Source organism: Melospiza georgiana, chromosome 8 (assembly GCF_028018845.1).
Source record: "Melospiza georgiana isolate bMelGeo1 chromosome 8, bMelGeo1.pri, whole genome shotgun sequence".
NCBI classification, from domain to species: Eukaryota; Metazoa; Chordata; class Aves; order Passeriformes; family Passerellidae; genus Melospiza; species Melospiza georgiana.
In genome coordinates, this window is record NC_080437.1 from 23,813,247 (window position 1) to 24,379,987 (window position 566,741).

Consider the following 566,741-nt stretch of genomic DNA (forward strand, 5'->3'; position numbering starts at 1 on the left):
CCACCTCCTCATCCAAGGAACCCATAGCACTTCTCACCAACACTTGTATCTGGCAAAATGCTGTCTGAGCAGCAGGCAGGTGGCTGTGTCCTTCTTCAGGGCTATGGATCCATGTCTGAGAGCTGCAGAGCACACCTGTTGCAATGGGTGAATGTGAGCACACTGCTGGGGTGTGGGGGATTTTGCTGGATGTAACTGGCTCCTCAGGCCAGCACCTGCTTCTGGCACTGCAGAGGAGGCTGGGCAAGTGTTCCAGGTTCTCTGCAGCCCAGATGTGGTTAAGGAACAAGTCACTTTTCAAATGTCAACATTTCTGTCCACTGGCCTGAGGAGAAGCTGTCTATAACCTGGCACCCAGAGAGCTGCTGACAGGGATGTGGAGCAACGTTCCCCTTGGAGCCCTGCAGCTTTCCTTATCCTGGGCCACACCCTCCTTTGCTGTCATGTCCTCTCCCCTGGGCACATCCAGGGCATACACTGACCTGCCTAATCCCTCTGTCCCTGTGTGTGGCAGGACCCTGCGGCACAACAAGGCTGATCTCTGACAGAGCAAGCCTGGCCTGGTGTGCATCCTGTAAAGTGGAACCATATTCCTTGCACATAGGGTCCCTGGAGTGTCACCACAGGGAGTCCCACCTGCAGTTATCTCCCTCCCCCAGTACAATCCCCAGCAGGGATGCACTCCTGGCACAGGGCAACACCAGGCATTCCTGCCGGTTTACAAGAAAAACAAACAACAAGCCAGAAAGGAATATGCGCATTCTACATCCCTGGCTCCCCTCCCTTCCTTCTCTGTGTTGTGACCACTCCCTGGCCAGGCACAGCCAGATGCTGCTCAGGGCCATCCAGTTTCAGCCTGTGCAGCACCCAGGGTGGGCAGTTTGCTCAGGGCTAATAGGCACAGCGTGAAAAGGAGAGTCTCAAAACCATGTAATGCTTAAAGGACACTCCGCTCAGTAAAGAGGAATGTGTGTCCCAACCAGGCAGGAGCAGATGGCTGAAGTTGGCCCTTCAGAGAGAAGAGAAGACTTTGGCTCCCTGGGGCAGTTTGCTCAGCCCAGGGTGCCACTCCCATCGTGGGGCTGGGGCTGCATCTTGGCAGGGCAGTAGAGGGACTGCTTGCCTCTGCAGACTGGGCTCTGTCCCTACAGCTGGTGTGCAGGAGCAGAGCTGCGTGGGGCTGGGCCAGGATCCCTGGTGAGGTCCTCTTGGTGGGTGTCCCCCTGAGACCCTGTCCGTATGGCACTCTGCTCCTTCTGCCCTGGCATCTCTCTGGTCCCCAGCCTCACCCGGGATGCTGTCACATCTCTCCAACATAGGGTGCAGCACTGACCAGAGCAGCTCCCAGCCTCCTGTCCAGCAGCCTCTGCCATCCCCTGCTGCACAAGGCACAGCAATCGCAGCTCACGCTCTGACTGTGCAAAGCGCTGCTGCGAACCCCCTTCTTTCCTGCCCTCCGGCCCTCTCTGCCCCCTTCCTTCCCACCCACAACCTCCACAGCGCCGTATCTTTCCCGTGCCCCGGGGCGGGGGACTGGCAAGGTCCCAAAAAGCACAAGCCTTCAGCAGGCTCCTCCATGCGGAACAGCCGCGGCGTCCTCTACTCGTCCCCACGGCCTCCCAGGTGGAAACCCCAACAAGCTGCCCTGAGACACCCGGGGCGCTCATCGGCCACCCCGGGCGTGGGTCCCTGAGCACTCGTCCCTCCGCTTGAGTCCCCCTCAGGCCCTGGGAAGAGCAGCCCCGGCCGGGGGGGACGGAAGCCTCAGCCCTGCGCTGCCCCCGGGAGCCCCGCAGCCCTGAGAACCCTCACCCACACACGGGGCTCTGGGGAGAGCGCTACCCCCGCTCCGACGGCCGCAAACCCCAGGGGGCAGCGCCGAGAGCCTCCTCAGAGCGGAGGGGGGAGCCTTCGTCCTTCCCTTCGTGTCCTCCCTCACGGACCCCCCGGTCACACACCGGGATCCCCCCGCCCCTCACAGCGAGGGGGGAATGGAGGGGGGGGCGCGTGCGTGCGAGCGGGGCAGCGGCGGCAGCGACGAGCCGGGGGGTGCGCGCACGCACGCAACACGCACGCGCTCGCGGCGGGGGGGAAACGGGACGCCCCGCGCACGCGCAGAGGCGCCCCCACCCGCCCGCCGCCGGCGCAGCCGCCCCCGCCCCCGCTCCCGCTCCACCGCCGCGGCCCCCGCCCCGACCGCCCCCGCCGCCGCTGCTCCTGCTGCCGCTGCCGCCGCTGCTCCGCCGATTCGCGGCGCGCCCGCCCGCCAGCCTCTGGCCGCGGCGCTACCCGCCGCCCGCCGCGCCGGAGCCCGCGGCGCGCCGCCCATGCGAGACCCCCGCGGCCCGGGCAGCGCGCAGCGACCCCCGGCCGGGCCAGGCATGTGAAGATGTCAGTGGGCTGTGCATGCCCTGGTGAGTGCGCGGCGGCGGGGCGGGGGCTGCCCCTCGGGCTGGGTCCCCGCGGCATCGGGCTGGGTGGGGAGCTGGGGGCCACCTACGGGGTGGGCGCCCCAGTGGTGTCGGGGTCTGGCTGTGGGGCTGGGGTCCCCTAAGAATGGGCGCTGGTGTCCGGCTGTGGGGCTGGGGTCCCCACTGCATTGATGTTGCTGTCCTGCTTTGGGGCTGAGATCTCCAGCTACGGGACTGGGGTCTCTATGGCGTTGGTGTTGTGGTCTCCGTGGCATTGGTGTTGGGGTCTCCGTGGCATTAATGCTGGGATCTCTGAAGGCATTGGTGGTGGAGTCCAGCTATGGGGATGGTCTCTATGGTATTGGTCCCTGGTACTGCATGGCATTAGTGCTGGGATCTTGCTGTGGGGCTGAGGTCTTCACAGTGTTGGTGCTGGGTCTCCATGGCATTGGTGCTGGCATCTGCCGCTGGTGCTGGGGTCTCTGTGGCCTTGGTGCTGGGGTTTGGTTATGGGGCTGGGTTCCTGGGGCATGGCTGCTGGGAGCTGACTACAACACAGGGGGCTTTTCAGTGTAGATGCTGAGGTTTGGTCATAGTGCTGGTGCTGGGGATAAGCTATGGGTGTCAGCAAGGTGTGGACACTGGAGTCCTAGTCACTATGGTGTGGCTATTGGGTCCAGCCATGGGGGTGAGGTCCCCATGGTACGGGCTGTTGGAATCCAGCTGAAGGTCTGGAGTCCCTAGAGCGTGGACACTTGGGTCTGACTGTGGGATTGGAGCCCCATGGTTATGGGTGCTACGATGTGGTTGTGAGGCTAGGACTCTATGGCATAGGTGCTGGGGTTCCTATGGCATGGATCCTGAGATCTGTTGGACTAAGAGATCTGGGACCCAAGAGCACATGGGTGCTGGTACCAGCCTGGAAATGGGACCCCACTGGCAGAGTGCTGCAGGGGCATTGGGCAGGCATGCAGGTGGCACTGTGAAGAGTGACCCCAAAGTACCCCTGTGGCCAGAGCAATAGGTCTGTGGGGTGCCACAGCTCCCCGTGTAGGTGTGAGGCATGGTGTCCCTGCAGAGGCTTGCCAGTGCTGCGGGTGGACGTGGATGCTGTACGGCCCCCCACCATGGCCATTGTGGGGTGTCTGCTGGAGAGCTTGTTCCTAATTCTGGAGCCTGCGGGCTGGCAAGGCTGCCGGACTACATAGGAGGTGTGATGAGTTGGTGAGGTCTCAGCACCTGGGAGGGTGCTGCCGCAGGGATACTCATCTGCACGCCTGGGCTTGGGGGCAGGTTTGGGGCAGCTGGCCTGGCTGCATCGCCTGCTGCTGCGTGCCGAACGTTGCTGTGTCAGGAACAAGGCAAGGCAGGGGTCCCGGAGGGCTGCTGGAACCTTGTCCAGCACCAGGTCCCTGTAGCGCTGGCCAGCCAGACAGGGAGCCAAGTTTGGGGGGCCCTGGGGAGAAGGTTCTGCCATTTCCCTGGGCATCTGGCACATGGGTTCCCTGTGAGGGAACAGCGGGGATGGTCCTGAGTTCCCGTGGCAGCATCCCTGTGGTCCCGAGAGAGCCTCCTGCTAGGCCAGGAGCCCATGCTGGGGGGCTGCTGGAGGCAGTGGGGCGCTGTGACAGCACACGGTCCCCGTGCCTCCCCCGGCGCCGCCTCTGCCCAGGGGTCTGCAGCTGGATGAGCGGGGTGGGGAAGGGGTGCCCCTGCGCGGCGGCCCCCCGCCCCTGCGCTGCCTGCGCCTCGCCGCCGTGTTTCTATGAAGCCAGGCGGCCCCTTCCCCCATCCTCCTCCTCCTCCTCCATCTCCCACTGGAAGCTGCCAGAGCGCTGCTTCCTCAAGCAGAAAGTCACGTGAACCTCCCTGCGAGCCAGGCCGAGCAGCCACAGCACCCGCCCCGCAGGCACCCCGCACCGGGGCACGGCACCCTCCGACACCCGCAGCCTTGGCGGGGCTCCCGCCGCGGCGGGGCAAAGGCCGTGCGACGGCCAACGGGGGGCCCTTCGTATTCCCCGGGAGCTGGCCCCACGCCACTGGGAATGTCATCGGCATGTTCGTGGATGCAAAGAGGGGGGTCCTCCCTCGGTGCGGTGATAGGGAGCCGTGGGGTCAGCCCTCACCTGGGAGTATCCCTGTGAATGGCTTCATGTGTTGTGTCCCCCCCGTGCCGCCCCTGCCCGCTGCCCCAGGGCAGGGAGGACACGAGGCTGCTGTGCGGTGTTGCCGTGCAATGTCCATGTGCCCCCCGCGTCTTCCCCCGCTGGGGCTGGGTGGCACGCCGAGAGCCTGCGCCCCCCTCCCCCTTCCCCTCCCCGGACTGTTTATCGGAATATAGAAAAAACAAGCTCTGCCGCTGGCCTCCCGCCAGCCAGAAACATTTAATGAGCCGCTCTGCCCAGGCTGCTCTTCAGGGCTGCATTAACTTGGAGGAGTTTCCTGCTTGGGAGCTGCTGCCGGGGGGGGGGGTTTGGCTGCCCCCCTTCCAAGTTGTGCCCTCCCAGAGGGATAATGTACTCCTTGCTATCCCTGGGGGTGCCTCCTGCCCCACTGCAGCTCCTCTTGCACCCCTCCGGAGATGTTTCCCTGCTCCTTTCTTCCCCTCTGCAAGAGCTTTGGAGCAGGGAGTCTGCTCAGCTGGGAGGCTGGTGCACTCTTGTCCCCGAGGATAGCGGGGAGCTGCTGGGGCAAGTGGAGGCCTGAGGGGGGCTTTGCCCCCCACCTCACATATGGAGAGGTGAGCAGCAAGAGCGTAATGGGCTCAGAGAGGAGGTGGCAGCGGCTGGGGCAGCAGCTGGCTGGTGCTGGTGCCGGTGGTGCTGTGCCCAGGGCTGCTTGGAGCAGGGCCGGCAGACAGGTCTTGGCATCCAGACCCCAGCGGGGCCCTGACCCCTGGGGCCACCTCTCACTCTCCCAGCATGCTCTGCACTTTACTCCTTAATTATTTTTATTATTATCATTGTTTTTCCCCCTGTAGTGATGGTGTCAGTGCAGGGGGGGAGGAGGGAAGCAAAGCAGAGTAGAGCTGTTCTCCCTCCCTGCGGGGCTGGCTCCAGCTTCATGGCAGGGATGGCAACTTTCCCAAGGTCAGCACCTTCCCTGGGACACCTTGCAGAGAACTAGCCTGTGCACGCCTATGGCTGGAGGGAGAGCTTTCCAGGGCACATGCTTTGGGTCCCGGCATGGACACGTCCAGCCAGGGCCACGGCCCGTTGCCGTATCCCTCCCTTCTGCCGAGCTGGCGCCGTGCATCCCCCACTGTCACGAGGCCGAGCTGTGCCACATGCCTTCTGCGACAGATGCGCTGGGAAAGGGATGGCAGCGAGCGGGCTGAGTGCCGCGGCGGGGGGGCAGGCAGCCCTGACCTCTGTGCGCTCTGGCTCCCAAACAGCCCCGGGGTGCCTGGCACCTTGGGGTGCCCCGGGCCTGCTGGGGAGGAGGGGAGCAGTAGGGGTTCCGAGGCCTCGTTGTGCATATTGGTGCGCTCTAATCCAGGCTTTCTTCACGTTACCAGTGATGTTTGGATGAAACGTGTTACTTGCCCTGTCCCCCTCAGCAACACAGTGCCTGGCACTGATACCGTGTGTGCTGCATTGCCTGCACACTTCTGGCATGCTGTAGCAAAGTTGTGATGGGTTTGTGGCTGTCTGGTGCTCAGTGAGGGGATTCCTCAGGGGTCCTGTTGTTGGTGTGAGGCACCATCACAGCACTCCTTGGGGCCATTGTGAGCTCACCCGGGATTTGCCTGGAGAATCCTGCATGGGTTAGTGCCACACCAATGCCAGCCGGTTCTGCACCGTGTGTTTGCACTGGGCCTCAGGTTTATTCCAGGAATGTTATTACCTGCTCGGCACAAACTGCTGTGAAAGCTGCTCCCCTGGGAGTGAGGGGATGCCCCTGGGGGATGGGGCCTCCAGGGCAGGGAGGTACCTTGTGGCCCGGAATGCACTGGCCAGGTGGCTGTGTGCCCCCGGCAGGGCAGGAGCCGAAGCAGCTCAAGTGTCCCCTGCCCATCCCTTTTGGGTCAGATCACTGGATTTCATGCCACCCTCTCCTCCCCTAATCTGCTCTGAGATTCTCCCGCCATATCCATGTTGCTAGAACACGTGAGGCATGAGTCTGCTCTGCATGGTGTTCCAGAAGCATGCTGGGACACTTGGGAGCATGGTGCCCATGCACAACAACTGTTGGTGTGTCCTGGTGCCCCAGCTGCACTATCAGCGAGAGCTCCCAGCTCTGTGCAGGGTGACACTGGGCCCTGGGGCTGCTGTTGTGCACAGTGTGGGTGCACCCCTGGGCCTGGGAGCAGTGGGTGTGGGGACAGCTCCCCGGCTGGTGGGTGCAGGCAGGATGGGGCTGGGTGACCGTTATCAGCTGCCCGCAGGCTGCGGCTGCGGTTTCCTGCCGGTGCCGGGGGGAGGGTGCTGGGGAGCAGGCAGGGCTGCCAGGGGGCTCCTGTGCCCCACCTGGAGCGGGGATACTGGCAGTAGTCTGCCCTTCTCGCAGGATCTCTGCTGGGCACGGTTGGGGTGGCTGCAGCAGGGGTGATGCTTTGCAGGTTTTTGGGAGGTTCACTGCTGCGTGCTCATGGGAGTGTGGGAAAGTGGGCTGTGCACCATTGTTGGATGTCTCTTTTGAGCAGGAGTGCTGGTGGAGCTCAGGAGTCTCTAAAGCTGTCAGACCAGCCTCCCAGTGCAGCCCACCCCCTTCTCTCCTGGGCAGGTCATGGATGGGGATGAACGTTAAACCCGAGGTGTAATCTCCGTTGTGGCAGGCGCTGGCCCCTGTCCAGCCCTGACCCGCCCTGCCCGCAGGGCGACTGATAACACCCTGCCCACACCCCTCTGCTGCCACTTCCTTTGGGGGGCCCTGTGGCATGTAGCTTCAGCCCCGCTTTTGCAGGGTGTCTCTCTGCCCCGGCTTTGTAGAACCCACAGTCAGGTAGCAGAGCTTACCCTGCACCAAGGTGACGGTGCCTGTGCCCCAGGATGGACCTGTGGCTGAGAGGGTGGCACGCAGGGGGTGGGAGGGCCCCTGCTTTCTGCAGGAGCAGCAGCCTCAGGCCCTCTACTACACACCAAGGGACAGGTGTTGTGTATGCAGCCAGGTTTCTGCAGTACAGCTCAGGTGGCTGTACATAGTGATTGCAGCTCAAGCCAAGCTGGGACATTGGTGGTGTTGGCTGGACCATTCTACACCAGCCAGTTGTACCAAACTCTGCTCTGCTATGTGCATTCTCCTCCAACCGAGGTCTTGTGCAGCCTGGGGGTCTGCCCTCCAGGGCAGAGGTTGCCCCTGCATGCTCTGAATAGCTGCAGGGTGGTGGGTGCCAGCTTGTGCCTACACCAGCTCTTGCCTCTCTACTAGGAGCCCATGGCAGCTCATGGCGTTGCAGGCATGCAACTCTGCTGGGCATGGGGCAGGTCCAGGCACCCCGACCTGCCTGCTTCGACTGGCCCAGGGCGGGCCCGGGGTGAGCCCGGGGCAGCTGCGGGCAGGGGCAGGCCAGAGCACGGCAGTGGGAGCTCTCTCCCTGCTGGGGATGGCAACACAGAGCTGCCGGAGGAGCTGATGTGGTGCGGCATTGCGTGGAGCTGGGAATGGGGGTGCTGCATGGGTACGGGGAGTGCCAGGCTGCCAGAAGTCCTTGCAGAGGGGCATTTCCCTGCTGAGGCTGGGGAGATGTCCTTATGCTCCTCCCAGCTTGGTGCCCCTGCCAAATCCTTTGGGCAGCCACGGCATGCCGTCGTCGCTGCCAGCGCGTGCGCAGCAGGAGGCTTGGACGGTGGCAGGGTTCCCCCCAGAACCCCAGGCTGCCCCCGGGTGGCATAGATGGGGCTCTATGTCAATCCCTACAGAAACTGGACCTGGAGCTGTGGGAGCTGCCATCACCATCCCACCGTGGCTGTGTCCCTGCTTGGCCTAGCTGGTGGGGAGGAGGCAGCTGCTAACAGGAAGGACACGCATGTTAGCAACAAAAACACGGCAGTGAGAGGAAGCAGAAGCAATGCATTATTGATGGAGCTATTTGATGCTGCTATATTCGGAGAGCTGCTCCGGAGTGTTCAGCAGCACCGTGTAGGGGGGTGGCAGGGGGTGGGCTTAGCTGCTGGAGTTACCTGCTTCGAGTCAACCATGTACAGCCGTGGCCCTGTAAGATGTCCCTTACCTTCTCCCAGGGGAGCTTCTACTGTGGGAGGGCACAGTGACATGTGTGTACCAGGAGGGATGGCAGCCTTAGTTGGGGGGGTTTGGTGGGTGGCAGCTCCTAGCTGTGTAAATCTCTTATGGATGCCAAGGGTCCTCTGTGGCTTGGGAGACAAGAGTGGAGGAAATGCAGGGGGAACAGTGGGACAGAGACCAGGATGCTCTCTGACCAGAGCTGAGTTCCTGTAGTTGCAGGGCTGGGTGTTGAGGATTCTGCTTTGGTTGTCTTTGAAGCAGCAGTGCCTGTCCCTTGTTGGTCTTCTTGAGGGACAGAGGGCAGGCACAGGATTCTGAAGCTGTGCAGCCATGCTGCAAGTCACCCCCTCCCTGCTGTGGGTTCCCAGGCCAGGAAAGGGGCTGTAAAACGAGCCATTCTTGTAACATGAGAGAATCCACCTGGAGGCTCTGGAGGAGCCTTAAAACCCTGCAGCTCTGGCAGGCTGGCCCCGGGCTTCTGCAGAGGAACTGGGGCTCACTGCTGTGGGTGGCTATGCTGGGGCTGAGCTCTTGCAGGACGTGCATTGCAATGTCTCAGGGACGGTGCAGGAACACTGTGGGGCATTTCTCTGTGCTGGTGCCATGGGGAAACCCCATTCTAGCAGGATGTGCCAAAGCTTGCTTGTGGACTGCACCTTCCCCTTGGAGCCTTTGGGCAGCCCAGTGGTGCTGAGGGTGACCCATGACACCAGAACCAGGTGTGATGTGAGGGTGGACACCCCATGTGAACCTCATGCACTCTGGGGTTCTGCACCCCTCTGTAACCTTTCTCCACATCCTCTTGTTTTGGAGAGGATAGTGCATGCACTCGGTTGCTGCTTGTCCACTGCTCCCATATTCAGATTGATTTCTCTTTCCCATGCAGGATGCTCAAGATGTGGCCCTGTAACTTCTCATCCTGCTCTGGCAGCTTTTTCCCAGCCCCTTGGCTTTATTTCTGTCTCTGGGTGTCTGGAAGTGGTTCTGGCTTCGAAGGGTTAATCCCAGGAGCCCCCAGGATCTGCTGCCTGCCTGGCATGACTCACCATGTAGTTTCCAGCCTCCCCCAAACCTCCTCTGGAGAGATGGATCTGTGGCTTCTCCAGCCAAAAACAGGGGCCCCTCCTGCTCCAGAACTCCCTTTTTATCTGGTCATGCATAGCTTTAGGGAGGAAAGAAGCCCCTCCTTGAGAAACAGGGAAACAAAGCATATTTCTGTTTGAAGGATGGTAGGATTTGCAGGGTTGGCTCCTGTGTTCTGGAAAGGGGGGGCTCCAGGATGCATGCTGTGCTGCAGGCTGCATCTGCATGTGTGCAATGGTGCCCAGGTCTGGCTGCTCTTTGGACAAGTCTGTGAGGTTTGGAAGTGCCTGGCCAGTCCATCTCCCGGTACAGGCTGTGCTGTTTGCAGAGCTAGCAGATTTTTATTATTATTTTTTATGTAAGCGCGTGCCCACATCCCTGCTCTAGGCCTGCTCTTGCCAGGGCCTCGGCCGGGAGTCGGTGTGAGCATGCCCTGCCTCCTGCCCTGCTCGCCTGGGATCCCTCAGGCACACTGCAGGCACACTGAGCCATGGCCACAGGGATCAGAGACACCTGGGCATCCCCTGGCTACCCCGGTCCCCACCAGGCTCTTCCCATCCGTTTCCCTGTGCTCACTCCTGCTCTCGCGCTGCTGCCAGCTCCCTGGGCTGAGACCTGTACCAGGTGTTGGGTCAGGGCTGCACTTTGCGGAGACCAGGCAGGCATGGGGCCCTTGCTAGGGGGAGAGTGGAGGCTGTGATCTGGGGGATGTAGTGCCCTAGCACAAAAACTGGGTAGCCCTGTGCTCCGCTCACATGAGTGCTTGGTGAGGAGGGGGCTCCCCCACACCGTTGCTGCCACACACGCTTCCCAGCTGCATCCCAGCCCTTCTGCTCTCCATCCAGCATCTATTTAATTATTAACTCGGCTATAACCATAAACAGCTGGGGCTGCTGCAGCCACGTGGACCAGTCCAGCGCTGTCGTCAGAGCTGAGCAGGGACACGTGAGCAGTCCCGGAGGGCTGCTGAGCCCCGGGATAAATTGCTCCAGGCATGTTTGCTGTGGATGCACGGGGCCTGGGGATGAATGGGGGCTGCTCTCTGATCCCCTGGCCACGGCACTGGTGCCAGGAGTCTCTAATATGGGGACAAAATGACCCTTTTTTCACTGTTTTGCAGTATTTTGCAGTAGCAGCATGGTGTTCAGTGCTGGTGGGTGGTTGTGCCTTGTGTGTCTTTGTGCCTGGAGTGGGAATGGGGTGCGGGTGGACTGCGTTTAATGGCAGTCTTGGCCAGGAGAGCTGTGCCATCCCGTAGCTGTCACCAGCATTACAGCCAGAACTTTTTTTGGCCTAATGATGGTGGGGGTCAGCATGCTGCAGCCCCATCTCACCCAGTGCCACAAGATTTGGGCTGGCAGGAAGACACGGCAGTGAAGGGCTGGCATGCTGGGGCACTCACAGCATCCCTGTGTCCAGTTATCAAGGCACTGAGAGCATGGGTACCTCCAGCTGCATGTGCCTTTCACAGAGTAGGGTGTCACAGAGGTTTTAGGTTTACAGTGAATTGTTTTCTCTGTAAATCTGGGGTTTACAAAGAGTTTTAGTCTATTTAGCCATGTGGCTGTGGAAAATGATGCTTCCAGGGTAGCCTGCAAGAGGAAGGGGAAATCATGGTGGTGCAATGTGGAGCAGGACAGGGTTGGAGCCTACTCAGCCGATGAGTGTGGGGGACAGGAGTGAGGGATGCTGCCTGTCCCTCTGCAGTGCTGGTCCCAGACAGCCACATCCTTGGGGAGCAGGGAGCTGCCCCCACTCTTCAGGTGCAAGGCTTTGGGTGTGCACAAGCACGGAGGGGAGGAAGCCCCCAAAACCTCATGGATGAGGATTTGCACCAGCCCTTTCTGCTCTGTTCGGTGGAGGGGGGAAGCGAGTGTGCTTGGCAGGATCCAACTGGTTGTACCTGCATTACCCCAGGGCTCGGGGAGGGGATGAGGAGCGGGCCCGGCCCTGCAAGCAGGGGGATGTGGGAGGGTGTGCATGCCCCAGGCACGGGTGCACACCCAGCCGGGCTGTGCCGGGAGGCCTTTGGGAAGGCATGCGAGTGCATGCCAGCCCATCGGCCTGAACAGCAGCGCAAGTGTGCAGGGTGAGCTGTACCAGCACACACACGTGTGTGTCTGTGTGTGTGTGCGTGCACTGAGATCCTGGGCTTGCCGGCTGGCAGCAGAGGTCTGTGCCAGTCTGACTTGCCAGGGCAGGAGAAGCTGCAAAGGGCAGATGTGGGGCAGAAGGGGAATGGGAAAAATGGATATTTTTTTTATAACGGAAATTTTCATAATGGATTTTTTTCTAAAATCTTCTAACTGGAAGAGGTTGCAGTTTTATCAAGGAAGGGAGACCCTGGGGGTATGATGGCAATTGCAAACTGGAGCATTTTATTTTTCATTCCCCCTCCCAAACAAACCGGTTGTATTTTTCTTTTCTCGTCTGAAACTGAGAGAAAGGGAAACAAGTTTCAAAAAGAAAAAAAATCCTGAAAAAACTTCAGACACCCCGAAACCAAGCTAGGGAGAAGGTCTATTTTTATTCAAACTTTCGCAGTAGGGAAAGAATCCCTGCCCCGGCTGGTGCCGGGCTCCTCAGCGGGACGCGGCTCCCTGATCCCCATCCCGGGGAGTGCCTGTACCGGCACCGGGCCGGGGGGGGACAGCTCTCCGGGGACCCCCTTTCGGGCGTCACCGCTGGCCCGTGGGCCCCCGGGCGGCGCGGGGCGGGGGAGCCGGTGCGGGGGGAGCGGGCCCCGCTGCCGCCGCCGCCGCAGCCATTGTGGTCCCGGCCGCGGCGCAGACAAAGGAAGCGCCCCCGCCCCGCCCCGCGCCCCGCCCGCCCCGCCCCGCGGCGGCCCCGCGCCGCCCGCCCGCCGCCGCCGCGCCGCCGCCGGACCCCCGCCCGCCGCCGCGCCGTGAGTCACCCCGCCCCCCCGCGCCCCCCTGCCCCCCCGCGGAAGTTTCCCGGTCCCCCCCACCCCGGTGGCGGCCCCGCTCGGGCGGCGGAGGTGAGGGCCGGGGTCCCGCCTGCGCCGCCCCCGCGTCTGCGAAGTTGTGCGCGGCCGCACCGCGCCGCCGCTCCCCACCGGGGCCCCGTACGGCCCGGGGTCCCCGCGGCAGCCCCCTGCCCGCTCTCTGTTCCCCCTGTTCCTCGGCTCTCCCTGTCCTCAGCTCCTCTCTCCTTCCTCGGTTTCCCTCTCCATCCTTACCCAGTTCTCCCGTTCCTCATCCCTCCCCAGCTGCTCAGTGCATCCTTGGCCCCTCAGCTCGTTCCCTCCCCTCTAGCTCCCATGTGTGGCCTCCCCTTCGCTGCCTGTGGTGTTCCTCCCCTCCCCTGGCTCCCCTTTCTTTCCACCACGTATTGGCTTTTGGAGCGGCACCCCCAGCCTGGTGGGGTGCTGCCAGCGGCCCCCATGCCCTGCCGTGCCCTGCTCCATCCCAGCCCGCATCTCCCTTTGTTCTTCTCCGGGTTCCTTCCCCTTCCGAAGCCCCTTGACAGCTGCCCCACGCCCTCCTGCTCCCCCTGCCTTTGCTGTCACGGGGTTCACGGGGCCAGTGCCCGGCTCTTGGGGCTGCTCGCCTGCCGCACCTCACTGCTTGCTGTAACTTCATCCTGGCTCGCAGCTCACAGGGTCCCGCCAGCCTCCCACGGGTGCAAGGGGAATAAAAGGTCCAAGAGGTGCAAACACATGAGGGCCACACATTTTTCAGAAGCTGCCTTGCTGGGGGTCCAGGCTCAGGGGGCCGTGGGCATAGGGGGCTCATTCTCCCTGGCAGACAAAGCACTGGCTTTACCTGGGCCAGCCAGAAGTGGGGACCAAGCTGAGGGTGAGCACAGCATCCTCGGGAGTGGGGAAGCCTCATCAACTCCAGGAGTCAGCATGCATGCCAGAGCTGTGGAGGGGTGTCTTAGCTTGGCGGGTGTTTTCCTCGAGCCCCTTTGGTAGAGCCTGCTGTGGTAGGCTGCCCTCATCTCGGGTGTCTGGCCTGGTAGTCCCTGCCAGCCCGCCCGCTAGGGATGGGTGATAAGCACTCCTGGGGCTCCCTTGGCTTGGGCAGCCCCAATCCCATCCCTGCAGCCTTAGCTGGCAGGCACCAAGGCAGGAACCTGCTGAGCAACTCCTGTCCCTAGCCAAAGCCAGTGCCGCAGCAGGAGCCAAAACCAGAGGTGTCACCTGCTCTCAGGGTGAGGTGTGAGTAAAGGGGTGCAAGGCTGTGGGGTCTGACAGGGAGTCACCTTCTGGGGGCACACAGTGTGCGCTTAGCCCACACTGCAAACTGTCACCTGCTTTCTTCTCACCAGGAGAAGGAAGTGAGCCTGCTCGAGGCTGGGCCGGGCAGTTGTGAGAGCAAACACCCCTTCCCAGGGGCTTCCCAGTTGTTCTCCACGTGCTTTCAGTAGCACCTTGTCTGACAGTTTTGCAGCGACTCCTCCAGTGCTGGTCAGGTATCAACTCTTACTGCTTCTGTTGCAAGTATGAGTAAATATCAGTGTCCTTGTTCCTTTAGGTATTGGAGTGTTCTCATTGTGGGGGAAGTTAAGGTTTGAACTGAATATGGTCTTTCCACTCCCTGTAGAAATCCCAGGTTTGTGATCTCAGAACCCCTTAAAGAGTGAGTACTGCTGAGCAGAATGACATAAAGTTGTGTTGCCTCAAAGTGGAAAACTTGTGATCCAAGTGGGACAGGCTGGTGCTGGAAGGTTTAGTGGCACAAAGGTTTTGCTGCCTTTTGGTGACTTTTCTCCTCACCGGGAGCAGGTCACAATCCATGTAAGATAGGAAAAGGGCAGTGAAAAGCCACAGAAGTTCAGTTGAGGCAAAGGTCCCCCAGTCTGGGGACCTGGAACCTCTTTCAGCTTCTTTTCAGAGAGCAGCGATAGCTGCAGGCCCTGAGCTTGCCCAGCTCCTCAGGATGCAGGAGCAGAGGATGATATGGACCAGTCCAGCCCCAGGACTCCATTCCTGTTCCATGGCTGGTAGGGTGGCAGCAGTGCTTGGCCCAGAGTGGTCTCTATCAGTGTGCCCTCTTTCATGTGCTTGCAGCTCTGCACTGGTGTGAGCTTGACATGTCCATTAACAAGACAAACTTGAAGTGCTCTGTGGTGGCAGAGCAAGACAGCGCTTCTCGTGGTCCTCTCCCTTGGAAAAACTCCCATCCTCTGGGTGATCTGGGGACTGAGTGCTGCTGCTGTTGTTTGCTCTGTGTGTGTGTTTGTGGGTTGTCACGCTTGCCGCAGTGAGGTTTTGCTGCCCCGTGGGTTGCTGTTGTGTTGGGTGGAGTTGTAACCAGGGATGCTGGGGTAAGAGGGTTTCCCTGGGGCTGGGTTCCTCGTGCCTTCAGGACCACTGGGCAGGTGTGCTTGACCCTACCCTTTTGTTTCCTGGGGTTTTGGCCCCGTCCTGCTGGTTGTCCAAAGGCCTGACACCAGTGGCAACACTTGCGGCCTGTTCAGAGGTGGGAGTCCTGCAACCACTGCATTTGCCCTGTCCCCAGTGCTACCGGCAGCCTGCCTGTCCCTTGTTCAGCAACTCCCATGTTGCCTTTGAACCAAGCACTGAGAGGAGAGAAGTTCTGCCTGAGCAGGAGGGCAGAGACTTGCCCTGGCAGCTCGAAGAAGCAATGGAGGTGCTTTGTGAGCTGCACTAAGAAGGTTCCTGCCATGCTCGCACTGTCCCCTCCTCTCCATGGGCATCTGTGAGCGCTCCAGACCTTGTGGCAGGCACTGCACACCAGCGCCATGGTTTGCCCCTGGGCGCACGCTGCCCCAGCGAGGCCAGCTGGATCCTCGCCGCGGGAGTTATCCAGCTTTTTTCCCCCCTCCGGAGCGGGCGTCTGGCCGGCTGCCAGGGCTGCGGGGCTCCACCTAGGAGGCAACATGGAGCAAGGCGGCCGGCGGCGGCAGGGCCGCGTCTCCGGAGACTACGCGTCCCAGCGTGCAGCTCTCGGCGCCTGGCAGCGCGGGGAGCGAGGGGAGCGGTGCATCCCGGGATCGCGGGTCTCCATGCGCCACGTGGGGCTGGCAGCCTCCTGCGCTCCGAGGCGGCGGCGCCGGGGGTCCTGCCGGCCGGGGCATCGCTGCGCGTCCCCCGCTCTCAGTGTACGCACAGACCTCGGCCTCTTGCTGTCCCTTCCCTGCAGCGTGGCTCTCGGCTCCAGCTCGCCTGGGCAAATCTTGTCTCTGTGGAGGGCTGCCCTGAGCAGCAAGCTCACAATACCATGCAGAGCTGTGTAGTTTTGCTCCACCGTGTGCGTGGCAGGCAGCTGTGAGCGGGGATGTTGGCTTCATGTTCTTTCATGTTCTGCAGGGCCATCGGCATGGTTAGCTATAACTGAATTATTCTGTGTTGCCACAGAGCCTGGAAAATCTTTGATGATGAAAATCCTTGTTTGTCGGGAGGCTTTTATTCTAGGTATGCTGACAGGGGTTTTTTTCCAGCCCCATGGTTCCCACACGACATTGTTTGCCAGTGCTGCACCGATGCGTGCTGTAGGTGGGATGTGAGAGTGGCAGGGCCCCTGGGTGAAGGGGTCTGGGAGACAGGGAAAGTGTCTGAAAATTTGAAAGGTGCATTTCTGAGGCTGAAACCGACAGTGTTTGATTATGGATCATCTTTGAGACAGTGAACTGAAAGGAGTAATTAGGGACAGTGGGATATTTCCCTGAGAGTTGCAGGAAATGACTGCCTCGTGGTAAGTTGATAGTAGTGGAGCTGAAACTGGGTTATCTGTGGGATTGCATCTGGGGCTTGCAGCCGTGAACGTGATTCAATTTTCTGGCTGTTTTGCAATTGGCAGGGTGTGCTTTTCTCCCTTTTTCCCTCCTGGAGAATTCCCTGTCTATGTGTCTGAATCATCTGAGGAAGAAAATTGGAAAGGGGAGACTCCTCCTGTCCCTAGACACTGCAGGAGACCCTGAACCCTGGCAGAGCTGGGGCTGTGGGACTGCGCTGAGCCCTGACCTGTAAATCCACATCCCGGACAGGTTCTCCTCACCTGATGCTTTCAGATAACACTGCTTTGCTGCCTACATCAGGATTGTCACTTTGTAATAGTTAGCTGCAGGTAATTGTCCCTTCTCTGTCTGTCCCCCTAAATTTGTGACCCTTTGTGCAGAGAAGAGCACCCTTGGGTTCAGATGCTTTGTGTGCTGCTGTGGGGGATTTTTGCACTAATATTGCAGGATTTGACCTGGGGCTGGAACACCATGCACGTGGTGTGGTGTGCGCAGGGAGGCAGCTTGTGGTCCAGATAAGCTCTGTGGATGGCTCAGATGTGCAGCATGGGAAAAGAGAGAGAGCAATCCCTGCATGCAGGTGGCGATGCAGGTTTTGCCTTGGGACAGGTCAGGGCTAGGCAATGTCCTGGCTGGGGTCAGCCTCTGGATGCCACTGAGTCTGTGGCACATGGTCTCCTCCAAAAGTGGTATCTCCTCTTCCCTGGAAAGCCCAGCCTCGTGGGAGCTTCAGCTTCACCGGTTGTGCATTTTTAAAGCAAATGGGGTTTCTGCAAATTGATATTGTCACTGATAATGTCTCAGGCCATGTCTTGGTGGGTTCCACCTGGGCTTCTGTGGGCTTAACAACAGCGTTGGAGTTTGCAACTGGCCTCTCCCAGTCCCCTCTATTCCAAAGAAAAGGAGAAAGAAGAGTGAAGGCAAGCTTGTGGGGGCAGACCATGGTCTGCTCCATGTGCCTCTGCCTGTCTCAGTCACTCTGAATACTTCGTGTTTGCCTCCCAGCCCTGCCAACTTCCCGGACAGCAGGCACTGTCACTGGGCAAAACCACGTGAATTCTTTGAGATGCTGCCCTGCACCCAGTCCCAGATACCACCCTCATGCCAGCGGTACTGGCCTGGGAAGATGTATTCCTTCCCCTATCAGGGCGCCCACACCCCATCGAGGCAGCCGTGCGAAACAATGCCGCTATTTACACTTTAAAGCCTCGTTAGGCAGCACGGAAGCAGGCACAGAGCATTCCGGGAAGCACCAGCCCGGCTGGCCTCTTCTTCCCGGGCTGCTGGGAGGAGCAGGACACTCCCCGGCTGAGCTGTAACCCTGCAGCCCCTTTCAAGCCCCACTTTTTCATTTTTTTCATCATTTATGTTTTTAGCCTCTGCCTTCTTGGTGAGCTTTGCTGCTTACACAGAGAGCACACTGGCTGCCCAGATAGAGGTGGCTCCTGTCTGGTGGGGGGCACTGATTCCTGCCAGCAGTCACAGGTATAGGAGGAGCAAGATGATGCTGCTTTGCCTTTGTCCTCAGCAGTTCTTTGCTCTTTGATGGTGAACTGCAGTTATGGGAGTTCAGGCAGGGCTTTTCTCCCTGCTTTCCATGTCCCCTGCCCAGGCAGGTAGCTCCAAGGTGCTGGTCTTGGCTCGCAGTACCCTGCTGTCTCCTGGCTGTGTTGGCTCTGTGAGGTGTCCACTGTGCTTTTGGTGCCTTGGGAAATCTGATGTTCCCCAGCTCTGTGAGCTTGGCTAGGATGTGAATCATTCCTGCTCCAGCAAACCCACCGGACAGTGCACCAGAAGGGCTGCTAGTTCTCAGGTAGGAGCAGCAGAGGAGAAGGCATGTGGAGGGTTGGGCAGTGCTGGGCTGTACGTGAGTCACGGGCAGAGCACCTGCCTTCTGTTCCCTGGGCGGGTGCCCACCTGGAGCTGTTGACTTGCCCACGCTTTTGTGGCAGGTCTGTGGACCTGGACTCGGCCAAGGATGCTGAGCTGTGAGATCCCTTCCCGGGGCTCCCTTCTGCACCTCCACGCTGAGAAGGAGCCATGGAGCCTCCCTCCCACCTGGCCACGAGCACTGTGCTGTTTGCCCAGACCTGCCTGGGCCGGTAGCTCACCAGCTGCAGCGTCAGCCTGATTTTTTCCCTTGCTGACTGTTTTTGTGTCGCTGGGCCAGCACCTGTGAGCAGCCGCAGGAAGCATCTCCTGTTGCCTCATGTTCCACATGGGCATTGCGTGCTCAGCCACCAGGCAGCATCCCTGTTTGCACCAAGCCTGCCTGCATCACCAGGCCTGCCCAGGTCCTGTGCTCAGAGCAGGAGGCAGAGCAGGGGCAGGCAGAAACAGCAGCTTGGACCAGGTGCTTGGGACAGGCCACATCTGTGTTTCTGTGTCACTGCACCTGGCTGGACAGGGCTTGCAGGCAGCTGGGGCAGTGTGAACAAAATAGGTGGTGATGGAAGGATGTCCTGGACCAGGCAGCATGGCCTATGTGTGGGTAAAAGTTGGTGTTCCTGCTGCTGTAAAGTAATTGTGTTACTTCATGTAATGTGTGTAGTGTGTCTAATAGTGAATGTAGAATTTGGAAAGCTTGTATCAAATCCTAAGGCTGTTAGTGTTATTTCAAACCACTGAATCCAGTGACATATTTTACGCTGCAGTAAAAATAATACTTAGTCAGGATGCCAGTCTTGCTGAGATCACATAACAGGCTTCTCTCTGCTCCTGTAGATCTGGCACAGGTCACTCAGAGCTCCAAAAGCAGGGTGTCTCCATATTAACCTACTGGGAAAGGCCCAGGATGGAAATGGAGGCTTGGGTAGAAGTGATGGCTTGGCTTGTCTTCTGTCCCGTCTCCAGCAGCAGGGAGCTAGGGAAGAGCGTGAGAAGCACAATGGATGGAGAGTGATGAGTCTCCCTGGTCTCACCACCCCAGGAGACCTTCCTGCACCCTGAAAAACAAGATAGGGACTGAGGATAGCAAAAAGCCTTGGGAATTTAGTTTTCCCATGTCTCATCAGTGAATAAAAACAAAGACTTGAAGGATGAGACCTGCTGGGTCTGATTTTTTTCTGCCCCTCAGGACATGATGACCAGAAACAAGCAGTGCATCAGCCGCTGCTGTCTCTGCCTAATAAATTGGTTTGTTTTCAACAGAAGTTTGGGAATTTTGGGAAGTTTCCTATGTGCTGAACATGCTTCAGCATCATGTTGTATAACAACAGAATGGAGGAAATAGAAAAGCTGTGTTTCTAGTACAGTTTGGGGTGAATTATTGTCTGTTATGCACAAATTGCTGTAGATAAAGCAGAAAGCAAAAATTCCTCTGCAGCAGCAACTGACTAGCCCTGAACTCGCTATTAAAAATTGTTTTATCTATGAAAACATTCAGTAAGAGCAAGGGGCCGACATTGTTAGCAGCCATATGAGAAATTGTGCCATGTCCCACTTATCCTCACTGCAGGCGGGCAGGAGTGGGAACAGTGAGCCACGGCTGAGTGGCTGGGCTGGCTCCAGCCCCACAGCACTGGTAGATCCTGGTGAGTGCTGGAGAGAGGCTGGCTTCAGCTGCTGTGGGAAACGTGGTGAAAAGGCCCCAAGAAAATCAAGAAGTAAAACACCTATTTCCCGCATTGCAAGTTGGATTTAATGCTCGGGAGGGTGACCCCTTCCATTTTTGACCAGCCCTTGCTAGCAGTGTGTGCAATCCCTGTGACTGCTGACTTGGGGTCCCAGACGGCTGGGCAGGGGCGAAGGTGATGCCTTGGTTATTCACCTCTGTTGGCTAATGAGCTCTTTGTTGCAACAAGCTGGACATCTTGAGTCCTTGTGCTGGTGGCACTGCTTTCCTTGACTCTGGTGCTCTTTACTCCCCTGCCGTATCCATCACAGTCGAGCTGCTGCTCCGATGCTGTCCCAGCACCCTTCTGCACAGCGTGGCCGTGGAGCCCGGGGGGCAGTGGTGTCTGGCACCTCTGGGACGCCGGGTTGGCTTTCTGCAGTACCGGGTGGCAGTCCTGGCGGCTGGTGGGCGTTGGGAAGTGCCTGTCGGAGGGCTGTGTGCGGGCGGGAACCGATGGGGATCCCGCCTTGGCCCCGGCCGCCGCAGTAGCCCGGCACGGCACGGCACGGCCGGCTCCGGGGCCGCGCCTGCGGCGGGACGGGGCAGACGTGTCTGTGCTCGGCAGGGCCGGCTGAGCCGGTGGAGCCGGAGCTGCCTGGCAGCTCGCCCACTGCTGCGCCCATCCAGGTCAGCCCGTCTGCCCGCCTGCCTGCCGGCAGGGAGGGAGCCGCGTGCCTCAGCAGCGTCCTGGCGCGGCGTGCCGGGTCCTGCCGGCCCCGCGGGGCTCGGGAGCGCTGCTGGCAGCCGCTGCTGCCGGGAACTGCCCTTGTGTGCCAGTGGGCTGGGGAGTGTGGGAGCCCCTGACTGCCCCTAAGGAGCCTGGATGGGGCTGGCTCTGCCCACCATACCTGGTGTCTCCTATTGGCAGGTCTGGGCGCCCCCAGGTTGCTTTCAGGATGTGTGCTGGTTTCACACATCGTGTGCTCTGTTGCAGACCCCATCACACCCCATGCCCCTCTCTGGGCTCTTTGTCCTTTGCCCTGGTGGGCAGTGAGGCTTTGGGGTGGTTTGATCGCAGCTGGGGGCTGGCGTATGGGATCTGTCTGTCCGCCTGGATCCGGGTGGCCACTGGCCTGCCTGAGCGGCAGATGGTGGCTGCCTGGGGACCCGCCATCCATCCCTCTGGGCAATTATTCACCCGTCACCATGACGATAGAAAGGTCAGCGGAAAGATCCTGTGTGATTCCCGGGTGGGTCGGTCAGTGGGATTAGGAGCAGTGTGGGAGGGAGGGCTGTGGCCCAGCCCCTCTTCAGGCTCACCAGCTGGAGTGTCCCCCTCGGGCACATCCCCAGAGCCCAGCCAGCTGAGAACTGACAAACTTTGGGTACTGGTGAGAAACCCTTGGGATGTGGTTGGGCCCCTCTGGCTGCTGATCCTGAGAGCTCAGCCTTGACCCTGTAAGTTCCATCCTGCACAGGGGAGGCCTGGAGCTGTGTGTGGGATGAAGGGAGTAGGCTGACATCTGGGGGGAAGCAGAGGAGGGATGGGGCTGTGCTGATGGAGTGCATCCTTCTGCCTCCTCCTCCTCCTCCTCGCAGCAGCAGTGTGTCTCTCCTCGCAGGGTGCCCCGACTGACTCAGGTCCCCTCTCTCTCTCTCCAGGCTGTTCCTCTAAGTCATTCAAGCTGTACTCGCCAAAGGAGCCCCCGAACGGCAACGCCTTCCCCCCCTTCCACCCAGGCACCATGCTGGATCGAGATGTGGGGTGAGCTGGGGCCCAGGGAGGGGTCTGCAACATTGAGGACACTGCAGTTTGCACCCCAGGGTCTGTCTCTGTGTTGTGCTTCCCAGCAGCAGACAGAGACTGCAGTGCATGGGGTTCAGTTAGCACAAGAGCAGAGGGAATTGGAGCAGGCACAGGTGTTAGTGGTTGAGAATGAGTGCTATTTGGAATGAAGGAAGCTTCCAGGTCTTGAGCTCTGTCAGGCCAAGCCCATTGCCTGATCAAGCCCCTGGAGTGACAGGGAGCCCTCCCAGCTCCTGCCAAAACAGCCCCTTCTTCAATGTCTGTCCTGCCTGGCACTAGTCAATACTGCAGAGGAGCTGGGTATGTCCCCAAGGAGCAGTTGGCTAGGTCTCAGGGGTGGAGGAGCCAATGCTGTGGGATCAGAGCCCAGTTTTGGGCTACAGCTCGCCCCATGGGGCTATCAAATATTGGCAGCCAGAGTACAGTCTGCACTGTGGGGAGTCACTCAGCTCCAGTGAGTCTGACTGCCTGCTGTAGCCAGGGAATGAGCAGGGAGATCCCTGCTAGCACTGACATGCCTGCATCTCTTTCCACTGCTAGACCTACTCCTATGTACCCACCAACGTACCTGGAGCCTGGAATCGGGTAAGCATGGGGGGCTGGTGTGGACCCTGCCTGGGGGGAGCTCATACCTGTGGTGGGGGTGCCTCAGCATGGCCAGCATGCTGTCTGGCTGGGGCTTTTGGGAGGATTGCTCAGACTCTGCCAGCCCTGGAGGGGCTCTGTGTGTTCCCCCTGTGGGCCCAGGGCCCCTCCACAGCCTGTGGCTGCCTTCCCCTCTGATGGCTTGCTGTGCTCTCTGGGCAGGAGGCACACGCCGTACGGGAACCAGACCGACTACAGGATATTTGAGCTCAACAAGCGGCTGCAGAACTGGACAGAGGTAGGCAGCTGGGAGGGTGAGGGTTGGCCAGGGCAGTATTTCAGTAGTGGGGACCCCCACCACCTTCTCCCACATGTGGCCATGGGACAGGGCTTGTCACCCCCGTCTCCAAGCACTCAGCTTGGTGCACAGTCTTCCCTGGGTTGAGCACATGGCTGCTGTGCCAGGCAGCCAGTGTCTGTCTGTCTTTCTCTCCTCCCTATAACTTAGCATCTCTCTGCTATCCCCAGGAATGTGACAATCTGTGGTGGGATGCCTTTACCACAGAGTTCTTTGAGGATGACGCCATGTTAACAATCACTTTCTGCTTGGAGGATGGACCAAAGAGATACAGTGAGTACCAGCTTGAGCCCTCCTTCCTAGGGGCATTGCCCTTCAGCAGGAGACAGTGTGTGCTATGGGGGATGTGGGTAGCATGTCAGAGCTTAGCTATTTCCAGCCAGAAGGTATGGGGGGACCCTCTTCATGTACATTCCTTACTGACCTTATTTTCCTCTTTCTCCTGCTGCAGCGATTGGCCGGACTCTGATTCCCCGTTACTTCCGCAGCATCTTTGAAGGGGGAGCCACAGAGCTGTACTACGTGCTCAAGCACCCCAAGGAATCCTTCCACAACAATTTTGTCTCGCTGGACTGTGACCAGTGCACCATGGTCACCCAGCACGGCAAGCCCATGTTCACCCAGGTACTGCCAGCACCCGCAGCTTCTGCTGCCCTCCTGCCTTGGTTTTTTGTGCCCTCTTGGTGGCTGCAGTCCCACGGGGCTGTGCATTTTGGGCTCATGGGAATGGATTCTGCGAGAGGCAGAGGCGAGCCACTGTGAGTGTGCTCCAGTGTGCAGCAGGGGGTTCCCAGGGGCTCTGGGCTGGGGGAAGCTGGGGCAGCCTGTGCCTGACCCTGTGCCCTGCCTGCCCAGGTGTGTGTGGAGGGGCGGCTCTACCTGGAGTTCATGTTTGATGACATGATGAGGATAAAGACGTGGCATTTCAGCATCCGCCAGCATCGAGAACTTATTCCCCGCAGCATCCTTGCCATGCATGTGAGTACAGCTCCAGGAGCTCCCCTGGGCATGGGCAACACTGGGCTGTGAGCTCCTCAGGCTGCCCTGCAGGTGGGGGACCTCAACTCAGTCCTGCATCACGGGCCAGGGCACGGGAGGGCTGTTCCCAGCCTGGAGGCAGCTGAGCCTTCTGTCCCTCTCATTCCTAGGCACAGGATCCCCAGATGCTGGACCAGTTATCCAAGAACATCACACGCTGTGGGCTCTCAAACTCCACACTCAACTACCTCCGAGTAAGTGTGCGAGAAGAGGGGGATTGCAGCTCTGCCACATCTTGTGCTCTCAGCTGCCTGATGCCTTGCTGCCCTGGGGCGTGTGGGTAGGCTGCAAGGCTGGCTTTGCAAAAGGGATCTTGCAGAGGCGCTGTAGAGAGCTATGGGGCAGTGGGTCTGCCAAATCCCAAAAACCCACGGCGTGACTTGGGTGATTGCAGCACAGACGTCTGCCTGTAGAGGTGTAGGGTTAGGGTTATGGGGTCTCCATTTGGCTGAGGCTCAGAGCACTGCAGTCTAACCCAGAGTCTCTCTGCTCTCTGCAGCTCTGTGTAATCCTAGAACCAATGCAGGAGCTCATGTCACGGCACAAGACCTACAGCCTCAGTCCCCGGGACTGCCTCAAGACTTGCCTCTTCCAGAAGTGGCAGCGGATGGTCGCTCCTCCCGGTGAGTCTCACACTGTCTGCTGGGACTGCCTGTCAGTGCAGGCTTCTCCCAGCCCCAGAGCTGTTCTTGACTTTGTTTCATAAGGCTGGGGGTGGTGAACCAGGCATTTGGCTTCTTTCTATGCTGGTCTGCCTTCCCAGTGGGGCAGAGCAGGGCTGCAGGCAGCCAGTGCTCCCTGCCTTGAGGCTGCCAGCTGCTTGTGGAAAGCAAAGCAGGGGTGGAAATGTTCCTGCCCCCTCACCTGTCCTCTGGTCTAGGAGGACAGCAGAGCTGTGGAGGTGAGGAGGGTGGTGATATTCCCTGGAGGGGGAATGTGTTCCTTGAAGAGGTAGGGTTTGCATAAAAGGGCCTGGGGGGCACCAGCTTCCTCTTGCTGGCACTGACCATGTATGTCTCCATCCTTCACCAGCCGAGCCAGCACGGCAGCAGCCCAGCAAGCGCCGGAAAAGGAAGATGTCAGGGGGCAGCACCATGAGCTCTGGTGGGGGAAACACCAACAACAGCAACAGCAAGAAGAAGAGCCCAGCCAGCACCTTTGCCCTGTCCAGTCAGGTACCTGTAAGCATCCCGTTTCCATTCTCTCTTCCTGCTCTGGGATGGAGGGGAGGGTTCCCTGCCCCTGCCCCTGGGAGCTGCTAGGGGGAGGCCCCCAGGGACTGCGTATCTGAGCCACCCCAGTTCTTCCCATGTGGTGGGGAAAAGAAGGAGGGGGTGTCCCAGCTGCCTTCCCCGAGTCCCTTTGCTCTCCTGCAAGGGAGTGAGGATGTGTTTGCCCCACTCAGTGCCCAAGCTCAGGTTCTGCAGTGGAGATGAGGAAGTGGCACTACAGCTGGGGAGAGGGGGCTGCGCTGATGAGAGGGGGGTCTAGCGGCCCAGGCTCCCCCCACCTCGATTATGTTTCGGGACCGTCTCCCCTTTCAGGATGTGATGGTGGTAGGCGAGCCCACGCTGATGGGGGGGGAGTTTGGGGACGAGGACGAGCGCCTCATCACCCGGCTGGAGAACACGCAGTTTGACGCCGCCAACGGCATCGATGACGAGGACAGCTTCAACAACTCGCCGGCGCTGGGGGCCAACAGCCCCTGGAACAGCAAACCGCCCTCCAGCCAGGAGAGCAAGTCAGAGAACCCCACGTCACAGGCGTCGCAGTAACGGCCCCCCCGCCGCCCCGTGGACTCAGTCCCAACCAATCTACCTGTACATTTGCAACGGAGAGTGACTGGGAAGCGGCGAGGTACCGGGGGCGGATCAGTGCCGCGTGAACGATGGGGCGCACACCGGGCAGGCAGCCCCCAGCGTCACCCCCGCCGCCTCCCCGCACCCCACGCCCGCCTCCCCGACGGACCCCAGGGCAGGGTGGGTTTCCGGGGCCGTAGCTTCATTACTCCCCCTCCGCTCTTCTTTTCTGCTTCTTGCCCAGAGAGCTTCTCATCCCTGTCCCAACATGCCCAACCCCTCCCTGCCGAGCGAGGGGGAATTAGTGGGGAGGTGTTGGCAGCAGCTGGCGTTACCGGATGCCATGTGTTGGGGTCTGGCACAGCGCAGAGACCCTCCTCCTCCCTGGGCCCTGTGGTTGGTGTTTGCTGAGCAGCCACTTGCAGTGGGGTTGCACATCCCCTGTCCAAGGTGGGGCTGGTTGGGAGGGGCAGCGATGGAAAGCCTTCCCTGTGCCTCGGGCTCTGCCACGGAGCTTCCTTGTGCCAGGGTCAGATCCTGCAGTGCTGGGATGGTGTTGAGGATAGGGCCCTGTCGCATTTTCCCACTCTCCTGCACCTTCCCCTTCCCCTCGCTCCCCAGAGCGAGGGCGCAGCACAGCCATGGGGGGACTCTTGTATATAGGAAGTGCGTGGTGGGGGGCTGGAGGGCACGGAGGACCCGCGGCTCTGCTGGAGCAGCCGGTGCCCTTGTTCCCTGCCTGCAGCCCCTGTGTTCCCCTCCACCCTGCGTGAGTCTGCCTGGGGCCTCTTTGCAACCCCTGGCTCCTGGTACCTCCTACTTTTGTCTTTTTTTAAGAAAACAAAAATAATATTATTAAATTGTAAGTTTAAAAAAGAGAAAGAAAAAAAAAATGGAAAAATACCCCCTCAGCCCCCTTGCCCATTCCCCCCTCCTGTCCTGAACCCTTTTACCCTGTCCTGACTTTTGTACAGGCTTCTTCTCTTGGAAGTCTCATTTTATATCCAGTTCGGAGAGCTTCAAACCAAGGAGAGACTTTGCAGACTTCCTTTCTAATCCCTCCAGAGGCCCGGGGGGGCAGCCCCCCCACCTCTCTTCTCAATGTAAATCTTGTGTGCTGTTGTCCCTGCTCCCCCCTCGGGTTCGTGTACCTCGTGCTTGTACATTTCCGCGCTGTAGACAGTGTGTACGATACTGTTCTTTCAATGTGTTATCACTAGAGCAGGTGCCTCCATTGATGTTAGGGGAAACGATGAGAAAAATAATAATTTTTGGGGTTTTTTTTTTGGTTTAAAAAAAAAAAAAGAGAAAAAAAATAATCCCTTCCAAGGCTTTTTCCAAGGAGAAGATGGGAGGTGCCGGGGGAGGGTGTTTGTGCTAACTAACCAGTTCACCCCAGCAGCCTTGGAGTGGGGTTTTGGGGGAAGGTGGGAGTCTGGGCTGCCTGTGGGAACACCCTGGCATGCCCCATGGTGGGGTTGCAGCAAGTGCTGCTGTGGGAGGGGACTGCCCTAGTGGGGGTATAAGTGTGTGTGAGAGTGTGTGTGCGAGAGGTCTGTGTGTCTGTCTGCGTGCGTAAGGGAGCCTGGGGCAGGCAGAGCAGCCCTGAAGCTTGGGGGAGTGAGGGGTGCACTCCATTCTCTCTGTCAGACACCCCCAGTTCCCTGCTGGGGATCCCACAGTCTGTGTCCCACTGCTCCATGGGGCTTGGGGCTGGCAGGTGTCACTGAGGGCCTGCCTGTGCCAGGGCTCTGGCTGCTGCAGGGGTGCTACTAGCACTCACTCCATGCTTTGCCCACTCCTGGGTGAGACTGCAGGAGGTTGCTGAGGTGGGGTGGGGGTCACCCTGTGTGTCCTCTCCTTCTGCTGTCCATGTGGTTGGGCAGGGAGACAGAGCCTTGAGTCAGCCCTGCCGTGATCTCAAGCTGAAGATCCCTGGAGAGATGCCTGTGTTGGCTCCTGGGCCCCTCCATGGGCAGGCTGGAGCTGGAGGGTTCAGCCCCGCAGACCCCCAGGCACAGGGGTCCCCACAGCCCCTTTACAGGCAGGAGTGGGAGCCCAGTGTGGCAGGGAGGGGGGCTCTGCATCACAGTTAAGGTACGATTCTCCATGCCATGCTGCACGGCTGCTGTGGAAGGTGCAGAGCCCTCACTGCCATGGGCACGCTGTAATGCCTTTTTGTTTCCTTTTTTTTTTTTTTTTTTTTTTTCCCTTCCTCCCCTCCATAGTTTGTGCCATTTATGAGTCATGTATGGTACCAATAAAATGACTTTTCGGTTTGAAGCTGTCCTGATCACTTACATCTGAGCATGGGAGCAGGCTGACGTGGGCAAGGCAGAGGGGAGTTGTCCCCTCATGTCCCTGGTACCCTGGCAGGGAGTGTGGGCACAGGGCTCACTGCGTTCCCTGGATGATGCTGGCCTGCCTCTGCCTGCTGGTTCCCAGGCACGCCACAGTCATGGCTGGCTCCCTGCCATGCCATGGAGAGCAGAAATCCCAGCAAGGGTAAGGTGCTGGGTTGCTGGGAAATGGCCCCAATCCCCCAGGCAGAGCAAACAAGCAGCTCGAGGCCTGCCAGGACACCAAGGTGATGGGCACGTTCCCTGGGGAGCAGTGGGGGCCCTGTAATCCTGCCTGGGAGCAGGGCAGGAGCAGCTCAGCAGCATGGAGGTGTCCTGGGGGGAGCAAAGGAGGGACAGGGGGCTATAACAACCTCCTTACAGAAGCTGGGGTGCCCTGTGCCAGTTTTATTATGAATAGGGGGGAAACCATGTTTGTAGAACAGGGCTGATGCAGCAGAGGGTGAGAGCAGGAAGGGCCTCTATCTTCAAAGCAGGAGCAGGGGTTGGGTTGACATCTGCAGTGAGGGATGTCACCAGGCTGTGACAGGGCTGAGGCTGGGCTGCTGCAGGACACAGGGGCTGTGGTAGGAGCTCATGGCTGGGCAGGGGAGGGCAGGGTGGCCCCGGTGAGCCCATGGTGTGGCACCCAGAGCTGAGGCATCAATAAATACCCTCGTTTCTGACATGCCCAAGCTCTGGCAGGCCTCAGTGGGATGCCCTGGATGGGAAGGGAGTGATGCCCTGCAGGATCAGATCCTGCCATCTGTGATGGATCCTCCGTATGCCTGGCTGGATCCTGCACATGCCCCCAAGAGCTGCTGGAGGGCCCCAAGGCAACACTTGGGGCCTGAGGTCGTGGCTAGAAAGCCCAAGGGTACCTGTGAAGCTCCCAAACCTCCTTCCCCCACATCAGCTCCAGTGCTGCGGGAAACTCACTAGCTGTTGGGGTGTTTTTTCCCCTTTTTTGTTGGGATATATCTGTGCCCTCTGCTGCTCTGCCCAGTGCCAGTGCTGTGCCAGAGGGTCTCACATGACACTGGCACCCAGCATGGGCCAGCCCAGGAAGAAAACCTGAAGCAGGGCTGCCCTCCTCCCTGGGCCACCTTCACCTAAGGTCACGGAGTGCAGTGGTGCCTGCTTGTGCCAAGGAAAGTTAAGCAGTAACTGGAGGTGGCCATGAGCAAGCCGTGGGTGCTGGAGAGGCAGGGAGCCCCCCAATGCAAAGGTCATGCAGGTACAGCTCACTCAGAGTCCCTGCTGGTCCTGTCCAAAAGCCCGGGGACACATGCAGGGGCACATGGCAGGGGCCAAGCACCGTGCTGGGGGCTCCACTACTTTGGGGCAGGAGGTGGGAGGTACAGGGCACAGCAGAGGGCTGCCATAGGGGCAAGGTGGGCAGCGGGGCGGGCTCTCGGCCAGGCTGCTATGGCAGAGGGCGCTGCCGGAGGGGCCAGCAGTGGCTCTGGCAGTGTGGGGTGAGTGCTGCTTCTCTTGGACAAGGAGAGAGCATCCCCAGGTAGAGGGCGGCCGGCTCTCTCATGCGGGACAGGGCAGGGGCCGGGGTCTCTGGGGGAGATGCAGGATGCCAGGATGGGCTGGGACAGGAGCAGGGCTGCCCCTCGGGTGAAGGAGGGCTGCCAGGGTGCAGCGGGGCAGGGGTGGGCAGAGGGCTTCCCCTCGGCAGAAGCGGGGGCCGGCGGGGCCGGACAGACCCCGGCGGGCCGGGGCGGAAGGGGCGGCTCTGTCCGGCCCTCCCGCACCTCCCGGAGCCACCCGCGCCGCGGGCTCGGTGCGGAGCCGTGCCCAGCTGGGGAGCTCCGCCTGCCGGGACGGGACCCCCGGGCCACCGGGATCCGCCGGGTGCGTCCGCGGCACAACCGGGAGCGACCTCCGGCCCCTCCCGCCCCTGCCTCCGGCTGCGGTTCCCGGAGCTCCGGGCGGGGCGGGAACGGAGCCGCGCGGCGTGGGAAAGCTCCGCGGGGAGCGGGGATGGAGCCCAGCGGGGGCCCAGCCTTTGGGAAAAATCCTGTCTGGGGACTCCTGGGGCTGTTCCCCGCTTGGAGGGACCGGGACGTGAGTGAAAAATGCCGGATTTGCCGCAGTGCCCCATTTCGGAAGGTTTTTAGATGCAAAACCCGCTTCTGTGGCTACAGCTTGTTTGTGTTGAAACTCTGAACGGCTCCACGCACCCCATCCCGAAAGGATGCAGATGGTGTGGGGCGGAGCGGGCGGGACGGCTGCCCTCGGGATCACCCCGGGCCACCCAGCTCCTGGGCTGGGGCAGGAGGAAACCAGCACGGGCAGGGGAGCTTAGCGGAGAGGGAGGAGAGGGACATGCCTGCGTCGGGACAGGTCGGTGGTGACCCTGACCCCGGTACAGGGAGGCGGCCGGGTGCCAAGAGCCGTAAGGGGCAGGGTGGGGCGATCCCGGTATCGCCGCCTGCCCCTGCAAACAGCTTGTCAGCAATCACCGCTGAAACTTAAATAAACCGCAGACCTGGGCGCTGGCACACTGCGGCCGGACCCTGCCGCAGCGGTGGGTGCAGAGAGGTGTCAGAGGACTGGGTGAGTGCTCTGGATCCGCTTCGCCCCCCACAGCCCCCGGTCCCTCGTGGGTACCTCCTGCCTGGCTTCCCACCCCGCTGCTGACAGGCGTGGGGATGGGTGCACCCATCCTTCCTCGGTGCTCTCCCGCAGCTCGGTCCTTCCGGGCAGGAGCGGGCAGGTGCCTGATATTTTTTCTGTCTGCATTTCCTGGTCGGAGGCAGGAGGCAGGGCAGGCTGGGTGGTCCCGAGCCCCGACGACACCGACAGCTCCTCTCGGTGCCCGGGTGTCCACAGGAGCTGCTGCGATGGAGCTGGGGGATGTCTGGAAGCCCACGTACGGCCCTGGCCCCGAGGCGCCGGGGAGCAGCACGCCGGGGCTGGTGGCGATGGCGCACGGCTTCCTGCGGCTGGTGCAGCCCAACGCCCTGCCCACAGGTGGGTGCTGGCAGAGGGGGCTGGTGCGGCTGGGGTCATCGGGAATGGGATCCAAGGATTGCCAGCCGTGTCCTGCTCATGCCCCATAACAACTGTGGGGCTATGTTAGCTGGGCCCCGGGACACGTGTTAGAGGTAGTGCCACCTTGCAGAGTCCTGCCCCATCCTCCCTCCAGGTATCTTAATCCTAAGCCCCCAAAAATGTGCAGAGCAAACCCCACTCTGCCTGCAGGCTCTTTGCCTGTCTTGCAGCCCTCTGTGTTTGCTGGCCACCAAAAGCAGTGGGTCCTGGTGTCAGCATGCTCTCCCTGTGCACTGCCCTGCCTGCCAGCACTTGCCCTTGCTCCTGTCGCTGTCACAGCTCTGTCCCGAAGCAGCTGCAGGTTTGCACAGGTGATACCTGGATCCTGCAGCTGCTCCATATTCATGGGGCAAGTGCTGCCCACCTGGAGGGAAATGCCACTCTGGGTACTGCCATTGTGTGTCCTCCTTCCCTGGCTTCAACCCCTGCTCACCATCAACATGCTGGAAAAGGTGTGGCTGGCAGCACAGGACCTGTGTCACATAGACACCAGGGTACAATCAATGTCCCCAGGTGCCATCAAGGCTTGTAATGAGGGCATGTGGCACAGGCAGGGAGAGCCCTGGGAATGAAAGAGGCAGCGTGGCAGTGGGCCTTTGCCCCAGTACTCAGTTCTGACCGGCAGTGCCCTTGGACTTCTCTGCAGGAGGGCAGCCCCAGGGCAGTGTCCCTTATGCCCACAGTGGTGAGGAACTCCCTTGTTCTGTGAACCCCTGAGAGCCTGGGAGCTGGCAGCACTTTTCCTAGGTGCAAAAATGCTGCATGATGTGATGGCTGGGGAGGGCAGCTGCAAGGGAGAAAAATGCCATACTCAGACCTGGTCTGAGCTGCAGGTGATGCCTTGGGCTGGGAGGGGTGAGCAGGGTCTGGGACCCTCTTGGACAGCTCCACAGGGCCCAGCACCTGCTCACAGCCCTCTATGCTTCTTGTCTCCCAGAGCTGATTAATTTTGAGCAGTCCCAGAGTGGGTTCAGCCGAGATGACATCAATGAGGTGAGCAGGCAGCTGGGGCGGGGAGCTGGCAGCCCCAGAGCACCGTGGACTGGGGGATACTGGTGGGTGCTGCTCTGAGACTGAGCCCTGGTTGCCAAGCAGCAGCAAGGGGACATGTTCTGCTCCCTGGGGGACCCATTTTGTCTGTTTGGGCCTGGACAGGGTGCGCAGAGCTGAGGGACCAATGTTACGCTGCTTCTCATTCTTCCTATCCCAGCTGCTGCTCTATGAACTGGGTTTCCTGGTCTGCGCGGCCATTGGAATCCTCCTCATCATCCTGGTGCCGCTGGTGGGATTCTGCTTCTGCTGCTGCCGCTGCTGCGGGCACTGCGGGGGCCGCATGTACCAGAAGCAGCGCCGGCGGATGCGCTGCCGGCGCCGGGCGCTCTGGGCCTCCGTGCTGCTGCTCTCCGCCTTGCTCCTGTGAGTGCGCGGCCCGGGAGGCTCCGGATGGAGCCCAGGGTGGCTGGAAATGCCGGCGCTCGGCGGCCGTGCCAGGAAGCTGCCATTGTTCACGAGTAGATCGCGGCACGGCGGGACAAAGGGGAGGAAGCGGCGGCGGTGGGGGGCTGGCCCCGGGGGGCTGCGGACTGCAGACCGCGCAGCCCTTTCCCCGCAGCTTCCCCACGGCTGCCGGGCTCTGCCCTGCCCCAGTTCCCTGCGTCCCTCCTCTCTGGTCCCTCGGGGCAGGGCACGGGCTGGGGTGCACTGGGAGCAGGAGTCACTGGTGTGCTCCAGACCTTGCAGGCTGGAGTCTGTGTGGGTGGATTTGGAGGGTGCTGGGGGGAGCGTTGGGACTGACCTTGCCCCCCTTGCCTTGTAGGGCTGGTGGTGTCTGTGCCCTCATCAGCAACAGCCGCTTCTCCCAGGCTGTGAAGAGCACCTTCCCCAATGTGAACAACACTCTGGACAACGTCCACACCTACCTGGCCTCCATCCCCCAGGCACGCACGGGCCCCCTGCCATGGCTTGGGGGCAAGGGGCCAGGCGGGAGGAGCAGCCCAAATAGCCCCGGGGGAAGGGCAGCAGAGGGGCTGGCAGCAGAGAAAGCTCCTCACCCTCACTGACACCACATCTCTGTCCCTGCAGCAAGTTGATTTTGTCATCGACAAGAGCGATGTCCCACTGAGCTATGCCAACCGCAGCCTGCAGGGTGAGGGTGTGCGACGGGAGGGGCTGGAGCATCGCCAGGGCCCTGTGGGAGCTGCCCCAGGGCTGGGGGTTCCTGGGCAGTGGGAGTGTTGTGTGGGTTTACCTTTCTGCCCTGTGGGTGGTTGCTGACCCTGCAGGCCACTGGGCTTGTTCTTATGGGGATGTCTAAAGGATCTGGGTCTGCAGGCTCTTCCAAGCTCCAGCTCTGCTCCAGTTTCTGCTTTTCCCTATTCAGGCTCCTCTCTGGGAAGGGTGATGTGGGTGGTGGGAGACTGGGGATATTCCCATTGCCCCCCACCTGGGGGGTGGGTGAGGGAGGAGTGCTGGTGGTGTCAGTGTTTTCACCAGCTCTCCTGCAAGCCCCAGGACCTTGCAGGGAACCTGTTATTGACACCACCTCTCCCATCTCTGCAGACATTGGGCCCAAACTGGGCAGCACAATCACCTCCCGCATCAGGAACATCACGGATGGGGCTCTGGGATCTCTCCAGAGCCTCTTGCAAGGTACTGGCCCTATCCCTGGGAGACTGGCAAGGGACTCAGGGGGATCAAGAGAGGGGTGGGTGCATTTTTGGGTAAGAATCCCATGGAGGTGGATCCCTTTGGCCTCCCAACCACACCCTGGGGCAAGTGCCATGACTTTGGGGGTGCCCCTATGTTGCCTTTTTTCATGGGTTCCCAAGGTTCAGCTGGATGAGAAGGAGTCCCTGCCACAGTGACAGGATGTGAGCTCCCTGCTCTCTCCCCAGGGATGGAGACACTGAATGACACCTTTGCCAAGATTGCCATCCGCCGCTCAGACCTCGAGGAGCTGCAGAGCAGCTACAGCCAGGGGCTGGTCAGCCTGAGGGACAGGCTCAATGGCACCCTGCAGAAATGCGGCCTCCCCTGCCGCCAAGTGTCCCTGGAGGGGCTCGCCTTCAGTGCCAACTTCAGCACGGTGAGGAGGGCAGGGGGTGGGTGAGGGGCCCCCTGCCCCAGCCCCTACAGCTCCCTCACCCCAGGCTCTTCCCCACAGATCCCAGGTGTGGAGCAGCAGCTGCAGGCACTGCGTGAGGTCTCTGAGTCAAACATAAAGTCTGATTTAGAGGAGGTAAGGGGTGTCTCCTTCACCCAGGCACAAAGGTGCTCCTGCAGCTGCTGAGGCTGTGCTGACAAGCTGTGGGTGGGGAAGAGCTCTGTCAGGAGTTCAGTGTGTCACACGGAGGGAAGGGCTGGCCAGAGGTCTGCTCGCTGTCCCAGCCATCCCTGCACACTGATAGGGTGGACTGGGTGCTGTGGGGAGGCTGGCTGTTGTGTGTTACTAGGATCTGGGTTCAAGGGGATGTGCTGCTCAGCCCTGGATTGCAGGCAGGGATGTGAGTTTCATGCTGTGCTTCCCTGGATGCAGGTTAACACAACGCTGGGCATGACCCCTGACAAGGTGCAAGAGCAGTCCCAAGAGGTGGTGGCAAGTAAGCAGGGCTTTGTGTGCTGACTTCTCCCTCTTCTAGGATTCCCTCCTCTCTTCTCAAGCCATTCTTTCCTGGAGGCCTTCCCTGCAGCCCTGGCTGTCCCCAGGTCCATCATGCCAATGTCATCCTTGGCCATGACTGCCCCTTTCCTATCCTTTCTGAATCCCCTCTGCCCTGCAGGACCTGGGCAGCAGCTCAGAATGTCAGCGTGTCCCCATTCCTTGCAGAGAGCCAGGAGCAGCTGCTCCTCATCAGGCAGGAGATCAGGAACTTGCAGGAAAGGTTGCCACTCCTGGATGTGGAGCAGAAAGTTGGGGCCTTTGTGAACAATGCCACATCCATGCTGGAGAAGTACAGGGAGCCGATCGTGGCCTGGGATGGGCTCAGGTGGGAGAGGGGCTGGACCCCATTGTCTGGGGGGTTTTAGGGCTCCTGCTTCTCCCATTGCTGGAGGTGGGGCTTTGCTGGGTGGTGGGGTTGTGGGTGCAGGGTACTCAGAGCTGTGCCTTGCAGACACATGCCCCTTCCCTGCTGTGCTGTCTGGGACCTTTTTCCTCCCCATGAAGGCAGCCGGTGGGCTGCAGGGTGCTGCTGAGGGTCCCAGGTTCTGCTGCCTGACTCCCGCCCTTTGTCTTGCCCCAGGTTGATCCTGTGTGCCCTCCTGTGCTGCACGGTGCTGCTGGTGGTCCTCTGCAACGTTTTTGGGCTGCTGCTGGGGCCCCTGGGGCTGAAGGAAGGCGTGCTGCCCACACAGCGCAGCAGCCTCTCCAATGCTGGCGGGAACTTCTTCATGGCGTGAGGCTCAGCTGGCTGCCAAGGCCACATGTGGGAGCGGTGGGATGGGTGGGCAGGGCTGCCCTGGGAACACTCAAGTTCCTAAATCATCATTTTGCTGCGGTTTAATGGCTGTCCCATGGTGACTCCCCGTGCAGGTGGTAAATTGAGGGTCAATCATGGTGCTGGTGAGAGGCGTTTGAGGGGAGCCCGTTTGGCCCATGATGGCAGCAAGGCCTGGCAGTGTGAGCGTGGGCCCTGCAGCTCTGCGGGGCAGTGCCAGCTTCCAGAGCTGTGGGGAGCTATTGTGGAGTCCAAGCTCCAGGGCAGAGCCTGGTTGTGCTCTGGGGTCTAAAGGCAGAACAGAGACAAGCTTGTGGGAAGGGTGGTGTTCCCACAACTGTGGGGGTGAGGGATGTGCAGCCCCTGGGCTCCGCGAGCTGGGGCAATGTCAGCATCAGTGCTGGGCTGCTGGCGGTGACGGCATTTCTGTCCCGGCAGAGGGGTTGGCTTCAGTTTCATCTTCTACTGGCTGCTCATGCTGCTGGTGATGATCACCTTCGTGCTGGGGGGGAACATTTACATGCTCCTCTGTGAGTCCTGGCACAACCAGCAGCTCTTCCAGGTAAGCTTGCTGTGGGGAAACTGCCTGGAGATACTGCTTCCTAATGAGGGCTGCTGGTGGGGCAGAGGCAGCACTAGCCATTTGAGATGCTCTTCCAAGGTGTCCTGTCCTGCACTATGTCTAGTTTCTCCATCTCTTTCCTTGCTCTTAGCTCCTGGACACCCCTGGCAAGATCCCTAACTTCAATCTCTCAGAGCTGCTGGGCCTGAAGGGTGACACAACAAACTTCTCAGAGATATACAGGTGGGTCCCAGCCCTGACACTGTGTCCTTGGTGGGGTAGAGCTGCTCAATGCCCTCAGATAATCTCCAGGAGCAGGGCAGCTTGCCCTGCCTTCCCAGGCTGTGGGTAGGCACGGATCACAGGGAAGGAGCAAGGTGCAGCCTACCTGCACAGGTGAGGACATGCTCCTGGGAGAAGGTGGCCTCACCTGCCCTGTTCTAAACCCCATGGCCCATCCTGCAGGCAGTGCCAGCACGACGCTTCCCTGTGGCAAACTCTGCACTTGGACCAGAGCGTGTCCCTGGACGAGCTCCTGAATATCAGCCAGGTGAGCATGGGGTGCCGGGGTCTTGAGGGCACACTACTCACACTCACACTCTTGCACACTATTCACACTCACTCACACTCTTGCACACTCACACTCTTGCACGCTACTCACACTCACACTCTTGCACACTACCCACACTATTCACACTCTTGCACACTACTCACACTCACTCACACTCTTGCCCACTGCTCACACCACTCACACACACTCTTGCACACCACTCACACTCACTGACACTCTTGCACACTACTCACACTGCTCACACTCACACTCTTGCACAAGGGCTGAGGGGACAGTGAGGGGCCAGCACATGTCCCATCATGGCCCCCTTTGCTCTGGCAGTACGCAGGAAACATCTCCGCAGCTTTTGAGAAGATGGACATCACCCTAAGCCCCATCTCCCTGCTCAACCAGAGCCAGAAGGACCTGCTGCTGAGGGCCAGTCAGGCTGCACAGCCTCCCAACTTCACCCTCACCCTGGAGCAGGTGTGCTGGGTGTAGCCTGGTCTTGGGATCGGGGTGGGGGGATTGGATGTGGGTTGAGGAGCTTCTATTGCACTCTCCTTTTTGCTGCTGGGAGAGTCCTCTGCCATCTGTGCACCCTGTTAGGGTAACAAGGCACATCCTCTGCCTAGAGGGCCCTGGCTCCACTCTGTCCCACAAAGAAGGGGTTTAGCTCCCCTTGTGAACCTCATTTCTCATTCTCATGGCTCTGTCTCTGCCTTTTCCAGCTGGATCAGAATATGACCCAAAGAAGCCTCCTGGATCTGGCTGCAGAGTTGGAGCAGCTGGCAGAAAACATGGTGAGAGACCATGAGACCCTGGGGCCATAGCCAGCCTGTCCCCAAAGCCACTGGTTACTGGGCTCCTCTGTGCCTGCCTGGGTGTTGAGGGGAGGCCCAGAGCTGGGCACTGCTGACTGCAGCACTTCCAGGGCACAGACGTGAAGAAGGACCTGGAAGATAATGCTCGTGAACTGAGAGATCTGGAAAAGGAGATGCAGGGGAACTTCTCTGGGCCACTGGTGAGCGACGCTGGGGCATGTCCTGGGGATGCTGGGCTGGGCTTCCCTAGAGCTCAGAGCCTGCTGGCAGGGTCTGGGGCTGCACCTCTGATCCCCCTTCTCTGTCCCCAGCAAAGTCTGAAGGAGAACATCCACTCAGTGCAGAGTGGGGCTGCCCAGCTGGAGGTAAGCTGCACAAGGGGAGTGCATGCCAGCCCTGGGCACCCTGCAAAGCACCCTCGAGGTCCTGCAGTGGAGGTGGTGGGGCTGACCTGCAGTCTGGGGGCTGCGGTGGCACTCTTCATGTGCTGCAGGGGCTGTTCATGGGGGCCATGAAGGTGGAGGGAGGCCATGGACCCTGGCAGGCACAGGCTCCCTCCACCTGAGGTACCTGGCACTACCAATGTGTACCTGGCACTAGCAGTGTGTCACTGCTGGGAGCACCACAGCTCTGAGAGGCTCTGCCCCAGGGAGTGCTGCTTGCAGGGCTGGTGAAGGGCAGAGACCCCTCTTAGATCACAGTGCTGAGAGCACCTTTCACTCAGGGACAGACAACAGCTGCACTGGACAAAGCCAACAAAACCCAGGAGTTCCTGGATAGGGAGATGCCAAACATCTCATCAAACATCATCAAGAACGTGAGCTTGCCTTGCCCTGCTGTCAGGTCACACCAGACCCCCTCACCAAGGCCTCCCTCTATACAGGGAAGCCAAACCTTGTCTGGCTGCTCATCCTGCCTTCCCTGAATGTCTCCTCTGGGTGCCCCCTTCCCTCATGGCATCCCAGGGTGGGGTGAAGCATTCAGCCCTGTTGCTGCTGGGCTGAGGTGGTCTGAGAGCCCCCCGATCCTGACATGGAGGGGGCTGGTGGTGCAACATCTCCACTCTGTGCTTGCCCCTCCAGGAGACATTGGCCTTCCTGGAGCAGCTGTTGGATTTCTTTGAGACCTACATTTCATGGGCCAAGAGCAGGGTAAGCTGAGCCTTCCTCAGTGAAGTGGAGAGAAAGGGAGAATGAGCTGCAAGGCTTGGTGGATGCTGACATAAGCTGTCCCCACCATGTCCCCAGGTGACAAAAGATGTGGCACGTTGCAAGCCCATAGCTCAGTCCTTGGATGATGTGGAGGTCATTGGCTGTGACTATATCATGGACTCTGTGGTGAGTGGGGCAGCGCTGTGTAGAGTGACACACACCTGCGGGGTGGCACTGAGGTCCTCTTGTCCTCCTCATGCACAGGATAAGGGATGCAGGGAAGGATCAGGGATGCACAGGAAGCAGTGCTCAGCTCCTGCCCAGCAAAGTGCTGTGGCTAAGAGGAAGGGCCAGGCTCTGAGAAGGAGTGGGTGGTCATTGGGGAGAACTGGGAGCAGAAGAGAAGCTCCCAGTCACTCTCTGGACCTCATGGCTCTTCCTGCACCCTCTGCAGAATGCCTTCTGGTTCAGCCTGGGCTGGTGCACCTTGTTCCTGCTGCCCAGCATCGTCCTGTCTGTCAGACTTGCCAAGTTTTACCGCCGCATGGATACTGCTGATGTGTACAGGTGAGGAGCAGCCCCGCCCCTGGGCCCACACTGGGTCTGGGGTCCCCCTGCCACCTGCTCCTTCATGTCCTGTGGTAGCCTGTGGGGCTCATGCTAAAGCAATGTGGGCTGGGGAGAACCTGAGAGGTGACTTGGGGCCCTCAGCTTCTGAGGATGGGCATGTTCTGGAGCTTTTCTCTGCCTGCTCTGAACCTCCTGGTAGGGAGGGCAGACTAAGGTGCATTCCCTTTGGAGGAAGGAGCCTGGCAGGGCTGCAGCCACAGCCTGGCTCAAGTCCACCACCTGACTCACTGTGTTTTGCACCATTTTTGTGCTGGAGCTCTGGCATGGGAGCCCAGGGATGCTGTGCAGAATGCAGTGTGCTGTGTGGTTGGTGGCATTGCCACGAGGGTGCAGTGCTTGCTCACATGCCTGTGGCCACCAGTGTCCTGGGGCTGTCCCCCAGCCCTCTGGGACACTCTGCCTGGCAGCTCCACCACCAGCACAGGCACTGACCCCTGGGGATAGTGAGCAGTTTGTAGCTGGATTTCTGACTCCTGAGGGCTACATCGTGGCCCTGTGGTGCAGCTGCTGTGCTGGGGGTTCCCCAGCTCCTGCCACCCCTCTGAGCTGGCTGGAGACACGGGCTCAGCTGCCCAGGAACCTCAGGGAGCTCAAGCTGAGGCACAGGGAGCTGGTGCTGCTGAGCGTGGGGCCCTGCTCTGCCTGCCTGGGGAAGGGGCACTGATGATCTGGGGGCCTGTAAGAGCCACTGCTCTCTGATCAGATCAGACAGCCAGGATGGAGGGGACCACAACACCCTGAAGCTCATTTGCTCTCCTTTTGTCACCCATGGGAGACCATGTCCTACCATGAGCTGTTGTCCTGTCCCACAAGGCATCTTCTGGCCCCACTAACACTGTCTCCTCTTTTTTCTCCCCTCTAGGAATGAAGACTTTGAGATGTAAGCTACTTACAGGTCCCTTTGTGGGGTGGGGAGCAGCCCCTGTAGGTACAGGGGGGTCAGGGGACAGAGGGAGGGGTGGGGACCAAGGAGTGTGCTGGTACCAGGGGATGGCTGTGAAGGTGGGACTTGTGTAGTGCATGCAATTGTGGTGTCCCCTATCATCTTCCCACACTCCCAAGACTGGAGGTGCTGCTGGTCCCACTCTCCCAAGCTGGTGGGTTTGGGAAAGGTGTCTCCATACCCTATTTCCTGTGGGGCTAGGTGATAGGAGTGGGATGATATTTGACCATCCCAGTGCATCCTGAGCTGTCCCTTACCCCCCTCTGTGGCTGACATATGTGACCTTGGTTTTGCAGGCCACCAACATTCAACTCCTACAAAATCCCCAGGCCTTCCACAAGGCATTAGCTCCCATCACCCACAGATGGAGGAAATGGACAGACCCTCCACTTGAAAAATGTGATTATTTATTTTTGCAGGGAACCTGCCTCTTTCCAGGGCTGTAATTTTTGGTGTCAAATAATAAATGGTGTGTTTGTGTGCACTGTGGGATGTGACTGTGCTCCTCAGGTCTAGCAGTGATGGAAGTAAGCAGGGCTAGGGGCTGGAAGGTTCCCCACAGGCTGAGGCTGTGCCTGGGACCACAGGGCTCTTTCTGGTGTTCCCAAGTGTGCTCTGCCCACATCCAGCCTATGGGTTGATACAGGATCACTGCTCAGGGTCACCAAGACTGGGTGATGTCCCCTCACTGGGCAGCCCTTTGCACCTCTGACTGGGTGAGTGCCACGTCCCTCCCTGGGATAAGGCGCACAAAGAGCCTCCTGTCTATGAAGTGCCACCCCAAGCTGACCCCAGCACTTAAACCCTTCCCTCTGGCAACCCTAGCATGTATCATGTGTGGATTTCCAGTGAGTTTACGGGGTGCTTGCAGCCTACACCTCCTTCTCTCTGCAAGATATGGTGCCATGGGTACTTTCTGTGCTCACCCCTGCACACACTGTGCTCTGCAGACCAAGGGTGACTTGGTCTGGAGCTTTGGGCTGAGTTCAGATATTGCTTTGTGCTGCTCCTTGGTGAAAGTGCAGGGTCCATCCCGAAAGCTGTGTCAGGCACAGGGGATATACGTGAGCAGCTTGACTCATTTCCTTTGTGGCAAAGTCCAAGTTTCTCTGGAGCAGAGTGAGGGCCAGGCCAGCTCTCCCTCCACTAGGTGAATCTCTTACTGCTTTTTCCACTTGCCTTCAGATCCAACTGCTAGTTTTTCCTTCGGCCTTTATCTGAGGCTGCACCAGCCTTACCTCCTGCTGTCTCCCCCCAGCAGAATCTGACTGCAGAGAGAGCCCTGGGCTTGCCTGTAAGTCAGCTCAATCTGTCCTTCAGGTTGCTTTGGCCCCTGCTTCCCCCAAGGATGCTCATGCTTCCTGGTTCTTGGTGTGAGCTATCCAGCAACCCCTTGGGAAGCACTCAGCTCAGTTTTCTGCCCTGGACCCTCAGCCTCCAGAATTCTATTTCTGTTTGTCTGGGGCCCATACATGGAGGCTTCTGCCCCCAGGCCCCAGGCTGTCCCTACTGTGTCATGCTCCCACTTCCTCTTCCCTTGCTGTGCCTCGGGGATGCTGTGTCTCACACAGCACTGCTGCTGGCTTTGTGGGCATTGCTTCTTCCCTGCTCTGTTTTCTGCAGAGCCAGTGCTGGAAGGCAGGGAGCTTCAGCCTCATTCACTGTGTCACTGTGGCTACCTGCACCCAAACCCAGCCCTGGCAATGAAGATATCCCCCCAAATGACTGCACAGCCTTTGCTAAGGTGTGGGGCTTGCTCTCAGCAGCTCCCCATTCAGTGCAGCTCCAGGGCAGTGTTCCAATCTCTGGAGCCATGGCTTTAAGAGGTGCTGGGTTCCATCCATCATCCTCCTCCCAAACAGCCCTGGGAGGGGGCTGAGACCAGAGTCAGGCAAGGCCACCAGCTGCCTGGAGAGGAGGCAAGGACAGCTCATTACAGAATGCCCACAGTGGATGCCACCAGCTCTCCTTTCAGGCCCCACTCCCTCCGCTCACGTGTGGCAGCTGCCAGAGTGAGAGGGAAACTCACAGTGCCCCATGGCCACAGCACAAGGACCCCCCAAGGAAGGTCTCATCAATAACCAGCCAGTCTCTAGGGAACCACTGCAGCAGTTTCTCTTCCTCTTTGCCAGGCCTTTTTCCACCACGGGGACTTTCCACAGCCAAGCCTTTCTCTGGGGGAGACCCTGCCACATCTTTACAGTGGTTTCACAAACAATAATCTCTCCAACGGCAGCTCTGACACTGCAGGATTTTGCTGGGCCAGCCAGGTGCTCTCTGTTGCTAGTTTTCCTAAAAAATAGAGAATTTGCAGCGCTTGAGAAAAAAATCCTCCCTTCCTCAACTCTGTTGGGCCCAGCCACAGCTGTGCATGGCCTGATGGCCCTTCCCTGTGGCACAGAGCTGCAGCCTGCCTGTGCAGACTCTGTCTCCGTGGCTTCACAGTGGTGAGCAGCTGAGTACCACAGGTGGAATGAGCTGTCTGGGCAAGCTGTCTGAGCCCAGCTCTACCAGTTGTGAGCCACGCTGGGCAGCACCAGGGAGATGAGCCTGGCCACTTTTCACCAGAGGCAAAACAAGACTGCCCTCCTCCTGAGGGTGTGTACCCTCATAACATCCACCACCACCTCAGCAGTGCTTTAGGAACCTTTATTTTTAAAAGGAGTCTGTCTTCCACGCTTAAGACCACTCTCAAGAGGATTAATGCAGGTGAATCTCCCGCAGCCCAACAAGGCACCAGACAGCTCCTTTACATCAGAGCCCAGAATGCAGGGGCAAAGCCACAGTGAGGGTCTCCCTCTGGGTGGAGGGGACCAGGCACCTGAGAGAGGCTGGAACCTGGATCTTCCTGCACAAACTGCTCTCAAGTTACATCGATTTTGCAAACAGAGGCACAATATGAGCCAGACAACCCTGACAAAGCCCCTTTGTATGCAAAGGGCAAAGGTAGAGGAGATGGGAACAGAGGGCTCGGGTGTCCTGCAGCATAATCTAAGCTTCCACAAAGGAAAGGGGAAGGCAGGGCCAGCCCCAAGCTCTCATAGCCTGCTGCAAGCTTCTCAGCTCAGCAGAGAGTTTGGGTACTGTCTGGGACAGAGAGATAAGGGAATTAGGCTGCTCTTTTCAGCTAAGTAGCTGCAATCAGTCACAGCTACAGGACTGATCCCAGAGGAGCTGTGGCCAGACAATGTGTGGAGTGCTGCAACTGCCAGTGTGTGTGCTGGGATCCCCAGTGCCATGGAGCTGTGCCACGCTGGCCTTTAGCATCTGACTGAGCCCAAAGCAGCAGCACTCAGTGACCCAGCTGCAGGAAACATGCCCTGTTTCTCACAGGCAGAGCTTGGAGGTACCACCCAGTTCACTGAGGGGTTCAATGCGGGGGAAAGACTGTGTACTGCCTACCACTCCACCACCAGTACCAGAGCATCAGGAAAGTAGAAGTGGAGCTAGAAAGGAGCCAAACAAACTGAAAACAAAGTGCTTTGGGCAGGGAGCAGTTCTGTAGTTTTGTAGTGCAGCCAGCGTTTTCATCTGCAAATGCACGTGGCATTTGCTCCTCCACTGGCACACACACAATTGCACTTGCTAGGAATAACCAGAAAGCCTGCCCTGCCTCAGAGATCCCCCAACCTCAGCCCCCAACAGGCTCTTCGAGATGCTGCAGGGATGCTTCAGAAAGGAGCAGGCTTCTGTACTGCCAACACAGGTAGGATTTCCCTTCCTTGTGCACCCAGGGCTTGGGATGACATTGTCCTTCCCCCCTTCACACACTGTCATCCTGTAGCAGTGCTGAGGGCGAGGAAGTCCTTGCCATAGATGGCTGAGGAACATCATCAGCCGCTGCTTTTGAGGGGATTTTGTGCTCTCGGGGTGGGGTGGGAGGGGGGAAGGTGCTGCTCTGCAGGGCATCAGAGTACATCTCGTCCTGGACACTGGGACGCTGCACAACCCTTTGCAGCAGTGGCTTAAGCAAGCCCACAGTCAGCTGGTTCCCCTCGCTGGAGAAGGGCACTGGCTCCTCCTGGGAATGAGGGAGGTGCTGCAGGACCGTGGTGAGGATGTCTGAGGCGGTGAGCTCAGCAGGGCACAGCGGCCACAGCCTGTCCAGGTAAGGGTCCAGCTCCCGGTGCTGGGCAAACTCAGCCAGCAGTGTGATGAATATCTCCTTGTTGAGCAAGGGGCTGAGTTTGGAGAACTTCTCTGCCACCTCCACCACCCGCTGCCACCGCTTCAGATGGATGAGAAGGTGCAGAGCTTGCAGCACAGCCTTAGGCCTCTTGCTGCAGAGCAGCAGTTCCAGCTCCATCTCCTCATCTGCCTCGCCGTGTTTGTTCTTTCGGGCCAGCACTCCCAGTGCTCTCTTGTACAGTGGCACCCGGCCCTCTGGGCCCTCCTTGCTGCCGTATGACCAAGAGCTGCTAACGTACTGCTGGGTCAGCTCCACAAAGCTGGGCAGCCACTTGGGTTTGAACCTCAGGAAGGAGGCACAAATGAGCTCAAAGAGCGGGACCATCCCATTCTGACCCACCTCCTCCAGCTGCGGCTGACACAGGACCTTCTTCCATACCTCTGGGGTGGCCCTGGCTACCAAGAGGCCATCTCCATTCTGCTGCAGCTGCAAGCAGCTCCTTGTGGCCTTCCAGGCAGCCTTGGGGAAGGAGGCAAAGACAGAGTTCAGATAGGCCAAGTTGTCTTTGTCCATGTCAGACTGCAGAATGCGGCTGACCTCCTGCTCCACTAGCTCCTTGCAGTAGCGTTCCACCTCACTCTCTGGGGCGCACACCACACAAGTCTTGAGGAGCTCCAGGCTCATGTAGCTCTGCAGCTCCAGGCTCACTGTGCTCAACAGCTTGGCGTAAGAGTCTTGTAGGCTTCGGGCTGGCTTCTGCTTCTGGTGGAGGCTGTGCTGCAGGATGGCAGCAAGGACTACAGGAGCCTGGAACGTACCACCCTTCTTCAACTTCTCCACCGTCAGCTTGGAGCTGCTGAGGCTCCTCCTCTGATAGTATCTGCAGGCCTCCTCAAACACCATCTCCACCAGGCATGGCTCAGGCCTGCTGTTGTCCTCAGGTTTGGAAAAGCTAAAGCTGTAGATGCCACTCTGACTGAGGAACTGGATACTATCCTCCTCTCCCCGGCACTCCAGGAAATGCACCTCTTTCATGCTCAGGACTTCCTTTTCTACAAGCCTTCCACTGTTCTGGTCGACAAGGTACAGTACTCCAGCCAGCACACAGGCCAGGATGCTGCCAAAAGTCTTCAGCTGGACAGGACTCCCGTGGGCCAGGGGGCTGCCCTCCAGGTCAAAGATATGCCTCTGTGTCCCATCTGGCTCCACGACACTCACAGAACCCTTTGTGCTCACCAGCAGCAGACCCCCACTGTTGGACACAGTGGAGGTGTGAATGTCCAGAGGCGCAAAACCTGAGAGAAGGCCCACAGAACCCAGCAGGAGCTTCTTGAAGTCTGACTCGCTGCTGGAGCGCAGCACCTTGCTGTGGATGAAGCCTGCAGAGGGGGCTGTGATGGTGAACTCTGCTTTCTCTGGATGCCAGATGAGGAGGAATTTGGAAGTGGTGGCGAGGCCGGCAGCAGCAGGCACTAGGAACACATGCTGGGGAGAGGCCAGGACCTGGTACTCGGGGCTGTTGTGTAGGACTATCCTCGCAGTGCCCAGCCGCACGCCCTGCTCCCCCAGCTCCAGAGCACGGGCACAGACACAGAACCTGAAGGCACACTTGCTCACGTCCGAGTGAGTGCCCAGCGGCGGCCTCTCCTCACACCACACCAGGCTGGCTCCCTGGCTGCACACGGACACCACTCGTGCCCGGGCGCCCTGGCACAGCTCCAGCGTCTGCAGCAGCTGCCAGCCCACGGCCACCACGAAGTGCCACACCTCGGTCCGGCCGTGTTCCCACACCACGGCCAACACCCACGAGTCCGGTACCACAGGGCTCTGCAGGAAGAGCAGTCCCACAGGGGCTGATTGGGGCGGCTGCCAGCTCCTCTCCAGGTCGGCTCCAGCGATGCTGTGGCGCTGGAAGGCCACCACCCGCGGCAGGGCGGGCGGCCGGCTCTTCTGCAGGAGCAGGACATGCTGCCCGTCGGGGCTGGACTGGACGTGGCTGGGCTTTTCTCCGCGGCACAGCAACTCCCGCAGCCAGTGGCCTCGGCTGAAGTCACTCAAGTCGGAGACCTGCCGCAGCTTCATCCTGTCAGCGACAGCGTGCAACAGGGCGAGCTGGGGCACGGAGCCACAGCCAGCACTCAGCCCCTCCCGGCGCCCCGCCACACCCTGCTCCCGGCACCCGGCTCCCTCGGCTCTCTAGGAGGCCCCCACGGGCACCTTCCCCCGCGGTGAGCCGGTTCCGCGGCAGCGACTCCCAGAGACCGGCCGCGCCCGGAGCTCGCCGCACACCCAGCGCCGCCCGGGAGAACTCCGGGCTGCCCCGGGCACACGCCAGGTCCGCCTCCCGCCGGGACCCACCTGCCGCGGCGGCGACTGACGGCCGGGCCCGGACCGGGCCAGCGGCAGCTCCGCTCAGCGCTGCGCAGTCACGGGGCCGCGGGTTTCCGGGCGGAGCCGCTCCGCGCCGCCGCGGGCCGGCCCGCTCCTACTTCCGCCGCCGGTGCGGAGCGGGCTGCGGGGCCGCGTCCCGAGGGCGACCCGCGGGTCCCCGCAGACGGCGGGGCCATTTCTTACCGGCGTGCGTGTGTACGTGCGTGTGTCGGTGCCCGCGGGGCGAGCCGAGCTCCGGCCGGCCCGGGGAGGAGCCTCCCCGCCCGCCCCGCCTGCGGGAGCCGCGGCCGCGCGGGGAACCGGCGGGCGCACGCGCGGCGCCTGCGCGGTGTGCGGGGAGCGGCTGCCCGCAGGTGAGTGCGGGAGCGGCGGGGGGGACGCGGGACCCCGCCCGCGGGGCCGGGCGCCGCCCGCTGCCCCTCCGGCACCGGGGGCTCCGCCGCGCCGGGGGCTCCGCGGGGCGGGTGCGCTCCCCGCCGCGAGGGGCCTCGCCGGGTACCGGCACTCCGTTCCAGGGCCGCTCGCTGCCCACCCCGGTTAGCTGCGGGAGCGCCCGCACGCAGCCCGTGCAGCGGGAGGCGCTTCTCATGGCCCGCCGGTAACGGCGCGGTGCCCCGGTGCGTGCCCGGGTGCCGCCCCGAGGAGGCCTCGGGGCCTGCCGCAGCCCAGCCCTTCGGTGCTCGTGGGCCGCACCGACCCCGGCTGCCTGCCGGTGCTTGGGGCTCGAGATAACTCCTGGGGAAAGAACGAGCGCTCGCTGATCATTCCAGTTGTGTGGTTTACCTCGCCCTTCTCCCAACACTTGTGCGGGCAAAGCAAAGGGAACAGCAGCAGGGGCAAAGCAGTGGGAGCTTGCTGCAGGAGCAAGCTGCAGCCTCGGTCAAACCCTGTTGCGTATGTCACTGTAGCAAAGTTTGTTCATCAGCGGAGACTGTAACCCGAATGTACGGTGAGAGCCAGTTAGGGGGAGCGGGTGGGTGGAATATGCAAAGCAACGAGATAATTTGAGTCACTGCCGTACGTGGTGGCTGCAGTTCACCAGCTGTTTGAGCTCTAGTAGGAAATGTGACAAAAATGTACAAGAGGAATTTCAAGGGGAGGAAAGGACAACAGTTTGGCTTTCCAGTGATAATAGGTTGATCCACAGTGTCATTTATAGCACTTTGGCTCTGTGCAAAGAGATACTGTGGGCAGGGTACATACAGTGTAAAAAAGTTAAACAGTTATTGGCTAGCATGCACAAAAGGAACAGTGAGGCTTTAATGGGCTGCTGGGCTAAGCATTCATCTGCTCCCTCCCCCAGCTAACACACCAGGCAGCCATGGAGACATCCCTTAGGAGGGGAAGGGTCAGCCTCTGCTGCTCAGAGTTGTTGAGTTGCTATATTCTGGCTCCCTATTTTTTTTTTTTTTTGAACTTACACCTTTTCATGTTTGCATTTTAACTCCTGAGTACTTGTGCTGCTGATGGTCTGTATCTCAAAAATGCTGCCCACTCTGCAACTCCACTTTTCTTATCTTGGCATGACTTTACTATGCAGCTTCTTAGAACATAGCAGCTACCTCAGAAGTCAGAGCCGAGGTCATGCAGCTGCACTGTGTTCAGCATGGGCCTTGGATCCACACCACCAGCTGAAGCCATGGGAAAAGGGCAGGGGAAGGTTACAGGGAGAGTGTTTTTCTTCAGAAGGAAGGCACTTGAAAAAGTCTGCAGGTGACATGAGCTTTTAGGTGGGAGTGTAAAGGCAGTGCAGAATATTTCATGATAAACTATGTGGGATGGAATCTAAAGGGCTTGAAAAGTGAAAACCCAAAGTAATTTTCTGACCTGAGAGAGCTGGTCATGGTAGCCAGGAATACAGAGAAAAAGTGTGGTGAAATGAAAAAAATTACCTTGTATGAAAATGGTGTGAACAGATGCTGGTGGAAACATGCAATGCTTGTCTGAATGGACTTGACAGGAGAAAGCATAGCTAATTGGTAGTGTGAAGTTGATGGATTGGGTGTTATTTTAACTGGACATATAGAAATTAATGCAGTTATGCATGAAGTGTTAAAATTGTAGCTCAAATGTTACTCTTTTATGTCATTGCTAAAGCAGGTGCAATGGGAGAGGTAGCATGTGGCTGTATTCGCATTAGGAAGGTAATTTTCTAATTTTTTGAGAGGTAAAAAATAGGTCATAAATAGTAAAACTAGATTGTACTATGTAGAAGCACATACACTGCTCTGAGTGGGATGGAAGGAATTTCTAGTAAAATATGTATATATACACACTGTGGCTGTGCTGGGGGTTGTTGCTTTGTACTGCAGAAAAAATAGGATCTCTATGGGTTTTTTTGTCATCAGCATGCCTTCAGAATATGTTTCTCATTGTGTACTGCCTGAAGGCACCTGGAAATTCTGCAGCATGGCTCCAAAGCTGGTATGCTGTGTTACTGCTTCCCTTGTTGGTGGGTTGAGCACCTTACAGTTATAGAGGAAAGCACAGTTTGAGCAGTTTTTATTCCAGTGGCCAATATACAAATGAAGTTGTAAATAATGGATGGAATATAAAAGCAGTGTGGATGTACTTGCACAATCTGTAACTGCCAATGCAAGAGTTTGTGGGGAATAAGCTGCACAAAGGCTGATGGCAGAAATTTGGCCATGATGGTTTCTAAAGCTTTGAAAAAAGCTCTATGTGTTCTTGCTCTGTTTGTTTTCAATAGTGGGCTGCTGATGGGTGGTCCTGGGGGTTTTAACAGAGGAGCTGGAAGTGGGTCCATGCACTCCCTGTGCCTTGAGATTCATAAATTCTTGTGCTGGGTGCAGGTTGTCTGTTGTTTCCAGCGATGGGTGGGCTCTGGGACCTGTGTTGTAACTGCCTGTTGTTCAGGTCCAGTATTCACTCTGCACATTCATCACATGGATGAAGTGCAAGTTTTTCCTGGTACTTCACTGAGGTATGAGTGCTTGGCTTGTAGCACATTGCTTTAGAAGCTGTGAGTTAACTTTTAGACAGGGGTTTTTCCCCACCTCTTGCATGATGGAGGCAGTTTTTGAACAACTTTCCTTTAATTCTGAGTGATGTACCTGCAGAGCACCTTGAAAGCAAAGCACGATCACACTGAGTCCCAGGTGCATACACTCAGGGAGGGAGGAGGCAATTACTGCCTTTGAAAAGTTTGAACAGGTGAGTCCAATCTCAGTAGCTCTGGCAAGTCAAGGGACCTTGGATTCTAGAAGCAGAAGTATCTAAGTTCTTATTCAGAGTCCTTATGAAATTGATTGAGGTTCAGTGCTTTGACATTAACAAACTAATCACTTCATTTGCACAGCCTTTTCCAGGTAGTGAATAAATGGTTTGCCAAGTAAGTCTTATGTGAAAATACAATGTTGCATCATCTGTAATTCTTTTTGTCTAGCCAAGAAGTGTTGCAGTATATTTTATAAGGGGTCCACACTGGAAAAAATACACTTACTCATGTTTGGTTGTATGTGGGGGTTGTGTATGTGCATTTATAATCTTGGAAACTTTCAGGTTTGTTAGCCAAAGCAATTGAATGCAAAGTGCTGTGCTTGATGGGCTGCATGCAAGATTACACAAGTTACAAGTTTTGGATCCTGATGTCATTATGGTGTAGATGTGCATTCGTGTTATTCTCTTGACAGTATTTTTGCTGTTAAAAGGCAGTCTATGGAATACTAATAAGTCTGTGCAGGAGCTGAGTGACAATGTGAAGCATAGTGCAGCAGTTCTCAGTGTGCACAAGTCTGAGTAAATCTCAGACTCAAAATACCAGGTTCATTTTCCCTGTGGCTACTCTAACAAAAAGCTAACAGAGCTGTGTTCATTGGAATGTCATATGTTTGGTTGGAATCTCTGTTACGAGTTTTGGAGTGAAACAGAAAGGAGGTGCATGGTTGGATGTGCTCATCTCTTCCTGACTGGATCAGCTGATCCTGGGGTTGATGAGAGATAAAGCAAGAGTCTGCCTGAACTTGTGTCTTTTATCTTGCTGCCTTTGAGCTGCCAAGACTCATGCTCTATCAAGTTTTCTTTTAGTTCCAGATGAAGCATCTTGGATTTTCTGCTGCACAGCAAAGTGTTTGTTTTTCTAAAAATCCCCATGCGTGTGCTTGTCGTGGCCCTGAGGGGCAGTTCTCCTGTGCAGTCACTGAATACAGCAGGATTCACTTAGCAGCATGTGTTAATGGGAATGACCTATTGACAGAATAAATTATCCATTTGAACGTAAAATGTGGAAAATGCACTGATGTCTTTTAAATGTGGTGTTTAAAGGAAAATTGTTAATTATCATCAGTGTTGTTGTTTTCATAAGCTGTCAAGGCATCACGATAATTTGACACCTCTGCAACTTATTTATAAATGTTTTGTGCATTTAACTGTTGTTTTCTGCAGCTGAGTAGAAGGTCTCCATTAGCAAGATGCAGTTTTCTGTTTGTCTTTATGACATCTAGAAAATGTAATTGCATAAAGTGAAAAGAAAAAAACCATTTATATGACCTGATCAGCATAGGTCACGAAACAAACACGGCCTAATAAAGCGTTGGCATGAGAGGCATGGTTTATGTTTCTCTCCTTGCTCCTCCATATGCTCATTTGTAGAATAGCAAATTATAAACAAGAACATTATTTAATCCTAGCCTCTAGCAGTTGTCTTTGTATGTGCTCTGTGCAGCTTTGATTGAGAGAATGTGAATCCTAAGACCCATTTTGACAGAGACTAGAATTTTCACATGATCATGTGATCCTTCTGGTGCTCACCCCTTGTATCTTGATGTATTTCAATTTTTCTGTCTTTCTGGAAATGTAGGAGAAGGGTTAAAATACAGCTCTGAAATCCAGGGACTAAGCAGAGCTTATTGATCCCCTCCCATTCACATACACATTTGATGTGAGAACGCTGACCCAGAAGCACTGAGAGTTAGTTTATTAGTTTTGACATTGGGATTCGTTAGCTCTAATTCAATTAGAAGCACACTGATGGATGTGTTTGTGTGCTGGGGCTGGCAGCTGTTTTAGGTTCAGAAACTTACAGTTCTAGTAGGAAAATTGTTTTGTGCAATCTTATCCAAGATTTGTATTCCTAGGCTAAAAGTGACATCGCTCTTGATTTGGTTTTTAATAGATTTCTCAGTGTTTCCAGTTATGCTTCTAATTAGAATAATGTCTTATTTCCCTCGACAGTTTAAAAATAATGCAAAGTCTTTAAAAGAGAAGCTATCAAGATGATTGAATAATGTTTTATTTTTTAATTGTTAGTTGGAAACCTTCTTCTATCTTAGTTTGATACATAGACCTACTAGGCTATGGGAATAATTTTGGTTTTTACAGAAGGTTATGGTGTAATTGTTGCTAAGCTTTCTTCTGTCAGGGTGTCTTAGCGCGCTTTCCATTCTCACCCCAGCCCATAACCAGCCAGCTGGTTCCCTTTCCAGTGGGAAGACAACACCTCTCTCCTTATGTAAATGTTAGCTTTTCAGGTGTGAGATCTGCTGCTCTCTGTCCTTTCCCATCCCGGCAAAGCTCCTTCCCTTTGCACCTGGGGCAGGGTCTTTTGCAGCAGAATTCTTTTTCCAGGCCTGAGAATGTTTTTCTGCCCCTTAGAACCAAGATTTGTGGCTAAAGGGATGGATGTTTGAATAACTGTGTCTGGAAGCCTGAGAGTCCTAGTTGAGAACAGAGTTGTAAGTCAGCTAAAAATTGTCTGCAGTGGAAAGAATGTAAGGGAGAAATGGAACTGGTATTCAGTAGTTGGTAGAACTTGGTCTTTGAGGGAAAGACAGATCTAATCCTGTGGCAGGGGGTTCAGGCAGTCTGGGATTGAGGCTACATCCAAAGCTGCCTCCACAGCTGCCAGCTCAGAGAGCTCTGGGGCCCTGACTGGAGCAGTGAACTTACCTCTGTCCATGGCTCATCATGGCTGAGTGCAACTACCACAGGAGCCTGCCCCTGCTTTCCTGGAGCATGACTTCAGTCAAGCCTCTGTGTGTGGGATGCTGTTGCCATGTGTGTAATTACCTTGGAGGTATGGGAGAAAGTCTGGGAGCTCAGGGGCATGAGGAGGGATGGCATTCTCTTTCTGCTGAGTACTTGTGACATGCTGCAGTGATGGAGGAGGTTAGAACAGTGCTAAAGCTGTGATGCTTGCCAGGAAAATCTGTGACTGCAGATAAATGTGTATTTGCAAGGTCAGAGTAGTGCTGCGCTGGGTAGCATCACACATGAGGTTGAGAATATGTGGCAAGTTGTGTGTTCTGACTCAGCCCCTCGAGTGGGTTGTCTCTCACAGAAGGCTCAGGACCACATTACTTTGTGTAATGGCTTATTCTGTAATAAGGATACTCCTTTTTTTTTAATAGTATAATCAGTAAGACACCAATTAATGATAGTAAAACTTTGTGGTTTTAGAAAAACTTTTGCTGTCAAATGGATAATTAAATTAATTTAGTTTAAAAAAATCCCTGTAAAGCTTGTCCTCTGTCTTGCATCTCCTGAACCCGGGATGCTTTTGGGGTTGGGCTTCCTGTCTGGCTTAATTTGCAGAGCAGCTGGCCCAGATAAGGATGCTAAAGGTGCAGAGGGAGACTTTCCTTGTGTTGGATGCCACTTCAGAGTACAAAAAGCAGAATTTGAAGTGCTTTGTAGGCAGCAAATTAATCAGAAAAGAGGAGACTTTCAAATAGTTTCAGGAGCTTCATGTCACCAGATGCTTTTGAGGCTTGACCAGCATGAAAAAAGACTGGGTACCTATTTGTTATCAAGTATCACAATTCCTCCAGTGAGATTAAAAAATACATACTTTTCTAAATGTAAACTGCATTGGTCTGGATAATGAATCAGTTTCTAATAGAGAAGAATTAAAATTTATCCATAAGGAGCTTATTCTGATTCTGCCTGTGTGTGGACTTCTGCATATCTTTGAAATGGGATGTAGAGCTAGATGGGTCCTTTGATCTGATTTCTTATCTGGAATAGTTATAAATGCTCCTACTTAGAGCTTGTGAGAGACTGTTAGTATTTCAGTGCAGTGAAAAAAAATCTTTGATGGTTGAGGCAGGCCAGATATGCCTTGAAGAAAAGTTCAAGTTTTCTGAGCTTTTTTGTCTGTTCTTCCCTTCAGGGTATACAGCATGGCCCAAACAGAGAAGAAAGGTGGGCTGCTCCGGAAATCTTCAGCCTCCAAGAAGCCTTTGAAAGAGAAAGTGGTGTTGATGTATGATGAAATTTTCACGGTAAGCAGCTGAGCATCTCTTTTTTCTAAAGGGTTGTGTTACATTTTCTTGGTTTAGTTTGTCCTGAGGGTTTTTTTCCAGTGGATTTCTTTCCTTAAGGTAAGGCCTGCACAGTGTAGGCACATGCTACAGGCTCTCCTGCTGTCATGCAGAACTCTGTATTCTGCTCTCTTCCAAAATGTCTCTGTGTCCTGTTGCCTACCAGAACCTACCATCTATGGGAAGTCATGGCTTTCCCAGCATTTTTCAAATAACAATTCAGAAAATAATCAGAGGCATCTCAATTGAGAGCTGCTTCTCTTGGTCCTTCTTTTTTTCTGGGAATCTCTGTAACCAGAATTCTGCACTTTGAGACCTCTTGGTCATCTGGCAGATGATGCTGACTCTGACCTACCTATGATAAAGACTTTAAGTTCTGCCTGAATGATTTCTTTGCCCTCATGCTTGTTCCTTTTCCTTACAGACAGAGGACCCCAGTAAATGCAACCCTAGGTTTTGGGAGGAGCTATTTCTCATGAAGGTAACAGACCATGAACATCCTGTTGCTGTTCTGCCTACAAAGTGGCAGTCAGTCAGTGCAAGGACTTCTGTTTCTAAGGTGTTGGTGATGGTATAATGTGCCTGAACTGCTTCTTAACCTGACAGGTCAACCTGGAGTATCTAGAAGGCAAGCTGGAGGCTCTGGATGGGGAAGAATTAATGAAGATAAAAGACAACATCAACTGCTTGTTTCAGCACTGCATCCAGGCCCTGGGTGAGGAGCACCCAATCAGAGTGGTGAATGCATTACAGGTACCACGCTGGGGGACAGGGAGTGCTGTCTTTCTACTTCAGATGCTGGTATCAAACACCTTGTGCTTGTTTCTTGTTACTGGGAAGTGATGTCTACAGGGCAGCTGTTACTTGTTGTCTGTGGAGGTTCCAAACGTTCCTAGTCTCTGTTCTTGGCACAGCAATAGATGGTTTCAGAATTCATGAGGATCTGGTGATGGAGGATGAAGTGGATGGCAGTGAAGAATCAAAGGAGCTTGTTCACATTGCAGGCTGTTGGTTTGGGGTCTCAAAAGTACTTAGGCTCTGTAGTTGTGTTTTACTTTCACCTCTTCTCCCTTATTTCAGCTGCCTTTTCAATTTCCATTTGGGTCAAAAAAGAAATAAAGCTCTGGAGAAGTTAGTGTGAAATTTACGCAGGAAATTGCCTCAGCTGGACACTTCCTAATTGGAAGCTGTGAAGAATTATCACTCAGAACTCATAGCCATTTTTGTGCAGGTTGTTCCTTACCAAAGCTCTGCTGCTCCATATCTTGTGTGGGAGACTCCCCTCCTCAGTTTTGATATTTCATGTTAATAGTTCACAAGCTGATTCTCACAGTTTGGTGAATATATTTGTTTTAGGAGTATGCAGAATGCATTTCAGTTTTAGGAGTGCAGGATAGGAAATTCAGGTCTGAAGAAGTCATCTGTAGGAGACTTTGGACCAGCAGTGATCTGGGAAAAAATGGTTTAAAACAGAATATTACATCTCTGTACAATCTTGCATTGTTTTATTGTTATTTTTAGAATTAGTTTGAAAAGGTGCTACTAAAATAACAGTTATAGCTACATAGACAGCTTAGACCAACCCCAAATTCTTAAACTTATGTCCATACTCTTGGAAGAATGTAGGGCAGGTCACAAGAATCCTGCTGTGTGCATGTAAATAGGAACCAGGTAACACATCCTGAGCTCAAACTGGGAGAGTGTTCCCTTAACCAGACTATGTTAATGTGGAAAGTGATCCTAAAGCCAAAACTTACTTAAGCAATCCTTTTTTTTGAGAATCAGCATGGTGACCAAAGGTTTGTTTAGCCCAGTATCTGTTTCTGACAGTAACCAAGAAAAGAATGTCTACCTTACCTTTTTGCTTTTGCGTGGTTCTAGAGGTCTGCTAATTCCATCAGGTCTGTTTTGTCTCCAGCTTTACATGTGAAACTAATTACCTCTCACTGGTGAACTTAAGCTGGAATCTAAAACTGCAGTGGTTGTATTCCTGATCATTCCCCTCTTCATGGGCCTGAGATGTGCCTGATGACAAAAGTCACCCCAGACATCTTTGTCTCTTCGGACAAATGAGTAATTTGCTGCCTATAAATTTTCCAGAGAGTCTGCTGATGGTGTGCTGATACCTGTGTAGCTTCAAGAACTTGGAATGAAGCAGTAATTAAGCTGCCTAATAGACTTGGAACCTTTTTTTTTTTGTGGGAGGATTGGTTCCTCTTGTTGACAAAGACACAGTTTATTGGTCCAACTTGGTATAGCAATGTGGTAACCAAACAGAAATTTGTGCTCAAACAAAAAAAATACGGACAAATCTATTATTCTCCAATTTTTACAAATTTTCAGCATCCAAGATATGTTTTTAGAAATGCCAGAGCTGGAGGAGAGGTCAGACAAAATGTATGGCCCCCAGGCTGGTGGTATTAATTTCAGTATCTGCCAGTGCTAGGAGGGGATCATGCAGTGGGTTTTGCTGTTGAGTTGGAGGTGTTGCCTTACATCTCACCTTCTGTTTTTTCCCTTTGCAGACTTTGTGTGCATTGATCCGGGGTGTCCATCAGAAGAACAAATCCACTTCTGGGTTTGACATCATCAACATGCTTGTGGGTTTTGACAAGGCAGAGCTGTGTATGAAGGTGAGGCCCTGGCAGTGCAGAGAAGCAGTTTGCACAGCAGCTGTGTTGTTGCAAGGGCAGTGAGTGTACATGGGTGTGTCTACCAGGCAGCAGCTTTTGGGGGAAATACTTGAGCCACTTACTAAAAATAGCTGAATCTGTCAGTAGCACAGACATTTGGGGTCCCTGGGTTGGTTAGTAATGTAACAAAGCATGTTCTTTTTCTTTAGTTCCACACTGTGTAGTTGCTGTTAAAGCCAGGAAAGGCTGTCACAGGTTATTGAGCCTAATATTGAACCTCACATCTTTTTCTTTATCTGAGAGTCATACCCTCTGTTCTCACACTCCATCAGCACATGTACTGTTTTAAACCTACTTGATGCTCTTCACTGTAAAGATGTTGAGTTTAGGAAATGACAAAGTAACCAGTGATAAAGCTGAATTCTTGTTGTATCTTTCATCTCTCTACAAGAGTAGCAATTTTTCTTCTCTATACAAACTGTAGTATATTTGGGGAAAACATTAAGTAGTAGTTTGCCTATCAGATTTTTAATCATAACTTATGTATGTATTGTGAATTGGAGCTGTGCTGCTGCATCTGGAGAAAACTCATGGAAAAGGATAATGATGTTCTACCAGTAGTCATTAAGTTGTAGTTAACACAAATAGTGTTGAGAAGCAATAGTATGAATATGGCCTGGGTAGTAGTAGTAATGGCTCAGTTATTGATTCTGGAATAACATGGCTTTATATTGGTGCTCTGCTGCTTGAATCTTGCAGAAGGTTTTATATAAAAAAACATTTCAAATAATTTAAAATACCACTTTTAAATTATGTGACTGTTGTTCTTTAGAATCTGATGGAGAGCTTGGACTCCCTCCTCTGTGCAGAAGGTTCTGAAAGCCTCAAAAGCTTGTGTCTGAAGCTACTTCTCTGCTTGGTGACAGTAAGTAATTAACAGCTGTATAATAACTTAAGGGCTTATATGGGCCACATCTGAGGGATGGAGCTGTTTCAAAACTTGAGCAGAATGCTGCAGTGTGAAGCTTAAGAAGGAGAAAGAAATGGTGAATGAGAGCCAGTGTCAGTCCAGAATGTGCATGATGGCTCCAACCATGATGCCAGTGCAGACTAGCAGACACTTTTCATCCTGTTAGATAGGTGCCAGCTAGGGCTAAAAGGGAGAGGCAGGAGGAAGTATCAGTTGGATTCACAGGTGTGGGTTTTTTAAAGGAAAAAATACTTAAGAAGTTTCAGATGAATGGAAAGGAAGGGAGAAGTGTTGAGGTAAGACAGAAGGTGTGGAAAACCAGAGTGGTGAGGATGTGAAGAATGAGGACGTTGTAATAAATTGCCACTCATCAGCTTTTGGAGATGGTCAGCTGCGAACTATTTTGACTGTGATAAGAGATAAGTGAGAGTGGTGGAGCTCTTCATTGCCCTCTTCATGATGGGAAGCTTCTCAGTGCAGCATACGTGCCCTGTTTTTCATTCTCTGCCTCCTGTGTGGAGCCTGCAGCAGCTGATGGCTGTTGTCATTCATGCAGCTGTGTAAAATACCGACGTGTGGAGGAGTGGGGGAGCTCTTAGTCCGTGGGTGGTGCTTCTTGGCAGAGAGAGGGCTGGCAGGCAGGACAGATTTCTTCTACTTCATGTCTAGCTCTATTGCTAGTCACACCTTGACTTGCTAAGTGTGAGATTCTGGATAAATGTGTCCATCTGGAAGCAGAACTCTCCGATTCCCAATGTGTGCCAGAGGCAGCTGCAGCATTGGTGGAAGTTGTGGATGAGCTTTTAAAACTTGTGTTTGTACTCAGGTGACAGATAACATTAGCCAGAACACCATCCTGGAATATGTGATGATTAACAGCATATTTGAAGCCATTTTACAGGTAAGGGTTCTTCCTTCTACTGTGGAGGCTCTTCCATAGTGAGAACTTTCAGTAATGTGTTTGCCTTTCAGCATTTTCAGTGCAATGTAGTTCACTGGTAGTGTTGCTGCATCCATTCATAGCTCAGTCATACATATATTTTGTAATGTTCTCTCTCCTTTACTCTAGTCTGCTGTTTTTAGTCACTACTGACTATTTAAAGTATTTTCACTTGAGACATTTCTGCACAGTTAAATTCTGAACAGATTTCTGGGCTAACTTCACACAGAATTTCTTTACTGGAGAAACTGTTTTTCAAAAGGTAGTGTGGATATATTTTTTTCTGCTCTTGGATAAATTATACTTTTTGCAGTGGAACTGAGCCTTGGAGAAACGCAGAACACTTTCACAGTTTATGATGAGATACTATACAATGCTGTTGTGAAATATATGTGCTGTTTATGCCCTGAAAGCCTGTGTGCATCCTGTCTGTGATAAATGAGCTTCTCTGTGTGCAGAACTTCCTTGAGGCACTGACACTCCCTTCACCCAAATATCTTCTTTCAGATAGGACATAATTTGCTCTTGCACATACATTTCATGGCTGTGCTCTGAGTCACTTCAAGCTTCCTGCAGGAGGCCTGACAGAACAGTGTGGTTGTTTGTTCCAGATCCTGTCCAGCCCTCTCAGTCGCAGGGAGCATGGGTATGATGCTGTTGTCCTTCTGGCCTTGCTGGTCAACTACAGAAAGTATGAGGTAGGTGTAGAAAAACCCTTCTCTCTGCTTTATTGATTTAGAGTGGCCTCTGGATTATGAAGGCAGCACACAGTGCAGTTTTTAGCAGAGCACACTGTAGCATCAGGGCATCAGAGTGGAGCAGGAGAAGCTTTGCAAGGCAGCCCTGTTGTGTCCCTGTGTCTGTCTCTGATGTATATGTACAATCAAATGTGTGTGATACTCCTACAGCTCCTCTGTGCCAGCATGAAAGAAACTACCTAGGGAATTTGCATTTCCTTTGTGGAAATATTCTGAGAAAGGTCCTTTTGGAAGAGTTGCTGTTGTGCCAAACCACACGTCTGCCTCTGTGTGTGTGTGGTTATACATAATCTCCAAAGTAAAATGAGCTGTCAGTCATCCTGGGCTTCAGACTGAATTTGTGATTCAGGACCTGACTAGCTGACTGAAAGAGCACAGATCCCCAGAAGAGATGGTGAAGCTGTGACCAAAGAATGAACTGAAGCATCACAGGTAGCAGTTCCAAGAGAAGTCTCTCTCTCTCTCTCTTTGATGGATTCCTCTTTGAGGAACTTTATTCATCATGCTTTTTATGTTTATGGTATATTCCCATTTTTTTCCTGTTATTCATCAGCTTGAAAAAAAACATTTCAGATGTCAGAACAACACCTAATGTTGGCTTTTCTTTGTATGAGGCATGATGCTTTAATGATTGGGGTTTTTTTTTCTTCATAAATAGGAATATCTTAATATGCTTCATTAGGCAGCAGATAGGAAAGTTCTGGAATAACTTGCCCTTCAACAGAATTACTAGGAGGGAGCAGGCTTCAAAACCTACCTGGTTTTATAATAGATCTTGTTCTGAATTATGAATAGACCTAGAGAATATGCAAGGACAGGAACTACACTTGGTGTCAAAGTAATGCCTGTCAGTTTCTCATTCCTGTCAATGATGTCAGAATCATGAATTGCAGATTCTCTTCAGCATTCTGTGCTGTGGTAGCATGGAACAGGAGCATGGAGCCTGATTTCAGTATATGGCTATGAGGGAAAACTGTTGGGAATTATCTGTAAGTGAGATTACTTATGAGGGTGGACTGGGAAGACCAGAGGTCTCATTGCAGCATTCAGACAAATGCTGGGGAGCTGTGCAGTGCCATCCCTGAGGCAGGGATCCCTGGGACTGCAGTTGGTGTCCTTAGTCAGGTAGAGTGCTGTGAGTGCAGGAGGCTTGCCCTTGGCTTCTGGGGAGTATTGAGCTGGGGTCAAGTGCTTTGGAGCACACTCTGAGACATCTTGGAAATGGGCACTCTGAAGGAAGTTGTGCTGATGTTTGAAAAGTGCAATCCATACAATCCAGCTGAAGCAGATGTGTAGCAAGGGGAACTTCAGCTCAAGCAGCTCCTCTGGCGAGGCTGAAAGTGACTCCCAGAAGGGTTTTATGTGACAGCTGCCCAGCACTGCCCTTGGTAGCAGTGCTACAGGCCAAGCCTCCAGTAATGCAGCCATCATCTTTGTCCTTGAGTAGCTGCTTTCATTTGCTGTTCTTTGGCCCTTAGGGTCAGTATGGTGGTTGTCAGTCAATTGTAGCACACCTTCATGCCTCGGGTGCTTAGGAGTTCTCTTTTGAGTTAACTGTGGTGCAGCTAAGAGGTTCTCTTTTGGTCTGAACTCCATTGGTTAAGTTGTGTTTCCAGTTGTTTAGGAAAATCTAATAAGGCTCAAAATTCATCAGCTGATTATGATTTTGTGTCTGTTTTTAGCATAAATATCAGTGTGTTTTGCATTTGGGTGTTCTTTTCCATTTTGGCGATGTGAATTTTGTAAACTCTGAAATTCCTTGGAGAGTTTCTCTCCATGTTGTCATTATCCATGTTGATGAGATCTTGGCTTGCTTATTGACTTATGTTCTAGGGATTTACATCTCTTTACTTGGGACCTTCAAAGGGATACCCTTGATTGAAATCCCAATAGTTTTCAGAAGTTGTTCCAACTATATAATTACCCAAGCCATCATCTATATTTTCTTTTTTTTTAATACTAGTCCTGATTTCAGAGAAAATACTTTTGCATTGATATTGTGAGAAGGAAAATGCTGTGAGAAAAAAAAAATTATTTGATGACTTTCCCAGTGTTTTAAGGGATGGCTGATAGGATAGCAAGTTAAAACATAAAATCAAGTAGTGACTTTTGAATACATATTCATTGATAGCATCTAGGCAGAAGTTTGTTTGCATCATGTTCAATCTGCTAGAATTGCATTGTAGCTTTTGTTAGAGCTGAAAGAAAATAGTTAAAATGTGGGGTTTTCCCTTTGTGTGCTTGTCTGGCAGCATATAGTGTATCCAGCAACTCTTCATGTCCAGTTTTGTGCACTTGCCTCTCCTTGGTATAGACAGCTACAGATGCTGAAAGACACAGCTTTGGAGAATCAGAAAGTTCATGTGTTTTTCCTTTTTTTTTTCCCCCAAAGACCTTGCATAACTCAAATGATTTTTTTTAAAAAAATTTCTTTAACAAAAAAGTAATTATTCAAGCTCCAATTCCCTGCAAAATGACCTGCCTGCAGATGAGACTTTTCTTTTGTGTCTTGATTCAAAATCAACTTTTTTTAGTTTTACACTGACATACAAAACCCATGAAAAATGTGCATTGCTAATCTGAAATGCTTCCCAAATTATTAGCATTTGCCTTTATAGTTGAAACCTGTGTTTTTTCTTCAGCTAAATTCAAGGCATTTATATTCTCTAGAGACTTCCAGCTCCTTGGGGTTGCAAACCAAGTGTTGCTCTCTAACCCAGCAGCAGATGAGTCCAGAATGTTGTCCTGCCCTCCTGGGTGCTCTTTAAGCAATCTTTGCAGGGTGCTGCAGAGGGGAGACAGCAGAGCACTACTGCTGCATCCAGCCTCACTGCCTGTTCCTGCTGCAAAACTGTGTGTGTGTCACAGATAACAGGCTTGCAGGATGGCTGCTCCACTTTCCAGACTGACAGAGGAGCTGGTGCAGGGACAGAAACTCCCTTCTCTTCTCAATAAAATCAGGAGACTGCCTGGCTGAGCCAATAAGGGGAACATGTCCCTGGCCTAGTGGTCTTAGCATGTGCTGTGACTCTGCTTATTTATGTGTATTCTGTTTTATGGGACAGGACATAGATTCTGCCCAGGTGGTTGTGTAAACTTGGAAACATAATAGTGTTTTTTTTTCCCTGAAAGCTGAACTTAAAACCATTTTTCTTTCTTTTTTGCCCCACCTTGCACAGTCAGTTAATCCCTACATTGTGAAGCTGTCCATTGTGGATGATGAGGCCACACTCAATGTGAGTACTTGGCTTGATTCCTCTGTGCTGCTGCAGATGTTCTTTCACATGAGGTGTAGGGTAATGGATGCCAGCATGGTGTATGGTAAAAATCAGGTCTCAGAACAGTGCTGCTCTAAGGAGCAGCAGTGCAGTGGGTGTTCAGCTCTGTGCTCTTGCAATAGGTTAGGCAGCTCATGATTTGGACAGTTTGATCACCAGTTACATGGTGATTAAAAAACAGATAGCAAGGAACATGCTAAAGTTGATCTATTATGCATTCATGAACTATCTGTGCACTGTTTGCTGTCATGTGCCAAAGAGGCACAGGATGATTTATGCCAAAGGGAATCTCATTTCTGGTGCTGTGTCACTTGATTTTATCATTCCACAAGTAATTTCTTGTAAATCCGTGGAAGCTTGTAACTGAGTCAAGAGTCCTGCAGTATATTTTGGGTTGCAGCTACAGTCTGAGTTTTATATCCAGGCCTGGATTAAAATTGACAGCAGACTGAGTTATGTGAGTTCTGGACTTGGAAGCTGCTCTTTAGGCAGCAGTAGAAAGCAAGCTCCATGCTAAATAAAGGGTGAGAACTGTTAGTAGTTCTGTAATAGTGGAGGCTGTTTGCAAGAAGTCAAAGGTTATTCATGTCTATGACTCTTTGTTTTGAATTTTTGGATGTCCTTCCTCTGATACCAACTTCTTTCTAAATTTCTTGATGCTTTACTGAGACTTCTTGAGTGAGAGCTCTGTCTGGATGTCCAAGAAGAAGAGATGCTTTCTTATAACTTAGTAATTAGTAAATAACTTTCAATTTGGTTGTCTGGATTTTTGTGTTATAATGTTGTTGTATCATAGCACATCTTAATAGTTCAAACAGGTTCAAGGGAAATTCTGAATAGCATGCTAGATTATCTTGGGGAGGGCAGCATTGCAATGTATGTTCGGTGTGTGATTTTCTCCCTTGAGATTTTAATGTGTAGTTTTTTCTAAATGCTTTTTTTCAGGGAATGGGACTTGTAATTGCCCAGGCTTTATCGGAATATAACAGGTAAAACCAAATTATGTCTTGTTTTTCAATGCATGATAGTTACTGTACATTTTCACAAACTTTATTTTCTTTTTGTCTTAAAGCACTTGTTTATCATCTGACAGCCTTGATGCACCTGGAGAGGCAGGGAATAATCTTATTTTTTGAATTTGCTTTTGCTTCAGTTGATGCAGTCATTGCAATTCTCAGTGCATCTGTACCAGCTGGGCTGATGTGCTTCAGGAGAGATCTTGCTGTAGGGGAAGATATCCATTGTCTGTTTTTACTGTCATAGGTTTTACCTCTGTATGAACTTTGTGTAAAATCTTAATCACAAGTGAAAAGATAATAATGTGCTGACAGCTTCTCTGATGAAAAATTGATTTAGCCAAAAAACTATCTTTAACAAACAAACAAATGTATCCAGGGCTGTTCACATGCCAGATCAGAGATGATTAGGAGATGTAAAGTCTTCCAAATGATGGAAAGCAGTAATTCCTGCTGAAGAAAAGAGCTAGAAAGTCAGCAGAAAGGGTAGCATATTCTTAGCCTCTACTTCATAAGTAGCAGCATAAAACAAGCTGTTCTAAGAGGAAAGTGCTTTAGAAAAATTTGGAAACTTACAGCAATTTCATCTAGGAAACTCAAGAATTTTTTTGTGCAGTAGGATTCTCAAAATATCCAGAAAAATGTTTTAATTCCTTTGAAAGCCTGCTGTGATAGTTATGCAGCTGACTTGCAAAATCAGCAAATCATGTAGATGTATTTAACAGAGTAAATGATTACAGTAAAGCAGAAAAAAACTTCACCCACCCAATTTCCTTCATTCTGACAAAAATTGTCTCAGATCATGGCCTGTTTTGCTTAGTTCGTTCCTTCCCCTTTTCCCAGGAATTTAGGGTTGGTTTCTTGGCATGTTACATGTGTGTGATCAGATTCCTGTGTGACAGACAAAATAAATGGCTGTGTGAGCTTTGCTAGTCCCTTTGAGTGCCAGATGAAGCAGTGTAGTGTAAATCTGAGGTACCCAACCTGTTTGTTGACTTCACTTGCTCTAGTTCCAGCCTCTTCTCTTGCTCCAGGAAAATGGGATCAGGCCATGAACCATAAAGGTCCAAGTGGTTTCTGCTGGTCATTTCTGCACTCAGTAGGGTGACCAACTCTGACTTTTTCTGCAGTGGATGAAGTGAAACTGTTCTGTGGTTACTGACCCTGTGTGCCCGTGTGGCTTATTACTGTTTGTCCAGTGCAGGACAAAATTTCTGAAGTCACTTGATCCCTTTCCTTCAGAGTTAGCCCAAACTGCTTGTGTCCTCTGTAACAGCACAAGCATTGTTCAAGTTTCACATCTTTCAGCAGCCTCACTTCAACTCTACACAATTTACAAATATTTTAATACCCTTTGTCTCTTATTTAGTGAGTTCTTGAAAAAGGCTGTTGAATGTTGAACTTTCCTTCATCCTGTATTCTTGTCCAACAGGACTAATACATAGAGATTTAGGGGGAGTAGCCCTGGTTCCATTTCTAACCCTGAAATGTCATCCTTATTCCTTTTTGTTCAGGCAATACAAAGATAAAGAAGAGGAGCATCAGACTGGTTTCTTCTCAGCCCTAACTAACATGGTAAGCAAGGAAACAATGTTTTTCGATTCTTACAAAGGTGCATTCATGCAAATTCAGCAGGAGAGTGTTTCTAAAAAGTTTGAGTTTGGAATGTGAGTTATGGAGATAGAGATGGATTGAACAAATCAAAACTAAATACAACTGAAGTGGTTGTATTCTGAGGAATGTGTTGTTTGGCTGGGAAAGCTCTTTCAAAGGACTCTCTGATCTCTACTCTTGTGTTGATGGCTGAAATTTCTTTTCTTACATCTTTTTCACTCTAGGTGACTTTATTTTAAAAATCACCTTATTTTAAACTTTAAATAATTTTTTAACGTCCTAATCCTTTTAAACAGCTGTGCATTTTTAAAAACTACTTGTTACTCTGGTGATGTGGCCTAAAACATAGTGGCACATAGTCTGGAATGTCACTTGTCTTTGAGGTTCTGTTTCTTTACTGTTTTGTTTTCAAGCATGGATGCACTTTAGCCATGGAGTAGAGCTTGGGTTCTGCAGTGGGCACTGACTGCATTTTTGAAGAAGTACCCTTCAAAAGAGTTGTGAATTTCTTCCTTGTAAAGAGTATCCACTGTTCCTCTTGTCCAGTTTAACTTTGCTTTAGTCAGAGATTTCATAGTACTGTGAGATTTAACTGACAGAAAAATTTCCTGTAGGTGAGGGTAGTTCAGTGTAGACAGCTTTTTGTCAGGAGTGACTTGGGTAAAACTGCATCCACCCTGGGGCAAGCAGGGAGGAAATAATCTCTGTTGTCCACTTAAAAACGGCAAACTAATCCAGGCTGGGATTCAAGATCCAGTCTTATTTTTTTTGTCCTTTTTGTGATTCGACAGTTGAGGCATTAGTCAGTAACAGTACAGCAAAATAAAATGTATTTTCATCCACGTGTTGTCTGTTGTTGTCTAATAGCTTTCCCAAATTCCTTCTGTGCAATGCTCTCTCTTTCCATAGGTGGGCAGCATGTTCATAGCAGATGCTGATGAGAAGATCTCTGTCCAGTAAGTGCACAGATGTTATTTTATTTACACAGTGGAGTGGTTGCTGCTATCTGTCCTCTCATGGAGCTATTTAATGTCACAAAGCAAACTAGAGGAGCAGGTTCTCCTGTCACTAAAATGGTACCACACCCTGCAAACTGTGGATTTGCCCTTCTGTGAGAAGGGTACAGCAGGAGACATGGCTGAATTGCTTGTAATGAAGTCTGTTAAAAAAACTCCATTGGTTTTTATGAGGTATTTATGACATGTAATAGGTGTCTTAGAGGTGGCACATGAGAAACAAAAGTTTGTGCATTCTGGCCCTCGCCAAAGTTTTCTAAATTAAGGGGGCAAGTAATAAATATGAGGGATTTTAATGTCTTTAGAACCCTATGCTCTTAAAGGAGAGGACTTCAAATGGAAAACACTGAGCAACTAGGGACATCTTCAGTGGGAAGGCAACAAAGATTGTAGTTGTGCTCTAAAAATAGCTACTTTTATGGGTTGCTACTACTAGTACTATTATTAGTGCTACTAATAATTGGAAGAACAACTGGACTGTAGAGACAGAGTTTTCCATACTTGAAAAAAAATTCTTGTTTTTTCAGATAGGCCATGCTTCTAAAAAACTTGGCTCCTGGTATTCTGATCACTAACTGTGTCTTTGTCTGCATCCTTCCCACAGAACAAATGAAGCAATCCTTCTGGCCCTCTATGAAGCTGTTCACTTAAACAGGAATTTCATCACAGTTCTGGCACAAGTGAGTTTCAGTAGAATGTCTCCCCATTTCTTTGTAGTGAATGTCTTTGAAATCAGAGAGCCAGAAATGGAATTGGTGAAAAGAGTTTGTTTTGTTTTTTTTTTTTCCCCCTTATATACTTGTCATAGGATCAGCATGAAAGAGCAGAAGCAGGCCAGGACCAGGGGAAGAATTTTTATTATATACTTTCTGCCTTGACAGTAAATGAGTAGTGTTTCGAGGTCACAGTTCATGTTGAAATGATTAATTTTTGCCACTAAATGGGAAGGGCTGCATGGAGTGCCTTCTGTGCCCTATTGATAGTCCACTTATTGGGAGGAAGGAGTGAGCAAAGCAGTTGCTGTAACTCTCAGAGCAAATCACAGTTTTGTTAAATTAGGGTTGAGAGAAGGAGGCTGATTCAGCTCCCAGATTGGATGGATTGTCCTGTATGTGTGTGCATGGACTGTGTGTTGTTGTCTGTTTGGGTGTTCTTCACTTAGGGACCAATTGACATGTGACAGTTGTTGTTTCAAATACTCTTTTGTGTTCAGACTTCCTTGAAGAGCCCAGCCCCTTTGGCATGGGAACCAGTTGTTGGAGCATAGCATTTGTCCTTGGGCTATTTATGGTGAAGAAGCAGCCTTCTGAGAGGCTGCTCTGATCACAAGTCTCTGGATGCTTTTCTAACTGTGAGAGGTTGGAGAGGTGGTTGCTGCTGGGAGGCAGATAATGAGCCTGTCTGATGCAGTGATTGTGCTGAAAGGGTAGCCTGATGGACCTTCAGGTTCAGGCTTTTAATTTTAGTTTGTAGGTACTGCTTGTAATATGGGAGAAGAACATCAACAAAGCAGTGAACACCTTTCCCCAGTTTGCTCAGGTCCTCAGAGCGCAGCCATAGATCTCAGGCTCGACACTTGGCATGATAGAGGAGACATCTGGGGACTCCTGACAGTAGTGGTGATGGAAGAGGGCTGATAAGCAGATCTACAGCCTCTGAAGAAACCTTCTGTTTCATGGGTGGTTAATTTGCTGAAGTTCCCTGGTTGTCTTTTCCCAGGTTATTCATTCCTGCCACTTCTCAGAGATTTCTGCTCTTTCAGTTCTGTGTAATACCAACTCAGGCCTTTCTGTGGGCAAGATACTCCTGAGGGAAGAGAGGCATTTGGCAGGAAAAGAGCAGAGCAGAAAAAGATCAGCTAATGATCAGCTCTTAAAAGTAAAAGGATAGACTAGTTACTTGTGAAAGAAGTGGAAGCAGCCACTGATCAGTGGGTTGAATTGGAGAACTGATACTCTTGGGTGGATTGTCTGTAATTCTTCATTTAAGAGAGGGCAAGGTAGGTCATGTCACGTTGATAAAAAACTCATAAAAGCTGATGAATGCTCTTTCCTAAGCTGGTGTCCACTGCTTGGGGCTGCACGAATGGCTTCCTGCTGCTGTGTGGCACATGGGAAGAGCAGGCATTCAGTTGTGTGGGTATCTGGAGCGTTGAGTGTGTGCTCACCAGCTGTGGGTGCTTGGGTTTGCTGCTGGGTGGCACTCTTGTCTCTCAACTGCCAGTCATTGTTCTGGAGAAAGAAGGTAAGCCCCTAAAACCTGTCTGAGGAAATCTGGCTTATGTAAGACTTTCAGTGAAAAAATATATTTTAAGTGTAAGTTGGTAGCTGTAGGGATGTAAATTATTTTTGAGTTCTAGTATGTGTGCTTCCCATAAAATATATGCATTTAAAGTTGCTCATAAAATGAGATATTCAAAGGCAGTGTGGAGGATATCCACTTGTGAAAAATCCTATGGAACTAACTAACATAAAATCAACAGTTCTGTATCTTCCTTTTATTTTGAAATTGTGATGATATATTAAGGCAGATGATACATTTATGTAAAACTTGCCCTATGAAATGGACACTTTGCTTGGCAGCCAGGCTCAAAAATAGCATGGCAGATTGCCTGCACTCCCACCAGTGTGGATGGGTCCGGAAGCCTGCAAAGAGTGGAGTCAAAGCAGTAATTAGGCAGGCAACTATTAGCAAAGATGAAATGGGGAGAGGGACTGGCTGATGGAAGCTGAGAGGATCAATAATGATAGTATTATTTATGTTATGCACTGTTTTCCTGCAGGGCTTTACAGTGAGACAGGAAAGTAATAAATTGCTATTATCTTTGAATATGAACAGGTGGAGGGCAGGAACAAGGAGAATTTGCTCTTAGAAATAGAAGTAAAAGGATCGTGGGGGAAGACTTCAAATGCACATCCTTGGGTTGTTTTAGGGAGAATTAGAAGCTATTAACATTGTAGGCTTTTGCAAATCTTCTCCCATTCTACATTAGGGAAGGGGATTTTTTTCTGTCTGCTGGGGAGAGCCACCACTTTCTGATGTTCCGTTTTTGATGTATTTTTGTGTTTTGTGGAGTAGAGAAATTGATGTACAGTTTAATTGTTAGACAGCCAAGGTCAGGAACCATGGCCTGGCTCCTTGGAGAAGAGGTTGAAGTTTCTTGAGACTTCTTCAGTCATATCTATTGTGCAAGAGCATGGAACAGTACAAGTAGTGATCTGTGTTTCTAGTGCCTGGGGAAGCAGTTGACCTGTGCATTTGTGTTTTCTCTTAGAGCCATCCTGAAATGGGCCTGATGACATCACCAACGAGCCCAGTTCCAACCACACCTGTCACTCCACTTGGAACCACCCCACCTTCTTCAGATGGTAAAAATGCAATGGTATCCTGAGGAAAAAGAATTTAAAACTGTTAAATAACTAGCAAACTATTTTCTGGAGACTGCAGCTAATGAGGTCTGTCTGGAGCAGATGTAACTTGGTGGTCTTTTCCTGGAGTAATATGCCTTGCTAAAAATGAGCAAGATTCTTTGACTCAAATTTATTTTTATTTTGCCTTGTGTATTGCTCAATGCAATTATGCTGATATTCCTTCTGAAAATAGTACTGCCCCAATATTTGCATGAAAGTATACCCAGCCCATTAGTTATTCTGTGTAGGCTTTTACTTATGAATATTTCTAGTGTCAGGTCCTTTGCCTGGGATTATTTCTCATTGGAACAGATTTACAGAGAATTGCTGTGGATTCCTGCTTGTCGTTAATGCACTTGTCCTCAGCTTTGAATTAATTGGGATTTGAATTCAGTCTGGGTGTGGAAGTATTCCTCCCTCTTATTGCCTTTTCTTTGATAGGCTTTGTAAAGAACTGCTTAACCTGAGATCTCTCTTCTAAATGAGATGTTATGTGTCCACATAAATATGCTTTGAAATCATCTAAAATAAACCCCTTTCATTTTAGGGTATGGATAGATATAGCCTAGTTGAAGAGAAGAAATGAAATGGCTGTTTTCATGTACTTTAATGGCATCTGAGCTGAAGAGAGTTTAATGAAGGAACAGAGTCAATTTGAGTAGAGCACAGTTTGGAAATATTTCTGGGGAAAAGCAGCCTGGGTTACTCAGTTATATCAGCTATTCAGGTCATTTGATACCCTAGTTAAGGATGATCCTCCTCATGGATGAATTCTGTCTGGTTGCCATGGATAACAAAAGCTTCAGATAAAGAGTCCCCTATGTCTCTGTGTGCATATAACACAAAATGTGGAGGGATGGGCATTTTGTGGGCTTCTGTTCAACGTGTTCATTGCAAATGTATCCACCCCCACACCATATTACACAACTGACAGAATTTGTGCTTACCTACATCTACAGATTGCTTGCACTTTTTTTTCTTTATTTTTTCATTTACCACAAGACAAAACAAAACCTCCATCCTGCTTTCAGCAAGGCAGTGATCTTGAGAAGTTTGAGGCTTCTTGTGGCTTGTGTGGTTATTAAATTTAAGAAAAGGATCTGATCTTTATGTGCAGCAATTGCATTGGGAAAGTTGCTTTATTTTTATCTGCTGTCACCTTGTTGATCCCTACAATGTGGGGTTTTTTTTTGTGTGGCCCTTGGCTTGGTTTAGTTTGGTGGTGCTTGAGTACTGCTGTTTTAAAGAGATGTCAGAATTTTCCTCATTTACTAAGGTCTTGCAACTCAGCTGTAAAATTTGCCTATGGCTGCCAGTTAACAAGAGGCTTTTTGGCTTTGGAATGATAAGATTGCTTTCTCTTTACTGCATGAAAATAATGTGTAGTTGAACTGTTTACAAGTTACATTGACATGTAGAAATCCATCTATCAATTTCAGGTGCTTTTCTTTGTCTGGGATAAAAAAAGGGTTCATATTTTAGTTTGATATTTCTCTGGCTGTTAACCTATAGTGTAAATTAAGACCTTGTAAAGTATCAAAATGTGTGTTAAAAAGGTCTGTACCATGAACCAGGATAAGCAGAGATGTGTTCTTCAGAGTGATTTCTTCCTTTTTTTTTTTTTTTGAAAAATGAGGCTTTTGCTAGAAACTGTTTATCCATAATATGTAAATCAAGTGTGCCTGTCACCATAGTTATCTAAATGTCAGTTTGCTTACTGTTGTTAAATATTCATTCACTACGTTCATTGTAACAGCTCAAGAAGGATCCACTGGGGATATAAATACATTTTTCAGACTTTTCGCTAAATCTTTGAGCTATTCATAATATTGGGAGTGAGAAAGCTTCCAGACTCATTGCACAGACTTTGCCAACAGACATGGCACATTAGTAATGTGTCAGGAACCCCAGGTCTTCAAGACTGAATGGACTAAACTAAACAGTTCATGCCTGGGAATGTGCAACCTTTATAACCTAAAAGTGCCATTATGATTTTTTTATGTGATTCAAACAGTGAAGTTACACTGATCTATTTGGTCTCATGTTTCCAAGGGCTACAGTTTGGTATTGAAGGTGATTGTGTAATCCTGAGTTCCATGAGAACCTCTGCTGTACTCTGGGCTTCTCACTGCACAGTTTAAAGAATCCTGCATTTTACTCTTGGCTTGTCTCCTTCATCCTTCTGTGCCTGCCCTTGCCCCAGCTGAAGCCTTACTTGCCTCATTACAGGGTTATGAGATACAAGCCTTGAGTTCTGAAAGGTGTTTTATATTAAAGCAGACTTTTCTCTGAACCAAAATACAGCTGTATACAGGATGAAATTCCCCTCAGAGCCCCCAACCTAGTCATCCAACAATCAGATTCCTCACTTCTTACAAGGTCCAATCTCATGATAAATACCTTTTTCTTTCCTAAAAGATGAGAAAAGCCTTGGGCATTCCTGAGGATGAGCAGAAAAGAGATGATATAATACTTAAGATGTGTATACTGGTGGTCTGTAAATCTGTTTCCAGTGCAAAGGGTGTCTTGTCTTAGGCTGCTTTTATAGCATGAGGAGAGAGAGTCTTTGGTCAATCATAATTCAAGCCATCTATGACCTCCTGAATGTGAGAACCTGTGGGTTTCACCCTCTAGGCAGCCAGAACAGTCATGTTATTGTCATGTCAGGACAGTTGCATAGGGCTGGAAAAGGTGTCCTTAACTCTTGAGCCCAGTGCCCTTTGCTTGCAGGCATATCAGCATACAATCCCTTGAATTTATCAAGCTCTGACTGAATCTGTTCAATTTGTTTCCCAATAATTTCTGTTGGGGGGAGTTTTGGCATCTTGTTCCTTGGTTAGAAATATTCAACTTTGCAACCTGGATTTCTTGTCAATTCCTATCCATTTGTCATGGTGTTAAGCCTCCCCTGAAACAAAGGTTGCTCTTCTTCATGTGTTGGTTTACTCACCTGTGTGTTTTGCTCACAAGAAAGGTAATCTCTCCTTCTGGCCAACATACCAGCCTGTCTTTAAACTTGTTCAGGTTTAAGTTTATCCTCTTTGAACACAGCTTGTGCATAGTTATGCACAGTGGTTGAGACAAGGCCTCACCAGAACCTTGTGCAGGGCACTACAGTGTTTGTGTCTCTGTTGGAAGTGCATTTCTGGATATATGTTGTAGAACTGCACTCCTCAGCCCTTCATGTTGGTAGCTTGTCACCTTGTGATCTGATCATGGTATTTGGTTTGCAGCTGATGAGCTCTCAGCTTGCCATGGAAATAAATCCCCAAATTCCTGACCCTATGGCTTGCATTGTTTAATTTCATCTTGTGTTTATTATCTGTTCTTGTTTTTATCCCATTCTTTGTGTGCAGTCTGATACTCCTCTGTGTTTACACATCCCAACTTTCTGCCATTAGCAGGTTCATTATCAAGCAATTATATCCAGGTTTGTTTCTTATGTCCAGGTCACACAGAAAAACAAAGAATTATTCTCTAAACTGATGTCTACAGAATTCAAGCAGTAATTTTTTCTCAGACCAGTAATTTCTCCAATTGTATCTTGTTTGCCAGATCTTTGATATGAAATAGAAATGTAATTTAATTTAAATTTCTTTATGGGTTCCCACCTATTTCCTTCACTTTTAATTTTTTTATACAAAGCTGTATTAAGTACTCTACTGAAATGTTCCTAAGCTAGCTCCATCACCTTGAGGATTTTTTTGTCTGAGCTACTTTATCTTAAATGGCATCAGACTTATCTGGCAGGATCTGCAGGTAAATGCATGATGCATGTTTCCCACTGATCTTTCTCCTCCCTTTCAATATTTCTTGTAAAGCTTTCCAAATGGAAAGGCAGAGAATGGCCCTTTAGGACAGCTCAGGCTCAGTCATCAGTAAAAATGTGGCTCAGTCACATGGTAGAGGCTTGACAGCTCATAAACTCAGTGCTTCAGATGGGGAATGGGGGAATGAGTGGGGAGGCACATTGTGCAATTAGCTGAGGAGATGAAATAGCTTCTTGCAAAGTCTAAGGCTGATGATGTCCACAGTCAGGGTGTCAAAAGTACAGCTGGTATGCTAGAGAAATGCCAGTGAACTGCTGAGGGTATGGAAGGTACAGTTCTGCTTCCTGCTGGGTTGGGATGTACCTAGCACAAGCTGTGACTGCTTTTGCTTCTTGGTTTTCATAGATCTTCTGTTTCTGCCTTCCTTTTCTATCTCTTTGGTACTGTAATAATTGTTACATTATGTCTTGCGTATTGCTTCTGCAAGAGAAACTTGTTGAGAGGGAAGAATGGAATTGACACAGACCTTTTGGAACTAGCATTTCAAAATTGCTGAAACAGGGAAGGGCCTTTCCTGGGCATGTCTTTTTACAAAATGAGAATTGTGTGACTGTTATCTGTGTTGCTTGTAAGAATTAATTGGATATCAGTGTAAATATCCCAATTTCCCCAGGCTGGGGATGTTGATGAGTGCTACAACCGTGGGCTCATCTCCCTGGGAGGAGGAGCAGGGGCAGGATAGGGAAGGATATCACTTTGCAGGGTACCACAGTCTGTGCTTAGAGCAGGAGAAATGTTCTCTGAGGGAGGGTACCAGTCTTCATAACAAAATCTTTCCTGGGTGGTCAGGGAGGAGGAGGAGGTCAGGTGGCCCTGCAGGTAGGCTGAACCTACCCCAGACCTGTGAGTCCGTGTCTTAGTTCTCTGTATAGTTATTTCTTGTTTTTGTATAGGATAAATGTGTCTTATCTGCTTTGTTCCAGTTATAAGCTCTGCAGAGCTGCCTTTGGATGCTGATGTGCAAACGAGCAACCTGCTGATAACCTTCTTGAAGTACAGCTCAATTGTGATGCAGGACACAAAAGGTAAGAGAAGTCTGTGCATGCAGCCAACAGTGCTTCTGAAGTCAGGAGGGCACGAGAACATGCCTAGTGACTCCAGAAATGGAAGGGGAGTCTCTTTATAAAAAAATTGACGATTTTACCTTTTGAAAAAAATTAAGTGATTTCTTATTGTGAGATAAGACTTATGAAAGTAGGAGAGATGTCAGGTATGGAAAGAATGTAATAATAAAAGATAATACCTAATAACCAAGCCTGTCTATGTGCCAAAGGTGTGAGTATATCTGATTCACAACTATCTGTCAGAGAGGGCAAGTCTGACACCAGAGCTGTATTTTTAAGAACACTTAGAAACTGACACAGAGGGCAAAGCTCAGCATTAGAAGGAAATACTTCCTTTGTCCTTTGGTTAAACAAGTAGCTCTGTTATTATAAATAGGGCAGCAGCAACTTAGACTGCGATGGCAGTAATTTGCTTGAGAAAGTATCTGTGTTGTGCTTTTTGTTTCTCCTGTAGTTCTGTGGGGGTTAATTTCAGCTTGCTGGAGCTGAAGAATTGCTTAATCTCCTGCTCAGGGTACCCAAGGGTGCTGTTTTGCCCAGTGGTTATAAGGGCAGGACCACAGTGTGAACATAACAAGTGATCTTTGCACCATATTTCAGGCTGTTACTGACATTTGCTGTTAAGTTAGATATAACAATAGAAATATGAAGATATCTGCAGAGCTATGATACATCAATTACTGAGTTTCATGAATGCATAGCATTGAGTAAGAGAGCAGGCAGTTTCCTTTTATCTACTAGCTTCCAGTGAAGTTGTATTTCACTGTCTGGCACTTGTTCAGTAAGCAAGCTAGGTGAAGAAAAAGTAATAATTGAAATTAGGAGCAAAAGGAACTTCATGCACCCCTATCTGGTTATGGCTGGGATAGAGTTAATTTTCTTCTTAGTGTCTGGTACAGTGCTGTGGTTTTGGATTCAGGATGAGAATGATATTGATAGCACACTGATACTTTGGCTCTGGCAAAGTAGTACTAACCCTATGTCAAGGACTTTTCAGTGCTCTGTCAGTGGGGAGGTGCACAAAAAGCAGGGAGGGAGCAGGGCCAGAGTAGGTGACCTGAACTGGCCAGAGGGATATTCCACACCACAGAATGTCATGCCCAGTATATAAACTGCAGGAGTTACCCAGAAAGAGATGATTGTTGTTTGGGGATGGGCAATGAGCAATTTTATAATCAACTGTATTGTGCAGCACTTGTTTCTCTTTGGTTCTGTTACCCTCTCTCACTCTGCTGATGATTATTATGATTATCACGATTATGATGATGAGGTTTCAGTTATTAAATTGTTCTTATCTCAACCCACATGATTTACTTTTTATTTCCAATCCTTCTCCCCACTGTGGGGAGAGGAGAAGCATTGTGAGTGATTGAGCAGCTGCCTGGTACTTAGTTGCTGTCTGGGGTTAAACCATAACTCCTTGGAACCCAGGCAGAATCAGGTTTACCTGTATCTTTTCTCAGAGGTTTTGCTGACAGGTTGGGTGAAGATACTGTGATAATGGAGCACCACTTTCAGCCTATCCATTCCAGTGTTTAACTGTCCTTGCTGTGAGAAAGCCTTGTGTGCTTCCTAAATTCTTTGCTGTGATTTAAATTAATTACTAGTTTTCTTCTCCAAGATAGATATGGAGAATGGATTATTTCTTTTTTCTATGTGTCATCCCTTACGTATTTGAAGTCTGCTTTCATGTTTCCCCTTGCTTTTGTCTTTTGAACTAAACCACATCAGTCTTGGCTCAGTCATTTTAATAGATTACACACGTGAGAAGGACTTAGCAGCTCTCTAATTTGCTCATTCTCATTTGCTTTTCTCAGGTCTGTCTTGCTGATCCAAGACTCTGATGGAAGAATTTTATATTTTTCAATTTAACTTCTGCCCTTATTAGTCACTGTAATATGGAAAGTCTGTACAGGGCCTTGGAAGCTGCTACACAGGATTAGTTTCAGATAGAATAAAATCTGATAGAAGGGATTCCTTACTAAACAAGCCAGTGAGAGATGAGTTTATTGTATTATGAGACAGGAGTTGATGTTTCTTTCTTTACTTTGGTTCTAGCTTGTATAAGGTCTGAAATTTGTGTAGCTGATAGACCTCCTTCCCACCACAGTAATTCATGGCAGTGAACTCCACTGATTGATCATTTAAAAAGTGTGCCTTCCAAACCAATACTTATTAATTCTAGTGGGTATGTTCCTGTCCTTCTATTTTGATTATAGATGCAGCACTGCCTTATTTTTTTTCTTGTATAAGATCAAGCAAGGAGCAGACTGCCCAGGGAAGTACTCAAGTCACAATCCCTGAAGGTATTTAAAAGACATGTGGATGTGGCACTTAGGGACATGGTTTACTGGGAGATTGGCAGTGCTGGATTAAAGATGGGGCTCCATGATCTTAAAGGTCTGTTCTAACCTAAATGATTCTGGGCTTCTATGTGACACCAGTGTAGCAAGAAGAATGAATAATTCTCATTTGCTCCTTGTGTCTTGAGACAGGTGGGAACACTTACAGGGGAAACTGGTTTCTTTCACATCCAGGACTAGACAGTTGTTTTGGTCCTATCCCAGAGAGCATAATTTAATAGATTGTGTTTGCTAGAGCCTTCTCTTGTTATCCTCCCTTGTGTCAGTCAGAGGCAGCTGCCTTGGGAGAAACAAAACCTCTGTGTCCTTTTCTCCCATCTGCAAAACAGGTTTTGTGCTGCTATGCCTCCCTGTAGAAAGTGGTTTGCTTTGTTGCTTTAATGAAGGGTTCTGTGAAAGTGTGAAGTGTGTGCAAGTAACTGCTTGCATAGCTGCCCCACAGCTCCTGAAAATGGTCTGATGTTCACAATACACTGGCAGAGGGCAGAGTCCATGGTGTGGAACAGGAGCCTTTACAGCATCATCCCCAGAGAGAGAAGTGGTAGCAGCACCTACAGAAATATACAGGGAGGCCTTACAATATAAAAATAACAAGACTCCTGTGTATCAGTTTTATTCTAGGTCATTTCTCCTTCTTGCTGAAGTACAAAACTTCACACTTAAACATTTTAGTTGAGGTAAGGAGATGGGAGAGGCGTTTAACTCTTCCATTCCAAAATTCCTCTTCATCTTAGTGCTGCAAGATGAAATCAGCACACTTCAGGGCACATCTTGTTAGTAAATATCTGTCCCTGAGCAGCATAGAAAAGAAAACAAAACAGGTGTCAAACTAGACAGAGCAGCTAGCTAAGCCCATTCTATCTGTTTTTATAATTACCAGATACACACCAGCTAGCAAAGTGTTTGTTAAAGTCAACTGCAAAGAAGGAATTTGGCTGATGCTGTCTTCTGCTTTATATGAAAGTGTTTGACTGTTTCAGATATCCCTCTCCTTCGAGTTTGACTCTAAGGCAGAAGTCTGGGATGGCATGTTTGTACTCCTGTGCTTTAGAGCAGCTTTTGGAAATCTTGGGAATGTACAATGTGAAGCCTTCTCAGAATTTAGTTATGAGTGTGTTGTTTATGGTTGGTTTATTTTTGTGGGTTTTGGGGGGTGTGTGGTCCAAGCACATTATTTTTTAGAATGAAGATTTTTAAATGTGCTTGATTGGACAGTACCTTCTACAACATGATCTTACCTGACCCTGCTTTGAGCAAGGATTGAACCAGAGATTTCTTCTATCCCGTGTTACTCCATTACTATATGTATCTTGGGGTTTTCTTATATTCAGGGTTAAAGTTGAGAGGGGTTTTAGATAATCCAAATAAAAATGTCATTCTTCTGCCTTAGTCCCTCTGTTTTGCTCCAGCTGTCATTCAAGGCAAAAGCTGTTTGAAGTTGTGAGATGAATAAGAAGTTGTGGAACATGATCAGGGTGAAACTCTTGGCTTAAAATGCTAAGTCTTTGTAGAGTCCCTTCTTTCATGGTTTTGCAAAGAGCAAAGTAGGTCGTGTCTCGCAATGTTGGGGTTAAAGCTTGGAACTTAGAGCATAATGTCAGCAGTTGTTTTGCTACACAGTGGCTCTGTGCAAGCTTTGCTGCTTGTTTCATAACCTACAGCAAAGGTGATGTTCTGCTTTCCACCTTGTCTAAGAGAGGGAACAGTGTGTCTCTGCTGTGACAGGAGGACAGTATTTAGAATATCTGTGGAAGTAAAACTGAATGTGACAGAATTGTGGACTGTTGCAATGCTGTTGGAAGTTCAAATCTGAATCTTTGCTGTTGGTGCTGGCTAGTGACAAGTGGGTGGGATTTAGTGGCCAGGCTGGAGGGTGAGTACTATCAGCTGTTATGGAGGAAGTAGGACTATGAAGAATCTCCAAGCTGGGCTTTTATTTTGCTGCAACAGCTGTCTTGCTCTTCAGCCTTGCTAGGCTTGTGTGGGTCATGGAGGATTTGTTTTCTCTCCTTTGCAGATGAGCACCGGCTGCACAGTGGCAAGCTGTGCCTCATCATCCTGACGTGCATAGCAGAGGTAGGTTGCTGCTGTGAAGCTGCTCAGCTGATGGTGTGTTACAGGGCTCTATGCCCCTGCCTCCTGTGGGGCAGGAGCTGAGTGGTGAGGTCCTCAGACACTTACTTGATGCAGGACTGTTAAAGTTGACTTGAAACTTGAAAATGGGATTATCTTATTGGAGTTGACCAAATTCTGGGGATGAGTAGAGAAAAGAGTAAACCCAAAGCCTTTTCTCTCTTAGCTTTTGAGTGACCCTGTGGTGTGGCTTTTAGATGAGTAATGTGCTAATGGCTTTCAGCTCTGAGCTGTTCATGGTAACCATAGGCTGTGCCATATCCCTTCTGCCAAAGACGGATACAAGCTGAAAGTAAGTCACGTGTTTTGTAGGTCCCTACAAGCAAGACAAGTAGCAAATGTGGTAGTAGGGTGAGAAAGCAGCATCACAGAGTTCTGTCAGCAGTCCTGGCTGAATGTGGCCCTGTCTTACGGGGACCATGTTCTAATGGCTGACTGATGTCCTGAATGGTGGTTGTGTTTGTGTGGCATTTACATTTTGCTTGCTTGCAAGTAAAGACCTTTCATCCTTAAAGAATAAAAAGCAGTGAGGTTGATAGCCCTTGTAAGGATTCTGTAATAATGTTTCTTCAGGGTGCAGCCTGAAAACAAATCATCTACATTTAAAATTTTTCTAATTAAATGGTTTTGGCACTTGTTCTTCAGGTGGCTGCATAGATAATGTAAGATAAGAAATTCTGTTCCTGCATAACAAGGGCATTCTTTGGTTCTGATATTAAAGAGAGGGTATATTTATTAGCTATTCTGGCTGTGCATTATCTGGAGAAGTCTCTTTAATTTGTCAGTGGTCTTGGAATGAGATTTGCTTGAAGGATGGACCAGCTCATAAACCTACCTGCTAGTGCTGTAGTAGCTTCTGGAATCAAAATGCCAGAAGAAACCTTTATCCACACAGTCACAGAACTGGTGCTGGAGACCCACCTCTTATATTATATACCTGGAGCACTTGTTAAACTTGTCACACCATGGTGTGTACAGTCCAGAGTTTAAATGAGCAAAGGGGGAGAAAGTTAGACTGAACTACTGCTTGTTTTTTAGCAATTTATTTTTCTAATGTGGAATTGGGATCAGGAGGGGTTTACTTTTGTGTGACTGGAAACATGGGTTGGACAAGAAGAAATGGACAGATAGCTTTATAGCTTGGTGGTTGGTTGTATCTTGGGAGTTTGACACTGAAACACATGTGATTTGAAAGCCAGCTGTAGGGGGTTGGGCTTTTCATATCTCCTCCCTATTTTTGCCCTTTTCAATAGGATCAATATGCTAATGCTTTTCTTCATGATGACAACATGAATTTTCGTGTAAACCTACACAGAATGGTGAGTCTCTTTCTCCAGATTGTTTTCTCTTTAGAATGCAAACACAGAGGATTTGAGTATGTATGAAAAGTGTACGTTGAGAATTGTGTCACAGTCATCTAACCTACATTGCTAAGGCATGTGGAAATACTGTCAGAAATGCAGTAGCTGCAGAATGATTTGGAAGTTGCTCTCAGAATGTCTCCATTCTTCAAAGAACAAAGAGCTCTTTGCCCTGTCAGTGAATTCAGAGGCCTGTCTAGCTGGCGAGGAGCTTTGTATTATGAGGTCTCTGAGGAAATCAGTGCTAGAGAGAACGTTCTGCCTTAATCTCCAGCAAGCATTAGCCCTCATGTGAGACATAATAGCCAGCTGGAGTTACACTGAGTGCTCTTATTTGGCTTATTCTGGGTGGAGTAATTCACCTTCAGGGAGGAAAGTGTTTTTTCCAGAGTTTTTTCCTGTGATGGAAGTGTCCTTACCTGACTCATGAAGCTCTGCACTTACAAGTAACTTGAATAGTTATCCTAACTTGATCCATTCTGTCTTTGTGGTACTGGCACAAAGTTCCACCTCATCTGACAGTGAAGCAGCAATTGGAAGTCACTCACTGTTCAAGAAAGAAACAAACATTCTAGTTTATGGAGACCATACTGCAAGAATTGCTACTCATTAGCCCTTAACAACAGATTTGCTATCCAGTTTGCCTTTCTGGTCTGTTTCAATGAACGCCAAAGCCATTGACTACTGTACACACTGTTAAGAATGCCAGTCAGACTTCTGGGTCAGAAACAAATCAGTATGTTAACCAAGAGGGAGGAATTTCTGTGTGATTTGTTTTTGTATTGGGGTCCCTCTCCTCAGTAGAACAGTTGCCTCCCAGATACACAGCTAGAGAAAGAAATCCCCAGTATCAGCATGCTGGAAAGCAGACACAATTTTGTTCCAGCCATGGTCTTCAGGATTAGTATGTATAAGATGACAGTTGGATATAAAAACAAAAGGAAGCCTGTGCTGATTGTACTATTTGCTTGAAAAAGACAGTAATACCCAGACTGTCACTTGAGGCTTGTGCTGACTTCTTTTCACCTTGGTGTGTTTGCAGCCGATGAGGCACAGGAAGAAAGCAGCAGACAAGAACCTGCCCTGCCGCCCGCTGGTGTGTGCAGTGCTCGGTGAGTGTTGGCAGAGCTCCTGGATGCTCGTGGCTCCTGAAGCATCTCTTGTTGGGCAACAGAAACATGAGATTTGAGGATTAAATGGAGCAGTGGATGGACTTAAAAGAAGGACAGTTACATACTAAAGATGTTTTCAGCAATCCATGCCCATGTTTGTACATGGCTACCTTGCAGACTAATCCAAGATTGCAGCTCTGTAGCAATAAATCCTACCATACATTTACAGAAAATTTTACAGATGCTGCTTGGTCCATTTGAGCTGAGTTTTTAGTAAGAGGGAGGGCAGTTGATTAATAAGTTCAGTGTTTAGGTGAGTGTGGTAGCAACGACAAGTACTTTATAGATGATATGGTGATGGCAGACCTATGGTTCACAAAAACATATTTGTGAACGTGTTTGCTGGGCATTGAGCCTTTTCTGAGCCAAAAAACAACAGGAATGTTAGTAGCTAGGATTGGTTTTGCCTGTGGATATGGAGGCGTAGTTGAAAGCTTTTCATGCAGCACATGATTAAGTTGTGACTCTCGTTACTGTGGAGGGCAAAAGCACGTGTGAGTTCAGAAATGGATGGAGCCTGCATCCCTGAATGGCTGTTCAGCCTCATGGTACAGGAGCAGTCTTAATCTTCAGCATTTTGAAACATAATTGTTGAAGCCAAGACACAACAGCTGAATGAAGAATCTTTCCAGAGCTCTCAGATCCCACAGACTCCTCACCTGCACTGTTCCTAGTCACTTTTGAGTCACACTGCTGGGCTCTTACTGCCCTAGGAGGTTACAGCTCACGATTGTGGCTTGGTATGAATATTTTGTGCTGAAGTTGGGTTGAACACACCCCCATACATATTCAGTTGTCATTGATTAGCTTCTCTCAATTGTATTTCTATACTCTTTGCCTCTTATATTCATACTGGAGGCCCTTAAATGTTAGACACATTCTACTTTTTTCTTTTTTCCCTGAATTAGTCTTAAGCACAAGCTTAGCCTGTGTTGAGGTCAAACTAGCTTTACTTGCTTCAGAATTTATTTTAGGAAAAATAGATGTTATTTACAATGTCTCTTTAAGTAGCATCTAGGTTGTGCATTGTTTCTGAATAAATTTCTAAAATGTGCTTCTTAATGGAATTTTCCATTAGTGACAGGGCTTGAAATATGAGAGCAATTCTAAACATCAGAAGTCATGGTGTAGTCTTTATTTGACTAATAATGGGGGAAACCATATGGGGAAGCAGTGCCTCAAAGCAAATTACAGTATGTACCCTCAGTTTCCAGTAGGTTCTTTTCTAGTTCTAGCAAATGTCTACTGTTCTTTAGAACAAACAAACAAAAAAGTGAAATCCCTTTCATCTAAGAAGGACTATTGTCTGGTAGAGATAGGTAGGTGGGGCAGTTTGACTTCCTTGTAGTCTACTAAAAGCTAGCAGTAGCCAGCTCAATACTTACTTTATCATTTTTTTTTCTGTCAGATTTGATGGTGGAATTCATTGTAACACACATGATGAAAGAATTTCCTATGGATCTCTATGTGTAAGTGTCTGTGGGGTAACTCACCGTGATTTCATTTGAAGTTTGAATTTAGGTAAAATCCTGCCCATAGAGCAATCTTCTGGCTGAAATAACACTTTGTGGCTGGTGGGGAGTGGGATGGCTTTTCATGAACTCTTCTAGTAACTTTTTCTACTTCAAAAATCCTCTGTGCCAGAAAATTGAAAGCAATTCAATTTCAGACTGTTTCCCTAATCTACTTGATCTAACACAAAGAGCTTTTCAGTCTAAAAGAAGTTTCGTAACACAGAGTCATTGCAGCAATCCCCACTTCCCAGAAGATGAATCTTGGTCTAGAAACAGAAAAGACAGTTTTGAAAAAGCAAGGATGACTGGCACGAGGCCTGGAAGGCAGTGTGGGGAGGGAGGGAGGGAGGTTTAAGGCTGAGATGGCCTGCTAGGCAGCAAGGGGTAAAACTCAGCAATGGACAAAAGGAGACCAGAGGACAGAGCTGCTCCTGAGCACTCCCTGTGTCCCACAGGGGCCTCTCCAGTGCTTTGTACTGCTTTAGCCTGGAGGGCAGAAGTAGGATTTAGACAGTTTGTTGGCTTTGCTCTGACTGTTTGTACAGTGCTGAATTTCCCCAAGATGTGAACTATATTCTGGAGCAAAGATAAAGATAGGATGTTTTCCCTTAAGGTAACTTTTCAGCATATTCTGTTTTTGCCCAAATAACCTTGCAATTACAGTGCCTTTTCAAGGGTTGTGCAGTTCAACTGAGTTTGTGAGAATTTCTTTTTTTTTAATGACAATTGCAGAACTAATTATAGATGGATGTAATCCTCTGAAGTTTCATAAGAAAGGTGTGAAATGCTTGGACTCAAAAGTAGCATCACATCTAGAAACCCCATAACATTAGAAATAATGAGCAGTAGCAACCATCAGTGGACATTTGTATCCATTTGTTTTGGCATGTTTGTGCAGTCCTTTCACTCTGCTCCTGTCTGAAACCATCCCATAGTAGACACAGTTATTGCAGACAAAGCAGGTGTTCTGAATGCACAAGTAGTGTCATTTCTCTGCAGTGCATTTAAGAGGTGACGATATGAAACTGCACAAGGCTGGGCATATTAATACTTAAAAGAGAAATCCAGGTTCCTTAGACTAAGAGTACTTTTTGTCCATTATTTGTATTATGAATCCTCAGCACGAAACTTTTAAAAACCAGAGACACCCCACCAGGACAGATAACTTCATAACTTGACTTACAGCCAAGCAGATACAGAGGTGAAAAGGTGCTGGGCATTGTCCAGTACCAGTTACATCAGAAACAGGAGATTTCTCCCATAGGGGTTGCTGTTCCTGATCTGAAGACAGCTGTCTATCCTAGCTGGTTTGCTTTCTTTTCTTGGTTGAATTCATGAGAATCCAATTTGAAATGCAGCACTTAATGTCATGCTCAGTGATTATAAATAGTTTTACCTTTATTCAAAGTTAGTTTCAGTTCTTGCCTTATTGTATTTTTGGGATTATCTATGGGTCTGAAAAGAATGATGCATACCTTCTGCATCATATTTTTTTTTGCTACAACCTTGTTTTAAAGCCTTGTCTTGAACTTTTCACCTCATTTTGAATAAATTCCATGCAAATTTTTAGAATTTAATTTCTCCATGTTTATCTGATGTGCAGTGTCTTTCATCAGTGTCTTTTCAGGAAGATGTGGGTTTTAATGAGATAATGTGTTTTTGAGAAATAGGGATTTGGGGGGAAAGAGATGTTTCTGTTTTGTAGTCTTCCTTCTATTTTTTCTCCATGTCAATAGCTAAAAATAGCTTGGCCTGACCAATTCAAATATGTATATATTTTTGTCTTGTCCATAATGATAGTGTTGGAGAATTTACTCACTGTACTGTATTTTTAGTTTGGATGTTATTTGTGAAGAATGTTTGTGCACTTAGTAGTCTGTATGAACATTAGATGCTATAGAGACCTACAGGATTTGGAGACTTGACAAGTGCACTTCTTGTATGTTGGGGGATTCATGTGAGCTTGCATGTGTGTTGCATGAACATTCCAAAGCTCATACTTAAATTAAGGAGACTGGAAAATTTGATAGAAATATATTTCTTTTATTTTTTAATGTAATTAAACCATACACCTCAGTCAAACTAAAAATTCTGTAGTTTTTCTGACACCCTAATTTCCTTTAGCCTCATCACTGGGGCCAGAGAAACACAGAAGCTTCATTGTGTCCAAATTTTACAGCAGCTTGCAGTATCTCACTGCAAGTTAAGTATCTCATTCTGTAGAGTTTATCAGGCCCCTAGGTTAGGGTAGCAAAAGGTGAAAAGTATTTATTGAACAGCAAACATGCATTTGTGGTCAGTTCTATCCTGTTGAGTGTAAACTGGCATACAGGCCCCTTTTTTCATTTGGTCAGATTCTTTCTTTTGTGAGTGTTGATTCCCCTTAGGAGGCAAAAGTCACAGCTCCCATCCTCCTCTGGTAGTCTTTGAATTTGTCTATTTCCCTGCTGCTGATTTCAGTGGTATTTCCAGGCTTGCTGTAGAATTGTGGGGAGATACAATGTCATTAATCCTTTGCCCTCTCTTTTCCAGACGGTGCATTCAGATTGTGCACAAGCTGCTGTGCTACCAGAAGAAATGCAGAGTGAGGCTTCATTACACTTGGAGGGAGCTCTGGTCAGGTACTTGGCCTCTGCAGAGACAGTCAAATAGGAAAAACCCACAGTGATGGTTGTTCTGTGGCCATGACTGCTTGTTCCCTTGCTGCTGGTTTGAAAAGCAAGCAGCAGTTCTGTTAAAGCATCTTTATGTTGCTTCTTAGTTGCTGCATGCAAATTGCCTCCTTTGGAAAGCCAGTTCATTATCATAATGGTAGCTAATTTACTTCCTTGTCTTCCATGCTCACTACGGTATCCAAATGTCTTTGTTTTTCTGTTCCATTACCTGGGTCTCTCTTTACCTGATTGGAGAAAATGGAGTAATGTTTTATGGAGTAGTATTTCTCTCTCAGATATTTGTGGGTAGAAAGGAGGTAGGCTCTTGGGTAAAGGGAGGTGGACCTTGCTTTTCCTTTTACTGCAAGAGATGCTCGCGCATAGAATAGTTATGCAGCTCCTAAAGAGAACAGCCTTGAAATGTCAATGTGAGGGAAGAGAGGCTTTTAACTCTGACCTTTGAGTTGATGGTAGATAGTCTGGTTCATGCCACTTGCATCCCAAGATGGATAAATAAGTATTGCGGAGTCTGACATAATCTAGTCGACAGCTTTGTAGGACTCTTATGTGAGGCAGTCATTGTGTGGGAGGTCTGGGGAGGGGAGCAGCAGAATGGATGATGAGACCTAACAGGCATCTTTGGTGGATATGGTTTGTGCTTCAGTTCTTATGTAGCCAGTGAAGTAGCTCAGCCAGGAAAGTACAGTTAATCCCCTTGCTGTTGTGGCTTAAACAAGAGCTTTATGAAAATTCAAGGGAACATGGCCCTAATTGTGTATTCCTGGAGCTGTGCTTGGATCTAGGATCAGCGACTTGCCTGGTGTAATGCAACTCTCATCAGAAATTTGAGAGGATGGCTTTTGAAAGAGGCAGTGATCAGTGGTTTGTGAGGCTCTTCTCAATTGACACTACTTCCCTTCTGTAGCTTTGCCCAGCTGAGATGTAGGTACTGAGAAATGAACCAACAACCTGAGTCATTTTCAGTTACTGAATTTTCACCTTATGTGACATGTGGCCCATTCAGACTTTCTAAATTATTCCTGCAGAAGGTGAAGTGGGTGCCACTAATTAAGGGATTAGCAGTTCCTTTTCAGTTGTTTTCCTCAGAACAGAGCCCCTAGAGGCATGGCTGTAGTGTAGTGCCAGTTCAGGAGATGAGTGTGTAGAATGTGGATGTCTGTTGTGAATGGAAATTGCATCTGGCAATGTGTGTGATATCTTCTCAGCAGTTGCAGTGAACCAGAGCCATTTCCATTTGGCCAGGATGGAATTTTCTGCTTTTCTACATACTGGCAGAGTGGAAGTTTGAAATTTAGCACCTTTTGCTTGAAAGTATTGTTCCACAGTTCAGGGAGCACTCGTTGGCATCTTTAAATCCTTAACTTTCCCTATTTTAGGGAAGGAGAAAAAATTAACATACTCACTACACATTGAGATTCAGCATCTTGGGATATTCTTGTTAGCTGTCTCTAATTAGCTGGTGTTTATATAGACCTTTGGAAACATAAAGTGCCTCAGAAGTATTAAGTACTGCACATGCTTTGAAAGCAAAGCAGTAATCTAAAAACACTTGGGGTGGTCAGGTTTCTGTGAAGGAGCTGAAACATTGACACAGCCGATGTAGCTGAAGAGCTCCATGCTTATGATAGATTTTTGTGTATTTTAGGTGATCCTCTTCTGAGAGTAAACTACTGTAGAATGTTTCAAAATTATTATTTTTTTAATAGGATGTTGAGGTGAACAGAGAGAGATTCTTCTGTAGCTGCATAAGTGGTTTATACAGGCTGGAAGACCCTGGGTGAAATGGTGCATACACCTGTAAAAGGGCAGGGCTGCTCCAGGTGTGCTTCTAGAATGCTACATAAGTTGCAGAATAAATGCTAATTGCCAGCCCGGTCTTGAGATCTGTTTCATACTTAACTCTGACCCTGTCAAAGTTGCTCTTTGATTACCCAGAATGCTGCTGCCTTTGATGTGAAAGAATGCCTCTTTCTGTGGTCTTGAATCTATGTGACAGACAATTCCAAACCAGAGCACAAGACTTCTGAAATAATTTCTGTCCTTCATATGACCATCAGGCTTTTGTTTTGGATCAAAGAGTTGGTTATCACTGCTGGATGAACAGCCAAAAGGGAGCAGCTATTCACTGTAAGGTCTGAGATACCTGGTTGCCCCATCAGGTGTGCTTCACAGAAGGTCTTCAAGCCCACACTTGTCTTCTGGAATGACAAAGTCTGTGATGCCTTTAGCAATGCCCCTGTGGTGTAGTGTGGATAATAGCAGTCGAGGCCCCCCAGCAGAGCTGAGTGGAACAAAGAAGCTGGAGGGAATTTGTGTAAGGAAGTATTGAAAGAAAGGGAGAGAGTTATACCTGGCACATAAAAGGAGGAGAGTTTTTTCAGGCAGAAAATTGAGTGGGAGAAGAAGACAAAGAGAATACTGGGGGCAGGGAGTCGGTATCGGGTGCGGAGGAACTGAGATAAAGGCTGGAGGTGGAAGCAGTAGCAGTGTATGGAGCCTTCTGTTCACTTGCCAAATCTAATGTTAGCTAATCTCTAATTAAGGAAAGCCACTTGGGTGTCATCTGATGGATTGATGCTCTTCCTTTGTGGATGCTTTGTCTTCAGTATGGAAGGCCAGCAGCACTTGGAGAGTTGCTACATTTAGTGTTTGATTTTAATTTGCAGTGATGGCAGGGAAAAGCAGTGGAGCCAGGTGCTTTGGCATCTCTCAGGACACGTATCATGCTGTTTATGCAGTCTGTAATACTTTATGCTTTTTTGGATATGCCATTGTTTGGCACATTGTTTCCATATGATCTTATTTCTGTTGAACTTTCTTCTGCAACATCTGAGCTTAAAGAAGAACAATATTGTTACAGTGTTTGGATGTGATCCAGCCTGAGCTTCTCTATTAGAATAATTTTTTCACATTAAGGGACCAGAGGAATGGTACTCAAAGCAGTATAAATCTCTGGCTGTGCCCACCAGATGACCAAGAATGTTTAGGTGACAGAGAAAGATGCAGGGATTTGAGAGCTGGAAACAGGATTGACAGAAAGAAAAATCTGTGGGTGGCAAGAGTAGTGTGTAGAAGCTTGTTCTAGCTAAAAGCAGTGTGAAAATAAATATCAGATCACTAGTGGAGCTAAATTCTGGAACATCTTAAAAAGAGGGCTGGAGAGTGAGATCTGATTAACCTACGAATGATTGGCAAAGGCAGTTACTAGGTACACCAGACATTCAGATCGAGAAATGTCTCTTGGTCTTGGTTCTTTTTTAGTAGCCCTTTTCAGCAGTCTGTTCATTTCTGTTCCACCACTGATTAGTGTGAAGCTCTTCCCTTTGAGTGCTAAAGCAAATCTTCAGGTTTTTCACCACTGACCACGTACCATTGCTCGTACTAGCCTGGAAATTTGGCCAAGGTCAGAAGCTCTAAGTGGATATGACTCTGTTGACCTGTTTGCTTGCAGACATTTTGGCCAACTGGAAATCTCCTGGACTGTTATGCCAGGTACCTTATTCTTTTTAAACACTGATTAATTGAATGTCAAGTGTAAGGTACTTCCTAGAGCCAATTAGGAAACTTGGGAACAGCCAGTTCACTGGTCTCAGAAACAGCCTGTTATGCCCAATGTTCTTGGGCTGGTTTGTGCAGCACTTGAGTGATGGACCGTGCTATATGTGTTGTTGTTGTTGTCAGCATGTATGAGCTATGCCAGAAGAGTTTTCATGAGTCATTTAAGCTTTTTATATAAAAAGAACTCATTTCTTCAACTCCTCCCACTTCAAAATTAGCAATGCTTGAGCAATTCATGCTGAGCTTAGGGGGTGCAGGTAACTTCTTTGCAGTTGCTATGGTTTGCTTTAAGCAAAAGCTATGTTTAAAGAAACAGAAAAGCAGTACTAATAAAGACTTCTAATAGCAAGAGTAGAGCCTAAAAAATCTGAATTATAATAATGATGAAATAGCTATTTATTGGGGTAGTTGAATGCAAAGTAGGATTAACAGTGGGTATTACCATTAGTAAGATCAGTTGAAGATCAGTTTTCAAATTGTTTTAACATAAGGCTGTAGTTCCTTATCTTGTAGCTTAGTTAATTTGGTAGATGCAGAATGCACTGTTAAAATAAGAATACTTCAAATATGTAGCACCATTAAGAAGTTAATTTTTCTCCTTTTCATTTTAGGGTTATCAAAGCAGACTTCTACAATGCTGCTAGACAAAATGCACTTTTTTTTTTCTTTTTGTACACTCTTCAGATCTTTTTGTCAGGTTCTGTATTTATAACAAGAATAGTACTGCATTCAAAAATTCTTGCGTGTATAATAAAAACATGAAAGGTTCCTGTGTGGAAGATTTTAAAGAAACAATTTTTTGTGGAGGAGAATGTTCCCCCCCGCCCCCGAATTTCAGTGTGTATAATACTGCCCTTATGCAGTGCATATTTAAGATGGTATTGTGTAATCACTTTGTTTTAATATTTTTGTGACTGAAATGTTGATTACTGAGAGTGTGTTAGCTATGTAATTTCTGGTTCTACAACTGTGGATCAGGTCTGCTTCAACCCTCTGATTTATGTTGCTGAACAGACTGGAAGTCAGGTGATGTTGTGTCTTCCCTTCATCTCTAATCCAGCTGTCACTGTCACTTTCTGCAGCAGCTATCTGGCAAGGGAAGCTTATCATCTTGCAGCTCTTGTGGAGGCAGGATTCACACACTGGTGTACCACACAGTCGAGTTCACTGGCGAAGTTCCTGGTCACTGGATGCCATGAGAGTTTGGAAGAACATAGAGCTGCTTGGCCAGTTAGCAAATGGCTCAGTTTCTCTCACAAACTAAAAGCTGTAACTTTGTGTGCCATGGAATACATTCTGGGAGTTTGCAGCCCTTAGGGGGTTCTATTTGCTTTATTATAGGAGTGTTGGTGTTTGTGATATGTGGTACTGTGTTGGCCCAAGCTGGGTTCAGGAATGCAATTGTTAATCCTGTTATCTATTTCATAGTATGATATATATATTATACTGAAGGAATTCAGGAAAGGATTGAAATTGAAAGATGGTTTTATAAAATAATTTTTGTTTGTAGTTGTGGCGAGTTGTGGGTTGGTAGTTATTGATTTAATTTGTACTCGTGGCAGAACTCCACGTTACCCCAAAGAAAACCCCAGTCCCATCTTACACAGCTCACTTACAGGCAGCAAGATGGGAAGGTCAGAAGGAGGACTGCAAATGTCTGCTTGTAGTATTCTGCTGTCTTTCTCAGCTGGTGGGACAATGTCCTGCTCACCTTTCCACATTACCTCCTCAACCAAAGCTAGAATATTTTCATGGGAACACTCCAGCCTTTTGTGAAATGCCCTGGTGTTAAACTCTTAAAGAAGATAGTGTAAGAAATGCAGAAACTCAATGGCTTCTTGTAAAGGAGGATGTTCTAAATTCCCTGCATGGGTCATTTTAAGGAAGCATCTGCTTTTACTTAATTCTAGTTTACTTTTACTTTCCGTTAACTTATTTTAATATTGATGGTAAAGGGCTTGACCCTGATAGCTAGTGAACAGAAAAAGTAGAATATCAGACTTGGGGCTGTTACTGATCACCTGGTGAGATGAGGGTGGGAATTTCTCAACATAGCCTTGCTCAGATAAGCACAAATGGAATTTAGTCATTTGCATGGGTAAAAGTCTGGCAACGTTTTGGTCATCCTGCCTCAGCTTGGCAGATCTCATCCAGATATGTTGCTCTGTTGTGTTTTTAATAAAGCTAGCAAATGCTGGAGAACTTGATTGTGCATCATTAACAGTTTGCAGATCATAGTGACCTAGTGGAGATAGTGTGATAATTTCTCCTGGGAAATGGTCCCGTTGATGATAGAAGTGTTACAGTCACCTGGTCAAAGCTGTTTCTTTAACTGCAAGGAGGGATTGCAGCACTCAGAATGCAGCACTCAGAATTTATCCCATGCCCCTTTTTGTGTTCGAGCAGCATCACTCCTGGCTTCCTTACCTTGCAGTCTTTCCATGTTCTCACACAATATTTCTTCTCTTTCTCCAGATTCTCCACCTTTTCTGTTTCAAAACCTGAGGCAAAAATGTGCAATGTTAACTCCCAAGACTACTGTTTAACAGTGTGAACCTACACTGTCAGACAAAACAGAACTGAGCTCAATACTACCCTTTCTTCTAAAGAGGGATGAAGCTTATGGGTGTGTGTGTTTTTTTTTTTTTTTTTAACAAATTAATTATTTATTTGTAAGAAAAAAGCATATTGTTCATCTGAGCTTTAGCTGAAGTTGGAAAATTTGTGTTATTTCTTATTGCTTGCTGGATTACCATCTAGCAGCGTTGCTCTGGCATCAGCAATCAGCATTTCCATTAAGCTTGCAATTTCACACTGTTGGCTCCATTTAGGTGGGAACAGTGAGTACCAGGGATGGGGGCTATATAAAGAGAGTAAAGGCTTGGAAGTGAAGGAGCCTGCTCAACTAATCCTGGGAGCGATGGCTCGTGCCAGCGTGTGCTCCAGCCCTCTGGCAAGCTGTTGGTTCTCATTAAGGAAACAGCCTGCTTTCATGGATGGGCCCTTGAGAGCCAGTCATGGGGAAAAGAGAGGGCAGCTGTAGAGTGCTGGTGATGGGGAGCCTGCCAGTTGCCAGCTGCTTTTTGCCTTTTGTAGCTGTGGTGGCTGAGGAGCAACTCGGCAGTGCCTGTGGCAGCAAGAGGGAGGGTAGAGGAGTGCCCAGGCAGGTGATGGCTGCAGTAGCTGGATGCTCCCTCCTGATCAGAGCACAGGGAAGGAGCTGGAGCATGTTGACTCATGATGTTGACAGAGCTTTTAGTGCTTCCCCTGGTCCCGAGAGGGGACTGCAGTGTTGGTGCAAGAGTCTTGTGTTCTAATGCTGTGGGTGATTGACAGGAAGCTGCAAGTGCTGTCCCTGAGTAATTGCTTCACTTGTCCAAGGGTGCTGGGGTAGTTTGTGCCTCAGGGAGTTCTGGTGTGTTAGTTTGTAATAGCAATGTAACTATTTCTCTGACAGGATTCCTATTCCTACAACTCTATCTGGAAAATACCTGTGTAGGTTCTTTCCTGTCAAACCCAATCTGTAGATTCTCATCTCCTGCTGAGTTTGTTTTGATCACTGTTCTTCTGAGTGCCTGCCAAAGCTGAATGTGGCCAGATCTGCACCCTCTTAAGGGTCATCTCAGAATGTCATATTTGAGCCTTTTGCTTCCCTAAATCCGAATTGCATTTCAGGTATAGCATTTTCTAGAAGTGATTACTCTGTTCTGGGGTCTCTTCTCATAGCTGCACAGTGGGCTGTATGGTTATCCTAGCTTAGCCCTTGTGACTTCTAGTCTGTAACAAGAGAGTGGACTGGTCTGTGGTTATGGTGTTGGCATGTTGTGAGAATCTGCTTTTTTCACATTCTGTGCTGTAATTTCCTTTGTGTAAGGGAATCATGCTGAATTTTGGAATCTGAAAGAACGTATTAGAAAGCATTGTTTGGCCTATTGTTTTTCAACAAGTGTTTGATGTTGACCATGTAGAGACAGCACACTAAGCTTAGGTGGAGCTTTGACCTGGCCAGGTACAGCCAGGGCTCGTGGTGTTGCTGTTTATACTTCCAGTGCTGTTGCAGGCAGAATGCTCCTGTTTTCTCTTGTATGCTGGAAGAACTGAAGCACAGAAAGACCAGTGCTGCTTCATGGAGAATCTAATCCACTCTGTTCTTAGTTGCACTTGGCCTTAACCGGATCTGGCTACAGTGAGTAGTGTGGACCTTGCCTTGCCAGTATCTGCATATGAGCAGGGTGGCTGTAGGAGGTGCAGGGTGGTTACTGTGCTCCTGAAGCACTTGTGGGCAGATGACTTCTCTGCAGCATGCAAGTGTTGTCTGGATGTCACGATCAGCTGACATCCAGTGGTAGATGGGTGGGGATCCTTCTAAGGGGATTGTGATCCTTCTAAGGGGGTTCTGGTTTGAGACACTGGAAGGAGGACACTGAATACACTGTTGGTTCAATGGTAACTTCTAGAGGGAATGGGAAAGTCACTGTTCTTCCCCGTGTGCCCTGAAAGTTGCAGGGTAGAAAATTGGAGAATTTTAGTAGAGCACTGGATCTTTTTAATGGATGTTATACTGCAGCTGAGGAGCCCTCACATCTCTTTCTGCCTTGCTCCTTTCTTGAGGGCCATTATATGCACCATTAGAAGATCCTTGACCTGTAAGTGCAGCAGATGCAGTGACAGGGGCCTCTGTACTGTGCTCAACCCATCCAACCTCTCATTGATGAGTGTTTCAGGGCTTTTCTCTTCTGCTCCATTGTGCAATAACACATCACAGCCTTCTGATGCTCCTGGCAGAGTCTGTGCTACATTCTGACTTGCCCAGGGGATAATACTACTCTTTTTCCCCCCTTTTCTCTTGGCCTACCTCCACGGTCCCATTGCATTACACATGATCCACACAGAGAACACTGAGACAGTAAATAAAAAAAACCCCAACTTTGTGTGAATCCAAATTCACCTGGGGCTGAATATACTTCTGTTTGAAACAAGGCTTACAGGGAGAGAAGGTAAGTCTGCTGTGTGAATAGGAATAGGGGAAGGAGGGAGTGAAGGGCAACTGTAACAGGAATTACCTCCTTCCTGGTAGAAGAAAATGAGAGATGGTGGCTGCCCACAGTCTTCTCACAGAGGACTGGCGTGAGGGAGGGCAGCAAATAACTGAGCAGGCGTGTACTGCTGCTCTTTAGCAGAGTGGCTACAGAAGCTGATAAGGGAAACTGTCTTTAAAAGCAGCTGTGCAGCAAAAGAGCTAGGAGGTTCTTTCACTTAAATGCAGTCATTTCAATTTAAAAAGTAGGGAGAATATCTATGATGTCACTTTTCATCCTTTGGCTATAATTATGCTTTGGAGAGAAAATTGTTCAAGAGTCAACGTGCTATATACCAGTTTTCACATGCAGCCTGTCACATGGCTCTGTGTCCACTCAGCATGCTTGTCCACTTGGGTTTGAGGCTCTAAACACAGGTGTCCGAAGCTGTGTTCTCTTCTTGTTAAGAAGCATAGCCAGTGTACTCAGCTCAGGTCACTTACAGGAACATACTGGTGGCTGCTTTTTTAGTTACAGTCTTCCCCCTTTATTGCTAAAGAAATCTTAATGGCACTGTTGTATTGTGAAATTATGGATGTTCCAAGACTCACCACAGTGGGTGTTTTAGGTCCTGCTAATAAATACCAAGAACAGATATCTTTAGGGAGGAAAAAAGGTCTCTAGAGGGTACTGCAAAAATTGTTTTCCAGTTAATGCTGAAATAGATCTCATATCCAAGCCATCCATTGCTGTTAAACCCTGCAGCATAATTTGGGATAAGGTGGCTGAGCCCAAGCAAGGAACACATTTGCGTCTGCCTGTGCAGCTGGGAGACTGAATTGCTCCTCTGCTGGGAAAAAAAAAGAAAGATAATTTCCTGGCTAGAAAGGGCAGTCTGCAGGTGGGGTGTGAGAGGCGAGCAGTTGATTGCAGCAGGGAAAATGTGACACATCTGGTTTGGCTTCAGATTGTTTAGGAATAGTAGCATCAGTGCTCTGTTGGAGCTCAAGGGCAGAGGGGTGTTCAGTCAGTTGGACTTTCCTCTAAAGGTTTATTTTGTGTGTGTAATTGTTGCTGAAGGGCACTAGGCATGTGAAGCCAGATCTAAAAGTTGCTAGCTCTGAAAACTTCAGGGCATAGCTGTCCTAATTTTCAGCACAGGGTCTGCCTTTACAAACAAAATACAGAGACATGGCAAAGGGATTTAAAGGTTCCACAGTGTTTGTGGTCCTTAGAGACACTTGAGTAGAGGCTGCTGCAGAATGTGCTGGTGTGGAAAAAGACTGGCTGCTCTTTTAGTGTTGATGTAGTGTATATCCCAGTTAGGAACACTGCAACTTTTTTAGGAATGTGTGGTTTCCTAGCAGTTGATTAAATTTTTCAGTGCAGGGCACACAGTGGCCGTAAACCTCTGATAGGGTAGTTCTTGTGACTGGGCTCTGAGCCCACACTCAGTTTCTTCTTCATGTGAAGCATGTCCCTCTCCTTCCTAGTTCTTAGGGAAGGAACAGCACAGAAAGTTTTGAGTGGGCTATGATTCAGTGCAATTCAGGTATAAATACTGATTTCAAGCAGAGCTAATCTCTTGTCTTCTTTGTAACTGCAACAGGAAAATTAAACATAGATTCATCACAATGGCTGAAACAAATGTAGAGCTAGAACAGAGAAAGTTCTCCTTCAAGTGTTGTCAACAATATAGAGCAGTACAAGTGCTTCAGGGTGGTTTATGAGAAGTACTGCAGTGGGCAGTTGTAGGGTGCTTGTCCTTGTCGTTTGGTGGGTGCTTGTGCTCTGGACAAATACACTTGTTCTTTTAAAAATACTTTCTCCTCATCATGGGCAGCTTTCATGTTCACTGATTTTGGATGGTTGGTGGTGGCTTCTTGTCACACTATGCCATGACCTGCTGACAAAGGCCATTCAGCAGGGCTCTTGTGGGAGAGTAAGAGGCAAAGAAATGAACATGGGGCTTCTCACAACTTGTCATAGGAAATCCAGAGCTCTGCTACTTTGCTTCCACAAAGCCAAGCTGCTGGTAATTGAACAGCAGCACCTGGTCACGGGCTGTGGCCCTGTGGACTTTGTGGGTGGGAAGGAGGTAAAACCAAGCTTGTAACCATGAGATGGAGAAATGGCCAGTGAGCTGCTGTGACAGAGATGCAGGGCAGCTGTCTGCAGTCCAAGGCACTGACTGACTGCAGGAGACTTTTTTTGCCGTGGAGTTTTGGTTACCTTGGCAACCTGTTTTTAGCTGGATCTTTGCTCCGGTGGAGAGCCCATCTGTACCTGCTACTTTGTTTTGAAACGTTTGTTTTGCAGGAAAAGAACTGACAGGAGTATTTTCAGAGCTGTGTTACTGTGGCATCCAGGCTCTGCTTTTGGTCCCAGGAGTTTGTGTGATGATGGGGTGATGATGGTACAGAGAGTTATGTGGCTGGATTGAAAAGGTGTTAATGTATTTGCTTCATGAGGTGAGCTGCTGACATAGAAGGGAGAAATGCTATTGCTGATGGTTAATCCTGGAATAGCTCTGAAAGATGCATCACTTGCATGTCTGGAGTTTGCAGAGAATTTTGTTCATTCCTGGTTTTCAGTTCAGCATCAGGCACCTGCTGGAAGATTATATGGAAGTAGCTTCTGCCTGTGATGAGTAAATACCCACCTTGGGCTGCAGACTTCCCTTTGGGTGTGCATGTATAAACTTGTGGTACTCATGGTGAACTTGTAGTACTGTAAAGTAGAGCTTGCAGGACTGCATTTGGAATCTGACAGTTTTGTTTAATTCAAGATCAGACTGGTGTGCTTGCTTGGTTTTGCTGTAGGTTTTTTGATTTTACCTTTTGTGAATACTTTGCAATCTTGAAGGGGATGAGTATGGAAATTCTGCCCATACCTCATTCCTGTTCCCTGTGCTCTCTCTCTTCCTCTTTCATAGCCTGTACCTTGGGCTGAATGGTCTTTTCTGCATTCACTGTGGAGTTCCCCCAAACCACAGTTTATTTTCTCACCAGTTACTGGATGGTGTGTGACACCTGTGTAATGGTGGAGAAAAATGGATGAACGGGTTCTACTTGTGCCTGTAAGAAATAGGAGTAATGCCTGGTATTGTTCTGTTGGATGAAGTTACTAATTAGTAGATAATTAGGAACCTTTTAAAAAAGATGTGTACAGTGTTCCAGCATTGACTTTTCAGGACATCTTAATTCAGATGTTTTAAGTCTTGAAATGTGTTGACTTCAGAGAAGAGAGTACATTAAGAACCTCTTCTAGTCAGGCATCAGCTTTCACTCCTGAACAGCTATAATGCAGAAGAAACTAGTTTTCTGAAAATTTCAACAACTAGGAAAAAAAATAGATAAGAAACTTTACATTTTATTCAAGTGCATGGAATGCAGTTGTTTATTGTAAAGTCTGTTTGATTAAAGCATTTTTAGCCAACCTTTTTGTTAATTGCCACTGTTACTAACTGATACTGGGTGGTTACAGCAGGAGCTTTTGTTGTTTTATTATTTAAGACAAGTGTGAACCAGATCTGTAATCTTTACGGCACAGCCCCAGATAACTGACACAATAAAGTACTACATCCTCCTTTTTGCCAGTACAGCAGCATTGACACAGAGCTACAGAAAAGCTGTGCTGTGGGGGTTTTCTTACCTTTTTTATTTTTTATAACTGCGGGTATCAACAAGAGTGACAGTTTGGGGCTGCCTGTGCATACGTCATGTTGGTGATATGTGAAGCAGAAGTGAGACGGTTGGGTTTTCCAACCCCAAAGCTCGCTCCAGGATGTAGCTGATAGAAAAATCTTGAACTGAGTTAGCAAGGGATGTACCTTGAGCCTGAGTAGATTTGATTGGTAAGTCAGTGAAGGTGAATAAATGTGGGAAGGTAAAATAACTGTCACCTACCTGTTTGGCAGGGTATTTTAGCAAAAAAAAGCACCGCCAAATCCTGCATATAAATTGATACATTTCTGAGGTGAATAGTTTAATTCACACTAGATAATGTAAATGCATCTGTATATAAGTTGTTGAGAATGGTTTTGCTTTTAATAGTATTTTAAAAATACTTATTATTTTCTCCTAGCTTTGATCAACTTATTGAAGTTCCTCATGTCTAATGAGACTGTGTTGCTGGCCAAGCACAACATCTTCACCCTTGCTCTTATGGTAAGCATCTTCACCCTTGCACAAATCCTCTTAATTTTAACAACTTAATTGTGAACTAATATTAGGAAGGAATTGTAATGCTGAAATGATTCCAGAAAGGATTTCTGGCCTGTTAAGGAATTATGAGAATAAGGCCATGAAGCAGAGGAATATTGTGGTTGGTTTCACTAGGTGTTTGGAAAGGGCACTTCTTGGACTCACTATAGGGTGAAATAAAGAAGTCTGTGTGAGGAAAGGCCTAGTTTAATTTTCCACACATTTGTTAATTTTTTTTTTTTTTGTTCTGTGGTCTTTTGTATTCAAAATAGAAACATGCCTTTCTGGCCCTAGATAAAACAGTATTTAAGCTTCTTGTCTGTCTCTTTGGTACTGTAAAGAAAATCTGCTGCTACTGCAAGCTATTCCTTTGAAAGTTTTGACATAATGTGTATTGCTTCTGTTGCAGAATAGATTTGGGGTAAGTGTTCCTCTTGCAACTTCTTTTCACTTGTATAGGTTGTGAACCTGTTCAACATGTTCATCACTTATGGAGACACATTTCTGCCCACTCCCAGCAGCTATGATGAGCTCTATTATGAAATCATTCGCATGCACCAGAATTTTGACAACCTTTATTCTATGGGTGAGTACCTCCTGACTCGTCAGGGCTGCTGCTGCCTGGAAGTGAGGGTGGTGGAAGAGGGATGTTTGTATCAAGTGTTTGCTGTCTACCTGCTACCGATGTCTTCTGTGCTGAGTGAACATCTTTTGTGCACTAGGGCGTGTTAGTAAATTAAGAATTGAAGGATAAGCTTATTAAAAGGATAAGGTTTTTTTAATGTCACAAAAAATACGAACAGGCTCCTTGCCCCTACCTCTGTCACCTAATTTGGAAATATAAATTTATTGTCACAATGGAGTATGTGGTATTTCATGCATTTTGTGTAGTTTTCTTCTGTTACATTTGACAATTTCAAGTCAAAAAGCAGGTACATGCTGCAGAACTACCCAGCATAGAGAAACACTGAATGCAAGTAAGAATTTGGAAAAGAATTTGAGAAACTTACAGCAGGAGGCTTGCTGTGCTAGACAAATCACATCCACTTCACTCATTGCCAAAGCAACCAAGAAAACAGCCCTCACAAACCTGCTTGCAGTGACAAGTGAATTGCTGGACTGAAGAATGTGCCCCCTGGCAAAACAGGGAGAAGCTGCCAACCTTCAAGAGAGAGGGAAGGGAGCCAAGTGTCACCCAGCAGGGAAGAGGAACAAAGAAAAGCAAGGAATGCATGGAGGCATAATCAGTCAGTGTTAGACACTGGCACCTGCAGCCCAGGGTAGCTGCAGCAGCACTGGTGTGCTGCATACTTGAAGCTGTGAAAAAAGAATATAGCTGTGTTCTTTGTTTGCTTCATTCCAAAAGGACCTTTCATTCCTTCACCCTCGGCTCCCTTCTCAGCCTGATCACCCAAGGAACAACAGGAATTTGTATAAATGTTTAAGGAGAGCTAAAGGGCAGACAGTTGGGCCACAGCCCTCTTCTGACATGGGGGAGAGACATCCTCACCTAAATGAAAGTAGCTGAGTACACCCTGTAACTGCAAGCAGAAACAAACTGCCCTTTTGTATAAATTTCCCACAGTTTTCAACTGTTACATAAGGGATTGCTTGGCCATTTTTGTACCTTCTGAGTGCATAAGATTTTTTGCTTACCCATTTTCCACTCCCTGAGTAGAGTTGCAGCTAGTGAGGTGCGGTGCTCTTACTAGGTTATATTTTTTTCAAACCCATCCCCTGTAGAAGCAGAAGGTAAGTGGAATAGAAGAATAAAGCACTCAAATACTTCCTCAGTTGGGTTGCAAAAGGCACAACTGAGCTGTTGAAACAATTTATCACATGAATGTTTGCCATCCTCCTATGTAGAGTAAACCCTGTTGAATTACTCTTGCAGGCGCCTGAATTGAATATATTGCTTCAGATATTCTAGCACAGTACCTACTGTGGGACAAAACAATGTTACTCAGAAATGACAGCTTTTTTCTGCAGATGGCATGTAATGGTAGAATAGAAGGTGAGAAGGTAGCACTGTCTCAAGCTAATGAAAGCTACCAGGTGTCCTGATAAGCTTCCCTTTGCTTGTCAGCCCATCTCTGAGACTACAGTGACCCTTCTGTCCCCTAGCCCTGGGGTATTAGCAGAGATGAGAAAGCAACTCAATCCTTTAGTTCTTCTGTTAATGTGGTTGAAACTTTCCATGTTGGGAGTGGAGGTGGAATCTAATTGATTTGGTTTTTTTCTTTTGTTCTGAAACTGAACTTTATCCAGATCTGCAGGACTGAAAGGTTCTGCCCTTCAATTATAAGCATAAGTATGCAACCATTGTGTTTAACCATTCACTTGTAGAATCCATGCTTCTGGATGATCCTAAATTTGGGTGGTGAGCTGTTCCTTCACTTCTAAATTGAGGGTGAACAATTCTTGTGGAGTCTAACCTCCAGAAAACCCTGTATCTACAAATTCATAGAAAATTCCCTTTGTTCAGTCAAGATGGAAATTAATCAAAACATCTGCTACAGGATCTGTTATTGTTTTGATGCTTACCAAGAGTTGTGCAAGTAACTGCCACCATAAAAACACTACATATTTTGACCTAAATAAGTATTTTTGGTACTCTGGCAGAAAAGAATTGGATTCCCTAGAAGTTCTTCCTGTTGCAGAATGTTTTCAGATCTGCTCTTAAGTCTGTCAGAGACCATCTGTGCAGGAGAACACCACCCTTCTTCCTACAGGCAGTGCTTTTTCTTTACCCTGGTGTGTAATTTCTCTCTGCAGCTCTAGATAAATGGGCATGTGAAGAATTCTTCATTGCTGGAGAGGGTTTTAAATGCACTATGTAGTCCAGTTCAGATGGAACCTTGCATTAGCAGGAGCTGAAGGAGAACAGCTGTGTGTGGAATAAGAGCTATTCTAGGTTTGGGATGCTGCTCTGATTCTGGAGAAAATAAACTCTGTGTGTGACAGTGAAAGCAGTTTGGAGCACCCAGGTTCTCCCATCCCCTGTGGCTTAAGTCATTATTCTGTTCTGCTCACCCCTCCCATGTTCCTTATGTTTCTTAGATGGGCTTTGAAGGGAATTTCTACCCTGGATCACAGATTCTCAAAGATAACCTTTGTTTTGATGTGGTTCCTGGACTGCCATCTTGCCAAAGCAGATTTTTTTTTTCCTGTTTTGAATTATGAAATTGCCAGTTCTGTGCCAGCACTGTTAACTGTCTTCTCCTTTCAGTTCTAAGGCTGTCTACCAATGCTGGTCAATGGAAAGAGCCTGCAAGCAAGGTGACCCATGCATTAGTCAATATTAGGTAAGGAGTAGAAGTTAATTACTCTTTTAAAGTTTCTCATTTCCTGTGTGTGACTACATTTTTATCGTGACAGTTACACATTTGTTTTAATGAATGTTGCTTTGAATCTGTTCTACTTGTTGGGCTAAGTTGTTGCTCAGACAGGGCTCGCAGGCATAAAGGAATGATCACCAGGGTTTGATTGTCCCCTAATAATTCTCTCAGCTCTTCTGTAGACTGAGTGCTTTCAAAGCATAGCACAAACTGTAATGAATTAATCCTCATATCATTCTTGGGAGAAGTTATACAGTAGAGAATAATGCTGTGGTGGCAGAGCAGTTGTGAACCTAATGGATTTCTGTTGAGTGATTCCATAGCAATTCCACAAAGCTATAAAGGGGACTGTAAGCCTGCTGTAATAAGCAGATTTGAGGCCTCTTAACATTGCAAGATTTTTGTGTGTTTAAAACTGATTATTTAAGGATGTTTCAATGTTCTCTTAAACCTCCACTTCCTGTTCAAGGGCAGAAGGGGAGAAATTATGCTTTACTTGTAAGGCTAAGGTGTGTAAATCTAGGTATGTATTCTTTCATAATGGCAATAATTTATTTTTATGGCAGCTACTAGTGACCAAGCTGGGTACTGGGCAAGAAGATCATGGATATGATTGATTGGAAAATGGAGGAATGTTGAGAGGGAAAATTTACTTCTTAGCTCTGGCTTATAAAGAAACCATGTAAGATAAAAGTACTTCTACTGAAAAAAAATCTCTATATCACTTCCCTAGTCACTCCAGACACTTGGTGTCTGTGCAACACCAAGTAGCTCAGTAATCTTGCATTGCTAGTACTCATTGTTTTCCTCATTACAAAAGACATGGTGTAGGACAAACTCCCTGAGGGCATTTTTCAAGTCAATATACATCTACATGTCTGTTAACCACCTTAAAGGTTCCCTCAAAAAGTCTGTAAGCATCATATATGATTCTAGACTTATTTTGCTGCTATCCTTATTTTTGTGGTTTTTTAAACAGATGTAAGTGAACATGTGTGGGTAGATAGTGCACTTGGAGTGAAGCAGCAGAACAGGTGGCTGTTGACTAATGTCACTAAATGTGACAAAAGTGCCTGCTCTGGGAATGCTGAGTATAACCAGCGAGAGAAGTCTACGCTTGGAAGGGAGAAAAACCAAGTGATCACAGAGAGTTTGTGCTCACCTCTGGTTTGTGGAACCAAGGCTTTGCATGGGCTTATTTCCTGTTGGCTTTGCAACTGCTTTTGTGAAGATGAGCATGCAGTTGAGAAAAGATGCAACCAAAAAACCAGCAAAACCCTCACTTTGTGTGTCCTATTATGGTATGAACATGATACACCTTCAAGGATAACCGGTATCAGATGTGTTCATGTCTGCACTCACTGGAGCCTCTTTATCTTCTGGACTTAGGGTAGCTTTCCTCTGCTCCTCCCAACTGCTCGTCTATGTTGAAATTTCATGAATGACTGCTTTTCATTCAGTGAAATCAGTAAAGGTCTACATTACAGATGATTCAAGGCCTTGACAGGGATTAGAATTCTGAGAAGTTAGTCTGATTTATCCCATTTCCTCACTCTCAAAAAAGAGAAGGAGGAGAGTTTTGTCTTCTGTTTTGTCTTCTTCTGGTGGTAAAAATACTGCATCTGAAGGGTTCTTTAGCTGAATAGATTTCAGAGCAGCCAGAGAAGTCCAAAGGTAGTGTGCTTTTGTGAAGGTGTTTGACAGTGTGATGTGACAGGGACTAGAACCTGGCTTAGCTCCCCATTATCTGGGTTTCCTCTTTGTTTCTGCCCCTTTGGTTTTCCCTTAGAGTGGTCTTAGTGTGCTGTCTTATTTGGATGCTTTTGCCATGAAGGAAATGAATTTAGAGAAATCCACACTGGATTTTTTTCTCCCCTTGCTTCATCATTCTGTAAAGTTTTTATGAGCAGTGATTACCTGCTTTTTGCTGTAACTCTGAAGTGCAAAGTCATGCTTTGGTTTATATCTTGGTCTCATTACACAAGCTATTTAAAAATAAATAAACATTGCAATTTCCTTATCCTAGGGCTTTTAGTGGGTTTTAGAAATATAAAAGCATCTGCCTGTGCATGCATACAGTGGGCTTTAACAAGTGTCTTAAATCCTAGTGTACAATTTTATGTGCATTTCTGCTGGGAGAGGAGTGGTGAGTTATTTACAGTGTTTCAAGGCTGCAATGCATTTGTGTTACAGGAGTAACTATTGAGGAGGCACTGAAACAGTCCTGCTTGTACCCCACAGTGCTGGACTGATGAGCTCTGCTGATTAATTGCTTAAATAGACAGGATGAGTAATGCCTAGAGAATCTTAGACACGTTCTTCTTTAAACTCAGCCGCAGAGAGATCCCGCTTTGTGTGTCCTATTATGGTATGAACAGCACCTTTTAGTTGGACTAAAAGTTTTCCAGTAGGGTCTGAGTTTTGTTGTTGCTGATTATTTGAATTTTGTTGTCCTTACTCCAGTCAAAAAAGCAGTCATGAATATTCTTTTTGAGTGTTAAGAGATAGGGAGACTATTTCTGCCTTCTTTCCTTTCTACAGATAATTCATAATTTCTGTCCAACCCAAAGAAAATGAAAAATTGAAGAAGAAAGAATAATAATGTCCTTATCTGTCTGAAAATCTTACATACCAAACTGGAATGAGTGATTCTGATTGCCGTCCTATCTCATAATAGTCATTATAATTTCTGTCTGTGGATTTGTCTCTGTGGTTTTCATAAATAATTGAGATATGATAGACTGCAAGATATAGCTGCAGCACTGATGAGGTTGAAATAGGAAGGTGCAGCAGTTGATGGTTTAAAATCTCACCTTCTCACCTATGAGGAAATAAACACATTTTGAGACAAGTTTTTTTTTTTAAACTAATGAGCCTCTTCAAGATAACATTGTGCAGATTTGCATTTAATGAGAATTTTATTAATGTGGGGTTCAAAGGGGCATTTTCTGATTGACTATTCAGTGAGCAAGGTGGCAGCTGAATCCCTGTATTCTTTTAATAGACTTTCTCCTGATCAGGATTTTTCCAAGGTGAATAAATAGATTAACTCAATGATTAATAGGCTGAATTTCTCCCTTGTCTGAAATTCAGCCCTGTCGTAATTTTATTTTTCTCACTGAACCACTTTTAATAAGCAGAGAGTAAGTTTGTAGCATGGAACTGGGTGATAGGAAATTTTTTTTTTTAGGTGTTTTCTGTGCTGTTGTAGCATAGGCTGCAATCCTCGCTTGGCTGCTCTCATTCACTCTTCCATCTTGCAGCTACTTTTGTTCCACTTGAGCCACCCTGTGTGATGCTTTTTCCTTGAACGGAAGGTGCTGCTTCTCCCAGGGCTCCTTTGGGGTTGTAAAGAAGAGACTGGGGATTTGGGAGGAGCACTCAGAGCGTTGCATGGATGTGTATAAAATGATTATGCTTGCTGCCAGTCTACGTAGGAGCACTCTGAAGGAACATTGGCAATTTTAGCTAGGCCAAATTGGACTGTGCTTGTTTGTTGTAGGACACTTGTCATCCTGGCCCTGAAGCTATAGCTCTTGATAAATTACCAGCACTCACAGAACTGCATTTATTGAAAACCTTGACAGAGGAGAAGGCTCCATTCAGATATTTGTTAGAAAGTGGGCCACTGCAAGCAGTCCAGCTAGTACCTGCAGGATTGTTCCACCAGACTGCAAGGAATTTAGTGTTTGTTTAAGGAGAGAGAAGGCCAAAATGCTGCTGACCTAGTCAGGTTGCAATGGCTTTTATGCAGGATATGTGAAAGTGGACCTGCTGATAGAGAAATGCATCTGTATTCGTGGTGTAGGTGGTGACCTACAGATTACAGTCAGCTGAGACTGTGTGCAAAATATGTTTATATCTGTACACACACACTTTCTTCCTTGCCTGTCTGTACAGACTAATAGACATACAAACACATTTCTTGCCCATATGAATCAGAGTGAAAATGGGAGAACAAGCTTAAAGCCTGTTCATGAAAAGAAATGGTGAAGAAAATCTATGTGCATGTATGCTGAAATACAGATATCTGTATGAACATTGCAGGTATATGCACCTATATAAATGTGAATATCCGTATATAGATGTCTGTGTATATATAAATGCATATATAATACTTATACAGACATATACACATATATACACTTAAATTATATATATTTATTTACATATAGAACGTACACACAGACACGTTTCCTTTGGCAATGGGCTTATTGAAGCCATAATCTCTGAGTTGAAAATACCAGGGTTCTACCAAGCTAGAACCTTTTTTCTGGCCTCTCTCAGATGAACCACAAGGGTTGGCTATAGATGCTCAGGTGTTGTTTCTTCCAGCAGTGTGGTTGCACTGGATGTATCCCCTGGGACTGTGGGACCATGTGGAGCTGCTCAGAGCAGCAGAGGTTGCTCAGGCATGCAGGTTACAGCCCACAGTGATCTGGAGTTCATTCCCTGCAATTCTTAAAACCACCTGTGAGGACTACACTGATGGAATAACAACTCCATTGAATTGTTCACTGAGGTGTGTTTAATGGTAATGACCTCTGACATGCTGTCACTGCTAATCAGCCTGACTGAGCTCAGATCACAGGATGGTACAAGGCAGTCAACAATTATTTTTTTAATAAGAAAAAAGCAACAAGGCCTAAAGAGAAACTCAGCAATGTATTTCCTCAGTACTTTTAAATTGTAACACAAGCTTGACAAGATTATGGATCAAATTCTTACTAAAATGATATAAGAAAACTTCTGAAGTGTGTGTATCCAAGCTATTTGAAGAATTAGTTCATTGCAGTTTTCAGGTGGTAGTGTGGTAGCTGGGAAAAATTCTGATCTGAAAATCTGAAAGCAGATTTTAGATGAGGATTCTGGCTTTGTTCTGGTTCTTTTTTAGTGATCTGTGGTCACTCCTAACAGAAGTAGCAGTCCCTTCTTGTCATTTCATGTGTTTCTTGTTGCTTGCTTTTCTGGCTGCAGAGGGGCTTTGGCACAGCAAAACAATTCCTGAAATGCCACAGTAGTTATAACAGAGTTATAGTGGTTACTCAGAATTCACCTGCTACCACTGCTTGTTTTTCACTCCACCTTGCAGTATTGTGGTAGGGAAAGTTCCTTTGCTAGGAGCAGCAGATCTTGGTGTGAACAGGTTCTGGCACCTGAGCAGAGGAAGCAGGCAGATTGAAAGGGAAAGACCTTATGACTAACAACATAATAGCAGAAGAATCAAAAAAGAAGGAAATTCCTATCTTGGGTTGCCATGTTGCATCTTTTCACAGCAGTCTAACACATGTTTCAGTTATTTTTGTAAGTATTTAAGTAAGTATTACACAACTTTCATCTAGTTGTGTAACTTCAGTGCTTCGTTTCTTGTACATGATCCGATTTCTTCTCAAGACAGGAGTGTTAGTAGTTTTCAGTTGTTGCTCTTTATTTACTAAATGATTCATCTTGGTGTGTTTCTTTTATAGAGCCATAGCCAATTTCATTCTGCTGTAATTTTCTTTCATTCTTTCTCATTAAGCAGTGGCTTAATTAAATGTTGTCTCTGCCACTGGCCCAAATCCAGAGAGCAAATCTGTTGAGTGGTGTTGTATGTGCCATTTCCACAGACACAGCAGCATGGTACATCCCAGCTCACCTTCCTGCTTTCTGCCAGTTACTTCCATTTCAGTCATGAAGGGACTCTGACAATGTCCAGCCTGTTTTCTCTTTAATGAACTTCTTTTTTTCAGTAGGTTTTCAAAAGCATTGATTTCTTTGTTGTTTGCTTCTTTCTGTGGTGACTTTCTTTCTGGAGCTGATGCTGATTTTAAGCAAAGATGTTTGTGTGGCAAAGAATGCCTCTGTCTGAGATACTATAGCCATGGCTTGCTTTTTCAGTGCATTTGGATGCCATTCTGCAGAGATCACTAAAATTTCATCCTCAAAGTAAACAAGGCTCTTTGGATTGGAGTGGTTGGAATCTTGAAGTGATTTATTTCTAGGACAGTAGCCTTGCTTAAGTGGCTTTTGTAGCTTTTCCCCAAGGTCTGCAATTGTATCAGCAGCTCTCATCTCCTTTCCTCGTGTCTCAAAGGTGACAGGCTGGCCTTCAGGAGGGGCCTGGGAGCAGGACCCACTTCTGTACTTCAGCAGCTCTGTAGGGTTTGCTGGGGAGGTGAGCCCTGTGTACAAGGAGGATTGTTTGCTGGGTGGAGAGGAAACTGCTCTGCAGAGCAAGCACTGCTTGGCAGCCTCTTCTGAATTTCAGCTGGTCTCCTAGTTCATGTGGTCCTTGTAAGATGAACATCTCAATGCAGTTTGCCCACTTGTGAACTTTTGTCCTCCTGGACATTTTATTGGAAACATTTCTTCCTTGAAATGTGAAAGATTTGCAAAGTTAGGCAGGATCTGTAGGCTACTTAGCAGTTTGGTGAGAAGTGTTGCCTCCATTGCAAATGTATTAGGACCCAGATTTCATTTGTTCTGTGTCAAATGCAACTGCTGTGAATAGGGAATTGCTGTCTGCAGATCTCTGCTGGACTCATGGGTGCAGATTGTAGGCTTACAAGGTGGAGTTAGTTAAGCTGCTAGCAATTTTTTTTTGTTTTTTTAAAGCTGCGTATGCAGCCTTGGAAGTGTGATGTTGGCACATCATTTCAGTTGTTGTGCTGATGAATTTGGGGTGTGAAGCTTTGGGAAGACAGTAGAGAAGTCAGAGGCTTCTCACTGCAATTGAGGATTGAGGTCTCTTGTTTGATTTATGGGAGTGACTGTGCACAGCCTGGTCTGAAGAAGTGGGGCACCAGGCAAGAAATTGTTTTTTGTTTTGCTTGCCAAATACTTTTCTCTGTAGAAACATCAAAGTAGTGGAGAGCATATGTCAGTATGGGGAGTACTTCCAGTTTATTTCAGAAGTGGATATGGTATTTATTGGTCAGAAGGTTTTTTTCTATGCCGTTTGCAGATCTTTTGGTCGTGAATCCCTGTGCTGGACTACAGGCAAATTATGTCTCAGCTCAGTAATGCATTTAAGCAGGTGCTGCAAATCTAGGATGCAGACTTGTAAACATCTTGTGTTTTTTGTTGAAGCTCAAAATCCTGAGAGCTCTGCTGTTTCTCTCTCTGAATTGTTGTATTGTTTCCTCCTGCTTATGAGAACAATCTTCATTACTTCTCTGGTACTGTGGCTGGCATGAGTTCAGTTCCTAATTGATAGAATTCAACCTTACAGTCGATGTCTTTGTTGGTTGCTCTGTTGCAGCCAGGAAGCAACCAGATTCTTTTGGCCCCAAGAACTGGCTCTACTGGAACATGATTGAAGCACAGTTTGAAACAGCTGTTTATAGCTTGTCGAAACTTCATCCATGCTGGTTTTATTCTTTGAGTAAATATAAGGGACTCTGATCTCTGCTGGTCTCAAATCTGGCTTTCAAGATTTGCTTCAGTGGAGAAGGAACATTAAGCAACTTTCTTCATAACCCAAACAATGTAAAAATCATTGTGAGCTTAAATAACACCTTTTTCCCTTGAAAAGTGATGTAGTATAATGCTGTTTTGCTCTTTCTGTTTAAAAGAAATCTGTTGCTCACAGTAGCAGCCAGAATTATTATTCCCTCTGAAAGTCTGGGCTGTGGGATGTGTACTTAAAGAAAAGCTTTTCAAAAGCCAGTAACATGTATTTCTTATTATCTTATACTAGTGGGGGGCCTAAAATTTGGATTTGCTCTAGGAATGTAAATGCCCTGTTCTCCTAATCTTCCTTTAGTACTAAACTGACAAAGTACCCACTCATTAAGTACATCTGCTCATTAAGATAATGAAGTACCTACCTTATCTTGAACTGATACCCAGGATAATACATTGTTAGCATGACTGCAGAACTGCAGTCTGTGCTTTTTGTTGGGTTTTTTTTCCTGGTGCACTCCAGATTGCACTAGAATCTGGAGCTCAGTTCCCAGGGGACTGTGAGAGGAAGACATCTTGTTTCTAAGACTTTGTTCTTTTAAATAAATACTCGTTCCAGCTTCAGAGTGTTGGGTTTTTTTTAGGAGCTCCAGCCATGAAGGTAGAAAAGGTTGTCTTACCCTAGCAATAGGTTGTCTTACCCTGTTTGTCAAGCAAAACAAAAACCATTTTCTTGCCTGGTGCCACACTTCTTCAGATGAGGCAGAGTGCAATCACTCACATAAATCAAGGCTGCAGAGGGGCTGACTTTGCAACTCCCAGGAAAGTAAGATGCTGCTTGGAGGGGAGGGGAAAAATAAAACTTGAGTGAGTGTGATTTCCACACACCACCCTCTACCTTCCAAAATGTGAAGTCTATGTGCTCTGATACCTCTGAGTACACATAGAAACTAAGATACATCAGAGTTTCTGGTGGCCCGAATGACATTGACTGCTTGGGAATCCTAGAATGCAACCTTTTATTCCCACCCTATGTAGTCTTTAATTTTTTTTTCTAACCCTTGCAGCTATAAGAAAATTCTGGCTGCAAGGAAATGGTGCCATAATGCTCAAGCAGTAGCAGTTTCTCTCTTAGCCCTGAGGTCAAACTTCTATTGCCTGTTTCAAGGGATGCTGACTGAAGGTTCAGCAGTCAGAAATGCCCGTGTGCTTGGCTGCTTCTCAGCAATCAAAGCCAACCAGTTTAAGGTAACAGTGATCTCATGAAGAATTCATCTCTGTTGGGTACCTGATTCTGATATCTCATCCTGTTAAGGGTTTAGTTCAAGGATGTTCCACTGGCAAAAGTGCCCCAAGTGTGCTTCCTCAGCCTGTGCTCTGCTCACTTGGAGAAGGTAAAAACTGACAGAGTTCCTGCCTTCTCTTCTGTAGGAGCAGCCTGTATCATTCAGCTGCATGTAGAGGAGGAGACCGGAGAGCTGACTCAGGATAAGACTCTGGAGGCAGGACAAAAAAGGACAAATCAATGTATTTTAATATGGCTCTGCTCTCAAGCCTTCATTGGATACACACATGTGACTGGTTGTGTCAGCCTGCAGAGGGTGGAGGCACAAAATGCTCAGTGTTACGGACAACAGGACAGTCCCTCTAGGCAGCATTGACCTGCTAAACTAGTTTTAAGCTGAAATGTTATCAAGTGTTCTTTATGGTTATGTCCAGAGTCATCAGTGGTCACAGATGTGATGCTTTGCAGGGTCTAAACTTACATGTTCTCTTGCTTGTGCTGGTGTAGTGCAGGGTGGCTTTTGCAAACTGTTCTTGCTGTTAAAATCAACATAATCATTGCCTCAAGCTTTGCCTTAAGCACTGGGCTTGAAACAATAGTACCGTGAGCCCAAAAAGTGGGAACTTGGGTGTTACTGGGTCCAGAGTGTGAAGTAGGAGATCACTGACTCATTGGAGGCATCTCACTGCAATGAAGTCCTGTTTGATAGGATATGAAAGCATGGTCTCAAAAGCATCTTAGTTTCAGGGTGACCAGAAGTGGAATGACCTTAAAAGCTCCCTGGCAATCCTTTTGCCTGACTTTGCTAGAAAACTTTGACAGCCTAAAGCTTTTTCATGTTGCTGCTTTAGCGATTAATTAGGTCATCACTTTGTGTGTTAATTACAGTGGCATTTTTCTTCTCATTAGTTGGATTATGGAAAGTTTTTGAGTCTGTGTGGGATGGGAAGTAATGCAACCTTTGTGGCCAAGGGAAGGATAATTTCAAACTTTAGAACATTGAATTTCAGTGATGGCTTTGGGTACTGTAAAAAAATGCTGCAATCTGTTATACAAAATGTGGCTGGTAAGTGCTTTGAGGGCAGGATAAATGCCTTTTCTTCTAAACAAACGTGATGTTGCACACACTTTGCCTGAGGAATTTTAAACTGGATCCTTCTTCTGGAAGATTGTGTAGTTGTGTATTGTGTTAATTAATGTAAAGCTCTTGCTGCTGGCAGAGAAGTGTGAATATGATATACTTCCTATAATGTCCTTCATGGTCTGTCTGAAAAGACTTTACAGAGAGGTCATTAAACAAAGCAGTGTACATGAACGAAGGCCAATTGTTTTTATTTACCATTTTTTCTAATTATTTATTGTCCTCCTTGTAATTTTGCAACACTGTTTGCTTTGAAGTCTGGGCTTTACATTAATTTTTTATGATGTTTGAGATGAGCTTGTCTGGGGCAGACATTTCCTTGTAAACTTAGAAAGCAATAGATCTGCCACACATTGTTCTTGATTTCTTGGTTTGAAAGCTGTGGTTGCTTTGAGGTTAAGCCCACGTGTGATCTATGGAGCCTTGCTGAGGGAGCAGACTGTGCAATTCTTGCTGGGTAGCACCTATTTTTCTTCCTTGTTTGGTGACTTTTACTCTTAGCATGATCTAGTGTCAGAAATGAAGAGTCCCAAAACAAGATTGTCCAGGATCTGAGGTTTACTTGGGGAATAAAGTCAGATTGCAATAAAGGAGGCTCTTCTCAGAATGAGTGATCCCATACTGGACCAGATGGTTCAGTGCAACCTCCATCCTTGGGACTTGTTTGCACCTTGCCTGAACATAGCTGTGAGTGAACTGGCCCAGTGCTGGCTACAAAGCTGGGCCATGGAACCTGCCTTTTTAAAGGTCATTTTTAACCTAACCTATTTGATTTTAGAGAGCAGTCTCTTCACTGCATGGTCAAATGGTAAAAGCAGCAAGAAAGCTTGTTTTCATGGACTGTCTTGTGCTGCGTGTTAACTCTGGACCTGTCTGCTAGATGTGCAGAGAGGGCACTTACTTACATCAGTAGATGCTTGGCATCTGTTTTCTTTCCCTGAAAGGTCTTTAAAGAGTAAAAACTAGAGAACTTGCAGTATGTGTTGTTGCAGATGCCCAGTGTTGCCTGCTGTCTGTGATCTTACCATTAAATTGGATGCTGCCAATGAGATCCAACTACACAACTCAGTCATTTGTGAGGAGAAACTGTTCTGTGTGATTAATGCTGTGCTTGATGACAGGCATGGAAAGCAGAGCTTTGACTAATGCCCATAATGGCTCATCCCCTGTGTGTGTGCCTTTAAAGGAAGAGGCTGTGCTTATATGGGATTGAGGGCATTTAAGAGGCAGCTAATGACAAGTGAAAATGATAGCTAGGGTGGATTAATTGTTAAATGAATTGTGCCTACTCTTGCTGTCATTTAATGTGGTGTTGGTCTAAGGATGATGTTATATAGCAGGAAGGCATCTGGGAGCAATTCCATGCACTTGGGTTCAGGTCAGAGGAGTTTAAAGGCTTAGCCATCAGGAGTTTTTCCTCTACTTTTTACATCTTTTTGCAGTGTGGAGTTCTCTTCTTCCCCTCTGGGAGTACAAAAATCTTTGTTTTGATTAATTTTGGTTTAATAAGTTTTTTCCCTGTGCTTTTTTTGACAGTGGAGTAAAGCAGTGTTTTCTCATGATCAGTTGAATAAAAGCTTTGCATTAACTGTTTCTAGAATGAGGTGATACTAACTAAAGGGATTAGGGATTTTTTTCTTATTTTTTTAAATTGTACTCTATATCCAGGACTACATATTTAACTTTGATTTGTCATGGGGCTGCTTTATATTCATGCCTTCAGTCTGAGTGGAGCATAAGGGAAATTAAGCTGGAAGAGAACTGAAAGCAGCCAGCCACAGGTCTCATCCTGTCATTACTGTGAAGAAATTTGTCCTTTGAATTGATTTGGAATGACAGTAGGGCAGGAAGGCATTGGCAGAAGTTGTATGTCTCTTGCAAGCTTTTGTTCACACATGGCCAGTAGCCTCATTTGAGTGAAATTTTTTTGTGTGTTTTCTAGATGAAATGTTATCACATATGTTTCAGTAAAGTTTAGTGGTCCCTGAGAAGACTTAACTGTACTGAGGGGTTCTTAGGGCCCTTTTCCCTCCTAATACTTTATTTTTAAAGTATTTGCTGTGTTTGGAGATGAATCAGTTTGGGCCAAGGGCACTTAGAGGATGTGAGCTTTGATTGCTTTCGGCCTGCTAATCTTCATGATCACTCAGGCAGAAGAAAAATAATGCCATCTACACAGGAAGACAGACTTTCTGTTAAGTATTTTCCTTTCCTAGGAAGAGAGGAGGCCTTCAAATTAATCTTATATAAAGATAAACTTGTATGGGGACAGGAATCATGATTTCTTTCTGAAGAACTCTTGGCTCATGCTTTGCCCAATCCAGCAAAGAGAAAACTAGTGGATACTGCTAATGTAGTGGAAAACAGAAGTGATGTAGAACAGCTTCTGAAGCTGAAGGGTTGTTTGTAATGGGAACAAATGGATGGGGGGGAGTATCATGAATAAATAAAAGTTGGAAATGAAAGATTTTCTAAAATTAAAAGCACTGAAAGGCTGGGGCACTCCTGTAATCAGTTAGAATGATGCAATCTAAACAAGGAAGGATTATTTTGAAGCTGAGAATACGAGAGACTGGAGAGAGCCAGAGCCCTATATTTGCGCCAGGAGTAACCCAGGTGAAAGATGTCTGCAGAGGTTCTCAGTGGGCAAGAGAGGTGGGGGTTTTTTGTGGGTTTGACTTTTTTTAGTTCCCCCTCTCCCATCACTAATGTTACCAGCTCCAGGGCATTGGAGATGGATCAGATCATGTTGGTCCATGGCTTAAGATGTGATTCGCAGAGTGTGATAGGTACCATTGCAGGGTTTTCTACAGTATAAGCCTCTAAAAGCTCTTACCTGCTCTTACACTGTCTGTAGGTTACTTGCTTCCTGCATCAGTGATTGAGAACCTGTTACTGTTGACCGGGGAGCCCCTTCCAAAAGTCTGGTGCCACTCCCTCCTGTCAGTCAGGGATCACTTTCCCTCTGAAGGAAGACAGTAAATGTCTTCAGTAAAATTCAGGGGCTGGCTAACAAACTGCAGTTTAGAATACATTACAGATGATGAATGTGATCTCCTTAAAGGGAAATCTGTTCATTTGACTTAGTGCTCTTACGATTAATTGCTTGCCAGATTAAATTGCTCCATAAAATGCTTGCTACTTTATTCCATCTCTTCACGATGAGATTAGCTGGGCTATGCTGGTTCTTTGTATGTTAATTACAGTGGTATTTTCTTCTTCAATTTAATTATTAAATTGTTTAGCACAGCATGCTTTCTCCTCGCCTCAGGAAAGTTGTCTGTATTTTTCTTTTGACCACCATTCTGTAATCACACCGCCCTCTTTCCTGAAATATTCTGGGTTCCTTTACAGAAGTATCACTCTCTGTAGAGCATACATCCTGAGATTTTTCTGTTTTCTTTGGTGTTCTGCTGAAACCCAGAAATGGTTCCAATCTTGCACAGGTTCATTATGTGACAGTCCAGGACAAAGAAAGAGGAAAGTCTGAACTGAAGCCGTGGAGACAAATTTCCAGGGTTGCTACACAAACAGGAATTTTGTGCTTTCTGCTTTCGTTGAGAAGTGTAAAGCTCACTGAGTGGCTGGGATGTTTGCTTTTTGTCTCAGCTGGAAAATCAATAAGTTCAGTATTCTGTGCTGTTGATGTTTCAGAGCAGATTTGGAGGGAAGAACCATATGTGCTTTCCTTGTTCTTCGAGGACTTCTCTGTACTCAGTGACCATAACCAAGACACGTTTTTTCCTGAAAACCTGGAAAGTGGAAGTTGAACAGCGCTAGAATTGTGGTGACAGCCTACAGTTACTGAAGGAGACCAGCAGTAAAAAATTTAAGGAAAATTTAAGAAAAAATGAATTTAAGTTTTCATTACCAGACTTGTCCCAGCCTTTAGGATATTAGTTCATTAGCTTAGGATATTAGTTCCTTCCTCAGTCAGGGACCTGACTGCATGTGCAGCTATCCCCCACATGCAAACACAAAATAACCCCCTATTCTTTTGCAGTGCCAAGACTGGGATTTGCACATAACTGAATGTTCCCACAGTAGCATTACAGAAGCTCTGTTGGAAAATTATTGGTTTTATTTATTTTTAATTTTTTAATGTTTATTTTACTATGTCACTCCAGATAAAATATGTAAAATGCATCAATTATACTGTTGTGGTGTTTAAAATCATTCAGATCTCTTGGTCTATAATGGGGCTTCTCTCTTACCCAGCTGTAAAAACTTTTTAAAAAAAATTTCTTCTCAGTTTAACCCCTCTCCCTCAGAAAATAGTGTGTTATGTTCTATTAGAATTTATTCCCAAAGGCAAGGCCATTTTTTGTATTTATTAGCCTAGCCTTTCATTTCCCATCTATACAGAGCTTAGAAAATTCAAAAGGGTATAGGAGGACTAGGAAAGTTTCAGAAAGGGGCATCAAGAATGACTGAAGGCATGGAACCAGATGTGTTATGAAGAACATTTATATACCTGACAAGTCTTCAGACTGGAAGAGATGGCAGAGAATATTATACAAGAGTTAGTAAAAATTACCAAATGTCAGAGAGAAGGTGAAGGGGAGTTGTAAGAAGAGAGTGTATCAGAAGATCAGATAAGCTTGAACCAAACATATACTGTTTCATGCTATGCTTAGTTAAGCTGTGAAATGTCTAAAAAATTATATGAATTTAAAGCAATGATTATACAAATTAATGGAACAGAATTTAATCATGGGTTGCTGGATCATACAGATGTCACCTCTGCTTCACATATTATCTTGAAGTGTATTTGGCTGGAAGTAAGGGTTCTTTCTGGGGCAGTATCATTTTGGTTTTGTCTGCTTTTATACTGTTATCTGAGCTCCAAATTGTAGACAGTTTTGAAGTAGGGACACAGAGGTCTTTGCTACCTCAGTATGGCAATTTTAAATGTTTACATAAATTTTATCTGTCAGCATTTTCTCAGGAATAAGTTGCTCCAGAGTCTTTAGCCAAGGGTAAATCCACATGTCAGCATCTCCCTTCCACTGCTCTCAGGACAGAGGCATTGCAGTTTATTTTCAGTCACACATGGGGTTATGTGCATGGTGTGTTCAGTCTGTCTCTGATTGCGGGTTGAGCAGGCTGAACTCCCATGTTAGGGGTCTGTAAGGGTTCATTGTTAGGTGAAGGAGTCTCCTACCTGCACTTTGACCCACACTCTCGTTGTGTGTAGAAGAGGAGACTTCCAAGCCTCTGTGGTTTGTTGCTCTTTCTTGTGTGTGCACAGGAAGTTCTGTGGTAATTTAAAATGGGGATGTCTAAGGAAGAACATGAGCTGATCTCCTGTTTGGCAGCCTTTTGGTCTTTTGTGGGAGTGGCAGACAAGGGAATGATTTTCTGTAGCACTGATGAAGACAAGAGTAGAATGAATAACCATGGAAGATTTTTCTTCCCTCATGATTTTACTTCAGGATTTCAGTCATCCTCACTGTTCCTTTTTTCTCCAGAAAGAGCTCATGGAGAGCTGTAAGGATCATGTACTTAGAAACCTCATGAAAGTAAAACCCGTGCCAGCCGAGCAAGACATGATTTTAATTAAGACTAACAGGATTTTTTGTCTTTTTTTCTTCCTTGCTAGCCCCAACCCAAATATAAAAGTCTTTTAATTTCAGTGGCCTCTTGTTTGTCAGCTAAAAAAAACTGAGTTGATGGAGCCTTTTGAGACTTTTTTGATTTAAAAAATTAAAAGTTAAAGGCCCTGTGTTTCTTTAATTTGCTTAAGGGGACAGATCCTTTTACTGCATCTGTAGAGCAAGGAATTGAGCAGGAATATAATCAGGTTTTTTCTGTTGCAGGTTACTGTTCTAAAGGAAGTTTGTGTTGGATAATTTATCATTCATTCCTTTTTCCTTCTGGCTACTGTAGATCTCAATGCACTGCTCTATAAATAGATGTATAAAAGGTTCTTTTGCTGACATCTCTGAAGACAACTTTCGATTTCACTTAATCCAAAGGAAAAAAAAACCAAAAAACTAGAGTGAATTCTCAGTGCACGCGTTAGAGGAGTTAGGAAAAAAAGGGATCAGGATAATCTGATCTCTGCTCCAAGTGCCTCAAATAATGATGTGTTCTTTGTGATGAGCGTTTATCTGTGAAAACCAGCCAAGGTGAATTAAAGGAGCATTACCTGAAAGCAGGTGTAGCCACATATCCTCATGTTGTCCCCAGACTGGCTGTGTATGGAGCTGGGGAGGATTTTTCCCTTGCTGAGGAGCTGAGACCTTGTGGCTCCAGCTGGTTCTCCTGCCCAGAGCTGGTCTCACAGGCCAGTTCTCCAGCCCTGCCTGTGCTCCCTACAACCAGAGCAACAGTGGAGGCTGAGAAGGGTCTCCTTTGGAGCACAGTGCTGACCTGACTGAGTGCCAGGCTGAATTTGCTTCCCATCCATTTCTCCCCAGTCCATGGTACCTCTTACAGGCAAAGCCATCTGTGTTACAGCGTTTTTATCTCTGCTTGGGGAAGGAAATGAAACAGAGCTATTTTGATGCTTGTGGACTGATGTTGTGCAGCAGTTCAAGTTGCCTACTGCAGGCAAACCTAGTCCTTCTGTTTAGGCTATAAATGATGCAGGTACAGTTCTCCTGGAAAGGCTGCGTTCTGAGGGTGTCTCTAATTCCTGCCTTTCTAAACAAACCTTTCCTTCTGTGTTACCAGTTATTCAGTTGAAAGAGTTTGCTTGATGTGGAACATTGCTGCTGTGGAACCCTACTAAGGCCCCATCTGCTAAGAGCTTGTATTGATTTGTGTCTTAGTTTATAAAAGCCTTCAATTCACCTTGTGTAAATGCCATAAATAATGCAGATGTACTAGATGAAATGTGCTGTGGGAACATCCCAGAAATCATTTTGGTCTGGGTTGAATAGAGCTAATCTAATCATGGTTAGGAGTTTCTCAATAGCTGTGAAGCAAGAAGTGTATTGTCTTATTCTAGCTTAATGTATTAGTCAATACACAGGGGCAGGAATATAGGTATTTGAAAGTGGTAATCAACTTTAATGAAAACAAGAGTTTTTAATGTTAAAATATTACAAAACTTCAGCTGAAACTATTTGTAGATTATATATGTACACACACAGTGGGAGTATAGTCAAGTCCAGTCCTGTGCCTGTGATTTATTTGCATAATCCTAACATTTGTATGCCTCTTTGTCACCAGGACTGCAGTGCTTCAGAGGCTATATGTATATATACTAAATAAATCATTTTGCCCACTCATAGCAAGCAGCCACTTTGTGCCAGCAACATTGCCGAATGCATTTTAGTACATAGGGGACATTGATGAATATTTTGTCCTTCTGAAATTCCATGGGCTTTAGGGCACCAAAATATATTTCAGGTTGGACTAGGTCCAGATGTGTATGAGAACTCCTTGGCAGTCTTGTAGAAAGCATATGGGAGTTTTAAAGGTGACCTCTTTTTAGAAATTTAATTGGATTTTTCTTCTATTCAATTGTGTAAAGAAAGCAAAAAGGTAAAGGGATGTGATATTTCTTAGATTGTTCAGTTAGGAATATCCATCATATCAAGGCTGATTTTTCTTCAGAGTCATCTGTTGGCATGGCCTCTTGAGTTCTCTGCCTTGGAGAGATCAGCTGATGTGCAGTGCTTCCTGTAGAGGAAAGAGAATGTGTGCTCATAAATTGCTTCTAATAAAGGTTTTCCTGGCATTTACTACAATTGCAAGATGAAGAATGTGTCTAGGTGCTATTAGCATTGTTAATTGAGAGGAAACATGGGTGCATCCCATTGTCAGAGCTGAGACTTTTCTTCCTGTCACTTTTCTGCACTTGATGGCCCCACAACTGCTGATGTGATCAAATAGGACATTGCAGACTACAGTGATGGGACAAGTCCAGAACTCACTAATTCTGCCTCAGATTGTTTATCAGTAAGCACTTGGTCTTGGCTAAAGCAGACACACCACAGAAACAATTGTCCATTGGCAAAGAATTTTTAGGAATTTGGAGTCATGTCAGCATTCATTGCTGAAGGAGCTCCAGGTGCATAGAGGGACTTGGAGAGCTGTTGAATGTCAGTGCAGGACAAGACTAAAAAACTCCTTGAGATTGTTGCTGGTGCGACTTGGCTTGATGTTGGTGCCCCAGGTATTTATTTGCTGACAATTGTAGCTCATCTGGTCAATTGGAAAGCTCATGACAGCAGAGAGAGGTAGTATTTAAGAGCCTTTGTGTGTCAGTTTTATAGCAGGGATTCCTGAGGTTCTAGGGACATGTGGAACTCCTAGTATTTCTTTTGGAGCTGGGCATTGGTGACGATGCTGGAGATGCCAGGAGTGAATGATGTGACAAAGCACTTGTGGAGCATCCCTAGAAGACAAGGAGGGTGCCTTTCTTAGGTGATAAGCATGAAAAGACCGCTACATAAATTTTTCAGTGATCATAAGGGACATAAGAATTTCTTATGAATGTTGCAAGTTACTGGAAAACTGACAGAAAGTTAAATCATGAAGTAGATGAAGCGTGTGATCTGAATTCTTTTTAAACTATCAGGCAGTTCTTGAAATGCAGTTCTTGAAAAAATAAGTGCCAGCTTGCAAAAAGGGACTGTATGTTGAAAAAGTGTTTCAAGAAGCATTGACTGACAGCTTTACTGTAGGTCTTTTATGAAACATTCAGATAAAGAGGTTTATTTGACCCTAGAAATATTAACAGGAGACAGAAAGTGATTTTGTGATTGTACATATTTTGCAGTTTTTTCTGGTGTCTGTTTCAAAAAAGGATATTGAGTAATTGGTGAAAGGACAGAGAAGCCCCAGTTATGAGAAACTAGTGAAAATGCTTTCAAGATTTCAGTATCATAATCTCTTTAAAGCAAAACCTGTGGTATGCTCTTTAAAGTGTCCAAGCGTCTTTGACGAGATAAAATACCAAAGCAGAAAAGGAATGTAAGGCTAGACACTGAAACCAAATTGCAGCTGCAGGTTACATAACCATTTCTTAATAGGTAATTAATCACTGCAGTAAATGACTGAAAGGTTTTCTCCTCCTGTTCCTGTCTGAATGGAATACCTTGGTGAAAGGTGCTCTAGCTAGCTTCTGACATGAGAGTAATGCTGTAACGGTAATGTTGAAAAATGTGGTGTACAGAAGTTCAGATAAACGGATCTACTGACTTGTAGTGTCATGAATCAGGTAGATTGGATCAAAGGTGTCATTTTGCATTTAAAACTTAACAAATTCACTCTGGATTCTTGTGCTTTTGGCTTTTATCTTTGCAATGAGAGATTTCTCCTCCAGTACATCGGTCATAGACATACTGAAATTTATCCATGGAGCAATTAAACAGAAGGGCAACCCTGAGAATTATTTTGAGGCATTTTTTCTCTTGAGACCACAAGACAGAGGTAAGATTCAAGGAGATGTCAGTAGGCCACAAGCTTTTAATTTTTCTGCAGTTTGCAGTCACCATGATGGCTGTTCTGAGAGAGTAGAGCCCAGGATAAAGTACTTGTGCTGCAAGGGAGTCTGGAGAAATTGTTCACTAGCTTAACCTCCAAGTGAAATTATTATATCTGTAATTTGAATTTTCAGAAGTACATGTTTCAGTTTTTTTAGGGGAAAAGAGATTTTTCCCATTGTGTTTCAGAATGGAAAGAGCTATGTACTCAGTTGTAATAGCAAAAGAAGGCTAGAGTGCTTCAGAGAGGCCTTAAAAAATAAGGTTTTACTGGATGAATTTTGCTCAGTTTTCCAAGTTAAGTCTTGGAATAATGGACAGGAGCAGTAAATCATGCTCTGAATTGTCCTCAAACCCAAGGAAGGGTTAAATATGCTGATTATTTCAGCAAAGTCTCTCTTTTTTTTAAAGTGCATACATCTAGTGTAGGCTTAAGTGTTGGTGTTGTTGAGCACTGTGATCTTGAGGATGCCAAGACCGCTTTTGGCACAAGAGGACCTTGTTTATCAGCTTCAGGGTCTGAAAACTGGCACCTAGAAGAGGCCCCCTGTATCCATGTATCCAGGTACTCTGCAATTACAACACGGCTGGCAGTCCCATAGCATCTCTTTGTGTGTAAAAGTAGGGTGGAAACTGAATGTTAATGATGCCCACCACCAGGAGAAAGGAAACTGCTGAGCTGGCCACAGTGAATTGTGACTGGAAGAGAGCTCGACCTTCAGCAGCTGTCTGACTGCAGTTTTCCTGGAATGGTTAAAAATACTTAAAAGTGATGGTGTGATTGATGATATGTTAAAAACCATTAAAGGAAGCAGGAAAAGCAGTCAATACTTGGTGCAGATCTATTGCTGGGTCACCAAGAGCTGCTCTGAGGGAGGGTGTAAAAAAGCCCAGGACAATCTGTTTTGGAGTTTTTTGTAGCTGCCCCAGCATGTAACTGCAGATAATCTGCAAAAGCTGCAAGTCTGTCTTCACTCTTTTCGTGCCACCCCCTAATTCTGTCTGCTGTATAATGGCAGAGGTGTTTTGGGGCACCAAATCAAGCTCTCAGGTTTGCCATTGCTATTCAAAAGGTTAAGCACTCCGTTTACTCCTGCTCTCCTGTGCCACTGGCATTGAGGCAAGAGGTTCTTTGTTTCTCTGCTGGCACTCCCTGTTCATCACTATGCAGAATTAAACTTAGAAGTTGCCTGAATATTAATTTTTCAGGCTTTCTGAGAACTGTGGAAAGTAAAGGTCGGGGGAAAATATATTGGCTTCTATTAAGGCAGAGTGATGAACACACTGAGCAGGGAACAGTCATGCCAGCCTGTAATACACCCCAAACTTGGGCCTGCTACCAGCACCTCTGTCGTGCTGCCAGGAGCCTGGCAGCAGCTTGTACAGAGCAGTTGCACATCTCCTCTGAGTGCAGGGATGTTGTGTCTGAAAGCTTAGAGATCCACAGAGTCCTGCTCTTTGGCAAGAGGAGTCCTGCTAGAAAGGGAGGCAAAACATTAGTCCTTGGTAGTTCTGTTTTGTGTCTGTGTGCAGTGTGCAAGGAAATACTCTGTGCTGGAGCCAGGGGGTTTATTTTAGAGATTGCTTGGAAAGAACTTGGATGTAACCATTTTTTGGTGTACAGCTGAAATAAAAACACTTTTCAATATTTGCCAATTCTTATTTTGTAATATCACCTCACTTTTTTGCATAGCTGGATGCTTTCAACATGCAGGTTTGTCATTTTTATCCCAAACCTTATGTTTCAAAATTGAACTGAAATCTTGAATTTTGTCCAAAGTTTTGAATCATCTCAATTTATGGACAAATATGGAAGGAAAAGAAAAAACCTTTTAAATTTTGTTCACCTTTCTTATTTAGTTATTGTGCAGCTTATCTGAATCCAAATACAGTTTTGCCCTTTAGATAGCATTCGTGGTTTTATTTGTTTGGGTTTATATCTTTTTTTGCTTTCCATATCTATTTTTTTTTTCCAGGAAGAGGTTTATACAGTTTTAGCTTTCTGGAATAATGAGCATGCTGCCAAGCCTTGGCTCTTGCAAACTGCTAAGTGCTGTGGCTCATTAGCATCAGATGCCACAGCCCATCTCACTTTGCTCCATTGCTCAGTGAGTGCATGCTGGCTGTTGTATTGGGTTTGTGGCAAGGGTTTGGTGGTGGGGCTGCAGTGGCTGCCAGCTCCAGGGTGGATCCACTCCTGGCCAAGGCTGAGCCCATCAGTGGTGGTGGTGGTGCTTCTGAGATAATTTAATTATGAAGGCCAAAAGTGACCCTATGGGAAGCCCTCTCTGGAGCAGACTGAGGAATGACCTGTGGTGCCATGGAGAGAGGAGCCCACACTGGAGCAGGCTTGTCCCTGCAGAAGGGGCCCATGCTGGAGCTGCCTGTTCCTGAAGGATTGCACTCTGTGAGGGGACCCACATGGGTGCAGTTTGTGAAGAACTGCAGCCCATGGGAAGGACTCACATTGCAGAAGTTCCTGGAGAACTGTCTCCCATTGGATGGACAGACCCACACTGGAGCAGGGGAAGCGTGTGAGGAGTCTCATTACCCATCTCTGATTTCATTGGCAATGAATTAAACTAACTTCCCCAAACTGAGTCTGTTTTGCCAGTTGGTAACTGGTGAGTAATCTCTCCCTGTCCTTATATCAATCCATAACCTTGTCATTATATATTCTCTCACCTTTCAGCTGAGAAGGGAAAAGACAGTGTCTTTGGTGGGCATCTGACATCTAGCCAGGGCTAACCCACCTTGGCTGTTAAAGCAGCAATTAATTGCTTTGATACTGAATGGGTTCTGTAATAATCTGATCTGTTATTTAAAAGAATAATCAAAGTTCTCTAATGACTCTCGTGATTTAATTCCTTCAGGAGTCTTGCAACAGATGAGAAAATTTTGCCAGGCAAGCTAACTTAGAGTAGCTGGAGAGCTGCTGGCAAAGAATGCTTTTTAAATCCAGTCAGGAAAAAGATGTCTTAAGCAAGAGCAGTGTGGGTGAAGGGAAAACAGGGTTTGGTAGGTGAACAGTGAGCAAGTCTGATTGCTTTCTGTTGCTCTAACACATTTTTTGCTGCAAATTGGACTAGAGTTTTTGGAGCAAGATTTTTACAGGATTTTACCTGGCAGTAAATGCTGTATCAGTCAGGCTAGAGCAGTGCTGGATCTGGGTTAAGTTGTCAGAAATTTCTAAGTGTGTGCCTATCAATAGTAAGTAGTTATGCATATGCTCAGAAGGAATGCTAGCCAAGGGAAAGAAGGCGTGCAAAATTTTTTTTCTCTCTAAATGTGGTGGAATCTGCAGTGTCACAAAAGCATGCAGTAATCATTGACAGTTTAAAACTTCGTAATAGTGACCTGTATATGTGCTGAATGCCTTTTTTTAAAGATATGCCTGTTCCTCCATGTTTTCTAAAATCCTTAAATTGGGCAGCTTTTCCTTCATGGCATATGCCAGCACTCCTATCCCCAGTGTTTCTAGTGCTGGGCTGATTTTGCTAATGGTGGTTCACAAGCAACACCAGGGAAAAGATTCTGGCCCCTGGCCTGCAGACAGAAGAGTGGTTAGGTGGGACAGGAGTAGGAATCAGCCTGCTGCAGTGGTTGGACCACCAGAGAAGTGCTGCCTTCAGTCTTGGAATGGAAGAGCTAAAAGGAACCGAGGAAAATCAAATAGCTGACAAGTAGTTAACACTGCGTTTTTGACAATGTGAAATGACAGGTCAAGATTTCAACAGCCTTTTAATGCTTAGATTTAGTTGTTCACTAGAGCAATTCTGAATCAAATAGAGCCCAGAAAAATTAATACAACCAAGTGGGGTGACTTCCTTTTTGGTATTAATTATTTTTCAAAAAACTGTAACACATGTTGCTTTTTTCATTAAGTTTGGTGGGTTTTTTTTTTCTTGCATTTTCACTTGATTATGGATAACATTTATTTGTGTGGTTGCTGAATTGGGAAGTTGTGTGGTCTTCTCCAAATGCTGAGTGTCTACAAACCTTTTCAGCACCAACTGAATACACGGATGCTTTGTGTTTCAAATATAAAAAAGAAAGGGGGTAAAACACAGACTGTGTTGCACAACTCAGAGGTTGACTCAAAGCCTGGAATATTGCATTAGAAATGTTGGTATAAGAATTGTGCAGCTTAAGCTTCAAAAAGAAACTGGCTTGAGCTATGCAAAGTTACTGCCCTGGTTACAATTAATATTCCTCCCTCGTGTGTAGTTGTGTATTAGCAATTATAAGGAAAAGGCAGAGGCAAGCCTTTAGCTCTCCTTTCGTAGGGAAAAGTCCCGGGCTCCTTCCTTAGATCTTTCAGATCCTCGGCCACCTGTATTATGTCACATGTAACTGGTTAAAAACCATGTGGCCTTTTTTTGCATTATGTTTTTGAAAGAGCCTTGAAAAACACTTAAATTCTAAAGCAGGAAAGATATATCAGTAGCAGAACACTGTAGGAGTTGGGCTTTTTGTTTGATGTGATGGATGGGAAAACATCAGCAGTTAACTTGGAAATGTTTGGTGTGCTGCTGTTTCTAAGACTGGAGTACCATACTTCACTTTTGAAATAGAAAATGCACTTCACTGGCCTTGCTTTTGCTAACAACCGTACAAAGAACAGAGCAGAAAAAAAGCTTATGTCTAAATTACAAACCCAAAGTTTTGAGAGAGAGGTGAGCATGTATAGACATGTCAGGGATGATAGTGGGTGGTTTGAAAAGAAACTGAATTTCTCTACTTCTGTGACATGGGAAAATGTTCCCAAAGATTTGGACTTCAACAGCCAATTCAGCTGAACGGGTTTTGTCAACATCTGCCTGAAATCCACTGCAGGATAGGGAAGTAAAAGCAAAACCCAGAAAACCCCAGCTCTGTTGAAGTGATTCTGGAAGCCCTTGGTGAGGCAGATTAATAAAAAAAAGTTGCCCCTTGTCCTCTGGGCTGTGATGAGTTGATCCCAGTCTTCCTGTGGTCCAGAACTGGGAGTGTGTGGGCACTGGCGAGTTTATCTGTGGCATTTTGCTCTGCAGGAACAGTGGATTTACAACATGCTTGTTGCCAGTAACTCAGTTGGTAACTTGATCAATGTCAGTAAATCACTTGCTTCTGATCATCAGCTGTTAGTGAGAGTAGAGATCTCAGTAGTGTAGATACTTGTGAGATGTGTGGATATTGGGATGGAGGGGGCTCGGCTTTCAGGGAGATGGATCAGGTTAAGGCAGTTAAATGGGGAAGAAGATGGGTATACATGAAATACAACAAAGGAGATAAGATGGACTCTCCACTGGTCCATAAACCAGGTAGCCTGTCTCAGGAAAACAGAATCTTAATCAACTACAGGTCCTCCAGTCCTTCAGACAATAAATAAATATCCTGAAAAGAATACCATTCATTCAGCTGTAATGCTGTTGGACTCTAGCTTTCCTTGCCATTGAAAACCAACTTCTCCTTGTCCCAGGTGATGTGTGGTGACATCTTTGTTGAGGATGTGGTATTCACTTGGGGTGTGTCTGGGAGTGTCAACAGAATCCATGCTTCAGTCTTGGTCCTGGATTTTGGAAGCATCTGAATTCCACTAGACATTTTTCAACAAATGTGATTCTCATTTGCACCTGTCTGACAAGAAAAACATTGAGAGGTTTACAACATCTTGTATTTTCAGAGGATTGGACTGTAAATAATGGGTTTTGCTTGGCATGGCAGTTGGTGGTGTCTCAGAGGCTGATATTGTGAACCCTGATTTACGTGGCTGTGCAGGTACAGCCATAGCTGACACTTGGTGTAATTAAGTTAATTAAATACCATTGTGGGACTCATTTTAATTTCCTTTGCAAAGTAGGTTTGACTGTAGCTGATTCTTGCTTAGACAGTGTTCCTTCCCTTCATCTCTCTGTAATTTAATATCCAGCTACTTCACGACTCAATTGCATTGTTCTAACCCTTCACTCACTCAATACAGACAAATGCTGATCCTTCAGGCCCTTCCTTTCCCTCTGGGACTTGTGTTGCAGGCACAGGTTTTACTCTGAGTCAGTAAAATAAGGTTGTGCTCCATGACCTACAGAGAGAGAGGTTTGTCTTGCTGCCACAGCCTGCAAACAGGGTGTTCAGGACCTCAGGCAATACCTGCTGGCTCACACCTAACAAAATGAGGTAATAAGAGTCGTTTCCAGTGTGCTCTAGATAATGCAGGGTTGATGGCAAGTTTTCACTAAGTTAATTAAACTAGCAGCCTACTCAGAGCCTTTCTCAGAGAGCTTTAAAAGGTCCCAGTGGGATGACTTATAAACTTTCTAAATCTCACTCTTAGCTTGATATGTTTGGAAGCTGGTGTGTGCATCTGTACAGTATTTTGTGCTAGATGCAGTATCCAATAATCCAGGCTTTCCTCAAAGTTAAAAATCCTGTGATTAAATACTGAGGAAGATACTAAACGTAATTAAAAAACTTCAGGTTAAGATTCTGTTTGAGGTTTTGCCATGTGTCTTGTGTCTCAGGAGGCTTGGATGGCATCCTGTAACCTGAATTATGAAGCAATGGGTAGATGCTGACCCACTTATAGCACTTGCAGAGAATACATATTTGCCATAATGCTTTACTTCAGGTCCTAACCAGAGAAAGTGGCCATGCAAACATGTATGGTGAACTACTGTCAAATGTGCTTTTTACCCACTTTTTTTTCTTTGTTTAGTTTTTATTTTTCCCTTGCCTTCTGGATGAATTATTTCTTCTTACTTTGCTGTTTGTTTTAGAGAGCAGGTTGCCTTGTACGTGGGAATTAAAAGGTAGTTTTTAAAAGCATATATTAAGGAAGTTTCAAAGAAGGACTTCTCATTTTCAAAGTCGTCTGAATCTTCAAAATTGGTAACACAGATGTGGAAGAAGCACAGATATTGTGCCTAAAATCCAGTATGCTGACATAAATCATGGCTGGCTCTCACACTGGGACATGCTAGAGTGAGCTGCAGGTTTTAGTGCTGGTGGCCTGAACACAGAGTTCCTCTATTCCATCACACAGCTCCAGCTCTGTTTGTAGTCAGAGGTGAGCAGCTATAGTTACCTGCTGCTCTCTGGAATTGAGGTGTAGTGAAGGGTTGGCTTTTTAATGTCTTTACTTTGGTACATGTAAACTCTTGCCACACTCTCACCACTACTAGCCAGCTGTTTTGTAGCAGTGTAATGTGCCATAAAATATGTCATTTGATCTCTCATAAATTACATGTTTGAGATGAGAAATGTATTTGTTATCAAGTGATAGCTTTGTTGTAGAACAGTCAATTACAGATTGGGAGATGAGCAGGAACACAGCTCAGTCTGGTGCCCTGTTCTTCAATAGATATTTTCACTCTCTGTGCCTAGGTAATATTTTTATTTTGTCATTCATACCACTTAAACTATCAGTGTCACTGGTTACATATACCTAAGAATTCTGATGCTTACTTATTGAGAAAAGGGAACAGAAATTATTCTTAGATTAGTTTCCAGTGATGCACTGGCTGCGTGAAAATAGGTGAGTGGATAAATTCCCTAAATTGTAGTCTCAAGTGAGGTTGTGCAGCTGTTCCAAAAGATGAGTTAACTGTTCACCCATGAGGATCTCCTTAGTTAAGGAGACACATAGAAGTTAAGTGAGGTATTTGATTTGCTTGACTTAAATTTATAGCCATGAACTGTAAAAAGAGAAAATCAGCATATCCTGCAGCTGTGGTGATAGAGGGTTAGTATCCAGCAAACACTGAAGTGCCAAGATGCACTGTGTAGCTGCCTGGTGGTTCAGAAAGCACAACTTCTGCTTCTGCCCCTGCAGAAGGGAGCTTGGTGAAACCATGCTGAGAAATGGAGAAGCTCAGTTGCTGTGTGTGCACTCTTTTGTCCCCTCCTTATTACATAAATAGAGCATGTATCTCCCTCTGCCATGGAAGCTGTCACTGGGATCAATAGTTTTCAGGATGGCAGAATTGAACAGGTGTAGCAGTTGCTTCTCCTCTGAAATGCTGCAGTGCTGACTCGGATATTTTCAGTGTGCTCTAAAGCAAATGCTTTTGACTAAAATATCCTTTTGTCTTGGATTCTTCCCTGCAGTTTATTATTGTGTCTGGAAGGTGCCTCCCACTGTGAGTTGTGGACTTTCAGCTTAATGTCAGTACTCATTAAATTGTAGGAGCAAAAGAAATTTAACAGACTGGAGTTAAACCAGTAGAAGGAAGAATTTGGTGCACAGTCCCAGGGAGTTTGCTTGCTTTTAATTGCTGCAGACAGCTTAGGTATGGTAGGTATGTGTACTTCACAGCAATGCTTCATGGATGTGTGTTGAAATAATCTAAACCCTCTCACCTCCTGCCAGGTGGGGTTGTACATATGGAGCAACTCAATCTAATTGTTGCAGGCATGGAACAGATGGGGTTTTATTGTCTGGAGTTCTGGGAGTGCCTATGAGGGCAATGTCAGCAAGATCCTTGCCCCAAACAGCACTTGCTGCAGGAAGAAGACACAGCTTGCTGCAGCAAAATTGGCTTGGAAGCTTTGCATAAATCTCCAGCAGCCATGGTTTTGATGGCATGTATGGGAGAAAAGGAGACAGGGTTTGTGTTCATTTTGGTCTCTGTGTTGTGTGTAGTTTACTTGCTGCCTTGTGCTTGAGCAGTTTCCAACATACCACATAGTAGAACACTGAGTCTTACCACCTTGGGTAAAACACTTTGTGGAAGTGATTGCTCTTATTTCCATTTCATAAAGGAGAAACTAAGATGTATGAGAGGGAGAGGGAACTGCTGTGGCAAATCACAGAGAAACTGTTTACTTACTGATTCCTGTTCCTGAACAACAACTACTTCATCTCAGGCCTCCTTTTTAAAGTAAAGCAGCTTTGTGGAGTATGATGACAGACAACTATGCCCTTTCCTGCTTGCCTATTCCTAGCCTTCATAATGCATGTGGCTTAGTGTGTGCTGGAGTATTTGTCCATCTCAGATCGTGCCAGTTCTCATTGCAGAGGGCGAGTGAACTGGCTGCCTTTGCCGTGCATTCAGTTTTACTCAGTGAGGACTGAGATGCATTCCCTGCTGCCCAGTGTGCTGTGCTGGCATGAGCAGATGAGAAGATGAATGTCTGCAGTGAGTATAAGGTCACCCTTGATTTCCTGGGAAGGGGTAAATACCAGCCAAGAGCTGCTGCTTTTCTGTTCCACTCTAGCACAATGTAGGAAGAAGTGAACTTGTGGTGTTGCTTTTATTGTGCAAGAAATGTTTGGGAATCCATAAGGATACTTTGTCAGGCACTGCATGCTGGACCTGTGAGGTCGGTGCAAAGGCCAGGTTCATGCAGCAAATGATGGCTCAGCATTCCCATCTCTATAATAAGCTTTGCAGCCTTTCTGTTCTTCCCTTAGCCTACTTTCAGCACCTCCACAGTGCTTTACTTTGTTGCTCAGGATAAGAGGACAGTGTTGTCTTATGGGACACTGGCAATGTAGCTGCTGTCAGGCAAGAGTGGGTATTAGACAGCTCATCTGCAATAACTTGATGGGGAGAGTCTGGAGGTCAGAGAAAACGTGCTGAAGAAATGCTGCCTGCCTGAGCAAAGTGATTTTGCTTTCCCTGCACATTGGACCCAGCCCAGCTCATTGGGAGGTTAAGGAGGGTGAGGTGCCTTCCTTACTATGGAGGATCACCTGGGCTGGAGGATCCTGTTAATTGTGGGCCCAGTGCCTTCGTGTTGCTGGTGTGTTTCACTTCTCACACCTGATGTTACAACTAGTGGTGAATTAAACTCAGGAATTAATTAAACCTTTTCTTTCCATGCATGCCATATTACTTTTCATAGGAGCCCTTTTCAGTCAGCGGAATTTGTGTCTTCAGAAGTTCTTTTACTCTGGGCCTCTCTGCAGGGCAGCACTGGTTGTTTCTCTATATCAAGGAGTAACTCTAGGCAGTTTTTAAAGACTATAAACATAAGTTTATAAATGTTATTGTCTGTGTAGCTACTGCAGCCACTGCAGAAGCAAGTCCTGTTGCAGTGAACACAGTGAGGGTGGGGGAATGCAGCTTACCTGGGGGATTCCTTCTCTCACTATAGCTCTAGGTGAGAGCCACAGTGTCATGTCCCTATTTGGGGAACAAAAAATCAGTAGGGCCCACATGGAAATTCTTCTGCTTCTCAGTTTCCTGCATATGTGGTTTTGAGGGAGAAAGGGCAAATAACAGTCACTTCAGGACTGGCCAATTTCTGCAGCCTCAAGAATAGCCGAAGTAGAAACTTTCCAGCAGTTGGAGCTTTCCAGTTTGCAGAGGACAGACTGCCCTGGGATTAGATGCTGTTTCTCTGATCCTCCCTGTTCTGCAGTTTTTCACCTCTGTGTATCTTGATCCTATCTGCCCTTCTATCTCCTTTTTCCTATCTCTCTATAATTCCCTCAGTATTCTTTCTCTGTTTTTTCTGTCCATGGTTTATCTCAAACTGAATTGTTTTGTGATGCTCAGTCAGGAGCAGCACTGTTACATATTCTGTTGCCAATGAGCTTTTCTGTGTTTTCCCTGTTCTCTTGCATTTGAGACCCTTGGCCCCTGGGACAGAGGCTTTCCATCACTCTGGATTGGTACAATACCTGTTACAGTGGGACCTGCTTTTACTGTCTAATAACATGATTAATACAGCTAGTACAAATAAATTATTCATCTGCACTTTGAGTCTTCTAAATCAGAGTGATTTTTCCTGCAATCATTCTCTTCCTCATGAACAATTAAATGAATGCAGTAAATATGCAATAAATGCAAAAACACATAAATTCAAGTGTCCTAGGTTGTCTATCCTGAGAAATATGCAGGTTCATTCAATATGTCTCTACATGTTTCTGGCATCATGGTGTGTAGATAGCTTGAAGAGCTGCATGAAGAAGTGATGTGAGATGTCTGTTTTTTGGAGACCACTGGTATGCCTTGTGTATTTACTGGGAGATAACATCTCTCCCCAGGAGATTGAGGAATATAGAATGTGGAGATGGCTTGTGATCTGCCTTAGAGCACTAAGCATTAATCTCAAGACAAGACACTGAGAGTCGTTTTTTTAATTCCTGAGCCTTCTGCTTGTTCAGCATCTTTCCTTTGCCCAGTGACAGTCTCCTCTTGTCAGTTCACTGCTGAACTGTGGATCTGTCAGAGGAGGCAGTGTGGCTGAAGTGACATCTCTCAGTCCCTGGAGAATTGTGTCCCACAGGTGCTGTGAAATTTGTGTGACACATGGCAGCCAGCCCCACTGAGGGACTTGGCAGTGTGCAAACATTTGAGTGCCCATCCCGTGGAAGGCTGTGTGGGAACTGCAGCATTTCAGCATTTTGTCTTTCAGTTGACACTTCACCATTTCCTTGCTTTACAAATGTGTTGAAGATTTTCACGTTTCATGAATACCAAACACAAGGGTTTTCTTTTTTTGCCTCCCATGATCAATATGAAGATCTCAGTGGAACACATAATCACAAATCTTTTCTAAGTGCTTTAACCGCTCCCTTCCCCCTCCTCAAAGCTGCTGGCTGGTGTGGCAGTAATTGAGGCAATCACAGTGTAAAAATAAATCATTGCCAAGGACCAGCTGTTATGTGCTGGTGTGGGAACTAATGGTGGCAGAACCACTGGTTCTTTTGTCAATAACACTGTGTTTCAAAGTTCTGGTCTTCCATTTTCTCCAGGATCAAATTGAAGAGGCATCTCTGCAAAGTGAATTCCAGCTGTTAATCAGTGAAGATCCCAGGAGGCCAGTTGCCAAAAGCATGCCGCAGGGACAAGATGTATTTTGAGAGGTGGAAGAATAGCAGAGGTGTATGACAATAGCTGATGCAGAAAGGTGTTTTTTGGCCTGGATAGCAATGGTATTTCTCATAGCAGATGAGAAGGAGCTGCACCATGTGCAAAGCCTGGCCTTGGTGGGTGTGTTGGGCAGTAAGAACCTGGCTACACAGAGTCAGGATTGAATCCAAGCTCTTCATGCTTCTCTGCCCCAGGCTGCCTGTGGATTCAGGAAGGTAGCTCTGCAGATGGTCAGACTGGGGAGGAATTCTGCGTAATTAAAACAAATTAAATAGTTGAACTTCATCTAATCACTGAGGAGTTGCCCATTCACCTTTTGGGAAATGAGGAAGGAGACTCAGATTCTTTTCCTTCCTTGATGTCTGTTGATTCTCCCTGCAGTGGCAGCTGGTTGCTGGTTTTGCTTTCACTGGTTTGAATCCCAGCTGTGATTGCAGGTGCTGCTCCACTAGCTCAGATCCAAGGGGAGACTTGTGAGCAGGCAGCCCATGCTGAAGTGCTTCACAGCAGTGGGTACAAATGAATGCTAAATCTGTTCCCTGGTAAATGTTGGAACCATGTGAGTGCACTGAACCCCTCTGAGCTGCCAAACCTTCTGTCAAGCCAGAAGTTAAGTTGTTGTAAGTCTGTGTTCCATTTTCTTTCAATAACTTGCAATGTGTCCTGTAGGGGTATAAATATGACTCCAGCCAGGCATGAAGCTGGCAGTTGAAAGCCAGAGTGCTGGAGAGGCTGGGTAATGGACAGTGTGATTGTGACTCTGGTCACAATGAAATGGGAAGAGTGGCCATGTCTCCACCTGGGTGTTTGTCCTTCTCCAGAGGGAAGGGGGTTGCAGAAAGCCTGGTAGAGGCACTGCTGAATTTGTTTTCTGGATGTGTCAGGGGTGGTGAGAAGGCAGAAGTCCCCCTGTGGCAGGTGTGTATGGATGCTGTAGGAGCAGCTGCACAGGTGACAGGCCTTGTGTGCTGGCTGGCACCTGGTGTGTGATGGAGTGTGGCTGGGAGTGTGGCAGTGAGGGTATCACAGCCAGGAGGGTGAGTGAGATCATTCTGTCCTGCTGCTCTGAGACCCCACCTGGGTGCAGTGTCCAGCTCTAGTGTCCTCAGCACGGGGAGGACATGGGCACTGGATGGAGCCATGAGAGTGTTCAGAGGGATGAACCCTTCCATGACGACTTGCTGAGAGGACTGGAGAAGAGAAGGCTGTGGGTAGACTATTGCAGCCTTTCAGTACTTAAAGGGGACTTACAAGAGAGCTAATGAAAAACTTTTTAGCAGAGGGATGCAACAGGATGAGGGATAATGGCTTTATCTAGGAGAGTTGATACAGATTATATATGAGAAATAAGTTTTAAACAATGAGAGTGGTGAGGCATTGGAACTGGGTGGATGACCCATCCCTGGAGACATTCAGGGTCAGGTTGGATGGAGCTCTGAGCAACCTGATCTTGTTGAAGATACCTCTGCTCATTTCAGGGAAGTTGTGCTAGATGAGCTTTACAGGTCCCCCTGAAACTGAAACAATTCTTTGAGTCTATGAATTGCAGATTCTGTTTGGGTTGGAGGTTTTTTTGGGGTTGTGGTTCTCCCTACTTCCTCTCTCCACACCTTCCACACTCTTTAACTGTGTATTTAAAGTAAGGATGCTTCTAGGTAGGTTTTTATCCACCTGTTCTGACTGGCACCATTGAATATCAAGTATTCCTAGACTGGGGCACAAGCTCTTAAGCTGTGATGAGGTCTGGAGAAAGCAGCTGAAAGTCCTTCTGCAGGTGGAGGAATGGGGAGGAGGGTACCCATGAGAGTACAACAGGGAGGACTGGAGTGAATTTCCATGCTGATGAAGATGGGAGTGGAAGCCCTGACTCTGCTGCAGTGTAATCTGGCTGAGCAAGTGTTCTCCAGGCATGGTCAGAACTCATCTGTGCTGAGCACTGACATGGCCTATTCCCATGGTGCATGTTTACCTCAGCAGTGGGGCTCAGGAGTAATATCCCAACTGGAGCAGTTGCAAACTCTGTTCCAGGGAGTCTTTTCTGTCCTGCCATTTATCTTTGCAGCAGCACCTGACAAGCAGAAGGAAGGCCAAGGAAATGCTCCAGCTACAGTTCGGTGGGGTTTTTTTCCCCCCAGTTGTTATTTTACTTTCAATTTCAGATTTCTCACATCTGCTTCTAGATCCACCTAGAAGGTAAAGGGAGTGGTGCAGATTTGTGCAGCTAGTGAGAGAAATGAGGCAGAAGAACAGGAGTTATGAGTATTTGCTGCTGTGTTTGGGACAGTGACATAAGTTCTCTCTAATGATCTAAACTGGGGTGAGGACTGAAGTCATTATGGTAAGAATTCAAAATGTAGTGGTTGTAGTGATGGATGACTGCAAGTCAGCCAGCTATAACGTTTTAAATGGAGTGAAAATCCAAAGCAATAAACTATCAGCTTCATCATATCAGGCAACAAAGTTTCACAAAATGCCAGGCCATGCTGAGGGGCTGCAGTTCCCTGAGCAGGATGGGGCAGTGATGGCCGGGTTTGCTGTGGCTCTGCTGGAACACAGAGCAGTTTGCAGCCTGTTCCCAGCAATTCCCCCTGCCAGTGCAGCAAGCTCAGGCCAGTATCTGCTGGGACAAAGGCACCCATGTGTGGGACAGTGCCTGTGCTTGCACCTTCCAGTGAGCTTTTGTCAGGATCCGCATTGCCATCAGCACAGCAAACACTGCCTTGTGGTGAGGGAAGAATTTCATGCAGGACTGGCTCCATGTGCACCTATTCTGGCACGGAATTTCTGGTGCATCTCTAAGCTGTTCCTGAGACCTCTGAAAATTTCCCTCCTTTGTTTCAGAGCCATCATCAATCACTTCAACCCGAAGATAGAGTCTTATGCTGCAGTGAATCACATATCACAGCTCTCCGAGGACCAGGTAAGCCAGGCATGCCATGGCCTTTTCTCTTGTTGACCTCTGGAATGTGGGTGTTCAGGAATACCTTGTGCTCCCTGGGACTGGTGATGTGGCAGCAGTAGGAGGTGCAAGTTCCTTTCCTCGTTCAGATGAGGGTGAGAGAAAGAAAAGCAAGAATTGCTTTGGCCAATTTTACCACCACATAGAGAGATTTTGGTCCTGCAGATGTAGAAGGATGGGTAGAAACAAGCAAAATATTCACCATTGTCAGCAAGTGTATTTGGACACTGTGAGGATGCTGGCATTTAGAATGGGACAGGAAGTTTTTGGCAGCAAACCTGGTTATCAGAGAACTGTTGAACGTAGTTTGATGGTTTTCTTTTGGTGGTATTGGGGACCTAGAGCTATGACAGCAACTGGTAAACATTTTCTAGGGTAATTGAATTCAGGTGGGTTAGATTTTAAAAAGCAGAGGTTTTTAATAAAGAGAGTGATTGTGTTAGGTTTCCCTTCCTTAATTTGCCCTGGTTTGCTATCTTCGTGTTCTGCTTGTATTGCATAAATTTGTAAACGTGGCTTTTTGAAAATAGGCTACTGTGAGTGGTCTCAGGAATGGAAGAGATGGCCTATTTCCCAAAATAAAATATCAGAATTATACATTAATCACTCTTAGAGAGATAAATGACTCTGCAGAAGCATGTGGTGGACAAAATGCAGAGCTGCCAATGAGAGCTTGGGGAATCATCCCAGATACAGCTACATCAACAACTCTGGACCTTCTGGGGAAGAAATTGTTTATGCAGTCCAGGACAGACTTCATTTAAGTCACATTGGGTTGCCCCTTCCATTGGATGGGATCCCATCCTTGTGTGTGCTAGAAGGTCCTGGCTGTATCCTGCTCTGCAATCATTTCTCTTTCTGTCCATGATATTTTTACTATTTCTTTATTATACCTTTCCATGTTTCCCACCAACCTTTTCATTTAGTAACCTACTTGATCTGTAATATGTAACACCCCAGAGTTAGGATGAATGCTGTACTGATGCAGTGGGGGGGGTGGGGGAAGGTGGCCCCTACTGGTTTCTGTTCTCTTCTTGGTATAGTTGGATAGAAGGACATTGGTTTTAATTCACTCAGTTTTCCTTACTGTTCTGCCTTTGAGAGTCACTGTATCCATAGCTATGCTTTGTGGTGGTTTATGTTATCAATCCTCATTCATTGATGATACACTGATTACATCAACCCAGGCCTCTAAAAAAGAAAAGCCTTTGATAGCCCGATTTAAAACTGGAGGCTTGGATAGAGGGGAATTTTGCATAGTCTTTGAGTTAGTCTGAGAAAGGAAATGAGCTTTTCACTGTCAGCTCTGTGTAGTATTCATCCCCCAGCAGTTCAGGGAGGTCAGGTTAAATCCTTTCTTCCTTGTGTGTTATTCTTTAAATAAAATCCCTAGCAGCAGGCAGATAATGAAATCAGTGCTGATGCATGAAGCATTTTGAGGAAGATGATTAGGAAGTTGAAAGGCAGACAGATTTCTCTTTTTTCTCCCTTCATGCTTTCTCTCAACATAGGGAGAATATAAAACAAAATAAAGCAGTAATAGCCCCAGATGAACTGCAGAGAAATAAGGGAGATGTCACTGTGATGAGGGAGTGTGTGGTCCCTAGGTGTTTATTCACCTGCAATTTACTGCACCAGGAGGAGAGGGATGGAGACTTCTTGCCTCCACTTGCAGCTGTGCCAGTGAGCTCAGGTCTGTGTGTCTGGACTGTGGTCTCCCCTCTGTCAGTGGCTGTAAGTGCATGAGCCATACTGGTAGTTGGCCCAGATCAAGCCCAGGCTCTGGCTTGTGTGGGCTAACAGAATTTGCTGTTTTCATTGTGCGAGCTGTTCAGCATGTGTGTGGGAAGGGGAGGGATCAAGCTTGCCTTCTGGCTGCTGCAGTCTCTTTCCTTTTTTGTTTTTCCTTCCAGCTGTACCTTTGTTTTAAATTGTGTGTTCACTTAATTACCCATTTCTCTGTTCTCCTTTAAATATTTTCTACACAGAATCCACCATCCTTTATAGCCCTGTCTTTTGAAGTGTACCACATTGAAATATTTAATGCTGACATTTAGATTGTGTGTCCACACACAGATAGTACATTTGAGACTGGTCATTTTCTCCTTTGAGTTATTCCGGTAGTTCCAGAAGACTTATATTTCTTTAGTGGAAACGTTTGTTTTTAGAATTTTAAGGGTAAAACTTTCCTTTTAATTAAGATTTCCTTCTCAGACACCAGTCTTTCTCTGCATTCTTGTATGGCTGCTTACACTCCTCTGTGGTAATCTCTGCTGATCAGGCAGGTATGTCTGACACAGCTTTGTCTGAAGGGGGATTTCCAGCTGCTCTACTTTGTTTCAAATTCACCTGAAGCTAAGTTCTGACACCATGTTCATGTGTTAGATAATTTATTTATTTATTTTTATGTTTTAATGTCCTTAAATGTAGCTAAGTAATCAGCTGAAAGAGATTTTGCTCTTTTTCTTTTCCTAATCCTATTGAAGCCTTTATTACCTTGTTAATTACCAATGTCCATTTTATTACTATTCTAAGTCTGTCATTTCAGGGCTTTCTTTTTTTTTATTTACAAGCATTAATTTTGACAATATTACATGCTGGGAGGATTTGTAGGCCCTTGAAAATGATGGATGTGGAATTGTTTTAAGGGTAGGCTGTTAATGCCACTGTAAGTTCTCAGCCCTAGAGATTTCCAGGAACCATAGTCTGAATATGCAGGTTTCTGGTCTAGGCAGGTATATTTGTAAAACTTCATGGAACTGCTTTGCTGACTGTTGTGGGGTTTATCCAATGTTCTTATCAGAAATAGTGGGAAAAGACCTTTTCTATCCCATATTCTCCAGCAACGAGTGGGAGATTCCCAGGGGCAAGCAAACAATGATCCACTTCAGCCTATAAACACAATGGGATCCTTAGTGCCCTCTGCAAAGCATTTCCTTGCCAAGGCAAACTCAGAATCCTTCCCAGTCATTAGCTGGTTTGACCTTGCTGTAGTTCCTCACCATGAAGCAGGGAATGTCTTAGCTAGTTATTGGCATCTTTCCTCACTTGCTAATTTGTTAAACCTGACTACAGTGTTAATTTGTTGTTTTGTGGTGTTCTCTCTCTCAACACATTTGGTTCCTCCCTGCACATCCTTTAGGGGACTGAAATATGCTGCACAGTCAAAAGATGGGGTTGGCCATTAACTGCCAATGTAATTTTAGCTCTCCCATGCAAGTGATTATTCCCATGTCTTCAAAGAGGTTTTGGTACATTCTTGAGTCAAAGGGCAAAATAGCCTTTTATGAAATGAATTCATAGGCTTATCTGTACTTTCCAGATGATTGGGCTGCCTTGTACTTAATATGTTGGAGGCAGTAGAATTTCTCAGTGCCATATCTGATCTGAGAAGCTCCCAAAATATTTTCTGGCATAAGCAGTTGTAGAAAACAGGGTCAAGGCAGTGAGGAAACAGCAACACAAGAGTTTCTCTGGAAGAGCAGACAAACAGAAAGGATGAACACACAGCATGAATGGTCTAGGTGGGGTCTCACATCAGCACTTTTCTGGATATGAAAGAGCAGCTGTTTGTAAGAAGGCAGCTCTGCCTGATAGCAGTGTAGCAGAGCTTTGAAGAAAGGCTAAAGTGAGAGGAACCCATTAGTTTGGGTTGAATCTTCTCTGAGTAGGAATGTGTTGTGGTGCCTTGCATGCCAATCAAGTCTTGTGCCAGTTAGAAAACTGCTCACTGAGGTCTTGTTTTCTCTTTGGCATTTTTTCTCTCCATGATTTCCTCTTTAAGGGTCTTAAAATTGAGATGTCAGACACACAGGACTGATAATTGTTAGTCAGGAACATTTCTGTGGGGTTTTTTTTTAGGAGGAGCCCCTCTTTTTTCCCAGCCACAGTGGGGATGTTATGTCATCTCAAAAATGGAAGTAAAGTTCAGTGTGAGAGACTGCTGTGAACACCTGTTTTATGTCTGGTAATTGCAGATGGAAAATGCTGGGAGCCAGCAAAGATTGTGATGGGAAAACAGGACAACTCTATCACTTTTGAAATTGTGACAAATGATGTAACACTTGGCTTGTTTCACACTGTAGTACCTTTGTAACTCAGGCAGAATCTTAGAATTGTTTCAGGTTGGAAAAGACCTTTACAATCATGTAGTCCAAGCACTAACCCAGCACTTCCAGTAGCTGCAATCCAGTTTGGTCAGGCCACTGAGGTCATACCTCAATTGCTGAATGCTCCTCCTTGCCATCCAGATGGCCTCTGTTACCTGGTGAGGCTCTGAGGGACTAACCTGCAGTGCTGCTCGAGGAGGTTCCACAAGGGGCTTGTGAAAACAGAAGGACACAAAAGGGTGTAGTTGGTTTTAGGTGCCCTAAAGTGTTTTAATTCTGAGCCATCGATGTCAGGGTTTATTCAAGTTGTTCTGGTTTCCATAACTAGTAGCAAAACCACTGGCAGACACCAAATGCTTTGTCTTTTTTTAGCAGTGCTGGCAGTGGTGTTAAAAGCCTCTTGTCAATGTCTGCGTTTGATATTTTTGAAATGCAGAGTACTGTCAGTGCTAGGTGCTACCACAGTAAATCCCCCTAATCTCTTACATTAATATAAAGTGTTGTGAGGGCTTGAGAAATACTTTATAATGGTGTTGGCATAATGGTGCTTCACTTCTGGAATGCACTGAGCTTTGGGGCAGAAGGTCTCAAGCCTGCTGGGGGTGTGTTGCACACAGTAATGGGAACGTGAAACTCCAGCTGAGGAGGGATCACCAAGGCAAGACCTTAATTTAAAGTCATCATGTCTTTGCAAATGAGGCAGGGATGTTGGCTTTCATGGTCTCATTACAGACACCTACTCATGACTAATGGCTTGAAAAAGATTTTATCGTTTAAATAGAAAGATCAGAGCTGCACCGGGTGAAATTGGAAAGAATCTATATAAAAAGTCTTTTGGAATTGGCAAATTGCTGGTTTGCTTAGCTGATGGGAGTTTTCTCTGGTTTAGCTATTGTCCTCTTTTTTGTTGTTGCTGCTTTTGTTGGTTTTTGTTTTATCAGAGAAATGTCCCTACTATTTACTAACACCTCAGACTGCTTTATGCAGTGTGCCAGACTGAATGGGTCTGAACAGGCTCCAAGGTCTGATCAGCTTTGCAGCAAGGAGATTTGGAGCTGGAGGTGAGCTTTGGAGCAGTGACTTTGTGCTGTGTAGTGCCTTTTATTAACATGCAGAATGCAGTAAACTGTGCGTCACTGGAGGAGGGGGACAAGTGTGCTAGGCCATTAGAGAGACAAAAGAAGGACTTGGATTTTTAAAAACAGCTGTTACTGGAGAGATGCAGCCCTGTTCCAGTAAGAAATGTGAGACACCCTTCCATTCCCTTCCTTCAGGCTCACCACAAAGCTGCCCCAGCATCCTGCCTCTTTCTGTTGGTGGGACTTTAGCTGCTCTGGCCTCAGAGGCAGTGTGACCCCAAAAAACCTGGGCTGCTCCTGGAGCAGAGGAATCTTTCCACCCGTTGTGCACTGCAGATGCTGAGGCATGTCTTGCTTCCACCACTTCTGTGAGCTGCCCTCTTGGGCAGATAAGGGACTGCCTTGAGGTACAAACTAGTAACAAAATAAATCCATTAAACTTCAAAGCAAGGCTTGCCTTCAATTCTTAGGGCTGTTTTCACATCCTGGCCTGGCTTTGCCACTACAGAAGGGACTGATAAGGGCCCCAAGACTGCAGTGGTGCAGGTGACCACTGAGTGCTGGGGACGTGGCTTGCAAGATCTGCCTTGGGGAGGTGCTACTCTCTGCTGGCTGCCACTGAATGCAGCTTATCTTGGTGGAGCTGGATAGGTTTCTGTGCTGGGGCTACAGAAGCTGCACTCAGTGCTGTGAGTTCTGAGCCCAGCCTGATTCACAGCTGGGACTGTGCTGAGCATGATCCATAGGTTCAGCTTTGTAATGATCTCCCAGTCTGCATTGTGGAGACAGGCTGATGTTGCTCTAGTCCCAGTGCTTGTCCTCTTTACCAGTGAGTTTGTTTCACATAACACTTCTCAGATTTGCTTATATGTGCTTCTTTTGCACATACTTGCTTTTTATTGCTTCTAAACCTAGAAAAGGGGCTGTGGGTTGCTAGTGGAAAGGGCTGCAGGGTGGGGTCTGAGCTTTGTGCTGCTTTGAGCAAACCTTGAGCCCTGTGTCCTCCTGAGTGAGGGCAGCCAGGCAGCATTTGAAGTGCTGTGGGATCTGCCAGGGAAGGCTGCTGAGGAAGTGCAGAGCAGTGTTAGCGATTCCTGTCACTGTTAAGTGCCTGTATAGGGCAGGGAAAGCTCCACAGAGGATTGCAACAGAATGATCAAAACAGTCTGCATTTATAAAGATTAAATTACAACTCTGCACATCTGTGATTAAAGCAGAAGCTGTCAACGTCTGGCTTGTGTGAATGCACAATTCAATTTGCATTTTGTAAAACTTCAGATTGAGAAGGTTCTTTAATCCCTTGTGAAACAGGAACAATAGATGTTGGCTTTTGCCAGAATACCTATAGATACCATGCAAACTTCTTTGGCTGTCCTCTGTAAAGCTGGATTTATAGCACTGTGATTTGTTACTCTAGTCCTGAGCTCCACCTTAAGCTTCCTTACACTCAGTGTCCCTGTATTTGGGAGTCCTGAAAGCAGACAGAGCACAGCCTGCTGTGCCAGCTACAGACAGCAGTGTGGCTGTCATCAGCCACTCCTGGAGTCACATTTTCCTCTCACAGATGGGGACTGACTGCAGTGACTGCCAGCCCTGCTCGTTCTGGAGCTTCTTTAGGGTAAAACTCCTGCCTTTAGACACTGCTGCTCTTCCTTCTCTCTGGTAGGATCCTGCTGTTACAGATGATGTTTTTTCTGCTTTCCTTTTCTGGATCCTAGCTAGAGCTGCAGCTGTTTCCCAAAAGTGACAAATTGGGTCATGGCTGTGATTTCAGAGTGGGAAACAAATGGAGCTTTGTGGTCTCCACCCCTCCCAGAGCAGGAGAGTAAATGCTGCTGAGCCAAAAGGTGCCACATCTGAACAGAGCTCCACTCAGCTGTAAGATTGGTTTTTTTGGCTCTCTGACACTTGACATTTGGATGTTAAGACAGTACATAGAAATTTATTGTCCCCAGTAGGGTCTTCGAAGACAAACCTTTTAGGAGTGGAGAGGATGGCACCCCTGATGTGTGTCACTCTTCCTGTCTTCATGGGAGATCTGGGACAGGCACTGGGATTGCTCAGGGAACCAAGATGTGCCACTCAAAAGGCAGCAAGCTGGGAGAATGAATGTCTGGAGAGATGGGAGCTGGGGAAGGTGGTTCATGAGCCAAGTGCCAGGGGCTATAAATCAATTCCACTGCCTTAGTCAGAGGCCCCAGGATTCCCCCGTGGCTCAGTTAAGGCACAGAGAAGCTCCTGGGGAGCTGAGCAATGCTGGCAGCACATGCTGTTTGAGCAGCAGCATCTGCCTCGTAGCTGGCAGGGGTGTAGGCCTGCAGGAGGATTAATTCATAGCCCTGTGTTTGCTTTCACCTGAGCACCCGTTTGGAGGAGTTCCTCTTTCACATTTTCCGATCTGTAGATTTATGTTCTCCACCAAATAATGCTTCACAGCAAGAATTTTGAAGAGGAGAAATGTATTCTGGTCTCCCAGACAAGAAACTGGTAAATTGTTGTGGAGCATTGTCTGACAGTACATACTGTTTTAGAATAAGCTGATGTGACCCAGCAAGCATCGCTGGTATCAGTGTTAACTGGTGTGTCACAGTTGTATCAATGTTAGTTTAAACTAGCAAGCTTTCCTCTTCCATGAAAACAGGTCTTAGTTGGGATGACCTCTGGCAGTAAGATGGATCAGTATGGAAAATCTCCTGTTACAATCTCAACAATTGGAGAAGGCAGTAATGTGCAGACTGTCACCTAATAACATTGTTTCCAGTGACTCCTGCCATATGCCTTAGTCCAAAGCTGGAAACTTTGCCACTAAGTGTCACTGTGTGCAGAATCCCACTAATGAACTGTCCTGCTGAAGGCTTATTTGTGCACAAACCCTATCGATGTTTCCCAAGTGTATTTTCCTCAGCAGCTGTAATTTGGCAGACTGCATTTGTTTTTGAGTTGGATATAAAAACACACAGAGAATGCTGTTGAAATCATACTCTGTGGCTTCCTGACTCCACTGAAAATGCTGGGTTTGAGTCCTATGTGAAAACTGTAGAAGTTCTTATGAGTGCTTCTGCTATTTGTGATGGCATGAACAAGCTTCTGTCTCTGAGACAGTGGCAGCTGCTTGCACGGACAGACAAGGCATCATTATAGGAATGAGATTGTGTCAGGGAGATGACATGAGGTGGCTAGCTAACTCTTCTTGGGGTGCTTTGGCTTTAGGAAGGTCTGCAATACCTTTGTTCAGAGCAAACTGATCTGCACTGGCGCCCCATGAGCATGTTTAAAACAATGGAAAGCTGGAAGTAACAGTATTGTGGGAATACTGTGGGAATCTGGGCACTGCTCTCAACTCCCCTCTGGTTATATTTCTTCAGCTTATTGTAAACCAAATTACTGCTCTTCCTGCAAGTAAGGCACCGCTCTTTTCGCTTTGGTGGTGCATTGTGCTTTGCAGCCTTCTCCTGGTTCAGTGGCAAATAATGCTCCAAACCCAGGATGAATCAATCCATATGTGAATCTGAAAGTCCCACAGAACCCTGAGATATCTCTCATTCTGCCAGCAGTTCTCTTTCCAAGTGTTTAAAGGGAGAGTGTGCTTAGCTGACTGATTAATGACTGAGTCTCCTTTTCCAGTTCTCTTCTGCACTAGAAACAGATATACCCCTCCCCAAGCCTAGGTACCAGCCTCTGCTCAGCTCTGTTTTGGTGGTGGTTTGCTGGAGTCAGGCATCTGTCCAGCTTACAGGAAACATTGGCTATCTCTGTCACCACCAAGTTTATCTGTCATTTTATAAACAGCTTACAGCACAGAACGTGGTTCTAGATGGAGCTTTATGTGACTGTATCTGCAGGTGGTTTTGTCCCTTTCATTTCTTAAGAAAGGTAGCTGTGAACTGCAGTGTAGAGTTCTTAGAGCTGTTTTGTTTGCTATTTTTGTTGAACGTTTTGAAACACTAGAACAAGAACAATCTTTCCACTGATGAAAACAGAAATGTGGATTTGTGAGGGAGCTGAGGTAGGCATGCTGGAACTCAGACTTTGATTGTCTGCTTATATATTTTGCATCCAGGCTGCTTTGCTGGGAATTTTCTACCCTGTCATTTATGCTCCTGAAAACTAGTGACTAGTGACTTGATGGAAGTATCTCACTACAGAGCATTAGTTCTCACCTCAGCTGTAAAATGTGCTTTTCTATTTTAAGGGATGGACCTATTTAATTACAGTACCACCTACAAGTCACTTTATAAGCATAGAAAGAAAACTTAGGTCTGTTGCTGGGCTAAACTCCCCTTCTCAGAAGAATAAAAAGAAATCTGCTGTAATACTTCATCTCAGCCTCTTTGCAGATACCTGAGCGTGACACACTTTTTGCAGGGCAGAATATTAACATGATCTAAACCTTAATTTATCTGGTTGGTGACAGATTTCCACATCATGCAGATTTTGCTGAGCTTTCCACCCTCAGTAGTGCCCAGAGGGATAATATTCCTGGACTGCTTGAGTCCTAAAGTGCTTCTGTTGCTATTTAGTGTGTTGATGCATCAGAACTAGGAGTAAGTGGTACTGGGGCTGGGCAGTTAATGTCATACCAAATGTTTTAGCATACAGAAATTGGTCACTGACCACTCCTGTCCTAATTGCTCAGGAAGTTAGTTGTTAACATGTGATCTTGTTAGCTTTAGGCATAGCCTGGTCCCTCATTGCCACCCAGAAACCCTTCAGCTGAGTGAGGTATGATTTGAAGATGCAGGTAACTGTTCTGTTGTGAGATGAGGATTGAAGCTGCCATGTTTTTCATACATGAGATCATAACTCAGCATGACTTCAGCTTAGGTATGTCATGGAGACCTTTTTCTGTGACGAGTTTGAAAAGGTCAGGTTAAGATGCTTGAAGAAAAATGACCAGTTGGCTTGACCCTGATCTTTATTTTAGGAAAGAATGATGCAAAAATCTGTGAAGTTAAATCTGGGGAATAAGTGGTTTTTATTTTTATGGAATAATCTGTAGAAACCTGGGGAATGGAGGGTGAAAATCTCTGCCTACGCTCTCCGAGCCCCTTACTTTCCAGTTCTTAACAGTGTTGTTATTGAAAAGGTTAATCCAGACTCTGGGCTGTCAACCCTCTGCAGTCACCTCACACAGCTGTACCTGGGTGTTTACAGACTGCTGCACATTCTTCTGCCCTGCCACTTGTGACTGAGTCAGGAACAGATGCTGGAGAAATAGAAATGTTTAAGAGAGCTGTCCTGTGTCCCTTTCTCTTGGAAAAGGTGATGGGATTGTTCTGACGCTCGGAGTCCCTCCCTGGCAGAGGCTCTGATGAGCCTGCTGGGATAAGGGCAAGTGGCATTTCAGGCTTCTTATGTTCTCTGTAGCTCCTACTGTATGTTCTCTTCTCTGTGGGTACTGTTGTTCTGGCACAGTATTTGAGTGGAGTTTTTTCCCTGCCCTTGTTTTTTCTGTGGGAGGCTGAGTGCTGTCACACTGCTGACAGTGCAGGCAATTTGAGGATTCCTTTGCATGTGCCTTTCTGGCATTTTATGATTCGGTCTCTTTCAACATGTGATAACAGAATATAAAGTAGGTCACTTTATTTCTTTTTTGCTTTTCTCGGTTCTGCAGTTCTTGTGATGTTGGAATTCTTTCTGGTATCAGTTTTGGAGACTTGTGACTGGGAGAGTTCAGTTGGTTCCTAAAGCCTTGGTAGTCATCTTAGGATTGGGCCTTAACAGGACACTAGGGATTTTTTTTTTTTTGTGGCTTTTATGCGCCTTGGGTACTTGGGTAGCTTGTTAATTAGTGCCTTTCACATATTTTAGAGAGTTGAGAAGGAAAATGATGGGACCTTTCCTAATGCACAGCCATCACTTGCTGCTGTGCTGCATCTGGTGGCTGCTGCCAGCCCTGCCCTGCTGTCCTCTCTGAGTTGATTGTAGATGGCAGTTGTTGTCTAGAAGCAGTAAACAAAGTGAACAGCTCTACTTATTGCAGTTTGTGAAAATACACCAAATAAAAGCTTTAGGCACAGTTGCAAGCTGGGCCTTAAAAAGGCATATGGAATAAATTCAGTCTTTGCTGAGTCAGGCCAATTCAGGTTCCAAGAAACCCCAGACCTTTAAAGTACCTGAATTTTTCAACCTGTAGACTTGCTTCTGTGTTTTATTTATAGAGTCTAAGATGTAGAAGTGTTAGGGTTAAATTATAGCACTATTTCACTGAAGCTCCCTTTAGCAAATGATACTTAGAACTGTAAGATCAGAGTCTCTACAGGGTAATTAAAAATGTGACCCCCTTTAGCTTCTGCCACTGGCTTTCTTAGCAAGATAAGTGTGGTACCAATTTATTCTGTGTTAGCTGAGGGTGTGAGGGTGAGAATGGATCCCTCTGCTTTATCCTTAAAGGTGTGTTACTATGTGATCAAATGCAGGCAAACATTTTGTAGATCTTCTTTGAAATGTGAGACTGAGTTGAAGACATAGAGAGACCTGGTCCAAAGCTTTCACCCAGCCCTTCTAGTGGTGTTGAATTCCAGAGGGGACTGCTCAGCTGTTGTGTCTGGTTATTCAGGAAAAGCCAAGTAGAACTTGAACTTGTGTATTAGTATAAGGTGCAGTTTCTTAAGAAGTTTCCTAAGCGAGCATGAAATCCTCTTTACATATAGTCAAAAATTTGGATGTGAGAATAATATCAAGAGGGCAATGCAGCAGCATTTTGGGAAGAGCAGGGTTTGATTCCCATTTAAACAAAAATAGTTTTGCAGATAAAACTACCAGCTGATGCAATATAAGTTAAAGGTTTTAAAATCTGGAGAAAAAGCTGCTGAGTTATTAATCCCTGAACTGAAGCCCTCAAGTCCTTTTAGTGAGTGACTTCAGCTTGTCATCTAATCCCTTTGACTCATAGAAAACAGACCCAGAGTTGTTCTCTGTGGTGTAGGAAGAGGAAATTAAACCAGTGAACTAAATAAATAAATTGATTAATTGGCAACAATAAGGAGTTGTGTATGCACTGTATCTAATTGCTTTCTTTATATTGTCTTCTTCAAACTTCTGGGAAGACATGGGTTTATGGGTTTCTTATGCAAAAATATGCTAAAAAGCCCCACCTCACCAAGGCTTTGAACCTTCAGCTTCAAAGATCATTTGTGGGTAATTTTAGGTTGTTTTGGACAGTCTCTAATGGGGACATTGCTCAGCCAAGTTGAATTTATGCAGTGGAAATTCAGGCTTAAATTGAATACACCTCAGGATCACAGAGTGAATCAAATCTCATTTCCTTGCTTACAGGTGATGTGGGCTGTGTGGACTTTGTTTCTCCTTCTCTTCTTCCTTCTCAGTAATTTTTATTCTACCAGATCAGAGCTACCTTTTCCTCATAAGAAATATTGAGGAAGTGGCTTCCCTGGGCCTTATTCAAAAACCCATCAGAGCTAATAGTTTTCAAAATGTTTGATGTCCAAGAGGCACTTGGGAACATTAAATCCTCACACAGGGATTTTTAGGCTGTAGAACAGTGGTGTCCTCCAAGCACTGCAGAAATTGCAGTGGAGATGATATTTCCATCACAGATCCTGCAGGTACTGATCCATGGAATATGGCAAAAGAGAAATATATAGAGAAAGCAGAAGCATTGGTGGTCAGCTTTATATCCCCAGGACAGTGGTATTGTCTTTACCTAAGTCTTCAGCATATCCCACCTCTGTAGCCAGCAGGTTCTGTGTAGAGCTGTGACAGCAAAGGGTGCATGCTCTTGATTCAGAGGGCAGACATTGTGGATACGTGGTTCTCCAGCTTGCTGCTCAACTTGCTGATCAGCTCAATTTGAGGAGTCAACAGCTAAAGGTGCTTTGGAAAGGAAGCATAGATTGTATTCTTTTGTTCTCCTCATCCTTTGGAGAGAGCAGGTGCCAGCACAAGTCACCTTTTCCTTGATTGTCAGTGGTGGGTCTACAGCCAACACTGTCATCTTATCTGGCCTGTCAGCAATAAACCTCACCTTTGTGTCATGTCCTTCCTGCCCATCCAGCATCTGAATGTCTGTGCAGATAAAAGCTCACTGTCATAGAGGTAAGATGCCTCTTTTCAGTCTTTCTCAGCTCCACATTCTGAAGAGATTTGTCTCCTACAGTGTTGGGGCTTGTTGCTGGGAGCATGTGAATGGTGAGAGTGCTGGTGCTGAAGGGGTGGTGAGTCTGATATTTTAAGGACATAAGTGGAAGAAATGTTTATGGGATAAACACTATGTTCCAAGGCATACAAGGCTTTTTTGTTCTCCAAGTATGTTTTGATTGCAAGATGCCATTTAACCATGCCAGGACTCACTCCTTCCTCAGAGGCATAGCTATTATCTTAGGCTCTGGTAATATGAGGATGAAGGACTAGAAACAAATTAGTGTCAGCAACCTTTGGTGCCTCTGTGTTTATTCCAGAGATTGCACATGGATGTCTTTCTCTGAGAAGGACAGCAATAAGCAACAGACTGATTTCTCAGAAACATCTGAGCTGTTTTCTGTGTGTGGTCCATGCCCAAGGCTCTGCTCCCACTCAGCTTCACCTTGCTGGCTGTCTGCTGGCCAGCTTTCCAGCACATCCATTTCAGTCAAAAAGTGTCTCAGCCTACAGCGTTCATCATCTCATCAGGCCTGCCCTTGCTAGTGATTATCTTGGATTGTAGCCCCTGCATTTCCATTTGTCCCAATAGCTGTTTAAATGTTCCTTTTAAATTAACTTAGCAGTCAAGTTGAAGCAGTTCTGGTTTTGCAGGCAGAAAACGTTTTCTGTGTTGGCTGTGGATGCTTCCAAGCATTAAGGGTCTCATTCTGTTTCAGTTCTGGTCATTGCCCAGATGGAGTTTCAGAAGAATGACACATTCCAACAGCACAAAAGGGAATAATTCAACAAATTAAAATGTTAACAAGCTTCACTCCTTCAGCATGTCAGAAATTATTTGATTTCCTAATTTTTGCCCTCACCACAGACTTTGTCCACTCCTTTTCCTCTGCTGTGCAATGCAGATTAGTCTGAGATCCCAAAATGTGACTGGTGGTTGTGAGGAGTCACTTAGTTGGGATAGATTTGAATTGATCCCCTTGTCTTAGTAGGAATTCCATAACTGCTGTAATTCTTATAAACCTGACTTGCATAGCTGCATGCTCTATATTTTAATAATTTCTACTCCTTCTTTACCGTCTCAGTCCCTCCTGATGTCAGTCCTGCCTGGTCCCCAGCATCCTTGCTACTTGTGTTTAGAACAGAGAGAGTTCTGACTTGCACAGTAGAATGTCTTATTTCTGCAGTGAACGCCCTTGAAGGAAGAACTCCAGACTCTGGACTGCAGGCTAGGTGAGCTGCACTTAGATTGGCTTAAACCCCTTTTGGGACTGCTGCCTTCGAGCAGACATTTTGCAACTGAAGGTTTCTTTTCACTACAGGATTTTCTGTAGGATAAGGATCATCCAGCAGCTTATAGCTGTCTGTTCCAACTCCAGATTTGTAAAAGCCTTAAGAGCTAGAACTTTTATGTGGGTTGAGTCACACAAATTTCCAAGCACTGCCCACCTTTCCTTATTAGCTTGCTACCTTACATACTGCTACTACAGTCTTTCTAGCTATTTGTAGCTAACTGGTTGAGTACAGATCTTCTATTTCTTTTGGGCTCTATCTTTAGAAGGCATTTTTGCAGACTGAATTTGTAAGTCTCTCAGAATCATTAAACTGTAGTTTTAAGTCTTTTAGGTATTGTTATGCAGGAAAGGACTCCTGGAGTCATTGTGATAGGCCTGGGAATGTTGGCTCAAGACTCAACAGTAGTCATAAAGACAAATAGAGAATTAGAAATTATTAGAGAGAGCACAAAAATAGAGGAGAAAAGCTGTTGTTTTCACTGTGTAAGTCTTTGAAAACCCATGTTTTAAATCTTGTGTATTGATTCCAATGCCCTTAGTTCATCCAACATACCAAAGAACTGCAAAATAGTGCAAATAATCAAACAGCTGTTTGCTCAATGGGTTTCTTAACTATCCAGAGTTCTTGCTTGTATTCAAAAATTTGTATTTTGCCTGAGAACAGACTTCAGTTCATTTTCCACAGGTAGTCAGTTAGGCAGGTGAGCTTAGTGTTTCTTCTTTCTTGGCTTCACTGCATCTCCTCAGGCCACTGAATGACTGCTTTTTATCACTTCCACTAATTGCTGAAATGTAAGTAGGAACTAGGGAACTGATCTTCCTAATGTCTGCCCCTGCAAATGTGCACCTTCCTTTTCCAGTCCTAGCTGGTTTTCTCTAGCATGTCCTATATTGATTTGACTTACTTTAAATACAAGCATCCACTTGGTTTGTGGCCAGTTTTTTGGCATGTCGGTATTTAGTTTTGCTGCTTCCTTTAATTAAATTTATTCATGCTGTGCAAACCAAGTTTAAAAAGATTTCTGATCATTAAAAAAAAGAAAAAAACCTAATCTAGCATCCACTTTTTCTCAGCAAGCATCAGACCTAGGACTGTACATTCATAAAGGCCATTGGCTTGCTAGTTGCTGTAAAAGATCAAAAAGAAAATCAAAATGCATGCCAAGCTCCCTAGCTTTTTGGAGTGTCTGTGTTCTCCTTTCACTTGTCTTGATCTTCAAGTCAATGTCTTGGTGAGTTTTGATTTGGTTTTATCTCTATGTTAGTCTGCAATCATTATATCCCAAAGAAGTCCATGGTGGCTGTGTGAGGGGCACAAGCTCTCTTGGATCCTCTGCTGATTTCTGTGAACCTGACCAGGTGTCGTTGTTCCAGAAGCCTCATGTGACTGCAGGTGTTTGATTAGACCGTACCCAGCACAAGGCTCCCCATTGTTTTTTCCTTGGGCACAATTAGGTTTTGGTTTCTTTGAGCTGGAGCAGTGCACTTACTTCTGTCTGGGTTTGATTGAACAGAAAGGGCTTTGTTGCATATCCTGCCTTAATCTATTCTCTAGACAGCCTTATTCCTGAGCTAGCTGTCGTCTGGGCAAATTTGAATTTCTTTGCTGGAAATGAGTCTCCTCTGGTGTACATCAGGTATCCTGTTGTCATTTCACTAAGGCAATCTCAGCTGAGAGCTGTGTATTTGAGTTTGAGCATTTGCCAGGATGCTTTCTGGCTACTGGTCCTGCAAGGATTTTATTTCAAACTTTTTCTTAAAATCTTCAGCTACCATTTTTAAGGTTCTTCTATCTGTCTTTGATTTCTGTAATATCTTTTTACGTCTTGGCTTCTCAGTTCAGCTGGAGCAGCAGTTCCCAACTTAAAACTCTTTTGTCTTGTTTTGGGCACCAAGGTTACTGGTCTTGCTTTGGTCAGTTAAATGTGCTGAAGAGCTGCTGCTGACTGTTTTTTTCCTCGGTGTTCAGGAGGACAAGGTCTTCTGTAAATAGAGAATTGCACCAAAGGTTGCACACAAATCACAGCGTTCATTTGCTGAATGCTGGTTAGCCACTTAGGCTGAACGGGTAACATGAATGATAACAGTGAGCATAAGGATGCTCTTGTCCTCTAGTGTGATGGTTTGGTGACAGCAGTTGATTTACTGCTCTGTGAGAATGCAGCTGGTAGATAAAAAGCTTCTCTTGGAATAGCCCATCACTTTTCAGCACTTAAGTTAATTGTAAGCACAAAGGGGAAATAAAAAAATTAACGGTCCAGTCCATTGCTATCTGCAGTGCATTTCGAGCCTTGGCAGAATTGCAAGTGCTCTTACGTACCTAGCAGTGAGAAATGTTTTCATAAATGCCACCAGCTGGAGATAAGGGTTCACAACTCCAAAATGGGCTGTAACTCCAAAATAGCAAATCTATCTATCTCAGGTTTTTATGCTCCTGCCATCATCCTGGCCTTTCTTAACGCTGCCTGCCTTTCTCAACAAAATTTCTAAAAACAGGCAAGCTTAGTGGGCCTCATTCGGTTTCCGGTGTATCTCCCCTTCCAGATCTAAATGTCTGCTCTGGAGACTGCTTATTTTATTAACTGATAATTTTAAAGATAATTTGTTTCAGGATCTTTGACTTCTTTTTCTCTGCCTGGGTTTTGAAAGTGCCAGCATTACTCAGTATATGGAGGTTTGTTCCCTTGGCAGAAGCCCACTGAACCTGTTTTCCTTCCTTGAATAGCACAGAGTTGCCTCCTTTTTTTCCCTGGAGAGCCTGCCCCTACAGTCTGGGAAAGAGCACCCAGTGTCCCACAAAGAATACCAGGTTCTTTGTGCCAAGTGGGATATGCAGATTAGTATAAACCCACTGACCATCTTTGAAACTGGAAAAGGTGGACTGGATTTGAGAAAAGGCAGTGTGATGCTTTTTCACATGCAATTTTGCTCCATGTGCTCCAAACATGAATGGGTTGAGCAAGGTGCATTTGACATGTATAGACATGACTTCTTGAAATTACTCTGCAGCAGAAGCATTCCTGGCATGGGTTTTCTGGTAAGGTGGGCATGCTTTCAGCTACCTGGCAGCTGGAGCTCAGAAGGTGTTTATTGTAGCACAGCACTGCCTAGTCCTGGTGATGGCTGCAGGAATGTCCAGGGCTATCACCACATCAGTCTGTTCTGCTTGTCTATACCTCTTACAAATGAAGCCAGCTGTGCACATAGAGACCATGTGTGTGTATCTCCTTGTTCCTTGCCTTTGTCCTTGGCTGCAGCCTTTCTGCTTCTTAAAGTACCTGTTGGGTGTTGGGAATGCCTGTCCTGTGGGAGCTTGGAATGGGCACTGTTTTATTTACAGTTGCTTCTTGGTGGAGCTGGGTAACAGTTTTGGCTTTGAGACGTTTCTGAAAGCCGAGTGATTTCCAGATTGGTTGGATCAGTGTGTTTTTTTTACCACCATTAAATAAAGTTGAACACCTAAGGCTTCTAATGGATTGTGGGTTTAAAACGTTTCTGAAGCAGATAACTCTTGTCCTAAAATAGGATGCCATTTCTGCTAGCAGAGTTCAGAGAACAACAGTAATTTTCTGAGTGAGCTTATAAATTATTTATCTTTAGAAGAGGCACCTGTGGGCAGAAGAAAAAGACTGTAACCAAACCCTCACGCTCCATGGATAGAAAGTGTTGCCTTTGTAGGCTTGTTCCTTTAAAGATCACAGATCCCTGTGAGATCATTGAACAAACATCTGAGCTACTATATATCATCTGAGCCTGACAGACTGGCTCTATGCTGAGGTGAGAAAAAGGGGTGTGAAATGTCCCTCCTTGATGTGCTAACTAAAATAATAATAATGATAATCTTTTAAGTACCATCAAAACCTTTTCCTTGTGTAGGGAAGTGATGAGGCCTGGATTTTGATACCACTCAAGTGCAGATGTATAAAAGCAGCCTCAGGAAGGATTTGGAACACAGCAAGTTAGACTGTGTTTGGCTGAGCACAGAGCAGTTCACTGCAAACAGCAGGACTGTGAGAAGTGACTGGCAGAGACAGTTCACTTCCAAACTCCAGGAAGCAATGTCCTGGCTAATGCTCAGTCAGCTGAACAGAGGGAGACTGACACTTGTTAGTCTGTGCTTGCCAGAGTAAACCTGGTGGGAGCTGTGTGCAGGGGTCTCTGCACCAACCCAGCAGTGGAGAGCAGGGTGAGGCTCCTCCTCTCCCTATTTCCACTCATCTTTGCTGTGTGCTGCTCTACTTTGTCCATGTGTCCAGCTCCAGACACTGAACAAGACAACCACGAGTTCCATCAGCTTTGGGCTCTCCACAGCAGGGCTGGAGCATGTCCTCATGTCTCTTTGTTACCCTGGAGCTCATGGGGAGCTGCCCCCACCTCTGCAGGCTGTGCTTCTCCCCAGTGACCTCTTACAGTTATTGCCCTGCAATGTTAATGCATTCCTTCTCAGTGGCATCCTGTTTCATACCTCAGAGGAGAAGTTTGCCCTTTTTTGCTTCCACTTAATCTTTTGGTCTGGCTGAACTTTTTACTATTGGAAAAATATCCTTCTTCCAGTAAATTTTCCTGTACTCAGGGCAGAAAAGATGATGCCTTCTACTCTGGGAATGAATGACAGATGTGTGAGCTGGTGGGGGCTGACTTGCAGGCTCATGCTCTCAGCCCACAGCATGAGAGGGCCATGGCTCCTTCACTGCATGTAGTACAAGCTGCAGCTGCTGGATGCAGATCTGGGACACCAGAGCTGGACTGGCAGTGTGCTGTGAGTCTTACACATAAGTGGCATGGTTACCCTTGAATCTGCAGCCCCCATCTTTGCCTTTCCCATCTGACCCACTCCACATCCTCTGGATCCACAGATGTGTGCTGTACATGCAGCATGTCCTGGGAATCTGAGTTGTGAAACTATCATAGCACCATCCTCCTCCTCCTCTTCCTCTTAGCATTCATGAACATGGAAATAACAGTCATGGCTTGATCAGTGTGGGGGTGAGGAGTGGTGCTAGAGCATCAGCGCTGCATTTAGCTCCAGGAGAGCTGCAAAGGTAGGGCAGTGTTGGGTCAGACAAGAGCTCTGAGCTGCTGCTAGTCCTGGATGGATGCTTTTCTGGAAGCCAGTGGCAGTGGCAGTGGCAGCTGCTTCCATCATGTGCCTGTAGCATTGCCAGCCTTAGTGGAGCCTCTCTCTGAAATTGGCTCCTGCAGACAGAGAAAGAGGAAAGGGAGAAGGAGATGAGTGCAGCTGGGGTTTGGGCAGAGTCTGTTGGGAAATGTGGCAGCTGTGTGTGTGTTTTTATTTAACTTCTAATTATTTAGTTATGTTCTTTCTCTGTGGTGCTTCTGGGGATTAATTTCAACAAAGACTTCAGCCTGCATCAGCAACTTTAAAGTTGTTCTGTGAGAAGTGTGATAGCACTTGGAAAAAAATTGTTTTCTCTATTAATTAGAAGTTACTACTGTAAAATTGATGTCAATTATCCAGCACTTTATTATGGAGAGGCAATAGCCTCTTTGTAGTCCAGGTGTCAGCAGCCTTTTCATTACAATGAGAAATGTTGCAATTCAGTTGAATTCATGAAGAGAAACACTCAGGGACTTTAACTTGTTGTAGAGATTAAGGAGGGAGAAAAAGGGGAAGATTTGTACTAAACCTGGAATAAACAAGCCCATTTGATGACTGCAATGTAAAATGCACATTTCTACTGGAATAGGAAAACCCTAGAGTCTCTTCCTACAGCCTCCACCCTCTGAGCTGAGGGGACAGACTGCTGAGTTTGCTTGTGGTGCTTTGTGCTTTGACTGGGTTTGAGGGGCAGGACTGCCTGAATTCCCTCTGGATGAGGTACACAGGCAGTGCCTCCACACCTCTGCAGGGTGCACAGAAGGCAGGTTTGGCTGCCCTCAGTCCTGCCCTGTTGTGCAGCAGTGCTGATGAGAGGCTGGCATTACATGCCCCACAGGCTGGCTGCTCCATCCTCTGGCATGGAACAGATGGGACAGAGCCTCTGGCTTTTCTGTCCTGTGGGGCCTTGCTAGTCTGACCTGAGACACTCCCCCATCCATCCCCGAGCAGCTGGGACTTGGTAAAGGGACAAGTGCATTTTAACCTGGGCATTGTTGGGGCTGTTTTACCTTTTGCTTGGTGTGAGATCATTCAATCTGTGTCATGGTTGTTAATAACTGTCTTATGGGCATGGAGAGGTTTTAGTGAGGTACTGGTGATGCTGACTGATTGCATTCTTGTGCTTTCCTGTGCTAATTAAAAAGACAATGTAGAGACCTTGGTTTGTTCTTGTTTCTGTTTTTCCTTTTATTTTTGTCATTGCCTGTGCATGCTCCCTGGAACCTACCCACCACCAGGTCCTTTGCTGGGTGCTGTGAATTGCTGGTGCTCTCTGATTTTATGTTCCAGTAAGGCAGAGACTGCAGATGCAGATGATGAAGGATTCTGCAGGTTAAAAAGTTACTAAGCAATGAAGCAAATTATGTCTGCTAGATAGATGGGCCCTAGAGCTGCATGTTGCCCATTAGGTTTTACTGCTGGTGCAGCTCCCTCTGTGGCAATGCTGCCAACAGCCAACACTGTGCTCTCCTGGGCACAGTGGGGGTAGGAGAGTGCTGTAATCCCTGTGTTTCTCCAGGACAGGATCTTCCAGGAGGACTGGTCTCTCCTGGGGGAGTGCAGTGTGTTGGTTCTTGCTGAGGATCAGTCAGAGGGAGCAGCTCTGGTGCAGTAAGGAAAAAGTCAGTGGTAGTGACTAGTACAGCAAAATGATGCTGTGTTTTGAATGCTGAAAATTTCAGGGCAGAGGCAACTGCTTCTGGGGGAAATGGTTTCAGAGCTTGTGTGAGAGGAAGCCACTGACCCAACTGACCAAGATTGTCCATCCAGTTTGCAAGGCAGTGGTAGAAGGAGCTGGTGGATGGAGCAAAGTAAGGAGCCACAAGCTGGGAAATTATCTTGTTCCTCTGGGTGCAGTGACCTGGCATGGCATGGGTGGGATGCTGCACAGAGCTGAGCCCCACATCAGTCCCTCGTTGGAAGCCAGCCCTCCTGCCATGTTCATGAGGGGTTGCCTCTACTCACAAGCTGTGGGTGTGACTGGGGGAGGAGAGTTTTATGGGGCATGGGCAGTTGTGGCTGCAGGAGGAAGCTGAAATCTGAATGCCAGAGAAAGCACTTGCTGTTCAGAGCAGCTCCTGAAAAATTGGTTTGGGGACACACATGCAGGGACCTGAATCTCCAGCATTTCCCTGGAACTTCTGGAAAGCAGTCAGAGAGTGAGTGGTGATAGGGGGTTAATTTGATGGCAAATTATCTTTAAATTACAGCGGTACAGCTCCATTGAGTTCTGGTTTGTTGCAGTGGAAAAAATGAGCAAATATAGCCTCTGGGGCTGATACAGGTAACTGCAGGAAGGGAATTCAGCAGCCTTCCCTCCTCTTGTATTGACCCTGTCTGAGTTGCTTGCTTCCATCATACTGCTTTTTAAAGACTCTGATCCCCCTAAGGTAACCTACAAAAAGACTTTTAGATTGTAACTCCATTAGGGTTTGTTTGTTGGTGTTTTTGGTTTTTTTTTTTTTCCACTGTAAAGATCCAGTAAACTATTTTTAAAAAAAGAAAAGCTTCCCCTGCATGTTTATCCTTGCAGTCTTAGGGGTGTCACATCAAACTCCTTGAAGATCATCTACAGTCCAATTTCATCTGTCCTTGCCTGACACTGAAACTGGTATTTTTCCAGCTTCTCATGAGATGATAAAAATCTGAATGAGTATTTAAAATCTCTTTGGAGGAACAGCTAAAAAGCCTTTCCCTTCTCATACTTGACCATCTTGGAATTCATGTTTTCTAGACATGAGACTTCCAAGAAGAATGGGTTGAACAAGACTTTGAAGGAGAAATGCTTTAATCTCAAAATTAAATTGCTCTAGTTCCTTTGGATCTGACAGAAAGTGCAGATAAAGATCTTGTGTGTTTAAGGAAAAAGGCTGTTCTTCCTGCAGTAGTTTTCCTGAGCAAAAGTCAAAGCAATGTGTAAGAAGGGAAAAGATGCTAACATACAGTCTTCTATTACACCAAGGATGTGAGGCTTTTTGTCATCTGTGTAGGAAGTTGATGACTTTTAAACCTTCCTGTTAGGTATTCTTAATACCTTCTGCTGCTCTTTGACCTGTCCTCTGTCTAGCAGCTGCATCTTAAAGAGCAGATGAAGTCATCTCAAGGATGGCAGGTCCTAATCTCAGTAATAGCTTCTATCCATTACAAGGTATGAGGTTGAAATGATCTGTGAGTGGGTTTATCTCAGATCCCACGTAGCATTTTTTTCTCAGTAGCAGCAAGAAAGGGAAATTATCACACAGTGGGGAGAAGCTGTTTATTTTTAACTCACCCTTTCTTTTTAAGTTCTATTTCATAATTAAAGGAGATAAGGAGTGGAAGCCAATGAAATACATAGTGAAGGGATAAGCTGATCTCAAGCTCACTGCAGAGATTACAATAAGTAACAGAGTAGAGACTTTGGGGGCCTCTTTTCTTCCCTGTCCTCATCCTGAAGTATCAAACTGAGTTCTTAGCTTAGTTCCATGCCTTTCAAAGGTGATGCAAGCAGACAGATTTAAAGGATTCTGGTTACAGAGCTCACTACTGCTCTCAGAGTTTACTTCTCTTCATCATGGTTTGAGGATGCCTCTCTTGACTATCTGAAGAGATCTCTACTCAGAGCTAGCAAGGAGGAATTCTGATTATTCCTAAAGAAACATGTGCATCCATTGAGCAATCACAACTGTGTGGCACAGGGCACACCTGTGTGTATGGGAATACAGGGAGACTGAAGGGAAGGTTCCTGGGGAGTCAGGTAACCCTGAATGAAATGCCTTTGCTCTTGAATTACTGCTGGAGAATCCTGTTCAACTCCTCACCTTTCAAACCAGGCTTTTTCTCTGCAGCTTATTAATCTTGATCAATTTGGCTTCCTCTGATTGACAGGAGCAAGCTGCCAGATCCTTTATTGCTCAGAAGAAGGTGCATTATGCTATTACACCATGTCCCTAGTGGATAGTTATTCCTGTGCCCAGGTGGCTTTCTTTCATCATTGCTCGTGGCTCTGCAATACTTCTTGTAGCTTCTGCACACAGGAGCAAGAAGGGCAGGCTGAATTTGGAGATGGATGTCATTGCAGGGAGTTCTTTCTGCCAGTGGAGCTGACAAACAAAACAGCATTAGGAAATGAGTGCTGGAGAGGAGGCTGTGAGCCTTTGCAACACTGGCAAGCTGTTCTTAAATAACATTGCAGAATCAGAGTCAATGCAGTTGGAAAAGGGCTCTGAGACCTTCATCCAGATCCTTATTCCTCTCCCTAGCTTGTGTCTGCAATGCTGCAGGACAGCTGAGCTGCAGAGACTGCTGTGTGACCATCTCACCTGGGAACCACTTCCGGAGCCCCCCGTTTTGCCCCCAGTCCTCATTTGGATGATTCCCTGTAGCTTCTGCCATCTCAGGCCCTAGCATGAGTATCTCTGTGCACCACTGCCACGTGCAGAGTTTGGGAGAAGCAAGCTTTTGAATGAACCCTAAGCAACTTTAGATTTCTTAGAATAAAAAATGTAAGGACAAGATATCTGTAAAGGGCAGGAGCTGCCAGCTGCCTAAAGGAGCAGTTGACAGTAGTGCTTACACTGTTGGGAGTACAAGAGGAGAAGTCCAAGGGCTCCTTGTTGTTCTGGTCACTGCTGTCTTCAATCCTCTGCAGTGCTCTTCTTAGGATCTGTTCTGAGTTGTGATGCCTTGGAGCAGGGTCCTCTTCTTTTGCACCTTTTACCACCTGTCTTCCTGGCTGAAGCTTGTCATGAGCTGGGATTACTGCAGTGCAAACCTCAGATGTTCATATTCTGTTTAGCTCTCAGAGCAAATGGCAACAGCCTAAGAGTGAAGTTCCTGTGTTTAGGAGAATCATTTCAGGCATATGATTGCCCAGGAGTGTTAACCTCTATGGTTCCTTGTAGGAAGATTGTTGTCACCAACCATCTCCTAAGTGCTTTGAGGAATATGTTAGTCCATGCAATGCTTGAAAGCTAAACATCATTGTGGGAGTCCCTCTTGGTGTTCCCTAGTTAGGAAAATGGATGGTTCAATAGAACAGAGATGTGTAACTGTGAGTTTGCAAGTATAGCCCAATGCTGGGAGCAGAGTAAGGCAGTAATAAAAGCTGGAACTGCTTTGATTGTAAAAACTGAAGAGAGTAAAGTATCTCCTGGGCAGGAAGACCTGGATTCATGTCTTTGTAAAAGCAGGGTCCATACCAAGGCTGGTCTTCTCTTAGTGCTGCTTGTCAGAAGCTTGTTCCTATCAGGAGGGACATGCAGTGCTCTGTATGAAGCTGACCTGAGCAGCTCTAGAAGCTGGTGGTTTAGCAGGCTGTGAGTGATGATTCATGAGCCAGGAGGGAAGCGTGGTGACAAAACTAACCTTGAGACTGTGGGACTGGGCAAATCTGTGTTTGTTTTGTGCTTCTGTGTTGCATCTGGGTGTACATGTGGTAATTAGCTGGTTGGTTTATTAATATGTCTAATTCTGATGACAGAAAGCTGCTGCTCTCATGGATATAGGTTTTATCTATCATTCTCATGAATGGAGAAATTCTGTAAATTTCAGGACTGTTCCTTGGCATTAGGAAGCCTTTAGTGCCCAGCTCCATGTTGTTAATCATGAGCCAAATACTGGCCGTTTAAAGCCATCTCTGTTGTGAAAACAAGTGCCAGAGCTGTGATCTATCTCAGCCCTGCTCCTCCTGTGCTGAGGAGTGTGTGGATGCTGATTCCTGTGCTGTGTCTGGCTGTTGCTGGCAGGTTTTGGAGGTGGTGAGGTCCAACTACGACACGCTGACGCTGAAGCTGCAGGACGGGCTGGACCAGTACGAGCGCTACTCGGAGCAGCATAAGGAGGCTGCCTTCTTCAAAGAGCTGGTAAGCTGCCCTGCCTCTGAGCAATCAACAGCCCCCTTCAGAACCTTTGGGGGTTTGGGGTGTAGCTGAGCAGTCCTGTTACTCCATTGGACTGCCCCCAAAGACAGGGCATAAATTTGTATGGGGAGAAGCTGACTGAGCTGGCTGCTCCCACTTGGCGTTAATCATGCAGAGCAACTTGGCTTTTTTGCTGTTGTTAAGGGGACCATGAAGTTTGGGACTAGTAAAACACCTTCCTGCTCATTGCCTTCCTCCTTCACTCACAAAAAAAGGGTTTCCAAGCATAGAAAGTGAAGGCATTCCCTAGAAATGTCTCCATCTACAAGAGGAGAAGACTGATGGTAGGAAGATGCACAAAAGTTACAGAACAAAGACAAAAATGAGTCTAAATAATTCAGGTTGGTAGTTATAACTCTTCAGCAAGCCAGCTTGCTTACCTTTCTCCAGAGAGCACTGATGGAACTTTTCTTGTCCGCATGAGCAATTTTCATGTCCACTGCCACATGAGCATGGAGGCAGTGTTTTTGTAGTGACTGGTGTGTGAGGAAAGCCTCACTCTTGAATCATTACAGCTTCACCAAAAGGGAGGGATCTCTAACTTTGGCAGCCTTCTCCACCAGTCTGAGAATTGATTCTTTCTCCCAGCTCTGTCCCTGCTGATTGATGAGTAATTGATGCCTGCCTACTCTATCACGAGTCTCCATGAGTTGGGGCATGTTGTTGGGCATCCTTCTGTCAGCTCTGCTCCAGAACAGGCACCTGAAATGGTTTTGTTTCCTTTTACAGCATGCTTTTAACTTTCTTGGGGTCATTCCAGCCCTGACATTAGGTAGTATATGGGCAAAAGCATTTGCAATTGCTTCCATGCTATTTTTCTGAGTTCTTTTGTGCCTGTTTTTGTCTCTCTGGCCTGCTGTTTGACACAGCTTTCCTGGAATACAGCAAAGAAATTTGGCCATAGCCTTCCTGTGACACAGGCTTTTTCTATTACTGAACTCTAGAAATAAGACACATTCCTGTTTCTGTTGTCATCTCTTCTGTCCCAAGGGCTCCCACCCTCAGCCAGCATCTCCTTCCCTTTGGCCACATGACTGCCCTGCTTCCTGCATGTCCCACTTTCCACTTGGCCTGGCAGAAGCTCAGGCCAATCATGCCAATTGATTAAAATTACATTCTCAGTCCTATGATCATCACAGCCACGAAACATTTCAGCTAAAATTATTTTCTTCCTAGACCAATTTCCTATTTTTTTCAAAATCCCAATTTTGTATCATTTAAGAATCTGTTTATCATAACCAGCCCGTCAACTCCCAGGTGAAAATTGCCCATCCAGGTACCCCTGGGACCCTCTACTCAAGAGCATCTAAAAGCCTGAATAATTACTGTATAAATGTGCTGATTTGACCCAGTTGTGAATCAGTTTAATCCACATCTCTAGATGCCCTGAGAATTGGGACCCTATTAAATGTTCTTTACTCACAGCTACAGAAAATCCCCTGCATTCCATTAAGCCGTTGCCTCGGCGCAGCGGGGAATGAACCTGATACGTTGTGATTTGTCTCCAGCAAATCCACTTGGCCTCCCGGCCTCCTCGCTCTGCTTTTCTCTAGGTGCACTGTAACTGATGACTCTATTAATTGTTCAAACAACTCATCAAAAAGGGCCTAATCTGCCCTGTCCTTCCCATAGTCCCTTCAAACCAGGTACTTGCTTTCTTTTTGTGAAGCTTTTGAGTCTTTACTTCAGTTTCTGTTGCTGGTCTGATGCTGGATAATACCCCCCTACCCAGTGCTTTGGGTTTAACCTCGGAGGTTTGCAGGATTTCATGGAGGGGGCAGAGGGAAGTTGCTGCAAATCTCTTTGTGAGCTGTACCAAAAGTTCAGGGCTGGTGGTGAACTACAAGTTTCTGAACTCACATTGTTCCCATCAGGTCTTCCTGGACAGGATCTGTTTGCAAGTAATTCTTTCCAGATTCTGCCAGGTTTTCTTATCACTGTCTGCAAATGTTTGCATCAAAGCAAACCCTTCTTGGGTGGGGAATGACACAGAGGAGACATTTTCCTTTTCAGCTGCCTTTTTATCTCTCTTTGCTCCCATTAAGTAGGTGAGCAGAAGCTTCCCCAAGCCATTCTGGGGGCTCCTTTATGCTTAGAAATCTTGTTCTCACTCCTTTGACCTGCTTTGCTAATTCACTGCTTCACTTCTCCTGCTTTGCCTCAGTGCTGCTCTTTCCTGCTAATCCCAAAGAAGAATCTGCTTTCTTCTCCCATTCCCTTTACAAAGAGGTTTTCAAAGGCTGCGATACTGCGGCCACATTGTGGTGGAAGGTGATGTGCAGATTGTTTTATCAGCTGGGTTTTTCAGCATGTTGTGCTGCCTTTGAGGGGCTGAAGGAATGAAGTTAAGAAGTTTTCTTACACTTTTTATTTCTTTTCCTTTGAAGCCTCAGGGATGTCATTTGAGGTCTGTGCTGCTTTGATAGAAAGAATGGTTTGGATGTGAGCTTTTGGACCCTCACATTGCAGCTGGAGGAATGTGTGGAAAGAGATTTCAGCATCTTTCCAAAGCATTCACTGTCTCTGCAGTTAGATAGGTTTCATCAGTCTCAACATAGTCTGATTAAGGATTGATTTCGACTGGGGAAATTATCTTAATTTGACTTTTAATTAAGTGTAGTAGTCAGTGTAAATGTTCTTCCCATTGTACAAATAATTTAAGGACTGCTTGTTGATTAGGAATAGGTTTAGTTGATGAGACTTGCTGTGAAATAGGAGTGTCGGTACAACCTTGCACACTTCCAGCTCTGATGACACAAAACTAAAATTTAATCATGTTTCCCCCCCATGGTTAATGCCCTTGTTTCATCCACTCTTTCATTTACTCATTCTTCCACAGATGATGTCAGTATTTTGTGCATTTTCCATTTTTTCAACATTTGTGGACTGATAGTAAGAAAACAATTTTAGAGTTCTTCTGTCCCTAATTCTCCAGGATGCTCCATACAGAAGCAAGAGAGGACATGTGCTCTGCTTGTACTTCCTAGCAGAATTAATGTTAAAGCTCTGACCTTAATTTCTGGAGTTCTGGGGCCTTTGTGTAAGTCTGGAGGGATCTGGTAAATTCCAGGCTTGGGCTGCCCACTGCACCGAGAGGTAGGAGGAGTCCTGGGGTGTATCCTTATGGAGCAGCTTAGGTACACTATAGGAACCTTCTGAAATGCATCCTTGTTACAGACTGACACCTCCTTGTGTAACTGTCTGGTCTTCCAACTCCAAAGGGGAGATGAGCTCTGGCTCCCTGTGCTGAGCCCTGGTGCTGGAGATAACTTGATTTAACTTTAATTTGAGCTATTCTTACCTTTTAAGTGGGTTGGCTCAGGCTGCCTGATGCCTCACAGCAGAAGAAATGCTGGGCAGAGATTTGTGTAAACGTCACTCCTGTGTGTTACCATGCCCACTCTTCTCCCCAGTTTGTGTTAAGGGAGATCTACGTTCACCTAGACTGCTCTTGACCAAAGTTTGTGTCTAAAGCTTCTCTTGTAACCTGAAGCTGTCTTTAAATGAAACTGGCTCCACAGTAGCTTCAGGTGAGCTCCTCCACTGCTTCACAACCCATAGGTTTTAAAAGTATTTCCTCTTTTCCTGTGTAAATCTTCTTTGTCTAAATTAGGCTGTGTATTTCTTGCCCCATCCCTGGGGAGCCAGATAAATATTACTCACTGTTCTCTTTCTGACCTCATTTTACATAATGGAGTGTGTTTGCTCTATTCCTCCTTCTCTTTGCAAACTAATCAGGCTAATTAATTTCTTGTGCTCTACCCCATAGCTGCAATTTATGCTAAGCCCTGTGTTCTCATTGTGCCACTCCAGCCTCACTTTCTGGGCTTACAGAGACTCCTTCTTGGAGACCTTGATGTGTATACAAGCTAGGAATCTTCTGCTGCTGGTGCCTGAGTCCTGGCAGCAGCTCCTGAGGCCAGGAGCTCATTACTGCTTGTACTTTGTCTTGCTGGGACCCACAGAAATGCTTTTAGTCAGAATAAGGATACTGCTTATAGCATCTGCCCCTTTTCTTCAGGCACTGATATTCCCCAGAGCAGAGAACTCCCCACAGCTCATTGTTGTGTTCTTTCCTTCTTGTAAGAACTGACTGGATCATTGGAGCACTTGGCAGGACTGGGACCAAATCCTGTTAGTGGGACTCCTGTCTCCTGGCAGCAGGACAGACCTGTGCCAGCCAGTGCTCTGGAGATCCCTTGCAGTGGTGTTTAACACAGGGTACAACCGTGCTTATCTTGCAAGACGTGGTCCCAAACTATTTGAGGATGGAGTAAGTCAAAAAACACCTAAAGTAGAGAGTTGAAGGGGTGCTCCAAGGGAACAAAGATGCTTGGGGTCTCTGCCAAGCATCCTGATGAAGGAGAGTTTGTAGTTTCTGCAGATAACATAAAACTCAAGTACTTTGTTTCTTAGGGTAGACATCTTTGCTGGCGTGCTCGGGTTGTTAGGGTTTATGCAATGGGGCTCACTGGGGTTCATTTCACAGCTTTCCCTGTTAACCTTCCCAGTTTTGCTTTCCTTCCCTTTCTTACACATTCTGCCTTTTGGGTAGCTTTCTGCCCTTTCAGTGTGTTTTTCTCACTGGGTAGCAAGTGGGACCCTCAGCAGTGTGTATATATATGTGCTCTTCCAGCCCCTGGTATTGGATTCCTCATTATGCATCTATAGAATTCTTCCTCCAGTGCTTTTAGAAAGTACAAAACACTAACCAGGTCAGCAACAACCTTATTATCACAGGCTCGGAGTCTCTGGGAACTGTAATCCTGTTGTTTGGATGAGCTTGTGTCAGTTTTGCTTTCTGTCACTGCTGCACAGTCGCTGACACAGATGATGTTTGACTTTGTTTTCTCGTTGCCAAGTGCAGCTGAGACTGAGCCCAGTCTGGGGCCTGCGTATTTGGCCAAGGAGTCTGCTGGCACGAGGGGGGAAGGGAAGCTGCTGTCAACAGGGCTGCCCAGCTCTTCTTTGTGCTCTGTGGGTGACCAGAAGTCTGGGTGTCATTGAGGGATAAAGGTGTCTCTTCTTCAGAGACAGCCAGTGAGCCAGCTGCATGTGTACAGCACTCAGAATACACACAGCTGGCTCTGAACCCAGGGGTTTTTGCCAGTCTGGGTGATAATTTGTGTTTACAGCACAGTGGCATGGCCTCTGTCCTCGCCTTCAGTCTGTATCTTTGGCTCTGGGGTTCTGGAGCAGGACAGAGGCCATGGCACTGCATTGATCTGGGAAATGCTCACTGGCACTCTGGTGGGCATTGATAAAATATGATCTTTAAGCTGCAGCCTGGGAATGCTCACTTCCTCCATCTCTTTGCCCCAGAACAGGAACCACATCATAGCTCATGCATCCACACAGAGCATCTTCTCCCATCCCTGTCTCATTGGGAGTTTACTCTCCTTGCTGGGATGTCACTATAGACATTCCTGCTTTTCCAAGAAACAGCTGAACCTCAGCATTTCCTTGCTAGGCTGGAGTCTCAGTGAGAGCTTGCTGCAGCAATTGCTGTGCAGCTGGAAGTGCAAAACAGCTTCATGCTGGGCATTGGAGGTCAGCAGTGTCAAAACCGCTGGGCTCATGAGGAGCCAGGACGAGTCCCGTGGCTAAAACATCTCGTTTTGTTTCTGTCAGGTTCGCTCCATCAGCATCAACGTGAGGAAGAACCTTGCTTTCAACACGCTGAGCCAGGAGCTGCTGCTGAAGGAATTCTCGACGATCTCGTGAGGCGGGGACGCTGCGGCAGCGCGGGCGGAGCCGGGCTGGGACTGTCCCCGGTGGGCAGGGACACTCCGCTCTGCGGCCGGTCCCCTGTGCCTGCGGAAGGGACCGAGTTTCTTTTAGGGGAACGCCTTGCTGCTGTGTCTGATCCCAAAGGAATGTGTTTAAACAGAACTTGGGCTGAGGAGAGCTGATTGGCATGTTGAGGAGGAAGCAACTTTTTATGGTGCCACGGGAGTGGGCAGCCATTCCTGTGACATAGCAATGGGAGATTCCCTCCACAGCCTCAGGGAAAACGCACTGGAAACCTTTGTAGCAGAGCTGGGGAGAGCTCACAACTGAAATAATAAAACCAGCCCAGCTGTGTGAAACTGTTCTGGGTAGAGATTGCTCACCTGCTCGATGGGGAAAGCTCTTTGGTCCCAGGTGAGGGCTGTTCTTGTCCATCAGCCTGGGTCAACGTGTCCTCCTGTCATGTAAGTCAAATCCATTGCCATCCCATTGGGAATGGCTTTGGATTATAAAACAGTTTCCCCAAGGAGCAGGCCTTGCTCAATGCTGTCTCCTGATGTCAAAAGGTGTCACTTCAACCAAGCCATTGGAAAAGGGGAAACTTTGCTTCCAAGGCTGTTGGCTTGCAGGGTCCATTGTGAGCCAGGATCCAAGAATATGGGTCATCAAACAGAGCACTTTGCTACTGGAGACCAGCTCTGCTTGGGGTCACTGTTGCTTCCGGTAGCTCCAGCTCATCTGCTGTTTCTAAGGTAGAGGGACATTTTTAGACATTTGGTTTTCATGGGGCAGAGGCTGACTCCTTCTCCCCACTCACCTTGTTGCCCATCAGAGACCGCTTTGTGACAATCCTCCTCTTCCTCACGGGAACATCTGCCTTGCACATGTTTGCAGGTGCCTGGTGACCTTCATAAATGAAGAAGTCTCCAGTTTTTCCTTTGTGTGTAGCACACAGTTAAAATGCATCTGGAGAAGTAGTGACTTCACTTTCCTGCCCTCCTGTCTTTACCAAGTGACGTTCATCCGTGTCTGCTGAGGGCTTCCCAAGGAGCAGCTCTGGGATGATGCTCTGGGGCACAGGCACCTCTCTGCTCCCAGAGCCAGTGCTGCAGAGGTGCCCACATCTGGCAGAGCCTGTTTAGAGTGCTGTGTCAGGCTCCCAGCTCAGGAATACACAACATGAACACCTGTTCCACACCTGTTCCCTGCTCATGCATTTTCAGCTCCCAGCACTGATGTTATGATATTAGGATCTGGCCTGACGTGGTGGACTGAAGTAGAGAAGTTATTTACATTCCAGATCCACAGTTTTTTTTCCTCCCCCTAGAAAACAGATGTTTTTTTTAAAAAGTGCCTAGTCCTGCTCTTAGCCTTGTAGGTTAGTGTGAGTAATGTGGATGTCATGCTCATTTACTACCATTTTTAGGCAAGGCTTTTTTCATGCTATTGTGCGTTAATTGTGTTAATGTTTCATCTTACCTGCTATGAGCATGGGAAACTGAGAGCTGTGTCCTTGGCCACCCACTGGGCACAACACTGATGACATCCCTATGTTTTCCTTGGGAGCACTGGCTTCTCTCAGCAGATGATACTATTCCTCAGCGGGGAATTGTCTGGCTTTTAACAGCTAAGCCAGACGTTTATTTGCTCTCTGCCATGCAAGTGCATGGGAATGTGTATGTGTCAGAGGGACAGTGCTTAGGGGAAAGCAAGCAGGCTCCATAAAATTACTGCTTGAGAACAGGCCAGGGCATGTAGAGGAGGCAGCTTCTCCAGTGGAAAATGAGGAGCAGTTGTTTGCAGTACGTGGTGCTTGTCTGGGGGGATAGAGGGCGATCTCGCCCTCTGAGGGGTGGGATCTCACCTTCTCAAGGGGACTTGAGGTGCAGCCCCAGCATTGTGACTGGTGGAGCATTGAGTCATCCAGCTGTCCTCATGCCTCCTGTTCTCTGAGCCCATTTAGGCTGAGCCTAGACACATACATGAGAGAGTTTGGGATGAGTCTGCTTCTGACTTGGCAGCCTCTGGACTTTTCAGCTTCTCGCTCTGGGCTCAGCTGTCCTGTCTCCCTGAGGGTGCTCCCTTGCTGGGGTGATCATAGAAGCCCAGGCATGTGTAGGATCAGTTCCTGAGCCCAGCCCTCACTCAAGTCTGAGCTGGGGAAGACTGTGATACATGTCCTCTTGTCACACTGTCACTGAACCAAGCACTGTAAATGGATGTACATACAAACCTAGAGCTCAATAAATAGCAGAGCCCCGTCTGTCCAGAGTGTGCAGTGTTTGTCCTTCACTGGAGGGAGGGTGGGGTGGCTGGGGAGTGGCCCTGTCACCATTTGGTGGCACACTGGCTGCAGCAGGGCTATCACTGCCCTTGGGCTCTTCCAGCCTGAGCAGAGGGAGGCTGTGGTGCTGCACAGTGATGCTCTGTCCTTGGTTCAGTGTGCAGGTACCACCCAGGACTCAGCATCCCTGTTCCTCCTGCGTGTCCCTGGGCTGGCACTAAGGAAACCATGAGCAAGGCTGAGCCCGTGAGTGAGGGATGCAGGGACCTGCCTGTGTGTGATGCTCTCTGTTGCTGGTGTCAGCAAACTCCTGCTCACAGATTCTGCTGCACATTTGTCTGCTTTGTTAAACACCCTACTACAATTTGTGTTTTGAGGCCAGCTTGAACTGAGCAGAAAGTCATTTAAATCTTAATGTTCAGCTTCAAGATGTGTGTGACAGCCTCCAACTTCCCTGTATCTGATCTGAGCAGGTGAGTGTATTTTGTTATATCTAATTCATAACTCTGTCTGTTATTGGAAGAGCTGTTTCTGAGGCTTGGGGAGTGTGGGGAGAAGTCAGATTGCTACCTTTAAATTATGCAGCAGCTGCAGAGAGACAAATACTTTACAAAATAATGACCTGGAAGAGAGTTGAATTTGAGCTAAACTTTGGAGGGAGTTACTAAGAGTTGTTTTGTAAGTGCCACTGATTTTTGATCTCTTTTTCCTGAGCTCTTACAGGTCCCACTTTTCATGCAGACTTGAGAGAGAGGCAGCTCCTCAGGAGCTGAGTCTTCCCTGCATGGGCCAGCAGCTCCAAATGGTGTTTGTGTGTTCTTTGGAGCTGCCAGGAGCAGGTAGTAGCAAACCCCTGGTCCTTTGCTGGTCAGAGCCCTGGTTCTCCCATGTACAGCACAGTGTGGTTGTGCCCAGGGGGACACTGATTAAACAGAGGGCTGATCCCAAATGTGGCAGCACCCTCAAGGGAGCATTGCTGGATGCTGTTGTCTTTCTAAAGCTTCTTTGGGCCACCCTGGCAGGTGCTCGGGGCTGCAGACCTCAGCTCTGACCCAGTGTGGCTGTCAGCCCTCAGGGCTGGGACTGGCTGCAAAGAGAGATGTTCAGGATGGGGCCTCCCCAGCTGTGCCCTCCAGCTGCCCACACATCACCCAGGACCAGCAGCTTGTGCCCAGAGGAGCTCCTGCTCCCTGGGGCAGAATGGGGCTCCCCTGGAGCCCCTGACATCTCAGCCCATCCCAGAGGGCCAGAACAAGCACAGGGTCCAGTGCTGCCCTCTCCCAGCTTGGCAGCTGCCAGAGCACAGGCTGGACCATGCTCTGAAGCTTCTGCTCTCTGTGCTGTCCCTCCAGGGCTAATTGAATCATGTGGCTGGAAATTGAATCCAATTGAATAGATTAAATGAGCCGGGCTTGCCTCTCACTGCAGCAAGCTCAGAGCCTTGCCAAGCTGCTGCCAGAGGCTGGGAGCTCCCAGGAGTCCCATGGGGGCAGGAAGGGGCTGGGGAGGCTGCTGGGATGGGCACCCACTGTGCTGAGCTGCTTGTCCAGCTCTGCTGTGACAGATGGACCCTCGGCCACTGCTCAGTGATGTGCAGTTGGCTGTGTCCCAGGGCCCACAGGTCACTCTGCTACAGGCACACAGAGGTTGGCTTGGCTCCTTTCCCTTCTGAAGCAATTAATGACTAATTAGCTGGAGCTCCCCTGCTCCAGGGTTAAACCAGGGCCCTCCCAACAGTGTGCAGGGGCTGGGATGCTCTGATGACCTGTGGCTGCTCAGGAGTTCCGATCCTGTTGTTCTCCCAGCCTACAAGGGAGGCTCCAGCAGCATTCCAGCCCCATGCTCTGCTTTCAGCCCCTTGCTGCAGCCATTGGCAGGCCAGTGGGATGGGATAGGATGGATTGGGATGGGCAGCTGAGAGCAGAGTGCTGAGACCCAGGTCAAAGTGGAGATATCCTTTCCCTGCCCTGGCAGTGCAGGAGGACACGTGTCCGCAGTGGGGACTCGCTCGTGACAGAGATACACATCTGTTCTCCTAGCAGACCTGAGCTGCTCAAAGAGTCCCTGGTGTGGCATCCAGCATGGCATAAATGAAGGTTGGAAATAGTATCTAGTTCCTCTTTAATTAAAACCTGAGCCCACAGGCACTGAGCACACAAACACGAGACGCTTTGTAATGCTGGGAGGGCTTTTGGGACGCAGGGTATGTCCTGAGCCCAGGAATGCTCCAGTCTCCACTTCCCAGACTAAGCCTTTTCTTCACACAGATTTTGTATCTGTTGTGCAGAAGTGGCAAAGAGACATTCTGGGGGGACACAGAGCCCCCCTGCAGCCCACCCAGCAGTGAGGCCGTGCTGGGGAATCCCTCCTGGCTGAGGGATAAGCAGAGGCAGGTGCCTGGCTTTCGAGGATACAGAGTGTGATGCAAAGTCCTTTCTCCCTCCTGCACACCCAGATTTCTCACACCTGCTAGTTTGCATTTGACAGAGGAATTTCCCTTCCTCCTGCAGCATTCCTGCTTGCAAGGCTCTCCCAGCAGCTTGCAGCATCATCTGTTCCTCCTCCAGCTTTGCAAGATTTTTCAGCAGCTGAAATTCCCCCCAGGTCTGAATCTCACCGTGGATCCCACCTGCCCATGTGTCCCTGCAGGATGGGTTAGTGGAGATGGGAGCAGCCCTCCCCTGTGTGTGTCCTGGCTGGTGTCCTTTTGGGGCATCACCTCCCAGCGACCTGCTGGTCTGCTGTAGCTGTTCCAAGATTCCCATCTCTCTTCAGAGACCGAGGGGCCCATCCTGGTCTTGTGTCACCCAGATCCATTTCCTCTGCAGATGTAGTAAATGTTGTGGTTTATTCCTGAGTGGGGCCATTTGCCCTGCCTGGAGCCCTCCCCAGACCCCTGCATGGCCATGAACATCCATCCCTGTGCCAGCCCCTGGTGCAGAGCTGCTCATCTCCATCTGCTGGCACGTTTGCAAGGGGTGAAGCTGGTTTAAGGAGCTCCTCTTGCTTGCCCTCTGCCTCTGGAGGCTGCCCTGGGGGCTCCCTGGGAGCCCTCTCTGCTGGGGAAGCAGAGCTGTCCCTTGTCACCAAGTGTAAATCTGAGCCCAGAGACACCAGGTGACCACAGCCAAAATAGGATTAATGGCATCTGCTGGGAGTTCATCCCGAGGACTGCTATTGATGATCATGGCTTTAAAATACTGTTAACAGTGGGTAAAGCACTGTGATTTTGAGCACTCCACAATTACATCTCTGTTTGAAATTTCCTAAAGATAGGATCAGACTCCTGAGTGCTGCTCTCTGCTTTTTCGATAGAACTAATAAGAATGGAGATTTGCAATTAGAGAGCGTGCAGGATGGTAGGGCAGATCAATGCCTTGTAGTTACCTAATGAAATGTTAAATTATCTCTCCCTCTCCCTGTCCCCTAATCACAGCCACCCCAGGCTGCTTGCAGAGAGCAGAGGGCCTGGGGGAGATCTCCCTGCATTCCTCCACCCCTGAGGTGCAGACCCAAGCACTCCTGGCTCCTTTCTAGCGTTGTCTTCTGTGGTTTGGGACTGTCTGGGTTCTGTGTGAAGCCCAGGGTTTTCAGCAGGGGAGTATAGGGACTTGTGGCCCCAGAGCTGGGGTGTCCCAGCAGGGAGCAGGAGGCAAAGATGAGCCAAAGGGATCAGTCCAGTATTGCAGGGTAAGTATCTTGGAGGAGGAGCAGGGATGGTTGTGAGTGGGCTCAGCTCGGTCCAGCCTGGGTGTGGATGAGGCTGCTGGCAGCCTAGCTCAGTTCTGTCTCCAGCCAGACTCTTAATCTGGTGAATTTCCAAACTTGTTCTCTTCCCCAGTTATGACAAGGCTGCAGTGGCCCCATGATGAGCTGGGGACGAACAAGGCTCCTGGACAGCGTGACCCTGCTCATCTGTCCAGCCCTTCTCACCCTTGGAGTCATTCCTGGCTGCAGCTTCACTGCCTGGGGGGCAGCAGGAATCCTTTGCAGATGTCCCTTATCAAAGCTCTGCTGTCTGACAGGGTGGCAGAGAGGCCACTCAGGGACCATGCCTGGGTGATTTCCATCATGAGGAGGGTGTCTGAGTGGTGCCAGGGACACCCTGCCTCACACAGCCTGGGGACACCTCATGGGGCAGCACCATTGGACCCCCAGCCTGTCTCCCTCCGTCTCCTACTCATCCCACCCCTCTGCTGGCTGTGCCAAGCCCTGGGGCTGGTTTACATGGCCCTGTTTTCCTCATGGCTCTCTGCTGCTGTTGCAGAAGTGAGTTTGGGGACCTGAGTGCATCCACCAGACCCCTGCCCGCCCCAGCAGGCTCAGTCCATCTCCTTGCTGCCTGCCCTCCACACTTCCCTGGCCCTGGGCTTTGGAGCATGGGTTTTGTGGTTAGCTGTGCCTGTGGAGCCTGTGCCATGTGCTGGCCATCTAGAGCATGGCCCTTCCTCCCAGTTACCCTGTGTGACTGGGGTCTGGGCTCCCTGGAGCTGACAGAGCTCTTTCTCTCCTCTGGAAATAGTTAATCCAGTGACACCTCCGCAGTGCAGACCACCAGCCCTGCCTGCAGCTGGCTCCTGCCCATCCTGAGCCTGCTGATTGCTTTTGTGGTGGATGTGGCCAGCAGCAGCCAGGCTGCACAAGGGACACTTTGATTAAAGCCTCAGACACTGCTCAGGTGATTTTCCTCAGCCTGGCCCGCTGTTTTTGCATCTGCAGCACGTCCCGGTGAGATTGGGACGTGTTGCAAGGGACGCTCAGCATTCTGGGGTGACTTTGCTGCTGTTTGTGTCCCTGTCCAGACACACTCACTGAGGCATCTCAGCAGCCATGCACCCACAGCAGGGCACCTGTCTGGGTGTGGGCAGGAGGGCAGGGACCGGAGCCATTCCTGCTGCTCCTCCCTGGCAGCCTGCAGACCCCCAGTGCCCAGAGGAACATTTAGGGGAGGATGTTGTATTTTTCCCAAGCAGAGAAAGGCTCAGAGGCTGTGAATCCTGGCAGAATGCCCAGCCCTCATGTCTGCTAGGGAAAGGAGCTGTAACCAGCAATCAAGTGAGTTGTGTCCCCCTTTTTCTACACTGTGGGGGGTGGGATATGTTAGCCTGGGCCTGGGTCTGCCCCATCCTCCCCTGTGGTACCCACCAAGCTGCCCAGCTTCCCCCCTCTGCCCAGCCTGGCAAAGCATCTCCTGCTTGCCTGCTAGAACAGGAGCACTTAGCTAGGATAAAAATAGCCATGTTTGCCTCCCAGTGGACCAGGGATGGCAGAAGGTGAAAACTTCTCTGTGCAGCTCTGCTGGGCTTGCCACATGCATGGCAGGATGGACCCCAAGGAAGGTGCAGTTGGTGGGTGAGGCTGGGCATGGATCACACAGAGCTCCCAACACAGTTCCCTGGGACACTGCTGGTCCCCAAGGCAGCCAAGGAAATGTGGGCACGCACGTGGTGGAGAGGCTGGAGGGGGGAGGCTGAGGAGGCCAGGGAGCAGCAGGACGGACAAGCCAGGAGTGCAGGGGCTCTGTGGGCTGGCCAGCTCCAGCTCTGCTTGTCAGGCTGAGCAGAGGGGGCACTGCCGGAGCTGTCCCGGGAGTTTCCCTCCGGGCAGTCAGTGCAGGCAGGCTCCGTGCATTGGCCGGGCCACAGGGAGGGCTGGGGGAATGTGTTTAGTTCTCTGAGCATTTCTCCACTGCGTTTTCCTTGCTAAATGGCTCTTATTTTTAGATCCAGGCAGTTGCTAAGCATCACTGCCTCGCTAAGGCGGCTTCTTTCATGGCTTGACACCAAAGCACGCTGACAACATGCTGCCTCGTGAGCACGGCCCTCCCTCCTCTGCTCTGGATTCCCTCCTGCCCTGCGGCTCCCGTGTGCCGGGCTGGCATCAGGCGGAATGCTTTGCCTCCTCCCGCAGCCCCTGCTCTCCTCTGCCTCTCTGCATGGGTGAGACAATGAAGGGAGGAGCGCTGGGAAGCGCTGGGAGCTGGACGGGCCCTGAGATGTGCCCGGGACCCCTGTCAGTACAAAGCCAGGGGCTTAGTCCATGGACGGGACTCTCCAGCACAGTCGGCATCCCCCGGGGATGGCTGCGTGCACAGATGGCAACAAATAACCAGGGGCAGCGGCGGGACATCGAGTTCCCAGTGCCAGATGTACCGGTGGGCTGTGAGCTCCTCTCTTGGCAGCACCGTGCCTGTGGAGGCCTCCCCGAGTGTGCAGCTGCTTCACCCTTTCCTTGGGGCTGCAGGAGATGGGGTAAAATCCTGCTAAAGACTCCAGCCCTGCATGGAAAGCCATGCTCGGGATGGGGACGGCAGTGGGATCCACTTCTGTGCTTGGCTGCAGGCAGAGGGACCTGGCCGCCCTCCCTACCCCTGTCCTGCATCTCCTGACCCTGCCCATCCCCTCATCCAGCCTCTCCCCCCGGGCGGAGGTGCAGCAGCCCCGCGGGACCGGCCAGGGCCGGGGTTTCCCTTCCTGGGGCTCGCACGGCGCAGCCCGGGATGGGCACTCAGGGCTCGGGGCACCATCGCCCGCCCGCAGGGGGCTGGGGGGGTCTGCGCCCCTCCTGCCCCGCGCCTTCTCCATCTCTGTCCCCTTCTCCGTCCCTGCGCGGTGCCTGATGCCCGAGCTCTCCCGAGCCGCCGGACACAGCACCTCGGCGCGGTGCGGACCAGCTCCCTCTCTGCCTGCCTCTTCCCGGGAGCGCCCCCGCTCTCCGCCCCCCGCCCGTGCCTCAGTTTCCCCGCGGCGTCGGGGCCGGGCTGGCGGTTCCCGGGAAGAGGCGGGGAAGGACGAGAGGGAGGGGACGGCGGTGCCCAGCCCCGGCGGCGGCGGCGGCGGCGGCGGGGACCGGGGCGGCTGCGCGCTCCTGCTGCCGAGCCGTGCCGTGCCGAGCCGAGGCGAGCTCCCGGCACCGCCGGCCCCTTGGCGCTGCCGCGCTGAGCGGCGCTGAGCGGCGGGGCGGGGGGAGGCGGCGGCCGCGGGCAGCCCCTGCCCGCCGGCGCAGCCCGTGCGCCCCGTCGCCGTTCCCCCCGCCGCTCGGCGGGGCGGGAAGATGCGGAGCAAGGGCAGGAAGGAGAGCCTGTCCGACTCCCGCGACCTGGACGGCTCCTACGACCAGCTGACGGGTGAGTGCCGCCGCCGGGGAAGGTGCAGCAGCCACTCGGACACGGCGCGGGGCGGTCCCGGGCAGCCGCTTCCAGCCCCGCTCCCAGCCCCGCTTCCAGCCCCGCTCCCTGCCACGCTTCCAGCCCCGCTCCCTGCCCGCTCCCTGCCCCGCTTCCAGCCCCGCTCCCTGCCCCGCTTCCAGCCCCGCTCCCTGCCCCGCTCCCTGCCCCGCTTCCAGCCCCGCTCTCTGCCCGCTCCCTGCCCCGCTTCCAGCCCCGCTCCCTGCCCCGCTCCCTGCCCCGCTCCCTGCCCGCTCCGCTTCACCGCACGCCTTGCTCGGGAGAGGAGGAACGGCCGCGACCCCGGCACTGGAGCAGGGGATCAGTCCCGACCCTCGGGGGAGGGTGCTCCAGGGCGATAGGGCTGGTCCCAGCCTGCAGGGGCTGTCCCGAGGCAAGGAAAAGGCCCCGGGCGGGAGGTGGAATGCTTGGACCGCTTTTGGCCGCCCCCAGGTTCACACTCCCGCACTGTTACGCCCAAGCCCATCGGGACGCCAGGGTCTGGCGCTGGGCTCTCTCTGCGCCCTCTGCGCCCTGGGGTGGCACAGCAGCATCCCGGCAGCAGGTTCCCCAGGGAGGACAGGCTCACTTCACTCAGAAAACCCCAGCAGCACCACGGTGCCTTCACCATCACCCGGTGTCCCCTGGAGCACCCCTTGAGATGTCCTGCCCCTGGATGGGATAGCTGTGGGACTGAGAGGATTAAGACAACCCATTTGTAACCCTATTGTATTCCCCTTCACCCGCTGCCCGGTGAGGGAATTGCCGAGCATCCCACATCCCGCAGCATCTGTCTGTCCGTCACACCTCATCTTCCACTGTCCGATAGGGAAGCAGCTGGGCTGGAGCTCACAACACCACTCCTTCCCCACGTGCTCTCCGCAGATCAGGCCAAGTCCTGTCCTCTTTCAGGGCCTCTGTTGCAGCTGTGAAATGGGGCAGCAGTTCCCTGCTGCCTCCTGGGACCCCAATGGAGCTGAACCTTTCCTTGGCCAGTGGGATTCGGTGTCCTTGTGCCGCAGGGAGTGTTGTGTGGGCACGGGCAGCTTCCCCGAGTCCTGGTGATGCTTTTCCTGCCAAAGTCTGGAAGGGGTGGATTTCAGGATTTGCTCTAGGATTTCAAATAGGTGGTGGTAGCAGAGTAGGACCTCTGCTCTGCTTTCCTGAACAGCCCCACACATGGGAAACGCTGCTTACTGTCTGCCCAAACGTGCTGCAGGGAAGATATTTTTGAGCTGTGTAGGAACTTGGAACCCACACACAACTTTTGGTTTCTCTGGTAACTTTAAAATGTCCATATGGATTTAAATCAAATCAAACTTAAAAATAAATTCCAGTCTCTCCAAGACTGAGACCTTTTATGCTGGGGCTTTCCTCTGAGCCAGCTGTGCAGCAAACATGGATGGAGAGGAGCTGTACCACCAGGCAAGTCCCTGCCCACAGGGATGGGGCTTTGGAAAGGGTGGAAATATCTGCCCCATTTCCCAGAGTGGGAAACAGGCCCTGTAGGGCATGTCACTCATGTCCCATCTCTGTCAAGCCAGGGCAGAGCCTGCAGTAGCACTGTGGAGGAGAGGGAGCTAGTCCCAGATTTCCCCTGAGTTGGCTGAATGCACTGAAGCTGACCTCCCCTATGCAGGGAAGGCTGTCTTTCTCCCAGAAAGTGTGGAAGTGATGCAGGCAGGAAGGGGATGCAACCTTCACTCTAGGAAGGGTTTACTAGCTTGACGCTGTGCCTTCTAACCTGGTCTTGGCTCTCCTGATATCCTGGAGATGTGGTGAGGAGCTGGCACCTCCCCAGGGCTGTAGCAACGCCCTGGGGTGAGGCTGGCAGTGCCTGTGTGGGCTCTGTCTGCTGAGACAGGAGGGTTGCTGCTGGCACCTGCTGTTTGGCAGCTCAGCTCTGCTTGGGGTCAAGCATGAGCAGTTTGGGGTGTTCCTGCAGCTTTGGAGATCCCCATCCACCAGGATGTGTCAGAGTTTAGAGGAATCTGCCATGCAAGAGCTGTTAACCAAGAGAGGATTTGGTGTCAGGCGAGGCGGCAGCCCCACAGCAGCTCCAGTGTGTTCAGGGAGAGCCCCACAGCAGCTCCAGAGTGTACAGGGACAGCCCCACAGCAGCTCCAGAGTGTACAGGGACAGCCCCACAGCAGCTCCAGTGTGTTCAGGGAGAGCAGTCAGTCTTGCTGCCTCCCATCACTGCCCAAAATCACGGGTGAGAGCAATGTGATTCCCACCTGTGCATGCCCACAGAAGGGTTAGCACACCCACTTCCAGAAGGAGAGGGGCTGAGCAGGAAGCAGGACCCCCATCCGTGTCCCCATTGTGGACACACTCCATGATGTCCACTCATTTTTAAATTTAAAAAGCTGTTGAGAATGAGGGTGCAGTGACAGTCCCCACCCCCTGCAGCATCTCCAGAGATGCCCAGCTGCCCTGGCTGTGTGGGCACGTGGATGTGTGTGTGAGAGGCCCGAGTGAGTGAGGACTGCCTGTGTGTGAGCAGTGGGGAGAGCAGCAGTGTGTTTCCTTGTGCAGGGGAACACAGGGGGGCTGCGCTGGGTGAGCCAGGATGGACCCTGCCTGTGCTGACCCTGTGTGGGGCAGGAAGTAGCCATGCCTGCCTGGCTGCTGAGCCTGAGGCTGGGCACCCACCTGGTGCTGAGGAGGGAAATGTTTAGGTTACACACCAGGAAATTAAACTGGTCCATTTCTGGATATTTAGATGACGCTAGCGAGAAATAAAAGCCATCCATAAATTACATTATTCCTCCTGCCTCTAATGGCATGAGCAATTAGAGTGCAAGCAGTGCCCAGAGCCAGTGTCTCAGGACTGCTGTGGCCATGGCTCTCCATGCCGGAGAAATGGGAATCCAGAGCCACTTTGTCCCAAGAAATCCAGGTGCCACATCCCTGACCCTGAATGCCGGCAGTGTGAGAGGTGAGTGAGCTTGGAGAAGGGTTTCTCTCCCGCCTGGTGCTCCACAGGGATGTGTGGGTGTCACAGCTGCCCCAGCTCCAAATCTGGAACAAGGGTGGGTGGCCTGGAACTTGTCTTACCCCATGGGACAAACCCCTCCCAGCCATGCTGTGTCCCATGAGTGGGACAGCATGTGTGCCAGCACAGGGTCCATATCCAGGCTGCCTGGGGTGAGGCTTTGCCTTTTGGAAAAATGAGGGATTTATCTCCAGGGCTGTTGGGTCCCCGAAAAAGGGTTAGGAGGCTCACTTTTCACCCTTGCTTTTTCACCCCTGCTTTTTTCCTCCAATTGTCATGATCTGGGGACTCGAGCAGCCGCTTTCCTCCACCCCAAAGGCAGCCGCAGCGTTTGCAGAGTTGTGCAATTGCTGTAGAGATCATCTGCAGAGCTTTGGGATGCTCCTGTCTCCAGAGGCACAGCTGATGGATGGGGACTCCCCAACTCCTAGCACTTCTAGCAGCCCACCCCGTGAGATGGAAGCCTTAGGCAGCAGCGTAGCAGCAGCACAGCATCTGCCTGAGCTCTCCTCCCCACCTCGAGGGAGGGTGTTTCAGAGGTATTTCTCCTCATGGCAGTAAGAAAGGAGAGGTGGGGCCAAGCTGTCCCCCACAGACGCATCAGAGGGAGAACAGGCCGCCACATTGGTGGGAGGACAATGGGAGCAGGGTTCCAGTCCCTGCCATGGGATAAAGCTGAGGAGCTGTGTCCTGGCAGTGCTGCAGGAGGGCCCCAGGTGATGGGCAGAGCCAGGGCTGTGCCCGGGGCTTGTTCTGCTGCTGGCAAACCCAGCAGCTCATCGTGTCTGCTCACAGCCCCTGATCAGCCAGCTGGGGGAACATGTCCACCAGCTTGCCATGGCGTAGGACTTCATCTGCATGGGGCATAATTTATTTCCCAGAGTGTGGAGGAGGTGTCAGTGGTAGCCTGTCCCAAATAATAGTGTGTGTAGGGGGAAGCACTGGGATCTGCAGCTGGAAGATAGAGTGACAGGATCATTGGGTGGTAGGCAGGGGCTGGCCAGGAGCTCAGCTGCAAATGTGCATGGCAGGTTGTGTGCTGTGCCTGTGTGCTGGATGGATCCCAAGGAGGGGGACAGGGGTGGAAACTGTGCCCAAAACCAGCTCACCCACGTCCAGAATAAAGGCCCTTCTCTTGCGCAGTTGCTTTCTTGAGAACAGCCCTGCACAGCTCTGTCCTCATGGGTCTGGCAGGGCCAGCTACCTGCATCCCTCTGGTCACTGTCAAGCATGGGTTGTCCCCTCCTTCTAACAGCAGCCCTCAGGAGGGGTGACTGCCACCAGTGTCCTTCCCCTGGGTGTCTGACCCATGGGAACTGTGTTGCCCATCCACCTGCTCCCCTGCTAACCTGCCTCCCCTCCTGCTGCTGCCCCATGCAAGCTCCTCTGCTTGCCACTCCTGCTCCTGCAGCCTGGCAGTGAGGCTGGGCTGGAAGCCACACTGACCCTCAGGTCCCCGAGCTCCCAAGAGGTTCTCTGTCAGGGTGGGGTGCTATAGGGCAGGGTCTCCCCTCGTGTGCCAGGTTAGGGGCTCCCGTGGGTCATCTGAGCGCCTGCCCTCGGTGGCTGCTGCACCTTCCCGGGGCGATGGGACTGCTGCCTGACTCTGCCTCATCTCCGTCTGCTGTCTCCCTCCTTCTGGCACCCGTACCCTCTTCCTCTTCCCTCTTTGCTGTCCTGGCTTGTCTGCAGCCCTCTGATGCTGCTGACTTCTCTCTCATGGGGTGTTGTGGCATTGCTGAGATCCTGAGGGTCCCTGATGGAAGGGGTGCTGCTCCCAGCCACACACAGGGCAAGGAGCATGTGAGTGATGCTGCTGGGTGCCCCTGCTCACGGGCAAGGTGGATTTCGCAGGTGGAAGGGCTGGAGCTGAGGTTTTGGCAGCCGCTGCTGCATCCCTGCAAGCAAAGGCAGGTTGGAGTCCATGGGGAATTGGTGGCACAGGATTAATTGACAGGAGGTTGCTGGATTTGGTTGGGCTGGTTAAACAGCTGATTTCTACAGATGCTGATGCATAATTCATGGATTGTTGCAACTTTGGCCAAGGGATACAGCTCCTGCTGCACAGGGCTGGCCATGCACAGCCTCTTTCACCAGGTCTGTGTCTGGGCAGAGAGTTTTTCCTCACCGTTGGCCATGTCACAACTGGAAAATGTCTCAACTTGGTGGTGCTGTTCTCATACTGTGTGTTGTGCTGGAACCAGTTGCCCTCAGAGCTTTGGGAGCCAGTACACGAGGAGGTTTGGTCCCTGGAGCAGACTCTGGTTTCTCCCAGCTGTTCTGGGTTCCTATGTCCCAGCTGGACCTGAGCTTCCTGCATTAACAGCCCGGACGTCAGTGGGTCATCCCAGCCCTGAAGGACAGGAGAGACCCCATTCATGGAGCTGCCTCTGCCTCACTCCTCATTAGGGATGTTTTCATTAGGGGAAGTGGTTTGGTTTTGTTTAAGCCAAATTGCTGTGCTTGGGAGATGATAAATCCATCTGCTGCAAATCGCTCTCCTGCCGCCAGATCCCAGCCCTGCTCTCTAATCACGCCGCAGATAAATGAGCCCTCAGTGAAACCAATCTCATGTCGTGCCTCGCCGGGGGGCTGAGCTGGGTGGTCTGATGCCATGGTGAGGGCTCTGCCTTGAGCTGGGGAATCACAGCCCTTCACTAACACTGCAGAACGCTGAGGGTGGTTATTGCTGAGCAAGCGAGCTGCTGGGGTTGTTGCGAGCGGCTTCTGTGGGAGCAAAGGGGCAGAGGACCCCTTTCCGTGGGGCAGGGTCTGTGGATGGGTGCAGGGGTCGTGTTCAGCCCACTGTCCATGCCAGAGTGCTCTGCTGGCAGCTGGGGCTGGGTGCAGACCATGCCATGGGGGTGAGTGGCAGCATATGGAGGATGAGTGCTCCCAGCGATATTCCCCTTGAGGGCTTGGCAAATGTTCTGTGGCAGCCGGGCTCTGCTGGGCGGGAGGCTCTTACTGGGGTCCTCCTGTCCCCGAGCTGCTGTTGCTCTGGCTGCTTCAGGCTTTTAAGTTAACTTGTCTTCCTCTTCAAATGCAAAGGGGTGGCGCAGCCCCTGGGGAGCAGTGAGAGTAATTAGCTTGTTTGGAGACGGAGCCCTGCAGGAGGGAGCTGGGGCAGGATGCTGCTGCCTTCAACAGGAGTTGGCAGAGATGGGGATGTGGAGGGCTGCCGCCTTCACTGCCTCTGAACCTGGGCTGCCTTGAATGTTTCCCCTGTGGTCCAGACAGGGCTTGTCACCTATGGACCCAGCTGGGCAGGGAAGGCACTCGCTGCCATTGATGTGCACTTCTGTGTCTGTGCCTTGTGTGCCTCTCCAGCCCCTAAGGCTCAGCTCCATCAGGTTCCAGATTACTCCAGCCCCATTTTGGCAGGAAGCACTCTGCTTTTGAACCTGTTGGGTTGGAGATCCCTTCTGTTTAGGGAGCTGGCACATCTCCCAACCCCAGGTTGGTGTTGTCATTGATGCTGTGGACTCTGGGCAAGAAGGTCAATGTCCCATCCCTGCTGCTCCTGCTCGCTCCACCTGGGGACATGGGGGGCCTTGAGAGGTCTGCAGGACATGCAAGCAGGAGCCCCACTCTGAGCATGTGTGATCACCCAATTCCTGCTCCAGCTTCATGCACAGTGAGTGTTTTAGGGGTTGTGCCCTGTGCCAGCGGGGGCACTGCACACCCTGCCTGCAGGCAAACCTGCTCTGCTTAGAGAGCCCTGGGCTGGACCTGGAACGGGCAGATGGCTTTGTCCTGATGGGAGGGAGGTGTGGGGTCTGGCTGCTCACAGAGTCTGTCAGGGACCATGCTGCAGCAGCAGCAGTGCCTGTAGGAAGGCAGGGAACAGCCCCAGGGGCTGGCAGTGGAGATGGACAGCTTCACCTGTGGTCCCTCTCTAGGAAGCAGGTCAGGGACAATGATGCAGTGACTAACTCAGAGGTGGGGTGGTGGCACAAATCTGCTGCCTTAGCTCTGCCCTGCTGAGAGCTGGATGGATTGGACACCCTGGTCTGTCCTGTTGTCCCCATGAGATACATGCCATGGCTGTGACAGTCCTGCTGGGAAGGGGCTCTACAGTCTGAAGCAGAGGCAGGCTCCTTGGCAAGATGCTACCATGAGAGACTGGCATGGCCTGTCACTGAGCCTGTGGGGCAGAAAGTGGGACCCTGCTCCTGGCTTCAGGAGGCACTGACCCCAGCAGCAGAGCAGAGATGCACCAAATCCCTTACCTGTCCCCTTCCTGTTACCAACCACGCGACTGGACACCAAAAAGTGCTTTTTAGGGATGGAGTATCATTGGTGATGGTCTGGCCAGGATGAGAGTCATGGGGAAGAGGGGTTTCCTTCACCCACATGGGGAAGCTGTAGCCCTGGGGGATGCAGAGAGGTACCAGAAAACTCTCACACCCATCAGGAGCCTGGTCAGGAGCCAGGGAAGAGCCATCTGTGGGCTTTCACCAGTTCCTGCAGCCCATGCAGTGGTGGGGTGGGATGGGAACCGGCCTGCTCGCTAACGAGATTAGACAGGCGAGCCATTGCTCTGGCCTTTGGTTAATCGCTTCTTCCGAGATTGAATTTTTTAAAATTGCATTGCTTACAGAAAGCCCCTGAATGGGTTTAAAGGCAATAATCCACCCAGCCCTCTGTCCCTGCAGGGCCCCCCTGGAGCTGCTGGGCAGTGGGTTGTTGGAGTCCCCGGTGTGTCTCCACAGGTCTCTGGTGTCCCCAGGAGGTGGCTGGCAGCACTGGCCCTTGACAGCTTCTGATTTATTCCAGGAGGGAATATGCATTAATTTTTAATGGTGTGATTTATTGAAGTCTCCAGAGGTGAGGGAGAAGGGACTGGGTCAGATGCCAGGCTCTGTACTGCAGCCCATGTGGCAGGTCCCTTTGCCTCCACCTCCTGCTGCCTCAAGGGCCATCTGCCCATCCTGCTAGACTCCTGGGGGCATGCTGGATTGGGCTGGCTCAGTGATGTGATACAGCACCCCCAGCCCTGGTTGCACTTGGTTGAGGTCTTGTCTGACCCTGGAGCAGGGAGGGATGCTGCTGGTGCCAGGTTCTGGGGTCGCAGCACAGGTGGAAAAGGGGTGTGAGAAAAGGGGCTTGGGCAGCACAGTAACAGATGTTACAATATGCTGTGGTTATGACTGATCCCAGCATCTCTTGGAGGCATCTCAGCCCTCTCCTGAGCAGTGGGATCTGCCCCTAAGTGCCTCTTTCTTTCCCCTTCACTCTGCTTCTAGCAGTTGATCTTCTGAGCCCATCCCCAGCCCTCTGCTGATCATGCTGACCCAAACAAATTTCCCCTGAGCCCGCCCTCCCTGTTTGCTTCCCCTCCATCGTGCAAAGTGAGTCACTCCCGGCACCAGGAATCATTCATGTCATTTCCCCCTTTGCCGCAAAGTCATTAATGCGAGTGGAATAATTTGTTGCATAACGGAGAGGATCAGCGGGAGCGCTGCTGTGGCAAGGAGCTCCTGGCCTTGGCCACCCCTGCCCTGGGAGAGGGCAGCTCCATGGGAGGGATCCTGCTGCTCCCACAGCTGCACCAGGCTGGCAGCAGTGGGGTCGCATCCCTGAGGCACTTTTCCAAAAGCCATCGAGTCTTGCCTGGATCCCAGCCAGGGGGATGGACCTGTTTGTCACGGCCTTGGTGTCTGCTCAGCCTCACACAGATCCTCTGAAAGGGACGTGTTCCAGCTCCCCCACAGTGGCACAGGCAAGAAGTGTCCCCTGCATTGCTCAGGGTGTGTATTGTGGCACTCTTGGTTCTGGCCACATCCCTGCCTGCTACCCACTGCAGCTCCTCTGAGCTCCCCACACTGTGGGTGTCACAAGTGCTTCCCACAGCATCCAAATCTCTCCTGACTTCTTGCTCCAGACCTGGGACCCCCAAGTGTCCCAGCAAGGGTGCAGGCAGCTCTGAAACTGCTCCCAGTGAGTTTCCAGCTGGCTGTTTTTGGTGTAAACCCAAGCACAGCTGGCAGACCTTGCAGCCTCCCAGGCAGAGGGCTGCCCAGAGGAGACTCTTGGCACCCACCAGCCAAGGGTGTGGGGGCTGAGAGCCTGTGCTCGAGGGATGCTCGCTGGGATTGTGGTAGATCTGGTGTTCCCCCTGCATACTGAGAGGGAGAAGAGAAGGAACAGTGCTTTAGGTGATAAGAGGCATTGTAGAGACTGCTCCTCCTCCCCAGGGTTAATTTCCTTCTATCCCACGCTTGGCCAGGCATTAATTTAAGGATGCTGTGATGGGAGAGGGAGAGCATAAGAGGATTGGGCTGAGGGCAGGAGGATTTAACAAAGGAAAGGGATGTGGCTGGGGCTGGGGGCTGCACAGGCTCTGATGGGGCAGGATGGGCAGGGAATGCTGTGCTCTCCTCAGGACTGGGATGGGCAGGGAATGCTGTGCACTCCTTAGGACTGAGCCACCCTGATGTGTCCCAGCTGCCACTGTGATGGCACCCATGGTACCCTCCAACAGGGAACATGGAATGAAGCTTTTCCCCTCCTCAAGGAGAGCTGCTGGTGGCTGGGGAGGGACAGGGCTGTGAGCTGCTTGTGTGCACTGTGGCCGTGCCTCCTGTTCCACCGTCTGTGCTTTGTGTGAGACACCAGGCAAGGTTCAATCCCCAGCCTGGAGTGACCCAGCAGGAGAGCATCGTGCCTGGATGGGGGGACTGGGGGTCAGGAGCAGGCAGAGCCCCTTTGGGTGCTTTATCTTAGTGCCCTTGGCTCAGCTGGGCAGCCAGCCCCACAGTGCAGGGGCTGCCCTGAAGCAGAAAGGGGAAGAAGGAGATGGTGTTTAATATTTCCAAGTTACTCACTGAAAACCTGCTGTTCCTTGGGACTGGTCATCCCCCAGCATCCCCCAGGAAGGGCTGGGATCAGGGTCATCCCACTGCAGAGTAAGCTGGAGAGAGAGGCTCTTTTGGGACCACATCCATGGAGGCAAAGGAGCCTTTTCTCCTCCTCCATCCCTCACAGACTCCAGAGTCCCACCTCTGCCCCAGACCACAGTGCCAGCACAGGGATGTGGGTCCCAAGGGATTGTGGTGTCCTCCCAGCCCCACACCATCCTGTGCCTCCCTCAGCACTGTTTGTTTCCTCAGCCTGCCCTGCTGTAATTGCAACCTGCTGTCACTCTCTGGGTAATACAACTTCTCTTTTATCATTGCTTAATTAAATACTGGGGAAGTGAGGGGCTGGTGACCCCTTGTTTGCTGGGATGAACAGCCCAGTGGCACTGAGGAGGCCTCCTGGGGCTGGCAGAGGAGCTGGGTGGGGATGGCTGTGCCCTGGCTTGGGCAACAGAGCTGAACATGGGGTACCTGCATGCCCTTGGGAGGGATGAGGTGCTGGCTTTGTTGTTCATGGCACAGGATCTCTGGCACAGATGTTTCCAGGCCAGCCCTGAGGAAGTGCCCTGGGTGTGACCACTGACACCTGTCTGTAATTCTCCCCTCAGTTTGGAGCCTTGCCCATTACCAGGCTGGGAAGAGTGTGTGGTCAGGTGCCTGCTGCCAGGCCAGCCACCTCTGCCTGCAATGAGCTGGTGCTAATGAGGGTCCCTGGCAGCTGCTGCCAGGTCAGTGGTCTCTGGCAGAGGATCTGCCAGGCTATCCCCATGAGAGCAGACACATGGGCCCTGCTCAGCAGAGCATCCTCGGTTGTGCTGTTGTTCCTCAGTGCAGACGTGGCTCCCTCTGCTCAGTCTCCATCCCTTCCTCATCCCTGAGCTCTCTGCCTTTGCACCTTCCCCTGAGGCTGGTCCCAGTTTGGGCACTGTCACTGGTGCACCTCCAGGTACTGCCCCTGTGTCTTTCTGCTCTGGGTGCTCCTTTCTCCCCATCACAGCCACCCCACAAGCAGTTGCAGCAGTGGAGATGGGTCTGTTATCACATCCTCAGGAGCAGGATGTGGCCCTGTTTAAAACCACATGGGCTGGGTTGGTAGGAGTATTCCCCTGGGCACTGCTCATGCTGCTGTGATGGATCAGGGGGCAGATGTACACCATGTCTGACTGGGAAATGCCCCCACTTGAACAGCCCTGGCTCTTGGGCTCCTGGCTGGGAAACCATCAGTCTGGAGCTGGAGCAGGTTTAGGGGCACTCCTGGTCTTTGTGGCAGGATGTTGTGGGGAGCTGCGTTCCGTGCTGATGTAGGGGTTGTGTGCAGATGTGGAAGCGTGGGATGACCTGCAGGCTCAGGGTAGCTCTCCTCCTGGTGTGCTGCCCATGCTCACAGCCTGTCCCCCTGCCTGCCCGGGATTTGCAGCTCCAGGCTCGATGTGCTCAGATCAAAGCCCGGGGCCATCTCTCATCTTGGCTTACCCGGTCCCGCCTGCCCCAGCCCGGAGTTCCTGCGGGGGAGGTTTGGAGGTAATCCCTGCAGACTGGCTAATTACAGAGAACCTCTCACTTCCTGGGAACCACGGCAAATTGTCCCTCGAGCCCTGGCAGCAATGGTACAAATCTTCCACTAATTAGACTTGAAAGTCCTCCCGTGAGCTCAGACACAGGATGGATATTTGATTATTAACATATTTATTTCTGAATCTCTCAGCAGGTCTTGCACTGGAAGCTTGTACTCCCCCTCCATAATTGCCAGGCACATTTATTCCTATCAAGAGTGCCTGGGGGCTCCAGGGAGGGGGTGCTGCTCAGGTCTGTGTGCTCATTTTTGGGATTGTCTCATTAAGGTGTGTAGAAGAAAAGCTGCTGATGCTGAGAAGGTCTTAGGCAGGAGCAAGGCCCCCAGGCTCTGCCCCATGCCTCCCAGGTGGGATGCTCCTGACCCTCCTGCCCAGCTGGGAACCCAGGGATATCTTCACATGTGCTCCCAAGCACAGTGGGCAGGCAGAGGAGGGATGAGGATGGCCCAGTGGTGCAGAGTTGGTGCTGGGCATCACAGCCCAACACAGAGCTGTGGCCATGGCACCTCCAGGGAGAGCATCCCTCCCTCCAGTGGAGGCAGATAAGCTGCAATGGAAACACTATCTCTGAAACAACTGAAAATAGCTTTCCTGTCCCCAAAATGTCAGTTTAAAAAGGCAGTATTTGCCCCCCCCCGGGTTGGCAGTCACCTGAGCGGGTGCCCTGGAGATGGTGAGTGGGCAGCCCTGCTGCCCCGTGGGGGCAGACAGCAGCAGGGTGGAAGGCTGAGCCATCCCTCAGGGTGCAGGTGGGGAGAGGGTCAGTGCTGGCATGGGGGGCCATTAGCCCAGCCATGGGGATGTGCTGTGCCTTGGCTTGGGCTGCAGAAGGGCACAGGTGGGCTGTTGGAAGGGCAGCACTGACCTCGTGTGTCTGCCCTGCCCTGAGCCCCCCAGATCCACCCAGCCACCTCTCCAGGGGCCTCAGGGCAGTGCTGGGGTGTTGTTGGCATGGAGACTCCATGGGCTTGGTGAGGAACCCTGGGTCAGGACCTCAGCCCCATCTCCACACCACTTTGCCCTCCCACCCTGCCTCGTTGCTGTGTCTCCCTGAGCCGAGGGCACGCTCCTCTTTACAGCTCTGCAGTTTTTAATAGCAGCAAACACTCCCGGTGCCTTCAAGCCACGTCCATTCTGGGGGAGATTCCTGCCATGTGAAGCATCTTTCCCCTCGGGGCGCCTTATCTCCCCGTCCCAGCTGTGCAGGCTGCGTGTGCGGAGCCCCTGGCTGAGCGGTGGCGCTAACAGCCCGTGTCACTCAGTGTGACAGCGCCCGCCTGGCTGGCACAGGGGGTCCCGCTCCCGGCCCAAGGCAGCCTGAGCTGCCTGAGCACGTGGGAGCCGAGGTCGTGTCCCAGCCCGTTCCCACTGTGCTTCCTCCTGTCACCCTGCCGAGACAGATCTGTCGGTGGCCGAGAGAGCGCTGATTGCGAGGAAATGAGCCGGGTGCCACCTCCAGTTTGCTGGAGCCCAACCTCTGTGTGATTGCACAGAGCTCATTAATCTGCCACCATCACTGTGGCTTGGTGTGGGGCGGTGAGGGTGGCAAGGCTGCAGAGATGCTGAGGACCATGTCCTCTCTGGAGCAGGCTTGGGAGCAGGGCTGGCATCACCTCTGACCAGGATGAGATTTTTCTCAGCTTCTCAATTCAGGAGACCCTGGTGATGATTGGAATGGCTGCTGGAAAGGGACTGGAGCTAGAAATCCCTGCTGATTTTCATGGGGTGCCATGGGCATGGAGCAAGGTGGGCATCTGAGGGGCAAAGAGATGCTGCTTTGGGATAAGGAGGTGCTGTGTCTGTGCTGTGCCCCACTGTGAGCTGTGCACCCCTGTACAGCAAAGTGCACACTTGTGAGGGCCACGCTCTTTGGAGCCCCTGGGTGCTGTGCTGCCTCACTGCCTGATACACCCTGGGTGCCCCCAACACTGCTGTGCTTTTCAGACACAAAAAGCTCTGAGATGCCCCCCGATGGTCCAGGCGGGTTATGGTTCCACTTGCTCACAGCTGCTGTCTCGATGTGTCAGCCCTATAACCAGGGCTGGGTTCAGCTCCTGGCTCTGCTCCCTTCCCTGTGCTTCTGTTTCCCTGCAGCTCTGGTGCAGTTCTCTGCCCTGCTGTTGCAGGACATGGAGATGCTCGGGGTGCACCCCAGGAGCCGGGCCGGGGTTGATGGAGCCGTTCCCCCTCCTGTTCATGGGGTCAATGAATTATTCATTCCCTGGCAGGCGGGGCGTGTCTGTGGCCGCCTGTGTGATGCCAAGGGGGCCGACATGCCGCCGAGCACAGAGAGCTTTTCTGTGTAAATACCTAAAATATTTAGCAGAACTGATGAAAAAAGATTCGGCTTGGCAGCATTCAGTGTCTCAGTGTAATCTGGATGTCTGAAGGCCACCACGAGGGTTCTTCGGCTGATGGACATGCCAGGGTGGACCCTGTGGGGCTCTGACTTTCATCTTGGTCTGACGCACACCACCCAAGTTGGTGGTGGAGTTTGTGTCTGTTTGTCTGTCCAGCCACCCATCCGTTGGGTCTTTCATTTTGTCTCTGCCATCAGAGAGGGGGGTGCCCCATCCCTTCCCTGCATTGCAGGGATGCTTTGGCGTGTGCCATCCCTAGCTGGTGCCACAGAGCCAGGCTGCTGCCCCTCACCTGCTGCCAGGTGGGCGCTGCAGGGCCAGGAACCAGCCCGGCACAGCGCTGGGCTGGGCTCCTTCCCTGGCAGCCAGATCACGTCACATGCATTTTTTAGCAAGATCCACCAGCTGAGAACGAGCTGAGCTGTCACTGCACGTTTATGATCAAAGCCAGACGTGCCCTGGCAGCCAGGGGAGAGTGGCCCTGCGTGCCATTCCTCTCTGTCACAGTTTACTGGGCACAGCAGGTTGGGGATCCAGCCGTGTCACAGGTTGCAGGTATGTGCCAGGATGGCCAGTGCCCTCCTGCCTGCTGAGGTTCAATGACTCCTGACCCGAACAGCCAAGGGTGGGTGCAGTTATGGTGCAGAGCTATTGATGGAGTTATGCTTCATGCACAGTCCTACATCCCAAAAATTGCACCTTCTGCTGGCAGTCAGAATGAGGTGGGTTTGCTGGCAGCAAAGATTGGGGTACAAAAGGGTTTGTGCTTGTCTTGGGATGTGTTTTAGGCCAGGTTTACAAGTGAGCAAGCAGATGTAAGGGGTGCAGGGAGCTGTGGCCAGCTCTGGATGGAAAAGCACCTGGAGCCAGCTGGCTGTGACAATGTGGGGCTGCCCTGCGATGAAGCCTGGGCTGCTGGCAGCTTTTCCTTGGCCTTTGCAAGCTCGTCCTTTCATGGATGCTCTCAGAGCCTTGGCACGGTAGGAGCTGAGTGCTGGCCCAGGATCTGTGCATCCCAGGGCCAAGCTGCGTGGCCAAAGGCAGGAGGGGCTCACGGTCAGAGCACGCAGCTCCTCCCAGGCCGTGTGCCCTGCTCCGAGCCTTCCTCCGCCTCCTCGCTGCATCTGCTGCTGCCCCCCGGCCGCCCCGGTGCTGCGGTGGGTGCCTGCGGTGTGCCCCTGCAGCACGGCTGTGTTGTGTGTTTCCCTCTGCAAGCGCAGCAGAGCCCTCGGGCTGCGCTTCGCTGTGACAGCACATCCCATGTCAGACCTGCTGCAAATCCTGACTGCTAATAGCTATGCAAATTACCTCATTAGCTGCTTTATTTATTTTCTCTGGCATCACGTTTTCAGCACTTCCCCCAGGCCTGGAGGCTGCGGTTTCCCCGGGCTGGGAGGAGGCAGGAGCAGAGCAGCAGCACGCAGGGCTGGCTGGGCCGAGCCTTCCTCTGCTGGTGGCAGCGGTGCTGGGATCCCACCGAGCCACCCACCCCGAGGTGGTGTATCTGGAACAGAAACTCGTGGCTCCTGAAGTGATCCCTGCTGATGGGATGCCCACCTCCTTCTCCCTCATCGTGTCCTGGCTCTGGGGTGAGTCCTGCTGAGCTCTCCCTCCAGCCAGGACCTGCTCTGCCCCTGGCAAGCAACTGTGGGTCTGGCATGGCTAGGATGTGTATGCCCTCCATCCGAAAAAAAAAAAAGCGAGTTTGAATTATTTAGAGAGAGAACAGAGCATTTGCTTAGCTGCTCTGGACCTCAGTGGTGGGCTGAGGCTTGGCACAGGGTCGCAGGATGTCCTGCATCCTTCCAACTCTGATTATCCTTCCTTGGTAATGGAAATTTTCCTCCTTCCCGCCCCGATTGCCCTTCCTCATTACTGGAAATGTGCCTCCCATCCTGACAGCCCTTCCTCGCTGAGAGAAATGTTGGCATCTGCTTTCTGCCAGCCACAGGATGACTCCAGAGAGCTCACAGATGCCCTGGCCAAGTTGGCCCTGGGCTGGGGCCCTTCTCTGCTGTTGTCCCTGAGGGCTGTAGCCCAAGTTGAAATACTTTGAAGCCCAGGCACCATCCAGGGCTGGCACAGGCACAGACAGTCTCTGACCACCAGCCCAGCATGGTGCCCCTTGGTGGTGTGCCTGTCACATCCCTGTGACATGCTGGATGGTCGGCACATCCCTACCCATGCTGAGTGTGCCTGCAAGCTCTGCTCTTTCCTGGCTGCATTTTCTAAGGGTGTTTATGTGCCCACGACATCCATTACAGTGAATCAGGCTTTGCATGGACACCAGGGGACCCACATACCGTTGTGATGACTGGTATAAAGACCTTGATTCAGCCACTCCATGGGCTTGTCAGTGCCATGCTGAGCTGCCTGCGAGCATTATGTCTTCTCCCCCATCCCCTTCTGTTTATCTTTTATTTCCTCCCTTCTCTTGGCGGCTGTGCTAATGAATATTTCATGGCCGGGAACCAGCGTGAATTCCCCCGGCAGCTCCCTGCGCTCCCTCGCCAGGTACAGCCCGGGAGTCGGTGGCTGAGGAAGGATGGATCTGCCAGGAAGCATCTCGGCAGGAGAGGGCCCGGCTAGGGAAGGAAGCGGTGGCTCTGGCGCGGGCAGATGTGCCGTGTCCCCCTCCTCGGCGGTGTTGTCATTGTCCCTTCAGCCTCCGAGGGACTGCCAGGGGACCGCGGTGGCCGCACGTCCGTGGTGGCCGCATGGCCTTTACGGTTCCCGTGCGTCCTCTCACACGCGTGCAGGGCCACGCTCCGACACAACAACACGTGTCCTCTGCTGTCCCCCGTGTGCCATCGGCTGCCACCGCCGTCTGAGCGAGCCGTGTCCCCGGCTCACCTCCCGCCGCTCCGCTGCGCTGTGCCGGGGCTCCTCTCAGCGTCGGGCGGCGGCACCGCGGCCACACGGAGCGAGGGACGGGGAGCGAGGGGCACGGAGCGAGGGGCAGGGAGCGAGGGGCACTGAGTGTGGGACAGGGAGCGAGGGGCAGGGAGCGAGGGGCAGGGAGTGTGGGGCAGGGAGTGTGGGACAGGGAGCGAGGGGCAGGGAGCGAGGGGCAGGGAGCGAGGGGCACTGAGTGTGGGACAGGGAGCGAGGGGCACGGAGCGAGGGGCACTGAGTGTGGGACAGGGACCGTGGGCAGTCCGTGTCCCCAGCCATGACAGGGAGTGTCTCATGGCCTGTGCTGCCCGTCCCGGCTCCTGTGCTTCCAAGCCGGGGTGTCCCAGCACAGCCAGCAGGCCGCCATGGGACTGGGGCAGGGAAGTGCGGGACTGTTGTTCTTCAATGTCTCTGAATTTGCCCTTTATCCCCTAAGCCAGGCTGGCCCCGGTGCAGGCTCGGCATTAGGAGGTGCGGGCAGTGTCTCTCTTTGCCAGGGTCGAAGCACATGGCGGGACCACGTGCAGGAGCTGGAGGCAGAGCCCGGAGCCACAGCCTTCCTCCTTCCCATCGCTGCAGCTCCAGCAGCGGTGTGTCCCCTCTGGGGGCCCAGCAGATGCTCTGGGGACACAGGCTGACTCTAAGTACCTTTTTGGGAGATAATTTGCTTTGCCCACAGTGAGGCACTGTGGGGAATGGAGCTCACCTGGGGCTGCAGCTTGGGCAGGGCGGGGCAACCACTGCCCTTCTTAATCAGGGACCAGGTCTGAGAGAACCACAGGCTGGGCTGTGGGGCAGGAGGCTGGCAGGATGCACCCTGCAGTGCACCCGTGGGTGGATGTGACCCAGGTGGGGTCTTTAGCAGGAAAAGTTGTGTAAGGGTGCGCTCAATAGCCCTGACTTCTGGCTTACTTTTGATTTGTGCTGAATTCCTACTCAGCTTTCCAGGGAGGAACAGGATCAGTGACCAGGGTGGCCAACATCTGCTGATCTGGAAGGGACTGGAGGTCCCCTGTCCTGCATGACCATCACGGCCAGGGGGAACAGGGTTAGGGTTAGGACTTGAATGTCTCACCCACCCGGGACAAACTGGGATGGAGTAACTTTCCCTGGCAGATGGGAACTGGCTGTCACGGAGCTGGATGGTGGGGCTTGGGATGGATCTGCAAACTTTGTGTGCTGCCACGTACTGTGGGCTCTGGCACCCTCCTGTGGCTGTTGTGTCGCCTGTCCTGTGTCCCGCGGGCCTTTGGGATGCTGCAGCTGCCCTGGTCTGGTGTTTGTGCTGGCTGGTCCCCGTAGCACTGGGGACACCGTGCCTTTACAGGATCTGGCCTTGTATCACACAGCTCATGGGACCTGATCACTGCAAGAAACTGTCCCAATGTGTTTGTGTTGTGGGGCTGAGCCAGGAGCAGAGCTCCTGGGTACTGTAGACATGGATGAATTTCCTAAACCCCACACCTGTTCCTGGAAGGTGTCAGGAGTGGGTTGGGCACTGCTGGCTCCCCAATCTCTAACTTTCAGCTGGGGGCAAGAGGTTCACAGGGACAGATTCAGTCAAGGTGTTGTTGCACTCACAGATTGTCTCTGTGTGCTGAGCTGCCCAATCTGCCTCAGCTGGCCTGGGCTGGCCCCTTCCTCTTGTGAGGTTGGTGTCCCTAGCAGCCCTTCCCTGGCCTGGGGCTTTGTGGGTGTATTATTAAAGGGTTGCATGTCCCTGCTGTGCTGTGTGTTCTGCCTTGTTTAGGATCTCTCCAAACCTGGCTCAGCTGTGCAGTGGCCAGTGCAGCATCCCCTGCTGCAGGTCCCCTCCCCTGGGACACTGTCATGCTGTGGTGTGGGGACATTGCTGGCCCCTTTGGCAGGGCCACAGCCTGTGTAAGAGAGGGAGGCCGACAGAGGGGGCTTGGTTTGGAGGGGATGGCCATTCTTTTGGGGAGCAGGAGGTGAGGCTCCCCTTTGCCAACCCCAGTACAGGGTTGGTGGGAAGTGGTGGTGCTCTTTCCCCTTCCCTCTGGACTCCTTCTTGAGGTATTGGTGGGGACTGGACAGTCTGGCTGTTCCTGGCTGTATCATGGCTCCACCCTCTTTTCCATCCCTGAGGGAACAGAAGCTGTAATTTCCATCAGGTCCCTTTTTGTTCACTTCCTTCCCTATTAATAAGAGATGAAATTTATGAGATTATAGAGTCTGGGTGGATTCAGAACTGATAGAATCCTGCTGCTGTGGGGTGTGAATGCACTGTAGAGATGGAATACAGCTGGGAAAATGGTCTAGGGGAAGGGATGTTGTCTTGAGGCTGCACAGACCATCTCAGGCTGGCTCTGGGAGCAGGGAAATCCCACTGCCACCACACTCCAGTCTGTCTGCTGGCTCTGACGTACTGTGCAAATCAGCAACTTGCTGCCAGCTGAGCTTTGGAGTGAGCAGCTTGTAGCCCGGGTGGTCTCAGAGTCTGACTCCTCTTCCTCCTACCCTTGCATCCATCCTTGTCTCCTCCCCTGTGTGGAGCCAGCAGGAGTGGATGCTTGGAGATGCAGGACTGCCGGACACTTGCAGTGATGAAGGACGGATGCCCAGGGATGCAGGATGCTCACAACACTTGATTGTGGGAGTGGGTGGCTCCTGCTCGAGGATGCAGGATGCTCTCGGTGCTGGCTTCCCTCCGGAAGGAGCATCCTCGCCTGCTCTTGGAGAGGCGGCCCTGGGATGCAGCGGTGCCTCATTGGTCAGCGGGACCTGTGGAGTCTGCGGGTTGCCATACCAACCTGCCTCTGGTTCCCGGCCAGCCGGGGCGTGAAGTGCCGGGTCGAGCCGGTGCCAAGGGGCGGATCGGGAGCCGGGGGCAACCCGAGGCTCTGCCGGCCGGGGACGCGTCCATCGGCCTCTGCCGGAGGGCTGGCTGGCACCGCCGGGCTCCCCGGCTGCCCGCATCGCCCCGACGCTGCTCCCGCCGCTCTCCGCAACTTTGCGGCCGAAGGGAGGGCACGGCCCGGGGGGCGAACCGGGACATCCCGCTCCCTCTCGGCGGCCGGTTTCGTGAGCTGCAGCCCCGGGAGGGGCCCCGCCGCCCAGCTCCGTGTCCCGCTGCCCGCCCGCACCGGAGCATCCCCGCGCAAAAGTTGCCGCTGCCCTCCCGCCGCCGGGAGCGGGGCCGGCGGTGCCGCGCTGCCGCTGCCCGCCCCGCAGCGACGCCGATGCCCGCAGGCTCGCTCCGGGCACAGCGGCTCGGGGCTGCCCCGGGCATCGCCCGCTGCTCGCAGGAGCCGGGGGCTGCCTGGCGGCCGGGAGCGGGTGCGGCTGGGTCCCTCCCCGGCGCTGGGAGCTGGAGCCATGAGCCACTGCCAGCAGCGCTGCAAGAGGCAGCTGGGCCGGGTGATCCGCTTCTTCTACCAGTTTGTCACCGGCACTCTCTCCCAAGGTAGGTACCGTCCTGGGGGACACGGGGTCTGTTCTGTGGCTGGGGATGTCTGTCTGGTGAGCTCTGTGGGGTTATTGGGGAAGGGAGAAATGCTGCTTAGAAATGCTGGTGGAGGGGTTGCACTGAGCTCCGTGTGGAGCAAGGCTGAAGATGGCTCCAGGAGGCAACAAAAGCCCCTGAAGGCCCCTTGTGGACCTGGTGTGAGGGGGATGTTTTATTTGGGGAGGGGACTGATGCAAAGTGGAGCATGAAAGAACTGCTGTACAAATAAATTGCAGCTAGTCTGGTGGTTCCTGACATGTCAAGGAATCTGACTCCTCTGGCGCTGGAGCCATGCCCTCCATCTAGCTGGACAAAATGGGTGTGCCCCACGAGCCAGGGCAGGGACACACCCTGGTGCCTGCATCTGCTGGTGCTTTTGTCCTGGGATGTTTGGTCCTGGGGACAGAGCTGTGTGCTCCTGGTTTGATGTCACTGCCATGGCAGGACCCTCACCCCTGTGCCAGCCCCTGCATTGCCCAGAACCTCATCCTCTGGGTGTGAACCCAGCACCACCTCCTAAACCCAGTGAGCATATCCTGGGGAGGTCATCATGGGCCTGTGTGTGCTGGGAATCTGGGTGCCCTATTCCCACCTTGTCCCTGTGCAGGGACAAAGGTGCCATCCCCATGGCCTTACCCTGCTGAGGACCGCTGGGCTGCCCACCTAGAACCCAGCAGTGCTGGGGAGGGATGCACCATACCGTGAGGGCAGGGAAAGCCTTGTTAGGCCAGCGTGGCAGCGTCGCGCCTCAGGGCAGGGCTGGGACTGGCACTGCTCCTGCCAGGACTCAGCCTGCCTGGAAAACCCCTCCCAGGTTTTGTCCCCTCCTTGCCTGGGGAAGGCCCTGGGTCTCCACAGCCTGTGCCCGTCCTTGGGGCCAGAGGAATGCAGGAATAGCGTGGAGCCCTTGGCACAGCCCAGGAGGATGGGATGTGGGAGCAATATTTGACCTGTGAGCTGTGCCCAGCTGGCATGCTGCCTTCCTGCCCACAGGGACCCAAGCCCTGGGATGGAGGCTCCTGGTCAAAGCGGGGCACAGTCCCCAGGCCCAGCAGCATGCCAGGCTCTGGAGGCTGGGTGTGCCACACGCAGTGCCAGCTCCATTGGGCACCAGCCAGCTTGCCTGGAGTGGAGGGGCAGAGGATGAGTCAGCTGAGTGCAGCCCAGGGCATGAGGAGCAGAGCTGCAGGTGATGGAGCAAGGAGGGAATGGGACCTTGGGATGCTCCCAAACCCCATCACCTGCAAGGATATCCTGCAGGTCCTTCTCCCTGGGCTTTACAGCTGGGTGCTGTGGCATTGGGACTGTAGCAAATGTCCCCTGGGACTGGGTTTCTGGAATGACCATGTGTGGTGCTGAGCAGGACCAGGGGGCTCTCCCTACAGCCCTGCTGGGTGTGCATGGGATTGGAATGGGCACAGAGGGCATGGCTAGCTGTGGGGCACCCTGACTACCCTCACTGTCTTCTTGGTGTCCTCCCAAGAACTGAGACAAGCCAAAGAGGGGTGAAACCCAAAGCTGGGCAGCTCTGAGTTGGGTGTGGGATGTGGGGCTTGTACAGCCTTCTCCCCTCTGCAGCTCCCCTCCTCCTCAGCTGCTGCTCTGATCCTGGGGTCACCAAGATGCTGACCCCTCTCTGGCTGTTATCCTACCACCTTTTGGGGGGCAGTGAGCCCCTGTCCTTCCTGCAGAGGTGAAGGGGGTCTCCTGGAGCTCACTGCAGAAGGCACTGGGTGCTTGACCAGGTGGGCCTGGGGCAGGGGGCCCCTGGCTGGGTGCCATGGGGAGCTGGCCAAGGACAGGTTGCCAGAGAGGGCAAAGAGAAATGACTCAATCAATTAACCAGATTAAAACTGTGACTTCACCTCCCAAAAATAGCGTTTCACCAATATTTTAATGTGCTTATTAATAATCTGCTCGCGCTCTGATTAGCAGCAAGGTAATAAGGGATCAGCTTTAACCTAAATTTAACTCTCCCTAATGGATGATGGCCCCGAGAACCAAAAAAAAAAGGAGAAATTCCTATCCATCAGGCTGGCCCCCCAGCAGGTCAGGAGCACCTGAGACCTGGGCAGCAGCTGCCCAGCTGTGCCCAGGGACCATCACCTCACTGTGACCCAGCAGGTCCTGTGGCACATTTTGGGGAAGCAGTGTCCTGACACCCGTCTGCACTGAGTGAAGAACACTTCAGGGGCAGCCACAGGGGTGGCTCTCAAGGAGGGCAGATCCTGGCCACAGTCAAGGTGCATGGTCCCCTCCTGAAGAGACAGATCCCTTGACAGATCCCTTGGTGATTGCCCTGCTCTGTCCCCATCTGCTCCATCCCGCAGTGGGGGACAGTTCCCCAGCTGCTGGTAGTGCTGGGAGGATGGCGACAGGGACCAGCCACCTGATGGCTCTGGGTGTGACTGTGACATGGAGCTGCTTTTTGGGCAAGAACCCCCACTGCAGGGGTTATTTATACACCACCCAGCAGGTGGCTGGCAGGGTGTTTAAATTTAGCAGTGTGGCAGGGCTGTGCTGCAGCAGGGCTGGCTGGGTGGGGGACACTTTGTGGCCGTCAGTGTCACAGCCCAGAGTGGGACAGGCAGCACGGGCTCAGTGCCAGCCTGGCCTGCCTGGTCCTGGGGCCGTGTTACAGGGCCTGCTGCTCTCCCCAGTGCTGAGCCATGGGCATGTGCCAGGGCCACTTTGCCATCCTGTCCTGTGTCACCCGTGGATCCCCAGAGCTGTTGATCTCGGGGGAGAGAGGAGAGAGGGAGGAAAGGATCTGCATGCTTGGATTCTGCTCCCTGAAAGGGGCACAGCTGGGGCAGTGCTGTACTCCTCACACAGTGGGCTGGCCACAACCCCTGCCTGTGGGTACAGGGTAGGGATGGGACATCTCATATGCAGAGAGAGTTTGGGATGGAACACTTGGGTCTGGTGTCTTCCTCACCTGTATGTCCATGGGACAGCAGGTGGGGCCAAGTGCTGTGCAGGGGCAGAAGTGTCTCAGGCACAGGTGCAGTTAATCCAGTTTGGTTTGGGATCTGTGAGTGAGTGTGCCCAAACCCACAGTGGCACTAAATGCACCTGGCATCACGGCGCAGGAACCAGGCTGGTTGTATCTGACTCCAGGCTGAGAGAAACAGATGCTGATTGCAGGCATCTCTGGGGAGTTGCTGTTGTGGGACACAGGGAACAGGATCCAGAGAGCCAGATCTGGGAGCCAGACCCAGCTCTCCAGGACGGCAGAACTGCAGAGACACCTTCCTTCAAGTCCTCGTGTCTGGAGCAAGGACAGACACAGGCATCAGCAGAGATCCTGGCAGCATCTTTCCCTAGGGAGCCCCTTTTCCAGGACTCCCAGCTTCACCTGTGGTGTGGCAGCAAGGAGCTGAGCCCTGAGGATCCCAAGATCATCAGGGAAAGAGCAGCCCTTGGGCTGTGGTGATGCCTTGCTGGCCCCATGGCACCGAGACACAGCCACATGTGTAACGAGCCCCGTCTGTTCTCTGCCCCCTGCCTCCTTCTCCTGGCTGATGGTGCCACTCTCCCCCCGGGCCAGGAGGGTTATTTTTAACTGTTTGCCATGTGCTGTCTGAGCACAATTAAGGTAATTGGTTTGGGAGCCTGGCTCTCACACAACGCTCCCAATTACCTGCCTGCCTGCCTGCCCGTGCGGCCCCCCGCCTCCCTGCCCGCGGTGGCCGCTCCTCTGGCGGGGGACAGGGCTGCCCCAGATAGCACAGCGGGGCACGGGGCATGGAGCCATGGAGAGGACATCCCTGCACAACGATAGCCTGCTCTATGCCTCCCTGATTGCCATCCTCCTCCTCATCTCCTATTGGTTCACCACCCGCTGCTTCAAAATCATCAGTGGCATCGAAGGTACGGGGCTGGGGACGTGGGGGGACAGGGTGGCCTGGCCTGGCCACTCGCAAGCCAAGCAGTGAGGTGGGCCAGATGCTTGGTGTGGGAGAGGAGCACTGGGGACTCCCTCTCTGCCTCTCTGGGAGAGCTCCATCTCCTCAGTGACTTCATTAGTTCCTCCTGGCCGTGGTCCTGCTCCGCTGTGTGAGAGCAGCCGGTGGCAGCCTGGGGCTGAGCTGTGGCTCAGCACTGCTCCGGGTCCACCGTGCTGCTGGTGTTGGGTGCTGCTGCCCCTCGCTGTGGGATGGGGATGCAGATGGACTCTCTGGAGCCTCCCACTCTTGTAGGGTGCCCAGAGCTCATGCTCGGGCCTCAATCTGTGTTTTGGGGCTCTGGGTCCCTTTGGGTGTGACCCACATCTTTGGTGCTCATCTGGTGTGTTGGGGAGCTCTGGGATGTGGCAGGGGTCCCACTTTCCCCAATGAAGGGTCTCTCCAAGCCCCATTGCAGTGGGATGTGAGTGCCAGGGGTTTGCAGGGTGAGACCCCAAGGCAAGGAGCAGGGCAGGAGGGGTGAAACTGGCCTCACGTGTCTGAGGATGTGCGGAGCCTCTCCTGCCCGGGGTGTGCATTGCTCCATCCATCTGTGAGCCCTCTCTGCACAGCTCAGCCAGAGCCTTGGGGCACTTCCCACACCATGGCCAAATGCTGACTGGCTGCAGGGGCAGGGAGCACCCCTGGGAGTGATGCCCCTCAGTGGGACGGGGGGCAAAGCCCTGCCCCACACTTCTGGTGGGGTACACATGCTCTTGAGCATCCCTTGCATGCAGCTGTGGGTCTGGCTCCAGTGGTGACCTCCCACATGTGGTCCCAGGTGTCTCCTCCATCCTGGGGGCAGCTCCAGGTGGAGTAACATCCCTGGGGACCTTGATGAGGTGAAGGGACGGTCCTTGGTCTCATCTAGCCCATCTGGAGCTGCCCTTGGTTGAAAGGAATAAACTCTGGGCAAGAAACCCTGGGAAGTCTGGGGGTGCTGGGAGCTGGGCACAGTGTGTGGCACTGGGTGCCTGTGCTGGTCCTGGTGGGATTCTGTGTCATGCTGGCAGCAAACAGTGGAGTGTTTTTTTAATGGCTCCAGCACAGAAATGTGTAATCCTGACAGGGCAGGCAGTGGGAGAATTATCACTGCTCTGCTGAGGAGGATGGCTGCCGCGGGGGAGGCACAAAGGCAGGTGGAGAAGCTGTCACTTGGTGACTGACCTGCCACTGCTTCAGCCCCAGCATTCCATGGTGCTGCCAGAGGCATGAGGGGCCGATGACAGTCCATTCACATGGGTTCAGCAGGTTCCCTTTGCAGAGAAACTGCCCTAAACCCTCTGGAAGGCTGGAAGGGCTCCTCTCCCTCTACATCTGGCTAAAACTAGATTGCAAAAATAGACTCATGGCTTGCAGGACAGGCATCGGTGCTGGAAGCAGCTGGAGGCTGGAGGAGAGGATGGGCTGTAACTGGGGCTCAGCAGGAAAAGTGGCTTTAAAAACACAGTTGGCATCAGTGAGAAACTTCCTGCAGGTGTGCAACAGGTCTGTGCCCCCCCCAGCTCTGAGGGATTGACTGGAGGGCAAAACTGGGAAGCAGACACATGAAGTCCAGGTTCAGTGCCTGGAAACTCAGCTCTTTCCAAGAAAAGGAAATGTGAGGTCTGAAAACTTCCAGCCTGGGGAATGTTTCCCCAGGGAAGGCTTTCAGCTCTTTCCCCAAGACGCCTCTGATGCATCTCTGGCATCTTCTGCTGGTGTTAGAGCAGCCTTGGGAGCGTGCCCCAGGTGGGCAGGCGATGCCAAGCCCTGTGGCATGGAGCCATGAGATAGCCAGGCTGTGCTGTGACCTGGACTGAGACACCAGCCCTCCCCATCCCCTGCCAGGGGCAAATCTTCAGCCTCCTGGGCTGGGGATGGGGGTTCCTGGGAGACTGGGGTGAGGCAGCCGTGCTGGGAGCTCTTGCCGGGGGTCTGCTCCATGTGGCAACCCCACCTGTGGCAGCTGGCCTTGCTCCTGGGGTGAGCTGGGACGCTGCAATGGCATGGGGGCAGCCCTGGTCCCTGCTTACCACACCAGTGCTGGAGTTAGGGCTGGTCTTGCATCATGGGCCATATGGGAATTGTCTGCCTGGAGATGGGCAGTGCTGGTGGCATCCCTGGGGGAAGTGATGGGGAAGACCCCAAGGGGTGCTGGGCCCTGGTGATAGGCAGTGACCACAGGTACCTGGACCCCAGAGATCCCTGTGTTTGTGATCAAACAGCCAGGCAGGGACTGGAATGCTGCTAGAAAAGAGCTACATTTAGCCCCGTTGGCTGTGTGTGGATGTGTGCTCGAGGCACAGTTGCACAGGTTCACCCTCTGTTTCCAGCTTGTCTGTGACCTTGGCTGGGTCCCTAGCCCCTGCTTCTCCTCCTCTCCTGCTGTTGCTGCACCATTTGGGGTCTGGCAGTGTCTTAGGACTCCTGCATCTGCTCCCAGCCTGTTCTCCCTGATCTGCTCCCCATCTTCCCTTGGTGTTCCCAGCAAAACAGGTGGACCCATCTGCCTGCTCAGCAATGGGGCAGATGGAATTGTTGCCCCAGACACTTTCCAGGAGGGAGATGTTGCGGTGTTTAGCCAAGCTGGTCCCCGTGGGGCAGCCACATGTCTGGGGCACAGAGGACAAACCTGAGTCATCCCCATCCTGGATGTTTTGCCAGTGCCCAGCGTCCTGCCCCTCCCCGTGTCCCCCCCTGGGAACTGAGTGCCTTTTAATATCTGTGGCCCGTTTCCTTAGCAACTGCATTAAGCAAATCGATGGAGGTGGTGTCATTGGAATGGGAGGGCATGCCTTCTTTCCCCCTCTGACCCCCCCATCCCCCCCACCCCCCACGCCTCCCTCCCCCTGGCCTCTCTCCACTCTCACTCACAGGCACGGCCCTGCTCTGCCTGGCTCTCCCTGAGCCTCCTGCCTAGCCCTGTGCTGAGCCCTCGCTCGCCCGTGGCTGATGGCAGCTGTCCCTGAGTAGGGGGTGACAGCCGAACCCCGCCAGGGACACAGGCCCTGGTCCCTGGGGATGCGAGGTGCTGGGGTGAGGGGGCTCCAGGACTGTGGTAGGGAGGGGTGAGGGGCCATGAGACACCCCCACCATGAACCTGGAAGGCCTTGAGATGATTGCAGTGCTGGTGGTCTTGGTCCTCTTCGTCAAGGTGCTGGAGCAATTTGGCCTCTTCGAGCCTGTGTCCTTGGAAGGTAACGGGTGTGGGCGGTGCTGTCACCTCCGGGGACACAAGGGGCAGGTGCTGGGTGTCCAGAGCTGTCCCCAAGGATGCTCCAAGGCTGCTGCATCCATCAGAGAGTCCTGGTGTCCGCTGGCTGCTTGTAGGGGCGTAGGATGCAAGGAGCAGAGTATCCTGCCTGTCCCAGTGGCTGGGGATGCAGGGAGGGGACCGGGCTGGCGAGGTGTCTGCGCTATGGTGGTGACTTTGATGTGTGCTGGGATGCCGGGGCTGGGACTGTGTGTGACCGTGTGTGTGGGCACCAGGGTGTTTTCCAGCACCTCCACAGGAGCAAGGTGTGACCAGAGTCCACGGTCACCTCACCCTGCACGTGAGGTGTTGTGCTCAGCACCAGTCTGCACAGCAGCCAGGCTCGGGCAGGATGGGTGCATGCTGGGCCCCTGCTCCTGGCTCTCCCCAAGGCTCCCTGTGGCCCTTGGGCAGGGTGGGGGACACAGAGGGAACTGTCCAGCTGTGGATGGGCTGAGTGCTGTGCACGGGACGCACTTGGCAGAGTCTGGATCCACCCAGGGGATTTTGCTTTGTTCATGGTGGGAGCGAGGTCAAGGCTTGCTTCGCTGGGTGCTCCCTGCACTCCCGGGGTGATGGTTGTATGAGGAGTCCCCCCCAGCCCTGCCAGCCCCTGCCCATGCCCACACACACCTCTCTGAAGGATGCTGCAGCCTGCCTGGCCCCTGGCATTGGGGCATGCACAGGGTGAGGAGGAGACAGAGTTTTCCCGGTCCAGTGGTGCCCTGAGATATCTGCTGTGCTTCTCCAGCACTGGGTGCTACACGAGCTGGGTGTAGTGATGATGCTCCCCTCCACAAGCAGTGAAGCAGGCAGCACACAAGGCTGCACCTACAGGATGGCTGTGTCTGGGGATAGGGAGGGAGGGGACAGATGGGGGGATCTCTCCCTCTGATCCTGTGAAGCTGATTGCAGGACAGGAAAGGTGGGTGGAAGTTTTCATTGCTATTTAACTGCTTGCTAAGTCCCTGTGTTCCAGCAGCAGCACTCCTAGGTGGATCATACCAGGAGGGAAACTGAGGCAGGAGCTGACCTGTGAGACACCTTGCCTTGTGAGTGCCAGGGGAGGGCATGCTGTCTGTGCCCAGGGTGGATTCCCCCTCCTCCTCCTGGTGATTTGGGGGTGCCTCCCTCAGACCCTGCTTTCCCCTTCCCAGTGCTTTTGCTTCCCCGTGTAGCTGCTGGAAGCTTTGGCCCAAAATCGGTGGCACTGATTGCAGCTGTTCTGCAGCTCCCAGGTGTGGTGGAAAGAGTGGAGAGAGAGCCCCCAGCCCCGGCAGCAACCCTGCAGTGGGGCTCTGCAGAAGGCAGGGACCGCTCCTTGCCTTGTGTGGCTCCTCTGTTTCCTGGGGCACGCTCCTTGTCCATCTGCAAGTGACTTTTCCCTAGCATGGGCCAGAGCAGGATGCTGGAAATGCGGTGTCCTGTGTCCAGCCTTGTCCCAGTCACCTGTCACCCCTCCAGAAGGAACAGGGCCATGCCTGTCCCACTCCACCCACATTCCTGTGCTGAGGAGCTGCAGTTCCCTCTGGTTTGGCTGGAGATGTGCCCCAGCTGTGAGGGTGGGAATGGGATCCAGGTGCCCTGGATTGCCAGCAATTGCTCTCATTGCCTGAAGGTGCCCAGAGGAGAGGGAAATGTTGCTTAAGGGGTAGAGGTTGGCAGAGGTTGAGCTGAGCCCTGGGCACTGTACAAGGAGTCCTGCGTGTGAGCGGCAGTGGTTTGGGATGGAGGTGAGATGCTCTCGCATTGGTTGCTGCCCCTTCTGACTTGAGAGGCAGCAGGTATGATTTTGCTCTCCAGGGAAGGTCCCAGGCAGTGTCTGGGGCTGGTGAATACTGTGTCCCCTCCAGCGGTTGTTTACAAGCCATGGCTGGGTCAACAGTGACAGCCCAGAGTCTGCAAAGAGCCTGAAACCAAACACTAATGGCTTGGGTCTGCTAATGGACACGGGGCTCTGCCCCTGCTCCGAGCCATCGATGCTGCAGGCAGTGCTTCCCTGCTCCAGCTGCTGGCCCAGGCCCTCCCTGCTGCTCCCCTTCCTGCTGCTCTTTCTCTGCCCAGGTTGTGCTGTGCCACCGCAGTGATGGCTGGGGATGGAGCAGCTCCAGAGGGGACCAAGCCAACTTCTCTGAGTCGGGGGGAAGGGTTCAGTGGGAGCATCTTCAATGACATCCTGGGGGAATTCCAGGCTTGCTGGGTTCCCAAACTCAGCTGGATGAGGCCCCCAAGGACCCCATCCTTCATTTGGAGCTGGACTTCCCTGGGAAAGGGCTTGGACAGAAGTGCTGACTGTCTGCAACCCCTTGTCCTGTGTGCTTGGCACTGTACCCCGGGACCTTGCCACAGCCTTGGTGGCACGGGCACAGCCACTGTCTGGCAGCAGCAGTGGAGCATCCTCGTGATTGCACTGTGCTCCAGGATCTTCAAGGTGATCAATGCTGGAACTGATGTTGTTTACAGCTGGCTAATCAATGATGGACTGTGTCATCCCACCTCTGCCCAGTGCCATCATGGCTGTCCCCAGCCCCGAAGATCTCCTGGCAGACCCAGGCAGGAGGCTCTCAGACCTCTGCTGAGATCTCGCTTTGGCCGAGCGCTGAGGATGGGGCAGGTGGAGAGAAACACTATCAATTTTGCCTCTTGAAGTGCAGCATCAATAATTCAGCTCAGAGCAATCGGTCCCGGCTGGGAGGAGGGGTGGCGGGAGGGAGGAGGCGGGAGCGCCACCCGCGTAGCCCAGCCACAGATTAATATTGAATGAAGCGGCAGATTGCTGTCGGCAGGATAATTGGTGCCCGCCCAGGGCTGTTCCTGCCTTGGCTGTTCAGGGTACGTGCTGGGGGGACAGGCAGGACTGGGGGTGTCTTGGAGAGCCCCCAGCATGGGGTGTGCTGGCCTCTGCCTTCCCTGGGGTCTGCTGCTGCTGTCCAGCTCAGGACAGGGAGAGAGAAGCAGGGCTGGGAGGGTGCCAAACCCTTCCCGAATGTGGGAGAAATAGGAGGGAGCAGCAGCATGCCTGGATGCCAGCACCACTCTGAAAGGAGCCAGGCAGAGGGTGGTGGCAGTGAGCAGAATGGACCCCTCCTCATGCCTGCCTCAGGATGAGGGAGAAAGGAAGCGTCCCCAAGGTGCTGGAGAGAGCAAAGTCCTGTGCCAAGCCCTGGTTCCTCCTGCTTTCCAGGAACCTCTTTGGCAGGAGTGCTGTGTCGTGGCTGCAGGAGGGAGTGGCCCTTTGGGGTGTGATGCTTTGGTCCCTGGGCTTAGCGTGTCATCCAGCCTGGTGGGTCTGACAGACCCAGAGGTCAGGGTGAGCTTGATGCAGGGCAGTAGATCTTGGAGCATTGAAATCCAGCCTAGGATAGCTGGATGCAGCTCCAGATGCAAGTTTGGGGTTCCCTGGGCTGGGCTGCAACAGACATTCCCCCATCTGCCCTGGATTTAACCCTTGCCTTTCCCTAGGCTAGCAGGTTTGTCACTGGCTCTAGGGCTGGGCAGTGTTGGCTCTCCCAGCAGCCCTGAGCTCCCCAAGGTCCACAGTACCTGTAGTGCACCCTGTGCCTCTGCTGCTGCATGGTGACATGTCCTGCTCAGCCCAGCCAGACCTAATTAGCTTGTTGAATCTCTTCCCCCTCCGGCCTTGTGTTAATCACTTTTCACATTGCTTCCTTCCCAATTCCCTCTGGCCTGATTTGCTCTTACTGTTGCTGATGTGCCTGGAGAGGGGAGCAAGGAGATCCAGCTGGACATGGGAAAGGGCCCCCACTCCATCCTGGGATGGGCTCTGAGCCAACAGACAGAGGGGCCAGAGATCACTTGGCCACAGGGAGGTGAGAAAAATCAAGAAATGTAGAGAGCAAAGGAGCCTAGAATAGACTGCCCTTCTTTATAGTCCTGCTCTGTTGGTGGAGGGTGAAACCTTCATGTCCAGTGGGAGAGGCTGTGACTCTCTAGCACAAGGTTGTGTTGGGCTGCAGGGTGCTGTGGGAACTCATTGGGATGTCCTTCACCTCTCCCCTGTGAGGGGCAGGATTAGACCCCAGGACTGGGCACAGGTGGGAAGAGAAGTGGCCTGGACTGGGCTCTAGGGAGTGTGGAGTCCATGGTCCCTGGAGTGCTGATATCATGATGTCAGATGTGCCATCCATGCTTGGCTACAGCATCCCCTGCCAGGGATACAGGAGAATGTCTCATTCCCCCATGGGTGCCTGCCCTGGGGCAGGAGGTGGCCACATCAGAAGCAGCTGTTAGGTGAGGGATGCACAGACAGCTGAAAGCCACTTTCTGATAACCCCTGCTGCCAGGCTGGAGTCTCTCCTGCTGCCCTCCAAGCAGGACGCTGGGTGGGCTGTGGGGAACACCCACCCTGGCTGTCCCTGACGTGCTGCCCTCCCTCCAGGCAGCACCCTGTGGGGCACATTTACACCCTTTGGGGCACATTTTCACCCTGTGGAGTACATTTCTCTCCAGCAGCAAGCGACCTACCCCTACCCCGGGCTGGCAGCCCCAGCTGTGGCTGTGACTGACTTGCTGGTGCAGAGATGCAGAAGAAGAGGGAGGAGATGAGGGTTGCAGATGTCTGTGGAGGTGATCAGTGGACAAGGCTGAGCTCCAAGGCAGGGAACTTGTGCCATGCAAGGTGGGGGGGAAGGTTTGGTGGTTGTGATGGGGCAGAGGGGATTTCCTAGGCGGAGCTGCTCCCTGGGCTGGTGACAGCAGTATCCCAGTAGTGTGTGATGAACTCGAGGGTCCCTGCAGGCTGCTCAGCTCCAGTGCCACCACAAGCTGCTGTTGGGGTGGAAGTCAGTGTGGCTGAGCCTCCTCCACCTCCATGCACCCACTGGTGCCCATTGTGCACCCCTTTGCAGGTTCCTGTGCCAGGCTGTGTAGTGCAGGGGTGCCCTGCAGGAGAGCTGACCCCTAAGTCCCTTGGGCTCAGCTTCTCTGCAGCCTGAGTGCCCCGGGGGACCCCAGAGGGTGCCAGGGCAGGAAGAGGGAGGGCCAAGACAGGTCTCTCCTCCCCTGCCCTCCCCTCTGCTGCGTTGCTGGGTCTGTTGCTGCCAGAGCAGCTGCCGGCTGGGGCTGTGTGTCTGGGGATGGCGCTTGCTGAGGCACCCTGGGACCTGCAGGGGCTGCAAACCGTGGGCATCATCCTGCTGCTCTGCTCCAGCCTCAAGATACTCCATGCTCTGGGCATCATCGACCTGACCAGGGGAGGTGGGATGAGGACAGGGATGGGGATGGGGTTGCAAGGAGATGGGGATGTGGTGGTGGAGGTGCTCCTCCTATTCCAAGGACTGCAGGGTGCTTAGGGGAGTTTCTGAAGGCTTAGTGTGGTTTACTTTTTTTTTTTTTTGGTGGGGGGAGCATTGGGGTTTCTGGCAGCACTCCAGCAAAGGGTGTTGGGAACTGGGGAAGTGAGGGTGTCTGGGGGTGTTTCAGAGTGTTAGGATATTGGGTGGGAATATTTGTGTACATTGGAATGTGTGGTGTTGGGTGCAGGATGCTAGAAATTTAAGATGTCTGGGAGCTTCAGGGTGGGGGATATCTGTGTCTTGAGGCACTGGGGTGCAGCGACATGTGGGGTGCTGGGGGATGGAGACTGTCTGGGCTATTGGAGTCTCAGGACAATAGGATGCAGAGGGCTGGGCTTTGTCAGATGATGGGGGAAAACACTGCAGGTAGCTGGGGCTGAAGACATAATTGTGAACTGGGAGAAAAGAGCCATGAATGTGAGGTGCAGCACCATGCAGGGCAAAGCTTTCTCACTGCTGCAGGAATTGGTGGCTATGGGGAAAACATGGGAAAAGATCTGAGAGCCCCTTTGGAGCTGTGCCAGGGTTGGAGAAGGAAGAGGATGCTTTGGGTGTTGGCTTCCTGGATTGGCAAGTGGGTACTGAGGACAGGGCTGGATGTGTCCAAAGAAGAGGACCCAAAATATGTCAGAGCAATGGATACATCACCTGTTGGTTGTGCCTGGAGAGGGTGGGAGTGCAGGGAGCTGCATGGTGCTGATGCCTTGTTTCCTCTGGCTCGACGGTGCCACAGACAGTCCCAGCTCAGACAAGGGCAGCCAATAGACTTTGCATGAATGTGGTTTTTTGCCTCCACCCCCTTTTCATCCTTGCTGGCACTGGGGATGCTGTGAAATGAAAGGACTGCAAATCACATCCCCTTGGGTAGCCAGATTTCAGAATGGGAGATGTGTGGCCAAGAGTGATCAGAGGAGCAACTAATAGTAGAGCAGAGAGAGGGGAGAAGAGGAGGGCGCTGTGCTCAGGAGGTGCTTTCAACCTCCTTCTGATGGAGGATGTCCCTGAGCTGCCTGGGGTGTGGCTGAAGCACATCCCCTTTTTGTCCCTGTGCCTACTGTGGAGGGTATGGATGGCATGTGGATGATGGAAATGCAGAACCCCAGCTCTCTTGTGGAACACATTGCTTGCAGCCAAGAGGAGCTGCTGCTCCACGGGGGCATTTTTTGGGTAGCTCCTCTGGCAGTTTGGATGTGCTGGTTCCTGCTGCCAGAGGAGGTGCTGGTGGGGGCAGGATGTGTCCCTGTGTGTGGGTTTGCAGCAGGGTGATGCATATGGCTGTCCCAGTCCTGCAGCTTTGTCTGCTCCATTTGGGGAGCCCCTGAGCTCCACTGTCTCTTGGGATGTGTATCCTGTCCCATTCCCTGCTCACAACATTTTGTGCATGGTGTGGTCTGAAGAAATTATTATTCTGCAGCATCCCCTTTGGGCACAGCCAGCCTCTCTGGGAGCACTGCCACAGGCTGGGGATGGCAGTGGGGACAGCAGTGCTGCCAGCCCCACTTGACTCTGTGGCCCGTTGTGGCTCATGGCCAGCACTGCCCTGGGGACTGCTCAGCACAAGGGTTGTGCAGCTGTGTTTCTCCCTCTGGCACCAGAAAATATCCTGGTCCTGAGCCTTTGCTGTCCCACAGACTGCAGCTTGCTTGGCAGCTTTGCTGCTCCCAGCTCTGTCCCACCCCCAGGACAGGGACTCTTTGGCCCTGGGAGATGCCAGCTGTGATTTCATTCCTCTGATGGATGACTGTCTGGCACCTTTGCTACACTTGGCTCTGCATTGCTGACTGATGAGGGTCATTTGCAGAGCTGCTGTTGGTGGGACACATCCTGACCTCTCCAGGGGAGACTCACTCTTCCTCGGGCTGAGCTCATTGCAGCCCCCAGAGAGCTGTGGCCGATGGCACTGCCCGAGGCTGTGGCTGAGCCCTGCACGGGGGGGATTGTCAGCCACAGGTTTTATAGGGGCAGCTGGGTTCAGATCAGCCTGGGGTAGCAGCTCCTCCTGCCTTGCCAGCTGCCCCAGTGTTGCCCGCGGGGCCAAGCAGGAGCTGTGATGCTGCATGACTGGTGGGCTGCTGGTGCTCTGCTCCCCTCCTGGAACGGTGCTGGGGCTGGGGACACTGGGGAGGTCTTGTTGTGGGATGCACATTTTCCACCCATTATGATCATGCATTTATTGACAGGTTACCGAGAATGATGGGGAAGTTTTGGCACTGCCTGTTGGTTTGTTATTTAGGGTGTGTTCTAGCAGGAGGGTGCTATGGGAGGGGTGGGTTGGTCTCTCCACCCAGCTCTCGCTGGAAGGGCACTGTGGCTGTGCTCTCTGGGAAGGCAGGGACATTGTTATGCACCTGACTGACTCTGTCTCCTGCTTGTCCTCTTGGGTCCTCCATGGGAAGGGAGCATCGGCCCAGCACTGGGTAACCCTCAGCATGGTGGCACTGGCTGGATCCAGCCTCCAAGGACACATCAGCTGCTGGTGGCTTGATACAAAGTGGTCTGTGGCCATCCTGATGGCAATCATTGCTGGGGGCAGGAGTCTACCCACTGTAGAGCCAGGCTTTGGGATTCATTTCAACAGCGTATGGAGGTGGGGTTGGGAAATCCCTTCCCCTTCTGGTGCTACTCAAGGATGGAGTGTCGGCTTGTGTGTGTGTTTTGAAGCCGCCGAGCTGCAGAGCGATGCCTGGGAAGCGACAAGCCACTTAACGCGGCAGCCGCCCCGCCGCAGACAAAGCACTGCCAGCCCCTCCTGCTCTGTGCCGGCCGCGGGATGGCCCTTGCAGGAGGGTGGAGAAGGAGCTGTCGCTGGCAGGGACAGGGCTTCGTGCTGCAGCGTCCCTTGTGTCCAGAGTGGCAGCACATGGCTGCGCTCTGCTCCTCATCTTTGGGCAGAGCTGTTTCCCAGCAAGGAGCAGCTCCCAGACTTGCTTGTGGTTTGGATGCTGGGGACAGAGAGAGGGTGGTGTGTCCTACTCAGCAGAGCCCTTGTGTTCACTAAAGCCAGGACAGCAAAACCCCAGTCCTGGTCACCCCTCTCCTGTTGTTAAGCTGCATGTGCTGAATGTGCTCCCCCCCTGCCCTGGGGACCCTGGAATTGGGCCCCCTTTGGTTTCCTCCTTGAGAAAACGCCCATGTTCTTTATTTTTTTCTTTTTCCTTCTTTATAACAAACTAAAGTGTAACTTGCACCCGACCTGACCTACTGCACGTGCCTATACCTGCTGCCCCTGTGAGTCCAACCACAGTTTACTCTCTGTTGCATCTCTCTCGCTGTGTGGTTTCCCTCCTGCCCTGCTCCCTCCTGGGTGCCTCACCCTGGCATTGGGTGTTGCTCTGCCCACCCTGTCCCTTCCCTCTCAGCAAAGGGGATACTTCTGCCTGTCAGGTCTGTCCCACAGCTCAGCTCTGCTGGAGGGACCTGGCCCCAGAGCATCCTTGGAAGGCTGAAAGGTGCAATTTCCCTTTCCCTCTGCAAATTAAGGCCCTGGAAGGGTAGCTGGGACAAAATCATGGTTTATGTACAACTGGTGCCCACTTCTAGGAAAGAAAAGTCCTCTTTCCTCATCTGCCTGCAAACCCTGGAGCAGACAGGAGCCAGGTTGTGCTGTTCTATCAGTGCCAAGATCCTGGTCCTCACCCTTGCCCCTGTCACCCCCTGACAAATGCCAGGGGATGTGTTGGTTCATCCCTATAGGTTTGCAGCTCACTGTCACCCTGGTGGGGATGACACATCCCTGGGGAGAATTTGCCCTCTTTGAGTGGCTTTTTGTGATGTCCTGCTGGATCCATGACCTCCTGGAGCTATTCTCCATCCCGTAGAAAGATGGAGCTGCCTTGGTGTGAGCTCAGAGGGTGCCAGGTTCTGCTTGTGGGCACTTTGGGGCCAGCCTGCCTAGAAGTGGCTGCTGGATGCAGACCCATGTCTCTGTCTTGGAGCTGGCTACCATGCAACACCATTTTCCTGGCATCTGGGGCTCAGCTTAGTCCCACAAGGCTGAGAAGGGGCTTCTCTGACAGCATTTCCTAGACCCCTAGAGAAACAGCCCCAAAACCAGAGGTCAGGATGTGTAGGTGTTGTGATCTGCTGCTTGCAGATGTACAGGATGCTTGGAGCAGTGACAAACCAGAGCCCGAAAGGGACTTTGCACCTTTTGTCCCATTTGTCCCCATGAGGGTATCTGCCTCCCCTCAGAGGCAGGACTCCAGCATGACCTTCATCCCCTCCTCCTCCTTTCCCCACCTGCAGCATTAGTCCTGCGCTGAGTTTGCTGGCTTGAGGCACTGTGGGAAGGGAGGGAAGGGGGTCTGCAGCCATGGGGCAACACCAGCTGGGAGAGATGGGGCTGGGTGAACCCACTGGGGTCCAAATGGGGGAGCAGGGGGTGGCAGTGGGGTCAGTACAGTGAGGGGACCTGCTGTTAATGCAGGGTGACTTGGATGCAGTGGCCGTGGGCCAGGCTGGCGTGGGGAGTCCCTCAGCCAGCCCTGTAGCCTGGCCAAGGCAAAGCCCTGTTCCCCTTCTGGCTGTCTCAAAGCAGCTCCCTGGGCTCAGATCCCAGTGTTGCACCGGGGTGGGGGTGCATTCTGCAGTCTGGGCTGCATGGGGGGTCTGGTGCATGCTTTGCCTTCAGCCCTTGGGTGCCAGCAGGATCAAACCCAGCCCGAGCTCAGCGAGGATGCAATGCCCTTGTCTGCCACAGGCTGCTTCTTGGGCTTAATTCTACCTTGCCTCCCTGCAGAGCCTCTCGAGAGGGTCCCCAGGGTGCAGGTAATTGTCCCCAAGGCTAAAGGACAGAGTCTGGCCCTGCCATTTCCTGACTCTCTGGGCTCCTGGAAGTCTCCAGGGCACCCTGATTTGATGGGGGTGTACAAAAGCGCTGGGTGTGGGTAGCCTAGCAGGGTTGTCCTCATCCTTCTGCAGGATGGATACTCCAGTGCTGGGTTTGTCCTGGGATTGAGCAGGAAGGTCGAGCAGAGCCTGGGCTGGGTTTTGCCTTCCTGCTCCTCCAGCCTCACGCTGCATGTGCTGCCTTTGCTCAGATCACCCCGCGCCGGGTGCCCAACCCTGCTGCCCGTCGGGACCGGGGGCTGATGCTGTGTTAATTCTTCTGCTTGGTGACTCCTTCTTTCTTCCAGGCAACCCGCCAGTCCAAACTAAAAAAGCGCTGAAGCAGCGATTCCTCAAACTGCTGCCGTGCTGCCGGCCCAAATCCATCCCCTCGCTCAGTGAAAGCAAGTGCTTCTTCTTGCCTTTTTGTGTGTGTGTCCCCGGCGGTGCTGCTGCCTGCTCTCCGCCCTGGCCCTGCCTGCGGGAAGGGGACGCCTCCACCTCTCCCCTGCCCTGGCTGTCAGGATCAGCCCTGCCCCGGAGGGGTCCGATCCCATGGGCTCTGCACCCACCTCTGTCGTTACCTGCTCACCGGCTGGTTTTCTCCCTGCTCGTCTCCCTGGAGCAGCTCCCACGGGATGCACAGCGGCAAGGACCGCTTGGGAGCTGGCTCAGGGAGCAGGGCCCTCCCGGCACTGGTCTGAGGGGTGGGGAGCTGTTTCTCTAAGCTGAGGGTTTGTCTGGAGATGGAGGTGTGATGGGGTGATGAGAGAGGCTGGGCAGGGAGTGAGTGCAGAGTCCCTTAACCCCCTATACTGGAGTATACTTGGACTCCTAGGAGAGTCCAAGCCCCCGGTCAGGATCTCTCCCACCTCCACGGTGCAAGCCAACCCCCCCGGGAGAAGGTGAGTATGGAGGGGCAGGGTCTGAGCCGTCCCAAGAAGAGGGAGTACCTGCTGTGTGCCCCCCTTGGCTGAGTGGGGTCTCGGGGTGCTGGTGCTGCAGGCAGGGGTTGTGCAGCTTGGCAGGTGATGGTGAGAAGCCGCCAAGGAAGGTGGGAGCACAGTGGGTAGAAAAGAATCTGGAAAGGCTGGGGCGGGGGTGGCATTTGGGGCTGGGGGTTCTGAGGGGCAACTCTCCAGCTGGATGTGAGCCCTGGTGCTGCAGGACATCAAGGGTCTGAACTCCACTGGGCAGATGCCTGTGCTGGTGGGAGGAGAAGGGCAGGCAGGGAGGGTTTCAGCACTGGGGCGTTTTCACACCTCTTTTGTGCCCAAGCTGGGCTGTACTGGAGGGGGGTTGTTGCCAATGTCAGTCCCTGGTCTGAACCCAGGGTGTCTCTGAGTGTCCTCTTCTGGCATAGACCCAGCTCTGGCTGAGCAGAGCACCCCAAAGATGTGTCAACCTGGGCAGGTGTGAGAGGACAGTGTGTGCTGTGCAAGGTGTCTCTCTGCCCCCTGGCATGACAAGATAGGGCAGGACAGTGCTGGCCTCAGCCACCCTCTCTTCCCCTGGGTTCCTTGCAGACAGTGTTGAGGATGAGTTTGAGCTCTCCACCGTCTGCCACCGCCCCGAGGGGCTGGAGCAGCTCCAGGAGCAGACCAAGTTCACCCGCAAAGAGCTGCAGGTCCTGTACCGAGGCTTCAAGAATGTGAGTACTCCTTGACCAGCTTTGATAGCCCCCCCCCTGCTGCCATGTCCACCTCGGGGTAGTGCTTTGTGTGTGAAAGTTTTTGGGGTTGTGAAAGTTTTTGGGGTTAAAGTATACATAAGGCTACAGCCTGATCTTACCTGATCCTGTGCTGTTTCCTTGGGTGCACAGAGCCCCTTCCTGGGTGCCTGGGGATCAGAGCCCCTCTAGCAAGGGGTGCAGCCCAAAAAATCAGGGAGATGCTCTAAGCAGCTTTTCTAGCCACCTCACCAGGTGCATAGGGCTGGAGGGCAAGGCAAGGCAGACACAGGTTTTTAGGGGGTGCTCAGCCCTTTTTGCAATGTGGAAGTGACACTGTGACCTTGCCCTGGCAGGAGTGCCCAAGTGGCATTGTCAATGAAGAAAACTTCAAGCAGATCTATTCACAGTTCTTCCCTCAAGGAGGTGAGTGCCCGTCCCTGTCCCCATACACATGGGTGCCTCTGCAGGGCAGAGGGTCACCCAGCACCCCCTTATGCTGTCTGCCTCCCTGCAGACTCCAGCACCTACGCCACCTTCCTCTTCAACGCCTTTGACACCGACCACGACGGCTCCGTCAGCTTTGAGGTGAGCTGTGGCCAGGGAGGGGGCGATGGGGTGCAGCAGGGCAAGGAGAGCACAGCCTTCCAGGGACCATAGACTGGGGTCAGCAGTGTTATTGCAGATGGATGAAGAGTTGGCAGGCCTAGTGGAGTTTATTAAATTCCCAGAGGCAACAGAAACTAATGCAAAGCAAAAAAAAGGGGCTTTCTGTATTTTCTGGGTAAGGTTGTGTAGGGATCCAGACTGGCAGACACAGCCATGGCTGGGTCTTGTTCACACAAGACTGAACACATTGTCCTCTTGGTTGCTGTGACCCAAGGGAGTAGTGTGGGAAATGTACAGTGTTAAGCAATTTTTTCTCCCCCAACTCTTTTTGATACCCAACATTTTGCCTTGTCAGCCCAGCCCCAGGGCATATCAGCTTTGGGGCTGAGTTCCTCTCTGCAGGAGAATCGAGCAGGGCTGTATCCTGTGTCTCTGAGCCCCTTTGTGGCTCTAACTCCCATTTGCCTGCCTTGTCCATCCTTGCAGGACTTTGTGTCTGGGCTGTCCACCATCCTGCGGGGCACCATTGATGATCGCCTGAACTGGGCCTTCAACCTCTATGACCTGAACAAAGATGGCTGCATCACCAAAGAGGTGGGATGGGGGTCCAGACTGGTCCCTGGGGCCAGTGCAAGTCTGCACCTAGCAGGGACAGCATTGGTGTGACTCTGGGATGGAGGTGGATGAGTGGTGTGCAGCTTTGGGGCTCTGTCACACATACACGTGCACACATGGCCCCACACTGTGCACAGAGCCAGCAGAAACACATCTGAGCACCCCACAGGTCCTTCAGGAGCATCAAGAAAAAGGTGTGGGTTGGGGACCAGGTGGAGGCAGAGCCCTGTGTTGACACTGCAACCCTACTCCCCTTCCTATCAGGAAATGCTGGACATCATGAAGTCCATCTACGACATGATGGGCAAATACACCTACCCGGCCATGAGGGAGGAAGCACCCCGGGAGCACGTGGAGAACTTCTTCCAGGTGAGCTGGGTACATCCTCAGGAAGCAGGAGCACTGGGGAAGCAGAGCTCCAGCACAGAGCTGCAGTGGGTGCAGTAGAAAACACCCCACTCTGGGGAGGAAGCAGGGTCTGCTGGTCCTGTTGGTGCTTGAGCATGCCTGGGGCCAGGGGTGCACTGTGTCCAGCCCCTGTGGGACCTGGGCAGGGGGTACCAGGTTCTCCCTAGGGCTGGGGCTGTCCCTGCTATGCTCCCTGTGCTGTGCTTGTCTGCAGAAAATGGACCGGAATAAGGATGGCGTGGTGACAATCGAGGAGTTCCTGGAGTCCTGCCAGAAGGTAAAGTCACCAGCAACTCTTCTCTGAGCTAGGCCACCTCCCTCTTCCTTGGGGACCTTTGTCCCTCCTGCTTCCTTCCTGCAGAGAGGGAGTGAAGCCAGGGCTCCCAGGGGCAGGGCTGGAGCTCTCCTTTGGGAACTGTACCCATGCCAGTATCCTTGTACAGATGAGGAGAGCCATGGATGCCAGTAGGGCTCTGTAATCCCTGGGGCTCTTGTCCCATGTGCCAGAGCTGCCATGAGGGTAAAGCCGGGTTTGTGGGAGCTGCCCAGATTGCTGTTCTGTGCCCAACTTGCCTGCTTCCCACCTGCTCCCGACAGGATGAGAACATCATGCGATCCATGCAGCTCTTCGACAGTGTGATTTAGCTCCCTGCCTGGACCTGCCTCCAGATGAGCTCTCCTGACACTGGAGAGTCAGGAGTCACTGGGCCCAGAACCTTCTTCTCTCTCTTGACTTTTCCTTTGAGACTCCCCTGCTCCGGCTGCACAGACACCTCCATGGAAAGGGGCCTTCCTTCCCTGGGATGCAGTCGGTACAGAGATCTTCCCTTTCCCCTGGCCCAGCTCTGCTTTCCTCGGGGAATCCCAAGCAGGTGCTCCCAGATGTTGGAGCATGGGCATGGCTGGCACAGGATGAGAATTTCACCTGGATGGACCTCCCTGCACCCAATCCCGGTGGAAAAGATGCATCCTTAGGCTGCAGTAGAGGTTTTCCCCGTGCACACCACCCTGTGCAGCCACACCTCGCCTACCCTGATCCTCCCCAGCCCCAGGAGCCCCCAGTCCCAGCTCCAGCCCAAATCCTCCAGCAATGCTGTCTAGAAACCAATAAAGTCTTGCAGTGGGCACAGCCAGTGCCTCGGCTTCCTCCCCTGCCCTGGCTGTGCCCTGCTGTGGGAAGATGTCTGGTGTGTCCACTGTGAGCCACTGGGCACTGTCCCTGTCCTGGGCCAATGGGTGGGCAGAGGGGCCGTGCCTGGAGAAGGCAGCCACACCAGCCCTGGGGGGGTCATTGCTGTGTGAGCCATGGGGAGCATCCCCTGATCCCAGGGATCCTGGTTAGAATACGAGGCTCTTCCTGACAGGGGCAGAGTAGAGGCTAAAGGGACTCCGAGTGACTTGTGGCACTTGTCCCCCCAGGATGGACGATGCAGGGCTGGGAGAGCTGCATCCTCAGCCTCTGTCCCTCAGGTTTGGGGTGCTGGCACATGGGGATCCCAGGGATCCACTTTGAGGCTCCAGTGGAGAGACACCCTTTCCAACCCTTCCTGAGGATGTGACAGCCAGGGTACAGGGACGTGTGGAAGAGCGAGATGGGCTGGTGTCTGGTGGCCATTCTGGCCCCATAGGGCTCACAGCCTGGCATCACTTGCTGCTGACCTTGCCCTGCTCCTGTGCCCTGGCCCATCCCAGCCCACCTGCTGCCCTGGGAATGGGGGAATGGGGGAATGAGCAATGAGGCAGAGGGGTGTCCCCACAGGATAGCCCTGTGCTGGTGACATGGCTGAGCTGGCAGCTCCTGGAGGAGAAAGTCGAGGCTGGGGTTAGACAGGAGTCACTGCCATGCTGCTGGCAGGCTGGAGGGTCACCTTGGGGCAGGGGACTTTTCTCCTTTTTCCAGCATGGCCGTGTGAGAGCCTGCCTGGGGACCTTGGGGATGGGGACCTTGGGTGTTTTTGTCACCACCAGTTCCTTGCAGATGGGTGTGTGCAGACAGGCCTGTCCTGGCCACGTACCACTCCAAGTCATAGCTGGGAGAGTGATGCCCATGGGCTAATGATCCCATGCCAACTCCAGAAGCCCCTCACGGGCACTGGGAATGTACCCAGACCTGGCAGCCCCGACTGTGGCTCCACTCTCTGTATCCTTGGCCAGGGGTGGTTTGGGCTGGCCTGAGCTGCGCTGTCTGGGATCAGCACCCACGCTGGGCCAGACCCAAGCTGAGGCCCTGGGCTTGGAGACATTAGAATTTAACCACTGGGGCTCTGAGCCAAAGCTATGGGGCTGCATCCCAGGGGGACCATCCCTGTCCCAGCCCTTGCAGATATCACATTTTTTTAGGCTCGTTTGACACGTTATTTATCTTGCAGACATGATGTGTTTTTTAGGTTCATTCAACACACTGTTCATCTCACAGACCTGTTCCCAGGTTTGCTGTGGGGCTGAGCTCCCACTTGCCTTCTCCTAAGGGTGGGAGGGCCTTACCCCTCCTCCTCTTGGCCCTGTTCTCCCTCCTCCCAGCTCTCTGGGGTACCCATTGTTCGCTGCCATGTGGAGCACCTGCCGCCTCCCCCCTCACGCTGTAGGTCGCATGGTGTGACCCCCTGCCCCGGGGCATGGTGACCCACAACCTGCTTGGCATCTCCAGTCTGTATATTTTGTATTATAACAATTATATGAGTTAAAAAAAAAAAAAACAACAAACAAACAAAAGAAAAACCAACAAAAAACCAATAAAATCTAACCACAATCGCTATGCACACTACTGTTCTGTCTTTGCATCTGTCAGCTGCCTGGGATGGGAGGGCAGGAAAAATGAGGGGTCTCTGCAGAGGGCTGGTGTCTTTTTTGGGGTGCTGTGCATGGGTGCTCTGGGAGGTTGCATGGGGGACAGGGTGCACACTGAGCTTAGCCATGCTGTCGGTGGTGCTGTAAATACAGATTTTTCTCTTGCTCAGAGGCTGGAGGTGTTAAGGCTAAAAAGGTCTTGCATCAAGTGTGTCACATTTCAGCAGCCAGGCTGCCAGGTGTGCTTTCAGCTTGCCACAGATGCTGCTGGGTGAACCCAAGCCTGGGACCAGGTGGCTCTTGTTAGGATGTGGCATTTAAGGCTGAGCTAACAGGAACGTGGTTTCCTGCCACCTTGAGGAGGTAGGTATGGATTGGGAAGAGGTTTTCTTATGGCAATTACTGGCTGTTGGAAAATCCACCATTGAAAACTGGGAAAAATTAAGTAAATAGTCATGTAAGTAAAAAAGCAGCAGGACAAGAGAGCAGTGGACCTGATGTGGGACAGCACAATGGTCCAGCATTCTACAGACTGTGGTCCTGGAACTGAAAGCTCAATGCAAAGAGCTGCCTGGAGACCAAACAGAGCCTTAAAAGGATGGGCTCTGGCTGTGGGGGGAATTGCCATTGTGGGAGTGGGTAAGCAGCAAGTCTGATCTTTCCAAAGCCTCTGACTCTCCAGGGACCCTTTTGGGCTGCTGGCCATTACCCAGGGCTGTGTATGGCAGTATGAATGGGCCTGAGCACGTTTTCCCCTCTAACCCACTTTCCCCAGTATATCCTATCCCCTGAGCTCTGCTCTGCTGGTTGCTATTTCGGGCAATGACATCCAAGGGCTTGATGTGCCCTCTTGTGGCACAGGGATGCTGTGAGCCACTGATGGGAGCCCTTGGGTCCTTGTCCCCAGGGGGAAAGGCAGGAAAGAGGCTGAGGTGATATCGGGAAAAACAGCGCTGTGGGGCTCAGCCTTCGACTGCTGCCGCAGCCTTTTCACACCAAGTGGGAAAAGATTTGTCCAGGGAGTGTAGCTTTTGAAATGGGGGTGGGAGAGCTGGGAGTCAAAAATAATCTGTTTAGCTCTCCCCAAAAGGGGCCCTCAGGAAGGGCCGGGGGGCAGGGAGGCCTGGATCCTTTAGGTGTGCCTTCAGCTTGCCATGAGAAGCTGCCGTGTGAGCCAGGGCCTGGATAACCTTTGTTAGTAAGAGGTGGCATTTAAGGGTGGACAGCCAAATCATTTGGTTTATGATGAGAACAGAGAGAAAAGTTGATGGATCCTTGGAAAAGGGCAAGTTTTCCCCAGCTTTCAGAGGAAAAGCTACCAGTAGCTATGTGGTAAAACAGCTGAGCAACTGGATGAGGCAGCTGATGCAGCCTGGGGCAGTGATTCACTCCAGCACCCTGAACACTGCCTAGAAACACAAGCATTTTGTAAAAGGATGAGATTGCAACACTAGAACTATTACTGTAGGCTTATTTTGCCATGATCAGAGATATGAGCACCCTTTCACGGTCTTTTGTGACCCTGTGGTCACCACCAAGCTCTGGAGGTGTGTGAAAGCCCTGTGTGTTCTCCACCCTGATTCTGTGCATTTCTCCTCTCTAACCCCTCTGTAAAGTCTGCTCGTGTGTCAATACAATTTAGCTGGTTGCTATTTAGGGCATCTGTACAATTTCTATTTTTGCTCCTTGAAAGCTTTGGCCCGCTGATGGTGGTAACTAGAGATGCCCCTTGGCCAAGGCTCATTGCCGGTGCCGGAAACGGAGCCGCCTTCGGTTTCTGTCATGCCCGAGTGCTGTCAGTGGGAATGAGCGGAAACGCGGCTGAAACGTGAGGTGTCTGCCCTGATGTCTGCAGGCCTTCTCCAGCCCTTCCTCGCCAGCTGGGGTTTGCGGCAGCTCTTTATTAACTTGTTCTTTGCCGGCTGGCACCTGCTGCAGCCTCCTCAGTGCTGGGAAGGCCGACAGGATCGCTTTGCCGGAATTTCCCCACAGTACAAGAGAGGCCACCTCAGCCCTCGGGTGCTCCCCTGCGGCTGCAGCAGGAGAGACGCTGTGTGACCCCAGAGCCCTCCTGTGATCTACTGATACCGTCCCACCTTCAGCACTCCCGTGGCCTCTTCCAGGCACGGACACACCTCCAGGGGTGCCATCGCCCGTGCCGTGCCGTGCCGTGCCGTGAGAGTCGCAGCCATCCCCCCTCAGCCGCTCGCTGTCCCTGGCGGGCCCTACTGCGCTTGCGCGGCAGCGCGAGAAGTAGGGCACGTCTCACGGGAGCCCGCGCACTCTCCGCTCCCGCGCAGGCGCACTCCCGCCGGGGCGCTGCGCCGCGAGGCGCAGGCGCAGAGCGGAGGTAAACACTTCCCTCCCCAGCCTCCTTGCCCCCTCCGCGCCGCTTCCCTACACAAACCCCAGTGCGCATGCGTGCTATCCCACTGCCGCTTCCCCCTCGGTCCCTGCGGCCCCTCGCGCGTGCGCCGTAGGCGCGCGCTGCCACCCCGCGCAAGCGCCCTGAGGCGGCCGCGGCCTCGCCCCTCCCGCTGCCGGCCCCGCCGAGCACGCGCAGTGCGCGCCCTCCCGCGCCCCGCGCCTGCGCAGACCGCGCGCGCCGCCCGCCCGCCTCATTCCCTGAGGAGCCTCCCGCGCCCCAGCCCGTTGTTCCCGCTCCACCGACGCCGTCCCGACCGCCCGCGTCCCTCGCTCCCTTCCCGCCGAGGCACACGCTTCCCCTGCCCCCGCGGCGGTCCCGCGGAGCGGGGCGGCTGCGGGCGGAGCGGCGCGGACCGGTTGGGGCCGGTTCCCCGCGCAGGCGCAGCGCCCCGTAAACAGGAAGCGGCGGCGGCGGCCCCGGAGCGGCGGAGACAAAGGGGCCGCGGAGCGGGGACGGCAGGGACCCGGCTCGGCTCGGCCCGGCCCAGCGAGCCGCGGCGCTGGCGGCGGGCGGCAGGATGGTGCAGAAGGAGGGGCAGGCGGCGCTGGAGGAGCCCCAAGGCAGTCCCAACCCGGCCGGGGTGCCCGGTGCCCCCTTAGAACCGCCGGGCGCCGCGGCAGGGCCGGTCCCGGGGGGCGAGGAGACCGACACCGAGACGGAGACCGCGCTGGGCTCCCGCCGCTTCCTCTGCGGAGTCGTCGAAGGTGAGAGCTTTCAGAGAGGGTCTCCCCTGGGAGACAGGGCGTACGGGGGGGGTCGGTATCCGCGGGAGACGGGGGGTGGGCCGGCCCCAGCTGGCTTCGCTTTGCCGTCTCCTCCCCCGCCCGGAGGAGCCCGCTCGGCGGGGAGGCGGCGTGCGGCTCTTGGCCGGGACTCCGCCAGGGTGGGGAGGAGCCGCGGCTCCCGGGCGGGGCTTCTGCCCCCGGGGCTGGTGGCGGAGCGGGGAGCGCCCTTTGATGGCAGCTGTGCGGCGGGGCGGGGGCAGGCCCGGCACCCATGGTTCCTCCCGGAGGCTGAGGCCGTGCTGCGCCTCGCTTGCTCGTACGTGTCCAAAGGGGGAAGTGCGAGAGCAGAGCTACCGCGCGATTATCTCAGCTGTGCGTGCTCTTCCTGCGCTCCAGAGGCTCACGTTCAGTCCTGAGTAGGAAATAGGTGATTTCGTGGACTTTTGCTCAGTAACTGATATTAAATGCACCTTGTTCTCTGACATATTTTATAGTATCATTTTAGTTGTAGAATAATCCTCTGTCTTGTAGCATAGTTGCACCATTAAAATGTTTAAATTATTCTTGAACTGCAGAATAAAGGGACTTTTTGTAGTTCTCAGTAATGCATTTCTGACAGGTCAGTTAAGGTAGGTGGTTGAAAGTCAGCAGGAAAAATGGTTTATTCCCAGCATAACGGTTGGTTTTAAATTGTTTATTTCCTGTACCAATAATGATTTTCCAATAGGAAAACAAAATTATTAGCAGATGGAATGGAGAAATGAACAGGCAGTTAATCAAAGTCAGTATCTGCACTGCTTTGCAGACTGTTTTCTGTTTGTATCTTTTTAAAAAATCGTTCAGGTTCTGTAAATATGACCATGAGAGGTGAATTGGTAGTGCGTGAATACGATCAGTGTGGAGAAAAATGCCCTTCTTTTGCTAATGGACTTCATTCTGTGAAGGTAGATACCTAATGAAGGGCTTGGGAGACACATAACAGTGAGGAAAAACACAGATTGTAGCAACATGTTTTCTCATGTTCCTGCTGATACACCTGGAACGTCTCTTGTTCATCCAGGTTTCTGTTGGAACCACTGAGAATACCATAATAAATTTTCTTGTCATGTTAGTTACATCGTTGGTTGCCTCAGCATATATTTTGTTGCAGGTGTTCCTGAGTGTACTGTGCACAAAACAAAGCAAGAAAATGGCCTCTGCCTGAAGAAGGTGTCAAACACTGGTTAGGAGTTGCCAGTCTGACAATAACATGTGTATGGGAGAAAAGGAATAGGGGAGTGTTGAGAAAAAAGGCAAACAAAAATCCACCACCAACAGAAAAACTTGTGGTGAAGGAGGTAAATGGTAGTGAGTGAAAACATTTGTCTCATTAGTGACTCAAGGGCATTATAGAGTTAAGAGAAAAACAGGAATTAACTTCAGAAGTGTAGATAAATACTTAAATATAAAGTAGTGGTTAACACAGACTGTGGTGTGGTGAGGTTAGAGTGCTGAGATGGAGAGTTTGGATCTTGGTAGAGATGGCAGAGGGCAATTGGCCAAACACTGGATGTGCACTCTAAGAGTGTGAAGAGTGTGTACCACTTCCCAAATTCACTGTTTTGCACAGCAATAAGGTCTAAGAGATTGCTGAATGCAAAGCTTTGGTGCACTGCCTCTAGGATGTCCTGACTTTTAGTGATGGAGAGCGTGGTAATGGGATGAGGTATTTTGGCTTAATCTCTTGACTTTGTATTAACCTGACACACAGTCCTGAGGGAGTAATACAAAACTAGGTCGATTTTTTTAGTTAGAGAGAAAGATCCAAGAATTGTACTTGGCTGGTGACAGTAGTAACCTAAGAAATGTGACAGATGGAGAAATATTGCTGCAGATTAGCCAGTTCTGTTCAGCCTTATTTAATTAGTTTTTGATAACTGATTTTCTTTTTTTTTTTTTCTTTAATAGTAGGCTGTGCTCTGCTTTAGGCTTGTAGGTCTGAAACAGTAGTATTACAAATAAAGCAAAAGTGTCATGAAGTTATGAGGCATAGGGGAAATTCTTTAGGTTTCACAGGCTTTCACTTCTTTTGTGAGTTCCTGAGTTTCCTCAGCGCAGCATCAGTCAGAGTTTGGAAACTATAGTGAAAATAAGAAATTCCTTCTGGGTGAGGTAAACTGGGAGGTTTTCAGGCCTCCCAGCTCTCTGTTGTTGTTCCCTATTGCACTGGGCAGTTGTGAGGAGGAGTAGCTGCTCAGTTTTGCCACGTTGTGGTGCCAGGCAGTTTGAGCTCACTCTTAGAATAATTCTTAAACTTGAGCCTCTTGTTTTAAGCTACATAAAAGAGCATTGTACACTTAGCATGTAACTGAAATATATAGAAAATGTCTTCAGTTGTACCAGTTTGGAGTTTTTGAAGGTAGAATGGTGATTGTGTCCTCAATAAGAGTGAATATTTACAGATTTACGAGGGTGAATAGCTTTGGAAATGAAGATACAGTTTACCTTTTGAGCTGGTGTAGTATGGGGACGTGTGAGCTTTGTGTGTTAGTAGTGTCGTTCATCACTGAGTGGCTGTGCTCTTTGAAAGGAAGAGCTTATTAAATTTCATGTTATTTTAGTCTCTGGTCTTTGCAGGGGCTGCCAGCTGAAGCTTTGTTTTGAAGTGCCCACTTGTGGTTGAACTGTTTGCACATAGGTCTAAGTGAGTTGACTTGACTATGAGGGCTTTGAGAAACAAGTATTGTTTCTAGAATGGAAAGATTAGATTTAAAGCCAGAAGCAGTTGCAATATCCATGGAATTGTATGACTTTCAATACACTCTACAATCACTTGGGTAGATGCTTTTATATATGATTATTCACAGACATAGTATTAGCTTGTAAAATGTGGAAATGATAAAGTAGAATATCACTTTGCAACTTAATTTTGACAAAGATCCTATTAAACAGAAAAGAAATAAAATCCTAAGCATTTTGTTGACTCACTTGCACATTTTTTTTAATTACACATCAACTTCTGCAATATGTGTTTATGTATTCTGCTTATATTAATCCTAGTCTGTACCACCAGTTAAGCATTTTTGAGCTGGTAAATATTTTCAAGTGTTTTCAGTGTTCACCTTAAAGTTAAATCTATTTTGTAGGTGTTTGGTGTGGTAGTTTAATTAGGTTATAACTGTTCAATCTGCTGCTGTAAAAATGCTGACTTGACTTGTCAAGGGCATATGCTCAGGAGCACAGTTTGCATTCTGAAAATTAATTGGTTCAGTGGCCAAAATTATAAGACCTTAGATCATAAGAGATAAAACAAGTTATAATTGCATTTAAAATTTAGATCACTTTAGGTTATAACACTTTCCTCATGCTAACTATTTTTCTTTCCCTTTCTGCTTTGGGAAGCTTTTTGACAAATGTAGCAAAAGAGGAAAAAAATGGTGAGTTGTAATACAAAGTTTCATGAAGCAGGCATAATCTAACTGGATAATTCTAATCTTGTTGCCCATAGGATTTTATGGAAGACCTTGGGTGATGGAGCAGAGGAAAGAACTTTTTAGAAGGCAAGTCATGTTTCCTCTTACTGCAGCACATTCCATCGGAATGTAATCATAAACTTCCACTTAAGTCTGGAAAGAATTGTTCTAACCTAGAGCAACTTGCTGCCTAATATCTGTATTCTTGGGATTTGTATTCACCTTTTTATCTTGCATATACCAAATTTGTCCAATATAATTTGTGCTTAAAGTTATTGTGACTTAATAAAATAACACAATGTTCAGTGAAGAAATAAAAAAAGCAGTTTGAGTAAAAGAATAACATGAAGTAAAATACAGAATTCCTGAATTTGTAGGCTATGGGAAGGCTTTTTTCCTGTGTTTTTAGGCTTCAGAAGTGGGGACTGAATACCTACCTGTATGCTCCAAAGGATGACTACAAGCACAGGATGTTTTGGCGAGAAATGTACTCTGTGGAGGAAGCAGGTAATTGCCTTTATTTCTCCTCTGTGCTTTCTAGAAGCAGATTTTTGAATGAATTGGTTATTGCTATGTATACTTGTGTGTGTTTAATCACAGTAGCCATTCCCAAAGGTGACTGAAAGCCTCTTTTTAACACCCTGCAGGTGTGTTTATGGGAGCTTTGGAACAAGCATGGATTTACTTCTTTTAGCTATAACTGCAGATGATTTCTGAAACTGGTTTTAAGGCTTTATCTTACAGGATTTATTTTTTGTCACAGGAAAGGTTGCTTAGACTTATTCCTCTGGCTCTTGAATGTCTTTTGAACATTTTTTGTAGTAGAAATTATTTGCTTTAGGAAAGGAAAAAAAGATTGATGAGCAAACAGCATGTCCTTTTATGTGATTCATTAAGTCCTTGTCTCTATGAAAAGAGTATCTGTTAGAAAAACAGCTCTTGACCAATTAGTCAGAACATAAAAGATCTGTTCATGCTAGTGTGAGTTGTTTTACCCACCTATGTCATTTATGGGATTTATGATGTTTTATTAGACTGAAGGGATTATAGTTTTCCTTGGGTGAGGGGAAAAATTAGACTCTCTTGAAATTAAATAATTCTTCTTGGATGCCTTATTGGATCAATGCAGAAAAATACAGGATACTGCAAGGTAATATCTAATAACAGCAGAGATTGTTGAATATGCTAAAAATATTTATTCATTCTATTCATATTATGAAAAACATTTATTCATTCTATGAAAGCTTCAATTGCAAGTTTGTTTCTTAAAGAAACTACTTCTGCACACGAAGTAGTAACATGGTGACACTACACCCCACTTTTTCATGTGCCCAAGCTTCAGTCATATGAGTGGTGTGTGAACCTCTGTCACATGGAGTGATATTACTGCAATAAATTGTTAGTATGTGTGGGAAACGTGAGTAATAATTCTGGAACTGTTGATGTATGTACTGTGGAAACAGACTATAGCCATATTTGTCTCCCAGCATTGAGATAAAGAAAACTTTTAAAATATTTATAAAAATTTTATCATGGAAAATGAGAATACAAGGACAGTTGTTGTATTCCTTTTGGCATAATTGCTGAAAAATCTTCCAAATAATTTGGTGTTCTTTGCTATGTTAGTTTCAAGAAATTCCAGCAATTCTTTTTTCTAATTATGATTGAAGAGGTATCTGCACTTTATAAAACACTTTAGATTATGCCTGAGAAATTTTTTTCATTGAGTCCTTCTGAAATATTTTAATTTGATTTCCAGAGCAGCTAATGACTCTAATATCAGCTGCACGAGAACATGAAATAGAATTCATCTATGCAATCTCACCTGGACTTGACATCACTTTCTCCAATCCTAAAGAGGTGTCCACATTGAAGCGTAAGCTGGACCAGGTAAGGATGACACAAGCTTAGCACACTTCCAGTGCTGCTTCATTTGGAAGCTCCAGTTCCTTGCTCACTCTTGCAGCTTTTCACCAGCTCCATGAACCTTTTCAGCACTGGTGTTAGTTTGGGTGTCTCTGAATGATTCCAGTGGATGTGTTCAAGTTGCATTGCAAAAATAGCCAGTGCTAACTTTGATTTTTAAAGAAGTTCTCCTGTTGTATTGGATGCTGACGGCTATTTTTGTCTTCAGAGTATTTCGGAATCTTGAAGCCAAGATGCATTGCTAAAGGAAGAACTCTAGCCCACAGTAAATGCCTTTGCAGACCTGACATGCACATCTTCTTTGTTCTCCTGACTCCTCTCCTTTGTCCAAGAGCTGTTACAGAATTAGCTTTTTTCCCAGCTGTCCATCCTGTGAGATCAGCTTTGGGTGGTTAAAACTGGAACAGATTGCATGTCTTTAAAGATCTAATCTTTGAGAGCAGCAGAGCTATGGGTCAGAGGCAGGCATTCATTGTGAATAGAGCTATATCCCTGTTCCTGTAGCTGTCTCTAAGGTTAGATCTAAAAGTCCTACTGTTTGATTAAAAGAAACAATAATAATTTAACAAATTAAACATTTTACTCTTGTCTCTTGTATTAGGTTTCTCAGTTTGGCTGCAGGTCTTTTGCACTGCTGTTTGATGATATTGATCACAACATGTGCGCAGCAGACAAAGAAGTTTTCAGTTCTTTTGCTCATGCTCAAGTCTCAATCACAAATGAGATATATCAATATCTAGGAGAACCAGACACATTCCTTTTCTGTCCTACAGGTAAAACAAGCAGAATATTTTCATTGAGCCTTAAAGGAGGGGGACTGTTACCTTACTGTTTGAAAACCTGGTTTAACATTTAATAACTGCCTTAAAGAGTATTTTGGGGTTGATTGAAGAAATTGATTTACAAAGAAAAGTTTGATTATTCAGATGTATGCAAAGATTTTTCCAAATTTATAAATCTCTGAAAGGTTCAATGCCAAGCAAATAAGCAGCTTGATAGAACAGTTCAGGAAGTTTGAACTGAGAATTAGGCTAATGGAAAATTTATTTTTTCCTAACTTGAACTGAAATCTTTGCTTCTTGAATTAGCAGGTTGTTAGTTTCTAAGATTTTTTAAAGTAGAGGTAGTCTGTGCTTATGGCTGTCACTGGTTCCTATTTTTAATAAGATTGCTCACTTCACTAGTCACCGAGTTGCTTTTTTTATCAAAAATTATTTTTAGTTTATCCTCTTACACTGTGGTTCTGTTGCAGACCTTAACTTTAGAGACATATGTTCCAGTGTGACAGTTTTTAGATATTTGCACTTGGTAATGAGTGTTGGGGTTTTCTCATTCTCTTGGATACTATCTGCTGTAACAGGCCTTGTACTTAAGGACTTGATTAATTTTTTCCTAGTTTTGACATTTGAGCAATTTAAAATAATTCACTACCATTTGTTTCTGATATTTATGCAGAATATCATTCATAATGTCCTTTTTATTTATACTTTAGACTTTTGAGCCTTACTGGAATAATTTTATATATGTTTTTCATTTCCAAGGGTTGTATTCTCTCAATGTGTTTGTGGGACAATTGGGTATGTTGTCACACATGTGCATCCTTCTAATGACAGTGACATTCTCTTTTCCTGTGCAGAGTACTGTGGAACTTTCTGTTACCCAAATGTTGCCCAGTCTCCGTATTTACGGACTGTAGGAGAAAAACTGCTCCCTGGAATTGAAGTGTTATGGACAGGTAAAGATCGATAGCTTATTTCTTTTATTTTGCTGGTGTTAAGTATTTTCTCATAAGTATTTTGTAAAATAAACTGTCCAGCTACTTGGGGGTTGAATCTTGGAGTATATGCAAAGCCCTCTGACCATCCTCTTTCCTGCTTAGGTCCGAAAGTTGTATCCAAAGACATTCCTGTAGAATCCATTGAAGAAGTTTCTAAGATCATCAGGAGAGCCCCAGTTATCTGGGATAACATTCATGCTAATGATTATGATCAGAAGAGGCTTTTTCTTGGGCCTTACAAGGGTCGGTCAACTGAGCTCATCCCTCGACTCAAGGGTGTTCTGACCAATCCAAACTGTGAATTTGAAGCCAATTATGTTGCCATTCACACGCTTGCAACCTGGTACAAGTCTAACATGAATGGAGTGAGAAAAGATGTGGTGATGAGTAAGTATGTGTAACTGTTTGCTGGATCTGTGCTTAACCATATAAATCATACCAATTCTCTGTGGTTTTAATGATTTTCTCTCTTCCTCACCAACTTTTTCTTCTTATGATCACCTACCCTTTTCTCTTCCATGAATAAATGGCAGTTGCCTGAAAGATAATGATCTTGCTTTACTGACTTCCTGGGGCACATCTGTAGCACATGGTATCAAAGAATTTCTTCGTCTGGAGAGGTTATGTAATTAATGCTCTTGGAAAGCAAGTTTAATGCCCAAGTTTGAAATGTGTCCATGGATATGATTTCATTGGAATAGAAGCAGTTCACATCAGAAGATACCCTGAATGTCAGTGTCTGGTTTCTGTGTTGACATTGGTGGTGACCATAATTTTAATTTTTTTTCTAATTAGAATCTAGTAACTTGTCCTTTTTGTCAAGTGAGCCCTTGAGTTACTGAATGCCTTATTATTTTAAATTAAACTAACATGATAACTTTTAAAATTTGTCTCTGTAGCTGATACTGAAGACAGCACGGTTTCAATCCAGATTAAATTGGAAAATGAGGGGAGTGATGAAGATATTGAAACAGATGTTCTCTACAGCCCACAAATGGCCCTGAAGTTGGCCTTAACAGAATGGTTACAGGAGTTTGGAGTACCTCAGCAATACAGCAGTGAGTATGATTTGGTATCATTTTGAGGCTGGTAGAAAAATGGTGTTAGATGTTCAGTATTTGTGTTTAGATTAAAGATATTTTACAGATCCTGGCAATTCATACACTTCTGCTGGAAATATTTTCTGCCTTAGTAACTGGGGAATCTTAATTAAAAAGTAAGAATGCTTGATGTTCTGCAGTGTGCTTGTAATGCTCTGCCTGATCAACAGAAGCAATCTTGATATATCATCTTTTGGCATTTCTGATAGAAGGCTGGAAAGGGTCCAGATCTTGCTAGTCCCAGTTCTTACTAGGCTTCAGTGGAACCTGAGAGAATAGGAAGTACAGTTGGGATTTTTTTATTTTTTTTTTTAGTTGAGGTTGGATTGTTGTAAAAACTAGTCCTGGTCTTGAAGATTCCCTGTTCTTCCAGTTGTTTTAAGATAGTTTTACTTTCCTAAGTTTGTCTGCATAAATCAGCTGAGTTCCTTCTGGCACCGTATGCCTTTTTTTTGTACAGCGGGAGCTTGGGATATATCTTGAGTCTAATGACCTTGGTCAGGGAGGGTGAGTTAGAGCATGTTATCCAAGATTGTATCTGGTAAGGTTTTGAATGTCTCAATTTTTCCCCAGGTTAAAGACAGTTTTGAATTTGAAATATTTAAACATCAGCTTATCATATTAAGCTTTTATTATGAGCTGTCCTTTATATTCAAATACAACTTTACCAAGTCATTTGATGCGGAGGCAAAAATAGTTACTTGGAGAGCTTTTTATTCTGATGGCATAGTTAAAAATAAATGTTAAATAATTTTCCTAACTTTTTCTTCATCCTATCTTTGCTTACCAGTTATGTGAAAAGGAAACTTGCAAAGCTCGAAGTCAATAGTTAGAGTTACATTGACAGAAGTGAACAGGCAAAGTACCAAAAGGAAGCTGTGCTGATGGGATGCTGTGGTAACAAAATCATCCATCACTTGCAGGAGTTGCTGATTTGAATGTTAGTTGGCAGGTACTGAAAACTAAACTTGTTTCTTTTTATTCTCAGGTAGGCAAGTGGCCCACAGTGGTGCTAAAACCTCTGTAGGGGATGTAGGGCCACTGGTGGCACCATCCTCTTTAAATGCAGCAACAGTGGTTACCACGGTGTACCAGGAGCCCATCATGAGCCAGGGTGCAGCGCTGAGCAGTGACTCACCAGCCTTGGCCAAGGAGGAGGAGAAGAAGCAATCTGATGAGGAACCAATGGACATGGTGGTGGAAAAACAAGATGATGCAGACAAGAATGCAAACCAGATACTGACAGATATTGCTGAAGCCAAGATGGCAGAGGAGCTGAAGCCAATGGATACAGATAAGGAGAGTATAGTTGAGTCAAAGTCTCCAGAGATGTCTATGCAGGAGGACTCTGGTAGTGACATTGCACCTATGCAGACTGATGAGCAAATTAACAAAGAACATTTTGTGCCTGGGCCGAATGAAAAGCCTCTTTACGCAGTAGAACCAGTGACTTTAGAGGACTTACAGCTTCTTGCTGACTTGTTTTACCTTCCTTATGAACATGGACCCAAAGGTGCACAGATGCTGAGGGAATTCCAGTGGCTTAGAGCAAACAGCAGTGTTGTCAGTGTAAATTGCAAAGGAAAGGATGCTGAAAAAGTGAGTGCAAATCTTGTTTCTCTCCTTTTATGTCAAAATTCCAAGCAATTTTATCTAGTGTTTTGTTTGTTTCCAAGCAATTTTATTTAGTGTTCTACTTAGTAAGACCTGAAGGGTAGTGTATAATGAAGTACAGGTCACAGTAATTTTCACTCCTCCAGTGGAATCTACCGTTTTAAGCCCTGTAGTGCCAAGCAGCTGTGAAGGCAGCCTAGTATTGCATTTGACCAGTGTTCTCAGTACTGGCCTCACTTCTAACAGTCATAGAGACTATCTGTGAGTCATTTGTGGTGTGATAGCCCTCCTGGTAAAAAGAAGTAGTGAATTGTGTAGTCTTTCTCCATATTTAGAGAACCACTCCTCCCTAGGAGCCTGTGTTTGATCTTGTGGATCTTTCTCATAGATAGAAGAATGGCGTAACCGAGCAGCCAAGTTTGAAGAGATGTGCAGCTTGGTGATGGGCATGTTCACTCGCCTCTCCAATTGTGCCAACAGGACAATCCTTTATGACATGTACTCCTACGTCTGGGATATCAAGAGTATTATGTCAATGGTGAAATCTTTTGTGCAGTGGTTAGGTAGGTGCATTGGGAGCCATTATAATCCCAGATAGATTATTTTTTATGTGTGTTTTTAATTAGCCCACGGGGAAAACTGAAGCATTAGGTGAATGTGTTTTCTTGGACAGAGGGTCTAGCTGGACCCTGTTTTAAAGGTTTTCCTGTCTTGCTATTTGAAGCAACGCTTGCAGTGAGTTTGCTTTGCTATTAAAAGTGAAGTCTGCTGGATGCTTAAGATTGGAGACCTTGATTTTCTTCTTGGGCTAATGAAACTTGAATCTCATCTGACACGTAAGTGTTGACTTTAACTTACTCTTGACTGAATGCACACTGGACTATGCCACGTAACTCCTTGGGTGCCCCGATCTTTGATTGGAAATGACACTACGAAATGTGATCACCTCAGCCATCTGCTGTTTGCTCTGTCTTGATAACATTATTGCTGTCTTCAACAGACCTTTCAATGGGCCTGGCCTTGAGGAAGGTGATCCTCCCAGCCCCTGTGCGCATGCGAGCTTTAGCATAAGGCTATTCTGGTGCAAAATCATTTCCTTTAAACACTTCCCAAATTGCTGATTTTTTAATTTTTTTTTAATCTATATTTTAGTTTTTGGTAATGGATGGAAATTGTGGAGCTCTCTGGACAGATTTTGTCTGAGACTTAAAATAATCTTGAAACAGTTGTTTTGTTTTGTTTTTTTTTTTAATGTGTGGCACTTTGTTTTGTTTTGTTGCTTTTTTTCCTGAAAGATTTTTGAGAGATCCTAAGTTGGCAAATAGCACCAGCATGGCCTGAGTAATTCTAGTCACCTCATTTCACTTTCAGGTTTCAATCCAACTGTAAGGAATATGCTGTGGAGTTGCTTGATATACACAGCAGACAGCAAAGCTGATGGTTTCAAGTCACACTTTCTGTAGCTGTCACAAACCTCACAGTGGCTAACCATTACACAACCTTGGTCTAATCCTAGTGTTTGGATTGTCTTTAAATTATATTCTTAAATACTGACAGATTTAAACAAGGACAGAGAAGACCTATTAAATTGTCAACTTGTTATATGTCCAACAGATTCCTGAGTTTTGTGCTTATTAAATATCTGATCTCTAAACTCATAGTTGATAAAGAAGAGAGCTTTTAAGATTGCCTTCTGCAAAGCACAGAGAAGAAAACCAGGTGGGGGAGGAAAACTCAGCAGCATTGTAGTATGTTAACATTTCTTGAACAACTTCATGCTGTTTTTAAAGCTCTAGTTTGTGCATTTTTAAGTGTGACGCATCTCCTCCAACTTTACTGTCCTTGCTGTATGTTGACATTTAGCTAGACAAAATGCTCTCTTCTTGGTAACTTAATCTGCTTACAACTCTAGGCCAAAGCTCTACAAAGGGAACAGTGGTTTTTGTGGTCTTTGAAAACATCAAGAGCCCAATGCAGACTGCATTTCAGAATTATCAGACTGTACTAAGTTCAGCTGAAATTGTTTTCAGTGTCCCTGTAAAGTATGGTTCAAGTCTCTAAGTGCATAAAATATTTGGAGTGGTTCACAGCAGAAGCCAACTCAGTAAACACCAACTCTGTTAACTTTGGCACTGTTCTGTTCCAGTACCCACACTGGTATTAGATAGTTGAAAAATTAAAGGTTTTTCACATGTACAGTTTAATAATCTTATCCTAACAGTGCTTCTGTGAGAGGGGCCATTTTTGTCTTCAGCTTGTGTTTTATCACTGGTGTAAATACAGAGTAAAGGTCCTTGATAAAATACCTCATTATATAAAGTCAAGTACATTACAAATCCAAACAAGTTAGTTTTCACAGTGGTGTGCTCAATGGTCCACTGGATGTTCACTTTTTTCACCTCTCCTCCCAAGTCCAGCTAGCATTCAGTCCCTTAAATTAGTGTGGCTGTACAGTACTATGGATTACTAATGACTTCTATTGTCTTCTTCCCCATTGTGTACAGATGGGAGAATCCTCAGCACAAGTTTCTGCTGCTATGGGATGGACAGCGCCAGATGTTCACAGCGCGTCGTCATTAATTAATTAAAATGGAAAGGTTTTGTCTGTGAGGCAGCTCAGATAGATTAGATGTACAGCAGGCATGAACTGAAGTCACATTTGCGCAGCGACTGAGGCATTAACTATGATTTTCATTTATACAGCTCTTCATTCACACAGCTCTTTACTGTAATTATTGGAAGTGCTAGTTAAGTTGTAGTCTCAAAGGACAGACAGATACTGTCTTCCAAGTTTTTGACTAAATTTCTTTGGGAGGGATCTCTTCTTATGTGAGAATTCTAAAATGTGGGAGTGAACCAAATTTGAGTTCTGGTGTTTGGATTGTTTCTGAAATTTACCATACTTAGGATAGTTTATATTGAACCTGTATTCCTAAACTCGCCTAAATGTCAAACTTGGCACACTTTGGGACTCTCTGACTAGCACAACATACTTGTCTGTACTGATCTGAGACTGTTACTTGAACAGGAGGTAGATTGCTGTCCACAAAAGGAAAAGAGAATTGCGCTGCTCCTCTTGTCAGAAAACTAGGCGGATAGTTGAGATCTCCACTCCAGCCACCACTTGGCTTTTTTGTCTCTCCAGAGCTGTCATTTATCTTACTTGGTGAAGGCTGCACTGCCTTGCTGGCAGAACAGTGTTAAAAATCAAACAGCCAATGGAATCTTCTTTTCTAAAGCAAGTGCAAGCTAAAGCTAAGCTCTGCAGTGGGCATGCTGCTGCTGGTTGAGCAGCAGGGTCCCTGGTGCATCCAGTATGCTTGTGGAAATTAAAATCAGTATAAAAAATGCAAAGCTAGTAGTGGCCACCAAGGTGTATTAGTTAAATTATAAGTTAATTCCAGTTAACACTACTTAGCTCCTTAATGTGCCAACAGTATTGTGAAGGTGTGGCCTGGATTATGTAAATCTGTGTAGTCTCTTGCAAGCATGCTGTTTCATACAGCTGTCGTGGCTGCCTGATCTGTTCCAGACTGTTTACATATATTGCTAGTCCTAGTTTTCTGACAAGATTAGAAACAATCAGTACTAAAATGTGACTTCAGAAAGGTCCTTTTTTTTTTCAGGGGCTGTGATAATGGCATTTGTTTGATCTAAAATTTATGGTAGTATCTATTGAGCCACGTAGCTTCGATGATGTCAGATTTTCATAGATTAAATGAATGTTTCTAACACAAATACCCCAAAAAAAAAAGTGTACAAAATGGGTGGGAAGTCTACGTAGTTCTGCAGGGCACCATTCTTGTGCCTTCTGGTCTAGAATGAGGTGTGTAGCTGAATTGTCTCACCTGTCTGTTACAGGCAATCAAAAATTTGAAATACCCCACTTAGTGCATAAGCACAAAAGCTTTATAAATGATACATTATTACAGCCCCTCCCCCTCCCCAAGCCCTGGATTCTAGCTCAGTTAGAGAGCTTTTTCCACAAGTGTATGTTAGCTTTTTGGACATGTAAGACACCCAGGAAATCCCCCTTCTCGTAACATTCTCCGCTTGGATCTGATCTCAACAGGGTGTCGTAGTCAATCTTCAGCACAGTTCTTAAGTGGAGACCAAGAACCCTGGGCCTTTAGAGGTGGTCTAGCAGGAGAGTTCCAGGTATCAATATGACTTCACAACTGAATGACATTTTCTTTGTTTTATGAGAAACCTTTTGTTGCACATCAGAGGTCTGGAAGGATTGGTCTGCCGAAGGCTTTCTGGTCCAAAGTCCATTAGCCTTACAGCTTGGTTTAAAATAATTTTCCTCCCCTTTCTACAGTAATTTCTCAAGGAGATGCTGCCTGTCCCACGCGCATGCGAAGCGCAGCGGCTTTAGTTGTACATTTCACATTGTTTCTTTGCAGGTCGCACAGCATTTTTACCTGCGCCCGCAATTGCACAATGCGCGCATGCTTGTCTGCCAATGGGAATTCCATGAGCAAAAGGGATCGTCCTCCAAATTTTGGTTCCTCTGGAAATGATGCTGTACTGTGCTTTACTGCGAGGAATTCGATTGGCCAGTATTCCTAGCTCGCTGTTTGTACCATGTGCACATTTGTTCATGGATTTTTCAGGCGCTGTACTTTTCCCCCCTCACAGGTGCTCTGCGCGCAGCAAATTGAATCAGCGCATTGCTTTTGGGATAAAGCGTCTCCTCTGGCCAGTTAACCCTCTTCAGACCAAACCTTTCCTCCTGACATTCTGTGTTCTTAGACAGTGTAGATATGATTGGTAAAAAGTTTTTAAAGCAGTTAAGATTAACAGACTCTTAATGTGCTGTTTCAATTGCATATTTTAGAACACCAATTGGATATTTTCTATTCAAATAAGGTCTTTGCATTTGTAAAGCATACCAACCCCACCTTCTTTTGGGGTAGCAAGTAGCAAATGTTATTTTGGGAGTCTGCAGTGCACACCCAAGAGTGATGGGGTTTGTTGTTCATACAGTTATATTAAATATTTTGTTTTCACAGCGTTTGCTGCCTATTGATGGGGCAAATGACCTCTTTTTTCAACCACCTCCATTAACACCCACTTCCAAAGTGTACACCATACGACCCTACTTCCCTAAAGATGAGGTAACTGCTTTTGACACTTGTCACTTTTGCTGTTAGTTATGCACTTTCTTTCATGGCAACAGTGATTATTGCTGAGTCCCCTTTTCCCTAATGAAGCAGATGTCCTGATGTCTTGCACAAAGTACAAGTGCTAGCTCACAGAACTGAGGTTAAATGATATGCCTCTGTTTCAGCAATATGCTGTGCAGCACTTCGTGTACACCCACAGCTTGATTCTCAGCCTCCCACCCCCTCACCCTTTTAAATCTGTGAGTGCCTTCCTTATTTATGAAAGACAAGTTAAATTTGTCCAGCTGGTAGAAGAATTCTTGCAGCAGGGAAACATCCAGTGAATTAAGCTTAGAGGGTGGGTGTGTATGTATGCCTGTTTGAGTCAGTGGTTATTGTGGTACCTACTGGTATTTGCAGAGCTGTATAGGCAGAACATTGATACTGCATCTCAAAATGGAGCTGAAAAGTGGGATCATGGTTCAGCCATTCATACTGTTTAAGTTACAGTTGGAAGCTTTTTGGTCTGATTTCGAAAGAATGTTGTCAGATCTGCTTTGGAGTGTTTGATACTTTAAAATCAGGAAAATTCCATTAGTCATTTTTGATTAGTGCTTTTTACCTCTTCTGTTTTCTGAATGGATCTGTAGTGTAGTTTCTTTCCTGTTAGCTTAGTACGGAGAATACTTGAAAGTGAAGTATCAGCCAATGCTTAATTAACTCTTTATGGATGCAGTTTAAACAATGTAGGGGTTAATGCAGCTTGAGATCTTGTGTTAGTAGGTAGACTGAGATGAAACAGGAATTTCTAGGTTGAGTTTGCAGGATTTCAAACAAGTCTTAACTTTGAAGCCAGTCAGACATACAAGGCTGACACATGAAGTCTCCTTTTCCTGCCAGTTCTGGGCCAGCTCTATCCTGTGTTGTTCTCACAAACAGTAAAGCAGCCTTTTCCAAACCTTTGTGCAGGACTCCACCTAAGCTTGTTCTTTGGTAGAAAATGGAATTGATATTTCTAAACCACCTTAGCAAGTAGAGGTGCAGCTAAGCATGCAGTCATAAACAGTATTTTTTCTGAGGAGTTACCCTTTAACTAAAGGAAGAAAGTCTCAAATGCAAAGCATTTTTGTTTTAAAAAAAGGTGAAGTTTCTTATTTAAGATGTGACTAATTCAAATTTGCTCTTTTAAAGAGTTCCAGGTGAAAGCCTTTTAACATGCAGGATGTATGTGTCCTTTGCAGAGGTTGAGTTGAGTTGCCTTAGTGGAGCAGCAGAGGTTTTGTGAAGGGACTTTGTAGCAATGGTGGTGGTCTTCACTGAGTGTTTAGGTATCTGACCCTCAGAATTAATCTGGTGCTGTTACAAGAGCAGGAGGTTGCCCTCTAGCCTTTCCTTCCCAGCCATCCAATTTAACTGCTGTGTTTTTGAAGGCAACTTTGAGTTGCTTTCAGGGAGGAGGTGGAGGGAATGCCAGCCTTTGGCATAGATGGATGCTTTTGATCTCTGGTGACTGGGTGCCTGTCAGTACTAGGTTATAGTGCAGCTGTTAATGACATACTCTCTTTTGAATGTGACTGCTAAGTTAAAATAATCTCTTTTCTCCTCTTAGGCATCTGTATATAAGATCTGCAGAGAAATGTATGCTGATGGAGCTGATCAACCCTTCCATAGTTTACCAGATTTAATTGGAGACAAGTATGTATTAGCAGCAAGTGTCCTGCAGAGGTGGTTCTGAAGGGTGAAGTCCTGATAGTGTATTTAATTTGAATTTTTAGAATTGTGTGTGGGAAGAATACAAAGAGCATTTAGAGTAGATAAAATAATTTACTCTCAGGAAATTGGGGTCTTGGTTTCTTAAAGAGGCTGTTGACACTTATGTCTCAGTTCATGTGCTGGTTGCCTGTAGTGAGTGGTTAGAAAATAAATTTAGCTGAAGCCTCTGTATTCTGAAAGGTGTGCATCACAGTGTCTTATTTCAGATTTTGTGAAAGTATATCATGAGACTGTCCATAGTCTGTAGTTATCCTCTGCTTTTTTTATGACCTACTGTAGTTCTTAAAATAGAATTGACGGGTTTTGAGGTACAGTCTCCCAGCCAAGTGCCTCAAGTTTTTCTGAAGTACATGTACAAACTTTGTAAAAGGATAAGTGATGAAAAAAATGGGGCATTAAAAATGAGCTACGTTGAGTGGATTTTTTTTTTTTTTTTTGTCATCTTGGATGTTTAATTTAGACAGAATTTTATAGACAGTCTGCTCTGGGTGGCAGAAAGGCACTTAAGAAAGGATGTGTAACTGGTATCAAGCAATACCCAAAGGCAATTATGAAAGCAAGGAAATAATGGCAGCAGAGCAACTAAGCAAAAGCTGAAGAGTAGTGTGTATGGAATTAAACAGTGGAATCCTGAGGTGCAGATGTTGCTCATAGCTAAGTTTTGACAGCTGATCAGTCAGTTAGTGCTTTGTTGGAACTAATTCCATGACTGGCGGACTCATCTTCTTTGGTTGACTCTGGAGTCTCCTCTGTGGAACCTGAAGGGCATACTTGGTCAAACACACCTTCTTTTGACTAAATTTGCACCTTTTTTCTGCAGGTTAGTTGGAGGTCTGCTCACCCTCAGCCTGGATTACTGCTTTGTCTTAGAAGATGAGGATGGCATATGTGGCTATGCTTTGGGAACAGTTGATGTAACTCCCTTCATTAAGAAATGCAAAATGTCTTGGATCCCTTTCATGCAAGAAAAATACACTAAACCAAATAGTGACAAGGAGCTGTCTGAAGCAGAGGTTGGTATAAGCTGTGAGATCAGAACTATATGCTGAAGTCTTTGCAAAGTGGGTCTTTGTTTTTTTGAATTCACATGGAATTCAGTTTTTTCACCTTTCTGAAGACTTTGAGCATGTATTAAAGCAGCTGATGTATCAGAAGGAGATTAGAATTATTCATTGGCAGTCAGATACAGCTATGTGCTGTAATACACCCATGAGGTGTACTTGAGTAGTAATCCATGCAGTAAATGTAAAGCACCTTCATTTGGAGAAAATTACATTTTGAAAGTAAAGTATTGCTCCTGCTCTTTTCTACTGCAGAATGTAGTGTTAGTTTCCCCATGCTGCAGGTAGAGCACTGAAAATCTTACCAGTTTAAGTAGGGAAAACAAATTCAAGAGCACTTGGTTTTGGTGTGAAAATCTGAGCTGTCTGTGGAGTGTGACAGCTGTAAATGGTGCAAGGCAGCCTAAAACTGCCCATTAAAAAGGCAAAGAAATAAGTATCTGTGTGCAAACTGCTGGTTCTGTGTTGGCTTGTGTTTTCTTTCACTTGAAGTATGGGTCACTGAGAAGGAGCTTTGCATGCCTCCTTTGATGGTCTGAGAAGCTTTTCTAGCCAGTGTCTTTGTCTAGACAGTACAGACTGCAGTTCAGCAGGTGAGGAACTAAGTAGCCATCAGGAGGTGTAGCTGAAAAGCCTGCTGGTTTTGGGGTACGGTCCGTGAGCAAAGCAGTCTCCCCTGTTAAAGATGAATGAAAATTAAAAGCTGGATAATTATTAAATACCTGTTTCTAATATTCTTTTCAGAAAATAATGCTAAGCTTCCATGAAGAACAAGAAGTATTGCCAGAATCGTTCCTTGCTAACTTCCCATCTTTGATAAAGATTGATATCCACAAAAAAGTGACAGATCCAAGTGTGGCCAAGAGTATGATGGCCTGCCTGCTCTCTTCTCTAAAGGCTAATGGTAAATTTCTTGCACTTAGAATTCCTTGTTTCCTAATTACATGTCATTTCTAGAGTGCAAGGCAAACTTGGGAAGATTTTAGTAAATAATTGCAAAAACTTTTGAACAGCTAACTTCTGTTCCTGCCTTGAAAGAGGGAGCTTTTCATTTTAGGCATTATCCTGCAAATTAGAAGACAGGCAGGACTGAGGGAGCAATTTGGCACTGAGAGCACACATCTTTACATCTTGAACACTGCACAAAAGTCTATATTTTTCCTGCTGGCATTGGTAATGATGCTTTTTTTAAAGTTTGGCTGTGTGCACTGGTGGGTAATTACCAAACCTTCAATATGGGAAGTTCTTGGCTGCCTGCCCTGACTGTGCACCTCACACTCACACTTCCTTTGTGCCACTTGGTGCCTTCCTGCAATGCTGCTTTTGGAGCCAACATCAGATATTTTTGTGTGCAGTGAAAGGTGTGCAGAGGGTTTGTTCAGACTGATGGATGCATGCAGTGTGGAGTCCCCTTAGGGGATGGTCAGCTGTGCTGCCATAAATCTGAACTCTTGGCCACTATGCTTCATGTGGAATTGGATCACTGATTTACCTCATAAAATTTGTGGGAACTCTAGTAATATTTGATGTCTGTGCTTTTTATGATAACTCTTACCCTACAGTATTTTGTTTCTTTTCTTTCTTCAGGCTCCCGTGGGGCTTTTTGTGAAGTGAGACCAGATGATAAAAGAATCTTGGAATTTTACAGCAAGCTGGGTTGTTTTGAAATTGCTAAAATGGAAGGATTTCCAAAGGATGTTGTTATCCTTGGAAGAAGCCTTTGAAGTGCTTGACAGTGAACTGTTCCAGTACTGTAGACCCTTAACAGCTGGGCAGGTAGTGGTGGGGATCTTCATATGGTCTAACTGCACAAAGCCAGCAATAAGCCAGCTTGGTAAAAGGGGCTATGCGAAAATCACCCATCACACATTCAGACTGTCATTTGTTGGAAGGGGGTAATGCTGCTGAAAACATTGTTAAACAAAGAGAAACCCTGTCCTCTCCTGGTCCTGTGTGAAGTGCCAAGGAATCTTGCATGGGCTATAGCTTCTCAGAGGAATCCCTCTCAGTTGGTGCTGTGGTTGATGACAGTTCTCTGTGTTCAGCTGTCAACAGAAAATTGGTCTCTGGCAGAATGCCTATAAAGATGCAGGTTTTGTTCTCTGTCATAGAGCAGGATGTGCAATTGCAAGTTGCAGAAATGGGAGGGGTTGCTTGTGTCAATCAGCATTTTTAAGATAAGTAGTTACAGTTCTATTTTTTACTACCTTTATGCTTGTTGATAAAGCAATGACCCGTTGTCACTTCTAATGACCATTGGTTCAAGCTTTTTGTTTTGTTAGGGACAAATGTGCAGTGGTCTGTGGCAGAAGTCACTCAATGACAAACTTGTAAATCTCAGTGTATATAAACCTAGATGTATGCTGACTAACTTTTTGTTTACTGGTTTTTGTAACTTTTTCTTTTGAAAAGTGAAATGGTATAGGTCCAAGACGGCACTTTTGAAAAACCTAAAACCACAATCGAGAACAAGTCTGTCCTCAGCACTGACCTTTCTTACTGTGCCTCATATCCAGGGCTAGGTACTGACCATCTTGGGAGAGGGGAGCAGATCCCAATGACCCTTCCTTCAGATTGCAGTTTGTCACTGCTCGAGGGTATCATTCTCCTGGGACTGAAACAGCAATTCACAGGATGCTTTGCTGAACCCGTTAATTTTGGTAACGTTCACATGGGATTATGGATGAAAGATGGTGAGAGGGAGAGAGAGCTGGCCCACAGCTGGGATTTGTCCTTGGAAGAGTCACCATGTTTCAAAGCCTGTTCGTACTAGTTTGATTAAATCAGGGTCTTCAAGTCCTGCACATTTGTATCAAATAACTTTTCTATAAGAAATGCCACAATAAGCACATTTTTACACATTATTTAAATGGTTATCTATTTTAAATGTTCCAAGAGTTTAATGTTTTTACCCAGGATGGACATGCTTGGTGATGGGCTGGAACTGGTGTCATATGGGACCTGGTATTCAGGTAGTTGGATCATTTAATGGAAATGGTATTTTGCAGTAGTCCCAGTGTCCCAGACAGGTGATTGGACAGTGGTATGCACTTTGCAGTACTTTGTTTCTTCCACCTGCTGCCATAAGCTGTCTATATTTTACGTTTTAATTTTCCTGGGGTTTTTTCAGTGGTGCACAAAGGAAGCTTGGTTGCTCTTACAAGCCTCCAGCTGCATAGAAGTTGATTTGCAACCTGTAATGAATGGCATTAAGATTGCAGTAATGCTGTCTGCAACCTGTAAGGAGATGCTGTGTTTGGCCTTCTGGTGCAGTCATGTGCAAGATGTTTCTCTTTTTTTTTTTTTTTCTGCAGAATGTGAATGATTTTTAATGCGGTAGCGATGTATTTAAGTTGAAACAAGTTCATTTCATTTTTAGAGAGGTATGGGGTTGTGCTGTGGGATTTCATTAAGTCCAAGCTGAATGCCACTAGTTTTTATACAGCTTTGAGTGCATGTTGAGTAGCTGATAACCTTGATTTACCAGGTGGGAGAGTTTTGTTTCTTCATGGATACCAGACTCGACTTACTTCATCTGGATGCATAACATTACAGCATAGGATGCTTGTGGCCTTATTTCTTGGCTTTTAAGGAGTTGCCACATTTTCTCTTCCTATGAATTTGTTATTATTATAGAAGTTAATTGTCTAAGCCTATGGAATGTCAGGCCAATACCATCATTCTAGGATTGTAACGTGATATGTTGACATATCTTTCATGGTTATGAATTTTCATTAAGGTTGGAATGCCACTTTCATTAATCTGTTTTAGATCAACAGTATCTGTAGCAGAAAAAGACCTGTAAAACTGTATTTGAAGACCATGCGAGAAATAGAATAAAAATTGAGAAGTGAATGTAAATAAATGTGTATTTTGTGTATGAGCTGGTCCAGAACCAGAAGTGGTTCAGCAATGTACATTACATCACACTGTAAGTGTTTAATGCCCTTGGGATCAGCTGTCAGAGACTTGTGTCTGGTTTTGGTGTTGGCAGCTGTACATCCACAAAATTAACCTTGGGAAGATAAATACTGAGATACCTGAAGCAAGTAGCTTCCTCCCTAGAGTGACAGCTAATAATTGAAGAGATGGGCCAGGGTATGAAAAGCAGCTTTTTCCTAAGGTCATTGCACAAGAGTTTGTCCACCTGCTGCACGGGTGCACTCACTGGTGGTGGTTCAGAAGCTGTGCAGTGTGGAGAACAGGATAACACACAAACCAAGCAGGGAAGTTACAAGGTGAAAACTTTTCTCCTGGCCCAGTAAATGTTCTCTGTTTAAAACGAGTAATGTGTTGCACATAGGTGACTATGTTTTGTTAAAGCCTATTTCATGAGGTTATGACATACTTGTCTCTGTACAACAAATGTGGGCCTGGGAAAAGGGATTGGGCTCTGATGTTGCCCCAGACTCTTCCTTCAAGGGAGCATAATGCAGCAGTGGATTCTCCTGCCTCCATCGCCTGGGGTGGTGGCTGCAGACGGGTCAGGTAGGGTCAGTGGCTGCGCAGAGCAGCCGCTGAGAAGCACATGGGTGTGCTTGTGTAACCATTGCTGCACGAGCACTTGCTCCTTTCTGGGACCTGGTTCAGCTTTTCAAACCTTCAGTCAGGTTTTCCTTGAACCTGCTCCAGCTGAAGCAAAGTGAGTGGCTGGCTAGCAGAGGTCTCTGCCGTAGGAGCAGAGCCAGGTTTGTCCCCAGAAGGCAATGTGAGCTCGTTGTTACTGGGGTTTGTTTTAATTTGGCTGCTCCTCTGCAACACCAAGCAGACTGCTTCCTTTTCTGCTTTGAAAGACCAGTCCAGCCCTCTCCTCCTTGCCGTAGATTTTGAAGTAGGATGTTGCTTTCTGTGCTCAAACGCTCCTGTGCCGCAGTCCCCAGTGTAGGGTCACGCTGCTCTTGCCCATGCTTAAAGGGATAGAGATGAAGAGCTGCCGTCCTGCTTCCGTGCTTGTCACCCTCCTGTTCCCCCGATACCCCTCTTCGTACCCTCAGCCCCCTGGGGGGCTCTGCATGTGCCCTGTGTCTCCTCCTCAGTGCTGGGCGGCTGCTGCCGCGGGCCGGGATGGCACCCAGAAGGGCGGTAGGTGAGCGGCCGGTAGCAAGGGCCGTTTTTCCGGTGTGGCGTTTCCACAGCTGGCGGTGGGGTCAGTAAATGCTGAAGGCCCAGCGTGGCCAGGAAATACCCTGATAGTGAGCTATCCGGCGGGGCTCTGCCGCAGGACCCTTTGGTTCGGTCCCCGGGGGCGGGCACGGGGAGGAGCGGCTCGGCTCGGCTCGGCTCTGCACGGCCCGCCCCGCTGCCAGAGCGATCGCAGCGCCGCCGCCTCATGGAGCCGCACGGGCCCCCCTGTCCCGGCAGCGTCCTCTTCGGTGAGCGGCCCGGGCCGGGGGAGCGGGGACACGGACCAGGGGGAGCGAGAGACACGGCGGGGGGGGGTCACAGATGAATTGGGGAGGTGACACACGAGGCGGGGGTGCGGGGACGAGAGAGACGTAGGAAAGTGAGAGAGAGCTTGGGGCAGGAGAGAGATGGGGCAGAAGGAGACTTTGGTGGGTATTGGGTGGAGGCTGGAAAGGCCCGTGTGGGTGGGGAGGAACACGTGTGGGGGCAGCTGGAGCCGGGGGGCAGTGTCAGAGAGAGACCGGGGGCAGCAGAGACATTGTGGGGGAAGGAGGCAAGGGAGACACGTGGGTATGGAGAGACACGTGTAGGGCATTATCGTGCCGTGGGGGAAGAACGGCGTGGAAATACACGTGGGGGGCATTATCGTGCCGCGAGGGAAGGACGGTGTGGACACACACGTGTTTGGCCGCGCTCGGGAGGGAGCAGGCACACGCTGGGCGTCCCGGGGCGGCTTTGGGGAGCCGCTTGGGGTTTTGGTGTTCTGGCGGCTTTAGAGGGCTGGGATTCATGGAGCGGCGGGTTCGCAGCCCTAGCTCCCGCCGGCCTCGCCCGCTCCTCCGGTTCATCCCGCGCTCCCCTGTCAGCCTGTCGTGGTCGCCTGTCGCGGGGCGTGGGGCCGGGTCCCTCCTCCGGGGGGGGTTTGGCCGGGCCAGGCGGGGCCCTGCGCTGCTCCCTGAGCCGTGTGAGCCCGGGCCGGGCCGCGGCTCCGCGCCCTGCGCCAGGAGCGCAGTTACAGCCCCACAGGCCTCTCGGGCACCTGGGGTTCGGTCGTTCGGTCCTCCCCTCGGTAAGTTCAATATATAAGCATGCAGAGAGCGGTCCTGCCCCGGGCTGTGCTTGTGCAGGCTGATTCCTCTCCCGTGGAAGTGCCGGCACTGGTATGCAGGGCTCAGCTCTGTGTTTTCCGGTCAGCCTCACATTGGTGAATCATCCTGCAATAAGTAAACGCACTTTTAGTTTAGTTTAGTTCCTCCCTTTAGTCGACTGAATCCTGATCCTAAGAGCTAAGGACGTAGTTATGCATCTCCCTTGTTTTTGTAACTGTCTGGGCTATGTAATAAAATATGTCTCAAAACTTCTCTTGAGGGACTCCAGCTCCCTGCAACTTGGCTGGCATCCTCCCCTTGGGTTGTGCCTCATCGTTCAGGTCTGGCACTCTGTGTCTGTCTCTGCTTCCAGACTCAGATTCCCATTCAAGAAAAAGTTGAACTGGCGATGGCATAAGCAGAGTCACTGTTCTGTCTGCTCCCTCCTGCTTCCCACAGTGGTGTGCCCTGACTGTTCTGCTCTCTGGAGGGGAAGAGCCTTGCCCTGCCAGTCCTTGGGAACCCTGGGTGCCCATGGGCATTGCTTCATGGCAGCCTGCTTTGGGGACACCAGGTTTTGTCCCTGCATGGTGCAGAGGCAGGTGTGTGGTTTTCTGGGACCCTGGAGCCCAGGGTGTCCTGGTCTGATGCTGCTCCTCACATGAGAAAATAGTTTTAGGATGCAATGTGCTTGCCTGGCCAGGGCTGCCCCTAAGGACCCCTTTGCCTGTAGTGAATGTTGTTGTGTAATATTTGCTACTGCTTTTTTAATCTCCTACTTCTAGGCTGTGAGCTGACTGCCAGTACCAAATCCTACACATTTCAGGTGGATGAAGAAGACAACTTTGACCACATTTTAGCACTGTCTACGGTAAGAGAAATGTTAATTACTGTGCTTGTTCTCTCTTGTAGTTGCCCATATCCTTATGCCCCTTTTCCAGGCTCATCCTCCTTTCTTGGGCTGGATCAGGGGACTCCCTTGGCTGAAGTCCCAGGACTGGCTGCTCTCAGGGCACGACACAGAGTGGTCACAATTATCCATCATACAGAGGTGCTTGTGCAAAGCCTATGGTGGCAGGAGACTGATGAGTAGGGGAATGCTCCAGGCAGGTGGTGAAGAAACACCATTTTCCCTTTTATTTGACCTTGCTGGAGCTTCACATCAGATCCACACCAGCTGGGTCTCTGGCTTGTTGCTCCCCAAGCCCAGATAGGTGCAGGGCTTCATTCCTGGCTCTTCCTGGGGATGTTTTCTATCCTGGGAGCACAGAACCTGTCAGCATGGATCAGATCAGCAGAAAATGCAGCCCAGGTGCCATCCATGTTGGTGACAGCAGTAACAGCTGTTGCAGCTGGGAAAGGCACAGAGCCCTCTCTGGGGCAGTCAGGGGACATTTGCAATGGAGTTTTTCAGTGCTCTCCCTGTCTTGTGGAGCAGCATCCCCACACCTTGCATGACATCTGGGCTGGTAGCAGTGCTGTGGGTTCCTTGTCCTGCGGAGAGCTCCAGCTGTCCCAGATGTGTCCCTTGGGAGAGCATTTGTTCACAGTCTCCACTCCCACCCAGGTCTGCCTCACTGATGGTGCCAAGGACGAGTGCAACGTGGTGGAAGTCGTTGGGCGAAACCACGAGAACCAAGAGATCGCTGTGCCTGTGGCAAACCTGAAGCTGTCATGCCAGCCCTTGGTAAGAGGCTGATTTGAGGACTCAGGGCTGAATGGCTGCAGGGAACAGGATCTAGGATCTGCAGCTCACAGCAAATGCCCGGGTACCCTTGGCCTGGCTGCAGGTGCCCTCAGATGGACATGTTTAACTGGGCTAGGTGCTGTACTGGGAACTACAGGAAATTCTGCTTTTTGCCTCTGCCCCTAACTCAGCTCCATCTCTGCTCTTTGCAGCTGAGTCTGGACAATTTCAAGCTACAGCCTCCAGTGACCTTTCGGCTGGCAGCAGGCTCTGGCCCAGTGCACCTGGCTGGCTGGCACAGGATCAGTAAGGACTGAGGGGTGGGGGAGAGCTTGGGAGGAGTGAGGGGGATAAAGGGGCTTCAGTGTCAACAGCATCCAGGGAGCTGCTGGGTGCTGCCTGGCATGCATGCTGTCCCTCCTTTGTGCTGATTCCCCAGGGGCTATCTCAGTACAGGAATTCCTTCCCTACCATAAGGCCTTGCATGGGAAAAGGGGTCTGGATGTCTCAAAGTGTCCCCTTTTTTCATGTCTGCCTGTCACCATTCCCCTCTGAGACCTCCCTCCCGCTGGGATGCTGCTTATTTCCCACTGTTAGCTGCTGTGAAAGCTGGTTCAGAGCCCCTCGGGCTGCTCTGCTCCTGGGGTGTCTCATGGGCCAGCTGTATTTGCACAGACATGCACTGGTGAGTGACAATTAGTTGTGTGTGTCCCAGTGCACAGGGAAGGTACTTCCTTTGAGGAGGACGATGACTTTTCTGAGGAGGACGAGGAAGATGAGGAGGACCTTCCTCCCATTATGCCAGCCAAGAAGTAGGAGGAGGAAGGAGGTGTCTCCAGGCAAGGTGAGGGGCCAGGCTGCCTTGGAGGAAGGATCTGGGTGGCTGTGATACTGGTGTGGCAAGTGTGGGTGGAATGTGCTGCTCAAGTCTGCTGATCTCACCCTGGTTCTTCCCCTAGGTACTCACTGGGACTTCCCTCCCTGGATGGTTTTTACCTTGGATACCAGTTCCCACGACCTCAATGTTTGCTGCCTTTTTTTTTTTTTTTTTTTTTTTAATGCTGTTTTAACTATTTGGGGAGCAGAGGCTGCTCCCAGCACTGAAGTGTCTCCTTTCACACAGCCCTGGGAGGGTGATCCCAAAACTGGATGGCTGCTGCTGGTATATCCCCTGTCCCTGATCCCTGTTTTGGGAGCTGGGGACAGAGGAGGTGATCCTTACCCTGTGCCTTTTTGCTGTCCTGGATTTCTGCTCTGTGCACCCCCTTTCCCTGGCTGTGAAACACTCAGTCCTGGCCCCTTGTCCAGCAGATGGGTGTAAAGCCAGTGTGGGACAGGCACTTTCACTGATTCTAATGTGTTTGCTTTTGCTTACTCCCAGTTTGGTGGTTTTTATACTTGGAAGTGTAAAAGTGGGGCCCATGCTCTGTTCTCAGCTGCAGTTATGGTGGGATGGGAGCTCACAGCCCCTCTGATTTGGGGGAGGTTCTGGGTCAGTTTGCATTGTAAAGAACTGTTCTTACACTCAATAAAGATCTCTCAGGCTTCGGGTCTGAAGGAAGGTCCCTGCTGGCTGCAGGTTCTTCCCATGCACGTTTCAGTGGGGCAAGTCTGAGCTGTGACCTTTGCTGAGGAGTTGTGTCCCCCTGCCTGGGTACCTGGAGAGGGTTTGATCCTTTCTGCACTTCAGCCAGGTGCCATTTCTCACCCATGGTGGCTGGTTCTGCCCTTAAATGTTTCTCTGGCAGTTTCTCTGCGATCAGTCTTGCATTCTTGGCCCATGTGTCAATGCCTGTCCCAGTCCTCCTTGCCTGAGACACTGGCTGTTGTCCCTGAGAAGCACCATGGACTGTTCTGTCATGCTGGCTCTGTGGGTGCCCTGGGACAGTGAGTTTCTCAGTAGCCTGGACTCATGTAGGAAATCTAGGGTGGATCCTCAGCTCAGGCTATTTTCTAGATTATGTTTCTCTCCTCTGGAACTGCTGCAGCTCCTTTGCACCTACTCACTGTTTCTTTCTGGCCCCAAACAGACCTTGCTTAGCTCTCAGAATGAGGCTTCAAAGCCCTGAGCAGCAAAGGGAAAAGGAGTGAAGAAGAGCTGGCTCTGGGGTGATCTTCCTGTTGCATTTCAGTGCTAAAAGGGGGCTAGTAAGAAATATGGGGACAGGTATTTTAGCAGGGCTTGTGGTGGTGGGACAAGGGGTAATAATTTTAAACTAAAAGGGTTTATTTAAATCAAATATAAGGAAGAAGGGCTTTTTACCACCCTTGGGGGTGGTAAAACAATGGCACAGATCACCCAGAGAAGCGGTAGATGCCCAATACCCAAAAACATTCAAAATCAGGTTGAGCAGGGCTCTGAGCAACCTGATCTAGTTAAGATGCCCCTGTCCACGGCAGGAGGGTTAGACTAGACGGCCTTTAAAAGTCCCTTCCAACACAAAAAATTCCATGTCTCCAGACCGCTGGCATCCCAGCCCCAGGGAATCTCGGCTGCCTGGGGGGCACCAGCTGGCTCGGGGGAGCTGGAGCCCGGCAGCAGCGCGGGGAAGATGCGGGGCTGCAGCGGCGGCGGGGCCAGCGCGGCACCGCCAGGGGGCAGGCGGGCTCTGCGGGCCGCGACGGCCGCTCCGGGGCACCGGCACCGCCGCTCCCGCTCCGACTGCCCGGCCCAGGGCCGCCCTGCCCCGGCAGGGTGCACAGGACATCCCTGCCCGCTGCTGCTCCTCTCCGGTGACACGGCGGCTGTGGCTGGCAGGGCTCCTGTCCTCCCCCGCCGTCCCCTGTGCCCGGGGCTGGCGCTCGGTGCCCCTGCCCATGGGCGCCATAGGGTCTCTCGGCAAATCCCGTTGCCCTGGGAATGTCCCAAGTAGCGGGACGCTCCTGCAGCCGAGGTGGGTGAAGGGAGGCGGTGGCATCTCCCTGTGGGCAGTGGATATTGGAGAGGTGTCGGTGGGCACACGCACCAGTGCCCTGTGCTGATGGCACGGGAAAGGAGTCCTGGGCTTTGGATGGAGCCGTGGCTGGGACAGCGCTGGGGCAGTGCCCAGCCCCTGCTGGGCTGGCACCCCATCACCTTGCAGATTTCCCTGGCTAGGTGCACCTGGAAGGGGTCAGGGATAATCTGTCTGCCAGACCTTGACTGTGCTTGTGCTCCGAGGAAATGCAGCCTGACTCCAGGGGAACGGGAGCCAGCAGACCATTTTTAACAAGGCACTCTTGGAAGGGAGGGCTGGGGGAGGCAGCTGCTTCCCAGCCTGATGAGGAGTTATGAGTGGAGGGAGTGGGCATTGCTCAGTCCTGGAAGGGTGATGCTGTTGCTTCACACAGTGGAAGAGGCTGTGTGGGCTAACGAGAAGGAGCATTTGGCCTCTTCAACAGTAAAAGGAGATTATTCTTCAACAGTAAAAGGAGATTATTTCAGGCTGCTGGTGTGTGTACTGCAGGGTGTCTAGGTAGCTGGAGCAGAGGCAGGCAGGACTGTTCTGCCAGGGGGCAAAGGTGGCACCGTGGGGGACATGAGGGTGGTGGCAGGAGGCTTGACAAAGCTTGTGCACCCCACTGCAGGACCAGCCCAGCTCAAGACCTTGCCACGGGTGCTGGCGTCCCCAGTGCTGCCATAGGGAATGCCATGGGAATTGAGTGCCCCCAGCAGAGAGGGAGCAGTAGAGGTGCTGGGGCCTCTTGGTACTGCCAAGCCCCTTTCTGGGTGACTTTGGGAGGTTTGCTTCCTGCTCCCCAGCAATGTCAGAGCCTTGATGTGCTCAGCTTGGGGAGAGGGAGATAAATGCTGAAATGTCAGGAGGCTGGGAGGGGGGATGCTCACACAGCACTTAATGGGGAAGGATGGGATTACAGGGGTCACGCTAGGTGAGCAGCTTCCTTGGTGGAGCTGATGGTATCAAAGCAGATGCCCCCGGCTGCAAATACCTTGGGCAAACAAACAGGGCTGCCTAAGAGCAGGTGGGCTTGGGCTTGGCTGGGCTGGGGGGCACTCAGTGCTCCTGGGGGGCAGGAGGCTTTCTGTGCACAGGGAGTGAGGCTGGGGCTCTGGTGTGGGGCTGCCTTGCCTTCCACGGGGTGAGGGGTAATCCAGTGGCTGTGTTTCTATGTACAGATGGGAGCTCCCCATGCTGGAGACACACCTAAGGGTGTGGAGGTGCCAGTACCTGGGGAGCCGAATGATGCCCCAGTCCAGGTGGCTCCAGGATTGCTCTGGGAGTTGATTTGATCTGAGCATCCCCTCTCTGCTGCTTCAGGGCTCTGCATGCTGGTACAGCTGGTGATGGATCCCTCCCTGCTCTGGCAGCAGTGGGTGACCCTGCCCCTGGCTGAGCCATGCAGCAGAGGAATGGAACTTAATGTGGAGCTCATCCTGCATGGGGGTGGCTGTGCACCCGTGGTGCCACACACCACAGCCCTCCCAAACCAGCCTGCTGCTCCTGGTGAGAGGCTCAGGCTGCTTGCTGCAGGGCCTGGCTCAGGTGCAGCCTCGCTGGGCTGGGGCCTGGCTGCCTCCTCCCTCTGGGTGGCTGGGCCAGGCCAGCAGCTCCCAGAGGATGCTCTGATTTCAGAGGTCAGGTCTGAGTTGCTGTTTCAGGGATGGAGGAGCAGGATGGGGAGCTGCTCTGCTGAGCGTGGCCAGGAAGTGGTTTTCCTTTTAATGCCCCAGCGGGTCCTGCCCCATCAGAGTTCTGGCTGGGTTTCAACTCTTTGTGGCTTATACCACGGCCCCAGGGCGGCTGAGCAGCACAGCTGTGACTGTGCTGTAGGTGGGGCTGGTCCCCTGCTCCATGAGCTCCCTGTTGCTGGTTCCCACGCTGGTCCAGGCTGAAGCTCTTTTTCTCTGAGTCTTGGCTGCCTGGGCTTCGAGGGAAGCAAGGGGGACACGACAGGAGATGCAGCATCCCATTACCCCGGGGTGCAGCAGCTCTGCAAAGGAGGCAGAGAGCCATGTGGCACACTGGTGGCAGCAGGAGCCAGAAAAAGGGCCAGCAGAGCCACCTTTAGCTGGGACTGCCCTGATGGTGGGTGTGATGGGTGTCCTGCTCTCTGGAGCGTTAGCTGACTGTGCCATCCCTGCTCCATCCTGCAGCAGTGGGCACGGGTACTTCTGCTAGTGCCTCAGGGAGCCAGGGCAGGCCCGGGCAGAGCTGAGCTGTAAACAAGGGAGGCAGCAGCAGGGTCTGGAAGGGCCAGGCTGCCAGTAATTCCCATCCTCTTCCCATCAATATGCCTTGCAAAGGGAAATGGTGCTGGTGCACTGTGTGGGAATGGCCTCTGCTGGAAAAGCTAAAGCTCAGGTCTGGTGTCATCTCCTGCATGCTGGTGCTCAGACATGAGCTGGGTCCTCCCCAGGCTGCCTCAAGTTTGTTGGGAGCTTGGATGTGGGGCTGTTCACCCACTGAGTGTTCTGTGGGAGGAGATGAGGTTCCTCCTGTTCCCAGTTCCACAGCAGATGTCTGGATTCACACCCTGGCACAGGAGTTAGCTCATGCCCAGGGTGGTGACAGGCTGTGATAATGTGATGTGGACCCGTGTCCCCAGCCCCAGTGCTGCCCAGAATGCAGGAAGCTGTACCTTTTTGTTGTGCAGTAAGGGCACACCTGGAGAAGCACAGGTGGGTTAAAATTCACAGACACGTAAGGCAGGTGCTAAAAGTGAGTGTGTTTGGGCCATGGCAGAGAGCTCCTTGCAGGGCAGCCTGGGTTGAGGCTCCCTGAGCTGTCCCCACTGTCCCCTCCTGAGCCCCTGCCCAGCCACCTCACAGCAGGGCAGTGCTGGCAGCTGTGTGCTCAGCACCCTCAGGTGTCCTGCCCTCCAACCCTCGAGGTGCAATCTGATCCCTCTGCTCTGGGCTGGCACTGGCACAACTGCCACTACTGCCCACGTGTCCCTGCCAGCCTGGTGGCATCCAGGGAACGGGGCCTGCATGGAGCACCTGGGCTGTGTCCCAAGGGATTTAGGATCTCTCAGAGTTTTTCTCTCAGGGATGTCAGTGGCAGACCCCTGGCCTGGATGGGCAGGATTTCTCTTCTGTAGTATCCTTGTTGGTGATGTCTCTGCACAGGGCCTGGGGGACACCTCACACCACTCCACACCTCCATTCCCTGCTCCCCTGACAGGCTCTTGGGCAGGCACAGAGCTGCAGTGCCTGAGGTCTGGGGGCTGGATAGGAAGGGTTGCTACTGATGGGCAGAGTAGAGGATGACGAGAGCAGAGAGGACAGGGACCTTGTGTGTGGCAGGTCTGTCCTGCTAGACCTCCTAATGCCCAGCTTACAGGGGAAGGCAGCATGGTCTGGCAGTGGGGCCTGGCCATTGGGAGGTAGGAATTTAGTTCTGGAGAAAAAAATGGAAGTAGAATGTTTGGAGAACTCTCAAACTCCATCTGAATTCCCTGGGCATTTGCACCTGTGCCTAGGCTGACTCCCTGCAGCCCTGACCCACCCCTGCACATCCTGGAGATGGTGTTGACACCATGATGGCAGCTTGGGTTGTGCATGCCATGGCCGCACTCCAAGGTGGCATGAAGTCCCCTATCACAGCTGGAACTGGGGAGAAGCCAATTACAGGCTGTCTCCAGGCTCTGGCTGTTGTTTTGCCTGTGACCATATGTTCCCCACCTTCCTAACACACAGAGGTCTGCAGGGCAGCACAGAGACCAGGCATGGCCTGGGCATGGAAGCTGGCAAGGGGCACAGTTCCCGTGCCAGTGGGGGCTGTAGACTTGACAGAAGATGAAGGGCTGGGCATGGATAAGGACTAGCAGGGGGTTTGGGGCAGGTCTGTGTTGTGATGCTCCACAGAATTGTGGGGGGCTGCAGCCAAGCCTGGACAGCAGCAAGTACCATGTGTGCCCACCTCAGCACTCCCGTGGGGTTCGCTCCCCCTGGCCCCACTGTGTCCCCATGGCCATGTGGGGTGCCCTGGGGTCTGGCTCCTCGGGGCCAGGGTCAGGATGAGCTGAGGCTCTGCTGGGCTGGGATGTCAAAGGGGCCATAACCCTGATGTTTTGCAAACTCCTGGGGTCAGCAGTTCAGCTGCCACTGACACAGAGGCCCAGAGACACACACGGGCATTTTGGGTGGATGCTGTAAGCAAACAAACGAAGGTAGAGTTACAGCAACGTGGAGCCCCCCCGGGCCATGGTGTTGGTTTAGGCTTAACCCCACTGCGGGCTGGGTGTAGAAGTCCTCTTCCTAAGAGGACCCAAATCCAGCCAAATTGCCTGATGGGGCTGCCTGGGAAATGAGGAAGAAAGGAACAGCATTTTGTGTCTCTGTCTCAGCTACTCGTGATGCTGAAGGAGCCACAGACAGGACAGTGACACCTGGCATTGAGTGATGGCTCCCACCATCCTGGGTGGCCAGTGGAGCCCCTGCCTCCCCAGCCTGGCTTTGACCCCCCCTTTCCCAGCCCTGCCTGATGATGTGTGCCTGGAGACCCCAGCTTGGGCTGGGGCTGTGCTGCTGGGGAAGTTGTGCCAGCCAGGAATGCCTTGGGACCAGGTTTTGGAGGTGCTGCTTGTACAAGGGGGTCAGGAATGGAGTGGAGCTGCCCAAGGCCCATGAGCACACACATCCTCATCCACATGTCCATGGGTGTGACCCCTTCCCCGTGCACGTGTCATGGCCATTCCTGGTCTGGCTGCTTGTTTGCTGACCCCTGTTCAATGCAGAGCAGAATTGCACAAAAATACTCAGTCTGGGGTGTAAATCCTGCAGGGTTGGAGATGTCACCTTCTCCCTGAGCTGATGCCACGTGAACTGTCCTCACTGGGACCCTTTGGTCTTTGTTTCTGGCTTGCCTGGCTCAAGGACTCTGTGGGGATGCCTTCCTGAGCTGGGTAGCTGCAGAGCCATCCCAGTTCCCCTCTCCTTGCAGATGGATGGGACCTGAGCATGTGCCTCCCCTGCAGTGCCCTCCACAAGGCTCTTGGTCTTGCTCAGCTCTGCCAGTCCATTACCCATGTGCCTGGCTCACCCCACGTGCTGGGTGGGGATGCCAGAGGTGAGAACAGCACCAGCCTCAACAGACCGAATGCAGGGGATGCTTAACACCATTGGAAAATCCATGTGGGAATCCATGGACTGTCCTGGATGACAGGAGGATCCTCTGCTCTGACTGGGAGCCAGGAGTGAAGCTGCCCCAGGCTGAGCCACCCAGGCTGCCCCTGCTGTGCTGCAGCCCTGCTGTTGTGAGTGGTGAGCTCTCCTCCACAGGGCCCAGCCTGGATGGAAAGCAGAGCCCAGCTTTGCCTTCTCTGATCCGCAGGAGCATCGCTGCCTGGGAGCCTGCACGGGACCACTCGGGGATGGTGAAGGCAATACTGACACCTGCAATTGCAGGAGCACAGACTGAAATTGTGGAAGCACAGGCTGTGTTTCTAGAAAGCTGCTGGATAGGAGGGACAGGAGATGGTGAGGGGCAGAGGAGTCAGCCCAATTCCCTGAAAGGAAGCTGTGAGAGCAGGCTGCTGAAGAGTGAACAGAGAGGGTCCCATCATCCAGGCAGGTCCTGCACAGGGGGCTGTGACCAGAACACAGGGACAGTCTCCTGGCCCACAAAACACGCCTCAGTCTTGCTGCTAGTAATTGAATAGAGAGAAGAATTAATTGTGAGTGGGCTGTGTCTCCCCTCCCCGCTCCTCGTTTGCCCTGGGGCTGCCTTGGTGCTGTGGGTAGGGAAGACAAGGTCATTCCCATGTAACACATCCCAATGGGGTTTCGCCAAGTTCCTTCCCTTTGGGGGTGGGGGCAGGTTAATGGTGAGCAGTGGGATTGCCCCAGGCTGCTCCGTGCTGCTCAGCCATGGAGGAGCTGCTGTTGCCTCTGAAACGGCCCATTAAAGCTGCAGTGAAGGATCAGCAGGCAGGGCCGGGGGCACTGGGCCACGGGGCTGGGAAGGGTGAGGGTGGAGTGGACTAATATCCCTCTGGCTTTGCTGGGAAACCTCCATGTCTATATTTTGGGCTGGAAAAAGTTAGTTTATGGCCAAGCATCCTCCAGGCCTGGCTGTAAAACGTTACAGGATTCTGGGGTTTGTGCATTTTGGCTCTTCTTCATATGGTGTTGGAGCAGGGAGAGATGCTCAGGTACTGGGCAGTGCTTCCTGCACTTCAGTGTCCCCACCTTTGTGAGCCCCAGCCTCTGGCTAACCCTCAAGCCTGCTGCCTACACTGTCTGTCACCTTTCAGAGTCCCCCAGGCAACTGCTCTGAGCCTGTCTGAGCGCTCTGCACCTGCAGAGAGGAGCTCTCCTCGCCCTCTGGGGGCTCGGCGCTGCTGAGTGCTGCTGCAGGTACTGCTCTCCTCCCTCGCTCGGGATTAGCGCTGTGCTCCTGCCTGTGTCCCTGCCTGCAGGGAACTCTGCCTCTCGGCCTTCCTCTGTGAGTGACAGCAACGTCCTGGCTGCTTCTCCACCTGATAGTTTCCCCTGAAACTCTCCCCTGGTAGTTCCCCCTACTTGAAAGAGGTATTCAAGGCAAAACTCCTGTCGGTGTTTTGCTGGCATCCCCTCACTCCAAATTCTCCTACACTCCTCTTTATGATGTGAACTCCCTGTTTGCCAGGAGCCCTTGTCTCCATTCAGCCCAGTTTGGACTGCTTGCCCCTAAAGCTGCTAAAGTTGGTGTTGTTTTCCTTGTCTCTGCCTTTCTGAATGAAGGATGCTGGTGGAGAGGTTTAGGCTGATGCTCCTTGCTGGATTTGATCTCTGTGGGGAGCAGCTGACACCACTGTTTGTCATCCTGCACAGGGAAAGGGGTGTATGTGGACCATTTCTGGCTAGAACTGGGCTAGACAGGGATGGTAAAGAGGCAGGCAGGAAGTTGGAGGTGGAATCTGGCTCTGTTCTGCAGATGTGCTAAAGGAGATCCTGGAACAGAGAAGGGACGGTGCTGGGGTGGCCCTGGGTTGTGGGGGTGCTGTGCTGAGCATCACAAGGGGAATGGGAAGAGCTTTCTTCAGCACCAGCTGTGCTCTCTCCAGTCCCTGCTGTACAGGGGCACAGACCCCTCCCAGGGTCTCACAGTCCCTCACCTGCTGCTCCTTCCATATCAAAGCCTCTCCTGATCTGCTTCCTGTCTTATCTCAGTCTAGGCTGCTCCAGGAGCTGCCTCCACTCTCCCCAGCTGCCAGCAGGTTCTGTGTGGGGTGAAGGAGGTGGGCAAAGTTTGAGACCAAACCTGGACCCCAGCCAGGCTGGATCAGGTGCCTCGGTGTCCTGTTCCTCTCTCAGCTCCTGCTTCTTGGTGTTGTAGCCCTGTGGCTCCACCATGGTACCCTCAGCTTTGTGGGGAAGGGGATGGGAGGGCTGCAGCTCACATCTCTGCTACTAATGCTTCATCTGCAGCGTTTAACAACCCTGATGAACATGAACATGAGCTCTTCTCTGAAGGAAAACCCTTCTGTACCTGACCAGCCTAAACATGGTCCCAGTTCTGCAGAGCAGGGCAATGGAGCAGAGGGGCAGCAGGACAAGATCTGGTGGGACCATGCTGGTAAGCCTCTTCCAGGGATCACAGCCCAGTGGCTGCTTGGTGTGCTGGAGGCACAGCAGCTCCCCAGGCCTTTCTGCCACAAGGGGCTTTCCTCCACCATCCCCACAGCAGTTTGGCTGAAGCCCAGCTGGTCTCAGGAGCACAGGGCTGGAGTTTCTCTTCTCCCCAGGAGAGCCAGACAAGCCATTTAGCCTTGTGCCAGGGGATGGAGGGGACCCTCACCCTGTGGACCAGGGGGCTTATCTCAGATGGCCTGTGAAGGAGCTGACAGGAGGCAGATTTCCCTTGTTCTGCCTGGCACGGGGGAGAGCCTATCCAAAAAGTTTTTTTACTTAAAAACAAAAGGAGGTGGGGGTGTCACTCTTGATGCAAACACAGGTGGGCTGGGAAGCACCAAGGGAAGAAGGCAAATGCCTCTGTGCAGGCCCCCATCTTCCCTGCAAGGAGCAGACTGTGGCCACGACCCAAGGCAGCAGCAGAGGTGGGGTGAGCCCAGCAGCTGTGATGCTGCCTGTCCCTGGCTGCTGTCACCGACCTGCTCATTCCTTTTCCCTTCCCAAAGGTGGGCTGGGATGGGGGCTGTGGAGGCTCTGGCTGTAGGCCTGAGAATGGCTGACAGGAGCGTCGTCTGTCATCCCCTGTCAGCAAAGTGTGGCCACCCCTGCGTGATCCCACACTGGCTGGATTTTACAGCCATGACTGGCACTTGAGCCTGTTTGCTGAGGGCAGGGGGCACACGGGACTGTCAGCTTGCAGCTGCCTCTGACCCCGTACAGGACTCCATAAATCTCCCAATTTAAGGCAGTCTGGGCTGTTCTGGAAATGGTGCTATTGAGTGGACTGTGGTGTGCAGGGTAACATGTGCCTGCCTGATCCCCTGCCCACCAGGGATAAAGTAGAGGTGGCCACTGGTGAAGGAGAGCAGCATCTGGCAAATAGACCGAATTCCTTGATTTTTTAATATATAAAAAAGTACAGATTGCCTGAATTTAGAGCATCAGGAGTGTCTGGTGTTTCCTGCTCTGGTTTTGCCTGGTTTTCCTTAGGCAGTGCAGAGAGGTGAATAGGAAGAACCACCTCACCTGTGCTGTGGTACATCAACAGTTCACGCAGCTCAGCCTGGAGGGTTTTTCTCCTGACCATGTGCTGTACTGATGAGCTGAGTGTGTGAATGTGTCGTGCCCTTGGAAACCAGCTCCTGCTTCTGCTGAGCACCTTCAGTGCCTGTTCCTGGTCCTCTTAAATGCTTCCAGTTAAATGCTGGTTTGGCCCAAGTCTTCTTCCTACACATAGGAAACCTCCTAGAAACATCTTTTTGCACCAAAAAAAAAGGGAAGGAAAATGAACAATGAACCGAATTTTGGGGTAATTTTGGCCAACACAAGGCAGTTGGTCATCCTGTGCTGTACTGGGTTTTTAATACTGATGCAGGGACTATTTTCTCCTTGGGCCCTGTGGGGTCAGCCCAGTGATGAGGCAGTGCCCAGGCCCCCCTGCCTGCCTCAGCAGTGAGGATGCTGAGCAAGATCAGGTGAGAACCCTGGGGGATCCACCCCCAGAAGTGACAGCAGGCAGAGTTTTGGGGAAACACATTGTGTGGCGGGGAGAGGTGTTGGTGCACTTGTGTCTAGGGCTGTTGGGGAAGCAACCTGTGCAAGGGGGAAAATGCACAGGCTGAGTGTCAGTGTGCATGTGTGAGAGAGAACTGTGGCTGCAGCTGGTGTGATCGTGTGTGAGGCAGAGGGTTGTATTTTGTGGGTAGGGGTAAGCAAAGCAAAGTGAGGATGGCTGTGCTGAGGGGTGCAGAGTGTGAGGGGTGTGAGGGCACCTCAGGGGGAAGGCTGCACGTATGTGCCAGCTGTGTGTGTGTGAAAGGGACTGTATGTGTGTGAAAGGGACTGTGTGTGTGAAAGGGACTGTATGCAGGCTGCGTGTGTGCCTGCATGGCTGTGCGTGTGCAGGAGGGCTGCACAGGCGTGTTTGTGTGGGGCTGTGTGCGTGTGAGCGGGGCTGTGTGTGTGAGTGCGGGGCTGTGTGTGTGTGGGGCTCTGTGAGTGTGAGCAGGGCTGCGTGTGTGTGTGCGGGGCTGTGTGTGTGTGGGGCTGTGTGTGTGTGAGCAGGGCTGCGTGTGTGAGTGCGGGGCTGTGTGTGTGTGGGGCTCTGTGAGTGTGAGCAGGGCTGCGTGTGTGTGTGCGGGGCTGTGTGTGTGTGGGGCTGTGTGTGTGAGCAGGGCTCTCTGTGTGTGCGGGCGGGCCGTGCACGCGTGTGTGTGAGTGTGGCTGTGCTTGTGCGGCGGGGCAGCCGCCGCGCTGTCACTCAGGGGCGGCTGACAGGAGCTGCCTCTCCAGCGGCGGCAGATAGCGCTGATTGCTGATTCGAGGAAGCAAAATAGCAATTGTAATTATGGGCTCTGATAAGATAAAGGAGGGCGCGGGGAGCGCGGGGACCGGCAGCGGGGCACGGCCGGCAAATTAGCAGCTGTCACTCAGCGCCGAGCAGGCGGCGCCGGCCCCGGCCAGGTACCGGCCCCGGGGGCCGCCCGCCGCAGCCCCGCCGCAGCCCCCGCCCCGGTGCGCAACAGGTGGCGGGGCCGGGAGGGCCGGGGCTCGCCGGAACAATGCAGCCCTCGGCGGCCCTGCCCGGGCTGCGGGGCTGAGCCCCGTCCCGCCGCCGCCCGGCCCCATGGCCCCGCAGCGCCGGCCCTGAGGGCGCCCGCCCGCTCTACAAGGTAAGAGCCCGGCGGGGATGCTCGCGGAGAAATCGGGGGCGTCCCGCTCCCCAGCCCGGTTGCGGAATTTGCTCAGCCTCACTCCTTCTCGAAACTCCGGCCCCCTCCATCCCCCTCCTCCGGTAATCCTTTTAATGTCTGGCACGTCCCGGGAGGGCTCGCCCGCCCGCTCCCAATCCACAACGCGCCCGCGGAGCGGCGAACCCCCAGCGGGGGGAACCGCGTCCTCGACCCACCCTCCGAGCCCTTAAACCCCGTTTTACGGATGGGGAAACTGAGGCACGGGCTGGGGAGGGAGTCCCGCCGACCACTGGCCGCGGAGCCCGGCCCTTAGTGGCAGCCCCAAGCCCCGGCGACACCTTGCCCGCCGCTCGCTTCGCTTCGGCAGGTACCGCCGGGACCGGGAGGGGAGCCGGGGTCCGGCCGGGCTTCCCCCGTGGCGGCTGCCGCCCCCCGGCCGCGCCCGCCCCCGCCGTCGGGGCTGCGGGTCGGCTTCGGCTCCCGCGGCGGCAGCGGGGCCGCGGAGCGGGCGGGGGGCTCCCCGCGGCAGGGAGCGCCCCGGGGGCTGGCCGGGCGGAGGGGCCGCCGGGCCTTTCCCCTCTGTAGCCGCTTGTGCCCTCCTTTCTTTGGGGCTCGGACGTGCCGGCAGAGCGAGAGGAACCGAGGAGCTCAGACAGCGCCGCGCCCCACGGGCGCTCCCCGCCGCCGCCGGGCCCCGGGCCCCCGGCCCCGCATCGGCGCCGCGATGGACCCCTGCTCTTCGCTCTTCAGCTACGTGTGAGTAGCGGCAGCCGCAGCCCTCCCGCCCCGCGCCCGCAGCCCCCCCGGCTCACACCTCTCTCCCGCTTCTCCCCCTGCCAGGTTAATGCACTTGTTCGTCCTCTGCCTGCAAGCCCAGGTAAGCGCCCGCCGGGCTGCCCGGCTTTGTTCGCCCCGCGGGGATGGGGGTGCCCCGCCGCCGCCGAGCGGCTGGGCAGGGAGGGAGACAGGGAAGAGGAGCAGTTTAAAACCCAGGAGGCAAAAGTTGCCTGGCTGTAAAAAGCCGGAGCCGAGGGGGGACCCCACCTTTCCCGGGACGCAAAATAAGGTGCGCGGGGGGACTCCGACTGCGAGGCAGAGAATACCGAGATTTCAAGGAGATACGCAAGATTATCTTAAAGTAGCTTTAATTCCTGTCCCCCCCGACCTCTAATTACACTGCGGATATCCCCGTCCCTCTGGTCCGTTTTTTGCCCCCCACTATATTGCTTCATCCAAAAAAATAAAGCAGAATTTAAAAAAGGAAAAGAAACCCTGCAAAAGCCCTTAGTAAAAAGCGCAGGTTTTGATTCAGCTTAAAAGTGACTTTTAAGACTTTAGCATCGCTGGTTTGTATCGGCAGAGACAGAAGTGACATGAATAGATTAAACGTCCCGGGCAGAGCTTGTGCAACACCCGCATACCAGCAGGCACGCGTCGCTGGGAGCGGTGTGCCTCCAAACCGGGGTGAACCCCCCTTCCCCCTGAGATTACAGGTGCAGAAGCTTTTTAAAAATGCCCTTCTAAGCTACTTTTAAAAATTATTTTTATTTTCCTGGAAGCTTGGAGGAGAAAAAAAAATGGACTTTCCAGCTGAAAAGTGAAGGGAGCGGGGCACTGGGATTGTGCAGTTGTATAAAAACATAGCTGTAATATTTTGGAGTATGAGATGGAGACCAAATAGCAGCATGGCTAATGACCTCTCCTCCACATGGTACCCTCATCAGAGCTGGGGAGAGAATCCTGCTGCATTATCCAAAACCCTTCTATAGGAAACACACATGCACAGGCAGAAGCAGAGGGAGAGAGATGACATTGTCAAGGGGAGATATCTCTATAAAGCTGGCTTTGGGAGAGCAGCGGCTTTTGCTTTTATTGTGGTTTTCTGTTGTTGTTTAAGACAGGAGGAAATCTTCCCATTTGACGTGGGGGTGGTGGGGGGTAGCCCCAGCCTTCTGATGTTGAAAGGAGCGATCTCCTAACATTTGCTCAGAATACATCTTTATAAATGTCAGGGAGCAGCGAAACTTTCCAGACTTAAAAGAGGGATTTGAGACGAGGGGGGAAAAAGACTTCTGTGCCAGCTCGCGAGCCGGGGCTGAGGGGGGAGCAGGTTTGGTGGCTCGTGAAAATCATTTAAAGCCCAGGAGCAGCAGCGTCGGGTCTGGAGAGGATGGGCTCAGCTGCGGCTCGGGACTAAAGGGCTTGGTGTGCTGGGGCCAGGGATGACCCCGTGCTGGCCGCAAACAGCTGAGAGGGGATGGGAGCTGTGTTTGCAGGGTTGCATGTTGGTATCCTTGGGCTCTTATGCCACTAAATACCTGTGCTGGGCTATGGTTTTCTTGTAATTCTTATGCCTCATAGTTCCATCATCTCTGTGAACTTTGTGTTTGAAGAGCTTAATAAGTGTGGTACTTGAGAGCAAATAGAGAGCCTGAGACCCAGAGGACAGGCAGCTGTTGAATCTGTTGGGGTGTGTGCCCGGGGCAGCTGGAGCCATAGTGTGCTCCTGCAGAGGTGAGAGAGGTGTGGGATGAAAGCATCAGCTCTTTGAGAGGACAACACAGTGCTGTCCTGTATGTCCCACCTTGATCCCCTCCAGCTCCCAGCTCCTATCGAGTCCTGACTGGGACTGGGGTACCTTGAGATGGGCATCAAGGTTCTACTCCCGAGCTACCAGCACCTCTGCTTAGGGCATGTCTGGAGAGGGCACAGCTCTGTACAGGGCTCTGGTCACTGTGTCCCCAAGCTTAATGCTCCTTCTCCTGGAGAGACTCTGATGGCACAGGAGGCGCCGCCGCGGTCCTGGCCTCCCGTAAAGCCCAGCTGGAGGCCAGCGATCTCAGCTCAGCCCGCTTGCCCCGCTGAGGAGTAGAGATTATAATGGTGTGTTGTATATTTTTTAATTTCCTAAAGGTAACTGTTCAGTCCCCACCTAATTTTACACAGCATGTGAGGGAGCAGAGCCTGGTGACAGATCAGCTCAGCCGGCGGCTTGTCCGGACCTACCAGCTGTACAGCCGGACCAGCGGGAAACATGTGCAGATCTTGGACAACAAGAAAATCAATGCGATGGCAGAGGATGGGGATGTGCACGGTAAGGACATGCCGTGGGGGGAGCTGGGGAGGTGTTCTCAGCCCAGCGTGGCGATTGATGATTTCCGTCCTGTTTGTTAGCCAGAAATCGTTAAAATCGTTCGGCATGTGGGGGCTTGTAAGAGGAGAACATAGGGGTCAGTAATCAGCAGCTGTGTGATTCAAGGTGAGGGCAGGTTCCCTGTGCCAGGGGAGGGGACCAGTTCTTGAAGGATAGGCTCTGCTTCTTTCCCTTTAATTCTCAGTTTGCACCTGACTCAGTGGGCTTGGGGCTGTGGCATCCTGAGCAACATAAGGCATTTTATCCCAGCTCTTTGCAGGGATGGGAATCCCTGAGACTTTCTTTTGAAACAGAAATGTAAAGTAAATTTGAAAAAGCAGAGGCAGGGTGGAGAAAGGGAATGACTGCTTTGGAAGCATTCCCTGATCTAGGACTGTCTAAAGTGACATTTTCTTGTCCCATCCCTTCCTTCTCAAAACAAATCACGGGGAAAGGGTCAGCGAGGCAGTCAGCTGCAGGCAGAGATGCTGCCGTGTCTCCAGAGACAAAGCAGGGACTCTGCAAGCGTGAGAGCCTGCGCTCTGCCGCGGCCCCTCTGCACCACCCTGCACCCCCTCCCCAAAACCTCCAGCCTCTCTGGGGCCAGGGGACCAGTCCCTCTGCTGGGGACTCTCGAAGCCCAGATACTTTGATCGTGTGAGCTCCTGACGTGTCGGGCTGGTCGGATGCAGCGCCGGGGTCAGTGGGGCCGGCTGCGGGAGGCCTGGTGCTGCACCCGGGGCAGGGAAGTGCCTGCGATCCTGTGCGCTGCACACAGGTATCACAACTGATCCTCGTTGCTATCAGCTGCATTTTCCCTTTCTTCCTTGGCTAGATTAGTAGAAATATTTATTTTCTTTGCCTTTCTGATTTTTGGGGGCTCTTTCTTCATTTTGTTTTGGCTGAAAACTTCACACTGGGCATTATCAGTGCAAGCGCAGTGCAGGTTCCATGTGATGTTCCATACATCCAGAATTAATCTTGCAAATGAATTATTCCCATCCTGGAGTAGCTCTAACTTGAAAGGGCAGTAGCTAATTTCTGAAGCCAAAAAAAGAAAATCCCATCTTGTTTTAGACCTCTAACGCCTGGATTTTAAAAACCAGTTAGTGCATATTTAAATAACAACCAGGTTTAAATACGGCCAGAAGGAGGGGACTGGTGGTGGCTTGAAAAACTCTATTAAAATGTAATAAAAAAAGGTTAAGCATTTGAAGAGCTAAGGAGGAAAATGAAGACTGATCTAAACCAGAAAGAGAACAAGCAGTTTTTCAGATGTAAAATTTTAAAAGAGTTGCAAGTCTGTAAATGTTAAAATAGAGGTTCAGGATTGTTCTGTATGAATCTCTAGGGAGGCCCCCATGTCTGGAAGAACTATTAAAACGCTTCTTACTTTCACCTTTTTTAACATTTCCTGAATACTTTCTCCTCTTCGCAGTCCAGTTGGGGGATCAAGTGTGTCTCGCTGCATTTTTTCAGCATTTACGTAGCCACTTTCCCTTCAAAGTTTGAGCATGAAACATAATTTTACTGGGATAAATCTGTCACTTAAATGAAAGAATAGAGTTGAAAACGTTAAGCCTCCCCCCTTCTCCAAAAGAGGAAGGGGAAAAAAAAAGGAATCCCCCCAAATGTTATTTAGAAATCCACTTTTGTAGCAAAGATTCCCCCCTCCCCAAGCCCTTCTTTCTGCTTTTTCCTTTTTTTTTTTTTTGGTCTCATTTTTGGGGGTGGGCGTGTAAAAGGGGTTGATTTATTTTCGCAGATGACCCCTTTCCCCACGCTGACATTTTTACAGCCGACTAAACATCGAGTCCGGTGTTTTCAGTTATTTGTCTTAATTGTCAATATTTGATTGACTTTTTTTAATTCTAAGGGAAGGCAGGAGGCTGGTGCAGCCCAGCTCGTCCCTCCCAGGCTGTGCTTGCCTCCAAGAAAACCACTGCCAGCTGGAGCTTGGACTCGACCCCACGAGTGGCTGGAGACACCAGCACAGCTCTCTGCCTGCTTGCTGGTTTTTGTCTGTGCCCAGGGTTTTCTGTGGGTTGGGGCTGGAGTTTGCAGGGTTCACAGGTTGCCTGCAAGGGTCTAGGGGTGCAAGTCCCTGGGGCCAGGTTGTCTTCATCCTCTGTGGATAAGGGGTCTGGAGCGACACATGGGCTGGGCTCGTGCAGGCCAGCAAACCCGTCTGGTGGCTGTAAATCACAGCTGCCCTTTGGGGAAAAAAAAAAAAAAAAAAAGAGAAAAGTCCAAAAGAGAAGCAATGTGCATCTTTAAAGCAGGGTTTTGTGCTCACTGGGGCCAAGGCCTCCCCACTCCCTCCCTCTATCCCTCTTCATGCCTCCCTTCCTCCCTCCCTCCCAGCTCTTTCTATCTCTCAGAGAGAAAAATCAATTCTCCTCAAACCTTTTACTGCCTCCAAGATCAATTCCACCCCTTTCCCCAATATAGATAAATAGGGGGTCACTGTCTCAGTGCTTTGTTTGCAGAGTGCCATCGCTCCCGTGGGTGGTTTTGGGGATGCTAGGTGCTTGTCAGGCTCTGGGCATTGATCAGCACAGCCTGGAGTTCACTCTGCCCAAATTTCTTGTCTCTGAGTTCAATCTGTGCCTGTCTAGGAGTAGGGGGGTGTGAGTGCATGGCAGCCTGGGGACAAGAGAGGCTGCAGGGTGATATTGACAGGAGGGGGTGCCTGCATGCCCATCAAGCTTGGCCTGTCTAACAGCACCAAATCAGTTGGCCCCAGCAAATTTGGGGATGACCTTTCCATTGGTCAGCTCAGCAGCTGCCAGTACTGCCTGCTTGCTGTCCCCACCCTTGGTGCCATTGACCTCAGTAGCATCTGTCATAAGATGCAGAGTTGAGGCACTGCAGAGACAGAAAGACATTTGCCCCTAGCTCAGGGTGTGATTTAGGCTCAGTTTAACTTGTGTGTGCACCTACAGCCTCCTTCTGCCGTTCAAAGCATCCTCCTGCAGAGCCGCCCATTCCAGGGCCACATCACTGCCCTCGCTGGGGCTCGCTGGAGGCTGAGCATCCTGGGGTAGAGATGTGCAAGCTGCAGTGAGCTGCAGTCCTGAGAAACTAAGCAGCCCTTGTGCAGGAATCAGAGAGGATAAATAAGGCATCAATGGACTTAAAGCCCATAATAAGAGTGTAGGCTTGGAACCTTTGCGGCCTGTCCTCTGATTGCCTTGCTGGATAGCACTTACAGTACTGTGGGCTGATGCTGGACAAGAGGTGATGTGGCAGTCACAGCTGGCTTTTCAGCATCATGGGGGATTCTTGGGTGCTTGGCACAGCACAGACCTTTTGAGGTGCAAACAGGTAGCCACCATTCCCAGCGGGGCTTGCTCTGGGGAGAGCAGCTGCAGGAGCGGGAAGAAGGATGTCCTGTCCCCATCCTCCCCCCTCCCTGGGAATGGATGGGCTCTGGGGCTTGGCTTCCCAGGGTGAAGGCAGGGAGGGAAGGTGACAGGTCTATTTATAGGCGGCCCATCGACCCAGCAATTTGCATAGCTCCTTCGGAAGTGGATCGATGCCTCCATTAAAAAACTGAGCCCAAATCAATACGCCCTCTCGACTCGTGCAAAGGTGAAAGGCATTAAAAGGGTGCCTGTACCCTTCACGCCTCCCCTGCCAGCTGCAAAGTCACTGCTCCTCCTGCAGCCCTGGCCTGGCAGAGGGACACGGAGCGGTGTCCCCTGGGCTGGGGCAGCTGGCAGCACACTGTGCACTTCCAGAAGGTGCTGTCTGGCTCTTGCCCACCGGCACACCCAGACTTGCCTCAGTTTCAGGGCAGCTGCCTTGTTCTCTGCCAACCCTGCTCACTGCCCTGAATCCATCCGGGGCACCTCTGTGACACCTGAACCACCGAGCCCTGTGGAGCTGGGTAAAACAGAGCTACTCCCAATCCAGCACAGCTCAAGGTGGCAAAGGGACACGTCCTGGGTCATGCAGGGACAGAGGGGCAAGTTAAGGGGGAGGGGGACAGGCTGTATCTTAACCTCATGTGCTGATTTTGGGGCTCTCTGGCCCAGCTGCCAGAGATCAGGTGCCTACAGCGCCCAGCATCAAGCTGCATTGCTGGGGTCTCCTTACCTGTGCCAGCGCTATCCCACAGCCCCTCTGACCTCCCTCCCTCCCTCCCTCTCTCCCCAGCCAAGCTTATCGTGGAGACAGACACCTTTGGGAGCCGTGTGCGCATCAAGGGGGCAGCCACAGGTTTCTACATCTGCATGAACAAGAAGGGGAAGCTGATTGGCAAGGTAGGGTGCAGGGGTATGGGCAGGGCAGGGGACACGAGTGGGGACTGCCCTGAGGGGAGCTCTGCCTTTTGGGGCAGGGGAAAGGCCATCCTGCAGCCTGAGGGGGAGCAAGAGAGGTGGGCGGCTGCCGTGTGGGGCACATTCCTTCTATCTCTGGGAACAAATAGGCGGATTGCTGCTCTATTCTCCACGATTACATGGTACAAGTGCCAGGAATGTTAAGATGCTCCATGGGGCTGGCCCCAAGGCCAGACCCCACCACCCGCTGGTTTGTCATGCAGCTTGTCGTGCCTTGATGCCCCTTCCCGTGGTGGGGGGGTTGGACATGCAAAATCCCTCCAGACCAGTGATTATCTGCAAGGATTTTCCACGGCAGCTGCTTCCTGGGGGCTGCCCCATGTGGGTCCCTCTCTAGTCCTGCTACTGCCCATCATGGGGGAAGCTCAGTTCCTGGCTACCCCCTGCTCCCCCCACCATCTGTGGGCACCATCACCACTGACCTCGTGTCACTTCTGCTGCCACTCAATGCTCCTTGATGCCCCTCTTCTATTAAAGACCCCAGGAGGACAGGATGGGTGGGTGAATTGGGATGGAGAGTTTGCTTATGGTTACATCCAAAAGCACAGATAGGGAGGCTGAAGTTCCCTTGTGAATGTGGGGGAAGTTAAGGCTGGGATGTTCCTCCATGGATGTGGTGGAAGTTAAGGCTGGGACCAGCTGGACTGGTACAAAAGCAGCAGCGAGCAGTGTTTGTCACAATGCCTTCTCCCTGCATCTTGTTAGGGAAAGCACATTTTGGGCAATTCTGACTAGTGGGAGAAGTGAGCCTTTGGTTGCCCCCAAGTTCTGCAGCCAGCATTCAGCACACGGTGGGGCAGTGAGAAGCAGCCCTCCGAGAAAGTGCCCGTTGCTTAAATCTCTGCTCCTGTCCCCTTGTCAGAGCAACGGCAAAGGCAAGGACTGCGTCTTCACGGAGATCGTGCTGGAGAACAACTACACGGCGCTGCAGAACGCCAAGTACGAGGGCTGGTACATGGCCTTCACCCGCAAGGGCCGCCCCCGCAAGGGCTCCAAGACCCGGCAGCACCAGCGCGAGGTGCATTTCATGAAGAGGCTTCCCAAGGGCCACCAGACCACCGAGCCCCACAGACGCTTTGAGTTCCTCAACTACCCCTTCAACCGGAGAAGTAAAAGGACTAGAAACTCCAGAGCGGGCCCTTGATGTGCCTGCCCCGCCTCCTCTGCCTGCATCTCTCCTGGAGGATGCTCCTCTGAGCTTGGTGGACTATATGTAGAGACTTTCCCATATGGGTATTAAAGAAAACAAAAAATAAAAAAAAAAAAGGGAGGGGGGAGGATAAAAAAGATTACCCGCTCTAGTTGTTGGTACTTTTGGGGGGGGGGGTGTTTGGTTTTTACAAAAAAAAAAGGAAAAAAAATGAAGAAAAAAATGAGAGAGGCTCTATTTTTGTACTCCAGCTTTAAAAGTAATGAAACATTCAAAGACTGGTGAAGGGAGAAGAGCCCTTCACTTAGAAATGTTCTAGTCTGTTTGGGGTTGCGCTTTATTTTGTAATAATTTTTTTTTGTAGCTCTAGAGGGAAAGGAGTTAAAAAATCATGTTTAAAACAAACAAGGAAAAAACCATAGAAATCCAAATCTGGAAGCGATGTGCTACTTAAATGAACTGAGCTAATGCTGTGCTTGCTGGAGAAGATGGAGAAGCTGGAAAGCAGCAAAGAGGAGGGGATGTGTTTTGGAGGTGGTTGGAGGCCTCCTCGGTGGTTTCTGCAGCCTGGGTGATGTGGGGGCTGACTGTGACGCCTGGGGTGAGGAACACTGGATGCTCTCTTTCCTTGGACGTGCCCACTTCTCTGGCTGAGCAAGGGGTTGCTGGAAGTCGCATCTTTCTGAGAATGCTGCTGGCTTCACAACTCTCAACTTACTTTTTTTCTCAGGAGGGGACAGGGGTGATGGATTCCCCAGAGAAAGTCCTGAACTGACTTGGTACCTCTTACCCACGGGAGCATCTTTGGCATTTGGTTTGTTTTAAAGTACTAAGGTACAGCTGCTGTGGAGCGGGCTGATAACTGGTATTATTTTTTTCCCCATGTGGAAAATGTGAACTTCTCACCAAAAATTGATATTTTTTTCTGTCTATATTTTTTTATGAGATGCAAGTTTTCATCCATAAAATTAAACTAAGTTTACAAATTATTCTGGAGCCATTTCAGGCTGTTTTGTTGTGATATTCAGTATCTTGTCATAATAGTTGGTGCTTCCCTTGCCAACCATCTCCTACAGGTCTCTGATCAGAAATACCGCCACCCTTGACCCCCCAGGAAAGGAGGGGATATCTTTCAAAATTTCTGTGTTGACAGAAGCCCAATTTTATATTTAGAAGGGAAAAAAAAAAAAAAAACAAACCAAAGGAAACATTTAATCTCTTGAGTGAACATCCTCAGCCAGCCCTGCTCTGCACATGCTGCCCTGGGACTGTGACTCTCTCCAAAGGGTTAAACCAATTATTCTTCACGGGGAGGGCAAACAAAGACACTGGATAGGAGCCAGAACCAGGGGTGACTTTTCATCCAATCTTTTTTGATTGTTTGAGGTTTTTCCTGTTTCCTTGAGGATTTTTGTTTTGTTTTGGTTGTGTACAAATTGAATATGAAATGATTGAAATATTTATTTAATATGTGCATTAAAAGTTTGTATTAGTCTAACTGAGCCTGATGCTTTCCAGGGCGGGGCTGGGGCTGGACAGGGATGACAGAGGATGGCAGTGAGGTGCAGGTGGGGCTGAGGCTGCTGGTTGGTGCAATTCCCTTCCCAAGGGAACAGCTCTGGAAGATGGGAGACTGCCCCAAGATTGTAGAGCCAGATGAGTCTTGTGGAAATTGTGGTTTTCCTTGCAGCAGATTCCAGATTTAATGTGCAGGTGCCACCTTCTTGAGGTGTGGGAGCAAGGCCCACTGCAGACTGAATGGGGACAGAGTAACAGAGCCTTGACCACTGCCTTCAAGGATGGGGCGAAACTTTCCAAGAGAAAGCTGCTATTTGCTCCTCTCTTTTGCTGTGCACAATGGGCTGTTGCATCCCCTCCTGCAGAGAATGCTCAACTCTGCTGCAGTGCTGGGTCTGGCTTACAGGAGCCGATCAGGGATTCAGATATGGAGTGGTTCTAGGGTATGGAAGCATGCCAGAATAAAACTGTGGGATGTGTTAAACTGCCCGAGTGTGGCAGCCCTGCCAGGTGCATCTCAGCATCACCGGTGCCAGCCCTGGGTTTGTTGCAATGCTCATGGGGTGCCTGTGGCATCCCTGAGTGCTCAGGCTGGAGCTGATCTGTGGGTGTGAGGCTGGGCCTTGCCCTGGCTGGCACAGCAGCCCGGGCTAAGCTGGCAGCATTTGTCAATAATTTCAAGGAGGGAAAAGAAGGGGCTGGGCACTTGGCCTTGCCCTGCACCTGAGCATCGCTGCTGCAGCAGGGAGATCAGGGATGTTGCTTGAGCCACAGGACAGCATGGATGGCTTTTGTCTGACGGTTCCAGGAGGGACCCGAGGGCTGCAGAAGCCTGAGGATGACAGTGGGGGCAGACTTTGTTGTGGTTTACAGACGGCAGGAATTAAAAGTGAATTGCTCCTGGTCTTTCCCCAGGCAGAGATGGTGTTTGATAGTCCTTAATGGTTGCTTTTCTTCCTTTAATTTGTCTAACTGCTTTTCCTAATGGCTTTGTGAACACGAGTGAATTGGTGCCAGGTGCCTGCTGCAGGTACGGGCAGCAGAGGCGCAGGACTGGCCCCGTGTCTCCTGTATTGTTGCAAACGCCCCGGCTATGGTAGGGAAGGGCATGGTGCGGGTGCTCAGCCTCCAGTAAGGCTGTTCCCCCATCCCTGCCACCCTGGGATGCAGCTGAGAGCTGGAGCAGTGAGCAGCCAGCAGCCTGGGCTCTGAGGTGGGTATGGACTCTCCTGTGTCCCCACACAGCTCTGCACCACAGCAGCCCCCAAATCCTGCTCCCTGCTCTGTCACAGTGAAGGCACCCAGGCCTGACCCTGGGAAGGGATCCCAGCTCACCTGCTCCATGGCTAGCCAGCCACTTCTCATTGAAGGGCTTTTGGGTGGCCATGGAGCACTACAGCTCGAGACTTTGTTTATTGTTTGAATTTGTCTGACTTTAGCTCCTAGTCAACAAAGGTTGTTTCACCATTGCTTGGAAGATTAAAGACCCTAATTCTAGTAAGTTAATGAGTAAGTGAATTAATTAATGGTTCCTCATATCCTGTCTCTGCACTGATACCACTTCATCCTTGGTGAGTCTGGAGGAGCTCAGGCTCTTCCTGGCCCTGCAGGGTGCTCTGTACAGGGTCCCCAGGGCTGGTGGCTTCCACCACCGTGCAGGGACGTGGGGACAGTCCCTGGTGGCATCTGCTGTCCCTCCACAGTTAGAGGAACTCTGGCTGCTATTTGAATGCATAGGGTCAATCATCAACCCAGGAACCTGGGACTTTTCCTTTTTCCTTCTTTGTCAGCAGGTGTGTGACCCAAGCTGGAGAATCACAGCCCTCCCAGGGCCCTGGGGACTGCAGGGTGCTGAGATGGGGCTGGATGCAGGACAGGGCTGGGGAGGGGGGCTTGCTTTTGTTAACTCATGCTGTTAGATGGGTGTTTTGGGCAGACAACCCTGCTTTGAGCCAGCAGAGTCCTTGTGGTGGTGTTGCTAATGCCACCATTCCCAGTGTCACCCTGCAGCCCCCTCGGTGCCACCAGCTGGCTGCAGGGAGGTGGCAGATGCAGAGGAGAGGAGCCTTGCTGCTCTGGCTGCTGGAGAGGGATGATCCTCATCCTGAGCTCCAGCAGTGGTGTCCCTGCCTGGACAGGGCTTCACCATGAGGACACAGGGACAAGGCTGGAGCTGAGCAGCGTCTGGGAGACTCCACCTTGCCAGAGCACAGGGAAGCCCATCTGGTCCAGCCAGCTGACACAGGGTAAGAAGTAAATGAGGGGTGGACACACCAGGGCAGCACCAGGCAGGAGAAAGAGCTGCTTTCAGGTTAAATGCTGCTGTGCTTGCCCAGAGAAGCTGTGGGTGCTCCATCCCTGGCAGTGCTGAGGGCCAGGTTGGAAGGGGCTTTGAGCAATCTGATCCAGTGGAAGGTGTCCCTGTCCATGGCAGGGCATTTGGAACTAGAAGATCTTTAAAGTCCGTTCCAATCCAAACCACTCTGTGATTCTATGGCAGAGAAATAGAGTAGCAGGCAGCAATAAATTGAAGTGGCAAGAAAAGGGGAATGTGCTGTCTGAGCAGGGGCTGCACCCCTGCTTTTTCAACCAAACCCCAAACCTTTTGGCACATGCTGTCTGTGCTTTCATCCCTTCTCTGTTTACAACTTTTCCACGAGGTCTGCCTGGATATGGGTGCCCACTGAGCAGGGTGGGCTGTAGGATGCAGTGGCAGGGCTGGGGCTTGCCCAGGCTCCCTTAGGCAGGCTTTAGCTTGGGAAGGACGACTGGGCTGTTTGTTTATTGCATCAGGCTCAGCTTTCAAACATTTCCCTGCCATCCCCCTCCCCCTCCTTTAATTAATTCTGGGTAAGAAGTTCTGGCTTTATTGTGCCACCGAACTGAGGGCTCCCTGTGGGAAAAGTCACACCTTCTGAACAGCTTCTGATACCATGCAAATGAAGGACAAGTCCAGGAAACGCTTTCATCTCAGACCTGTCCAGCCCCCTGCCCATTAATTACACACATTTCATTTGTGTGAGAGCAATTCCTCTGGGGAGGGGGTGGGGGTGGCTGCAGCCTGTGGATCATCTCAGCCCCCCTCTCTAAAGACTCCTCCTTGGGAGGGATTTATAGCCAGAAACGGGGATGCTCAGTGGGGGATCTCATATTTTGGCCACTCCAAACCACTCTGGCTGTTGGTGGGCTGCATCCTGCCAGCAGGGAGGGCTCAGCCCTGCTCTGTGCCTGCTCCACACCAGCAAGCCCTGGTGAGGAACCAAGTGGAGCATCCTGGAGGGAGCCACAAGCGGAGCAGAAATGAGCTCAGTGCTGTCACACGGGAATGGCCCTCCAGGGCCAGAGCTCATGAGATAGATTGCTTTGGGCAGGGTGGCCACAAAATGAGTCTCACATGTGGAAACATCCTTCTGTGCTGCTACAGCACTCAACTTGTGTTGAGGGACAGCACCATACTCTGACAGGGCACAAAATCTCCTTGGCCACAGGGGGACCAGACCCGATGCTCCTTTTGAGCCTTGGTCCCTCTCTGCTCCTCTCCTTCCCACACAGGTTGTCTGACCACAGGGTGCAGCCAAAGGCACCTCCAGGCTGGTTCCTCTTCTTCTGAGTCTGATGGGGAGTTGGGTCCAGACCCAGAAGAAGGTGCAGAGAGGGGGATGTGGAGTACAGTTGTTTTTCACAGCCAGTTTCCTGGGCACAGTAATAACACTTAGCACTTCTGTAGCACCTGGGATGCTCCAACACCTATACATATGCTCCTGATTACCACTCTGCCTCCCATTTGCAGTGTTTCTGCCCCCTCCCCAGGCACACCTACAACACTATCAGTTCTCCCTTAGAAATGGGGCTGCCCTCCAGTTCCTGTGGCTTTGCTGCAGAGGACCTTTGATGGCTAAACTTGCTGTTTGCTTTCCTCTTGGACAAGGATGTGCTGTGGCCTCTGGTATTGACAAGCCACGGGCCCAGGGAGACATGGCCCCTGATGTTTGGTACAGCAGAGGAGCTCCTGGGAGATGTTGGAGGGATGTTTGGGACTGGGGTAATGGGAGCCTGCAGCCTTTGCAGGGCCAAAGTCAGCATGAAACTGGTGCCAGGCTCCAGCAGAACCTCTTGTGTACCCACATCAGCTGCAGACAAGAGAGGGCTCGTGTGTGGATTGGTTGAAGTATTGGAATATGTTGCAGTGTGATGCAACACTGAAGGTTATGGCTGTCACTCCAGGTTGCCTAATGGCCAGGTACTGTGCAAGGAAATGCACCTCAGATTTGCTGTTCTAGGAACAGAGGGGATGTTCTTGGGCTTCATGTGACTTACAGCATCTCTCCTGTGTTCATAGTATCTGTAACACTGGAATGTCCTTCCAGGCTGTGTGGTGTCCAAGATAAAATCATAATCGTAGATCAGAGGCTGGGGGAGGCTTGGCTGTGATGGAAGGACCACTCCAGCCACGTCCAGGTATTATCACTTTGCTAAGGCTGTGCTGTTGGTTGTTGTGGATTGGAAATGGGATGCTGAGGGCTGCCAGAGCCTCCCCAGTTTGGTGAATGCCTGATCTGTGCCACTGCTCCCATCCAAGGCCTCTGCTCAGCCATGGAGTAACCCTTTCTAGCCATGACCATGCTGCTGTGAAGGGTCCTTGCTTCCTGGCTGCCTTCTCCTGCCAATATGGCCAGTAGTGCTTTCTAATTGTTTTCCTCAAAGATTGATAGCAGCAGGAGATGGGGAAAAAATCTCAGCCTCTTTCTGTGATTGTTTTGCAAACTCTGCTGTAGTTGTACATCTTGGTGGCTGGAATCTCCTCTCCAGAGTAAGGAGCAGCCCTTGTCCCAAAGACATCATGTTTCCTGTGGTCCACTGTAGCAGGTGCCATAAGCTGTCCAGATAAACATAAGCATGACTCTACCACAGCAGGGTCCTGAGAAGGGATTTGAAGAAGAGCTGGAAGGTGTCCCTGTGGAAGCTCATAGCAAACTTTAGGAAAACTCCAACTACAACAATAAAAAAAAAAACCAAAAAACAGCAAAACAACCCTAAGAACCTCCTGAAGAGCAGGATGAGACCTAGGCTGTGCATCCATAGAATTTTGACTATCAGGATGTGAAATGGGGGCTTGAGTGCCGGCTGTACTTGCTCGGCCCGGGCTGTGGCTGTGCTCCCTATCTCCCCATGAGAAGCAGGAGCCCAGCTGGGAGCCAGCCCTTTGGTAATGGCCTGCGAATTTCCCCGGGCTCTGTTAATTGCTGCCTGGCTGCTAGTTACAACTCCAAGTCAATTGCTGGGAGTGTTGGGCCCTGCAAAACAACCCCTTGAAATCAGTTGTTAGCCCAATTAACAACCAGTTTGGCTCGGGTTCAGGCTGTTAACCATCAAACAGCTAACTGCTGGTAATGATTGATTTCTCAGCAGTTGGGGCTGTAGTGGGGAGCCAACCTGTGTCACAAAATGCCATTAAAACCAAAATTTTGTGAATGCATCTGGCTCAGGCAAATGTTTGAGTTGTCCCACACCAGTAGAGCAGGAAAGGGTGTGACCAGAACTCTTATCCATTTTGATTAAAGTAGGGGTCATTGGCATATGCTGGGGTGAGCTGGCAGCCACCAGAACAGGGCTGCCCCCACACAGTGCTCCAGGAAGGCAGGCACCACTCTTTGTAGGGCAGCCGTTGATCCTCAGGGGGCATCACAGCATTCTAGGCCCCCATGGGTAGGAACTGCTCATTGTCCAGCTCTTTTGTCCAGCTACTGTTCCAGCCAGCAAACCTGCACAGGTTAATGTATCTGGTTTGGATGTTCAGGTGTTTCCACAAACCAGCATTTCCATCTGCTCCACCAGCCAGGAGCTTGCACAGGGACAGCAGCTCCTATCAGCATGTGCAGGCTTGGGATGTCTCCATAGCAGCCTGGGACACTGTGCCTGCTGGAAAGCAATGGAGACTCCTCTGCAGGTGTGAGTACCTCTATAAAAGCTATAAAATACTCTTTCTGTATTTTACTTTTTGGGTATTTTACTCTTTGGGTTCAGGCAGGGTTTGTTTGAGGCTGCTGGCCAGGTCTTCATCCTTTTCCCTCCACAGTTTCAGGCCCTGGTTCTCCACTGTGCCCTGGCAGGCTGGTTCAAACACATTGCTGGTGTTACATCAAGAGCTTTTTTTCCCTGGGGATATTTTGCCCCTGATCAAAGTGTCTGATTCAAGCTGTAGCATGTTTGGGGAGGGGGAGGACAGCCACCTGTTAAGGAAAGACTTTGAACGTGCAGAGGATGCACTGCAGAGGTTGACTTTGTGAAAAGCAGGCTCCAACACAGGGTGAGGCGTGAGCACCTTGATGACCAGCACCATGGTGGTTGTGCTTCTGTGGGTGCTCAGGGACCTGGGCTCCTGCTGGGGCCTCAGCTCTGAAGCCTGAGCTGTTTCTGGAGCTGGGACCTGGTGCCTTTCAGCAGGACCTGTGCTCCTGAGACCCATGCAGATGTTTCAGAGATCTCCCTGCAGGGCCCCTCTAGGTGCAGATCTGGTTCTGCCTGGAGCCATGCTCTCCTGTCCTTTCACGGCAAGTATGGTCATCCCAGACTCACACCAGTACATTCCCCTGCATGGTGCACATTTTCTGTAATTAGCTGTATTAGACCCTTGGGCACACAGGACAAAGCTGTTTATTTCAGCAGACACCTACTAAAAGAAGCTGTGTTCTCTCCCACACTGGGATTACCTTGCCACCCATACTGGGGGGGCTGGGTTGAGCTGAAGCTCCCTGATGCTGGGCAGTGCATGTGCAGTGAGCCTCTGCATCCAGTAGGTCAGTCAGGGTTTCACCTCCAGTGTGTGCAAGAGGAAACTGGTTCTTACAAAAGTAAAAATGAGGAGTTTGGGGCAAGCCGACAACCCAGTTTTCTCACTCGTTGTGTCTGTGGGCAAATGTTTTACTTGCAGGTTATGCATTTGACTGGGCTGAGTTGCAGCAGTCCCAGTCTGTGCATCCTCTGTGTGTCCCATTCCCCCTGAGCTGCTGCTGAACACATCCTTCCAGTGCTGCTGGTGGGTGCCTCTTGCCTGCTGCAGCTGGATGGGCTCTGCCTGCTCTGACTTTTTGTATACCAGAGAAGGTCAGCTATAAACAGAAACGATTGGTTTTGTTGGGGGCTCTTTTCAGACATCAAAAATGCTCCATCATCACCAGGCTGGCTTAGCTTTCAGCAGCCAATGCAAACAGAGCCAAACCCTCAGCACAGAATTTAGCAAGAGAAGAGCACAGACTTTCCAGAGCTATTCTGCCAAAGTATCACATCCTCGTTCCTCCTTATTCTTTGTGCCACATCAGTTGATGCTGCTCTGGGCTCTGCACAGACACAGGGTGAGCACAGAGCAGCTCCCAGCCAGAGCTGAAAGCAAGTGGCATAGCCCCTCTTTAGAGAAGGTGTGAGGAAAATCAGTAACCAGAAAGATTAAGATCTGATAGAAATTCTGGCAGAGCTGCAAATCAGCTGAATCAATCTGTAAGAGGCCAAGAAAAGGTATGGCAGCGGTCCAGTGGGAGAAGCAATGCATATATGCAATAATCTGAGTTATAAATGAGGTACAAAACCACAAACCTGATTTTTTTTCTAAACCTCATGTCCAATTCCTCAGCTTTGACTGTAGATTGGACTCTATCCTGAATGCTGACTGGATTTGTTACATCAGCAGATTTCAAGGTCGTGGGGAATATTCTGAATGTTCGTCCCGTCTTCTGCCATACTTGGATGAGAGAAACCTGCTCAGTGCCTTCTGAGTGAAAGTCACAGCTCTTACTTAAGGAACAGGAAGAAAGGATATTCTGCAGAGACCCCATATTTCAGTATTCTTTGTCATTTTTGGCCTAAAATGCCTAACTCAACTCACAGCACTTGATCTTGCCCTCTTCTAGCCTACAGTGTCATCCCACCTGACCAAGGTTCTCCAGGCAGAGCAAGCAGGTTTCCCAGGTCTCTCTGAGCTCTTGTAGGGATTTTTTAAGCTGATTCCCATCTGTCAATAGCTCTTGTGAAGTGCAGCCAAGTGCTTTGGCCTCAGCATCTGGCAATACAGTCTGGTGTTGCCTTGACTGTGTCCAGGGCCTTGAGAGGAGAAAAGATGCTGTGACCACCCACAGGGGTGATGTCCCTGCTCAAAGCTGGTGCTTTCCAAGAGGTTCTTGCAGGACCTGCAGAGCAATTGAAACCAACCATGGAGCTGTAATCCTCATTCAGATGGGACCACTATAACTCCAGTCTGTTTTGAAGAAGAGAGACATGGATGGTCCTCACAGGAGGGGCAGGTAAGGCACTTACAGTCTCCTGACTCTTATATCCAGCTGCTATGGCCACAGCACATCTCTAAGGCAAAGGCAGCATTTATTTTATAATGAAATCTGAAATGCTGGATCTTGTGCCCTCCCAGGAGGACTCCATCTCCTGTCATCTTTATATTGACATCTGATCTATTTTTGGTCTCAGTTGTGATGGGCAAAGCCACAGTCTTTCCTCCAATTTCACCAGAACCACTGTGGATAAGTTCACATGTGAGCAGAAGGTGGTTTGACCTAATTTTCCTCCATGCCCATGTCTGCAATTCTCTCACACTGAGCTGGCACAGCAACAGCAGTGAGAGCACAAGCTTTCCTGTACCCCAGGGTTTTGGCAGACTCTGTGTTTCTGGAGCTGGTCTCTGACCCCAGATGCTGTCCCACAGCACTTTTGAGGAGTGACCGAGATGTAGAGGGGCACAATAGGGCAGGAAGTGCTGTGGAAACTGCAAATTCCCAAGGCTATGGCTGTGGCTTGTGGCAGTGTGTGCAGCACCTGCTGCTCTGACCCAAATCCCACCACTCTCACAAGCTGGTCAATTATAAGAAAAGCTCTTTCTTACTAATTGCTGCTGGCTGGTACAGGGGCATCCCCAGCCCCTACAGGACTGGTGGATCAAGAGCAGCGAGCGGTGGCTGCTGACATGTGCTGAGCCCTTGCAGCCTCCATTGTGGGGCCTGGAGGTGTCTGCACTTCACTCCCTCTCAGAGGGATCACTGCAAGGAGCTGAGAGTTTCACCACCTCGCCCTGCGGAGCCGTGGGTTTGCCACGCACTTGACACCAGTGCAGGGGGATGACTTGTGCTTGATGACTGTCCCACCACAGCAGATGCCTGTCCTTCACCAGTGCTCCCCTCCAACCTCCTTGCAAGAGTGGTGCCATTCCCAGGATGGGGCCAAACTCCAGGGTGGTGTGTGGGATGTGGAGGTCATGTTGCCAGCTGGTGGATGTGACACCCTCCGGGCCACCATGGTCCCAGACACTCCAGTCATCAGCTGGGGCTTCCCAAACCCAGTCTGGGGCTCCCTGGGAGAGCCAGTTTGCCTCCAGCTTCAGTAAGGATGAGAAACTTCCCTACAGGTAAGAGAAAATTACAGCTGAGGTTTTTGTCCTGATGGTGATACTCTGTGATTTCAGACAAATCCTCACTGCTGTGGCATGGATCACATTACAGGTGGTGTGGATGAGGCATTTCTTTTGTGTATTTGCTACCTGGGGTGTGGAAAGCTGTACTGCTGCTGTGACAAGCAGCAAAGGGGACAAAGCAGGCAGGAGTGTGGACAAGTCCTACAATGAAAAGTAGAATCAGCTGGGCTGGCCAGTGGAAGGGTGAGGAGGGCTTTGGGTCCCATCCTCTGCTCCCTAAAGCAGGTTTCCTGGCAATGAATACCTGTTGGAAGGAGAAGGAAGCTGGAGCTGGTTAGTGAAGCACAGAGGCTTTCAGTCCTCTTGTCACTCAGGAGATGACAAATGTGGAGTCTCTGCTCTTGAGGCCAAGTGAACCCCTAATGGGCTGCTTCAAGGGACTGTCACTGGGAGAAATGGCAGTGTGGCACAGACAGCTATTTCATGGCTCCGTTACCAGGCAGCACCCACTGCTCACTGTTCCTCTGCTGCCTGCTCCACCCCAGGCACAGCAGGCTGGGGTGACCTGGCCATCACCTGTCCTGATGAATGGTCCAGAGGAGCTGCACTAACTTCTGGGGGAGATGTTAGACACTGAGATCAGACTCTGCTCTGGGTGTGGGCAGCATCTCAGGCACTGTGCACTGCTGGGTACTCATGGATCTGGCCTTGCCCCTTGGTGCCAGTGCAGGAAAGCTCTGAGTGTGCCAAGTGGCAGGATTTTATGCATAGGATGGATAATCTGCCACTGCTGTTGCCTGGAGCAGGTTCGGGGCTGTTACTTGAAGCTGGCTGTGTGGGAAGCAGTCATAATACAAAAGGTCATAAGGATAAAGGTAGAGTGGGTGCCAGTGGGACACGAAGAGCTCAGGATGGGGAGGAGGAGAGTCATCAACATAGCATAGAATCCTCATCCCCAGAAACATTACTGTGTTGCTTCTTGCTCTGCTTTAAACCTAAAGAGAACCTATGAGGGTAGGAACTCTGAAGAAGTTTGTACATTATTTCAGGAACATGCATTGTGGGGAAGCAAACCTTTCCCTGCCAAAGCAGTGAATCCATGCCTCTGCCAACAGCCTGCACAGAGAAGGCTCAGCCCTAGGTAAGACCCGAGGTAGCAGGTGAACATCGGGATGCTGCAGGACCATAACACAGACTGAGCTGCAAGCTGGGTGCACCATTTACTGGGGGGAGCTGTCATGGAAGGCAACAGGTCTCTGGAGTTATTTCCCTGTATTGAGCTGCTAGGAAATGTCTGACCTTCCTTGAAACCAGAGTATGCAGAGCAGCCTGCTTACCCTCAGCAGAGATCTCTGGGCAGGAAGCTCAGATGTGAGCGATGGAGGCAGCAGCTTTGCTGAGGAAATGCATTTCATTTGATCTACACTGCAGTTTTTGTTGGAAAAAGTGTTGATGCAGTAACATTCTGCGCAGTAACTAGGGGTGGATTAAAGGTCATAGAGATACTGTAGCATGCTGAATTCACAGGTGGCAGATGAGAAGAGTCCAAGACGCACTGGGAAAGTCTCCCTGAAGTGTCTTCTATGCAGCTGTATCTGTTCTACTCAAGAATTGGGTTTGTTTCTCCTTCCTAGCAGGTTTCACTCTTGCCTGGACACTTCTGTACACTGGGAATAGCTTGGTTAGTAAGGCTGCACCTGAATCTTTCCCCCATGCTTTAAATCGTGGGGTGAGCCCCTAGCATGGTGCAGGTGGAGCAGGGAAGTGTCTGCTGGTGGGGATGCAGAGGTGGCTGGGCAAGTACAGCCTCCAAGAAGCATTTTCCTGTGCACACAGATGGGTCTCTGCAGAGCAGGCTCTTGGGAGAGGGCACGAGCAGGTTTCCCCAGCCTGCTGCAACTTTTGCAGTTATCTGAGGGGATGGGAAGGCTTCAGTGGAAGACAGCAGGTCTGTGACAGAAGCATTTTAAAGGACTGTTCCCAGAGGTGTAAAATTCAGCACTGTGCACTGGGAGTACATGTGTCTCAATGGGCAGTGGAGAGCCTCACACATTCCAGCTCAGGACATGGAACAAGTGGCCGATCACCTGAGCTCCTCCTGCCCGTGTGTGAAACAGAGCTGGTGCCAATTCACTCCACAGGTCACTGGGAGTTTAATGCAAGTTTCCCAGAGGTTGTGGAGCATGCAGTGAAGGATGCTGCAGTGCAAAGCATTGCTGTTTATCCCACCGTTATCACCCAGTGGAGAAAAATGCAGAGTTCATTGTGACATCCACTGAAATGTCATGGGGCAAAAAAGCCAACTGCCCAGCAGTGAAGTCACCCTGTCCTGCAGGACAGACAGACAGCCCGCTCCTCGTCCCCCCAGCCCCTCCCGTATTTTGTGCTCTGTCCCAGCAGAGGGAGCCCGAGTTTATTAACAGATCCCGATCCCGGAGATGGCTGCTATCAAGGTGGTACCAAACCCCGGGCAGGATTCTGGCTCCTGGAGGAAGGCAGCAGAAGGAGCAGGGGTCCAGCAGTGATACTGAAAGCAGGGCTGTGTTTTCAACCAGGGAAGCAAGCGAATGGTGAGCCAAGACGCCCTGCAAGGAGCCTGCTCTTGGGACACTGCAGCAGCATCGAGAGACGGATGGCCTGCGGCAGCCAGCAGACAGGCTCACTGCGCAGCGATGGAACATTTTCCATCAACAGATGTAGCAGATCCACACTACGATGGATGAACTGAGTTTAATTTACTTCAGAGGCTACTTCAAGGCAGTGAGCAACCTGTGTACCTGCACTTGTACTGGGCCGGCCAGTTTTAATCCTGTCATCTGGACAGCTCTCCCAACAGTGTTCAAATCCATCAATCACTGTGGTGCCAAATCCACAGCTGTTCAGCACCTTGTGCCTGACTCTGATCCCATTCAGGCTGGTGGTAATGCTGTATAACCTTCCAAGCACAGGACAGTGGCCCTGAGACACCTAGCATGAGATTTTGCACTGCTTTCCCTTGGTTTTGGATGCTCTATGTTAGTGCCCAGAGTTTAGTTGAAGGAAGCAGGAGCAGTTTCAGTGAAGTGCCTTCTCAGAGCTCATGAGGATACCCTAAGTTTTCTTTGCTGATGATGTGAGATGAAATGGTTCCCAGGGAGACAGAAGATTCCTGGCTCTGTGTTCTTTTTTACAGCCAGCAGTTGCACTGATACCATGGATGCACACATGGGTGCAAGATTATCTGGGAGAGAAAAGGCTGTGTGATTGGGGATCAGGAGGGTCACAGATAATTTTAGGCCAAATCCAAAAAGCATTAATATCAATGCAAAGCCCCTCATTAGCCTGAGCAAGCACAGAGATTCCTGTTTTAGAAGCTGAGTAACAAACTGTGACATTTTAGGACGCGGGGATGGGAAGGCAAATGACTCAGGCTGCACTTTACAGAAAGCAGCAGGCAGATATTTTCCAAGGCAACTTTTAAAAGGAAGGTTAAATTTCTCCAAGATAAGGAGAGCTCCAGCTCGCTGGAATGCATCGCGACCCCCCCTCCCCACCTCATCCTACGATAACAGCTGCTGTGTTGGAAACCTAATGCTGATGAAAGAGTTAAAGGCTGGTTGATGGGCAATATCGGTGACACACCTCTGAATTGAGCATACTCCTGGAGTGAGACTGCGGACTGGTGTTACTCAATGAATAGAGGCCACTCCAAGGGAGTTTTTCCTTGAATAGAATGGGGTCAGGGAGCCGCTTTGGGGAACAATGGTTGCCACTGGCTAGCTGAATTTCTTACAATCACACACCATACCCCCTGATCAAATAGCTCCTTTGTCAGTCTGATATAAAAACATGTCATACAATGATGATCTGGAAGAATGACAAGAGCTGGCCTTTCAAAGAGATCAGAAGGGCTTGTTTTGCACAAAAAGAGCCCCCATCAGAGTCAAGACAGAAAAAAATGGAGAATAAAAGGGGGTGAATGGAAACAAACAGCAATAACAACAACAACAGAAAAGAGGGCAAGTTGGAAACTTTGGTCTGCCTTGTTTCACAGCATCCCATAGCCACAGCAATGCAGCACGGTCGAGTTGAATCTCTTTCAGTATGGACGTGGATGTCAGATTGCGCTGCCATTGGGTTCCCATTGTCATTCTGCACTGGGACAGAAGAAATTGCTGGATGGGAAAAGGTCACTTGGCCCAACGAATCATCTCCCTGCCCCCCCGAAAATGTCTCAACATCATCTCTCTCCTTTCTCACTGTAGTTCACTCCTCTGCCTTTTTAATACAATGTTCATCTGCTGTCTTTATGCTCCTGTACAAAGTTCAAATTGCTCAGAAGGCTATTCTTGTCCATCTGTTCATGTGAGCTGGAAAATGTCTTTATTCTCCCCTACTACCTTGTTAACTTCAATATTTTTTTTTCTTGAAGTGTGTACCCTGTTTTTCAACCCTCTTCTCAGGATTTTCAAGGACATAATTGAGATTCTGGATGGAGAGAAAGAATTTTCTCCCAAAGAATGTTTTAAGATGGGCAGGGAAGTAGATCCCTGTCTGCTACTTGCAAGGGAGCTGCATTCCTACAGTATCTGTCACAGAAGTCCCAAGAGATGGCATTTACACACAATCATTACAATTATTTGCAAGCCAGAAAAGCTCAGCAGACCTGGAAGTGGACAACTAAAGCTGCCAGGCAATTTCAGCACCTAAAAGTACTTGAAAAAATTGTATTTAGATTTTAATGAGTATTATATAAAATAAGAAGTCAGAACAGTCAGAAGAAATCACAGCATGTAAAAGACTGAGCTCTTGGGAAACTGCTCCTGAAAATACAATAACAACACACCAAAGCTTTGCCCCATGTTTAAGTTCTCTTTATTTTTTTTAACCAAAGTGTTTTCTCTAAAAAGAAACAAAACCCAAAAAACATTGCTAATGCTTCCAGGAGTTTGTATGATTAAGCACTCAAATCGGGAGATACCTTGCAGAAAGGATAACTTTATGCACCTCTTTTTATCTTCAAGACAAATATCTATTATCATCTAGGATTTCTTTGTTGTACAGTGTTACTTGCCCCATTCTGCAATTTTGCACAGAATCTGTTGTACTCCTATGCATGTTCACTTTTAAGAAAAATACTAGGTAACCTCTATTTACAGAATACATTGTTTATTAAATACAGAGAATATTTATTAACACACACATAACACTGACGTGTGTAAACCAAATAAAATTGATTCTGACCTGAATAGCTAAGATCTTCAATTCCTTCACCTAAAAGTCTGTATAGCATAAAATTAGGGTCATAATTAATCACCTGCTCGCCTGAATAAAGATCTGGAAAGCTAGCTGAAAATAATTAGGCCACATTCTGGGTGCAGGCAAAATTAGGATACAGGTTACAAATTCTGGGTAGGTTCCATTTCAAGACTGTTACTACCAGTGTATTTGAGGTGGTAGAGGAAATAGAGGATATGCAGAACTGTTTGGGAATTAATTTGGAATTGTAGTATTAAAATTTACACCAAGCAAAACAGTGCAGAAGGTAGGTGAGACACAGCACAAGTAGTGTTAGGAGTCAGAAGCTAGACACTGAAAAAAGTATTTAGGCACCTAAATAAAATGTTCTCAGTGGTCTTGAGCACCCAACAGTGCTCTGCAGGATTTTCAGAGCTAGTGAAAAACCAATGACTTTTGAGTTTGTCAGTCCTAAAGGCAGGTTTTAGTGCTTGTTTTTGTGGTTGCTCCAGCCTCCAGCTGGAAACCACAGGTAGCAAAGAAAGTGACAATTCAGTTCTCAAATGGGATGTACCTGCCCTGGGACCGGCTGCTGATTTGAACTGAACACCTGGTAAGTGGTGATCAGGTTTCTGCAACGCTGGTTTTGATCTAGTTGCCATTAAAGCATACCAGGACCTCATCATTTTGTGATCAAGGGGGGCTACGTGAGAAGAAGCCCTTGGCATGCCATTACCTGCTGGCTGGACTTTGCAAGCCCAGTTTGCCTGGGAGACTGTTATGCATGTCCTATAGGACTGGGGCTGTGGGCCACTGGGTGTGATATCCACCTGGTGATAACCTGCAACTTCACAGCACCTTCATTTTTCTTACTTAAACTGTTTTGAAATTGTGTTGTTTGGCATTCACTGGATATTTGTTTTGTGATTAGTCTTAGTTGCTGTGTTTTCTTTATTGTGGAAGTTATGGATAGGTGGATAAGTTTTGTGTTTACTTTAGGCGACACCCTGTTTTAATATAAAGCAGCATAATTCTGTTAAACTTAGTGAAAACTCTTGTTTACAGCACCCTCACATCTGGTCCTGAGACCCCGGACAACTCTGGGAAAGAAAAACATATGTTAAGGGAATACTCACTGTGGAATTAACTGTTCCAAAGATTGGAAGGCATAAGAGCCAGCTTGCACACACATCTTAATTTTGTCCTTTTGTCAACAGGTTGTACAATCAAAATTTAAGTGACACTTCTGTCTTGTTTGGGCTGCTGGCTCTGCTGTGCTGAATCTCACCTGTTCAAGTTTCCAGTGAACCTTCTTGCATTCTCCTCTGGTTCTTACCCTGCAGTTATAACCTCAGTATTGGGAGCAAGCCTGGAAAATTTCAGAATGAAAACTGAAACCTTCCAAAAGGTAGGAGCAAATAAAAAACAGAGGATATTAATATAGCAACAGCTGGACTTCAGCTTTAATAACGTATATTTTTTTAGAGCACGTAGCAATTCAGATCAGACAGAGGTATTTGTGTGCTCCTGTTAAATCAGGCCTCCTGCCAATAACACAGTGAGAGGCTGGTACACTCTATTAAAATATTAATTACCAAGCCCCTTTCTTTTGATGGGTCTACTAAAGATACTTCAAATGGATATGTGAGAATTGATCAAAGATTCTGCAGGTTGTTGCCACTGCTCACTGGGCATTTCAAACCAAAGGAGAACCTGACTCCCATGAAAAAGATACTGTGTTTTTACAAGCAATAAAAAAACACTGGTCACTTGATTGCTATGGGGATGGATATAACTAAACCGGGCTTTCTTAAGGCAGAGAGCACGATCTAAGAGAAACAAAAAAAGACATGGGAGAGGGAGGGAAAGAGCGAGCAAGAGAGAGCTGAATTGATTTCAGTCTGTTCAGGTCTAGCTGGAAAACACAATGCAGTGAAACGGTCCCTTAGTCGGCAAGCTTCTTTTCCTAGGTTTTTCCCATGGTTTGAAGTGGAGAGGGAGGGATGGTATTAGAAAAAGTGTGTATGTGAGAGAGAGAGAGAGAAGGCTGTAGGAAAGGCAGAGAGATGAGAGACATCGTGTAAAATAGTCCTTTCCTTCTGGGGAGTGGAAAACTTTGATGTCCACATCTCTGATTTTAAAGTGGCAGTGTCAGGTTCAGGCTGAAAGGTCCTGATATTTGAATTTTTGTGCTTGCTCTCAGGACTTTGCCTGTGCACACACCTGCACATCCAAACACCTGCCAGAGCATCCACACAGCAAATGGGCCCCACACTTCAGAGGGGCAACAGAAAATAAGCAAGGAGATGGCTTCACTAGTTTCTTGTACAGATACTTATGCTAGGAAAAGGCACATTTGTATGTGTGTGCATGGAAGAAAACATAACCAAAAGGGAAAAAGTGCTGTTGGCTTTACCTGCCTTAGAAAGATTTTTTCTTCTTGGCATTACTAATGCAGTTAATAGGCTCATAGTGTGTTAAAGGCTCACGATGGCTAAACAGATAAACAACCACAATTACAAGTGAGGAGAATAATCTGTTAGAAGCACTGTGATTTGTCAGGCTTCACCATACTAGTAAATTCAGTTTCAAGAGTCACAACCTATGTCTGTTAATCAGAAGCCTTTTCTCCTCTGGAGGGGCATGGACATCTTGCCCAGCCTGGATGTTTTGTGCTTGAAATGCATTTCAATAGATTGTTACTAACACTTCAGGCATACTAACAGTGGTAAATCCATTACAAACTGGAGGAAAAGAAAAAGGATAGGACAGAATTTAGCACTCGTGGCAGTCAAGTGAATTCTGATAAGAGTTGATCCAGTGTGCAAGCATCTCTTTCTCCTTTTCTCCCTTCCAAGAGCAGGAAGGTTTGTACTCATGGTGGAGCTGAGGGGGCTCATGCTCTGCTGGGTGGCAAGCTAATCTCACTGGAATCTGCACCCAAAAACTGCACCACATGCTCAAACCAGAAAGGTATTTGAGAATTGTGCAGTTTCAGATCAAGCCCATGACAGATGTAAATGTTACTGGGATGGCCTGGGACTGTGAGGTCTGTTTCAAGCTAGAATAGAAGCATATGTGCATGGGGTGGCTTGTGGGTCCTGATGGGAGACAGACAATGGATCAATCTATGTTCAATTGACAGACCTCCTATACTGGAGGGGGAGATTTTGACTTGAATCCCTGGAATGTCGGCATTTTTCTTCCGAATACTCAATTTTCAGTTTAAATAGATAGAGTGAAAAGCCTATTTTCATGGCAGGTGGGCTAGAGAAGGGAGGTTTTAATGACTCTTTATTCTTGGATTTATAATCTGACACGCTGTATGCACATGTGTTTGTCACAAAACTGTGTGAGGTGCCCACCACCCAACCACGCATTGTCCAACAGATGTTAAAGCCATCAAGTGTGTTTGCTTCCAGTTCCAAAGGAAAACATTCTCTATTTTGGGACCTGGGATTTTTTTTAAACTGATCTAAACAAACAAATAAAAATAGTCCTGGAGAGTGAGGCCTTACATGATCATAAGAAACTGTGTAAATGAGGATCTAAGGCCTGTTCCCTGACCCATAAACTGGGTTAGCAATCAGTGGTTCCTGCAGTTTGTTATTGTCGTCACAAAACCTGGGGTTAGGCTGCAGACTATTTAAAAATCACGTGCACTGCCAACACGGGGTATCTAAACATACACTTACTGCAGTGACAAAGCATTAATTGCTCCTTCTAACAACACCTGAGAGGCTCAGTCACAGCAGAGGTCATGTCGTGTGAGGTACTGTAGGGGCACAGAAAGGACAGTGCTTTCCCCAAGGTGGGTACAGCTGAAGACCCCAAATCTGTCATGAATCTGTGTGGGAGGACTGTGCACAAGTGTGGTGCTCTGCTGCAGGACTAGGACCTACTCTGTTTGGACAGTGGGATACTGTCCTTGGTTTTTTTATAAATGTGTGCTTCATTTGTAAGAGGAGAGAGGGTAAAACCTGCCTTATGGGTTGGCATAAGCTGAACTGAATAGAAAGAAAGGCTGTTTCTAGCACCAGCCAGACTCCTGTTGCTGCACTGTAAGTCTCTTAACTTCAAATTAATGAATTTTGTGTTTCAGTAGTAAGGAATATAATTAACCAGCAAGAAATAAAAAATGTCAGCTTACAGATTGAGAAATCCTACTGTGAAAGAAAGGACAAATAGTGAAATGTTTCCTCTGACTGTAGAAAAAGAGAGACGTGAGCCTAGGACTCTAATAGTTTTGCTTATTTGTAGTTGTTGCAGGTAATTAGGCTCTGTCTTGGTTGCCTGGTCAAGGCAGACCCAAAACCATTTGTAGGATTAGGTTTGCTCACCTTCCTTAAACAAATTATTACCTTGTAAGTGATATGAGAGCAGTGAATCCTCCAAGAGCAATGAACCTCTCTGTACCCATGGACACAGGATGAGTCAGGGCACTGTCAGACTTGCTCAAGGCAGGTGAGGAACTGCACAATGTAGCCATGGAGGTGGAAGGAAAATGCAGGATAAAACAGTATCACAGTCACTGCTACACTGAAGATATTTATATGGCTTTATAAATACTCCAAAAGTTTTGGAACTACCTGTGGAATTAATAAAAACTGAGCTGAGAATCCCTAGAAACAACTTTGTATGTCTTGATCTCACTCCCAAAAATGCCAGAGGTATTTGAATGTTTAGTTCCTCAGGTTTTAAGTACGAAAGGAAAAAGCCCCTAAAATATCTTCATAGGTAGCCCCTATAAAAGAACAAGATTCAAAAGCATTCCTTCAGGAGATCAAGGACGGTCCAGCCTTTGAAGCCTGGAGGATTGGGAAATTTAAAGATCTTTGTGGCAATCATATTGTGCCATTAGAAATCTACCATTTGGAATTGTAAAGCGTTTAAAAGGAATGATTCCAAATTCCACAGCTGTCTGGTGAATGACAACTTGATGTGGCCTGGGGGGGAGGAAGAAGGTCATTGTTGGGAAAACAGTTAAAATGAACATTTTCTGAACCGATGCTTTAGATAATACTTTGATAAATGAGGTTTAAAACAGATAAAATATTCCGGGTGACTTCCTGGGAAGAACAGGTTAGTAAAACAAACAAACAAAACTCAAAATGCAAAGACAAGAAATAGGTATATGGCTTGTACTTAGCAAATAATAGAGGACTTGAAAATAAAATGCACAATAAACAGTCTGAACCAGTAAGATAAGACACTTCTGCTGGCTATGGGAGGTGATATATTTTTTTTATTGCACTGCAGTTTTGCCAAGCAAGAAAGATTCTGGAAGGCTCTGTTCCTTTTGATACACTAAAATATTTGAGAATCCCTTTTTATTGCCTTTTTTCCCAAACCATTCAAGCAGCTCAGCTGCTTGATCAAAATACAAAAGCATTGCATGTGCCTAGCAAGTGGATAATGAAAGTGATCCCCTCAGTTTAGTATCTTTGTCAGCAGAGTGTAGTGAGAAAAGTAAACAAACAGCATCACTGATGACAAACTGACTTATGGAATTGTTTGTTATCATAATTTTCAGCATAATCATGACTAAAGGTCCCAGTCCTGTGGCTGTTAAGAACATTGTAGGGACGGCTGCTAGCTGTGTGCCCACAGTACTCATCAAAAGCTTTTTGTGGATGGGTTTTGGAATAGGGTCAATTGAGAATATCTTTAAGGGAAGATTTTTTTCACCTCCCTTTAACAGGACCCATAAGAAACAGCTTCTAATCCTGGTTTCTTCTGGCAAATATTTTATTGGTAAAACCAAATCAATATGTATAATTTGGGAGAAAATTTAAAAGCAGAAAATTTGCCCCCAAATTCAGCATAACCTTTTAATTTTATCCTCTTTAATCCTTTGATAATTTTTGTGCTTCTCCTACAGAAAAGCAATTTTGCTAATCACCTTTGTGCCAATCCCTGCATTCCTGACAATAGCGTGAACAGCTTCCATCAAAGTCTTTGATGTGGGAAAGACACACACACACATATAATCTGAAAACAATTCAGCTCCTTGGTTCTCAATGGTGAGCACTCTGCTTTAATAGAGTGCAAGTTCTGTGGAGGTTTCTAATCCTTTCTGCCAAACAGAAGAGACACAGTCAGGTAGCACACCTTATTCAGAAGTTAAAATAACATGTTACTTGCTCTTAGAGAAAATCAAAACAACTCAAGATCAAAAACAGATTCCGCCAACCCTAACGGGATAGACTTTCTACTCAGATAACTCTTGATCTAAGTGTGTAACAAGTAACCTGCTTTAATCCCTCAAAGCGATGGTGTTACAGATAAGTACTGTAGTAGCAGAGGAGGTGTCTTAAGTTTCAGAAATACACAAAAGCATTGGTTAGAAGGAAAAACAAAACAAAGAGCTGTCCACATGAATGTGTCTTTAGGTGGAAAGGTGTATTTGAGGGCACTGCAAATAATAAAACCCCTTGAAGACAGAAAAAAAAAAATGACAGGCAGGTATTCAAATGGTGTTTCTCCAAGCTGGATTTCATTGACTTATGCTGTTAAGGCTTTGCAGATTTAAGCCCCCCGATTCTTAGTTTACAAGCCGTGATACTGGAATGGTCTGCTACTTCAGCACAGAACCTATCCCCTCTTCCAGAGGTTCAGACTGGTCATGAGCCATGAAAAGGACTGGGATCTTTGTAAGATTTGGGAAAGATACATTATTATGCTTACACTGCACTGAGCACCTGCTTCAAGTCCTTTATTGGAGTGTGAACAATGCAGTGCAAAATAATCACGCTGTACATACAGTTTTAGGAATGGTTCGGAACCTTCCTTAGTTCTTGCTCCTGCAGACACCTACATAAGCAGCTACTTTGGCATTACTGCAAAGAGTAAGGCTATGGGGTTCTCAGTCTGCAACGCACAGCTTTGTGATAGCTCTGCAGTATCCAAAACCATGCCTGAGAAAGTGTGTGCAAGGGTATGCAGTTGCTGGTATATTTCTTTTAAAAGAGAACCCAGAGAAAGTAATGGATGACATCTGTATTTTGGGCAAAAAATAACTATTGTTACTGTGTTGTAAGACAATTGCCCATACTTGAAAACAATGCCATATTTAAGAGGAATGTAATTTTTTGCTTCATACTGCTCTGTATCCCCTGCTTGGAGCATAGTCGACCTTCTCCAAGATTACTGGGTGTAAGAACCTTTCATCCTAATCAAGTATTTCACAGTTGTTTATACCTTGTGTTACAAACTGGAAGGCACTAAGGCCCCTCTTCTTCACATGCACTTGTCCATACCTTGGACCTGGTGTCCCAGAGGGTCACACTGCACGTACTTTGCACCCAGGCTCCTTTGGTCTGCACCAAGCAGTTTTCCTTGGTAAAACAGCACACCCAGAGGCTGGAGACTGTCCACTGGGATTTGGGTGCCACACAGTGCAGGGAAACATGCACTATGCACGTGCTGCCTCTGCAGAGTAAGAGAGCCTAAGGCTAGAAGAGTCCCCTTGGCCTGTCTTGGTCTGATCTCCTGAGTTAGGACTCTCCAGGTCAATTCCTGGTGAAGTTTTAGCAGTTGTGGTCGAGCCTCTCCCTCTGTCTCTCTCTAACGAAAAAAACCTGAAACCAAACCTAACTGATATTGTTTTTAATAAATCCAGTAATGGTGAATCTACCATAAATCTTGGTAAGCTGTTTCAGCAGTTGATTTTATTCACTACAAAAGCACACCTCATTCACAAATTTGTTTCCCGTCACCTTCTGTCAAGAGATCTTATCTCTTTTTCTGTTAAACGGAAGATCCAGATTTTTCTTCCTGTTTCAGTGCTCATAAGGTATGATCTCCTCACACCTTAACCTTCTCTTTAGAAAGCTAAAATAGATTGAGCTCTTTGGGTCTTACTACAAAACATGTTTGACAGTCCTGTAATCATTTTTTACTACTGTTCTTTGAAACCCCTCTAGTTTTTAAACATCCTTCTTGAAGTGTTGTCTGGACAAATTATTTCCAAAACAGTCACAACAGAGTCAAAACCAGAGGTAAAAGAACTCTGAGCTCTTGTTTTTTTTCCCAGGACAGCACTAGCCCTTTGGTCACAGCACAGCAGAAGGAGCTCACGTTCAGCTGATTATTCATCTTAATGAAGTCTTTACGGAATTGCAGCTTTGCAGGATAGAGTTACATCCTTTCAGTGTGACCTACATTCTTTGTTCCTAGATGTGAGACTTTACATTTGGCTTGATTGAAATACATATGATGTGATTATGCCTAAACTTAGGGCTGTGCAGCCATAAGCATCCTTCGCCTCTTGTTCCATGCTTTGTGCCTCCTACAAAGCTTTGCTAAGAAGGATTTCAGATTTTTTTCAGATTAGTAAATATTATGTTAGTAAATATATTAAATAGTGTGGAGTGCATAAGCAGTTTCTGTGGGATCCTGCTAGAAACAGACCTGCTTGATACTAAGTATGTCTTTACAATAATAATTTCAGACAGAGAAGTCACTCAGCTTTTAATAATTTTAATGTTTCAGAAAATATTGTAGTCTGTTACAAAAAGAACCAAGTTTCATATAATCAGAAAGATATGAAATTGACATAAAACTGCATTCACACAAAGTTTCCATAATCTTTAGCAAAATTTGTTTATTACCTCCCTTTCAGCTGGCTACTTAAGTCCTGTACTAGATGTGCTGTTATTTCACCTGAGCTCAAACTCAGGTTGAGAAATTTTTAATTACTTCAGACATCACTCCTTAAAAATGCTGATAAAAAAATCTGCTGCCTTCTGAAACTTCCTTGACTTCCAGGGTATATTAAAACTCAGTGTAAATGGACCAGAGAGTTCCTTATCCAGCAATTTTGAACCTCTAAAATACGAGGCTTCCAGACCTATTGATTTACTCATAGGAGTATTTGGGAGCCTGTATACTATGGTAACCTCATTATATGCTAAAATTTATTATCCTACTCCACCCTGCAAAATGAGATGTTGATTGTGGTGGTGATACCCGTTCAAAGCATTCTAGATCGTGAACTTCTTATAATTTATCTATTTTTTTTTATTCTGAGGGAGAAATTTCCCCAGCATTTCAGGTTCTGTAGAGTGGAAAGTACTGTAAGAAAGAATAACACAACACTAGACTCATATTTTCCTGCTCCACTGTCGGTGGAGAGCTACTTTGCCATTTTGGACCAGAATCCTGCGTTGTCAGTACTCCAGGCTCCTGTGGATGGCAACAATGACTCAGTTATTATGAACTGCTCTTTCGAGGCGGTGTGCTTGTGTATGTGTACACACACGTGTGAACTGTGAGCACTTTTCAGACCCCACCCACTCTGTGGAGCCCTGGAGGGAGGGGGGAATGGACTGCAAGGAAGGGTGCTGGTGAAAAGCCAGCCCTAAATCCATTGTAGCAAGGCCTGCTCTTATGCGGGGAAGACCCTTTCTTTTATGTGTCACAGGAATCTGGGAGTGTTGAAAACTGCTGTGCAGCACCAGATGACCCCTGCCGTCACTTCGTGGGTGACAGGTGCTCCTGACCCTGGTCAAGGATAATTAATGAGCATTAAATCACCTTGCTGTTCACCCTCCTTTGCAGGAGTGCAGCACCTAGCTGGTGTTGCTCCAGGTGGTGAGGCAGATGTTCTGGTTACCTGGGATCGCCATCCCCACCATAATTGTTGACGTTATTAATGAATACTCAGATCAGGTGACGCTGCTAAGCGCAGATCGGAAGATACAGACCCGTGGGCCGGTCGTGGCGTGGCGAGGGGGTGTGGGGGAGGGCGATTGGCACAGGGGGAGTCCCAGCGGCTCCCGTTAATGAATTAATCCGCTAACGAGGGTGGGCTCGGCGGCCCGTGCCCCTCCGGTCCCGCAGCCGCCTCCTCCCCCGGAGGGGGCAGTGACAGGCAGCGGCTTCTGCCCCATGTGACTGGGGAGCGGCTGCCCCGTCCATGGCTGGGCCTCCCCCGGGCAGCAGCAGCTCCGGCTCCCGGGGAGGAGGGGCGGGAGCTGCTGCTCCATGGGGAGGAAGGGCAGCCCCCGATCCCCCCAGGCGGAGGGGGGATCCCGGGCCGCCTCCCCCCCCTCCCCGCTCTGGGCCTTACCTGAGGAGCTGCTGCTCCTCATCTGCTCCTACCTGGACGCGCAGGCCTTGGGCCGCCTGGCCCAGGTCTGCCGCCGCCTGCGCTTCCTCAGCAGCCGCGATGTCCTCTGGAGGCGCATAGCCCGCGGCTGCCTCAACTCCGGCTTCACCCAGCTCGGCACCGATCTGTAAGCGCGGCCTTCCCGGCGGAAGGCGGGGGGCGGCGGCGGCCCGGAAAGGCCGGGGATGCCGCGGCCCAGCCGGTTGCCAGGGCCGCGCTGCGCTCCTGGCGTGGCCGCCGCTGGGCCGCGAGGGGCGGGGGACGCGGGGCCATTCCCGGAGCGCGGTTGCGCCGCCCTTTCCCTGCGCCAGGAGGGGCGGCGAGGGCACGGGAAGGGCCTCCCTGGGAGGGAGCGGCCGATGGCGTACACCAGGGTGGCGGGCCCGGCCCCGGCGCTGCCCGGAGGGGTTGGGGGAGGCGCCTCTTGTCCCCGCGACGATGGCGGGGACTTGGCGGCGTATCTCACTGTCAGGCCCAGCGGGAGCGCTGGAGCGTGAGGCCCTCTCCACGTCTGGAGAACTCTGTCCAGTTCTGGCCTCTTCCATACAAGACAGGGAGCTATGGGTGAGGGTCCAGCGGGGGCCATGACGAATGATTAGGGGTCTGGAACATCTCCCCTGTGAGGAGAGACTGTGGGAGTCTGGAGATGACTGAGAAGGATCTCATCAATGCGTAGAAGTATCTCAAAGGCAGGTGCCAGCAACAGGATGAATAGCAATGTCCATAAACTAAAACAAAGTTTCACCTCTGCATGAGCAAGAACGTTATGCTGAGGGCGACAAAGCGCTGGAATGGGCTGCTGCTGGAGGGCGTGGAATGTCCCTCTGGAGACATTCAAAACCTACCTGGACTCATGTAACCTGCTCTAGGTCACACTCCCTTGGCAGGGAGGCTGGACTGGATTATATTCAGAAGTCTTTTACAGCCTTAATAGTTCTGTGATTTTGTGATCTTCTCAGTCCCCAGAACCCTCCAAACACTGAGGCTTGGGGGGCTTCGGGCTAGGGGAAGTTGAAGCACAAGGAGATGGATGGAGCTGCTGTGTGCAGCTGGCCTGTAGGATCCTGTAGGCCCACACACCCTCCCCACTTCTGAGCAGTGATCCCTCCATGGTCTTGAAAACACCTCAGAGAAGCTGCAAGGGAGCAAGGCCTGGGACAGCATCCTGGGGAAAGGCTGGAGAGTGGGCTTAGTGAAACACATGTCTTAGGTTCTCACAGAGCAGCTTGCTGGTATAAATGGTGATGGCTGGCACAGACAAAGTGACTCCTGGACTTTTCATGGCTTCTAAGTTTTAAAGTTTTGTGAGTAGGAATTATTTGAGTTTTTTTTTTTTTTTTTTCCTGGAGTCTTTCTTTTTCCCCCAGTTCAACAGCACAACACAGGTTAGGAATAAGGTCAAGCCCTCTGGGCTTTGCAGTGTGTATGACACTGTCATCTTCTTAAATGAAGTGCCTCTGGGGCTTGGGCCTTGGCCATGGTTGGTGATGATCCAGAGTTTGCCTTTCTTCTCTCAAATTTGGCTGTGTGCCAAATGCCACTTGGAGGCAACTTCACAAAGTGGGCCTTTCTTCCTCATTTAAGGATCCTAAGAGAAGTTTGTGTTTTTAGGATCTACAAATCTCTTTCTATGGCTTCTCTGTAGCTGCCAGCATGGACATTGTTTGTCATTCAGTGACTCAGTGTTGTTTCCATAAACACTGTGCTGACATGACTCAAAAGAAGGGATGGCAAGTTTTGACCCTTGTTTTGCTGTCTGATGTTGCTGTCTCATCAATGCATAGACTTTAGAGAAACAATTATGGCTTCTGCTGGCAGGAGCAGAACTTTGCTGGTGCTGAAAATCCTTGTGTTGGGTTTTCAGGCCAGCACTTCAGCCTGCTTGGTGTGCACAGGTTGGAAGTTAAGCACAGTTCCCTTGGAAGTCAAGAGGAAAAAGCACTGTGGAATGGCTGTGCTTTGGACTCCTGTCTACTGTGATATATGGTTTTGTCTCCTGAGGAAATGAAGTTCTGTATTTTTCATTAAGAATAAGGTGATACTCGGCTCCTTCAGTTGCAGGAGGGATCAGGTGTACAGCAGAGCAGGTGCAGTGTGTGTAAGGACCACCACTTCCCCCTGCAGAGGAATGCAGGTCTATAAACAGCTACAGAAGAGATTTGCTAGGTCAGAGGGTTTCAGAGAAGGGAAGGCTGCTTGAGTTTTGAACTCCCAGGGATTTCACTGCTGTTAGATTTGCTATGAACAGGGTTTTTTTTTTTTTTTAGTAATTCTAGGATGTACTTTTGTGCTGTGTCCTATTTTCAAGTTTTTCTCAAACAACTCCAGTACTGAAAGCTGCTTTTAGCATTGGTCAGCACGTCCTTGGTCCTGGGGAGTTCTATCATAGGTAACACACTAAGTTACATTACAAGTGGTTGTGAAGAAACCTTGAGATATATCTGGAGGATGATTCCTTTAATTACTTTTAACTTCATAGAAGTCTCAGTATCTCCAGTTCCTTGAAATAGTGTACCAAATCCTATGGAGGATACCTGAAAAACAAACACTTATTTTCACTGGGTGGAGATCCAGCGTCTGGGGGCAGTTGCAGGAGATTTACTCCAGTAGGATACAGAGTTTGGCAACAGATACAAAGCAAGGGCATGTTGCAGAACCAGGAGGTCTGGATATCTGAACATCTCTAGAAGAACCAGTATGGCTGCATGTGTTGAGTTGTACAGCTGTAAAATTTGTACTTAGCTGAAGAAGAAGTTAACAGTCTCTGTGGCAGCTCAAGGGTTTTAACTAGCCAGGTCTCTTCTGGAGCACTTGCTCCTTGTGCATGTCTCCAAGATCAAGAGCCATCTCCCAGATTGCTGCTCGTGCAACTGAGGGAGTAAGGTTTGCAGAGAGATACTGTGCTTTATCTGAATAATCAGTATGAGTTGGGGAGGGAGTTTAGGCAAGCTTCTGGGCACACCATCCTTAATAGCAATTTGAAGTAGGAACCTGGCATATTGCTCGTTGAAGGTTAAATTTGAGCTGAGTAGGTATTCAAGCTAAAATATTACTGTGAAAATAGAACAGTGATGAAGATGTTGGATAGCTGGACCTTCTTGATAACTGTGCTTGCTTAATGATATGGAATAACTCTTGAGTTTGTCAAACTTGGCTTTGACTCACTCAGGAGCTGAAGCTTCTATTGCATGTTCTGGCTAATGTTGCATGAGGTGAACACTATTTTTTTCTTTTGAGTGGTTTTTGTGCAATACTGTGTGCAGTTGAGAAAGCAAAGGCTGGAACCATTTATGGTTAATGTACTTAATGAAATAACATGCATGGTTCTCACATTAGATCTTAAACTGATGGTCCCTGGGAGGCTGGCATAAGTTAAAAACTAGTCTAGGGAGTATTTACAGTTTAAGACAAAAATCCATCTCAGAATAGTTTGATCATTTCTGCTGTTAAGTGGCTTTTGATAAGCCATCTGTTAATGCTGTGTAAATAGCAATAAATTTGAGCCTAAAGGAGATAGTTGTGAAACTTAACTCCTGCCTCCACTTTCCCATTTTTAAAAAGGTGATTAACTTGAAAATTACACTCTTTCTTTAAAATGCTTTTTCTGTTGGGTGTATCTTCAGATAATTGTCACAACAAGGATCAGAAGTAACAAGCTTTATCTTGTATGTGAAAAAACTGTTTGAACAGTCAGCTTGCTTATAAAACTTCTTTCTGCCAAAATAGGGAAGAGGTAAGATTGATAAGAAGCTGGTTGCAAACTCCTAGCTGTTAGCAGCATGGAAAAGAAAAATAGTAGTATGTGTAAAAACAAAAAATTTTAATTCTTAATTTTTTAAATTGTCATCCTGGCTACATACTTTTAAAAATTGCCAGCTGTGGTTATCTCTGGACACATGCTTGTGCTTAAACGATATTGAATGAAGTTGGTAATGATGTCAAAGGAAGATGTGGAGTTAAGCCCAAACACTAGCTGTTATGCTGAAAGGCATATTCACAATATTGACAATCTCTAATGTTTTCACTTTCTGGTAGATTCAGCCAAATGGGAGCCACAGATGTAAGCCAAGTTAAGTGTTTACGGCATGGATTCAATTGTGCACTTGTAGGAGAAGAAAGAAGTTTGCTTTGAGGGATGTATCTGTGCACTTCCTTCCTTTGGCAGAGGGAAACCACAAGGTTCACATCCACCTGAGTCCCTCTGTGTTAGGGATGGTAGGGGCTGAGCTGGAAGAGTTCTTGAAGCACATTCTCAGTGTTAAAAATGTGCCATTTCTGCATTGAATCAGTGGTAACCAAATAGCCAATAGAATATTGTGTCACTATTATGGAAGTGCAGAGTGGCTTTACATGATGTGCTTCTTGGGATCTGAACTGTGAGTCTCTCCAGATCAGGTTGTTGCTTTTTCTGTATAAATAAGTTAATTTTATGTATAGACTTGTACTGCTACAAGACCTCGTCATGAGGATGGTAAAAGGAGAGTCCTTATGCTAAGATTTTTGCTTTACTCAGTCACAAGAGCAGCTGAAGTAAAATTTGAGCCACGCCTTCATGATGTGAGGTGAAACTATGACAGAAAAGTTAAGGCTTCACAACACTTTCTGCAGCTAAACTGTAGCTGAGTAATAACACAAAGCCTTTGGGGGTTTTGGTGATATAGTGATTTTACAGTTGTGTCCTGTAGTCTGTGTCTGTTTTGCCAGCTGTTGTACAGGCCCAGCAAGAGCAGTCTGCCCTGATGAGCTTGCTGCCTAAATAGCCAGGGTAAACAGGGGCTGGAGGGGAAGGAGAGGCAGGGAGATGTCAACCAAGCTGCCCTTTGTGCAGCAGGTCAGTGTCAGAGCCAGAAATAGCAGAGGGTGCTTTAAGCCTTTATCCAGGGCCTGCTTGCTGGACCACCTTGGACTGCAGAAATTGGAGAGGCAAAGAGCTCATTGTAAGGTGATTCTTTATTTAAGGCATGGAAGAAAGGAGTAAAGTTGCAGCTGGGCTAAACTTATTTCCTCTTTGTTACAAAGGAATTTTAGAGGGCAGGTTAAAAGTTGGAACCTAAATAGTTTGACAATTTGCTCTTTGTGATGTATTAATAGACATCAAAATATAGAAGTGTTCCACTGCACGTTTTCTCTCTGCCTGTCTCCTGTTCTGCCTTGCCCACTAGGATCATGGTGTATTCTCCTGTTCAGAGAAGCAGATTCATTAATGGACAGATTTATCATCTATGAGTATTTAAGAGCTTGTGTTAGCATTTTGGTGAGTTAATAAAAGCTGTGTTTTCTCCAGGTCTTGGAAAAATGTATGTACCTACAGGAGCAGGAAATGGCCAATCTGTGCAAGTCAAATCCAAAAGCAAACTGCAGCAATCATAGGAGACCTCAGCCTTCACCACTGGAGGGGGAGGGAGTGTGAATGCTTGTAAAGCTGCTTCAGTTTCCTTCATCTTTTAAACTTGTTTTAAAAACAAAGTTTTCATTACTTTTAAGACAGAAATGAAGAAGGCAATGAACTGGTGCAGGTGATGCAGAGGGGAATACTCTGGGGAGGATATTGCAGTAACAAAAAAGTCTTGGATGAGGGAATGCAGCTCTTGCTTTGTGCTGGAAAAGTCGGTGGTTTTCATAAACCTGTTGTTACATTTATTCTTACTCTGCCTTAAACTGTTAGTGCTGAGCAGGACAGATCTGCCAGGACAGCTCCACAACCTTGAAACTACTGCTTTTTCTGGGAATGTGAAGTTGTTTGTAAGAGTTCTTTGAGGCCTGCCTACCCTTCCCTTAAGATCTTTGCTAGTACAAAGAGAAAGAAGAATTTTATGTAGTAGAGGGCTTAAAATATGTGTGCTTTGTTTGTTGCTGTTACCCCTGTTGGACTAGGTATGGGTTATTTCATTCTATCCAAGTACTTCCCTGACAATCTACTCTCTCAAATCAGAATACATTTCTCACTTCTTCAGCAGCTTCAGGTTTTCTCATAATCTTTCCAGGGCAGTGCATTTTAGAAGAAGCCCAGATTTTGTCTCCAAAAAGCCTATGAAACTCTCAGAGAGAGTCCAAATCTTGACAGGAGTTTCTAGCCAACATCCCATTGCAGTCACTTGTAAGGGAGAGGGCATCTGGTGGCAGAGTGGCCTGGCTCAGTCTTGGTGGTGGTGATTTTTTGGGAAGCCTTTGTGAAAGTGTGTCCTTGCTGTGTGCACAGAAATTTGTTTGCACCTCTGGGTATTATGACAGCCTCTGCCTTCTTCATAAGGTGACTTTTTCACAAGAGCTGCTTGGTGGAGCAGTTGGCAGCCTGGTAACATCTGAGATGGCACAGACACAGCAGAGGAAGCAAGGAACAGTGAGGAACAGTCAGCAGAGCTCTTTTCCATCTCGGAGTTATTTGAACCCAGGTCCCGTAGGGAGAGGGGAGCACAGGGGACAGGCTGAACATGGCAGTAAGCTAAGTAAGGTCATGTGCTAAAAGAATTCAGTTGGAATTTTTGTCCTGGAAGAGACATTTAGAAAGCCAGCCGACTTGCTGAGGACAGTAACAGGGGCTCCTGACATAAATAGCTTTTCCCTCTCGGCTGGCTGTTGGTGGCCCGTGACTTGTAGCTGCACCAAGACCCTGCAACTCAACAGGTGTGTCCTGACTACACAAATAAGTGCAGTTGGTCATTGTGTTAGCCAGCCTTGCCACAGGGCCAAGGTTGATAGTGGGGCTTAGCCACCGTGACCTGTTTGTTCTCTCTATGACCCTTCCAGTCAGGCCTCAGGCAGGCTGGTGACAGCTTTTATGCAGACAGCAGATTTTGTCCACACAAGAAATTCAGTCCCAGCAGGTCTCTGCTGGGAGACTTGCATTTCCAGATGAGCTCTTCAGTACTTAAGATGTAGCAAAACATGAAGGACTTTGGTGGGTTAGGGTGCCCCATGCAGCTGGGAAAATACACAGCATGACATGTTGGTGTTATCTTCTGTTATCTTCTGTAACATGGCCTATGTTGTTGCAGGCACCACTGTTTTGGCACATGCTGAAATTGTAGACAGCCAGCAGAAATCTCCCTGGGATGCAGCACAGCACAGAAGCTCTTGCTGTTGCAGAAATACCATTTCTGGTGGAAAAGAACTTTGGATGGGGAGGGGATCATTGAAGGGAAGATATTTTGGAGGAGAAGTTTTAGGAGGTGATTCCTTCACTGCTTTCTTTTGGGGCCCAGGCCAGCAACTGCCTTGGTACCTGAGGTCACCTGGGTCAGTGGTGCTGTGTGGGGACAGTTCCAGTCTCTTACTTCAGCAGCTGGGAAGTGGGCTCCAGAAGGAATATTACATTTCTTTTGGTAACTCTGCCAAGAAAGAGAGGAAATTCATAATTTGAGCAAAATACTTTTAGCTTTTTTTTGTAGAGTGGGGAGAAGTAGGAAGGGGGAAGTGAAAAATCCTTTATAATGGGTTGCTTGGGATGATTTTTGTCCTGGAGCTCCCTCTCAGGCTGTAAGAAGTGTTCACCTTCTCTTTCTTAGTATAACCAAGTCTTTGAAAAGGGAGCCTCCATCAGGAGTGCATGCAATTGGAAACATGCATTGGCTCAGGTCATGTATTGCACTATGATTTGGGATCCTGATAGAGTGCTTTTTGGTGGTAATTAAATAATAACAAAGACAGCCTTGTATGTCCTGAGTAATGTAACTTTATCAAATATTGATAAAGTCCTTCTAGGATGCTGGACTGTACCTCACTTGCTTTCTGATGAAGGCCTGTGTAGGTCCTACTAAAAATAGCAGTCCTTCCTCAGTGAGTCAGCCTTTCAGCAGTCTTGAAGTTCACTGTTGGGCGCCTTCTCTGGGAACACAGAAGCCAAGGTCTTGATTTCACAGAGTAGTTAAGCGTGTCCTGAATTTTAAGCCTGTGCCTTAGTATTTTTCAGAATTGTATACTAAGAAAGATCACGGTATTCACTGGCCAGTGGATGGTGTTCCCTCCATAGCGTTTTATGCAGCATTTGGCTTCATATGGAGGTTTAGTCTCCTGAATCTTTGGATGTTCAACACAGTTGCTGAAGTAAGAGGTACCTAGTTAAGTCAACCACTCGGTGCAGGTGTGTGATGTCTTTTGATTGCCTTGGTCATCGTAGAAAAATAGTTAAAAGTTTGCAAGTGTAGAAAGTATGTTGATCATGATTGAAACAAAATAGACTCTTGTAGGGGAGAAAAGGAATTTTTTATCAAATTGTTAAGTTTATATGGTGATGACATTTTTAACTTTCTAAGATTTGAGAATTGTTCTCAGGCATTGCAGTGATACTCATCATATTTTTTGATGCATTCTGGGAATTGCTCTGGAGGGATGGTGTTGAGAAAGCAAATCAAGTGATCAAATTGTATCTCAGCAGTTGATTCCATAGCTGGGCTTGATTTAACTTCTGGTGTGAGGGATTGAATGTCTCTGACCAACACTGCCCTTCAGCATTTGCTGCCCCATAATTCACAAAGGGGAGGGATATATCAGTCCAATTTATACATCATCTTTTCTCTGTGTCATCTGTCCCTTTTCTTGCATCTATTTTGAATAAATAAAATGTCTGGGATATAAAAGCAAGACACTTTTAAGACATGTTTAAATTAGCTGGATCCAGAGTTGCTATATGGAGGAGGAAGGCTGGATGAATATATATCTATTAAGAATAAAACAAAAAAACCAAAACACCACCATGACCACCCCCTCCCAAATCCCATCAGACCTCCCCCATATAGTCTCCCCACCCAACCCTCATCCCCTCCAGACAGGAACTGTTGATATGTGGGAAAGAATGAGGTGTCTGTTTCAAAAGTAACTGCAATAGTGAACTGGGGCTCTGGGCTGAGCCAACACGTGACTCTTCAGAGCTTCCATATTCAGCAGTAGGAGGGTCAAGGCCTGCTAGAAAAGAGACCAGCAGGTCCCTTTGGAGGAGGAAGCAGCCAAGATGGAAGCTGCTTTTTTGACCTTGGAGTCACCTTTTTCAGAGCCTTGGAAATTACATCTAGTCTTAGTAGGGTTTATGCATTGAGCTCAGAATGTCTGGTTGGGCCAGCGTGTGTTGGGAGGGGGATGTGGCACGGGTGTGTTTTCCATCACTGTGCATGCTGGTGACTTGAAATCTGTATGTGGGGAGAACTTAACTGAGGGTTGAGTGTAGGGAGTAAGTGTTTTGGAGTAAGGAATGGAATTGCATGTAGGCGGAGAGCCTGGACTCTGTCTGGGAGAGTAATAAGCAACGATGAGAGTGGGTCTGACCTGACTTTTTGGTACTGTGCATTCCTCATCTCAGACACTATCTGGCCTCATGAGCTCTTGCAAGTGCTCCCTTTAAATGAGGAATTCCTCTTCTTGCAGCCTAGTCTAACTCTATTTTGGTTTTATTTGTTTGTTTTTAAATGGCTATGAAAAATAAAGAGCCTGTAGCTTTCTAAATTCAGTTTTAATTGGTGTGGCTCTACTGATCATAAACGTAAAGTTGCAAAGCTTTCTAGAGGATGAAAAGCTTTTCTGTGTGTGGTTTCTGTTTTTGTTTAAAATGGGTCACATGCCCAGGAATGCAGTCAAATTATAATGGTGACTAAGTGCCGGAAAGCATAGAAAAGAGGAGGGAAGGGTGAGCAGAAAAAAAGGAGCCTGAGGCTATGGAAGGAAGGCTGGGAAAATAAGAATCTGGCCAGACCCCAGGGCCAGGTTAGAGATTCCTACACCCATTAACGCAGGAGATGTTTATTTACAGGGAGCTAATCTTTGTTTTAAAAATGACAGAGTACCCAAAAATGCTACTTTTGGGAAGTGGATTGGAGGGGCTGTAGGGATGGGAGGAAGAAACTGATTCTGATGAGGCACCAGTTCCCATCTCTCAAGGATCTTCCCTTCTCCCTATGAATCTCACTGTGCTGGCTGTTGAGAAACGCATGAATGTGGGATAAATTCTTGTAGCCTAGTAAATGTAGCCCCTAGTTACAAAGGATAATTTCTAGAGTTTCTTCTTGTTTGTAGTGTTCTGATCTTTTCTATCTAAGCAGCTCCAGTAAGGGTTTTGAATAATTCAGTTTATGATATGAGAAAGATGGGAGCTAAAGTTGCCATTCCCCATGTCTTTAATCATCTCTGGATCATGAAAACAAAACAGGTGTTGAACAGCTGCTTGAGCTGGGTATATTCATGCAGACTCTAAGGAGACCTTGGTCCCAGGTCTCTGTGGTACCTACTTTTTGTCACATCTTGAAGAGTATTGATCTTGGTTTGTCTCAGCTCATTCCAATAACTTTGATTTGTAGCCCAGCAATAGTTTCTCTTTTAGTAGCTTTGTCTGACTGTAAAGAGAGAATTTTCCAGTGATATGCTGGAATTCTCTATCTTTTGGTGAGCTGCTGCAAAGGATAGTTTTTCTTAGGGTGTGTGTACACTGGATTGTTGATACACATGAATGTATTTTGTCTTTTGCTTGGACACATCTTTATTTCTGATTATTGTATCTGGTTATGGGATTGTCAGACAGGTGAGACTCTGGAACAGTTTCTTTACTAGTCCTTCTGGATAGACACTCTTTGGCTTCTCGTTTCAGTGTTCTTCTGACTAGTGTTTCCTCCATCTGTTCTTGTGTGGTGTTGTCCTTGTCTTAAATGGCTCTTGTCAATCTCTATTAAAAGGGTGATATCCTATATCTCTGGTTCTTCTGGAGATTTCTTTGTGTCATCTCGTTTGGATTACATTTTGTCTGAACCTGTGCTGCATTCAGTATACTTGGTCAAGTCTTGATCATATTTCAGGTTTGTGATCATCAGAGGTGGCTTTCTTTGCTGGTAATGCCTCACTGTTGTCAGTGTTCCTTTCTTGTCAGCTCTCACAAATGTCCTCACTGTAGTGTGGCACTGCACCATCAGTGTATGTCAGTTCACCATTGTGGAACCAGGGTGAGAGCTTACCTGTGGCCATCTTGAATGCATTTGTTATCCAGAAGGCATCAGTCCTGGTTGCTAATCTTGTCTCTCCTCCTCTATCTGCAGAGCTCCTGGCATTCCAGTGAAGGAAAGGGTGAAGGTATCTCAGAACTGGAGGCACGGACGCTGCCGGAGGGAGACAGTCCTGAAATGGAAATGCAAGCAAGTGACTCCTTCCTCTTCTCTTTGTTATGTGACAGCTGCTGTGGGGCTTTGGGTTTGTGCCTGTGCCCTGAAATGTTTCCTGCTCTTTGTGCTCCATGGGGTCTTACAAGTGATTGTTGCTGGCTTATTTTGGGTGTTCCTGGCTAGCTGGGTGTGGGGTAACCTGAGTTGCTGTCTTGCCCTATGGATTCATGCTTGAGTGTCCAGAGTTTTTCTTAGCAATTTGAATTTGTCTTTGTTCTGATCTGTAGAGTTTTAGTCACATTTAGCAACCTTTACTACAAACTGTTGCATTCATGTCTACTGTATACCATGAGCAATCTTTTGTCCTGCTCTCACAATGAGCCTACCTTGATCCCAGATGTGGACTTAGGTCCACATCTGAGCTTCACTTCCCTCAAAATGCTTTGTTTGTCTCCTGTGGTTTATCCTAGATCCTGATTTGGATGTACAAATCTAAAATGCTAATTGCCATTCATCTGCCTTTTGCTCCTTCATTCTCATGCTTCTCTCCTTCACTTTAAAAAAAATGTATATTTGACATTAATGATAGAAGCTTGTTGTTAAATTCTTGTTTGCAAAGGTGTACTTGGCTTTAAAAGCAAAGCATAAGATAGGTCTCTTGTCTGAGCTGCACATCGAAGTTTTCAGCCTTCACATCATCACACTGAAGGAAAAGTGAGAAAGACTGTGGTTTGTTAGCTGCTGAAGAACAGGGACCTTCTACTGAGCTTTCATGCCTTTTTGTGCTGTGTAGATTGAAGTTGTGGATAATGTGCCACTTCTTGCCTAGAGTCCTGGGAACAGCTGTAATGAGCAGAGTGGGTTTTGGTGCAGGTTGTATACCTGCCTTTGAAGTGCTTGCAACCATCTGTGAAGACAGGCTCTGTGGATATTAGAGATCATTACTAAACCAGCTTGCCAAGTGAAAAGGCAAGGACTGATTTAATGAGGCCACCATCCAAATGACATCTCCTAATTTTCATTTATTCTACTTCAGATTTTTTACTTCTCCTTATGAAAAAGCCATAGAAAAAGGTAAAAAGCTAAACTTCTGCAAAAGGAGAGCTGCAGAAACTGGCTGTAGTCTAGGTAAGCTGGATATTCACTTGCTTTTAGAGGACTGCGTAGGAGTGGAGGAAGGAAGGGGAAATCAAAGCCTGCCTGAACCCAGAGCTCCTGCTCTAAAGATGCCTTTTACTTTTTCCATGTATATGATCAAGTCCCAGATGAATATTATAAACTGAACTGCTTTGTCCATGTGATTAAAGGCCTGTTACTGGAGATGAATACAGGCAAGCTGGAACCTTCTGTCTAATGAGCAATCTTGTCCTCTTGCTTGTATCTAGTTGTTCATTGTGATGCTACAAGGTACGGCTGTGTGTAATGACTCTGATGACACAGAAAACCATGACCTCTGAGGATAAATGATCTAAAAAAAAGAGGGAGACAGGTTTTTATGAGAAGTCCCACTGCTCTCAAAGCCATTTGTTCCTGAATAGTTTGAGAACTGAAAGGCTGCTCTGTAGAAGGGCTCTGGATTTGCTTGGTGTTTCTGTGGGCATTGGTGCGCTTGGCAATGACTGCAGAGCAGAGACAATTTCACATGTCCGTGCCCCATAGGACATGAGTACCATGTCTTTGTATCTGCCTCACTATATCCAGAAATTTTATTTGCTGATTCTCTGTTGGCTACACAAAAGCAAAATCTAGAGAAAAGCTCTCACTGCCTAAGTGTGTATTGTAGCCTATTTTCTTCTATATTTTGGTTTTGTTTCAAGAATAAACTAACTTCTTGAGATGTCAGACTTGATTCAGATATTGCATGAGTGTCTTGTCTTCTTCCTCATCTCCCAGAAAGTAAAGCATATTTTCCATATGTAACATCAATCTTCAGAACACTTTGGAATAGTTTTTTTGGCTCCACTGCTCATGGCTTGGACCTTGTCCATTCCATACAAACCTGCCACTGTCCCACATAAAGCAGTGGGCACAAAGGGCGTATGGGCTTTTCTAAAAGATGGGCAAGAGAAACCAAGAGCTTGCTCTACAGCTTATGGCTCAGCAGGGGAAGAAGTGTGAATGTAGAGCAATACATCCTCTGTATGATGAGCCTAAAGTTCTTGGGTAGCCTCAGAGTGCAGGAGGCAGGTGACTTTCTGTCTGTAGGAAGATCTGTGGTATTCTGGTGACGTGCGCCCCTGCTTAGAGGTGTGAGGAACAGTGGCAGATTTGTGTTCTCTGCTGGGCACCAGCAAATAGTGTTCAGGATCAAGAGTGGCTGTTTGCACCAACAGTCTCACATCTTCGAAATGCTCAGCATAGCTCACCAGCACCAGTCTAGTTGCTTAAAAAGTACAGAGCTCATGTGCAGGTTCGGGGGCCCTTAAGTATTTCCTATCTATGTTCACTAGACTTTTGGCCATCTTCTCTTTTGGAGATTCTGTGCTTCCTTTTCCTCAGCTCTGGGTTAGAAAAATGCCAGCAATGTAATCTGCTTTTTATGTTGCTGGAGAAGCTTCACTTGTAGCTGTGCTGCTATATTAAGCCCTGCTTTTGCATGTCACCTGCTACTCCAACTTGACTTTTCTTGAGCAGACGTTTGTTTTTGTTGATATGTTTGCATATGAAATTTTTTTTCTTTTTCTGTGTGAGGTTGTTTTGTTTTGTTTTCTTCTCCCTGCTCCTGCATGCTCCCAACCTGCTGTCTGTTTGCAGTTTGATGCCCTGGATGGAGCTGGATGGCGAATATCTCTACCTGTCTCAAGCGGAGAACATCCAGGCCTACCAGCTCTGTGCAGAGGGGACAGGTTTGCAGCGTCACCCTCAAGCCATCTTCTCTGGCCACCAGGAGGACGTGTGTCGCTTTGTTCTTGTCAACTCCCACATTGTCAGTGGAGGGGGGTAAGTTGGGTGATGAAGGAGCCCGAGAGTTTTGTTGCTGAAGTTGGGAAGATTCTGTGTAACTCCAGCCCAAAGCAGAGGAGCCAGTTTTGCTACACAGCGTCCTTATGCTTGGCTGTGGTCAGCTGCTGCTGCTTCCTTTCTTATAATTTTGGTTCTGGCTTGAAAAAGCTTCTCCTGCAGCAGTGAAGGAGCTGAGTCTCATACTGTTGACCTTAAAAGGTGTCCTTTGCTCTGTAAACTTGTGTGGATGTCCACAGGATTGTTGAATCGGGAATGACTGATCAGGCAAACTTGACTGCTGTGCATATTTCATTTCTTTCCCTGTTAGAGGTAGCTGGACTGTTCTAATAATCAGTACTGCTGGTTAGCTGGGACTGCAGTAGTGCAGGAAGTTTTCTAGAGACAAGTGTGTGTTTATTAGACCCACTGATATAATTGTGGAGAGGGGAGAAACTGCCAGGCATTCCAGCACACACACACTTCTCCAGTTCATTTTGCATTTGACTGGACTTTTACACTTACAGCAAGTGACAGGACTTTGATTAATGGCTAAAACTTTAAAAATATACACAACAGTTAAGCACAGAATTGGGAGAGACAAGCATGGCTGTCTGTCCTGGGTGCTGTGGGGCTTTCCACTGTGAACTATAGACCAAAATTCAGGTGAAAATGAAGGCTTGCATTTAAAATTCCAGTAACTCTGTTGATTTGAAAAGGTCTAAATGTCTGGGTTGTTAATTCAAAGCACAGCACCCTGCATGGCTGCTCTGAAATGAATGAAAAGCTGAGGCTTGGACATGGGTGAGAATGTCCTCTCATTTATTCCCTTACTCCAGCCACTCAGCATACAGACAGGATTCTGGCAAGCTCCAAGCAGTAGGAGGAGGAATGGCTGCTTTGCTATAGTTTCTGCAGCTTAACACAAAGTGAAGGGTGGAAAGATAGCCAGGAAAATTTTCATGTGCATCAGATCAGGCTTTAACTGGCCAGATGTGGAATTGCAAGAGAACAGGTGATGTGTGAAGAGTGGAGGGTTAATAATGCTGCATGAATTTCAGTCCATCAGAGACCAGTCCTGGTCTCTTTGTAGCACTCCAAAACATTAGTGGAAGGTGCATGTCCAAGAGGTACAAACTCCCTGCCTGTGGGTTTGCTTTTCAGGGATGGAAGTATTGTCCTTCACAAGCTCCATGGCTCCTACAGTGTCAAGTTCTCTGCACATGAGCAGGAGGTGAACTGTGTGGACTTCCAAGGCGGCCTCATCGTCAGCGGCTCCCGGGACCGAACGGCGAAGGTGAGCAGGGAGAGTTTCAGCAGGTGCTGCTGTAGAGGTGACTTCAGAGGTCTTGTGCCATGAATATTTAAGTGTCAGCAGAACTGTTGTGAGCCCTGTACTCCTTGCAGGAGGAATGCTGACTGTCTTGGCTCATATCTCTGAAAAGATGCTTGCTCTGCCAGGCTTGTTAGAAAGAGATTTGGCAGTAATTTACAGCATTAGCTGCTGGCTTAAACTTGGAATTGCAGAAGGTAGCAGCTGATGTTTTGCTTCTTTCCCTGTACATCCATCTACACTGTAGTGGAGATGCTTGCCAGTTAATGTGAAATTTGCTGTATGGATTTCAAACCCATCCTTGTTTAACATTGCTATGTAGTTTAACATAGTCTCTGTTATATATTCAATCTCTGTAAAGGATAGGATGGTCTTTTTCCAAATCTATGGTTATTTACTAATTTTTTGGTTTAGTTATCTGTGAGGGAGTTTTCTTGTTTTTTTTTTTTCTCCAATGGTTCTTGGAGAAAAAAAATGGAATGAAGAATGGAATGGAATGGAAAAAGCCAGGAATGAAGTCAGACTATGAGAATTGTTTGCTCCCATTTTTCTCTTCCAGCTGGCATCACTGGGTCCTGTCACGTAATTTTTGGCTATTTCTTTTTGGGGCAGGACCTTGTTGATTTTTGTCCATCTGGATCTGGTTGGCAATGCTTTGTTCATGTGTGGACCTGGAGAGTTGTTCATCTGAGCTGTAATCAGCTCTGTTTGATCACTTTAGGAAGCTCTACACATGTTTCACCCTTATCCTGCTAGCATGATGCAGTACCTGTAGTATCTTCACAACCACTTGTTTCATTGTTGGAAGTGGTTGCTGTGTGTTGAATATGTTGGTTTGAATATGCTCTGGGTAGGCTGATAGACACTCTTGGTCCCTGGTTTATATCATAGAGCATTCATGAAATAAGAGGAAAACCAGCTAATTGCTGTTTTATAAGAGGGGAAGCTGAAGCAAGGAAAGGCTTAAATGTCTCTTTCAAGGTTTTGTAGGAAGTGTGTGAAGCAGCATGGCCCCATTTATTTTTGTTGGTCCCTCTGTACAGATGTACTCCTGAGTAAAATCACTTCCAAGTAAAGCAAGCAATGTTCCAATGCAAGAGGCAATTTTGGGATTGCTGTTTGCCTCCTGGGAGCAAGACCTTGATGCTGCTTTGTCTCACACTTCAGCAGTGCTGCTCCTCTCTGGTCTGTGGATCCTCTTTTCTGGGAGAGTGCCTGTTGCTGCTTCTCTGACAGCTGGAGGACAGACATCCTCGACCTTGAGAACAAATTCCTGAAGCCCAGAGGGGAATTTCAAGCTGTTTTTGTTAGAGCTAATGTGAGATCTTGCCCACACAGTGCTCCCTGCAGCATATACTCTGGGGATGTTCTCCTCTTATTTTTTATCATCCTTTTGTAGGCTGTCTTGTTTGCGTGAATGAGACTCTTGGAAGGTGGAAGGGAATCCCTACCAACCTTTTAAAGGGGCTCTAAGTGTCTAAGCTATTGAGGGCTCTGCTGAGTGTTGATTAGGAGTAAGCCCTGAAGAGCTGTTAATGTACATTCCTGTGTGATAGGCAGCAGATAGTGTGCTCTGAGCAATATTTTTAACCTGTAGGAGATAGGGGTGCCTTAAAGGAGTTAAGCTTTTCTGCTGCTTTTGCTGACACTAGGTGCTAAATTCCCCGCTGACAAGAATAGCCTGCAATCCTGGGCATTATCAACAAACAAACAAATAGGGCACTCTGTGCTTTGAAGTCCTGAAGCAAAACACTGGGGGTTGGTTACAGACAACTGGGGGGCTTGAGTCCTGTGGGCCAAGAATGATGGCAAGGTGGAGAAAATGAGGGCCACTAGCAGAGGCCCCAGCAAGAATTTTGGGGCCTTTATTAGGACCCAGAAACAAAGGGGTGAACTGATGGAAGGAGATGTGTGTGTTTGCACTGTTGGGGGAGGGAAGGAATTCTCTCATACTGTCAGTGAGCAAGGGCAGCCAGTTTGAAAGCAGCTTGGGGTACACTTGAAAAATTTAGTCTAAAGGAGGGGTCTTATAAAAGAAGATTATTTTACAGACTGGTGAATGATTAACTTTACAGTTAATAGTAGCATCCCTGAAAAATTTCCATTAATAAGTCTTCCCACACTGTTCAAGAGAACAGATTTGAACAAATCCTAGTTGTCATTTATTTAACTACAGAAGATGAGGAGTTTGTGTTGAGTGCTGCCCTTCGAGAGCAAGTGGTGATAGGGGTGCTCTCTGTTACCAATGGGTAGAAGGTCATACTTATAAGCTGACTTCAAGTGCTTGATTCTGCCAGCAATTGAAGGCTCTGCTTCCCAAAATAAGTAATTGGAATTGAGGGAGAGGGTCTGTGGGAGGATAAGCATGACAGTTTGGGCAGCTCTTCCAGCACAACATTGGCAGGATGCATCCTACCTTCTGCAGTTTTGGGTGATGTGGCATAACATGCATCTCTCTTTTAGGTTTGGTCCCTGACCGCAGGCAGAGTTGGTCAGTGTCTACATACAGTGCACACAGAGGATCGAGTGTGGTCCATTGCTATCAGCCCATTATTAAGGTAACACATCTCTTTATTTCCAGTTTTCATCAGAGAGAAGTGAAGGAGTTGCATAGGCTGTGTGTCCACAAATCTTTGTGAGGCACCAATGTGATGGTTCAGGAACTTGATTTGTGTGGAGGCTGATCAGGTGCTTGTGCCTGCAGCAGGAGCTCAGGGGAGAGCATGTGGTCCTTATTTCCTATACCAGCAGAATAATCCCCTTGTAAAGAGGCCATGAAGGTGGCCCTAGGTTCCTCTTAGTGCCACAGGTGGGATCTGTTCATTATTTCTTGAGGAAGGAACGCTGACTTGCTAATTAGAAACAGTGAGCTGGATCCTCTTGAGATTTTCTGTGCTGAAAAGATGCCAACTTGTATTCTCATTCTCTGGCAGAAGAGATACTGAGCAAAAAGGTCCCTGCTTGAGAGCTGCGTGCAGTGGTTAGAACTCAGGTTTTTTTGAACATGTTGAACTGGCAAAGATGAAGTAGAGTTCAGGGATGTGGTTTTCCAGCCTATGTTGCCTGTAGCTCTGTGCTTCTAGTGCACAGAATGCTACAAGTACAGCTTCAGTGTGGGAGGCAAGGGTAATACAATACATACACCAGTGTCTTCCAAGGTGTTCTTTGAAGTGCTCCTGTTATTGAGGAAGTGAAAATCTGAGAAACTCTCACTGTTAAAATCTTGCACCAACCAGCAGTGATCTGTCTCTTTGGTTCCCTGTTAAACTGGCCTGCATGCAGGAGAGGTTCTTCCTCAGCATACCTCAGAGAAGAGGGGAAGAAGAGCTGCTATTGCTGCTCATGTGATGTCCACAACTGCTGAATTTTAGGCTTGTGCAAAACCAAAATACTGTCCACAACTGCTGTCCTTGTTAGATTTCCAAGCTTGTTTTGCAGGCAGCAGAAACTCAGTGGTACAGAACTAATGGCTTTATCAGAGAAATGGCACTCCAGGCTTGCTGTGATTTTGCTGTTGCCTTGTTCCTTTGCTCTGAGTGTTTGAGACAATTAGTGTTTTTGAAGAGGTGCCACATGCATTAATGCTGCTGCAAGATGTGAGAGAGAAGCCCTTTGCTGTCTTCTGTGCTGCAAGGTTCCCTTTTCTGGCTGACAGGCTCAGGCACTGTGGCTAGTTAGAGGCCAGTGGCATTCTGCTTCCTACTCCTAAGTGATGACCTACTGCCGTGGCCTCTTGTCAGGACGGTGTTCCTCTCCGTGGTGTGCGTGCTTGTGCACACTCTCTGTCACAATATTTACCCTCAGTCTCCCCACCCCCCCTTTCCTCCCTCTGCAGGGTGATAAATTGGAGGTGGTGGAACAGCTAACCCATGAACAAGTGGGCTTAAATTGTGCACTCTCATTTTTTATGAGACCGTGGACTGTACCAGCCTCTCCCACTAGCCCAGCCTACTGCACCCTCCCCTTACCCCTCCATATTTTAGGGAGGGGGGTGTGGAGAATTAGAGCCAATTAGCCACGTCATTAATTCTTCAATTTGACGGCTGATATAGCAGGGCCTGAAACACGCTGCTGACCTCGTATAATGGGAACCCTGCTCCTTAACATATTGACGATGGGAGAAGTTAATTAAAATTCCACAGAGAGAAGGTGTCGGCTAACCTATAAACCTGTCGCTTCTCAGAACAAATTGCAGCCATCCTAGAAGAGGGAGAGGATCAGAGCAGGAGGGCATGTGGTGGGGGTTGGCCAGGGCAAGGGGCAGGGGAGATGAATTTTTCACTAATAGGTTTTATTACTTGCTGTCTAATGAGCGTGAGTATCAAAAAGATAATATCTGGTTTCTAGGAAAGTCTGCTTTGGGGAGCTCTGTGGTTTCTGTTTTATTTGCAAGAGCCCACATTTCACCCATATGCACTCCTTATGCACTTATGTCTAAAGCTTTTCCTCCCTTGCAGTCCCCATCCTTCTAGCCAGAGCTTGGATACATTTGTTCCCCAGTGAGGCTGAACATGGCCTATAACCTCCACTTCCTCCTGAACATTTAACATGACCTTCTGATTTTCCCTTCTCAATTGTGCTGATGTAAACTGAGATCTCCTCCATAAGGACAGGTAGTTCTACTGCTATATAACTGCTGGAGAATCAGGCTCCAACCACCTAAGTATTTTGGCCCATTGCTGCTAAGAAATGGCAGCTGTCTCTACTATGGACACACAGAGCTCAAAGCAGTTCTGTGCAGTGGGGTGGGAGCAAGGAAGGCTCCTCCATCTCTAGCCATTCAAAATTCCTTTGCAGAAGCTGTAGTTTCCTGACCTGGAAGTTTGCCAGGACTTAGACTCTCTAGAGTAGTCAGGGTGGTATTCTTACTGAACTTCAGTTGTTAATGGTCTGAAACTTTTCATCTTTTCAGTGATATCTTCCTCTGTGTGAAGCTTCTTACAAAGTATCCCATATGCTTCTGACCCACCACTGGGTTTTTGCTGTGCCTGCTGTAGTCCTGCACTGCTGGGCTGCTACTCTAGAGAACAGTGCCTGTACACTCAGGCTAAATGTTAGAGACTTGTTCTCTTAGAGCACAGCTCCTCTGGTTTCAGGCATTTTCCCTTAGGTATTCTGTTTTGATTTGTCCATAGTTTCCTTGTGTCACTACAGAGATCATGCTGTAGATGTGCAGAGCTGGAGGAGGAGGCTTCCTTGTTCTTAGTGTAGTGGTGCTATTCCGGATGTTTCTAGATCTGCAAACAGAATGATTCACAGTGCTCTGCAGGGTAATGGGGATGGGAGGGCATTGTGTTCATTCTGGGTTTTCAGCAAGTCTGCAAAGTTATGCTGGTTGGTGTGCTTTGAATAACAGGTCACACACTGCATGTCTCATAAGTGACTAGAGGAGACTCTGAGAGAGTTCTTAAAGAAGGATACTTAAAATGAGGGTACCTCAGCTTCTTTCAGCCACTGGTTTAATTGATCTCTGAAGCTGTCCTTTTTCATGGCTTAGTAAAATTCTGTGCTTACTCTGCTGTGTACCCTAAACTACATCTCTTAGCTGCTCATAATCCTCTTCCGCCACGAGTTCATTTGCCTTTTGAACTCTGCATCACGCAGATGTTAAACTTTCATTTACTGGTGCTTACTGCAGTGACTTATGTGTGCTCAGGGACCAGGGCAAGCCTAAGTGCAGTGGACCAATTCAAATGTGCAAAGTGAGGCAGACTCAGGAGTTTCTGGTAGAGCAGTGGAATCTTCATGCTTTGTGGTTCCCTGAGGTGGCAGTAGCCAGGGAAGAGATGGGAGCAGTGTACAGTGTAAACTGGAGGGGAAAGAAAAAAGTGCACCTTCATGTTAGGTTCATTATTAATCTTGGATCCAGATTTGTTGTGTTGAATTTAAAAATGTACTCAGATCTAAGCTGACTTCTCCTGCCAGGCCTGGCCACTGGCATTTGCTATTTTAATTTTAAAATATTTAAATATTTATCATGAGATGCTGTACTCAAAGCATGTCAGATTTTAAAGGAAGCAAAGAGAAGACAGAGGCACACAAATGGTTTCCAATGTGCGACTGTAGATGAGCAGCACGATGCCAGGTTTCAGCTGTAGGTAGAGAGCTAGAAAACCCTTGGTACACTTTGGGGCAATCATGAAGTGTCCTACTGTGACAGAAACATGCTTTGGGTGTGTAAGCCCAAGAGACAGTCTCTTCTTTTCTGATTCTGTCATAAGTCTGCTGCAAGAGATGACCTCTCCTTGTGGATATTGCCTTGATGAAGTGCAGGTTAACTGCAGAGAGAAGGAACGTTTGTACTGAAGACTAGCTGTCTGCATTGGATGTTTAATTTAAAGGAAAATATGTACTTACATGAACAGCTAAATTAAAAAAGCCAGGCTGGCTCTTCTGTTTATGCAGTGTTGTAGTTGAGACCCAGCTCCTGTGTTTGAACATGCTGATTTTAACCTAATTGCCTCTCCCATGGATTATTATGAGGAAGTAATATCTGAGGAGATCTCTGCTTCTATGGACAGCTTCAGGCAAATTGCAAAACATGCCCCAAACTCATTGGGGACAGGAAGGAAGAGAAAGGTTACTTTACTGAATGGGCCTCTCTTCCATTGGGAGCGATCAAAATGATTAATTCTCAGGGCTTCTTTTTAATGGTTATCTAGAAACTTCTTGTGAAAGTGTAACAATCTGATCTTGCAGGTTGCCTTAGAGCAAAACAACCCACTTGAATCAGAGCAACTTTGCAGTGGTTTTAACTTTGCAACTGAAGCCCTAATGGGTAGGTAGAAGTTAAAATGTTGGATAATGTTCCCCTGCTCTCATTTCTTACTCCGATTTTATCAGCAGGTTTCCCCTACTGCATATCAAGATGAGCTGTTGGGCGTAGTGTGCTCTGCTTTGACCTTGCTTTGTGCAGTTAACCTCTCTGAGTCTGCTAGGACTTGGGAGAGGTAACTGAGTTTTGTTGGGGTTTGTGCATTGCCAGCAAAACAGCCGGCAGCAATAGCTCTGCTGTCCTTGGGGATCTTCCTAGAGCCTGGTCGGTTTGAATAATTGAGAGGGGACTCTGACCTGCAGCTGTTTCTTAAGCAGGGCAGGAAGAACCTGCTCAGCTGTGAGATCCCAGAGTGGACGTGCAGAGTTAGTGGTGGCATTAACTGCCATCTTTTACTGACCTCAGAGGGCGATCTGGATGTGGGTTTCTAGGTGTATGCAATAGTCATAACTGACTTGGTGCTCTTTCACCCTAAAGCTGAGGAGCAGGAAATGAGTATCAGTTTCTCCCCTCTGGAGCTAAAATGACACCTGTGTCTTATCCATTTGCCCTGACTGTTCCCTTGATGTTAGGAGGAAGAAGACTTTGTTTTACCTTCTTTATTGTGTGATAATAACTCTATTTGGTCTTCTTCTGGGTGAACATATAAACATGTATGTCTGTTTTCCCTCTCCTCTAGAAACAAACAAATATGCAAACATTTCTATGAAGTGAGAAACGGCAGCTTACCTTTCTTCACTTCAGTTTCTTTCTTTTGCCCTCTAAAGCTCACGTGATTGATGGCTTCCTCCCTTTTTGTCACTTTTGGCCAATAAGCTAATGTATATATTTTCTGTGACTGTGTGAATTGACTCACTAGTGGTTGCAGGCAGGTGAGCAGGTTTTGGGAGGCAGTAGCTGACTGAGTTGTAACGCAGACATCTGTTTCTAATTGTGTTGAGCTGTGTTGCATATTGAATTTTTTTTTCCTCCCCCTGCAGTTTTTTATCATTTTTCCCCTTGCTTGAGGGGAAAGTCTGTCTCAGAAAGCTTGGAGGAAGCATCTTTCTTGTGCTGCATGGTTTGCACAGGAGAATCCATGACTGTTTAATCGATGTGACAGAAGAAATTTAGTTGAGGGGGCTGGCAACCTTATGGTTTGAGGTTTCCATTTCCAGTTTGTGATTGTTTTCTCTTTGCTTTTTAAGTTCGCAGGGGGAGAAGGTAACTTCACCAGACCTTGGCTGCTGTTTACCTTTGCTCGGTTGTGCAGCGTGCCTTTGTTTTTCCACCTTTGATCAGTGTCCTGCCAACAGATAATTTAGCAATTGCATCCTAGGGTGGAAGTGTGGAGTTAATGTTAAAATTAGGGTTTTTTTCCTTTCCTTACTTCTGTGGCTGATGGAGCAGAGAAGAAGAGAGGGGAGGTGAAGTGGGCCATAAATTCTAGACCTGGTGATTCTGTTCCTTGTAGAGAAATGAAAGCCTCTGATGTCTCTTCAGCACTTTCATTAACATTTAAATTAAGGGTTTGTTTTTCAGGTGGCTTCAGTCGAAGCCCTTTCATAGTCTGACACATGGAGGCTGTTCTCTCTCTCCTTTTCTCTCTCTCTTTCTCCAGCTTGCATATCAGTGTACAATAGTAATCACTGTTTTATTTTTTTTTCTGATCTCTCAGGAGGGCAGCGACCTGACAAGTTGTACCAGAGGTTCAAAGAGAAACAGAAATGGAGTGCAAAGGTAGATGAGCAGGAGGATGCCAGGTTTCACTCCTACAATTAGAGTGGTGTCTGTTCCCTCCCCGCCTTTCAAATGACTGCTTTTGGGGGCGGGAAAGGACACAGAGGGATGGACCTTTCTTGTACGGTGAGAACCCCAGGTGCAGATGCCTCTAAGCAGGCTCAGCTTCCACCTTTACTCCTCCCAGATGAGGCTGAACCTGTCACTCAGAGGATGCAAGCTCATTCCCTGAGGTGGGAAGTGAAGCTGTAGTGTCCTAAGATAGCAGCCTGGCCCCTTCTAAAGGAGTGTTGATTCACTCCGAGGACAGCAGGAGACTGGCCCTCAGCCTGCCATTGGCATTTGAAAGGAGGGTGATAGTGGAGGATATTGCCCTGAAGTAAAGGCAATATCTGTCTTTTGTGCTGCAGGCCTTAAGTAATGTCTGCTCTGAGCACTGCAGCTTACAGTGTCTGAGATGTCAGTTTGGATCTTGGCTTGCAATGACCTAAACCAGACCATGCCTTGCCATGGCTAAGCAGTTTTTGGTATAAGAGCAATTGGTTCAACATCCAGAAAAAAAAAGGTGTTTTCCAACTGCTTCAACAGTTGTGTAAAAGCCAAGGAACAAAGGTATAGTTTTAGGAATGTCAATGACTTGCAGTGGAGAAGCAATGTAGTAGGATTTGTGTAAAGATATGAGTCTTTGTCCCAGAGCTCTTTTGAAATCTTCCACTTCTCTTCTCTTACCCAGCTGGTCACCACTGGTAGGCTCTTACCTTCTGCAGGCTGTCTGACAGGAATGGGGGGCTCCAGTAGCACTGCACTGGTATCTTTTAGCTAAAAGACAGAGGAAAATGAGCCAACATGTGAGCAGTGTTTAGCATAAAGAAACTTGCAGCTTGGTTGCTGTGACTGTTCCATTTTCTATGGCTTCACTATACTACCACCCCAAATTTGTTTTCCTTTCACTAAGACCTTCATCCAGGTGGGCTTTAAAGAATGCCAGCAGGATGAGAGCAGCAAGCTGGCATGGGATCAGGAAGGGTATTCCCTGAATGACATAGTTATGGTGCACAAAGATGAGGGTCAAAAATTTCAGATTCTTGAAGATTGATCATAAGTGTGCCAGTGGTGGCTATGGCTTGTACCATGTGGCTTTCTGAAGGACCTAATTCAAAGTCATGCACTTGCAGAAGCATCCTATGTATGCTGAATAATGTTCCTGTTACGGAGTTTGGATTTTTTCCTTTCCTTTTTGTGTGAACTGTCAGACTGTAGTCTGTCATTTCTTGTGTCACTTGTCAGGTTGAAGTATTATGTCTGACTGTTCTGAGTGTATGGTGATGACTCAGTGAGTGATGCAGAACAACCTTTCAGAGGCAGTTGATCTTGTCCATTTTCCAAGTGCTCTGGAGCTGTCTGGTGGGATGTGCTTCTCTGATCCTATCTGACCCATGCTCTTATTGTTTTGTCTCCATCTCTTTGTACTGGCAGTGCACATGGCTCCTACCTCCTTTCTGTGAGATATTTCTGTGTAGTCCTAAAAACCGCCACCATCAGCATCATCTTGGTATCTTCATCCTGTATCATGCAAGCGGGGAATCAGAATGTCTGCTCTGCACTACTGGCATCTATCCACTCATGGCAGGTGCTTCAGCTTTTGGAGACTCAGAAGTTCAGATCTACTGAGTTTTTCTTCAGGACTCTCTGTTGGATGGTGCTGACCATGTTTGGTGAAACCCCCAGCCCATGCAAACCAAAGATATCAGCAGTAGGAAAGAGGATGCTTAGTATTTGTCTCACAGTGTCCTCAATCATGGCTTCTGAGCCACCTCCAGTGTTGCTCACTCTGTAATTTTTCAGTGAGAAGTGCTTTTAATTTAAGCTCTCCTGAGGCTGCATGCCAGCACAAAGCTCTGCTTGGCTGCCCTAGTGGTACTTGGGGCAAGTGTGCTGCAGCATTAGCTGGGGTAACTCCTACTAATTTGCTGTGGAAGCTCCACTGTATTTATGGGTGGAGAGGACAGGGAGATGCTTGCTCTCCCATCTTCCCCTATGTTGTCTCAAAAGTCCTTGGTGCATCTTTGATTAGGTGTAGGTCAGAAGAATTTCCACATCGTGACCTTAATAACTGGGGTTGATTGGCAGGCAGTCTGTGGAGAGGGAGCAGCCTGTCCCTTTCATCTCTCTTGGTGCTGTGCTGGGACAATGGGCCAGCATATTTTCCTTGTTGTTCCTCATTTGAAAAGGGTCTGGTATCTCTACTAGGTACCTGTGACATGGGGGTCTTGATTGGGGTCTCATAAAGGGCCCTGTCACTGTGTCCAAAGGCCAGGAATACAAAGGCGGTCAGTGGGTGGGGGTCTCAGCTGACCACTGAAGAAGGGAGGGGAGGGTCCTGGAAGCAGTGGAGGGAGAAGCAACCCCTGATGGGAGACTTTAAAGGGGGGAGGGGGGGAGGAGGCAGCCCATTTTTGTCCCGAACTCATCAAGCACATCTGCAGAATTGTCCCAGCCTCTGCCTCCCAGTTTCAAAAGAAAATGATCGTTTGATAAACCGTCCTGATTCACCACTTTCTCACAAGGGAGGGAGACCCACCTTTGACCTCTATGATTTCACATTGGGCCCAGCTCCCCCCCATCCAATTGCTGGAGAAACTTTGAAATGCATCCCTTGTGCTCCCTTTCCTTCTCCTTCTTTCCCTTCACTCTCTCTTCCCCTTGCTATTTTTTTTCTCTTTAGTCCCCCTCCTCCTCTTTCCACCACCCCCACCTTCCCCACTCTCCCGCTTTGTAAAAAAGCAGGCGTACTGCTTTGGAGTTTAGGCAAGTAATTAGTAAAATCTTTTCTGCAGCACAATAAAACCACAGCCCTTGGCCTGCATATTCCCACAATTTACATACTCGCGGGCATTCGAGAAAACAAGTGGTATTCCCAGTGCATCGTTGCCTATGAAAATCATTTGGAAGGCAGGGAGGGGAGGGTGCTGAGACCCGCTCGCTCCTGCAAGCTATAGGAATGTGCATGAATATATTAAAATGTTTTCACACAATGCTTGTATTTTCAAATGGGAGGAGGCATCTTCTGGATGAAAGGCGGCTGGCCCAGACACAGGCCTCTTCCAAACGCTCTTTCCCACTCAGGGTTTGTTTGCATGGACCAGATAGAGAGGGGGCCTGCAAGGGGAGGAAGGGGCAAGGCTGCTGTCCATGAAGAGTAAATCTTTGTGTGCCTCTTACCCGCTCCCCATTTGTGGTACCAGAAAGTCAAATTATGAGGGAATTGTGTCTGCAGAGGGAGGCAGGAAGGGAGATCATCAGGACTTTCTGCAAAAGCTTTTGGAAGCTTGCAAACATAGAGAGGAAATAGCTTGTAATGGACCATACAGTGCTGTGACCAATGGGATTCAGAGGCTGCAGCAGGAAATAACTGAGAGGGAGTTGACCATCTTGAGCAGTATTAGCAAAGTGCCTATTAATAACAGAAAACGCTCTTCCAGTACTTTTCCATCTTTATGTTACTGTCAAGAACAGGCTACTCAATGCTCAGTCTGGGCAGCGTGTCCAGCTGTTCTTCTACTTTTTCCAAGAGAGTGGTTGTTCCAGGCAGTGCCACCAGTGCAACCCAGCAGTTTCCACTCCTTTTCAATCAGGGCCCACTCAGTTGCTTTTCCTCCAAAGAGGTTCTTCAGTCACTTTCTACTTACAGGATGTTGACAACAGGTGGGTGGTGAAACTTGTGTCTAGAGAGTGTAGATCTATGATTTCCTTTCTAACAAACAAGAACTGATGGAGAAAATTGAAATGAAGGGAGGCAGAGGCTGAACACAAGTAATTAATAGCTTGGCTTAGGAGCGGGGTTTGTATGTAGGGAAGACTGTGGGTTCAGATCCACGAATACTGTTTTATTTGAGAATATTGGAGCAGGCTTCAAAGAGGCTTTGCTTGGAGGTAGGATGGTGTCTGCATTTTTTATTATTTTTGTTCAGTCTTTTGGTGACTTAGAAAGCCCTTTGAAATTTCTTTGGGAAGTGGTGTGGCACCAGAAAGGATATCTGGATGTCTTTCCCCTATGTGGTGCCTGCTGTTCTGGGTGGATAACCTGTCCAGATGGGTTCTGCCCTGAGGATTTACATGTCTGTTCAGCCACAGCCATGGCAGCACAAATTTATGGATGACATGAAGAGTTATTCCAAGGCCCATGCTACCCATCTGAAGTCTCTGCTCTTCTGAAGGAATTTTCAGAACACAGAGTTCCAGAACAAGGCATAAGCCATGCAGAGAGGAGTGGGAATGCTTTTTTGAGAATTCTTCCTCAGTTGAGCCAACTCTTCATGTCCTTTTTGACCAGACTCTCACTGTGACAAATGTGACAAAATGTATTCCCCAAGACCTACAAGGAGCTAAACAATTAAGCATCTAAAAGCCTTTTCCAAAAGAGTATTCTGCATGGCAGATGTTCCTAAATGGATCTGCAGAAGTAGCAAAGCTCTGTAATGCTGTTGCTCCTGGCTGGCCTCCACTGGTCATGCTGGTGTTGGTCATGGTGCAAAGGTCTCTAACCTTTTGTTGGAAACAACCAACAACCTAACTTGCAAGAGGGCTTACTTCTTATTTTTAATTATTGTCTTCCCAATTCCCTGCTCCTCCCCTTCATCTTTCTGCATTTCTTAAAGAGGCAGTGGAGGGAAAAAAGCTTTGGTTTTTGTTTGGGAAGGGGGTTAGCAAGGGCGACATGGCCCCTGCAACCTCTCATAGGGGTGTCTTGTCAGGGCGCGGCATGGAGGGCACAAACAGATCATAACCTTTAAATGAAAATGTGATGGAGGGGAGAGATGAAAGCAGTGAAACAAATTAGATACATCTAGAGGGGGTGCTCAACTGGAGAAAATTAGCATTTCTTCCTAATTGGAGTGCAGGGCATTCCATTACAGGGTTTCATTACAAGGAGGGAAGCACTGGGCCTCTTTGGAGGATTCCCCCTTGCCCTTGGTTTTTCTAGAAGTAAAAAAAAAAAAAAAAAAAAATATTTGGGATAGAACTGCAAAAGTACTGAATTTATCAGAGTAAAGATTTCAGACTGCTGCAGGAGGAAGAATTATAGTAAAGCATCAGTTCTTTATTTATTAAGACAAGAAAGTAATGATTGTGTACACATGAAGGCAGTTGCTAGTCCTAGTTTTCCTGAAGGAAACTAAAAAGTGTACAGGAGGCTGCAGGTGATGATAACTTTCTGATTCAAGTTTTGATTGCTGAATCAAATTTCTAGACTATCCAAAATGGACTAGTTTGTTTGAAGCAAAGAGATATGTTTTTGATTATGATCAATGGAGTCAATTCAAGCCTGTTTTATACTGCATATCAAGCCCATGCTGCACAAAACACTTGTTTAATGTGTGTTTGCCTGATTCTACTATAACTAGAGCTATCGTATCCAACAGAAATTTGCACATATCCCTGGGAAGACAATGGCCAACTTCCAGCACAGAATGTCTGGTGGCTGCTTTGGGGCTTGTGCACAGCTTTGTGATCCAAATAGCTTGTGCCAGCTTGAGGAACAGGCAGACATGGATGTGCTTTATATGCACATCTGTATGTGTGAATGGGGACAAGGAGTAACTCAAAGAGAATTCAAGGGACAAGGTTTTGATGGTTAGAAGTAGAGGGGGACAGTTTCTTTTTTCCAAGCATGGACTGGATTATTTATCAGTCAGTGCTCTCAGGAAAGGCTAGGGGGAAGAGGAGAAGGGGGAGAAAGAAGAAGAGAAAAGCATACTTTCTTCAGGTGTGTGGTATGCAATGTATGTTGCTCTTCCAATCTACAGTTACAAACTTTTCTGTTCCAGCTCAAGGAGAGAGAATACATGAGTGTATCAATATGGATTTTAGGAAACTGCTGAAGGAAGGGTTCTGTCTACAGAGAAGGTGTTTCCTGGCAGAGGGGAAGATGTTTGCAGCAGCACTGCCTTCATCCTGGGCAGGCTCTGTCATCCATGTGCTTGGGATGAGGTTGCAGATGATATGAATTTACAGAAGTTATAAATGTAAATCTCTGACTTATCACTTACTGCTGAATTTTGGCATTTTGACACTGAACATAGTGTTACCCCCAGAAGTATCTTCAGGCTTAGAGAAAATAGTGATAAAAATGAAAGCATGGCTCAGAGATGGGCTTCTCCTATTTTAGGTCTGGCACATATCAGCAGGATGATGTCTGCCATTGCAACATTCTCCTTGCCACTTCAGTCCTCACAGAAGATTCTTGGCAGACTGTTTAAAATAAGGCAAGAGGGGAACAGGACCAGAGAGGCTGAAATTTGGAGAGGAGCAAATGAGTAACACAAGATAGTCATCCTTGAAGGGAAACCAGTTCCTCTGAAGAAGGGGAATTTCTCCTCTATGTGTGTATCTGGCTTGAATGCTAATACACTTTCAAATGGAGCATGCCAGAGTGCCTCTTGCCTGTAGCTAATCTTCAGTTTCCTTGGCTTGCTGGCATCCTGAATCTCTGCTGTGAGTTGAATCAGACACTGGAAACGTGGACGGAATTGTGTGGCTCTGGCTCTCTGCTTGGCTCCATTGCCTCTGGTTTCTTTTCAGAGCAGTGTGAGACTGTTACAGACTGGAAGGCAGAGTGGAAAGTCTGTTCTTTCTGTGCAGTGTTGCCTGTATTGTGTTCTGTGGTTCATTATCTAGGATTTGTCAGGTGTTCTCTACCTTCCCTCCCAACTGTATGGAACACAACCATTGCAACCACTTTCATGCTCTGAAGAGGTGTTGTGAGCTCATGATGCTCCATTCACCATCCCCACATGTGGGATGTACTCTTACTGCTTTGTAGGCATCCTCACACTTAGCAGGTGCAGGGCTAATTTGTGACCAGGTATTAAAGCCAGCTTTTAATGGCATTGCCCTGTCTAATTAGTAAATTCTTGTTCTTTCCCCTCTGAGATTGAAGTACATATTCCTTTAAGTCTAACCGTCCATCAAAGAGGACTTGAATGAGGCCCTGCTATGGTTGGTAGACACAGGCAGCTAATGACAAGAGAGAGCCCATTTCCTTTGTGAAGAGAGGCCTGTACCAAGGTGATTTATAGTGCCAAAGATTTATTACTGTGGGGGCTGAAGAGTCTTGCAAGCTGGAACCCAACAGCTTAGGTTTTTTTCAGGGGAAAAAGAAATCTGTGTGCCTCTTCCCCACCCCTGAAAGAAGCGAACTCATCAGTAGCAGCAATTGCAGACTGAGCTGGGCCAAGCAGCAATTGCTACTATTACTGTGCTTGGTCTCTTCCTTCTGGTGCAGCTGTGTTGAGCTTTACACCTGTGCTTTGTTCAGTGACCTGCTTTGGCTGTTCAGGCTGATTTAATGAGACAGGGATGGAGCAGCACTGACTGATTGAAGAGTTTCTCTCTTGCATCTGATTTTCTGTCTTGGCCTAGAGCATGTTTTCATTTTCTGTACACTTCCCCTGGATTTTCTCCTCTTTGACAGTGGAGAAGCAATGGAGCCTGCTCCAGATATTAGAAAAGCAGTAATGTTTCTCTAACATCTGTTTTCTGATGGTCTCAGAGCAGAGGGTTGTGGAGGTGAATGATGCCAGCAGTTTTGAAAGCGATTTTGTAAATTAATGGATAGCAGGTACATAATGAAGATCTAGATGGGGATACACTCTTTAATATCCTTAATATAGAAACTGTGGATGCAACGTGAATGACCACAGAAGGCTGCCAGGCTTACATGTTCTTCCTGAGCAGCATCGGCCAGTACCACTGGAGATGAAAAAGGTGAACTCGATGGGCCATGGCTTGACGAAAGTGAGTGTTTCTCTTCTTCTTCTGGCCATGGTGGGTCAGTCCAGCATACTTCTATCCCAGCATTTGGTGTTCAGCAGTGGTCAGTAGTAAATGTCTATGGAGAAGGTAAGAAACAAGAGCAAAAGTTCTTTTCCTGCCTGTTCCTTCCCAGCTTCCAACGAGGAGAGGTTAGGGTTTCCCTGGCTAGAGTTTTCATCTGGACCAATGTTTCTTTCATATTTGCAGAAGATAACTCTGTGAGCAGCTCATCTCTTCTTTTTGAACCTGTTAATGTTCTGGGCTTCACAGGCTCCTTTCAAATTCAGTGTTGTGTCCTGAAGAAGAAATATGTTGTTCCATTTTTAAACCTTTTGCCTGATTGTCTTATGTGGTAATACAGTGAATGATTTCTCTCTCTGGATACCCTTCACTCTGTTTAAAGTTTTAATATTTTTCCCAAGCTACCCCAACTCTAATATCAATGGCCTTGTGTGAAGCAGTAGCAAGCCACAACTTGCTGGCCAGTTGTTGTTTGGAGTGGAGTCCAGGCATCCCTGAGCTGTGGTAAGCTCATCACTTCCTCCCAGGGCAGCCTGTGATTGGAGCCCACAGAGATGCAGCCCAACATGAATTGATGGCCGTGTAATTGGTTCTTGTGTATTCACATGATAAAAGATGAGTGTCAGTTTAGACTGGGACACTTGTAACTGGCTGCAGAATCAAATACTGGTGTTTGAGTAATGTGCTCATTTCAGTGTGATTGAGCTTGGTTTGGGCATTCCTTTGTGTGGTGTTTGACTTAACAAGTTGAAATTGTTCTTTTAATAGCTGTGTTTTTGGATGTGACTTCCGAAATTCTCAGAGCACATGGAAATAGGGCAAGCAATGGAAAAGAAAGGAGGAAACTGTGGTTTCACACTCCTGCCCACAAAGCTGCCTATGCATTTAAAGCTTCCAGACTTCTGTTCCTTGAAGTGTTAGAGGACTGACTGCCAGCAGGTTGTCCTGCTTCACCTGGACAGGAGCTTACTGAGTGGCAGGAGGCAGTGTGGTACTTAATATCCCTTTATCAGATATTTTTTGTCATCAAAGGACGATGTATGTTAGGGAATCCTCTGTTCCATTGCAGACTTGACATGTGTGCCTAAAGAGTCTTTTTCTCAGTCCTTTCTAAGGCAATCCTTTCCCTCTTATACCATTTTATGTGTAGTTTTCCCCCAATATACTGACATAAAGCATTGTAATAAATTACTGGTCACCTTCTTTTCCTATCCTTTCCCTATATCTGTGCCATCTGTTTTGCCTGATCACTTTCCTATCTTCATCTGGCTTATCTCAGTTATCAGTGAAATGTAATAATTCTTATCCTGCCTTGCAGCCCAGCCTGATTACATATACTGAAGGTCATAATCTGTGCTGTGAAACTGGACCTTATTGATGTCAGCATGGTTTGAACTCTGGCTTCTGCAAAACTTTTCCAGCGAGTTTTTGGGTGGTTTGGGATCTGTGTGGGAGGTGGCCACTAAACATCTTTATGCCTTAGATGTGTATTAATCTGTTAATGAAACCTTGTATGCCTTTCTCTGCATGAAGGGCTGGGGCTTTCTGGCCTGACTGCCAGGTTTGATTTCTCACTCTGGTGCTTGCTCACAACCAAGCATGCCCTGAACCGGCAGATGGGGAGGAGGGGTTTTATTCAGGATCTTGGTTGCTTAGGGCTGAAGAGTTGACATGCTCCAAACACATAGTATGAAAACCCTGAAGCAAATCATATTGTGGAGAACTGGGGAGGTGGAAGCTGCCCAGAGCTTTGGGGGCAAATGGATTAAGGTTGTTGCAAGCATGTCCATGTCAGGACTGGAGTGATCAGCACAGGAAAGCTCTAGGAGTCATTTCATGGCTGAGTTAAACCCAGATGAGGCTTTGCTTCCCTCCTCCACAGAGCACCTGTGTCTCCATGCCTCAGTGTCCTGGCCCTCTCTGTGTGTAGCATGTGCTCCATATACATGCCTTTCCCCTTTCACCTTTTCTGATCTTTGACTTCTTAAAACCCTCTGAGTATTATTTCCCTCTCCCCTGATGAAGAACTCACTTAGACTTAATTTGTAAATTGCTTGAATATTACAGGGCAGAGGTTTTTGTGATTTGGGTTCTTTCCCCTAAAAGCATGAACAAGTACAGCTCCTGCCTCTGCATGGTATCAAGAAAGAACTGCTGCCCTGTGTGCTAAGATAAGGAAAGTATGTGTTTGACTCCTCTTCTTCCTCACCGTCCTGATTACTTTTTTCAAAGTTCTCCTAAATATTAGAGTTTGAATTTATTATACATGTGTCTGTATGGCAAAAGGAAAAAGACAAAAATAATTTGTGGCCTATGGCACTCGTAAAAGAGATTCCTTCCACCTCCAGTTTTAAACTGAAGCATTCTTGATTTTTAGTTGTTCTGGCAGACCTGAAAGGATTCTCCCTTCCCCCTGACCTCACTGGCATGCATGGATTGCTGCTTATTGAAAAGTAATTTTCTGTCATAGATTCTAATGGAAAAGTTTATATAAAATGTCATTCTATATATATATACATGCATTTTTAAAACAATACTTGTTAACTGAAAACTTTGCCAGTCACATCTGAAAAAATACTAGGATTGGTCTTGGCAGTCCCAGACCTTAAAAAATAGAAAGGTGGTATTTTATAAATAGAAGAGATTTTCTTCTTTTGCATTATGATTCTTTAAGCATTTTCTATACATGAGCAAATATTTAGACTTTTTTCCAAAGCAGTGACAGCTGGAATATGAAATCAATTCCACATGTCCTCTTGTTGGGTGTGAGGTTATAAGAAGGAAAAGCCCTGGACCACATAAGGTTTGTGATAAAATGTGAGCAGAGATGACATTACATATCTTTTCCCACTGGTGCAGGGAATGTTCATTCTGTTTTTCTGCACAGGCTTGAAATTGGTCATGGGCCTGCTTTTGTTTATTCTTGGTGTCTGCTGCTCAGATGCTGGCATGGATTTCACAGCAAGCATACTTTGTCCAGAGGTGTCAAAAGTTGTTCTAAGGAAAGGTCTTGAAAATTGATGGGTCAAAGGCACACAGTATCTGCCTGACCTCCTCTATCTGTGACAAGTACTTAAGGCATCTTGGGTGAGGCTGAAATAAATAGAATTGAAATTGAAAAATGATCCTTTCTGGAAGAGTCTTTCATAAAATGTGATAGAAATAGATATGGCCTGAAAAGAAACCAGAATCATGGGGTTGAACCGGGCAATTTGTTTCTCTAGTTTGCAACCTGCTGCAGCATTGTGTCACTGTTGTATTTTAGGCAGCTCAGAAATTAAAAGTCTGTGCCCTGGGGGTTGTGCTGCCTGCCTGCTCCCTCCCTACAGTTGGAGTCCCTGAGGGTCTCCTTTCCTTGTTGTCAGGATTGTTGTAATTGCATCATCTCCTAGGGCTTGCTCAGCACTCCAGTGTAACCTGTCCTTTGATAATAGTGGCATCTTTTCACTTCCCTGCTGGGTCTTCACCTGGTCTTCATTGCAGAATCAGGACCAAGCTTTTAGATTATGACAATTCTTGCTTTCTGGTAGGATTTTGCAATCATAAGAGACACAAGGTGAAGTTTTTAAAACTTTAAAATCAAACAAAAAATCCCCCAGACCCCATTGCACTGAAGCTGTGATGATTAATCCAGCTGAGCAGCAGCTTTAACTTGTCTACAAGACCTGACAAGTCAGGACAAGCATTTCTATCCTGAAGGCAATGGTGATAATTCAAAAAAAGTGTAGATGCTAACAAGTTCTGAGGATCAGCAGAGGCAGCCTGCCATACACAGGATGCCGGTTTGTGGGACATCTGACATCAGTCTGATTTAACACAGGAGCGATACACTCGTGGCCAGGTTTTTTGAACACACGTGGAGCAGGTTTCCTGGTAGTTTTTTACAAAACCAAAGCCTTGTAGCAGAGAGACACAAGTGAAGTCCCACTATGAAAAACAGTTTTGGTTTGCTAATGGGAGATGCCTCAGCAAAAAGAGAACCTGGGGCCTTTTTTGCTGTCCTCCTGGTTATGGTTGTTGCCTGACTTTTGGAGCAGATGCTGGAGGAGTTGACTTACTTTTTGATGATTTTTCTCAGCAATAGAAGTCCTCACTCTGTCCTTCTCACAGTTCCTGCTATCCTATTCGGGACCTGCACTGGCCAGTTTATTCTCCCTGGGTCTGTTGCCTTTCCAAATCTCAGTGTGAGGGTACTAGACTAGAAATCCTGTCCTGGGAGGATAGGCTGCACCAGGCCTTCAAGAATGTATCATGCATCGCACCCCTTCACATGCTTCTGTTGTGCATCACTGGATCTCTTTTCTCCTTGACTGCTTTTTGGCATCCTGCACTGGCCTGTTGCACAGGCTGGGGGAAGGATGCCCCGGGCTGTGTGTCCCAGTGCTGGCCATGCCCCAGCTGTGCCAGGCGCAGTGTCCCGCTCCCACCCCTCCTCTTGCTCAGCCCACATCGGAGCCCCCAGAGCTCTTTGTCTGCCCGGTCCTCCATTCCCACATGGCGCACCCTCCCCAGCAGCCCGCTCCCCATTCAGCAGTTTGGGCTGAAAGAACCTTGGCTAATTACGCCAGGCTGAAAATTACCACTTTGCCTGTTTTCCTGCTGCTGGGCCCATTTGTGTGGGGCCTGTAGTTAGAGGGAACAAAGTCCCCCCCGTGGAGCCAGGCAGGCCCCAAGTGTGAAGCTACAGGTACGAGCAAGAGGGGAATGAAGGGAATAATTACCAGCTTCTCCAGGTGAAAGCCCCGTTAAAACTTCAATAAGCCAATTAGGGGCCAGGGTGTGTGTGTGGGGAGAGTCTCCCCCACCTATAACTGATTCCCACCAGGCAATTAACAGAAATCATTTCACGGAGAGGAGGATAAGAAATGGCTCTTAGAAATTGTCTTGAGTTGGGGGGGCCTGAAACAGCACGACTGCTGCAGTGGTCCTCATGTACTCCAACCTCCCTGCTCACTGTGTGGCCTGAAAATGTTGGTGGGGCTAGGAGGAGAGGGAGGAGGGAGGGAAAATGGCAAAGAAAAAGGAATCGCTGGAGCTTTACACCTGGGCAGGCTTTGAGGAAGTGAGGGCTGGAGTTCAGAGCTTCTTGTAAGGCTGTGTGTGGGCCCAGAGCCCCAAGCTCAAGGGGGCTGCTGGGTCTGGAGGGATTGAGCTCAGGGTGTCTTCCCCATGGGGGTGAGGGGGAAGGATATCAGTACTGATCAGAGTAGAGAGGGGAAATGTGATGGGTGTGAGGGCTGAAAGTGGGTGAGCAGGTTGGTAAGAATTGAGTGCCAGGCCCTCAGAGATCTACCCAAGGTGCATGATGGTCTGTAGGTACAAATGGTGTCCAGTGTCTAATACTGTGCATGTATCTCATCCAGGGATCATGTTTTTCTGCTCCTCAGTCAGCAGCTCCACCTGTTCCTTCCTTTCAATTCATTCCAAAAAGCCCAGGGAATTTTCTCAAGATATTTTATCTTGCAGTTCCCATGTACTGTATTGCAGATGGCGTGTGGAGGTAGAGCTTGCTGTCTGGTGGGTACCTCTCAGGAGTCTTGCCCACTGGTGTTTGAAAGGCTGCTCTGGGGAGTAGAGCAAGAGTAGAGCATAGGATGAAGTTGCTACAGATGGCTGAGATTTCTGTAGTGATGTTGGAAGGGACAATGCTTTGTGTGAGTAAGGAAGTTGAGACACCAGATGTGGTTATTTCACCTGCACTTGAAAAAGAAACAAAAAACCCAAATAAACCTTTAAGTCCTCAAAACACAAATGTACCTTAGTAGCCACTTTCTTTGAATTTCTAATGTTATAGCTTCTGAGCATTAAATATTTTCTTTGAGATTTTGTTCTGATTACTGATAAGCTGATGTAACTGTGCTGTAGTGGTGTTAATTCCCTAGTCTCAAACTGACCTGAAAGTCTCTAGATTTTGTCCTTTTTCTTCTTTTTTTTTCTCCCCTTCTCTTTTTTCACAGAAAGCTCTCTGTTGTAGGAATAGAGAGCTGTATCTCTTGCACAGCCCAGATTTTAGACTCAGAAGTGATTTCTCAGTTGAGTCATGTTTCTTTATTATTCAGCTTCTAAGATGTAACCCCAGTGGTTGCCTGCAGAGAGCTCTGCTCACAGAAAGGCCTGGTAGGCATGCACAGACAAATCAGTTTTGGTACAAGTTATTCAGATCAGTGCCTGAATTATGTTCTGGATTAAATTTCTGTTATGGCTAAGGAGTCTCTTTTTTCCTGTAATCACAGTAATAACTTGAGCATCATTTGGGATTTAAATTTGGTCTCAAGAGTGATAAGGAATTTCTGTACAAAGACCTCTGCATGAACAACTACTCCATGCCTGGCAAGCCCAGAGGTTTGGGAAATGAGGAAAGATAAAGATTGTTAGACATAGCATGTAAATATGTACTTTGCATTGTTAAAAATAGATTTTCAAGACTTTTAATAAAAGAGCAGGTTGATGTCAAATACTTGTAGCTACAAAAGCAGTTCTGTTTGAAGTTCTGAAAAATGACAGCAGCATTGTGAAAAGCACTGTTCCAATATTCCTCTTGTACAGGAACACTCCAGATCCTAAATCAACTCTTATAGAGCTAATCTGAATGTAGTCCTCTTTTGAACATTTGTATCTTCCTAAAAGTGTGTGTCATGTGGAGTAGTGGGGAAAGCATTGATATTTAGATGTGAACATGCCTAGGAACATCAGGACTGTTTTGTGGATTGAATCACTAGTTTCTAATCAAGGGTATTTTCCATTCAATACTGTATTGTGGAAGAGTGTGCATGTGTTTGTCCTGTCTGGAATCTTTGTCTTTATGTCATTGAGCTCAGTTTTTTTCCAGAAATGAGGATTGTGCTCTCTGTCTGGTGGCTTGTTTTCACAGAACTTACCTGCTGCAGGGCTGCTGAAGGGACACTGATCAAGGTTGCAGGTAACTTGGGCACAGAGTATGGGGTGAAACTGCAAAGAAGTGAAGGCAGGATGGAGGTGTCTAGGTTGGACACCTGCTAAAGCAGCTTGCTAGAGTAGGAGTGATCTGTCTACCATGCCAGGAATTGGGCTTATGTGAATAAGAAAAGCTTTTTTTGCTCTTCAGCCTGAGTATCTCTGAAGTCTGGAGGAAGACATGAAGTTAGAGGCCAAGGAGGGAGGTTGGAGAGGTGAAGCTGATGTTCCCTCTGTCATGAGGCATGAAGTGTATGAGATGGGAGGAAGTGACATGAGCATTTCTTCTATCTCGTGAGCTGGAGTTCTGCCTCAGATGTGACTTCATATTTCAATCCAGCATCTCTACAGTGCCCTTCAGGACAAAATGTAAATGCTGTCTTTTTGGGACCACTTTTCAGTGGTCCACTTGAGGTGGCATGTGAATGAGTTATTAGTGCATCTGTTCATGCATGTGTCATTGGTGCTCCTTGCAAGAGCACAAGATTTCTTCTTGGGGAAGTAGTGGTTGTCAGTGTTGCAGGGTTCATGGTCTTCTCTATGCATTTTGTTTTCTCTCTGTGCTGAGTCCATGATGGGGTGTGGCAGAGCTCTTCTGTACCTTCTCTGTGTGACATTTATGAGGTATATCAGGAGCATAATTTAATTCTGAGTTGACTGGTGCCTTGGGGGATGCTGTAGCATGCACGTGAGCTCAAAGAAGCAGCAGCAAACCTGCCAGAGCTTTCCAGTCTGTTTCTGGAACAAGCCTGGCTATTTGCCTTCAGTTGCTGGGTCTTTTCAGTAAGGTTATTCAACAAAGGTGAGGCTGTGCTGCAGTGGTTATCTTCTGCTTGCTCAGGGTGAGCTTTAGGTGCTGTCTTACCTGTTGATTTTTGTTGAATTTATGGTTACAGAATGTTAACATATAATCCAGCTGGCTTGACTTCTGAGATACTGAAGATGCTTGGTTCAGGTCTCTGGTCATCCTATGAGAAGTACAAAGTACAGCTAAAGGAACTGGTCTAGGACAGTGAAGGGGCAACACCAGCCCAGCATGACCACCCAGTCCTGGGTTTGTCCAGCATTGCCTGAATCTAAGGCAGATGGGATTTCTTGCATATTTGTGGTACCTGCTTGCTCATAAAGAAGATGCTAAACTGATGCTGTGCTATTTTTTTTTTCTCCTTGCAAATTAAATGCCCCTGCAGAAGGAGCACTTGCTCCCCTGCACTCTGTCTCTCCCCCTTTGTGTGGATCTGGTCTGTTGGAGAAGTCTCATGTGGAGGTGGCAAAACTCCCCGTGCTGGGTTTCTGACCTCCTCCTCTCCCCTTCACAATGTTGTTACTGTTGCATCTGCTCTTCAGCGGGGACTCCATCAAGTTTGTGTGACCTTAGCACTGTATTCATGCCGGAGGAGTTACCTTTCATAATGATGTCAACTGATGAGGCTGGCGGGATGGTGGCGGCCGCGATAAGACATGACATGTTCTAATGATTCGCCTTAGCGAGCTGAGTGTGTGTGTTGGGGGGGCACAGAGGGGCTTGGAGAGGGGAGGTGGGGGCCCCACAGGTGCCGACAAAGACTTTGACCTTTGCTGCTATAATATCAGTGTTTCACAGGCAGGGCGGTTCGGTAACCCACTTTCAGCCCATCAAAAATTGATTTAATTGCAATTTTTTCCCCCAATTAGGAGCACTGGAGCTTAACTAATTGGAGTAATAGAGAGTAATAAGGCTCTGATAAAAAGCCTTCCTCTGCCTCCTTTGTATCTTGTGTCATCGCCTGTCAGAGGTCAGAGAGCTTGCATATTCTATTAGGCAGAGTTGCCTTCATTTGTACAAATTAGTTTACCCAACAGTAATTAAAATGCCAGTGCGGGTCGGGGAGAGCTGAATACAATTGATGGGCACGTTGGTGAAGGATTTGACAGCTCCGGTGGCCTCCCTTGCCAAAGCGTGTCAGGGCTGAATCAAAGGCTACACAAACCCACAGACCCGTGTGTTTAACCCGCGGCACCGTCGGCACCAACTGCTCTCTCTCTTCTCCTATCTCCCTTTTGGACTTGCTTTCTCTTCTCCTTCTTTTCTCATCTCACTTGAGACTTTTTAAAGTAGATGTTTCCCATCTTTGAGCTGTCCTTTCTGTTGATCGCTTCCATAACACTGCTACCAACCGCCCCATCCTGTCTCCCTTGGTTTCCCCCTTTTCTCCCCCCACCTTCCACATTCCCAGCTGCAGGGCTCTGTCAAGTAATAACTTCTTTGTTTCCCAGTCCAGCGAGTCTCCATATATAATAGTTTCCAAAATGGAACAACGATGTCCAATTCCAGGGGGCGGGGGAGAGCGCCAGGAGGAAGGAATGGGCTCTTGCACGTGTCAAGCAGATTCTGGATTTGAAATCCCTGAAGAGCAGAATAGAACTAGAGAAGCAATCTGTTTACAGTACAGGGAAGGGCGCAAGCCTGGGGCACAGAGATGTATTGAGATGGGAAATGACCTGTTTTACCCAGGTTCCTTCAATGACTTTGCATTGCAGGATTCCCAGCTCAAGCAGGACCCACTCTGGAGGCTGAGTTGATCATGGGGAAAATATGTGTGGTTCAATGTGACTTGTGTTTCTGGAGCTGATACTGCTTCCAAGCCTCAAAATAAACAGCTTCTTTCCAAAAGGACTAATGGGCATCTATCTCTGTTCCTCTGGTTTGTTCACATCTGGCAGTGGTCTGGCTAGGATGGGGTAAAGAGGGATGCTACATGAGTCAAACTGTAGTTGGCACCTTGGGAGCAGCTATGGGATTATTGCAGCTGGAGTGTAGCCAGAGCACTACTGTTGTTGCCAGAAATGCCATGGGATCTTCAACAACCACAGTTCAGTCAGATGGAGAGTTCTTGTGTTTCTTCCAACAGCACTGCCAGGATGTGTGCTCTCTTTCATTTCCTGGCCCAGCGTCTGTTGTGGGGGAATGATGTGTAATGAACATCTCTTCTGCAGCAGAGAGAAGGTCTGGCTTCTGGAGAGGCAGGCTCTTGGTTGTTCTGTTGTTTTTTTTTTTTTTTTCCCTCTTGTTTATTCCTCTCCTCTCTGTCAGTAGGGAGTTTCAAATAAATAAAGAGGGCATCAAAGTATCAGATGAGTTGGAAGATTCCTTGTGTTGGACAACAAAAATATGCTGTTTATGAAGTATGTGTATCTCAATGGTGTGCAAAATTCTTGCCTTTCTGGTTTGGTTTTTGGCTTGATTTTAGTTCCTAGGGGATCCCTGTGAGGACAACATGCCCTGTTATGGAAGACCTAGATTGGTGCTTTTTTTCCCCTTAGAAGGGCCTATTAGGGGGAGCTTGTATTCGTGGTAGCCAGCAGCTTTCAAAGGACAGAAGGAAGCGTAGTGGGGAAGGGGCTTTACATCTCCAAGGCCATCTGGAGACTGGCCATAGCAGTTTTTATTGTGGATGTAGATGCATCTGATCAGAGTCAGTGCACATCAGCGTGTTGTATATACTTCAGGTAGATGAGTCATGCCTGCATTAATATATTTAGGGTGTCCTGTACTCCCCTCTTCCCAATCTAGTCTCTCCTCAGTCTTGCTGTAGAATGCAATGTGGCAAAATGAATGACACTCTATAAGCTAATAACTCAGCTTCAGTCATTTCTCTTGGGCAGCTGGCAATAATGGTTGTGAAAAAGCTGCACTTTTCTAAGTTGGAGTGTTTTCTTATGTGTGCTCTGTGCTCTCTAAGACAAAAGAGCCTTGTTGAAGATAGAAAAGAAGCAAGCCTGATAGAAGGCTTCAGCCTGATCTTCCACACTAAATGAGGTTTCAGAAGTTTTGGAGCCAAGCTTTACATGTTGGTTTAGACATAGGAGAGCTGCATGTTGGTTTAGACATAGGAGAGCTGACTTCTGTTGCTCTTTTGCCTGAAGTAAAACTGTCACCTGTGAGAGGCTCCCAGTTATGAGACACCTGAGGCTTCAAGGTGTGTGCCTGCAGATCAGACTCAAGGTGAGGGGCCCTGTATCATGCCCTGGAATCCAGACTTTAGGGTCAGTTCACTCTCAGGCTTCAAGAATTTCTTATTGGTACCTCTTCTTGTGCACATTGTCTTGTGAATGCTGCATTCTAGTGCTGCAGTGAAGGTGGCCTGCTCTTGTGGGAGAAGTCTTATCTTTGCTTGCTAATGGGCTCAGGCTGTTAAAGATAAGGCCTGCAAACCTGATCCCACTGAAGTATGAGACAAAATTCCTGTTGACTGAATGGAGTCAGCTTTACCCAGAAGAGACTTGTTTGTGGCCCTGAGGCCTGTATTCGATGCTGGAGAAAAATCTCTTTATCTAATGCTTTTTTCTCTCTCTTTTTTTTTTTTTTTTTTTTCTTTTTCTCTCTGAGGAGTGGGGGGTAAGGACCAAGGAGGGAAAGCTGAAGTCCAGAACTGACAGCATGAGGGAGGATTAAACCTAGCTGTTCCTCCCACCTTTTTCTCCCAATTGGTGTGCCTCCATGGTAATTTAGACCTGTGGCAACCATCAAAGCCTTGTGCATACCTTCTGCACAAAGGGATCTGTCTCCCACGTGAGAGCGTTCTCTGCTGGGACAGAGTCAGTTTGTCCCCCAAAAGAAAATTCTTAAGCACCCAATTGCCTGCTTGACTGACTCCCTGACTGCTATTGTGTTTCTAACCACAGTAATTGACTTTAGTAGTTATTAATGGATTATGGCTGGGGAGGGGGGACAAAACCCAACACCTAGCTTTGTAGCAGGGGGACCTCCTGACCAAAGTGCTGCTTTCCAGACGTGGGGCTTGACCGACAAGCTGCCAAAGTGGGTGTCTTTTGCTTGTTTTCCTCTGAGGTGGGTGCCATTGGCAAAAGAGAAATGTTCCCTCCTGTCCTGGACTATGGTGGAGAGAAGGTAGGCATTGAGCAGAAACCATGTTTCCAAAGATGAAATGCTGCACACTTTCTTAATTGATCATGGTAGCTGCTGCACAGCAACAGGAATTGGATTTTCCATAGACTCTCAGACTTTGGTCAGGGACTTACATGGAGAAGAGGAATGTGAGCACTCTGCAGCACCTGGCTGTAGGGACAGCCCAGTGCTACAGGTGCTTTGGCTGATTGCATGTGCACTGCCAATGAACCTGGAATTTTGCATGTAAGACATCCTGGTTGGAGACACTTTGAAATAGCTCTACTTCTGCAGGCCTTTTCTAGCCTAAAGGGCAGCTAAGCTCACAGAACTTGTGGACACCTCCATGGTGTGGTTTGATGGTTTTATGTTATCTGCTTGCCTCTTTTGCAGAGTGTTTTATCAGTGCTGCTTTGGCCTTATTGTTTGGAGAAACCAGTTGCTCAGCTAAACCACAGAGAAAGGAGTAGGAGGAGTCCTGAGTTCCAGTCTTGCTTCCATCTGGTCCTTCTCTGGCTTTGATTGAGTTAAGCCTGTGTTCACCACTTGGCTGCTGAGTGCCTTCTTGCAGCAGCAGTAGTGCTTCTCACAGAAGTCAAGGCTGCTGCAAGAATCCATTCCTGGTACAATAGAAGCTTGCAGACACCTTGACTACCAAAGAAAGAATACTGTAGAGGATCAAAGAAATGTTAAAAACTACTCTAACTGCTATTTTTATAGACATGACATTGTTTTCTTATTTTGCTTTCATGTTTCAGCTGTTAGCTCTGTATCCTACTGCAAAAGTTGTTTAGGCAAAGCATTGAAATGGCTTTTATTTAAAGTAGGTTCCATTTCCTGTGTTCATGCCATCCTTGTTGCATTGACTTAAACGTAGTTTTGGCATTTTATTCTCAGTAGCTGCAATAAATATGGCTTTATGAGAGGTAATTTGTAACTTAGAAATCCTTGGATGAGCTGCTTCCTCTTATTTGGACTGAGAATGGGCAGCTGGCACAAAACAAGCAGTGTGGTTTGGAGAGCACAGCACCCATGTTCCTCACGCTTGATTTTAAGGATTTGTTCTGTCTTATGAACTAGTATGAGGCCAGTGGGTGTCAGGTGACCTCTGGAGCCAGCATGTGCAGCAGGGACGTAACATTGCCAAGACGACTTTGGAATGGGCCCTGCTGGAGGATGTAAATGGAGCCAAATATTGCTGCCTCTTACAGAGTGTCTGAGCATTGGGGAGGGCAACCTGATCCAGCTTTGAAACTGGCCCTGCTTTGAGCAGGCTGGACCAGAGACCTCTATTCTGTGATTCTTTAGGCCTGTGATGCTGCAGCCAGTTCATGATTGTACTCAGAAGTTGCCAACAAGCAGAAGTGAGACATGAAGTAGGAAATAACAGTAAATTTTCCATGGGGTCTTTCTGCAGCTTACAGCACTGACTGTATATGAAACATGCTAAGTACTGTACTGACCCACTTGAAAATGTTGTTTACAGATGTTCCTGTTTAGGTTTTCCCTTTGTATTTACAAATACATTTTATGTCCTGCCAATTCTCTGCAGTTGTGACCTGCTGCATCTGGGAAGCTCAGCTAGTGAGAGTCCTTTGGCAGCTCTCCCTTTGCTGCTGCCTGTCCCTTGTGAAATATGGTGGCACATGCTGAAATAATCTTGAACCAGAATTCAAAGTCTGTCTTGTAATCTGTTTTCTGTCTTGCTCATGCACTTTCTTCAGAACATGAGGATTAGTAAGTGTTTTTTGTTTGTTTCTTTGTTTTTTTTAAACAGCTCATTTGTGACAGGGACAGCCTGCTGTGGACACATCTCACCTCTGAGAATCTGGGACCTTGAGAGGTGAGTGAGCTTCCAGGTTACAGGGAGGGGCTTGACAAGAAAAGTGAATATCAATGCAATATTGTAAATGCTGCAAAAGGGTATTATTCATGTTGTCAATGGAGGCAAGGGATGATAGAAGATGAGATGTGTTGAGGAGTGGGGGACAAAGCAAACTGGTGTGGAAAGGGGTATGTGGAGGGTGGTTCTGGTTCAGTAACTTGGCTTTTCTTCTCAGCTTTTCCAGTTGATGGCACAGCCATCCTGGTTTCTTCCCATTACCTGTATACAGTCAAAATATACCCATTACACCCTCCTTTTCATCTGTCTCTGTTGATGCCTCAGCCAGAGGAGAGGAGGAAGGTGATCCTTATCCTCCCATTCACCCATTTCTCTTTGGTGCTGGGAAGCCACAGGCAAACACAGGCTCTGAAGTCACCTTGTCCTGCCTGGCAATTCCAGTAGCTCAGAGAGGTGATGTGTGGCAACAGGTTATCTATGGAAGTGACTTAGGCTCCTTGTCTTCTCTTTGTCCTAATGAGCACTGAGGAAGTTAATTGCTGTGGCCTCTGATTTGGGGTCTTTGAGTAGTTCCTGTTTGGTGAAGGTGCTGACCTTAGCAACTGGGGAAATGTTCTCAAATCTTGATGTGAGAACTCAGCTGCTGACAAATTTGAAACTCTCAGCCTGAGGGTCTTAGTGTAGTGATGGACAGATAGCAAATATTTCACAGGATTATTGGAATGGCAGCCCTGCCTTCCAGGACTAGGACGCTCTGGGTAGGAGTGGCATGGCCCAGATTATCCAAAGGAGTGCTGTCAGAAGTGAGGTGAGCAATGGCAGAAGGGGCCTGAGGGATATCAGTAGAGCTGTATTTGGGGAAAGGGGATGGAGGAGGATTGGTGTGGGCACAGGGTAGGTCTGAGACCAGTTACCTTCTAATCTATGGTTTAAATAGTTTAGATTGTTTAAGTCAACTCTATCAAATACAAATTTAAACCAGCAGTTTTTTTCTCTGAAGTAACAAAAATACTTTCCAACAATGCATCCTACAAGGACAAGCTGGAGCAGGAAAGAACTCCAGTGCATTAGTTATGGTGCATATTTCTTAGTGATCCATCCAGTGGTGCCTTTGGAGTACCCCAGAAGGATGCAGGCTGTGCTGTGATACCCCTGCCCGTCAAGTCTTCTGGCTGTTCTTGAATAGAGGCATCTGACAGGGGTGAGGAGATGGGCAACCCTCTCCCCCCTGCCCCAACCTTTCTGACAGCCTTTCCCAAGGAAGCCTGAAGAGATAATAAAGCTGTGTAGAAAATAGGATTAAGGTAATGAACAAGCACAGCGGAGTTTGATCTTTCAATAATGTAAAAGCCTGAGTGACAGGCAAATAAAAAAGCCAAGGCAACCTAGGCCACTGGGCCTCTGTTGAAATGGCTAGAGTGTCAAACTTATTCTTCCCTCTTCACCTGTCACAGCTGGAATGCACCATGCCACTGGGTCTTTTCCTCTGCAGGGACCTGTGTGTGAGCTGGTAGACTCATCAGCATGTGCAGGGTGGGAGGCTGAGTAGAAAGCATGGCTGGGACTCTAGCATGTGAAGCTTGATGTTACTATTCATAGAAAGGGAGTACAGAGCTGTCCTTCCAGGTCTTGACTCTCCATAAACTGTTCATCTTCCCAGCAGATCCATCTTCAAAGGCTCCAGTGACTGCCAGAAGGGATCTTGTAGGGAATGCTTCTGTTCCTTTTAGGCTTTTTGAAAGTTGTCTCCCTGGTCAGACTCCAGGATTGAGAGTGTGGCATGAAAACTTAAAATCTTAGAGCCACCTAGGACTTAAAAACTCCTCCTGAGCTTAATGTGTCCTGATAACATCTGGCAGTCAGAGCCAGGGCCTTTTGAGTTCACTGCTTACCCTTTTCTTGTGGCCACAAAAGGGCCCAGAGGCTGCCCCGAAGAGGCTGAACATGGCAAGGATGTCTAAGAACAGAATCCAGGTAATTTCTGTCAAAAAAAAAAAAAAAAAAATTGGGAAGGGTGGAATGATGCATAAGATGTGTTCTGGAAAACCAGAGGATCCTTAGCACCACTGAGGTGTTTAGTGCTGTCCAGGATCAGCTGGTTCAGTTAGGGGAGTTTTCTTTGCATCAGAGGGGTGAGTAAGTAACATTACAGCAGTTTCTGTGCCATTCTCTTCCATTGGGGTAGGTGGTCTTTTTACCCAACAGCTGAGATCTGGAACGTGCTACAAAAGGATTTAAAGCTTAAATAACCTTTTGTGTACTGATCATCTTAGTTCCAGGCCAGATAAGTCCTTGGCTGGTGCTTGTCACTGTTGGTCATGGTATGTTTTGTATTTATGACCTTCGCTGTTCCCTGACCCTGGGGCAGCCATTCTCATCCCTCCAAGAGGAAGGGGATAATGTCTTCACCTGTAAATATGTCTTGTGCTTTGAAAAGAGCTTGACTGCTTTGGTGCAGAGGAAATTTTTAGTGGGGAAAGGAAACACCTCTTGCTGCATCCCGCTCCCACAACTGTCTTTCATTTCTGACTCTGCTGAGATGATGGCGTTGGATCAAAGCCACAACAGGCAGCAACAAGCAATTGTCAAGGGAGTCTAAAGCAGGGGAATGACTGCATAATGCCAAAACACTGTCTCTGATGGCTGAAATTCCAGCTGCTGCTACACCTGGCCCTGTCTCCTGTAATGAAAGAGGATTTAGATTTTTTTCATATGCTTTTGAAGCTGGCTAGCTGCACTTGTGGAGGACATCTCTCACCCCTCACATGCTACCCTGTGCCATCTGATTGCTTTTAGATGTGGGGAAGTTGCTGTGCACTAATTCCCACTCTGGATCAAGGTGTGTGTATGTAAAAGCAGCTGTAAGTTCAGTGATTAGAGGCCTGCAAGGGGAACACTGAGCGATATGGGCCACACGATACTAACCTGTGTCCTTGCATCAAGGATCAGAGCTTGCTGACTCCTTGTCCTCTTCCAAGTACCCTTGTCCTTCCTTTAGTGAAGGATATGATGGCAGCTGCCCCTCTTGCAGGTCAGGTTCCTCTGCTCACTTCTGCCTTTCTCTATTCAGACCGTCCTGTCTTGTTTGCCAGTGTGAGTGTGTGGCTCAACAGAACAGCCACTTAATGGCAAGCAAGAGAAAAGGAAACCTTATTCAGATCCTCCTCCTCTTTTTTCTTCTTTCTATTGCCTTTGGGAGTTTTAACTCCTTGGAAGATGAGGGTCATGCACCACTGACAGCTCCAAGGCCAGCATTTGTCATTTGCCTGCAGAGAACTGTTGCTTCCCATGTTATTGGGGTGGTCTTGCATGTCATTAAGTGACAAATGCCCCTGTCTCAAGGATGCTTCTCCGTAAGATAGAATAATCCAGAGGTCTCTTTGCAGCAGCTTTTGGAGTTATTCTGCAAAGCTTGATATTTGAAATGGACCAGTGATCTGTCTTACATGGTAGTCTTCATGCTATAAACACTTTAAATGCACAAATCCTACAGTGTTCTTTCCTGTGACATGACATGCTGCAGGGCACAAGAGCTCTGAAAACAACCAAAGTTAGCTGTGCCCTGCAAGCCACCCAGATCCTCTGCCTTTTAAATAGCCAGTCTTTGTCCAACTCCTCCCCCCTTTTGAAGGTATTTTTGGCAGAGTGGGGATTTTGTTTGTTTGTTTTCTGTTTTTTTTTTTTTTTGGTTTTTTTTTTTTTTTTTTTTTTTTTTTTTTTTAAGAACCCTCTAATTTCTTGTTCGGTTTTTCTCCTGCTCCTGAGCCCTTTGAAAGTAGCTTTATGCCGTCACTGACACCAAACTGACACTTTGCGTTTCCCCACTTCTTATCCCTTTATGGCAACAGATGTTGAAATTTTGTATCCCTTTTATCTGTCCCTCTTTGCCCTCTTCCTGTAATTAGGTTTCCCTTGTTAGCAGTACAAAGTGGCCCGGTTTGCTGCCTGGCCTTTTGAGCCATTGTGTCAGAGCACATTTTTTTCCTCCTCTTTCGGAAGAGTTCCTTCCCCCTTAAGTAATAGGCAGGGTGTGGGCCAGAGCTGAGGCTTTTTCTTGTTTCTTTGTTCTCCATTTATCTCTGCCACCTTTTTCAAAGAGATGAAGAAAAAAATAGTGCATGGAAGGGGAAGATACAGAGTTGCATTTCTTGACTGTCAGGCCCCCCTGCTCTTCAGGTGTTCAAGGCAGGTGCCTTTGATGTCTGCAGCTTTTGGGGAGGTGGGAGGGAGAGGATTCATGAGAGGGACTTGGGAGTGGAGGAGAAGGGAGATTCAGGTGTATGGATGGTGCCCTCAGCAGAGGGTTGGGAAGGAGTCTGAGGTAGCCAGGCAGCTGCTGAGCAAGTTACTAATCTGTTCTGCCTGTAGTGTTGTTGCATTGTGCCCTTTCTTTCCAAGAGCCAGCATGAGTGTTACCATCTTTAAGCAGCTGGCTGAAGTTTGCTAATGTGCTGCTGCTGTGTTTCTAGTGTGTGTTTCCATGGGTCCATTGCTAGGTTACATCTGTCTGGGCCGTGGAGGGGGCAAGAATGAGTTGCTGTCTTTTCAACTTTTAGCTTGTGTTGATCTGCATCCATTTCTGTGGCTCTTCAGAGCCCATGGAGTTAAAATTTGTGCTCCCTGTGCTGATCTTAAACAAGTGTAATTGAGAGTTGAAGCATATAGCACTGAACACTATGGTCAGCTGATCACTACTGATGATTTCCTGTTTAAATCCAGTCCTTCTTGACTTTGTCTTCTGTTGTGCTCCAGTTTTTTAATTGTGTGGAAGTAGGTGAGTGAAATGAAAATCTGCAGGTCTAGTTCTTGGTTATAAGTCTTGCTGAATGTTTTCAATAGAAGTTTTAAATGTAGAGGCTTGGCTCAAGGCTTCTTAATGTTGTGTTCTAAAATAATTTCTGCAGAAGAGCATTCTCTCCCCAACTTTGAAGTCCAAGGTTTATGCAAGTTCGAGACCCTCTAATTTAATCACCAAAGGAGCTGTTGGGTGAAGGAAGCACATATATTCAGAACTGGAGTTGGTAGATCAAAAGGAAAGGTAACTGACTTCAAGAAGTGTGGGGTGTCTCTTTCACCCAGACATTTAAACTGGATTTATCCAGTCACAGAGAAGTGGGTGCATATATCTGATAACAGGAAAGACAAGCAATAGCAAATGTAACCCTGTCACTGATGCCAGTTTCACAGGATTTGGGGAGCAGCAGAGTTAATGCAGTAGATGTGGAATACCCTTTCCAGCCCTGCTTTTCTATAGATTCATATGCCAGGCATCTTTTTTCATCAAGGAAGCTCCTCCAGGTTTTGTGGGAAAGAGGCTTCTTATTCCTTTCAGACTTGCATTTCTTTCTCAGCATCTCTGTCTTGGCTGAATACAGTTTTAAATCACAATGACCAATCCAGACCTTGAGCTCTTGAGTGTTGTTGGAAGCAGGACTCCAGGCCTATGGCCAGCTTGAGCCTGTTATGGAGAAAGCTTGCTGGTGCCGGGAGCCTCTTAAGTCATGGTTCCTTGGATAACTGTCCCTTTTAGAAGACTTTGTTGTGTTCAGAACTCTGTCTCCTGTCTATAATGGATAATTTCAGTCTTGTCTGTGCAATGTATTCCCATGGTATGCATGTTTTCTCAAAACTGAGGTCTTGTTGTTCTTTACTGCTTTCTGCTTGGGCTTTGATTTTGTGACACTGTGTTTCTGAACTCTCTCACATAAGCTGGGCATCTTCTCCATTCTTTTTGTTAAGAGGGCTCTGATCCATCTTAACCTAAATGTAAAATCATTGTAAGAGGAAGAACATACAGGTGTTTATCCTAAATCCTTTCTTCCCCATGGCAGTCTTGGCCCTGTCCCACTAGAAAGGACCATAAGGCCAGCTCCTGCCTTTTGGATGTGTGCATGTTCAGGGCATGCTGCGGCCTTTGAACTCTTGTTCAGGCATATTTATGACAACTTTACAAGGCCCTGAACAATCAGAGAGCATGGGTGGGGGCTGGACACTCCAAGCACATCAATCAGTTTCATCCCTCTGAGCCAAAGCAAAAGTAATCTTTATTTTTCCCTGGGTTGAGAGAGAATCAACAGAGGCAAGAGAGAAGAATGGGAAGGAGTGAATGAGGAACCCCCTCTGTCACTGGCTAGTGGTAGCTCATTTAAACAGATGGCTTTGTTTTGATTTGGACTCTCAATTTTTTTGTCTCCCCAGTAAAGGAGACCTGCAGAGCTCTGTCCAGAAAGGGAGCAATACAGCCGCCTGTTCCCACACAAGTGGGGCGAAAGGCGAGAGGCTTTGAGAATTCCCTGCTTCTTTTCCTCGCCTCCCTCTTTTTCTCTTCCTCCAAGAAATCACAGTTTGAGAATTCCCCCCTACTCCTCCCGTTGGAAAGAAAGACAGAGAAGACATTCTTGACATTCTTTGCAGAGAAAAGGGGTTAAATGTCTGAATTTGGGGGTCACCATGTTATACAAATTGCAATCTAATCGTTTTTACAAGAACACACGTGTGCTAAGAAAAGGAGCCGTGGACAAGAAAGAAAAGGGGATAGACAACCTTTTTTGTCCTATCTTCTTTTTTTTTCCCCCCTCAAGGTTTTGGACTATTGTCATGTCCTGTCTCTCTCCCCGCCTCACCCCCGAGAGGGAGAACATTGGTTTTATAGTTAAATTGGTTCGTAAAGCAGAAGGGCTTGGTGCCATTTCTGTTTGTTTTCCCAAATAAAAGCCCCAGCAGGGTCTCTTTTGCACCGTTGTGGCTTTATTTGAAGAAACTGGCTTTTTCCCATAGCCCAGTGTGTCAGTTTATCCTCTGAACTTAACCTTACGGGAACCCAACAACAAAAACTCACAGGGTCCCAGAGCTGGAAAGGTAAAGAAATTGTATCTTTTTATTGGACCATTTAAGATGTGTGTGGGCCAATTCAGAGAAAGCAGAAGAAAAGAAGGCAAAACTCCCTTTTCTGTCTCTCCTCTCAACACAATCTCAGACCGTCGTTGGTGTCTTTCCCCCCTACTGCCTTGAGTCCCTTCAGCTGCACTGAGGAATCAGAGAGAGGCATTTGCCCTGAAAATCACTTGAAACAGCATCTCTGAGCCATTTCACTTGGATGTGCTCCCTCAAAATTCCCCAATCCAATCCCACACCTCCCTGCAGGAATTAGTAGCCTAGTCTAAATGCAGGGGCAGCTTTGGGGTAGGATAGAAGAATAACTTTGCTAAGGATCCCTATGTACAATACAGATGTTTTTTGATCAAGCCTTTCCCTTCTTAGCACAAATTGCTGCATCTCCTCAGTGCCTCAGCTGCTATTGCAAAGCACCTAGAAGAACAGCAGCTCAGCTCTTCCCTTTGGTTTTGGTGCACTCTCCTAACTGGGTGACAGAAATTGTGCAAATGCTACACTTGGGATAATTATTTTTAAAAGGATTTTGTTGTTTGATACTCAGATCAAATATCCCAGTGTTTGGAACTGAACAGGACTCTTTATACCTTTTTTTTTTTTTTTTTTAAGTATATGTTTCCCACCTGTCTTGTTTCAAATAGTTATTTGGGCTGAAATACTGGTTTACAGCTCTCTTTGGTTTCTGAACAGTCATCTGCTTATGTGCAGTAGATTCTCCTCTTTGGTGGATGATCGCAGTTCACAGATGAGGATTCCAGAGCAAGTGAATTGTCCTCAGTTTTGCACATCTCTGTTTTCAACAGACGTTCAAAATTCAGCAGTTTCCTAGAGTTTGCATATTTATATAATATCAATTGTAGTAAATTTGGGTCACCAGAAATTGAGGGTAGGGAGAAAAATGTTTTTTTCATTCCAGCTTTTGGAGTGTAGTTTCTTGTGCACTGGAGACAGCTGGGCAAGATACTCAGCAAATGGGCAGGTTCCAGGGAGGTGGGTGCAGACTTCTTTTGGACTCTGACTTTGAGAAAGATCTCGGGGAGATCCTGAGCTTTTATGGCCATGCAAATAGTTACAGTGGCTTGGGAGGCCATGTATAACTTTAACTTGGTGAAGCAACTTTCCATGGGTTATCTGGAAAGTAACCATCTGGGCTCTGCCATGACTGACCTTATTTTGTCTTCATATTAGTGATTGAGAAGGAATAGAACTTGAGGCTGTTTAAAAAAAGAACAACAACTTAAAGAAACCAGACTGTTTCTTCCCTTTACTTTGCTTCCGGGCTGCCTGTCTTCTGGAGGTATCAGGAGAGCTATGCTCATGGCTAGATTTCTAGCATGGGAAGGAAAGAGTGAAATGTGGAAATCCTGAATAAATATTTGATTTAAAAAGTAATTTTTAGAAGTCTTGAAGAACTTGGAAATTGATTGAGATGAATCAAAGGATTCTCTATAGTGTCTGAACAAAATGCCTTTCACTGTTGGACTCATCAGTTGGATACATTTACCAGGCACATCAACTTGGTTTAAACATCTTGTTCTATCACAAAGGAGTCTGGAGACTATTGCCAACACAGCTTTCCTGTACTAGGGATGAAATAGGCTGCTGGATTTGCTCTGGCTCTGTTCCTTGTGGGCAGGTATTGGATTAGTGCCAATATTATTCAGTCTATCTAGATGCTTAACAGGAAGTATGAAAAATTAGGAATATTATGAGATTCCTCAGCACTTGAGGCTTACTTGTGTGTTTGTAGGTGCTGGATTGGCCCAGGTGGTTTGTGGTTAAAGTGCTGAAATGGAGAGTTCTTGCTCTAGAGTGGTATTTCCAGAAGACTTGCACTGTCACATTTGTGATTCTGCCTCTCCGAGCTCCACTGGTGCAGAGTTGTTTCTCTTGGTGCCACCCAGCACTGGGACTGAATGTGGGCACTATCTGGCCCAGGCTGTTCAGTGCAAAGACAAGCAAAGCTCCTACCATCTGCACAGGTTACTACCTGGCTTGCCTGAAAAAGACCTGGGAGTGAAACAGCTACTTGCTACTGCTGGAGGGGCATGGCAGGGTGGGGACATGGTGTGGTCCTTCCACATTTGGGCTCGCTTGCTCTTCACAGACACTTCCTGAGCAACCTTCACAGCCTGTAACAAGGACAGGGCCTCTGAAATACTGAGGATCAGCCTACTGGGATTTGAAAGGTGTTTAGGTGAAAAACGGACCACCGATTAAAGAAGATGGCTGTTTCCTGCTGTGTTTGGCTGCTGCTGGGGAAAAGGTCCAAGATAGCTATGCCATCTCTTTCTGTCCCTCACGGAGAAGGTATCTTTGTCTCTCTAAGTTGTTAGAAACCATTGGTGATGTGCTGGTGTAGGTGCTGCTGTTCTGTTGCCTGTTCATGGGTTATCTTGATCCTTTATGGGTTATTAAGGATTAGCTGTGAGTTTTGCTCCCAAGCTGTTCAGGTATGAGGTTTGAGGGGAGGGATTATTTGGGATAACCAAGAGTGGACAATTTGTGGGCACTAACTTGTGATCCCAAGACTAGAAGAGTTTTGGTGGCAGAATTCCCTTCCCAGCATGGGTTCAGCATGGCTATGTATGCTGCAGCACATAGAGCTAAGCTGGCATGGTGATAGCTGTCCAGAGACACCTTAACCTGCTGAATAAAGGGGAAATACTAATAGTGTTCTGCATCTTTTTCACCTGAAGTGTGCCCATGCCAGAACACATTGGTGGGTTTTTTGTGTCCCCAGTGTAGAGCACAGTAAATTTTCCCCTGGTGCCAGATGGTTAAGTGCTTCGCTGTAGCAACTACCACATTGTCTCTGTAAATTGCCAAAGAGCTGCTCCTGTTTCCAAAGGCTGCAGATCCCACCTGAGAGCTGCTTTGACTGACCTGTTTCTTGGGCCAGGAGAACTGAACTGATTAACAAACCAGCAAAGCAAGGTTTACTTTGCTGCAGTAAGTTGCAAGTATCTGTGCTCATTTTATGCCTACAGAGAAAAGCCAATCCTGTTCTTTTCTGCTTCCTTTTTTTTTTGTTGTTGCCTTTTCTTTCATTTTTGTTGCCTGGGATGGAAATGTAAGCAGAGGGAGGAAAACTGGTGTGACTCTGCTGAAGTGCTTGGTTACCACTGCAGTGAGGTGTCAAGGCAAGGAGAAACACTGGGAGTGAAGCACCTGGGTGGTGCTGAGGGTCCAAGCTGCTGGTGCTGCCTAGAGCTTGCTGGGGTAGCTCACCTCTTGGGAGTAACTCCTCGCTCCTGCCTGAGCAACTGGCAGAAGATTCTTATGCATCTCACAGGTAATCCAAGGATTCTTGTCTGGGAGAGCAGCTGACTCCTCCTCATACCTCTATTGTGTGTCTTACAACTCTGGGCCACACATACATCTTGTAGGATGAAGAAGGTTTTGCAGAAGCCTTGATAAGGGCTGTGTGCATGTCTATCTGTTCTGCTGGCTTTGCAGAATGGCAGATGGAGGGGATCTGTGTGCTTGGAAGGGTGGGGGAGTGCCAGAGCACTCATATCCATCCATGTCTCACTTCAGAGTGGATCTGATGACTCACCTGTGCCAGCCAAACCCCACTGCTCTTGCTCATGGTGCTCAAACCATGAGTACTTCAATCTCTCAGCCTACAGACAGGTGCAGAATTGCTGCTGAGTTGGTTTACAAGTAACCTTCCAAGGGTTAATGTATTGTGAGAAGGTTGCAAAGGGCTGAAGCTTGGAATCCCCTCGATTCCTTGCCTGGAGAAACACAAAGTCCAATAAGCCAGCACCCCTGGATTCGTGTTGGGGGGGATTAATTCATGCACTTGATGTTAAAGCTTGTCCGAGAGGTTTGCATGGGGGGGCCATTGCTAGGGCTGGTTGGCCTCTCTAAATGGTTGCTAGGGCCCTGGCATCAAGGTCCAATGTAGCTGCCCACAGCCACGGTCACGGAGGGAATTACACAGCCACAAAGAAATTGTTATTCTACATAATCTGCTCTTTGGAGAGTGACTGTGGGGAAACAGGCTGGCCCCAGCATGCCGCCAGCTCTGTGATCATAGAAGCGTGCTGGCTGCAAAGATCGGCCAGGGCTCGCCTTCTGATCTGGGGACACCAGGGCTCGAGGCGCTAATCTGCTTTATCAGCGATTTCTCTCTCCTGACACAAAGGTGTTTACTTGTTTTAACATCTCCCAGGACTCTATTTCTCCTTTTGTGTGGTCTTTATCCCCCGATGAGGGCTTTAGCCCAGATTACAGACAGAATTAAGGCATTTGGCGATGTGCCTCAGAACTGTGTGATGCTGGATCAAGGAGCAGAATGTAACAAAATAATGGAGGGAGATGCTGAGAATGACCCCACTGCGGGATCCGTGCTGTTGGCTTTCACGACTGCTTCATTGTCCTGAGAAACAGGAGGCTGTTGGTGAGGGGTGGCCGTGCAGCAGAGTTTGAAAAGCAGGTGCTTCAAGTTTTATTGTGTCCAGCATTTTTGCTGTAAAGGGTGTGAGGAGAAGGAGAAGGAAAAAAAGGAGGGTTTGCAATAGGTGGCCATTTCAAGAAGCTGGGCAGATTGCCCACTCCATTCCCAAGAGTCTGTCGTGTCTGAATACTAGTGGCTGCTGCAGCAGGTGGAATGACACTGGGACAGGCTTTGCCATGCACCTGATGCCATTCCGTGTGACCCAGGGAAGAGGCTCAAGCTTCTTCTTGAAGTCTGGCAGGCTGGGACCTCACCAGACACTATCCACCAGGTGAGCTGCTGGTTTGCATATAAACAAGCAGCAGAGTGATACCACCACAAAGCACTCAGCATACAGCTTCATGGAGATCTTGCTTTTGCTCTTTCACTGCAAGCAAGGAATTAAAAAGGAGGAAGGGGTCAGGAAAAGGAGAAAAATCTAGCCTTTGGAAAGTCATCTCCAGATGATTGATCATTGGGGTGGTTGCTTGTGACCTATTTCATTCAGCCCCAGATATGGTGTTTGTAGAATGTGGTATAACTGGAGGGGGTTGAGGAGAGCAGCCATGGCAGACTGGGTTGGGAAAGTCTGATTTGCCTGTGGATCTGTGCTGTGTGTCAAAGATCTAGGAAAATATCGCAGTAGACCGTATTTTGAAGGACAGTATGGGATGGGATTGAACCTGTAAATGGCTCTTGTAGACTCTTTGGAGTCTCACTAAGCTGGGAGTTGTCTCCTATGGAAGTGGAGCCATATAATTCAGAATACTGGTCACTTCTCCCATTCTGCTGGGGGTCAGCTGCACCTGTACCTTGGCTCTTCCTCTTCCAGCTGGGACTCCTGCTGGTCACCCTTCATGACCCTTCATGGTTAATGGCCCAACCAATAGTAGAAGCTGGGGGTGGGAGACAAAAACTATGTGGGCTTTTGTATTCTGTTATATCACAGAAATGAGATCTGGAAGACTTCTGTGACACCATCTCTGCTCTGGCCAGCTGAACTGGAAGGGCTTTTCGCTCTGAATGACTCTTCCACCTAATGTGTTTCATTGCAGTGGTCAGCTGTTGACCTGTTTAGGGACCGACTTCCACCGTGGAGCTGGAGTCCTGGATGTGTTCTACGAAACGCCCTCCCTTCTCCTGTCCTGTGGGTATGACACCTACATCCGCTACTGGGACATACGGACCAGCACCAGGTGAGCCTGCCCTGCTGGGGCCCACGTGAGGCTCCTGCACTGTCCTTGTGCAGCGTCTGGGAATCAGCTCTCACTGAATTAGCTCCTTCAGGCAAAGTGGATGGAGGAATGGAGGCTCAGCCCTGCTCTGGTTTGTGTTGCCCTTGCAGGAAGTGCGTCCAGGAGTGGGAAGAGCCCCATGACAGTGCCCTGTACTGCATAAGGAGTGATAAGAACCATATGATTGCCAGCGGCTCTTCCTACTACGGTGTGGTGCGCCTCTGGGATAAGCGGCAGACTCGGTGCCTGCAGGTGAGCACCAGTGGGAGACTGAGCAGCAGCAGAGCTTCTCAGCTGTTCTCTGGCAGCCCAGTGTGCATGCCTTGTGGGAAGAAGAAAGAGGGGCTGCTGGGCTGTCTTTGGGGCTAGTCCACCATGGCAAACCTACCCTATATGCAGGGAAAACCTGCTTTCTCAGACATCTCAGCCTTTGGATCTGTAACACCACCCAGCATCTTTGGGCTGACCTTGTTTCTGAAAGGTTGATTCTCCTGTTTTTTGCAGAGCTTTCACCTGTCTTCACCCACCAGCAGCCCAGTGTACTGCCTCCGTTTCAGTACCACCCACCTGTACGCTGCCCTGGCGTCAGCCCTGCACGTCCTGGACTTCACGGCCTCGTGAAGAGCACCACAGCTGCTTCTGGTGACCCCAACTCAGCAGAGCTGACACTTGGCTCAGGGAATTGCAGGGCAGGAGAGGTGAGAAAGGCCCACAAGGCTTCTGAAGGGAGGTTTTTGCCTGCCAGAAAGCTACAATGAAGAGTGCACAAAGGGCCAAACTTTCTCAACCGTACCTGCCTGTTAGTGAAAATAATAGGCCAATTGTCTTTACCCTTTTTATTTTGTGCAAGTCAGGAATTGTTTTATTGACTGTGTTACTTCTTTTCTTTTTCTTTTTCCTTCCTTTTTTTTCCTGTGGATACATCATTTGAGGGGCAGGTTGAGCCAGGATGCCCCATCAGCTTTGTGCTGATCAGTTTGAGATCAGCCAAGCTCTAAGCATGTGAAACAAGACTAGGCTGTGTGTGGGGTGAACTGATTTGGTGGAAGGGAAGGGTGCCTGGAGCGAGGCCCACCTTTCTCCTTAACTTGCTGTTCTGACAGCTGCTTGTGTTGTCCTTCACAGCCAAGAGCAACAATTGAGCTAAAAGGCAGAGCCAGCCCTGCTTTCAGTGTGCCTCCCCAAGCTGGCCGTCAGGTCAGGCTATGCACTTGGCAGGGCTGAAATGGTCGCGTTATGCTAAATAAAACTGAAAGGAAACAAAAGAGATTGTATGTTTTGTTTCAAGTTCTGAAGGGCTGTGATGTTACCTGCTGATTGCAGGGGCCTGGGTGGGTGGGGGAGGTTGGACCTATTTTCAGATCCTGTCTCCATGTCTTATAGATCTCTCTCCCTGGCTAGACCCTGTGACACTGCTGCATTGAAGGCGATTCCTGGGAGTTTGGATCTCCTGTCACTTTTTCAAACAAGAATTCAAAAATTAGGATCTGTGACCCATTTGGTGCCTGCTTAATGAAGCAGCAAACCAGACTAGTATGAACACCTGGATGTGATTTACTGGGGTCCTGTAGACACATCCAAGTGGGCTCTGCCACTGCTTCCCCTCTGTGCCATGCCAATGGAGGCAGCTGCATCTTGGTCCCTGCCCTCTGCACAGCCCTGTCACGTTGTGGATGGCTGGCACTAAGGAAGCAGCTGCATGTCTTCCTCTTTACCCTGTTTCATAGGCTGTGCCCACTCAGGTCTAAACATTGATGCTGTTTGCAGAGATAGCAAAGTCACCAGAGCATCCTGACTTGCATGGAGGAGCTGCATAACTGCACAGGAGGGAGCTGCTCCCAAGCTCATCTCAGGCAAGTAATGGCTGTGAGGAGGGAGTTCTTGTTTTCCAAACATTACTGCCTTCAGCAATGGGGAATTCCCAAGGTGTCATGTTGGATGGGGACAGGGCTGCTGGTTGTCGATGTGGTGTGCTTCCTTTGCAAACTACAGCTTCCCACAATTCACAAAAGGATTATTGCATCCCTGGAAATGGTCCAGGCCAGGCTGGATGGGACTTTGAGCAGTCTGGTCTAGTGGAAGGTGTCCCTGCCCATGACAGGGAGGTTAGAATGAGATGACCTTTAAGGTCCTTTCCAACACAAACCAATCTACAGTTTTATGAAGTGTCTGCATAAATCAGCAGGCCAGGGCAGCAGACAGGTCAACTGCCCTGCCATCTTCCTAGGCTTACAGAGATTCCTCCAAATTACTCTGTTAACAACAAACCCATTTTTATTAGATAAGGCAAAATAAACACCATGAAGCTGTGCCAGAGAGCTGCCCCTCACCTCAACCTCTTAGCAGCCACTGCCTACTGGGTCTTACAGTCTCCATCCCCACTGTTAGCTGCCTTTATCTTCTTCAGCTCCTTTTGCAGCTGCTCTTCTGCAGCCAGGATCTCCTTCGGCTTCTGGTACTGTAGGACAGAGAGAAATGCCCTTAGTGCTCCTGAACTCCTGTTCAGCCTCTGCTCCAAGCAGACCAACTGCAGCCTGTTGCTGCCAGCCCAGCAAGGGCCCTCCTGCCAAGGGAGGCCTTGCCCTTACCAGCAGCCTCTGAAGCCCATTTAGAGAGGTGGTGCCATCAGGCTAAAGACATTTGCCAAGTTCTGGAGTGTCTTTTATGGTGCAAGTAAAACTTTCCAGTTAGGTGTGGAATCTTGGCCCCCACCAACCCCTCTGGAATATCCTGGCAAGCAGATCCTTGCTGTGCTCACTGACCATATGATCACAAGTGTTTTATATATACATATATAATATATATGTATATAAAATATGCATTATTTTTTTTTATGCAGAGAGAAGGAAAAGTTGCAGTTCCTCTGTCTTCCCCTCAGAGGCCTCTCACCCAGCTGCAGCTTAGTGGTGGATGCAGGTGCTTTTTGCAAGGTTTGGCCAGTAGCAAACAGAAGCTCAGGAGGACTCAAGGTGCTCCTCTTGGCCCATCTCCTCTGCACGTGCAGCCCAGGTCTGCTGCCAGGTTTCTCATGGAGGGTGTGCCCTCTGTGTAGCTGAGTCTGCACTGAATAAGGCAAACACCTGTTGCTCAAAAGCATCTGTCTGCTCCTTGCAACAAGAAGTTGCAAGTGTGTCCATGTTCCTAGTCTCTTGCTTCTGCCATGTGTCTGGAAGTGTTCCCTCTCTGACACAAAGCAGCAGGTGATTATTTTTTATTGTACTGTTTTAAGACTCTGAGACCTCAAAGTGCAGCAGGTCCTTGGGCTTTTATGCTCTGAGACAAGAGAAACTTAATGTCCCTGAGAGTGGAGGCTTGCTCAGGCTTGAGGGAGATAATACATGGAAAACAGGGCACGACAGACACTCTTCCACCTGCATGTCACCTTGAGCAGCAAGCAGGGCCTCTCCTGCCACCTGGGATCTCTTGGCTAGTGTCAGCACGCCCAGTGTAATCTGAAACTCCCACTGTCTATGTGACAGAGAAGGAGCTGCATGGGTGACCCTCAGCTCTGCTTCATTTCCCCACATGTAAGAACTTTAGCTTCTTTGTGGACATAAAGAGAAGGGCAGAGTGCTGATGTGCATGGTTAAAACCTCACCGTGATGATCAGGGTGTTGTTAGCATGGGTGAAGCTCAGGGCAGCTGCATCCAAGGGGAGGTGATATCGGTCCAGATCAGGAATAGAGAACTTTTTATAGTACCTACAAATGAGAGAGGAGACAGAAATAAGGAAGGTGGGGTTTCTATTCTGCCACTAGGAGTGCTGAGACACAGCCTGCTGGTCTACAAAGTGTACATGAGGACAACAGACCTCTCAGGGTTGGCAGCAGGCCCTTGTGCCATGTTGTGTGCCTGCCGATGCCCCCAGGTTAGCAGGAGCACTAGAAACAAACTTCCAAACTGGAAACCAGAGCTGGCAAAGTCCTGAAGAGCTCTGGTGTGTGACAGCAGGCTTGGTCCCTCCAGCATGCCTGTATGTGTACTGCCAGCTAAGGTTAGACTACTCAGCCCTACCAAAGTGTTCCTTGTCTTTTTCCTTGTCCATGGCCTCTCATTACCTCTAAGTAACAGCTTCCTTTAGCTTTTGTCAAAATGGATGTCAAAGCTCTTGTGCCATGTAACTTTCCTCTGTGATGCACCATTTTGTGTTGCAATCCTTCCTAAACCCTTCTTTTTAACTTCTTGCTGCACTTCCTAGGTAGCTTCTTGCTTTGGTGGCATGGTGGTGCTCATGCATACCCCGGGCGCAGTTTTCCAGGTGTAACTGCCCACAACCACCTGAGCCTCTGCTCTGCAGCATCTCTGCATGGTGGCTGTGGTGCTCCTCTGCACTTACAGCTCTCCTAGTTCCCTCCCTGGTTTCTATCCCAGTCTTCCAGTAACCTCTCACAACCAAGCACAGGACAGAGAGGTTTTTGCCAGGTAAGAGATTTTCTAAGACTGTGGAGCCAGAACGCAGTAGACTTGTGTCTGTGTTTGCCTGAGATCTTCTGTGCTTGGCATTGTTTGCCTTGCATCTACAGCTTCTCTCTGGGGCTGTACCAAATACACTGGCTGGTGGTCCTGTGCCCACCTAGAGGCAGGGCTGGGTTCTTAGTCTCTTCCAACACTCTTGTGGGCAATCCTCTCCAAGGAATTAGCCTGTAGCTGGTACTGAGGTGCCTGTAGCAGAATGGGAATAGGTAGTGGCTGCTACCATGAGGGGTGGTTCTCAATTCAGCTGGCCGTGTGTGAGGCTTGGCCTCTCGAGCTACCTCTGCCCAAAGTGCAGTTTATTTTCCAAGTCACGGTGAAAACAGCTACAAAGGGCAAATGGCTTTCCCGGTGCAGTGGGAGGAATGTACACGGCTTGTTACCGCAGGGCTCAAACCGTTCTGTGTTGTCACTGCTGTCGGTATTTGGAAAAGGTGGCAGACATGGATAATAAGGGAGATGTCAAAGGTTAAACAGCAGAGATTAGATGAACACAAAGACATGTTAAGGAAGTGTTAACTTCTTACCGATTAGACAAAAAAAAAAGCAGTACACAGAAAAAAACCCACTGTTTCAAAGGGCCTTGGGAGTCATCAATGAAACAGCAGCATTCTGCTGCCCCAGGACTAAGGAGAAGGGGAGAAGAATGGCTTTGGCTGGCCTCAAACTAAAATCTGTGACAAGATCAAAGGAAACCAGATCTGCCTTGCCAACCCCTCCTCCTCCTAACATTACCACTGCCTCTCACTACAATAATTGAATCAGGTTTGGTGTTTGGGGAGGTGGCTTTCTAGGTTTGTTTTTAGAGTTCAGTTTAATGGATTTATTTTACAGCAAGAGGTTTTAAGCAAATCCCACTTGAGCAGCCCTTGCCGTGGCCAGGGGGAACAGAGTGACTGGTGGAAGAGCTCCTGTCTGGGCTGGGGAGGTAGCTGATGGGTGGTTATCCCAGCCAATGCAAGCTGATTCTCTGCCCTCTCCTCTCACCCCATGGCCAAGGGGCAGTATTACACTCTGAGCCCGAGTCCTGGCCCGTGATCCACAGTCCGTATGTGAAATCACCTCTATTATTTTCCTACTGGAAACCCACTTTTTGTTAGCCCGTAGGGAAAACTGCTACTGGTATGCTGAGAATTTAGAGCTGAGCTACTTAGTAGTGACTTGGCAGCCCATCCTGTTACTTGTGCCTCTGGCTGGCGGTCAGCACAGCTCTGTTGCTCAGAAGCAGCATGGCTGACTTCCAAGGCTTGGAGAGGCTCCGAGGCTTCCTTTCTCTCCCGTAGGGATGTGCGCTCTCTCTGTGGATTCCATGCTGCTGTTGCTATCTTGGAATTAGTTGCTGAGTGGTGCCTTGCCCTGGCTGAGACCCAGGAGAAATGATCTAAGATATCCTGGAGCCTGTACTAAGTGTGCTAGTGCTGGTGTCTGTCCCTGCTCCCTACTGACAGCAACGTCATTCTTGTCCTCAGTGAGGTGGCTTTCAGCTTTAATTCTAAAAGTCCTTAACTGTCAGACACAGGCCATGAGTTGCTGTGGGGTCCTCTGGCACCAGTCTGTGAGAGAACAAGTGTGAGCTGCTCATGGAAGACTCTCCTGAGAGCAGTACAAAAGAACCAGAAGTCAGGTAGGGCATAGGTAAAGCCTCAGTGCTACATTATAACCTTATGCCACCTAAGCAGGAAATTCCCACATACACACAACTATCAGTAGGACTGGGAGTAGATAAGCCTGTCTGTGACAGTATGTGGTTGGATTTAGGATCAAGTACTCCATTCCTGTCCTAGCTCCACGGATATCCATGTGTGGCTGATGGGAATCTCATTCATCTTTTGCTACGTGGGTCTCCCTACTAAAGCACCACTGTTCTGTGAATCCCTCTGTGTGCATTTAGGCCAACATCTTTCTGTATTAGAGGTGTAATTTCTTGCTGTTTCTATGGGTTAACTTTCCTCTTCCCAGCCTTCTGGTTTTGAGCCCCCAGGTGTGCTGATGTGCAGAGCTCCAGCAGCCCTTTGCCGGGAGACTCGCGGGTGCTGCTTCGCGAAGCCCTCGGCAGCAGAGGGGCCGCAGTTCTGTGCCGACAGCACCACCTAGAGCCACTTCCATCAGCTTCCCTTGTGTTCCCAAGGCTCGTTCCGTGCACTCACTTCCCAATACTACAGCTCGTCTTGGCTTATCTGAAGCTGTAGATGCTTTGGGACACGGTGTGTTTTTCATTCCATGTGAGATGCCATGTATTGACACTGCAAGATGTGGCTTTAACAACATTTTCTGTTTTCATCCTCCCATCTCAAATCTCTCTTGGCAGAACACTGTGGGGCTTCCTTCCCAGATTCAGTCTGCCTTTTTTTGCTTGCTACCTCCAGATCATATCACTGGCACTGTGACTATTGGACATGTTTATGCAGGGAGATCTGTTTGGGTGCCCACGATTTTGCCGTCCATGTTGAATCCTGCAGCATTCTGAGATGCAGTGACTAAAATCAGAGAGAGAAAATGGAATATTCTAGCTTCAAGAAGTCTGCAAGGCTCCTACTTTATTTTTCTGAGAAAGTGATATTTGACAGGGTAAGAACACTGCAAGCACCACCCTACAGGAACCAAGATGAGTTTGCAATGGCCAATGCAGAGCTTGGGGGGCCCTACTTGCAAACGTGTCTGAGGCAGCTGGGAGTGGAAATTGGGCAGCAGGAGACATGTGCTGCAAGGTGAGGCCCCTGAGCCCTTGCACACTGGGACAGAAGAGAGGACAGCCCCCTGTGCCATCACTAGCCTGCCCCCTGTGCCTGCCCACCCCAGGGGACTGTCAGCACCAGCAGTGCTGTCCTTACTGACTTCTTGTTGGTGGTCCGGATGACGCAGCAGCGCTGCTCCTCCTCCACGCAGACGCTGTAGACCTCTTTGGGGTAGGGGAGGTTACGGATCCGCCACTGGAAGCTGCTCAGGGTATCCTTCCTCATGAAGATAGGCTACAGCAAACAAGTACCTTTAGCAAGGCCCCTCCAGCTGTCTCCTCTCCTCCCTGTCTCCTTCCTCTACTACCTTGTGAGACTCCACATGGGGATAGCTATTCTTTCACACTGGAGCATTAAGGAGTAACTGAAGAAGCTGCCTGAGCACCACCTTCCTACAACTAAGGTTGCTCTGCCTTTGCCCAGGACACTGCTTGCAGGAGGCTGAAAGTGTTTACTCAGGAAGCCTTGCCAGTACAGGGTTACAGGGTCACAGACAACCAAATACTGAGCTCTGCCTGCTCTAGGAACCTGCTGGATTCAGTCCTAGCTCTGCCCCAGTTTGTGGTGCAGAGCTGTGCTTGTGTTTCAGACACATAGCTTCTGAAAAGATGATGAGAGACTAAACCAGCTGTGCCCTCAGCTAGAGGGGTATGAAGATGAAACAAGCTGTGCCCTATTAGGGAGCAGCCTGCTATGCACTGCCTGTGCCTTTCATTGCTATCACCTTTGTTTTCTATCCCCTGACTTGTCCTGGCACTGGCCTTCCTGTCACCCTGCTCTTTCAAGACAGGATAGCAGTTGGCCAACACAGCAGTACAGTTTCGTTTCTTAAGGAAACTACAAATGTCTTGAAGACTCCTAAAAAACCTAAGCTGTGCCTTCTTTCTACTCAGCCCTGCAGTTCTGGGGTGATTTGTAGCAGAGTGCTGGCTGCTTTAAGGCTGTCTCTTGGTGATCTGCACTCTACCAACTACTGCTGTAAGGACAAGACAAGGCAGTTTTAGGTGCAGTGGTACCTGCAGACCCTTACGTACATTTGAGCTGCTCTCTGTTATAAGCTCTGACTCCAGTGCTCCCAGGAGTGGCGAGGTTGGCTCTCCCACTTCCACCTGCCACTTGCCCGTGCCCCCAAGGGTGTTCTTCTCTCGCCATTTTCTACCTGGGGAAGAGAGAAGGAGGGTTTTCATTCTTCTGCTCTTCAATAACTCCAGCACCTGACTGCAAAAGCTGCCCAGCACACTGAGATGATATGAATACATGTATCTTAATTCCAGTAATTTCGATCTTGGTGTGAGTTGATCTGCTAGTTGGCCTATTCCTAGGTCAGACATTCTGTGCTGAATGCCTCTCTTTTGCTACTTGGTGCTGAAGCCATGGTGGGGTTGCGACAGGTGCTGTGCTGCAGCTGATGTGGTTTTGGACAGGAGCCATAAGCAAACACTTTGTTTGTGGTAGCAGAAGCCACCAAAAAGCGTATTTCAGCCCTTCATGTGGTACAGACTTGGTGCCTGGCACCTATGTTGGCAATCCCATCTAGTCCATCCTAGTGTGTTGTGACAGAGGGGGTGTTTGGGGGAGATCCTGGGCGACAGCAAGGTCTGCTATGCCATGAAAGTCAGAGAAGCCTGGCTGCAAGCTGGACCCTACAAAATTCTGCTACAGACATGCCTGTCTCCCAGAATAGGCAGGGATGATTTGTTCCTGACTAGGTGGTACAGACCCACTGCCCTGCAGAGCAACACTTACTTATTAACTGGCCAGTCTTAATGTCGTACTCTTCGGCCATCTCCTTCCCATCCTCGAACAAGTAGTGGATCTTCCGCTTCCCTAGAGGCAAGGCAGGTGGTGAGAGGAGACGGGATACACCTATCCCTGGGTAAAGGGCTCTGCCCCACTGCCTGGGGCCCTATCCCATGGTCCGGGACCCCGTCCCACCGCCTGCGTTATGGCCTTGTGTCCTTCCCTGGGGCCCGGGCTGCGGGGCTGTGCCCAGGAGAGCTCCCCTCCGCGCCCGCTCGCTGCAGGACCACCCCTCACTGCGCGGCTATCCCGACCCTCGCCCCGCGGTTACCGTCCTGCACCAGCGCCGTCTTGCCGGCCGCCCGCAGCCGCTCCAGCCAGCTCGGCACCGCCATGGCGGCCGCGCCGTCGCCGCGGCAACGCGGAAACTTCCGCCCGCCGCCCGGAAGCGCTTCCGGCCCGGCCGAGCCGAGCGCGGCCCTGCCCGGCCCCGGGCCCGCGCTCCTTCGGGGCCTTTCCCCGGGCACAGCCGCGAGTCTGCGGGGTCGTTCTTGCCAGTCCCGGGTTGGTGCCTTGAGACCTTGGCGGCCTGAGGAGGCTGACAAGGCAGGTTCGGTGCGTTGTGGTTTATAGGAGTTCAAATACAGCCTGCAGAAACACACTGCCCAGCCCTGCAACGGACTTGGGCACCCTGAACCTTGGCGGGCTTTTGGTGGGGGCTTTTGCTTTATCTTATAGAAAGGATTACTGTTTCCAGAGGGCTTTTTTTTTTTTTTTTTTTTTTTTTTTTTTTTTTTTTTTTTTTGTTAAAACGTCCTGAAAACTGAACCGTTTCAGCGAAGGTGAGTTTTAGAAATGTAGCGGGATTTCTGTTCCCATGGAGCTGAACTCTTCCTCACAGAAGTGAGGACTTGAGTCGAGCTCTGGGTTGGTCTTCAGAGGATTATGTTTAGTGTTCAGATGAGAAGTTGACCATAGCAGGAAGCCATGGCCCGATGGGACCATTTTCAGCTTTTCCAGGTTGGGTAGGATAGGTTTGTGGTGGACTGTGTGTGAGAACTGTAAGAGAAACACGGAGTGCTGCACAGAGAGGAAACCAAGCTGGTGTGAACTCAGCGCTGCAGCCACAGGGAGGGGGCTGTTGGGATATACAGTGATTTGGGGCTTGTTTGGGCTACAAAAAACTGAGCTTCCTTGTGTCCTGGTAGTTCAAGCTCCAAAGTTTGCATTTGCAAGGCTTGTCATGGTAAAGCTACAGTTGTACCCATGTTGAACTTGGCTAGTTAATCTTTAGTAATTTGCTATTTCCAGATGAAGCCAAATTGGGAATTTTCCTCTTGTGGCTGTGTGAAACACTTGGTGTCAATCAGAGTTTTGTCTCATAGGTGACTGGATTTCAGCCCTGGCAGGAGAAGTGTTTCCCTCTTGGGAATGTGCTTAAGAAATGCCTGGGAAATAAAGTTGCTTCTTTAGGCTGAGCAGATAGAAGCTCTATACTGTTAAAATAGTTGAATGCTTTGCATTGTAAGAACTCAGCTGTAGAGGTTTCTAAGCCATTCAGGTATGGTTAACTTAAGTGACTTTCTGATTTTGGTTTTCCTGACCTTGTGGGCTGCAATTCTTGATTCTGGTTGCCTCCCTCAAGCTGAGCATTTTTGGAAGGCAACAACAAAAAACTTCAGAACAACAAAGACAGTGAACAACATGAGTGAATCTTGAGTTGTGGTTAGGTAAGATCTAAGCAACCTTCCTCTTTCTTGTTTGTATTTAGCAATTGCTGCTACCTTTCCCATCAGGCCTATGGAGCCACGAGGGATTGTCAAAGCCTTTCCCAAGAGAAAGAAGGTGAGGGATGGCTCAGAGAAAAGCATCCCTCCAAAGATCCCGAAGGAGCAAGGAACAGAGACACCAGAGGGTAAGTCCTGTGTCCCTGTGATGCAGGATATAATTCTTACACCCAGTGTGTTAACTGCAAGTGCTGTTCCCCATGGGCTTTTTCTGGCCCTCAGTGTGTTTTCTGTAGTGGTCATGGCCAGCTTGGTTTGGTGTGTCCTGCTGGAGCCCCCCAGGACTGCCTGCCAGGGCTGATGCCATCAAGTCCTGTGTGAGAGATGTAGCCCTGCTGGGTGGGGTTTCTGTTGTCACTGTGTCGCTGTGCTTTCCTCAGCAGAGTGGCTGAAACCAGTCGTTGCCTTCGTGCTGCAAGCCGGCATTGGCCAGGCCAGGGCCGAGATCTTCCGCAGGCAGATTGTGCACAACGGGGGCGTGGTTCACAGCCAGCTGTGCCCCGAGGTGACACACGTCATTGTGGCCGAGCACATGGACTGCCCCCGCGCCCTCCGGCTCCTCAGGCTCACCAAGCTGCCCCCGGGGCTGCAGCTGGTGAAGGCAGCCTGGCTTAGTGCCTGCATTAGGGACCAGAAGCTGCTGAGCACTGCTGGCTATGGCGTCTTTATCCCTCACAGGTAGGCAAATGCCACTCTGCCATTCCTCCCTGCATTTCCTCTGTCCTAAACTGAACAGCACTACAGTTTGAGCTCTGCTCAAAATCTTGGACTGCAACTCCTTGTGGCTTCTGTGAGCCTGACTCAAAGTTCTGTGTGGTAGCAAAACACATAATAGGGCCCAGAAGTACTTCCACAAGTCCTGTCACTTGCTACAGGTGCTAAAGGCACCTCTTCCTGATCCATCAGTGATAACAAGATGTCTCTTAAAAATACCGAGGATTAAATACCGTTTCTTATTTATTGCAGATGAAAGGTAGAGAGAAATTGGAAACTAGGCACAAGAGGAAATAAAAAATGGAACAGCAGGCACAGATTAGGATCAGAATGTTTTGGCAATGTTTTGGAAAGAGAGTCTAAGAGTGAGGTAGGTAGGAATGGAAGTTGCAGATCAGCAAGGTAGATGTTAACTGGGGAGTTGAGCTAAAGCCAGAGTAATTAATCTGTGATCTGAGAGAGTACAATTCATGTGGGTTGTTTGGTCCATCCCAAAACATGCAGAAGGATTTCTTGGTCAAACTTCTGGGGGTTGAGAAGTCCTCCTTCTTCTGTACTGAGACATCTGATCCATGGCAGGTACCTGGAGGAGGAGGAATTCCAGAAGGAACAGCAGCAGATCCTGGACAGAGAAAAACTGCAGCCCCCAGCAGAGGAGGGAGCAGTGAAACCAAGCACTGAATCACAGCTGGATTCCTCACAGCAAGGCTTGGGCACCCTTGGGCAGCAGCGACTGGCTGAGGTGAGGATTTCCTGCACAGATCCATCTCCTTGTGAGCAGATCCTGCTTGCTGCTTTTCCTGGCTAAGAGCATCCCTGCAGGGATACCATGTGAGATTTTCTCAGCAAAGGGAAGGTGTTTGGATGTTCCAGTGAGCCAGACTCAGGCTGTGGGCATGGTTACTGCTTCTCTGTGTCCTTTTTAGGTACTAAGAATAGAAACAGTGGCCCTAAATTGCTGTTGCCATCAGAACTTTCCAGCTGAAGCTGTCCTGGTGCTCTGATCAGGCCAAGGCTCACTATGGTGATACACACTTATGTCTTTTTGAGGAATATTCCCTGTCTGAGAATATCTTCTTTTCAGGAAACTGTCTCTGATATTTCATCCCATGCTCCTGCCTGAGCCATATGGGTCAGTTCTCCACTCCTTGGCAAACACCCTGTTCAGACACATGTTTGTACAGTGGATCAGGTTGCTACCAGAAGGATCATGGAGGTGTTCTTGAAATATCTGTGTTGGGTTATTAGTGGCTTCTGCTGTGAGTCAGCATCTGCGCCCTGCTGTTAGCTTTCCTGCCTTTCTCTGCATTTTTGCTCAAATTTGCTGAGTTCTTCTTGGGCATTTGTGTAATTCAAATCTGTCTGTAGCAAAGTTACCTCAAACATCCCCAGCAGCTGCTTTGTATTACTGGCAACACAGTCCAAAATGTTGTTGCTCAAAGCCTGAAATTACTCTCACCTAGCAGCTCTCTGAGGGCACAAAAGCCACATTTGTAGACGTTTCAGTAAAATCCATTGTCCCAGGCTTAGATGTGTGTGACTTGAGGAGGAATGGGATATGTGATTTGGGGAGGAGTGGGATACTTGAGACCCAGCTGCAGCAATAAAGCTGAAACTTAGTTTAGAAGTAGTTTTTAAGCACAGAGTCTTTTCTAGCTTGGGTGGATGGTTTTTTCTCTAGGAGATGATGGGTGTCAGTGTTTTGTACTAAACAGAGACTGATCTGGGAGTGTTGCCTTTGGATGTAAACTCCTGTGAGGAAATCCTGTTATGGTCAGATTAGCAACCACTTTTTGACTGGCATGCAGATGCAGTGGTTCTCTGCAAGGCAGCCTCTGTAAGCAGTGCCAGTTACTCTGTGAACCCAGAGCTGTCACCCCAGGCTGCCTGTCTCCCTCTCAAGTAGCCTGTTGCTACTAGCTGGTTTTGCACATGTGGTTGTAAAGAGTCCATCAGCTTTGCTGACAAAGTGTAGAGAGTCAGGGGTTTAAGGGCTGTTTCACCTCTGTGACACTGCTGGCCAGGAGGATGGGAATTACTTCCAGCTCCAGCTGCAGAGCTCTCTGTGTTGTGAATGGATAACATGCTCCTTTATATGCTTTTAAGGGGCTTACTGACTTATCTGAGCCTTTTGAGGCTTTGCTGCCCTTAGAGAGCAGCATCTGAAGGGAGTTGCATTTCAAGACAAATTAAACTAATTAAATCTATCAAATCTTCAATCTTACCCAGTTTTCGAAGTTATAAAACAAGACTGCAAAACAGATCCCATCTATGTGTCTTCAGACCTCCTACCTTCTCAGGCAGCAGAACCAGAGGCTGTAAGGATGTGGCTCTTCTTAGGCTCACACTCTGCTGAAACTCATAACAGAACATGGTGTGCTGCATGTAATTGCTGGACTGATCCCAAACAACCCTGCATCACTCAGAGTTACTTCCACAAGCTCTTGGATCTTCATAGACTCCTGTGTTTATACATCAGGGGAGATGGGGACCCCAGTGAGCAAAGCAGTCTCCAAAGTCCCTGTGTGGCTTTCCACTTCTATCCCCTTTTGTTCATTACCTGAAGCCGAGGCTCATTGTTTCTTAAGTCTACACAGAGGATTCTTAATGCTGAGGGTATCAGCAAATGCATACATTGGTTCTTTCTTCTGTCACTGAGGAATGTGGAGTCCTTTGTGTCATTCCTTCCTCCCCTTTTCTCTTGCAGATAGCCATGGGGAACATGAGGGGGTTTAAAATTACTACTCTTGTTAAGATTTTGTGTCTGTAAACTGAAAACAAAGTTCAGTGCCTATCTGCTGCCATCTGCATCATGGGGTTGAAGTTTCTGAGTCTGAATGTGAGAGATGTGCCTATGCTGCCACCAGATGAGCTAAAGGTTTTCCAGTGGGAGTAGGGAGTCAGCATCTCTGCCAGTCAGGGGTTTTGGCATTGTCATACCTTGCTGCTGGCAGCAGTTGCTCACTTATTCAGTGTCTTACCTCAGGGCCTTGGCTGTAGGAGGAGCCTGGGTGCTTGAATCACAGGTAGACAGCAGTGTAGTCTCCTGTGCAGTGTGAGATGTGCATGTGTAGCTTGAGGTGTGAGGAACTGTGGTGTGCAGTTCTAGGGGTGGCAGTTGGAGCATGCTGTGCCAGGAGGGAGGGTGGTTAGTGCTCTCCTTTCCTAATCTCAGGAGTAGCTTGTGCCAAGGGTTTGTATCAGGCATGTACTTATTCTCACACGGCTGTTTTCTGATCTTTCCCTAAAGAAATACTCTGATGATGAAGACAGTGAAGGAGAAGATGCTGGTGTCACCCAGGGAGACCTGGAAGCATTGATTTCTGGCCACTACCCTGTGAAATCATCAGAGGAGATCAGTGATAGCTCTGACACAGTGGCCCAGCCTCCCAGCAAGTGGGTTTGTGCCCAGTCTTCCAACACCAAGAAGGAAAATCACAACCAGTGCATCACAGAGAAGCTGGAAGTGCTGGCAAAGGCTTACTCTGTCCAGGGGGACAAGTGGAGAGCTCTGGGCTACTCCAAAGCAATCAATGCACTTAAGAGCTACCACAAACCAGTCACCTCCTACCAGGTAAAACACCTCCCCAGGGGGTGGAGCAGGGAGATGGACCTTCCATGGAAGTTGTATAGCAAGTGCAAGTTGAGAATTATTGACCACACACAGTGTTTGCAGAACAGTAGAAAAATGGAATCTGAGCCTTTTAGGGCCAGATCTGGACACTCTCAAGATAAATGCCTTCCTTAGACACAATGCAGAGACATTTTCACCTTCCTCTTCATCAACAGCAACTGGCCATTGATAGTGATAACATGTAAAACTGGCTGGATATGAGTCTTGGGGGCTGTGGCAATCCAGCAGTTCAGTGTGTTCATGTTTCAGTCCCATTCTGCAGGCTTGTCCTTTTCCAATTGAATTGATCAGCCAAGGTAAGCCTGGGCTAGAGAGGAGACCACCAGGCAAGACTAGTCCTGCCATGTAACCTCCACTCATCAAATGACTAACCAGGCTCAGAGTCAGTAGCAGCTCCCCAGCTTGTCCATGATCTTTGCTTTTCCTGTAGCAGCTCTGGTTTCTTTCTAGGAAGCCTGTAAAATCCCTGGGATTGTCTATGATCTTTGCTTTTCCAGTAGCAGCTCTAGTTTCTTTCCAGGAAGCCTGTAAAATCCCTGGCATTGGGAAGCGGATGGCAGAGAAGATCCTGGAGATCTTGGAGAGTGGGCACCTGCGCAAGCTGGATCACATCAGTGAGAGTGTGCCTGTGCTGGAGTTGTTTTCCAACATCTGGGGAGCAGGGGTCAAGACAGCTCAGATGTGGTACCAGCAGGTAAGTTCAGTGCCTTACACAAGATGCTCTCTGGTTATGGTTTGAAGACTGCTGCTGAGTGTAGGAGATTTACTTTCACAAATAGTTTTTAATTGCTGATATCTACAGGTCAGATTTAAATCTGTTTTTTTGGGGAGGAGCTATGAGATTGGGTCCCATTTTGTCTCAGCACCCTGCTGAGACTTTAGTTGTGCTGGGATTGGTAAAGGACAAAGATGTGGAGAAGAGGAATGGGAGACATTCTGCCTCTGCTCTAGCATCATTTTTGGAGCTCATGTCACAGTAGTCATGGCAATGATGTTGCTACGACCCAGGCTTGAATCAGGACATGTTGGCCATGAGACCTGATGCAGTTGCTGACTGTTGGCCTGTAGCTGTCAGAGTAGCCATCCATTTTGTCTCAAAGTTAGAAGAATGAGGTTGAAATAATTGTGCCAACAGGAGCAGCCCAACCGACTGGGTGGGTTCCTTCTTTAAAAATAGTTTGTCTCCTGAGCATGAGCTATTGAAGCCTGGTTTCCTGTAGTGTTTGTTTTGTGACTGGATTCTTGACTTAAAAACACATTTGTGTTCATGCTGTCAGCTTTCCTTCATTGGGGTGTTGTTCTTTTACCTGCATTGCATGTTTTCCTTCAGGGTATAGAGACACCATGCCTTAAGAGCAGTAGCCTTCTGTCAGAGGAGGGGTGGACATTAGAGGTGTGCATGGATAGTGCCATTGCCTAAATCCCTTCTTTTAGGAACCAGCCCTAAAGTGTTCTTTACATGTGATCTCAGAAGCTGTGACTAGGCCTGAACTTGAGACAGGCTAAATACAATCTTCCCAAATCTTGGTGGAAAGTGTGTGAAGAGCAAAGTCGTGGCAGATGTGTGAATATCACACCTGGTCTGCTCTAGGGTTTCCGGACGCTGGATGACATCCGCAGCAAGGCCGCTCTGACCAGCCAGCAGGCCGTGGGGCTGAAGCACTACGCGGATTTCCTGGAGCGCATGCCTCGGGAGGAAGCTGCAGAGATAGAGCAGACTGTGAGTAGCTTGGCCACAGGCCCTCAGAGTGCAGTACCTGCTGGGACATGACAGGAGAGTACATGCTGTGGAAATAGCCCTTGTGTTAGAGCTGAACTCTTCAGCCTCTCCTCTGCCTGGGGTCAGTGCTTGGGGAACCCTTTTTGGGCATGGGCACACAAGGCCTCTACCTTGCCTCATAAGAAAGTTCAGTCTGAGTGCCTGGCCAGGAGGAGGATACTTCACTGGGGTTAGTCCTACACACTGCTTTGAAGAAGGCTGCATGTGGCATGGTGGGATAAGCAGGTTCCCAGCTCTGCTTTCTTGCCTCTCATCATGTCTGGAATGTCTGCTTTCAGCTGAGGTGTCCCTGGTGCTGCTCCTTCAAAGGAGCTGTGAGCACCTTGTGGTCTAGTTGTCAGTTAGAGAACAGAGGGTGGATATCCTTGGTGGAAGCAAAGGGGATCCAGGCTGCAAATGAGTGCTGCTTGCTGTAGGATGCTGTGGCACTCCATAACTGTGGGGTGCTAAGCCAGTGTACCCTAATGTGAGCAGAGAGCCTGGAGGACACACTGTCATTGCTACCCCCGTGCTCTCCAGTCACCATGGGAGCAGCAGCCAGTGTGACCCTGTCACTCGGCCACAGGGCCTGGCCATGAAGAATACCTTCCTGCCAGGCTCCTGCTGGGGTGTCACTCCTGTGGGCCGGATTAGCCATTTTGGTGGTGAGTGGTCCCTTTCCCAGGCAGGCTGGCCTGAGGAGCTGGCTCTTGGGAGTGGGTCTATTGTTATCTTGATGGGATTACTGTGCTTCCCTCCCTACACACGCACACACCTCTGATCCAGGCCCTGGAGAGAGAATGAGGGATTAGTCACTGTCTGTGCTGCCTGTCACAGTGAGATCTGAGGAGCTTTTAGGCTCTCGGGTGGGGCTGGGAGTTTTCTAGAAATCTTCATTTAAAGCCAGAAGGGGGGCAGAAACACCAGAGGAGGGCTTGCTCCGCATGAGAAAGGCTTGTGGCTTCTTGGAGCACCTTTGGGGCAAAGGTTAATGGGTTTATCTCTTGCTAATGAAGGATGATCCCCAAGAGTGACAAGGGGCTGTGGGCACGGACACTGCCTTGCTGAACCCCAGCCTCTGTGATGGCCCCATCACCAGGAATTGCTGAGCCCCTCATTATTTGCTGCCAGCAGGGTGATTGGCACAATCAGGCCAAGAATACTTTAGGCCTGTCAGAGACTTTGGAGCCTTTCTTAAACATGTAATGAATGAAGCCATCAGAGTTAGCACTGTCTGCACAAAACAGGACCTGGGGTCCGGCTTGGAGAAGACTGTAATAGGGGAAGTTCTTATTATGTGTTTGATTGCTGGCAGCAGCATGTTGGCATCCCTTTGGTCTAAAATGCTGGGACAACTGTGCTTTTTCTGGGTCAGGAAGCCCAGCTCCCCTGCAGAGGCAGTGCTCCTTGCAGGAGTGAACTCCAAGGGGTACTCACAGATTTTCTGCTGTATTGGATCCTGCTGGGGAGACTTCACAAGCCCAACTCTGTTTTTGAAATAGGGCCTGTGACCATCACCTGTTGAACTGATTTGCTTTGTGGGCAGAGCTGGTGAGCCTTGTTCTTGTAGGCCTGCTGAAAAACCTCTTATCTCATGCTGTCTCAGAAACTGAAGGCTCTGAAAGCTTGTGCAGTACTTTGCCCCTTCATATTCCTGCTTGTCCCAACCCAGTGCTCCCAAGAGCTGATGGTTGATCACTGTATGGTGTGGCATTGTGCGGGATGTTTGCAGGACTGGGTGGAGGCCGCTCTGGCTCACTCCTCCCCTGACAGCAGGCCGGCCTTCTTGGTGGGGCAGTGTGCCCTGCCTGCATCTGGAGATGCAGGACAGGCCTCAAGGCAGGCACGAGATCCTTTGCTGCCTTAATGAAAAGGGCATGGTCTCTGACTCCTCATCCTCTTTCTTGAAGGTCAGACAAGCTGCCCTGGCCATCAAGCCTGGCCTCGTGTGTGTTGCCTGTGGCTCCTACCGTCGGGGGAAGGCCACGTGTGGAGATGTGGATGTGCTGGTCACTCACCCGGATGGGCAGTCTCACCGTGGCGTGTTCAGCCAGCTGCTCAGCAGCCTCCGCAGGAGCGGTAAGAGGACAGGAAGCTGCTCTTAGAATGGCCATGGCAAGGAGGCAATGAGGTGGATGGCATTCGTTGAAGGATAGGTGATCACTACTCCTAAGGATGGGACATCTTGTTAGTCCTTAAAATTACTGGACCTGGCTCAGCTGTAGTTTTAAGGAGGGACTATTGCTGCAGCTCAGCGTGTTATCGCTGGTGTCCCACAGCACGTTGTGGGACACCTCTGCTGCTCTCTGGGCAGTGGGGAGTTCAGCATGGAGGTGTCCATCTACCCCTGAGCTCCTCTTGGCCTTGTTCTCTCTTCCCAGGCTTCCTTACAGACGACCTGGTGAGTCAGGAGGACAACGGTGATCAGCAGAAGTACCTGGGCGTGTGCCGCCTGCCGGGGCCCGCGCGGCGCCACCGCCGCCTGGACGTCATCGTGGTGCCGTACCGGGAGTTCGCCTGCGCCCTGCTCTACTTCACGGGCTCGGCTCACTTCAACCGCTCCATGCGCGCCCTGGCCAAGAGCAAGGGCATGAGCCTGTCGGAGCACGCGCTCAGCTCGGCCGTGGTGCGGGGCCCTGGCGGTGCCAAGGTGGCCCCTGGGCACGCTCTGCCCACCCCCACCGAGAGAGATGTCTTCATTCAGCTGGGGCTGCCTTACCGCGAGCCCTCCGAACGGGACTGGTGAGGCCTGCGCGTCACCCTGGGCTTGTGCTGTGCTGCTGCTTGGAAGGATCTGATTTCCCCAGAGGTGGAAAGGCTCTGTGGTGCCTGCAGGCTGAGGAACATCTCCCAGCAAACTGGGGCTCCTTGCAAGCGTGAGGCCTGGCTGCTGGGCAGAGCTCTGTGGCTTCCTCAGCTCAGGCTGTGGGCTGGAACCACACTGGAAGTGCTCTCTTGGTGTGGCTACCAAAAGGGCTTGCTGCCCATCAGCTACCCTGGCCCTGCTCTCCCCAACTTTGGAAGACTGGGTTGCAGAACCTTGTGATCCAGCCCCTGACAGTGCTTGGGCACAAAGGAAGTGGGGCGCATCTTCCTCTGTATCTGAGCACTGACGCTGTGCAATTTCTGTTCTGAGCTGTGAATGAAGGTAGCAGAGGTCTAGCTTGGTTCTGTGACAGGCCTTTCCTCCTCACTACTGCTGGCAGCTGCTACTGCAGGAGCCTCAAGGGGTTAACCTGTGCTGCTGCTGTGTCCTTCTGCTGTGTCTGAGCTGGTATGTCCTTTGATGGGTCCCATTGCACAGGGCCAGGCTGCTCTTGCTGCCTGCAGCTTTCCCTGATGCCAGATGAGTCTTGAAAGATACATAGGGACCTGAGGTTCTGTACCTGCTTGCTCCCAGCCTCGTGTTCTGAGGATCCTCCAGATTTACTCAGAGCCCTGGTCTGGCCCAAGACCTCCTTTCTTAGTGCAGGAGAGGAGCAGAGCTCACAGCTTGGGGAGCTGTGCTCAGGAGAGATTTGAATGTATTGGCACTGAATGTAATCCAGCAGCACTGTGTGTCTGTCTGTAGGAGGCATGGAGACAGAGAAAAGCACAAGGAAATAGTTAATTTGGAACTGGGACAAAGCAAAACTTTTTCCTTTTTTTATGTGTGGAAGCCATGGAGTCATCTAGTCTTTGATCAGGGAAAGTGTGTGTGTGTTTGTGTATACAGGTGCATGTGGCTGGTCCCACCAGTTCCATGGGAGTGAATTCTAGATCTCAGGAAACCTCAACTGTTTTGTATTGTGGAGATGAATTTCCCAGGGACATTGAGTGCTCTGTCTGTTTTGTGTATTGCAGTGGTTGCTCCTGGCAGAGGTGCCATGGTGGGCATTTCTGTGCCAGGCCCCCAGGGCTCTTGCTCCCTTGTGGGGGATCTGGCCCCACCAGGTACAGTGACAAAGCTGCATGTTTGCTGCTGGGGCAGGCACAAACCAGGTGGGTTTGCACATTTCTGTGGCTCCTGGGCACCAGCAGGGCCGGGGCTTTGCTAGGGTGACCCACACCCCAGCAGTGGCATTTGTCAACCCAACATTTCTGCTGGACACCTGGGGGAAATGAATGTCTTTTGGCATGTCTTGGTGCTTTGAAATTTGAAGTGTAATAAATAAATAAATAAATCCCTTCTTACTTTTCCCTTGGTATCTCTGTCTTTTTGCTCTCTGCACTGTGACTGTTGGGACTTTGTCCTGTGGCTTACCAGGAGCTCCTGTGCTGGTCCATTTCCCTGGTTTCAGTGGAGGTGAACACGCAGTCACAGAAGTTGGACCACACTTCTGGCTCTCAGGGCAGGCAGCTGCTGTTCCTGGAGCACTGAGGCTGCTTCTCTGTGGGACCATGTGCTGAAGGCATCAGCAGTGGTATGGGAAATAGGCACTGCTTGCCCCCAACTCCTTCCCCTTTGTCATCCCTCCTCCAGGGCTACAGTTCACACCCAGGTAGCAAAGGGGTGCTGCAGCAGCACCTGACCCTGCTGTTTGTCCTGCTTTTATTTAGAGAGAGGCTGGGCTAGACTTTGTGCCCACCCCCTTGGGAAATGCCAGGGGGTGGCCCTAGGACATATGTGTCATGTAGAGGCCACTGGGGCAGAAATCCCACCGGTCCCCTGCTCTGTGAGGGAATGAGCCTGATGTCTGTCTGTCCCCTCCCACCCCACAAATCCCTGCCCAGGAGCTTTGGAGGGGGCAGAGGGCCCTCATGTGGCTAACTGCAGCCAGGTGGGTCACGGATGGATAAGGACCATTTCTCTTGGGTGTAGGTGTGGGGGTTGAAAGGGGCAGGAGTGCAGGAGCACAAGGAGCTTGTCCAGAGCAGCTGGAGGGTGACCTTTCTGGGTGTTGCTTCTCCCTCATCGTGGTGCAAGGGGAGAAACATGAGGGGCTGGGCCGTGCCACTGTGAGTCAGCCCTGCCCTGGGCAGAGGGGACAGAGTTGCCCCACACATGCTCCTCTCTGTACCTCTAATCCCTCACCACCCCCTTATAACAGCCCACCTCCTGCCTCTTCTAAACCTCAGCATGCCCCACTTGGCAAGAAGGTACAAGGGGTGGGGTCCTGGGGTGTCTGGGAAGAGGTGGGTGCTGAGTCCCCAGGATCAGTGCAGGCAGGGAGAGCAAACATGGTTTTAGGCATCTCTAACGAGGTCTTGCCTGGTTTCTGCTTCCCAGGAAGAGGCTTCAGCTATTCCCCGTCCCCAGCACACCCCCTCCCGCTCTCCCTGGCTGTGAGTCTGATCATCCTGAAAATTAAAAATAAAACAAAAAGCAGCAGCACTTAGAGACTGAGTGGAAAGTCGTGGAGCTGGGACAGGCCCTCAGGTTCTGATGCAGAGCCCCTTGCTCCCACTCTGCCATCCCTGTACCCTGAAGGTGATCCTAGATTGGGATCTCAGGCAATTCCTGTCCCCCCAACAAGCATCTCTCTGCCTCTTTCATTGAAAAGGAAGAAAATCTCTGGACAAAGAAAAAGCTCTGGGTGTTAGGCAGCCCTTCCCACTCTGCTCCCTATGCTGTGGGAAGGACACCCATCCTTACCTGCCCTGCTCAACCTGGAAGGTTGCTGGGGGAAGGGGGTGCAGGGAGGGTAGTTTGGCCTCCAACTCCAGCACTTTGTGCTCATGAGTAAATATTTGCTAATGGCAGCATGGCTGGGCGAATGTAGGGGAGCTGCTGCTCCCCCCGTTGGAGCAGGCAGGGAAATGAATATGAATTTATCATGATTAGGTGAACTCAGCAGGGAGAGCGGGAGAGAGAGGGCTAGGCAGGGAGGGGGCGGGCGAAGATGGATCTGTGCAATAAAATTAAATAAGGACACCAAATAGAGTCACTTCTCACGCACTCGCCCGCCCTCCCGCGTGCAGGGCCTCTCCTGCCTCCCGCGCTGCTCTGGCTTTGCTGATTTCTCTCTTTCCTCGAATTTATGAGGCCAATTATGAAGATGAGGTTGGAAGTTCTCAGAAGTTCACTAAATGCAAAGTGTGGTCCCTGCTGTTCCCATCAAATTAATTAACCAAGCGCTATTGATGGCCGGGTGACGTCGGCTTGGTGCGGAGCGTCAGGGAAGGGCTGCTGGGGAAGCCTGGCTGGAGAAGGCCTGGAGGGCACAGCACCCTGCAGGGCACCCTCAGGGCCAGTGGGTGCAGAGTGAGCCCTGCCTGGGCAGCCAGTGGGCAACAGGAACAAGGAATGCAGCAGGGCATGCATCAGGTCCCGCTGTGATGGTTTGTATTGCAGCCCCTGTTTCCAGCAGTTTCCTCTGTCTGGAATAAGATCCAGCTGGGTGATGGCCGAGCTGCCCTGATGGGAACATGGCATGGATACGTGGCAGGATGCTGGGCCATGTTCTGTAGAGGATGCCATGGTCATGTCTTGTGGTCTGCATGAGCCTGTCTCAAAGCCAGGAATCAGTGTTCCCTCAGAATCGTCCCCACCATCTGGAGAAGGGACTGTGACCCCAATCCCATGGGAGAGGTCTGCACAGGGGCTTCATGCTTGCTAGACAAATGGCTTTCCCCATGGCTCAGCAGTGATGGTGCAGCTAGCACAGGCCTGGTGCCACCTTCCCTTGCTCCCTGCAGCCTGGGCTATGGGAAACGTCCTGCCTTGTAGGATCTCATGAGCAGAATGTCCTCATTCTGCACAGCCCCTTGGCCATGCCTAACCGCTGTGTGAGGCCACCCGACTCTGTGCAGGGCTCAGAGTGCCAGAGAGGGCCTTTGCCATGGGGGCAGCAGCCATGTGCCTGGCTGCTGCAGCATGGGGACTGTGAGTCCCCAGTGTGCCCCTGTGCAGGTCAGACACAGCACAGGGCTCCTCCTTTGCCTGCCTGGGGGAAGCTCATTCAGAGCAGTTTGTGGTTGCTCAGGTTGAATCTCAGCACTGGCTGTGCTACAGCAAATGCTTGAGGTTGTAAAAGGATTCCCCATGCTGAGGCCCTGGCTGAAACCCAGGATGTCTCTGCATGTCACATGGGCACTCTGTGCCTCAGTTTCCCTCCTTGCATTTCCTGAGGCTGTTTTTCCTTTGGGCAGGGTCTCTTTTTCTCTAGGAGCAAATAACATCCCAGTTCCTGAGCATCCTTGGTAACATTTAGTGGCTGTGAGTTGTGGCCAAGTAAAGGGTCAGTCCTCACCCCCAAACCAGCCTTTTTTCACACCAAATATGTGTGCCATAAGGCTCTGTGCTTGCACCACACTGGCACAGGGACCTTCCTCCATAGTGCTGTGGATTCCTGACTTAAATCCATTTGCAGTTGCTGGCCAAACAAATGAGCTTGTCCATGGGGTGAAAGAAGCAGTCTGTGTTGTTAGACCAGGGGTCTCACAGAGGCAGAAGAACGCAGAGGGCCGGATTCAAGCATCCACGGACATGTCCAGCTCCTGGCATGGCTCTGGGTGCATGTCTCCACCATCCCAGCTCCTCTTCTCTTCGCTGGCTTCACTCCTGTCCCGGTGATCAATGGGTTCTGGTTGGGCTGGAAAGCAGCACAAAGAGAGGCATTTACAGCCCTGCTGTCTCTCCAACAGGGCTGTAACTCAGGCTCCCCGTCACCGTGGGGAATGGGAGGCAGGAGCTCCTGCTTTGGTGGCAGCAGCAGCACCGACATCTTTCCTCTTGTGGTAAATGTGTTACTTGGGGGTAATTTACCTGCTTATGTCAAGTTTTGAAAAGAAACAGACTGGCTGCTGAGCAGCTCCTGACACTTGCAGTGTGCATGGCATGAACACACATGTCTGCCCAGAGGAAAGGAATCACCCAAGCTGGAAGGACCTGCTTGCAAATGCCTGCACTGGAGCTGCAGTCTCGGCGTGGAGTCAGTCTAGGACTGAGGCTGAGATATTGCCACAGTCCAACCCTCCAGGGGATCTCCAGGGTCTGCAGCCACCTACTGGGCCTGGTGAGGCTGCCCACGGCACCGGAGCTGCTTGGGGCCGGCTGTCCCGTGTCCCGCAGCGTGCCGGGAGCTTCCTCTGCCCGCACCTTTCTCCAGGTGAGCGCATCGGGGGCTTGCGGGAGATGCTGGTGCCCTGTCGTCCGTGCCTGGAGACCTTGCTGGGGACCTGGGGCGGCTGAGACGCTGCTCCGGCCGGCTCCATCAGCCGCAACCCGGCCGGCAGCAGAGGGAGCTGGAGGACCGGGGATGGCAGCGCGGGCAGCAGAGGGAGCCCGGGCTGGGCCGGGCTGGGCTGGGCTCTATTGGGCTGGGCCGGGCTGGGCTCTATTGGGCTGGGCCAGGCTGGGCTGGGCTCTATTGGGCTGGGCTCTATTGGGCAGCTCAGGGAGGCCCAAAGCGGCAGAGAAAGCTCTCTTCACCCAGATCCTCCCCTGGCAGGGCAGCGGGAGTGGCCCCAGCCTGTTCCCTCAGCCCCGTGGTGTCACCTCTCATCACATCAGCCCTGTGGGTGCCCAGCTCTGTGGTGGACACTTCCTGAGCTGGCCCTCAATCCCCTTTTTGGGCTTTTAGGGTCTCAGCCCTGCTGTTTCATTGCCTCTCTGTGTGGCACAGCCCTTGTCCCTCCCTGGGACACCGTGCTCCTCTTCACCCTGAGGAGCTGCTGGTGGGACAGCAAGGTCCCCAGGAGCCTGGCTGAATGTGATGGGGGTAAGGCCTCCATCCCTGGGAATCATCCCAGGGCCAGGGTGGGAGGGTCCTACAGCACTGGTGGGCACTTGTCACTGCTGTCCCCAAGTCTCCTTGCCCATAGGGAGCTGATTTATGTCTGGGCCAGCCTGGCTGACCTCGTGCCTGGGCTCAGGCATCATAACTAATGGCAGGTCAGTGGAGCTACAGCTGCAGTGAAGTGTCTGGTGTGGGTCAGGCAGGGGGGATGCAGAGCAGGGGGGCTGAGGATCCCAGTTCCAACAGCACAGCTGCCCAGAGCACTGAACAGCAGGGGTGAAGCAGGTGTAGCTCCCAGTGTACCCCCCACCCCATCCCCTGCTCCTGAGCTCTCTTTCTGACCATGCTCTCCTTCTGCTTTAACCACAGGATGCTCTGGTCAGTGGTACCAAGCCTGGAGAAAGGCTCCTTGCTGGGAGAAACTGAACACACATGGACTGATGGTTTCATGAACATCAGCTGCAGAGCCAGGGAGGGCCCCAGGTGTCTGAGCCCAGCTCCTGCCCAGGACTCGGGGTGAGGAACCAGGAGGACCTGGTGCAGGTACAGCAGAGGGCAGTGCCACAGCTGAGGGCCTGAAATGTCCCCTTTTGGTCTGTGGCTCTCACCTTCTGCTTGATCTGTGAGTCTTGGGGTGCAGAAATCTCCTGTGGGGTTGCACCCCCCCGTTCCCTTGTGACAGGTTTAGCTCCAGGTCCCAGACCCCCCCTGTGCACGGCCATGTGTCACTCAGCCCCACCTCAGCACACTCCCTGTGTGCTCTGGCAGTGAGGATATTTGTGGGTGACCAGCCCAGCGTCCAGCCAGGCTGTGGGAGCTGAGCTTTGGGGACAGCTCCGTCAGCTGCCATCCCCCTCCCTGCCTGCACCAACTGCTGGGGTGAGACCTGAACGTGGCTGTAAACCTGGGTATTCATGTACCCACCAGGCAGCTGTTCTACCCCCTAGCATGATGCCAGCCTGGCCTGCCAGCCTGGGTGGTCTAAGCTGGCTGAGGGGAGCCCTTGGGGGTGCAATAAAAGGCACCCAATGCCACTCCTGGCCACACACTGAGCTCCCCTCTGTCCAGCAGTAAGGGAGAACATTTTTGCTGACCCTGCTTTTGCTCTCTCCTTGGGAAGGGGGAGAACAGCAAAACAAATCTGAGCAGGGCATTAGGACTTTCCCAGGGATAAGCTGTACTGCCTGCCTGTGCTGGGATGGGCTCATTTTTGGTGGACAGTACAGCCAAGGGCTGGGGTGTGCAGGCTGCCAACCCCTGGCTGGGCAGGGCTCTGTGAGCCCCTCCTGGCCCTGCCTGGCCATCCCACAGGTGCAGAGCATCTCTCACAGTCCTGCCAGGCTCCTGCTGCTGGTTACACACTGGAGGCTGTGCTGGTGTCCAGACTGCCACTTGAGCTTCCCACCTGCTAGCCCCCATTCCTGCTCCCATTTCCCAGCCAAGGAGGGTTACTGACTCTGCAGGGCTGCAGTGAGAGCTCCCATCCTTCTGAGCAACCCTCCCCAACAGGTTTGTCAAGTCCTCCACATGACCCCATTGTAGGTTGCTCTTGCAATGTTACAGGGGTGATTTATCCTTTTTAGGGTCCTTCTTCGGGCTAAGCTGGGTTCAGGCAGCAGCAGCTTGAGGCCAATGCTTCAGCATCACCCTTGAGCTCTGCTCTGCCAGGTCCAGTGCAGCATCCAGAGCGCTCCCAGATGAGGAGGGAAGTCCCCTGGCTGAACCTGCTGCAAGAACAGGAACCTGGTGCATTCCCAGCTGGCTCTCAGCAAAGGTGATTTGTTCAAGATAATTTCCATGGCCTCTGCACTTACATTTCCTGCTGGATCCAGGAGAGCAGGTTTAATCTAGGCTGATAGGCAGCACCAGAGACTGAGTTGCATCCAGAAGAAGCTGTTGGAGGACTTTGCTCAGCTTTCACTCTGAATAGGCCTAAAATTAGATCTGGGATACAAAAGTTGATGGCAACAGATTAGTGAGTCTGGTTTCAGATTAGCAGCTTTTACAGCAGAGCTGGGATGCTCCCACTGACAGTGGCTGCCATTTGGGATCAGTTTTGCTCCAGCAATAATTGAAGTTTGTCAAAGCCCCTTTGAAGGCCTGGGCAGGTGAAAGGAGCATGGGGAGCTGTAATAAGTGTAAGCCTTAAAAAGCTTCCTGAAATGACCAATAAATCCCCCAGGACATGACAGGAATCATTCAGGGATCTTTCCTGAACAAACTTAGCTCTCCATTGAAAAGGAAAAGTACTTTCAAAAGCATGTTCAGAGCAGCACAATGTGGTTCCCAGCCTCTGTCCCAGCCTCCTCCTCCACCACCCAAGGACAGTGACATTCCCTGACAGGCCCCTGTGCCACTTGCTCCCCATACCTTGCTGTGTCTTGCCTGGAATTATTAAGATGTATGACACAAAGCCAAATGAATGGAGAACCTGAGCCTGCAGACTGCCTGGCATGAGGTAAATACGTGCTGGATGTGGCCAGGACCTGCAGCAGGAGATGCTGCTCTGTGCAGCTCTGCTCTGTGGGGTGCAGGGTGTGTGTGGGGCTGCGTCCCCTTGGCACCACCCTCATCAGGTCTGGTGAGGGCTGGAGGTTGCCCAGACCTTCCCTGCATGTAGAAAAGATGGGAGAACTCCACTGGTGTGGCCCCCCAGCACATGTGCAAGGTGCAGCCAGGGGTGGGCACAGGCACACGGATGGCCCTGGTGGCAGTGCCACTGCTCCTCTCAGGAGCTGGACTGGAGGCACTGCTGGGCGTCTCCACAGCCCACTGAGACACCCCACATGTGTGACTCACATCTGTGAGTGCTCCTCAGATCTCCGGGGAGAGCACAGGGAATGAGCTGTCACTCGCACATCTCTTTGTCCAGGTGCAAGCAGCCAAGGAGGTGGGGATGTGGGTGGGCAGAGCTGGAGGGGGGACCAGACATACCTCCTTGCTGGGAGGGGGTGAGGGGTGTGCAGGCAGCTGGGTGGCAGGGGGAGGTGTGGGGACAGTGGGGAGAGTGCCTGCCTGCACAGTCTGGGCGCCCCATTGTGTTGTGGGGTGTTAATCCCCACTGTGCTCCCCGTCAGGGGCTGGCTCCTCCTTTCCCCCAGCAGGTGCTCCCACCTCAGTGGCAGCTGCGGTCGTGTCCTTGTCCCCAAGGGCACAGCCATCGGTGTGCTCAGCGGCTGTGGGCGCACAGAACTCCTGGAGGGACTGACCCCCCCACAGCTGCCTTCTCCTGCTCCTGTCCAAAAACCAATCCCTGCTTCCCGTGATCATCCCAGGGACCCCGCTCAGCCCCGTCACTGGCCACCCCCATGGCAGTGTTGGTGTCCCTGCCCCACAGCCTGTTCCCAGGGTGACGCTGTCCCCCCCGTCCCCTCTCTGCCGCGCGGCTCCCCCGCCGTTCACACGCTGCAGCAGATGGTGGAGGTGACATTTGTCTCCGAGTGACGCATCTGACGGTGGCCGTGTCCCCCCTCCTCCCTTCGTCACCAATTGGGCGAACCTTGAGCCCCCCTGGCAGAGGCAAGAGGGGCAGGCAGGGGCTGAGGGATCCCCAGCCCCCCTGTCCTGCACACCCCCGACATCTGCACTCTTTGTCCATCTGCATCCCCATCACAGCCCTGTCCCAAGGCTCTGGGCCACCAGGGCAGCTGGGGGACACCGTCCCTGAGGGCGAGTGCCCGTCCCCGTGGGGCGTTGGAGGGGGGCACTAGGTGGGAGCCGGGCACCAGGGACTCCTGTTCATTCTCCGTTTTCTGCCTTAATTAGAACCCGGAGAGACCAGGCGAAATCGCATTAGCGCGGGGCCCCGGTGCGCTGAGCCATCCATCTTTTTTTATTACAGCGTAATGGGGCTGCTCGCGAGGCGCCGTGCGATTTGTCACAGGCCTCGTTCCCTGATAACGGGCATTTGTCATCACTTTCTTCCCGTGTTAATGTCATCATCGCCGAGCTGACAGGCAGACCCGTTGAGGGAGCGCTGGCGACAGACCACATCCGTCAACCTAATATTTCCATGGCTGTGGGGATCAGCCGGGCTGCGAACACACATTAAAGCGCTTATGAGGGGAGGGGGAAAAAAAAGGGAGTTTTCATTAATTAAAATGTTAGTGTGAGAGTGTGAGAGTGTGAGTGTGTGTGTGGGTGGCACTGCGTGGGGACAGGGGGCCGTGGCACAGGAGGGCGCGGTGTGGGGCGGGTGCGGCGCGGTGGCCTTTTAACAGAGCTCACATCAGCTCCTGAAACCCATTTAAAAGATATTTGGGACTGGGGAATCAGCGGTGAGCACGGTGGAAAGGTCATTGTTAATAAGGGAGAGCACATGGGAGCACGTGGGGAGGGCGCAGGCATGGCCAGCGGAGGATGGAGGAGATTGTCATCCCCCTGGAGCGGGGGCGTGTGTGTCCCACTGGGAACAGTGGGGCCACTTCTGTCATGGGGTGGTCTCAAATCTACCTGGCAGAAGGATGAGGCAGGGGAAGGAAACCCTGCAGTGGGGTTGCTCCATAGCTGGCCAAGGGCAGGAGTGGGGTGTGGATGGGCTGTGGGGCTGCAGCCCCTGCAAACAGGGTTTGGGACAGGGCTCTGCAGCTGCAAGGTGGCCTTGTGGCAGAAGTCTAGAGGGTCAAACTTGGGGATGTTCCCCCCAAGCAACCAGTGAAGAGACCTGCCCTGGTCCAGAGGCCATGTAGTGACAAGGGGACCCAGGTCCCCACACCAGAATGTGTGGCTGTTGCCATGGAAATGGGTGGTGGTGACTGGGAGAACGGGTGTGTGGTATCTTGGGTTTTCCTAGCAGTGGGAGTTTGTTTTCTGGACTTTTCTGGGGTTCCTGTGTCATACAGAACAGGAAGGCTTGGAGGGCCACTTTTCTGGTTTTGGTTTTTTTTTTTTTTTTGTTTTTTTTTTTTTTAATTATCTTTTTTGGGTTTTTTTAAGATTTGGGGATGGGCATCTCAGTTAGATCTACCCAGCTCCCATGATATACTGGTGCAACCCCAATTTGCACTGAAAAATATGACTCCAGGAGCTCTTACACAAATGAGACCAAAGATGCTGCTTCCTCTGCTCACATCCCATCCTCAGGTTCCCTGGGAAAATCCCCTGATGTTCCCGACCTGTGGCTGGACACAGTGCTGGAAGAACAGGCCATGGCGTGGGCAGCGCTCGCTGAAACCCTGCTGAGTGCAGGCAGGGGGCTCAGGGTGTGAAAATGTGGCTGCACAGAGCCTTCACCCCCATGTCCCCCATCCCAGGGATGGTCAAGGGCAGCCTGTGAAGAGAAACATGTCCCATAGCCCAGGAAAGCTCACCGCTCTTTTTTCCATTGCTTTTCTTCTTTTTCTTCTCTTCTCTCCTTCCTCGTTCCAGTCAAAGGCTCTGTGCATGGGAAAATCAGGTTAGGGATGAGGTGTGGGGTGTTTTTAGAGACCTGGGTCCTTTATATGCGTGCCCATGAACCCACACTGCTGCACACACATCCCCGTAAGTCATTTCTGTGAGTGCACCCCAGCCTCTGGCTCACTGTGAGCCCTGAGGATGGGTAGAGCTGGGAGGGGGTGGTTTTCTCCAGATGCTGGTGGGGAAACTGAGGCATGGAGCAAGGATTTGCAGTGCTCATCCATGCCGTGGACCCTCCACATCAAACAGGTCATCCCACCACCAGCAACATCCAACAAGTCTGCAGACACCAGGGAAAAGGAAAGTCTGCAGGAAATTTTCTTAGGACTGCCCAGCAGCGCTCAGGCTCCCAACCCTGTGACATCCCCAACACCCCCGGCAGCAAACCCTGCCACCAAACCTCCCTCCACTCCACTCCCCGCCATAAATCACTGCCCTGCATTGGCCGAGGACCTTTTAAAAAGGATTTATTAGGGGGGATTTGAGCACAGGAAGCGATGCGGTTTCATAAATCGAAAGGCAACAGCGCTGATCGCCGGGCGGGGCAGCCCCGTTCGCGTCCCCGTCCGGGAGCGGCTCCTCCCGGCTCCTCCCGGCCCCTCCCGACCCCTCCCGGCCCCTCCCGGCTCCTCCCGTCCCCTCCCGAATCCTCCCGTTCCCTCCCGGCTCCTCCCGTTCCCTCCCGTCCCCTCCCGTTCCCTCCCGTCCCCTCCCGTCCCCTCCCGGCTCCTCCCGTCCCCTCCCGTTCCCTCCCGGCTCCTCCCGGCTCCTCCCGACCCCTCCCGGCCCCTCCCGTTCCCTCCCGGCTCCTCCCGTTCCCTCCCGTCCCCTCCCGTTCCCTCCCGTCCCCTCCCGTCCCCTCCCGTCCCCTCCCGGCCCCTCCCGGCCCCTCCCGTCCCCTCCCGGCCCCGCCCGTCCCCTCCCGAATCCTCCCGGCCCCTCCCGGCCCCTCCCGTTCCCTCCCGTCCCCTCCCGGCCCCTCCCGTTCCCTCCCGTTCCCTCCCGTTCCCTCCCGTTCCCTCCCGGCCCCTCCCGGCCCCTCCCGGCCCCTCCCGTTCCCTCCCGGCCCCTCCCGGCCCCTCCCGTTCCCTCCCGTTCCCTCCCGTTCCCTCCCGGCCCCTCCCGGCCCCTCCCGTCCCCTCCCGGCCCCTCCCGTTCCCTCCCGTTCCCTCCCGTCCCCTCCCGTTCCCTCCCGGCTCCTCCCGGCCCCTCCCGTTCCCTCCCGTTCCCTCCCGTTCCCTCCCGGCTCCTCCCGTCCCCTCCCGTTCCCTCCCGTTCCCTCCCGTTCCCTCCCGTTCCCTCCCGTTCCCTCCCGGCCCCGCCCGGCCCCGCCCGGCCCCGCTCCATCCTATCCGCTCCTTCTCCCGTCTGTGGAGACCGCGAGTGTGGAAAATCCCCAGACAGGGAGTGTAAATGCTTGTTCTTTGTAAATGAAGAACATAATTAACATTAAATTAAGGTAATACAAATGAAGACAACACAGAGCCTGACAGGATGAGTGTTTGGGGAGGCAGTAGAGAGAAGTGATTCATATTTTTAATTTACTGTACAAATAGACTAGCAGGGCTGGGGGGAAAAGGGCCATCCAAGTGGAGTGGGGATTTTTTTTTTCCCCACTGTTGTTTTGCTGTGCTTTAAGCACACAATGACTATTAAAGTCAACTGCCCATATAATAGGACATCTCCTACATGACTGCTCTCGGAGAGGCAGCTTGCTGTAGCAATAAATTCTGGGAGTGCCATCTGCTGGTGCACCCTCCGCCGGGCACCCTGGCTCCAGCCACCCGGCCCGGGCCCGTCCTGGCACCCCACAATTGCTGCAGAGACTGCAGGGCACCAGCCACGGGCCTCAGGCATCCATACAGAATTGTTATATTTCTCACAGGGCAAGAAACACTTTCCTGCACCCAACTGTAAATATTTTTCATTATATATATTTTTTTCTGAAGTTGAGTGGGTATTGTTGGTGCCAGGGAAATATTTTAGGCTTCTAAAAGATCTGAATCATTGTTCTCCATCCCTCTGAAGTGCTGGGTTTCAGCTGAGTGCCTGCTATCCAGAACACAGAAAAAATCCCACCCATTTTAGATTTTTACCTGCAGAAAGACTCTTGATCAGAGTCCATGAGAACTGCAGGCTGGGCCTGGCTCTGCATTTAAGGACATGAGAGATGTGGTCTCAGCCTGGGGAGGTCCTGCTGGGGGATGACTTCCAGCCACGAGGGAGCCAAATTTATCATAGCACAAAGTGTCCACGGGGCTGTGACACCTGCAGTGGACACACCTGCACTGCCTCTGTGTCCTCGTTCCACTCCCTGGGAAACTCCTGACACCACCAGGCAAAGGAGAAACAAAAAAAGGCTCCAAGAGGAACCATTCCTTAATGAAATCACCCTTCCCAGGCAGAATCACCCTTCCCTGGGATGGTACTGAAATATTCCTCTGCTATGTCAAAACAGGAGAGGAATTTTCACCATTTAGGAGGAGGTGTCCTAATTTTGAATGTGCAATTTTTTCCTTCTGGGTGACTTGTATCCTGGCAGATATTATATGAGCAGTGCCCATGGTCCGGGGCAGCCACTTGGCCAACTTGAACACTTGCAGGGATGGGGCATCCACAGCTTCTCTGGGCAACCTGTGCCAGTGCCTCACCAGTCTCACAGTCAAGAATTTCTGCCTAATATCTGATCTAACCTGCATTTTGTTAGTTTAAACAAGTCTCTCTTGTCCTATCACTACATCCCCTTCTACCGAGTCCCTTCCCAGTTTCTTGCAGCCCCTTTATCCAGTGAAACCTCCCCAGAGCCTTCTCTTCTCCTGGCTAAGCAACCTCAGCCAAATCAGCCTGTCTTCACAGGAGAGGTGCTCCAACACTGAACACCTTCATGGCCTCCTCTGGACTTGTTCCAGCAGGCCCATGTCCTTCCTGTGCTGAGGACCCCAGAGGTGGACACAGTATTCCAGCTGGGAATCATTGGAGTGTACTAGAGGACAGAGCCCCTTGCCCTGTTGGTCAGACCTCCTGTGATGCAGCCTAGGCCATGATTGGCTTCCTGGGCTGCAGGCATGGATTTCAGGGGCAGGTCAAGCCTCTCATCCACCTTCAAGTCCCTGAGTCGGTCTCTGAACGTCTCAAACACATCCAGAACCCAGGCTGCAAACACGGGGTCTATTTCCAAACCCAGCCGACCCCAGGCAATGCTCCCTGTGTCCAGCACCCTTCTCCTGCGGCTGCTCAGCTGGGAGCATGGACAGCCTTAGTGAGACCAGAGGCAGGGACAATTCTGCACCAAGCTCTGTGGGGCTGCTCCAGCACTGCTTTTCCCACATGGAATATGGGGGGACGTGGAGCACACAGGAACCTCCCTCAGTCAAAACTGGTCCCTGGTGGAGCTCTGCAGTCAGGTGAAGTTTGTGGGGAGTGAAGGCATCCCTGTGGTGGTGACAGGGACAGATTGCTGTTAGAACACCTGGTGAAACCAGCGTGAGAAGTTCAGCCTCAAAGCATCCATCCTCCAGGAGCCATAGGGAATGAGGGCACTGGCAGGGTGTGAGTGCTCTTGTCTGACCATTCTCTGCAGCCGCTTATGGCCTCACCAATCCCCAGTGATTGCACAGGGACACCAGGGTGTCTCCAGCAAGCCTTAATCTGCTTTCCAGTTGAGATGTGACCCAGAACCTTGAGCCAGGTGAGCTCAAGCCTAGAGAGGCTCATGGAGGATTTGCAGATATCCAGTGATGGGCCATGACTATTTCCTTGAGGACCACCATTCAAAGCATCTGGAGAGTTCGAACCAGGGTCTTCTCTCCCATTCCACGTTGTCCAGGGCTGAGCCCCAGCCCTCCCTGTGAATACCTCAGCCTTGAACCCACCCAGCCTTTGGCACTGGCCACACCAGGAGAAGGCACTTGTGCATTTGGAGAGACCCACCTTCCTCTTTGTTTCTGGAAACCTTAAAAGGATCAACAGCATTTCCAGCTGCCCAAGTAATTTCTCAGACTCTTCTTGGCACCTTCTCCAGTTTTTGAAGGTCTACTTGGACACTACTAGAGAATGCAGCCTTATCCTCACCAGACAGAATCAGTGCTTTTGGAGACCTCAATCCAGAGAGCTGGATTTCAACATGGGGAAGCAGCTTTGGACAAGGAAAAGCAGCTCAGAGCCCACCCATATCCTTGCTGAAAAGCCTGCAGTGGAGCAGCTGGGAATGTCTCCCTGGCAAGACAAGCAGAGAGGAAGCCCAAATCCCTCTTTTGCAAGAGTAAAAGGTCAGTGGCATGAGGCAGTTTGAACTACAATCTCCCAAAAAATCTTGCCACAAATAGCCTCAGAAAAAACTGATGGTTGCCAGTGTTCCATGAGCATGGGGGTTCCTCACCCCCAGGCCCTGATGGAAAAGAGGATGGACATGTCCTTTGACATGGTACCCTCAAACGAGTCCCCAGGAACAAATGCATCCAAAAGATACCATAGAATTCTTCCAGTGACCCCCAGTCCTTGGAAAGAGGTCACTTCTGGCTCTGGTGGCATCTAAAACCCTGACAGAAATGGGTCCTGACCCCACATTTCCCAGGTCTGCCCCATCTCTCTGGCCACTTAGAGCACTCCTTGGCCATAAGGCAACATTCCCACTCCTTGGCTATGCCAGATCCTCAGGAATGGGGGGCTGGTCCCAGGGGGGCCATTGCCCTCACATGGAGGGCAGGGGGCATCCTCCAAGCTGCCCCACATGCTGGGTGGGAGAGATAGATAAATACCAGAATAAATAAATACAAGTGGCAAAGAGGCCTGAAATGATGCTGTCGTTTGCTGGGAATGAGAGACACAAGTGTAATTTAGGTTTTGATATTATCAAAGTCTCGCTGCTCTAAAACAGCAGGGCACTCAGTGCCTCATTAATAAAGGATAAACTTGGAGTCTATTTACAATGCACTTTTTGGGGTTATTTACACTCCATTATACATATGTAATGCTGCACATATTTACCGCTCTGTTCTGCTGCTGGCGCGGGGGAGGCGAGCGGGGAGCGCCGGGGCTGCAGAGCCTGACCCTGCTCTCACTGCTGGCCTGTGCACAGCCCAGCACACTCCAGAGCCCCAGGCTGCTGGCTCAGGATGGTAGGGATGGGAGCAGGCTCTGGGGACCCTGTATGGCCCTGTCCCCACGGGCCCAGCACCCACACACACCCAGCGGCGCCCTGAGGCCTTGCCAAGGGCTGCAGGAAGGGTGGGCTCCTCACTAAGGGACCACAAACACCAAACACCAAGCTGTGGACCCGTCACAGAGAGGGAAACTGGGAAAAAAAAAAGGGCTAAACTATTTGCACAAAATGATGTTTGTGCTGGCAAGAGAGTGTTTTGGCCACACAGCCCCCTTTCCCCTCACTTGGGCTTACCTCTCACCAGAACAAAATATTGTAGTTTTCCTGCAAATCACAGTTCCTGGCAGGTCTGGGAATCCCATGTTTTACCAGGGTATTTGTGGGAGCTGCTGTGGTGGGTCCTGGGACACAGGACAGCCTCTCCCTCCAAACACAGCCCCAGGATTCAGAGCAGAGACATGGGAGAGGTTGTGCTTGGAGAGCACCTTGGGGCCACAGCAATTCACGGGGTGCAGTAAGGGGATGAGGTTTATCCTGGATCCCTTGGGAGTGTGCAGAGTTCCCATGGGAGCACTCTGTGGGGCCAGCACATGAGGCCGGGCACCAAGGGCTCCCAGCAGCCTCTGGAAGGCACAGTGGCTGGACAGTCACCCCCAGCTCAGAGCTGCTCTGTGTTCCTTCTGCAACAGCCTCCAGCTTTGCATGACTGACTTGGGGTGAGATGCAAGAGCCTGGGAACCATCCTGACCACCCTTCCTAGAAAATGTGGGGTGACTTTGACTCTTCCAGCCAGTCACAGGGGGAAGGAGGATAAGCCTCTCTTCCCATTCTAATCTTCCCTGATGCTGGAGAAGCACCTGTCCATTCCAGCACCTTCCTGCTTGCTGCCATTTCAGGCTAAACTTGCCAAACAATGGCTCTGGTGGCAATGCTCTTTATTAAACAGCTCATGCCAGGAGCCCTTGCTAAGGCCCCACACCCAGGAGCAATGAGCACCCCCTGGTTCAGGAGGTCCCCTTGTCTCTCTGGGTGCATCTCTTCCAGCATGGGATCATGCCCAGCAGTCAGTGCAGCCTTGGTGCATCAATGGGGCTCATCCTGGGCCCAGACTGTGCCACGGAGAAATGTCCTGGGAGACCCAGAGATGACCAGGTTGGAACAAATTGGCTCCCACAGCCTTCCCCATCCCCATCCCCATCCCCATCCCCATCCCCATCTCCATCCCCATCTCCATCCCCATCCCCCCAGCCCACTGAGATCAGGGCAGGCTGGAGCCTGAGCCCTCCAGGGAGCTGCTCTCCAAGGTCCCGTAGCCATCGAGCTTCATCATGCCGATGAGCTGGGCTGGCACGGACAGCACGGAGCGGCGCGTGGCGAAGATGTGGCTGATCTCCATGAAGGTCTTGTTCTTGGTCTCAGGGATGACAAGGTAGACGTACAGGGCCACCAGCAGGCAGACACCACAGAAAACCAGGTAGCAAAAGGCACCGGCTGACATCTGGGGACAAGAGCAGGATGAGGCAGAGACACTGCCTGGCACTCCTACACTGGGCATGGCACGAGGCAGAGCCCCCTCCCATCCCCCTGCCCTGGGCTGGCTCTGACCAGCACTGAGCTGAGCCAAGAGCACAGGCATCCCTGCCTTGGCACCCCATCCTGGGAGAGCAGCAGGGCTGTGCCCGTTCCCTCCATCCCCCAGGGCCCCTCTGGACTGGTACCTGCAGGAAGGGGAAGATGAAGCCGACGGTGAAGTTGCAGAGCCAGTTGAGAGAGCCCCCCACAATGTAGGCAGCGGGGCGGTGGGACTGCGTGAAGAGCTCAGCTGTCATCAGGAAGGGGACACCAGCTGCAGAGGGAGGGGACACATCAAGGGATGGAGGACAGGGTGACTCAGGTACCCCTGGGGCCACCACGTTCTGCCCACCTCAGTCCTGTGGCCAAGGGGCTGGAGCCCAGCAAGGCTCATGGTTCAAACTGGTGGTGCTGGGAGAGCTGGAGGAGACAGGGAGTGGTGGAGCAGTGTCCTACCCTTGGGATATGTCTTATGGGGGGTGATGTGATGTCCCCTGGCATACCACACTGGCACATTGCTGGGTACTCAGACCAGTTCCCCAGGTTACATGACTGGAAAGTTTCAGACTGAGTCAAAATAAAGGTGGAACATTTCATGTGGATCCTCATTTTCCAAAAATGTTTATAAATGCTGATATATTAAATCTCATGGAGATCACAGGCATAGAGAAACATCTTCCTGGCACCCTCCAATAATGCCCTTTCCAGACTCCCTTGATCAAAACAGTTTAGAAAACTTCCTTATATCAATCAGCTTCTGTTGCTACTGTGACTGATTCAGGGAGGAAAGAAGCAGCCACTTTTCTGAGCATCACAATCTCCTGCAGGACACAGAAATGCTATTTTCCAACCTGCTTTTCCCATGCAGAGTGAAAGAACCCAGAATATATGGAAGTGCTTCCCAAGCCAACTTGTAAGGGGTCTGAAAACTGGACACAGGGTGTGGCTATTTCTTCTAGAAGGACTTAGCCTCTCCAGCCAAGTGTCACTGAGCCAGAAGTCCTGGGTCCCAGGACTGTCCCTGTGTTGGGGGGTAGGATCCAAGGTCCAGAGTACCCTACAAGACACACAGGAATCTGGCAAGGGATTGTTTTTGATATGGTGACATGCCTGGGGTCCCAGGTGCCTCAAATTGGGGTGGCTGGACCTCTTTATAAATGCAGGGAAAAGATGAACCAAAAACTAAGTGTAAGAAGCGAGGGAGGAGTGGGGCCCCTGACGGACTCTTACTCACAGCTCGCCCAGAACAGAGATATATATTTTTTTTTGTTTTAAAACTCCTATTCATCATTGTTTGTGAACAATGAGCCATTAAAATCCTAATTAAAGATGTAATTACAGTGAATAAAGTCTGGGCTGAGGATGAATTATAGATCTGTTAAGAGCTCTGCTAATACATCAACTGGGTAAACCAGTCCAGGTTTCACTCCTGGCTGCTGGAGCCTGCACCCCGTTAGGGGCAGGACGATTCTCACCAGCTGCACTGAGACAGGAGCTGGGACACCTCCACAGCGGTCTGGGGAAGGCTGCCAGGGCTTCATTCTGCTTCCTCCTGGAGCGTGGCCCAGCAGGAGGGGTAGAGTGTGCCCTGGGGATGTGTGGGGCTGGAGGGGTTTGTGGTGGGCTTTCACTTGGAGGGACAGCATCATAAACCAGGGCTGGACCACGGGGACGGGGCCAAGGCTCAGCTCCTGTCACCTGCCTGCAAACCCCGCTGGTCTCCTGGAGCCCCCATTCCCACCCCATTCCCACCCCAGTGCTCCCCATTCCCGCAGCCCAGACCCACCTGGTCCCATGCAGAAGCCAGCGATGATGCCAACCACGCAGGCCACGCTGACGTAGCGCATCCAGGGCAGGGCAGCCTGCGAGGGGACACCGGGCTGGGGACACTGCTGGGGCTGGCCCTGACCCAGCACCCCTGGGACACGGCTTCAGGCATGCCCTCGGCCTGGTGGTGGCTCTTGGGAACAGCGGCCACACAGGACACATTGGTGAGAGGCAGACAAGCAATGGGTGGTTTGGGCTAAGGCTGCTGAGGGTCAGCCTCAGCCAAGCTCAGCACCTTGTGATGGTGCAGAATGCCCAGGGCCACGGGAGCATCCTCTGGAAGCAGACAGCAGGAGAAGGACCCTGTACCTGCCCTGGCATTTCACATCTGCCTCCCTGGGAAGATTTCTGGAAAACAGCTACCAGAAGCAGCAGGATTTTTCTCCTAGGGATTTGTATTTTCTTTTTTTGTTGCTGTTCTTGGTGCTAAATTTACCTTCTCTTTAGCTTTGAAGGGAAAGCGTGACTTGGAAGAGCCAGCTCACCTCTCATTTCCACACACGCTCCTTCCCCCAGGACTCTAGCCATCCCTCCCTCACTGAGCCCCAGATACTGCCCAGGGGGGCAGTGGCCAGGCCCTACCTGCAGCAGCAGGGAGATGGTGATGCCAGCTGAGCAGACACCCATGGCACAGAAGCCAGTGATGAGGAGGGGCCGCCGTCCCACCCTCTCGATGGTGAAGCACTGCCAGGAGAGAGCAGAGACTGACAGGGTGCTGGGCAGCTCCAGGGTGGGTGGGACCAGCCCTGAACCCCGGATCCAGCTGCAGGTGGGAGGATGCTCCCGGTGGTATCTGGGGATCGGGGGCAACCCCAGCTCAGAGTTCCAGGGTTGGGGCTGGGGCATGGAAAGTGCCAGGGGTGAGCATGCATGGGGCAGGAGATGGGTCCCAGAGAGCAGGGGGTAGGGTGCAGGGCTGGGCCCACCCACAAGCCACATGGGCATCAGTGGCAGGAGAGGAGCTGGGGAATGGGGTGTTTGTGGGGCAGTGGGCACAGCAGGGTGTGGGCAGGCAGCACAGCAGCAGTGGGAGCAGGCAGGGTATTGACAGCAGAACAAATGCCTGTAATTTTATAACCAATCTCAGCATGTCCATCAGGGGCCATTTGTGGGGCTGCTCTGAAGCAATCTGGCTCTATGCCAGGCGACTTCTGGGGGGCTGGGACACCCCCACAGAAAGGGGAGGGGAGTAGGGGGTACCCTTCAGAGAGGCAGCGGACCCCACTCTGCTCTGGATCGGGCTGTGGGAGAGGGGAGCAGCCCCCCACTCATTCCCTCCTTTCTGGGAGCAGCCACCCCCATCCATCTCTGTAATTGTCAGGGAGTGGATTTAGTGCCGGGTGGCTTGGGCTGGCCCTGGGTGACACTTGCAGATGGGACAAGGGCCATAAATCTGCCTGGCCCAGTGCTAACTCTCTGGCTAAATGAGGGCTGGCTGGGCTGGGGGGGCTGCTAGCCTGGGGCCAGGCCAGTGCTTGGCTGGGGGCGGGGGGAAAGGGAGACATGTGACTCTGCTAACAGAGGGACAATGAAAGCGAGAGCCAGAACCAACTTCTAGTCCCCTCCATCATCTCCAACCTTTTCTTTGTCTGCCATCTCTACCCAACCTCCCTCATACCCTAAAATTATCTCACCACTCCTAGATGTGACTCCTAGATGGAGCCTGTCTCATCCCATCTCCCATTTCCACGCCAAATCCTTTGCACCCCAGAAAAGGGGCACAGATGATATTTGGGGGTCCACTCTGTCCCCTCGTTTGGTGGTGCTGGGAGCTGTCAAGAGGGCTCTGGCACGGAGGGGCTGCGTCCGTCTGTCTGTCCCTCACTCACCCCGATCAGCCCAGCAACGACCTCGATGGCGCCGGTGCCCATGGTGGTGTAGGGGATCTGGGACACGGGGATCCCGGCGTTCTCGAAGATGGTGTTGGTGTAAAACCAGATCTGCCAGGAGGAGACACAGCATGAACAGGGGGATGGGGCACTCAGGGAAACGCCCAATGCCCTGCCAGGCGTGAGCTCAGAGCCTGCACAGCCGTGCCGGGCCAGGAGCGCGCGGGGCTTACGGCGTCGATGCCCGAGAGCTGCATGCCGGCGTTCAGCACCGCCACCGAGAGCGTCTGCCAGCGCAGCGAGCGCTCCCGCAGCAGCTGCCACACCGACGCCATCTCCACGCAGGACAGCGACCGCTGCTCCTCCTGCATCTCCTCGATCACATCCTGGACCTCGGGGCTGCCCAGGAACTGCTGCAGGGCTGTGGGCAGAGCGGGCCATGGACACGTGTCCCCAGCACAGGGCACATGCTCACAGGTATGGCACCAGGTAAGGGCTTGATTCTACCCTGGCCCAACCTCCCCAGCAGCCTCTCTGTGGGGCTCAGCATCCATAGGAAATGGGGAAGTCCTCACACCACAGTGGTGGGCACTGTGGAAATGCTGTGGCACAACCAGGTGCGACAGAAGGGCTGAACCATCAGGATTGCGTTGGGCTGTCAGGTATGGGCATGCAAGAATGTCATGAGGAAGCACCTTGGTCTTGCAGGACCTTTGTAAAGCACCCTGCACCTTCCAGAGCCAGTCTGCCCATGGATTCCCCCTCACCTTTGGTGGCCCCACAGATGTCGTTTCTCTCTATCAGCAGGTACCGAGGGCTCTCAGGGAAGCAGTGCAGCAGCAGGAGCTGGAGGGAGGCAGGAACAACCACCACTGACAGGAAAAGGGGCCAGAACCTGTCCTGGGAGGAGTTGAAATGGGATGTGTCATGGAGAGAGCAGAGCAGTGTCCAGCATGAGGGGGCTGGGGTACTGTGCTCACCTTGCCCAGCAGTTCTGGCAGGCCCAGGACCTGGGCAGAGAAAACCCCCAGACAGATGAAGATGCTGGGCATGAGGCCCAGGAATCCCCGCAGGTTCTTGGGAGCGATTTCTCCCAGGTAGAGGGGCACCACACTGAGACAGATACCTGGGGGGCACAGGAGGGGCTGGCATGGCAGAGGCAGAAGGGAGAAGCCAGACTCCAGACCCTAGGCCCATCTCCTCCCATGTCCAGCATCATCCACAGTGGGGACCCCGTGGCATTGGAGGTGGCCCTGGCTGTACCAGAGAACCCCTCCACAGAGCCTGTGGGGAATACAAAGTCCTCTTCATCCCCCTAGGAATGGCTGTAGGGGACTGAGCCATGAGGAAGGGGCTGTGCCCAGCCCAGGGAGCACCCACCTGAGTGGATGCCTGTGATGGAGCGGCCGATGATCACCATCTCGGGGGATCCCAGCTCCCGGCTGAAGCCCATGAAGCCGCCGGCCAGGAGGACGAGGAGAGCGCTGCGGCTCAGAGCGCCATTCCTGGCAGGCACAAGCAGCAGCAGGGAGCTCCTCCAGTCCCACCCCACCTCTGGAGCACCCTGGCCCTGGTGGGACACCCTTACCTGCCGTAGCGCTCCACCAGCAGCCCCACGAGCAGCGAGCCCCCCAGGCCGCCCAGGGCGAAGATGGAGACAGTGAGGGCGTAGAGCAGGGTCAGGGGGGCAGGGCCCAGCCCGTGCCCGTAGCGCTGGGACCACGTGGCGTTGTAGAAAGCCTTTATGTGCTGCAGGGCACAGACACACACGGGCACCAGCTGTGCGGCAGAAAGGGGAAGGCAAGGGAAGAGAGGACCTACAGGGACAATATTGTGGGTTTAACAGCATTAAAGGAGATGCAGGGCAGAACGTGTTTGGGGATGACTGGGATGTGCAACTGGGTGCTCAGCAAGTCTCAGCACCTGAGAGGCCTAAGGATGGCTTAGGGATACCAAAGAGAGCACTCAAGCTGGAGCAGGGAGGTTGTGGCCACCTTTCCAGGCCCTGCTTTCCCAGGGGGACAAGTTTGGAGTACATGAACAGGGACACTGATGTCCTTCCCCTGCCATTCCTCTCTGGGTGACTGCTCAAAGGAAGTGCCAGTGTTTTGATGTGGGGCTGCTGGACAGCTGTCCCTCCCCCCTCCAAGGGAGGGATGCAGGGCTGTTTTCTCTGCTCCCAGAGAGGCTGCCCATCCCTTACCTCTGCCGGGGAGTTCACCACAGCAAGGTTGTAGCCATAGAGCATGGAGGAGCCAAAGGATACCAGAAGGGTGACAGACAGCAGGGGGAAGGTGAGATGCTGGGAAAGAGGAGGAAGGGTCAGCACAGTCCTGGCCAGCAGTCAGGAGCCAAGGTGTCATGGACTGCCCCTTGTCCAGCAGGGATGACCCTGGCCCAGTGCAAAGACCCCAATGCAATGGAATCCTGTGTTGAGCACGGCTTCATGCCAGTGCCCAGCACCCAGCCCAGCTGATCCAGCTTCCTCGTGGCTGGTCTTGTGGCTGTAGTGTGAGGTTTTTTACCGTGGTGATGACCCAGTCTGGGTAACCTGGGCACCCTTGCCCAGCTGGGAAGGGCAGCAGATGGAAAAAGGAGGGACACCGATCCCTCTACCTCAGTGGAGCAGCTGAGTGGCGCTGCTCAGAGTGGCCCAACACCGCTGAAATGTTCCCGTGGAAGGTCCCAGCGCACCCCAAAACACCACCCGGACCCATCTCCTGAACCCACATCCCCTCCAACACCTTTGTCTCCCGCTCCTGTTGGGCTCCTCACTGCGGAGAGCCGGGGGCTGTGGGGAACAGCCCCCCGCAGCTGTGACCCAGCCCGGCCCGGGAGCGGGGTGCTCAGAGCATTCAGAGCAGCCCCAGCTGCAGGGACAGCCCGGGGTGCTGCAGTGAATGTCCGGAGCGATGGATGTCCCCGCAGGGTGCGGACATGGGACCAGCCTGTGTCCCCAGGAGCAGCCCCGCTCCCGCAGCCCGAGCCTCCCGCACGGTAGCCGGGTTCGTAGCACCCAGCAGCTCCCGGCTCACGCACAGCAAATCCCCCCTAATCCCATCAGGAATCCCAAGCCGGGAAAAAAGGGAGGGGGATGTCAGGCCGAGGGGTGTCAGGCCCGGGGCTAGCGGGGCACAGGGGCTCCGTGGGGCACACGGAAGCAGGGACGGGCAGCCCTCCCGGCCCGCAGGGAGCTCACCCCGGTGATGTCCCCGCCGGGCCGCGGGGTCCCTTTCCCGAGCGGCGGCGAGAGACGAGGAGGAGGAGAGCGGGAGGAAGGCAGCCCCGGTGCGGCGGCCCGGCCGGTCTCTCCCATTTTTAGATGGAAGAAGGAGGAGGTGAGGGAAAGGAAGGCCGGGCAGGGCAGGGCAGCCCCCGGGGCTCATTGGAGGCGCCTGAGCGGCCGGAGGAGGAGTCCGGGAGCCTCTCCCCTCGCCGGGGGCCGGGGCAGCGCCTCCGGACTGCTCAGCCCGCGCAGGGGTCACGGCCCAGCCCGGGGCAGCGGAACCACTGAGGTGATGCTCGAGATGCTCTGCCACCTCTGAGAGCTCTGGCATGTCCCCTCTAAACGGGAGAGACCCGGGAACCGTAAGTGGGGCAGCAGCACTGCCCCATCCCCGAGGCTGGCGGCGCGGGGGCGGCCCCACATCACCCGACACCCCCATCACCCCCGGCCCCTCTCCCAGCGGGGTAAATGTGCCCCATCCCCCGCGCTCGGGAAGCGGCTGCAGCCCCCGGCCATGGCTGGAGGCAGCTGCTTCCCAGGGCACGGAGGGACACAGCCCCCAGCCCCAGAGAGGAGAGAACGGCTCACGGCAGCTCAGAGGAATCCAATTTTGCTGCGGCCAGGAGCTGCCTCCCCTGCTGCTAATGAAGTTGCTTTAATTAGCAGCCTAATAGCAAGCTCTTAATTTGCCGAACAGCCAGTTGAAAGGATGGGGACCCCACTAAGCCACGGCTGGCAACAGCTCCAAGGGCTTAAAAGGGACAGGTCCCGACAGGCTGGCCCCACTCAGGGCGGTCCCGCGGGGCCAGGAGAGCGGAGCAGAGCTGGGAGAGCCCCACGGGCACCCCCAGGCCTGCAGTGCCAGCCCCAGCTGGGCTGTCTGGGCTGTGGGAGAGTCCAGGCACCACGTTCTGCCATGGAGAATGTTCCAGCTCTGGTCTCCCCCTGCCCATGAGCCTCCAGCTCTTCTGAAAGCATCGGGCCTCTCCCCCAGCCACCAGCCCTTGCCAGCTGCCAGTGTTCTGTTTTCCCAGGGCTGGCCCCTGCTCAGGAGTTCCTGTGTCTTGCCCAGACTCAGCTTCTTCACATCTGGATCAGGGCACCACCCTTACCTTTGTGCAGGTGCTGCTGGGTGGCTGCAGAGACCTTGGTGACAGGGCCACAGTGGGGGAGACCCGCAGGAGTCTCAGTCCTTCTGGGGATGGTCCTGGTTCATTCCCAGAGCAGCAGGATGGAGATCCATTTTATTGGACCTAACCATGGTGAGATGACTCAGCAAGAGAACATGCAGCCTGTGGGTCCCAGCCATGCCCAAAGCACCTGCAGTGCTGCAGGGCAGCCCTAAACATGCCCAGGACTCACCCCAAGCAAAGCAGCAAACCTGGGACCAGATGATGAGCCAGGCCATGCTGTGTCCTGCAGCCTGCTCCAACTCTGGTCATTCAGGTGCATGGCTCACCTCTGGGAGCAGCATGTGGAGGGTTAAATGTGTCCAGTGGTCTCTGGAAAGAGGAGGCAGCAGCAGCCATCTCTCCCCCACCCTGGTACTCTCCCAGCAAGTACCTACCAAAAAACCTTCCTGAACTTCCCAGCTCCTCTGCCCTGAAGCCCATACCTGTCCCCAAGCCCCCTGCTCGTCCCTGCAGCCACAGCCCCTCCTCCTGCCACACAGCCTGATGCTGGGCACCAAGCAGGGACATCTTCAGGACAGCTCCAAGGCAGGGGATGGCTGCTGCCTTGATTTAGGGAGTGAATTTGGGTTATGGTCACTGCTTCCCAGCAGTGGCTGGGATGCTGGGAGCAAAGGCTTAGCAGCAGATGTAGAGGTGAGAAACTCAAGAAGTGCAAGAAGGGGGAGGAGGAGAGCCTGGAGTGCCAATTGAGGCTCACCAGAGGGCTGGGTTAATTGGAGACACTCCTGTGACCTGACCTGGTGATAGTGGCACACGATAGACAAGGGCTGTGAGAAACAGCCACTGCTCTGAGCTGCAAGGGAGCTTGTCTCACATTTTACAGGCATTCCTCCCCTGCCTCCATGCAAGGTGTCCCTGGCTAAAATATTCCCTGTAGCTGGGAAAGTGGCTGTGAGCCCATAAACCACCCTGATCCCCACCCATCGTCACTCCCAGAGCTCCTGCCCCAGCACTCCATGTCATGGGGTGCTCACACAGCTCCTTCCTCAAGGCATCTGACAGTGCCTGAGGCACACAAAGAAACCCATGAGAACTGGCAGAGGCAGAGCAGCAGGTGTAGCTGGTCCCAGCACACATCCTGCAGAGTGATGGCATTTGCTGAGGCCAGGAGGGTGGAGAAGCAGTTGGGAGACCTGAGGGCTTCCCTGAGCTGACAGCTCCCCACGGGGAGGTCTGTCCCCTTTTTCAAGATGAGATAGAAATCCCTTGGAAAGGATGTGGTCCCAGTGCTGGTTCTTGGGGTTTGCCCAGCACCATCTAGTCCAAACTAGACAAATTCCACAAGGAAGCAATAAGCAGCTCATGCAAAGGCAAAAAGATGCATTGCTTGGCAGGCACTGAGCCCTTTCCCTGTGCTGGAGGAGAGGGAGCTGGGCAGCACAGGCTGGGCAGGCAGAGCTGCTCACAGACATCGGTGCCACCCTGAAGGTCAGAGCAGTTGGCCAGGGCTGCCCTTTGGGAGGTGACACTGCAGAAACAGAGATGGTCTGGCACCTCCCCACCTTCCCGCCCCTTGGAGGAGAAGCCTTCCTTGATCCACCTTGGTAAATGCCAGCAGGGTGCTTGGGGCATGGCACAGGGAGTTTGGATACATCAGCTGTGTGATGTTAACCAGGGGCTTGAGTTTCTTCAAACCACAGTGGCCTCCACTGTGGAGGTCAGTGCTGTCCCCAGTGAAAGCCCTGCTCAGCCCCTGTCTCTGCCTGCACTGGAGAGCCCATCTGACTGTTCTCCATCTGCAGGCAGGCTATTTACCTGGACAGGTGAGACCTTTCCAGCCCAGGTGTCCCTGCTCATATTCCTTATCCACTTCAGTGGTGAGGCTGATGAGCCTAAGAGCTCAGCAATCTCTCTGTGGGTTTGGAGGTTTCTAGCAGCTCCTACAGCCAGGTGCATGTCAGCAAATAATTTTGGAGAGAAAGCTCAGGATGGGAAGGTAACATGGAAGTGAAACAAAGAGTATGTCTCTTGAGGATATAATGAATATGGTCTGAGCTCTTGCAGGGTAAAGCAAAGTGGCTGGTGCTCACAGATATGCACTGCTGGACGTGGATCACCTGGCAAAGGGGTCAGGCTGAGATCTCTAATGGCTGCAGGCCACTGCATGGGAGAGGGCATGCAGCAGCTTAGTTTTCCTTTTTTAAAAATTATTCTTATTCCACCTTATTGTTCCCACCTTATTCCCATCTTATGATTCAAAACATTGAATCCTTTCTACATCCTGGGCACTGATGTGTGCCATGGCACAGGAAGCTGTGCCACACGCTGCCCTGGAACAAAAGGGGCCAGGACACTGCTGGAGCCAGGAACAGCCCTTACTCCCAGGACAGACAGACAGCTCACCCACAGAAATATATGGCAGCATTACAGCATGTCTGTCTGCTCAGGGCCTTCTGTTTCCTTGGCCACGCTGCCTCCTCTCCTGAGAGCTCATCATCCTCTTCAAACCCCCAATTGCTAAACTCATCCTAAACAGTTATTGTAAGAATTACATTCTTTCTATCCTAGCTAATCTAAGCTGGCCAATTCCCCCTTTCCAAAAAGTACCGTACTATACTCTTGAAAGCATGTATATAAGACAACAATAAAAAACCAGCAAACAAGAGAAGATTTCATTTTAAAGCTGTAGGTTGATCAAATGCTGTTAATTTGAAGCTATGGCAAACATTACTTTCCTTCTTCATTTGAAGTGGAAATAAGGCACACATTTTTAAACAGAAAGGGTAATTAACCACTGAATCTATTTAAGATAAGCTGTTCATTGTTTTCCAGTGGAAATTTACAATTGAGATTGCTTTTCTTTCTCAAAGACTCTCTTTAGTACTTGAGTTTTTGGATTCCAGTCCATATTTCCTGGGAGAAGTTTTCCAGCTCATGCCATGCAGGACAGCACTGTCCTAGTCCTAGAAATCTGGAATAAAGACCCTGATTCTCATCTTTAAACATCAAGGAGAAGAAGGGGAAGGGCTATCTAAGGAACATCTAGAAATAACCCACAAAGAGAACCTGTTTCTCATGGGAGCAGGCAGCATGTGTGTTGTTTGGGTACACACAGACAACTGGAACTGTGGGTATGGAGGTCTCATTTGTGTGTGCTGGCACTCACAGGTTGTTGAAATCAAGCTGCATTCTGTGTTACAGACCAATCCAAAACAATGGATGTAGCCTGTCACTGCAGCTCCTTTTCCAAATCTATTATTGGATGGGAAGAAATAGCAGAGAGGAAACAGAAAAGGTTAAAGAGGTGCAAATATATATATAACATATTATATATAAAAATGTATATAAAATATTTATTATATATGTGTGCACACCCACACATACATATGAACACCAAAGCCTTGCCAAATAAAGCACGGGGCTGCTGGGAACCCTGTCACAAAGAAAGATGGAGATTGGAAGTGACAAGAATCCCGCTCCCAGCACTTGAGAAAAGCAGGAGCCTTCCCAATCTCCAGTCCCCTGCTGGCTGCCAAGAATGGAGCCAGCAGGGAGAGAGATGTTGGGAGTGCAGGGGTTTGTTTGTTTTCTGACCACCCCTGGAGTCAGGATCTTAAAACTGCGGTGGCCTTTGTTTTAAAAGGGGCTGTTAAGTCAAACGGGAAGATCCAAGGCTGCTATCCAAGGAGCACTTTTAAGAGGAAGGTATTCTGAGGGCGAGGGTGCCTGCCTTCTGATCAGGGCGAGCGGTGAGCGTGGAAGCATCCCCAGCCATGGAGCTGTGTGGTGGTGCTGTGATATGTCAATTACTCACTCATTATTGAACAGCAGGATTCTGATTAGCTTATAAAACAAATTTGTGCTTCTCCTACCAGGATCTTGCAACAATACCCAGAAAAACACAAAATCTTTGCAGGCTTTCCCCCACACTTTTTTAATGGGCAGGATGGCTCCAACTCTTCTCTATCAGTGCCATCCACTCTCTGGCTCACAGGGCAGACTCATCTGCCCCAGCCAGAGACCATTAACTATGAATGGAGAGAGTGTTAATTAAAAAGTATGCTGTAGTTTTAGGAATAAGTGGTTTTTTTTCTGACTGCCAGGGCAGTCTTTCATGCTGCATTTGTCAATGAGCAGCAGCTCTGAGGTGGGACTGGCTACTGCAGACTCTGCGTCCAGTGAAGCTGCAACCACCTCAGGCTTGGGGCAAAGCTGTCCACCTTCCATCCCCAGCACTGCCAGGTGTTCACACTGCAGATGTTGTGTACAGTACATGTGTAGCAGAAGTGTGACCCACACACATGGGCTTGAGGAAGATACAGGATTGGTATTTTGACAGCATCTTTCCCCCCAAAAGGAAAACAGGAGAGATTCACAGCTTAATCTTTGTATTTAAGTTATTTTCTGAACAGTTAAAAAAAAAAAAAAACAAAAAAACCACACTGTTACCATGATCCTAGCTCAAGTGAACATTAGTACATTAACTACACATCACCGTAACATAATCACAAAATTCAAAGCACTCATTACTTAAGAATCCAGATAACAAATATAGCAGAGTAACAAACAGAAAACTCTGGAGAAACCATGTTCTTTCTCACCTCTCCCACTTCCACAGCCCCCCCAGCCTGAGCAGGCTGGAGTGATGCAGCACAGGCTGGCCTGGCAGGCATGCAGCTCTCCTGAATGCAGTGATGGAAAATGATGGGAAGAAACAGGACAATACACTTTGCTGAGGTCCACACTATTGTTCTGCCATGCTAAAACTGGGGCTAGGCTAAGTCCTGCAGTGCCTGCATGATAAAGACACAGTAGCCAAAGCAAAGTTTACACTCAAAAGCAGCTCCAGATTTTCACACTGAATTGCCCAAAAAATTTCATAGGTAGCTCCTTGTAAAAGCCACTGCCAACAGCCCACTGACCTGCCTCCTGTACGGGGAGTTCTGCTCAGAGGTAAACCAGTGCTCCAGTGCCAGGAGGTTAAAACACTTTGCCTGTGAAGGCAAAAACCTGTTCATTGCACAGGAACGAGCACAGCTGCTCTGGGATGAAGACTTGTATTTCATGCTGATTTTCTGGCCACAGCTGCACTTGGCTCCTGCTTGAGCAGAAATCAAGGTATCTCTCAGGGCTCTTAAAAAAGGGGACTTATTTAGGAGCTGTCTATAGTATCCAAAGGGCTTGCTGCACATCCATGTACATCAGAATCCCTCTGATTTTAAGAGTATTACCTTAACATCCCCAAGGATCAACCAGCGTTGCCAACTCCCATGGGTTATCTGCTGGACAAGATACATGGAGGCCCAGCGATCTCTGGGAACAAGCACAAACACATGGGAACAGTTTTCTGACCAGTCAAAGGATTAACTATTCTGGCAGTGTGCCAAGGCTCCCCCATGGGATTTGCTTTGGGAATTTTGCCCAGTAGTTTGGCTACACCTCATCTTTAAAAAAAATGGGGCAAGGGGGGAATGGAGGGGAAGCCAAATGCTCAGTCTCAGCAGGTAGCCATTCCTCTCAACACATTACTGGGATTTTGGAGAAGGAGCACACCCAAGGGACCTGCTGCTCCCATCTCTGAATTAAAAGCGGGGCAGAAAGACTGTAACCCCCTCTTGCCAATCAACCCAGTTTCCAGCAGGATAGACAAATTTCATATGGAGACCTCCTTTGAGGACAGCTAGGTCACTTGCTGTTTCCCCCCTCCTTCTGGGAAGTTGCTGCTTATCATTTTGGGGGGAACAGTAGGGCAAAGCTCAGCATGTCAAATGCATCATGCATGCCACTTGGAGACCCTGGCAAAGCTCATTCTTCTCTTGGCAGTCATAGTTTAGACCATCCCTTTCTCCTTATGTCTCCACTGCATCCTAAAAGGGGCATCAGCTGGCAAGTTCAACAGTTAGAGGCCTTACTTCATCACCTCCTGATGACTTCTGATCATGGAAAACCTCAATTTTTCACAGCCAACTACACAAGCTAAAAGATCTATTTTCAGCACCATCCCCACTTCTGTAGAGATCCATTTCCATCCCCACATATGCCAGGTTTTCAACTTGGGTCATCTCCTCCTTCTCCTCCCACAGTTAAGAGCAAGCCTGCAGTAGGAAGGCTGGACATTCCTTCTTGTTCCCTTCTCTAGCAAAGGAGAGCTGCTAGTATTTGTGATTTATTAAATGCAAATATTGCCCTTTCCCAGTGAATTAAGGAATAATAAGCCACAGAAGGCAGATATAAAATCATGTTAAAGAAAGCTAACAAAGTTAGGCAAGAGCCCAATCTAGAGAGGTGCTTCCCAATGGAGGTGGGATGCCAAAAAATTCAGAACCAAGCCTGAAGCTCTGCTCAGACTGAGGAAGGGACATGTGGAAGGGGCGGATACACATACCTGGGAGTGGAGAAATATGCATGATACTCTCCAGCTTTTTCAGTGTTCAAAAAAAAAAAAAGAAAAAGAAAAAAGGATCCTTTGGAGCAGGAGGTGGGTAGGTAGAGCATGGTGGTCCAAGTCAGCTTCCAGTTTAGGAACAAGCGTAAAGCATTTCAATGTTTCTGATGATCACAGACTTCTCAACTTGTCACCTGAATCCTTCCATTCCAACAGTGGATGTGTCTGTCCTTGAATGTTAAGGGAGCAGAGGGAGCTGCTCCAGAGGAGACATCTGTAGAAGTTATCTCACTGTAATCTCCTTCACGCCATTTTCTATTTGCATATTTGAAAGCAAGCTGTGTTCCTCTGAGGACGAGAAATACTTGCACAAAACTGTGCCCTATTGCAAAGGAGTCACACGCAGGAGATGGTGTGGCCACAACAGATTGTCCCACATCTCCAGCACTTTCCATGCCATAATCCAAGGTGGAAGGCTAGCATGAGCTTCCTACTTGTGGGAGAAGTGACGATCTCTAAGCAGCAGAGGTATTTCATTTCAAAGCAATGTGCAACACTTAAAGCCCACAGATACTTTCAGCCCTTTTTATCTCCTTTCAGCAGGCATGTTCTAGTTCTTTTCGTTATAAACTCTGCAATTACTCCAATCTGGTTGAGGAATTATCCATCCTGTTCATGCTGAAACCTCTCTCTCACATGCACTCTTGAACACTCACACACACATGCACACATATCCTAAGGGAAGGGAAGGGAGTTTGAAAAAGCCACTTTCTTCTGACATTGGGAGATCTACTTACCAGATTGCTCCTCCCTGGGTGCACAACAAACACCACCAAATGTCAGGCTGTGGCAGTTTCAAGTTCAAGTTAGATCAGTTAACTTCAGTTTCCTTCTTAGCCATCAGAAAATTTGTACAACTCAGGGAATGGGGTAGGAATCCTCACCCTTCTGCAGTCCTGTCTGAAGTACCTACACACAGTCCCTTCCAGAGGGTGACACACCTTTCTTACCATGTGCCAAAAATGGATTCCAGCAGTTGCTAGCTAAATGTACCTTAAAGAGCTCTATACAGCACTGTACCAAGTATGGTACCACTTGAAGACCCAATGGAATAGCAGCATGGAGCAGCAGGGCTATGACAAGCAAGGACAATTTGCAGTGGTGGTATCTCTTGTGTGGTGGCCAGTCTGTCAGTTCTCCCAAATTCTCTCAACCAGCAAAAATACAACACATCCTTGAAGGTATTGGCCACAAAGAAGTAATTAAAATATTAGGAAGTTCTGCAGTCTTCAGCAGCTGGAGTAACAGATCATTGTTTTCTACAGTAACAGAAATGGAAAAGACAGAGGATGACCAAACTGAGGAAAATAACTATTAAATCTTCACCCAAGGTTGTTTAAACCCCTGATGATATGCAGCCATGCTGCAGACCTTGTAATACATGAACTTAGAGAGACTCTTAAAATAGAATTAAGACTCAGAAATTGAATTTAACCAAGTTTGGGATGTGAACTTTGATTCTCTCTGCTCCCTTGCCACTTTGGCTTTGGGACTGCAGTATTCATGATATGTAGAGCTGCCTGAAAGCCAAAACAGCCTTCCTAGACTTAAAATTAGTTGTGGATAAACATTGTGACTCAGAAGTTATTTATGACTCTGCAGAGGTAAGTCACTCTGTCACTGTTACCTGAGCAGAGTTGTTAAGCTGTTTGACTCTTTTACAGGAATAGTTAAAACAGAAAAGTGGAGTGTGTCATCACATGCTCTGAGATGCTTGACACTGCTGCCCGTGTGCTTCAGGAAATGCACTAGGTACTACCCAAGTACCAGCTCTGCCCTCCTCCCTAACTCCACTGCTTTCTTGTCTGTCCTAGCTATCACCTAAATTACTCAAGCCTCTGGACTGCTCTCTGGGGACTCTTGGACCAGCTCCTTGCTAGATTTCATTGGTGGAAATAGCACATCCCAAGCAATTAGAAACAATGCAACAGCTTCCCCAGCCAAGTGAAGTTGATGAGAAATACTTATAAAAAAAAAAAATCCCATCTGCCAAGTTCAGAGGGTGTTAACAAAGCCAGTTAGCAGGCAGCCCTCCAGCCCATAGACAAAGGACCTTGATTTCCTGCTGTGGGAAAAGAGCAACTCCCCACTAAAGCAGTGGAGATTTTTCCATACCTACAGCAGAAGATCTGTGCCTAAACCTGGAATGGCCAGGGACTGATTTACAGAGTCATTTCTAATCTAAATGCAGGCCAGCTGCAATTTGTTCCAGCTCTGTGAAGAGAGCTGTTTGCCCCCAGACCTCTGTCTAGTTCAGACATGCAGAATTGTTTCTCATGTACCTACTCTTCAGGGCTATTTTTGTCTTCTAAACAATGACAATTAGCAGAAGTCTCAGCCAGAAAGCAAAGACCCATCTCAGCTATCAGCAAAAGGACTAATCAGCCTGTGTCCCTAAACTGCAAGGCAGTACATAGGTTGCAGATGCAGACCAAAAACTCCTCAACCCCTTCTAGCAAAGCCAGTCCCAAAAATGCTGCAGAACTGGCCTGGAGTCATTGCTAAATGCAATGATTGTCCTCATGGCCAACTCATTTTACTCAATCACCATCTCCAGGGTGTGCATTTGCTCATTCAAGTGAGGCAAAGTCTTATAGTCATGGCCAGAATGTTTGTGTAGTGTGTCACTCTAGGGTGGCACTTGAGAGCTCCATGAAATTTTTAACATCTCCTTTTTCCAGTACCCATCTACTGCCTCTCTGAGGGAGAAGGAATGGAAGGATAGGAGAGCAATGTCCAGCTTTCCTTCTCAGCCCAGCCTCAAACTTTCTCTTTCATTTACAGAATGATTCATAAGCCATCAGCAACATACTGTCTTCAGGGAGAACAGCAGTAGGAAGATGGTACAGACAATCCCTTTGCTAGTGAAATACTGTCCTGGGCCAACAGTTCACCTGGGGTGGGGGTGGACAGGATCTCAGCCCCAGTCCATCATGCTTGGGACTTTGGCAGGAGAGAGTTTAACTTTTCATTGACTAGCATTCCCCAGCAAAGCTGATGTTAAGGGGAGACTACAATACACATCCAGCTTCCAAAGGGTTAGCATAGCAGGCAGGAGAGGAAAGAGATGGATTTGGCTCATAATAGTCAAATTTCAAGGGTCCTCTCTCCACAAAAAATAAGTCTGCAGTTAGAACAGCCAAAAGCTGCAGGGAAGCTGGGGTTGGGGGGATGATGGTCTGGCTGTTATAAGTGTTTCTGCTGCTCTTCAGAGATGAATGCTTTTTCAAAGGCCTAGCAATGGATATTGATTTCAGCCTGAGAGTAGCAGCATCCCCACCCACCCACCCTCCCACCCACCCTGAAGTGACTCTCAGCAGGATGCACTGTGGCTGTAAGTCTTCTGCTTAACAGCAAAGCAACACGTTCTGGCAACATCTTAAATATATTCATAGGACATTGGTGACTGGGATTGGAGGGGAATCAAATAGGGTAAAGGGAAGAGTGACCATGAAGAGGGGAATGAGGGAAGAAAGGGATGGGAAGGTTTAAAAATGCTAACTGTTCATGAAAGATAAAAGTCATCTTCTGATATAGCAGCACTTCAGCAGTCAGCCGCGCTGAGTAGACCCTGTCTGAGATCAACCGCATGCCAACTTTGTTCCAGAAACAAGTCTGAGAGCCTCTCTCTTCAGCAAGTATTGGTTACGTGGATAGTTCTTTTGTCCTGGCATTTAAATACTGCAGCTTAAATGAGTCCTGGGAACAAAAAACAGAACAAACCAAACCCCATTCATATTAAGCCTTTTAATGATTTAAAATAGCATCTGATTGACCGGAGTGTTTGAGAAAATCAAGATCTGACAGGTCCAGAGCATCACTGTACAGTTACCAAACAGAATACAGGATGTGCCCCATGACAGAGCACTTTCATGGGAAAATGTCACTGTGGACACCCCTTGCAGAAGCCTGTCAGCTCTTCTGCCTTTCTTGTCTCTTATGTTTACTGCTGTTAACAGTAATTGTGCATGTACCCACCCACACAGGCAATCATGTTATGCCACTTCACTCATATGCATCAGATTCACTCTACAGCTGACCCAAACATATGAAACATTTTGTACTCCCCACACTGTGCTGGCCAAGACAAAAGGTGATGAGCAAACCAAGCAGGCTCTGATATGAATAATTTAACATCCATGGCATGAGAGAGAGAACGAGGGATAGGCCCTATCTGTAAATTATTTTGCACATTGATGCATCTCGATTTAATTTGCCTGGGCTTGTGCTTGTGCCTCAGCGTCTCCTCCCCTAGCCAAACTCTAATCTTGAATCAGCTTGCTGCAGAGTGAGGAGAATGGTCATCACTTCAGAGGGAGGTTCTTGGCAAAACACTCCTGCCTGGTGACAACTGCCCAGGGTCAGGCCATCTGCATCCTCTTGTTAGGCAGCAGCTGCTCTACTCGCTCTGCAGAAACCCTTCTTCCTTCTGGACAGCAGTATAACTGATTTAATTATTGATGATGATGGACAGAGGAGGAGGAGTTCTTCAGGGGGAGTCATAGGCACCACATGTCACAAATCCTAAAATAAAGTCCCTTTTCTAAGGTACCAGAACAATTCCTGTCCTTTTACAGGACACTGTAATTACTGTGTAACCAAGATGACAAACACTGCTAAACCCAGCCAGTTATTCAAACAGCAGGCTCACACTACATCCAGTGCCACCTTTGAGCCTCACCTTATTTTTAAAGGTTTGTTTGGTTTTTTTCGTTTACCTGTGCGAGTATGAGGTACAGTGTAGTGTTATTTATCTGGAGATGTAGGTGTATGTTCTGGACGGGGAACGAGTGGATTCTGCCTGGGCAGCTGGGTCATTCAGAAAATCCCAGATGAGGATGGTGTCATCATGTGAGCTGCTGACAATCTGGAACTCATCAAACTGAAGTCGAAAGACTCTTCCAGAATGCTCCTGAAATGCCAGTGGGAGAAAGAGCATGTTACTTTGCAAACTAGTTGGCACCTGGGATGGGGTAGGGAAGATGAAGTTGGGCTTGATTTTAGTGTCATATTACTTTGTTAGTAAACCCCAGAGGAAACACTGTGCATCATCATCCCAGAGCATAAATTAAACCCTCTCTCAAGGAAAAGTTTGAGTACAAGGAAAATATCTGAGTACTTGACTTGCAGGCAGTTTACATACAGTTGTCCCACTACTCCTTAAATCCCAGTATTAGACACACATCGTGCAGAACAAACCGAACTCCCACCCCACATAATTCCATCTGGTGAGGCTGACATGTGCACTGTCTTCCTTATTCCATGGCAAAACTCCCTCCATGGCAAAATTCCCAGGTACAGTAGGTTACAGGGTAAGAGATGAGAACTTTGCATTCAAGACTTGGCATCATTGCCATTGCTGAAGAGGGAACAGCTTAACACTGGAGGACACTAAGGAGCCTGTTGTAAAGTCCAGTGACACGGCAGTAATTTCTCCTAAGCAGTTCTAAAAATATGATCTAGAAAGGGCATTCTTTATAGGCAGTTTGCATTCTGCTCCGAGGCTGAGTGGAAATGGCATGACAATTTGGCAAGATTTCAGACCATAATTAACAGGAGGCAATGGCAAGATCCTGGATTTCACAGAGCAAATCCACTCTGCTTTCACTTGTGTGTTGCCTATTTTCTCTTGGTGCTCGTGACACTCTGAGAGCAGTGGCTTCCTCCTTGGTCACCAGGGAACAGAAACTGTGCAGTGACAGTGAGCCCTGACTCTTCCATGAACACACATTTCTCTTTAGTGCTCACACATTTAAAGGGGTATATGAAGGTCAGGAAAAAAACATGTCTTAAAATACTTTACTACTGAATCTACAGGTTTCTCAAACATTTAGCCACAAGAGAATTGCTAGTTACTAAAGGGGAAATCTTTGTCTTATAGCACAAGACTACAAAAATACAGCTCAGTTTACAAAGAACAAATGCTTTAAAGTGAATTTCTGAATCTTTAAATCAAAATTATCTAAGAATAAATGCAAATGTAAGCCAGATTCTAAGATAAATCTTTTAGAATTTCTAATCAATGGAACCTTTTTGATCTTCTAACTTGAGTTTGTTTTATAAACACCTTATGAGTTTCTGTCTTCCCACTTAAGGGAAATGTTTTTCCAGGTTTTGTGTTACAGCAGTAAAGAAGTTCTTCCAAAAAGTATCATTACACCAGTCAGATCCACTGATGGATTATTCACTGAGATGATGGCGGTGGGGGGAGAGAGAGAGAGAAAGAGAGCTACTTTCAAAAGTCTTTTTCAAAACTCTCTTTTTGATCCTAGTCACTGTGGTCTAAGTAAGGCTGCCCTACCTGGACTGTTTATGTCATAAGGAAAGCTGAACCATGAACTTATTCTGTTCATGGAAAGCTTCTGTCAAATTCATGTCGCACTGTTCCAGCTAACGGAAGACAAAACTGGAAGGGACCTGGCATGCAGCGAACATTTGTTATCTGTGCACTTTCCTCCTACTGTTTGAAAATTGAACACAAGCAGCAGGAGACTCATGATGTTCATTGTGCAGCCAGGTTTAATTTTGGAGGATGAGGGAAGAGGAAAAAAAAACACCAAAGCATTGGTAAGCAGGTATAAGGACACCTTGTTGTCATAAAAGTCCTAAAAGCACTGCAACAGTTTCCTCTGCTCCCCACCCTGCTTTTGGCCCCCTCCATTTCTATCAAACAGGGATTTATGAGTATCCATGTGTTGAGATTCCTACAGCGTTTCCATCCCACTGCTTCTGATTTATAATATAATTAGCTGGGCCACTTTGGCTGTCCACTGCTGGAAAATGCAGAGGAAACCACACCAGTTAAATTAAGTCTACAGGTTACTAGGCACACATTTGTCTCAGGCTGGAGCAGAAACACTACTAATACCAAGTCTAAAGTCGTAGACTCTCAGGATATGAGTTCATGGGCACAGAGTTGTTCCATAGCATGGAACTGGGTGACCAATGACAAAGGGCTTTTCTGGATTCCAGCCATGAAACTATTTGCACTTCTATTTGGCTAACAAGAAGGTTTTTCAACGTAGCACCTGCAGGCATCCAAAGCTCTCATGGACTCTGATCCTGTAGCTGATGGTCCAAATACATGATTGGAAAAGGGTAGCATGACTTAATGATCTTACTGCCCATCAGCTGAGTCCCAGTAACCTCACAGCCTGCACCAAATTTGACATAAAGTACTTCAGTGAAATCTACAACAGGAGCAATTCAGGTGGTTGATGGGTGTGCAGAAGGTCAGCCAGTACAGCTCAGCTGGTGAGAAGTAACCACACTTTTAGAGAATCAGATAGCTTTGGTATGATCCTGTTTTAGAGCACAGACTACAGTCATGAGCCACAGCAGTAAAGGATATAACATATACCTATTGAAACACTGCCCAAACACTTTCAACCTAAGAAATAAAAACAAACAGTACTTATTTTTCAATGAGATTTTGGTACTGGTTGAAATCTTGCTTTATCCCCAGCAACAGTGCCGGGTTTTTTGCGTGGAATGTGGTGGAGGAACACTTATAGAACCACCCCAAGGCCTTGGCTGTCCTGGCATTTTTCTCACAACTTTCTCACATTATTCTAAGACCAAGCAGAGCAATTTTTAAACATGACTGTGAATGTTGTTAACACTCACATAATGATATTTTAACCACATCATCATTGACCTGCACTAGAAACCAGTGGACAGCATGAAAAGAGTAGTTGCTGTTTGGGCATAAGGCAATTTCACTGTCTGTTTCTGTCCTGGTTTTTCTTTAAGCACCCAGAAGGCAGTTAAAAGCAATCCCAAGTGTGTTTGTTCCTCAAATTGGGAATGTCCTGTTTTTAAGAAATTTCATGCCAACAATTCCAAATTGGGAATGTCCTGTTTTTAAGAAATTTCATGCCAACAATTCATAGGACTCACTACTACATCATCAGGTACACACAGATTAATGTAAACCCACTAGCATATGGATTCCAAGGAACAGATTAATGTAAACCCACTAGCATATGGATTCCAAGGATGACTTAAAAAATGGATTCAGTTATTAACTTCAAATCACAGAATAAAACTGTTGAAAAGTCCAGAGTGGAGTGAAAACGTCAGAGATTCTAACTTCTAATGCTTGCAATTAACAGCTTGCAAAATTAGAAGTTGGACACCCAAAAAAGCCAGACCCCTAGAAATTATTTCAAGATCCTGCAGACTGGGGCTAAACTGACTTGAGTTTTCACAGCTCAAGATAGCTCTGAACAAGCACACTTTCCTCAACACCTCTGTTTAAAGCTCTTACCACAAGGGTTCGCAAGCAGAGGGTCCCTGCTGGAGCACGGGGATCCAAAGCAGCCACAAGATCCCATACTTTAATTTTCCTAGTGGTGAAAAATAGACAAACACCATGGCTCTGTTAAAGAGAAAAGAGCAAGTCCTCACAGAAAAAAAATAACTGTTAGTACAACTTAGCTAACACACCAGTTTAAGGAAAATTACAGCAATCCTGCTCTTGAGACCTGCTTCTTGCATTTCCCCTTTGTAAAGCTTATAGAACTTAGTGGGAGGTAAAAATATGCTGTCAATAAAGTAAAGCACATAAAAAGCAGGTGGTAATAACTAACAGAAACACATGGGAGTGCAGACAACTTGTCTGTAATGGCAAATGGTCCTGCAGACAACCACAGATGGGAAAGATTGTTCTTAGAAGTGGTTGAGCTGGAAGGAGTTTCAGGTTGAGTCACTCAGATATTCTTACCAAGCACAAGAACTGGACCATACACATCAAATCACATGGACTTGTTTTAAAAGAAGAATGAAAGCTATGCTCTATAGCATGGTTCTCACTTACTGACCATGAAAAGGTCCTCTTAGTATGACAGACAGAGAGTCTGATATTTATATAGAAGATGCACAAAGTGGGGTGGGAGACACTCAGACACACAGGAAGATGCAAAGCATTGACTGCACTGATATCCTCACCCATCATATGCCCCACTGACTATCCTCTTGTTATCAAAGCGTATGCATCTCACCAACTCTTCATGGCCTTCCAGTACTCGTAAACATGCCCCACACTCTATATCCCACAGCCTGGAAGAGAGTACAAAGAGGCATTAAGAATTTTTTAATATCTTAGCATTGCAGTGAAACATTTGGTCTTTGCCTGTAGTTAATGGAAACTTGGAAATAAAGATTATGATGGAACAACAAAGAAGAAACAAAGCACACTCATCAGTCCTTTCCCCACAATTAAAGAGATACATGATTTTGCACATGACCCTAGGATGTTACAGTAACACACAGGAGATGAGTCACAAACCAGTTGTGTCTAGTATCTACAGCTCCAGTAATACAGGATATCCCCAGTTATCTTCACAGTGAGCCTCACTTTATTTTACTGAGGTTCATAGTTTGTAAAAGTGCTGTGCCTTGTTTTTAAGATATTAAGAGAAGGAGACTTATTAATCCCCTTGGCAGCTTGTTTCAATTGATATGATCACCTTCATGGGGCATGTGCCCCTTTCTGTTCCCCTACATGCCCATTTCTGATTTGGAGACTTCCATCAGACAAATTAAGTTATCAATATAGTGGTGAGAGGTACAGGAATTAACAAGACCTTTTCCTTTGTCATTTCTCCTCCTGAAGGTATGTTTAATCTGTAATCCAGGCACCTTATGCACAAGCTAAAATGGATGCTCTGTGTTTATTATTTTAAATGCTTTTTTTTTATTGCTCTCAAATAACTCCTGTGGCTCTATGTGAACTGTTTCTAATAATACAGTATTTTTAAAAAGTTCTGGCACCCAAATCAATATACAGAAAGAGGCCCAGCAACACATTATTCTCTCAACTGTAACTATCCCAGAGTTTTAGCTTTTGTGATGGATTTTCAGCATGGAGAATAAATTAAAATACATAGTTTTTACACTTGCACACTACCTAGAAAACTAGTTAAAGGCTTCAAACAGTTATGAAGTAAGTCTATTTGTTTTCCTTTGCTTTGTATTTCTTTTGCCAGCTCTTTGACATGACTCCCAATTACCATGGATATAAAAAGATTACTTGCCTACAAGAACTGAAATTCTTTGACATGTATAGTCTAGAGGTGTTCCATCTCTGGCTGAGACATGGTCTGCTCATACAGCAATCCTGTAAGAGCAATATCTGCTCTGACTCCCTGACACACAGCAGAAAGAAGGCAGTCACAAATGTTCTCAAATGCTCATTCAGTAAGTGCTCTGACTGGCATGAACCTCACTGCAGTGAGAAATATGGGGGTTTGTGGAATTTCTCTGGGTGAGAAATCTTGAAGCAGTACAGCTGCTGAGAGGTCAGGTCACTTTTGCTTGAGAGACAAAGAAAGAGATAAACCATCCCCCATGTATTTTATTCCTGAGGTTCCCCAGGGAATAATCCAGATGTGGTTGATGTGTGCCCAAGGCTGGTGGATAATGGCTGCAGCTGTCCTGCCACAACAAGCTGCTCTCATTTTGGACAACAGAGGAACGAACAGAACAATTTTGTCACTGTGGAACTGAGAAAGGATAGCTCTATGCACATGTCTGAAGCCAACAAGGAGCTCAAAGTGATTCTTCAATCTGTGAAGTTGATCTTTCAGGAATCTGTGAAGGGCCCAACAGTTTTCACTTGAGTACAGCACACCAGTCAAGGTCAGAGCAAGCAACTCCATGACAAAGGTCAGCCAAAGGCAGTCTGGCTGCCAGAGAGCATTACCTCTCCCAAGGACTGTAAACAGGATGGACAATGCCAGACATTAACTGGTGCAGAAAGGTTGGAAGAGCAATCTTGTGCCAGGAACTTTTGTGCCATGTGTTTCCATTCCTTGCCATTGATGATGAAATTGCCAGCAGCTCTGGGAGGCTGCATCACACTAACTCAGGCCTGTATTTTTAGGTCCCAGTCTGAGGTTTTACCTGGATGAGATTACAAGAGGTGATCATGTCCCTTGTCACATGGCAAATGGGTTCTCATGTACAAGGGGTTGACTGCTATTAAGAGTAGGGTCTCTTAGCAGAGTTGGTGCCAAGGGTCTTTCTCAGATTTGATAAGTTTCTCTAACTTCTACTTTTTTAAATATTCAAAGGAACAAAGAGTAAAAGAACTAAACTTAAGGCTATAGAACTAACTAAAAGAGAACATCACTTAAATTGTGTATGGAGCCAAAACACTACCACTGCTCTTTCCTATAACTTTGGGAGAACTTCTGGAAATAGAGGGAGGTCTGCAATTATCTCAGCCTTTAATTCACTTGAAAGCAGAGCAGGGATGTACAGAAGGCAGGTGAGTCTGAATCCCCACCTGTTAGAAAGAATGCTGTTGTCTAAACAGACTGGTATCAGATCCTTATGTGTGCACATCCTAGAAATAGACACATGAAGACCAACCACTCATTAAAAACTCAACCCCAGATGATATTGTCTAATTTTTTTTTCATGCCCTAAATTCTCTGGTTCCTTTTTTTCTACATTTTTGTTTGTTTGTTTGTTTGTTTGTTTTTGGTTGTTTTTTTGCAGTTGCAAAACTAGAAGTCACAGATTCATCTTCTGGAAAAAACTTTCTCTGAAACTGAGGAATAATGGGCTTTTAAGTTCTGTATCAGCCTGTACTGAAGTCCAGCACACATCATCTGATAGTGGATTAAAATCAAATCTACAAAGCAATTAGCCATCCACAAAGGTGACTTAGGAACCTTTTTCTTAATCATCCTTCTACTGACTTGTGCCCTCTGCTAATGGCTGGGAGAAAACTATCTTTTAGCATTGGGTAAGTCTTTTGCCTTGCTCACACTGCTGCTAAACTTGACTTCCATTAAGATTCACTGTTGACATTCCTGAAATTCTAGCACAATTTATCTATTAAGTAGGGATTTTGTCCAATGCAAGCATAAAAGTAACTGTATTCCTGTTTAGCATTATCACTATCTTGACATTTATTTTTATTAGCACTGCATATTTTAGATCCTTCCCTAGCTGCTGTAGTATTTAACTATTTCCTGCTCTACTTCTGTGGCCAAGTTTCATGGTACAATTGCAGAGTGTTATTATTGCAGTTCTCAGCAGTGGTGCTGCTCTAACACAATGCCTGTAATACCTTTTCCCTTGAATGAGAGAAGGAAGTTTTAGCTTTCCTGGTCATGCTCTGAGACAGCCTTGTACTAAAATTTGGAACAGTGACCTGGTGATGTCAACCAAAGGACCATTGTTTTTCTACAGAATGCAGAGCAGGGAGAGGCAGCATATGGCAAACCAAGTCCACAGGCAAACAATAGCACAGGTCATTCTCACAGAGGAAAAATTATTACTGACATGTGAAGTGAAGAGTTCCTGCTTACACTGTCCAGCTTTCAAGTTTCACCAAAAGGCAGACACTTAAAAAACGACAAAGGGAAAGAGAGGTTGCTCCCACTTCCATGACAGAGCCATTTTTTTATATCACGTAACTAATATTCAAAGCTTGTTCCATACATCCTGAAATTAGTGGGACATTCCTCTGCCAGCAGCTGCAGGATGGAGGGAGAAATTCTGGTTTGTGATACCAGAAAGAGTTAAATCTCAGACTGCAACCAGGGCAGCTGGAGAAGTGCAAAAGGCAGCAAACTGAACTTCATGCTCTAAACCAGCTGTTCCAAAGTTAACCAGGTGCCAAGTACCACAAGAAGAGTTTGGCGAGAGCCCAGGAGGATTTCTGCAGAGGATTAAATGCCTCTTACTGCAAATCTGACCCCTTTAACTAGACACATAGTTCAATTAAAATATCACAAGAGGACATCATAGAAAGTGGTACTTGCCAGCTCCTTCATACACCAGAACTGTCAGAGCAAATGCAACTTGTTGATTAGTATGGGACTCTTGAGATGTAGAGGATGAAAGACAACACAGTAAAACAGGCTTCTAATATCTCTTCCCAGTAGTTCCCAATGTTCTATACTAAAGAAAGCATATTTCAAAGTTGACAAGGGTACAGAGCACTTCAGCTGCCTAACCTCAGCACGTCCCAGGGCACCAGAGACAGTGTGCTTGCACAGAACCCTGTGATGGGGAATGTGTCTCTCACCTGATGGTATTATCTGAAGAGCCGCTCACTACTAGCCTGTCTCTGTACTGCAGACATGCAATGCCTCGTTTGTGGCCATTTAAGGTGCGCACAAATTCGCAGGTACTAGTGTTCCATACCTGTGACAGGAAGGGGGGAGGGAACCACACAGAGACAAAATTATTACGAAGAGACTAACAAAAGATGGTGTCTGTATGATAAATAGATGCATCCAGAATGTTCTTAATGAAGATACTACCATTAAGACTGGGAAAATCACTCCTTTGATGACCTGTGATTATAGTCTGCAACCGATAGCAGGTTGGGTCACTGTACACAGAAGATTTTTGCCAGTATAAAATTAGCTTCCAGGTTTAGCATTCTTGGGCTATGACTTTGTTAACAAACGATATAGATTCTCCTGAGGTTTAATGCTGCAAACTGGAATCATAGCAGTAACACTTAAGTTAAGTGCCTCCTTAAGTATCTCCTATCAACTCACCTTCACTTTTGTCCCCATGCTGCCCTCTAACAACTGTTTAAATGACTGAACAGGTTATGGAAGTGGTCAAGTTGAAAAAGAACACAGAAAAAAATGTTCTTTTTTAACTGCATCTGTACCTGGAACTGATTTTCCGTAAGTTCTGTAAATGAGCTGTGCCAGGTCAGCTGAGGAGGGACAAGTGCAAATGAGCAGGAGGAAGAACACTGCTTCTAAAGGAAGATCCTGCCAAGGGCCCTCTTCCCTGTCTGATCACTGTTCTTTGCTACTAAATACCCCAGAGCAGCAAACAAAAAGCCTCTGAAACACCTCACCTTTATAGTTCTGTCACCTGATGCCGATACAATGTACTTGTCATCAAAGTCCACCACGTTGACGGCGGCTCGGTGCCCCACGAGCACCCTCCTGAGGGTGATGTCTGTCGGGGAGGCCATGTCCCACACGGCGATGGAGCGGTCCTTGGAGCACGTCACCATCATGCCGTTGTTGAAGCGCAGGTGCAGCACGGCCTCGCAGTGGTGGATCAGCGTGTTCAGCATCTCGCCCGCGTTCACGTCCCACACTCTGCAGGTTCACATTTCAAACCAGACAGAACAGAGTTAACAACCTGCACTGCGAATTTTCTGCAGAGCCAGAGAGGGACAGGGACTGGTAATTGACTCTCTAGTGATATTAGAGAAGCAAACACCACAAGTTATATCTACATCTATTAAATAGTTCATTAAAAAATGTATTAGATACACCTGTTGATTATGTGTACATTGAGGCAGTCCAGCAGCCAAAAACCCTGCAATGCAGTTAACACCATAAAAATATTGTACCCAGCAAAAAAGCATTCTTCAATTAAGGGAATTTAACACTGAGGAAAGGTAGAAGACTGATGGCTTTAAGACTGGTGCTTCCTGGTTGTGCCAGCCTATTTTACACTTCATTTCCAGCCAATGTGGAGAAGTAAGTTCCCTGACAGGCTTCATTTTTGACCTCTCTCACAGGACTATCAGCTCAAGTGGTAATTTATACAGAAGTAGAAGACAAGACAATTCTTTTCAAACAAATACAAGTAATTGCCACAAGTTGCACCATGATTTGCATTTACCCTGCGGTGCATCTGGTGCACAGCTACATTCCAGGAATGCACTGAATACCCAAATTAAGACATAGCATTTATGTCAATTTAATGTTATTGGAACCAACTGTTCCAACTGAAAGATAATTTAAGATGCAAGTTAGAAAAAAGCTTCATACAGAACTTTTAGTACTTGAAATGAAAATTTTAAGCCTTAAAAATATTTATTTTGGGCTATTCTGTTGCAAACTTCTTTTGCCCTGCATAAAGAGATTTCTTCTGGCATTATCACACCTGTATCCTAGTTACACTATATGAAAGCAGAAAATGGCTGTATCATCAGGCACATCAGATCTCACAGAAGTTAAAACTTCCTGCTGCCAATAATGCAAGCAATAAGAAAAGGCAAGATGTGAGAAAGACTTCTAATGTCTTATTTTCTAACTTATGGAAACTAAAGTGCATCAACTTATAAACTCTAAATGAGAAGGAAAACCACATTCCAATTAGAAAATGCAAAGAAGAAAAAACTAAAGACCTGAGCCATTAACATACAAACAGTTTGCAGACAGGGTTGCCAAACTGAACAGGAGCTGGAGACCCACTGACTTCTTTGGACAAGTGCATCCCTGAGATCTCAGAAGCATTAAGAGCCCATCTGTACTGTCTATTGGATGAAGCCTCTCTTCCTGAGGAAACCCAAGGATAAAAGTGATACATCCTATGTGCCTCTGGGGTCTGCACAAACATTTATAGGTACAGTGGGAGACAAAGTATTCCTGGGCAAGTAGCCAGTCTGCAATTTGGCCTGCCTGGCCTGATATGAAAATGACAGTGCTTGTTGCTGTTTAGCCCAGTGCAGTTTCCACATCACCTCCAGGCAGGCAGTGTTGCTGAAATTCTGGATTCCTATGAATGACAGGACCCCAAAACCTAGCAGAACTGCAAGACTGCATGCATCACATGTTACAAATTCAATTTAATTAGCTTAACAATACTACTATTAGCTTAACAATAGTAGTTTACACAAGCAGAGGAGCTTGCAGCCATCTGAATGCATGCTAATAGCTCCAGAAAAGGTCACCAATGCAGCTTTTTGCTGTCTAACTTCACTACATGAGCAGTGCTTGTACTTTGACAAGGAGGGGGTATACAACAACATGAAGAAGTCAGACCTGCCCCTTCACATCCAAGTTTATATTGCAATTCATTAACTCATTTGTGGCTCTATTTACACTACAGGCCTTACACTCTTTGGTATCCTCCAATATGACTAGTGGACTTCACAAATGCACAACATGCACCACAAGTGCTACCTTGAGGTGTCCATCCTTTTTCTGGAGACTTGAAGAGAAGCAAGATTAGAAAGATTTAATGAAAAGAAATATCATGCTAAAATTTAATTTAAAGTCATAGGATATCTAGTCATACATATTTTGTTAAAATTAAATGACAACGGACAACTAAACGTTCAAACTTGCTTTGAAAACCTCAACTCTTAAAAAGTTATTCTCAAAGAGAATTTATAACATTCTCAGGCAGTGTCAAAACATGCAAAATCTTGGTGAAATGCCAGATGGCCTTCCTAAGTCATCTTGACCTTGACTGGCCTTGGCTTAGATTCTCATTTCTGCCTGACAGCGATTTGCATGGACATCTGACAAGGGCAGCACAATGCTGAACAACTTCATGGAACTGCTTGAACAGCACACATTTAAGAAGAGATCATTTCAGCAGCTTGCAAAGCTGAAATCTTAAGAGGCAAACAGAAAGGTGCAAATCACGGGCACACACCTGACTGTTGAGTCTGAAGATCCAGTAATGATCACCCGTTCATCATACTGGAGGCACAGGACAGAACCCGTGTGGCCGGTGAGAATTCGCTTGCATTCCAATGTATTCTTATCCCAGATCTAAGACAGCAAACATTCAAAACTGGACAGTTCAGTAAGGTTTTCATCTTTCAGCACTTACTGGTTTGACTAGACTGCTTTTTACTACAGCACATCTTCCAGAGTGCACTTAGAGGACCTTTAGTGGCATCTGCAGAGTCTTCTACAGGCTCTTTGGTGCAATACATTGACATCTTTGATATTACTGGCTTTACTACGAATATTGGTTTTACCCTTCTCACTAGGATACAGGGCCCAGTAATTACATAGCCTGTAATTATTGCTGGACAGAAACTCTGCTGGCAAAGCCTGTCTGTCTGAAAACAGGGTCTCTCTAGCCAGATAAAAGAGTAGTTGCTGTGCAGGTGGGAGATGGGGGAAGGGGAAGGAGAAGGCTGGGTTACTAACAAGAGACTGGGTAGGTGTCACTGAAATTAGGACACTATTATTTATGGCATAGGCACTCCAAGCCATTAGTATGCCATGATGGAGCATTCTCACCTTAATAGTATTGTCTCGTAGGCCGCTTACGATCTTCTGATCATCGTACTGTAAACAATAAACCCCTTTGCTTGTCTCACTTCGGCAGTGGATCCTCTGTAAACTGTGCCTTCCACACCGCCAGTTCGACTCTATCGTCTTGAGGAGAGACAGGAGACAAATGAGATGTAGGGGAAAAAGAAAAGCACAGAATTATCTCCCCTTTTTTTCCTTTGGTTGAGAAGGCAGCAGACACTTTTCTTTACACTTTTTCCTGCAATCAGGCCCATACAATGATATAACTGCTTTCTAGAATACATGCAATATAACCAATTAAACACACAAATGCTTGGAAAACATATTGTGGCTAAACTGGTCTGTGCAGTTGGGAATGGTGAGGAAGAAGTAATGTAAAAGTCTTTTTCTATCTCCAACCTTTAGCCCCTTGTCACTCAACAGCTAAATAACAAAAGAGAAAGTCTCAGTTCAGCTCTAAACACATTTACAAACTTGTCACAACAGTGCCCAAGCACTGCTTCTGCCGTTAGGAAACAAGCAGAACATGCCATTTTGCTCACACTGAATGCAAGGCAAACATGCTCAGCTGCTTTCTGTTTTCCTGAGTCTTAGGACTGCAGACTTCAGAAATGCACGTTCTCACTGCCTCAGTTCTTGATATCCTCCTGTAAGAGCCTATTAGGTCTCACTGCACCAGGAGGAGCAAAGTACCATGGAACAGAGAAAACCAAGATGTTACAGTGCTGCTGTGATATCTGATCTGCAAATGGTGGAGACTCCACCTGCAAACAGCTCACTGAACAATCCAACTCATCCTCTGTCTAAAGGAGCAGCAGGATCTTTTATAACTATCCCAGATCTACAAACTCCAGACAAACACAGACATGTCAGATTTAATGAAATATTACACTGCAATGGAATTTCCCCAGAATTTCAGCAACATGAATAAATCAGGAACATTTGAAAAAAATAAAACTAAAAAACTAATAGTGAAACACTACCATATCTGGCAACTGTTTCTTACCTCTATGTCCTGTATAATTTTGGGGTAAAGTGCTCTGTAGAAGGAGTTGGGTGGCGCAGTTCCATCAGGAGGTTTATTTTTAAATAGATATTGCCCCCTGGAAGACAAAGAACATTTCCATTGAATACAAATAATCTTTCAGCATTTTGGACAAAGGTCCTCCTGGCATTTTACAAATGGATAACCACTGCTGACAGATTCATAGTCAAACTTAATTTACAAAGATGGGATGATTCCTTGTTTGTTTGCCCTGCAACGTGTCAGTGTTGCATTTTAACAGTGAAATAGCCAAGAAAAATCTGTGTCTAGCAACTTGGGAAAGGGAAATAAATTCTCTATTATGGACATGGGCCCATTCAGCTCAGTAAGGGTTGACAGTGGTTCATGCTTGCAATACTCACACACACTATCAGAGGTCACCTTTAAAATAAAGCATGCAAAGCAAACTAAAGGAGCCAAGGAACCCTCAAACCCCCTACACATTCAAGGCTAGCTTTTATCTGCATTAGCAGGAACAGTATCAGTGTGGGTACATGGACATTTTACTGCTACTACTCTGTGCTGGTAAGCAACACCTCATCTGTGGTGCCTCCCTCATCTCAACATTGATTTGGAATACTCATATCCCAAGCTAGAGTTTTGTTACCAAAAAATCTGTAAACGGCAATCACTGCCTGCTGTGTAAAAAACTTTAATTCCTCATCCTGAAGTTAAGAAGCCACCAAACACGGTGTGGAAGCTAGTAAACCCCACCATGGGCGTACTAACTGCTGCTCTGCCTGGCAACATGCCTCACAAAATGGAGAGAGGCACAAATGCCTCCGAGTGTAATCCTGGCATCAGAGGCACAGAGTTTACACTGGGCCAGCTCTCCACTTCTCCCTCCCTTGTTCCATTACAGCATAATTAATTGTTCAATACTTCCTTGTGCATTGCCTTCCTGTCCTTTCCATACAGTACACCTCAAAACTTATTTCAGAGACTGCAGCTGCCCTGATACACTTGAACTAGAGAGATCACAACAATGAACCAAAATCTTTGGGTTGTAAGGCAATACCAAACTACAGGACCGGACAAGCAAAATGACAAATGCTCAGGAAAAGAACTTTTGATATTTCTTTAAATCAAGAATTCTAAGTACAACTCGAGAGAAAGGTGCTTTCATGTTTGAACAGAGGAATTACCTCTTTCTTCAAATATAATGACCAGCAGACATGCATATGGGAACAAATACATGAAGATGGCACACATGGATGCAGACAAGCCACTAACTAGACAGATGCCTATTTACTGTGATCCAGCCTGGAAGTGCATTCATGAAAATTAGTATTACTGGCCAAGGAAGATGAGAACCTCTTTCAAGATGCACAGAATACCTTGGAGACATCCTGGAAGACTTGGGGCAGATCTAGAAAAACCTGTGTGCCTAAAAACCTTTTAATTCTTTCTTACTTTACTAGCTAATGTAACACAAAGTCTGGTTGCTACCTGTAAGTTGTGCTGTGCTGCATGCATAGTCAGTTGTTTACTGTTCAGCTGAAGGATTGCTTGGAATTTCCATGGCATCACAGTAGCTATTGTGCTGTGGCTTTGGGATAAAAGGAACTATTGTTTGGAGGTTTTGATGACCAGCCAATTCAATCAGATGGACACAAGCATGCCCAGATTCTGGGCTTCTGCTTTATATTTCTCTAAATCTGTGTAACCCTTACTGCTCCCTGACAATCTGCCAGGGAAGGCTGCCATGCTGCAAAGTTGGGGGGGGGGGAGTTCTGTTGTAAATCATGAGCTGCAAATGCTGAAATCAGGCAGCTCATGTGCAAATTGAGGAGCTGTAACCAAGTAACACCAGTTGTCCATCATTCTGAACTGTCCAGTTAGTAATCTCCTTTTGCCATGCATAGAGCTAGCACTGATTACAAGCTATGAAGTTCTATATGGCACAGATGCAATTGCACTGGGTATTTTCTGTCTGGATCTCCTAACCACACAGCTCTATCTGTTCACCACAGAGATAACCAGAGGGCAATATGAAAGACTTGGGCACAACTTGCTCTTGAGTCAAAGTAACCTCCAGCACGTAGCACAAACCGACTGTCCTTTAGATGAGAAGCAAAATTTTGCACCTGTTTTTTGGAAATGCAATTTGTCTGTAAGACCAGTATTTGGTGCTAATGTTATTTCTAAAGTGTGGAGGGAGCAAACCCCAGTGATGCCTCAGCAGAAGACACTCAGCTGATTACACCATACTCCAAGAATGGAGTATGGGAATTGGGAAGGGTCTAAACAGAGAAAACTGAAAATAGTAAGAGGACAAGACAACACATCTTTATGGTTAGCTAGTGCAGGCAAAACATAGGAAACACGCTCATCTTCCAACATGGGAAAGATAACTTTCCCATGAAAGGAGAGAATGAGAAACTGTCCTGTTTATCTGTGCAGAATAAATGTAACAAGTCAAACTGTAGCTAGGAAGACAGACTAGATAGCAGGAAAACCTCTCAAACACTGAAGTTAGAAAGAGTAAAAAAGTGAAACCATCAAATTCCTTTCCCAGGCATTGCCTGGGGAATCTCCATCAGTAGAAGATTTTAAGAACAAGTTAAGACAAAGATTTGGGATGACTTAGGAAAAATCTGTCTCTTCCTATGGGAGACAAAAAGGACTAAATGACCTCTCAAGCTCCTCTTAGGACCTACTGTGACTTCAACAGTAGGGAGAAAAAAATTGAAGTTCCAGAGAGAATAAGTCACTAAAAGAAATGCAAAAGTTACCACTGTCATGCTTGTGTTTATTTTATACTCTTTAAAACACTGCACTATTGGAAGCAGATCAAAGTAGTATTTATTTGTAAAGAATGTCTCATAATCCTGATTTACTTGCCTTTACTTCCTGAGACAAACAGTATAACAAAATTAACCACAAACCAGGAGTCTTTGTTTGCAACTCTGTATCTTTTTCTTTTTAATAGCAACCAAAATGCCCGAGCTGTCACTTTTATCTTGTTTATGAAATATTCATACCCAGTTTCCCTTCTGCCAACATCCTAGGGACACCCTTGGAAAAGAAAATTATGTATTAAAGGGTGTACCCCTGAGAGAGAAAGTTCTAATGAAATGTTAGCAGAGCAGCTTCAAACTTGAGTGAGACCTACATTGTAGTAAGGCTATTCCAGATGATTATTAACTAATCTATCTGCATTTCTAAAGTCCCCTATTCTCCATGGTACCTACCCTCAGCTTCCAGTTTGAAAATTAAACAGATATCTAATAGAGAAAATCTGCTGAGGAAAACAAACAGGCCTATCAGGAAAGAACTAATTCATAGCACATGCTCCCCCACTGCCACTCCTGAAAAAGCTTTTCTGCTCTGAACTGCTGACCGGTTTAGGGTTCCCCTGAGGCACACACAGCTTCTTAATTTGAACTGAAAGACAGCTGGGTGTAAAAATCTCAGTCTGTATATCTCACTTGTCACACTGGGCTAAGAGCATGATCAGAAGAGGAAGTTGAGGAAAAAATCCCCCACACTGCCACATAGCCAAATGTGGCACCTAACTCCCCAATGGCTGATTTTTGATGTAAGCAACTGTCAGGTTTGGAACTAACATGATGTTTCAGTGCTGAATAACCCTCTTCAAATATGGTTTGAAACACACAATCCCTGCTGTCCTGAACGGGGGCAAAAGAGGTGAAGATTCAGTTTGCTTACCATCCTCTCCTCTCTGACAAACCCCTCCACAGGGAGTCTGTCCTGACCATTCTCTCAATGAGCTTCTTCCACAGCATCCCATCCGACGTCACCCGGTACCACTCCTTGCACACCAGCTCAGCAGCACACAAAGATTTGGCATCCAGGTATGACAGAATGTTCTCAGCAATGTGATCCAATCCCCGAGCTGGGGGAGAACAACAACACAACAGAAAAACATTATTTGCTGGACAGACAACTCCCCCTGCTAGTACAAAGATACACTCTCCTTCCATCTCCTCTTCTGCATGCGGAGCTGGACAAAATGCACAGAAGAGCATTTGAGGCTAAGATCAGGAGTGAGCAGTGTTATCCAACTTCCTTTGGATATAGCACAACAAGTCATTAAAAATAATAAAGAATCCAAGAAGTCATTCCAATCTACTTCGATGGGTTTTAGCACTAGGGGGATATTCTATGGATGGCATTTCCAACTCAGCAACGCAGCCCCCAAAATCTCTCTATATTAGGACCATTTCTCATCTCACTGCTACAGCTGTTCTCATGTTGCAACGGCTCAAAAGCTGTTTTTGCTAAAGCAGTAGCTTTTAAATGTAATGAAGAAAAAAATATATATTCCCAATGTGTGCCCTGAAGGGCAGTGGTACCTTTAGACAGGGGGGAGGGAAGGATATGCAGATGCACAGGGACGTCAAGAGGGAAGGAGAGGCTGTGTAAGGAGAAAGTGAAGCAGGTTGCTAGTTTCATTTATTTTAGTGGGTGAAGGAAAAATACACACCAAAATAATATCATTTGCAAATATTTTCCAGTGTGAATACCAGGACTGGCTTTACTTCAACATGACCAGAATGAAATGTAAAGCAATTGCCTGGTTAGCACCAAGCAGCTCACTGAAATATCTACATACTGAAGGTTATGCTGTATTTCTTAACTGGATGGATGTAGTCAGTCAAAATGTGCCCTTACCAACTCAAATTTAACCACAATCAAGACTTCAGAAAAACAAGATGCCTTTTAAATGAGAAGTTGCGTAAATATAGCTTCTCTTGAAGGCTGTGTAGTTCACAAGTGAGACACGCCACCAAGAGATTATCTCACTTCACAGGTTGAATTTCATACATACACTTTGTGAAGGTTTAGACCACATCATCCCTCAGGCATAATGTTCAATCCAAGAAAAAAGAATCATTGCAGATTGGTATTACATGCATCTTCCCTCTGGTTCACATTTGGGACAAAGTTAAATACATGTTTTCTTGCTTTTAAAACAACAGCCTCAAAGACCAGGCCCTGCTTGTGAGAGGGTAAGAAAAAGCAGTAAGTATATTTTTGCAGTCACATGTCTGGACTTTTGCAAACCCAAACTGGGTGCAACCAGCTGACTTTGATTAGAGTTCATGACACAAAAATGGCCCAACCTTTTTTTCCTTAACAAAAAGATCTCATAAGTATCTCCCACTGCAGGAAAATGAGACAATTCAGCATGCTCCTCCTGCTGCTTTCAAATATACTAAACTTAGAATACACTTTGGGTCAGATATTCTGCTCAGCATTTTATGCTTCAATCTTTATGTAGAAAAAGCATGTGAATGATACCAGGCACAACCAGAGAGTGGAGAAAAAGGTCTGACATTTCTTATCTTTAGAGATGCAAAATTAGATGTCAACCTGCAAAATAAAAGCATCATCAGCCTTTATTATGTATTTAATCTGAAGAGACATGTACAACCACTATTAAAAAACAGAAGTGTTTGTAAATTTAGATTGACTTCACAGCAAATTGTGGAAAGAGGAAGATAATGGTTTAGTGAATATGAACAGGAATTTGCAGGAATTCCACAACTGGCAGGGTAGACATGGACATCCTGTTGCCCTGTTCCTGAAGCTTTGTGTGGAAATGGCAGATTTCCCAGTCTGTGCTGCTTCCAGCAGGCTCACAGACATTTACAGACCCACCAAGACACTTACAAATGCCTGCCTCCATAGAATCCTTACAGGTGGCTTTAAGTCAGCAGCATCACCAGATGAATTAATTTTATATATGGGGAGCAACTGGTAGTTTTAGGAAGCAGGGCTACACTGTAACACTTGGGCACAGCAATCTCCACCCATGTGCCCTTTCTATTTCATCAGGAGTTGCACTTTAGATCTTGGCTGCAATAAGGTGCTGTAACTACTGCCATGTCCTTAAGTCATCCTTTGCCATTGATACTAGACCCTTTGCAGCTAAAGAATACTAATGGTTTGGCCTCACCTCCTTACATTTGTGACAAGTGGATGGGCAGAGCTATTCTGGTCTGGTTGCAAACTCAATTTTATTATTTTGTTTCTTAGGAACAGCACAACTCACTGAGGCATGTATCTAACAAAGCACTGCTTCCTTAAAAAGGGAAAACTCTGCTCACAGAAGATTTTGTTAAATGGATGTGAAACATGATTAGCCCTTCAACCCTCTGAACCAACAAGAATGTTTCAGCTATTTCACACATGAAATCCTTATCAAAATTACTTTCCTCATAAAAAATGTTAAATAGCTTGAAAATGCTAAGCAGAAGCCTTATTTTTTCAGAAACTGAACTAACTTTGTTAAGTACACAGTTAAGCTGTATTTTTCAAACAATCTTAATTCTGTTCAAAGCACTGGGAAAATAATCTGACCCAACTTTACTCTATATTAGTAACACATACCCATGATCTGAAATTACCTTTAATTCTGGTCATTCCTTGGGACTGTGCTAGGAGGACAGAGATAAGATGCCTCATGATTTTGAAGAAGCTTTATTGTTTTATTCACTCAAGGGGGAGAGCAGGAGAGAGAATGGAGTAGTAAAAATGAAACCAGAATACTGAACACTTGAGAATTTCAGAAAGCTAAAAAATACTTTCAGAGTTTAGGAGGCTTTTTTTCATTATATGACTTAATTTAGAATTTAGTGTTCATCATCTTTTCCCAGGCAGTTTCTTACCTTCTTCCCTCCCATTCCCTTCACTAGAACCTGCTTATACTCAGGACATCCTGCACAGACTGCAGAGTCTGCACCAGTGCAATTCCTTGCCTTTAATTTTCTCCCTCAGAGTGATATTCACTAGGACACTTGCACTTTGTAAATATGCAAATTGATGCATATACATTATTTACATACACATTTCCCCCAACTATTAAAATACTCACATATTAACTGCTTGATTCCTATCTATTTTGCATTCTGATAGACTAAAATCAGCTGCTTCCTGGGCAACTGGGAATAGACCAGTAACAAATATGGTATGGCCAGGAAATTTGGAATGTCTCTACAAGTATTTATAGCACCTGCCCAAAATTCTCAGAAAAAGCCCTGTAGGAAGAAATTAACCAAGAGCAGTGAGATGTGTTGATTTCATGGGGTGCTTTCATGGGGTTCCCTGGAGAAAGACCTGGAAAAATTGTGTAACACCTACATGTATACTTCCACTTTAATAGTGGGGAAATCAATGCAGTTTCCAAACATTTCCTATTTTTCTGAAACACAGCAGCTCTACAAGTTATAATGCTGCTCTAAGTACAAGAAGATTATTGCCACTGGACTACTAAAAACTAAAATAAAGCAGGTACTTAGCATAACTAAGATTTTTTTTTTAATGCTACAACAGCCATTTGATTACTGGGCACAATGAGCTTAAAATCCAATGAGTCTATCTATTTAACTTCCTAGCAAAACTCCTGCAGTGCCTTTATGCTTTATACAATTCACAGTTAAACATGCTTTCTTTCCATCTTTTAAGGCTAGAATTTATATTTCATGTTGAGAACTCCCTTCTGAAGAACGAACAAGCGACTAGATAGATCAAATTGCCAGAAGTTCAGCACTTCTATAAAGGTATCCACAGAAGAGGCTTTTGGCAAGAAACAGCTCTCTTCAACTGGCTGTTTAGAGACAACACCTGTACCACTTCTTGCTCAGGTCCCTCTCAAACTAAGGACATATTGCATGGAAATGCTAATCTATTAAGTATCTAACTATTTATCTGTCTACAGAGGTATGACCTAATGGTCTGAAAAAATATGACCTAAAGAGCCAGGAATTTATGTTTGGTTCCGAAATTCTATTGCTGTATATATCTGATCTTTTACCACCTTAGTTTTCCAATCTATAAGACAAGGGGGATATAAAACTGCATGTACACTACTTTATGTATGCATTCTGTGAGATCTGCCCAATGCCACATCTGAGAATAGCTGGGATAATATTTTCAATGGAAAGCACTACAAAGGTGTAAAAAGCAGAACACTTCCATCTCTTGCTCTTATGCCCTCCATTTTCTATTAGCAATAAACACATAATCAAAGCAATGGCTTCAGGAAGTTATTTCAGTAGGAAAGAGAGACAAATATCTAAATAAGAAAAGGGAAAACCTCAGCTGAGCAACCAGAAAGAGTAGTAGTTTTAATTTAAAAAATTTCGTTATTCATGCATTGTTGTGGGCATTAAGAGCACAACTACCTGCCCTGTGGCTTGGGATAACTACCCATGCAATACAGAGATTAGCTAGCAGTTACTCCTAGACAAACCATGATGGTGTTAGATCATGCCTTGACATACAGTAGGAACACAAATTAAAATATTATGAAATTTCATGCCGGTATAGGGCTTTTTATTCAAAAGCTATTATCTGCTTTGCAAACTGACCCTACAAGAGACCTCTCCAGCAGGGTAGGGTGGAACAGAACAGTTTTTTGAAAGACCAGGAGCAAGCTCCCTCTGGCTGCAGATGTACCTGGCAGTGCAGTGATGAAGTCCCGCTGTAACATGGGTTTGAGGTATGAGTTTATGTGTCCGTGCTGGTAGTGACACATCTGGGAGATGAGGTGCTCCACAAACTCCACCTGGTCAGACTCGGACCATTGCTCAAAGTACTTGACGCAGAGCTCCTTCTCCTTCTCATAGCTCGCAGACAGTTTTCTTTGCTTGGGCACAATCATACTGGAAGTGCCATTGGCAAGTTTTGTCTGTAAACAGGAAGGAGAGGAACAACCCAAATAACACATATGAGAAAAAAACACAAGCAGTTGTACAATTTCTTTTCGGGGGCAGACAACAGAAGGCAAAAAGCACTCTGACACACGAAAGCTGTCAGACCACAGATCCCGGCTGCTGTCATCAGCCTGAGTGCAGCCTGCAGGACAATGCACTGCCTCGTGCCAGAGTTACACACAAAGGACTCTGGTCACATGGGAAGCCTTCAGCAACACTTTAACATAAACACAACTTTATTTAACACGTAGACAGTAAAATGCATTTGGATTTCTAATGTACATACACCAGTTACTTCAATGCACCTACAGCAAATTGCATTTGTATTCTGTTTTTTTTCTTCTGAAGAATGGATTGCTGCTAAAATTCATAGGGAATGCATGAAAGGGATGAAAAAAATTGAATTACACCTTGAGAGCAAAGCCAGCTAAAATACACCCTGACATTTGGTAAATACTTCTTTCACAGAATAAAATATTTTCAACTTTCTGAGCACTGTTAATATCTTGACAGAAGGAGTCAGCTGAAAGAAGAGTTTCAGGGACAAAGCAAAACATTGACATTTCAATTTACTACTTGATAGTAAGATATAAATTCTGCTTTCTAAATTATTTAACTGGAAGAAAAGTCTGCATTTTGCATTGTAAGGGTATCCTTTGTCAAAGTAAGATTAACCATTTGCTGGGAAATTATTTTTCTTATGCTGGTCAAATAGTTTCTATTTTCTGCTGAAAACAATGTGATTTTCTCTTTTTCATTGCAACAGTTTAACACCAGACAGCATTATAATAACAGTCAATATCATTACATCATTTTTATTGTCAAAATACACACAGAGCTTCTTCATTAATTATCAAATAATTAAAAATAACTTACAGATCTAAGAACACTTAAAATACTGAGGTAGGGATGCCTTATTTTTTTTCTATGATAATTCCAAGCATTGACCTTGCCAGAGGCCCTTATTAAATTTAAGGGAAAAAAATGAATCCTTAAATCTCTCTGCAAAGATATCTAATGAACTAAAAGAAATGCAATGATTAATTGATTTTACAGGAAAAGGAAAAACAACAAAAAAGCCTCTTTTCAGCAAGTGCCAAAACAACAGGCTATTTAGACACCACAAAATTTAGTCACCAGTAGTAGATTTGGAATGCAGAAGTTTCTCATTTCTCAGGAATAAATAACTCCTGAACTTCAATACCTCCCAATCCCAACAGGAATCCTGACTTTGGAACACCAAAATTTGAAAATCTGACAATCTACTTAAGTGATCACCATATAAATTTCATTTTCTTAGAGATAATGCACCTAAATACTCTCTCCAACATTTCTAGAGAGCTGGATCTTTCTTTGGTAGAAAAAGACAGTAAAGAGTTGTGATTTTTAACAAGCAGCTCTTTTCTATTTCTGGATTGCAGTTTGACTTAAGCTTCTTTCAGAACACAGAGCATGGTGATCATATCATGAGTGCTCCATTCTGCAGCTCAATGTTTTCAGGTTTATCCCCACTCCTCCCTGCAAATGTGTGGCTGTGGCTGTGTGTGGCTGTGTCCAGCAAGATCATGCAAGACAAGGACACGAGTTATGATTTAATTCAATCCTGACATGGACAGCACGACTGCAAACAAGTCATAGAGCCAGAAAGGAAAACTCTCTCTTGGGCCAAGAGAAATCACTAAAGGGACTGTGGGCATCAAGTCCTGTGTGTGAAAGACTGGAGTGTTTCTAGCAAAGTCCACAGTAGTTCAGGGCCTGGCAAAAGATGATTACCTGTGGAGTGGACTGAACACCTGTGTTAAGGGATTCTGGTAATTTTTGCTGCAGTTAAACTGCCTGCAATACAGGCATCCCAGTAAAAATACTGGCTTAAGACAGTGGGGAGATACTGCAACCCACAAGTTTGATCTCATTTAATTTTTCATTTTGTTTGCTGTGCATCTTACAAAAACGGGTTGTCTCTACAAAGCATTTATTAAAAATCTATGCAAGTGTCTTTTAATTTGAGGGACTCTGAAGTCTGCCTAACATGCTGAGCCTGAGTGGAGCATATAGCTCATGTGCAAAGCCAATGAAGGGGCAGCTTCTTTCACAGGGTGGCACCACATTCTGGCCTTTCCTTGCCTTCTGAACATCCTTCTCCCAGCAGCTTTCAGCTCCCAATTACACCTAAAACATTGGTTTGTGGTATCAAACAGAAGCTGCAACATCTGCAAATACAAGTCATGGCTTATGTGTGTGCAAATAGATGGCTTAGATGGGACAAAACAATTCATTCTGCCTGAACACAGGCTTCTTGGATAGGAATAATGAGTAAATTACAGAATCCATTGACCAGTACTTTTAACAGCTCTGGAAGTGAAGCTCCAGATTTATAAAGTGGGTCTGCTAAGAAAAGCACTTTACAGTGTTTATGTCCAAATTAGTGGTCATGAGAACACAATATTTTTTAGGTTCACACTTCAGCTGCATTCTTATAATGTCACTTGAGACCTGGTCTGCATCCTTGCCTGCTCTGGTTTCACACCAAAAGGAGTGAGCATAAGCCCAGAGTGTGCCCAGCATGGCCTATGGTTTGTACCAGCAGGGGATCAAGAGGACAGGACATGCCATGAACACACCAGCTCTGCAGAGTAGAGACAGATAAACTGATAGGGCTCTCAAATCACTCAAACTACAGTTTAGAACAAAAGTTACAGAATTTTAATTTAAAGATTCCTGAAAATCCATTGGTAGTTCAGTGAAAAAGGCCTATTACAAAATAAAGCATCAACAAAACAACATCATCAAGCATCTGTATTATTGAATAATCTACAGCCTCCTGCCTCTCTTGATACAATAATCAGGCCTCACCTGATAAAGAAAAACCTGTTCCACTTGCCCTCCACACTGCTAGGGTAAATATCCATCCAAATACACTGTTCACTATCACATTTTCTATAAACTTGCCTTCCAAAAATGGCAAAGAAGAATAAGCACTGGTAGCTCATCATCTGGGAGGAAATTTGAGTATAACAGAGCAAACTACTAAGTTGGAACAGATGAAGCTTTCCCAACTCCGTTTCCACAAAGGCCTGTGTGTGAGGGCTGAGAGGTGCCCCAGCCGGCTCTGGGCACCACGACTCATCTGCAGGAATGGCAGAGATGTCCTCTGACAATGCTGAGCTGAGCTCATAAGCCAGGAAACCCAGGGGACTGAGTGCCTCAGGTTGGTACTAGCTCAGGGATCCACGTACCATGCTCCAGTGCAGCCCGTAATTACAAGACCATTTCTCCAAATGGCTACATTTAACACAAAGCACATTTGTATGCCCAGTGAAGTAGAAGAGGACTAATATATGAAAGGACTTTAATCTAAATAATGGCTTGCAACTGTAGGAAGGTGCAATATTTCAACACAGATAAATAAAGACTGGATAAATCTCCTGCTTTGCATATAAAACAAACCAGCTATGGTAAATCACAGCTGTAACCCATATATGATAATCAAGGTTACTTTTGGTTTTGTTCAGTACAGGGGACCACGGAGTCTCCTAAAGCACAGAAAAAACCAAAACCAAGCAACTTCCCTGACTGTAGTACAGCAGTAGTGTTTACCCACCAATGTGAGTGGTCACAACTTTTATGCATTTTAAAAAAAAATTATATCCTCTAGTCACTGCAGAGGACTTTGTTCAGGCACCTTTCACTGGGTAGATGAATTCAGGTTTTGTGTTACTCAGTGCAAGACGACATCTCTTCAAGTCAAGGAGAAACTGCCTCCTAGAATGTTAAGAATGGCTTAAATGATCCCAGCAAGGTTTGGCACGTTCTGAACCTTCAAGACATCTTCACGCTGAAGCTCTGAAAATACTGAGAGAGCTTAGACCACCACTGCAAATTTCAGTTTCTCCGCAGATAAAAGGAAAGGTCTTCTCTTCCACAGTCCAGTACCAACAGGTCATACTGGGTTTCCTCCCTCCTTCCTGGACTCACTGGGACTACAGGCTCTGACACAGACAAATGTCCTTTACTGCTTTTCTGCAACTGCAGCATTTCACCTCCAATTGCTTGCACCGCCCGTTGTGGTTAAGTCACTGATCTAGACAGAGCCACCTTAACAGGAATTTTGGATGGGTCTTAGTGAAGGGGAGGAAAAAAGAGGACATAATGTTTAATTATAAGAAATGATTGAAATAGGCACAGACATACCCCGGGTGCCTCTGCACTGCAGCAAGCTCTAAACTTGTTATCGTTAATGGTTTAAATTTCACTGTGCTAATCATTTCAGGACACAAGCCTTTCTTGATAATCTAATGAATTATTCCAACATCCTTCAGCAAAAAAAATCCTCCATGACAGCACTAATTACAAGACGTTTTCCCAGTGCTTATGTAAAATATGACAGAGCAGCAGCTTAGGGAATTGCAGAAAACTGCTTCTAATTTCCACTGAGAAACTGACAAACACCTCTCTTTCATCTCTCCCAGCTCTCAAGTAAGATTTAACTTTCTCATTTAGTTAATTACCGAGTGAGGATCATCATTTTCCCGGATCGGAGCGGCACAGAGCCTTTATCGTGTTAACTTGTGAACTTGATCGATGGCTGCTGCTAAAACTTAATAACTTCACCCCCTGGCAAATTGTAAGATAAATATAATAGGAGAAACTCTGACAGTAAAAACCTGCCAGAAATGAGCGCTGTGTTTATGTTTCTTTGCAGGCAGCAAAAAAACAACCGACAGCTTATTACTGGGTGCGTGTTACTTATATTTAAAAGACTCCAGGCAGTTAACTTTCTACGTACTGTTCAAACTTTACTCACAAGATAAAAGACACTGGGGGAAAAAACCCAAGCAAAGGAATGACAAAGAAAGGAACCACAGAGGTGTATGTCCAGGGGCCTAGGAAGGTGGGGAGAGACAGGAGCGTCACAGTGGAAGCAAAGTCATGCTTGCCTCTATATCCTGAATATTCCTCAAGATTGACCACATTAAAAATGTGCATAACTGTGAATCCAAACTTTTCACCAGAAGCAAAAGCTCAGGAATTCTGGATCAAGTTAGAAGCATGTGGGAAAAGCAGAGGGATTAAAAAGTACCAGCATGGCCATAGGATGATTTGGTTTGATGCCTGAAAAGGTGTTCTTAGCCAGAGAACTCAGCCCAGCTGAACTTCCCAAAGTTACTTGGGTGGCCATGGAACTGTTTGCTACTGCCCTTGATGAAGTAGCACTCGATGCCACAACAATGCAACCACAGCAATGTAACAAAAATGGTGAAATGGAGCTGAGGTATGTCAGCCCTCCATGCTAAAGGCAGAGATAGTTATATGAGAATGCAGCTCAAAGGGTGTTTTTTGCACGTCCTAAAGGCAGTAATACCATAATTAAGAGGATACAGGTTCCGTTTCTATGGCTGGCTTCTTCTTTTTTAGGCTTGCAATGACCAAATGCTGCAAAACTGATTCCCAGACTGCCATGGCAAAGCAAAGAGGAAAGAAGTTCCTTTGCAGCTCCTCACTGGCAGCTCTCTGTAAAATAACTCCTTTGCTTTGAGAATTGGGGGGTGGTGAGGGGGTTGTCTCACCATAAAAAACACGATCTCATGAGCCATAGCACCTGAGAGACATGAGTAGGGCAGCCAGCTCCTCATTTTTCTCCTTTGCAGGATGAACCTGCTTTTCCAGTGTTTGAGTTGACAGCAAGGCTACAATGCTAGGTCATTAAACAACTCACTCCATTTACTTTTATTTTAAAAGCTCAGTTTAGAATCTACCCATTTCTGCCTGCCTCCATCTCACATAACAGCCTCTGTGAGGTTAACCATGGGTTTAGCTCATATATGGACTTACTCGCTCAGTAGTGAATTACTTTCCACACTGCAAAGCTCACTGAAACATCTGAAAAACGAACATAACCCAGAAGTAGATGATCATCAATCACATCTGAGAGTCAAAAAGAAAGCACCATGAAAGAAACCACAGCATCTCTACTGTTTATTTTCAAGAGAAAATTCAAAACACACATACTGAAATTAACAGCACCCTAGGAACTAGCAATTTTGCTTCTCTGGAGCTTTAGGCTGCTTGTCCACATTTGGTTTCTAATCACACTGCAGAAAAGCTTTGTAAGAAAGGATACATCTAGATGAAAGATCACTGGAATTACGCTGGACACAGCAGCCCAACCTGCTGCACTGTCTGAAATCCTGGGAGGGCAATAGTTTTCAGAGGTACCATCTAAGTACCCATGATATGGTGTCAGCCTGAAGGGCACCTGGCTAAGGATATTACCTCAGATACAGAAGAGGGGGAAAAGGCTGATTTTGTTCAAGGCTAGGAAAAGCTGCAGGCACCAAAGGAGGAATGTGGGGAGTCTCTCTTGGGACTGGGGAGATAGGACTGAGCCATGGGAACTTGCACACAGGCTATACAAAGAGCAGCAATAATACCTTGCTGGACAAGATGCTCCCCTCCCACACTGCTACACAGTAAACAGCAACAGGGAGGAGATTAAAAAACTATTCTTTTAAGCTAATACTTAATGTTTCAGACAGGCTAATAAAGTTTAATTGTCTGGAATCTCATAGCTCTTACTGTAAACTTTCCTTCGATATAGGTCTCCCACCTAGATTTTAAGTGTGGACAAAAACCTCCAAAATAAAATTTCTCTGATGCCAGCAATGGATGTGAATTGGGAGTCCCTCTCCTCCTCCTCATCTCCAAGTTGTCTTAGCAAATAACAAGCACTGATGAGAAATCTGCTTGCATCAGCACAGCACTGGCATATGTTACTTTCCCAAACTATGATCCCTGACCAAATGCCTATCTAGACATATGGGGGGGAGGGCAGGCACCATCACTCTTAAAGGGACAGATTTCAGAGCACACCTTTCACTAGCTGTAAAGTGATCATACACTAATTTCAAAGCAGACACTCCAGTAACAACAAATCTCTTCCACGGGAAACCACCAAAGGAAATGCTTTCTTCCTTGGCATGGCTACCAGAACCACAGCTGAATTGCTGGGACCATTACATGTTATTACTGTTAATGCAGGGAAGGAATATTCACATTATGACTTGGAGAACCAGTCTACTGAAGTCATCAGGTAATGGCCAGTAGCAGCAAAGCGCTCATTTATGTCAGGGAGAGGCATAAGTAAACAATGCTCTAAGCAGCAGTTACACAGTTTTCTGGAACAGTTGCTTCTGGTTTTAAAACACTCAAGTATGATCTACTGCCTGAGTGAAGTCACTCTTAATGGGTGTTACTGTTGATTTCCTTCTTACTTCATGTGCTCCCCTAACAGAGAGAAAGGCAGTCAGGAACAGGTAGGTGGACTCAAGTGATTCAAAACATGGCTGAAGTAACAGAGAAGACTGACACTACTGTGAACAACACAAAGGGAGAGAAAATGATTGTAAAAACCTGTTATCTGCTCTCAATAACACTACTGAGATTTTCCAACCACATGGTTCTGCCTATGTAAAACTCTTAGCACCATGAAACACAAGCCCTCCAAGATGGCTTACTCAGTAGTATTTTCCATGAGTTTTTTCTTTGAGATGCATTTTGCTACCAACAACAAAGAGGGCATAAGCACACCAAACTACTTGGCCAAGGCAATGTGAGAGATTCAGAACTGGAAGTCAGGAATATACATGCTGGGTATCATATAATATTTCCCAGCTACAGGAGTATACATATTTCCAGGCATACTGGAGAGATGTAAAAAACAAAAACCCAGCAGCATTCTGAAGATGCACAAGATTCATGTATGTGCTCTGCTCCCATTGCAAATGTACTCCTTGGATCTGCTGGAGGAGTTGGCTACATGAGCCCTCCCTAACCTATTTCAGTCAAAATAAGCTTGTTAGCAGAGACCTGCTATTTAAACTGTCTACACTAAAACATCTCATCTTAACTGAGAGCAGGTTTGCAGTTTTGCTGACAGATCCTGGAGGGCAGCAACTTGCAGCAGCCAGGAGAAGGCTGCATGGTATTCTTTTCCACCAATACAGCCAGATCTAGAAGAGGACATCTCAGCAACTCACACTGGCTGATACCAATACTACTGCTGTTAGCAGCTACCACAGAGGCAGCTGCAAGAGGACAAATCCATTAAATATTCTTGTACAGTGCTAAGTTAAAGTTGGTCAGTGGTCTGCAGCCAAAATCTTGAGATTTTGCCTTGTAGCCTCCTATAACCTCTACAAGGTCATGCAATAATCTTCTCTCGCTAACGAGCATTGTCTTCTCCAGATGAGCTGTCCTGCTAAACTTTCAGTCAAAAGTTACCTTCCTGGCAAACTGGGGTGATTCCCATGAAGGACCTTTCCAGAAGTGTGTTATGACAGGAAGAAGGGCAACAGCAACAGGTAAGCAAAGCTCTGGACATTAAAAGGAAGACTTTCAAAATATGAGTGGACAAAGTTCTAAGCAAAATGGATTGGTAGTGAAGTAATCATCTTCTGAACTGCAGACCTTCAGAGGTCCATCCTATCTTGAGGTTTTCTTTGACTTTATATCTTAAGATTGTGTTGGTCCATTCTTTCAATGGTACCTGGCAAAAGATTCATGACCTGAGAAACAGACTCCAAAAATCCATGCTGAGGACAATGAATTCTGTATCTTCAGAAATTGCATTAAGTTGGGTTAGGCCAATTGCTGCTGATATGGGAAAGCACATGACAGAAGAAAGGCAGAAACCAGTACCCTCTGCTACAGCAAGTGACCAGGTCTAACCATAACAGCACTTCAGAAAGGCACATGCAGCTCCACAGCTGAGCAGACTTTATCCCCATCAGTTGACACTCAAATTGCACAACTCAGAAGCCCAAGACACAGACTGTTCCACTAGGGATCCCTCCTTGGCTCAGTGTTTACCTGCCAATAATCTCTCAAAAAAAATACCTCAAACTAAAGGAGGGAGGAAGCTTTCCACTACTCTTCTCCCTACAGTAGACTCAATCAAAGTGGCCAGGTTTGAATGTAGCATATAAACAATATAAATCCCCCAGTAAATTGGGGCAAAACAGATCTGCTAGCTTCACTTGGTCCTTCAACATACTGTATTTTCCACAAAATGTTCCTCCACTCAAAGCCATGGTTCTGCTATTCCTTTTAGTGAGTTTGTTAATAAACAATGAAAATAGCATCAATTTCCCTATATTTTCCTTTCCACAAATAAAACCCAAGTTTTCTCTTCTTTTTTCATCCCATTCTGAGAGTTACTTTTGTGTCATATCAAGAATGTTACCAGTGTGGAGTATATGATGTGAGAAATCTCTCCCATCCTCATGCACAGATGCATCTCATTTCTAAATTTATCTAACAACCACCACCATTTCCTATAACTTCTACTATAATAATTGGCTAAACATCTAAGAACCTATTACATGCTGAGCAAAGTAGCTTCTACTTCCAACAGTTTGAAATGTATTCTCTTTTAAATACCATTAGGTCTTCTATGGTGAGAATTTTTTCTCCTTTGTGAAAGGAAAAGATCATTAGACTTTAGCACTCTCTATTTGCTAAACATCTCATTGATATCTCTCACTTGTTTTCTGTATTTTCAGGTAGCTCACAATAGCTGTACTAAATCTAATAATAGTACACTCACAAACATATTATTTGCATCTTCTCATCTAGGAAGAGCAATCTGGGCTCATGACTGGAAAAACCATATGCAACTTCCTTCTACAAAATAAAAAGTCAAAAAAGTCGACGTTTCCTGCCACAGCCCAAACTGCGAGATGCACCATTGACAGCCTGTTCCTCGATCGAGGGGTTAGAGCTCCCTCTAGCACTCTCCACACAGAAGAGCCATAGATGCTAAGCTGTAACTATCTGATCTCACTCAAAGCAGTCTTGGGTAGTGTTGTTTGTGGTTTTTACTTGATTTACTTTTTTGTCACATGCATAATTAAGAACACATCCACTAGTTTATCTGAAATTCAAGAGAAACAAGTGTCATTAAAAATTCCCTCTACAACTGATTAAAAATATTCAGATTGCTGCAATTAACTGATCTTTATTTTAAAATGTAATTTAGGACAAGCTGAAGGATTATCATGTCAGCTGTGTGTACAATGTGAGATGCAGCAAGAAACTAAATGAAAAAGTTGTCGAAAATTTTCAATTTTCATGGCATCAAAAAGTCCTACTACCTCACCTCCTTTTGGCTGACGAACATCCCAATGCAGCTGACTGCAGTTGTGAATAAAGCATTTCTATTTCACATTAAATATTGAATAATGCCACTTAAGTAAAGCTAAAAAGGTGCAACAATTCTGAGCTCTGCACAATGCTGAGGACAGAGAAACATCTCACAACAGAAAGAGTGTCAGGCCTTTTCAATCATAGGTTATTACTTATTAATTCTTGATAAACTGAAAGCTGGCAGAGCAAATGTAAAAATGAGAAAGGGAAATGGGAGCCAAGTCTTTTGAGTTTTATTCCTAACTCTCCCACTCCCTTCCTGTGCTGCCATAGGCAAGCCACTCCATTTCACAAGTCTATCAGTTAAATAGATGTGTCCCAACACACTTCACACAAAGACAAAGCACTGCTTAATGCTGGGAACGAAGCCCCAGCACCAAAGGTGCTGGTTGAGGGCAATGTCACAAAGTGACACCACACCATACAAGTGTAAACTTTCTCTCAAGTGTCAGCAAACAAATCTGTCATGTGAAAGCTAAAGAAAACAGATTCATTAGTAAAGGCATGGTCTCACTTCACCAGTTAGAGAAAATGCAGCAGTACTAATTGTTTCCACAGCCTTCCAAAGCAGAACCAAAAGGCGAGTGTTGTGAAAAAATTCACGTTGAGTTTTCTCAAACTGAAACACCCAGCTACCACTCCAAAATCAATACAGACATGGCAACAACTCACACCCCGAAGGTAAGTGCCCTAGGGAGGATATGCTTTAGGTGAGTTTGTTTAGTCATCACAGCAATTCTGATGTGTAACCACTGGGGGACTTCAGAACATCGCCTGGGTTTAGAAGTTTGTGATTTTAATATTTGTATGTGACAGAGATGAGGAAATACAGTAGGATGTGCTAGGCTATCCACAGCTACGTTTTTATGTCTCTGACAAGTCCAATAAGAAAGACTAGAAGTAACTAGACCCGAGTAGATGACAGAAGCACCTGACCAAAACTTCCCAACATTGCCTGCCAATGTCCCTCAGCCCCATCTGTCAGCTGTCCTTGCCATTTTGGGCCCGAACTCTGTACACAGTCCTGCTGCTGCACCCAAATCCTGACACACAGACCTTCCTTCTGCAGTACAGATGGCATCCAAGCCCATTCCTTTTATCCCCTTAAGAGGACTTGGAGAAAAGCACTGGCAACAACTTCTCTCTCCCCACACCTCCTGCATGTGGCAGGAAAGGATTATAGTGTGACATCTGACCTGTCCAGCAGCAGTGAAAGGACATCTCAAGTGAAAGCAAGATCTCTGTAGTTGCAGATCTGTTGGTTGGGCTGCTGACCTTCAGCTGGGTGTCTCTTGGGCTGACACCACAACCCATCTGTTCTCCCCCCACCTCCACAGAGCTGTGGCTTAGGTCTGAATGAGACAGGTAAAAGGTGGTGCTGACCACACAGCAGGAAGGCAGCAGCAGCAGTTCCCCCACAGCAACCAAGTACTGAAACTTTTCAGATCTGTGATCACTTCTGTATATTAGCAGCAATATATTTCCCTTCCTTTTAGGAAAACAGCTTGCAGCTGGCTTTGTGTATTTGTTACTTCAAGGCTACATAACTTGATGTGGGTCCTTGGTGCTATCTTAGGAGATATAGGCAGGCAACAGCTAGGGCAAAATGTAGCCCTTCTTATGCAAAGCAGGTGCTGGCTTCATTTCTTGGTGAAGTTTGAGACCTCAGATTGCAGGCAGATGTTCTGAAGATGCAAAACCCAGGAGAAGCAGGTTCCTGGCAGTGGAGCTTACTTGGGAGTTATAAATTCAATATTGACTATTCTGCTGTGAGCAGAAGACTGGACCTCCTAAGGTCTTTTTCAACCTAAGTGACTCTGTATTTCTAACCTCTCTATCAGAGTTCCTATACACTTAACAGACTTTTGGATAGTTACAATTGTCAGATGTTGATGTATTCAATTTATCATAAGCAAAATCTGAAAGTCTTTTAAAAAGATGCTGTATAGACAATTATTTTTTAATAACTTTCCAACTGTAGGATTCACAAGCCTTTGCTGTTCATTTTTTGCAGCCACTAAAGACTGGGTTCTTCAAGAGTACTGCAGATATACCTGCCCTCTGGCTTTACAATCTGAGAGCAAGCAGAATTCATCTGTTCAGACATCCAATACTGACTTTCAGTTACATCCGTCCAACTATTAAAAAAATTTCAAAAACTATCGACTTTTTTATGATGCTTGTGTTCTCTAGGAACTTCAGTCAATACTCTCCACAAATTATTAAATTCCAAACAGATCTTCACTTACAACCTGAACCGGTTTCAAAACTCAGGTTTTACAATTAATTAACTGCCTGTGAAGTCTAATCATCTGTAGTCTTCTAAATTGAACCTTGAAATACTCCCATTACAACCCACCTCAGAACTATTTGGGATTACAAATTATGATCCAGAATATGCCTGACAGATCTAAATCAACATGGCAGGGAACAACCTGATTCAGCTCTGTAGTTCACACAATTTTCTAGAATACAGTGACTTGAAAGAAAACAACAAATGTACATAATTGGCATTAATTAAGAACATTTTTATTACCTACAATCAAAGACGTATAAGGAAGGTTTACTTGTCAGAGAGGGAGCTTTCTTTGCTGAGAAATTACAAGTCTTAGTTAATTAACCATCTAATTTTTTGTAGTATAGTTGTTAAGTGGTTTTCACTTTTATTTTCTTCTAAATGAACGTTAGTCTAAACAAAAGCAGTTGTTTAAAGTGAGAGAAGTGAGATCAGAAAAAAACAATGCTGAAATATTTTAGTCTTGTTTTAACTGAATTCTCAGTTTGTTGTCGCTGCTACAAAGGTTTCATCATGTGTTGAGCAGCAACAGGAGATTTTAAGACATTAATATTATGAGAAGACAGTTGAATCTGAACCTGTGCACACACATTTAGTATAGACCAATTGTATTTCACAAATTCAGGGCATCATGAAGGCAACTTTGCCTGCTGAGCACAGGCAAACAGCCTAATTACGAGTCGAGCAGGTAAGGACTACTTGCCTGACAAGATTCATTATTATGGTAAAATTTAAAAAAATGCAGCCACTTAGAATATTATTTTCAGGACTGTGAACACAACTACTTTGCTGCTCATTTTTAGTTTTCCTCAACAGTAAGGCTCAGCAATGCATACAGTGACTACTGCTGTCTCCCTCCAAGCTGCAGCCTCAATGAAGCCATTGGTTACAAGCAACAAGGCCTGCCTTGCTGAAGTTATCTTGGGTATGAGCTTCCACAGGCAGACTAATTCAAATCTATTTTTGTAAATTACAGATTGTGTTAAATATACATGAAGGAAAATATGGAACAGTTGCTTTTACTGCACAACATGAGTTATTTCCCATTACAAGTTCCCTCCGAGAAAACGATAAATTTTAAAATCTGCCAATTAGTGGCAGTGACTACTGATGATTCTGTATTCCAGTCAAGCAGTAGTATTTGCTGAGTACTGCACAGGGCAGAACAATATTCCAGGAAAATCAAGGGACCATGATACCTGACAATAACAAGTTGAAGGATGCAGTGATTAGTCGAAGCTCACTCTTCCTTTTAGAAGGATGCAGGCTGTGTCATTGCATCAGCCAGAAGGATTAAATCTTTACATGTATGTAAGCCTGTCAATACCTGAAGTACAGGTCAGAGCAATAATGTGACAACGTTTGCCTAAGAGAGAGTGATCAGAAAAGTAAGCATAAATAAATTCTTCCTAGAAAACAAAGTCCTCAACCCCACAAATGCTCAAACATATTTTCTCTTCCATTTCTTAAATCATACAACTCCCTAAGGACCATTCAATTTGTCCTAATAAAACAAAGCGGGTATGACAGCTCTCTAAAACTATATGTGGATAAACATCAAAAATGGAACAAGAACTATTAAAAAAAAAGGAAGAAACAAAGAACCAGTAGTACAATCTCTCCATGAATGAAGTAGCTTGGAAACTCTAGCTGGGGATTTCCAGTTATTACAACAACTGGGTCCTGGAAAAATCTTCTGATGGAAACAGTGGAAAAAAAGACTGCAGACCAGACCTTAACTGACTGTAGTAACTAAGTAAGTTCACTAAAGGGACAAAGTAGTATCTACAAGACAAGAGGCTGGAACCAGTGACCTGCAAGGTCCCAGAAGGTGGAATCATAGAGTCATGGAGGTTGGAAAATACCTCCAAGATCATCAAGTCTATCTGTTAGTATTGCCAAGTCCACCACTAAACTAAATGCCACATATACAAGCCTTTTGAATACCTCCAGGTCTGTGACTCAGCTTCCCTGGGCAGCTTCAAGTGCTCCATAAAACTTTCTGTGAAAAATGTTTTTATAATAGCCAATCTAAATCTTCCCTGCACAACTCGAGGCCATTTCCTCTTGTCCTGTTGCTTGTTACTTGGGAGGAGAAGGTGACTCTCACTTTTTTACACGCTCCTCTCAGGCAGCTGTAGAGAACAATAAGGTGCCTCTGAGATTCCTTTTGTCCAGGCTAAACATCCCCAGCTCCCTCAGCCACTCCTCACAGCACTTGTGCTCCAGACCCTTCATTAGCTCTGTTGCCCTTCTCTGGACTCACTCCAGCACCTCAATATTTTTCTTGCAGTAAGGGGTCCAAAACTTGGAATTTGAGGTGCAGTCTCACCAGTTCTGAGTACAGGGGGATGATCAGTGTCCTGGTCCTGCCAACCACACTACTTCTGATACAAGCCAGGATACCACTGGCCTTCCTGGCCACCTGGGCAACTGCTGGCTCATGATCAGCTGCTGTTGACCAATACCCACAGCTCCTTTTCTGCAGGGCAGTTTTCAGCCATGCTGCCCCAGCCTGCAGCTCTGTGTGGGGTTGTTGTGATCCAGGTGCAAGGACCTGGCACTTCAATTTCCTGATTCTCATAGTTGGCCTTGGTACATTGACCCAGCCAGTCAGAGATCCAGAGATCCCTCTGCAGAGCTTACCTACCTTCAGGAAGACCAACACTCCACTCAATTAAGTGTCATCTGTAAATTTACTGAGGATACACTCGACCCCCTTGTCCATATTGTTTATAGAGATACTAAACAGAACTGGCCCTAATACTGAGCCCTGGGGAGCACTACTGGTAACTGGTGACCAGCTGCATCTGACTCCATTCACCACCACCCTTTGGGCCTGGCCAGCTACTCCATGAAAATGCTGCAGGACATGACATCAAAGGCTTTACTGAAGTCTAGGTAGATACATTCACAGCCTTTCCCTTACCACAGATCAGGCTGGACAAGCAGGACTTGCCCCTCACAGCCCACATTGACTGGACCTGATCACCTGTTTGTCCCGTATGTGCCCCGTGATGGCACTGAAGATGATCTGTTCCATGACCTTCCCCAGCACCAAGGTCAGACTTGGTGCCTGTAGTTCCTCAGATCCTCCTTCCAGCCCTTCTGGTGTAACAAGGCTGGTAATGTCTTGTTTTGCAAGAGACATTCATCATTCACAGCTCAGAGCAAACCTGAAAAGGCACAGATGCAAACTTGCTGATTGTCAGCTGAGCAAACTGACTTTGAATGAGAACATTGATGGGACTGTGCACTCCACTTTGTTAATACACAAAGATGGGGCTTCATTCCTCTCATTAATGACTGGAAGAGCTGTCAATTTTCAGTCTGGCAAGTGCCCAGTGAGCTTGAGCCTATCTGAGATTTATGGAATGTACAACCTACACCTTTCCACCATGTGCTGAACTGCTGAGTTGCACATGACACACAGGAATAGCACCTATTCTTGTGAGGTTTTATCCATCAATCTCGCCTCTAGGAAACTCCCAGGTAACTTCAGATTGCCCTGAGGCCATACTCACTGTGTTTGTCACTGGTTTACAGAGGATATCCCTCATGGTGTCTGATACATTTATAATAAATATATTACATGGGAACAGAGAATATCTCTTTTCCTACCTTCACTGCCCCCAGGGAAACTCTCACAGGATCTGGGACAAACCTTTAAGTTCTTCATTTATGTGATGTCTGGATGTCAGATGAAGATCCAGATGTGAGTAATGCAAGTGACCTTAGAGATCCTGATATGGAGGCACTTCTACTGGAGGAGTTGCCTTCAAGTCACTTACTGGGAAGATCAGGCCACGATCTGCTGGGCAGCAAGATGCTGCAACTATGAACTCCATTTTCTCCAGGGCCAATTGTCTATTGCTTTCACAATTAGAAGAAAAGTTACATGGTTTATTTCAGTTTGTTACTGTCTCATGCCTTTAACTGATCAGTTATGTGGGTATAGACTGCAGTGGCTATTTGAAAACTCCTGAGATTGCAAAGAGCAAAAACTCAGGTGCCAGCTGGATCCCAGTATGACTCCAAATCAACTCTTACAACCATCAAAACTTCTCCAGACAGCTGATAGTGATTTACTTTGAGAGAATGGAGATGGAGGCAAGTGTCTGACCTCCACACAAACTATTTATGTTGAGTCACTTGAGGTCCCACATAAGATGAAAAGTTCTTTAGTGCAGTATCAGGAAACTCTGAAAGAAAATGTGTCGCCACCTGAGGACAGAATTTGAAGTGTGTTGATCTGATTTTTCATATTTGAAGGGGTTCCATCTCTCAGTACTTGATCCAAAGAATCTACTATAGTAACAAGTGCCCAGTAATAAAGGTAATCACGTATTTGGAAGTAAATATCAGGTTGTCCTACGAGAACTGCTGTCCTACAAGAACTGTCCTACGAGAATTACATATTTGGAAGTAAACATCAGGTTGTCCTGTGAGAACTGCTTTACTCTAATGAGCATTACTGTAGGATACGAGACTGCAGAATCAACAGTTATGCCCCCATTTCCCAACTGATAACTTATCTATGTAATGCACAAATTCACATTTCTCTGACACATCTTCATGGGAATTACAAGACTATTTCAGGAACTAGCACTTTAAAATATGCATTAATTTCATTAGTACAGCTAAGGTTTTATAATCGCTTTAAAGATAAATTACATTCTGGAACAGTTTATAAGTAACTGTTTAGCTAACAAAAAAAACCCTTAATAAGTTTACAAAGTTATTTCTCTCAAAGTAAATGTTATCCTTGTGTTTTAAAGTTATTAATAAAATGAGTTTAACATACTTACTCTTTATAGAACAGATACTGTATTTGACTACTCAAGAAATAAAATTACTATTATCACACATTGACTCATACTGCTCTTATGAGAAGGGACAGTTAAAATCAAATGAAAATTTTGAATCTCAAATTTTAAATCACCTAGAATAAATACTACTGCATTAAGAAAAGATGGATTTCTGTGGAAGAGTATTACTATATGTAAAAGAGTATAAAGAAGGGTATTACTAATATAGCTACAAAAAACATACAAAACCTTTTGATATATGAAATTTGCTGTTATTTTTCAATGTGCAAAAATCAGGCTAAATTGAGTCTGAAAATTGTAATTCTGTTTAACACAGTTTTTATAGAAAATTTTTAAAATAGAGGAATTTAAAAAAATGTTGCTGATATTCTGTCAACAGCTAGTAGACAGTTTGCTAGACCTCAGAGAGCAAAGAATGAAATTATAATTGGATGAAGTAAAAGATAGACCCAACCAAGAAATTAACCCCTGATAAAAACATACATTTGCAAAACCCAGCCAAGAGCTAGAATGAATTATTTTACTAGGTTAAAAAAGAATTAATATTGGCTCTACGTTCATTTTAACATATATACAAACATTAACAATCCCAAGGCTGCCTATTAGTTCACAAATGGCATATTTACAGTATTTATGATATTATACCCCATGTTGGGACATCCCATTACAGAGTCACGGTGGGAAGCTCCATACTTAAGGTGGATTCTGCAACACATTGCATCTTTCCAGTTATTCTCCTGCAGTATGATTACTTTGGGGCAAGAATTTACCACTTGGTTTCCGCCCACAGGGGAATCTCTTTGGAAGCTGACAAACTGATTTAAGCAGCTGTGGAATAATTTACTGGGTCTTGAGTTTTATTAAAGGAGAACAGGAGGCGTTGAGAGCTTTTGGTGTTTTATGCCACAAGAATGTTTGGCTTAGTAACTGTCCACTTTCTCTTTGACTTTTCCCTTGCCTCCCACAAGGATCATATTTGACTGCCATTAGAATGTAACCATTGGTAAGTGCATCTTTCCCAAGATGTATGCCTAACACAGCCCTAAAAAATGTACGTGGTCCTGGGATGAGAGAAGACGCCAAAACAACAGAGCCCAAATCAACATGAGGTGCATATAAACAAAAACAGTGTTTAAATACAAAAAATGCTTCAGCTGATACATTTCTAGATTCCCAAAAGTCTAATGAGGAAATGTTAAGCAGCATTATCCTTCTACAGATGAAAGAACTGAGACAGAAAAGCAGAATATGGCAAAGACAAAAGATATCTCAAAATCTGGTGTTATAATTCCTAATCAAATATTCCTCCTGTGAGACCTCATTGCTTACTACAAATAAACTATTTCCTTCCTAAATTTCAGTTGTTAAAATAACTTCTGAACTTCTCTGCAAAAAAGGGATGCTGTGACTCCAACACTTCCCCCACAAAACACTGGAAGGATTAATTAAGGTTTGTGAAGCACTGAAAGTGTAGGGGAAACCCCCAGGAGGCAGTCCCTATTTCCATATTCTGACCAGAACTTGAAAGGCATGCAATAAATACAGCCTGGGGCACAGAACAAGCAATACGAATAAAATAAAATATTGAACAGCTGTTTGTTAAGTGAATACAGTTCATCCCACACGCCAAATTTTTTTTCTGCCTTAGGCTGCAGGGAGTGAGAGGCTGAAACAAAATGTTACCTTGAAGGGTTAAATAGTGAAAAAGTTATAGAAAATTGGAACTGTTTCTTACAAATGAAAATATTAAGACAATCTTTACAAGCAGAACTGCAAGCCCCACTCATTATTATATTAGAAATACAACTGGTTAGATAGCACAAAAAGTCTGTTTTACCAGGTTAACTTCTGTGTGGAGATGCAGTGCCTTTTGGCTTATAAAAGCTATGTGGATACCACCAAACTCATACAAAGCCCTGATTTTATAAAGAGGGCTGAGGAGAAAAGATTACATAGCTCTTATAAAACTTGGAATATCCCAAATACTACAGTAAGCAAAGATGGTGAGATCTCCTGGAAGTGAACCCCAAAGGAGCCCAGCTCACCCACAGCAGCTTTCCTCCCCAGCTCAGTGCTGCCCACCCAAAGCAGGCAGCACGGAGCTGCCGGTGGGAGTGAGCTCAGAACTCACCCACCCAGCCCGTACGGCTCGCTGCGCGCAGGGCGCCGGCTCTGCCTCCGCCTGCAAACTGACAAGAGTTCATTTGCTGCTCAGCATCACAAAGTGGAATACCTCAAAATAAAGAGAGCCTGTGTTCTGACTGGAAAAATGAAAGGAAAGCAGCACAGTCGCTGTGCACGGTGTGATGGAGCCTCACTCTTCTACCGCAACTTCTTCGGGTATTGCGGGGAAGGAGAAAAGAATTGTCTGAAAACAACGATACAGAGAGCAAGGAAGGAAAAACAGGAACTGTGGTAATCAGAAGGAGCTGCATTCCCACTGTAAACATAAATATTATTTTCTAACATTTCTTATTTTCCTTTCCAGAAATTGCTCTGTAATATCACTTTTCCCCCTCCAGATTATTTTTCTCCCTTTACAAAAATAAAGATTTCCCTAAGACTGGTATTCAGGACTGACAGCCATTAACTCCAGTATCAGTTTTTCGAATGCACTTGAGAAAACTGTGATTTTCTCAAACCACCAGGAAAAAAAACCAAGTCAATTTTAGCAATTACAGCAGTCAAATATATTTAATTATAATTTCTTGTTGTTAAGTGAATAAACAAAAAATACTGGGGCAAAAAAACACATTAGAAGAAAAAACAACAAAAAGGAGCATTAGGAACTCAACCCAGTATTTGATGTCTCCTCTTTTTTTGCTACTGAAAGCCACATGGCACACAGTATTTTTAACTGAGGAGTCTTGTTTCAAATATATGCTGAGGAATCTTATTTCAAACATATACTAAATAAGGAGAGGAGTATTAAAACAGGCAGTCCCTTACTCTAATTTTATCCATCTCCCTCCTCTTCTTTCCTTGATGCAGTGAAACTTTAACACCAGACCTCGTCTCTCTCATCTCTCTCTCTCGTTTTTGTAAACAGTGATCAACATTTTCCTAAATGACCCCTGAAACGACCTACTTCGAAACTACTCATTAGTAACAGCCACGTTTGCAATATTAACCTGGATGTGGCTGTTTATTAAGATCTTTTAAGGGGGTTAGAATGAAGACACACTGCTGGTGTACAGGGAGCACAGAAGGGGTAATTTAAAACCCATGTTTTTCCTCCCCCTCGCCGAAAACATGCCCAACATTGTGCAGCTGTGCTGCCAGCTTCATCACTCCCTCCATCTCCACTCTTGCTAATTAAAAGGTTGATCACAGAACAATGCTCTTCTCATTAATTTCAGCTTTCTGATTGGGCAGGATTCCCACTCGCTCCGCCTGATCTTTTCCACACTGCTGAAGTTAATGTGACAGGAGCCCGAAGATGGATTACCCGCTGCCATATTGCCCATCACCTCCAATCAGCAGCTATCGGGGTAAACTGATTGTTCTAATTTGCTCTCATTATTTTTACAATATCAGGAGAAAATAACGCACACAGCTCACTGTCAAAGCCGTGAAAATCAGCCATTAGTTAAACCCAGACACTGAGTGGCTTTATTAGAAGCACTGCAGTTTATTGATTCAGCTTCGGTAAACTAAGATAATACCTGTCCCCTTTAAACACACTTTTTAAGGTGCACTTATGTAGCAAGAAAATATTTATTAGGATAGTTTTGGAAATGCTCGCTGTCTCAGCCTGTTATCTTGATGCGCTGGCAGACAACAAAGATTAAGAACAATGGAAGCTTGACTTCCACATAAAGAAGGGCAAAATATGCAGCATTATCTGCACGGCAGCCTGCGCGCACGTCTCAGCTACTCTTCTACAGTTTAAATAAAAATCATCTCAGGACTAGTATGGCAGGTGAATATGTAAATACACCCCATCACACAAAATACAGTACTACCATAAAGGCAGACAAGGTACAGGCATGATTGTATGAGCTGTATGTACAAGGTCAGTGATTTAGTATTGGGTTTGGTTTTCTGTAGGGTTTTTTTTGGCAAAGCAAAGGAACCTGCATAGCCCAGCATCAAAACACAGGGTCTGAGAGAAGAAGGTCCAAATAAGAGAAACTCTTTTGTATGGCTGGGAGCTACTTTTTACCCTATGCAAAGGCGTTATGCAGCCACAATTTGGGAACACATTCAGAAATGTCACTCCACACTAAAGCCTCACAGGATCCCAGAGCTAAGAAATGAATAAAGTATTGTTAGCAGTATGAAGTCAGGAAATTTTACACCACAGCACTGTTTAAAAAACACTGAAAATTCTGGACCTCTCACTGTCCCTATGTTGTATATAAAGGGTGCTACATTGTTTTGCTTGCTGCCTATCTGCATCTTAGCAAAGGGAAATGCTAAATAATGGGATTAACAGAAATATGATACCTTAAATCTTGCTAAACATAAACCCTTAACTGGTGTCTACGATGCTCTAACTGGCAATGTACTCCAAGAGTGACAGGCAGAGCACAGCAGACTGATTTTACTTTTAAATAATATCTAAATTAGATTAGTTCTTTGTGTAGATCTGCATGAACCAGAGGGGACATTCATCATTGTGCCAAAAAAGTTAAATTCACTGGGGTACGCTCAAAGTGAATGGTTCTAGACCTACGTTTTATCTCTCAGATGCATCATCAAGATGCTGTGCCAATATGCATGAAGCCAGCTAGGAGCTGCAAGAAAGACAACGGGAGAGTAACTGGATAGTAGAAAAGGTTTAATTTTTTCCTTTGTCGATTATGAATTGCTTGGGACAGCATCTGTGGTTTCTCTGTCTTGTAAGCACAGAACATCCTTTTCAAGATTTCAGCTTCTTTTTTAATATTTAAATGGCTTAAATATGAAGAAGGGTATTCTCCTCCCCCCGCCTCCAAAACAGAGGTAATTCTAGTTCCCCCTCCTCCCTCTGCTGTAATTTAAAATACTACAATTTTCATTACTGCTTTTTAATATTTTTAAATCCTCATCAGCTATGGCCATGCATTTGGGGTTTGGTTTTTCCTCCCTCTTAGAAAAGCCACCTCCTAGCTTTGTTTGGCATCTCTTTTGACCCTTGCTAATGGAGATCTCTTGGAGGGGCGTGCCATGCTTTTCCTCTTAAAATTCCTGCACTGAAAGACTGCACCACACCACACTCCACAAAACGTGCTGATGGCACAAATTACAAGCCCCCAGCCGAACACTCCAGCCCCCACCATTCGGGCAGATTTATGTGGGCTCTTGCCGACGTTATTACAAGTCAGAGTTTATTGGGAAATTGTTACATTATGCGGAGTGTCTAACAAATTGCTTATGCTGCTATAATTGGATTACAACAGCCGCTTGCTCCCACCGGTAAGATTAGGCAAGTAGGACTCCTGCCGATCTCTGAGCGTTAGCAGTAATTTTATTTGCCTTGCCTCTCTCTTTCCTAACAACATGCCTCTTTCCCTGCCAGCTGTCTGCTGAAAAGGCACAGGCTTGTTCCTTGGCCCTAACAATGCAATTACAGCCCTGCAGATCGCACTGTTTGTGCATTAAGTACAGAGCCAAAACGAGGCGAATTGATCGTTTGACTTTTGGAGGAGCCATGTGATCTCTGCGTGCGGGTGATCCGGCATGCACCACTGGGCAGTGCTGCAGTGCGCGCCTCGCCATGAACCCGCTCCTCGCTGCCTCCCTCCCCTGCCTGCTCCCAACAGCCAAGATGTTGGAGCCCAGCCCACCTTAATCCCCGTCACGCTACAAAAACAGCCTCATTTTTGGGTGCTCTCTTGCTAGGCTCAACTCAGAACTCACTCTGCCTTCTGAAATGTGATACTTGGCCACATCAGTGGCTTCCCTGCAGTGGGCTACACTAGGAAACTGCTATTACAGCATTTCATACCACAAGCTTTAGCAGAAGAATTGGACATATTTTCAAACAACTTTTTTAATTCTTGTATTTGAAAAATACTAAAAATACATCTAATGTAATGTATTCTGTACCATCTGAGGGTGCTGTCACTGCAGCACTCTTAAAAAGCAATGCTTCCCATGTCTGCCACCATTTATCACCAAAGCCACCTATGACTTGGATCCCAAACTGTCTCACATTTCCAGCATGAAGGATCCTAAAGTACTTTGTAAATGCAAGTCCAGTTTGGTTGTAACACTTATCCTGGCAAACACTTCTTAGAAGCTTGATGTGATGGATCTGGAATGAAGACCTCAAGGCTGTAACTCTTTATGCAGAGTACCCATCACCAAAACAGCAAACACAGCAAGGAACAACAGCATGTGTTCCTACACATAATACAGTCGCAGAGGAATTTTGACTAAGGATGCCAGGTCAAGTTCTACATTTTACAAGACTTCTATTACAGCTTCACTGTCTGTACACTGAGAGGATTCCAAGATGGTTTCATTTAGAAGAGACCCCTGCAGTTGTCCAGCTCAGCCTCCTGCTCAAAGCAGGGCGCTGTATGAAGTCAGATCAAGGAACTCATGGTTTCATTTAGCCTGGTCTTGTAAACCTCCAAGGATGGAGGCTGCAGACCCTCCGCAAGTAACCCGCTCCAGCTTGACTGCCATCACCACAAGAAAACTCTTCCTTGACACCCCTCAAACATGAGATGAAGTTTCTAACATCTGTGGGGGGACCTTCCAGTATTTACTGAACTCAATCCGAAATGTAATGCAATTTGCTTTATCAAGATTCCAAACCATGGAGTCCAAAATGTAGAAACACCTCCACTGAGTTGACCAAACTTTGAAAATGATTCTTCATATCAAGATTTTGCCTCTCCCCTGCCTGACCATCCTTACCGCAGAGCTGTGAGAACTGATCTCCATAATATGCTTAAGAGACCCTCAGCTACAAAGCAATGTATGAGTTAGCTTTTATATTGCTATTTCTTCAAAGTCTCTGTTGCATTAAAAAAAAACCCAAGTGTAATTCTTTTTTAATTTGTGGTTTCATTGACATGGGTGGTAAGAGAAGCAGAAATGACAACCACTCCACAATGTTTGCGTAACTGAAGACTAAAGAAGCCTGTTTACACATAGTTTAACACTCAAAAGAAACTCTGAACAGCTGAAATGCCTTATAAATAGCTCAGACCCAGAGGAAGTGCAAACGTCTGCATTGTGAATTGTAGATCTTAATTACAGACAATGGCTGGTACAGCAAGTAGCACAGAAAAAAAAAGTGAAACAGTTGCACTGTTCATGGTTGGCAATAATTCTTCAGGAAAATATTTACTATCAATCAGTTATGAGAAAAGGGACTCTGTGCTCATAAAACAGCACGTTGCTTCTCATACCAGGACCATTTTGCTTCAGCATAATCTGAATTTAAACAGCTTGTTTCCTGCGGATATAATTTTGGAAATAAATAAAACAAGTCTATCAAAATCTGGAGAATGTGTATGGTGGGGTGGAGTGGGGGGAGCAGGAATATCACATTTCTTTCTCCATCATTTGCAAAGAGGCTATTAGATCAAGATGAAGCTAAAGCATAAAGATTGTCTTGACCTAAAAAAAGAGAGATGAACTAGCAAGGAAGATAAAAGCAGTCATATTTGTGACAGGAAAATCATCATTAGGGCAAGGCTTTTAGATAAAACTCCAATGCCATTTTCTACTTCTGCTGTCTGAGAATTCCCTTTCAAAGCACCTTTTGCATGTTAAGTACTCCCAGCAATATCCCTACAATGCATGCCATTCACACAATTCTCATTACAGAGAGAATACCTCCAACAGAAGGGTAAAATGACATGCTTACATCTCTATCAGCCAGTGGCTCAGGTGGTGTTTATCCACTTTGCAACAACCTCAGACACTGCTGTCCCTCCCAGGGAAAGGTATATCCAAGACACGGTAGAGGACACTTTATTGAGGGATTTGGGGCTGGAAGCACATCCACTGACAGTCCCTCTGCATCATTATAGAGAAACTTTCATACTTTCTTCTTAAAACAGCAGAACAAATATCTCAAAACTGAAAGTTGCTAGTCAAATAATATTTGTTCATGATTAAATTGCTCTAATTTCAATCTCAGGGACTGGAAAGGCTTCAAAAACATTAGAAAACTATGCATTATCTGAAGATGCACTGACTCAGTGGTATATCACAGCAGAACTCTGAGCTGGTAGTGCTATTCATGCAAAGTAAATGCAGACACACACTCTGGAAAAAAAGAGCCATCAATCTGTGACATAAAGGGACTTGAGAGTACAAGAGGGACATCTTCAGATCAATTTGTCCTACTGCCAACTGGAACATCCAGCCTGGAACCCTAAACGCTTCTTTATTAAAGAGTGCTTGTGGCTGCTCCTTTAAATTCATATAAAAATTCCAGACTTAATGTTGTTATTGTGCAGACAATGTTTGTTCTAAAAATTCAAAAGTAGTGATGCAGAAAGAACTGACAACGGAAAGAAGATTTCAATTACCAGCTACTTCCACCACTCCTTGCTTTAGCTGAATCACCCTAGAGTGTAAATGTGTAGCTATAGCTAAATAATAAGATGCATCTTTGAAAGGAAATTTCACATAGCATGCTGGAAGTGCCAAGGCCTGTTCTGTGTTACCAAAATTAAGCACATTAGAGCTCTGTCCCACCTTTAGAAGTATGATGAACTGCAAAGATTCCCTGAAAGACAGAAAATGTTTAAAAGACCCTGAGAAGTCCCTTAGTTTGCCAGGACCTTAAAAAAACAAGGTAGGACCAGTTATGTGAGTAGCAAGCAGTGCTTAGTCTGAAACAAAAGTCTGATTTTTCAAGGGTGGTATGCATGACTATATTTTTCTTCTTCCAATTTTACTTAGATCATGGCAGAGGCAGAGAACTTCTCCCAGCTGCTGCTGCTGAGTCCAGAACTAAGAAGAAACCTGGGGGTGCTGCATGCCATTTTGAAGGTGTCTCATGAGTGCTCTCCTGCAGGGATGCCACAGGGTGCCTGTCTCTGGCACAAGTAGGAGAGAATTCAAAGTGCAAAATGAAACTGAGAACGCTCCTTTGTACAGGAGATACAGCTGAACTGGAACCAACTGCAGGAGTTAACAAACAGTAAGACCTATCTAATGAATGGAGGAAATGGGTATTGACTGAAGAACTCTGAGATCAGCTATACATCAATCTCCTGCTGGGAAAGGAAAAAGCACTTGGAATCAAAAGGGTATTTCTAGGACCCAGGGTAATGCAAAATCTAACAAACTTGAAGCAAACAGCAAAACTCAGACCTAACACACCACATAAGGGTGTGCAAAGGCAAGACCTCTGTTGAAAACAGGACTGTACACAATCCATCCAAGCAAATACTCAGCCAAGGAGACTGGAGATACACCAGAGCATCCCCCACCACACATCAAACAGAAAGTGTGAAGGTCACCACGGAAAGGTTTCCTGGGTACAGAACAGAAGAGAAACTTGTTTGCACACCCAGGAGCATCAAAAGAATCCTAGTGACATACCAGATGCCAGGGGACTTTTAACTATGTCCCTCTCTAATTGAGGATGAAGCACACACCAACACCATTATCTGCCTGAAGATACTGGCTTACAAAATATGGAACAAACAATAGGAACAGATGCTCATTTGGCCAGATTTCAATAAGCCTCATTAAAATCAAACACCCTGTCCTTGGAGCCCAGGTTCATGCTACATTTCTACCTTATTTAAACACCTAGCACCAATTCCTGAGGAAGTTGTCCACTTGTGGTTGCACACCAGTAGGATCATTAAAAGAAGCCCTCTTGCAGAGATTTTTTGATATCTAAAGAAACAAAAAGAAGGAGTTTCTATATATATGCCTGTGTGTGTACACACACATGAAAAAACACAATTAGAGACTGCATTTCCTTTTAAAAGACATTAGCTTGAATATACATCAGATTTGTTGACCACTAAAAGGCAATGGGCAGAAAGATGCCAAAAAATAACAGAAAAACTCTGGCACATGCAAGAGAAATGATGTCACAGATCACACATATGAAATCTATGCATCACAATGTATAATTTTTAATTTAAGATCCCAGCTATTCAGTCAAACATGCACATACTTGAAACAATTTCTAATGCTCCTTGTTTGTTTTTACCCAAACAGGTCCGAGTCTTATCAATGGAGTTCCAGAGGAAAAATACCAGAAAAGAAGGGCTAAGAATAAGACACAAAGATTCATAAGAATATTATATTCTAGCTTTATTTTAAAATGTGTGAATATAGCCAGTTAATTCATAGGTTTGCAAAAGGCACTGAGCACCTGGCTGCAGAGTCAGCATGACACTATGACCAAACCAGACAGACAAGTTCTCCTAACAAACACAAACTTCCTTGACTGATCAAAATACTGTGGCCCTATGCTGCTTCCCACACCTGAATATGTGTATCTGGTTTTTCTCTCTTTTATTTTAGGAAAATGCCAGTTGTTAGGTTGGTAGTTTACACTGGATGTCCTGCACAGAAGCACTTGTTCACATGAGAGTTTAACAAATGGGCAGTGCTCCAGTCTGAGAGAAGATACCTCAATATTGATACGTGTGGCCTCAAGGGAACTGCACTTCATTCTTTGAACAAACTTTTAGAAATGTCAAGCACACAATCAGCAAATGCCATTAATACAGTCTTAACAGAACACAATTATCTTTTCTGCAAATAGGTGCAGAATCAGAAATTTAGTTTCAGAAAAACCATTGCATCTTGCAGACTGACTGACACATCTGACAAGCAGCTGATAATGCAGACAGTGGATTCCAGTCAGGGCTGATACTGCACTGCAGAATCAGAAAAAATAAATAATGATTTCCAAAGTAACCCTTCCTGTGTTTCAATACAAGTTCAAAAAAAAAAAAAAAAAAAAAAAACGGAACCCCCTACATTTGGAAAAGTGCTGCAGACAATGAAAACTGCAGCACCTTCCAGTATTCACCTCCCTGACAAAACACTCCAAAGTCCAAGGCTAGAAAATACATCAATCATGGAGGATAAAACTTGCAGTGTGCATGTGGTGGGAGAAGGCCTCTGGACCCCCTAAATCCCATTTAAGCCCTTCAGCTAGGGAACATTTAAGAGTTGTGCCATTTGCCTATGCCATCACGGAACCATCTGCATGTAGATAGCTGGATTTAGAAATGCTTTGAAACTTCTGGAATTTGAAAGACAAGCTTTCTTAAAACCAACTTCATTTGGTTTGTAGATAGGCAAAAGGAAGGAGTACAAGAGCCAGGCAAGCAAGTACTAGAGGAATTATATCCCCAGAAAAGTCCTTATGGTTTTTTTTAGAGATAGATAGATAGATAGATAGATAGATAGATAGATAGATAGATAGATGGATGCACAAATATACACATGTATGTGCATGTATGTATGCATATATATATGTTTATATATGGTTTTCCATACCTATATGATGGCAGACTGTCCAAGAGTATATATACACATATACTGCCCTACAGAATATAGAGACATGATACTTCAAAAACATACACTTTTTTATTTCCAAGATGAAGTCTCAAACTCATCCTCAACAGCATGAAACAAAGTTTTGATGTTCCTGCCTTAAGCCCTACCCACACCTCTCACCACAAGCCTGCTGAAAACATAACTTTTGGAGAGCGTATTAGTTAGGACATGAAGCTGTTAAAGTATGTGATTTTATTTAAAAGAGGCACCACCTAAATTAGCAGTACTTCTTGTGCACTCTTGCTCCTTAGTGAGGCAATCAGGTCAAACAGGACACCGTAGAGCAGATGGGGTTGAATGGGTTTACTCCCTGAGCTTGCTGTGAGCTGCTTTATGGCATTGGAACAATGCTCTGTGATGAGACAACTCAGCCAGAGTTGCTCTGCTTGAAGAGTTTCACCTAGTCTGCATCATAAAGCACCTTAGGAAGTGTGCAAGTGTGCAAGACCTCTCATGTTAAGAAGGGAAATAATGGTATCAAACTTTGTACCAGGACTGGTAGCTTCTCTCAGAAGTGCTTCTCCAGTGGAAGGTAACTGGCATGTCAAGCACAGTTTATGAGAGCTAAGCCACCTGCAAGCACCATTACAAACTTCTATGGTAGCCAATTCCCTGACAAGAGTCAAAAGTAATGGGACATCCAAATTTCACCAGCAAAAAACCCCATCAAAGATTTAGCTGGGAAATTATCTTAAAGGTCAGTACAAAAGTGGCCCCTGAAGGGACAAGGCACCTTTAACAACCAATCAAAGTATGAAAGAAATGGACTTCAAGAAGATCAAGGAATAACAACTGAAAGAGAAAACAGGCTTTTGAGTGGTCAGGTTTGTGGTGACAGAGGAGCAACAAAATGCCAGCTGGTTTCAGTAACAGATGGCTGCATGCACTGATCTGTCCTGCATGCCCATTCTAAATTTCCTTTCAGTGGAAATACAAAGCTTGCACAAGACTAAATGCATCTTTCATGCAGCCTTTGCACACATCATCATGGTTCAAATATCCTCCGTTCACAAACAGACCAAGCTGTACATTGTTTTACTCTAGCTATGCTGAATTCTAAGAAAAGAGGGTGGCTAATGGCACCACATCTTTTCCAATCACATCTACCTTAATTGTCAAGAAATTACTTTTCTGTGACAGGTCAAAAATTCATTTTCTCACCATTCTGACAGCAATATCTCCCTTGTCCCTTACCTTTAAGTACAGTGTTCACTGTATTTTAATTGAAAAGTCTTTTTGCACCTCCCTTCTGGTAGCTAAGAAAGGGAATCATGATACACAGAGCTCTCATGCGGTATTTCTAATATATATCTAGACATTTGTCATTTGAAGTTGCCACAGCTAATTACATGGCTGGCATAGGTCATCCCACTGGAAAAGCCTATTACTTGTATGGCAGAATGAACCCTTCAATCCCACATAGCTCAGAACTCAAGTAATCATTTCCAGCAGAGAAAAACAGCAAAAGAGAATCCTACACTGAAGGAAAGAAAAGCCTACCCAAAATACTTACTCTTTTTTAAAATATTTTTTCCTAAGCGTAATATTTAACAAGAACTTTTTGTTGACTAACAATGAACAATTTACTAAAAATCCCTCAAAACCAAAGCCATTCTCTTACTTACTTTGGCCACACAATTTTCAGTCTTCATAGCAGTGCTTCCTAGACATACTGTTTCCTGGTTTAAGCACAGTCTGGCACAGCTGTTGTAGGTCTGCAGAAAGATTAAAATGGTTATGAATAGAAGAACACAATTTTCTTTCAGGCACCACACTTTTGGCACAGGAACCTACACTAACTCTACAACTCTACAACATTTCCTTTTTCTAAGATGTAAATGTTTCAAAGCAAAATAAACTAGTTTATAGCAAAAATCTATGTTCAGGGCATGCATGTTCTCTGAGAAGCCATGTACAATTTTACAGTATGGAAATATAAAGATTTTTCTTCACTGTTCCTTTGAAAATGGGAAAAAAAATCTCATCTCAGTTTTCGTTCTTTCACAAAATGCTGCATGATGGAATAATTAAAGCAAGGTGATTTCTACACACTGGTTATCAGAGAATACATCAAATGTGAATAAATACCTGACTTTATCAGAATATAAAATGTAAAATACACAGGACACAAGGAAGGTTATAATCAGAAGGGAGCAAATGCAGACCACATTTCATTGTTGTATTTAATCTTCTCAGTTATGTAAAGCTTTCTAAATTTTTTTAAAGTAGAATGTCTTTTTTCTTTAATGCTGTCTTGCCCAGGTGACCCCCAGTTGGGGCTGCAGACTTCTGAGTCTTTGCATCACTCCTATTCTCTCACCCTTTTGAGGGAAGTGTGAAAAATACTTACAAAGTGGGCTTAAAATAATTTGGTTGACTTGGCTGCTTAAACTAGTATGCCTGAAGAACTCAGGAGCTTCTAACTGAGGCTCTTCTCCTCACCCCCAGCACCTTTGCATCTAAGAGCTTCAGTGTGGGATTAATACACCAGCCACCATTTACAGAAAAATGCTCCCATGCAAAAGTGGCAGCTCAAAAGCAAGCCCCAACTTGATTTGTTTCAAGAGTAGAAAGTGGACCACAGAGAAGATGCTGCCACCTCAAAAAGTTGTGTGGGGAAACCTCAAGAAAGATGCTGAAAAATAATGAAATTAAACTTGTTACAAAAACATTTTCAAGAGCACTAAGTAAAGCATACTAACGTTCATTATATTTTAAGATTGCCTTAATGGGAGGATGCACAAAGACTTGTAGTGAGCTGCCTGTCAGTTATCTCCCTGTAATACTCACTGGCAATCTCTGGAGATGGCTTTTTTAGGGCTCGCTATGATTTCCATTTGCTTGATTTGTAATGACTTCAACCCCAAACCTGCAACAGGTTACAAAACCTGTGGACAACACTGGCATATAAGGCTCCTAAACTTCTCCCTCTGCCCCAAAGCTCCATCACCAGAGCCAGATTCCCTCAGCGCCAAGAACCAAAAAACAATCTCCCTCTCTTGCCCCTCTGCCAGAGGCCTGACTCTGCAAAATGTTGTCAGCAGCAACACAAAAACTGGGAGAGGGGCACATGGCAAAGGATGTCAGAGGCACGGATGCAAAGAGATGAAAAGGAGTTTACGTTGAACAGTAGGAGATGTGCCCACAAAGCCAGTGCTCCCAACAGCCCCCAGCTCAGGTAAGCACCAACTGACGGGCACTGAGTTATAACATTCACCTAAGTTCTTATGGTCCTCATGAAACATTCCTTACTGCACACCATGGGAAATCAGTATAGTGGCTTGGGTGGATCTGTACTGGACCAGCACAGTATAAACATTCTTGGAGAAATTAGGAAATCACAGTCCTTTCCACCTTACCTGTTTATAGAGCTCCTTTAAAGTTCACCACGAAACAGAAACAAAAGAGAGCACAGAAGCCCTATCTTCTCCATTGCTTTAGCATTCATGTTTAATTTCTCAGCTAGCTCTCTAACCAGAAAACAACCAGTGACAGACAGGAATGCAGAATATTCTGGCTCCAGCAGTTCTCCTCACATGTCACAACATTGATATCTGCTTTGACTAGCAGCCAGCAAGCAATTTCTGTCTCTAGACCCAGAAGGAGAAACTGAAAAATTCAAACACATGAATTCTTTCAAGGTGCTGCACAGATGAACAAAGCGCATCTTTCAGCAGGAGAGGCTCAGATTCAAACTGGATTAGGCCACAAGCAAACAGAAGTCTGACTGCCTCTTGCAAATATTTGCCAACATCATAAAACCATCATCCTGGTATGCATAAAACTTTCTCCTCAGAAGAAAGATCAGAATGGTATAGACTGCTATAAACTGGGGCTTGGATATAGCACCCCAACTGATAGACAAAAGTCGATACCATCTGCTTTGCACTGACATTCAGACAATACCATGCAAACTTCATTTTACAGGCATGGTATTAGTTAAATTCAACCAGATTGTGAAGGCAAAAAACCATGAAAAGTTGGTAAGATTCTTTGTTCAGTTTTCACATTTGTGTAATTTAAACCATTTATTGTAAATCTGATTTTTTTCACTTGCAATTTAACTCCTAGAATTCCATAAGCAGTATTTCTGCACAACTTGTCTGCTACATACTTTAAGTTTTATGAGGAGGCCTGATTGAGGAAAGTTACTACTAACTCCACTTTGCAGATCAAAAGCTCAGCCACATAAACATTTACTGAAAGCAACAAGGAAGTCTGTGGCTCTGTGAACTGAACCATGAACTCAAATCTTGTCAGTCTTTTTCCTCCCAAGACAAGTATGCACAAACCTTGGTTGCATGCCAGCTTTTTAAAAGCTGGGCTTGAAACAGGCTTTCTCCACATTTACAAATGGGAAAGAGCAGACAATCCAAACACAAATGTGAAATACCAAATGCTAAACCTACAGACATCAGCATTTTCTGAGAATGAAAGAAGTTCACTATGCACTATTCAAAAGTTACATACATTTCAGAATGCAAATACAAATAATTATTCTAGTGAATGGCTTAATTTTGATTACTTTCACCCACACATTACATCTCCAGCAAGAGTACCAACTGAACTTCCAGCATAACTTGTTTGTCAAATCCCACAATACCAGGACTACTGACATTTGACAGAACTAGTATAGCATAAATTTAAAGAAGATAAAATGAAACACTTCTTCACACAGTTGGCAGTGAGCTTCTGGTGTTTCCTGCCCCAGGACATTGTGCAGAGAAACATCATCAGAAGTGGAAAAAGGGACTAAACAAACTCATGGACAGCAGCTCCACAGATGCCTGGCACAGATATCTTCCAGACATCCCCAGTGCAACAGCAGTAGATGCTGCAGGGACAGGAGGGCAATGAAGCACCAAAAGAGGCCAGACTTCCTTGCTCCCATTCAACAGCACTTTCCACTGACAGTGCTGGAGTTGGCTATGGATGAGGTGACTCTGGGTCTGACTGACCTGGGCATTCTCATGCTATCAATACACCACTCTGCCCTTTGAAAACATGCCAAGGAACTTCTTCCCAACCTTTTCAACTACAGAAGGAGAGAAGAACATGCTTTTACAGTAAGAGCCAACTTTTACACAGTAATTTTATTACATAAGGATTTATGTATGTGCCAAATTACCAGATGACCATTTAGTCCTTCAGCAGCTCTTTGTTTCTCAGTAGAAGTAAAAGGGAAAAAGGGAAAACTAAGAAGAGCATATTTTGTGGATTCAACACATAAGGATGCATATTTGAGAATAAAAAATAAAGTACTCTTCAGTTTGACATACATTACTCTCTTTTCAAAGTTACAAAGTTCTTGTTATTTTCAAATTCTCACAGAAGAATGCCTTAATTAGCCTTGTGGAATGCATAAAGAGGGCAAAGAAGATTCACACACATGTTCTACAGTATGTTTGAAAGGGTTGAAAGCAAAACACAGAAAACCTAGTTCTCCCTTAAAGTCCAGAGGAAAAAGAGGTAATGTCACTCTACTTGACAGGTCTCAACAGAAATGTACTGCCAATGTTACAAAGAAGCTGCATCAGGCTCATGAGGCCGGGTTGTAAGAAGCTTGGAGAATATATTGTCAAGGCAGTGCTACATGGTAGTCTCCAAATGCTTTTTGGTAGTCTCCAAATGGTTTTTGCAGGCAGCAGTTACTGGCTACTGAGACACACAAAATGGCTGCTGGACACAGAGATTTGGCTCCATCTGATATTGCTCATACTCTAATCGTTATTGTGAACAGGTCCGGTGAACAGACCAGTGAATTGTGAAAGCAGAATTAATGTCACATCATCAAGTAATAATACAGAACCCTTCATGTTAGGTGAAACATTTGATGGTGTCTGATGCTACACAGCAACGTAAGAGTACCTCCTTCCATTTGTTCCAACGCCTATGGGAACACTGACTCACCTGGAAGAAAAGCAGGAAAATCAAAGCCAAAACTAAGCCTTAGAGAAAGATATTTCTCAAGTCCGCCTTCAAAGCTTGACCCTTTTACATATCTCATCTACTCTGCTCCAAAACTGTTCAAGTTTCTCCTCACCTTTCATCAAAATAAGAGGTTTCTTCATCAAGGAAAAGTATTCTGAAATGCTAGCCTGGTTCAACGCTACAGGCAGATAGCTTTGCGTTGGAGTGCTTTAATATGTTTTTATATTGCATATAAAGCATGCAAACATAAACCAGTTTGTTGAAAACTACCCTCTTTGTGGAAGCTGGCTATAATTCTGAACAAGTTTTCAATTTTCACACTGCTGCTAGGGTAAAACATTATAAAGAGTTTAATTTTTACAGTGGCTTCAATGACACAAGATTATCTAACAAAGTAATGGTTAATCAATAGAGGGTTTAGTTGTCAGGTGAAACATATAACACACTAAAAGGGATTGATTGCAAGACTCCTCCTTATTTACGGGAAGGTATATATTTAAAATGACACCAACTTGTTACCAAGCTGCATTCCTTTAACCTTGCAAAAGCCGTTTGAGAAGAGTGTTAAGCAGCCCTATAGCCAAACAAGCTCTAATGAAAGAAAAAAAAAAGAAACCTACAAATATATGGGAGCACCAAATCATGTCAGAAGCAGGGGAACCACAAAGCTGTATTCACTCTCAGCCAAAGGATAAAATGCCACAGAGGCACTAGACTATGGTTCACTAAAGATAGAGCTGTATCCGATCTCATTCCGTAAGTGTCTTTGGTTACATTTTTCTTTTTAAAGAAAGTATGATCCTGCTCTTTGACACAAACACATAAACATTTCTACTCTTGTCTGCACAGCTCTGGATGAACACTGAGCACCAGCCTGAAGCCCCAACCCCAGGCAGAACTCCATGTGTGTGCAGCTTTTCTACCAACTGAAATCCATTTCTTTGGCCATTCATTCCAAGAATCCCCAGTCCCTGAACAAAGCTCCGCTTTTTAATAGAAGCTGCAACCCAGGAGTTCAATAAGATTTCCCCCCCAATAGTTAGTAATTACATGATTTATCAGAGAAAGATAACACTAATAAAAACACAGCAAAAAGACAAAACCCATACCCTCCCTTCAAGTCATTTTCAGGGAAAAGATTATTAAACTGTTCTTTTTGAACAAGGGCTTTTGTAGCTAAGCACAAATTGCCAAACGGTTAGAAAAAAAAGTTATTAGACTCTGAAGAATTCAGCAGAAGTGGGAAGTTATATAAACAAATCACTCCAGCAGATTTGGAAAGATCGCTTTCATCTTATTTAGAGTCTTAGGAGACCTGTATTAATTACCCTTTAAAAGTCTTTCACATGGACTATTTAAAATAAATGCAATTTATTTATTTATTTCAAATGAGGTGCTTCTTCTGAAAGAATTAAGTAATCTTAACAAATTTTAAAACGTTTTTATAAAGAGGTAATTAAAAAGAAGTCTAGAATTAAGTCAAGCTGTAAGACATTACCCAGGATCCACCTCGACTATTTTCTTAAGATGAAATTTTTGCCTTCCCTAGCCCAGCCTTGGGAAGGATAGTCTCCACAACAAGTCATAAGACAAAATAAAGACTAGCCAAACAAAAAACTAGATCATTTACAGGATTTTCCCTAAAGCACAGTTTGTCATATTGCAATTACACCTTGCTGACTGTGAAAGCCAGAGTCCTTAATATTGCCACTAGAGGGAAGACGTGTCTTAACACACGGCAATGGCAGTTGGGGAGTGGGTTTTCTTGAGCAATTACCATAACAAAGCTCCCTTGGCTGTGTGTACCTTCTAATTACCCAGTACAATTAAAATGACTTACCTAAAACAAACATGGAAAAAAAAGGCCCTTAAAACAAAAAACCTCAAGACAATGCAAACAAAAAGCTTTAGTCCAATATGCTTGTTACCTGAAATTACATTAAAGCTGAAGATTTTTTTAAACCCATCCATCAATGCACAAGGGGGAGAAACACAAAAAGGAGTATGCCACAATGCCCAACACCACAGAGCTGTTCAGCTATGTAAAAGCATTAAAACAAACAAAAACAAAGAGCAAGGCAAACTAGATCTCCTGTTAAAGAAAAGAAGGGGGGAAAAAAAAGAAAAAGAAAATGTGGTATTTAGCCATCTGGTAGCTGCTTGAAAACAAATTGTCCTCAGAAGAGCAGAAATACAGTATGTCTTCTTGCAGTTCACTGGCTTATGAATCAGACTACTTTTCCTACTTTTTTTTTTTAATACAGGCATGGTAATGTTAGACTTCTGTGCTGCTCCTTTCACTTCCCTCTTGTCCCACTGTGCAGACATAACCATGGCCATCCCAATCAGACGCGGCTGTTCTAACTTGGATGCATTATTCGCAGTCTTTCAAGATACATCTTGTTGGGCCCATTGTTCAAAACCCCCCAGGATTTTTTTTTCCCCTAACAGCTACTTGCTGATTTTTAAACTCTTAAATCTTTCATTTTATAAGGCGTATCATTAAGAGAAGATGGCAGCCAAGTGATTTTTCTTTCCATTGACAATTTGTGACATTTTTCCAGCAGCGTGCAAGGTGTTGAAAACCTGGCAGCTGTTACCTCCTGGGATGAAGATCCTTTTTTATCCTCCCTTGACAGTTTAACTCAATGGGTCAGCACCTTTAAAGACTGCAAAGTACCACTGAAGTGGATGGAGGCTTGAATTACTGCTCCCTCCCTAATCAATGTAAACCCTCACTGCAGGTGAAACTCTTAATCTATAGAGGTGCATGGGGGAGGAAAATGTAATGCCCTGAGCCAGATGGTTTTCATCTTGTTTTTTAAAGAAGAAAGGAACAAGCTAACAAGGGGACAGCTACTTTTGTTAGCTTCTTGGCCTCTCTCATGGCTTCGGATCCCCAGGGTTCCAGCCACACAAGACAAAGAATACAGAAAAACATAAACACTTAAAGAAATATAACTAGAGGGCTGGCAACATGCTGCTTTCAAAGAGCTGGGAGCCCTGTTCAGCACTTTATTTATCACTGCCCACGTTCTTCGGATGGTAAGTGGACATGGACACAAAGGGCAGGGGGGAGCAGACAACACTTGCAATTTACTCAATTACAGAGGAATGCAGCAATGCGGCGGGGTGACAGATTCCTATTAGCACTAATGCTCAAAGAGCCCAGTGGCCTTTCCGCCACGAGGCAGCATTCCCATTGTAACTTAGACTCCAGCACATCCCGCTTTGGCCAGCTTTGTAACATGCACTAGGTGTCACAAAGGAATGGAAATTATTTTTTTGTTGTTGTTGTTGTTTGAGAATAATGAGAAAAAAAAAAACTTAAAAAGAAAGAATAATCTGGCAAGTAAGGCTAAGGGTGTACCTCTAGCATTTCAGGGGGCTTTCCAATCTGCAGCTCCAGTAATAACTGGATAACTTTATAGACTAGGACTGCCCTGCCTCAGACAGCTCTCCAACACAAGGCAAATCTGAAGTGCAGCATCTTCCCCAAAGAGACTCAGGGAGATGAAGGACCCTCTCTTCCTCCACACCATGCAAATTTCCTCATCATTCGAGAAGAGGGCTTCAATCTTGCATGGCATAAACGCTTTTGCAGCGGAGAAATAGACATGGAGAGGAGCCCTAAGCAGGGGGATGAGGCTGCCAATTGAAAGTAAACCACTAACAATTGCTACTTCTTGTTTTCCCTTTGCTCTACCTTCTTCAGTCACTTTCTGTTTCTCATGGTTTTCTTGAGTACTGGCTTTAAACTCTTAAGATCAGACTGCGCCTATTTTAATTTTGAAATAGTGCCCAGAGCACGTTTTAGGTGCTACATGCAATTTTAGAAAATTATCTTAAGTCTGTAAGAGTGAATTGAGGTAATATTCTGTGCCAAAACCGTAAGAGGGAGAATTCTTGAAAATGCTAAGGGGCTTGTCTGAATGGGGTAACAGACAGGGATTCTTTTTCCCCCGGACTTCCATCTGGAAGCTTGCAGAAAGACAGCAGAGTCCAATGTGAGGTTTGCAGGAGGTACACTGTGGCAGCCTTGCTGCTGCCAGCTTTTCCCCACAAGGCACCTTCGCCCACAGATGAACCACAGCAGCAAAAGGCACTTCATTATTGCTGCAGTGAAGAGAAGGGAGGGAGGGTTTTAAACAACCAGCATTGTGCCCGTCTTCTTTAAAAACCAGTAGGGTAATCAAGTTCAGGGCAGCCCTGGACAGCTGCCCTGTGACCTATTCATGTTGACCCCCACTATTCATCACTTTCCTTAGGACTATGAGGGCAAGCTCCCGGGGAGTGACCACCACAATAGATAGATACGAGCCAACAATAATACGGTTCCTGCAAAAAAAACAGATGGCACTGCAATAAATTTACAAATCTGCATTCATGGCTCTGTTAAAAACACCCAGAAGCTAAAAGGCTGGAGGGGCCCCCAGAGAGTTTCCCCTTCCCAGTTTCTAAAGGCCGGCTCTCTCCCCAAGACTATTGAGCTCATGTTCTTCATAAATGAAGGATGGAGACATAGCCCTTAAAATAACAAATGGCTGACCTAATCAATCTAGTGTTTGGGTCTAACACTAAATGATAGGCACTGAAAACTAATTATGTTTTTTGGCAAGGAAGTTGAATTAAAATGGAAACACACAGGTTAAAAATGCACTGAAGCATTTGCGAGTCCCTTTGAAAGGGCAGCACACACACACGCTCACATGCAGGGCTTGAAACAGGAACCTGATTCAATAACTCATGCATTTATTTTTAAAATGAATCAGATTAGTCCCATGTGTGACCTGCCGGTCCATCTGTATGAGCTGGACTTAATGGGCACTCTTCTCACGCTTACTTCAGTTTGAAGTATGAGAGAGATAAATTTAGTTTAATTTTCAACAGATCAAGCTATCCATTTTCCAAATGGACCATCTGGATCAGCCTATTAAAATTAATTTATAACTTTGCAGTGTGAAAATTCGTTTGTTAGCTTAAATAAAGTTGCCAAAAACTTTTGCCACTTGTCATTGTTTTTTTCTGGTCTGTTTTCATACTATGATTTTCAGTTTATCCCTTCAAAATTTAATTTTGTCAGATCAAACACTCAACAAAAACTGAATGTCTGCATCCATATTCCAAAGTCTGTCATAGCTTAGATCTTTTCACTGTTCCAGCAAACAATGTCAAGTTCATTGCCTTCTTCAGTTTCCCAGTGCTAATCTCCATGTCTTTTCTCCCTTGCTGCCCTCACATGCACCCAACAGTGCCCGTGCCTTCCACTTCCAGCAATTCAAGGACACTGCCCCACTTGTTGAGACTTCTGAAGCCACCCATCTCCATACACCATTTTAATCAACAGCAAAATGATATTCCTCTTAGTAAGAGTTCCACAGGACTGAGCAATGGGTGTCTTCAGCTCCTGCACACAACTTCAGATGTGTAAGTAAGCATTACACCTCCTCAGCACCTCCACCTTCTGGTATGTCTGATCCACAAACCCACCTGAGAAAGTGTTATGGCTAAGGCTGCATAACAGCCCTGCAAGCAAGGCAAGAAAAGGAAACGCACCTTTACTTAAACTTGTTAGCAGCTGAACATGTCAAGACCTAGTACTTACCCTGAAGTGGTCTGATGCATCTCATTAATTTTCTAAGACTAATCAAAAAGTACTAAATATGAGGATACATCCACTGGAAAGACCATTTAAATAAACAGACTCCTCTTCTACCCCCATACACTCGATTTCTCCGTGCATGCAGGTCCACGTTCCTCAACAATGAAATATTAAGGGAGTCTCACAGGAGGAACAAAAAATACAAAACTGTTCGCATAATATGTACCAAGTTAGCATCTTTTCAGTAAAATGTAAGGCATTTTTTGCATATTATTGCTGTGACAGCATTTGCAGGTCACATTTGTTGGTTCTACAAAGCATGGATAGATGTAAGACATAGCAGTCACTCTGCATACCTTTCTGTAGGAGATCCAGAGCTTTCCAGTAAGTATTACTCATTGATTGTGAGTATTTAGGCACGTGGCTAAATGTGTCTGAATTCTGGAATGAGAGCCCCAGAAAACTCCCACTGCTCCTGTCCATTGCTAATGGAGAGGAGGAACAATCTGAGCTTTCAAAATGCTCAGACAGCTTTATTTCTGTCTATGTAAAGAACCACAATTCCCTCCATAACAGGCAAAAAATCATGGACAACCACCTCCTATGATCTAGACAAGAGGCACTTGCTTTAAGACTAAGACTACATCTTGAATTTATTTACAAAGACTGTTCTCAACAGAAAGGCCCCAGATAGCAATAAAAGACCCAAGGATTTTGTCCTGCATCTGTCACTGTAAGGACTGGACACAAAGATGGAGAATGACACAATGTCCCTACAATATTGTGCAACACAGCTAACCATCTTCAATGTAAACAATGCCCATTGAATTCTTTCCAATGTGAAATCTCAGGACACTACAAGTGGTTTTTCGGTTTTATTCCTGGTATCTACTTGATTATGATGAATTGTGGGCCTGAGGGAAAAGACAGCTTTCCTGTGACACTAAGAAAACTTCTGCAGATTGAGATAAAACAAAATGGAAACCCAATTCCAGACACTGTACCTTCCTCATCTGTATAATACAGTTTGCAAATATCTGTTTCCTCAGTCAATAATTACGAGGAAGGACTCGGTGTGATGAGAAGACACAAAAAATAAGTAACTAATGATCCTTTTTAATTAACATCTCTTACTATGAATCTTCTTTTGAAGAAGAATCATATACCTCTTCTTGCTGAACCTGATGGCATGCCATGGATAATATTACTCTAAGATAAAACCCCCCTGATTTTCTGGCATGCTGGGGAGCTTGTTTCCTCTCCTGGGGATACACAGTAGGGACTGAGCAGGTTTGCCCTCTTCCTCCAGCTCTTGTTTGTTGTTGAATGCCAGAAACAGTTTAAGTTTCATCTAACATATTTAATCAATTCTGCAAGGTAATCCTTCTCAGCTATAAACGGGACCTTAGCCATTATGCCAGCATATTGCCTCATGTCTAAAAGACTTACATGGACTACATTTGTTAGATGGATCGGTCTTAGTCACATGTATGCAGTCCTTCACATGACACTCTCCCACAAAATCAAACACTCCTATTAAAACACAAAAAACCCCTCAAACCAACCACACAAACCAAACAGTTCTAAGCACAAGTGCACTGCATCAAAAAAATACGTCTTCCTTTACTATGACCCACTTCTGGAATAGCTGATGTGGGGCAGGATTGTGCCATCTTATTCCTCTGCCTGAGGCCGCTGCTCCTGTGGCTGAGATGCAGAAGGAAATGCAACAACTCCTCAGCTGTTGCAATGTATGGCCTGGGGTATTCACTTAAGTCACATTCACCAATGGTTTCACTCTGATACACCAGGCAGCAACCTCAGGCAGCTAAGGCATGGACATAATTTTGCTTCTGCTGCCTGAAGGTTGCAGTGGGGAGAAAGACCAAAGTGAAAATGAATCAGAAATCACTAAACTCAACTTAAATTTCCCAGAAAGCACATGTCAGCCTCCCTTTGTTGGCCACGGGGATTAAAAAAAGGAATTATTTTGAATTTATAAGGAATTTGCTTTACTATATATAAAGGACAAAGAAATATTGTTTTAGTAAACCATCCTTTCTCCTTTTTACCCATTAGTAATTTATATGAATGTAAAAGAAATAAGACCAGGCCACTTTTCAGGTTATTAAATTGGATATCATCTCCAAGAAAATTTACCTTCAAGGGCAATAAAAAGTTTAATTGTTGTACAACATTTTGAGAGTCTTGATCTAAGGCAAGGCAAAATATACTACAAACAAGACAGGAACAATTACAGAAGACATGGCTGAAGAGGTCTTGATGAACATCAATAGAAGAAAGGTAAAACTAAAGTCACAGTTGACTGACCTATACTGAAGCATACATTTCTTCAGAGTCATCAAACTCCCCTGAAAGCTAAATCTCTATGTCTGATTTTCCTGGGTACAATGAGACTTGCTCAGACTTCAAAGAAGAAAATAAAAGATTTCCATGAGCACAAGCCAGACTTCAGCTTCCAGAAGCATTTAAGGATTCAAATAGCTAGAAAGTTTTATCACATTTTTAAAGAGACTGATCACATACCTGTCTAAGTGAATTCTTCTCAGGAATGATCTTCCTAGGGGGCTCATCATTATTACAGTCTTCTCTCTCAGAGGAATTCTGTGAAAGAAAGTAAGCTTTAATTCAGTTCTTATCCCTAATATTACCCTGTGAGGAGAAAGAAACAGAATATTTTTCCTGCACAGGCTGTAGCATTTTACATATACACATACTGGAGGCTAACTTGTACTTTTATGCCAAACAGCTTGTTATGGCAGAGAAAGAATTTCTCCTCCTCAACACAACAATGCAACACTGTGCAGGTATCTACTGAAGAAGCCCGTGCTTTGGGGATTTTTTCTGAAACTACCAATAACCACTTCCAAAAGCTGAAATGGTGGTTCAATCAGCATGGCAACACTGATGCTCCTGAACACCCCAGAATAACCATTTAAAAGAGTGGAACCTGTTGAAAACAAGAGGTTGTTAATGAATGCAACTGTTGTTCTCTGTGCCACTATGTTTTTAATCTGCCTAACAATTACTAATTGCACTGAGTCTGCCTGGCTGCCTAAAATAATAGAGAAATTATGGTGGAGCTAAATTCTTGCAGAAGAGGTTGTCAGGGAATCCTTCCAAAAACACCCCTAAATCTTGTGTAGGTTGTGTATGATAATACAGCTGTGTTTTTCTCTCCTGCTGCCTGACTCCACATATATGTACAATTTCTAGAAAGACTGATTCTCCAAAATGTAAGCTGCCACCTTCAAAAAAAAGATCAGTCAGACAAGAGGAGGTAGACAAGAAATGCAAGGGCTTTTCCAGCATGAGTTAAAAATACAATGAGGAAACTTTTGTCATGCTACTGTCAGGATTAAAACCAAATATTGCTTGGTTTAAAGACAAACTATAGTTGTATCAGGACATGAATAGTCTCTTGTAAATGTTGGGTTAAAAACTGCTGGATACAGTGGGGAGAATCCTGACCTCACTGCCAAAGTCAGCTACTCTGGAAGACGGCGCTCCTTCGCACAGGTTCAGCTACTGCACTCGGGGAGAAATGACAGCCAGCTTGGGGGAATCCCAAACACACATCTAAAATAAGTTTGATCACCACAGTATTCATAGCCCTAGGCCACATTCCCACACATTCAGTAGTGAGCAACTAAACAGGTTTTAAAGAGATGCAGAAAAACTGCCTAGGGAGAGCTCTGCCAGGAAAAGGGTGGCTTTCCAGTTACTTGCACACAAGCTCACGACTGTGTCTATTACAGCAGAAGTTTGCATTCTGCATCTGTCTCCCAAATAACCTGTCCTTTGCTGAGCACGGCTCTGCCTGGCTTCTCGCAGAGACATCTTCCAGCCCAGCACCTCAGGAGACACAAGTGGCACGTGCTGGCAGAGGAGGAGCAGGCTGGGAGAGCAGTGGCAGCGCAGGGCCAGCAGCAGCACAGCGGAGTCTGTGCCCACTGCAGCACTGCGTGAGCAACAGGACCAAAGGGACAGCCAGGACACAGGGCAGGGACAGAAGCTGCTGAGAAATGACAGACAACACGTAGAGGGAGAGGAACACAACAGTAAAACCACACTTGGGATGTCATAAACTGGTCAGGAGTAAATCAAGGCTTGCAGACCATGTAGTGATTTTGAATTCTTTTTTTTTAAAACAAGATATAGAACCTATAAGGCACCATGACATTTGGAATGCTGTAACCAGGGTTTTATAATGGAAATCAATCCTAAACAGGCCTGATAAATCACTGTAAGAGGGCAGCTTTTTTTGTATGAGGTCACAGTCAGGACTAAGTTATTACATTAAATCCTGCTTTGAAAGAACTGTGATCATAAAAACATACAAGCTAGAATTGCATATATGCAAAAAGGAAGGTCAGACATTAAAGCTGCTCTTTTCTGCTCACGAAATTTAGTTTAGTAAGTGGTTCATTCAAGTTAGGATTTTAATTTTTGTGCTTTGGGGGAAAAAAAAAGATCAAGAGTGAAACCTATAAGAACCTGAGGTGAGTTACTAAAGGAAATGCATTTTGTTGTGGCTGTAGGGTAAAGGGGTTGTTTAGTACTTCTGGATTCATTTTCAACATCCACCCCCTTCCCTACAGTAAGTGTCAGAACGAATCCCCTTTCCAACTAATCTCTCTTTGACAGTGAAATCTTACATTCTTCTCGCCTTTTAAAGCCACTAAAGATCCTCCCTCACAGAAACATCAAAAAGCAGGAACTGCTGGTGAACTGTTAGCCCTTATTTTGAAATTTCTAGTTACTGCAAAGCATCAAGTTATCTACTTTTTCTTTAAGCTGAGCATCTAATTTTAAGAGCAAGCAGAGGACCATTTTGCATTCATTATCTTTATAGGTGGCAAGGCTAAGAGGTTGGCTGAACAAAGACCAGACAAAGACTGCCAAGTGCATATGGTGGTTCACAGCTTGGCGTCTCACCATTCTACAGCACCAACACAGCAGCTCCGATAGCAGACTATTAAAGAGGAGCGCTGCTCATGCACTTTTGTGGGCAAGTAAGTTACGCTTGGTGAAGACAGAATGACTGGAAAGCATTACACTTAAGAAAAAGCACAGATGTTTATAACTCCCGCTCATTTCTCAGGAAAAGGAAACCTATCAATCCAGGCGCAGCTACAGGACCCTGCATATTTCAGGACTAACTGTAGCTGCATGGAAGTGAATTTCACTTGACAGGGCAACACTTAGCCATGGCCAAGGGAAGAGCATAACGTAATCGACTGAGACGGTACATCTATATATTTCTCCTTGCTGAACAAGGTGGGAGGAGGGATAAACATGTGTGAGGTCAGAATAAGGTTTGTCTCAGCAGGACTCCAGCGATGCTCTCGGCCACAGGAGAGGCAGACAAAGGGAGGAACTGCTCTGAGCACCCTCTCGTGGTTACTGAAATGCACGTCCCAGGCACAGACCTGGAAAGAAGCATTTGGTATCCAGACGGTAAGCTGGGTGTACTCACTGGGAATATTAAAGATCTGCAGCAACTGTACTTCATACATAGTAGGGGAACGATGGAATTTGCTAGGGAGAAAGAAGCAAAGAAAACTAGTGCACATGGAAAGCTGAAAAGCCATACAAACTCCCTTCCACCAGGGAAAATTTTTACTTCCCACAGGCAAGCATTCTTGACTAACACTGAACAAGCTAAAAGCATTTGTGCTTGCATGCAAGGGTCTCTTCTTTTGAACAAATATAGGCAAAATTAGATCCTGAAGTCTCCAAAGCACCCCCTCTTTCCACAGACAGGTAAAATAATTTATTCATTTTTTTCCCCAAGGTCACACAATGACAGGGGAAGTATTGAGAAGATAAGTCAGGAAACCCAAGCTCATAGTTCTTGTAACCTTGAAAATTTGTCTCTAACAGAAGATTCCTGCAAAGGGGCTCTGCCTTCCATAGCTCATTTTTCCTAAAATGGCTACTGCCTGTAATGAGATCCTTTTAAATCTGATTTGCATTTAAAACTTCAGCCTGTAATTAACAGAATATAACTCCATGGCAGGTTGTCTTAAAGACCACTACAAAATTATTACTATTTAACTCTCCCCATGAAGCCTCCTCCACCACTAAACACAACATGCTACAATGCATACAAAATCCCCAGACTGAAGCATTTGACAGGAGATGACATGCAGTATTTTGTATACACAGCCCAGCAAACACTGCTGGGAATGAGATATAATACATGGAGAAATGCACTCCCAGGGACTACCAATTGGGCAGAGCTACCTTTAGTACCGCCTCACTCGTGGTGGAAATCAAACCCCTGCCAAATGGGGGAGGCTTTCTTTGATGCTGTTTTGCCCTACACTAATTATAAAAGAGTACAGACACAGCCTTTTTTCCAAGTGTATGGAGGTGGGGGTGGGGGAGAAGCGTGTGTCTATGTGAAGAGCACAACTATTTTTTATGCTTTCAAATTCTTAATCCTGTTTGGAGCTGTCAGTGGGGGTTAATGGAAGCCTTGGATAGGAGAATTCCAATCTGGTTGGCAGATGGATAGGTTGGTTATAGCTGCATAACTATGTCTTGCCTGCAGGCACAATTCAGAACACTGTTAAAGCAATATAAAGTCTCTGTCAAGCTGAACCATTTGGATCAGTAGCAAGGAGAAATAATAATAAAAAAGGAGTTCATTTCTGGGCCTTGCGTGTTTATGCTAGTATGCAGAAACTGATTAATTGTCATCGTGTGCTGGTCTGCTATACCTCGGATTTCTACTTCTGGAGTAGATTTTGCATGCTAATATAATCATTCTCCCTCTTGAGACATTAGCAAATAATCAAATGAAAAACAGGATCATAATTTACTGAGATTCGGGCAATTCTCTATGCAAATTTGACTTGTTATTGCTGCTGCCTCGTTAATCTGAATGCCTTTGACAAACTCCTTTGATTTATGAACTCATGACAACTCCAATGTGTATATATTTTGCTAGATTGACATTATCATTAAGAGTGGGTGGACTGAGCTCACATGAATGGCTGATTTTATTCGCTGGTGTCTGCTGCTCAACAGCTGAGCATCTCCTTCTCACAAAGCCCCTGAGCGCCAGGCTCTTCCCATCTACCCATCCATTCATCATCTCGATGTTAATTGGCCCAGGCTTTAAGCAAATTTTCAACACGATTTAAAGGCACGATGACACTGATTACTGACCCTCTGCCATACGGTGCCTATTGATTAACCTGACAGAGATGATGAGCTTGAGGGAAACTAGGTGTGTGTGGACCTCGGGGAGGGGAAAAAAAATAATATATTGTTTATGCAGGCAAAACACTCGTCTTTATCCCAAAGGCCAGAATTTGTGCTGCACTGGCCCTTAAAACACACTATTGCTTTAAACACCTGCATCCAATACAGAAAATGCTTGCTTGCTTGCTGTGGAAAAATGATTACAAATTTGATGTCATGTGCAGTCTGTATTTTAATCGAGTTCCCTGATAAATAGACCCCCTCAAGCCAATCAAGTCTCGCTCCAGCCATTGCGTGCGTACACATCAGCTCGAACAGAAGCCTGGGTGTGCAGAGTGTGCTTTTAGTGGTATCAGCAGATCCAACTGCATGTAGGAAATCTACTTGGGTATTTTAGGTCTCTAAGCAAATAATACAGTGGGAACACAGTGTGCAAACAGTTAGAGTAGAGTAAATGTTCCAAGGGCAAACTGGATGCCAGACATAGCTGTCTCAGTATTTCTGCTGCCACATTAAAATAGATGCTTTAGCACACACCAGTGAAATAGTGCATTTTTCCTTTTCCAGTGCAAACTGTTGATATGACCTGACCCTCAAGCTCCTAAGTGCATTGAATGAACACAGCATTTTATCAGAAATTGAAAATAACTGACATCCTTTTTCATGTTCCTGGAAGTGTCCCTGCGCTGCACTTGGTCCTCCTCACCAAGGACAGAAGGGTACTCTCTCAGTCAAGAGGGAGCCACTGAATAAAGAGGTACATCAGCATTCTGTCTGCAGACTGGTGCTGTATGAAAGTAAAAGGAGGCAGAAGGCCTGTTTAACCCCTGCCCAGCCCTGGGTTAAGTCTGTCAATCAGGGCACACTGTTCTTCTCTCCCAATTCAAGCCAGCAGCCTGCCAGAAGTCAGGATGTTCCTCTTGTTTAGGAGGAGGGAATTTAGGAAAATGAGGGTGTTGCTCCAAGATGCTGCAAAGTTAGTTGTCTTGCAGAAAACAGGACAAAGCATCATCAGGTAAAGGTATTGAGAAATTAGCTGTAATTGCCTAATGCCAATGTCAGCCCGAGAGGACTGAAAAGAGAGAGATATGTGTGGAAATAAGTGCCAGTCTAAGACCAGAGGCACACAGAAGCCTTATGTTCCCTTTCCAATAACCTCTGTAAGTGATAGATGAGTCCAAGTCCATTGTTATCGTTAAGGGACTGTCAGCATCCTCATTTTATAAATGCTGTCTGTCAGTTTATAAATATCTCAGCCATTTCAAACAGTGCTAGGATGAATCCTGGCATAGCCAGTGTCAGCCTGAAGCAGTATTACTGTTAAAAAAAAAAAGTGTCTAAGATATACTAAAAACATGTAAGGATAGCTTCTCCTTTTTCTCCTATCATGAGGTCCAAAACATCCCAATTCACACTTATTTGGCCAGTCACTACAATATATAAAACCAGTCCTTAGGATTGGTAATGCTCTTTGAGAAGAACAAGTTTGAAGGCAATTCTCTGCTGTTCAGTAGATAAAACAAAAATGACAGCTATAACACACAGGGAGATCCACAACAATGAAAATGCAGAGATAAGTATCAGACCTCATTCCTCCTCAGCATTTGCTGCTCTGAACATTCACCAAGATTAGATCCTTTTAGAGAACACCATAAATTGCAACGTGTAGGCACAAGGGGGTGACTTCAGCCTGGAATGAAGGCACAGACAAGTTTCCCAGCTCTTACAAGTTTAAAGTTAAATGGTACTTTTGCAAGGGGTTTTGGCTGAGCATTAGAATGATGGGGGGGGGGGCAGAGAATCTGCAGCTTGCCTTTCACTGACTGATAAACTGATAACAGAAAAAGAAAAGGAATAAACTAAAAGGCCTTCCAGTTCAGTGTCTGCTTTACAGATTGGCATGCACATGTCTATTCTGTTTATTATATCTATTATCTTGTTAGCTGCATAGAAGCATGGTGCTTTTTTATCCTCCAATACATTTATAAATGCCCTGTGATGGGGGTGAAGACTTCACCCCCCACCTGGAACATTTACAAGTTGAAATTCATGCCCAAGCAGCTCAGGTACCTACTAAAACTTAAATTCTTAAAACTGAATCTCTGACAGCAGTGAAAATGGGAAGTGCAACACTACACCTCTGACCAGACACATACATTCATGTTCACACAAGTCCCAATTTGGTCTGCCTCCATGTTAACACTGATGATGATGATGATAAAAGTTTCAACAACCAGGGCAAGATTCTGATTTTCACATCTGTAGAATGGATCCTTTATGGTTTTCTTAATTTTTCATTCAAATTAATAATTGGAAAAGTATAAATTTTCAAAGTAACAAGACTTGATAACAGAATTTCATAACATACAGAAAAGCCTCTTATGACATTCTTTAACTTAGTAATTACTTGTTGGCTATAAAGGGTAATTTAACGGCGTGGGAAGTCTGCATTACTAGAACAGTAAATTCAGTTTAACATTAAAACACCAGAACCCAGCACAAATATCAAAGATCTGATGAACAGATGCATTTTGAACAGCAAAAATCTAGTTGTAGCTAACAAAAAAATCACCACCACCACCACTCCCCTCCAAAATACAGATGCTAGGAACAAGTAATTTAGGGGAATTTTAAAAAGCTGGTTTCATTTCATCCGTATTTTTCAACACAGACAGAGAGACAGAGAGAGAGAGAATGAGAATAGCTAATGAGAACAGGCTTTCCATGTTTCCCAGGAAGCAGCCCTGCTTAACAATTCTGTTCTGTGAATTTAAGAGAGTCAGCAGTGGCAAATTTGTTTTTAATATTCAATCTTTCAAGCTTTGCAAGCTAGTTGGCCAATGGCTCTTTCTATTCCAATGTTTGTTGGTCCCTTATTTACACACACATTACATCCAGAGAGCCTTTGAATGTAATTTCACGTGGATTAAGGGAAGAACATTTGCTTCTGCTAATCAGGACATCTGGTTATTTTTGTAACTCACAGACATCTGCATTAGGCAGTTTTACTTCCCCATTCCTCATAACAAGGTTAGAGCTTAAGAAGCCTCAAGGACCTCTAGTTGAATTTTATTATTTGCATTTCTTCACAGCCAGGTCTGTTTTGGAATTTTCTTTCCTAAACAGCACAAATTGATCAGCACCTTCACAGGTATACACATGTTTTTATAGCTAGCACTTTCTATGCATTATTTTATAGTGTACATCTTGTACTCCAAAATTTTATGTAGTTCAAAGCCATCGACATCTTTTTAAGGAACAGAAAGCACACATTCCCAAAAAAGCAGGGCAGAAAACATCCAATTAACCTTACAACACACATAATATGGATATACTTTCAAATATTCAACCAGATCACTTATGTAAGACTGGTGTCAGGACTTGTTCTGAATATCATTATCTCTATGCTTTAGTTTGCTTCTTCCTACTGATTTACCCTTGTACATCTGCTCCTCACATTGAACAAAACAATATTCTTCCCTTTCTATTCTTCAGGGCAACATTAGTAATTTCTGCCATCTTTTAAATTCATGTTAAAATTCCTTTATAACAGTTTCAGCTGGGGTTAAATTTTTCTGCCAGACTGTTGAATTGTGCCACACATACTTCAGGAAGAAGGATTTTGCATGCAACAGAAGCCTTTTAGAAAAGAACTGAATCAATCCAGGCTTGGCTCTCTCTTCTTTGTTACTTTCATTTTGCTACATTCTTTCCACAAAAATTCATTTTCAACACTCATCCCAGAGTGTAAAAGTACTAAAGTTTGAAATTATACACTCTTATTCACAGTTCACAGCATTCTTCCCTCCCATGCTCATGAATTGTAGGCTTTTATCAGTGATTTTGTATGCTGGAATAAGATGTTTTCTTGATTTCTTTCCCCTACATGTAGGATGGGGGGAACAGCACAAAGTCAGCTTTTACAGGCTTAGAATATAAGCCAAAATTCAAAATACATATCAAAAACATATTTCTTGTACTAACCGCAGTTAGCAAGAGCTACTGGATCCAGGGAGAGTTTTAAAAAACTTTTTTATTTATTAAAATCCTCTAGACACAGCTTAACTTTCTTTGTACAATATTTATTACAGCTTCATCTGCATAGGAGCTGCAAGTGCTCTCAGAAATCAGTTGTAAAGTGTCTAGTTTTGCTGCAGATTTCATGTCCTTGATGCCCAAAAGATAGGCTGGAAATAAACCCCCACAGACTGATGTCTGCAGAGCAGGTATTTGTTTATTGCAGTGCTGATGGTGAGGGGGATAACTCCCTAATTCACCCACCTCTGCCCAGTGCTGTGCTACACCTAAACAATGAGTATTGCTCCGTGTCACTGTGCCACTCCAACATCATCACACAGGTGCCAGAACTGATTTACATCGTATGAGCTCATGCTTATCAGACAGTTCTGCTGCACTGCGCTTGTGCCACCCAGCTCGGGGAGTTTGGGGGCTTTTGATGAAGGCTTCCATGATCTTCTTCACATCTGAACTTTTCAACTTTGTCTTTGGAACAAGTGCAGTTCCAGCGTTCCTTGGTCCGTCTGGTCTTAACCAGCCTAAATTCTTTGTTTTGTGGCTAACTGGCTTTGTACTTGCCAATTTTTCATTAGTACTACACTTATCTGTTTCTATCCACCTGGCAAGGTTTCTTCTTCTTTTTTGTCTATTCAGCATTAAGCAACTAGTTAAACATATACTAGTCATTACATTGTATCAAAAGTTATTTATATCAGGTTATATAGGTATAAAAGTTATAATTCAGGTTATATGGGTATAAAAAGCTATGATTCAGATTATATAGGTATCAGGTTATATAAATATATAAAAAGTCATTATTTAGGTTATACTGGTATCAGGTTATATAGATATATCAGGTTATATTGATATCTTGCAACTCAAGCTACATAAGCACCTTGTAACTTTGATCTAAGCTATATAGGAATCATTCTTCTTCAAGCACTATTTTCTAACTTTTAAAGCTATTTCTCCAGAAGAACCAATGCCATCTCACTGGCCTGACTATAAAACCCCCTCCCCTCTCATTCCTGGTCATCATCTACACTTATTATTATAATTTTCCCTTTCCAAAACCTCTCATTCTGAGCTTTCTTGTCAAACGGACAAAATACCTGCACTTGTCATCACATCCCTTCCTCAGAGCCTGTGGCATTCTCACTCTCAAACACCTAAATCAACCACACAATCCTCATCTCACAGTACTGTTTTATGCTTTACTTGTTGTTTTTTCCTTCCTTATTTTTATTACAGAAAAGGGGAAAATGAGATCCAAAACAAAAACACGATGCACAAATTATCCAAAGTAAAAATGACAGCATAGGGGAACAAAACTTGCTAACTTTTTAGGCACAGTTTCTCTCCTAAAGCAGCTCGCTTGTTAAGAAATGGGGATTCAGTGATGTCACTGCAGGGTCAGACTGATGGGAATTCACAGCACACTGTCCACACCACCGAATGTGGAGGCACCCAGATCTTTGTCTTTGACACTGCGAGCCAGGTGACCCTGCAGCCAAAGCTACTTGGTTCTCAATCTGGAACAGGTTCAAAGTACCTATGGAGTCACCATCGAGCAGTGTGGATAACACAGCTCCACCTCCCCAATGTGCCTCACAGTAGTAATTAGTCCATACAGTCAGGCTTCGGTGCTTTTTCAAGCTTCCAGAGCTACATTTATCACAAGAAGCATCAATCACACCACCGGGCTATGAGGCAAATTTAGTTAGCTCCCAATACAGGGTGTGTTTACCTCCATACAGTGCTGTTGAAAAACCTCACTGCAGATATGAAAAATAGGTGTGATTGCTCAATCAATTAAGCAAAAAAAAATAATTATAATCTTCTAATAAAAGAATTGAAAGTTACAGATTAGGCACTGCACATTATAATATTTGGCTAGCAAGCACTGCAGCCTTTGAACAGCTGCCACCCAAGAAACAAACCCTTGGGTTCTCCTGACTTGGCCAGAGCAAATTTGGCAACACAACAGCCCCTCCTGCAATATTTAAATTTAACAATTCACTACCAGCTTCTATCACTGCAAAATAATTCCAACTCTACAACACCATTTTCTTTAACTAGGAGTTATAAAGTATTATTTTAAATTTCATTGCACTGGGTAAGAAAAAAGAGTTGGACATGATTTGGAGATCATCAAATAGGTGGCCAAGCAGCCAAAGAAGGAAAGATAAAGATGCCCATAGGTTCTCACCTTCAGATACCTTGGGGCTGGCAAACATTTTATTCCTACAGGAAACGATACAACTCTAGACCACCACCTATTTGAGATCCAGTAGTTGCAGCTTTTTTGCTACAACATGAATGGCTTATTAAACCTACAGCATATCTGTTTTATTTAACTTCTTGGTGGAAAGGGGCCAGGAAAACAAAATGTACTTAAATGCTGAATTTTTTTTCCAGGCTGAATGCCTTTCATCCAGTAAGACATTCAAAGCAGTGACCCAGCAAATGGATTGAAAAAGCAATCTTCCGTCTCAGTGCCACATTATCATTCCTATTCAGTATTCTCGGTGAGATATCTCAATCAGCTGGATGTGTGTGTAAGTGACAGCGCAGCCCATTGCTGGGTTAATTAAACATTTGACTTTAACACCCTCCCCATCATTAAGCAAATAAAAACAGATAATTCAAACTGCACTTCATCCACGGGGTACACAACATACATGTCAAAATTAAGAGAGTCCAAGGCCCTCGGGGAGTTCTACTCGGGGAGGTAATCAGTTTAAATCTTATCTGGTTTATCAATTATTCTATTGATTAAAGCAGGGTGATTATACAAAACTCCCTCTTGCCACATGGGATACATGTAAGCAGAGCAGGACAACACACACAGGCTCAAAAACGATTTAAAGAAAATACAGACAGATGAATAACAGTCTATTAGTACAAGCCAGCAATCCATAGCTGGAAAACCTGATAGTTCTTCAAAGCTAGTGAATTAAGTCCTTCCAAATTAGAGTACCAATGCTTTTAGCTCATCTGCTCTAAAATCAGATCTGTATGTTGAAAGGACAACATTTCTTCATTTTAAAAAGGTAGGTTTTTTGCCTGAAATATGTTTTATTGATACAGTCCCAGAACATAACAAAGATAGCAAACACCAGTAATTCCAGACTTTTAAGTCATCATTCTTATCTATCAGTGACTCTGAAAAAGTGGATGAAAAGGGCATTCTCTGTATTTTCACTCTCCCACATACATACACGGCATAGCCAAAAGTAGAATATTATATTTTAACGATTTAAGTGTGACAGATCAACTCAGACAAAAAAAGAATGTGCTGTGGATTTGTGGAGGTTTTTTGCTTTTGCATCCCTCCAAAGTGACGCATTAGCAGTTGTGGGAGCTGCCACTGCCATGTACTTCTCATTTTCAAAAAGCCCTAACAGAAAATCCCACCACAGTGGTCCTTATCACAACTCTCTTGCATACAGCCACACTACACAAAGCAATTCCAGTTACTTCTCATTCCTCGTTTCCAGCTGAAGACTTTTTTCTCTTAATGTGTCTGTGTCCTGAGTTTACAATCACAGTCCCACCTCCATTATCTTCCAGTAATACTATATTTCAAGTTTCATCTTATCCTAAACTGAACTGTACAAGACCTTGCCCCACACATACAAAACAGGAACCTTTTAAAAACAAAACACTGCAGGCTACTGCAAACAACAACTGGAATTTATTTCCAAAAGTTCCCTCAAAGCAATAATTAGCAGCAAAAAAAGCTCAGCTTTAAACCAGGGCCTTTTTTTTCCCCCCTATACTATCTCCCATGATCTGTTTCATAATGGTCATACTGGTAGCACAAATTAGTCATCTAATCACATCTCAGCTCTTAACCAGGACACAGGGTATGAACCACAGAAGCCAAAACACCAACAAGCCAGAGAGTCCCAACACCTCACCAGCCAGTGCTGCTGGAGTTGCAGTCACAGGAATTTTAAGCAACAAGGACAGCTAAAAAGCAGGCCTGAGGTGTGTTCTTGCCCTTCACCTTCAGGAGGGGATTATGTGCTGCTCCACATTGGCATTGTGTGTGCATCCCACCATACTTCAGCCTCCTCTCTGTAGATCTCTTTTCTTCTTTGGAAGCAAACTAGAAGCCTGCATTAGCATGCTGTATTTTGCTCTCACCACTAGAAATACTGAGGGTGCTATTTGTAATTGTATTCTTTTAAGAGGTTTGTTCTCTGCAGCTGTTTTCTGCTTGCAGTGTATTTTGTGTAATCAGCACATCATCATAAATACATTGGCTGTTCCCCTGAGGGAAGCTGTCACTGTTTAATTTACAGAACAACCTGGCCAATGTGAATTCTAACACTACAGCACTATGGCAAGAAGTTACCACACTCGGAAAAACAGGTTTCTATGAATTTTTATATCAAGAGCTGGTCCCAGGACAATTTAGTTTCTAGAAATAGATTGATTTTAAAAGCACTCTATACACTGGATGGAATAGATTCTTTCCCATTTACAGCCTCTTAAGGCAGCACCAAATTCACTCCCACATTATTTTAAAGGTGACAATCTCACCACAACCATCTTCACTTCTGACTTTTACCAAAAGAAGGCACTGGATATAAGTGTGTAATCCTATACACTAATTTTGTGTGTGTGTGTTTTGGTTTTTTTAATGAACAACCACCACAACATCGTGTTAAGTTTGTCTTCATTTGCACAAGGGAACGTACTGTGTTGCAAGGTCAAATGTTATTACCTACATCAAAGGGTTGCTGCACAGTTTATTACTCTAAAGATGTGATAGAAGAGCAAGGTATATTCCTGAAAGAGTAGAAGTGTATGCAGCTTTATTGGCTGAATGAAGAGTTGCTTCCTTTGTTCGCTGGATATATGGTTGTATTTTGAGGGAATAAATCACAGGAATTTTTTGTAGAAGGTAGGCAAAAAGCGATGGTTGATCTCGCTATACACAGACACAATTTGGAAAATTCCACAATGGTACCAAATTATATTGGTAGCCATTTAAGAACTTTAGACATGAGCCCTAAATAAATACTTGGGTACAATCAATGAGTTACTTGGGTATTTCATTCACAATGGCTACTAGAAGCAGTCTACCTGACTGCGTAGAAAAGGAGCCAAGACTGAAATCCTGATTTTTTTTGTACTTATACACACACATACACATATATTTAAATAAGGAAATATATTAAAAAATGCTAGAGAGAAACAACTATAAACGTAAATAATATCCAAAAACCAGAATTCGCAAAGTACAAACTTCTTTGGGAATTCTCCTCAAAAAGCAACAAAAACAAGTTTCAGCTATTTAACAAAAAAATCTGCATTTTATGTCGAGGGGCAGCTGGTTGTTAAATAACTTTAGTAGCAATTTTGCCAATTCTTAGTGGTAATTAGAAGCCCTGTTTAACATCACCAGACACAGGGCAAGTATACAAACATCATAAAGAAGAATCATGCATATCACAGAATATTTGCTACGTATTTTCACAAGGAGAGTTTAATTTTATTTAATTTGCAGAATATTCTAGCAAATTATTTTTATTTCAAATGTAACAAAACATAAGAAACCATTAAAGCAAAATAAATACTATCTTGTCTCTGATATGGTTTATGTTTATGAGAATGACCTACCAAACACAGATAAAACTGAGTGAAAATAGCTGAGATTTTATGGAAAAGTGAGTCAGCTGGTTATCTGTAGAGGAAAGAATACAGGAAAGAGAATAGCTGAGTATTTTTACACACTATGTAAGTAATAGCCAACAGAAAGCAGAGGAAATAAGTTGAAATCTATCCGACGCAGTGTAGCAAAGTACTTCTTCAAGCTATGAATTTTAAAATTTAGCAAGTGCTCTTCTACTGAGAGTGTTTGGGTTGATTCCCTGAAATTTTGCGTGTGTTCACCTTATTTCAGAGAAGAAATATTTCATTTTCTTCTCCTTATACAGAATTATTCAGAACTATCTCTGCATATTTCCTAAGAGTGACTGAATTCTAACATTGCTTAAATTTAGATGCAGGTAAGAAAGTATTTCATGACTTCTCCAGATTTATTGTAAAATACCGTATTTGCATTTTTAAATTAAAATCATTGGTTATCTTTTTGCCAGTTGTGCACAAATAGGTACAACTCGATCTTGTGCCACCGGCTCCCTCCAAAGTCCTCCCAGCCACCAAATCCAAAGCGATAACGGGGCGATTTACAGGGACTAGGCTGGTTCTAAACGCACTGGACCATCTACGACTGGTGCGACGGGCTTGGAGCGGGGTCCCCTCAGAGCCTCCTTTCTGCACAGAAAGGGACAAAGATGCAGGCTTTGGGGCAGCACGGAAGAGTCGCTGCAATGCGATCGAAGCAGCCAAGGCCGGCGAGCCCCGGGGCTGCAGTTCCGGGCGCGGCCGGGGGAGCGCAGCACAGTCCGCGCCATGGCCCGGCCCCCGCCCCGCGCCGCGCCCGCGCCCAGCGCGCACACGCACAGCCGCCTTCTAATTCAATTAGCGCAGCCTGCAACTCCAGAAAAGAGTAATTCAATTAGTGCATTGTGGAGCTCCACAATACCTCCAAGCAGATGTTCGCAATCCGGAGGAACCGGAGCTAGCTTTAAAGATACCTGTATGCCTCCAACGCGGCGCTGCATATGCCGTTTGTCACTACGGCTTTGCACACCTTCCTGACTCCTAACGAGGGAGGAAGGAAAACTCGGATGAGTTTTGTTTCATTTTTTAAACGCAACAGTCAAACTGGTGCTGGTGTGCTAGAAACCTTGCCCTCACCTTAGCGAGAAAAGCACATTAGTAGTAACCGGACCATCACTACCCAGGCTGATGGAGGGGGAGGCCTTGTAGCTATGATGCAGTTTAAATTAATCATTGTCCTGGAAACACTGAGGTGGTATTTCTCAGTGAGAGATACTGTCACACTTCTTGATACTCAGATTAAAGAGCTAATAAAAGCACATGGAACTTCTGAGGATCAATATGGGTGCAGAACAAATGCCAATTTCTGTTACTAAATGTAATTACTCAATGTAATTAGAAATTAGTGATGTGCTACAAAAAACAACCAAACCCATCCCACTGATCCACAAAGAAAGATTTCTTTCTAGTCCCCTTCATTTCTTTGGCACCTGAAAGGAGAAAAATATCTCTTGCTGTTGCTATTACCCGTGAGCTAAGATCTTGCAGCACACCCTGGGCAACTCCCTGAGTTTGGTGGGCTCCCCAGCATCACCCAGCCAGACAACATCACCAGATTTAAAGAGGGATAAATCCTAAAAATGTTCAATAAAGCTCTTCTGTAGTCACTGGGCACTTTATTTAAAGATATCTCCAGCTAAGCTAACCATCGTGGTGTTCCTACAATGAAGCTCCCAAAAGCCTGAGCTACAAATGGGGCTGGAGGCAATCACAAAAATGCGACTTGGCTTCATTTCTGCTCCATTTTTATTGTCTCTCATGCCTTTATAATTGCTCCTGCCAGGTGGTAAAATGAGGAAAAACAGAAAAGACTGCTGCTGAACACCTCCAACAAGAAACTTTGCTGAAAAAACCAGGTGTCACATTGTGGCAGTTCAATATTTCATAGCCAATACAAGGAATGTGCAACAGCACTGCAACTTTAAATCTTTGCCTTCTGTGTCAGTCTATCTCCTCTCATTGTAATGCCAAAGGGAACAGCAATCAGAGTGGAGATGTTCAATGTGATAGAGGTCAGGACACCAGTGGATCAACGTACCAGAAACACGACCTTGTTTATTTTTTTCCCCAGTATTATTGTTTACAGGGTGCTTTGCTCATGTACCTTGTGGTTCTTAGCTAAAAGATGAAATTACAGCCCAGGATGAAGCGCTCAGGCACACATCCAATTTGTGTTTCCATCTCAGAAAACAAAAAGCTTCTGAGGCCCTCAGGCTGCCATTCAAACTTGGAGAGGCTGACATTTTTAACAGCATGAACCAGAGACTGGCAGAGGAATGATCTAATGCATTTCTGACTTGTCAATCAAAGATCTCACCTCTGCTGTCTTGTAAACAGTTGGGGGCCACCTAACTACATTCACAACCAGGGCAGAGCCTGCTGCCAGCCAGGGGGGTGCTGGAACCACATGCTCTGGCTATTAGTCACCAAAATTAGGATTCTGCTTCAGAGGTGCACTGTAAACAGCCCGCAGGCAGGCTTCACACGGCCACAGGCAGAGCGAGAGGGTGAATACAAAGCAGGCTTAGTGTCTCCGTGCTGATGGAGTCTGTGACTGGACACCCCAGATCTTTCCCAATTAGAGACAGAACTATGCACACCAGCAAACACTGACTCCAAAGCCAAACAATTTCCTTCAAATGTATTTCTCACAAACACATTTCTGAGCATGCAGTTTGCCCACCCCAAGACTCCAGCTCTAACCTCCTGTATAACCAGAAATTATGTACTACTGCTCACATTTACACTGTATTTCCAGCAATAAAACGTCAACTTCTAACACAGAAGTGCACGAACAAGCCAAAGGAAATTTAGAGACACAACTGTTTCTACCAATACACTGACAATGCTTCTTTGACAAATATTCTGCTTTGTAACACAAAAATATAAACATTAGGAAAAAAAAGTAAAGGTAATTTGAAGAATAAGTTCATGCCTGTCTCACAGGGACAACAGACTTCCATCACTGCATACCTTTAACATCTTTGGCACGTTCACCTTTCTGCAAAAGTAATCTCAGTCCATAGAGGTCACATCCATCCTGCACAGCCTCAAGTGCACTCCCTTTTGCTCCAATTTGCCTAGCACAGTACACCCATGCTGTCCTCCCCAGGACAGAGATTTTAGCCCAGACTAAGGAAGTCTCACATGCGTGCTCACTTCTGCAAAACCAAGCAGAATCATCCCCTTCACCTGACAAACACTGAGGTGTAGTTCTTTATGGCCAAGATCTTCAGGTAAAACAAAATGCAAATTTCTGACATTCTGTAGAGACATTTCTGAATTCAACAAGACGTTGCTACCTCCACCACAAAAGTTAATCCTCCCCTTTGACTACCAGAGCCTGTTACAGAAATAAAAGTTTCAGATTTGGCAAAATAAAGCTGACAAGACAACTCTCTTCTTTTCCACCTGTGTCTAGGCTCCAGACAAAGGTAATAAAAGCATGACTCTTGTCCCAAGAAGTCTACAATCTAAACAGGAGCTGGTATTTGTCTTGGCTGTGAATTAGGTAAAAAGGAAGAGGCGGACTGCTCTCTGCTATTATGGCAATACATAAAATCTTTGGCAAGACTTTCAAATTCCTCTTCAAGCCTCTTCATTTATACAACAGTCTACAGAAATTAATTCAAGAAAATATTTTGGTCTTCTGCCGACCTGGAAGGATTAATACAATCATTCCCTTGGCATACTTGATGAGTGTAATTGTAAATTTGAATTTTCAAAGAGTTTAAACTATGAAAAGCAACATAAATAGAGCCTTGTGAGCATGCATAGGAAAATATTTTAACAGGTAAAGTAATTATCTTCACATGGAAAATGTCGTGAAAACAGGCACCTGTTGGCACATCTGTAAACTTCCAAAGCACAAATTTCTAAGAAAAAAGAGCATATTCTGTATAATTTATTTTTTATTTTTAGGAGAACCAATATGCAACCTAATTTTCAGTTGCTTTGAAGATTAACAGTACTGTAATATCTGGCATCCAAGACACTGAAAATAGAATAGCTAGCCTTTTTCTTGTTAAAATACCCTCTTTGACTTGACCACTTCCCACAGTGCCTTATAGGAGTTCATGTTCCAATCTGCTGCCATCTTCCACCATGACTGCTATGAAATTCAGCTACACAATAGGCTATCAGCTGCAAAGTCCTTTGAGATAAAAGATGTAAAAAAGAACTGTTTCTAGCTCCTTATTCCCCTATTCATGGGTTTAGCCTTAAAGCCTTTCCCACTGCAGGATGATTGCCTAAAAACAGGGCTGAGGAACCAGAAGATCCTGTTTTCACCTGCCTCCAATAATAAAAACCCAAAGAAGAAAAATGAAGTTACTTGACATATTAACAGAATTATCTCTAAATCAACTACCTGCCAATGCTCCCCATGAGGAGTCAGCAAGACTTTAACTGAGCTATTCAAAAAGAGCATCTTTCCACATTTCTGTCTGAGCATCTGAAGGCAGGCATGTAAATAACTAGACAAATTCAGCAGTGACTAAGTAGCCTTCCAGATGGCATCTTCTCTTTTGCCACAAGCAAAGAACATTGATATGCTTCTCCAGTTACTTCAAGCTTGCTATGGAATAAAGAAAGTAACTTAATATGAGAAAATTCACTGGGCTACAAGAAAGTCTTTAATGCTTTCCTGAAGATTTGATACCAAAAAAAAAAGCATTAAAGAATGATGAAATACTGCAACATCACTGCTTCAAGCAGGCTCCAAACCACTCCATTCTGCACTGGAAAATGCAGAAGCCATGCCTCAGAGGGGAGTTTTCTTCAAACCATGCAAGCTAATGAGGATCAATCAGAGCCCATTGAAAAAAATGGACTGAAATGTGGATGACTCAGTGCTGCAGAAGCTGTTGCTGGCAATGTGGTTTCTCTCTCAACTGGCAGTAAATGTGCTCCTCAACACAACAGTCAGAGTTCAGTGAAGAGTACCAGTTTACCATTTCAGATGGCAAGTAGGACATACTTCCCCATAGTCACTAAATACACATGGAAATGTCTCTCAAAATCTGCAGAAATGCAAATGTCAGTCCTACCAGTATCCCAGCACAATGAATCACTGTGCAGCTGACTCATTTGACCCCAAATATCAATGCATTGCATTAGCAGAACAGTTATTGCTCATATCTACCATTAGTAAGGACATCTTAAGCTTAAATAAATTAATCTTTCCTTTTGTAATATATGCCTATTTTAAGTAATCAAAAATAATTCAAGTAGAAAGGAAGAAGTCTCAATTTGAATTTATAAATTACTTTCCATATACTGCTAAGCTTAAAGAGATTTGAGATTCCTTCAATAGCCAAAAGCTCAAAAATTAGGCCCATATGATTTAGTCAAATTATGCAAATCAGGATTAGGAGTCTAAACTCTGTCTGTTGTCTCTAGAGTCCTCTTAGACTAATAAAAAGTCGTGTTTCCCCCTCCCCCAGAGAAAGCCCCACAAAAAGCTTGGATCAGCAAAGGAGGCCTGGCAGGACACGTTCCAGAGTCCATCAGTGCTACTGCTGTGTCAGCAAAAAGAGTTGCACCAAAAAGCTGCAAGACACTTAAACCTCCTCTGGGACTAAGAGGATTATTTCCATTACTATCCTAACTCTGGGAGCAAGAAGTAAAACTTAAAATAATCTTTGCATGCTTTCCTTTAAAGCGCATAAGGAACTTACCCCAAAACAAGTGAAAATTTCAGTAACATTCTGGCCTTTTCTTTTTCTCTGGTTTTGAAAGATGCTGGTAAATAAAACTCTCTGCCACAGGTTAGGCCAGCAGTAGCATAACCTAGCAGCATAAACCTCAAAGTAAATGTTCATGCTACAATAAGCTCAAAAAAACATGCTCTCTGCAGAGATACTCATTAAGTCCTCAGCCACTGCAGTTTATAAAAATACCTCAGTTTCCAATGTGAATATAATATCTCTGGAGCCCAGACTCTGCTGTTATGTCCACATGCCATCAAAAATGCTTGCAATGATCATGAGAGCCTTGTCTAGGTTTCTTGATGCTCACGCAGCACCTTACTCTCTACCCATGGGAGAATGTCTGCATTTTTTAAGATTCACTGGTCACCCAAAGGGTCTGAACAAACTGGTTTGGCAGAAAACTGACTGATGACAGAGAAAAGCCTGAATCTAACAAACTCAGAGATCAAAGGGATAAAAAAGTTTCCTTTATTTGCCTTTTGACTGACAGCTTACTTGGATAATAATTTTCTGTAGTCAAAATGTCCAGACTCCTGCTAACAAAGCTGAAGTAAAGAATTTCTGGCATCAATTATCATCATGGCAATGAACTCACCCTCTCAGTCCTTCAAGTGGCACACAGAAAATTTAGATAGGAGGGGAATCACAAGTAGCCAGAACAGCCAGATTGGAGACGGTGTGATGGATGCTGTTTGCCAGATATAATTAAGTGGTATCTTTTTGACACAATTTAAAACCAATGAAAAAGATGATGGTATCAAGCCAACTTAGATAAAATAATTATATCAAAGGTAAATGGAAATGCCCCAGCTGCCCTGAATCTACACAAGATGGGTTAAAATACCAGAGATCAGAATGACAGAGGAGAGGCATAGAGTATGAACCAGAATAAACAGAGGTCAAGCAGGCAAGTAAAGGAGATGCACACGCACACAGATGGAGAGAAAAGGAGTGGGGAGAGACAGAAAGTACCTGGAAAGCTGGGAGTGCGCCAGTCCCTGGGTTATACAGGCATCGCAGCGAGGGCATGCTGTCCGCCAGGCTGGAGCAGCCCAGCCACAGAGATCTGGGCATAGAGCACTGCAGAGAAAGGACAACTATGAGATGGGGCTGTATGAGACAGGATGGCACAGATTACAGGAACTTTTAAGGCTTAGCCAAATGGCATCAACACAACTGCCCTTTAAGACAGCACTAACTGCTGAAGCATCTTTTTCCTTGAGAGAAGCTTTACAGATGGCATAGTAGCAAAAAAAAAAGGCACTATGGATCAAGAAAGTAAATTTTGATTAATATTCCACAACAACGCGTTGAGTTTTCCCAGTAATAGAAAGTTTCTTTCCAATTAATCAGACCTATTCTCTATCCACAGCAATGCTCCAGGCAGAACACAAGGCAAGCAATTGGGCAAGGAAAGCAGAAAAGTAAACGACAACTTTAAGTCTAATACTTGCAGGGAAAAAAAGGTTTGTGTTTTGTCTGTAAATGGACAAAAAAAAAGGTTTGTGTTTTGTCTGTAAATGGATTTTCCTAAATAACAGAAAAAACCTATGATCCAAGGTGAATAGGAAGTTTGTGACACTTTTTAAGAGTTTCATGTTTCTGCTTGCCTTGTTGTTTGTTAAATAAAATACAATTTTTGTAATAAATTGATTCAGTTCCTACAAACAGAAATACAAAAAAGGAGCCAAAGCAGCCAATCAAGGAAAATACTAGCCATTTTGATAGTTAAAGCCATTACCCCTTGAAATAGAGAGCTGCTTATTCATTTTACACCACTACTATTAAATTTAGGGATGCATTATGATAGCAATTGCTTTTACCAGACACAGAGTTTTTGATGCCATAAGCAGTACTGCATTTGTCTAATTACTGGCAAGGCAGGAAAAAACAAGTGCATTTTAAATTGGCAGATAGCCATGAAAACTGAAGGATGTGATAGATTAGCTGCTGGAGATTTTAAACCCTCATACTCTTCTTTTTTTGCAATCCTGCCCCCACTTTTTTTCTTTTTTTTTTAATAGAGGGGGAGGGGATGGGAGGAAATTTGAGTGGAAAGGGCAGCTGGAATGGGTATGAAATGACAGCTGCCTTCTGAGCCTCCGTTTCTTCCTGCTCTTCAGAGGGCTAGAAAACCTTGCGCAATCTTGCACTAAATGAGTATGTAGGAGCAACATAACCCATCTCTGAATGAGCAGAAAGGTGATCACCAACATCCATAATCTGGTCCTGTGCAGACAGACACAGAGATTAACCTTGTCTGTCACCACATTCTTTGCTGTACTTTGTTGCAATTTACACTGCTGTTCCAGAAATAGTATTTAAAGGCTGCTGGGGAATATAACCTGTAGAAATATTCTCAACTGAAGTTTATGATACCTTAAAATACATTCCTCACTGCATTTTCATTTGAAAAAAACCCAACCAAACAATTCTTCCCTTTACAAAGATACTGAAACTCAAGAATTTGAGTACATCATAGTACTACATATCACATGAACTTGCTACTTGTATGTAATGCCCCTCCTAAAACCAAAAAAATTACAGCCATAGTATTGTAACAAGCTACAAAAGTGAGCCATACTTCCTTGTCCACAACTCTAACCTCTTAAACACTCCCACATACAAAATACCTTCCAAATGCCAGCATTTTTTTTTTCTTTGCAATGTAATATGTATCACTACAGCTACTGAAAGCTGTTGTGACAAAAACCTTTTTTTAAAAAAATGAATACATGAGATGGACATCCATGGTTAAGCATTTCACCAATTTTATTTATTTAAATCAAAGTTGGTTATTAGTCTCCAAGAACATCACAGTAACAGGAGATTCACTCCACGGTTCCTCTGATGATGCAGAGCAAATTCACTAGGTGAGGATCAGCTGCTTACCATTATCCATCCCAGGATTCATAACATAATACAAAATAAATATGGGATGACTTTTTTTCCACACAGCTATAATTTATTCCATATTCTCAAACTTTCCCATCCCTGGGACTGCCTCATGTTTTTTGTACTGTGATAATGAACTCAAAGAACTGATTGCCATTAAAACTGGCTGGTAATATAAAAAAAGAGGTTACTTTAAATATTTGTACTGACTCAAGCATGGAAAGGTACAGAGGCAGGAAAAATGAGGAGCACTCTGTCAGTGGAAAGGCAAGCTTAAGTTGACTCAAGGTTTACGTGAGATTACAGCTCAAGTCAGAGTCATTACAATCTGCAGGTAGGGCACTCTATTGTGCCAGGGAACTTACAGGGCAATGAAATGTCTTCCTCTAAAATTGCCACAATAACAAAGGAAAACATTGAAGGGCTATTCTGCAGAGCTCTCTGTCCAACAGAGGATATCATTCCTCACCCATGCACTCCTGCCACTTAGTATTGTTCCAGAGTTAGGAAGTACAAAGTAAAAAACTACCAATACCTTAGATGATTTCTGAATCTGTTCCAGTATATAACAAAATCTACATTAGTGGCACAGTTCTGTTACCTATCTCAAAAACATAAGAGTGAAGTTGCACAGTGTGGAAGGAAATGTCATTCCCGTACTTGCCTTTTACCTATTGAATGAAGCAGAGACACTAAATTACTGTTGGTGACTGAAAGAGGCTTACTCACAAGCCTGAACAAAAGGCCCCAGGTGCTTCAATAGAAACAGCTTGTGTGTAAATCAGATGAGTGACCCACCAGAACAACTTCATTTAGAGCCTGATCTCTGAAAAATCTCAACAGCCTCTATCCCCATGCATTGAGCAAGCCACATGTCAAACGCTCACTTTTGTACTGTCAGCTCCACAAACAAGGGACTGGCCTCAATGTTCATGACTTGAAAGCTGACTGAAAAAATCCTCTCCTGAACTCAAGTCAATCTACATCGATTCATCAAAACAAAGATACAGAAGCACAGTGCTTGGACCAGAGCCAAATGGGAATGCTGGTATTGCTTGCTAAGTACTGGACCAGGATGCAGCAATCCCTTTACTTTCCTAACTCCCAGCTGCATTAATACTTCGATGTCTGCATAACTTTCAGACCCAGAGACGCAAAGCTTTTTATTTAGAAAAGCAAAGTATCTTTAATACACATTGAGTGGCATAAAACAGGGAATTATTTGACGAAAAACCCAATTTCTTTTTCCAATTGATTTTAAAATCCCACTCCCTGAACTCTGAAATGTATTTTCCCACTAAAACACAGGGAGTACAGTTTCAAACATGACCAGCATCCTCCTTCTGACAGAGGCTGGTTCCAGCTGCTCCACTGGTGATTAAAATGGGTTTGCCTTACTTTGAATTAAAATAGGCTAGAAGCATGGACAGCCTCTGCCTGAGCTGAGTGGACAGTAACCATTAGCTGAAGGGAAGATGTATTTTAACCTCTTCAATTATTCTTGTAATTATATTGCAAGAACATTTTTTGACTACATCAGATGTTCTGCCTCTAATAGTCTACCCTCTCTTCCAATTATCTGATGTCCTAAAGACAAATTTCAATACACACTCAATGGCTAAATTTTTGCCAGTGCTAAAAATTGGTTATTTACTTTATTTGCTACTGCATTACAAGATTATACATTACCATTTCAGACTGGGTTTTTCTTATCAAATTTGTTCTCTTCTAGTCCTTCAGCAAATACAATATACTAGGGGTAACTAACACAGTTTTAGTAAATTGTGTTACAGGTCAGAAATATATCACCTTGTCCTGTAAAACTAAGTGGCTCTACACAGGGAAAAATAAAGTTCTTGAACTACTACAGCTCACAACTACAGTGCACAGGTATGAAAGCATAAACTGACTATATTGAGTTCACTGTAAAACAAGAATGACCAAAAGAAAATCAAACAGTAGTTGAAGGATATTTTTTTCATAGTCACTTCAAAGAAATTAATTAGACAGTAGTGCAGAATTACTGTCTCTAATTGTGGCACATTTTAAAATAGTGAGGTATTACCTACTACCCTTGTAAGAACCCTGTACTGAACTTTATGATAACTTGTGCACTTAAAACACCTTTGATTTACAGGCAGCCTAACAACTTTTTGTACATCTTCACAAATTAGTGACAAAGCCAAAGAGGAAACCAAATTTTCTCCCCAAGGGCTGGTGTTTGGTGTACTGTACATAAAATTAATTTCAGATGCTAACCACATCTATTGCAGTCCTTCCCTAGTTCAGAATTGTTTCCCTTCTAGTACAGAATTCAGCACCTTAAGCAGGTGAACTCTAAAGATAAACCAATCACAATTTCTAACTCTTACAAAAACCAAGACACGAGGGGAAAAGGGGCCCTAGAAATTCTACCAGCCAAACTGGAGCAGATAAAACATACGGGATGCTCTGAAGGGTATTAGAAATATATAAACAGATGTGAGCTTGATATGAGGGGACAGATCACCACTTCAGAAAGCAAATATGGGATGGCTGGCAAAAACAATTCTCCCTGAAAGTCTCTTTCCCACTACTGTTTCCTGCATGCTCTATAAAACCTAATTTTCAGGAAATGTGCCTAAGGAATTTTAATCCTTTATCAAACACACGCTCAGATCTTACTAGGATTCCTAATATTCAGAATTATTTTTATCATACACCACAAAAAATGGGAGAACAAACTTTAAGACCTTTCAATCTCACTCAGTTCCTCTTATACTTTTTTGGCCACATACTTAACTAAGCCAATGCCAAAAATATAACATACATCACTTTCACATTGTGTTCAGTCTGCACTATTCCTGTCACCACAGAATGCAACACATTGCATGAAACATATCAGATAAGGCAGCTGCTATTTACATTACAAATGCTGGTCTCATGAAACTTAATAACAATTCCAGAAATTTACTTCTGGACAAAAAATTATTTTGGATCCTTTCCCTGGTCCACTTTTCATTCTTTTAACCTCTCACATACACATAAAAATGAAAAGGTATCTCTTATTTTTCCCTCTACTGTTCTGAGAGGTGTTTTCTGATTAAATATATATAAGTATTAAAAAAAAATACTCCCAGTGCATCTTGTATACTTTTGCAATTAAAAAATCTGTCATACATATTTCATTTTTTTAGCTTTGGTAGCTCTTCTTATCTGAAAAAAAAAAGTATATAATACAACTTCTAAAAAAGCTGTCAAAACAGAATGAGAAAATTTTTTATTATTTATTTTAAGAGATTTTGTGGGGCTCAGTTATTTTTTTCTTTTCCTCTATCCCAACAATGGATGCAAGGCATACTAAATACATAATTACATGAGAGAGCCACACAGCTTTCAGAAGAGCTATTCAAGTGAATTGTGTAAATAATATGTCTTTAAAAACCCTAACATATGAATACAGATTTACCAGTTATGAAGTAGTTATATACCTGAGAGACAAGAAAATGCATTTTAAAAAAAATTCTGCCCAATTATGAACTTACCAAAGAGACTAGCATGTCTCAGAGCAAATTAATACTTTCATAACTTTTGGAGAAAGTTTTTTGCCTGTTTTCACTTGAAGATAAGAAAAACATTAAAAGCTGTAAGTCTTAATTAAGACAAAAAAACAACAGTCAAAAGCCATACAGTTAAAATGTGCACCTCCTTGCATCCCAGACCAGTTTGCCATACTTATAACTAGGTAATTCTGACTTTATCACTGGCAGTTTTTCTTGAAAGTCTTTCCACATACGAAAATTAATTTATAAAAATGAAGAGACAACTGTAGTAATCCTTGGAGTGTGACCATGAGATGGATCTCACAGGGTTCAACCAGCCCACCAACAGCCCTAACTGCACATATTGCACCCAAATGGTGAAGGGCCAGATGTGGCTGCTGTAACAACCAGTGCTTTGCACAATTCCTCACCTTCTACTGTGTTCAGACACCTTGGTCACATATCCACAAGCATGTATGGGTATGATTCAAAGTGATTGTGCTCCTGCTTTGCTATAACAAAAGCTGAGCTATCTCATTAAAGACCTTTGGACCATTTTTCATGAATCAAGCAAACCAACATTTCACTTTGGGAAAGCTGAGCGTATTTTTCTGGCACAACCAGGGTCTGACTTCCAAACAATTAGATCTCACAAATCAGAGGCTGAAACATGCTACCAGATTCAATTATAACACTCTTCCCAGACTCCAAACTTAGGTAATACTGGACTTCTTACCCTGGTACAGATCACTGACTTCAATGCAGCAGTTTTCCCCTTCACCCTCAGGGTGTTACCACATTCTGCCAGCTTTGCTGTGCACACAGAACTCCAACTGCTGTAAAGGGTTCTCTTTCCTTCAGCCACCCACTTTGCCTGTAATTGCTCAGTAAATTTTCCTTAACATACACATTACGCAAACTCTTCTCTAACCTTCTTGTAACTCCCTAGCTAACAGTAACTTCTTACAAGATATTCCAGTTCACTAACTACTTCTAAATATCAAAGATAAGACACATGGAAAAGGATTTATGTATTCAGGTTATCCAAATAATAACTTACCTGAGCGGGATCTGGGAGGATCAAATCACAGCTTTTAGGTAAATGTTTGTGAATAAATGTTTTCCCCAAGAGTGGTTACTGGAGTTCAACCTCTGTGATTTCAAGTCAACAGAAATGACATGCCCCAGCTTCCATCTATAAGGTGTACAAGATCCTCATTTGCCAAGTGTTTGAGGAAACTTATATGGATCACATCTGAACTCTACAATACTAATGTTTTCATAATTATAGCTCTTCAATGCATGAAGCTGATAAACCTAAAGCAGTGCAACTGCAGAGCTTTTAAGATTTAGGTACCATACCCTACTTTAAGGAGTAAAACTTGCAGAGACTTGTGTGTGCTTCTTTAAACAACAACAAACTTAGAGCAATCTCACCAAGGTCTAAAGATGAAACTATGTGAAGCCTTAAAACAGAGATTTTACAAGACCAAGTGGACTTGGCTCTTTGTAAGCAAGAAAACACAATTGCTCCTAAGCTCCATTATGATCTTAGAAATATCTTCCAAACCTAATGATTCTTTAATTCTGCATCTAAAGCCTGATCAATAGCAAACAATTCCTCATGGGTTTGGGCAGAGTAACACAGCATACTAAGGAATGTGTTGAAACCCCTTAATCTTGGAACATTTCTAGAACTTCTCTCTATTTTCATGACACAAACTGCAGAGAAAAAAACGTACATAGGTGGAGATATGAAACGGAAGTTTCATTAGATTTTTCCCTCATCTCTAGCTTTATTTAATTCCAAAAAATCTCTGAGTTATTGTTATGCACCTACCACACAAAAGTGTTTCAAGGATAAGTGATATGCCTGCATAGTGCTTTGAGGACATAATGTACTATATGAGTGCCAAGTACTAATAAATGCACTGCAGAAAGAAATCTTATTTCAACTTTCCACCCAAGGAGTTAGTATCTGAATTTTAAAAAGCATATGGATCCACTGAAAATAGATGTTTTAGAAGTTAAGGAAAGGATGCTAAATGACAAAATCACAAAACCAAAATATATCCAGAATAATTTCATTTTTCTCTCAGCAAAGTGCAATTTTAGCAGAAGAATCTTGGTTTCACCACAGTCCTGGTTTTTACGCTCTCTTTTCCAGCTGACTTGACTGAAGTGCAGACCATTAATATCTGAAGTGCCTTGTTTTGATTATACTGGCCCTTGCTGGTACCAATCTAGTTAAGGTATCACCAAGAATTTCCAGCATAAAACACATTTACAGGTTTATAACTTGGCTTTAAAAATTCTACTACAAAAAGACAGTGGGAGGCAGAAAGGCTCAGATGAGTGCATTACATTACATATCCTACGTGATGCATACTTGCTCACAATGCTATGAAAAAGGGAGGCATTAGCTTTAACTCTGAATTACCATGTTTCTGAAGCCACCTAAAAATGATACTTTTACTTCCCTGTTTATGTAATCAAAATATGCTTTTGTGTTTTACCTAATTAGCTTAACTTGCCCAGTTTCATAGTTTGGCTTAAATTATAGAAAGTGCCCATATAATATAGGAATTAAAATGTCATGTCTATTGACTGTATTTATACACAAACATTCCCTCCCTGTCTCCCTTTGGAAGTCAATTGTGGCTTGTCTCCAAAGGGGCAGCATCCAGGTGATGGGATGTTACAGACTGCTAGCAAGTCAAAAGCTTAAACAAAGATCAAGGCTGAATAAAACAACTGCATTTTCTACAGAAAGACAAACACCTAAACAGGAAAGAGCTAGAGTAAAGAGAACAATGCAGGTTACTTAAAATGCCTGTCCAAAAGCAACATGTATTTCTGGCCATTGGTATTGTATTTCCTCTAGCCCACATAAAAACACAACACAACTCTCCATTATAGCACAGCAACATTAAATATAAAACCTGCCATTAAAGGGCAGAGGGTAATGACATCAGTGTGGGCAACCCATGCTCAGGTAGTGTTCAACTATTATCTCCAGTTTAAGAAGGCTGAAAATATGCAAATGCAGCCAGCACTGGTTTTAGATAAAATTGTCAGTTTTATGGATATTTATAGTATGTGTCCAGTCTTGCAGAACTCCATCTTCCTCCACCTCATCTGTAATCTAAACTGCTTCTAGTCCACATTAATACAATATGTTACTGGGATACTTCTCACATCCTGTGTAAGTCAGGCACCAGATCAATACTCAGCCACGCTGAGGAAAAAAAAAATCATTAAGTTAGGATCTGGTTAAAAATACAGACAGCAGGAGAATAAACCTGATGCACAGCCCCCATTCCATCTGGATGCAAATGTAGATTATGCTTTTACATACACCAAGAGTGGCTTTCTTTTCAATACATGCTTTTAAGGAATCCTACAGGTAGTACTTTTGATAGATATCCTACACCAAACCAAACTCACCTCAAAAAAATTTTACCTCTCTGCTTCTCATGAAAGCTCTTCCCAGCCTTCGTATCAACTGCCTTACCCTTATACTTCCTGTGGTGAAATCACAGCACGAAATTGGAATAGCAAAGCTATTTCCACGACAGTATCTGCTGATGACAAGCACAGGTTTATAACTTTTCCTTGGATCAAGGAGTAAGAAGATTGAGATAGACTTTAGAACGAACATCAATAAATTAAAAATCAAAGGGAAAGCATGCTTACCAAAAATATGTTTTTCAAAAAGTGCAAATTCTTTTATTATTTGAGGTTGCCTAGTGTAAAGCCTCCTTGGAAATTTTACTGTGCATTTTAGGTTATTTACCCCCTTGGTATTTTTCAGAGTCCAAAAAGCATATATCCCACCTGCATCACAGCACTGGTAATATAAGGCTGCTCTGTTGGCCTCAGAAGTAAAAGGAAAACAGAACAGCCACACAATCCTCTTCCTATTGTTCTCCCAATCCACATTAGAAACAGAAACTGATGCCATGCCCCATAGGTCAACAAACTTGAGCTCTGTGAGACAATAATTGCAGAGTTGAGATTCCTCTGAGACACCTTGCCCCCGGCTCAGCAAAGTTTAAATCAAGAAAACAGAAGCTTCAGTGTCCCAACTGACCTTCACTGGAGTGGACTTGAGGAGAGAGATAGAAACGGTCTCTTGGAAAGAAGCTCCAAAGCACGGTTCACCCTTGCAGCACATCACTTATTCAAATAAATGGCTTGCAAATATAAGATTTGGTGTCCATCTTCTAACTGGTGTTGAAGCTCTGTCAGTAAGCTGACAGCAGTAAGCAGCTTGCCCAAGCACATTGCTACCTACTGCTTCTAAGATACTGACACAAGACTGGAGACTATCAAAACCATCCTGTTAGCACCTTCAATGAAACTCTCATATTTTAAGGGGATTTGCTGGTGCAGCTTTTCATTCTCACACTCTGCTCAAGTGACTTGGCTCTTTGTTTATGTTGGGCTCACAGCCCCACCTTGAAGATCCCTTCACCACCACGTTTTGTCATTTCACAACTGCAGTTGCCATGACAACAGGATGCAGCTTATCTGTGCTGTTTTCATATTTCAGTTTTTGTTGCCATAACAACACATTCTGGCTTTCTACAGAAACAGCAACTTTAAGTCATGTATTCTCAAGGACACAGGATTCATCATATATGTTCATCAGAGAACAGATCAGTACAGGCCATTTGTAAATTAAGCTATTTTTTCTGAAGGGGGATTTTTCACTCACAAAAGTGAAAAGCTGACAGCAATTGCTAGAGGCAGACTGCTGAGACATCTAAAGCCTGGCCTTTAATAATAGCCAGAGTAATATAGCACTTGGCCACTTCCGAGTGGGGACTCCCCACAGTGTCAGACTGTGTCAAACTGCACAATTGTTATGTGATGTGAGTAAGTGTCCATACTTGATTCACCCAGGCAGATCTGAATTAGATGCTAGATGCAATTCTCTTGAGTTTTAACCCAGTGGCCTCCCCATTATTACCAGCACCACCACCATGCAGCTTTGTGTTTGAAGGCCCATTTTAATTCTGTAATTCAAGCTGTTGTTGTAGATCTGTTTTCAGACTCTGACCCTCTTCGCTTCCAGGTGACTGCATTTTGAACTTTTATTTACAGGAAGTGCACATTCATCAGACTGGTGAGAAAATGTTATACAAACACAGCATGCATAAACACAGAACAGTGATGGCTATGAGGGGTATCAGCTAACATGGCACTGTAACTTCATTACACCCTCATTTATGTACTTCACTAATGAGACAAGCACAGGTGTCTAACACGGTCCCTCACATGAGATGAATAACAATAATACAGTCCAACCTGCTTTAGCCATGCTTGGTATCCAGAAGATATAAGTTGAAATCCATCTTTTGGCATGTGTATTCGGGGCTAGGAGAGAATAGACATAAAGAGAGACCTCCTTTTACACTGGGACCTAGCTAACCTAAGTCTAAATTCTGGAGCACTTTAAACAATGCAGATTTTTTAAAGCATCATATGAAGGTTTAGTCCCCAGATTAGTTCTTGTTTACTGCTCTGATATCAGTTGCTTCAAGAACACTTTTTTAATAAAGCCACCATTTTTATGTTTTACACCATTTTACATTTCAGTCCAGTATATATATAAGTATTTTTTTTTTAATTTCCACAAAAATGCACTTGGAGAAGCATAGCCTTTGTGATGGGTGCAACAGCAAAGATTAATGGTCGCTAACGCTTTTGACACTACATAAAAAGCAAATGGTGTCAAAACAGCAGTGGTCAAGCTATGAATGTTTTCACAGTTACCATCCTCAACATGATCAGACCGGACACTGGACAACATGAAGAGATGACAGAAAATTCCTGAAGAGGTGTAGCCTTATACCAGGGTAACAGGTTATTATACTTACGGCCAAAAATTTTGCCTCAAATCGACAGACAAATATAATCTCCCCCCCATTTACTGCTTTCATGCTTTATTGGATTGAAGAAAAGGCAAGACACCAAATTGCTCTAGAAACACAAAACATCTATAACATACCTTACAGCTAGGAAGCAGTATGCAACAAACCCCAAAACACTGTCTGACATGACATATATTTGTAGTTCAAAGATACTCCCTCATTCAAGTGGATTCAAGTGCTCCTCCTCCCCTCCCCCCAAAATAGGAGATGCTTAGAAATTAAAATCATGTCTAAGCAACAGGACCAGATAGAACATCCGCAAACACCAAGTCCAGAGATTTTTCTTACTTCTTGAAACAACTTCATAATCCCTTTCTTAACTCACAGTACTTCCCCTCCAAATCAGATGTGTGCCCCTACCACTCACTCCTCCTGGAAGGCTGGAAAAAGCTTACTCATTTTCAGAATAGCTCTACTGAAGATAAGCTTACTCTCACTTGTTCTTGAGTCAACACAATAATTAGTTTGCACAAACTGTACCCACTCTGGTACTTGTAATACCAAAAAACACAATTTGTTGGAGAGAAAAAAGTGTCACGGCTGAATGACAAACCTTCACACCTATGGTGGGCAGCCTTGGAATTTGAAAATAAAATAAGAACTAGAATGGACTAAAATCTTGCCTCTAAAGAGAAGTACACACTCAGGATTTTGCAGTATACTTTAAGCACTTGTTATTTTTGCTTCTCTCCAGTTTAAATTTAAATCCTCCTAAATCTTTCAAAGTAGTAGTAAGATTATGCCCTGGTGTCCTAGCCAATGATCTCAGTTGAACATGAATTTTAATAACCACCATTGTGCTGATAAATTAAAGTCAAGTATGTCTGGTTACTGCATTCACCTGCTGTGTTTGCACTTGCAATGCTTAACACATTAACAAACTCTGTTTTAGGAGACTTCTCCACAGCTAGAAGCATCATCCTCCAAGACCTAAGCCTCCTTCAGCACTAACTTCATGGGTGGTTAATCTTTCTATGACTGTAAAATGGGGACAACACTCATTTAACCCACCTCACAGGTTTGCTGAGAGGAGCTCTTGACATTTCTATGTGCTTTGGAAATGGAAGAAACTATACCAAGTGCTGCATATCTAGCAAGAACACTACAGAAATACATATTTTACTTCTGGGTCAAGTGCTTCAGTTTCTTTTTTTCAAAGTAGCACATGAAAGTCCTCATAAGCAGAAATAACAATAATTTGAAATCAGTGTCACAAGTAGAGAGACCTGAATACCAGTCTCAGATGTGCCCAAGTTCACACAACAAATTGTTGTGATGCTAAAATCAAACTGCATTCACAATAAATTGTGAAAAATTACTTCATTTGTTTGTGGTTCTGTCACCTAAACCACAAATTAAAAGATAACAGTTAAGCTCTTCAGACCAGCAGGCTGCTTAACATTTGGTAGCCCATCAGGCCAGAGCAGTCTGGATAATTGATTTAAAGACCCTGACTTGAACCATTTCATTTGAAGACCCTCGTTCTGCAAATATGTAAGTGTATTAACAGATCTGTTGCCAGCAACAGGATTACTCTTCAATAGAAGTGTTTCCAGTAGTAAAGATAACAATGCATTTCTATTTAGACAACTCTTACCAACACAATTTTTTGTGACTCAAAAGTAAAGTTGCTTCAGTATTGTAATAAAAGCAATCAGGTGACTTTTGGTAGATTAGCAGCTACTGTAAACTCAATTTATTTTTCAATGCTGACAAATGAAACATAAAAATAGGAGAAACTAAGACCCACCACTCATCCTTAATACTGTATTTGTCAGAGATATGTCTCCTCTGCATTTGATAAACCTGCTTTCATTTAAGAAGAAATGAGAGACTACACAGAAGAGAAGCAAATTTCACCAGTATTTACAAGGTATGTGTGCCATTACCCACATACTGCTGCTTATGCCATTTAAGTGGGATATCTACACAAGTGAGTCCCCATTTACATCAAAATAGGCACAACAGAAAATTTTAATTAAAATTTCTCAGATTGATGACTGGTTGTAAAAGTTTAGCCAATCTCCTGAATTCTGAATTTCTCTGGTTTTCCAAGGCACACTTGTAAATGACCCCTAGGAATGCATTCTTCAGCAGAGAGAGGCAATTAAAGTAATACATCTGGTTAAAATATTCAGAATTGCAGTATCCCAATGACAGCAGACAGCACTGTAAGAGGACTGTCAATTTAAAAAAATAAAACAAAATTGCCTCTCTTTCCCCCAGCCTTAAAAATATGTGGGATCTAGAACACAGTCTTGTTTGGAAGCTGTATTAATTTATAAATCAACACTAAAATCTTCCATGATTATGATCTATTCAAAGCAATCCCACCAGCAATACAATTAATTGCCCAGCAAGACCTACTCATCTTTGTATTTCCATGAGCACACATCGTTTATGCTCATGGTTCAATACCATTCATAAGCACAGTATTTTCTCTTAGCATCTGCTCCAGCGTCTTCCTTGACTAGAAGTCAGGCTGCTAGGGGAATTTTTCTCTCTTTTTCAATAGCATCAACAGTGATTGCTTTCCTCAAAATGTAACTCTGAAAGCACTCTAACTGCTAATTTATATCATGCTATTTTTTGAATATTTCACATTTTTATTTAGGTGAGTGGCTAATTTGTAATATAACCTAGTCTACTTCCTTTTCCAAGACATGAATGTTTATTATTGAGGCCTTGCTTTAAAAATGAGCCTTCCATTATCCCAGATGGCTTATTCCACAAACATCAGCACCTCACTCACAGTTCTGAAATGCAATTTTATTGTGTATGAAATCTTAACTCTCTCTCTAGTCTTTCTGGTGTCCACAGAACTTGTTTTCTATACGTTAGCCACGTATTAAAATTATATATATTGCATCTGTCTATAAACTGGGGAGCCAAAATAGCTTACTTCGCTCATCTCTTTGTCTGCAACCCCTGACTATTTTTCCTTTAGTAATCTACTCTTCCATTTTTAATCCATTTGATTTCTGCAGTCCCTAGCAAGGCCCAGAACAAGAGAATGATTCTTGAGAACAACTCAGTAATTTAAAATTCAGTAGTACCCTCTCCACTCTCTACCAAGGCTGATTTTCAGAGGACATTTAATTACAGGCCTGAGTTCCTATTTTCTAAGCCTAAACACAACCCCTGAAGGCTTACAAGATTTGAGTCACAGCTGGAGCTGTGGTTACTATACAGTTTAAATATCAGCCTCTTTACTGTGCAATTTGTTTCGAAAATCAAATCAGATGCTGTGTCATAAACAAGTGCTAATTAAGTACTGAGCGGAAATTGGGCTTTTTTGTGCAAGAAAGGTTCTTAAATATCTGCATCTTCACTTCCATAAGAAAGGATAAATATGTCAAGAATGATAATTATAAAAGGAAACCTACTATGGTACTTCCAAGGCAGTACTGCTGCTTCTCCATTTCATCTGCTTTCATGTAAGAAGAAATAAGGGAGGGGGAAAATTGAGACCTATATGAAATATATACGTACTAAGGATCTTATTAATCTGATCATATCACCCATAATGCTTGCTGTTCCCTCAGAGAAGACATTCACTCTGGGTTTCCATCACATAGAATTTAAACAAGCAAACTAAACTCATCTCTCTCCATCACTGCAAAGCAATAATGAAGCTACTTATATTACCATTTCTCATAAGTCATGATCTACACACAGTATTTATTTGACAATAGCATTGAATTCATTACATATAACACCTTGTTTGATAAATATCAAGTGAGGAACAGGAATAATGCATTTTAATACTCTGAAGGTTGCCTCTGAGTAACAATATTCAGTACTCCATTAACTAACAGGCTGTCGGCTACAAAAGCAGAATTAGATCTGTCAGTCACTGACATGGAAGGGCATGGCCAGTTGCACTGAAGATTGTCCAGTTGAGATGACTTCCACAGCAAAGGAAAGTATCCCCTGTGGCCTGGAACTTGTAATGAGTTTGCATCCATTACAGCAATAAACTGAATTCCCATTACACAAGATACAACTTCATGGCCCAAACAGATCCCTGACTCTACTGCCCAAAGCAATACTCAAAATAAAACAGAGGTAGATCTGTCGACTCCAATTCAACAAAACCAAACACACAATTTCAAAATTTTTCATTGTTATTATAGGAGAAAAACGCATGAGCTATCTGATCCTAAAAGCTTAAGTTGCCAATATTTAAGTGTGTCCTTTGTGAGATTTTGCAGAAAGAAGGAACAAACACTGAGTCAGCTGACTGTCAGGTCCCACAGTTTGATACAAGCTCCTTCAGAAGGACACAGCGCTCTCAAACAGTAGGTTCTGACTGCCTGTGAACTTAATGAGTTCACTGCACGTGGTGAACATGGCTACTCCAGCTCTTTAATGAACCTGCCTGAGCTCCTCGACTGAGATCTGCTCAAAAACAACTCCCACTGGAGAGGGTCTATTTATACAACTTGACAGATAAATAGATGCAAGGGTTTTTTATATCCTTCAAGAGCAGCAGCAACCACGTAAACTACTTCTGTAACATGAAACACCTGGATACCTTCTTTAGGGCTCACAAGAATACTAAGCTAAGGTATTGAAAACCAAATGGAGACACATGACAGCACTCCATTAATCTCTGAACAAAGTAACAGCAAGATCCACAAACATGCTTACTCTAGCAGTGTGGAGATTCTCTTTGTGCCCAGGCTTGATTTCACAACCATTTGACACTTTAAGTATGAAATTTAAGTAATCCAGCCTCGTTCAAGACTGCAAGATCAGTGGTGAAGACCATTTCTCATGCTACTTCCTGACTTTGTGCCAGGTGAGTATCCAACAGGAACAGTGACATTCACAGTGCAAGCTTTTATGTAAAAAACAGCAGCTGGAAGCTAGTCCAGAGATCAACAAAATGAAGCTGCTCCTTAGAAAAGTCAGAGACCTCACCTGGATTCTAATTTTTCACTAAAATTCAGCACATCAAGAATTGAAAGTCCTGTACTTAAAAAAAATACAGCCAAGGCAAACCAAATTGAGTTTGGAAGATGACAATCTCCCATAATCAGCCTAAGAACCTACATATTAACTTTCACCTTCCCAATCTCCTGCTGAATTTTAGGTAACAGTCAAGAAGGCATGCAGGAGAGATGGGTTACCATCTAGAGGTCTGTACCAACTATCCTGGGAGGAAATCTGTGGTTCACACATTAAGCAGACCAGTTTGTAAAAGGAATGCCATTTTTTTTCTAAAGAGAACAAGACACTTTGGAGAGCACACTTCAGCATTCCACCACATTTTCTGCTTAGTTACTGAGCTCCTGTCTTCTGAGCAGGCTCCAGCACTAGCCAAACATTTTCCTGTGCAATAAAGTAACCAAAACATTTCCTCTTTGCAGGAATGGCCATTCTGTCCAAATACATTTCCCTTACAAAGCACTCTGCTACAATTACAATGCAGGGACTTTTTACCCATCAGAAGTAACTTGGAATCTGTAACTAATTGACTCAAAAATGTACCAAAATATATTAAATTCTTCTCCTTATGTAAATACCCTGTGCCAAGTTCAGCTCCATGACAGTTCTCAATTCCTGGCATAGGATGCAAATGTTCCTTGGCTTGGCTTAACTAGAGCAAACTCCTCCTTCAACCAAGAAACACCAAAGCATCACCTGCTGCCTTGGAGGACAACAATGCCAGAATGAACCAGAGGCAACAGCAGCAGCTGAAGACACCTAATGGGCAGCCCCTGGTAGCATCCTCACACAGAACCATCTGTAATTCTAACCAGAGTGAACCTAAAATGTTGCAGAAATGGCTGGCCAAAAAAGAAAAAAAACAAAGCCAAAACACAAACAGTATGTCTCCCAAGAAAGGACATCCACTGAGACTGAGTACTGCTAACTATTGCCAAAATGAAACAGTCACCATGGGAGGCTAAGTAAATCTACTCCCTATTTAGAACAAATGAGAATTAGTGCTAGACTAACCCAATCTTCTTCTTTAAGAAGATCACTGAAGTCCAGACAAATTAGAAGTAGTTAAGCATTTGATAGATGACATGTAGGAAGTTACTAGTTAAAATTAAGAGGATTAGGATTAATACAGGAGTTATAAGGAGGCTAAGAAACTAAAAATTGTAGAGTATCACAGGCAATTTTGAAAAAGGAACCATTAAGCTGTACAGAGAATGGCCCTTGTTGAAATCTATTATTATTTTTGAAATTAATGTTAAATATTCACAGTAATGGCTAAAATACTCAAGAATTACCAATGTGCTAATGAAATTAAAGAGACATCATAAATATATAGGACAAAGCATCCTGAAGATTTGGTAACAGAACGGACACATGATACATATAAATAAAAAAGTTACATTATTTCCATTATAAATTAGGAACTGGGTAACTGAGAAGAGGGAAAGAGGCCCTGGGATATGTTACTCATTAGATAATGATGGTTCACCCATAAGATGTGGCCACAGAAATAAATGGCAAATACTATTACAGGATAGTGTATAAAGTAAAAACTTCCCAGAAGAGAGGAATTGGGATCACTGCTTTAGCACAAGGAATCCATAAAATGCTTCCTGCAATGTTCTGCATAGCTCTGATCATTTGTGTTTCAGGGACACTAATCAAATTTTGCAGCTGTTTAAAAAGGTCTACTGAGATGATCAAAAGCTCCAGGAAACATTTTACAACAGAAGGAAAAATAAATTAAAGAATGCTGGTTTAGCCTGACCAGATCCAGCTCAGAGCAGAATATGATTGCCCTCCACAAGAATCTGCAGATGAACACAGGGGAACAAGGAGAGCTGGTTAAGCTCAAGGACACCGGCCTATGAACTGATGAGAATGAATTAGCCATGAATGGAGTTAAGCAGGAAAATAAGAACTAGGATTCTGACTTGCAAAGTAGTCAAATTTGGAATAGCTCTGCAATGGCATAACAAAGAGAATTCCAGTTAGCTGGAATCCAACTGCTTTCAGTAGTTTGTGAAAGCTTTAGAGAGGACTTTGGTTGCCAATATCAGACTTGAACCCATGCTCCACAAGACCTACTGCAGTCCCACACTGACACGTGTCCTCACTGATGGGCTCTTTATCGTCCCCACTTCAGTTCTTACGTTAAGGTCAGGACATTACAGGAATATTTTCTTGTCAGTAAAAACCTTGCAGGGTATTTATGCTTGCTTATAACAACAGCTGTAACAAAGTAGAGCAATACACTTCACTGGAGTCACCAGAGTCAAGAGAAGGAAAAATAAAAAAGAAAAAGTAACAAAAATAATAGGGAACCAGATTTTTCTCCTTTTGAATACATTAGCAACAGAAAACACCTTCTGCCACGTTTGAAGAGGCTGTTAACATTATTTGGATTTCTTTCTGTTGAGATGCCTCTAAGACTCATCTTCTAAAACAAGATCAATCCATCATTTCTTGAGACTACATCCCCTTCTCATTGTTCTAATTTGCAGGAGATGAATGATAGCTGGCTGCATTTCTCAATCACACTGGCAGTTTTGGCAAAGAGGAATTAAGGGCATTGAGCAGTCCCAGTGAACAACCCCTCTGGAGAATCGCCAACATCTTCCTAATAGACAGGATTCAAGGCCAACTATCCATAAACTAAAAGCAACTCCCACATAAACACTGCTCCATTCTGTATTGCTCTCACAATAAATTACAGATGATGTGTGTAGAGAGGGAGACTGACTACATTGTATGACAGACTTTCATGATGGACCATTTTTCTCAGAAACAACTAGAGAGTGTTCTGGTTCCTGTATGGGCAAGCATGGAAACATTCAGACTTTTTTCTAGTCAGCAGACAGTCCAGTCTTGATTAGTATCCAAAAAAGACTGCCATCACCTTTCTCTACAGTGTTTCATCCATCCCACTATATTTGGGAAAAATTCTTACAATTCTGTAAGAATAACTATGTCCTAAGATGGAAATATCATGAGCGAGTATTCCTACAAATGGAAAAATCCCATCCAGGGCACAAAGCCAGCTGACAAAATTCACAGCAGAGCTCTGCATTGGCTGGTGTTACCCAAATTCCCTCTCTACCATCTTCTTCAGGTGCTTCTGAAGAAGATAAGTTCATCTAGACTACTGTTAAAAGAACACACTTATTATTGCTCTGCTAACACAAAACAGTACTTAAGAACTTCATTCCTTTGTAGAAATGCCCCTGCAACCTTTCCCTTCTCACCATGGGAAGAAGCAAATTAAACCAGCATTATGCCTTTTTGCTGCTTCTAGTCCAAACTGGTTACTCCAATGGATTCTGCCAAGAGGCTGCATGTATCCTGCCCACAGACTGGAAACACTTCTGTCCTTCCCTCAAGAAGACTAGAAAGGGCCCCTGCTGAGCTTTCCCATTCTTCCTCATTCTCTCCTTTCCGCTGCTCTCATCAAAATGACTGCACAAGACCCTGTTTTAGCAGTGGGGGAAGGAAAATTAAATCAGATCTTTCTCAATTTTTAGTACAAAGGAAGACCAGAAGTAGCTAGAGAGAACAAAATTATGATCAATCATTTGTTTCCAAGCAAAATCATTGTGGAAAAGTGAAATAATTTAAAACTATAAGTCATCGTGTCTGCTTCTGAACCCTTCTGCCACCCCAGCTAACAAATCTGGCTGTGCATGCACAGCAGCAAATAGGCTGAGCACCCATTGCTTAATGGGACCACGGAACTTGCACATCGAAGAGGAAAAAAATGAATTTTAATGCAGTTTTTAGAAATACTTGACATTGTTTCTGCATTGCCATTTAGTGAATGGGACCGATTTCTCTCTCAGTAGGGGATGATATTTTAATGATGTAACAATGTACTTCCCAGAAGAAAGACAAGCCTCATGAGGCAGATTAAAACTAAGAATATTCAGATCCCATTAAAATCAGACAGTTTCAAGCCATTTTTAAAATTAATTTTGTTTAATGATAAAATGGGTTATCTTAACAGGTGGCTAGCCAATTGTAAAATTAACCAAAACATGGTCAGAAGCACAAGGGTAGCTATTAGAAGAACTGGTTTCTTTGTATTCTGCCTCCTATTACCAGCGTACCATATCACCCTACACAAATTCCTCCAGCCCATGACCCCCGGCAAATTTCTGACCTTCAGCTTTCTCTTTCTGCAAGCAGGGGTAGCATTTGTCCAACACCAGAGCTCCCCAGCACCTCAGAAAAACTGTCATTAGAAAGCTCTGTTGTTTAATAAGCAGGAAATGTTTAATGCAACTCCCAGGATGTTTATTTTCAACCATTTCTGTGGTATCAAGAAGTTTTTCACAGCACTAATCAGTACCCTGTCAGGGAAACAGCTTCATGTTTGATTGCTTATTAATTGTATTTTGAGCACTAACTCTTTAGCTGCAGCCACTGGACGCTGCTATGCTACAAATAATTTCCAGCTTCCACAGCTGAACACACAGTGGATTCAGCCCTTCTGTGCAAAATCACTTAAGATGTATAAAGAAAAAATCTTGTTGAGCATTCCTGAATTGTAAGGAAGAAATGAGGAAGACTGAAGAAAACACTCAGTACTGGAAATACCAGTTAAGCTTGCTACTAAGGACAGTTAAATATTACACAAATGCATGGAGTTGAAGATGATGCAATACAAGCAGACAAGGAAGTGAGAAAATAGCCTATTCCATCTGCATTGATGAATTTAGCAGGAAAATTTTTATACAAAAAATCAAGTTGTTCAGCTTGCTGGTTTTGGTGGTCTTAAATGTGACCCTAAATACTGTTGCAGTAATCACTGAGAAAATGAATATGACAAGAATACATGACAACCCATACAGATGAAAAAAAGTTCATGTGTACTATGTGAAGGGATCCCACTTAGTGAGAATTCTTATTTCCAGATATAAATTACCCTTCTTGTAACAGAAAATAAGTATCTTTCATTAACATGTTTTACAATGCAAACAAACTATCAAAACAGTAAAATTCATAGAAAACAAAACAATGGATGAACACATTCACTTGACAAACATATCCGCTCAACATCTGTATGTCAGGAAATACTTTCTGATCCCTACTTTAAATGTTTTTAGAGTGTGAAGAAAGAGACCAGACCAGGAAGTTTCCTAAACCATTTAACTTTTTGTCTCAAGTCATTATTTCTGCTACCTCAGAAGCCACTAGCACTGAAAATAAAGAAGAAAACAACATAACTTTATATTTCATCTCATTTATGGCCCAGACATCAGAGCTTGGAGTATTTCCATGGCCAGACAAAGATGACCATTTGATTTTTTAATTCATTAGGCACCTCTTAAAGAGGTGATCTCTAAACACTGTACATTCCTACCTTATCTCCAGACATGACACACAACTATAGAATTTTTTTTTTCCCTCTAAAATCCTCATCACCTTTTTGTATATCACAAACCATTTTAGGACACTGAGAATGTTGAGGCCACTGCACATCTTGTATCTTCCAAAGACTAGTTAGGAAGTCCTTTGCCTAACCAAACTTCGTGGTTAGAATGAAGTCTGCTTCATCTCACTAATGAGAATGATAATTTAGTACCAAATACTCAAGAGGAATTATAGCTCTGCTGACTGGCAAATAATTTGCCAAGGCAGATTAGTTTAGCTGCATAAAATAAATATCCACCTGCACATACTAGCACTAATCAGGGCGTGAAATTAAACTTTTTATTCAGTGGGAAATAACTGCTGCAAGGCGGCGATTTAGGCTGAGAAGCAAATATTAAGGTCAGCCTATTCTCTCTGATGTTTATAGTACATATTACAGTGAGGAGAGCATGGTGCAACAAATTTGGCTTTTTAAGTCTATGAAACTAAATACTTCAGTGATGCGATAGCAAATTTGCCATTTGCTTTTCTAATTGCATACATTTAATGGAGCAAAGTGGCTGAAATGAAACATTACCAGAGAAGTGAGGGTGAAGTTACTGAAGTACCAAAGGCCTGCACCAAGAGCAGAAAAATCTACAGCAAGAAGTTTGGGGTAGAAGAAAATTAACCAATGTTTTCCATACAATATACTAGTGCCAACAAACACCCAAAAAACCAGGATGCTATTACAGTACCATTGGGAAAACTGATGAGTGCATGTGTAATATTCAAGCAGGATTTGCAACCCCACATTTAAGAGGCAATGCTCTGCTATCCCAGCTTACAAAATTATTCTCACTGCTTTCATGACTTCCTTGCTTTGGATCCCCAGGGTTCTCTGCCACAATGTCCCTGACACAAATATGTTACTGGGAAGACTGCTAAGTTCTCAAAAGATTTTTTCAAAAATAGCAAACAAATAACAGGTCTTAAAAATTCTGGTCCTATTGACACCATGAATGACTTGGGCTCAGTTCAAGCAGAGCCTCTTTTAAAGTATAAGCCTTTGTCCATCTGTTCCATATATATACATGCACACAGCAGGAAAAAAAATTCCAACTTCCCTACCTTTCAGCCTTCCATTACACTGACTATTCTTTGCTATATTACCTGCCAGTTATGTGGGAGCTCCTACAAACATGCAAATATAAAAATTAATGAACTTCAGAGTTTTCCCTCATTAAAAAATAAAACCACTCAATAACTCACAACCAAAAAAAAAAAAAAAACAAAAAAAAAACAATCACCAAAAAAACTCCCCCTAAGAAAAAGACCACAACCAAAAAACAACCCACAGATGAATCTTAAAACACAACCAGAAGGCTCTGGTTCTCCTGTGAAACTGGAAAGCCCATCAGCAACTCCTAGAATCTGACCATCCAAAACCAAAAGGAAAATGGTACTTTGGGGGTGAAACAGAAAAAAAAAAACACAAAGAACACTCAGGCTGACTTCTTCCTATTCATGAGCCAGGAAATTAGGTAAATTATTGCAAATTAATTAATTCATAAAGCCTGAGAAAGTGAAAGTATGTTAAGTATCAAGCTTTTGCCTCTCAAATGGTCCTACATGGGACCCCAAACTGGTCAGGTACTGTTCCAAGCACTGCCAATTAAACACAACTGAAGTTGTCACTAGTCCATTCAAGAAAACAGATGTCGCTTCATAGAGCTTTGATATTTTTCTTAAATACCTTTCAAAATGAGGAACAAAAAATATGAACTCTTATAAAAAGGGCTTTATTGTATTTTTATAGCATATTACATACCTTGTAACAATCATTCTGTTAAGTGTGAATGTCAGTTTTATTTTCTGTCCCTTTTTTCTTGGCTATTTACAAGCTTTGTAAGAATCGTTCCTTAATTAAGTCTAAACATAGTTTTATATAAATGGATTCCTGGAATTAAAAACGTTCAGACTTAAGAAATGATTGTTACAGAGACTGTAACAGGCCGTAAAAAAGAATGCCACTTTAAACAAAGATTTCTCATTTTAATTAAAAAGATAATCATCAGAACATTCGTATACTTAACAGAACCATTTGAAGCTACTTTGAAAAAATATCTACTATTCTATGCAGGCTTATGTAGTTTACTTTATATGACATTTAATCAAAGTCTCAGTTGAGCCTATCACACTCACACTTTCAGTACTGTACTGTTTCAAACACTTATTCAAACTTGAAAGTTACTTATAGAGCACCTCGATTTCTTGTTCTTTTGTAAATGACTGACTATGGGAATCCCATATTCCTGAATGTATAAAAGCAGAGCTGTCTATGGCAGGGGGTTTTGGGTGGGACTTTTGTGTGAATTTTTTTAGGTTAATGGGCACGTTCCCCTCTCTCTTCAGCTTGTGCATCAGTTTCTTACACACTGTACTTTATAAAGAGTGTACTTTCATCAGCAGGACTGTACAAAAAATAAAAGAGGCTTAAGTAAACTAAGATGGGTTCCATTCTGGTAAAATCCTTGCTGCAGCTGCAGAACACTGAACTATTCAATTTTGAAGATCATCTTTAAACCTATGAACCATCTTTCATTCAAAAAAAACCCAAAATTAAAAACACCAACAAAACTTTTGAAAGATGATGTGCAGAACACATGATACAAGACTCTCATTCACCAGCAAAAACAGTCTTCCCTTGTGAGCAGTTGCTTGGTATTGTGTGGTGTTAATACACAGCAATTTAATATCTGGAATAAATTAGGTCTTATTAAGACATAGAGATAAACTGAGTAAGCAAATGAAATTAAATAAATTACTTAAACCTTAAAATATTAGATTATACATATTGTACCTGAGAACAGATAACCAGGAAACTGTAGCAGATGTCAGTTAAATGCAATACTGCATTTAATACTGCTTCACTGGCAAGCAATCCAGCCAACAGCAGCCAGTGAGAAGGCAGCTGCCTTCTACTCCATCTAAAAGTTGCACTGACATGAGCAGAAAGAAAAACAACAGAGTACTGTTTGTCTTTCAAAACACCAAATATAGATGCTTTAAAGAAAAATAATTTCATTCATTCTATTAGGACTGGATGAAGCTTTCCCATGAACTTTTTCTGTTAGAGTTGGACATTAAAATAAAAATCAAATCACCAGGTCCATCTTGCCTGGTACCTTGTGATTCAAAAGGGCTGCCCAAAGTCAATGTCAAAAATTAAGCCCTGACCTTTTTAGGTGGAAAAAATATATTATTTTCTAGAGAGCATAAACAAACTACCACCTACAGGGCTGCTTTTCAATATGAAATGAAACCTACCCCAAATACATACCAAAATCAAAACTCTCTCCTGCCTTTGATAACAGGCCTCATACCTCTAAAACGTATTTGAATATTTACCTACAATGCTCCTTGGGAAGCTCTCAGGAAAATCACTAATTAATAGCAAAGCCCACCTCTAGCCAAACTCTGAGCCACCTAATAAGAAGATGCAAATGAAGCATACCACACACTCTGATGGACAAGGTAATCCACTGTGAATGATTCAGCATTAGCTGATCTGCTACCTCTGCGTGGTAACTGCACCAGTGCCACTACTGCAGTGCCTGAGCCCTGCCTGAGTGCTGCAGGCCCAGAAAAGACATTTCCAGGGAGGGCCAAGATGATACTTGTAACTGATTCCTCCTGTATCCTGATGGATCTATCTGCACCACCCTGCCAGGAGCACCGGCAGACCCCCCAGGCCTGACAAACACTTCATTTCATCAGCAGGATTAAGGAAGAGCCACGTTCTGGACTGATGCACACTAAAGCAAAAGCCTGGGATGTGCTTAACAAAACCTTTGCTCCCTCTACTCTCAACCTGCAAACAAAAAACCCTAAAAAGCTCAGAGTGGACAGAGGGAAGCCACATCTTTCACAGCAGGTTTTACAAGCATTTTGCATACAAGAGGCACTTTAATAAAACATGAAAGAAGGTGGGTTAGCTTTTAGCTCTCAGTGCAGTCTGGTCTTGATAATTCTTCCCTTTATCTGATGCAGATCCCAGAAGAGCAGCTTCCTCTCATGGGCATGCCTCTCCCCAGTGTCAGGGAGCTCTGTTGTTGGAGTCCATCAATATCTATTGTTGTCCATCTATACCATCTATTGCTGGAGTCCACCATCATCCTGCCAGCTGCAAGATGGGCAGGGATTCCCTCAGCTTCCAGGCCCAATCTTACAGACAATCACAAACCACCTGCACTAAGCCCTTGAATGAGAATCTTAGCAACAGGGGGTGAAAAAAGTAATGTATGAGAAGTCAGCATAGCATGTTCACAATGCTGCCTGGCAGCAGACAAGAATGTTTCAGCAGAAACTTTTCGGGACGTGAAACTCACTATCTAGAGGAAGGTTGTAATTACCAAGCTTGGCCAAACACAAGTGCAGCAGGATCTGGGACACTCCTTTGGCCAATCCCACACCAAAGATGGCCATTCATTATTGCTAATTGCTATCTTGCTGATTTAGGTGTCCATACATTTTTCCACTTCACCTAGCTGAGACTATGAATCTGGCAAACTTGGAGACTACTAGCAAACAGATCAAGAAGTCCCAAGAGAGAAACAAGTTCTTCCAGATTAAAAACCAAAAGCCAAACAAGTGTATCGAAGCTCAATTAGAAATTAAAATTTGCAGCTAATGTTTCCTCAATTTCATTTTGGGCATATGTTCTGAAGATTTAATAGAATTCCTTCTTCCTGATGAGCTCAAGTTTAATTCTTTGCCACTAGAAGCAATAACCCAAAACAAACTTTTAGCAAGTGTTGCCAGTCATTAAAATTATATCCTTAGGGAAAGAACAGTTTGGGGCATCTGAAATTTACATTCAATTTAGCTGGCAACACTTTGTTTTCATTTCTAAATTTCACATTTTTGGCCAAAATGCTTAGAAATATCAACAATGAAGAAAAAAATAGAATGAAATTACAGTTTAAGTGCACAATGCCTCAAATCTATAGAGATTAGCCATATTTGAAGAGCATTTTGGATGCATGTACTGTTTTCCATAACAAAGGCCAACTCAAAACCTAAACTATGTACGTGCTCCCCGCAGTCCCTATCAGTGGTATGCTGCTGCAGCATCAAGTGAAACACTCAAGTGCCAGTATTTAGAGGTCTTGCAGCAGAATGAGAGGAAAAACAAAATTACAGAGGGATGGTGAGCAGCACAGCAGGATAGTCTAAGGTGCACAAGTGAGAAAAAAATCCAAGAATTACATGCGCAAAGCCTGCCGGTGCCCGTGGGCCCCTCTGCCAGGTCCTGCCTCACTCCAGTTCAACTTCTCCCGCTCCCAGGTGGCACCTGCAGCCGCCTCCCCCTCCTCCCAAAGCTCCCTGTGCCCGGATCTGGGGACCCCGCTCACTGCCCGCCCCGCAGGCAGGACGCCCCCTCCCCGGGCCCCGCTCACCGCCTTCCCCCGCCCGCCAGCCCAGCGCCCTCGGCCCGGCCCGGCCCGGCCCAGCCCCGAGGCCCGGCTCCCCTTCCCACTGCCCCCGCTCCATCTCGCCCCCCCGCAGCCCTCCACAGACCGAGGTGCCCACCCTCCCGCGCCGCCTTGGCCAACCCCGCGGCCCTCACCATGAACTTGAGCGCCTTTTCCTGCAGGACGGCCTCGGCCGGGTCCATCGTCCTGCGGGGCCGGGCCGGGGCCGCCCCCCCGCTCAGTGAAGGCCGCAGCCAGCGCAGACGGGAACCTGCGCTGCCCCGCGCCCCCCCACCTCGCCCCGCTGCCCGCACGGCGCATGCGCCGCTCCGCAGGCCCACGGGAAATGGAGTCCCCGGCCACGTTCCTGGCAAAGGTCCGACCTGCCAGATAAAACTACAAATCCCGGCAGAGTCCGGGCCTGGGGGCACCCTGGGAGCGGGCTGGTGCATGCGTTGTGTGCAGTGCAGGGGCCGACGGGGGTTGTAGTAACGTGTCAGGGTGCGAGGTGCGGGCCGGGGTGGGATGGACGCGGCCGCTCGGGGCGCGAGAAGGAGGGCGGTGAGGAGGCGCGTCCTGCAGGTGCCGTGTGGGCAGTTCCAGCTCCAGACCCTCCCGGGGTGGAAGGTGCGGCTGGCTCCTGAGTCACGGCCCCGCGCTCTCCAATGTCCCCAGGAGGGCTCGGCTGCTGCCGCACTTTGCTCCGGCTGCGCTCCGTGTTGGAGTGCATTGCTGCTGGGAAACCTAAACTGAGCCCCTGCTCTGGGGGCCAGACACGTCTGGGGAAAAGTCACCAGACCGACGGTCCGCAGGGGATGCGAAACAGGGCAATTTGCATCAGTGGAATGGATCGAGTAGGCTGACATCATTCCTTAGAGATGTTTGTTTGAGGCCGTTCTGTACATAAAAAACCTCCCGTGCTTTGGTGCCCTTTTTCTAATAATGTTTCTAGATCAATTTTCCCTGAAAATTGGACCGAGTTTTCTTTGCTGTACTAAGCAACAAAGAGAAAAAAGAATTGATCAGCATTCTTTGACTAGCAGCTGCGTATAGACAGAAGAATATTTACCATATCTCCTCTGTTTCTCTGTTGCACACCCTGCAAGACCAGCTCATGTGGCAGCCATTGTTTCTAATCCTCTTCTCTATTAAATTTGTCTCATTTCTCTCCAGTTTTCCTGCATTTTTCACAGTGCCCAAAAACTGAAGCTGCCTTATATGGAGCAGCAGAGAGGAATTGCTTCCTGTAGTTTTAATACCAACTATAAGACCCTGATAAGTTTTTACTTCTCTATAGCAAGCACAACACTGATTTCTAGCCAGTTTGTCACCTAGTAAAACACTCGGGTTCTTTTCCTTGCTGCATTTATATATTTGGCTCTGCATTTTAAGTGAGATACTCTGAATTTCTTCCTATTTAAATGCAAACAAGCCAGCAAACATCAGCACTTGCTTGCCCATATGCAGCTCAGACCCATTGTTTTCATTCCCTTGTTTGACACAGGAACGAAAGTGAAGCTTCAGGCAGGTACAAAACCTGTATCTCCTGAGTCCCAGTGCCTTCCCTCATTTTCTCTAAACACTCCATCACCTCCAGATTTTCGGGCAGGATGATTAGAGAGAAAGCAGAGGATGCAGAGAATGTGCCCATTACTGGATTCCTCCCAGGGCCATGTGACTGGTGGTGCCTCATGGTCCAGTGCCAGGAGTGTCTGCTGCAGCCAGTGACCCAGCAGAGGTGACCGGGAATGTCAGGGAGTGTCAGCCTTTGCAGGGTGTGATGCTGGCATCATCTACATTTCCAGAGCAGTGGGCTAAGAGAAGGAGGAAGAGTTAACCTGGTGTTCTCCCTCTGCAATCCCAGGACATAGAAGTCTCCCAAACAGAGCTTCCGTGTCACCAGGAGCAAAGGCTGCCATTCTTGGACCAACCCAGCCATGCTCCTGGCCCTCATCCTTTAAGCCCAGACTCTTAGCAGTGAAATGCCTGAAATGGCTCTAGTGGGGCTGGGCACTTTCCAGACTGCTGACAGCACTGAAAACACTCGCCATGATTACATAAATAACAGTAATTATAATGAGGGAATCCTGTAATTACAAAGGGAGGGCTCCTGTAACAGCACTGAAGGCAAGCAGGGGCTGCTGGTGCTTGAGGCAGGGCTCTCCCATGTCTCCTTCCTCCAGGCATCCTGCAGCTGGCTTGGTTGGAAATGGATCCTCCTGGTAGCAGCGTGGCAGGCTCAGGGCTTTGATTGCGTGGTTTATTTGTCAATAATATCTGATGCCGGCCTAATTGTTGGAAAATTGGAAAGTGTAATGCTTCAGCATTAGACACCAGTGTCCCAAAGCCCTCCAGGCTGATTGATCTGTCTGGACTGTAACTTACAGGGGATTAATGTCCCTGAACTCTCTGGAGCCAAAACTAATGAGTGTTTAGGTGCTGGACTTAAACTTGGTGGTAGAAGGGCATGGCTTGGTTATTCTGCCACACTGCCCCACAATGCAGAACCACTGCAGAGGGACAGGGCAGGAGCCTCCACCACAGCACAGAGTGACTGAGGAAGGACTCAGAGAAACAGCACTTGGCCCAGCAGCACTGAGCATGGAATTAGACCTTGTGGGAACCTCACCTGGATCTCTGCATCTGCAGTCTGACCTTGTGGCTCCTTCCCACTGTGGGATGCTCCCTGCAGCTGAATGGCCAGCTCTGCACCCACCAGCTTGCTGAGTCCTCTGTGACCAGAGGAGAGAATGGTCAGCACACCAAGCTGTGACACCATCAAGGTGTCACATCACACAGCAGGCAAAGAGACCAACTGGAGAGGTCTGTGGTGCATAAGGCAGGGAGAAGGCACACTTCAGCACATTTACAAACAAACAAACAATTATTTTGTTTGAATTGCAGGACCTGGACATGTAGTCAGTGCTGTGTCTGCCACAGTAGGGCCGCCCTGACCAGCTCCTCTTTACTTTTCCTTGAAACAGCAACCATACTCCCCCTCCCTGCCCTCCACCCCCTCACTGCAGAGCACTGAAACGAGCCCATATAGTGCTCAGGGGCCTCACCATCCTTCCAGATGAAGGATGCTACCTAACAGTAAAGATATTGCTGTGATTATTTTTGCACTAGCATATTGCTCTGTGCATTCCGGACTCTGCGGACCACATCCACGCCTGGTGTAACGCCATGTTAATTTGCTGTGGCAGTCATTAATTGGGTAAGGAACAGCTGGTGCTTTGCTTCAAGTGAAGCTGATTGGGTCAGTAAGTAAGTGGTTAAGCGATCTACAGCAGGTACAGCCCTACCTTTCTCTGCACTCCAGAGGGGTTTCCATTCTTGTCCCAGTGACCCGTGGTGGAAGCAGCAAGATTTGGCCATGAAACATTAGGGAACTTTAATCAGTGCAGTTCCTTTGGGCATTATTGCCTGAATTTTTAAATTTTGAATAATAAAGGATGATTTTAAATTAAATTTGTGGAGTCGCCATCTGTGTGGGCTTGGCCTTGTTTTCCTCTACTTTGGCAGTGCCTTGGCTTCATTCTTTCCAAGTTGGAGCAAAAAGGAAGGGAAGTGAAAAGAAGGGAGTTCACTGTTGGAAGAATCTTTTGTTGCTCCCTTTGTCCTGCAAGAACTTGGCAGCAGCACTGGCAGCAGCTGCTGCTGGGGCTGTGTTTCACAGTGCTGAACACACAGTAGCATAGGAGCTTGTGAGAAGGTGACAGGGACCCCTGCAACCACAAACATCCCAGTGGTTCAGCTCAGCCTCTCCAGCCTGACAGTGGCATGTCTCACCCAGGGCTCTGGCATCTCAGCTAAAGGCATTTGGTGTGCAGTGGCCTGGGGAAACTGAGGGCAGAATGGCTCCCTTTAGCCCGTGGGCAAAGGGTCTTTTAGGACAAAGGGACACTCAGTCATGCAGGAGCAAAGGGAGAGAGTCCAGACCACACAGTATGAATTATGCTCACTGAGCAGGACAGTACTCATTACCTGGTACAAGAAGACATGCAAGGCTGCACGTATGGAGGGGATGACCAGAGAGAAAGACTTGTCTGCAGAGAAACCACAGCAGTGTAGGCTGTAGATTAACATTTACAGGTTGAGCTGATTGTATCCCTTGTGCTGCTGAAAAGTGGAGCTGCATCTTCTCTCCTGTCTCTGACAGCCACGTGTTTCTTCTTACCTTCTGCTGGCTTCAAAACCTCTTTGCTAGCACAGTGAGCTGGTTTAGTTTACTATAGTGGCAGGAAAATTATACTCAGGAAATATTAACTAAACACTTTGCTGGCTTTTTTTGTGACCACCCAAATGGCAAAGCTACTGTAAGGGCAAGTTAACCAGGGCAGAGAAGGTTGAGACTGGTCCTTCTCAGTTATTGGGAGCTGCTAATTCAGCAAATAGAAGGTGGAAAACCTCTTGTCTTCCCACTTGTCAGGATGTCTGGACCCTCCTGGGGATTGAGAGCCCTCCCGGTGCTAATATCATCATCACTGGCTCTGGATGGCCAAGGGAGAGTGTCTTGGACAGGGCAGATCCTGAATTTGGAATCCTTACAGGCATGCTGAGCAGATTAAACCTGAGCTCACCTTCCCTAGTTTTCCATCCTACCATGGTGGCTGCCTGGTTCTGCTCCCCCACCAGATTCACTTGGCCACTGGGAAGCAGAAGATGCTGAAGCCCTGGTCCCAGTCCTGTCCGTAGACTCTGTAGGTGCTTTGTTTAAAATATGAATGAAAATAATTCAGGGTGACAGCATTCTTGCACAGGTACTATACCAACTGTCCAGCAGTGTTCCCAGTCTCCATGGTCTTGCCAGAGGCCACGGTGAGGAGCACCAGGCTGAGGCACATACAGAAGCATGCACCCCAAATCCCAGCCAGCCCAGTGCCCCAGCACAGATCTGGAAGTGCCTCTTTACCCTTAAAGCAGCTCCTTCACTCTCTGAGGCCTTGCTACCTCCCCTGGGATGTGTCCTTTGGTGTTTGCAGCACCTTCCATCAGCCTGTCCTTGACACAGCAGCAATGACAAATTCATCAGTCCTTCGGCAAACACGAGTCCAGAGGAGCATTGCTGGGGGCTCAGTGCTGCTGCCTGAAGGGTGGCAAAGGGGAAAGAAAGATTTCTTCTTACAAGGACAAAAAACAAACCCAAACCACCAAACCTGACCCGACAGAACAAAAACAGCCCCAACAAGTACCTCGTAGTCAGAACAGCCTTTTAAAGCCTCATGAATATTTAGTTTGTCCTCATGTAAAATATATGACTTTGTGTAAGGATCAGGCAAAGGAGGTGCATGATTTTTTTCTGATTTATGGGCCCAGCAACGGATTATTCATAGCAGAGCAGCTGTGTGGAAAGATTCATCCACTGCAAAATGTGATTGTACATCAGGCAGTGTGAGGGAACAGAGCTATGACTAATGGCTACTTTACATATAAATGAGAAGGTTTTCGCTAGGAACTGTAAAAAAATACAATCGTTCAGCTGACGGGCCTGGCCTCTTTATCGAAAGTGCTGCACAGGGGCCAAGGAAACAAGGAACAAGCCTGGCTGAAGGCACTGCCTTCTCTCACATCCTTCAACATGCAATAAATGAGGCAACAGCAGTCAAGACTTCCAAGGGCCAAATTTGTTGCTGGCATCAATCTGCAATGGAGGAAGGCAGAAGTTTCTCCTCTACCTTGAATGCCCCTGAAGACCCTCCTGGCCATGCTGGGATGGACCCTGCTTTGAGCATCATGCTCCAAAGCAGAGGGGCAGCATGAGCCAGGGTGCTTGGCACAAGCCCCAGCACAAACCCTTTGCTTCCCCTCCCCACTCTGATCACAGCACCCCCTCGCTCGCTCTTCTAGCCGAGACGGGTTGTCTAGACATTGCAGTTGTGGACAGATGTTGGGGCTGTAATTTATAACAATGGCCTCCAGAAGGCAATTCCAATTTGTTTCGCTAAAGCTTTAAGTTACAGGCAGCAAGATCTCCTGTAAATACTTTTGACTTACAGAGTAAGTACATAAGAGAGTTTTCCTGGCAAAAGCCCACTTGCTGCAGTGGCTGTGCCTTTCTCCACGTCACAGAGCCACATTACAATGCAGAGATCCAAAAGCAATTGCCCTCTGCCATGGATCAAACGAGTCCAAGAGTGGCCTGGTTTCCAGGAGCTGACAGACATGCAGTTCTTAAAGGTTGCTGCTACAGCATCATTCACTGCTCAGAAGAGAAGTTTGGAATCCTCCATGCAGAGTTAACCCACTCATTCATGTGCACTCCATTCCTCATGGGGCATTTTCCTTTGTCATTTGGTGTCTGAGGGAGAACTCAGAAAATCAGATTTTCCCAACCCTTGAAAATACTGCCAAGAAGGAAGGGCACCTCTCTTGAAAGCAAAAGGCCCTCACAGGAAAGATTTCCCTCTAGGAAATGACTCATGCAGCCTTGTCTCTGCCCCGGTTCCTACCAATCCTCTTCAGAGCAGAGCAGGCATCACAAAGCCTTCTCCTCCATCACCCAATATCTCAGACACTCCTCTTGCTGCTCTGACCTTCCCGTGAAAGACAATCATGGTACCAGTTTTGCAAACCTGCAGCAGATACCAGGACAATGAAGAACCCAGAGCTGTGAGCCTGAGCCTGTAGCCATGGGCAAAGAGGGCACCAAAGAGTCACAAGCAACTACTTTGAGCACTTGTGTCTTTTGAAGCCTTCCAACCAGGGGTTATGCAAACAAGGGAGAATTCCTCAAACACTGTTTCACAGCACCTACAGTCCATCTGCTTGCAGAGTCTGGGAAAAAAATAGAAGCCCTTTAGCAATTGTTTGCTTCTGCAATTGTGTTTGTGCAGGTTGTTCCCATATTGAGCAGCACAGACTCTCACAGAGCACTGAGATGCTCTGCAGTGGCTTTATTGGTGCAGAGGTGCATGAGTTCCTATGGAGGCGTGCTGAACTAGCTGGAAGTCCCTCCCGCAGTCCCTAATAAGTTACAAAAGCTGGTATGAACATCCAGCAGCCAGGCAGGCCCCAGAGATCCCACTCTGTAGCAGATTCAATCATGGTAGGTGCACTACCAGAGGATCACTGCCCAGGAAACTAACAAACTCCTTCATTTCAGTCTGTGTAGATTTCCACATTTGTTAGTCTGCCTGTCCCCTTCATCTCTATGGCTAGGCCATCATACTGGTGAAAATCTGCAGAAGAGTTCTGCATGAATAAAACCACTAGAAAACAGAGACATGAGGTTTTATCTCATGTTCATTAGAGGTGAACATATTTGGAGACTGGGAAATAGCATATGGCTGAAATCCCACCTTTAAGAGTCCCAGTACAGGACATCAACCAAAAGAAAATAAATATATATATATGTGTATAATAATAATATTGAACTTATTATAATATATTGAATTTATTAAAATATATATTGAATAATATTGAATTTATTAAAATATATATGTAACTTATATATATTTGAAACAAAGAGCATAGAGTGTGGCTGGAACACAGCCAGCCACTATGGCAATTTCACCCAAAAAACAAGATTATGGAGAAACAAGACCCTGCAAAGCCTAGAAGACACAAAGTGCTTCAATTAGAGGACATTTGTGTGAGGTTTGGTTGGGATTAGAGACATGATCCATTTGGATTTGCAGCTGAAAGTCTGCAGCCATGTGAGAGAGCCAGAAAGAGAAACCCACTGATCTCCCAGAGGAGTGAGAGCAGAGACCAAACCAGCACAACCCTGCTTTGTAAAATGTGTGTCACTTTGGTTCTAGAGTTTGCAATTAAAGCAATGGGAAACAGCAGTTTTCATGTTTCCAGCCAAATTAAAAAGTCTTACTTTCCCCAGCCCCCAAAAGTTTAATCTCAGATTTAATGAAACATTTAATTTGAAGCAATATATCTTAATTTGTGGGGAAGCAATTTATTGAATTAAAGTAAATAAAGTAATAAATTATTTATTGTTCTTTAATTTTGAATTTTTCAGCAGAGCGATCAGCTGAATTCAAGGCAAAGCAAATGTCTGAGCCCCCATTTACCTTCATCTGCAAGGAGATTACTTGATGCCTCTTTCAACTCAGCATGGTGTGGGAGAAGGTCTTGAAGGAGAGGCTTTTCTAGGAGGGAATCAGACTTCTGGCACTTGGCTCCTTTTCCTGCCACAAAGGCACATTTCCGTACTGCTTTGCATACCTGTGATTATCAGTGCAGGGGAGGCACAGTGGTGCTGCAGCTCATTCTGCAGGCAGCATCCAGGCCAGCCCAAGGAAGGCAGATGGTTTCATCCATGACAATCTGACTTGGAGACTTTTCTGTGCCCTGAAGGATGGTGTGGGGATTAGGATCCAAAAATGGATTTTCTCCATTTCGGCTTTAAAATGGGAAAGCAGAGCAGGCATCTTAAGTTTAGGTTACTCTTCCAAAACATATCACAGTTGCAAATTGCATACCCAATACCTGCAGCCCAGCAAGCTGCTGGTGAGCCCTAGCCTGGAGCAGTACTGTCCCTATCAAGGGAGAAAAGCCAGATTTCCATGGGAGAGGACTGGGAGAGGACAAAGGACAGGACCATGCCTCACTTGCACACTTTATGTCCTGAACCAGCTTCCAAAGTAAAATACAGATCCAGATACTGCATCTTATGAATTTCCAGATCCCGTGTAGGAGCCAGCAACTGATGGGATAGAAAGCCAAGGCTGAGGTGCACAGATGACCCCAAGGAAGTAAACAAGCCAGACCCTGCAGCTTCCCCAACAGTCAAGAGGATAAGGTGGCCCTGGGACTAGTCAGCTCCATGGGCATGAAGCCTGGGGCTAGTACTGCTGTTTCCAGAGAGCTGGACTGGACAATTCCCTCCGCTGTTTGCTCAAGCACTTCCAATTAAACCCAGTGGAATTCAATCTCTTACTCTTAATAAACTTCCCTGTTTCCTTGCCAACTCCCCTCTGGACACCACGACACTATTACTCCAAACACAACAGGAAAGGGCTATTTTTTCTGCAAACTTTCTGACTGAAGAGGCAAGCACAATCCCCCCTAGCAGGATCTGAGCCATTAGAATCCATGAAAATTAACTGCAAATAAACATTGGGCAGGGGAGGGGGAACAGGGCTGCCAAGCCACAGCAAAAAGGTTGTGCACATGCTTCCCCAGACAGGTGAACACCTGCAGTTGCTAAATAGTGTGTACCTGCACATGGGACTCAACATGGAATTTGGGAACTTGTGTTCTGCTGTGAGCACATGTATCTCCAAGGATGCTGCCCCCTATTTCCATGCCACCACAGGTCCATTTTCATGCACCCCAGGCATGCAGTTCTCCTGGTGGGGAAGATATAAAAGCCCCTTTCTTGTTGCTAACACCACTCTACAGCATGCACATGTAAGGAAGCTCTACAGCCCCCCTCCTCCAGCCTGGAGTCCTCATCCCCACGTGCTACATCTCCATTGCACAGACCCAGAAGATTAATGCAGCCATCTCCCCTTTCCCAAAGCCCTGGTCTCAGCTTTGCAAGGCAGGAGCCTCCTTCTCCTCTCTCCTCTCCCTGACAGATGCCTCAGAGCCCGGGGCCGCAGTTAAGGTGACAAGATTCAGCAATTCTTTATGAACATTTCATTCCCGCTCGCTACACGACGTAAATTAGATGGTGTGTTACATTCGGGCAAGAAGCACGATATGTCACTGTGGCGCCGGCCCATTGGATGGAGAGGCTAATCCTGCCGTGAATTTCATTACTGCTTTTATGCCATCGGAATTAGCTCGGTGACAGCGAGCCTGATTGTCTTTCACTAGGGGTTTGCCGGGGCACAGGAAGGCTCCCTCCCTGATGGGAGCACTGCCGAGTGACCCCGCGCTGTGGCCGCTCATCGTGCCTTCCCTGGGGCAGGGAGGGAGCGGTGTCCAGCTCATGGGGAGCTCTGATATTCCTCCTCCCCGGTGCTCACATAAAGAGATTGAAGGATCCCCTTGCATGTGGAGGCCAGGATGATGACAACCCCTTTCCCTGTGCCAGGAGAGTGTTTTATCCCACCCCCTCATCTTCACGTTCACATAGACAGCTGTCCTGAGAACACTCTTCTTGCTATGATGGATTCCTCATTGTCCCAGCACACACCGTGTCAGGTAGCAGTACTTGAAAGCCCGGAGCCTGAGAGCCAGGGACACAAACTGCAATCCATGCTGCAGCTGGGCCAAACTCAGTTCCCATATCAGTGTCTGCACTTGTGAGTTTCATGCTCTTGCCCAGTGTAAGAAGAGATGAATGAGATGCACAGAGCCATTTCCCATCATTCAGGCTCAGTTTGGCAGAGTTTCCTCCTGAAGCATCCTGATAAAGAATATCATAAGTCTGGGTGACTCAGCAAGTGCTGACTATAGGGAGTGAGGCTGGACAAGTTGAACCCATCCTGTGTTCATCACTCCATCTTGTTTATCACTCCATCTCTCCTGTTATAGTGCTACTGCTAATCAGGGTGCAAAGCCAGGAACACAAAATAGCTTTCCAAAGGGCCAGCACTTACCTAGGTGAGATTGCTGAGAGGTCAGACAGCCTAAGGGTGGCTCCCAGTAGGAAGTGGCAGAGACAAATCTGAGACACCTGGAGAGCCCAAGTGAAACAAAGGTAGGGCTGGCCACATGCACATCCAGTACCCACTTAGCAAGTTGCAGGTTCCCTGGTGAAACAAGGGGTCTCAGAAACATGCTATACTGTCCCCTGATGCTATCTCCAGACCCAGCCATCAGGAGTCGGCTGAACCTGAGTACCCACATTTCACAGACATCATGGCTTTAGTTCTCCAAACCTAGCCTCTGGGAATACTTTCACCCTCCCTGAAGGCCCACGGCAGGCCCACACCTGCCCACCTCTTACTGAAGCACTTGACCTTTCTCCTGGTGCTTTTGGGCTCTGCTGCCATTTACAATGCATAAATGTCAGTGTGATGCCCTCCAGGGGTCCAGAGGATTGAGCTACACAACACTTGAAGGTTGCAGATGACGTTGGTGATGGTCATGAGGCTGATCTAATAGGTACTGCACCCTAGCATAGGTTCAGAAACCAAATTGCAGTAGCAAGGATAGGGGCACATATTGCTCATCGCAGCCTATCATACCAGTGCATCTCCAAAGTTCAGGTTTTGTGGTTGTGCATAGTTACAACTTCCAACCCTCCTCCAGTGCTGGATATGGCCCCTGGAAAATGCATAGGGGGCTTCAAAGCCAAATGACTGTTAGGAAAAAAACTTTTTGACATTCATGGCTGGAAGGTCTAGGTATACAGCAGCTCCTGAAATGCTCTGTGCCTCCAGACAGTCCCATCCTGCTCCCCTTCTGGCTGTCTCAGTGTCTTGTCCCAGGGCAGCTTTGGGTGATCCAATACTCAAAGTACTGGTGCAGGCACTCCAAAACATCCCCTGGGAGACTGAAGGAGCCCTCCTGTGCTGGGTGTTGTACAAACACAGCACGGAGGAAAAGTTGTCTTTTGCCCGAGCAGGAAAGTTGATATCCATAACTGGCAAAGGGCTGTGTTGCACCTACTGGGAGTCAAACCCACCTGGCTGGGGGTTGCCAAAGGGCAAGTTAGATGTGAAACCCATCCCTAAGGGTGAATCTGAGAGTAGAGATGGTCTAACTGTGCAGTCTGGATATCTGGAAAGAGTCAGTAATGCCCATGTCTGGAGCTCTGCTCTGTACTCCTGGACCCCTCCTCCCACTCTCAGGACAAGAGGATGCACAGCCTTAATGCTCATCTATTAGTCAAAGTGCTCTCCTCTTAGGTAAGCACTTTGGGAAGCTTGCCTAGTCCCTCACAGTAATACTCCATTAGTCCTTCACTCCAATTAGTGGGAGGAGGAGTGGGAGGGGATGGGAAGAGCAGGAGGAAGTTAACAACCGATTTGGGTTGATAAACTACATAAGAGGTTTGTCAAAGACAGGAAAAGGAATAAAAGCAGTCAAACCTCAAATGTTTGCAGGACAAATGCTTGAAGGTACTTAAGGAGCAAGGTGTAGTAGGCAAGGGCTCCTGAGCTCCTCCCAAAGGAGGGGGCAGCATGCAGCCTTTCCTCTGTCCTTTGGGATGGAGGGGCAGGTAGCACCTGGAGCTTGTGGGGATGGCAGCTCCTTGCCAGCAGTTTGGTGGATCTGTCATTTAGTCCAACCAGGATGAAAAAAAGAAGTAAAAAATTAAAATGAGGATATAATCTGCTATTGTGTCCACAGCCTTCTTGACAGAGATTTTCTCTTATCCACCATGAAGTTTAATGCAAACATGCCCCCAGAGAGCAGGGCCAGGGTAGAGGACCTCAGTGCTCAGAAGAAATCAGATTGGCTTTGTGACATGTCATGAGAAGTGACAGTTGAACCCCAGAGGACAGAGAGTGTCCTTTTTATGGGATCACTAGGGTCCAGGTACCATCACTGCTCTCCACAGCTCGAGAAGCCTCCCTGACCCTGGAGGTATCCAAACCTGGAAAGGACTCACCTGTGATAGAGGACAGACTCTAGGCAGATCCAGCAGGAAAAAATCACTGGAAAAAGCAACTGTTTGGGCACCACACCTTATGACTGTCTCTCAGCCCAGCTCTGTCACCCTGTCACAAAGTGCCCCAGTGACAGAAGCAAGGGCAGGAGAGGCTGGTCCCTCCAAGCTCCCAGCCCAAAACCTTGGCCAGCCTACCAGCACTTGGAGCATCACTTCCCTCCCCTCCAAGCCTCTCCTCTTACCATGCCAATGGTCTGGGCTTCAGGCAGAGCTGATTCACAGAGAGAGCTCTCCTGGCAGCTGGGAGCAGTCTCGGCTGGATTTGCCCCCAGATGCGAGAAGCCTTGGACAGATAACTCATCGAGCAGCCCGACGCAGCCGAGACAAGGCCAGAAGCTGTACAGAGCAAAAATAAAAAAGTCACGGGGACTCCCCATATCATATATATATCAGCCAGCAACAGCTCCATTGGGAGCAAAGGTATTCAAGCATTGGAAAGAGAGTGCTTAGCAGTAAAATAGGTCCTGGAAGCCCTCGGGCACTATTTACTGGGGAATGAATCTACCTTGGTGACTGATTGCAGCCTTTTAACCTGGATAAATCAGATGACAGATAAGAGCGTCTCCCAGGTAGCCCTGCCGGCAGGTACCTCCATTACAGCCCCATCCATTTCAGCCAGCTCTGTCACCCACCAGGGGACTCGTAGCCTGCTGTGGGGTGAGCCTTGTGCTGGGATCCGTTGGCTCAGGTGCCTTCTCGTTTTTGGAGCACCTCTGCTCTTCTCTTTAGGTCAGGGAAAGCAAGGAAGTCTTTTCCAGCTAGAGAAGAAGCAAAAGCAGCTGCAAGGCTGAGGACTCATCCCTCCCTGTCTCTGTAACTCCAAAGCAACCCATACCCCAGACTGCTGCTGGGGGTGGGGAAAGGACGTGCAATAGATGCCAGCATAGGTTTTTGTGCCACACCACTCCAGCACACTTTTCTCAGCCACAGAGGGCACCTTCCAGGCTGCTTGCAGCAAGACCCATTACAGTTTCTGAATCAGCCTATATCACATCTGAGAGATGGCAGAGACAGAGCCATCCCCAAAGCCACTTATACTGCAAGGACAGCCATCAGCTGGGAAAGAAGCTTGATTTATATAAGGACACTTACAAGTCATGAGTGCTCGCAGGCAGGAGTGAACAGGTAGCCTGTCTCAGTCTTTCATTTTGAGAGATGCCCTGTCTGCTACCCCATGGCACGTATTAACTAGGATTCAAGTGTCTGTAATATGCACCTTCCCTGCTTATCCTGTCTCAGAGACAAGCTGCAGGGACTGAGTTTTCCATCTCCCTGTATGGCTCTCCAGCAAAGCAGTCAGGAGCAGTGACAGTGCTGCACAGCAGTGCCATGAACATGGCAGCCCCTGGCCATGTGCTTTCAGGCTCAGGGCATGCAGGGCTGGTTTTGCATGCACTGTCCTGCCAGGTCAGCCACAGCCCGCCGAGGAATTGGCAGGTTAACAGCATCAGTCTGCCCCATGCAGGCTGTTGCTGCTCCTTTGTGTTTTCCTGCCTGTTTTTCCCCTTTGAGCACTCAAAACTTGCAAGCACACACTTAACATCCACAATTTCAGCCACTGCAAAGTCTAGGCTCCATCCTATCCCATTTCTGCTCTGAATGCCTTTTATTGCTGCTTCAGCCTTTGGAGGGCCCCAGTAACTCAACACTCACCCTGCAACTCTCCTGACACAGCAAGGAGTGCTCGTGAGGAACACTGACATTTCAACAGCTTGAGCAATTAGTACTGAATACATACCTTTGTCTTGCAAAAAGGAGAACTAGTCCTTTCCACAATGCACTTACCCACAGGCACCTTTCTGGGGCAGAGTAGGGACCCTATCTCCCTTCCTCTCCTGCTTTATAGATTTGAGGAAGATCACAAAAGGCACAAACAGGTGTTCTAGCACCTTATAACCCAATCCTGTGCTCTGCTGCTCTCTCCAGCATAGCTCCCACCCAGGGCCAGATGCTGATGTTCAAGGGAATTAATTATCCACATGAGATAATAATCCTAAACAAAGCACCGGGTGGAGAGGAGTTAAAGGAACAGTGCTTTTGTCTCTGAGACAGATTCTGGGGTTAGAAAACCTCCCAGTGCTCCACCAGTGCTCCCAAACAAGAGACTTCTGAAAACTTTGAAAGCAGACAAGTGTGGGAATGATGCAAGGGAATTAAACTTTGGCTTTGCGTGTTGGATCAGTATGGTCTGGAAAGTTCCTGGGTTTCTGTGCCTTGGCATGATAGTTTCCAGAGTGAGAATAGGAAACAAAATCAAACTGACATATCTTGAGTGTCTCCATATGGGAGTGCTCCCCACCATGCCATTCCTGTGACAGCTGGCTGCCAGTTTCAGCTAGAGGCATGCAGAGCAGGCCCGGGATGTTTGCTGGGGCTGAATGCAGAGCAGGGCAAGTAATACAGGGACAGTGATGCCTCCTTGCACCAGAACATGCACAGTGATGCTCAGTCTGCCAGAAACCACTAAAATCAGTCATGAACCCTTTCTGGCTGGTTTAAACTCATCAGGCTGCAGTTTTTAGAGTTGCTGAAATGAGCAGGAACTCCTTGTCAGGGTTATTCCCGAGAAGCCTGCAAAAGGGGTTTCTCCTCTGCAGCAGCTGTTAATCATGTTGGGAGCCAGAAGAGGATGGGTCTGATCCAGCAAGCTGCCTCTCTGTGGAAAAATCCAGTCAATGCCCTAGTGCCCTGCAACTGCTCTGCTCTGTGTGGTGGGTTGGATCAGGTACCTGATCCCTATGAGATTTTTTAAAAAAATTTTTTAATTTTTTTTTTTTTTTTTTTTTTTTTTTTTTTTTTTGGTGGTAGGGTTGTTTTCAGTGGGATTGCTTCCCTGATCTAGCTTCCATACATCCTCAGGGACAGCAGACCTGAACGGGGTTAGACAAACAGCTTGGCTGAGCAGCAGGGGTGAGGGTGCCCTGGGGCAGGATTAATCCCGGCTTGACACGTTTCCCACACAGCAGAGCATTCGAGCTGAGATGGAGATGCTCCAGGGAGCCGGGCAGGGGCTGGTGGGCTCCGGGGACCAGGATCTTCCCTCTACTCAGCCCCACAAACTGCAGCATGTCCCTGCCCCACTCTAGGGGCATGATGCAGACGGGACAAGAAGGCAGTGAGTGCCTGTCTGTCCAGCCAGGTCTGTCAGTCCAGTCCGGTTCCACATACCCAGGAGGTCAAAGAGAGATGAAGCCGTGTGTGTGAGGGCTGGAGAGCACCGAGGATCCACACTGAGCCTGACCTCCCTATCCATCAGAGATCGCACCCTGGAAGCCTTATTCAGCCATCATTAGTATGCAAAGACTGTGATCCGAGAGAGGGGGAGAGAGAAAGGGAGAGGGAGGGTGGGGGGAGAGAGGGAAGGGAGAGAGAAAGAGAGAAAAAGCCAGTTGTTTTATTCATGGCTGGTGATATTATAGACTGAGTGAAAATCACATTATCGTAATGGGAAAGTTAGAGTTGCCGTGATGATGCCCTGAAGCTTGTGTGCTGATTGGGGTGTGATTGCTATCTGTATTTATATGTAGAAAGCAAAGTTCACTGCCAGTTCAAGATGGTGGAGCCTGCTTCTTCATGCTACATAATTCTTCAGTAGGGAGAAACTAAGAGCAGCCGGGATGCTGAGCAGGCGTGGGGGCTCCCGCCGTGCGGGGCCGCGGGCAGGGCTGGCTGGGGCTGCCGAGCGGGGCGGGCTGGGGGCAGTGCCCGGGAGCGATGGGGGCAGGAGCTGTGAGCACCCGGGTGCGTTTGCCTGTGAGTAATTCTCACAGCCCTGGTTGGGTCGTGATGCCAGGGAAACTGAGCCGCGGTTTCAGTTTTGAGGATCCAGAGTGATGGGGGGTGCAGAGCAGCGAGAGGAGGGGATCAATGTAAATGCCATAGTGTTTTTTGCAGGCTGCAGAGGACTGCAAGGGCTTTGGGGATGTGAATTATTGATGCCTCTGGTATTTCTGTGAGATGGAGAGTCAGCGTAACATCCTGTGGACTCTGCATGTCCTATCCATTAGCCAACTTCCCTCCTCACCCCCCTAAAGACTTCTTGGGGGAAGGAACCTGGGACTTTGCTCCTTCAAACTCCAGCTTCAGCTCTACAGCTGGGATGGGGCTGGGTGTCCGTACAGCAGCAGGTAGTGGGGATGTAGGTGAGTCCTTTTGGAAAAAATCTATGCAAAGAAAAGGATGACACTCAAAACCCTCCAACCTCACTTCTGTTCTGACAATCCTGTCACTCCTGTCTGACTGCTATAGATCCTAGTCCCATCCTGCCCCTGGTATCCTGGAGAGCCTGTAAGTCCAAGAACATGTTCCAGACCAGGAGCTGCTGTCCATCATACAGCAGCACTTGGGAAACCTCCTGTGGGATGAGGACAAGTCATGATCACCAGCTTTCCCCAGGCAGTCACAGAGAGGAGATCCAGGGGTGGAATTTGAGTTACTGCTTGAGTTACTGCTCTGCCTGGAACTCAAGCAAGTGCCCTGATACTGCAGCACAAGGCAACTTTCACTCGCCAGTTTTTTAGATCCCAAAGGGACGCACATTAAAAAGACAGACTATGAACTGTGCAGCTGTCAGCAGTAACACTGAGGTTGTACTGGCACCTGGTGTCCCTGAGTCCTCCTCCCAAGGACACACTTTCCAGCAGGCTCCTGCATCTGCAGAGATGTGTTGGCATCCAAGGGGTGCATTTACCTTGTGTTTCTGGGCACAGTTTGAGAGAATAACAAAAATCAAAGTATGAGGGAAACAGAGGGTAAGTTATTAAAAAAAAAGAGGAAAATAAATGTAACTACTCTTGCAGAGGAAAAGTGAGGCAGATATTGGAGAAGTGGGAAGAGCAGAGAAATATGCTAAATCCTCTTCTTTCTTTCAGTGGGGTTTATAGCAAGCCTAAATGTGCTCTACTCCCACTGGAGGACCTTCTTAGTCAGCTCATCTGTGTGCCTCTCATCTTGCTGTTGCTTTTCCCTTTCAACCCCCCATGAGGACCTGCAGCACTGTGGTAGGAATTTCCTGTGCCTCTCCAGTCTCCTCACCCTTTGGTTTGCTATGCAGTCATTTGCAAACACACCTTGTGTATGAAACGCTCTTCCACCCACATTTTGCACTGATGCAAATCGCACAAGGTGCAGCTCCCAGAGCATTTCCCCCAGATTTTCCCTCACAGTTCAGGGCATGACACAGCCTGGGAGGAGACAGAAAAAGTCTGGATTGTGCCTGGCCTGTGTGGAGAGCTGCTGCAGAGCAGAGGGACTGAGGGATGCACTTGCTCCACAGGGACTGCTCAGCACCAAGGTCAGAGGGAAGGACAAGTTTTCCATTGCAGGCAGAGCTCAGACCTGGCCCTTCCATGACACATGGTGGCAGAGCCAGCTCCTGGGTGCCAAACCCCCTGTGGCCTCAGCACACCAGATGGATGCTCCTGTTCCCAAAGAGCAGCCGTTACCTCGTCCGCCTCCCTCCCACTGAGGGAGTCAAATGCAGCTCCAGAATGTGCCATGCTGCAGAGCACAGACTGCCTGTGACCCCACCTGTCCCCTCCAGCAGCCGTCACAGCGTGGCCGCCAGCCAGGACACCCCGTGCCTCAGACACGGGCTCGGCTGGGACCGAAGCACAGCGAGCTGGGATGGCAGCAAGGAGCTGGCTGGAGAAACAGGAGAGCATGAAGGCTGCCAGCTGGGCTGGAAAGCAGGAGGAAAGGAGGCTGCAGGGCACTATAGAACCGGGGGCAGGGACAGCAGAGACAGAGTGAAGGTCAGGCCATGCATACAGGCAGTTGGTGAACATCCCTGGGCTAAAATACAGCCTGAGGTACCTCATCGCTGCCTGTGCTGATGGCCAGTGGGAACTGCCTAAATAGCTGCCCATGAGCAGCAGCATCAGGTCCCCATGCCCAGCTCCTCATCCCTGGCCATGGCAGTATCTGTGCCTGGCTCTGGCACCCGGCTGACATCTCCCTCTCTCCTCAGCTGCAGGAGAGGCTGTGCCAGGGACACAAGGAGAGAGGAGCTGCTCTGGGCTGCCTTTGTGCCGTGCAGGCTGTACCATGGCCAACAGCTGGAGACCACAGTCCACTTAACTCCTTCCTCAAGAGCCTGCATGCAGGCATTTGGTTGAAGGTGTGTGGGACACAGACACAGTCCCTGCACACACACATGTGCCATTTGGGAGAACGAGCACATACTCATGCAAGCAAGAAGCAGGAGCCCAAGCTCCAAAAACTTCATTTCATCATTTCCCACTGCTTGAGACATGGCACCCCTGCTCTTTTTTTTGTTGGTGCATGCAAACAAATAAAGAAAATGACATCTCGCAGACACAGACCTCAGCAAACACCTACACAAAGCTGAAGGTCTCCTCCTGCCAAACGCCCACACAGAGCTCTGTCACACACAGCAATACACTGTTGTCCCAACACACCCACATGAGATCACTGCAGCCAGCACTGACTGCTTCACAAACTTCTCAGCCCAAACCTAGATGAGGTTTGTTCTGTGTATGAAGACATCACCCATGTGCTCAGGCACTGCCAACCCATGTGTGAGCCAGGGAGTGGGAACATGGCAGACCTAGGCTGCACAGCCTACAGTAACCAAAGTGGTTCAAGCATTTGGCTATTCCCATAGGAACATGGGTACACACACACACACACACACACACAGAGATGTTTTTGACCCCAGCTGCCCAGGCCAGAATGCCCCTAGCTCCTGCTTCCCATGGCACTGCCTCTTTCCCGTCCCTAGCTGATCAGTTTTTCACAGTTTAACCAGAATCAGCGACTTCTGTCACCTGCTGCTACCTGGTGCATCCCTTCCCATGCTGGCTAAGTCTGTTTGAGCCCACAGATGTGTGATTAAACACGGCGAGCGTTAGTGGCGAAGCACCGCTGCGCGCTCCCCGTCTGGCTGATGAGCGTGCAGCTGGAGCAGAGCTCCCTGGGGTACCCTGCTGCTCGCTCAACATGCACCAGGTCGGGGGGAGGAAGGTGTCGACATGGCAGGGAGGGTATTTAAGCATTAAGCCATTTCTTTTCCCTACAAGGATTCTGAAAACTGCAGCTTTTCCTGCCTAGGTATGTGTGGCTGAGCCTCTGACAGGGAGACTGGAAAGACTCTCCTTTGTAGAAAAGCTGGAGAGATCAGGGAAGTAGTAAATGCAAAGAAGAATGTAAGAGTGTGGAGAAAACTGTGCAGAATAGCAAAAGCAGCTGCTGTGTCTTCTCCCAGTCTTGTCACACAAAATTCAACGGGCTTCCAGGGGAACCAAGCAGCAGAGAACATGGGGGTGACACAAGGAGTTTGTACCTCACTGCCATGTGATGATGCTGAGACCAGAGAAGAATATACCACCATATATGTTTCCAAAGGGGAAAATTTGCTTCACAGGCTCCAGCACGTAGGCCACCCTCCAGCTTCTCTCAGTATGTGTTCCCCAGGTCCTGGGGGATTTGGTTTCCAGGGGACTCCCCTGGTTTATGTAGCCTGTCAACTAGAAGCAGTGAGACTGACCCCAATGTGATCTGTGCTGCAGGGAAGAGGAGAGAAGAGAAGAGAACGCTGCCTTGATCCAACACACTAGCAAAACCTTTGTTGGTGACTTGCCCAAACAGAGCATATCATGAGCTCAGAGCACCTGGTCCCTTTTCCAAGCTCATCAGTGGGAAGCATTTTGGGTCAGATTTAAGATGCATCAAGAGCCATCTAAGGATAGATCCCAGAGAAAAGAGACAGAGATATTTCACATTTGCCTTAAATAAATAACAACTCAGCTTTCTTGCAAGTCTAGCTCAACCTGCAGAAATGCAGAGAAACATTTGAATAATGCAGTAAAAAACCTCTCACAGCACAGGACTGACCCACTGTGTTCTCACTGCTCCCTGCTATGGTCCTGGCCAACAGACCCTACTCAGCTCCTCTACTTCCCTCCCTAACTGGACACAGCATCAGTACCACAGGAATGGGATAACCACCTGGGACAGGATGCTGTCTGCCTCATTCCTGATGGGAGTGACATGTGGCTCACATTCAGCATGCCAGCCACTGTTGCCCACAGCAGTTCCAGGGGTGTGAAGGGTGAATTACTATGAACATCCCATTTTGGAGTGTGCTCTCTTGCCATTTTCCTGCTGCAATAAGAGCTTTCCTTAGAGAGGGGGCACAGCTGGAAAAATGCTAGTGAGGCTGAGGAGCAGCATGGGACAGAGCAGCCTGCCAGGCTGGGGAGCTAGCACCCCCCATGCCAAGGGACGTGGGCACCAGGTCTTGCTGCCTCTCTTATTACCTCTTTCAGCTCTATCTTTCCCTGGAGGACCCCTTCAAGACACCCGTGCACAGCACAACTCCATCTGCTCCCAGCACTGCAGCTGCTGACTCTTTGCTCCCCTGTCTCTTGCTTATTTTCATGCACACAGCCCTTATTTTTCCTGTCCTCACTTCTCCTCACTTGGTACCTCCTAACCTGCATCCAAACCCTGCCTCTCTGCTTGCTCCATGTCCTGCTGGCCTCACCACCAGCCTCCTTGCATCCCTCTGTCCTGATACAATGGGGAGCAGATTGGGTGCAATGCTCTTCTCAGAGCAGGCCCTGCACCATGGAAATGCTGAGGTGGCTGTTCTGCTACACACAAAGGGTTAATGTGTAGACAGCAGTTCAGAAGCCTGTAGGACCATGGAGCATCATTCCTGGGGAATTAGTACCACGCAAATTGACATTGTGCTCTGCAGCTGGTTTCCTCTGTGCACTGCCTTGTGCCAACAATTACTGCAGGCAGGAAGAGGAAGATAAACGGATGAATGGGTGGTTCATGGAAGATCCCTGGATGGACGGATGGATGAAGGACAGCCCAGATGGGTGCTAAGTCCAGTCAAGGTTCCGGTCTAAATTCTTAAATTCCTTATATTAATTTACTTTCCCCATCTGCTGCAGTGAAACCAAACACCCCCAACTTTTCCTTATTCCCACTTTTGACGTCAATTTGATGCCATTCTGTTGGTGCTTTGCTTGCCAGTCCCTTTCCATGAAGCACTGCAGTGAAGTAACCGGGATTAACATCCTTCCCACAAGAGCATTGTTCCCTCAGGGCCAGACACTGGATACCCCTGAGTCTTTTCCCCTATCCTACCTGTGACATTGTGTAGTCTGATCAGCCACCAAGACCTCTGCACTGACCTTCTGCACCCTAGAAATGTTCAAGGACAGATTGGATGAGGCTTTGAGCAACCTGGTCCAGTTGATGGCATCCCTGCCCTTGGCACAGGGGTTGGGACTTGGTGAAGTTTAAGGTTCCTTCCAACCCAAACAATTCCATGGCTCTATGAAACAGGTATGAACATTCCAGGACTTTGGGAAACAGAGAAGGTTGCTCGTCCCTGTCTTCCCTAAACACAGTGTGATTTGCACAGCATCGGAAAAGCATCTACAGACCTCTGTGTTGTGGAGGAAATTTTCCTTCACTGGTCAGCAGTGTAGCTGGAGTTACCCAGGGACACAGTTCATGGGCACAAGACAGCAGCAATCTCCCTCTTTACTAGATTTCCACCCCTTGGCTCGCCCCACCTCACATCTGCTGCCTGCTGCAGGAGCCAGCTGGTCAGAGAGCAGGCAGAGATCCTGGGAGGGTGGTGCTTTGCATTCTACAAGTAGTTTTGGGAAAAGCAACAAGGTGTTACTTGGATGGAGTCAGTGGAGTCACAGCCTTATTTTCCCTGTGAGATGAGAGACAAAAGAACTGGTGATGCTGATGTCTTAGCAGGGAAGGGCAAAGGATAACCCTGCTCATGAGCTGGGCTCATCTGCAGCAAATGCTGATGGAGCCGGGTGACAATATATTTTTGGACGAAATGTTTTTTAAAGCACACCAAACCCTTTGCAGAAACTTTTCACTTCAGTAGAACTCCACTAGTTATTCTTTTGTTTATAATTCTGCAATTCTTTGAGTCCATTTGGGGTCTTAGCAAGGCAAAATAAAAAAAATGACAACCAGGGATTTCTTCTAATTTTTGGAAAGCCAAGCACATTTTACAAAATCTGGCTTTGAAAGCTGATTTTGGAAGAGAGGGAGGACAGGTTGTTTCCAGCCAATACTCCTCTGGAGTATTTATTCATCAATAGGAGAAAAAAAAAAGAGAAAACGTGAAGTCATTGGCACTTGCACACAAACTTGGAAAGGCAGAAGGAAAATGTCAATGCTATGTCACAACTCTAGCTGGTACAAGACAGCTCTTAAACAGAGATGTGAAAGGGCTGTTTGGGATCATGTACCCTCCATTCCATAAATTACAGCTGAGTTGACGGGGGTAGAGCAATGCTGGACCGGTCAGCGGTTTTGGGAAGAGGTCCCAGATGGTTCCTATTTCATCCAAAGTGGGTCACCTGCCCCTCCTCCTGTTCCCTCTCGATTTCAGACCTGGCATAGTCTAGCAAAATCTTTGTGTGGTTGTGGGCACCTTGCTGTGGCCCTTCGATCTCACCCCCTTGCCTTTCTAAGCCCTTCGTTCTGAGGAGACATTTGTGGGGTGGGTAGAGCTGGGGGGATGGAGTCAGCCGCCCCCCTTGTCCCACATCATTGAGGATCCCATGGCACTGAGTCCCTGTGGGCCAAAAAAGCACTGGCACGATGTGCCGTGGGCTGTAAATCATGCCTGCACATTCCTTCAGTGGCATTTTGCTCAGGACACGTTCCCCCCCTCAAAAAGTATAGCAAGCTTGCACCCCCCACCTCCCCTCTCCTGCCCAACCAAGCTGCAGCAGTCCTCATCCCAGGGAACAACTCAGCCCCTTCTTGTAATTTTTGAGCATGAAGAAGCATTAAATTGTAATCTACCTTCTTGGCACTCTTTCTCCTTCCTTCTTCGTTCTTCTCCATCCCCAGTCTCCTCATCCTTCTGGGTCCATAAATCTTAATTGTGTCTGTGACTTGGATTTTCGTTTCCCCCTCTCTTGCTCTCTTTCAGTCTTGATCTTTCTTTTTTTTTACGATGTTAATTAATCATATTTAGGCCTGGTCCCAGCTGTTACCATGAGGAGAGTCCCTTGCCAGCCCCCTCTCCCCACCCCCAGCCCAGATGCATGTCACTTTTGGATAAATCCAACCAGTTGGAGGAATTCTTTGATTGTCCAGCAGCGGAGGCACTGGGTGATCTGTCATGCTCCGTGCCACCTCTGTGACATGCTGTTTGCAGTGCTGCTCTCCTGGGCATGGCCCACCCTATCAACATCTCTAAGGGGTTCCTGCTTCACAGGAAGAATCTCTCTGTTCATGCTGAGGGGTTTTTGCAAGAAGTAGAACCTGTCAGCCCAGCCTTATATGGATGTGATTGAGGGGCTCCTGTCTCCGAGGCCCCACCCTGCCTGGAAGGGATGCAGAGGGGAGAGACAGGGCTCATTGGGAAAGCAAATGGGGGCAACCTTGGCAGAGTTTCCAGGAGGTCCAAATGTAAGGTCAGGCCCTACAATCAGTTTTCCCCTGTTCTTCCATCCCCTCCCTTCTCTGTGGCTGGCACTGCTCCCTTGGAGCAGGAGCAGTGTTTGCATCAGCTGACAGGGCTGGCACATCTCTGTGCCACATGGTACCCCATCTCCAGAGGTGACCTTGTATCTGACACTGCTGGGACACATGGGGACATGCAGGGAGGTGGCTCAGTGTGCTCATGCTCTCCAGAGCCTGCTGCCAGTGGATATTCAGTATAAAAAAAAAAAATTGAAAGATCCCTCCGTGTGCTACTTAGGATGGTTGGGAATCCTTGCCTTGGAAAGACAGAAGGCTGAAATAACAGAGGTGGGAAAGGTAAGGCATGCCCTAACATGGAGGATGGGGCAAGGAGGAAAGGAGGACTGCAGGCCTAGCCCAAGGCTGCAGGGAGAGCCCAAGGATACAGCAAGAGAAAAGGGTGCCTGAGCAGCAGAGGCAGAGCTGGCACTGAGGAACTTTGGGAGAGATGCAGAAGGCATCAAGGGTACCAGCAAAGACAACAGGGTTGGACATCAAAAGCCTGGACTATGTACCCCAGCTGATGTGTGAGTGTGACTAAGGCATGTATTCAGCTGGCTTCCAGCCACAGCCAGCTGGCACTGGCTCCCAGAACCTCCATCAATGCTTGCCTCTAGTGCCCAGTGCTTTGTTACTCCCCAGCAATGCACCAACCTGTCACACCAACAATCACATGGGCCAGCAACGTGAAAAGCCCATGAGCTTACCCCTCTTGCCCCTCATGCCAGGTGTGCTCCCCAGCACGCATTTCAGCTCCTTGTTTAGGCCGTTCATAAGTCCTAGGTTGCTTCCAAACATTGCCTGAAAGGCATATCCCATTTCTTAATGCTCCTGGTTCTCTGGAAGCTGTCTTGAAGCTCCTTCTTTGCCTCCTTTCCCCGACTCCTGTCCCTCTAAATGATACCCTTGCTGTCCCCTGTGACTGGCTCCTAGTGCTAATACCCCTCAGATATTTGCAAGCTATCATCGTGTCCTCCCTGTGTCATCATTAGGTTAAGCTCTTGCAGTTAGCTCCTTCAAAAGTTCCTTGTAAATCTTTGCCTTTACACCTCTGCTTGTTTTCATAGCTTTTTCTGAATGTCTTCCAATCATGCTAATGGCTTTCTGGTCATAGGCCTGGCAATGACCCCTGGAACTCTACTTGGGCCAAAGGCAAAGCTGCCAAGGGGTTTTCAAGGCTGATCCTCCCCTCTGTGCCTCTGTGCTCAGCCCCCAGTCATATCAGCATCCTTCTTATGGCAATCTCATCTTTACTGGCTACTCATGCTGTGCCTGTGTTCCAATCCCAGCTCAACCAATGTAGACTGGAAAAAAAAAGATAGTAATATTCCATTCTGCTTATTCCATTTGGAAGAAAGCCAAACCAATTTCTTTCAGTCTCATAAAGGAGGAGGTGGCAACTCACATGAAAAGTGGAGCAGGTGAAAATGGATCAGGATTCTTTCCCCCAGTAAGAAACCAAGCCACCAATGGGTATTTGAGGTTTGGGGCTGGAATGAACCTGATGGGGCCCATCTGTTACTTTTCCCTTTGCAGATCAGCTGTGTTTTCCCAAGCTGACCTTCATCTGCTATTTCAAACCCCAGGTCACAGTTCCCATGGGCTTCATCCAGCTCCCACTGGGAATGAAACCGGGTGCTAAATATTTTGGTGTCATTTCACTGTCTGTTTCTGTCTTTACTACCACCTACAGGCTTCAGGAATGAAGCAGCCTCTTCCCAGATCATTAACAGGGAGCTTAATTAAAAGCTGTCATAACACCAGGCATCATTGCTGGAAAAGTGTAGTCCACTTTGCAGATGGGTGACAGGGTCACACTGTTCTCATTTTTCCCATCAAGAACATGCTTTTTTTATCACTGACTCCAGGACTCATTGTGGCTCCAACTCATTTTAACAACTTGTACTGCCTGTAACCTTTTCTGCCCTTGTTAAAGTTTTGACCAGTTTTTAAAATTGAAAATGCCTCTTTGAAATGAAGAATGTAGGACTGATGAAACAAAACATTGCAGGTTGTTTCTGTCCCATCACTATCTCCTCTGGAGTATTTACTGTGGTGAGGTATTTGGGGGTTTTAAAGCAATATTCTCATTAGCAGGTTGGGGAAGGGATGAAGTGATTTCCTAATATCCACAAAAAAACTTTGTTGGATTTAGATGTCATGCCGACAGAAATGTCAGGCACAGCCAGGCCAGAAAGTCCCATATGTTTCATAAAAAAAGGGCTCAAAGCATGCTTTGTTCTTGTCTGGGTTCCGAAAGCACTTTCTCACAGTAACCCTACATCCAGAGAATTCCTTCTACAAAAGGGAGGTGAGAATAATCAGTGAGTATTCTCAGTTTTGCTTCACTTTCATTCACTAGGAACAAAAACTGTTGACAGTGACCTGTGCAAGATGTTTTGGGTTTTACCTGACTGCTTCACCTTCCCTGCTCCATGCTAGGCCCCCTTTGTGGATTTTCATACCCCATTTTCCTGGGAGTTTGCAGTCTGTGAGAGCAGCCATGTCCCTGTCCCCACTGACACTAAGAGATGAGCCTCTGTTCACGTTCATCCTATCCAACCCTCTGTAAGTGGGTAGAAGTCTTCACAGAGATTGGTTTATGTCCTGCCCCTTGCTGTTTTCAAAGCTAAGCCCCACTGGGATCCCAATTCATGAAGATATTGAAGCACACACAAACCATGACCACATGAGCTCTGCCACTGCTCCCAGAGGACTTCAAAGGGCTGGGCCCATGTGCTTAAAACTGAACAGGTGTTAAATAAGCTGCTAGATCAGGGCATCAGTCATCAGCAAGGCAGGGGGCACTGGATATATCTTGTGATAATAGACCACTTTGCTACATTTACACAGGCCTTTGCAACAGCCAATAAATCAGGCAAAACAGCTGCTACTAAACTATGCGGAGACTTTGCCCTTCCACGCAAATTCTCTGGAAAGATCAGCCGTGATCTGGGCAGGGGAATTTGAAGCTGAGCTCCTGCACACCCTGAAGCCAGACCCTGCAGCCCCGCAGACTAAAGAGCAGCTGGAGAACAGGACCTGTGGACCCATGCACCCAGCCAGCTGGACTAAACACTGTGCCACTCTGTTAAACCAGGCAGCATCATCAGAATTGGCACTAAAATATTTTGGGATCTGCCAAGCATGAGGACTGCTGGAATTTGGGGCATGGGTCCTCAGTCTGACTCCACTGGCTGCTCCTCAGATTCTGTGATTTCAGCCGTTCACTCAATTCCGTGCTTTGTTAAATGATCCTCTCCAATTCAACCAGCAATTTACTGGGCACATTTCCCCAGGGGGTGTTCTCTTTGGGCTTTATCACCTGCGGCTATGAAGCTAAAGTGGAAGAAACCCCCAGCAGTCAGTGAGACCCCAGGGACACACTGTTGTAGAGACAGCAAGAAACAGCTTCCGAAGCAAGTAGCAATAGATGAAAAATGCAGAATGAGAAAAGCCTGAACAGAAAGAAAGAAAAGAAGATAAATACTCAGTTTGAGGGGAAACCCCAAATGTGACAAGTCTGCAAGCTCCTCAGAGCCCACATTGGACATGAGGGCTACTGCTGCTCTCCCTCCTGATCCCAAATTAGCTCCTTCCTGCTAATGGAGAACAGTTTGGGTTGGCCAGGATTCTCAAGGCAATGCCAGGTCCCATCTTGTTTCTACCCAGAACAGATATTTCAGGGCATTGCAAGCATGGAATCCATACATTGTGCCTCAACTACCACCAGGGCACTGGGGGAGTTGACAGAGCAGAGCTGCTGGACCAAGCACAGTGGTTGGTGCTAGCACACCAGGTTCCACAGAAAATCTCTGCTCTGTTTTCCAGTGCCTGGCAAACACTTCAGAACTGCCAAAATACTTGTTTGCAATAAAATGGGGAAGGGATTTTCTTTGCATTGTATCAATCTATCGGCAACAAGTTTATACTGTACTGGACCCACTGCTTTCAATCTGGGCAGATATGTCCAAGCAGGAGAGGGCAGCTGAGAGACGGCTATCTGTGCCTTTTGCAACCTCAGCCCAGAGGTTGCAATGCAGAATGCCTCCCAGAAAGCTCCTTCTGGCCTTTGTCTTTTTCCCAGCTGCTTTTCTGCCTCTGTCTTCATCCCTCCCCAAAACACCCCCAACAATCCCTGACTTATTCCTGTTCCTCCTGTAAATAGTGTACAGAGGGGGATTTTGCTCCACTGCTCATTCTTTCACAACCATGGGTTAGAACAAAGTTTTGCTCACAGAGATGAGTCTTGATGCTGTGGCAGGGTCTGGTTGGGAATTGAGTGCTGTAGGCTTAGTGCTGTTTGTTAAAAGGCATAGCTGGACAACTACACATTGTTATCATCTCACTGTGCAGACTCCACATGATATAAACACTGGGGCTTTTTGCTAGTCCAGGCAAAGTGGCAGGAACATCACTACACCTGAAGCCATTGTTTTCCAATTGTCTGCACTGAGCTCAAAGTTTCTGCAGCACAAAGCCAAACCTGGAGGTGCAACTGGCTGAGAAGACCAGGTAGTGGGCTGCCAAGAGAGGGGAAGGTGTCTGACTGGCCACACTGAATATTAAAGGGCTTGTTTGTCTAACATTTACAGCTGATCATGTCCAATATATTCATTTTAGTGTGAGACCCTAGAAAACAATTTGGGAATTTGGCATCTACCATCTACTTACCATTTACCTGAGTAGTCTCTGAGCCTTATTTTTCCATGTTTTATGTAGCCTGATATATCTGTCCTCCATTTTTAAATGTGATCTGGTCAAAACACTTAGTCACATTTTTCTCTTTCAAGTAATCCCTTTGTGAGCAGCCAGCGGTCATCCCTTTTCCTATCCATTCCCACACAGTATCTCCCTCTCCAAAGTCACAGGTCCATCCTTGTCTACCTGTCTGTCTGACAAGGGAACAAAGGACACTGAGTTTGGTTAGGGTGGAATCAGATGGCAAAACCCAATGGCTCCTTGTCCAGTTTCCTGCTCTTACAGAAGGGAAAGATTGGGATGGAGCAGGAAGCCCCATGAGACAATTTGGAAAGAAAAGCAAACAAGACCAAAATGTGGGGAAGGTAAAAGGTGATAAATGTCCATCTCTTCACCAAACTTTTCTTCTTAGCCTCTTGCTGAACCCAATTACACTAACTAAAATGAATGTTCTGTCATATGACAGACTTTTCTCTTTGATTAAGGACTTCCAGGCTGCTTGCAGGTGATGCACTCTATAACTCATTGTAAAGATGGCTGCATTTTATAACCAATGAGTTGCGTAGAGTTAAGGGCTTTTTTTGCCTGTCTCCCTCCTCTTCCCTGTTTCCTTGCTCTCCAGTACAGACCGAACTGGGTTTAACTAGGCCTGAATAATTTAATAGAGTCATTATGCTCCTGTGTTTTTCCCTTACTGTCAACTGTAAAATCCATACAGTAGCTTCGGGAAATGGGGCTAATTTGAATTGATAATAGGAGACTCTGGAAAAAGTCATCTATTGCCGTGCAATGGTGGAGCAGATGCATGCTAAATCTTGTATAATGAAAGAATATGCTGGTGTCAATTATGTAAGAAAACGACTTTACAGTGGTTTGAGGCAATGGGTTAGCATTCTGCTTGATATTATCACATAAAGAAACACCCATCAAAACTTCTCATAAATATGGAACGGCAAGTAAGATTACATTATAAATTTGAATGTTATGAATGTGTATGAGAGAGACAGATCGAAGCAGGATACCCACCTCTCATAACTGGGAGTACAAAAGAGCCATATTTCAACATTTACACAACACTGTCGTCAGGAGAGCAGACCAGGAGAGGGACTGGGGCTGTGTCCCTCCCCTACCTGCCTCAGAGCCACTGTCACAATATTTGCTGGGGAAAAGACAACTACCGGCCATCTTCTCTTAGTCATGTGCCTGCATGAAACAGCTATTTGTCATCAGGCAGGGAAGGTGATGCTGCTGCTGCAGGTGTAGGAGTGGCTTTCACTTCAAGAGATGTTTGCATGAGGACCTAAACTTCACGGCAGTCATTGAGCTCAGGGGAAGCACTGCTCTCAGCTTCTGAGGTTTGCTGCTGCCAGGGAACTTGTTGTTCGGAAACGTGTGCTGTGGATGCCAATTACAGTTCCAGTTGCCATCAGCCAAAATCAGTGTCACTGCCCAGATAAGAGACGACAGCAAATGGCTGAGCATGTATTTGACTGCAAAAGGCTGCAGCAGTTTCTGTTAAGCAGGTCACTGGGGAAGGGTCTGCTCCCCTGAAGAGAGAGCGGTATCAGCTCAGGTCATGGTGGTGCGGAGTGAGACAAAAAGGATTAGCCAGTATCAGAGGGGATTTGCTTCAGAGCAGATTCCCAGCACATGCTGGAGGGAGGAGGTACTTGGGGGGAGGGAATTCCAGGGCACAGAATCAATGAACCACATAACTAAATTCAATTTGTCATAAAACATGAGCTGCACTGGGCGTAGAGGAGAAAAGGGAAGTCCGGCCCAAGCGGATAGAGGGAACTGGAGGAGCTCCATGGCCAGTCACACAGTTCACATCTAGCCTGGGGCAAAGTAGGTCACCCAGTGCAAACCTGCTGAGCTTGCACTGCCCACTTCAAATCCCCTTGAGACCCAACCACCGCCTGAGCCACTGACATCACAGGGCCTCCAGCAGAGCTGTCGGTTGTCCCTGCCCTGGGACTGGACAGAAACTGGACCAAATCCAGGTTTCTTGTGCCCAGCTGATGGCTGAAACCTGTCAGTTTGCTGTCCCTGGGCTCCAGCTGGCTGGCTGCAGCCCGAACACATCAGGCTCTGTCAGCGTGGTGCATTCAAGCTCCCAACACGAATGGGAGGCATGTGTGATACATCAATCCCTCTTGCTCTCACAGATGTTGCCCTCCAAAACCCGAGACAGCTGAACACATCATGCATCCAGCCCTGAGCCATCCCGAGCCACCAAAAGCATTTAGACACCACTGCATCAGCACAGAGGGACATCTGCAGACAGGGTTTAGGGAATGGCACTTTGGAAGCAAATATACAGCCCTCAGCTGCTGTGTTGCAAAGGGGCAGCTTTAGTCTAGGGCCAGTCAGGGAGTGAGGGCTGTGACATCTGACCTTGGCCTACAGCACTTGGGTTATCCCTTGCTCTCCCTTGCTGGCTGCCCTGCCCTTCTGCTAGATGCTGCTATTCTTAGAGCCGAAAGGGCAGAAGAGAACATGGCCTTCACTGCTACCACTTCAATCATGAATCTGCAAATTCATCTTCAGCAGTGGGTTATGTTGACCACCCCAGGGCTGGTCTCTCCAGCAGAGGCAGGGAGGGAGGCAGGGATAATGTTTCTGTGGCTCACTCAACCCAAGTTTAACTGTGCTAAATGACCTCAGAATGGTCATGCTAGCACAGAGAGTGGGCACAGTTAAGTTATGTCTTATGTTATGTTATGGATGGGTTGGTCCCCGTGTAGAAAACCAAACCTTCATTTGCCCTTCCGGGCTTGGAGATGAAGTGCATCCCAGTAGAGAAGCTGGTCCATCTGGTTAAGAAAGGGGGACTCAAGTGCCATCATCTCCACTGAGAGAGACAGACAAGCCAAAGAAAGGTGTCTCTCACCAGCCATACCTGACTTGCATATAAAACATTGCTGGAGCTGGGGAATAATGCTTTGAGAACATCCAGTACTGCAGCTCCTTCATGGACTGAGCAGGCTGTGTCTTACACAAACATTGACTTTGGCCCACTCTGGCCCTGTGGGATGCCTATTCCAGCCTCTCTTTGCTGGCTACAAATCTGCTGCTAATTTCCAGCCTACATTTTCTTTCCTTGTGCTTTAGCCCTGTTTGCTCCAGTGCCAGTGTCCTCTTTTAGCTTCAGTGGCTCTTCCCTGCTGTTAGGCCTGTTGACGTATTTATGGACAGCAATCAGATCCCCTCTCAGCGGGTGTCATGCTGGGCTAAACAAGCCGAGCTCTCTCAGCCTCCCCTTTCCAGAAGTGATAAGGACATCCTGCACTGAGGCAGTGCAGCTGCTTTGCTTCTGCAGCCAGGTGGGAGCACATCTGGGTTGGATTCTACCCCCCAGCCCCTGTGCCTGGCTTGCTGCCATCGCCTTGCCAGAAGTGGGGTAGATGCTGTGCCTCGCCTGTCCCTCCAGAAGAGAGGTGGATGTCCAGCAGTCACCCTAAACAAGACAGGCACTTCCAAGGCCTTCTGTAGGGACAGTCTGAAACCTTGTTTACTCCAGTAGGAAAATAGGTAAAAACTGGGTAAGCTAGAGTCTTTCCACCCAACAGGTGTAAGGAGGATCCCTTCTCTAGCTTTGTGGAGAGGCTTCTTGCTATGTTTGACTTTCATATCTTCCCTGTTTCTCCCCTTGGATTTTTTTTAAAACCCAGGCAGCACCCTGATTGAGGTCAATCAATGTGTTTCATCTCAAATGTTAAGTTTTTTGGTGTTTTCCATTACTGAAAGACTTCTTGGTAAATTATTTGGGACAACTATCTGTCTGTTATGGTTTATTTCTCCTTAGAAAAGAGATTGTTTTCCACCTTCATAAGATCATTTTTTAGACGTGTCAGTAAAGCTTTACAATAGTAATAAAATTACTGTTTTAAAACACAGGATTTCTATGGCTGTTGAAAGAAGGTTTCTTCCTGCTGACACTTTGGTCCCCTGAACTTTAGGGAAAAAGACAGGGTGGTGCCTAATTTTACCAGGATATTCATTTGAAAGAAAATACAAAGGAAACATTTGGTCAATGTTTAAAGACCTCACTTCATATTTTCAAAAACTACTATGTTTAGACACAGATTTTTTGTTTTAACATTTTAGCAGTATGATAGCTTTTAAACCTTGACATTAAAATGAAATTAATTAATCTGATCTGAAAGGAGTGCTCCTTGAGGACCTTCCTTTGCAGATAATTTTGAGATCAGTGAAAGGAGAGAGGGAACAAGATGGACATTTCTAATTAAGTGTTGAACATCTGGAACTCTCAGCATTCTTTCTCCCCTCTGGATTTTGCAAACTTCTGCACTCTGCAGAGCTCCGTCCAGCTCTTTATTGTGCTCGATGCTATAGAAGCATTTAAAAATGGTAACCTCAATGTCAGTTCAAATCCCAGAGCTTCAGTTCTTATGTAGCCAAATGCTTTTCTTTTACAAGCATGGATTTTCTCCTCCAAAGATATTTCTTGCCATATCTTTGTGCAGCATCCATTGCACTTTAGTCTAACACCCCTAGTTTCATCCAAACATGCCCTTGCTCTGTCCTAGACCTCTTGTATAATCCACCAGTTCCTTGGCTGTAAAATATAAACATCTTGCCTAAGTAGAACAGGGGTTTATAAATTTTTCTTTTAATTTGATGAAGCTAAACTGTTCAATGGACTGCTTTAGATATGTTTCCTATTTTATAAAAGAAAAAAAAAAGGAAACATTTTTTTAAACAGTTTGCAGTCTCTACAATGAAAAAGTAGATGTTTGCTGCCTAAAAGGAACTTTTACATTTACACCATAAAATAGCATGATGAAATGTTGGAAACTGAAAGCCACTGGTTCAAAGTGGCACATACAAAAATATTCATCCAGGTTTCTGACCACACAGTTCAGGGGGTGGGAAAGGGGCTACTGTCACTGTTAGTGGGTGTTGTTCTGACTTGGGGATGGGATATTTCTGCAATTCTCAGGAAAAAAAAAAAAAAAAAGCAAGACTTTCTAATCTTAATTCCAGCCACATTTCAAGGCCTCAGACTGTAAAACTCATAAAGATATAGAACTTTATCCTAACTTTGTCCCAGCTGGACAGACCTAGCCTAAAACCCCAGAGTGAGAATTCCCAGCCAGCTGGTCTCCTTGCAGTCTTTTGCCTCCTTTGCCTTGGCTTTTAAGCTAAGAATGGGGGAACAACCTCCCCAGCCGGCTGGAGAGCTCTCCTGGGGTTTGATGGCAGGGCCAGTGTGTGTGCAGGAGGATCCTGCGCTGCCTGCAGTCCCTGGGAGCCTTGCCCACATGCTGTTCTCATCTACAGGGGGTTATTTATAGCCGCTGATGCCAGGAATTCGGCAGGGACGCTGCCGGGGAGGATAACAAGTTTCTCTTTAGGAGGAATGTTCCACCCCGACCGGAGGAGCAAAGAACAATAAAAGATGATTGATTTCCTCGCAGCCGCCTCGGAGCACGGTGCTATACCCACACCAAGCATCCCAATGTGCAGGGCTCCCTTTCCCTAGCTGATGTGCTCTGTGTCCAGCTGCAGGGTAACACCCGTGGGCAGGCAGAGACCAGAGTGTGATATCCATGTTGGCTCACCAAACTTGACATCTCCCATTGTCTTCACCTGAGATGAGATTAAAGAGGAGGGAGGGGAGGGAGGGCTTGTAAGACTGTGTCTCTGGGCCTTCAGGCTCTTTCTATTTACATTCTTTGGAGTAAATTACTGAGGCTTAGAAATTTACAGGGAAATCACTTTGATTCTTAAACTATATGAATGAAGAATGCAGATGGAGAGAGTAATGGCTTAAATTTATTAGTGTGCATAAAATTGTTGATGCTAATTTTCAGCTGTACACTAAGCAAACACTCGATGGGATTAAACTGGATCCCTTATTTAAACGAACTCACAAAATGTAATTTACATCTAGTTATTGTTTTCTACTCCTCCCAGACCCCTTCCCAAAGCTCCCTCTAATGTTGCCTGATCTGTATTGCACCCTCTGCCTCCGGCCCTTCCATCACCTCAGGACAGCATTGAGACTGCTGTGGGACCTTCACGGAGAGAGATTTATATTTAGACAGAGCTGTACTCTCTGAGATTTGTTCTCCAGAGGAACTGGCCTGGATTTTTTCCACTGTAGAGATGCAATATTTTCCACTAGAGATGCCACTTAAGGACGGGGTTTTTCCACTACCAATGCCAGTTATGAGCCTTTTCACCTCCCTTGGATTGAGCCATCACCAGTGGGCTCTCACAATGAAGGGGAATCCCTGTTACAGGGCAGCGCCACGCTGCCATGCCTCGAGGATTAAGTGTACAGCCTTGTCTCCTGCCCTGCAGCCAGTCTGGATATCACTTGGGCACAGCACTGAGTATCTCCCCTGCTTTTTGACCCCTACTACTGACATAGCCATGCCTGACATACAGCCTCCTGGACCAGGAAGGAGACTGGAGGGATGCAGCAGGGAAACAAAGCTCATTAGGACTGTGAGAAATAGTCTTCATGCCAGCAGTATCCTTGTGCCTTGCTCTGTGCTCCTGCACCTGATCTGACATCACCTGCCATAGGAAAGGAAAGCTCAGCAACTGCGCCTGAGACAGCCGAGAAGACTGGACAATCAAAAGTGTTTCTTCTTCCTGTAAAACCCAGCAGGTCTGCCGAAGATCCACTGATTAAGTGCAGCATGCCTGACCTCGGTGGGGCCAAGAGGTGCTGCAGGGATGTGAACTAATCAGACGGAAAAAATCTGTTCAGCTTCAGCCCTGACCACATGAACTATCTTGTAAATTTATTCCCTGCTCTCTAGTGCCTCCCTATGAGAGGAATGTGTGTTACAGGAAGTCTGGGTGTCACTGGAGGGTGGGAAGGCTGCAGAGGAATAACAAAGCTGACAGCACGTGTGGTAATACAGGAATACCACAGGAGCTGCTAATGCTGCTCCCTACGGCTGCTAGGACCCTGCCAGACGGACCCGTGTGCTGGCATCCTATTGTCTGGCAGTGGCAGTGGGGGTTACAAGAGTTGGTCCAGTGTGGAGCCAGAAATGCCTGCCCAGGGGGCTGGCTGAGGGCAGGAAGAAGGAGAGGGCAGGGCAAGGGGATTACAGGGAGATGCTGGAGGCACCTCTGCTTGGAGAAAGAACTCTTCCATGCAGCACAGCTCTTTCTTTGGTGTCTGATGATGGTGGTAGGGTTCCACAATGTTTCTGTGTACCTTGTGTGGAAAAAATCACCATGGTAGTACTGACTAATGGTGAGTAAGAGGTGACCAAAATAAAAGAAGCTCACACTTTCAGCACAGGGCTGCATTCAGGGATTTCCCTCCCTAATGGCCAGGCAATATCTATCCTCAAACCCCAAGGAAGCTCCCTGTGCTGGGGTGTGTGATGGTTTATCTGCTTGTGGGAGCTGGGCTGGTTGGATATGTCTGGCTCCTGGGTCCCTGTGGTGGAGCAGACACAGGGATGAATGCAGGAGCAGTTTTGTGCTGCAAATCATCCTTTTCTTCTGAGCAGTGCTGAAGCCTTGCCACAGGTCTGCAAGGACAAGAAGGAGAGAGAGATTTGCAGAGTCCATTCCATCTAGTTGTCACATCTGTGCTTGAACAGCATCTGCTTGCCCTCTTTCATCCTCTGCACCTCCAGCTCCTGGAGACACTCCCCTGGGAATGTCATTGCTTAGGACATGATGAGATGGGAGGGACAAATCCTTCGCCCCTAGAGAAAAAAGGACAGCGAGGTAAGGTCTGAAAGTGGGTGACAAGTACAGGAGCTGCTGTTCCTCCAGCAGGACAACAGACTTCTGGGCTCAGACAGAGACTGGAGAGGAGACTGGGAGCAGAGATGGAAAGCCACTTCAGCATCTTCCCTCCCACCATGCCACTGAGCGCTGATCAACCCCGTGTCACCTTACAAGCCACTTAATCCCTTCCGTCACGCTTCTCAAGGAAGGGGGAGTGTGGGCCAAGCTTGAGCTGCCACCAGCTGCCCCTCAGTCATATGCTGAGTGTCTGCAGGAGCATGTGCAGGGGGACATGACTGACACCTTGCCAGTCTCCTGCACCTGGGAATTGCCCAGCCCTGCAACCTCAGACCCAGCTGGCTCTTTGATCTCTGTGGGGGCTGAAAAAAGTTCCCTTCCACTCCAGCTTTGGAGAGGATCATTCTGATTTTGTCTGCACTTCTCATATCCTGGCAGGTGCCAGTCTTGACTTCCAAGACACCATGGAGGGGGAGGTGGGAAACAGGAGGATTATGAAAATAAATAAAGTGTTGAAAACCCACGAATGTGCCCACCCTTCCTCTCAGTCCATGTGTTGGGCCTTGTTAATCTAAGTAATTGCACTCTCCTTCCTACTAATACCATCAGCCTCCGCAAGAGCAGCTACACTGTGTCTCCCACAGGAAATACCATCCTCAATATTTCTGAGCACCCTGGAGGTGGAAATGTGTGTAGATGGAGAACCAGGAGACAGCCTGTGCCATGTCTCAGCACTGGACAAAGTCATGCATGATCTTTATTACGGAAGGAAATAGAGACACCATCAGTCACATGCTGGATGTGAGGACAGAACAAGAACTCGTGCTCTCCTCAGCTGCCCTTCTCTGGGTCTCACCAGCTGCTGCTCACACCATCTGAGCTGTGTGATAGATTAGTCTGCATTGTTCCCTGGAAGGAGCTGCTGTAGAAGTAAACCATTTACAAACCAGGGGCTTCTAAAGCCATGAGTGTCCTTTACCTGCAAGAGGAACCTTTCAACCATGCCAGAAGGACTTTAATATCAAGAGCGATCTCCTGCTCTTTCCTGAGTACTCCAGTCCCAAACTTGGCAGAAGTGAAATAAGATGAGAGTTCCCCACAAAGTTTGGTCTTTCTGTCTGTTAAGGCTTAAATTACAGACACAAAAGCCATGGCTGCCGACAGCTTCAGCCTAGATGGGCCAAGACACTGCTTGGCATTGGCCCTCACCCTTCAGGATGCTTAACCTTTGCTCCAGACAGTAAATTGATCTCACACCTGACTGGGATGGGATGTGTGAGATCTTAAACTGCCTGAAGTCCAGGGGCAGAGGCTTAAAGGAAGCTGTGGCTACACAAGGCTGCAAGGCAGGTCAGCATCCCCCCAGCTCAGTGTCCCACATGAGCCCAGCAGGCACTTTTAGCTGGGCAATGTTCTCAGGATCACAGTGTATTATGCTACAGGACAAACTCCTAAATAGGACCAGTAAGTTTGGTCCGTTCTTGTGTGGGTTTCTGCAAGACCCGCTGATGCCTTTTTTTCCTCTCTTTCTTAATGTTCCTCAGGTCTCCTCTCTTTAGCTATTGAGAGACTCTAGATGACTGAGACAGCCAAAGTGTCCTTCTGACAGCTGATGCTGAACTCATTTTTTAGCCAGGCCTGTTGTTCACTAAAGTAACCAGAGTTCTGGGACACTCAACAAAGGCATGGGGTGAACTAGAACAGGAGAAAACCAACCAGGTCAAATCTAAGGTCCATGCAATCCTGCACCATGTCTGAGAGGAGACCTAATGTGGAAGAAGGGGGTTGATGTGCTATGAGGTTTCTTCAGAATAGTTTCCCAGTCTTCAGTGGGGAACTTCCTCAGTCAAACATTGTGGCTTTGTGTTTAATAGCAGCTGTTGTGGATTTTTCCCAATCATTTTTTGAGTTCCTTTTTTAATTTCTTCAAACAGGTAACCTCCATGTATCCCAAGGCAAGGAGTCTTTCAGGTTAGCTGTACACAGCATAGTTTCTCTTTCTGTTTGTTCTCCTGCTGCTTTCACTTGACAGCCTTGGTTCTTACATTGAAGGAAACAGTGGACAGTCATTCCTTATTTACCTGTTCAATAGCATTCACCTCTATCACCTATCCTTCCTCCAGTCTTTCACCAGCTGAAGGGTCTCAGCTCACACTTGGCAGTATCAATCCTCGGACCATCCTTGTAGCTATTCTCCATTTCCATGAGGTCCTACTGCTGCCCTGTGAGGGGGAAGACCAGGAGTCCACCGTAGAGCTCATTATTCCTCTTTGCTCACAGCAGGTGGGACATCCAGAGAGCTTCGTGCCACTCCTTGGCACCAGTAACAAAGATAAATACTGAAAATCTGACCTTGGAAGGAAAATTGAAGGAATTGGGCTTGCTTCGTCTGGAAAAGGAAAGGAGCAGAAGGCAGCAAGTAAAATGTGTTTCTGTATATAAGGTTTTTATGCAAGGACAAGGATGAATTGCTCTCCATATTCAGCATGGGGACAAGACAAGGAGAGCAAGGCTCCATTTTCAGCAGGCATGATTTAGGTCTGATGTTAGGAAACTCCTCCAGCTCTGAGCACACACATACCCTGGAACTAGCTATCAGGAAGGGATGGAGCCTCTTTCACTGGCAGTATTTAGCAGCAGGTTGGACACCCATCTGTTGGGAGGGTTTGGGGAGAGCTGTCTTGCAAGGCTGTCTCTCAGGGTCCCTTCAGCCTCACATTTCTCCCTCCGTGTTCGCTCTGTCAAACATTGGGCAGGACAGACCGTGCCAGCCGGGCGCTGGAGACCTCTGCCAAAGGCCCTCGGGGGAGGAGCAGCACTAAGAGGAAATCTGTGCAAATCTATTATCTCAACTCTCTGCCCAAGGCAGGGAGGGTCTCAGTATCAGGCACATCCCCATTGGGAGCTGCCTTCTCACCTCCCTCTGCTACCCCAAAATGTCACTGCTCTCATTACAGAAGACATCACAAACAAAAACTTGCCAGGGGCAGTGTGGATTTTGGTCATTCGCATCCCCACTGGCTTTTCTTTCTCATTTTTCAGGGACATTTTGGGAACCCATGGACCACAGATTGGAAGATGTTTGTGACAATTACATGTCGTGAGTTCATGTCCCTTCCAGGGTGACAGAGTCTGGAGCCAAGCTGAGAGACCCCATCCTTCTCATCTGCCTCAAGGCAGTGGTGCCTGCTCACAGCTCTGAATCAGGCCATGTAAAAATGCCTCCAGTTTTGTCACATCACAGAGTTGGGCTGCTGTTAAGGCACCCATTCCTCAGCTGCCCAGGGAAGGTGGGGTGGACAAGCAATGAACCTCCAGATGCCCAATGGATCTCAACGAGGATATTTTCAGAAATCTGAAGCATGAAGTTTTTAGAGTTTACATCAAAGGAGGTTGTTGATGATCACTTGTTTCTCTGTGAGAGCAGGGTGAGCTGCCTACTAATGCGTGCTGTGATACAGGTGTGGTGAAGAGGGGGATTAGCTAGGCCAGATGTGCACAGGCCACCCAAGGGCATGGTGTCCAGGCAGTCACTTCCACAGTGTATCCCTGAGGACAGTCACATTCTGGCTGAGGATACCACTGAACTGCTCTGTCAACACTGCATTCATTATGCAAACCTTCTTAAGTGACTGAGCTTAATTAATGTGTCCTCCAGGGCAGTCAGGACACTTGTTAATGGTGGAGAATCATTCAGGTAGCAGTAGATCCAGAGACAATGCTCAGCTCCCTCTCTAGATTTGTCTGTGTGGCCAATGCTGCACAGTCACTGTTGTGTGCTCTCCCTTCCTCTCTCCTAGCTCATATAAGGCATGGACACAAAGCAACCCATCTTTTTGTACTTGTAAACGCATTTTACAGAGTTGTAAATGCTCTTATTGATTCCTCAGCCTTATTATCCTTGCTGCTCAGCCAAGAATCAACTTCCATTTGAGGATAAATTATTAATCAGGCTTCTCCAGGTCTATTTCATAATCATTTCCACCATTCTGGCTGTCACATAAGAAGGATTTGCATATTTAGTCTGCCACTTTTCCCCAGAACAATACGTGGCAGCCCATGTTTACCTTCAGACTCTTAAATCACTTCCCCTACCTTATAAAAGCTTTGTTTTTAGACATAGCAGGCCCTGCACAGTTCAGTCCACATCCTTCTGACTCATTTGCTTAGTAGTGTATTTTTGCAGGCAAATACTTTAGCTTCTCACTTCTCTGCTTTTTCATTGCTTATTTATGATACCCTGTGGGGTAAAACTGTGTGGTTTGTTCAACAACCCATAACAAAAATACAGAAGCTTCCAGCGTGGTACTGACTGTCTTCAGTCCCAAGCCCAGCTTGCACAGGAGAGTGTGTTGAGCAGATATTCTGGCTTTCAGCATTTTTTTTTTCTCCCAGATGGTCACAGATAAGCAGCCCTCATGCCTCATTCAAGGCGTGGCTGTGTTTCTGGGACAGGGGAGCACTGCTCAATGGGAATAGTTTTGGGAATGGTGGGGAGGAGCAGGGATGGGAACATGGTGAAGGTGATGTCACCTATCTAGGAAGGGACAATGTTTACACTCACAGTAAGTCAAACGGTGGGGACGGAGCCACACCACAGGTTAGTGTTTTAAGTAGCAACAGGGAGACTGAGGTTCAGACCAAACCAATGCCCTGTGCCAGGCTCTGGAGCAGGATGGTGTCAGTCAAGGAAGCCTCCAAAATTCCAGTCTTTAAACAGTTCTAAGAGAGATACTTGGGTGTCCTGGTCCCTCTGAACACAGGGTGGGAAGGCAGAGAGCAGGCAGATTCACCCCAGAATGGCGCCCATCCTTGTTTTGTCCATGGACAGATTCACCCCAGTGCTGCTCTCGTCCTTGTGCCCTCCCATTATGGCTCCCAAGAGTTTCTACACGGCAGGCAAGTGCACAGGCTGATTCCTTCCAGCAGATGGTAGCAGGAGTAAGCGAGGGGATGGGCATCCACTCTGGGATCCTCAGCTGGACGCCGCAGTGTTGCTCCTCATCTCCTGAGAGAATGGCTGGCAAGAAAGCAGCACCCAAAGCCAAGGCACCAAGGGGTGCTAAGGCCCTTCCTTATTGACAAGGCCATGGGCACTGTGAGTTTAATGAAGGACTCACTGTTCCTAGAGTGAATTCAGACACGGAATGGCAGGGAGGTGTGCTTGTAGACTGAGTGACCGGTTGGGGTGGGTTAGCCAAGGTGACAGCCATGGCACAGGCCAGAATGGTTGCCATGGCTTTGGGCAAGATGTCAGCCATGGCTCAGGCCAAAAGAGCTGTCGCAGCACTGGGCAGGAACTGATTTACAGCCCCATTTTTCCCAGCTTACTTTTGGACTGTGGTTCTTCCGCTTGAGACCTTGCAACCCTGTTC

At 47.6% G+C, this 566,741-nt stretch overlaps 13 protein-coding genes across 24 annotated transcripts; 9 read left to right on the forward strand and 4 right to left on the reverse strand.

Annotated features, from left to right (window-relative positions):
- Nucleotides 1-2,317: 2,317 nt before the first annotated feature.
- LDB1 (LIM domain binding 1) lies at nucleotides 2,318-27,832 on the forward strand. Of its 2 annotated transcripts, none has more exons than XM_058028864.1 (11): nucleotides 2,318-2,414; nucleotides 21,625-21,727; nucleotides 22,310-22,354; nucleotides 22,577-22,652; nucleotides 22,883-22,985; nucleotides 23,164-23,336; nucleotides 23,568-23,690; nucleotides 23,861-23,944; nucleotides 24,250-24,373; nucleotides 24,783-24,931; nucleotides 25,295-27,832. In XM_058028864.1, exons 1-11 carry the CDS (start codon nucleotides 2,390-2,392, stop codon nucleotides 25,523-25,525), a joined length of 1,236 nt encoding a protein of 411 aa, XP_057884847.1. In that variant the 5' UTR covers nucleotides 2,318-2,389; the 3' UTR covers nucleotides 25,526-27,832. The 2 variants fall into 2 exon arrangements, with proteins under 2 accessions (XP_057884847.1, XP_057884848.1); XM_058028865.1 differs by having other exon boundaries at nucleotides 24,783-24,925.
- A 2,864-nt stretch (nucleotides 27,833-30,696) lies between these two features.
- LOC131086437 (prominin-1-A-like) lies at nucleotides 30,697-40,534 on the forward strand. The gene is made up of 24 exons (XM_058029452.1): nucleotides 30,697-30,873; nucleotides 31,892-31,947; nucleotides 32,165-32,370; nucleotides 32,771-32,891; nucleotides 33,037-33,100; nucleotides 33,514-33,603; nucleotides 33,849-34,039; nucleotides 34,118-34,192; nucleotides 34,490-34,553; nucleotides 34,781-34,940; nucleotides 35,196-35,348; nucleotides 35,829-35,952; nucleotides 36,104-36,195; nucleotides 36,418-36,502; nucleotides 36,845-36,988; nucleotides 37,234-37,305; nucleotides 37,437-37,526; nucleotides 37,638-37,691; nucleotides 38,051-38,143; nucleotides 38,409-38,477; nucleotides 38,574-38,663; nucleotides 38,932-39,044; nucleotides 39,970-39,987; nucleotides 40,347-40,534. The coding sequence occupies exons 1-24, from the start codon at nucleotides 30,744-30,746 to the stop codon at nucleotides 40,396-40,398; spliced, it is 2,406 nt and encodes an 801-aa protein (XP_057885435.1). The 5' UTR covers nucleotides 30,697-30,743; the 3' UTR covers nucleotides 40,399-40,534.
- A 2,151-nt stretch (nucleotides 40,535-42,685) lies between these two features.
- HPS6 (HPS6 biogenesis of lysosomal organelles complex 2 subunit 3) lies at nucleotides 42,686-46,619 on the reverse strand. The gene is made up of 2 exons (XM_058029453.1): nucleotides 46,538-46,619; nucleotides 42,686-46,262 (listed from the first exon to the last, which is right to left on the reverse strand). Exon 2 carries the CDS (start codon nucleotides 46,259-46,261, stop codon nucleotides 43,814-43,816), a length of 2,448 nt encoding a protein of 815 aa, XP_057885436.1. The 5' UTR covers nucleotide 46,262; nucleotides 46,538-46,619; the 3' UTR covers nucleotides 42,686-43,813.
- A 269-nt stretch (nucleotides 46,620-46,888) lies between these two features.
- Nucleotides 46,889-169,322, forward strand: ARMH3 (armadillo like helical domain containing 3). Of its 2 annotated transcripts, none has more exons than XM_058029444.1 (26): nucleotides 46,889-46,923; nucleotides 53,700-53,811; nucleotides 54,275-54,331; nucleotides 54,457-54,603; nucleotides 56,376-56,483; nucleotides 57,316-57,408; nucleotides 58,280-58,354; nucleotides 59,005-59,091; nucleotides 62,331-62,387; nucleotides 63,375-63,418; nucleotides 64,960-65,020; nucleotides 65,969-66,015; nucleotides 66,680-66,755; nucleotides 69,350-69,443; nucleotides 74,239-74,340; nucleotides 78,760-78,818; nucleotides 80,129-80,194; nucleotides 81,279-81,348; nucleotides 82,817-82,877; nucleotides 85,455-85,543; nucleotides 98,260-98,342; nucleotides 98,838-98,964; nucleotides 101,608-101,683; nucleotides 135,611-135,689; nucleotides 161,157-161,273; nucleotides 166,962-169,322. In XM_058029444.1, the coding sequence occupies exons 2-26, from the start codon at nucleotides 53,710-53,712 to the stop codon at nucleotides 167,052-167,054; spliced, it is 2,070 nt and encodes a 689-aa protein (XP_057885427.1). In that variant the 5' UTR covers nucleotides 46,889-46,923; nucleotides 53,700-53,709; the 3' UTR covers nucleotides 167,055-169,322. The 2 variants fall into 2 exon arrangements, with proteins under 2 accessions (XP_057885427.1, XP_057885428.1); XM_058029445.1 differs by lacking the exon at nucleotides 46,889-46,923 and adding an exon at nucleotides 47,498-47,519.
- Nucleotides 169,323-176,334: 7,012 nt separating this feature from the next.
- KCNIP2 (potassium voltage-gated channel interacting protein 2) lies at nucleotides 176,335-217,973 on the forward strand. 2 transcript variants are annotated; one of them, XM_058029163.1, is made up of 9 exons: nucleotides 176,335-176,470; nucleotides 214,298-214,397; nucleotides 215,520-215,640; nucleotides 216,015-216,084; nucleotides 216,176-216,246; nucleotides 216,754-216,861; nucleotides 217,147-217,251; nucleotides 217,505-217,567; nucleotides 217,888-217,973. In XM_058029163.1, the coding sequence occupies exons 1-9, from the start codon at nucleotides 176,398-176,400 to the stop codon at nucleotides 217,933-217,935; spliced, it is 759 nt and encodes a 252-aa protein (XP_057885146.1). In that variant the 5' UTR covers nucleotides 176,335-176,397; the 3' UTR covers nucleotides 217,936-217,973. The 2 variants fall into 2 exon arrangements, with proteins under 2 accessions (XP_057885146.1, XP_057885147.1); XM_058029164.1 differs by lacking the exon at nucleotides 214,298-214,397 and having other exon boundaries at nucleotides 215,516-215,640.
- A 5,015-nt stretch (nucleotides 217,974-222,988) lies between these two features.
- OGA (O-GlcNAcase) lies at nucleotides 222,989-243,292 on the forward strand. The gene is made up of 16 exons (XM_058029162.1): nucleotides 222,989-223,209; nucleotides 226,718-226,769; nucleotides 227,092-227,189; nucleotides 228,442-228,572; nucleotides 229,210-229,381; nucleotides 230,245-230,343; nucleotides 230,488-230,772; nucleotides 231,285-231,443; nucleotides 232,474-233,084; nucleotides 233,488-233,662; nucleotides 237,172-237,257; nucleotides 238,115-238,219; nucleotides 239,817-239,902; nucleotides 240,801-240,993; nucleotides 241,786-241,945; nucleotides 242,629-243,292. Exons 1-16 carry the CDS (start codon nucleotides 223,023-223,025, stop codon nucleotides 242,763-242,765), a joined length of 2,736 nt encoding a protein of 911 aa, XP_057885145.1. The 5' UTR covers nucleotides 222,989-223,022; the 3' UTR covers nucleotides 242,766-243,292.
- Nucleotides 243,293-246,349: 3,057 nt separating this feature from the next.
- NPM3 (nucleophosmin/nucleoplasmin 3) lies at nucleotides 246,350-250,486 on the forward strand. Of its 2 annotated transcripts, none has more exons than XM_058029368.1 (5): nucleotides 246,350-246,413; nucleotides 248,039-248,124; nucleotides 248,821-248,940; nucleotides 249,153-249,246; nucleotides 249,900-250,486. In XM_058029368.1, exons 1-5 carry the CDS (start codon nucleotides 246,371-246,373, stop codon nucleotides 250,259-250,261), a joined length of 705 nt encoding a protein of 234 aa, XP_057885351.1. In that variant the 5' UTR covers nucleotides 246,350-246,370; the 3' UTR covers nucleotides 250,262-250,486. The 2 variants fall into 2 exon arrangements, with proteins under 2 accessions (XP_057885351.1, XP_057885352.1); XM_058029369.1 differs by lacking the exon at nucleotides 249,900-250,486 and adding an exon at nucleotides 249,656-249,780.
- Nucleotides 250,487-262,915: 12,429 nt separating this feature from the next.
- On the forward strand, nucleotides 262,916-270,814 carry FGF8 (fibroblast growth factor 8). Its single transcript, XM_058029425.1, has 5 exons — nucleotides 262,916-262,947; nucleotides 263,032-263,068; nucleotides 265,105-265,285; nucleotides 269,486-269,592; nucleotides 270,533-270,814. Exons 1-5 carry the CDS (start codon nucleotides 262,916-262,918, stop codon nucleotides 270,812-270,814), a joined length of 639 nt encoding a protein of 212 aa, XP_057885408.1.
- Nucleotides 270,815-296,158: 25,344 nt separating this feature from the next.
- Nucleotides 296,159-356,252, forward strand: FBXW4 (F-box and WD repeat domain containing 4). 2 transcript variants are annotated; one of them, XM_058029131.1, is made up of 9 exons: nucleotides 296,161-297,202; nucleotides 308,088-308,183; nucleotides 310,905-311,090; nucleotides 312,255-312,387; nucleotides 314,887-314,981; nucleotides 342,352-342,417; nucleotides 354,808-354,948; nucleotides 355,098-355,239; nucleotides 355,492-356,252. In XM_058029131.1, exons 1-9 carry the CDS (start codon nucleotides 296,952-296,954, stop codon nucleotides 355,606-355,608), a joined length of 1,227 nt encoding a protein of 408 aa, XP_057885114.1. In that variant the 5' UTR covers nucleotides 296,161-296,951; the 3' UTR covers nucleotides 355,609-356,252. The 2 variants fall into 2 exon arrangements, with proteins under 2 accessions (XP_057885115.1, XP_057885114.1); XM_058029132.1 differs by lacking the exon at nucleotides 342,352-342,417 and having other exon boundaries at nucleotides 296,159-297,202.
- A 983-nt stretch (nucleotides 356,253-357,235) lies between these two features.
- Nucleotides 357,236-364,343, reverse strand: DPCD (deleted in primary ciliary dyskinesia homolog (mouse)). The gene is made up of 6 exons (XM_058028996.1): nucleotides 364,267-364,343; nucleotides 363,942-364,022; nucleotides 363,230-363,354; nucleotides 362,296-362,429; nucleotides 358,586-358,688; nucleotides 357,236-357,445 (listed from the first exon to the last, which is right to left on the reverse strand). The coding sequence occupies exons 1-6, from the start codon at nucleotides 364,328-364,330 to the stop codon at nucleotides 357,341-357,343; spliced, it is 612 nt and encodes a 203-aa protein (XP_057884979.1). The 5' UTR covers nucleotides 364,331-364,343; the 3' UTR covers nucleotides 357,236-357,340.
- Nucleotides 364,344-364,465: 122 nt separating this feature from the next.
- Nucleotides 364,466-375,976, forward strand: POLL (DNA polymerase lambda). 4 transcript variants are annotated; one of them, XM_058028992.1, is made up of 9 exons: nucleotides 364,466-364,550; nucleotides 365,707-365,850; nucleotides 366,103-366,400; nucleotides 367,016-367,178; nucleotides 369,687-370,010; nucleotides 370,591-370,764; nucleotides 371,662-371,790; nucleotides 373,740-373,908; nucleotides 374,211-375,976. In XM_058028992.1, exons 2-9 carry the CDS (start codon nucleotides 365,736-365,738, stop codon nucleotides 374,573-374,575), a joined length of 1,737 nt encoding a protein of 578 aa, XP_057884975.1. In that variant the 5' UTR covers nucleotides 364,466-364,550; nucleotides 365,707-365,735; the 3' UTR covers nucleotides 374,576-375,976. The 4 variants fall into 4 exon arrangements, with proteins under 4 accessions (XP_057884975.1, XP_057884973.1, XP_057884977.1 ...); XM_058028990.1 differs by lacking the exon at nucleotides 364,466-364,550 and adding an exon at nucleotides 364,745-364,777; XM_058028994.1 differs by lacking the exon at nucleotides 364,466-364,550 and adding an exon at nucleotides 364,745-364,777 and having other exon boundaries at nucleotides 366,106-366,400.
- Nucleotides 375,977-392,245: 16,269 nt separating this feature from the next.
- LOC131086331 (solute carrier family 2, facilitated glucose transporter member 5-like) lies at nucleotides 392,246-399,601 on the reverse strand. The gene is given in 13 exon segments (XM_058029294.1): nucleotides 392,246-392,485; nucleotides 392,706-392,833; nucleotides 394,346-394,421; nucleotides 394,969-395,070; nucleotides 396,216-396,326; nucleotides 396,449-396,636; nucleotides 396,983-397,115; nucleotides 397,196-397,341; nucleotides 397,596-397,720; nucleotides 397,804-397,964; nucleotides 398,419-398,517; nucleotides 399,415-399,558; nucleotides 399,560-399,601. Coding segments are annotated over 13 exon segments (1,695 nt in total).
- A 10,720-nt stretch (nucleotides 399,602-410,321) lies between these two features.
- BTRC (beta-transducin repeat containing E3 ubiquitin protein ligase) lies at nucleotides 410,322-525,178 on the reverse strand. Of its 4 annotated transcripts, XM_058029526.1 has the most exons (16): nucleotides 525,053-525,178; nucleotides 508,493-508,561; nucleotides 497,736-497,843; nucleotides 476,647-476,724; nucleotides 464,192-464,281; nucleotides 433,492-433,723; nucleotides 428,737-428,923; nucleotides 425,026-425,122; nucleotides 424,005-424,142; nucleotides 423,406-423,524; nucleotides 420,860-421,109; nucleotides 420,065-420,183; nucleotides 415,969-416,079; nucleotides 415,289-415,367; nucleotides 411,738-411,931; nucleotides 410,322-410,718 (listed from the first exon to the last, which is right to left on the reverse strand). In XM_058029526.1, exons 1-15 carry the CDS (start codon nucleotides 525,098-525,100, stop codon nucleotides 411,770-411,772), a joined length of 1,887 nt encoding a protein of 628 aa, XP_057885509.1. In that variant the 5' UTR covers nucleotides 525,101-525,178; the 3' UTR covers nucleotides 410,322-410,718; nucleotides 411,738-411,769. The 4 variants fall into 4 exon arrangements, with proteins under 4 accessions (XP_057885509.1, XP_057885510.1, XP_057885511.1 ...); XM_058029527.1 differs by lacking the exon at nucleotides 508,493-508,561; XM_058029528.1 differs by lacking the exon at nucleotides 497,736-497,843.
- Between the last annotated feature and the right edge of the window lie 41,563 nt (nucleotides 525,179-566,741).

What these genes read in the sequence shown, in the direction of transcription:
- LDB1 (XM_058028864.1), top strand. Translation starts at nt 2,390, where the DNA reads ATGTCAGTGGGCTGTGCATGCCCTG. An exon ending in ATGCTGGATCGAGATGTGGG is followed by an intron (nt 21,728 to 22,309) that starts GTGAGCTGGGGC and finishes TTCCACTGCTAG; the next exon opens with ACCTACTCCTATGTACCCAC. An exon ending in GGCTGCAGAACTGGACAGAG is followed by an intron (nt 22,653 to 22,882) that starts GTAGGCAGCTGG and finishes TGCTATCCCCAG; the next exon opens with GAATGTGACAATCTGTGGTG.
- LOC131086437 (XM_058029452.1), top strand. Translation starts at nt 30,744, where the DNA reads ATGGAGCTGGGGGATGTCTGGAAGCCCACGTACGGCCCTGGCCCCGAG. An exon ending in ACCTGGCCTCCATCCCCCAG is followed by an intron (nt 32,892 to 33,036) that starts GCACGCACGGGC and finishes CTGTCCCTGCAG; the next exon opens with CAAGTTGATTTTGTCATCGA. An exon ending in GTCCCAAGAGGTGGTGGCAA is followed by an intron (nt 34,554 to 34,780) that starts GTAAGCAGGGCT and finishes CATTCCTTGCAG; the next exon opens with AGAGCCAGGAGCAGCTGCTC.
- HPS6 (XM_058029453.1), bottom strand. Translation starts at nt 46,261, where the DNA reads ATGAAGCTGCGGCAGGTCTCCGACTTGAGTGACTTCAGCCGAGGCCAC.
- ARMH3 (XM_058029444.1), top strand. Translation starts at nt 53,710, where the DNA reads ATGGCCCAAACAGAGAAGAAAGGTGGGCTGCTCCGGAAATCTTCAGCC. An exon ending in GATGAGAAGATCTCTGTCCA is followed by an intron (nt 66,016 to 66,679) that starts GTAAGTGCACAG and finishes TCCTTCCCACAG; the next exon opens with AACAAATGAAGCAATCCTTC. An exon ending in TTTCCTATGGATCTCTATGT is followed by an intron (nt 82,878 to 85,454) that starts GTAAGTGTCTGT and finishes TCTCTTTTCCAG; the next exon opens with ACGGTGCATTCAGATTGTGC.
- KCNIP2 (XM_058029163.1), top strand. Translation starts at nt 176,398, where the DNA reads ATGCGGAGCAAGGGCAGGAAGGAGAGCCTGTCCGACTCCCGCGACCTG. An exon ending in CTCCTACGACCAGCTGACGG is followed by an intron (nt 176,471 to 214,297) that starts GTGAGTGCCGCC and finishes TCTTTCTTCCAG; the next exon opens with GCAACCCGCCAGTCCAAACT. An exon ending in ACGTGGAGAACTTCTTCCAG is followed by an intron (nt 217,252 to 217,504) that starts GTGAGCTGGGTA and finishes GCTTGTCTGCAG; the next exon opens with AAAATGGACCGGAATAAGGA.
- OGA (XM_058029162.1), top strand. Translation starts at nt 223,023, where the DNA reads ATGGTGCAGAAGGAGGGGCAGGCGGCGCTGGAGGAGCCCCAAGGCAGT. An exon ending in AGGAAAGAACTTTTTAGAAG is followed by an intron (nt 226,770 to 227,091) that starts GCAAGTCATGTT and finishes CTGTGTTTTTAG; the next exon opens with GCTTCAGAAGTGGGGACTGA. An exon ending in GAGAAAAGATGTGGTGATGA is followed by an intron (nt 230,773 to 231,284) that starts GTAAGTATGTGT and finishes TTGTCTCTGTAG; the next exon opens with CTGATACTGAAGACAGCACG.
- NPM3 (XM_058029368.1), top strand. Translation starts at nt 246,371, where the DNA reads ATGGAGCCGCACGGGCCCCCCTGTCCCGGCAGCGTCCTCTTCG. An exon ending in ACATTTTAGCACTGTCTACG is followed by an intron (nt 248,125 to 248,820) that starts GTAAGAGAAATG and finishes ACTCCCACCCAG; the next exon opens with GTCTGCCTCACTGATGGTGC. An exon ending in AGCTGTCATGCCAGCCCTTG is followed by an intron (nt 248,941 to 249,152) that starts GTAAGAGGCTGA and finishes TGCTCTTTGCAG; the next exon opens with CTGAGTCTGGACAATTTCAA.
- FGF8 (XM_058029425.1), top strand. Translation starts at nt 262,916, where the DNA reads ATGGACCCCTGCTCTTCGCTCTTCAGCTACGT. An exon ending in TCTTCGCTCTTCAGCTACGT is followed by an intron (nt 262,948 to 263,031) that starts GTGAGTAGCGGC and finishes TCCCCCTGCCAG; the next exon opens with GTTAATGCACTTGTTCGTCC. An exon ending in AGAGGATGGGGATGTGCACG is followed by an intron (nt 265,286 to 269,485) that starts GTAAGGACATGC and finishes CTCTCTCCCCAG; the next exon opens with CCAAGCTTATCGTGGAGACA.
- FBXW4 (XM_058029131.1), top strand. Translation starts at nt 296,952, where the DNA reads ATGGGGAGGAAGGGCAGCCCCCGATCCCCCCAGGCGGAGGGGGGATCC. An exon ending in GCTATCAGCCCATTATTAAG is followed by an intron (nt 314,982 to 342,351) that starts GTAACACATCTC and finishes TTTTTTAAACAG; the next exon opens with CTCATTTGTGACAGGGACAG. An exon ending in GACATACGGACCAGCACCAG is followed by an intron (nt 354,949 to 355,097) that starts GTGAGCCTGCCC and finishes TTGCCCTTGCAG; the next exon opens with GAAGTGCGTCCAGGAGTGGG.
- DPCD (XM_058028996.1), bottom strand. Translation starts at nt 364,330, where the DNA reads ATGGCGGTGCCGAGCTGGCTGGAGCGGCTGCGGGCGGCCGGCAAGACG. An exon ending in TAACAGAGAGCAGCTCAAAT is followed by an intron (nt 362,430 to 363,229) that starts GTACGTAAGGGT and finishes TGTTTGCTGTAG; the next exon opens with CCTATCTTCATGAGGAAGGA. An exon ending in ATCCGGACCACCAACAAGAA is followed by an intron (nt 358,689 to 362,295) that starts GTCAGTAAGGAC and finishes TCTCATTTGTAG; the next exon opens with GTACTATAAAAAGTTCTCTA.
- POLL (XM_058028992.1), top strand. Translation starts at nt 365,736, where the DNA reads ATGGAGCCACGAGGGATTGTCAAAGCCTTTCCCAAGAGAAAGAAGGTG. An exon ending in AACCAGTCACCTCCTACCAG is followed by an intron (nt 370,011 to 370,590) that starts GTAAAACACCTC and finishes GTTTCTTTCCAG; the next exon opens with GAAGCCTGTAAAATCCCTGG. An exon ending in CTCAGATGTGGTACCAGCAG is followed by an intron (nt 370,765 to 371,661) that starts GTAAGTTCAGTG and finishes GGTCTGCTCTAG; the next exon opens with GGTTTCCGGACGCTGGATGA.
- BTRC (XM_058029526.1), bottom strand. Translation starts at nt 525,100, where the DNA reads ATGGACCCGGCCGAGGCCGTCCTGCAGGAAAAGGCGCTCAAGTTCATG. An exon ending in AGAAGAATTCACTTAGACAG is followed by an intron (nt 464,282 to 476,646) that starts GTATGTGATCAG and finishes ATCTTTCTGCAG; the next exon opens with ACCTACAACAGCTGTGCCAG. An exon ending in TACGAGACAATACTATTAAG is followed by an intron (nt 423,525 to 424,004) that starts GTGAGAATGCTC and finishes TTGCTGTCTTAG; the next exon opens with ATCTGGGATAAGAATACATT.